The following is a 576,716-nucleotide window of genomic DNA, read 5'->3' on the forward strand; positions in this document are numbered from 1 at the left end:
GAGCATAGTGTAGGCCAAAGCCTGCACTGGCGGCAGCTTTGTGTCTGCATGGCATTTGCAGGACACGATGCCGGCTACACAGCAGGGGAACAGCTGGCGTTGCTGAACCCCACTGACACATTGGCGAGGTGTTTTGCTCTGTGCAGCCAGCACTTCCGGGCCCCAACTGGCGGTGTTAGAGCCCAGGCTCTGCGGGAGGAGCAGAGTGTAGGCCGAAGCCTAATTGAACCAATTTTAAAGGTAACCTTGAACCCCCCCTCAGGTGTTACAAACTAGAAAAGCCACACCTTATGCAGCAGTAGTGCTGCACAAGTCAAAGGTTGCTCTTTTAATTTTGTTCCTTGCACAAGCTGAATGTAACACGTACAACATTTTGGCCCTTATACAGTCAATCTGTCCTGTAGGCGGGAGTTCCCTTCGTAATGAGACGCAGCACAGCTGGCAAAAATACCACCTTGGTGCTTGGCGCGGCCTCCTGAGCATCGCATTTTGCTGTACAGGAGTCTGCGCTGTTGCATTATCCCTTGGCCATGCGCTGTCCGTCTTCTGACATCATTTTATGTCGGCCGTTGCGGTTCGCGATGCCCATGAATCCCAGCCCCGCAGTGTCTTTACACTGTTAAAACACTGCGGGGCTGGGATTCATGGCCTTGCGCAGTGCATATGTTCGCCTCTCACTCAGGTCCTTACACCTGCTTCAGACTGTGCGGCACCAGCTGATCCCTTATCGCATGCCACGGCCATGAAGCCGCACAGTCTGAAGAAGGCGGAAGGAGATGAGTGACAGCCTGGCGAAGATATGCACTGCTCATGCCCGTCAATCATACCCTCGCAGTCAAAATAAATAAGACACCGAGGGGCGTCGTGTGGGGCAGGGCGGCCGCAGAGGCGCAGACAGCCAAACAATGATGTCAGAAGAAGGGCTGCGCTACCAAGGGGGTCACTGCGTGTCATTACAAAGGAAAGTTACACCTCAGGGACGTTTTGATGGTCTCGGGGGACACATTTTAGACGTGTTTCGTTCGATGTGTGCAAGGAGAATAACTTAGTGAGCCACCTTGTACAAATGCAGCATTACTGCTGTACAAGGTGGCTGTTATACATACAAACGCCTGGGGGGGGACAGGTTCCCTTCTATTTCAGTTCTTGTGTCTGCGTGGCTTTTGCAGGACACGTTGCCAGCTACACAGCAGGGGAACAGCTGGCGTTGCTGAACCCCACTGACACATTGGCGAGGTGTTTGGCTCTGTGCAGCCAGCACTTCTGGGCCCCAACTGGCGTTGCTAGAGCCCAGGGTCAGCAGGAGGAGTAGAGGGAGCATAGTGTAGGCCGAAGCCTGCACTGGAGGCAGCTTTGTGTCTGCGTGGCGTTTGCAGGACACGTTGCGAGCTACACAGCAGGGGAACAGCTGGCAGTGCTGAACCCCACTGACACATTGGCGGGTGTTTTTCTCTGTGCAGCTAGCACTTTCGGGCGCAAACTGGCGGTGTTAGAGCCCAGGGTCAGCAGGAAGAGCAGAGTGTAGGCCAAAGCCTGCACTGGAGCAAGTTGAAAGGGAACCTTTAAACCCCCCCCCCCAAGGCGTTTGTAGCTGAAGGAGCCATCTTGTACAGCACTAATGCTGAAAAAGCTAAACTTAGCTCTTTTACTTATGGTCCTTGCAAACGCTGAACTTGACACTTATGAAATGTGTCCTCTCACACCGTTAAACCGTCCGGTAGGTGGAACTTTCATTTGTCATGTGACGCAGCACAGCCGTCATTCTTACCCCCTTGGCGCCATGCGCCGCCTCCTCAACGTTGTTTGAATCTGTCCCGGAGCCTGCGCTGTTATGTTAGCCCTTGGCCATGCACACATTTTGCGCTGCCCATCTTCTGACATCATTTGGTGTGCGGCTGCGCTGGCCAAGATCCCGCCTCGCTGTGTCACCTAATGTAATCACTCAGCGGACCTGTGATCCATGGGCATGAGCAGTGCATATCCTTGCCTCTCACTCCCCTCCCTACGGCTTCTTCAGACTGTGCGGCGTCACGGCCGTGGCATGCTATTAGGGATCAGCTGACGTTGCACAGTCTGAATAAGGCGTAGGGAGATGAGTGAGAGGCGGAGGTTAAGATATGCACTGCGCATGTCCATGGATCACAGGCCCGCAGTGGGATTAAATCCGAAGACACTACGAGGCGGGATCTCGTCCAGCGCGGCAACACAGGCGCAGCCAGCCTGACACCAAATAATGTCAGAAGACGGGCAGCGCTAAGTGTGCATGGCCAAGGGCTAACATAACAGCGCAGTCTCCGGGACAGATTCAAACAACGCTGAGGAGGCGGCGCACGGCGCCAAGGGGGTAAGAATGACGGCTGTGCTGCGTCACATGACAAATGAAAGTTCCACCTACCAGACGGTTTAACGGTGTGAGGGGACACATTTCATAAGTGTTAGGTTCAGCATGTGCAAGGAGCACCACGAAAAGAGGCACTTTTTCCTTTTGCATCATTACTGCTGCACAAGGTGGCTCTTTCAGTAACAAACGCCTGGGGGGGGACAGGTTCCCTTAAATTTAAGTTGTTGTGCCTGCGTGGCGGTCGCATGACACGTTGCCGTATACACAGCAGGGGATCAGCTGACGTTACTGACACCCAATAACACTGGGTCGTATGTTTTGACTGTGCAGACGGCACTTCTGAGCCTCAACTGGCAGTGTTGGAGCCCAGGAATTAAAGTTCAGGTGGTAGAAAGATGAACACAACAGGAGACCTGGATACTGTAGACAGTCACCTAATTATTTAATCAGGAAGAGGAGTGGCAAATTCCTGCGAGATCCAGGCCTGGTTCATTTTCAGGAAAGTAAGCCGGTCAACGTTATCGGAGGATAGTCGCATGCGACGGTCAGTTAGTACACCACCTGCAGCACTAAAGACGCATTCCGATAATACACTAGCCGCAGGGCAAGCCAGCACCTCCAATGCATACTGGCTTAGCTCTTAGCACCATCTTCAGCATGTGCAAGGAGCACGTCGAAAAGAGGCACTTTTTCCCTTTGCATCATTACTGCTGCACAAGGTGTCTCGTTCAGTAACAAACGCCTGGGGGGGGGGGGGGACAGGTTCCCTTAAATTTAACTTGTTGTGCCTGCGTGGCGGTCGCAGGACACGTTGCCGTATACACAGCAGGGTAGCAGCAGGCATTACTGAACCCCACTAACACATTGGCGAGGTGTTTGGCTCTGTGCGGACAGCACTTCCGGACAACAACTAGCGGTGTTGGAGCCCAGGGTCAGAAGGAGGAGGAGGTGGAGGAGAGAGGAGGGATTGCCACACACACAGCTGGGGAACAGCTGACGTTACTGAACCCCAATAACAGAGGAGCGACTGTTGACTGTGCGGACAGCACTTCCAGGCAACAACTAGTGGTGTTGGAGCCCAGGGACAGCAGGAGGAGCAGTTAGGAGGTATTGCAGCACACACAGCAGGGGAGCAGCTGACGTTACTGAACCCCAATAACACGGCAGCAAGTGTTGACTGTGCGGACAGCACTTCCAGGCACCAACTAGCGGTGTTGGAGCCTAGGGACAGCAGGAGGAGCAGAGGAACACAATGTAGGCTGAAGCCTGATTGGAGAAAGTCGAAAGGGAACCTTTAACCCCCCCAAGGCGTTTGTAGCTGAAAGAGCCAGCTTGTGCAGCACAAAGGATGCAAAAGGAAAAGGTGGCTCTTTTCATTATGCTCCTTGCAAACACAGAACTAAACACTTATAAAATGTGTCCCCTGATACCGTGAGACTGTCCCGGAGGTGGGACTTTCCTTCGTAATATGACGCAGCACAGCCGTCATTCCTACCCCCTTGGCGCCGTGCCCCGGCTCCTCAGCGTTGTTTGATTCTGTCCCGGAGCCTACGCTGTTATGTTATCCCTTGGCCAGGCACACTTAGCGCTGCCCATCTTCTGACATCATTTGGTGTCAGTCTGGCTGCACCTGTGCGTCCGCGCTGGCCGAGATCCCACCTCGCAGTGTCGTCTAATGTAATCCCACCGCAGGCCTGGGATCCATGGCCATGCGCAGTGCATATCCTCGCCTCTCACTCCCCTCCCTCCGGCTTCTTCAGACTGTGCGGCGTCACGGCCGTGGATGCTATTAGGGATCAGCTGACGGCGCACAGTCTGAAGAAGGCGAAGGGGGATGAGTGAGAGGTGGAGGTGAAGATATGCACTGCGCATGCCCATGGATCCCAGGCCCGCAGTGTGATTAAATCAGAAGACACTGCGAGGCGGGATCTCGGCCAGCGAGGACACACCAAATGATGTCAGAAGAGGGGCAGCGCTAAGTGTGCCTGGCCAAAGGATAACATAACAGCACAGGCTTCGGGACAGAATCAAACAACGCTGAGGAGGCGGAACACGGCGCCAAGGGGGTAAGAATGACGGCTGTGCTGCGTCACATTACGGAGGAAAGTCCCACCTACGGGACGGTTTTACGGTATCAGTGGACACATTTTATAAGTGTTAAGTTCTGCGTGTGCAAGGAGCTAAACAATAATAGCTACCTTTTCCTTTGGCAGCATTACTGCTGCACAAGGTGGCTCTTTCAGTAACAAACGCCTGGGGGGGGGGGACAGGTTCCCGTACATTTCAGATGTTGTGTCAGCGTGGCGGTCGCAGGACACATTGCCGGCTACACAGCTGGGGATCAGCTGACGTTACTGACACCCAATAACACTGGGTCGTATGTTTTGACTGTGCAGACGGCACTTCTGAGCCTCAACTGGCAGTGTTGGAGCCCAGGAATTAAAGTTCAGGTGGTAGAAAGATGAACACAACAGGAGACCTGGATACTGTAGACAGTCACCTAATTATTTAATCAGGAAGAGGAGTGGCAAATTCCTGCGAGATCCAGGCCTGGTTCATTTTCAGGAAAGTAAGCCGGTCAACGTTATCGGAGGATAGTCGCATGCGACGGTCAGTTAGTACACCACCTGCAGCACTAAAGACGCATTCCGATAATACACTAGCCGCAGGGCAAGCCAGCACCTCCAATGCATACTGGCTTAGCTCTGGCCATGTATCCAGCTTTGAGACCCAAAACTTGAAAGGGGAAGAGCCGTCTGGGAGTACAGCAAGAGGGCAAGACATGTAGTCTGTCACCATCTGACGGAACCGTTGCCTCCTGCTGACTGGAGCCGTCTGTGATGGTGTAGACTTTTGTGGCGGGCACACAAAACTGTGCCACAGTTGGGCCATACTGGTCTTGCCTTGGGCAGAGGCACTGCTTCTGCTCCCTCTTTGTGCAGAGCCTCCTCCACTGCCTTGACGCACTGAGCTGCTTTGTAATGCACTAGCAGCACTTCTCTCAGTTGGACTGGAGAAGATGATGGAATTCACCAGTGTGTCTTGTTACTCCCGCATTATTTGCTCCCGGTTCAACGGTGTGATGAGGCTTTCTACGTTGTCCCGGTAGCGAGGATCGAGGAGGGTGAACACCCAATAATCAGACATGTTCAGAATGTGGGCGATGCGGCGGTCGTTTCTCAGGCACTGCAGCATGTAATCCACCATGTGCTGCAGACTGCCAACTGGCCAAGAAATGCTGTCCCCTGCTTGAGGCGTGATCTCTGCCCGCTCGTCATCACCCCACCCTCGCTGTACACACTGACTACTGGACAATTGTGTAACTCCCTCCTCTGGACGGATGTCTTCCTCCTCCATTGACTCCTCCTCATCCTCCTCACAAAGTGTCCCCTGCCTACGCGTTTGTGAGGAACCACGTGGCGCTGACTGTCCAGAAGATGATGGAAATGGTGAATCCTCATCCTCCACCTCTTCCACAACATCATCCCTTAGCGCTTGCAGTGATTTTTCAAGCAGGCAGATAAGGGGGACAGTCATGCTGACTAGTGCATCATCTGCACTCGCCATCCGCGTGGAATAATCGAAGGGACGCAAAACCTGGCAGACGTCCTTCATAGTGGCCCACTCTGTGGTTGTGAAGTCTGAACGGCGCGGAGTGCGACTTCTTTGTGCCTGATGCAGCTGGTACTCCATTACTGCTTGCTGCTGCTCACACAACCGCTCCAACATATGTAACGTGGAATTCCTCTTCGTAGGTAGGTCACATATGATGCGATGTTCCGGAAGGCGGAATCGGCGCTGCAGAGCGGCAATGCGCGATTTTGCCGTGCTGGAACGCCGCAAGTGAGCACAATCTAGGCGGGCCTTGTGCAGCAGTGCATCAAGATCCGGATAGTCCCTCAAAAAACTCTGCACGACTAAATTGAGCACATGTGCCAGACATGGGATGTGAGTGAGGTTGCCGAGGCCCAGAGCTGCCACCAGATTTCGGCCATTATCACACACTACCATGCCTGGCTGGAGATTCGCTGCCACAAACCACACATCGCTCTCCTGCTTGATGGCATTCCAGAGCTCCTGCGCTGTGTGGCTTTGATTCCCCAAAGAAATTAATTTCAAGACGGCCTGTTGACGTTTGGCCACGGCTGTGCTCATGTCGGTCGTAACAGGTACACGTTCATCACGGGTCCATGTGGAGGTGGACTGTGACCGCTCCTGCAGCGACGATTCTGAGGAACTTGTGTAAGAGGAGGAGTCAATGCGTACAGACTGGATTCCTGCAATACTTGGAGTGGGCAGGACACGTCCTGCGCCACTCGCACGATCTGTACCCGGCTCAACAACATTAACCCAATGGGCAGTGAGGGAAAGGTATCGCCCCTGTCCATGTTGACTGGTCCACGCATCGGTGGTGAGGTGGACCTTGCTACTGACGGCGTTCAGTAGCGCGTGTTTTATGTGTCCCTCCACATGCTTGTGCAGGGCAGGGACGGCTTGCCTGCTGAAATAAAAGCGGCTGGGCACATTGTACTGTGGGACTGCCAATGACATCAAGTCACGGAAGCTGTCAGTCTCCACCAGCCTGAATGACAGCATTTCCAGTGACAGAAGTTTGGCAATGCCTGCAGTCAGAGCCTGTGCTCGTGGGTGGTTTGCCGAGAAAGGCCGCCTTTTCTCCCATGCCTGTACTACCGATGGCTGTAGACTGGCCTGGGAGTGTGAGGATAACTGGGAACGTGGTGCTGTGGGTGGAATTACAGTGGGTCTCTGGACAACAGTGCCAGAGGTTCTTCCACGGCGATCCTGGGAGGAAGCCGAACCAGCTGCGTGTGAGCTGGAGGAAGAGGCAACACGAGCTGAAGAGGTGGTAGCTGCCGCTGTTGGTTGGCCTAGCTCTTCAGTGTGTTTTTGTAACTCCGCCGCGTGCCTGTTCCGCACATGTTTCCACATGTTGGAGGTATTGAGGTTGCTGACATTTCTCCCTCTTTTGACTTTGTGATGACACACCTTGCATTTGACATAGCAAATGTCATCTGCAACTGTGTCAAAAAAGGACCAGGCACTGCAAGTCTTGGGAGCGCCCTTTTTGGCTTTTGGAAGAGACACGCTCCTAACGGGTGCCAAAGTGGAGGCTACAGGATCCGCAGTCTTCCCCCTCCCTCTCCCTCTTTGGCCCGTTCGGGGAATCTCTTCCTCAGAGCTGCTCCCACCACCTTCCTGTCCCTCGCGCCAAGATGGGTCAAGGACCTCATCATCTACACTACCCTCTGCCACCAACTGCTCCTCCTGGGTAGTCTCAGCAGCAGAGCACGCACCAGAAAGTGGCACCTGAGTGTCATCAGCGGATGCGTCCTGTGATGTGGTGACCGGAGGCACTGGCCCACCTGCCTCTTCAGACTCAGAGAGAAAAAGCTGCTGGGCATCACTGCACACTGCCTCTTCTTCCATTTCTCCAATGCTGCTTGGCTGGCCCCCTGTTTCCAAGCCAAGAGATTCAGAGAACAGATGTAGAGACGGCTCCTGTCCTGGGCTCTCTGTCTGCCTGGGCAATTTGGCAGGTGGTGAAGAGACAGATGGGTGCTCTCCAGTGCTCTGTGTCTGAGAGGATGTGGCACTAATTGAAGTCGATGCGTTAGCTGCCATCCATCCAACAACGGCTTCAATTTGGTCTTCACGCAGCAGCGGTGTAGTGCGCTCTACGACAAGGCTGTGCATGAAGGACTGTTCCCTGCTGAAACTGGGTGATGATGAGTCACTGGTGCCCGCAGCAGGCACAGAATCCCCACGTCCTCTCCCTGCTCCGCGCCCACGCCCACGTGCCTTACTCCCTGCCTTCTTCATCTTGGTTGACTGATAAAGATAAGCAGAAAAGTACTAACGGCTTTGTGTGCTTATTCCTGAACAGCTCCTAACAGGTATAAGAAACACTAATTTTCTAAAGTGTGGACTAGACTTTAATATGAGCTAATGTGGCAACTGTAAAGTGGTGTGTTTGGTGAACTTTATTATTTATTTATTTTGTGGGGGCTGAACTGACAACAGGGAGAGCTGCAGTCACACGGAGACCGTGCAGACAGCCGTAAACGGCGCTGCAAGGCCCAAAAACACTCCTCTACGTTATCCTATGTAGTGTTTTTCCACAATTTAGCTGGATATGGGTGGAAAGACACTAATAGGAATTTTTTGAAAAAATGTGCAGCAGCCTGCACTACTTAAAGAAAAGGAAAATGGATTTTACGGTATGACGCAGTGACGCACCCTGAGCTGGATACAACCGGCTATGGCTGCACACAGACTACAGGGCGAGCTGCAGTCACACGGAGACCGTGCAGACAGCCGTAAACGGCGCTGCAAGGCCCAAAAACACTCCTCTACGTTATCCTATCTAGTGTTTTTCCACAATTTAGCTGGATACGGGTGGAAAGACACTAATAGGAATTTTTTGAAAAAATGTGCAGCAGCCTGCACTACTTAAAGAAAAGGAAAATGGATTTTAAGGTATGACGCAGTGACACACCCTGAGCTGGATACAACCGGCTATGGCTGCACACAGACTACAGGGCGAGCTGCAGTCACACGGAGACCGTGCAGACAGCCGTAAATGGCGCTGCAAGGCCCAAAAACACTCCTCTACGTTATCCTATGTAGTGTTTTTCCACAATTTAGCTGGATACGGGTGGAAAGACACTAATAGGAATTTTTTAAAAAAATGTGCAGCAGCCTGCACTACTTAAAGAAAAGGAAAATGGATTTTACGGTATGACGCAGTGACGCACCCTGAGCTGGATACAACCGGCTATGGCTGCACACAGACTACAGGACGAGCTGCAGTCACACGGAGACCGTGCAGACAGCTGTAAACGGCGCTGCAAGGCCCAAAAACACTCCTCTACGTTATCCTATGTAGTGTTTTTCCACAATTTAGCTGGATACGGGTGGAAAGACACTAATAGGAATTTTTTGAAAAAATGTGCAGCAGCCTGCACTACTTAAAGAAAAGGAAAATGGATTTTACGGTATGACGCAGTGACACACCCTGAGCTGGATACAACCGGCTATGGCTGCACACAGACTACAGGGCGAGCTGCAGTCACACGGAGACCGTGCAGACAGCCATAAACGGCGCTGCAAGGCCCAAAAACACTCCTCTACGTTATCCTATCTAGTGTTTTTCCACAATTTAGCTGGATACAGGTGGAAAGACACTAATAGGAATTTTTTGAAAAAATGTGCAGCAGCCTGCACTACTTGAAAAAAAAAAAAAAGAAAATAGAACAGTATGAGGCAGTGAACCACCCTCCCTGAACTGAATACAACCAGCTATGGCCTATGGCTGCACACAGACTAGAGAGTGGGCTGCACACACACACACAGAGACCTTGCAGATCGCTGTGAAAACAGCGCTGCAAGGCAAAAGCAAGGTGATTAGTAGGTGAACACAGCGGTTGCTAAATTAGCCTTGGAAAAGAACAATGAAGCAAATCACTATCTCAACTGGCCCTCAGTCAGCACACAGCATCCTGTCACTAACTGAATTCACAGCAGAGTGAGCGCAAAATGGCGCCAGCGACTTTTAAACTGCAGCATGACATCATTTCAGCAGCCAATCACAGCCTTGCCAGTAGTTACATGCCCACCATGCTGAACAGGATGTGTCCACACTCAGAATCATTCCTCATTGGCTGAATTCGTGCAGTTTGAATCCTGGGAACTTCCGATTCCGGTATCCGATATGCGGCAAGTATCGGATCTCGGTATCGGAATTCCGATACCGCAAGTATCGGCCGATACCCAATACTTGCGGGATCGGAATGCTCAACACTACTTATAAACTTTTTCACCAACACCCAGTCTCCTGGCTTCAAGGAGTGCATACCGGATACTGAATCTGGATCTGGCAATGAAGAAAAAACTTGAGAATGGATATTAGCAAGTTTCTTGGTGAGTTCAATTACATAAGCAGACAAAGTATCATATTGCATATTCAGCTGCTGAGGGAAGAATACCCCTAACCTGGAACTAGACCCAAACAAAATTTCATACGGTGACAGCTTTTCTGGGCCTCTGGGAGTGTGCCTTACACTAAATACTGTGATTGGGAGTGTCTCATGCCATGATTTGTTTGTCTCTTGGGCAACTTTCAACATCTTGTTCTTAAGTGTACCGTTTAGTCTTTCCACTTTCCCACTACTCTAGGGGTGGTAGGGAGTGTGTAGGCCTAAATCTGACCCTACTGCTGACCAGATCTCTAGTGTTAGATTTGCTATGTACGTGGGTCCCTGATCACTCTCTATCACTTCTGGAACCCCATATCTGCACACTATATCTGAGAGCAGCTTGTTTGCAGTAGTCTTCGCCGACTGGTTTCTTGCTGGGAAAGCTTCAGGCCATCTTGAGAACACGTCCATGACCACAAGGGCGTATTTAAAACCTCCACTTGGTGGCATCTGGATGTGGTCGATCTTGATCCTCTGGAAGGGGTACAGTGGTCTGCAAGATGATGTGTAGGAACTTTCTCCATTCCTCCAGGGTTGCATTTGCCACAGGTCAAAAAGGTGCTAGTGAATTTGGCTGTTAGGGTGGAGATCCCTGGAGCGAACCAGCAAGCACCTATCAGATCATTCATCTGTGTCTTTGATCTGTGTGTGGCCCATGTGCCCATTGAACCACCATAAGATACATGCTTCGGGGTAAACAGGGTTTGTAGTCCATTGAGTACAGCCTTCCTTCTTGATGTGCTGCCCCCTTCCTCATCCAGCTTTCCTTCTCCTCCTTTAGAGCTTGCTCCTACAACTTCTTAAACAGGTCCCAAGATGTCATCTTGTCTGGTGTCTTGTCCTCAGTTACCATGAAGTAGCCGTTCGGCTCTACGACCTCTCCTACTTCTCCATATTGTCTTCCTTTGGCTGCCATATCCGCCATGTTGTTGCCCCGTGCCTCTAATGTGTTTAGTTTTCCATGTGCTTTGACTTTTAGTACTGCCACCATTTTTGGAACTTGGAGTGCGTCCAGCAGGTCCTTGATGTCTCCATGATGCTTCAAGGTTGTTCCGCTTGCTGTGATGAAGTCCCTAGCAGCTCAGATGGGTCCAAAGTCGTGTGCTATGCCATGCGAGAACCTTGAATCGGTGTATATGTTCGCAGTTTTGCCTTCTGCAATCTGGCAAGTCTTCGTCAGTGCTATCAATTCTGCTTCCTGGGCTGACAGGCTAGACGGCAGGCTTCTGGACCACAGGATTTCTTGATTGCTGGTCACTGCACATCTCGTGTGGAATTTTCCTTCATCATCTGCAAATCTGGAGCCATCTACATAGAGGATCAACTCTGGGTTGGTCAATGGCTCTTCTGCCACATTGCGTAGTCCTGCTGTTTCCTATTGCATGATGCTGAAGCAATCATGGTCATTAGTCCGGAGCAAATCCAGATCCTTGTGAAAGGTATCATGCAGATTTTGATCTGAAGAGTCCATATCCGCATCCCCCTTGGGAGATTTTGATCTGAAAAGTCCACATCCACATCCCCCCTTGGAAGTGGGAGTAGAGTGGCCGGGTGGAGGACTGTGCATCTGGAGATGGTGACATTGTCAGACAAGAGAAGAGAGCACTGGAAGCAAAGATGCCTGGCGGAAGAGAGATGTTTCAGCTGGGGATGGTTGAGGATTGCTGAGATGTCGTGTGGAGCCAGGATTTCCAGTGGATTTCCAAGAATGATGTCAGCAGTCTTGTCCAGAAGGGCATGTGCTGCAAATACTGCTCTCATGCAGGAGGGGGCTCCCCTTGCAACTGGATCCAGGTGAGCTGAAAAGTAGCCTAGAGGTCTCTGCTTTCCCCCGTGAATCTGCGTCAGGACTTTCGTAGCATGACCCTATTTTTCCATCAGGTAGAGACAGAATGGCTTCTTGCAGTCAGGGAGGCCTAGAGCTGGTGCTGAGACTACTGAGTTTTTCAACTTCTTGAACGAGCTGAAGGCTGCATGTGACAGGAGGAATGGGGTTGCATTGATGCAATCGTACAGAGGCTGCATTAGGACTGAGGCATCAGGGATCCAGGTCCTGCAATATGAAACTAGACCAAGGAAGGCCTGTAGCGTCTTTAGAGTCGTTGGAGGAGGCATCTTCTCCACTGTGATCTTCCGATCATCTGTCAGGTGTTTTGTCTGGTGAGCAATACAGTGACCCAGGAACGTAACTCGCTTCAGACACCACTGGACTTTGTTCTTTGAGACCTTGCAGTGCTGCTCCGCCAGGTAGAGTAAGAGAGACATGGAATGGGCTTTGAACGTGTCAAAGTCAACTGCACAAAGGAGTAGATCGTCCACGCATTGTAGCAGGGTTACTTCCGCATGTTCTGTGATCCAGTTGGCGAGGACTGTGAACATTGCCTTGGTGAATTGTGAGGGGCTGTTCTGGGCCCCCTGGCGCATCACCGCCCATGTGTACTGTGCCCCCTGGTGCATGAAGGCAAACAGGAACTGGTCATTTCGATGAAGGGGAACACTGAAGAAAGCATTAGCCAGGTCGATCACTGTGAACACTGTTGCTGTGGAAGGCACATTTGAGAGCACAGTGTGCGGATTTGGCACAATTGGGGTTTCAAACACTGTAGCGTCATTCACAGCTCTGAGGTCATGTACCATTCTGAACTTGGCTGGCTCTCCTTTTACAGTCTTTTTCTTGACCAGGAAAAGCGGGGTATTTCAAGGAGACGTGCAGGGGAAAATGACCCCTATTTCCAGGAAAACCTTCAGTTGGTCTGAGACAGCTTGACTCTGGGCGATGGACAGGGGATACTAGGCATTATGTGGATATGGAGTACCTGGCTTGAGTGACACCTGTACTGGGGCAACTTGAAGTTTTCCCACATTCTGGGGTCCCTTAGACCATAGACTTTCTGGTACTACATCCAGTACCTCCTTGGGTAGGCCTCCATCGGTTGTTTTAGGTTCTTGTAGGGCCACCAGCATGATTGATTCTTCTTGGGTCAGAGGTGAAGAAAGTGTCACGGTCCCATCTTTCTGGAACACTATGGTCGCCTTCTGCTTCTGCAGTAGGTCCGCTCCCATCAGGTTAAGTAGACAGGTCCGTCACCACGAATTGGGACAGAATAGAGTGTCCTGGCTGAGTCATCATGCTCAGATGCTTTGCAAGCTGGGAATGTCTGACTTGACCATCAATCCCCATGCAAGACACAGAGGATTCTGATAGGCAGGTGGGATCGGAGAGTTTCACATGTCTCTTCACACTTCTGGCTGCACCAGTGTCCACAAGATAAGATCTTACAACCCCATCCACTTTCAGGGTAATTTGGGGTATTGGTCCTGCAGATGGGGTTTTGCATGTCAGGAGCATGGTGTCTTGTGGACCTGGCATTCCCCTGTCCTATGGGCGGAGCTCTTCACCGATTTCTGTACTTCTTCCTTGACTTGTTTCTCTGGGCCAACTCTTGGGTTGTGTGGGTGCTCTGCACTGGTTCTGGAAATTGCACAATCTGCTGCAGTTGAAACATCTGACACTCCTTCTGTCTCTGTACTGTGGTGGCTCATCAGGGTCTGTGGCCACCATGAGGGGGGCCGTCTTCCGCACTCCCGGTTGTGACTCGATCCCTTTGGCTACTGTGAGCAGGGTGTCCATTGCTATTGACCTGTACTCGGGCCTAGCCACTATCAGTGGTTTCCTGATTGGCTCTTAGTCCATGCACGAAGGCCTGTGCAAACATTTGTCTGTGTATCTGATCATGAATGGTGAAGCCCAAGTCTTGGAAAACTTGCATTACTCTGCCATGAAACTTCTCCACAGACTCTGTCTTCTCCTAGCTCATGTCATGTAAGCTGAGAGCCTGTCCGGCCAACCTGCCTTTGGGCCACTCTCTGAGTTGTTCAATCAGCTTCGGCCCTTACTCCCAGGCGTGTACATCTAAGTCTGCTGAAAGCTTGAAGTGTTCCTTCATGGTTGGCCAGAATGCATCTCCTGCTTTTATTTCCATTACGGTCCAGAGATCATCCCAGGTGGCTGCATATGTCTGCTGATTCTGCTGCATTTTTCTGTAGAATGGCATGGGGTGCATCTCTGGGTCTGGAAGATTGTTCAGAATGCTGGTCACCTGACTTGGGGTGAAATGCACATAGTGTAATGGTGGTGCTTCTATCTGCCCTTGCATTCTTGGTGCCTGTGGGTTTCTTTTCCTAGTACTAGACTGCATGTATGATGTTCTGTCCCCTTCCTCATCAGAGGAATAGTTGTGATAGCGCATACTGGGTTCAGGGTCTGGCTGATAACTGGTCTTAGAAGTTGCCTTTTTGTGTAAGGATGTCCCCTCCCTCTGCTGGAACTGTGGATTAGGCTTAAGGCTGAGTCACACATAACGATATCGTTAACGATATCATTGCAACGTCACGCTTTTGGTGACGTAGCAACGATCCCGCTAACGATCTCGTTATGTGTGACAGCGACCAATGATCAGGCCCCTGCTGGGAGATCGTTGGTCGATGGGAATGATCAGGACCTTTTTTTGGTCGCTGATCACCCGCTGTCATCGCTGGATCGGCGTGTGTGACGCCAATCCAGCGATGTGTTCACTTGTAACCAGGGTAAATATCGGGTTACTAAGCGCAGGGCCGCGCTTAGTAACCCGATATTTACCCTGGTTACCATTGTAAAAGTAAAAAAAAACAAACAGTACATACTCACATTCTGATGTCTGTCACGTCCCCCGGCGTCCACAGGGTTAAAGCTGCTTTCGGCAAGAGCGCTGCTGCCGAGAGCTTCCCTGCACTGAATGTGTCAGCGCCGGCCGTAAAGCAGAGCACAGCGGTGACGTCACCGCTGTTACTGCCGGCGCTGACACATTCAGTGCAGGGAAGCTCTCGGCAGCAGTGCGTGCATATTAGCAGCGCTCTTGCCAAAAGCAGTTTTAACCCTGTGGACGCCGGCGGGGGACGTGACAGACATCAGAATGTGAGTATGTGGTTTTTTTTTAACTTTTACAATGGTAACCAGGGTAAATATCGGGTTACTAGGCGCGGCCCTGCACTTAGTAACCCGATGTTTACCCTGGTTACCCGGGTGCTGCAGGGGGACTTCGGCATCGTTGAAGATAGTTTCAACGATGCCAAAGTCGTTCCCCTGATCGTTGGTCGCTGGAGAGAGCTGTCTGTGTGACAGCTCCCCAGCAACCACACGACTTACCAACGATCACGGCCAGGTCATATCGCTGGTCGTGATCGTTGGTAAGTCGTTAAGTGTAACGGTACCTTTATAGTTCCAGGATGGTGTAAATGTGGGCATCTCTGACCGATGCAGAGTTTGTAAGTTGTCAGCAGGTGAGGATGTCTCCCCTCCCCCCTCTGCCCCCCTGCCTGATGTATCTGGGGGTTGCCTACTGTACTGTGGGCATTGTCACCTTCTTCCCCCAATATCATGACTGGCAAAGGCTGGACTGTACTTGGGTCATAGAAGGTGCCTTGTGCTGTAAGCACTGGATACAGAGACACCACACTGTTTGAATTGGGCGGTTGCCCAGCTGGCAGCAAAGAAGAAGAAAGGTGTGAAAAAGGAGGAGATAGGTGTGGCAGAGAAAGAGAAGGAGGAGAGAGGTGGAGAGGAAAGAGAAGGAGGAGGAGGACAGGTGTGGTGAAGGAAGAGAAAGAGGAGGGAGAGGTGAAGAGGAAAGAGATGAAGAGGGAGGAGATGAAGGGTGCAGACAAGAAAGAGGAGGTGGATAGAGAGGTGTGGTGAAGAAAGAGAAGGAGTGAAGGGGAGAGAGAAGGAGGAGATAGAAATGAAAAAGGAGAGGGGAGTGACAGAGGAGGGGAAGGAGGAGAGAGTTCCTCCCCCTCTTGTGCAACCTGAGAGGCATGGTTGGAACAATGATGCCTTCTCCCTGTAGAGACGGGCGGGGCGCGCCACATACTGTGCAAGTCTCCCTATACAATGGATTCTGCTGAGAGCACACTGCACACATCCAATATCTTCCATCCCCGTATGGGGGAGGTGCTTATGGCTTAATACCTTTTCCCTCAGATATGTATTGAAGAAAGAATGGAGCACTCACCGTCCGTGCAAAAGTCCGTTTATTCATGTGGCATTACATTAAAATAGCGGAGCATGGCAGGGAGAAGTTGTGGAAAGAGACGACGGCCGTTTCGCGCTTTCCTGCGCTTCTACGGGTCCGATGGTAACCACAGGTGGGTAATCTATTTTATTAAGTAACATCCGCTGTGGGAGTGTACACCCACCTGTCAACGTCACCATTTGCTTACTCCTACTAATATAAAACAAAACATACAAAACTTTAAAAACAAAACAATATGGAGCAACTACATATAGAATAAAATGAGATCAATGAGCACATATAACCAACACTAATAATTATACGAGGAGATTAAAGGAAAATGGACATATCGAGACGTTCATTTAACCCTAGGGGGCCTGTGGCATTGACCTTCATTATCCACCTACCTTCTCTCTGTAACAACAACCTATGATGATCCCCTCCCTGTTCTGGTAGCATAACTATTTCTATGCCTGCAAAACGCAAGCAGGTGGCATCTCCTTCATGAACTGTACGTATATGACTGATCAGTCTCGGGACTCCTTTCCCCGTACTTATAGACCTAAAATGTTCTCTCACTCTCACAAACAACGGGCGGATGGTTTTGCCTATATAATAGAATCCACAGGGACAAAACAATACATATACCACGTACTTAGTTCTACAAGAAATAAAATCTCTGACTGTGGTACTAATAGAGCCAATTTGGAGAGTTTTGCCCGTAATATGATACATACAGAAATTGCATTGTCTACATTTAATGTTACCCTGTGGAAGTCCTCTGGTTAACCAATTATCATTTTGAGGTTTGATTCTATTGTGTACTAGAATGTCTTTCAAATTCTCTCCCCTGCGACAAGCAAATAATGGACCTTCTCCGATTTGATCTTTTAATACCGGGTCTCCCTCTAATATATGCCAGTTTCTACGTATAGCCATTCTAATTTGTCTGTCCATTGGGCCATATTGGAAACTGAAAACGAATCTCTTATTATTTTTATTTCTATTTTTATGGATAGACACCATTGTATCCCTTGTACTACTTTCGTTATTACACGAAGTGTCACTATCATTCACCCTAGCCAGGGCTTGTGTTAGAATTGAAGGGGGATACCCTCTATTTCTAAATCTATCATATAGTTCATGGGACTGTCTTATAAAACCCTCCTCACAACTATTGACTCTCTTTACCCTGAGAAATTGGCTATAGGGAAGTGATTTATTTGTGTAATGGGGGTGCGCACCTTGATAGTGTAACAGAGAATTCGTAGCCGACGGTTTACGAAAAATTTCCGTTTGGATACCTACATCATTGACCCATATTTTCACATCTAAAAATTCAATACTGGTCCCCCCGAATATTGATGTAAATTTCATGTTCATGTCATTTGTAGCATCCAAGTACGCCACAAATGACTGGAACGTTGTGGAATCTCCGTCCCAGACAATCAAGATGTCATCCACAAACCTAACATAAAGTTTTATGTATTTTAGGAAAGGGTTTTGGACCGTGTATACGTATCGTTTTTCAAAAACGGCCAGGTACAAATTAGCGAAGGTACATGCAACGGGCGTACCCATTGCCGTACCTTCGGTTTGAAGGAACCATGTAGAATCGAATTTGAAGGCATTATGAGTGAGAACAAATTTGAGGCCATCACAAATAAAAGCTGTTGTATTGTCATCTGTGGGGGTGAGAGAAAGTACCTCTCTCACAGCCTCTACACCTTGTTGTTGTGGAATACGAGTGTAGAGGCTTTCCACATCAATTGATGTAAGAAAGAAACCTTCCTGCCAATCAAAACCTTTCAAAGTTTCCAAAAAATGCTTAGTATCACGTATATACGATGGAATATCTGAAAGAAGGGGGTGTAGTAGCCAATCTAAGTAACGTGACAAGGGCTCTGTCACCGCTCCCACCCCTGATACTATTGGACGACCTGGGGGGGCTATTAAGGACTTATGTACCTTCGGCACATGGTACCAATATGGTTTGCGTGGAAAGGATGGAAACAATTTTTCTGCTTGTTTTACAGACAAGATACCTTTTTCCACTGCAGGTCTTAATAAAGAACGTAACTCGTTTTTGTATCTCAGCGTAGGATCAGATAGTAACCGTGAATAGGTCTCTGGCTTATTTAATTGTCTCATAGCTTCTTGTACATAATAATCTTTAGACAACAGTACCAAATTGCCGCTCTTGTCTGCAGATCGGACTACAACATCTTGCCAACCCCTTATCTCATATAAAGCTCGTTTTTCTGGTTCAGAGAGGTTTGAAGGTAACTGACGATAAATCAATGCCTCCACATCCTTTGTTACTTGTCTTTCAAAGATATCAATAACATTGCCCGGACTGATCGGTGGCATAAAGGTGGATTTCACTCCACCTAAAAAAGGACCGTTAGATGGTCTTACTGTGATGTCATTAGATGTGTCTGGGTCTGTAAGACTAAGCAACAAAAGTGCGTTGTTGTGTGCTTCTATATCTGTGACGGGATCAACCATAAATCCCAAAGGGCCAACAGAACACCGTACATTTCCTGAAGGTTGTGCTTTTCCATTGCCTGTAGAAGAAAGGAACTTAGACAAATGCATCTTTCTCGCTGCCTTAAATAAATCAATTTTAAAGTCAATCATATTAAAGGGTGCTGGCAAACAATAATTTAAACCCTTAGACAATACTGCTATATGATCTTTATGCAAGATACGCGAAGACAAGTTTATTACTGAGGTCGACGTTGTGCCTGTGGGGCAAATTGTTTTCCAAGACACCTGTTTCCTTTTGCGTCGATTTTCCCAGTCTGGATCTCCTGCCGCCCCGCCGCGTTTGTCTTCTAAAGGGATGGATTCCAACGATGAAGACTCATTCATAGGTAAGTTAGTTGAGGGAGATGGTAATGAAGGATCATCATTCATACTCGAATCAGAGTCAGTGGTCAAATAGTCTCTCTTAGTTTGTTTTCTAAAATTTCTATTTCTATTACTCCTGAATCTGGGAAACCTGCGAAAACTTTGTGCAGTAGTCTTATTCTTATTCCAGGAAAAAACCTGGCCGTTATCAAAATCAGATTTGTCTCTGACTATATGATAGATTTAGAAATAGAGGGTATCCCCCTTCAATTCTAACACAAGCCCTGGCTAGGGTGAATGATAGTGACACTTCGTGTAATAACGAAAGTAGTACAAGGGATACAATGGTGTCTATCCATAAAAAAAAGAAATAAAAATAATAAGAGATTCGTTTTCAGTTTCCAATATGGCCCAATGGACAGACAAATTAGAATGGCTATACGTAGAAACTGGCATATATTAGAGGGAGACCCGGTATTAAAAGATCAAATCGGAGAAGGTCCATTATTTGCTTGTCGCAGGGGAGAGAATTTGAAAGACATTTTAGTACACAATAGAATCAAACCTCAAAATGATAATTGGTTAACCAGAGGACTTCCACAGGGTAACATTAAATGTAGACAATGCAATTTCTGTATGTATCATATTACGGGCAAAACTCTCCAAATTGGCTCTATTAGTACCACAGTCAGAGATTTTATTTCTTGTAGAACTAAGTACGTGGTATATGTATTGTTTTGTCCCTGTGGATTCTATTATATAGGCAAAACCATCCGCCCATTGTTTGTGAGAGTGAGAGAACATTTTAGGTCTATAAGTACGGGGAAAGGAGTCCCGAGACTGATCAGTCATATACGTACAGTTCATGAAGGAGATGCCACCTGCTTGCGTTTTGCAGGCATAGAAAGAGTTATGCTACCAGAACAGGCAGGGGATCATCATAGGTTGTTGTTACAGAGAGAAGGTAGGTGGATAATGAAGGTCAATGCCACAGGCCCCCTAGGGTTAAATGAACGTCTCGATATGTCCATTTTCCTTTAATCTCCTCGTATAATTATTAGTGTTGGTTATATGTGCTCATTGATCTCATTTTATTCTATATGTAGTTGCTCCATATTGTTTTGTTTTTAAAGTTTTGTATGTTTTGTTTTATATTAGTAGGAGTAAGCAAATGGTGATGTTGACAGGTGGGTGTACACTCCCACAGCGGATGTTACTTAATAAAATAGATTACCCATCTGTGGTTACCATCGGACCCGTAGAAGCGCAGGAAAGCGCGAAACGGCCGTCGTCTCTTTCCACAACTTCTCCCTGCCATGCTCCGCTATTTTAATGTAATGCCACATGAATAAACGGACTTTTGCACGGACGGTGAGTGCTCCATTCTTTCTTCAATACATATCTGATGCTATTGTTTTTTCTGTGAGAGCACCCTAGTCCTTAGTGGCAGATATACGCTTTTTACTTGGAAAAGGGGTGAATCAGGAAGATTAGGCTGTAAGTGCGCCCATCTGCTTTCTGAATCGAGGATTATATTTGTCTTATTGGAGCAGCACACAGTTTTTTTCCAGCCCCATACAAGTTATACACCACATTGTTTGCAGTATTGGTGTAAAAGTATAATAATCATGGACACTGAAGCATTGCCACTATCCCATGGCTTACAAGCGGGCAGGGAGAATGTGGACTCCTACTTCTTGGAGGTGGAGCAACAAGATGAGATTATTTCATTGAGCACGAAAACTTTGGAACATAAACTTTTTAATCTGGCAGAAAGAGAGGTCAATTTGTTCTGGACTAATAAATCGCTGCAGTCGTATGCAGACAATGGCCGAGTTCCGCGAGGTCTCAGGGTCTATAAGGACATGTCTCAGTTCAAAGATAATGAGAATTTTGTAAAAGAGTGGGAGCAAATTCTATTAAAATGTTCCCAAGACCTCCTTCAATTGGTTTTACGCCAAAACATCAGTAATTATGAGACGGTGAAAATGGATTTTATTAAAACAAAAGAGGAAATTAAAACGCGTCTCACAGAATCACAATGGTCTTCTGTGGATAAAAAATTGGATAATAAACTAGTAATACTCCAATCAGAGATTAAACAGAGGAAACGAGATAAATTCATCAGAGACAAATCTGATTTTGATAACGGCCAGGTTTTTTCCTGGAATAAGAATAAGACTACTGCACAAAGTTTTCGCAGGTTTCCCAGATTCAGGAGTAATAGAAATAGAAATTTTAGAAAACAAACTAAGAGAGACTATTTGACCACTGACTCTGATTTGAGTATGAATGATGATCCTTCATTACCATCTCCCTCAACTAACTTACCTATGAGAGTCTTCATCGTTGGAATCCATCCCTTTAGAAGACAAACCCGGCGGGGCGGCAGGAGATCCAGACTGGGAAAATCGACGCAAAAGGAAACAGGTGTCTTGGAAACAATTTGCCCCACAGGCACAACGTCGACCTCAGTAATAAACTTGTCTTCGCGTATCTTGCATGAAGATCATATAGCAGTATTGTCTAAGGGTTTAAATTATTGTTTGCCAGCACCCTTTAATATGATTGACTTTAAAATTGATTTATTTAAGGCAACGAGAAAGATGCATTTGTCTAAGTTCTTTTCTTCTACAGGCAATGGAAAAGCACAACCTTCAGGAAATGTACGGTGTTCTGTTGGCCCTTTGGGATTTATGGTTGATCCCGTCACAGATATAGAAGCGCACAACGACGCACTTTTGTTACTTAGTCTTACAGACCCAGACACATCTAATGACATCACAGTAAGACCATCTAACGGTCCTTTTTTAGGTGAAGTGAAATCCACCTTTATGCCACCGATCAGTCCGGGCAATGTTATTGATATCTTTGAAAGACAAGTAACAAAGGATGTGGAGGCATTGATTTATCGTCAGTTACCTTCAAACCTCTCTGAACCAGAAAAACGAGCTTTATATGAGATAAGGGGTTGGCAAGATGTTGTAGTCCGATCTGCAGACAAGAGCGGCAATTTGGTACTGTTGTCTAAAGATTATTATGTACAAGAAGCTATGAGACAATTAAATAAGCCAGAGACCTATTCACGGTTACTATCTGATCCTACACTGAGATACAAAAACGAGTTACGTTCTTTATTAAGACCTGCAGTGGAAAAAGGTATCTTGTCTGTAAAACAAGCAGAAAAATTGTTTCCATCCTTTCCAAGCAAACCATATTGGTACCATGTGCCGAAGGTACATAAGTCCTTAATAGCCCCCCCAGGTCGTCCAATAGTATCAGGGGTGGGAGCGGTGACAGAGCCCTTGTCACGTTACTTAGATTGGCTACTACACCCCCTTCTTTCAGATATTCCATCGTATATACGTGATACTAAGCATTTTTTGGAAACTTTGAAAGGTTTTGATTGGCAGGAAGGTTTCTTTCTTACATCAATTGATGTGGAAAGCCTCTACACTCGTATTCCACAACAACAAGGTGTAGAGGCTGTGAGAGAGGTACTTTCTCTCACCCCCACAGATGACAATACAACAGCTTTTATTTGTGATGGCCTCAAATTTGTTCTCACTCATAATGCCTTCAAATTCGATTCTACATGGTTCCTTCAAACCGAAGGTACGGCAATGGGTACGCCCGTTGCATGTACCTTCGCTAATTTGTACCTGGCCGTTTTTGAAAAACGATACGTATACACGGTCCAAAACCCTTTCCTAAAATACATAAAACTTTATGTTAGGTTTGTGGATGACATCTTGATTGTCTGGGACGGAGATTCCACAACGTTCCAGTCATTTGTGGCGTACTTGGATGCTACAAATGACATGAACATGAAATTTACATCAATATTCGGGGGGACCAGTATTGAATTTTTAGATGTGAAAATATGGGTCAATGATGTAGGTATCCAAACGGAAATTTTTCGTAAACCGTCGGCTACGAATTCTCTGTTACACTATCAAGGTGCGCACCCCCATTACACAAATAAATCACTTCCCTATAGCCAATTTCTCAGGGTAAAGAGAGTCAATAGTTGTGAGGAGGGTTTTATAAGACAGTCCCATGAACTATATGATAGATTTAGAAATAGAGGGTATCCCCCTTCAATTCTAACACAAGCCCTGGCTAGGGTGAATGATAGTGACACTTCGTGTAATAACGAAAGTAGTACAAGGGATACAATGGTGTCTATCCATAAAAATAGAAATAAAAATAATAAGAGATTCGTTTTCAGTTTCCAATATGGCCCAATGGACAGACAAATTAGAATGGCTATACGTAGAAACTGGCATATATTAGAGGGAGACCCGGTATTAAAAGATCAAATCGGAGAAGGTCCATTATTTGCTTGTCGCAGGGGAGAGAATTTGAAAGACATTCTAGTACACAATAGAATCAAACCTCAAAATGATAATTGGTTAACCAGAGGACTTCCACAGGGTAACATTAAATGTAGACAATGCAATTTCTGTATGTATCATATTACGGGCAAAACTCTCCAAATTGGCTCTATTAGTACCACAGTCAGAGATTTTATTTCTTGTAGAACTAAGTACGTGGTATATGTATTGTTTTGTCCCTGTGGATTCTATTATATAGGCAAAACCATCCGCCCGTTGTTTGTGAGAGTGAGAGAACATTTTAGGTCTATAAGTACGGGGAAAGGAGTCCCGAGACTGATCAGTCATATACGTACAGTTCATGAAGGAGATGCCACCTGCTTGCGTTTTGCAGGCATAGAAAGAGTTATGCTACCAGAACAGGCAGGGGATCATCATAGGTTGTTGTTACAGAGAGAAGGTAGGTGGATAATGAAGGTCAATGCCACAGGCCCCCTAGGGTTAAATGAACGTCTCGATATGTCCATTTTCCTTTAATCTCCTCGTATAATTATTAGTGTTGGTTATATGTGCTCATTGATCTCATTTTATTCTATATGTAGTTGCTCCATATTGTTTTGTTTTTAAAGTTTTGTATGTTTTGTTTTATATTAGTAGGAGTAAGCAAATGGTGACGTTGACAGGTGGGTGTACACTCCCACAGCGGATGTTACTTAATAAAATAGATTACCCACCTGTGGTTACCATCGGACCCGTAGAAGCGCAGGAAAGCGCGAAACGGCCGTCGTCTCTTTCCACAACTTCTCCCTGCCATGCTCCGCTATTTTAATGTAATGCCACATGAATAAACGGACTTTTGCACGGACAGTGAGTGCTCCATTCTTTCTTCAATACATATCTGATGCTATTGTTTTTTCTGTGAGAGCACCCTAGTCCTTAGTGGCAGATATATGCTTTTTACTTGGAAAAGGGGTGAATCAGGAAGATTAGGCTGTAAGTGCGCCCATCTGCTTTCTGAATCGAGGTTAATACCTTTTCCCATCTTCTACACATAAAAATCACTTCCTGACTCGTTCACATATTGTTCAGTGCTTCCTAAACGATGTAGCTCTGCTGCTTTATACCATCTATTAGCATTCAGCAATTTAACATCAACTAACTTCCCTGTTTTTCCTTTCTCAATATGTCATTTTGCAGCCTGAAGTCTGCCATTCTTATGAATCCTACATACTTTATACCTTCTAAGAATCTTAACATACTTTCATGAGCTGCCTGTAATTTTTCACATATTTAGCACCTTCTTGTTCTGCCACTATCTGGGGGGCTGTTTTCTCATCAGGAAGTAAGAGACCCTCCAGCAGTTTGGCCACCTTATTCCCCATGGCAAAAACAAAAATGAAAAAACAAACAAAAAAGGAAAAACAACAACAAAAACTTCAAAAAGGTCGGTATAAAAAAGAAAAACTTCAAAAAGGTTGGTACAAAAAAACAACAAACTTAAAAAAGTTTTAAAAGTTTGGTACAGAAGGAAAAACTTCAAAAACTAAAAAAAAGTCAAAACAGCTTCTAACACTTCAGTCTGTGTCCAGATGCAGACACACACAATTCCCCTTTCTTATGCTGGTGTAGCCAAAGTCACTAAAATCACAAATCTACAAACAAGTAGCTCACAGCAATAGTGATAGGTACCACTCAGTTTCATTTCCTCAATATTCCTAAGCTGCAACTAGCACTTATCTCGGAGTGCAAAAACAGGAAGCAGAGCAAAAACAGATGTGGCAGTGTGATTTACAATGGATATTTCCCTGCTAACAGCAGAAGTGTGAACAAGAGAAAAAAAAACTTTCCTTTGCAACTTTATGCACTTAAACCAACAGTTTGTGACATGAACAAGAACAGATAGACAGACGTCTGGGAGAAATCGATGCCCTCTTTATTATTCTGTGACACATGCAGGCTGCTCTGGGAACAGACAACTGTCAGTCGCACTGAGCATGCATATGCTCGGGCCGCTCCCATGACAAGCACGACAAGCGGGAATTCTACCACCCTCCGGTCTGGTCATCCTGACTGGCTTGCCGGCTAGAGGAATCTATGGTAGCCCTCTAAGTTATCACCATCCGAGCTTGGACGCTGGGACTGCCTGTCCCTCCTATGCACGGGAATCCTGTGATAACTTATCGAGCGATTTGACCTCCTGTCATCTGTTTCCCAGCAACCACAAACAAAACAGTCACTGTTCCAACTATCTCCTGGATCTACACAGACATAAAACACGTACACGGCACACAGCAGAGACCTTGGCTTATATCCCAGGGTTTGGATACGGGTGTGGACTTTTTACACTACCAGGGAATGCGGTGGTGACCACATCTGACCGGCAAGAGGTATAGACCCGGACTGGGCACTGTTATGACCCCAATGGCGAGGGTCTCAGAGGAACAAGTAAGTCTGCGAAGTACAAAAATCCAGCTCATAGGGCAGTGGTAACTGGGTTGACCATATATCTACTCCTAACGCCAACACTAGAAGTAGCCGGGGAACATGCCTACGTTGGTCGCTAGATGTCTCGCGCCAGCCGGAGGACTAACTGCCCCTAGAAGAGGAAAACAAAGACCTCTCTTGCCTCCAGATAATAGACCCCAAAAGTTGGATACAAGCCCCCCACAAATAATAACGTTGCCAGGCATTGAACTGAAGGTCCAGGGAGCTTATATAGCAACACCCCTGAACTAACGGCCCAGGTGAGCATACAAGGGATGACTGACATACCCAGAGTCAAATCACTAGTAACCACTAGAGGGAGCCAAAAAGCAAATTCACAACAGTACCCCCCCCTTAGTGAGGGGTCACCGAACCCTCACCAAGACCACCAGGGCGATCAGGATGAGCGGCGTGAAAGGCACGAACCAAATCGGCCGCATGCACATCAGAGGCGACCACCCAGGAATTATCCTCCTGACCATAGCCCTTCCACTTGACCAGGTACTGAAGCCTCCGCCTGGAGAGACGAGAATCTAAGATCTTCTCCACCACGTACTCCAACTCGCCCTCAACCAACACCGGAGCAGGAGGCTCCGCAGAAGGGACCACAGGCACAACGTACCGCCGCAACAAGGACCTATGAAATACGTTGTGAATGGCAAACGACACCGGAAGATCCAGGCGAAAGGATACAGGATTAAGGATTTCCAATATCTTGTAAGGACCAATGAAGCGAGGCTTAAATTTGGGAGAGGAGACCTTCATAGGAACAAATCGAGAAGACAGCCATACCAAATCCCCAACGCGAAGTCGGGGACCCACACCGCGGCGGCGGTTGGCAAAACGCTGAGCCTTCTCCTGTGACAACTTCAAGTTGTCCACCACATGACTCCAGATCCGCTGCAACCTATCCACCACGGAATCCACCCCAGGACAGTCAGAAGGCTCCACATGTCCCGAGGAAAAACGAGGATGGAAACCAGAGTTGCAGAAAAATGGCGAAACCAAGGTGGCGGAACTAGCCCGATAATTAAGGGCAAATTCAGCCAACGGCAAGAAGGTCACCCAATCATCCTGATCAGAAGAGACAAAACACCTCAAATAAGCCTCCAGAGTCTGATTAGTTCGCTCCATTTGTCCGTTAGTCTGGGGATGAAAAGCGGACGAAAATGACAAATCAATGCCCATCCTACCACAAAAGGATCGCCAGAACCTGGAAACAAACTGGGATCCTCTGTCCGACACAATATTCTCAGGAATGCCGTGCAAACGAACCACGTTCTGGAAGAACACAGGAACCAGATCAGAAGAGGAGGTGTTATGGTTTCCAATGGCAAGGAAACATCAGAAGCATAGAATAAACGGACAAGCTCTCGGGTGATGGAAACTAGAGCTGACCGCGATGCTAAACCTACACACCACACTAGAAGTAGCCAGGGGGCATTCCTGCGTTGTCTCTAGATGCCGCGCGCCAGCCGGAGAACTAACTACCCCTGGTAGAAGAAAACACAGTCCTGGCTTGCCTCCAGAGAATGTCCCCACAGGAGATAGCAGCCCCCCACATATAATAACGGTGAGAGCAGATGAAAAGACACACGTAGTATGAAAGCAGATTTAGCACAGAGAGGCCCGCTAACTAAATAGCAGAAAGATACAACAGAGGACTTCGCGGTCAGCTGCAAAACCCTTCAAAACACCATCCTGAAATTACCTTAACTCATGTGACAACTCATGCCACTGGAGTGGTAATTTCAGCCCAACAAGAGCTTCCAGCTGCAGAGATTCACATAAGTGCAAACTGGACAAAACATACAAAAATAGACTTAAGGACTAAAGTGTCCAACTTAGCTGAGCAGAAAACTGGGAGCAGGAACATGCAACAGAATCACTCTGGATACATTGATGGCCAGCATTAGAATGACTGAGGAGCAAGGTTAAATAGGATACTCCCACATCCTGATAGGAACAGGTGAACTGAAGGCAAAGCTTGCAGGACACCAGTACCACAAGAGACCACCGGGGGAGCCCACGAACCAAATCACAACAAGGAGGGCAGCTTAGGTAAAGGAACCAAATGGACCATCTTGGAGAAACGATCACATATCACCCAGATGACAGACATGCCCTGAGACACCGGAAGATCAGAAATGAAATCCATAGAGATGTGAGTCCAAGGTCTCTTCGGGACAGGCAAGGGCAAGAGCAACCCGCTGGCACGAGAACAGCAAGGCTTAGCTCGAGCACAAGTTCCACAGGACTGCACAAATAACCGCACATCCCTTGACAAGGAAGGCCACCAAAAGGACCTGGCCACCAGATCTCTGGTGCCAAAAATTCCCGGGTGCCCTGCCAACACTGCGGAATGAACCTCGGAAATGACTCTGCTGGTCCATTTAGCAGGCACAAACAATCTGTCAGATGGACAAGAGTCAGGCCTACCAGCCTGAAATCTCTGCAACACACGCCGCAGATCAGGAGAAATAGCTGACAAGATAACTCCTTCCTTAAGAATACCCACAGGTTCAGCGACTCCAGGAGCATCAGGCACAAAGCTCCTAGACAGAGCATCGGCCTTCACATTCTTAGAACCTGGTAAATACGAGACCACAAAGTCAAAACGGGAGAAAAACAATGACCAGCGGGCCTGTCTAGGATTCAGGCGTTTAGCAGACTCGAGATACATCAGATTTTTGTGATCAGTCAAGACCACCACACGATGCTTAGCACCCTCGAGCCAATGACGCCACTCCTCAAATGCCCACTTCATGGCCAACAACTCCCGATTGCCCACATCATAATTTCGCTCTGCCGGCGAAAACTTCCTGGAGAAAAAGGCACAAGGTCTCATAGTAGAGCAACCAGGGCCTCTCTGCGACAAAACGGCCCCTGCCCCAATCTCCGAAGCATCCACCTCCACCTGAAAGGGAAGTGAGGTGTCAGGTTGGCACAAAACAGGCGCCGAAGTAAACCGGCGTTTCAACTCCTGGAAAGCCTCCACGGCAGCAGGAGCCCAGTTAGCTACATCAGAGCCTTTCTTGGTCATATCCGTCAATGGTTTAACCCCTTCCCGACCCATGACGCCTATGCGGCGTCATGGAATGATCGCATCCCTGCAGATCGGGTGAAAGGGTTAATTCCTATTTTACCCGATCTGCAGGGAGAGGGGGAGTTGTACTTCAGCCTAGGGGGGGTGGCTTTGCCCCCACGTGGCTACGATCGCTCTGATTGGCTGTTGAAAGTGCAACAGCCAATCAGAGCAATTTGCAATATTTCACCTATGAAAATGGTGAAATATTGCAATCCAGCCATGGCCGATGCTGCAATAGCATCTGCCATGGCTGGAAATCATGTACTGGCCCCCCCCACCGCCCCCGATCTCCTCCCCAGTCGTCCGTTCTGTCAGGTACCCCCCTCCGTCCCCCTGTTCGCTCCCCCGTGCTCCTGTCCGCTCCCCCGTGCTCCTGTCCGCTCCCCCCGTCCTCCGATCCCCCCCCCTGTGCTCCGATCCACCCCCCCACCACCCCCTCATACTTACCGATCCTCCCGGTGTCCGGCCATCTCCTCGCTGGGCGCCGCCATCTTGGAAAATGGCGGGCGCATGCTCAGTACGCCCGCCGAATCTGCAGGCTGGCAGATTCGTTACAGGTACATTTTGATCGCTGTGGTAGGTTCTACCACAGCGATCAAAATAAAAAAATAATAAATAACCCCCCACCTTTATCACCCCCATAGGTAGGGACAATAATAAAATAAAGAAAATATTTTTTTTTCTTTTACCACTAGGGTTAGGGTTAGAACTAGGGGTAGGGTTAGGGGTAGGGTTAGGGTTACGGGTAGGGTTAGGGTTAGGGGTAGGGTTATGGCATGTGCACACAGAGCGGATCGGCCGCGGATCCGCAGCGGATCGGCCGCGGATCGGCCGCGGATCCGCAGCGGATCGGCCGCGGATCCGCAGCGGATCGGCCGCGGATCGCAGCGGATCCGCAGCGGATCGGCCGCGGATCCGCAGCGGATCGGCCGCGGATCCGCAGCGGATCGGCCGCGGATCCGCCGCGGATCCGCAGTGGATCCGCAGCGGATTGGCCGCGGATCTGCAGCGGATTGGCCGCGGATCCGCAGCGGATCCGCAGCAGATTGGCCGCGGATCTGCAGCGGATTGGCCGCGGATCCGCAGCGGATCGGCAGCGGATCCGCAGCGGATTGGCCGCGGATCTGCAGCGGATTGGCAGCGGATTGGCCGCGGATCCGCAGCGGATTGGCCGCTGCGAATTCGAAGCAGTTTTCCATCAGGTTTACAGTACCATGTACACCTAAGGAAAACCAAATCTGCTGTGCCCATGGTGCGGAAAATTCCGTGCAGAAACGCTGCATTGTATTTTCCGCAGCATGTCAATTCTTTGTGCGGATTCCGCAGCGGTTTACACCTGTTCCTCAATAGGAATCCGCAGGTGAAATCTGCACAAAAAAACACTGGAAATCTGCTGTAAATCCGCAGGCAAAACGCAGTGCCTTTTACCTGCAGATTTTTCAAAAATCGTGCGGAAAAATCTCACACGAATCCGCAACGTGGGCACATACCCTTAGGGTTAGGGTTGGAATTAGGGCTAGGGTTGGAAATAGGGTTAAGAATAGGCTTGTGGTTAGGGTTACGGATAGGGTTAGGGGTGTGTTGGGGTTACAGTTGTGGTTAGGGTTGGGATTAGGGTTACGGTTGGGATTAGGTTTAGGATAAGGGTTGGAATTAGGGTTACGGTTGTGTTGCGGTTAGGGTTGTGGTTAGGGGTGTGTTGGGGTTAGGGTTGTGATTAGGGTTATGGCTACAGTTGGGATTAGGATTAGGGGTGTGTTGGGGTTAGTGTTGAAGTTAGAATTGAGGGGTTTCCACTGTTTTAGGCACATCAGGGGTCTCCAAACGCAACATGGCGCCACCATTGATTCCAGCCAATCTTGCGTTCAAAAAGTCAAATGGTGCTCCCGCCCTTCCAAGCCCCGACGTGCGCCCAAACAGTGGTTTACCCCCACATTTGGGGTACCAGCGTACTCAGGACAAACTGGGCAACAACTGTTGGGGTCCAATTTCTCCTGTTACCCTTGCAAAAATAAAAAATTACTTGCTAAAACATAATTTTTGAGGAAAGAACAATTATTTTTTATTTTCACGGCTCTGCGTTATAAACTTCTGTGAAGCACTTGGGGGTTGAAAGTGCTCACCACACATCTAGATAAGTTCCTTCGGGGGTCTAGTTTCCAAAATGGGGTCACTTGTGGGGTGTTTCTACTGTTTAGGCACATCAGGGGCTCTGCAAATGCAATGTGACGCCCGCAGACCATTCCATCAAAGTCTGCATTTCAAATGTCACTACTTCCCTTCCGAGCCCTGACGTGTGCCCAAACAGTGGTTTACCCCCACATATGGGGTATCAGCGTACTCACAACAAACTGGGCAACAAATATTGGGGTCCAAATTCTCCTGTTACCCTTGTGAAAATAAAAAATTGCTTGCTAAAACATCTTTTTTGAGGAAAGAAAAATGATTTTTTATTTTCACGGCTCTGCGTTGTAAACTTCTGTGAAGCACTTGGGGGTTGAACGTGCTCACCACACATCTAGATAAGTTCCTTGGGGGGTCTAGTTTCCAAAATGGGGTCACTTGTGGGGGGTTTCTACTGTTTAGGCATATCAGGGGCTCTGCAAACGTAACATGATGCCCGCAGACCATTCCATCAAAGTCTGCATTCCAAAACGTCACTACTTCCCTTCCGAGCCCCGGCATGTACCCAAACAGTGGTTTACCCCCACATATGGGGTATCAGCGTACTCAGGAGAAACTGGACAACAACTTTTGGGGTCCAATTTCTCCTGTTACTCTTGCAAAAATAAAAAAATTCTGGGCTAAAAAAATATTTTTGAGGAAAGGAAACACATTTTTTATTTTCACGGCTCTGCGTTATAAACTTCTGTGAAGCACTTGGGGGTTCAAAGTGCTCACTACACATCTAGATAAGTTCCCTTGGGGGTCTAGTTTCCAAAATGGAGTCAATTGTGGGGAGTTCCTACTGTTTAGGCACATCAGGGGCTCTGCAAACGCAACCTGACGCCCGCAGAGCATTCCATCAAAGTCTGCATTTCAAAACGTCACTACTTCCCTTCCGAACCCCGACGTGTGCCAAAACAGTGGTTTACCCCCACATATGGGGTATCATCGTACTCAGGAGAAACTGGAAAACAACTTTTGGGGTCCAATTTCTCCTATTACCCTTGGGAAAATAAAAAATTGTGGGCTAAAAAATCATTTTTGAGAAAAGAAAAATTATTTTTTATTTTCATGGCTCTGCGTTATAAACTTCTGTGAAGCACTTGGGGGTTCAAAGTGCTCACCACACATCTAGATTAGTTCCTTGGGAGGTCTAGTTTCCAAAATGGGGCCACTTGTGCGGGAGCTCCAATGTTTAGGCACACAGGGGCTCTCCAAACGCGACATGGTGTCCGCTAATGATTGGAGCTAATTTTCCATTCAAAAAGCCAAATGGCGTGCCTTCCCTTCCGAGCCCTGCCGTGCGCCCAAACAGTGGTTTACCCCCACATATGGGGTATCATCGTACTCAGGACAAACTGGACAACAACATTTGGGGTCCAATTTCTCCTATTACCCTTGGGAAAATAAAAAATTCTGGGCTAAAAATCATTTTTGAGGAAAGAAAAATTATTTTTTTATTTTCACGGCTCTGCGTTATAAACTTCTGTGAAGCACCTGGGGGTTATAAGTGTTTACTATGCATCTAGATAAGTTCCTTGGGGGGTCTAGTTTCCAAAATGGGGTCACTTGTAGGGGAGCTCCAATGTTTAGGCACACAGGGGCTCTCCAAACGCGACATGGTGTCCGCTAACGATTGGAGCTAATTTTCCATTCAAAAAGTCAAATGGCACGCCTCCCCTTCCGAGCCTTGCCGTGCACCCAAACAGTGGTTTACCCCCACATATGAGGTATCGGCATACTCAGGAGAAATTGCCCAACAAATTTTAGGATCCATTTTATCCTGTTGCCCATGTGAAAATGAAAGAATTGAGGCTAAAAGAAATTTTGTGTGAAAAAAAAGTACTTTTTCATTTTTGCGGATCAATTTGTGAAGCACCTGGGGGTTTAAAGTGCTCACTATGCCTCTAGATGAGTTCCTTGGGGGGTCTACTTTCCAAAATGGGGTCACTTGTGGAGGAGCTCCAATGTTTAGGCACACAGGGGCTTTCCAAACGCGACATGGTGTCCGCTAACGATGGAGATAATTTTTCATTCAAAAAGTCAAATGGCGCTCCTTCCCTTCCGAGCCTTACCATGTGCCCAAACAGTGGTTTACCCCCACATGTGAGGTATTGGTGTACTCAGGAGAAATTGCCCAACAAAATTTAGGATCCATTTTATCCTGTTGCCCATGTGAAAATGAAAAAATTGAGGCTAAAATAATTTTTTCGTGAAAAAAAAGTACTTTTTCATTTTTACGGATCAATTTGTGAAGCACCTGGGGGTTTAAAGTGCTCACTATGCTTCTAGATAAGTTCCTTGGGGGGTCTAGTTTCCAAAATGGGGTCACTTGTGGGGGAGCTCCAATGTTTAGGCACACGGGGGCTCTCCAAACGCGACATGGTGTCCGCTAAAGATTGAAGCCAATTTTTCATTGAAAAAGTCAAATGGCGCTCCTTCCCTTCCGAGCCCTGCCGTGCGCCTAAACAGTGGTTTACCCCCACATATGAGGTATCAGCGTACTCAGGACAAATTGGACAACAACGTCCGTGGTCCAGTTTCTCCTTTTACCCTTGGGAAAATAAAAAAAATTTCGCTAAAATATCATTTTTGTGACTAAAAAGTTAAATGTTCATTTTTTACTTCCATGTTGCTTCTGCTGCTGTGAAACACCTGAAGGGTTAATAAACTTCTTGAATGTGGTTTTGAGCACCTTGAGGGGTGCAGTTTTTAGAATGGTGTCACTTTTGGGTATTTTCAGCCATATAGAACCCTCAAACTGACTTCAAATGTGAAGTGATCCCTAAAAAAAATGGTTTTGTAAATTTTGTTGTAAAAATGAGAAATCACTGGTCAAATTTTAACCCTTATAACTTCCTAGCAAAAAAAAAATTTGTTTCCAAAATTGTGCTGATGTAAAGTAGACATGTGGGAAATGTTATTTATTAACTATTTTGTGTCACATAACTCTCTGGTTTAACAGAATAAAAATTCAAAATGTGAAAATTGCGAAATTTTCAAAATTTTTGCCAAATTTCCGTTTTTTTCACAAATAAACTCAGAAATTATCGACCTAAATTTACCACTATCATGAAGCCCAATATGTCACGAAAAAACAATCTCAGAATCGCTAGGATCCGTTGAAGCGTTCCTGAGTTATTACCTCATAAAGGGACACTGGTCAGAATTGCAAAAAACGGCAAGGTCATGAAGGGGTTAACAACGCTAGAAAAATTTGCGATAAAACGACGGTAGAAGTTAGCAAAACCCAAGAACTTCTGAAGACTCTTAACTGACGAGGGTTGAGTCCAATCATGAATAGCTCGGACCTTGACTGGGTCCATCTCCACAGCAGAAGGGGAAAAAATGAACCCCAAAAAGGGAACCCTCTGTACACCAAAGAGACACTTTGAGCCTTTAACAAACAAAGAATTTTCACGCAAAATCTTAAAAACCATCCTGACCTGCTCCACATGCGAGTCCCAATCATCAGAAAAAACCAGAATATCATCCAGATAAACAATCAAAAATTTATCCAGATACTTCCGGAAAATGTCATGCATGAAGGACTGAAAAACTGAAGGTGCATTAGAGAGCCCAAATGGCATCACCAAGTACTCAAAATGACCTTCGGGCGTATTGAATGCGGTTTTCCATTCATCGCCTTGCTTAATGCGCACAAGGTTGTACGCACCACGAAGGTCTATCTTGGTGAACCACTTGGCACCTTTAATCCGGGCAAACAAGTCTGACAACAGCGGCAAAGGATACTGAAATTTGACAGTGATCTTGTTTAAAAGCCGATAGTCAATACAAGGCCTCAAAGATCCGTCCTTTTTGGCCACAAAAAAGAATCCCGCACCAAGAGGGGAAGAAGAAGGACGGATATGCCCCTTCTCAAGAGACTCCTTGATATATGAACGCATCGCGGTATGTTCAGGTACCGACAAATTAAACAGTCTCCCCTTAGGAAACTTACTGCCAGGAATCAAATCTATTGCACAGTCACATTCCCTATGAGGAGGCAGTGCACTGGACTTAGACTCGCTGAAGACATCCTGAAAATCAGACAAATACGCCGGAACTTCCGAAGGCGTAGAAGAAGCAATAGACAAGGGCAGGGAATCTCCATGAATTCCATGGCAGCCCCAACTTGACACCGACATTGCCTTCCAGTCCAAGACTGGATTATGGGTCTGTAACCATGGCAAACCCAAAACAACCAAATCATGCATCTTATGCAGAACAAGAAAACGTATCACCTCCCGATGTTCGGGAGTCATGCACATGGTAACCTGTGTCCAAAACTGCGGTTTATTTTTTGCCAAAGGCGTAGCATCAATACCCCTAAGAGAGATAGGATTTTCTAATGGCTCCAGAACAAAACCGCAGCGCTTGGCAAATGACAGATCCATCAGACTCAGGGCAGCACCTGAGTCTACAAATGCCATGACAGGATACGATGACAGTGAGCAAATCAAAGTTACAGATAGAATAAATTTAGGTTGCAAATTACCAATGGCGACAGGACTAACAACCCTAGTAAGACGTTTAGAGCATGCTGAGATAACATGTGTAGAATCACCACAGTAGTAACACAAGAAATTCTGGCGTCTATGAATTTTCCGCTCATTTCTAGTCAGGATTCTATCACATTGCATTAAATCAGGTGCCTGTTCAGACAACACCATGAGGGAATTTGCGATTCGATTTGAATTGCCAGGGCCATGGAATCATTCAGACCTGTGGGAATGGGAAAACCCACCATCACATTCTTAATGGCTTCAGAAAGGCCATTTCTGAAATTTGCAGCCAATGCACACTCGTTCCACTGGGTCAGCACGGACCATTTCCGAAATTTTTGGCAATACACTTCAGCCTCGTCCTGGCCCTGAGACATAGCCAGCAAGGCTTTTTCTGCCTGAATCTCAAGATTGGGTTCCTCATAAAGCAAACCGAGCGCCAGAAAAAACGCATCAATATCAGCCAATGCCGGATCTCCTGGCGCCAGCGAGAAGGCCCAATCCTGAGGGTCGCCCCGTAAAAAAGAAATAACAATTTTCACTTGCTGAGCGGAGTCTCCAGATGAACAGGGTCTCAGGGACAAAAACAATTTACAATTATTCCTGAAATTTCTAAATTTAAATCGGTCTCCGGAAAACAGTTCAGGAATCGGTATCTTAGGTTCTGACATAGGATTTCTGATAACATAATCTTGTATGCCCTGCACACGAGCAGTAAGCTGGTCCACACCTGTAATCAAGGTCTGGACATTCATGTCTGCAGCAAACACAAGCCACTCAGAGGTAAAGGGGAAAAGAAAAAAAAAAAAGAGAAAAAGAAAAAAAACCTCAGAATTTTCTTTCTTATAATCCCGCTTCTGCAATGCATTTAACATTTAATACTGGCCTGGCAAACTGTTATGACCCCAATGGCGAGGGTCTCAGAGGAACAAGTAAGTCTGCGAAGTACAAAAATCCAGCTCATAGGGCAGTGGTAACTGGGTTGACCATATATCTACTCCTAACGCCAACACTAGAAGTAGCCGGGGAACATGCCTACGTTGGTCGCTAGATGTCTCGCGCCAGCCGGAGGACTAACTACCCCTAGAAGAGGAAAACAAAGACCTCTCTTGCCTCCAGATAATAGACCCCAAAAGTTGGATACAAGCCCCCCACAAATAATAACGTTGCCAGGCATTGAACTGAAGGTCCAGGGAGCTTATATAGCAACACCCCTGAACTAACGGCCCAGGTGAGCATACAAGGGATGACTGACATACCCAGAGTCAAATCACTAGTAACCACTAGAGGGAGCCAAAAAGCAAATTCACAACAGGGCACAGGGGACATTCAGGTGAGATGACAAGATTTTCTTACCTTACTATGGAGCTGCAGTCCCCATCCCATGAGCCAAGGCCGCGACCGACACTTCCGTCTCTCCAGTCAGCAGGGTCCCTGTGTGTTTCATCTATGACCCCGCGTGCAGGAGCCAGATGTTATGGAAATTTGGTTCGGATAAATCTATCCCTGTGTGTGCTGCGGCCGCGCATCGGTGGACGGCGGAAGGTGAGAATAGCACAATTTTTTATTTTTTTTTAATTATTTTTAACATTATATCTTTTTGCTAATGATGCTGCATAGGCAGCATCAATAGTAAAAGTTGGTCTGGGATGGGGCGACATACTGGCACTGACTGGAGGGGAGTAGGGAGGCGGCATTGACTTGACGAGAGTGGGGAGGGGCCAATTCGCAGCCGGATTAAGCCTGTCGCTGATTGGGGATGCGGGATTTCCATTACAGACAGACAAACGACAGACAGACAGACGGAAGTACCCCTTAGATGAATATATATAGATATAATGTTGGTATACTTGTGCAAGATTTGTGTCCTAATATTTTATGTACTGCTGTTTGTATTGCTGCTGTAATACCGTAATTTCCCCCGGGATCAATAAAGTGTATCGTATCATATCGTATACACAGATTTGAGAAGGTAAGTTAACTATATCTAAAGATAATATCCTAAGTATTTTGTGTTAGAAAAAAATAGTCATATATAAACTAACCATTTTTTTCATGTCAAATTTTCCAGACAAATTCATATCGTTTTGCCATATAACAATCCCGGCATTTACCAACTGCTTGGAATATTGTCACCCCATCTAACATTGTCCGATACGGTCAAGAGGAAGGCGATCTCTGCTGAGGGAAGGCTGCTCATCACCTTGCAGTAAGTAAATAATTTATTATTTGTCTGTCATTATGGCCTCCTTCACATGTCAGTGTGTCCAGTACATGTGGGAAAAGTTTTCACATGTCCCGGAGACACAGATACACGTAGACCCATTCAAATGAATGGGCTTATGCACATGTCAGTGTGTTTTCATGGACCGTATGTCCGTGGGCAAAACACACTGAAATGTCAGATTTTTACCAGTTGCACGGTCCACAAAGTGTCCCGCACACATGCACACGGAGAACACACATTGATGTCCTCTGTGTGACCCGCATTGGCACTGGTGAAGAAGCGCTACAGGAAGCGCTGTTCTCTGGCAGCAGGTGATGAAGATGTCATCATTCTCCCCTGCTCTGCTGGATTTCAACGCGATCATGGAAGAATGGGATTTGTCTTCAGCACCTGACACCGTAACTGTGCTTACTGTAGCGCTATTTTCTTGCCAGCAATCCGTCTGGTAGTGATACAGGACATGGGCGGCACGCGTTTGCCACATGTGTGCAGCACACACACAGACACATGGACATGGATATCTCTTGTACAGTGTTTTACGGTACTGGAAATATCATGATGTGTAAAACCTGCATGGAACCTGTCGGCATTTTTTGCTGCCATAAGATGCGGCCACTGCCTTTCAGGGCTTATCTACAGCATTCTATAATTAACCCCTCTGGGTCAGAGGAGAAAGATAAGAAAAATTTGAAAAATAATTTTGAATATATTTACCCATGGGGCGCTATGGTGTGATCTGATCCGATAGGTGTTGCAGCTCCAGGTGTGGCGCCTCCCTGCTTCTTGCGATACCACTCTCCTGCTTGCTTCATCACTCCACTGCGCAGTGTCCTGATGAGGATAGTCCAGAGGTGTGCATGCGCTGGGTCTCTCAGACCTTTCCTGGCACTTGCTCACTGCAGGAATTTGCTCTGCGCTCAACAGGCCAGATAAGTACAGCTGAGCAGTAAAGCGTTGAAGTAAGCAGGAGGGTGTCATCACAAAAAGATTAGCAAAAAGAGTAGCCGGACACGGACCTCCGAATCCCATCTGACATGACCGCCCAACGCAGTTGCGTATATGTGTATAACATTTTTATTTTATTGTTGTCTTTCATGACGGACTGGGGGGTTATCGACAGCATTATACAGTTGTGGCCGAAAGTATTGACACCCCTGCAATTCTGTCAGATAATACACAGTTTCTTCCTGAAAATGATTGCAAACACAAATTATTGGTGTTATTATCTTCATTTAATTTGTCTTAAATGAAAAAACACAAAAAGAATTGTCCTAAAGCCAAATTGGATATAATTCCACACCAAACATAAAAAGGGTGGACAAAAGTATTGGCACTGTTCGAAAAATCACGTGATGCTTCTCTAATTTGTGTAATTAACAGCACCTGTAACTTACCTGTGGCACCTAACAGATGTTGGCAATAACTGAATCACACTTGCAGCCAGTTGACATGCATTAAAGTTGACTCAACCTCTGTCCTGTGTCCTTGTGTGTACCACATTGAGCATGGAGAAAAGAAAGAAGACCAAAGAATTGTTTGAGGACTTGAGAAACCAAATTATGAGGAAGCATGAGCAATCTCAAGGCTACAAGTCCATCTCTAAAGACCTGAATGTTCCTGTGTCTACCGTGCGAAGTGTCATCAAGAAGTTTAAAACCCATGGCACTGTGGCTAACCTCCTTAGATGTGGACGGAAAATAAAAATTGACAAGAGATTTCAACGCAAGATTGTGCGGATGTTGGATAAAGAACCTCGACTAACATCCAAACAAGTTCAAGCTGCCCTGCAGTCCGAGGGTACAACAGTGTCAACCCGTACTATCCGTCGGCGTCTGAATGAAAAGGGACTGTATGGTAGGAGACCCAGGAAGACCCCACTTCTTACCCCGAGACATAAAAAAGCCAGGCTGGAGTTTGCCAAAACTTACCTGAAAAAGCCTAAAACATTTTGGAAGAATGTTCTCTGGTCAGATGAGACAAAAGTAGAACTTTTTGGGCAAAGGCATCAACATAGAGTTTACAGGAGAAAAAAAGAGGCATTCAAAGAAAAGAACACGGTCCCTACAGTCAAACATGGCTGAGGTTCCCTGATGTTTTGGGGTTGCTTTGCTGCCTCTGGCACTGGACTGCTTGACCATGTGCATGGCATTATGAAGTCTGAAGACTACCAACAAATTTTGCAGCATAATGTAGGACCCAGTGTGAGAAAGCTTGGTCTCCCTCAGAGGTCATGGGTCTTCCAGCAGGACAATGACCCAAAACACACTTCAAAAAACACTAGAAAATGGTTTGAGAGAAAGCACTGGAGACTTCTAATGTGGCCAGCAATGAGTCCAGACCGGAATCCCATAGAACACCTGTGGAGAGATCTAAAAATGGCAGTTTGGAGAAGGCACCCTTCAAATATCAGGGACCTGGAGCAGTTTGCCAAAGAAGAATGGTCTAAAATTCCAGCAGAGCATTGTAAGAAACTCATTGATGGTTACCGGAAGCGGTTGGTCACAGTTTAATTTGGCTAAAGGTTGTGCAACCAAATATTAGGCTGAGGGTGCCAATACTTTTGCCTGGCCCATTTTTGGAGTTTTGTGTGAAATGATCAACTTTGGAGATGTGCATTACCTGGTTACCTATTATTGCGGGCTCTGGTTATAGATTTGCTACTATCTGTGATTATGTCTATGGAGTGCGCAGTGATTAATTTTATCCTATATCCCCAGTGTGCTTTGCCTGGCTGCTGATGTGGGGTGCGTGTCCTGTCTTCATGCGTACCATGCATCATGTTTGCAGTTTTTAACCCACTACTACTCTTGCATTCCTTGTTTTGTTGTATTTATATTAAATAAAGATTCTGTTATCCTTCTCTGGACTTTTTTGCACCAATTTGTTTGTGTTTTTGCTTTGGCAATATCTGGTGTGTCCTGCAATATTCCATAAACAGGCGCTAGTTACCTCTTACTTACATCTGGTTGTAACATCATGATTAGAGGGTTTACATGGTTTTGCCTGTTCTGTTTTCCCTGCCTTTACATCCCCAACCGAGGAGACTTGGCTGCAGGTTGCAGCAGGCTTTCAGCCTGTGGTCAATTTCCCAAACTGCATAGGTGCAGTTGATGGAAAATATGTAAGGGTTCAGCAGCCACCACGATCAGGATCACACTTCTTTAATTACAAGAAGTATTTTTCTGTGGTCTTGATGGCGGTGGCTGATGCACATTACAAATTTGTTGCCATTGATGTTGGTGCTTATGGCAGTACTGGGGACTCTCGGGTGTTGCAAACATCACAGATTGGTATGCAAATTCTTCGAGATTGCGGAACGCTTCCAGCCCCATCACCTTTGCTGGGTTCCACACATCCAGTGCTCTTTGTGATAGTATCAGATGAGGCGTTTCCCTTAATGACCACCCTGCTGCGCCCATACCTACGAAGGGGACTGGATGCCCAGTGGAGGATTTTTAATTATTGGCTGAGTCGTGCACGCAGACATGTGGAATGCACCTTCGGAATCATGACTAGTCAGTGGAGGATCTTTCACACACCCATCGAGTTGGATACCGACACCGTTGACGCTGTGATTAAGGCATGATCTGTACTCCATAACTATGCTCGTGAGTACAGCTCAGAGGTAGATGTGGAGTACCAGCATACAGTATTTAATAAAGTGCGCAACGTGGGTCTGGGAAGGCCATCCAACTCTGGTGTGCGTGTGCGAGAAACCTTTACTGACTACTTTATGAGTCCAGAAGGTGCTGTGCACTGGCAAAACTCCTGTGTTGGTGTTGTGCAGCCTGAACAGCAGAGAAGGATGGAAAACATTGACCAACCCAAAAGAAGATTATTAAAAAAAGTGGGGGTTTTTTCTTAAAGTTTTTTTAACTGTTTATTTTTCTGTGATAAAAAAATTATGATTGTTAATTTGATGTGCTTTATGTTTTCTATTTGTGGTTTGTTATAACAAATTATAATCATTATTCTCCATCCCATAGTCCAGTGTCCATATACCCATCATACATCTCCCCCATCCCATAGTCCTGTGCCCATATACCCATCATACATAGCCTCCATCCTATAGTCCCTTGCCCATATACCATCATATATATCCTCTATCCCATAGTCCTGCACTCATATACCCATGACACAGTCAGAGACAGAACCCTTGTACAGCTCCCTTATGCTAATGTATATATAAAAAACCTAAAATTTGGAAAAGATAACTTTATTTTAAAACTAATAAAAACATTATGACAAACATTGTCATTTTTTTTATCAATGACAAATTTTTTGTAAACTTTTGGCCAAATAAATTAATTTTTTGACCACATAACAAGAAAGTTGCCTTGCTTCCAAAAAGGTGATTGGTCTCCTGATGGTGAAGCGGGCCTTGCGGTGGCAACGTCAAACTTGGCGTTGCAGACTTCAAACATCTTGGAAGGCCTTGATGGATGGTCTGCGATACTTGGCATGGATTAAACAAAATTTTAAATAAAATGTTAAAATTGGTACTCAGGGCAGTACCCATTTGATGTTGCTGGATCTGAAGGGAAAGTTGAAGTCGGTGAGGGGCCCAGCCTTTGTGTGCTGCCTGACTCAGATTGTTGGGAATAAGTGCTGGCTGGCCTACTGTATCTGTAGTCATGTTCTCTTGGCTGTGGTTGTGGTCTCGGATGGAAACTACCAAGGACCCCCATCAAAATGTCTTGAAATGATGCAATTGGAGCAGGGTCCTCCAAAGTTGTAAGTGCCATATGCACCGTACTCATAAAGATTGACTGTCTATCCAGTGGCAGTGAGCGAGCCTTCCTTGCTATAGTCATGACAAAAAAATCGAAATGATCCTCTGTAGTTGATTTTTTTTATCAAATCCAGAGTATCATTTGCGATTTTAACTGTTTTATCATCATTTTTTTTTATTTTATTTTTTTTGCTGGGCTCTACTGCCACCGAATAGGCAGCTCTTTCTCTTCTCTCTGTTACATCTGATTCTGCTGAAACTGATGCTCCAACAGCAGCAGAAGCAGATGTGGCACCAGCTAAAGAAGATGTTGCACCAGATGGAGAACATGTGGCACCAGCTGCAGATGAAGGTCTTGCTCCATCTTCAGAGTCATCTTCATCAGGCCCAGGAGGACAAATGTTCCCTTCAGGGTGTGTGAAAAAAAGAAAACAATTCTTCAAGCTGCGTAAAAGCAATGCTTTGGAATCAGCAAAAAACTCGCTACGGCCAAAGTGCTGCGTGGTGATTATGCATGTTTTAATTGAAAGCATGAGGAATCACAGCATCTTATCAATACACTGTGCTAATTATCTTGCGGAGACAGAGCACCTATGCCAGATAAATAGACATGCTGTGGTCTAGAAAGATGTGCCACATGTTCGGTGACGTAGGTCTGCTACTTGCGTCTTTGTACGCATAGTGGAGATGGGACATCATAAAATACCCTATGCTGTATGCTGTAACATCTGTCTGCAGTGTGATTCCTATAAGTGTGTCCTAGAAGTGTGAAGATTAATGTAGAATTAAAACCAGAAGGATGTATACAGACTGTGCCCTGCTATCTGCCACCATCGCACTCTAACAAGCATGTCTATTCTTCCTACAGGTATGTTCATGCACCCAGCTCTCCAGCCTGCTCTACTGCCTTGTCTGTCTATGAAGTGTATATAGTACATCATCCAACTTTCCATGCAGACTTTCCTCTGCTTCTAGCATTCGCATGGTATGTTCATGCACCCAGCTCTCCAGCCTGCTCTCCTGCCTTGTCTGTCTATGAAGTGCATATAGTTCATCATCCAACTTTCCACACAGACTTTCCTCTGCTCCTAGCTTCCACTTGGTATGTTTTTCAACTAACCCTAGCTTTACCCACCCGTGTTATTTATGACCTTGTTTACTCTGGCTTGATTATATGCATCTGGTCCACTCTTAATTCTCTGACAAAGATGAACAGAGACCACTCCTCTCTGCTTCACACCTGAATGCACTCAGAAGTACATATATTGCACAGTACACGTCTGCAATGACTTTAGTCTGCAGTGTGTATCCTATAAGTGTGTCCTAGAAGTGTGAAGATTAATGTAGAATTAAAACCAGAAAGATGTATACAGACTGTGCCCTGCTATCTGCCACCATCGCACTCTAACAAGCATGTCTATTCTTCCTACAGGTATGTTCATGCACCCAGCTCTCCAGCCTGCTCTCCTGCCTTGTCTGTCTATGAAGTGCATGTAGTTCATCATCCAACTTTCCACACAGACTTTCCTCTGCTCCTAGCTCCCACTTGGTATGTCTTTCAACTAACCCCAGCTTTACCCACCAGTGTTATTTATGACCTTGTTTACTCTGGCTTGATTATATGCATCTGGTCCACTCTTAATTCTCTGACTAAGATGAAGAGACCACTCCTCTCTGCTTCACACCTGAATGCACTCAGTAGTACATATATTGCATAGCACAAGTCTGCAAAGACTTTAGTCTGCAGTGTGATTCCTATCAGTGTGTCCTAGAAGTGTGAAGATTAATGTAGAATTAAAACCAGAATTGAACCAAAAGCAAACTGAAGGTAACTGGCCAGTCACTGTAAACAATGTTTCTGTTTATTTTCACTTTCACCCCTATAATCCTTCATTTTCTGCTAACTTCCCTAATCCCTATACCTAGTAAGGAACTGTTCATCTCTTCTTCAATCCTCCACATCCATCTCACCTCTTCCTCTGAACTGTTCCTCAACATACAGTCCTCTGTCTCAAAGCACAGACAGCCACCTCATGCCCTCTCCTGCTCCCACCTAACACTTTCTCTGCTCCTTCTCACTGCTGGTGATATCTCTCCAAATCCTGGTCCTCCTCACCACATCCCCACAGACATTTCTACCTCCCATCCACGCTCTATCACAAATTTCCATAACCTCTCTAACCTTATACCCAGTTGCCCGGCTCCCACTTCCCCAGTCCCACTAACAGGAGCTCTGTAGAACGCTCGCTCTATCTGCAACAAGCTTTCCTACATCCATGATCATTTTATTACTAACAAACTTTCCTTCCTCGCCATCACCGAAACCTGGCTCACCCCGTCTGACACAGCCTCTCCTGCTGCACTTTCGTATGGTGGCTTCCACCTTTCTCACACACCCTGCCCCAGCAGCAAGCATGGAGGAGGAGTTGGTTTTCTCCTGTCAGATAACTGCTCCTTCACCCACATCCCACACACCCTCTGTTACCCTCCCTTCCTTTGAGGTGCACTCTATGCACATCTACTCCCCCTCCAACCTCCAACTAGCTGTCATTTACCGCCCTCCAGGGCCAGCCACCACCTTTTTTAACCACTTCACCACCTGGCTACTTCATTTCCTTTCTGCAGACATCCCCACTATCATCGTGGGCAACTTCAACATCCCCATTGACACTTTCCTCTCAGCTGTCAAACTTCTATCTCTCACTTCCTCCTTCGGCCTCACTCTTCTTCAGCCACTCACAAAGATAGTCACACACTGGACCTCATCTTCACCTGCCTCTGCTGCCTATCTAACCTCTCTAACTCACCTCTTCCCCTTTCTGACCACAATCTACTCACATTATCTTCCCTCTCCACTCCTTGTCTACAATTTCAAACCCCACAAACTTGCACACCCTCGCAGAAATTTTAAACACCTTGACCTACACTCACTCTCTGAATCCCTCCTCCCTCTCACAGACATAAGTTCCCTACACAATGCGGATGACACTGCGCTCTATAGAACACCACAATAGCTGTAGCTTTGGAATCTCTTGCCCCTTTCACACATACCAAAGCTCGCAAAATCAACAGAGAGCCATGGCACACCAGCCTGACCAAAGAACTGAGGCGAGCTTCCAAGGCTGCTGAGCGGAGATGGAAAAGATCCCACTCTAACGAGCACTTCATCGCTTTCAAACAGTCCCTCACTACTTTCAAGACCACACTCGCCACAGCAAAACAAACCTACTTCTCATCTCTCATATCCTCCCTGTCTCACAACCCTAAACAGTTATTCAACACCTTCAATTCTCTCCTCCGTCCCCCAGCACCTCCTCCCTCCACACTCATCTCAGCTGAAGACTTTGCCTCATTTTTCAAGCAGAAGATTAAAAACACCAGAGTTTTAGTCGACAACCCCCAGATCCCTTCCTTCTAACTGTCCAGCCCTCCTCCTCCAAAACCAACTTCTCCACCATTACAGAAGATCAACCCTCCACTCTACTCTCAAGATCGCATCTCACCACCTGTGCTCTTGACCCGATCCCTTCCCACTTCATCCCAAACCTCGCCAGTCTTCATCCCAACCCTAACCCATCACTTCAACCTATCACTAACAACTGGTGTTTTCCCCTTAAGCTTTAAACATGCCTCAATCACACCTATCCTCAAAAAGCCCTCTCTCTTGACCCATCCTCTGTATCTAGCTATCGCCCTATATCACTTCCTATGCCTCAAAACTACTGGAACAACACGTCCATCTAGAACTGTCCTCTCATCTATCATCCTGCTCCCTCTTCAACCGCTTACAATCAGGCTTCCAGTCACACCATTCCACTGAAACTGCCCTAACTAAGGTCACCAATGACCTATTAACCGCCAAGAGCAAGCGACACTACTCTATCCTCCTCCTCCTGGACCTGTCCTCTGCCTTTGCCACAGTGGACAATTCCCTGTTGCTGAGGACCCTCTCATCCCTTGGCATCACAGACTTAGCCCTATCCTGGATCTTAAAAAAACCAAAAAGACAGCGCCACAATGGATGGTGAAAAAATAGGAGCTTACATTTATTCTGCCTCCTGTAGCGGCGTTTCAACAGACATTTATCAAGCACAGTATACAGCATTCTAACCACCATTATATACACATAACCCCACCCACTAATTAGACTAGCACCAATAGGGTGTCAATACAAAAGTGAAAAAAAATTATAACCTTAACACACATACAAAAATATTAAAAACCGTCCCATAGAGTCATTACCACAAAGGCCCTTTATATACTAGGCAGTTAAATAGCTCTGATCGCTCTTATAAGTAGATCATATCATTTTAGGGCTGCTATCCCTTAAAATGTAAACAAAGCGATACCACCAATTAATAGACAGCATTATGGTCCCCATGGCGATAACCACCCCCACAGGTATGTCCTTTTAGTGCACAAACCAATCATGGTAATAGCTACGCCCCAACCCACAGCACACACCAGTGTGAATGTCCACTCGCAATGTCCAGACCCTATCAATCAAACACTGATAGGCAAGATCGATGTAGCTGTGAATCATAAGTTCCTCCATGTGCGTAGTTGAATCAATCCTCTGGTGAACACACAGCTGGCCAAACTGCGCACGTCCAAGGCAACTCCAGCTTGCGCTTCTCCAGTGAAAGTATTGTGCATGTCATCCGAAGTCCTTCTCAGTCAGCGGTGTCTAAGTACCGAAAGGCACTCGCTGCATATGTCCCAATCCAAAGGCTCCCTCTGGTCTGCCAAACCGCGCACACTTCCCAGAGTTATAACCGCGAACCCATTTTATTCACATCACTTTTTCAGCGGTGCAGCTACAGGACCGAGAATGTGCTCAGGGTACATAAATTAAATATATTATACATATCAAAAATCTTAATTCCCAAAAGGGGAGAGCCATATAAGCTGCCATAAATGTGGATCAATTGTCAAAACAACCTACATATCCATATACAATTATACTATGTCTAATTTTTGTAATCAGTTTGTTCCACACAATAAATGCAAATGCAACATCAGACCCAACTGGAGCATAACAGAGTAAATAATGAATGATCAATAGGGACAAACTGACCATATGCCATTCAGTGTTTGATTGATAGGGTCTGGACATTGCGAGTGGACATTCACACTGGTGTGTGCTGTGGGTTGGGGCGTAGCTATTACCATGATTGGTTTGTGCACTAAAAGGACATACCTGTGGGGGTGGTTATCGCCATGGGGACTATAATGCTGTCTATTGATTGGTGGTATCGCTTTGTTTACATTTTAAGGGATAGCAGCTCTAAAATGATATGATCTACTTATAAGAGCGATCAGAGCTATTTAACTGCCTAGTATATGAAGGGCCTTTGTGGTAATGACTCTATGGGACTGTCTTTAATATTTTTGTATGTGTGTTAAGGTTATAATGTTTTTTTCACTTTTGTATTGACACCCTATTGGTGCTAGGCTAATTAGTGGGTGGGGCTATGTGTATATAATGGTGTTTAGAACGCTGTATACTGTGCTTGATAAAGGTCTGTTGACCGAAACGTCGCTACAGGAGGCAGAATAAATGTAAGCTCAGGGGCGTAACTACCGCGGTCGCAGCGGTCGCCATTGCGACCGGGCCCCGCAGGTCAGGGGCCCCGGCAGGCTCGGACTGGCCCACCGGGGAGGGCCCCCACTGCTCCGGGGGCCCCCCTGGCCGCCCCCCACCCACCCTCCTTGAAGACGATACTCACCCTGCTGCCTGCTCCAGCGATGGTCTCGGCGTCTGCTCTGCACTGCATCTTCTTCCTGCTTGTGCGGTCACGTGGTACCGCTTCATTAAGGCCATGAATATGCGCATATTCATGACTTTAATCAGTATCACATGACCGCACCAGCACAAGCAGGAAGAAGATGCAGTGCAGAGCAGATGCCGAGACCATCGCTGGAGCAGGCAGCAGGGTGAGTATCGTCTTCAAGGAGGGTGGCGGCCGGGGGGCCCCCGGAGCGGCGGGTGCCCCTGGAGCAGTGGGGGACACTGGGGGGGGGGGGCAGAATGCTGGAGACACACACTGGGGCAGAATGCTGGAGACACACACTGGGGCAGAATGCTGGAGACACACACTGGGGCAGAATGCTGGAGACACACACTGGGGCAGAATGCTGGAGACACACACTGGGGCAGAATGCTGGAGACACACACTGGGGCAGAATGCTGGAGACACACACTGGGGCAGAATGCTGGAGACACACACTGGGGCAGAACGCTGGACAGACTGGGGGCAGAACGCTGGACAGACTGGGGGCAGAACGCTAGACAGACTGGGGGCAGATTGTTGGACACACGGGGGTAATATGCTGGACACACTGGGGCAGATTGCTGGACACACTGGGGCAGATTGCCAGACATACTGGGGCAGATTGCTGGATACACTGTCTGGAGGCAATGCTGGACACACTGGGGCAGATTGCTGGACACACTGGGGGCAGGACTGGAGGCATGGGCAGAATGTAGATACAGGGCATGATTGGAGACACGGGGCAGAATGAAAGACATGGGGCAGGATTGGATCATGGGCCAGGATGGATACGATGGGGCAGGATGGGGAGATCATACTGTCAGCTAATTTTCCTTACAATCTTTTCTTTTTAGGGGATGCAACATGAAAGTTCATCTTTTGAGGGTAAGCTGTTGTTTACAACACTTTTTTCTTATCTTTCGGAAATGTTTTTTTTGCAATAGATATTTACTTCTTAGTTTAACATTGTATGCGTGTGTCTGTATATCATTTTTTTTTTTTTGGGGGGGGGGGGGGCCCCATTCAAAAGTTCGCACCGGGGCCCGCAGGACTGTTGTTACGCCCCTGTGTAAGCTCCTATTTTTTCACCATCCATTGTGGCGCTGTCTTTTTGTTTTTTGTGGTCTTAGTACTGTCTGGGATGGGCTCCCTGGTTTTGGATGTGCGCCCTTGTGTCCGCTGAGACCTTCAATCTATATATAAAAGAGTGCGGTTTTGACTCTATCCTGGATCTTGTCATACATAACTGACCGGACATTCAGCGTCTCCCACTCACACACCACCTCCTCACTTCGCCCCCTATCTGTCAGAGTCCCGCAAGGTTCAGTTCTAGGGCCCCTGCTCTTCTCCATTTACACTTTTGGCCTGGTGCAGCTCATAGAATCTCACGGTTTTTAGTATTATCTCTATGCTGAGGACACGCAGATCTATATCTCTGGACCAGATATCACCACCCTACTAACCAGAAACCTCAATGTCTGTCCACTATTTCATCCTTCTTCTCTGCTACATTTCTAAAACTTAACATGGACAAAACAGAATTCATTGTCTTTCCCCCATCTCACGCGACCCCCCCCCCCCACGAACCTATCCATTACAGTAAACGGCTGCCCACTCTCCCCAGTCCCACAAGCTCGCTGTCTCGGGGTAATCCTTGACACTGATCTCTCCTTCAAACCACATATCCAAGCCCTTTCCACTTTCTGCTGCCTTCAATTCAAAAAATATTTCACGGATCTGTACATTCCTAAACCAAGAATGTGCAAAAACCCTAGTCCATGCCCTCATCATCTCTCACCTTGACTACTGCAACCTCCTACTCTGTGGCCTCCCCTCGAACACTCTCGCACCCCTCCAATCTATTCTAAACTCAGCTGCCCGACTAATCCACCTGTCCCCCCGCTATTCCCCAGCCTCTCCCCTCTGTCAATCCCTTCACTGGCTCCCCAATACCCAGAGACTCCAGTACAAAACCCTAACCATGACATACAAAGCCATCCGCAACCTGTCTCCTAAATACTTCTGTGACCTCATTTCCCGGTACTTTCCTGCACGCAACCTCCAATCCTCACAAGATCCCCTTCTCTACTCCCCTCTTATCTCCTCTTCCCACAATCGCATACAAGATTTCGCTTGCGCATCACCCCTACTCTGGAACTCTCTACCACAACATATCAGACTCTCACCTGCCATCGAAACCTTCAAAAAGAACCTGAAGACCCACCTCGTCTGACAAGTCTACAGCCTGCAGTAACCACCGATTGACCAAACCACTGCACAACCAGCTCTATCCTCACCCATCCCTTGTAGATTGTGAGCCCTCACAGGCAGGGTCCTCTTTCCTCCTGTACCAGTTGTGACTTGTATTGGTCAAGATTATTATACTTGTTATTATGTATACCCCTCCTCACATGTAAAGTGCCATGGAATAAATGGCCATATAATAATAATAATAAATAATAATAATGCTGCAGATTGAACGCTGCGGCTGTACGCAGCGTTCAATACGCAGCCAACTGTGCTGTATTACACCACCTGGAAACATAAAGGCTAGATATATCTTTATTTACTGATATATCTATTTTTTTGGAAAAACTTACCTCCACAATTTCCTGCATGTCATAAGAAATTACAACTCCTCAAAAAAAGGGAAATTTTTCCTTGTGGGAAAGAAACCACTCTTGACAGCTGGTGAGAAATTTGTTGAACCTGTCCCTGACAGAACGCCCCCTCTGTTTAATATCTTTCTCTCTACAAAAAAAAAATACACACACTATTATCAATATTAGTCCATTTTAAAAAAAAGTATAATATTAATTGTTAAATAACTTTTATAATTACCAATTTGCAACTGCCTTGAATTTGTGCAGGAATCCCATTCGGGATATAGCTGTTGAAAAATTTTAGTCCAACAAATTTCTCTCTAAAATTTGTCCTAGTACGAGTCATCAGTGGGTTTCCAGATCGCAGGAAAATCATGTACCTACAATATATACAATAATGTCATTAGATACAATATTCAACAGCCAAATAATATTTTAAAAAATTAAAAAATACTAATATGAGCTATATATTTATATCTAACCCCTACCCTAACCCTACTTCAAACCCTAACCCTAATCCAAACCCTAATCCGAACCCTTACCCTAATCCAAACCTTAACCCTAGGCATAACCCGAACCTTAACCCCAACACACCCCATCAGTAATCTAAATCCTAACCATAATCCAAACCCTAATCCTAATCCCAACCCACGCCATAACCGTAACCCTAATTTGAAAATTGTAAAAATTTTCCAAAAATTTAGTTTATTATTTTGCCGTACTTTAATGGGGTGATATAAGGGTTTTTTTAATTGCGGGTTTTTACATTTTTTACAAACTTTTTTAATGTGGTTAACAAAAAGGGTTCGGAAAAAAAAGTGTGGGCACCTGAGCAATTTTATGTGCCAGAGAGGGAAAGTCGGCAACTGGGAGCAAATTTTTATTGCTTGGGAAGGGGTTAATACCCATGGATCTTCCCAGGCCATGAATATCAGCCCGCAGCTGTCTGCATAGCCTTTACTGGCTATTAAAATAAGGGGGACCCCCCAAAAATAATGTGGCCTCCCACTATATTTTATAGTCAGAAAGGGTATGCAGACCGCTGCGGGCTGATATTCATAGCCTAGGAAGGGGTCATGGATATTGTCCCCCTGGCTACAAATACCAGCCCCCAACCACCCCAGAAAAGGTGCATCTGTAAGATGTGCCAATTCTGGCACTTAGCCTCTCTCTTCCCACTTCCCTGTAGCGGTGGCATATGGGATAATAAGGGGTTAATGTCACCTTGCTATTGTAAGGTGACCTTAAGCGCGGTTAATAATGGAGAGGTGCCCATAAGAAAAATATTCATTATTAAGCCTATATTATGAATGGGTTACTAAAACACAGACATTAGAATAAAGTATTTTAATAAAATAATTACACACACTTTTTGACCATCTTTTATTACACTGCCAATCCAAGCGAAGACTTCGTTCTCCTGGAAATCATAAAAAATAAAAAAATAATATACTCCTACTCGCCGTAGTTCATGTAACAAGTGTCCCACGACAATTTCCCATGGAGAACAGTCACATCAGGAGATGTGACTGCTCTCCACGGCTCCAGCAACACACTGACAGGAGCTAAGGCTCCTGCAGTGTGTCACTACGCATGCACAAGAGTTTTCCAGAGTTCATTGACTCCAGTACTCTCGCTTTACGACACAGCTGTGTGGGAAAATTCTCACGCAGCTCTAGTGCCATAAAGTGACAGCACGGAGCTGCAAAACTACGGCGAACTCAGCGATACACTGCCAGGAGCATAGCTACAATTGTACTCAGTCGCTGGACAACGGGACTACTATCCCATCATAATAACTGGATGGGAGCAGCAGTCCCATACGATGACTGAGTACAATTATGTCGCACTATCATCGGATCGGGACAGACAAATGCACACAGACAGACGCACACAGACACACAGGCACACACAGACAGACACACACACATATACATACCAGGTCAATCAGACGCCCGACATCCATCCCCATGCGATGATAGCCCTCCATTTCATCTTCAAGATGGTGACTGCCTTCTCTTCCTGCACACACACACACACACTCCGCCGACACACATGACATCACTTCCCACTGCAGCGTTTTTGACACCCTAATCCGCAGCAAATCTGCAGATCTTTTTTACATCTACAGATCTGTACATACATACAGATTGGCCTGCCACAATGGAAGTCAATGGGTGCAGAAACGCTGCAGAACCGCAATAAGAATTGAAATGCTGAGTAAAATAAAACGCTGAAATTCTGCGTGTTTTTTTCCGCAACATGCGTACAGTGTTTTTGTATTTCCAATTGATTAACATTGTCTGCACAAAGCACTGCGGATTTGAGGTAATTCCACGCATCCAAAAATGCATCAAAATCCGCAACATGTGCACATACCCTTACCTGCTTAGTAAAAACTTTTCAGCTATTTTGGAGACATTTGCTTTTGTAGGCTAAATGCATCCATTATTTAATTCTAGACATGTAAATTCAAAAACATAACTAATTAACAAAATTAAAATTATTCACTTTATATAATTATAGGTTAAAATATAAGTGTAACCCATGTGAATACCAAAATACAAAAACAATAATTTGAATTTCAAAGGTATAAAGCAAGGCTCAGAAAGTATGCAAATATGGTCAGTAAATAGAAGCCTAACAATAATCACAAAGATTGCCTCTCTAAATTGAAAGATATATCTGCACAACATCAAAAGCCTAAACACCAGTCTCTAATTTATATATAATTTCAAACAAATTGCAACAAAATACCTTATTTTATTTGCCATTTACTTTGTAGTAAAGTTGTGGCTAAAAGTTTTGATAATTGACAGTAATGTTGGTTTTCACAGTTTGCTGCTTCAGTGCGTTTAGATCTTTTAGTTAGATGTTTCTATGGTTACTGAAGTACAATTATCAGCATTTCATACTTTTTAAACTTTTACTGACAAATGCATCACGTTTATGCAAAGAATCAATACCCACAATGTTAACCCTTATTTTTTAAGACTTGTGTAATTTGCCCTGACATGCTTGGAGTTTGTAACAATTTCTGTGTTTTGTTTGTCCAGCTGTTTTTTGAAGAATAACCACAGGATTGAGATTTGGGAAGTCTACTGGCCATGGACTCAACAATTTCAATGTTTTGTTCACAAATACACTTAATTATTACTTTTGCCTTATAACATGATGATGAGCCATCATACTGGGAAAATATTACCAGGAAATTTCTCCTGGATCGTTGGAATAAGGTTGCTCTCGAGAAGGTTGAGATACCTGTCACAGATCCCACTGGACATGTCAGCGATCCCACCACTATGCCACGGTTCATGGGGAAGATACCTTTATCATCCCCATCACTGACACCAATTTGTCACCAACCGGGGTTCTTTGGTTGCCCCTGGTTCCTTCTGAAGGGGATTTATCTATATCCCACTTGCAGTTTGGAACTTGCAGCTCTCTGGCTCCCCCTTACCCTCAGGTCAGTCAGGGTACTGCACCTAGGGTAATTAGTCGCCAGAAAGGCTGCCTGCTATGTACAGGCTATTGGGCGCGGTACAGCGAGGGCGATGAAACTACTCCCACACAGGCAGGAACAATAATTATCAATGCCGCCATCGCTACAAAGCCTCCCAAATGCACCGAACAAAGTATGCTGCCACCAGCTCCGATTTTCAAAAGTATTAATGGGTCCAGAGCTAACCCAAATCAGTGGCATAATTCACCTCAGAGGACGCACAGTTTGTTATAGAGCAGGGAGAGACAAGCTAGTAATTTATATTTTACTCCAAAAAAAAAGGTAGTGTTTACAAAGTATAAAATATATTATAAAGAAGACAATATCATGTGTATAAAACAAATTACAAACAAAATGGGATTAAAATTGAAAAGAACACTTACAAGTCATTATGTCATGGTATCATCTTGGCTGGCTGTGTGCTGGGGGAAGGGTGAGCATATATCCAGATGCATAGCACCCGTCTGTACAGCGGCAGGACCCCGAACAAAAGACGCTGCAAAAAAATGCTGTCTTACTAAGTCATTACTAGCCCAAAACCCAAGCACTCCCCCTGTGGTGACATCACTTAGAGACTATCAAATAAATAAGGCAGCTCACTGTAGCGCCAAAACCTGCAAACATGAAACATGAAAATTGAATTGCATTACTGCACTAGAAATATGAAAAATTGAGAAAGTTTAGCGCATAAATTTGCCAATTTATGTGTACCTTGTAGCCACGATAAGGCATTTCTCGTATACAAGGGCCTATCAATGCCTTTCCTCTCTGAGAATAAAGTCTTTATCTGAATGGGAACCTAACGTGAGTCCTCTCTTTGACTAAAAATCTCTCTCACTGTGGAGGGGCAGTGGTCCTGCTGTAATTAAAAACTCCTGTGGCTAAAAGGAGGAGTGTTCATTCATTAGCCTTCTGACTGAGCACTCCTCCTTTTAGATTTTTAGATTCTTTGGTTTTGTCTTCAAAGCTTCCTCTTTCATCCTACCCTAAACATGCTCAATGATGTTCATGTCTGGCAACTGGGCTGGCCAGATCTTGATCTTTGCCTGGAGGAACTTTGTTGCAGAGATGGATGTATGAGATGGAGCACCATCCTGCTGCAGAATTTGACCTCTTTTATGATTTGGAATATGAGTTAGCTAATACTTGTTGATATTTTAGGCTATTGATATTGCCTTCCACCTTGCAAATTTTTCACACACCCCCATACTGAATGTAACCCCAGACCATGATCTTTCCACCACCAAATTTAACTGTTTTCTGTGTGTATTTTGGATCCATACGGGCTCCAGTAGGTCTCCTGCAGTATTTGCGGCGGCTGTGGTGTAATTCTACTGAAGATTCATCAGAGAAATCCACCTTCTGCCACTTTTCCAGTGTCCATCTGTTTAGCAGTCTGTGGGACTTTGCAAATGCCACACGGTTTTTTATTTGCCTTTTGTTTAGTGCTGGCTTTTGGGTACTGATTCGACCATGGAGGCCATTTTGAGACAGAATCTTACAAACTGTTCTAGTTGACACAGGGACTTGTGGTGACCAGGCCTGTTGGAGCTCTGCTGCAGTGGAAGAGAGGCTTGCTTTGGATTTTCTAACCAACAAACGTTCCTCATGAGCAGTTGTCTTGTGGGGTCTGACGGACCTGGGCTTGTCAAACACATCTCCAGTCTCTTCAAATTTTTTTTAATTCTTTGTACTTGACGCTGAGACATATTAAAGGTGCCAGCCACTTCTGCAGTGGATCTGGTCTTCAGCCTCTGGATAATCCAGGCTTTGGTCGCAGGATAGATTTTTGGCATGTTGTCAGAGCTCAAGTTGCAGTTCAAGTGAAGGTCTGGGGTGCTGGGTTTCTTTTTATACACACACACTAATTAACCGATCATTTACTGAGCACAGGTGAGGATGTAAACTAGGACTGGATGCATTATATGAGCAGGTGACAAAACTTTTGTCTTGCCAAAATCTGACCATTCTGTGCCATTAACTGATCAATATTTCTGCATTGATGCTAATTTATTTTCTTAACTAGAACCACATTTCGGAGGGTTTCAGCTTACAAAAGAATAATTTATACAACCAATGGATGAATTTAACGTCAGGTTATAAGCTTTTATTTACATAAGCAACATAACTTCTGTCAGGGAGTGTATCTTATCCCATTGATTATTGTAATATTGTACAAGCAAACACGGTTGCATCGGCAGATGGAAGTAGGGACTACCGGATTACGTGTTATATATAGTGTAGCACCAGATACATAGTTTATTATGCTGTGTGCACATGTAATTTAATTTATGTTTGTCTCATGTTCCGGGAGCTTCGTATCAGTCAGGGAACATGTCAGGGACATCAAGGCGGCCAGGGACGTGCCTGATGTCTCTGACTTAAAGACTATTCCGCGACATTTCAAGCAATGCCATAATTGTGATTCACATGTGCTCACGGTCTGAGGCATTGATAGGGTATACCTTGGCATCAGGGGTGGTGACCTCAAGAAAACCTTGGTTCAGCTGGAATGTCACTGGATAGTCTCACTTGGAACCATGTCGCCCCACGGGTTGAAAGAAAAGCTTTCATTTGTACCATTTTTGTGACATTTTGGAGTAAGGAAGTTCTTCAATTTGTTAATATTTCCCTCTTTTTTTGCTTCTATGTAGTATACGTGTTGTCCTTCTCCTGTTTCTCTTGTTTTTAATTTGTTGCTGTTTATTAATTTTAATTTATTTTATATTTATATTCAGTATATACATATTGGATCCTTGCTGGTGAACTTTTCTTATCCGGAGGACTTAGTTAACCTGCTCCATCTTCACACATTTTGTCTGGGACCGCATCTTTGCACTTTCATGGAGACCAGGATGGATTTTGAATAATATATTAACATATCTGAACAGTACCTCCAGTTTGGAACTTATTATTGTATTTGTATATGTATTATATGACCCTTCACTGGACATTAGGTCGTTTTGTATATCATGATTAGGATGTTGCAATGATATTTTGTTATAATCTTGTGCTGGATACTTACAGCGCTTTTGCCCAGACTGTAGCCAGAACTTAAGATGGCTGCAACGGTGCGCACCTGCGTGGTGGATCCTGGCCTTACACACACCCCGGATGGCATCCAATCAGTGAGGAGCGGGTCACTGACATCACAGGAGAGATTTTCCTTGACCCTCTCTGATACTGGGACTGCCGGATATGACGTTGTTTCGACCCGGGATCCGCCTCTCATATGCTCCATAGAGCTGCTGTGGAGGAAGGATAAAATGTCCTTCATGATCTAGCAACCCACACAAGCCCCCTGAAGAAGCCAATAGCGCAAAACATGCATTGGGGCCAGGGACTCGGCATGCACTGTATCTATGTCCCACATGGGTAAGCACTGCGTGTAGCACCTTTATAAGCACTCGGCACTTTACTATATTTTCTACATATTTTTTACCTGTCAACCAGATATATTGCCCTAGTTGGGAGTTGCTATGGTGGAGACTCTTTGTGAGATTGCCCATATGTTTAAAATTATTTATGTAGTCATACCACTTGCAGCTCAAGAGATGGACAACCTCTGGTGTATTTAACACATTGTACAGGCATACATATTTGAGTGTTTTGCTGCACATTGCAGACATAGAATAATATGGTGCTGCTGTTTTTGTCTGTTGTGTCATCACCAACTATCTGATAGTTGTCGAGATTCCAGCGCTGCACAGGAGGAATCTAAAGCCATGTCCTCTGCAGTCTGCCATTCTTTCTCAGCCACAGAGGATCCAGCTCAGCAGAGAGGTCAGTCCCAGTGTCTTGCTCAGGCTAATGCTGTGCGTCTGGTTGCTGCTGCCGTTCCAGGTCCAGCTATAGCAAACAGCATTAGTCAGCGGCGAGCAGACGCTCCTGGGACTAAGTTCTGCTTTTTGCCTTCTGAGCATGCCCGGGAGATGACCACTCATTGGTGGTCAGAGGTCACATGCTAAGGTCCTCAAGCAGCTCGGATTGGTCCAGCGGCAAGGTCCCGGAAGGCTGCAGCTATAAAGGAATCGCACGGCCGTGCGCTAGTATATCCTATAATCGTGGTGTGTGTATGAAAGCGTGTATGTCACTGGTGAAAACTCCTAATGATCCCCTACTCTCTGGTTGTGCATGTGAATAGGATGTTTGGAGTTGAGACAGTGCTGAGCAGTGGCATTGCCTATGCGCCACCGTGCACTCAGTTCACACTTCATGAAAGTTAGCGTCAGTTATTGGCTTTCACCTAGGTGACGTTGCGCGCACTCAGTACACTAAATATATTTAGTTAGATTCTGTTAGGCATCGCTAGAGCAACACCGTGCGCTTAGTGGGTCTAGAAATACTCTTACCCCGCATCCTTGGGGCCGAGTCTTGTGATCAGACACTAGAGTGAATAGATGTTTCAAATATGTCGGTTTATGTTCAAAAAATGTAGACATTGACCACCCTGCTGTCATTATAACACAAAGAATAGAAAAAGGTATTAACTAAGGTTGAGCGACTTTCATTTTTTTAAGATCGAGTCGGGTTTTGTGAAACCCGACTTTGTCCAGAGTCGAGTCGAGTGCAGTCGGCCGATTATCGCTAAAAGTCGGGGATCGACCGAAACACGAAACCCAATGCAAGTCAATGGGGAAGCATAGTCGGCAGTGAGTGGAGGCCAGGAAAACACCTACAGTGTCCATTTTAATGCCAAAAACATCCACTCTTGTTTCTGAAGCTTGTCAATCTTAATTAACTTTATAATAATAGTTGGGCATTGGAACTTGGGGGTCATTTTGCAAAAGTTGTGGAGGGTAGGGCTGGTTCAAGCTTTTAGTGGGCCCAGGAAACGTGGACTACGTCACGGCGGTGGAGCAGTGAGAGGTAAGTATGTCAAATTTGCAAGTGCTGTGATCCTAAGCAAGCAGGGAGGCCCCCTCGTTGGCATTGGCACTGGCACAGGGCCCCTCAAAGTACAGCGGTGTGTTTGCACGGCGGGGGCGCCTCCCACCAGCAGCGACACTTTTGCGTACTCTGAGGGGCCCTGTGCCAGTGATGTCGCCAACGAGTATGCCCCCCCACCTGATGAAGGAACCTGCACTTTCATCTGCACCTTCCTCTTTGTCCCTGTGTAAGGTGGTATAACATGCGGGAAGGGGAACCTTACTTTCAGCAGGGTCAGATTCTGGCTGTGTAGAGTGCAAGGGGAATGTAGTGGTCTAGGTCAATGTACCAGCAGACTCATCTAGCAGTGGCTGGGGAATGGGCAGGATGAGGAGGAAACAGATATAGGGCCAAAGAATAAAGTAGGCTAAATGCAGTTCAAAATTGGTAACAGGACTAAACAGGCGGCATTGCTTTGTTGAGTGGAGTAGCAAACCCAGGAGCAGCAGACACTGTTTTAAGGGCCCAAACACACTAATAGGCCAAATGCAGTTTAATATTTGCTACTGTAGGCCAAAAGCCAGAAGGTAGAAGCTCAGCTTTATTCAGTTGAGGACAACACCAGGGAGGGGCAGACACCGTTAGTAGGCCGGAACCACCAATTTTTTTAAAAACAGCACTTAATGAGAGCCAGAAGGTAGAAGCTCAGCTTTATTCAGTTGAGGACAACACCAGGCAGGGGCAGACACCGTTAGTAGGCCAGAACCACCAATCTTTTAAAAAACAGCACTTAATGAGAGCCAGAAGTTAGAAGCTCAGCTTTATTCAGTTGAGGACAACACCAGGCAGGGGCAGACACCGTTAGTAGGCCGGAACCACCAATCTTTTAAAAAACAGCACTTAATGAGAGCCAGAAGGTAGAAGCTCAGCTTTATTCAGTTGAGGACAAACCCCAGGGAGCAGCAAATAGAGGTATTAGGCCCCATCCAGCAATTAAAAAAAAAAATAAAAAATTAATCAGAGCCAGAAGGTAGAAGCTCAGCTTTATTCAGTTGAGGACAACACCAGGGAGGGGCAGACACCGTTAGTAGGCCGGAACCACCAATCTTTTAAAAAAACAGCACTTAATGAGAGCCAGAAGGTAGAAGCTCAGCTTTATTCAGTTGAGGACAACACCAGGCAGGGGCAGACACCGTTAGTAGGCCGGAACCACCAATCTTTTAAAAAACAGCACTTAATGAGAGCCAGAAGGTAGAAGCTCAGCTTTATTCAGTTGAGGACAACACCAGGCAGGGGCAGACACCGTTAGTAGGCCGGAACCACCAATCTTTTAAAAAACAGCACTTAATGAGAGCCAGAAGGTGGAAGCTCAGATTTATTCATTTGAGGACAACTTGAATTAGGGACTGCAGACAGACTTACCAGGCTGTCCCCTGTGTGGACCATGCATCCAGTACATTAACCCATTGCGCCACAAAGGACACGTAACCTTCCGTGGCCATGCCTACCGCTCCATGTGTCTGTTGTCAGGTGTACCTTTGGACTCACAGATTGACAGAATGAAAGGACAATGTTGTCTTTAACATGCTGGTGGAGGGGTGGGATGGCTTTTCTCGCAAAAGAATTGTCAACTGGGTAGCTCATAGCGTGGTACAGCGTAGTCCATCATGGCTTTATTAATATTAAATAAAATAAAAAAATAGGCTCTATGCACTGTAAAATAGGTTCCAGGGGTACACGGGCAGCAGTGGTCAGGTCAGTGGAGGCCTAGTGGAAGGAGGGACCGCAGACAGGCTTCGAAGGCCTAACATAATAAAATGGGCTGGCTGTAGGCACTGTAAAATAGGTTCCAGGGGTACACGGGCAGCAGTGGTCAGGTCAGTGGAGGCCTAGTGGAAGGAGGGACCGCAGACAGGCTTCGAAGGCCTAACATAATAAAATGGGCTGGCTGTAGGCACTGTAAAATAGGTTCCAGGGGTACACGGGCAGCAGTGGTCTGGTCAGTGGAGGCCTAGTGGAAGGAGGGACCGCAGACAGGCTTCCAAGGCCTAACATAATAAAATGGGCTGGCTGTAGGCACTGTAAAATAGGTTCCAGGGGTACACGGGCAGCAGTGGTCTGGTCAGTGGAGGCCTAGTGGAAGGAGGGACCGCAGACAGGTTTCGAAGGCCTAACATAATAAAATGGGCTGGCTGTAGGCACTTTATAATTGGTTCCAGGGGTACACGGGCAGCAGTGGTCAGGTCAGTGGCGGCCTAGTGGAAGGAGGGACCGCAGACAGGCTTCGAAGGCCTAACATAATAAAATGGGCTGGCTGTAGGCACTGTAAAATAGGTTCCAGGGGTACACGGGCAGCAGTGGTCTGGTCAGTGGAGGCCTAGTGGAAGGAGGGACCGCAGACAGGCTTCCAAGGCCTAACATAATAAAATGGGCTGGCTGTAGGCACTGTAAAATAGGTTCCAGGGGTACACGGGCAGCAGTGGTCTGGTCAGTGGAGGCCTAGTGGAAGGAGGGACCGCAGACAGGCTTACAAGGCCTAACATAATAAAATGGGCTGGCTGTAGGCACTTTATAATTGGTTCCAGGGGTACACGGGCAGCAGTGGTCTGGTCAACGGAGGCCGATTGTAATGAGTGTCTGCCAGTTAGTAGTCAAAAACAACAAATAAATGTGAATGTCTCGCATTAAAACAAAACAAAAACACTAAAGGGTGCAATCATTAGGTTCAGGGGTGGGATCCTCTGCGTTGTTTCAGACCTACTAATTTAGCGCAAAGTATTTACTGTGGTAAATAGAGGACACTGCCCCTGACTATGTTAAGTACCATCATACATGTCAACACAATGATATTGTCAGTGGCAGGTATGGAAGGATGTCAGCGCATAGACTAAACATTGGTGGAAGTGTGAGAGATAACTGTGGAAGTGGTAGAGCAATGTTTGACCTGGGGGTGGGTGAACTCTCTTGTGGCCGGCGGTACAGGCCCAGGGCCCCTCATGTTACAACAGTGTGTCTGACGTTGGGTGCGCACCACCACCGCCAGAGACACTTTATTGTACTATGAGGGACCCAGTAGCAATGCCGTCGACCAAAAGCGAGCACACCCACCTCTTCAGACAAACAGCAGTCTCACGGGTGCTTGCGCCAAGTCGCGATACCACGGCCCCGTGTGGGGAGTTTGGCCATTTAGGGAGGTGTAAACATGTCGTATGCTGGACAATCAGCTGCAGCAAATTAGACATTAGAAAAGTAATTCACAGCAGTCCACAGGCAAGAGCTTTTCATAGGAAAGCTAGGTGTCGGCCGGGCAAGGTGGGGCAAAAGATTTCGAAATCCAGTTGTGGTTCATTTTAATGAATGTTAGATCATCAACATTTTGGGTAGCCAGACGAGTTCTTTTTTCGGTTAATATTGAACCTGCAGTACTGAATACTCTTTCTGATAGGACACTTGCTGCCGGGCAAGCAAGCTCCTGCAATGCATATTCTGCCAATTCTGGCCAGGTGTCTAATTTTGATGCCCAGTAATCAAATGGGAATGACGGTTGAGGGAGAACATCGATAAGGGATGAAAAATAGTTAGTAACCATACTGGACAAATGTTGTCTCCTGTCACTTTCAATTGATGCAGCAGTACCTGTCCTGTCTGCGGTCATAGCAAAATCACTCCACAACCTGGTCAGAAAACCCCTCTGTCCAACGCCACTTCTGATGTGTGCACCCCTAACACTCCTAGTCTGCTGCCCCCTGGAGCTCGTGTGAGAACGATCACGTGCACTGTGTGCTGGGAATGCCTGAAGCAAACGGTCAACAAGAGTTGATTGTTTGGTTGCTAATATTAGTCCCAAGTTCTCATGTGGCATAATATTTTGCAATTTGCCTTTATAGCGTGGATCAAGGAGGCAGGCCAACCAGTAATCGTCATCGTTCATCATTTTCGTAATGCGTGTGTCCCTTTTTAGGATACGTAAGGCATAATCCGCCATGTGGGCCAAAGTTCCAGTTGTCAAATCTCCGGTTGTGATTGCTTGAGGGGCAGTTTCAGGCAAATCTACGTCACTTGTGTCCCTCAAAAAACCAGAACCCGGCCTTGCCACGCAACCAATTTCCAGTGCCCCCGGGAAAGCTTCCGCATTCAAAATATACTCATCCCCATCATCCTCCTCGTCCTCCACCTCCTCTTCGCCCGCTACCTCGTCCTGTACACTGCCCTGACCAGACAATGGCTGACTGTCATCAAGGCTTTCCTCTTCCTCTGGTGCAGACGCCTGATCCTTTATGTGCGTCAAACTTTGCATCAGCAGACACATTAGGGGGATGCTCATGCTTATTATGGCGTTGTCTGCACTAACCAGCCGTGTGCATTCCTCAAAACACTGAAGGACTTGACACATGTCTTGTATCTTCGACCACTGCACACCTGACAACTCCATGTCTGCCATCCTACTGCCTGCCCGTGTATGTGTATCCTCCCACAAAAACATAACAGCCCGCCTCTGTTGGCACAGTCTCTGAAGCATGTGCAGTGTTGAGTTCCACCTTGTTGCAACGTCTATGATTAGGCGATGCTGGGGAAGGTTCAAAGACCGCTGATAGGTCTGCATACGGCTGGAGTGTACAGGCGAACGTTGGATATGTGAGCAAAGTCCACGCACTTTGAGGAGCAGGTCGGAGAACCCAGGATAAGTTTTCAATAAGCACTGCACCACCAGGTTTAAGGTGTGAGCCAGGCAAGGAATGTGTTTCAGTTGGGAAAGGGAGATGGCAGCCATGAAATTCCTTCCGTTATCACTCACTACCTTGCCTGCCTCAAGATCTACTGTGCCCAGCCACGACTACGTTTGTTGTTGCAAGAACTCGGACAGAACTTCCGCGGTGTGTCTGTTGTCACCCAAACACTTCATAGCCAATACAGCCTGCTGACACTTGACAGTAGCTGGCCCATAATGGGACAACTGGTGTGCAAGTGTCATCTGCCGATGGAGTGGTTGGCCGACTGCGGTCTGTGGAAGAGCTGTAGCTTCTGCAGGAGGACGAGGAGGAGGAGGAGGGGGTGCGAACGCCTACAGCCAACTGTTTCCTAGACCGTGGGCTAGGCACAACTGTCCCGAAATTGATGTCCCCTGTGGACCCTGCATCCACCACATTCACCCAGTGTGCCGTGATGGACACATAACGTCCCTGGCCATGCCTACTGGTCCATGCATCTGTAGTCAGGTGCACCTTTGTACTCACAGATTGCCTGAGTGCATGGACGATGCGCTGTTTAACATGCTGGTGCAGGGCTGGGATGGCTTTTCTGGAAAAAAAGTGTTGACTGGGTAGCTCGTATCGTGGTTCAGCATACTCCATCAGGGCTTTGAAAGCTTCGCTTTCAACTAACCGGTAGGGCATCATCTCTAACGAGATTAGTCTAGCTATGTGGGCGTTAAAACCCTGTGTATGCGGATGCGAGGATAAGTACTTCCTTTTTCTAACCAGAGTCTCATGTAGTGTGAGCTGGACTGGAGAGCTGAAGATCGTGGAACTTTCGGGTGTGCCGGTGGACATGGCAGACTGAGAGACGGTTGGAGACGGTATTGTTTCCGCCGGTGCCCTATATGCAATATTTCCTCCTACAAAACTGGTGATTCCCTGACCCTGACTGCTTTTGGCTGGCAAAGAAACCTGCACAGATACTGCCGGTGGTGCGGAAAATGGTGGCCTTACAGTGACGGAAGAGATGTTGCGTTGCTGACTAGCTTCATTGGCCGAGGGTGCTACAACCTTAAGGGACGTTTGGTAGTTAGTCCAGGCTTGAAAATGCATGGTGGTTAAGTGTCTATGCATGCAACTAGTATTGAGACTTTTCAGATTCTGACCTCTGCTTAAGCTAGTTGAACATTTTTGACAGATGACTTTGCGCTGATCAATTGGATGTTGTTTAAAAAAATGCCAGACTGCACTCTTCCTAGCATCGGATCCCTTTTCAGGGATTGCAGACTGAGCTTTAACCGGATGGCCACGCTGTCCTCCAACAGGTTTTGGCTTTGACACGCGTTTTGGGCCAGATACGGCCCGGCAGATGGAACCTGTTGCGATGTTGATGCCTGCTGCGGCCCCTCCTCCACCTCCGCTTCTGAACTACTGCCGCCTGCACCCTGTTCCCCCAATGGCTGCCAATCGGGGTCAACAATTGGGTCATCTATTACCTCCTCTTCGAGCTCGTGTGCAACTTCGTCTGTGTCACCGTGTCGGTCGGTGGTATAGCGTTCGTGGCGGGGCAACATAGTCTCATCAGGGTCTGATTGTGGATCAGTACCCTGAGAGGGCAATGTTGTGGTCTGAGTCAAAGGAGCAGCATAGTACTCTGGCTGTGGCTGTGCATCAGTGCACTCCATGTCAGAATCTACTTGTAATGGGCATGGCCTGTTAAGTGTTTCACTTTCTAAGCCAGGGACGGTATGTGTAAAGAGCTCCATGGAGTAACCCGTTGTGTCACCTGCTGCATCCTTCTCTCTTGTTGTAGTTTTTGCTGAAGAGGACAAGGAAGCGACTTGTCCCTGACCGTGAACATCCACAAGCGACGCGCTGCTTTTACATTTACCAATTTCAGAAGAGGAGGCAAAAGAGCTAGAGGCTGAGTCTGCAATGTAAGCCAAAACTTGCTGTTGCTGCTCCGGCTTTAAAAGCGGTTTTCCTACTCCCAGAAAAGAGAGCGTTCGAGGCCTTGTGTAGCCAGACGACGAAACTGGCTCCACAGCTCCAGACTTAGGTGGAATATTTTTATCCCCACGACCACCTGATGCTCCACTACCACTACCATCATTACCAGCTGACAATGAACGCCCACGGCCACGACCTCTTGCACCAGACTTCCTCATTGTTTTAAAAACTTAACCAAAGTAACTTTATTTGTTGCTGTCAAACAACTTACACGGTGAGCTATAACTTCAGTATGATTTCAATATCCCTTAACAGGTTGGTGAGACCACAAGGAAAATCAGGCACAATGTTACACACTCTGTTTTCTGTGGCACCAAATCACAGAGATGCCACACACGCAGGACTGTCACTCAAGCACAAATGTCAATATTAATCTCCCACCTACTTTTTTTTTTTTTTTTTTCTCAGGGAGACTTTAGAAACCGAATAAGATAAAATGATTTTTTCAGGGACAATTTAGAAACCATGTAATAAAAAAAAAAAAAGCCTTTTTATGGCCCACTGAGTGAGAGATGGCACACACAGGAGTCAGGAGTGGCACACAAGCCCTGAGGCCAATATTTTTCTCCCACTGATTGATGTAGTGATTTTTTTTCAGGTAGATTTTAGAACCCAAATCAAGCAAAAAAATAAATAGGCTTTCTATGGCCCACTGTGTGAGAGATGGCACACACAGGAGTCAGGAGTGGCACACAAGCCCTGAGGCCAATATTTTTCTCCCACTGATTGATGTAGTGATTTTTTTTCAGGTAGATTTTAGAACCCAAATCAAGCAAAAAAATAAATAGGCTTTCTATGGCCCACTGAGTGAGAGATGGCACACACAGGAGTCAGGAGTGGCACACAAGCCCTGAGGCCAATATTTTTCTCCCACTGATTGATGTAGTGATTTTTTTTCAGGTAGATTTTAGAACCCAATACAAGCAAAAAAATAAATAGGCTTTCTATGGCCCACTGAGTGAGAGATGGCACACACAGGAGTCAGGAGTGGCACACAAGCCCTGAGGCCAATATTTTTCTCCCACTGATTGATGTAGTGATTTTTTTTCAGGTAGATTTTAGAACCCAAATCAAGCAAAAAAATAAATAGGCTTTCTATGGCCCACTGAGTGAGAGATGGCACACACAGGAGTCAGGAGTGGCACACAAGCCCTGAGGCCAATATTTTTCTCCCACTGATTGATGTAGTGATTTTTTTTCAGGTAGATTTTAGAACCCAAATCAAGCAAAAAAATAAATAGGCTTTCTATGGCCCACTGAGTGAGAGATGGCACACACAGGAGTCAGGAGTGGCACACAAGCCCTGAGGCCAATATTTTTCTCCCACTGATTGATGTAGTGATTTTTTTTCAGGTAGATTTTAGAACCCAAATCAAGCAAAAAAATAAATAGGCTTTCTATGGCCCACAATTTGAGAGAGAGAGGGCACACCCAGGAGTCAAGACTGGGACACAAGCAGAAAGGGCAATATTAATCTCCCACTGTTTTCTTTTTTTTTTCTTTTTCAGGGAGACTTTAGAAACCAAATAATAATAATAAAAAAGGCTTTCTATGGCCCACTGAGTGAGAGATGGCACACACAGGAGTCAGGAGTGGCACACAAGCCCTGAGGCCAATATATTTTTCCCACTGATTGATGTAGTGATTTTTTTTCAGGTAGATTTTAGAACCCAAATCAAGCAAAAAAATAAATAGGCTTTCTATGGCCCACAATTTGAGAGAGAGCGATGGCACACCCAGGAGTCAAGACTGGCACACAAGCAGAAAGGGCAATATTAATCTCCCACTGTTTTATTTTTTTTTCTTTTTCAGGGAGACTGTAGAAACCAAATAATAATAATAAAAAAAGGCTTTCTATGGCCCACTGAGTGAGAGATGGCACACACAGGAGTCAGGAGTGGCACACAAGCCCTGAGGCCAATATTTTTCTCCCACTGATTGATGTAGTGATTTTTTTTCAGGTAGATTTTAGAACCCAAATCAAGCAAAAAAATAAATAGGCTTTCTATGGCCCACTGAGTGAGAGATGGCACACACAGGAGTCAGGAGTGGCACACAAGCCCTGAGGCCAATATTTTTCTCCCACTGATTGATGTAGTGATTTTTTTTCAGGTAGATTTTAGAACCCAAATCAAGCAAAAAAATAAATAGGCTTTCTATGGCCCACTGAGTGAGAGATGGCACACACAGGAGTCAGGAGTGGCACACAAGCCCTGAGGCCAATATTTTTCTCCCACTGATTGATGTAGTGATTTTTTTTCAGGTAGATTTTAGAACCCAAATCAAGCAAAAAAATAAATAGGCTTTCTATGGCCCACTGAGTGAGAGATGGCACACACAGGAGTCAGGAGTGGCACATAAGCCCTGAGGCCAATATTTTTCTCCCACTGATTGATGAAGTGATTTTTTTTCAGGTAGATTTTAGAACCCAAATCAAGCAAAAAAATAAATAGGCTTTCTATGGCCCACTGAGTGAGAGATGGCACACACAGGAGTCAGGAGTGGCACACAAGCCCTGAGGCCAATATTTTTCTCCCACTGATTGATGTAGTGATTTTTTTTCAGGTAGATTTTAGAACCCAAATCAAGCAAAAAAATAAATAGGCTTTCTATGGCCCACAATTTGAGAGAGAGAGATGGCACACCCAGGAGTCAAGACTGGCACACAAGCAGAAAGGGCAATATTAATCTCCCACTGTTTTCTTTTTTTTTCTTTTTCAGGGAGACTTTAGAAACCAAATAATAAAAAAAAAGGCTTTCTATGGCCCACTGAGTGAGAGATGGCACACACAGGAGTCAGGAGTGGCACACAAGCCCTGAGGCCAATATTTTTCTCCCACTGATTGATGTAGTGATTTTTTTTCAGGTAGATTTTAGAACCCAAATCAAGCAAAAAAATAAATAGGCTTTCTATGGCCCACTGAGTGAGAGATGGCACACACAGGAGTCAGGAGTGGCACACAAGCCCTGAGGCCAATATTTTTCTCCCACTGACTGATGTAGTGATTTTTTTTCAGGTAGATTTTAGAACCCAAATCAAGCAAAAAAATAAATAGGCTTTCTATGGCCCACTGAGTGAGAGATGGCACACACAGGAGTCAGGAGTGGCACACAAGCCCTGAGGCCAATATTTTTCTCCCACTGATTGATGTAGTGATTTTTTTTCAGGTAGATTTTAGAACCCAAATCAAGCAAAAAAATAAATAGGCTTTCTATGGCCCACTGAGTGAGAGATGGCACACACAGGAGTCAGGAGTGGCACACAAGCCCTGAGGCCAATATATTTCTCCCACTGATTGATGTAGTGATTTTTTTTCAGGTAGATTTTAGAACCCAAATCAAGCAAAAAAATAAATAGGCTTTCTATGGCCCACAATTTGAGAGAGAGAGATGGCACACCCAGGAGTCAAGACTGGCACACAAGCAGAAAGGGCAATATTAATCTCCCACTGTTTTATTTTTTTTTCTTTTTCAGGGAGACTTTAGAAACCAAATAATAAAAAAAAAGGCTTTCTATGGCCCACTGAGTGAGAGATGGCACACACAGGAGTCAGGAGTGGCACACAAGCCCTGAGGCCAATATTTTTCTCCCACTGATTGATGTAGTGATTTTTTTTCAGGTAGATTTTAGAACCCAAATCAAGCAAAAAAATAAATAGGCTTTCTATGGCCCACTGAGTGAGAGATTGCACACACAGGAGTCAGGAGTGGCACACAAGCCCTGAGGCCAATATTTTTCTCCCACTGATTGATGTAGTGATTTTTTTTCAGGTAGATTTTAGAACCCAAATCAAGCAAAAAAATGAATAGGCTTTCTATGGCCCACTGAGTGAGAGGTGGCACACACAGGGATGGCACTCTAGCAGAAATGCCAATCTTAATCTCCCACAAAAAAAAAACAAAAAAAAAACAGGGACTGTCCTACAATTACTATCTCCCTGCAGTAATCTCAGCCAGGTATGGCAGGCAGCAATAAGGAGTGGACTGATGCACAAATTAAATAAAAAGTGTGGACAAACAAAAAAGATAGCTGTGCAGAAAGGAAGGAACAAGAGGATTTGTGCTCTGAAAAAAGCAGTTGGGTTTGCACAGTGGCGTACACACAGCAACGCAGCTATCAGGGAGCCTTCTAGGGCAGCCCAATGAGCTACAGCGCTGAGGAAAAAAATAAAAAAATGTAGCTTCCACTGTCCCTGCACACCGAAGGTGGTGTTGGACAGTGGAAATCGCTACAGCACAAGCGGTTTGGTGGTTAATGGACCCTGCCTAACGCTATCCCTGCTTCTGACGAAGCGGCAGCAACCTCTCCCTAAGCTCAGATCAGCAGCAGTGAGATGGCGGTCGGCGGGAACGCCCCTTTATAGCCCCTGTGACGCCGCAGACAGCAAGCCAATCACTGCAATGCCCTTCTCTAAGATGGTGGGGACCAGGACCTATGTCATCACGCTGCCCACACTCTGCGTTCACCTTCATTGGCTGAGAAATGGCGCTTTTCGCGTCACTGAAACGCGACTTTGGCGCGAAAGTCGCGTACCGCATGGCCGACCACGCACAGGGGTCGGATCGGGTTTCATGAAACCCGACTTTGCCAAAAGTCGGCGACTTTTGAAAATGAACGACCCGTTTCGCTCAACCCTAGTATTAACCAATATTTGCACTAAAAATCTTACCCAGGAGGAAGACAGGGAAAACTAGGCTGTATGCAAGAGGGACGGCAGGTGTATGTACCTAAAAATGAATGTGAAATGTTACTGAAAGTGACAAAGAATTAAAATGTGTAGTAAAACTTGTGCCTGTTTATTCTTAGGGTACTCCACACGGTGTGGCCTTGTAGGGAGAAAGTATCAATCGGTAGAGTGTCCTGTTGAGCAAGTGGGGAGGACACACACACAGGTCTGATGGGCTAGAAGACCTGGTCAGTCTGTATTTTGCCTCACTAGGAAATAGTCAATATGCAGTTAAAAAGTAAAAAGGTTAAAGTAGTAATGCCAGAGGAGCCGTTAGCTGGTAGCCATCATATAGGTTGGTAGTAGTAATTACCTTTTCTCCCGTGGGAGTAGTAGTCATGTACAGGTATGGTGGTGACAGCAAGATGTCGTTGACTGAGAAATCCAGTCTATCTTGTGGTGGCAGATAGAGGTGCGGAGCGCTGTCCTAGGCAGACGTGGGTTTCCAGGTGCTGCGGTCAGATCCTGTGTTAGGAGTGTGATCGGCGTTGCAGGACCTGTGTGGCGTCAACGGTCACATGTGGCCCACATGACTTCGGCTGGTACAAAGTGCAAATATTGGTTAATACCTTTTTGTATTCAATTTTCAAGGAATGACTACAATTTTGGGGGAAAGTGATCATTACAATTACAGGCGCTGTGCGTTCTCGCTCCCAGGCCATACACGCAGTGTGTGACTCACACACACTACCAGTGTCCTCCAGGTAAACCTCCCTGGACCAGTCTTGGCCCTTTATCATATAGCAGCAGTCTGGTTTAAATGGTGGTCACCCCACTAGTCGATATGGCATGCATTCCACAGGACATTTTGTGCTCCTTCACTGTGCAGTTTTCGCTTTTTTGTCTTTAACACTCTGATGCGTATTCTCTCTCCTGTTTACAGGTAGCTCACTATGCATATCCCCACACCTACTAGTGGAGGGTAGTCCACTTCCCGTATCCTTTGTCTAGGACAGTGCGTTTAATGTCACATCAGACCCACCACAAGGTCACACCCCGATGTTTCCTCATGTTACCCGTTCCATGTTGTCTCCCTTACTTAGCATAACCTTAACACGTGTACACTCTCCAGCACTCTTTTGTACAGGACTCACGACTCACGCGGATTCAGGCCGGATCCACTCATCCCTGCTACCTGCGCTGCACACCACTATTTATGTTTGTATGCAGACTGTCTTTTTGATTAGTATAGTATGGATTACATACTTTGTCATTTGTCTCCTATATACTATTGTGCAACAGTATTTTCTTTATTTAAAAGCAATTTTCTTGTCTTTTTTGTATATACAATGCAGCATTTGACAACCGTATCTGATGAAGGTCTCAGTTGTCGAGACCGAAAACGTTTATATGTTGAGCTGGATGCACTAAAATAAAAATCTACTTTTTGAAATCTTTCAACAAATTTCTCCTGAGTGCCAAGAATTATTGTATTTACAATTTTGGGGGATTCGTCTGATCGCTCTTCATAACTATCTAAAGTTAATGCAAATTGCAATTTAAAGAACTGAATTAGCAAATGTCAGTCTAAAAACTTTTGGTCACAACTGTGTACTATACTAAAAGATTGATGTGCAGGAAGTAGAATGCAGATAGTAATGTACAGTACAATTACGAAAATTGTGTTCTAAATCCACCAGATAAGAAAGGTAACCATTAGGGTATGTGCACACGTCCAGATTCCTTGAAGAAATTTCCTGAAGAAAACCGGAAATTTTCTGCAAGAAATCCGCATTTTTTTTTTTTGCAGCATCTATAGTAAAAGATAGAATGTTTAAAAATAATAAAAAAAAAAAAAAAAAGGTTATACTCACCCAGACGATCTCCTCAGCGGCGTCCGTTCCTATAGATGCTGGTGTGGTTCAGGACCTGTGATGACGTCGCGGCTTGTGATTGGTCGCGTGAGTCACATGAGCGGTCACGTGACCAATCACAAGACAGTGACGTCATCACAGGTCCTGAACCACACCATCTATAGGAACCGAAGAGAGAGCATGCACCGGAGAGGCGGGAACACTTCAGCGGCCATCAGAGGGTGAGTATAGGACTATTTTTTATTTTAATTCTTTTTTTTTTACCAATTATATGGTGCCCAGTCCGTGGAGGAGAGTCTCCTCTCCTCCACCCTGGGTACCAACCGCACATAATCTGCTTACTTCCCGCATGGTGTGCACAGCCCCGTGAGGGAAGTAAGCAGATCAATGGACTCCTAGGTGTGCGGAATCCCCGCAATCCGCATTTTTTAATGAACATGTTGCTTTTTTTTCCGCGATGCGATTCTTTCGCGGAAAAAATTGCAACATTTGCACAAAAAATGCGGAATACCCTCTAAATAATAGGAGGCATATGTAAGCGTTTTTTTCGCGTGTTTATCACGTTTTTATAGCGAAAAAACGTGAAAAAAACGCGAAAAATCCTGAGTGTGTGCACATGGCCTTAGACCTTCTTCCTTTTTGTACAGTCTAATAACTTCCAAACCTGGACATCACTCTCACCTACTCTATATTTAACCTTCACTCTGCTAACTATTCACAGTTCTAGAAAATCGCCCAAACAGACCTGTACACTTTAAAAAAAAATCTACTATATGATTATTTAGTTGAGTTGTATTGTTACTTGTAAAGTGATAATTTTACCTGACATTTTATACACATTTACAAACATACAAACTTGCTTTTGTATCTATCATTTAGCTTAAAATCAAAAGGCAAGGCTACGATATCCATGAATAGCCTCCTAGTGTTGGTGGATATTCTAGAACAAAGTAGGTACTGGTTGCTTTTCAACTAAGCAATGAGTCACATCCATCTAACTTTACATCATCAGTCCCAAAAACATTGTTTCCCCTCTATTGTTCCCTGTTTTTTTTTCTGTTTGCAAATTTTTAAATCCGAATAAATTGCTGTGTCAAAAACTGATCTTCAATAATTCAGCAACAATAAATGTTATGATTACACTCAAAAAATACATCAAGGTTCCTTCTAAACTATTTTAGTGAATTTAACATAGTGGTCACCGTCAGAAAGTGCAAAATAACAACTCCTTCTACAATAAAGAATTATTGTCTATCTATATATATATAATTGTCTAAGGGGTACTTCCGTCTTTCTGTCGGCAACTTCCGTCACGGATATTCATTTGCTGATTGGTCTCGCCAGCTGCCTGTCATGGCTGCCACGACCAATCAGCGACGGGCACAGTCTGATTAGTCCCTCCCTACTCCCCTGCAGTCACTGCCCGGCGCTCGCTCCATACTCCTCGCAGTCACGGCTCACACAGGGTTAATGCCAGCAGTAACGGACCGCGTTATGCCGCGGGTAACTCACTCCATTACCGCCGCTATTAACCCTGTGTGACCAAGTTTTTACTATTGAGGCTGCCTATGCAGCCTCAATAGTAAAAACATCTAATGTTAAAAATAATTAGAGAAGGACCTGCCATGACGTCAGTCATGTGACCGCGATGTCATCGCAGGCCCTGCGCGCCTGCGCAAGAAGGACCTGCTGTGACGTCACGGTCATGTGACCCCGACGTCATCACACCCTCGGACCTGAAGCTGCCGCCTGAACTGAACACAGGTGACAGAACTACAAGGGGCCCCTCGGAAGGTGAATATATGTTTATTTTTTAACCTGTGACATACGTGACTGGGCAATATACTACGTGGCTGGGCAATATACTACTGGCTCTGTGCTGTATACTACGTTGCTGTGCAATATACTACGTGGCTCTGTGCTGTATACTACGTCACTGGGCAATATACTACGTCACTGGGCAATATACTACGTAACTGGGCAATATACTACGTCGCTGGGCAATATACTACGTAACTGGGCAATATACTACGTGGCTCTGTGCTGTATACTACGTCGCTGTGCAATATACTACGTGGCTCTGTGCTGTATACTACGTAACTGGACAATATACTACGTGGCTCTGTGCTGTATACTACGTAACTGGACAATATACTACGTCACTGGGCAATATACTACGTAATTGGGCAATATACTACGTGGCTGTGCAATATACTACGTAACTGGGCAATATACTACGTGGCTGTGCAATATACTACGTCACTGGGCAATATACTACGTTGCTGGGCAATATAATACGTCGCTGGGCAAAATACTACGTCACTGGGCAATATACTACGTGTAAACAAGTCTAACCAACAGCACCAGAGTGTTAGGATGCACGCTCCAAAGTTCAAGGATCCAAACTGAACAGTACTCACAATTGTAGAAAAAAAAAAAAGCAGCATCCGTTCCAGGTGAAAAAAGTGGTATCAAAAATAAGTCTTTATTCTGCCATAGATATATACAACGTTTCGGCCATATTGGCCTTTATCAAGTATAACATATACAACACCTGACCGCCTTAAATAGTGTGGAGCCACAACCAGCACCAATCACAAATAGAGGGCAGCCTTAATACCATTACATAAATAAATACAAAAAATACATGTGTGACACCAATCTACACCACATTATAAGCAATACATTGTGAAACTCGCATAAAATATACAAAATTCACTGCATTCAATAGGGACGGGTCCGCTGTGCGCACCGCAGACCAATCACAGCGTTGTTGCTTTGGTTGTCATAGTAACCACCCACCGATCGCTCTAATCACATCTCTAGGGTGTGTAACCTCCGATCGCAGTTGTTCTTTTGCTGAATACGCCACCTGTAAGTAACACAAGACCTTCACAACATAAAAAACCATTATAGTCACCTCAGGATCCGCCGATCAGTGCCGCCGGAGACAGCGTGAGGGCACATCACGTGCACGCGGTCACATGACCGCCGCACCGACAGGCCCCACAGCGCATGCGCTGGCCGCATCAGATCAGGCTGCACTCCCAGCGGTGTAGGAGCTCACACGCAATCACGTCAGAGGGAGGGAGGGGCAGGGAAAACCCCGTCCTGCTCCACACCCCTGAGTGACGTAGTGCAACCCCTCGCTGCACGGGAGGTGTAGACCCAGCCAACTCCATGGCAATCAAGATAGTTGGCGACTTGCCATATGGACAAAGGGGAAGGAAAAAAGAATAATAAAACAACAGGGGAAAGGAGGCATTATGTGAGTAGACCGGACAACAATATAGCCCCTCAGAAAAAAGGGAGAAATTTTGTATTAAAAGTCCCAAAAAGGGCACAGTGAACACAATAATAACAACACACATATTAAAAACAAATATACAGATTTAAGACACCACCTAGAGAAGAAGGGGATTTAGGAAATACATATCTGCAAGTTATATTCAATGTTCAGCCCTTTTGGTTGTAAAGTCTCCAAGGTGGAGATCCACCTCAGTTCTTTCTGTTTTAGCAACTTCATCCTATTCCCACCCCTTCTCAAAGCAGGAACCCCATCGATCACTCTGAATCTGAGTTGATTAACAGAGTGTCGGCATTCATTAAAGTGTTTAGGAACTGGTAACTCCAGTAGCTTAGTTCTTATGGTGCTTTTGTGCTTACTTATACGCGCTCGAATCTCCATAGTAGTCTCCCCTACATATATCAGTCCACAGGGACACACTATTGTATAGATTACATAACTAGAAGAGCACGTATATCGATCTCTGATCAAAAATTTTTTCCCGGTTAGAGGGTGGAAAAAACTGTCGCCCTTCAACATGTTACCACAGCAAGCACAGTTGAGACAAGGAAAATTGCCCATCCTGGGTGGACATAAAGTCCTTTGGAGGGCAACCTTCCTAGTCCCAACGTCAGACCTTACCAGCTTGTCCTTTAAGTTACGTCCCCGCCTATAGGAAAGAATTGGTCGTGAATGAAATTCCTCGATCTGTGGTAACCCTCTATTCAAAAGGCCCCAATGTTTATTGAGAATATTGGAAATCCCCCCACTCGCTGGACAATAGGTAGACACAAAGGGGATCCGTTTCTGCATTTCCCTATTTTTTTGTGTTTGTAATTCCCCAACCGTCAATTCGGTCACCCTATTTCTATGAGACATCACTTTCTTTTTGGGGTAACCCCTACGTATAAATTTATCACACATCTCGTCCAACCTAACATCGCATATGTCATCATCAGAGACAATGCGACGAACCCGCAGCAATTGGCTCCAAGGGAGCGAGTCCATCATCCTCCTTGGGTGATGACTACCATACTCAAGAAGGCTATTTCTGTCTGTTGCCTTCACAAAAAGGTCCGTACAAAGCTTCTCATCTTGTTTATATACCATAGTATCTAAGAACTGAACTCTATCCATTGAATGTGTGATAGTAAATTTTAATTGTGGATGCACATTGTTCAGTTCAGATAAGAAATCAAAAAGGTCATTCTGTGTCCCCTCCCATATGCAGAAAATATCGTCGATGTAGCGCCACCAGGATCGGACGTGGCGCCAGTAGGTGGAATTGTACACAAATTGGTCCTCCAGTACCGCCATGTAGATGTTGGCATAAGTGGGGGCCACGTTGGACCCCATGGCGGTACCCCTCAGCTGGAGGTAGAAATCATCCCCAAAGAGGAAATAATTCCTCCTGAGGATGAACTCCAGCAGGGAGAGGACCAACTGTGTACAAGCTGGGGCCACGTCCGAGCCCGATAGCACCACATCGACAGCACTGAGTCCCCTCTCATGTTCAATTGACGTGTATAGGGAAACTACATCAAAGGATACCAAGATGGTAGAGGCACCCACCCTGATATCCTTCAGTTTCTCCAAGAAATCATTAGTATCCCTAATATAGGACCGAGCAGAGGTAGCATAACAACGTAGAATTCTATCAAGAAAAATTGCCACCTTATGACACATAGAACCCCTCCCTGACACGATTGGACGTCCAGGGGGATTTGCTAGGTCCTTGTGTATCTTCGGCAATGTGTACAGGACCGGGATAGTGGGTGAGTCTACCAGGAGAAATTCAGACAGCTTCTGATCGATGAGTCCATTATGTAAGGAATCCTCGATCAGGAGCTGTAAATCTGTCTGAAAGCGAGTTGTAGGGTTATATGTCAATTTTAGATAAACATCAGTATCTGCTAATTGTCCCAGAATTTCGGCTTCATATTTCATGGTATCCATAACCACAACCGCACCGCCTTTATCGGCCGGCTTAATTGTAATTTTGGTATTACCTGCCAAATTTTCAAGTGACCGTCTTTCAACATTAGACAAATTATTAAAGCCCCTATTGTGAAACCTCGCCTTCAATAGTTTCATGTCCTTCTCTACCAGCTCAATGTAGGACTCGATAAAATGGTTTCTACCAGGAGGCTGGAAAGAGCTTCTGTTAAACAACCCTGTGTCTTTCAGAGTAAATCCATTCACCACCCCCGAGTCTAGATTTTCACCCAATTGACTCTCAGAAAAATATGCAGCAAGTCGTAAACGTCTGAAGAAGGCATATAAATCACATTCTATCCGAAACCAGTCAGGGGAGTTCCTAGGGCAGAATGTAAGTCCTTTAGATAACACACTGTAATCACTTTCTGACAACTCCATTGATGATATATTTACCACTAGATCTTTGGAATTCAATTCGCTTTCCGCCTCTCGTCCATATTCCGGGTCCTCATAGGTGATTTGAAGGCTTTCCTCCGCTCCCGACCTGTACCTCCACCTTTTGTGTTTTCTGCCACCTCTCCGGATGCGTCTTTGGTTGCCAGAGTATTCGATTTCTTGTTTCCTAAAAAACTAGAAGAAGAGGAAGCAGCTCCAAGATTGGAGTCATCAGTGGAATCAGAGTCTGCAGTGGTAAAACCAAATCTCTGAGTGTCCTTATCAAACGACCTTTTCTTTCTCCTTGTTTGTTGAAATCTAGACCTCCTATTGAAGGAGGACTGCACACCAGCATGCCAAGAGAACACTCGACCAGACCTATAGTCTTCCATATCACGAAACCATTTAGATCTTTTGGTCTTTTCAATGTCATTACGGAATTTCAGTAAATTTTCATCTAGTTGCTTCTTAAAGAAATCAAGCTCCTGTGTTGTCATCAAGCTAATCAGCTGTTGTTCCACATCCCTCACAACAGTGTTGATATGGTCCATTTCAATACGTAAAAATTCAATGTTCAAAAGCATCAGATCATATGCAAATTTATTAGTGATGGACTCAAATCTATTGCAAAACTGTATATTATCAGCCAATAGGGTTGGACGTAGATGTGGGCGTAAGCCCCGAGGTATCCTACGTGCTTTGTAATACTCCGTCAGTGTAGTCACATGCAACTCAAAAGATATCAATCTTCTTTTCTCACTTTCAAATTTCTTACGGAGCATATCCGCAGTCGGTTTATTCAAAAAAGCATTGTCTATAGAGGTACCGGACAGAATCCGTATGGCGTCCTCATCCGTATATGAAAAGGTTGTGGCAGTCTCCAGTTCACCCATTACTGGATTAATGCACGGCTCCATAGCCAATAAATAGTGCACGCTGGTTTAGGATCCCAAGCACATGTAAACAAGTCTAACCAACAGCACCAGAGTGTTAGGATGCACGCTCCAAAGTTCAAGGATCCAAACTGAACAGTACTCACAATTGTAGAAAAAAAAAAAGCAGCATCCGTTCCAGGTGAAAAAAGTGGTATCAAAAAGAAGTCTTTTTTTTTTTTTTTCTACAATTTTTTTTTTTTTTCTACAATTGTGGGCAATATACTACGTCACTGGGCAATATACTACGTGGACATGCGTATTCTAGAATACCCGATTTATCTAGATATATAATGGATACCTTTCTTGTTACAGTTGTGAGCATAAACAGATCATAGGAGCGTTCTTTGTATTGGTCTTTGAATATCAATTTGGGTATAGAAGTCCACCAATTCCATTCACCTGCATCAAGATCTACTATGACTTTCCTGTAAAACAAATGCAAACTGAATGTAGCGAATCATATACACCAATTAGAAATCACCATAATCATGGATGTGTACAAACGGGTGGTGTATCTGTGCTGGAGGACTGAATGGCAGACCATTCGGAATAGTACTAAAAACCAAAAGAGAGAAAGCTGAATCTGTGGTCACAAAAGAGAATGTGGGACACTTAATATAAATAAAACACCTTTATTAAATAATGTGTGGCAATGAATGGGGCTACATGCAACAGATTGTGTGCACGTATATATAGAAAAAAATATAGATATATACATAGTTATGCTCAAACTCCCTGGTGATTTTGGCCTGATAACGCACAGAAGTTGACACAAATGGGTTTGAATGGCTACTAAAGGGAACATTCTCACCTGTGACCTGTTTGCTTGTAATCAGTGTGTGTGCATAAAAGCTGAGCGAGTTTCTGGGGTCCAGACAGACTCTTGCATCTTTTATCCAGCCACTGACATTTCTGGTTTGTGGGTCATGGGGAAAGCAAAATAATTATCAACTGATCTACGGGAAAAGGTAGTTGAACTGCATAAAACAGGAAAGGGATACAAAAAGATATCCAAATAATTGATAATGCCAGTCAGCAGCGTTCAAACTGTGATTAACAAATGGAAAATCAGGGGTTCTGTTAAAACAAAACCCCGGTCAGGTAGACCAACAAAAATGTCATCCACAACTGCCAGGAAAATTGTACGGGATGCAAAGAAAAACCCACAAGTAACATCAGCTGAAATACAGGACTCTCTGAAAACTAGCAGTGTGGCTGTTTCAAGACAAGCCTAGAAACTTCTGGAACAAGCTAATTTGGAGTGATGAGACCAAAATTGAACTTTTTGTCCACAACCATAAGCGTTACATTTGGAGAGAGGTCAACAAGGCTTATGATGAAAAGGACACCATTCCTACTGTAAAGGACAGAGGTGGATCGCTGATGTTTTGGGGATGTGTGAGCTACAAAGGCTCAGGAAAATTGGTCAAAGTTGAAGGAAAGACGAATGCAGCACGTTATCAGCAAATAATGAAGGCGAATCAGCCCGGAAGCTGTGCTTGAAAAATACTTGGACGTTCCAACATGAAAATGATTCAAAACACAAGGCCAAATCCACCTGTCATTGGCTACAAAAGAACAAAGTGAAGGTTCTGGAGTGGCCATCTCAGTCTCCTGACCTTAATATCATTTAGCGATTCTGGGGAGATCTCAAGAGCGTAGTTCATGCTAGACAGCCGCAGAATTTACAGGAACTGGATGCTTTCTGCCAAGAAAAGTGGGCAGCTTTACCATATGAGAAAATAAAGAACCTTATCCACAGCTACCACAAAAGACTTCAAGTTGTCATTGATGTTAGAGGGGGCAATACACAGTATTAAGAAATGGGGTACGTAAACTTTTGATCAGGGTCATTTGGATGTTTTGGGGAGTCATTATGATATAAAAAGAGAAAACACGGTACTTTGACAATAAATGGCTTCACCCAGCCACTAACCATGAGTGGAGAAAAAGTTTTGGTGTTATCATTCATATTCTCTGAAAAAAGGCCAAGAAAGCAAAATGCTGCCAGGGTATGTAAATTTTTGATCATATCTGATTATATATATATATATATATATACACTCACCGGCCACTTTATTAGGTACACCATGCTAGTAACGGGTTGGACCCCCTTTTGCCTTCAGAACTGCCTCAATTCTTCGTGGCATAGATTCAACAAGGTGCTGGAAGCATTCCTCAGAGATTTTGGTCCATATTGACATGATGGCATCACACAGTTGCCGCAGATTTGTCGGCTGCACATCCCAAAGATGCTCCATACAAGGCAGGATGGATCCATGCTTTCATGTTTACGCCAAATTCTGACCCTACCATCCGAATGTCGCAGCAGAAATCGAGACTCATCAGACCAAGCAACGTTTTTCCAATCTTCTACTGTCCAATTTCAATGAGCTTGTACAAATTGTAGCCTCAGTTTCCTGTTCTTAGCTGAAAGGAGTGGTACCCGGTGTGGTCTTCTGCTGCTGTAGCCCATCTGCCTCAAAGTTCGACGCACTGTGCATTCAGAGATGCTCTTAGGCCTACCTTGGTTGTAACGGGTGGCGATTTGAGTCACTGTTGCCTTTCTATCAGCTCGAACCAGTCTGCCCATTCTCCTCTGACCTCTGGCATCAACAAGGCATTTCCGCCCACAGAACTGCCGCTCACTGGATTTTTTTTCTTTTTCGGACCATTCTCTGTAAACCCTAGAGATGGTTGTGCGTGAAAATCCCAGTAGATCAGCAGTTTCTGAAATACTCAGACCAGCCCTTCTGGCACCAACAACCATGCCACGTTCAAAGGCACTCAAATCACCTTTCTTCCCCATACTGATGCTCGGTTTGAACTGCAGGAGATTGTCTTGACCATGTCTACATGCCTAAATGCACTGAGTTGCCGCCATGTGATTGGCTGATTAGAAATTAAGTGTTAACAAGAAGTTGGACAGGTGTACCTAATAAAGTGGCCAGTGAGTGTGTATATATATATATATATATATATATATATATATATATATATATATATATATATATATATATTGCTCTGCTCAAAAAAATAAAGGGAACCCTAAAATACCACATCCTAGATATCTCTGAATGAGATATTCCAGTTGCAAATTTTTATTCATTGCATAGTGGAATATGTTCAGAAGAATAAAACATAACAATTATCAATGTAAATCAAACTGAATATCCCATGGAGGTCTGGATTTGGCATGATACTCAAAATCAAAATGGAAAAACAAATTACAGACTGATCCATCTTCAGGGGAATGAAAAGATGCTCAGTATTGTGTGTGGCCTCCACGTGCCTGTATGACCTCCCTACTGTACAACGCCTGGGCATGCTCCTGATCAGGCAGCGGATGGTTTCCTGAGGGATCTCCACCTAGACCTGGACTACAGTATCCGCCAACTCCTGGACAGTTGGTGGATGGAGCGATACATGGTGTCCCAGATATGCTCAATCGGATTCAGGTCTGGGGAACAGGCAGGCCAGTCCATAGCTTCAATGCCTTCTTGTTGCAGGAACTGCTGACACACTCCAGCCACATGAGGTCTGGCATTGTCCTGCATTAGGAGAAAGCCAGGGTCAACCACACCAGCATATGGTTTCACAAGGGGTCTGATTATTTCATTTCGGTACCTAATGGCAGTCAGGCTACCTCTGGCGAGCACATGGAGGGCTGTGCGGTCCTCCAAAGAAATGCCACCCCACACTATTACTGACCCACTGCCAAACTGCACACGCTGAAGGATGTTGCAGGCAGATTTCTCTCCATGGCAACTCCAGACTCTGTCATGTCATATGTGCTCAATGTGAACCTGCTTTCATCTATGAAAAGCACAGGTCGCCAGTGGCAAATTTTCCAATCCTGGTTTTCCGTGGCAAATGCCAAGCGTCCTGCACGGTGTTGGGCTGTGAGCACAACACCCATCTGTGGACGTCGGGCACTCAGACCATCCTCATGGAGTCAGTTTCTAACCGTTTCTGCAGACACATGCACATTTGTTGTCTGCTGGAGGTCATTTTGCAGGGCTCTGGCAGTGTTCCTCCTGTTCCTCCTTGCACAAAGTAGGAGGTAGCGGTCCTGCTGCTGGGTTGTTGCCCTCCTACGGCCCCATCCATATCTCCTGGTGTACTGGCCTGTCTCCTGGTAGCACCTCTAGCCTCTGGACACTACACTGACAGACACAGCAAACCTTCTTGAACAGCTCTCATTGATGTGCCATCCTGGATGAGCTGCCCTACCTGAGCCACCTGTGTGGGTTGTAGAGTCCGTCTCATGCTACCATGAGTGTGAAAGCACAAACAACATTCAAAAGTGACCAAAACATCAGCCAGAAAGCATTGGTACTGAGATGTGGTCTGTGGTCCCCACCTGCAGAACCACCCCTGTTATGACCCCAATGGCGAGGGTCTCAGAGGAACGTGGAAGTCTGCAGAATACAAAAATCCAGCTCATAGGGCAGTGGTAACTGGGTTGACCATATATCTACTCCTAACGCCAACACTAGAAGTAGCCGGGGATCATTCCTACGTTGATTCTAGATGACACGCGCCAGCCGGAGAATCTAGCTACCCCTAGTAGAGGAAAACAAAGACCTTTCTTGCCTCCAGAGAAGGGGACCCCAAAGCTGGATAGAAGCCCCCCACAAATAATGACGGTGAGGTAAGAGGAAATGACAAACACAGAAATGAACCAGGTTTAGCACAGAGAGGCCCGCTTACTGATAGCAGAATAAAGAAAGGTAACTTATATGGTCAACAAAAACCCTATCAAAATCCACACTGGAAATTCAAGAACCCCCGAACCGTCTAACGGTCCGGGGGGAGAACACCAGCCCCCTAGAGCTTCCAGCAAAGGTCAGGATATAGATTTGGAACAAGCTGGACAAAAATACAAAACCAAAACAAATAGCAAAAAGCAAAAGGCAGACTTAGCTGATATAACTGGAACCAGGATCAGTAGACAAGAGCACAGCAGACTAGCTCTGATAACTACGTTGCCAGGCATTGAACTGAAGGTCCAGGGAGCTTATATAGCAACACCCCTAACTAACGACCCAGGTGCGGATAAAAGGAAAGACAGAAAAACCAGAGTCAAAAAACTAGTAACCACTAGAGGGAGCAAAAAGCAAATTCACAACACACCCCTTTATCGAGGGTGTCTTGATAATTGGCAATAATTTCCATCTGTTGTCTATCCCATTTGCACAACAACATGTGAAATTGATTGTCAATCAGTGTTGCTTCCTAAGTGGACAGTTTGATTTCACAGAAGTTTGGTTTACTTGGAGTTATTTTCTGTTTAAGTGTTCCCTTTATTTTTTTGAGCAGTGTATATATACTGTATTTTTCGGACTATAAGGTGCAGCGGACCATAAGACGCAGCTAGGTTTTAGATGAGGAAATTAGGAAAAAAAATGAAGGAAAAAATGTGGTCAATGCTGTACTTAAGATCACCTATCCTGGTAAATATGGTCCCCTCATCCCTATCCTATAATGCATGGCCCTCATCCTCATCCTGGTATGCATGGTCCCATTCTTATTCTGATATGATTGATTGGCTCCATCTCGTTCCTGGTATGATTCATTGGCCCAATCCCGTTCTTGGTATGATTGATTAGCCCCATCCCGTTTCTGGTATGATTGATTGGCCCCATCCCGTTTCTGGTATGATTGATTGGCCCCATCCAGTTTCTGGTGTTTGATTGGTCCCATCCTGTTCCTGGTATACATGGCCCCATCCAGTTCCTGGTATGATTGACTGGCCCCATCCAGTTCCTGGTATGATTGACCGGCCCCATCCAGTTCCTGGTATGATTGACCCCATCCCCTTGCTGGTATGATTTACCCCATCCCAGTCCTGGTATCCATGGCCCCATCAGAAAAAAAACAAAAAAAACCACAACCCTTTACTCTTACCTTCCTCCGCACCCTCACAGTTGCAGCGTCCTGTTCCGGTGACAGCAGCTGCTTAATGCCTGTAGGTAGTGCATGGCAGGGACATCATGCACTGATATTCATTTCTCTTAAGTATCGACACACGTGACTGCCGGTCCCAGCAGGAAGCAGGCGGCTGATAGCGCACACTACTGAAGAGGAATGAATACTCACTGCGATCTCTGATGAACAGTCCCCATGAGTATTCCGGCAGCTGCTCTAAGCAGATGATGGCACCGGAGCAGGAAGCTGCGACTGCGAGGGAGCGGAGGAAGGTAACAGTAAAGGTTTGTTTTTTAAAATCTTTTCTGATGGGGCCATGGATATCAGGACTGGGATGGGGCCAATCATATCAGCAACAGGATGGGGCCAATCAATCAAACCAGGAAGAAATTAATATCCATTGCCCTCCATGCCCATGGGCGTGGAATGCAAAGCATATTCATTTCTCTTTAGCAGCAGGGAAAAGGAGTTAGCCGGAGCCACCGCCCCCTGCCTCTGTGACCCACTGCTCCTCCAATACCACTCCTCCACCTCCCCAACACAGCCATAGCCAATATATCTGGACTATAAGACGCACCCCCCATTTTCCTCCACATTTTGAGACAAAAAAGTGGGTCTTATAGTCCGAAAAATAAATTATATTATATATATATATATATATATATATATATATATACACAGTTCAGACCAAAAGTTTGGACACAACTTCTCATTTAAAGATTTTTCTGTATTTTCATGACTATGAAAATTGTACATTCACACTGAAGGCATCAAAACTATGAATTAACACATGTGGAATTATATACAGTTATATGAAAAAGTTTGGGCACCCCTATTAATCTTAAGCTTAATGTTTTATAAAAATTGTTTTTTTTGCAACAGCTATTTCAGTTTCATATATCTAATAACTGTTGGACACAGTAATGTTTCTGCCTTGAAATGAGGTTTATTGTACTAACAGAAAATGTGCAATCTGCATTCAAACAAAATTTGACAGGTGCATAAGTATGGGCACCCTTATCATTGTCTTGTCTTAAATACTCTTATCTACTTTTTACTGACTTACTAAAGCACTTTTTTTTGTTTTGTAACCTCATTGAGCTTTGAACTTCATAGCCAGGTGTATGCAATCATGAGAAAAGCTACTTAAAGTGGCCACTTGCAAGTTGTTCTCCTGTTTGAATCTCCTCTGAAGAGTGGCATCATGGGCTCTTCAAAACAACTGTCAAATGATCTGAAAACAAAGATTATTCAACATAGTTGTTCAGGGGAAGGATAAAAAAAGCTGTCTCAGAGATTTAACCTGTCAATTTCCACTGTGAGGAACATAGTAAGGACATGGAAGAACACAGGTACAGTTCTTGTTAAGGCCAGAAGTGGCAGGCCAAGAAAAACATCAGAAAGGCAGAGAAGAATGGTGAGATCTGTCAAGGACAATCCTCAGACCACCTCCAGAGAGCAGCAGCATCAACTTGCCGCAGATGGTGTCACTGTGCATCGGTCAACTATACAACGCACTTTGCACAAGGAGAAGCTGTATGGGAGAGTGATGTGAAAGAAGCCGTTTCTGCAAGCACGCCACAAACAGAGTCGGCTGAGGTATGCAAAAGCACATTTGGAGAAGCCAATTTCTTTTTGGAAGAAGGTCCTGTGGACTGATGAAACCAAGATTCAGTTGTTTGGTCATACAAAAAGGCGTTATGCATGGCGGCAAAAAAACACAGCATTCCAAGAAAAACATTTGCTACCCACAGTAAAATTTGGCGGAGGTTCCATCATGCTTTGGTGCTGTGTGGCCAATGCCAGCACCGGGAATCTTGTTAAAGTTGAGGGACGCATGGATTCCTCTCAGTATCAGCAGATTCTTGACAATAATGTTCATGAATCAGTAACAAAGTTGAAGTTACGCAGGGGATGGATCTTTCAGCAAAACAATGATCCAAAACACCGCTCCAAATCTACTCAGGCATTCATGCAGAGGAACAATTACACTGTTCTGGAATGGCCATCCCAGTCCCCAGACCTGAATATCATTGAACATCTGTGGGATCATTTGAAGAGGGCTGCCTATGCTCGGCGACCATCAAACTTAACTGAACTGGAATTGTTTTGTAAAGAGGAATGGTCAAAAATACCTTCATTCAGGATCCAGGAACTCATTAAAAGCTACAGGAAGTGACTAGAGGCTGCTATTTTTGCAAAAGGAGGATCTACTAAATATTAATGTCACTTTTCTGGTGAGGTGCCCATACTTATGCACCTGTCAAATTTTGTTTGAATGCAGATTGCACATTTTCTGTTAGTACAATAAACCTCATTTCAAGGCAGAAACATTACTGTGTCCAACAGTTATTAGATATATGAAACTGAAATAGCTGTTGCAAAAAAAACAATTTTTATAAAACATTAAGTTTAAGATTAATAGGGGTGCCCAAACTTTTTCATATAACTGTACATAACAAAAAGGTGTGAAACAACTGAAATTATGTCTTATATTCTAGGTTCTTCAAAGTAGCCACCTTTTGCTTTGATGACTGCTTTGCACACTCTTGGCATTCTCTTGATGAGCTTCAAGAGGTTGTCACCGGAAATGAGCTTCCAACAATCTTGAAGGAGTTCCCAGAGATGCTTAGCACTTGTTGGCCCTTTTGCCTTCACTCTGCCATCCAGCTCACCGCAAACCATCTCGATTGGGTTCAGGTCTGGTGACTGTGGAGGCCAGGTCATCTGGCGTAGCACCCCATCACTCTCATTCTTGGTCAAATAGCCCTTACACAGGCTGGAGGTGTGTTTGGGGTCATCGTCCTGTTGAGAAAGGGATGAACACCTTGGTCGCCTCAGAAAGACCTTTTTGAATCAGGGCTACCATCCAAGAACAATTGAAAACCAGATTACAAGAGCCAATATTATAATAATAATAAGCTAATAAGCCAATAAGAGGCAATGTTGCCTTGCGCTGGCGTGTACTCCGGAGGTCAATGAACTTCAATCCAATATTGCGGCCAGCATGCAGCCAGCGGGTAAGGAAAGGGTGAATCAAACACCCGAAAACACCGCCCACATGACCCAAAACTGATCCCGCCAAATTTAGGTGACAGGTTCCCTTTAAATTCATGGACTGCACAAATGTTATTCAGTACAATTTTGTTGAAAAGTGTTTTTCCCACTTAATGCATAGTGTATTGCATATTTACAATTTATTAAAGTTTTTTTGTGTTCTAAAGTTGTACTCCAATAAATATAAAGTTTATCCAAATAGCTTGATTATTGTATCATAATCGTGAGTAAAAGCCTGATGTTCCCATTTTAATACAGTAAATGCATCACTTCAACATGAGCCATGTATAAGGAAGTGGGAGAAATTGAGGAGTCGGAGGCTTGGCTTACTGACTACACAGCCCTCCACACAGTCCCTTCATGCAGTACACGGCTCCTGCATACATTACATAGTCCCCTCCTGCAGTACAGGGCTCCTCCATACACAGGCCTCCTCTCACACCACATAGTCCACTACTGCAGTACATAGCGCCTGCACACACAGCCCTCCTCACACACCATAGTCCCCCACAGCAGTCCATAGCTCCTGCACACACAGCCCTCCTCACACACCATAGTCCCCCACAGCAGTCCATAGCTCCTGCACACATAGCCCTCCTCACACACCATTGTCCCCTCCAGCAGTCCATAGCTCCTGCACACACAGCCCTCCTCACACACCATAGTCCCCCACAGCAGTCCATAGCTCCTGCACACACAGCCCTCCTCACACACCATAGCTCCTGCACACACAGCCCTCCTCACACACCACATAATCCCCTATTGCAGTCCATGGCTCCTGCACACAATGCCCTCCTCACACACCATAGTTAGTCCCCTCCAGCAGTACATGGCTCCTGCACACACTGCCCTCCTCACACACCATAGTACCCCCCAGCAGTACATGGCTCCTGCACACACTACCCTCCTCACACACCACATAGTCCCCTATTGCAGGCCATAGCTCCTGCACACACAGCCCTCCTCACACATCATAGTCCCCTCCAGCAGGCCATAGCTCCTGTACACACAGCCCTCCTCACACACCACAGTCCCCTATTGCAGGCCATAGCTCCTGTACACACAGCCCTCCTCACACACCACAGTCCCCTATTGCAGGCCATAGCTCCTGTACACACAGCCCTCCTCACACACCACAGTCCCCTATTGCAGGCCATAGCTCCTGTACACTACACACAGCCCTCCTCACACACCACATAGTCCCCTATTGCAGGCTATAGCTCCTGTACACACTGCCCTCCTCACACACCACATAGTCCCCTCCAGCAGGCCATGGCTCCTGCACACACAGCCCTCCTCACACACCACATAGTCCCCTATTGCAGGCTATAGCTCCTGTACACACTGCCCTCCTCACACACCACATAGTCCCCTCCAGCAGGCCATGGCTCCTGCACACACAGCTCTCCTCACACATCATAGTCCCCTCCAGCAGTACATGGCTCCTGCACACACTGCCCTCCTCACACACCACATAGTCCCCTCCAGCAGTACATGGCTCCTGCACACACAGCTCTCCTCACACATCATAGTCCCCTCCAGCAGTACATGGCTCCTGCACACACAGCCCTCCTCACAGACTACATAGTCCCCTCCAGCAGTACATGGCTCCTGCACACACAGCCCTCCTCACACATCATAGTCCCCTCCAGCAGTACATAGCTCCTGCACACACAGCCCTCCTCACACACCATAGTCCCCTATTGCAGGCCATAGCTCCTGTACACACAGCCCTCCTCACACACCACAGTCCCCTATTGCAGGCCATAGCTCCTGCACACACTGCCCTCCTCACACACCACATAGTCCCCTCCAGCAGGCCATGGCTCCTGTACACACTGCCCTCCTCACACACCACATAGTCCCCTATTGCAGGCCATAGCTCCTGCACACACTGCCCTCCTCACACACCACATAGTCCCCTCCAGCAGGCCATGGCTCCTGCACACACTGCCCTCCTCACACACCACATAGTCCCCTCCAGCAGGCCATAGCTCCTGCACACATTGCCCTCCTCACAGACCACATAGTCCCCTATTGCAGGCCATAGCTTCTGCACACACTGCCCTCCTCACACACCACATAGTCCCCTATTGCAGGCCATAGCTCCTGCACACACAGCCCTCCTCACACACCACATAGTCCCCTATTGCAGGCCATAGCTCCTGCACACACTGCCCTCCTCACACACCACATAGTCCCCTCCAGCAGGCCATGGCTCCTGCACACACTGCCCTCCTCACACACCACATAGTCCCCTATTGCAGGCCATAGCTCCTGCACACACAGCTCTCCTCACACACCACAGTCCCCTATTGCAGGCCATAGCTCCTGCACACACAGCTCTCCTCACAGACCACATAGTCCCCTATTGCAGGCTATTGCTCCTGCACACACTGCCCTCCTCACACACCATAGTCCCCTCCAGCAGTACATGGCTCCTGCACACACTGCCCTCCTCACACACCACATAGTCCCCTATTGCAGGCCATAGCTCCTGCACACACAGCCCTCCTCACACACCACATAGTCCCCTATTGCAGGCCATAGCTCCTGCACACACAGCTCTCCTCACAGACCACATAGTCCCCTATTGCTCCTGCACACACTGCCCTCCTCACACACCACATAGTCCCCTATTGCAGGCCATAGCTCCTGCACACACAGCCCTCCTCACACACCACATAGTCCCCTATTGCAGGCCATAGCTCCTGCACACACAGCCCTCCTCACACACCATAGTCCCCTATTGCTCCTGCACACACTGCCCTCCTCACACACCACATAGTCCCCTATTGCAGGCCATAGCTCCTGCACACACTGCCCTCCTCACACACCACATAGTCCCCTATTGCAGGCCATAGCTCCTGCACACACAGCCCTCCTCACACACCACATAGTCCCCTATTGCAGGCCATGGCTCCTGCACACACAGCCCTCCTCACACACCACATAGTCCCCTATTGCAGGCCATAGCTCCTGCACACCCTGCCCTCCTCACACACCACATAGTCCCCTATTGCAGGCCATAGCTCCTGCACACCCTGCCCTCTCTGTATACACGTGCATTACTGCTGCTGCCGCTTCCTGTTTTGAGGCTGAGCGCGGCAGTGGGAATCAGGAGGCCCCGCCCCTTCCCGTGACGTCACGCCCACCGGAGCAGCTCCGTTGTAGACACGACCCCTTCGTGCCTGCGCTGCTCCCATCAATGTGTGCGCTCTCCATTTGTATTGCAGGGCTTTCACTCGGCGGTGATCTGCAGCATGGCCGTGGAAGGAAAGTCCCGGTCAACGGAGCAAAGTGGGTCAACGGAGGGGCACCTCCGTCACCGGCAGCGAGGTGCCGCCTCTACTAAGGGGAGGCTTAGGACCCCGGGCACGGAGCCCCCCCAGTACAGGGACCAGGGCACGTCTTACCTCAGCCCTGCCAATGTGAAGCTTGGCTCCATCCTGGTGATTGGTAAGGGCATTGTTATTCTGCATGTCACCTGGCAGGAAAGTTTACACCGGCAGCGCTGCGGCGGATGGAGATTTCTACCGCTGCTGTTGCCCGTAGCAACCAGTCATAGCAGCTTTCATTTTGTAATCTGTTGAAAAGTGAAAGCTGCTCTGTGATTGGCTGTCAGAGGCGAGGCAGAGCGTTTTTAGTCTGATCTGCCGTATTAACCCCTTAATGACAGCCATGTTCATTAAGTGTTTCCTGTTTTTGGAAGAGCCCTGAGTTTCCCTCAGCATGGCTGTGTCTGGCATTACCTTTGCTGGCCAAGCAGAACTTCGGAATTAAATCCCTCAGGATAACGGAAAAATGAATTCAAAGGGAGATGAAATGGTCAAATCCGCAATTCCACGTTTGTGCCTTATTTTTCTGGTTACGCCGATACTTGTGTAGGGTTACTTCTATTTGTAATTGACTGGCTTAAAAATATTCTGAACTTCATAAAAAAGAAATGCTATCTCTGGCCATGCCTCCGTGTCCACAGCTCGATATCTGCACCTGACACCTGCATTACGGCTTGTCGGGGTTTTATTGGTACCGTTTGGGCTGTTTATGACATTTGTATTTTTTTTCCCTTACATTTTTTTTTGCTATAGAAGCAGCAGCTAAAAAAAACCTTAGCGATTTTGGCATTTCAAATTATTCTTTGCGCCTTTTACCACATGGGTTATAATATAGTAATGTCATAGATCATGCTTGTACTGATGCAGTGATACTGAATATGATCACTTTTTTAGTTTTAATTCAGTGGGATAAGCCAGGGGTAATATTTATTTTGAATAACTTTTTTGTTTGTTTCTTACTCTTTATTTTTGTCCATAAAGGGCACTTCAGCCTGTGATCGCTTGTTCTGTACACTGCAAACTTCACTATTGTAGTATGTAGTACAAATCAGGTCTCCTGTGAAGCCCAGCTATACCAGGATGGAAGTGATGGGGGCCTTCAGCCGGCTGCCATGGCAACCCATCAGCACTCCACAATGGTGTCGAGGGGTGCTGATGAGCCCCTGATCAGATACGCTGCCAGGAGATGTACAAGCTGCTTATAGACAATGGCATTTCAGAGGTTATAGCAGCAGCAACCCCTGTGGGCTCAGTTTGTCCAACTTTCAGATAAAAATTGAAAGGCATGGGGTTTTAAAAAGTAATAAAAGAAGGTATAGTCTTCTCCAGTGAAAGGTATTCTGCTGATCTCCAGCGGTACATTGGGTGGTGGTGTTCTGCTCTTCAGCCACTTGACTTCTGAGGCCTGCGAGTTCCTGCAATAATCATTTCACTTTGATGACACATTATCCAATGGTGTGGGCTAGAATATACGGTGATTTTGGCTACATAGTCAATTAGTACAGATACTATATTGCAGTGAAATTGAAGCGAACCTAAAGATGCCACATAACTCAAGTCCCAGGAAGTCTGAACCTACTGGATGTCTGTGTTGCAAATGCAGCAACCCTCAATGATTTTCTAAAAGAAAAAAACAATTACACATTTCAATGGAAAAATAATCCAGAACTAGTTTTTGGATGAATGACCCAAAGAGAATGGCAGATGGAATGTAGACGTCTGTGAAGCACAGTCTGTGTACGGCCCGTGATGGGCAGACTGGCATCGGGCCGTCCCACCCAAATTCTCCAGAATTCTTATAAGCCTTTTGATTTGGAATCAATAGACTCGCGGCCAGTCCTTACCTCACCGTGGTCCATGTTTCATTGACGTTTCTGTTCAGCCTTTTGGATCGCAATCAGACCTATCAATTTAGCCCCCTTGGGCTGTTCATGGAGAGATAGGAATATGTCACTTTTCATGCTAGGACAAAAATTCTATTAAAATGCGGCAGAGGTAGATGGAGAATTCATCAGACATTTCATCCTCTGTCTTGTGAAGATCAGTTTTTTTCCTCTTTTGTTATCTTCCAAGGGTGGTCTCATTTACAAATTCTTGGCAACAGATGGAGAAATGAAGCAGCTGATCTTTACATCACAATGAAATGCAAACACTTAGGACACTTTTATTTGCAAAGCTGTTTTTGAAAGAATGGCTAAGGCGATGCATTAGATGCAGTGACAGTGGAGCCAGCAATAGGGGTATTGATTTAGCAAAGGAGCATCGGTAGTTTTAATCAAACACAATATAATAATACAAAAATATACGGTAATTGTACTTTGAAATAATAGTATAGTACTAATGCCCTAGTGACTGGGGCACTCTGTTGTCCAGCACCGTAGCGACCATAGCCTGCTAGTCATGACACATTACAGGTTCAATTGTTAAAGGTGTCGTCTCGTTTTTTAATGAATAACATTTTATATGCTTGCAAAAACAAGTAAAAATTCCTGTTCATAAGAACCGAATATTGTTTTTTTTATTTTATTGTTTACAGCTGATTGCCTAGGTGACTGGCCTCCTCTGCCGCCTAACAGATGTGTCTAAAGTTGTGCAGAGCTTACAAACTCTTTCCAATAGAGAAAAAAGAGGCGGGGGAGACAAGCGCACATAGGGTGGTATTGAAAGGTACGCATGAGAAGGGAGCTATGGAGTTGCTCACCTGAAAGGGTTGTGATTAGTGTTGAGCATTCCGATACCGCAAGTATCGGGTATCGGCCGATACTTGCGGGTATCGGAATTCCGATACCGAGATCCGATACTTTTGTGGTATCGGGTATCGGTATCGAAACAACATTAATGTAAAAATGTGTAAAAGAGAGAATTAAAATAAAAAATATTGCTATACTCACCTCTCCGACGCAGCCTGCACCTTACCGAGGGAAGCGGCAGCGTTCTTTGTTTAAAATTTGCGCTTTTCTTTCCTTACGTGAAGTCCCGGCTTGTGATTGGTCGCATGCCGCCCATGTGGCGGCGACGCAACCAATCACAGCAAGCCGTGACGTAATTTCAGGTCATTCAGTATTTTAAAATTACGCTCCGGCTTTGTGATTGGTTGCGTCGCAGTCACATGGGCGACGCAACCAATCACAGCAAGCCGTGACGTAATTTCAGGTCCTTAAGGATTTTAAAATTACGTCCCGGCTTTGTGATTGGTTGCGTCGCAGTCACATGGGCGCCGCAACCAATCACAAGCCGGGACGTCACGGGAGGCTGGACACGCGCGCATTTTAAAATGGGCGCGTGTCCAGCCTCCCGTGACGTCCCGGCTTGTGATTGGTTGCGGCGCGGTCAACCAATCACAAGCCGGGAGGCTGGACACGCGCGCATTTTAAAATGGGCGCGTGTCCAGCCTCCTGTGACGTCCCGGCTTGTGATTGGTTGCGGCGCGGTCAACCAATCACAAGCCGGGAGGCTGGACACGCGCGCATTTTAAAATGGCTTCCCGGCTTGTGATTGGTTGACCGCGCCGCAACCAATCACAAGCCGGGACGTCACGGGAGGCTGGACACGCGCCCATTTTAAAATGCGCGCGTGTCCAGCCTCCCGTGACGTCACGGCTTGTGATTGGTTGCGGCGCCCATGTGACTGCGACGCAACCAATCACAAAGCCGGGACGTAATTTTAAAATCCTTAAGGACCTGAAATTACATCACGGCTTGCTGTGATTGGTTGCGTCGCCCATGTGACTGCGACGCAACCAATCACAAAGCCGGAGCGTAATTTTAAAATACTGAATGACCTGAAATTACGTCACGGCTTGCTGTGATTGGTTGCGTCGCCGCCACATGGGCGGCATGCGACCAATCACAAGCCGGGACTTCACGTAAGGAAAGAAAAGTGCGAATTTTAAACAAAGAACGCTGCCGCTTCCCTCGGTAAGGTGCAGGCTGCGTCGGAGAGGTGAGTATAGCAATATTTTTTATTTTAATTCTTTCTTTTACACATTAATATGGATCCCAGGGCCTGAAGGAGAGTTTCCTCTCCTTCAGACCCTGAGAACCATCAGGAATACCGTCCGATACTTGAGTCCCATTGACTTGTATTGGTATCGGGTATCGGATTGGATCCGATACTTTGCCGGTATCGGCCGATACTTTCCGATACCGATACTTTCAAGTATCGGACGGTATCGCTCAACACTAGTTGTGATTGTCACAACTCCAGTAATTGCCCATGAATAGCATGGCTGCTGTAGTTTTGTCAGCAAGTGAACGTAAACCCTCTTTTATATATTAGAAAATGGAGATTGACGTTTCCGAGTAGACCGTTCTGCTGTAGAGAGGATGGAATAGGAATCTCATAGGTTTTAGTTCTATACTATTCATGTTCGCACCGAGCACTTACTGAAAAAACAAACTTCATAGAACCATCAGTTTAACAGGGAGACAGGGTTTTACATACTGGGGAAAGAACAGAAGAAAAGCATATACGGTAGTTATTAAGACATAAAACATGACAAGAAGTAAAGCTATCATGTTTAATGTTTACAAATTGCAGTAATACACAAATGTGTTTTATTTTAAGTTGCGTTGTATTTATTTGTAAGTATTGACTTTAAACGTGATTGTTTTCCTTCTTGTCACATTTTGTGTCTTGATAACTATATGCTTTGACTTTTTTATATCACCATTAGTCTTTTAACAATGTTAACAATCTTCTCGCCCAGAAGAGCGTTTCCTTTTTTCTAGTGTTTAGGCTCTTTCCCCAGTATTTGCCCCCTCTCCTTACTATACTGGTTTTTTATGTAGTTTATTTTTTTTAAAAAGCTTATAAATAACAACGGCATTACTATTCCATTCTGGAACTGTATCCCCCCTATAGCAGCGCTGTTGACTTTGAAACGTCAATCTCCATTTTCAACTAAACTCTTTCCGATAGAGTAGTTAATTGCTGAAAGCTGAATGTATCGCTGGAGCGCACTATTGGCTCCGGTTCCCGGTAGCTGTTTGGTGCAACTTTTCTCCAGCAATGTTGCAGAGGCAAAGCTGTCTCATATAGCAGTATCGGAGAGCGCACAATTTGGTCCGGCAGCACAATCGTGCAGTAGCATACTGCCCCAAAAAGCTGTGAGTCAGGTGATCGATGCGCTCTCGGTTCAGAAGATGAGAAGCTCCTTTAAGAATGGTTCAGTAGCACTGATGCATGAACAGTGCTTGCTTTCATTTAAACCACTGGCTGACATTTATAGTAATTTAATGGACCATTAAATATGAGAGGAGGGAATGTGGGAGACGATGTGGCGGGAGAAGCATTCACTTTTAGCCAATGATGATGGAGGAGTGTTATAGCTTGCCTGACTAGCTGCCTAGGGGGCTGAAATGCCTGAAGCTTGTGGGGAACTTTCGGCTGAAGTGTTCATCTTGGCTTCCTGGGCGACGTGGTGCAGAGAACACCTTTAATTTGCCTTTTTGAGGATGTAAATGCTGATTTTACTTAGTGCTTACAAGCTCCTGATCCTAAGCAGCGGAGAGTGCTGCGATGATATTGCTCATCCTAACTGTTAATCAAGCTGAAGCACACTGCCCCACAGGATGCTGGGAGTGGTGTGTTTCTGCAGATCATGAGAATAACCCATTTTTAATGCCTTCCCTCCGCATTGTGTTACATTTTGTAATCGGAACAATGCAGTTTGTACAGATTGGCCAAGTTATATGTCATAGTGATGGTGCAGGACTCCAGAGCTGTGTTATACCATCATCGCTGTTCCCTTATTGCCAGTATGGGAGATCCCAGCAAATAACCCATTCGATGCCTTGGTCATTGCTGACTGTGAGTGATTAAATTGTCATCCGATAGTCCCCTTCATCCGTCTGATTGGGGTTCATTGATGGGCTGCTATGGTAGTTTTGGCCTTGTGCTCACAAGCATAATACACTGTAATACTGGAGTATTGTAATGTATTATACAAGGAATTGTGTTGTTACATGGTCATGTCCTATAGTGGAACTAAAAAAAAATATTCAAGAAAAAAAGCTTATTTCCAAGAATGCTTTATTATTCTAAAAAACATAAAGGACAGTACACATAATTGATATTGACAACAAAATAACATATTTTGTTTAATGTGGGAAAGTAGTAAAACATAAAAAATATATATTTAATGTCATTGTGACCCAGAGATTTAGAGTAATTCCTAATTGTTGCTTCTTGTTAAACGGCAATGTTGAGAGGCATTGGGTTACCATGGCAGCCGGGGCCCGCTATGGCCTCTGTGGCAGCCATCTTGGCTCTCCTGTAAAACTCAGCCAGTGGCTGCTTCATAGTAGAACCATTATTACCCTTTACTGTGCAAGACTATGGTATTGCAGTACATAAAGTAATAGATCAAACAATCACAGTCCCTTCAGGAGACTAAAACAATATAGTAACAAAAATGGTTTAAATTGGGCTCTTTTTTCCCATTCAAAAATAAATCACTTAAGAAAAAAACATTTTGTATGGTCTTATTCGAAAATGTCCACTTTTTATATACAGGAAAGATATATATCTTTGTACTGTGTTAGCCAGTAGATAGAAAAATATTTAGAATTGAGAGTCCTCAGTGTGTTGTGTTTTGCATAAATATGTGATTCTTCAGATTCTGTATTAGTCTATGCCTGATGAAGAGACCTGAGTAGTCTCGAAAGTTCACCCCTTGACGAAGGAAAAACCATTCCGAAACGCACGTCGGGGTGCGCACACTTTAAAGACCAGACGGACCTTAAAGGTATATTTATTCAGTCGCCATGACAGCACAACGAGAGAGGGGATCCGCCCTTCAGGGACAGGAAACCTACAGACATAAAAGGGCGGTACCTCTCCCTCGCATCAGTTGGTTTCCTGTCCCTGACAGCCGAACCTCTTCAGGCAGGCCTTAAGAAGAAGGTTGAAGATTAGAAGAAAATCCCACTCCTGACAGGCCGATACAGGTGGCGGGGGTCCCCTACCTCGGTTTAGTCAGGAGGCTGGAAGCACCACACGGCAGGGGAACTGTTAGTGTCGGTGGCGGCAGGAGGAAGCAGCCTGCATGTCGGGGGGCTAGCTTTTGTTGTGGTCTACAGAGTCGCGCGTACCTGGTAAGTATGGGGGCTCCTCCTGGGTAGCCGCGTCTGCTGGGGCCTCTGTGGTCTCTCCGCACCTCCCGGGATACGTGTGCGTCGGTCTGGGGGACGCTGGCATCCTCGGTCGCGTCTCGCTGTGTAAGCTGCAGCCGCGACCGGAAGTGACGCGGCTGGGCGGCGCGGCCTGATGACTTGACGAGGCATGCGCAGTTGCGTCCTTCCGGCTGATGGCGGCGTTCCGGCGTCTCTGCCGGCTAGGTCCCGGGAGAGGCGGCGATTGCGGCGGTCGGCGGCGGGGGCGGAGCCCGGGGGTAGAGCGGACCCTATTGGAGGTACCGGTCTCGCCACCTCATCACCCTGCTGACCCCCATCCGGGGGCGGTACCCTAGGAAGCATAATTTAAGCGCTGCATGAGGGCCACAAGGTGTTCCTGGCCATTTCTCCTTCATGATGGAATCGCCAAACGGAACTTCGCAGCAGCAGCGGCAACAGCAGCAGCAGCAGGAATCGGAGGAGCCTGTGGTGGTCTCCCAGCGTCGATCCAGTGGCAGCAGTCGCGCTGGTGGGGCTAAAATGGCTCAAAAGTCAAAGCCAGATAAGTCCTCAGGCCGCAAAGAATCCCCGGCTAGAAAGGACCCCCCATCTACGGTACCGTTCACTGCAGGGCTGGGTAAGTGATCTACGTGAAAGTTCGCTTACTGATTATTGTCCCTCCTTATATTCCCTCTCTCCTTACTAGGGGAGGAAATGCTTTACTAAATCCAAGCATAGGCAGTGTGCTGAACCACTACCTGATGGCCATAAAAAAACATTGTGTAGATCCTGCATACAACACCTTATTGAGGAGGAGCCCCTAACCTCACTTCCACGCTAAGACAGATGGTTAGGCAAGAAGTGAGCGGTTCCATGAGATCGCATAAAGTGGAGGCCAAAAAGAAAAAAAGTGACATCCCCAGTCTCTGTGATAGATTCGGATTCGGATTAACTGAGTTCTGACTCTCTCCCATCGTCTGCCTCATCAGAGGACATAGAGTCTAGTCGAGCCTGTTTGTCGCTCGACAGAATCAACAACTTGGTCAAAGCAGTCAACAACACGATGGGGATTGAGGAGCCTCAGTCAGAATGTTCCATTCAGGATGTTATGTTCAGAGGTCTGGATCGGAAATCCCGGAGATCCTTTCCTGTAGTGGATAAGATCAAATCATTAATCTCAAGGGAATGGAAAAAACCCGAAAGGAAAGGGTCACTTCCTCCAGCCTTTAAAAGGAGGTATCCCTTCGAGGAAGAAGCATCATCCTCGTGGAAAGAAGTTCCGAAACTGGATGCGGCAGTGGCCAAGGCATGCAAGAAAACCTCTCTTCGATTTGAGGATTTAGGGAATCTGAAGGACCCTTTGGATAGGAAAGCTGACGTTTTCCTTAAGGGTGCTTGGGAAACATCAGCAGGTTCCCTAAGACCAGAAATCACAGCCACTTGCACAGCTCGGTCGTTGATGGTGTGGCTCGGTCACTTAGAAGATCAGCTCAAGGACAAGGTTCCCAGAAATGAGATATTAGCCTCTATGCCTATTATTCAGGATGCTGCTGCTTTCCTTTCAGATGCGTCGGCGGATTCCGTTAAACTTGCCGCCAGATCTTCTGACTTATCTAATGCAGCCCGGAGAGCGCTGTGGATTAAATGCTGGCCAGGAGACTTACAGGCCAGGTCGAAGCTGTGTAGCATTCCCTGCGAAGGATCTCATTTGTTTGGGCCAGTACTGGATGATCTACTGGATAAGGCCGGAGATAATAAGAAACGTTTTCCTTTCCTAAGGAGACCCTTTTATAGACCTCGGTGAGGTCCAGGCTGCGTCGGAGAGGTGAGTATAGCAATATTTTTTATTTTAATTCTTTCTTTTACACATTAATATGGTTCTCAGGGCCTGAAGGAGAGTTTCCTCTCCTTCAGACCCTGGGAACCATGAGGGATACCGTCCGATACTTGAGTCCCATTGACTTGTATTGGTATCGGGTATCGGATTAGATCCGATACTTTGCCGGTATCGGCCGATACTTTCCGATACCGATACTTTCAAGTATCGGACGGTATCGCTGAACACTACTAATAGTCCTTGGATTCTAAGCATCATTGAAGCAGGTCTAAGATTCGAGTTCCATCAGGTCCCTCGGGACAAATTCAAGCTGACACCCATCCGTTCTTCCCCTGCAGAACAATTGGCTTTGGAATCGGAAGTTCAGGAACTTCAACAGAAAAAGGTTCTAATCAAGGTGCCCGTAGAAGAAAGAGGTAAGGGGTTCTATTCCCCTTTGTTCCTGGTCAGAAAACCTGACGGATCCTTTCGCACCATTATCAACTTGAAAGGCCTCAACAAATTTTTGTTAGTTCCGTCCTTCAAGATGGAATCTGTGAAGACGGCAATAAAGCTTCTTTTTGAAAACTGCTTCATGGTTGTCTTAGACCTTAAAGACGCCTACTACCATGTCCCAATACACGTAGATGATCAAAAATTTCTTAGGGTGGCGGTTTCACTTGCTGGCACAGTAGAACACTTTCAATATCGGGCACTTCCCTTTGGCGTCGCAGTCGCACCCCGTGTATTTACTAAGATCATGATAGAGGTTATGGCGCAACTGCACGAGCAGAACATATTAATAATTCCCTATCTGGATGACTTATTGATTGTGGGTCATTCAGAATCACATTGTAAAGTCCAACTGGAAAAAGTTATTGCAGTATTGCACAGATTAGGATGGATTATTAACCATAAAAAAATCCCGTTTACAGCCCTTGAAAACGCAGGAATTTCTGGGTCTAGTTATAGACTCTAGTTGGCAGGAATGTCGCCTCCCAGATTCGAAGGTGGATAGTATATATCAGCTTGCCGCGAAGATGATTAAGAATCCTTTAGTCTCCGTAAGAAGTGCCATGTCACTCTTAGGTTCTCTTACATCTTGTATTCCGGCGGTTCTCTGGGCCCAATATCACACCAGAACACTGCAGTGGGATGTTCTACATAAGTCGCGCCGACTGGGGGTTCATCTTGACAGCAAATTCTCGTTATCCATTGAATCCATTCATTCACTAAATTGGTGGACTCGCGTTTCAAACTCACGTAGAGGAGTTCCCTGGTCTAACCATGTTACTAGAATAATAACTACTGATGCTAGCCCCAAGGGATGGGGGGCGCACTTGGAAAATAATTGGGCCCAGGGGCTATGGTCCCAATCGGAACAAGACTCGTCTTCCAACGTAAAATAACTTTTAGCGTTAGAACGTGCTTTAAACAGTTTTCTTATACCCCTACAGGGTCGTCACGTCAGACTGTTCTCGGACAACCAGGTAACCGTGGCCTACATTAATCATCAAGGGGGTACGCGGTCCAGTTCATTAATGGAGGTCGCGGATCATATTTTCCAGGTGGCCGAGAATCACCTACTTTCTCTCACGGCACTTCATATAAAAGGAAAGCTCAACACCATGGCCGACTATCTAAGCCGCAACAAGCTCAGACAGGGGGATTGGTCTTTAAACCCGACCGTCTTCAATCAGATCGTGCATTTATGGGGATGTCCAGAAATAGACCTCTTTGCAAGCCAAGGGAACAAAAAACTGCTCCAATTCTGCTCCCTAAATCCAGGAGACAACCCGTATGCAGTGGACGCTCTCCTAATACCATGGCGCTTCGGTCTCGCATATGCTTTTCCCCCTCTAAACTTAATACCAATAGTTCTGAGGAAGATTCGGGAAGACAGGGCCCGGGTAATCTTGATAGCCCCGTTCTGGCCCAGGAGATCGTGGTTTCCTTGGCTGAGGAAGATGTCCGTCACTCAGCCATGGATTCTCCCAGAATTAACAGATCTCCTCTCTCAGGGCCCAATACTCCATCCACGAGTAGCCAACTTACACCTAGCAGCGTGGAATTTGAGAGGTCGCTGCTAAGGGGGAAGGGGTTCTCTAGACATCTGATAAATACACTTTTAAAAAGTAGGAAAACCTCTACAACAAACATCTATGTCAGGGTTTGGAAAAAATTCTTGTCAGTTTCAGGAGCACAGATTGACCAAGAACCTTGTATTAATCAAATTCTAGAATTTCTACAAAAAGGTTTAGAATTAGGCTTAGCCACTAGCACTCTTAGAGTTCAAGTGTCAGCTCTAGGGGCGTTATACAATTCTAATTTAGCCAGCAATTACTGGATATCTAGGTTCTTCAAGGCGGTTACTAGATCCAGACCTGTTATTAAAGGGAACCTGTCACCCCGTTTTTTCGGTATGAGATAAAAATACCGTTAAATAGGGCCTGAGCTGTGCATTACAATAGTGTAGTTTGTGGACCCCGATTCCCCACCTATGCTGCCGAAATACGTTACCGAAGTAGTCGTTTTCGCCTGTCAATCAGGCTGGTCAGGTCAAAAGGGTGTGGTGTCCTCCCCCAGATCTTGCGTAGTGTTCCGTTGGTGGCGTAGTGGTGTGCGCATGCCCAAGGTCCCGAATCCTCTGCCAGGGGTGTGAAAACAACAGCGATGTCCGTTATTCCATTGGTGGTCGGTGGGCGCGGCCATCTTGCTTTGGCCGCAGAATCGGCGCTCTGCTGGCCGCGGCTTCAGGAAAATGGCCGCGGGCATCCGCGCGTGCGCAGATGGCTATCGCGGCGGCCATTTTCGTGAAGCCGAGATGCGAATTCTGCTTCACGAAAATGGCCGCCGCGATAGCCATCTGCGCACGCGCGGATGCCCGCGGCCATTTTCCTGAAGCCGCGGCCAGCAGAGCGCCGATTCTGCGGCCAAAGCAAGATGGCCGCGCCCACCGACCACCAATGGAATAACGGACATCGCTGTTGTTTTCACACCCCTGGCAGAGGATTCGGGACCTTGGACATGCGCACACCACTACGCCACCAACGGAAAACTACGCAAGATCTGGGGGAGGACACCACGCCCTTTTGACCAGACCAGCCTGATTGACAGGCGAAAACGACTACTTCGGTAATGTATTTCGGCAGCATAGGTGGGGAATTGGGGTCCACAAAATACACTATTGTAATGCACAGCTCAGGCCCTATTTAACGGTATTTTTATCTCATACCGAAAAAATGGGGTGACAGGTTCCCTTTAAACAAAAGATAGTCCCGTGGGATCTAAATCTGGTTCTTTCAGCTTTAATGCAAACCCCGTTTGAACCTATTGATACTATTCCAATCAAAATCCTGTCGATTAAAACAGCCCTCTTAGTTGCTCTCATGTCCGCATAAAGGGTTAGTGATCTGCAAGCATTATCTAGGCAACCGCCATACATGCAGTTTAGAGAGGATAGAGTTATTATGAAACCTGATCCCCTTTATCTTCCTAAAGTTGCTACAAAATTTCATAGGTTACAGGAGGTGGTTCTACCGTCCTTCTGTTCCAATCCCGCTAATGATAAAGAACGTAAATTTCATTCCTTAGATGTGAGAAGATGCCTCCTTAAATATATTTCAGCTACAGATACCTGGAAAAAAGATAACTCTCTTTTTATATCTTACCAGGGGGTTAGAAAGGGTCTTAGAGTATCTAAAAACACTTTAGCCAGATGGATCAGGGAGGCGATTTCTCTCGCTTATACAGCAGGTGGCGTGGAGATCCCAGAGGGTATAAAAGCTCACTCTACTCGAGCTGTAGCAACGTCCTGGGCAGAGAGATCCGAGGTGTCGATTGAAGACATATGTAAGGCGGCCACATGGTCTTCTCGATCTACCTTTCTTAGACACTATAGGCTAGATCTGGGTAGTTCCTCCGACCTCACGTTTGGGAGAAGGGTACTTGAGGCTGTTATCCCTCCCTAATTTTTTCTTACTTCTCTGAAAGTCTCTCGTTGTGCTGTCATGGCGACTGAATAAATACGTACGCTACTTACCTGGTAGCAGTGTTTTTTCACGAGCCATGACAGCACCCTTGTATTCCCTACCCTATTCTTTCTCGGATGGCTCAACACTTTCGTTTTTCTCTTTTAAATGATATGTTCACTTACATAATAAATTGTACCAAAGTTTATGCTGTTTCTGTGTTACTAACCAAGGGGGTCCTCTCATGCTCTGGAACTAACTAATGCGAGGGAGAGGTACCGCCCTTTTATGTCTGTAGGTTTCCTGTCCCTGAAGGGCGGATCCCCTCTCTCGTTGTGCTGTCATGGCTCCTGAAAAAACACTGCTACCAGGTAAGTAGCATACGTATTTCTCCTATCAGTTCACTTATTTTGATCTACCTCAGAATGTTTACTGGTATACTTACCCTTATTGAGCACTATATATACAGTGGGGCAAAAAAGTATTTAGTCAGTCAGCAATAGCGCAAGTTCCACCACTTAAAAAGATGAGAGGCGTCTGTAATTTACATCATAGGTAGACCTCAACTATGGGAGACAAACTGAGAAAAAAAAATCCAGAAAATCACATTGTCTGTTTTTTTATCATTTTATTTGCATTTTATGGTGGAAAATAAGTATTTGGTCAGAAACAAAAGTTCATCTCAATACTTTGTAATCTATCCTTTGTTGGCAATGACAGAGGTCAAACGTTTTCTGTAAGTCTTCACAAGGTTGCCACACACTGTTGTTGGTATTTTGGCCCATTCCTCCATGCAGATCTCCTCTAGAGCAGTAATCTTTTTGGCTTTTCGCTTGGCAACACGGACTTTCAACTCCCTCCAAAGGTTTTCTATAGGGTTGAGATCTGGAGACTGGCTAGGCCACTCCAGGACCTTGAAATGCTTCTTACGAAGCCACTCCTTCGTTGCCCTGGCGGTGTGCTTTGGATCATTGTCATGTTGAAAGACCCAGCCACGTTTCATCTTCAATGCCCTTGCTGATGGAAGGAGGTTTGCACTCAAAATCTCACGATACATGGCCCCATTCATTCTTTCATGTACCCGGATCAGTCGTCCTGGCCCCTTTGCAGAGAAACAGCCCCAAAGCATGATGTTTCCACCACCATGCTTTACAGTAGGTATGGTGTTTGATGGATGCAACTCAGTATTCTTTTTCCTCCAAACACGACAAGTTGTGTTTCTACCAAACAGTTCCAGTTTGGTTTCATCAGACCATAGGACATTCTCCCAAAACTCCTCTTGATCATCCAAATGCTCTCTAGCAAACTTCAGACGGGCCCGGACATGTACTGGCTTAAGCAGTGGGACACGTCTGGCACTGCAGGATCTGAGTCCATGATGGCGTAGTGTGTTACTTATGGTAGGCCTTGTTACATTGGTCCCAGCTCTCTGCAGTTCATTCACTAGGTCCCCCCGCGTGGTTCTGGGATTTTTGCTCACCGTTCTTGTGATCATTCTGACCCCACGGGGTGGGATTTTGCATGGAGCCCCAGATCGAGGGAGATTATCAGTGGTCTTGTATGTCTTCCATTTTCTAATTATTGCTCCCACTGTTGATTTCTTCACTCCAAGCTGGTTGGCTATTGCAGATTCAGTCTTCCCAGCCTGGTGCAGGGCTACAATTTTGTTTCTGGTGTCCTTTGACAGCTCTTTGGTCTTCACCATAGTGGAGTTTGGAGTCAGACTGTTTGAGGGTGTGCACAGGTGTCTTTTTATACTGATAACAAGTTTAAACAGGTGCCATTACTACAGGTAATGAGTGGAGGAAAGAGGAGACTCTTAAAGAAGAAGTTACAGGTCTGTGAGAGCCAGAAATCTTGATTGTTTGTTTCTGACCAAATACTTATTTTCCACCATAAAATGCAAATAAAATGATAAAAAAACAGACAATGTGATTTTCTGGATTTTTTTTTCTCAGTTTGTCTCCCATAGTTGAGGTCTACCTATGATGTAAATTACAGACGCCTCTCATCTTTTTAAGTGGTGGAACTTGCACTATTGCTGACTGACTAAATACTTTTTTGCCCCACTGTATATATATATAGCCCCTTATTAAGCACTAATATATACGGCTCTTTTTCCTACTTTTTCCTACTTTTTCTTCTTTTGCACATATTTGGTTTTGTCATTTATCACGTTGCACTTTATTCCTATATGGAAACAATCAAATAATGTTGCACTTTTTTGAAGTTATTTGCATTTTTGCACAATCTATTGGCACTTTAAGTATCCATTTTTTGTATGGATAGAACCATATTTATTGGAGACAATATATTACCTATTATATATTTTTCTTGGGTCTAATTAACCATCTTTGGTCTTGTAATATATGATATATTACAGGTCCTTCTCAAAAAATTAGCATATAGTGTTAAATTTCATTATTTACCATAATGTAATGATTACAATTAAACTTTCATATATTATAGATTCATTATCCACCAACTGAAATTTGTCAGGTCTTTTATTGTTTTAATACTGATGATTTTGGCCTACAACTCCTGATAACCCAAAAAACCTGTCTCAATAAATTAGCATATTTCAACCGTCCAATCAAATAAAAGTGTTTTTTAATAACAAACAAAAAAACCATCAAATAATAATGTTCAGTTATGCACTCAATACTTGGTCGGGAATCCTTTGGCAGAAATGACTGCTTCAATGCGGCATGGCATGGAGGCAATCAGCCTGTGACACTGCTGAGATGTTATGGAGGCCCAGGATGCTTCAATAGCGGCCTTAAGCTCATCCAGAGTGTTGGGTCTTGCGTCTCTCAACTTTCTCTTCACAATATCCCACAGATTCTCTATGGGGTTCAGGTCAGGAGAGTTGGCAGGCCAATTGAGCACAGTAATACCATGGTCAGTAAACCATTTACCAGTGGTTTTGGCACTGTGAGCAGGTGCCAGGAAGCATGAAGTGCTCCAAAATCTCCTGATAGCTAGCTGCATTGACCCTGCCCTTGATGAAACACAGTGGACCAACACCAGCAGCTGACATGGCACCCCACACCATCACTGACTGGGTACTTGACACTGGACTTCAGGCATTTTGGCATTTCCTTCTCCCCAGTCTTCCTCCAGACTCTGGCACCTTGATTTCCGAATGACATGCAAAATTTGCTTTCATCAGAAAAAAGTACTTGGGACCACTTAGCAACAGTCCAGTGCTGCTTCTCTGTAGCCCAGGTCAGGCGCTTCTGCCGCTGTTTATGGTTCAAAAGTGGCTTTACCTGGGGAATGCGGCACCTGTAGCCCATTTCCTGCACACGCCTGTGCACGGTGGCTCTGGATGTTTCCACACCAGACTCAGTCCACTGCTTCCTCAGGTTCCCCAAGGTCTGGAATCGGTCCTTCTCCACAATCTTCCTCAGGGTCCGGTCACCTCTTCTCGTTGTACAGCGTTTTCTGCCACATTGTTTCCTTCCAACAGACTTACCATTGAGGTGCCTTGATACAGCACTCTGGGAACAGCCTATTTGTTGAGAAATTTCTTTCTGGGTCTTACCCTCTTGCTTGAGGGTGTCAATGATGGCCTTCTTGACATCTGTCAGGTCGCTAGTCTTACCCATGATGGGGGTTTTGAGTAATGAACCAGGCAGGGAGTTTTTAAAAGCCTCAGGTATCTTTTGCATGTGTTTAGAGTTAATTAGTTGATTCAGAAGATTAGGGTAATAGGTCGTTTAGAGAACCTTTTCTTGATATGCTAATTTATTGAGACAGGTTTTTTGGGTTATCAGGAGTTGTAGGCCAAAATCATCAGTATTAAAACAATAAAAGACCTGACAAATTTCAGTTGGTGGATAATGAATCTATAATATATGAAAGTTTAATTGTAATCATTACATTATGGTAAATAATGAAATTTAACACTATATGCAAATTTTTTGAGAAGGACCTGTATATTTATTTTATCTCTTTATTTATATTTTATACTTAGTCTGGCATAAAATATTCTTTTGTGTGCACACTTTTAATCATTATCTTGTGTATCATCTGTCACTTATATTAAATAAAGACAATTTTAATTATCACTTCCCCTGCCTGAGATTTTTCTATGGTCTTCCATTGTGTTGATGTTCTCTAGTCTCGAAAGCTTGCAATTTGTTACCATCTTTTCAGTTAGGCATTAAAAGGTATCAACCACTGAGGACTCTCAATTCTAAATATTTCACTTTTTATATGAAATTATTTGACCCGTACGTTAATTATTGGAAATTAAAAAAATTGAAACCCCAGAATTGCTTTTTCCTGGTTGTCGTGCTTCTCCAAGAATATCTATCAAAATGTCCAGCGAAATGGTATCAATAAAAAGTACAGCTCAGCGTGCAGAAACAAGCCCCTATACAGCTCCATGTTTGGCGGAAAAAACACATTTTTTTTTTCTTGCAAAGTTCTGAATTAATTTTCAACCACTTAAATAGAAAAAAAAATTAGAAAAAATCTACTTTAAGCTTGGTATCACCATAATCCTATTGCCAGGCTATTTTTTTTTTCGTACAAGGAATGCTGTAAAAATAAAACACAAAAAACAATTCTTTAATTAGATCAATTCACCATATCATCACACTTGGCATTTTTGTATGATAGAATTAATGTTGTCATTCCAAACTACAACTCATTCCGCAAAAAAAGTAAGCCCTCATATGGCTATGTCGACAAAAAAAAAAAAGGCTCTTGGAAGAAAGGGAGGAAAAAATAAAGGCTAAAACATGTCCGGATCCTTGATCAATACGCTCTATGTACTTCAAACAGGTGGCTGTGAAAATTACGTCCTGCAAAAAAACAGTCCTCATGTCTACTGTGATCAGGATTGAATGGAGCATCTTGGTCACACATGAGCATTTCCGCAACAATGTCTATAGGACTGCTGGGTATAGTGCTCGCTACCGCTGTCAGTCTCACATAGCATTGTCATGCAAGACAATGCTGCTCAATTCAAGCCTATTCAGAGTGAGTAGAAAGGGAGGATCCAGACACTCATTCTCATAGGACTTCTGTAAGAGAGGTGATAGCTACTAGATTATTGGAGACCCCAATGAAGCAATAGTCGTACTGCCTCTTCATACGTTGTCTATGGCACTGATCGAGATAGTTGGGTGCAGTGCTTGGCTATCTTTTACAATCCTATAAAAGTGAGTGAAGAACACAAGCCCAGCTGCTGCTACATTCAGACAGGGAACACAAGTCCCTCTTTCTGCTCATTGTGGGAATCTCAGTAGTTGGAGTCTCACCTATCTAGAAGTTATCACGTACCCGGTTTATTGGTGATAGCTTGTTGCAACCCAAAACCTTTTAGGACCAAAAAAGAGTTGTTCCCTTAAGGGTTAAAATGTATTGCTTTTGTTGCTCTCAAGGTAAATTATCATTGCAGCACGGTGGCTCAGTGGATAGCACTACAGCCTTGCAGCGCTGGTGTCCTGAGTTCTAATCCCACCTTGGACTACATCTGCAAGGAGTTTGTATGTTCTCCCCGTGTTTGCGTGGGTTTCCTCCGGGCACTCCGGATTCCTCCCACATTCCAAAGACATACTGATAGGGAATTTAGATTGTGAGCCCCATCGGGGACAGTGTTGATAATGTGTGCAAAACTGTACAGCGCTGCGGAATATGTTAGCGCTATATAAAAATAAAAATTATTATTATTTTTTCAGACTTTCTTCTGTATGTGATAGGAACTGCAAATCGCTGTGGATCGTTGTGATCTGAAGCCTAAAATCCCACTCATCACAATAAGGCCAGTCTCACACATCCAGATAATTCCGGTACCGGAAAAACCGGTACCGGAGTTATCCGTGTCCGTGTGCTCACGTGGCACATCAGTGTGGCACACGTGCGGCAGCCGTGTGCCGACTGAGTACCACACGGACAGTGCAGGAGACAGCGCTACAGTAAGCGCTGTCCCCTGCTTTGGGTGCTGAAGCCGGAATTCATTCCTTCCCAGCAGCGTTCGCTGTAGGGAAGGAATGAAAAATCATTGTTTTTTTGTGGTTAAAATAAAGCTCCCGGTAACCTTCCCCCTCCCACCCCCTTTCCAGCGGGCGGGCGCACAGGGGGAGGAAGGCGGAAGGTGACAAGGATCTTTATTTTAAACACAAAAATAATAAAAAACATTGATTTTTCATTCCTTCTCTCCAGCGAACGCTGCTGGGGAGAAGAAATGAATGGTGACTTCAGCACCACATGCTGGGGGGACAGCGCTTACTGTATCGCTGTCTCCTGCACGGCACATGGACAGCATCCGTGTGCGGTACGTGTTTACACGGACCCATTGACTTTAATAGGTCCGTGTGATCCGTGCGCTCCCACGAACACTGACATGTCTCTGTGTTTTTCACACGGACACACGGTCCGTGAAAACACGCTGACATGTGCAGATACACATTGATTTTAGTGTGTCTACGTGAGTCAGTGTTTCCGGTACGTGAGGAAACTGTCACCACACGTACCGGAGCCACTGACGTGTGAAACAGGCCTAAAGAGCTCTGAAGTTCACACCCGCTGTAGTAGAGCACTCAGGGTGCTGCATGGCCTCCAAAGTAAAGCTATGGGTCCATACAGCACTTTCACCACCAAGAAGTGTATACGGTAGACCCAAAAACGTACTCTTGAGCCAGTACATTTCTCAGGGTGCACACTATCCTTTATTGTGAGGGACTTCAAAATGCTGCTGAACTTCACACTGATGTTCAGTGTGATCAGTGGGGGTCCAGCTGTTGAAACCCCAAAGATCTCACTAAACATCGCTCTGAAGTACGGCAGTGTTTTGAAGTTCCTCAAAAAAAAGTCTTAAGAGATTGGTGGTGTTAGACTTAAAGGTATGAAGCTAAGGCGCCCTTTGCAATAATGTGGAGGTTCATATGCAATACAACAACCTGCAAAAGAACAAAAGGGTCCTCTATGAACCATCTAGGCTAAATTAATAATTTTATTGAAGCAAAAATTAAAAACACATAAAAACAAGGGAATACCAATACAATAGACAAAAAAGAAGAACTAAATAGAGATGCATCCGGGGTATTGTGGTGTGGTCCACACCATATAACAATCTATGTACAAAATAATATATTCATTGTTACAGAACATAAATCTATTTCATTAGAAAAAGTTGGTATAGTATGCAAAGATATACCGTAACTACATCCTAGCAATGGCTATAAAGTACATCTGCGCCTTATGCGTAATTTAACAACTAAAATGTAGTCAATGCAACCTAATGAATAGTAAAACGGTTGCTAATATATAAGGGTATTAGGATGTCCTGAGGATAATCAGCCATCATGAATTATACAAGATGCAGGAATTGGTCAAATAGAATAAATGATGCATAACTAGGTCTAATGCGGTAGAGTTATGAAAAGTGCAATTTGCAGAGTGCAATCAGCTGATTACAATAGCCAGAGAAAATGAGGTAAGGGGTTGCAAAGTGCAAAATACAAAATCAAATCCGCATATTATATGAATCATATAAAAATTGTGAGATTCTAGAAACGTATATATATGCCATGATACAAATGCTGGAAGGTGGTAGAATACCTCCTGAATATAACCTGCGTATGAAGCTGATGTTCTATAGAAGATAGTCTGTGTGGGCCAGGTAGAGCATCAAGGAAATCAATAATCCACATTCAGGTATCCAAGGAAAATTACACCCATGCATTTATGCACAAATTTCCAAGTAAGCTACGGCGTAGCAATAAATAGTATAAAGTTACCCAGGACAGAAGTCATGTCAGTGTCACCCCGACGCGCGTTTCGGACAATCTTCTTCAGAAAAGCTTTGTAATATTGATGATTGTATATTTTTTTTGTCATACACCCTGAGGTTAACTGGATGCCAGGGGTTATGTAATGCATGACAAAGGAGCATAGCTAATGTCATGTTGATTCCTGTTAATGTATCATATGGATGGGTTATGCAAAACCACGGATAGAACATGTTTGTGAAAAACGCATGTCTGAGTGAGGCCTAAGATGGATACGTGAGACATGAAAAGTGTAGTTTTCTCTATTTTATAAATGGCTAAAGAGACCAATGAGGTTTGCATGGTTTCAACTATTATTTATGCATGGCCATAGCCTTACTTATTTTACTCATGGACTGTGTTGAGTCCCATTGTGAAGGGGACATCAGGTGAAGACCACCCTGAAATCACAAGACAAGTGACGGTCACATCATGCAGTTGCTTTGATTCTAGCATAGTCGTTGAAGCGCATAAAAGGGCATGTCTACCATGTTGTAGTGAATAGAAATGCATTCTCATTAGTAATTTTGCTGCCACTGTCTTTCTGGACCATATATTTTTACAAACTAACACTGTGAACTTTCAGCAACCTCTTAAATTATATGGAGCCACAAACCATAATTGAATGTGTGTACGTTTTACCAATATTCATACTAAGACTGAAAGATTCTGATGCTTTGACTTTGCTATCCCAGCTGTAATAACACTGGTTGTGGCACCAGAACTGCATGTGTAATAAGTTATGACTCGCATGTGTTTTTGGGGGGCTTTTTTTTTTCATCAATTTTTTTTAAAATGCATTTTTTTTCAGGTGAGCTTTAGAGAATCTGTATCAATAGCATGCTGCTCTAAACGAAAATGCCAAAGATTCCCCCCAAAATGCACAAAAATGAAGTAAATACCTGTTGGTAACTGTGAGAATCGTATCTCACCTGAGGACATTTGTGGCTCTTCTTTTGATTAGCCATCCTGGTGTAAAGTTATTGTTGCAGTGTGACGCACATCAAAAGAAGAGCTGTGAATGCAGTCAGGGAAGAGGCAGTTATTCTTGCTGTTATCCTGCGTCCTCTGCTTACTGTTGTGGCTGTGGATTGTGTTGTGCAAATCAATTTGCACCGACTTTACTTGTAATATAAATTGTTATAGTCAAGTCGTTAAAGGAGTACTCCATGGAAATAAAAAAAAGTTTGTACTGTCCGTGCCCTCATAAATGATAAAGATGAGATGCCCAGTACAGTTCTATTATCTTTATAACACTTGTATTTCAGTGTCAGAGCAGTTGCTCCACACTGCTCCCCTTTCCAGTCTCTGACAATATGTCACACACCAGTGTGCACTACAATGAGTAACAGTCAACCTGAGAAGAGGTGGTGTGGCTACCCCACTGTTCTCTGTAGAGAAACAGCTATTATCAGGAGACTGGCTGATAGTAACAGCATGGGGCTGCACACTGCTATAGGGTCCCAGACGGAGGGGTGAGTAGTGAGAAGCAGCTGCTGTCAGTTAAGCCCCATGATAATGTCTCACTTTCTGTAGTCCTAAAAGCCAGGAGCAGGTCATGCCCCCTCCCCTCCAACTGCAGATAGGGAGACATTATCAGGGGGCTGGTGTGACCGGAGCTACTCTTCACTTCTCAACCCTCTGTTTGGGACATTACAGCAATGTGTAGCTCCATGTTGTTACTATAAGCCAGTCTCCTGATTATAGCTATCTTTTTGCAGAGAAGAGGGGGGTGGCCATGTCCGATCTTCCCGAACTGGCTGTTGCTCACAGGTAGACTCTGCACAGTGGTGTGTGATGTATTGTCTCAGACGGGAGGGGGAGCAGTGAGGAGCAGCTCCTGAAGACAATGTTTGCTCCATTTGGAAATCACAGCCTCATTGAAACCTGTGATTGACTGCAGCGAGTCAACTTGGTCAGGTGACTAGAAGAGAGCTGTGTGCGCCCAATGAATTCGGCAATGCTTCCAGTGCCGGCCTCTGTGCTGGATCTGCGCAAGCGCTAGAAGGCAAGTGTGCATCGATTGTTATTGTAAAGCAATTCATGTCTAAAAAAAATCTAACTATTGGACAAACCCCTATTAAAAAAAGGGAAGAATTTCATCATTTGTACAATATAGTGCCGCATATTGGAAAATCTTCAAAACTGAGTGGTTTTTTTTTGTTTCAAAGGAACATAATAATTACTTGTGAATGTTTAGATACCGCTTGTGTCATTGGGCTGAAATACTGCACAGCGTGAAGTCATCTTTGCTTTCAATATGCTGATTTTTTTTTTTTCCATCATCTAAAAGAATGTAAAAATGTATAATAGAATTAAACACTAATGATTCTTTTCTTTCAGTGGCAGCTATCATTGAGAAACTGTCATATTGTAAAGCATTATATGAAAGAATATGGATCATTCTTTATGTAGGCGAGCAGTTTAGTTATAGTAGGCTTGGCTGTTCTTTTCTGGTAGTGCCAGTAATTCCGGGGGAGATAATTCCTTCTATGAGAACGTAACCTGAAGCACTTTTCAAACTTTAAGCCATTTGAAATGCCAATTTATTGCTTGGTAACATGTCACTTGTTGCACATTTAACCATATGCCAAGGGCATTGTATCCGCCAATGATTGGTAAAACTTATGGCGTAGAAATAATGAGTACGAGAGGAGAGTGATTGTATGTTAGAAGCTTTTTTTCTGCAAACCCATTGCCAATAGCAGTGTTTATAGATAGATTCTTAATTTCATATATAACAACTATGTTATAATAGATCACTTATATTTGGTTACTTCAGATCATCTTTTATCTATTTTTTTTTTATATCGGTATCTTTTATTAAAAAAGCAAAAGTTATTAAAGTTATCCTCATGGCTGGATCAACACCTACAAATTAACTTTAAGGCTGATTACCTACCACTTACCAATGTGTGAGGAAAGTTTTCGGTATATGGTGATGATCACCTTTTAGGCTGTGTGCACACGTACATTAAGCATCCCATCATTTTTAATGCATTCTGCAATTTTTGTGCACATGATGCGTTCTTTTCCGTGAAAAAACGCATCGCGGTAAAAAATGCAGCATATTCATTAATTTTGCAGATTTTTCACGGGTTTCCCGCTATTTAATGCATTGGGTAGCTCTGGAAAAAAACGCGTCGAAAACACGCAAAAAACGCATGCGGATTTCCTGCAGTAAAAGTCCGGTTTTGTTCAGGAAAATTCTGCAGAAAATCCTGAACGTGTGCACATAGCCTTAAACTTTTTTTCACGTATGCAAAGGACCTTCACTGGTCAAAAAGGCTTCTGCCAGTCACACACCCACTAAGGTGTGACTGTGATCTCCTAAAATAAAATCCAGTGGCTAGTGTGTGGATCGGTATTAAAAGTCGCTCATCAGAAAACCCTTTTAACATTGCAACAACTGAGGATCCGCGGTTGACAATTGACAGCAAATAGACTACCATATATAACAATATTTTAATCTCTTAAACTTTTTTATTTGTGAATTATAATTTTGTCTGTGGATTATAATGATAATTTTGCGGACTGTGTCCCTTTAAGACCTCTGCATACTCTACTTTGTGGAAGGTAAATAACGGCGCACGGTGTATGTTGTGTATAGTTTGCATAAATTGCTTATCCCCTAAATTGCTTTGGGTAATGGTTGGTACATGAGTCACAGATCACTCTCCGAGACATATCCTAATGATGTTTACACACGGTTTGGTTTGCATGCATATTAACACCTACTTAATACTGATACCTAGCCGTAGAGCACATTTTCTAATTTATACTGCAGTTGGAAATGAAGCTTTAGTGATTTGTGGCATTGGGTGATAGCATATGAATCTGATTTACAGCCCTAATGGCCACATGTATTTCTTTCTAGAAATTGGATATGTGCCTACTTTGATGCTCTCATTATAAAAGATAGCATTTTAGTGTGAACATTTCACACCTGTTTTTCATTGCCAGCAAAATGATGAAATAAAAAGCTTTCCCGGTAGCACATTTATTAGGATTTGAAAGGGGAGGGGCGGGCTTAATAATTTGTGGATAATATATTACCTCTGACAAAAAAAAAAAAACCCACATTTTTATTTGTAGCTGAAAACTGCTTATGAAAATGCATGTGTTAGATTATATGGATTTATGGAAAAAAAGCTGCATGTATGTTTAGATGGTACCCTGTAAGTGACCCTTCATAGGGGTTGTCTACTACTCGGACAGCCCTTTTTGAATCCCTATGTTGTAAAGTAATAACATCTATACTCTCCTCTAGGGCCAATTCCAGCAACACTGGCTGTCCCGGGGATTGCATGACATTATGTCACACTATCCCTGCTGCCAAACAATGTCACCTCATCCCCAAGAGAGCCAGTGCAGACACCGCTAGAACAGTACCAGCACCAGGGGTGAGTATAAGGGGTTATTATTTTACAAAGGAGAAATAGGGATTGAGAAGGGGTTGTCAGAGTAGTGGACCATGCGAATAACAGTTCCATGGCAGTACTGGGGAAAAGGAAGGTGTGGACCAGAGTTTATCAGCAATCCCCTTGCCTCTGTGGTAGCCATTTAGGAAATGAAAAACAAGGCACTGATCTGACAGACGGAGACAGCGGCAGCTGAGGATGTTAGATAGATGGCGAAACAGCACAACTGTATAGTTACATTTAATGGCAGGATGGCGGGTGAAGCGGGGCTTTAACCTATCCAATTGTTACATATTTTTGAATCTCTTCCACAATTGATTGTTTCAGGTTAGATCCTGTAGAATCTCTTTACTAGATTTATTTTGTTTGATTTTATGAAATTTTTAAAATTTTGCAGTGGCATTTTTTTTATAAAATTGAAGAACCACTTGTGTTATCTCTGTTGTGCTATTCACATTGTTCTTGCTTGATTGTTTTTTTTTTACAAACAGCAGAAAGTTTTGTAAATTTTTCTACTTTTCAACAGGGTTTGTATATTTTTATTTGCATAGTTTTTGTGACCACTGCAGCCAATCACTAGCCTTATGTTATCGCATTTTGTTTTACTAGTAGGCAGATTAAAAAAAAAAAATTCACTTACGACCCCTTTTAGGTTATTGGCGCACAACATCTTATACATGCCAAAAGAAGGCACGAAGACCCTTCAGGAAAATGTCCACGGTCTCTCTTATCCACTTCACATCTGTGGAAACCTGAGGCAGTTAAAGGAAGCTCATAAGACTGAAAATATGTAGAGCAGTGCTTTGACATTGCACTGCATACTGCTATCTGAGTTAGCTTTGATTTTCAAGCAGGTTATGGTGCGGAACGTACTACCCTGAAAAAAGTCAAAGGCACATACCCTTATGCAAATGTTGTGGTTTTTGTTTTGTTAAAATGATGTCTGTCTGTACAGTAAGTGTAAACTTAACTAGATACATTTATTGCATTTTCAGTAAAAGTGGTTTGGTAAATTTGGTGCACTTTTAGGCTGCCTAATCAACCTGTATACTAATTAGCTGGCTTACTTTCTTGTTATATGAGCCAGCGTTGGTGCATGGTGTCTCATCTCAGGCCAAACGTCCGATCCTTATAAGCCATGCTGCATAGAGAAAAGTGTCCAAAACACTTGCTAGCTAACATGACTTGTACCATATTTATTAAGGCTATGTGCTCACGTTGCAGAAATGCTTCAGAAATGTCCACAGCATTTCCGCAACTCTCTGCCTTGGGTAAAACGCATGCGGAATTCACATGCGTTTTCCCGCAAAACACAAGCTTTTTTTAGCTTGCAGAATGCTTGCTTTTTCCAAGCATTTTGAAGCATCGCTTGGAAAAATGATTGACCGGCTGGTCACACTTGTCAAGCATAGTGCTTGACAAGTGTGACCAGCTTTTTACTATTGATGCTGCCTATGCAGCATCAATAGTAAAAGATAGAATGTTAAATATAATTTAAAAAATATGGTTATTCTCACCTTCCGGCCCCCCATCTCCTCAGCGGCGCTCCCGGTACGTTCCGTTCCCAGGGATGCTTTGCACGAAGGATCTTTGTGACGTCACGGTCGTGTGACTGCGACTTCATCTCAGGTGATTTGCGCAATTCATCCCTGGGAATGGAAGCCGCCAGGAGGACTCTGGAGGCCATTGGAAGGTATGTACTGTATATCCTTATTTTTTTATTTTAATTCTTTTTTTTTTACATGAATATGGATCCCAGGGCCTGAAGGAGAGTCTCCTCTCCTGCAGACCCTGGGTACCATCCTCACATGAAGCGCTCACTTTACACATGGTGGGCATAGTCACATACATAAAATGAGCGTTTCAATGCAATCCTATGTAGGCGGAATCGCCGCGATTCCACAGATATAATGAACATGCAGCGGATTTTACTGCTATGTGAGTCTGCAGCAGGAAAATCCCCTGCATGGGCACAGCAACTGCGGAATCCCGTAGAATTGCATGGGAATGTGTTTTTTAAGCGTTTCCGGTGCGGCAAAAAAAGCGGCAGAAACACATAAAAAACGCAACATGGGCACACAGCCTTACAGGGAAAGTGTAATAGAAACACGTGCATCACTTCAAATACTTGTAAATAGGTAAAATACTGACCAAATACTGAAAGTGAACCTGGCCTAATTGTTTTTTATTTTCACCGAGAAAAACATTCAGATCAAGAAGGGTTGTCTTCGTAGTGAACAATCCCTTTAAGTATCATGTTTGGCTGTTATTTGGGTAGGTTTGTATTTTATTTTTGAAATGTTTTAATCTACAAACAGTGTATTGGTGCACCATTATTTATGTATCTCCCTTAGGTATACTTGCATTTTCCGTACACTCCAACTTTCTGAAGTCATCCTTTATCTCTATATACAACTCAAATCCATCTTGGTCAAAACTAGACAGACAGCTTGCTCACATAGTTATTAGATTAGGTCTGCTGTTATGACCCCAATGGCGAGGGTCTCAGAGATATCAGCAAGTCTGCGAAGTACAAAAATCCAGCTCATAGGGCAGTGGTAACTGGGTTGACCATATATCTACTCCTAACGCCAACACTAGAAGTAGCCGGGGAACATGCCTACGTTGGTCGCTAGATGTCTCGCGCCAGCCGGAGGACTAACTACCCCTAGAAGAGGAAAACAAAGACCTCTCTTGCCTCCAGAGAATAGACCCCAAAAGTTGGATACAAGCCCCCCACAAATAATAACGGTGAGGTAAGGGGAAATGACAAACACAGAGATGAACTAGGTTTAGCAAAGAGAGGCCCACTCACTAATAGCAGAATGTAGTAAGATAACTTATATGGTCAACAAAAACCCTAACAAAAATCCACACTGGAGATTCAAGAACCCCCGAACCGTCTAACGGCCCGGGGGGAGAACTCCAGCCTCCCTAGAGCTTCCAGCAAGGATAGGATACAGATTATGTACAAGCTGGACAAAAATGCAAAACAAAAACAATAGCAAAAAGCAAGAAAGCAGACTTAGCTTAATCAAGCAGGAACCAGGATCAGTAGACAAGAGCACTACAGATTAGCTCTGATATCAACGTTGCCAGGCATTGAACTGAAGGTCCAGGGAGCTAATATAGCAACACCCCTGACCTAACGACCCAGGTGAGCATACAAGGGATGATAGACATACCCAGAGTAAAAACACTAGTAGCCACTAGAGGGAACCAAAAGGTAAATTCACAACAGTACCCCCCCCTTAGTGAGGGGTCACCGAACCCTCACCAAGACCACCAGGGCGATCAGGATGAGCGGCGTGAAAGGCACGAACTAAATCGGCCGCATGCACATCAGAGGCGACCACCCAGGAATTATCCTCCTGACCATAGCCCTTCCACTTGACCAGGTACTGAAGCCTCCGCCTGGAGAGACGAGAATCTAAGATCTTCTCCACCACGTACTCCAACTCGCCCTCAACCAACATCGGAGCTGGAGGCTCAGCAGAAGGAACCACAGGCACAATGTACCGCCGCAACAAGGACCTATGAAATACGTTGTGAATGGCAAACGACACCGGAAGATCCAGGCGAAAGGATACAGGATTAAGGATCTCCAATATCTTGTAAGGACCAATGAATCGAGGCTTAAATTTGGGAGAGGAGACCTTCATAGGAACAAATCGAGAAGACAGCCATACCAAATCCCCAACACGAAGTCGGGGACCCACACCGCGGCGGCGATTGGCAAAACGCTGAGCCTTCTCCTGTGACAACTTCAAGTTGTCCACCACATGATTCCAGATCCGCTGCAACCTATCCACCACAGAATCCACTCCAGGACAGTCAGAAGGCTCCACATGTCCCGAGGAAAAACGAGGATGGAAACCGGAGTTGCAGAAAAATGGCGAATCCAAGGTGGCAGAACTAGCCCGATTATTAAGGGCAAATTCAGCCAACGGCAAGAAGGTCACCCAATCATCCTGATCAGAAGAGACAAAACACCTCAAATACGCCTCCAGAGTCTGATTAGTTCGTTCCGTTTGTCCGTTAGTCTGTGGATGAAAAGCGGACGAAAACGACAAATCAATGCCCATCCTACCACAAAAGGATCGCCAGAACCTGGAAACAAACTGGGATCCTCTGTCCGACACAATATTCTCAGGAATGCCGTGCAAACGAACCACGTTCTGGAAGAACACAGGAACCAGATCAGCAGAGGAAGGCAGCTTAGGCAAAGGAACCAGATGGACCATCTTGGAGAAACGATCACATATCACCCAGATGACAGACATGCCTTTAGACACCGGGAGATCCGAAATGAAATCCATAGAGATGTGTGTCCAAGGTCTCTTCGGGACAGGCAAGGGCAAGAGCAACCCGCTGGCACGAGAACAGCAAGGCTTAGCTCGAGCACAAGTACCGCAGGACTGCACAAATGACCGCACATCCCTTGACAAGGAAGGCCACCAAAAGGACCTGGCCACCAGATCTCTGGTGCCAAAAATTCCCGGGTGCCCTGCCAACACTGAGGAATGAACCTCGGAAATGACTCTGCTGGTCCATTTAGCAGGCACAAACAATCTGTCAGGTGGACAAGAGTCAGGCCTACCAGCCTGAAATCTCTGCAACACACGTCGCAGATCTGGAGAAATCGCTGACAAGATAACTCCTTCCTTAAGAATACCCTCAGGTTCAGCGACTCCAGGAGCATCAGGCACAAAGCTCCTAGACAGAGCATCGGCCTTCACATTCTTAGAACCTGGTAAATACGAGACCACAAAGTCAAAACGGGAGAAAAACAATGACCAGCGGGCCTGTCTAGGATTCAGGCGTTTAGCAGACTCGAGATACATCAGATTTTTGTGATCAGTCAAGACCACCACCCGATGCTTAGCACCCTCGAGCCAATGACGCCACTCCTCAAATGCCCACTTCTTGGCCAATAACTCCCGATTGCCCACATCATAATTTCGCTCTGCCGGCGAAAACTTCCTAGAGAAAAAGGCACAAGGTCTCATAGTAGAGCAACCAGGGCCTCTCTGCGACAAAACGGCCCCTGCCCCAATCTCCGAAGCATCCACCTCAACCTGAAAGGGAAGTGAGACGTCAGGCTGGCACAAAACAGGCGCCGAAGTAAACCGGCATTTCAACTCCTGGAAAGCCTCCACGGCAGCAGGAGCCCAGTTAGCTACATCAGAGCCTTTCTTGGTCATATCCGTCAGCGGTTTAACAACGCTAGAGAAATTTGCGATAAAACGACGGTAGAAGTTAGCAAAACCCAAGAACTTCTGAAGACTCTTAACTGACGAGGGTTGAGTCCAATCATGAATAGCTCGGACCTTGACTGGATCCATCTCCACAGCAGAAGGGGAAAAAATGAACCCCAAAAAGGGAACCTTCTGTACACCAAAGAGACACTTTGAGCCTTTTACAAACAAAGAATTTTCACGCAAAATCTCAAAAACCATCCTGACCTGCTCCACATGCAAGTCCCAATCATCAGAAAAAACCAGAATATCATCCAGATAAACAATCAAAAATTTATCCAGATACTTCCGGAAAATGTCATGCATGAAGGACTGAAAAACTGAAGGTGCATTAGAGAGCCCAAATGGCATCACCAAGTACTCAAAATGACCTTCGGGCGTATTGAATGCGGTTTTCCATTCATCGCCCTGCCTAATGCGCACAAGGTTGTACGCACCACGAAGGTCTATCTTGGTGAACCACTTGGCACCTTTAATCCGGGCAAACAAATCTGACAACAACGGCAAAGGATACTGAAATTTGACAGTGATCTTATTTAAAAGCCGATAGTCAATACAAGGCCTCAAAGATCCGTCCTTTTTGGCCACAAAAAAGAATCCCGCACCAAGAGGGGAAGAAGAAGGACGGATATGCCCCTTCTCAAGAGCCTCCTTGATATATGAACGCATCGCGGTATGTTCAGGTACCAACAGATTAAACAGTCTCCCCTTAGGAAACTTACTGCCAGGGATCAAATCTATTGCACAGTCACATTCCCTATGAGGAGGCAGTGCACTGGACTTAGACTCGCTGAAGACATCCTGATAATCAGACAAATACACCGGAACTTCCGAAGGCGTAGAAGAAGCAATAGACAAGGGCAGGGAATCTCCATGAATTCCATGGCAGCCCCAACTTGACACTGACATAGCCTTCCAGTCCAAGACTGGATTATGGGTCTGTAACCATGGCAAACCCAAAACAACCAAATCATGCATTTTATGCAGAACAAGAAAACGTATTACCTCCCGATGTTCGGGAGTCATGCACATGGTAACCTGTGTCCAAAACTGCGGTTTATTTTTTGCCAATGGCGTAGAATCAATACCCCTAAGAGGGATAGGATTTTCCAATGGCTCAAGAACAAATCCGCAGCGCTTGGCAAATGACAGATCCATAAGGCTCAGGGCCGCACCTGAGTCCACAAACGCCATGACAGGATACGATGACAGTGAGCAAATCAAGGTTACAGATAGAATAAATTTAGGTTGCAAATTACCAATGACGACCGGACTAACAACCTTAGTAAGACGTTTAGAGCATGCTGAGATAACATGTGTAGAATCACCACAGTAGTAACACAAGCCATTCTGGCGTCTATGAATTTTCCGCTCATTTCTAGTCAGGATTCTATCACATTGCATTAATTCAGGTGCCTGTTCAGACAACACCATGAGGGAATTTGCGGTTTTGCGCTCCCGCAACCGCCGGTCGATGTGAATAGCCAGGGCCATAGAATCATTCAGACCTGTGGGAATGGGAAAACCCACCATCACATTCTTAATGGCTTCAGAAAGCCCATTTCTAAAATTTGCAGCCAATGCACACTCGTTCCACTGGGTCAGCACGGACCATTTCCGAAATTTTTGGCAATACACTTCAGCCTCGTCCTGGCCCTGAGACATAGCCAGCAAGGCTTTTTCTGCCTGAATCTCAAGATTGGGTTCCTCATAAAGCAAACCGAGCGCCAGAAAAAACGCATCAATATCAGCTAATGCCGGATCTCCTGGCGCCAGCGAGAAAGCCCAATCCTGAGGGTCGCCCCGTAAAAAAGAAATAACAATTTTCACTTGCTGAGCGGAGTCTCCAGAGGAACAGGGTCTCAGGGACAAAAACAATTTACAATTATTCCTGAAATTTCTAAACTTAAATCGGTCTCCGGAAAACAGTTCAGGAATCGGTATCTTAGGTTCTGACATAGGATTTCTGGTAACATAATCTTGTATGCCCTGCACACGAGCAGCAAGCTGGTCCACACTTGTAATCAAGGTCTGGACATTCATGTCTGCAGCAATCACAAGCCACTCAGAGGTAAAGGGGAAAAGAAAAAAAAATGAGAGAGAGAAAAAAAAACTCAGAACTTTCTTTCTTATAATCCCGCTTCTGCAATGCATTTAACATTTAATACTGGCCTGGCAAACTGTTATGACCCCAATGGCGAGGGTCTCAGAGATATCAGCAAGTCTGCGAAGTACAAAAATCCAGCTCATAGGGCAGTGGTAACTGGGTTGACCATATATCTACTCCTAACGCCAACACTAGAAGTAGCCAGGGAACATGCCTACGTTGGTCGCTAGATGTCTCGCGCCAGCCGGAGGACTAACTACCCCTAGAAGAGGAAAACAAAGACCTCTCTTGCCTCCAGAGAATAGACCCCAAAAGTTGGATACAAGCCCCCCACAAATAATAACGGTGAGGTAAGGGGAAATGACAAACACAGAGATGAACTAGATTTAGCAAAGAGAGGCCCACTCACTAATAGCAGAATGTAGTAAGATAACTTATATGGTCAACAAAAACCCTAACAAAAATCCACACTGGAGATTCAAGAACCCCCGAACCGTCTAACGGCCCGGGGGGAGAACTCCAGCCTCCCTAGAGCTTCCAGCAAGGATAGGATACAGATTATGTACAAGCTGGACAAAAATGCAAAACAAAAACAATAGCAAAAAGCAAGAAAGCAGACTTAGCTTAATCAAGCAGGAACCAGGATCAGTAGACAAGAGCACTACAGATTAGCTCTGATATCAACGTTGCCAGGCATTGAACTGAAGGTCCAGGGAGCTAATATAGCAACACCCCTGACCTAACGACCCAGGTGAGCATACAAGGGATGATAGACATACCCAGAGTAAAAACACTAGTAGCCACTAGAGGGAGCCAATAGGTAAATTCACAACAGTCTGCCTAGTGGCATTTACTGAGAGGAGGAGGGGAAGGCACAAGAGATCAGAGTGAAAGAAAGGTGCACAGATAAGCAAAGACTATTGTCACGGGTTTACAGGTACTGAGCGGTCATAAGACAGCAGTGTCTGATTTCACGTACTCCTGAACTGATTAGAAGCACTTCACCATCTTAGTAAACAATGCAGGTTTCTGCTAGCCATGCAGGAATTAATCTGTTCAGTTGAGAGTTTCAGGAACTTTCATGCTTTGATGGTCTCAGCTGTTCAGTGTTGACCACTCCTCTATATGCACACTACGGTTCCAAAGTTTAGGGCCACCCAGACAATTTTGTGTTTTCCATGAAAACTCATACTTTTATTAATCAAATGAGTTGCCAAATGAAATTAAAATCTAGTCCAGACATTGACAAGGTTCGAAAAAAAGATTTTTATTTGAAGTAATATTTTTCTCCTTCAAACTTTGCTTTCTTTAAGAATGCTCCCTTTGCAGCAATTACAGCATTGCAGTCCTTTGGCATTCCAACAGATAATTTGCTGAGTTATACTGGAGAAAATTCACCCCATGCTTCCAAAAGCCCCTCCCACAAGTTGGTTTGGCTTGATGGGCACTTTTTGTCCTGCTCCCACAGCAGCTCAATGGGGTTATGATCTGGTGACTGCGCTGACCACTCCATTACAGATAGAATACCAGCTTCCTGCTTCTTCCCTTAATAGTTCTTGCATAATTTGGAGGCGTGCTTTGAGTCATTGTCCTGTTGTAGGATGAAATTGGCTCCAATCAAGCGCTGTCCACAGGGTACGGCATGGCATTACAAAATGGAGTGATAGCCTTCCTTATTCAATATCCCTTTTACCTTGTACAAATCTCCCACTTTACCAGCACCATAGCAACCCCAGACCATCACATTACCTCCCCCATGCTTGACAAATGGCGTCAGGCACTCTTCCAGCATCTTTTCAGTTGTTCTGCGTCTCACAAATGTTCTTCTGTGTGATCCAAACACCTCAAACTTGGATTCGTCTGTCCATAATACTTTTTTCCCAATCTTCCTCTGTCCAATGCCTGTGTTCTTTTGCCCATATTAATCTTTTCCTTTTATTAGCCAGTCTCAGATATGACTTTTTCTTTGCCAGTATGCTTAGAAGACCAGCATCCCGGAGTTGCCTCTTCACTGTAGGCGTTGACACTGCCGTTTGGCGTGTAGTATTTAATGAAGCTGCCAGTTGAAGACCTGTGAGGTGTCAATTTCTCAAACTACAGACTCTAATGTACTTGTCTTGTTGCTCAGTTGTGCAGAGGGGCCTCCCACTTATCTTTCTACTCTGGTTAAAGCCTGTTTGTGCTCTCTTCTGAAGGGAGTTGTACACACCGTTGTAGGAAATCTTCAGTTTCTTGGCAATTTCTCGCATGGAATAACCTTCATTTCTAAGAGCAAGAATAGACTGTCAAGTTTCACATGAAAGTTCTTTTTTTTCTTGCCATTTTGAGAGTTTAATGGAACCAACAAATGTAATGCTCCAGATTCTCAACTAGCTCAAAGGAAGGTCAGATGTATGGTTCTCTAATCAGCCAAACTGTTTTGTGCTAACATAGTTGCACAAGGGTATTCTAACCATCCATTAGCCTTCTTACACAGTTAGCAAACACAAAGTACCATAAAAACACTGGAGTGATGGTTGTTGGAAGATATTGCATTACAAAACAGAGGTTTGCAGCTAAAATAGTCATTTACCACATTAACAATGTATAGAGTGTATTTCTGAATCAATTAATGATGGCTTCATTGGAAAAAATTGTGTTTTTCTTTCAAAATTAAGCAAATTTCTAACTGACCCTAAACTTTGGAACGGTAATATATATTGTGATGCCGCTTTAGCACCGTACACAGTGAAGAGGCAGTGACCCACAAAGTTCCAACACAAAGTCTCTTTTAATGTGTTTCCTCACAGCATTAAAGTCCAATTCACATAAATGCATATAACTTCAGTGTATCTTATCACTGTTCAGTTCACACCAGTTCATAGCACTACATATAATATGGCTTTTAGATTGCAGTCCCTAAACATGCCGGACCTCTCCTTGTCCAGTATTCGTGGGGTGACCGCACGCCATATTAAAGTCTCCAAACACAGCTTTACATGTCGCAGACATTACACACGCCAGCCCTCCTCTGACTATTTCCCGCGGGTGTCGTGCATCACTGTATCACAGTCTCTTTACTCACACAGCCGTACACAGCCCAGGATATCCTCCGGATAGCAGCCGGGCACCATATCCACCTGTTTGCAATCATTACCCATGCCAGTAATCTTTCGAGAGCACAGAACATCCACCTTCGGGAACAGGACTGTCCTCATCCAACTTTATCGGGCACAGGACATCTACCTCTGGGCACAAGACTGTCCACATCCGACCCAGTACCATGGACGACTCGCATCGCTGTATACGCTGCGGGTACCAGGCTATAGAATTCAGGAGGAAAAACATAAGAGTAACTCGAATCACAATATGTAGGAAAAGTATAAATTTTATTTAAACAAATATTTTTTAAAAGCACACATAAGATGTAATAAGAATTCAGGATATACAGTATACGGTAATGTGCACACAACAAGTTAAAGAGAAAATAACAATACCTTCAATGCTACGATAATTGTATGTCAATAAATACTGATGTAATTATAAATATGGCTCCGGCCCGTAGTGAGCAATAGAGGTGACAAGTAAAGTCTAATAAGTGGCCAATGCCGGCCCTAGTAAATGTAGAATAGACGCATATTGCGCGGTGGTACAGAGCCCTATCTAAATAGCCATACATGCGACATGGCACAATGCTACAATAATTATGTGTCAGATAAATGCTGTTATAATTACAGCCTGCAATAGGCGGTAAGGGCAGAAGATGGAATCTAGCACATAGCTGATTGCGACCCTAATGGGAGTAGAATAAACAAATGGGAGTAGAATAAACACATATTGTGCTATGTTGCAAAGCCCTATATAATTAGCCATACATGCGAGGTAGTAAAAAAGTAACACTGAGACAATGTCCGCAAAGCTTACCGTTGTGTGCACATAAAACCCTCACTAGATGGTGAGTGACCCGACGCGCGTTTCGTGTCCACGCTGGACACTTCTTCAAAGGGTATACTGTGTTGGTATGGACAAGGACCTTTAATAGCCATGGAGACGCAACATGTGACATGTCACTGGGTTCAAGTGAACCAATCAGAAAACGGCATTGGTGGCGCATGCGCGGTGCTTACCCCAGGTCCTGGCATGGTAAGAAACCGAGCGTCTAGCATCACAGCGCGTGCGCAGGAAGGGAAAAGTCCCTAGGCAGGCACAGGAGGCTGGAAAGACGCCAGGCACCATGTCGGATCCGGGGACAACAGCGCACACGCGCACAACCGTATGAAGGTATATGAACATCTGATATATATATAGTGACAACATGTCTATAAAAGTTAATCGTATTTGATATATTGCGTTATGAAAACATAGCATACAGTCAATGGTCATAAATATAGACATAAACAGCATCATTAAAGCAATATTACACCTAGACCCTCTCGCAAGTCACAATCGATGTCCATTATATATTTTCATCCTAAAAGGTAATATAGCATGATGAAAAAATATTGCGCAGTCTTCATAGCACGGTGGCAAGGAGGAACTCCAGAAAAGGAATCTTGACCATACATCAATATCTCTAAATAAGAAAGATATTAAAAATAAAGAAAATTAAAACCAAAGAAAACAAAGAAAAAAATACACCATTAGAGGGAGCTATATTGAGCATTATATGGGCAGGTGAAGAATCGGTGTGGAACAAATGTTTATAAAAAAGAGGCAAAGCTGAGAGACTCAGCTGAGGTACCAGGCTATTCAGCTGCCCTGGATGCCTTCTCCGCTGGCCTGTGCCTCCATGCACTCAGCCAGCACTCTGCAGTCCTGTGCTCTGCACACCAGCACACACCAGACTGACACTGATGTTGCACCTGACACACCCATACCCCTTACTGCAGGGCTTTTTACCCACAAACCTGTGGCCTTCAGCCACATGGAAAACCCAGACCGGAAATCCGTGACTCCCATGCACACCTATGGACTTCATCCGTCTCCATGCATAACCTGGAGATAACACACAGTGACCCCTACCAGTGACACGAGTCACTACCTCACATTGCAATCACAGCTACACCTGCGACTCCCATGCACACCTATGGCCTTCATATGCCTCTGTGCACATTCTGGGGAGCACAAACAGCGCCCCTAGCTGTAACAGGGTGATACCTGGTTCTGGAGTGGGAGGTGTTGGTTGTTTTAGGAGGCGTTTAAAGTGCTGTAAAGACTTGCTTGGTGATTTGTCTGTGTGCATATACTCATCCTCTCCTATTTGTTTCTTTCCTTTTACGTTTTGGTGTTGCACTCTGTAGTTTGTCTTTGCATATTTGTATGATTGTTATTTTTCATTTATCGCAGTACATCGTTCCTTATTAGTCTGGGTTTTGTATTCTTATGCACTACAACTCCCCAATTTCCTGGGTGGGGGAGAGGACAGATAAGGGCTGATTTAGGAACTCAGGAAGGCACGTGACCCCGGCATCTTTTACATTAAAAGTAGTCCAGGGTGCAGTAATAGCTAGAGCGCCCCTAGCTGTATGGATAGGGAAGGAGTCCCTAGCCCCGAGATATCCTAAAGAAATGCCGTGACAACTATTCTGCTGCAAGTGTTTTAGCTCATCCCAGTGCTGGATTCACAGCTATATTGCTGAATACTGCATCCGTAGAATGTAATTCTTACTACTCTGATTTATATACATGGGCGACAAGGAAACAGAAGATAAGGTATTCTTTATGTCCAACTACAAAATTAAGATAAATCCTGCAGAGCGAAATAGTAGCAAAAAAATGCAGGAAGCACATCTCACTATGTCCAGAAATAGTGTTATTTCTTATGTACATACATGACAGCCTGTACTGAAAAGTTATTTGAAGTGACAGGCACGCTTTGTGGTCACAAGAGGATTAAGGCATATGATGCTCACTTTCTAGAAGACGAATTGTCAAAAAGGCTGATTATGTTAATGTCTGGACAGCAACACAGTGCTTTCTAAGTGTTGTTATTTTTAATTTACCATAGGCTCATTGTCCATCTGCTTTCCTGCATCTGTGCCATCTGTTCCTGCAGTTCTAGACAGGATTCTTTCTTGGTTTACAGTTATTATTATATGTGACAGTTGGAATTGTGGTGTCATTGCTAGATAATAAATTATGAAATAGTTCTGCCAATCTGTCACCAACCATAGAATCATATTAGCTTTGTAGAGGATAAGAAATCTTGGGTTCTTCCGAAGCTCCTTGTCATCTATACCGGGTTTACATCAGAATATAGAGATAGTGAATGCTTTTGACAATGTCAAATATGTATGTGTGGCCTTACAATTATTAGCATTCTTTCAAATAGGCAGTGATCATCTTCATTGTAGCTGTAGATCGTATTGAAGAACATTATTCTATCACTGACGTGAAATCAGCTTACTGGGGGGTAGGGTGTAATCGGGAGCACTGGTGGAGCGAGGTCACAGGAGGTATTTGGTGGTCTGGCGATGATCTGACTCATCCCAGGCTGGTGCGGTAGGTTTGGTGGTGTGGGGGCTCCGCCAACATTTTGTGAAAGCCTGGAGCCCCCACATTCATCCTGGGCTGGTGTGTGGCAGTTTGAGTTGCTCGGTGGTGTGGGGGCTCTGCCTACATTTTGTGAAAGCCCGGAGCCCCCGCACTTCCATTGTTGTAATGTGGTGGCCTCCAGGAAAATGGCCGGCAGTGGCGCATGCGCAGAATGAAATCTCAGCACTGACATCTCGACTCCTGAGATCTTAATCTGCACATGCGCCGTCACCGGCGGCCATCTTACTGGAGGCCACCACATTACAGTAGTGGAAGTGCAGGGGCTAAGGGCTTTCACAAAATGTCGGCGGAGCCCCCGCACCACCGAGCATCTCTGAAACTGCCACGCACCAGCCTGGGATGAGACTACTGGTAAGTACACCCAGAGTATAAGATGCACCCCCATTTTCCTCCAAAATTTTTTTGGTAAAAAAGTGCATCTTATAGTCCGAAAAATATGGTAGTCTTACCCCTAGACATGAGGAATTGTTTAATAGTTTCTTTTAGCCTTGACCATTGTTATTTTTGCCAGTATGATTGTTATGTACTTCACCAATCAAACATTATCCAGAATTGTTTGAAAAAGAAGGAACTTATTAAAGTTGTTGATCTTAGGGTTATGGCTAGTCATAAGAAAGATGATATATTCTAGCCTGTGACATCTCAGCATTTGTTTTCAGTTTAGGAATGTCAAGTCGTACTGCAGAGATACACTAATGCTCACAGTTACCATGCAAATTGTCTCTTCAGAGAGGAAGAGAACTTGAACTCTAGCTCATCTATTGTAACCAGGGATCCTAAACGTCAATATCGACCCTTTTAACAAGCCTTGCCATATGACTTATGATAAAAGTCAAACAAGAATGTCAGTTTGCCGACATAATGTTTCCAGACATTGTCCTCCATCCGTGCAAAGTATGCGATCTGATTTAGCTAGGTGAGAGGCTTAAGACGGTTACCATGGGCATCCTAAAATGGAGGTCTGGGGGAAGGCGTCCGTGCATCAGAAATGGCACAGTTCAGTAGATTATGCAGTGACAATCAATTGTGCTGCTTTACTAGTGAAGGAGGGGTCTTCCTACAATTCCCACAATTATTCTTAACAGAATAAGATCTGCTGTTACACCCATTGGACACTTGTTTCTGTTGCACATTCTTGATCTGAGTTTATTGGTTTCTTTTTCCTTATCCACCAAAGCTTCTTAAATGGATTTACTGGAACTTTGATAACGATGGTGTGTTTGTAGGACAAGCCATAAGGTAGTCTGTTTGACTTGTGTCAACCCAACAGATCAACTGATTGAAGAGGCTGTGATACTTCTGCTAGAGTCATGTATTTTTCTTCCTGTTTTTTTTTTTAATTTGTCTGTTTTGAATATTTAACCAGAATAAACTTTAGATAGCTGAAAAAAGCGAGTGTTATCAAAGCAAGTCCATAGTCCATTTTGAAGGATAAAATGTCAATATTCGGAAAGGTCCTGGACCAGTGCTTTGAAACATGACTAAAACATAGGCATGTTCCTCACCATTTGCAGTGCATTTAAAATGTCACAATAGGAAGAGCGTGAAACTGGGATCCAATAAAGAAAAAGTCTGGGAACCCAAGGGTTTGTTTGGCTTAGTAAAAGAATGCCGAAAGCAGCACAAATTATGGATTTAGATCAAATGTATTTTGACCAAATATCATCCTAGGAGGCAAAAAAGTGGTTTAGTAAATTATGTTAATGTCTATCATGTACTCCATATTGCGAATGACTGATTTGAGGTAGAGGTGGAGAACTACTAATGCAAGGCAATAAAATTTAGCAGCAGTGAAAAGATGGAGAAGTGGTGTTGTATCTAGGGGAGTAATATTTTTTTTTATTAAACATGATGGGGCCCACGTCACCGCTGTGCTCTGCTTTCACTTTACGGCCGGCAGTCAGTCACTGCGGGAAGCAGACGGCAAGGGACCTGACGGACACCGGAATGTGAGTATGTACTGTTTGTTTTTTTTTACATTTACGATGGTAACCAGGGTAAACATCGGGTTACTAAGCGCGGCCCTGCGCTTAGTAACCCGATGTTTGCCCTGGTTACAAGCGAACGCATCGTTGGATCGGTGTCACACACACCGATCCAACGATGACAGCGGGAGATCCAGCGAGGAAAGAAAGTTCCAAACGATCTGCTACGACGTACGATTCTCAGCGGGGTCCCTGATCGCTGCTGCGTGTCAGACACTGCGATATCGTATGGATATCGCTGGAACGTCACGGATCGTGCCGTCGTAGCGATCAAAGTGCCACTGTGAGACGGTACCCTTAGTCCCGCTGCCACATGTTTTTAAAAACCAGCCCCCTAGACTTTACTAACATTTGAAAATAATTATTTATTCACATAGACAATGAATGGAATATCAGTGCACTTGTAGAGGAAGAACTGGGGTCAGGGCCCCCATTTTACTGATCGATGGTTGATAAGGTGGCTGCCTGTTATGTGACCAAGGGTGACCTTTTTATATCCTGAAAGTAAACTCCTATTGAGTGTTTGCACATAGAGATCACGAGGAATTGACAGTATATGATGTAACTTTTCACTATATAATGGATAAGTGTTGCAGGTTGGTGGTAGTCTCTCCACTTGCTATTGTAGTTGCACTGTACTATTTTCTAGAATTTGAGAGTGAGTTCAATAATATTTATTACGTGAATTTTATTTACGGTATATATGTATGTATATGCACTGTGTGCAGAATTATTAGGCAGGTTGTATTTTGATCACATGATACTTTTTATACATGTTGTCCTACTCCAAGCTGTTCAGGCTTGAGAGCCAACTACCAATTAAGTAAATCAGGTGATGTGCTTCTCCGTAATGAGGAGGGGTGTTGTCTAATTACATCAAAACCCTATATAAGGTGTGCTTAATTATTAGGCAACTTCCTTTCCTTTGGCAAAATGGGTCAGAAGAGAGATGTGACGGGCTCTGAAAAGACCAAAATTGTAAGATGTCTTGCAGAGGGATGCAGCAGGCTTGAAATTGCCAAACTTTTGAAGCGTAATCACCGAACAATCAAGCGTATCATGGCAAATAGCCAACAGAGTCGCAAGAAGCGTGTTGGGCAAAAAAGGCGCAAAATAACTGCCCATGAATTGAGGAAAATCAAGCGTGAAGCTGCCAAGATGCCATTTGCCACCAGTTTTGCCATATTTCAGAGCTGCAACGTTACTGGAGTAATAAAAAACACAAGGTGCGTGATACTCAGGGACATGGCCAAGGTAAGGAAGGCTGAAAAACGACCACCTTTTAACAAGAAACATAAGCTAAAACGTCAAGACTGAGCCAAGAAATATCTTAAGACTGACTTTTCAAAGATTTTATGGACTGATGAAATGAGTGACTCTTGATGGGCCAAAGGTTGGATCAGTAAAGGGCAGAGAGCTCCACTCCGACTTGGACGCCAGCAAGGTGGAGGTGGGGTAATGGTATGGGCTGGTATCATCAAAGATAAACTTGTGGGACCTTTTCGGGTTGAGGATGGAGTGAAGCTCCACTCTCAGACCTACTACCAGTTTCTGGAAGACAACTTCTTCAAGCAGTGGTACAGGAAGAAGTCAGTATCGTTAAAAAAAAACATGATTTTCATGCAGGACAATGCTCCATCACATGCCTCCAACTACTCCACAGCGTAGCTGGCCAGTAAAGGTCTCAAAGAAGAAAAAACAATGACATGGCCCCTTTGTTCACTTGATCTGAATCCCATAGAGAACCTGTGGTCCCTCATAAAATGTGATATCTACAGGGAGGGAAAACAGTACACCTCTCGGAACAGTGTCTGGGAGTGTCATCATAAAGAAAAGGTGGCTATATTACTCACTAATTTTTGGGGGTTTTGTTTTTGCATGTCAGAAATGTTTATTTCTAAATTTTGTGCAGTTATATTGGTTTACCTGGTGAAAATAAACAAGTGAGATGGGAATATATTTGGTTTTTATTAAGTTGCCTAATAATTCTGCACAGTAATAGTTACCTGCATGAACAGATATCCTCCTAAGATAGCCAAATCTAAAAAAGACCCACACCAACTTCCAAAAATATTAATCTTTGATATTCATGAGTCTTTTGGGTTGATTGAGAACATAGTTGTTGATTAATAATAAAAGTAATCCTCTTAAATACACAGTGTGCATATATATATATATATATATATATATATATATATATATATATATGTGTGTATGCGTATGTGTGTATATATACCGTATATACTCGAGTATAAGCCGAGATTTTCAGCCCAAATTTTTGGGCTGAAAGTGCCCCTCTCTGCTTATACTCGAGTCATGATCGGCGGTGGGGTCGGCGGGTGAGGGGGAGAGAGGACTGTCACATACTCACCTAGTCCCGGCGCTCCCCCTTCCCGTCCCACGGTCTTCGGTGCCGCAGCTCTTCCCCTGTTCAGCGGTCACGTGGGACCACTCATTAAAGTTATGAATATAAACTCCACTCCCATAGGGGTGGAGCCGCATATTCATTTCTCTATTGAGCGGTAACGGTGACCGCTGACAGAGGAAGAGGCTGCGGCACCCGGAGACCAGCTGTCCGGGATAAGGAGCCAGGGACGCCGGGAGCAGGTATGTATGTCATAGATACCTGTCCGCGTTCCACACGCCGGGCGCCGCTCTGTCTTCCGCGTCCTCTTGCTCTGACTGTTCAGGTCAGAGGGCGCGATGACGTAGTAGTGTGTGCGCCGCCCTCTGCCTGAACAGTCAGTGCGGACGGAGAGACACCGAGACGGGACGCTGAGGAGATGCGGGCAGCAAGAGAGGTGAGTATGTCTTTTTTTTTTTTTTTTATTGCAGCAGCAGCATTATATATTGCACAGCTTTATATGGAGCATCTATGGGGCCATAATGACCGGTGCAGAGCATTATATATGGCACAGCTTTCTGTGGAGCATCTATGGGGCCATAATGAACGGTGCAGAGCATTATATATGGCACAGCTTTATGTGGAGCATCTATGGGACCATAATGAATGGTGCAGAGCATTATATATGGCACAGCTTTATATGGAACATCTATGGGGCCATACTGAACGGTGCAGAGCATTATATATGGCACAGCTTTATATGGAGCATCTATGGGGCAATAATGAACGGTGCAGAGCATTATATATGGCACAGCTTTCTGTGGAGCATCTATGGGGCCATACTGAACGGTGCAGAGCATTATATATGGCACAGCTTTCTATGGAGCATCTCTGGGACCATAATGAACGGTGCAGAGCATTATATATTGCACAGATTTATATGGAGCATCTATGGGGCCATAATGAACGGTGCAGAGCATTATATATGGCACAGCTTTATGTGGAGCATCTATGGGGCCATACTGAACAGTGCAGAGCATTATATATGGCACAGCTTTATGTGGAGCATCTATGGGGCCATAATGAACGGTGCAGAGCATTATATATGGCACAGCTTTCTGTGGAGCATCTATGGGGCCATACTGAACGGTGCAGAGCATTATATATGGCACAGCTTTCTATGGAGCATCTCTGGGACCATAATGAACGGTGCAGAGCATTATATATTGCACAGATTTATATGGAGCATCTATGGGGCCATAATGAACGGTGCAGAGCATTATATATGGCACAGCTTTATGTGGAGCATCTATGGGGCCATACTGAACAGTGCAGAGCATTATATATGGCACAGCTTTGTGTGGAGCATCTATGGGGCCATAATGAAAGGTGCAGAGCATTATATATGGCACAACTTTATGTGGAGCATCTATGGGGCCATAATGAACGGTATGGAGCATCTATATTTATTTTTGAAATTCACCAGTAGCTGCTGCATTTTCCACCCTAGGCTTATACTCGAGTCAATAAGTTTTCCCAGTTTTTTGTGGCAAAATTAGGGGAGTCGGCTTATACTCGGGTCAGCTTATACTCGAGTATATACGGTATGTATATATATATATATATATATATATATATATATATATATATATATATATATATATATATATATACACACATATATACATACATACATACACTGGATGGTGGCCTGATTCTAACACATCGGGTATTCTAGAATATGTATGTAGTTTATTTATGAAGTTTTCAGAATTATGCAATTTATACACAGGATTCAGCCGGCCGACTGCAACCAATTAGCGAAGCGTAATTCAAATTCCGCGCCAATTCGCAGGCGGACTGCACCTGTCGCTGATTGTTAGCGGCCGGGCGTGACCAATCAGTGAAGCCAGGGCCGGCTCCAGGTTTTTGAGGGTCCCGGGCGAAAGAAGTCTCAGTGGGCCCCCCTCTTTAACACATACCACGATTTATGATGCACAGATACAGCAGAGAAATATAGCACAGCCAAATAGCGTATAACAGCCCACGTAGTATATACCACAGCCCACGTAGTGTATAATACAGCCACGTAGTGTATAATAGCCACGTAGTGTATAACAGCCACGTCTATATAGCACAGACACGTAGTATATAGCACAGAGACGTAGTATATAACACAGGCCACGTAGTATAGAGCACAGTGATGTAATATATACCACAGCCACTTAGTATATAGCACAGCCCACATAGTATATAGCATAGAGATGTAGTATATAACACAGCCCACGCAGTATCTAACAAAGACCACATAGTATATAGCAATGTGGGCACCATATCCCTGTTAAAAAAATAATTAAAATAAAAAATAGTTATATACTCACTCTCAGTCGGCCCCCCGGATACAGCCGAGGCGTTTACTAATGCTCCTCGTGACGCTTCGGTCCCAAGAGTGCATTGCGGTCTCGCGAGATGATGACGTAGCGGTCTCGCGAGACCGCTACGTCATCATCTCGTGAGACCGCAATGCATGGACCGGTCACTGGAGCATCGCGAGGAGCGGGAAAGGCCTCGGCTGGATCCGGGGGCCCACGGAAGGTGAGTATATAATGATTTTTTTTTTTTTTTTTAATTATTTTTAACATTAGATCTTTTTACTATTGATGCTGCATAGGCAGCATCAATAGTAAAAAGTTTGTCACACAGGGTTAATAGCTTTAACGGAGTGCGTTACACCATGGCATAACACGGTCCGTTAACGCTGCCATTAACCCTGTGTGAGCGCTGACTGGGGGGAGTATGGAGCGGGCACTAACGGCAGGAAAGTAGGGAGCGGCCATTTTGCCGCCGGACTGTGCCCGTCGCTGATAGGTCATGGCCGTTTTGCCACGACCTATCAGCGACTTGGGATTTCCGTGACAGAAAGAAGGACAGACAGAAAGACGAAAGTGACCCTTACACAATTATATAGTAGATATATACAGTACAGACCAAAAGTTTGGACACACCTTCTCATTTAAAGATTTTTCTGTATTTTCATGACTATGAAAATTGTATATTCACACTGAAGGCATCAAAACTATGAGTTAACACATGTGGAATTATATACTTAACAAAAAAGTATGAAACAACTGAAATTATGTCTTATGTTCTAGGTTCTTCAATGTAGCCACCTTTTGCTTTGATGCCTGCTTTGCACACTCTTGGCATTCTCTTGACGAGCTTCAAGAGGTAGTCACTGGGAATGGTTTTCACTTCACAGGTGTGCCCTGTCCGGTTTAGTAAGTGGGATTTCTTGCCTTATAAATAGGATTGGGACTAGGGTTGAGCGACTTTTGCTTTTTTAGGATCGAGTCGGGTTTCCTGAAGCCCGACTGTCTCGAAAGTCGGATCGTCTGAAATCGGCCGATTATTGTGAAAAGTCGGGGAGCCGACCGAAACACGAAACCCAATGCAAGTCAATGGGGATTTTTTTTTTCTCTCTCTCTCTCTCTCTCTGTCTCTCTCTCTCTCTCCTCCGTCCCTGCAAAGTTTGTGTTTCACTGTGCAAATCGCTATATCCCAAGCGTTAAGATGGCGGTTTTACCCCCTGTGACGCCGCACAAAGCAAGCCGGAACCTATGTCATCACGCTGCCCACACTCCTTCATTGGCTGAAAAAATGACGGGGAAAGCGTCATATGAAACGCAACTTTGGCGCGAAGATCGCCGACCGCATGGCCGATCCCACAGTGGGATCGGGTCGGGTTTCATGAAACCCGACTTTGCTGAAAGTCGGCGACTTTTGAAAATGTCCGATCCGTTTCGCTCAACCCTAGTTGGGACCATCAGTCGTGTTGAGCAGAAGTCTGGTGGATACACAGCTGATAGTCCTACTGAATAGACTGTTAAAATTTGTATTATGGCAAGAAAAAAGCAGCTAACTAAAGAAAAACGAGTGGCCATCATTACTTTAAGAAATGAAGGTCAGTCCGAAAAATTGGGAAAACTTTGAAAGTGTCCCCAAGTGCAGTGGCAAAAGCCATCAAGCGCTACAAAGAAACTGGCTCACATGAGGACCACCCCAGGAAAGGAAGACCAAGAGTCACCTCTGCTTCTGAGGATAAGTTTATCTGAGTCACCAGCCTCAGAAATCGCAGGTTAACAGCAGCTCAGATTAGAGACCAGGTCAATGCCACACAGAGTTCTAGCAGCAGACACATCTCTACAACAACTGTTAAGAGGAGACTTTGTGCAGTAGGCCTTCATGGTAAAATAGCTGCTAGGAAACCACTGCTAAGGACAGGCAACAAGCAGAAAAGACTTGTTTGGGCTAAAGAACACAAGGAATGGACATTAGACCAGTGGAAATCTGTGCTTTGGTCTGATGAGTCCAAATTTGAGATCTTAGGGTCCAACCACCGTGTCTTTGTGCAATGCAGAAAAGGTGAACGGATGGACTCTACATGCCTGGTTCCCACCGTGAAGCATGGAGGAGGAGGTGTGATGGTGTTGGGGTGCTTTACTGGTGACCCTGTTGGGGATTTATTCAAAATTGAAGGCATACTGAACCAGCATGGCTACCACAGCATCTTGCAGCAGCATGCTATTCCATCCGGTTTGCGTTTAGTAGGACCATCATTTATTTTTCAACAGGACAATGACCCCAAACACTTCCAGGCTGTGTAAGGGCTATTTGACCAAGAAGGAGAGTGATGGGGTGCTACGCCAGATGACCTGGCCTCCACAGTCACCAGACCTGAACCCAATCGAGATGGTTTGGGGTGAGCTGGACCGCAGAGTGAAGGCAAAAGGGCCAACAAGTGCTAAGCATCTCTGGGAACTCCTTCAAGATTGTTGGAAGACCATTCCTGGTGACTACCTCTTGAAGCTCATCAAAAGAATGCCAGGTGTGTGCAAAGCAGTTATCAAAGCAAAAGGTGGCTATTTTGAAGAACCTATAATATAAGAGATATTTTCAGTTGCTTCACACTTTTTTGTTAAGTATATAATTCCACATGTGTTAATTCATAGTTTTGATGCCTTCAGTGTGAATGTGCAATTTTCACAGTCACGAAAATACAGAAAAATCTTTAAATGAGGTGTGTCCAAACTTTTGGTCTGTACTGTGTGTGTATATATATGTATGTATATATATATATATATATATATATATATATATATATATATATATATATATATATATATATATATTTATTATACTTCAGTGCAGAGACCCTTGATAATTTTTAACTTAGATATTTAATGTCATTGTTTTAATAAGGGCATTTGTTTGCTATAGGGTGCAATACAATAAATGTTTTCTTGGGGATCCAACTCAATTTAAAATTAAGAAAATAAGGACATGCAATGCATTTGTTCAGGAACAAACACCCTTAATTCTGTGACTGCAAATGGAGTTTGGATTTTTATCTTAGTTCATGTGGCAAGACCCTTTCACCAATTTTTTCATGTTGAATTGGACACTATCTAAGGCCGGTTTCACACGTCCAGATAATTCCGGTACCGGAGAAATCGGTACTGGAGTTATCCGTGTTTGTGTGCTCACGTGGCACATCAGTGTGGCACACAAACGGCAGCCGGGTGCCGACTGAGGACCACACGGACCATGCAGGAGACAGCGCTAGAGTTAGGGGTGGAGCCGCATATTCACTGTAATGAGCGGTACCACGTGACTGCTCACACAGGACAAGCTGCGGAGCTGAGTGGAAGCATCGCGGGAGCTGGGTGAGTATTTTAATATTAGGGGTGGAGCCGCATATTCACTGTAATGAGCGGTACCACGTGACTGCTCACACAGGACAAGCTGCGGAGCTGAGTGGAAGCATCGCGGGAGCTGGGTGAGTATTTTAATGCAAGCGGGCAGGCGCACAGATGGTAAGAGGCGGGAGGTGATCCGGACTTTATTTTAAACAAAAGATAAAAAAACCTTGATTTTTCATTCCTTCTCTCCAGCGAACGCTGCTGGGGAGAAGGAATGAATGCTGGCTTCAGCACCAAAAGCAGGGGACAGCGCTTACTGTAGCGCTGTTTCTCCTGCGGCGCTACGTGCACATGGAGCAGAGTGCACACTGTTCTCCGTGTGCACGTGTGCGGGACGCTTTGCGGACCGTGCTGACGGAGAAACGTGGACATGTTTCCGTGTTTTGCACACGGACACACTGTCCGCGAAAAATCACTGACATCTGCAGAGACACATTGATTTTAATGTGTCTACTTGTGTCAGTGTCTCCGGTATGTGAGGAAACTGTCACCACACATACCGGAGCCACTGACGTGTGAAACAGGCCTAATAGACAGAGCAGAATAAAACATTTTTTTTTTCTTTTTGATTTTGTATCTCCGCTGTGGAGATATTAACAATCAAAATGTTTGACCCCCTAATGAGTTATGGTAATTTTAGTTAAGTCCAAGTGGGCTTTATCGAACAGTTTTCACTTGGGGCATGTACTACTTCCCCCTGTATGATGTCAATCATAAGCAGGCAGCAACACTCAAAGCCCACCATAGCTTACAGCAGATTTATCAGTGTGTGAGGTATATGTCAGGCAGCCCTGATCTCATGATATAGCCTCCTGTGTGAGTCAATGTGGTTGATGGACAGTTCAACTGAGTTTAGCTGTGTCATATTACAAACTTTTCCATCAGTCACCTCTGCTATACTGACACTTCCATCACACTGTCCAGAGACTTGTTTGTGCTGTGCTGAAGCAAATATTTATTATTATTATTATTATATAAATCAAATATTATTTGTTATTAAAATTCTTTTTTTGTGACACAAAAGTAAAAAACAACTACTCAACCATGAAAGGGATCCAGTCTCTATTCTATCCCCCCCACAACATGTCACCCTTTTAAACATAACATTTTGAGATGTTTACAGTTCTGTCCACAGCAGATAAAAATATTACAATATGAATAATTACTATCATAACAGTATAATGAGGACTCTAAATGGGCATTGAGAGAGGTGAATATTAATTTCTTTTAGGTAGCGTAGCGGCACATGTGACCACCCAGTGGCTTACACTGTGCGAGCTACTTAATAGCAATGAATACTCACTGCCCTCCACGTACATACGGTAGTTCCGGCATGGGGAGCGGTGAGTATTCCGGCAGCTGTGCATTGCTTGTGAGCAGCGCATGACGTCCCTGCCATGCGCTACTTACAAGCACAAAGCAGCTGCTGGCACCGGAACAAGATGCTGCAAGGGAGTTTTTGGAAGTGCATTTGAGCAGCAAGGTGGCTTGTTGTTGAAGGGAAATAGAGGAAAAAAAAAAAAATCTTTAAATCTTCAGCATAGCGAGTGTGAGCGAGCTGAGTGTGACCTGAGCGTAAGTGTGGACGGCGGTAAGTGTGACTTGTGACTCAGTGACTTTGGAATCAGGGAGTTTCCAAGGGAGGAATTGCTGTTCCAAGTGTTAATTAATACTTTGTATTTATTTTTATTTAACGTTTCTGTCTGGTGCAATCCCCATTAGGAAATGTGCTCCACAATTGTTAATGCCATCCAGTGCACATCTTGCCACATGTATGCAGTCCTTGATCAGCCGGTCGAGGGTGCATACTGCTGTGCGAGATGTGAGCACGTTGTGCATTTGGAAACCCAGATACTGGATCTAAATGTGCAGCTGGCAACACTGAGATCCATAGACAATATGGAGAGGAGTCTTCTGCTCACAGAGCAGACGCTCAATGGGATAGATGAGGAGGGGGATGGTAGGATGGAGCTGCAGGACAATGAGGCAGTTAGCTGGGTGACAGTCAGAAAGCGGGGTAGAGGGAAGAGTGCCAGGGAGGCTAGTCCTGATCTGGCTCACCCCAATAAGTTTGCTAAGTTGGCAGATGAGGGGGGTGCCAGTACAGGGGTAGCACTGCTGCAGCCAGGCATTTCCTCTGAAAGCCGGAGGAGTGACTGCTCCAGTAAGGAGGGAAATAGGAGAGCAGGGCAGGCCAGACAGGTGCTGGTAGTGGGGGACTCAATTATATGGGGAACAGATAGGGCAATCTGTCACAAAGACAGGGATCGTCGAATGGTGTGCTGCCTACCTGGCGCTCGAGTCCGACACATCGCTGATCGGGTGGACAGATTACTGGGAGGGGCTGGTGAGGACCCAGCGGTCATGGTGCACGTTGGCACAAATGACAAAGTTAGAGGTAGGTGGAAGGTCCTTAAAGATGATTTCAGGGAATTAGGCTGCAAGCTGAAAGCAAGGATCTCCAACGTGGTATTTTCTGAAGTACTGCCTGTACCACGTGCCACGCCAGAGAGGCAACGGGAGATTAGGGAGGTTAATAGGTGGCTCAAGAATTGGTGTAGGAAGGAGGGGTTTGGGTTCCTGCAGAACTGGGCCGACTTCTCAGTGGGCTACAGGCTCTACGCTAGGGATGGGCTGCACCTCAATGGGGAAGGTGCAGCTGTGCTGGGGGAGAAAATGGTTAGAAGGTTGGAGGAGTGTTTCAACTAGGGATTGGGGGGGAGGGTATTCATTTTATAGGAGGGGAAGAAAGGGCAGATAGAGACCTGGGCACAAATAAGGAAGTTGGGGGTGGCGGAGGCATGGGGGGTGGGGTTAGAACAGTTAGTAATTTAAGAAAGAATAGAGGTACAGAGAGGAACATCAAGTGCATGTATACTAATGCCAGAAGCCTCGCCAACAAAATGGACGAATTAGAACTAATGTTGTTGGAACATCATTATGACATGGTGGGGATATCTGAAACATGGCTGGATGAGAGCCATGACTGGGCTGTTAACTTGCAGGGCTATAGCCTTTTCAGAAATGACCGTACAGATAAGCGAGGGGGTGGGGTGTGTCTGTTTGTAAAATCGACCTTAAAACCCATCCTGCGTGATAATATAGGTGAATCTAATGAAAATGTAGAGTCCCTGTGGGTGGAGATAAGGAGAGGGGGAAAAAAATAATAAATTACTGATAGGGGTTTGTTATAAATCTCCAAAAATAATGGAAGCAATGGAGAATATCCTTGTAAAGCAAATAGATGAAGCTGCGACTCAAGGAGAAGTCATTATTATGGGGGACTTCAACTACCCTGAAATAGATTGGGGAACAGAAACCTGCAGTTCCAGTAAAGGTAATCGGTTTTTGACAACTATGAGAGACAATTACCTTTCACAACTGGTTCAGGACCCAACAAGAAGGGGGGCACTGCTAGACCTAATATTAACCAACAGGCCAGACCGCATATCAAATATAAGGGTTGGGGGTCACTTGGGGAATAGTGATCACAAAATAATAAGTTTTCATGTCTCCCTTAATAAGATGTGTAGTAGAGGGGTGACAAGGACACTAAACTTCCGGAGGGCAAATTTCCAACGGATGAGAGAGGATCTTGGTGCAATTAACTGGGACGATATCCTGAGACATAAATGTACACAAAGAAAATGGGAGACATTTATTAGCATCCTGGATAGGACCTGTGCACAGTATATACCGTATGGGAATAAACATACTAGAAATAGGAGGAAACCAATATGGCTAAATAGAGCTGTAAGGGGCGCAATAAGTGACAAAAAGAAAGCATTTAGAGAATTAAAGGAAGTAGGTAGTGATGAGGCATTAAATAAATACAGAAAATTAAATAAATTATGTAAAAAGCAAATCAACGCAGCAAAGATTGAGACAGAGAGACTCATTGCCAGAGAGAGTAAAAATAATCCCAAAATATTCTTTAACTACATAAATAGTAAGAAACTAAAAAATGATAGTGTTGGCCCCCTTAAAAATAGTCTGGGTGAATTGGTGGATGAGGATGAGGAAAAAGCCAATATGCTAAATTACTTTTTTTCATCAGTATTTACAAAAGAAAATCCCATGGCAGCCAATATGACTAGTGATAATAATTCCCAATTTAATGTTACCTGCTTAACCCAGCAGGAAGTACGGCGGCGTCTAAAAATCACAAAAATTGACAAATCTCCTGGCCCGGATGGGATACACCCCCGAGTACTGCAGGAATTAAGTACAGTCATTGATAGACCATTATTTTTAATCTTTAAAGACTCCATAATAACAGAGTATGTACCACAGGACTGGCGTATAGCAAATGTGGTGCCAATATTCAAAAAGGGGACAAAAACTGAACTCGGAAATTATAGGCCAGCAAGTTTAACCTCTACTGTGGGTAAAATCCTGGAGGGCATTCTAAGGGATGCTATACTGGAGTATCTGAAGGGGAATAACCTCATGACCATCAGCACGGGTTTACTAGGGACCGATCATGTCAGACTAATTTGATCAGCTTCTATGAAGAGGTAAGTTCCGGTCTGGACCAAGGGAACCCAGTAGATGTAGTGTATATGGACTTTTCAAAAGCTTTTGATACGGTGCCACACAAAAGGTTGATACATAAAATGAGAATAATGGGGATAGGGGAAAATATGTGCAAGTGGGTTGAGAGTTGGCTCAGGGATAGGAAACAAAGGGTGGTTATTAATGGAGCACACTCGGACTGGGTCGCGGTTAGCAGTGGGGTACCACAGGGGTCAGTATTGGGCCCTCTTCTTTTTAACATATTTATTAATGACCTTGTAGGGGGCATTCAGAGTAGAATTTCAATATTTGCAGATGACACTAAACTCTGCAGGGTAATCAATACAGGGGAGGACAATTTTATATTACAGGCTGATTTATGTAAACTAGAAGCTTGGGCTGATAAATGGCAAATGAGCTTTAATGGGGATAAATGTAAGGTCATGCACTTGGGTAGAAGTAATAAGATGTATAACTATGTGCTTAATTCTAAAACTCTGGGCAAAACCGTCAATGAAAAAGACCTGGGTGTATGGGTGGATGACAAACTAATATTCAGTGGCCAGTGTCAGGCAGCTGCTACAAAGGCAAATAAAATAATGGGATGCATTAAAAGAGGCATAGATGCTCATGAGGAGAACATAATTTTACCTCTATACAAGTCACTAGTGCGACCACACTTAGAATACTGTGCACAGTTCTGGTCTGCGGTGTATAAGAAAGACATAGCTGAACTGGAGCGGGTGCAGAGAAGAGCAACCAAGGTTATTAGAGGACTGGGGGGTCTGCCATACCAAGATAGGTTATTACACTTGGGGCTATTTAGTTTGGAAAAAAGAAGACTAAGGGGTGATCTTATGTTAATGTATAAATATATGAGGGGACAGTACAAAGACCTTTCTGCTGATCTTTTTAATCATAGACCGGTGACAGGGACAAGGGGGCATCCTCTACGTCTGGAGGAAAAAAGATTTAAGCATAATAACAGACGCGGATTCTTTACTGTAAGAGCAGTGAGACTATGGAACTCTCTGCCATATGATGTTGTAATGAGTGACTCATTGCTTCAATTTAAGAGGGGACTGGATACCTTTCTGGAAAAGTATAATATTACAGGGTATATATATTAGATTCCTTGATAAGGCGTTGATCCAGGGAACTAGTCTGATTGCCGTATGTGGGGTCGGGAAGGAATTTTTTTCCCCATGATGGAGCTTACTCTTACCACATGGGTTTTTTTTGCCTTCCCCTGGATCAACATGTTAGGGCATGCTAGGCTATGGGTTGAACTAGATGGACTTAAAGTCTTCCTTCAACCTTAATTAATAACTAATAACTATAACTAAGGGAGCGCAGGAAGGTAAGTATAATGGTTTTTAATGTATTTTTACGGGCCAGTCATACCAGGATAAGGATGGGGTCATGCATGCAAGGATAGGGATGGAGCCATGCAGACAAGGATAGGAATGGGGCCAATCATACCAGAATAGGGATGGGGCCGTGCATACAAGGATAGGGATGGAGCCGTACATAGAAGAATAGGGATGGAGACATGCATACCAGGATAGGGATTTAGAGCCATGAATACCAGGATATGGATGAGAAAGCTGTGCATAACAGGATGGGGATGAGGGGGGACAATGCATTCCAGGTTTATACTCAAGTCAATAAGTTTTCCCAGTTTTTTATGGTAAAATTAGGTGCCTCGGCTTATACTCGGGTCGGCGTATACTGGAGTATATATGGTACATCCCTCCAAAGCGGAGAATGTCCACATCATATGAAACATGTTAGCCAGGGATGTTTTACATCTAACACATAGGGAGTCTGTTTGAAGCCCTATATCGTGGAGAAATTGGGGTGTTCTATATAACTGATGTAGTACCTGTAAGTGGGAGCATGGGTTTCACTCAAAGATAACTGTGGAACTCTTTCCAGTATTTCAGACCACACCTCTTCAATAGGGACTATCATGCCCTCCCATTTTTCTTTTGACCGTGTAGAGTGTTTTGCTTATACAATGTCCAACAGATACCTAAAAAGTAATGAGATTAGTTCCCCAGAGTTATTCTCTGTATTGTACCATTTTGAGGTACTCTGTTATTTAGGCTGAGACCCTCTGCGTGATATGCATGTCGTAACTGAAGGTACTTATAAAATTCCATGTTGGGTAGTCCATATTCATTCTGTATTTGTGAGAACTCCTTCAGTTAATCTCCCACTAAAACGTGTACATTTTTCTACTCCTTTTAGACTCCAATATTTAAACCCATCCAAATTATACAGATTAGGGCGCCATTGTGTTTTCTGCAGTGATGTACATTGTGAAATTTCTTGTATACCCTGTAATTTCTTCAGTCACCCAAGGTTTGTATATTAACAGCATAGTTGGGGTTCTACAAGAGGGTATCTTAAATTTGTGAGCCTCCATTGGTTCATAAAGTCTGAATGATTTAAAAAATGTTTTTCTGGTAGTAGACGCTAAACTCTTCCTCCAGGGTCATCCCACCCACGAATGTGCTGTAGCTGAGCTGCCATGTAATAAACCCACAAATTTGGGACTGCAAGGCCACCCATTGTTTTATCTCCTTGCCGAGTTTCCAGTTTAATTCTTGTTATGTCCCTGAACATGCCATTAACTTTAAAGGGAATCGGTCACCTCATTTTTCGCAAATAAGCTGAGGCCACCGCTGATGTAACCTGAAAGATAAGAAAAACAAGTTAGATTTTGCTCACCCAGGAGCGGTCCGGTTCTGATGGGCGTTCCAGGTCTGGGTCTGGCACCTCCCATCTTCATACGATGTCGTCCTCTTCCTTGCTTCTGTCGCGGCTCCTGCGCAGGCGTAATTCTCTGCCCTGTTGAGGGCAGAGCAGAGTACTTCAGTGCGCAGACGCTGGGCCTCTCTGACCTTTCCCGGAGCCTGCGCACTGCAGTACTTTACGCTGCCCTCAACAGGGCAAATCATTACGCCTGCGCAGGAGCCACATCAGAAGCAAAGAAGAGGACGTCCTCGCATGAAGATTGGAGGCCCCGGACCGCGACGCCCATCAGACCCGAACCGGGACCGCCCCTGGGTGAGTATAATCTATCTTGTTTTTCTTACCTTTCAGGTTACATAGGGGTCTTATCTACAGCCTGGATGCCAGGCTTGAGACACATATAAAGTGTATGATTACATGGTATAAATTGCAGTTTCCTTTCCCATACCATGTACTTTATGTACAGTTTCATGGAATATCTCTTTCTGTTGGGTTAATCTGCAAGGACAAATTATACAAAAACCGTTGTCTGCACAAATTGTGTATTTACTGGAGTGCTGTCAAGGTAATACAGTTCTGTCCTTCGTCTTTTGTTTTCTTTTGCGTCACACAAACATTTCCACATCTCCGCTGACAGCAGATGAGTTGATTTTATAGTATAGTGCAGTGATCGAATGCTTTCTGTAAAATGGAACGCATACTACTTGTCTGGCGTTAATAAACTGCTGTCAGTACAGTGGTAGTGAACTGTGGAATGGTGACCAGCTGCAAAATTGTGCAGAAGGTGATACGAGAGGTGATTGTGTGCAAGAAGACACACAATTCCATAAATAAAACAATACATTCTCATTTTCTCTTTTTTTGGACGGGAAGAAATGGAAGAGTTATAAATAGCACTATAATTTGGCCCATAAGACTCCATGACTCATAGGATGCTCCAGCTTTTTAATTGGAGTATGATTCAAGACATGACAAAGTAATTGATCCTCATGCTGATACCACTACCTACGCGCTGATTAGCTTGTCACAGGGAGTAAACAGTCAGATTGCAGGTGGGATGTGGTCTTGATACTTGTTTATATCATACAATGATTATAAGTTAAGTAAATCACTGATTCCTTAAATGGATTTTCTCATGAACAAAGTAAATAGATCTTGGAATAAAAATAAGTTCCACAGTTGGATGTATTAAAAAATATATTTTTACTCTACTGAGATAATTAGTAGTGATGAGCCAATATACTCGTTACTCGAGATTTCTCGAGCATGCTCGGGGGTCCTCCAAGTATTTTTTTTAGTGCTTGGAGATTTAGTATTTCTTGCCGCAGCTGAATGATTTACATCTGTTAGCCAGCATAAGTACATGTGGGGGGTTGCCTGGTTGCTAGGGAATCCCCACATGTACTTATGCTGGCTAACAGATGTAAATCATTCAGCTGTGGCAAGAAAAACTAAATCTCCGAGCACTAAAAAATACTCGGAGGACCCCCGAGCGTGCTCGGAAAATCTCGAGTAACGAGTATATTCGCTCATCACTAATAGGGATGAGTTGACCCGTGGAAGTTCGGGTTTGTCTGGTTCGTCTGAACCTTAGTCCAATGTTCAGTTCGGGTGCCAGAACTTGAACCTGAACCCCATAATAATCAATGGGGACCCTTCTCCTTCCCTCACAGAAAGAATCGGCTTTGATCCCCTGCTGTTCTATCTGTATACTCTTTTGCTTCCTCCCCTACCCAGGAGCTGTGCTTTGATCAGACCATGTTCCTGTAAGGTGAGACATTACACAGCACCTAGGAGGGGAACATTGATAAGATTTTCTCCGCACAGGAACATATTTTTTAACATATTCCCACAAAGAAAAATGCAATAGAAAGAAGTCAAAATGTCACATTTACCCCAAAATTGTGTTATTAAAAACTTTAGCTCTGGGTGAAAAAAAACAAGACTTTACACAGCTCCATAGACTGAAAAATAAAAAAGTTATATGTTGCTGAAATCATACTGACCTGGAAAATAAATTTGTCAGGTAATTATTACTATAAGATGAATTTAATAAAAACAAAACCCTCAAACAAATGTGGGAATTAGTAATCTAACAGGACACTGGCTTTAAAGCCACACTTACTATAGCAAATGCATGAAATATGAAAGATACACTGATCTGTTTCCCAAAGACCAGGGGTAGGTGGACCACTGATTTTCCCAAGGGGCTACATGAGAGACAGTGACGGTTGTTGAGAGCTAAACCATTAGGCTGAAATTTGTTATGCTCAATATTGATATTGACATATTAATTATTTTATGTTAATATTAATTGTATCACTTAATATTGAGAAGAATTCCTGTAAGTATTCTGTTTCACTGCTAATTCTACAGTAATTTATTTTGCAGTAAGGCTGATTGTAATATGGATCTTGCCAGAAACAGCTAATCAAACCCAAATAATTTACCACATCTTTTTATAAAGTTTATAAATTATTCTACTGTTATTCAGTCTCTTGATCAAGTGCTTGCCCTACACATTTTGATGTTTTCACAACCCCCCACACAGTATGATGGCCCCACAGCCCTCCCGCACACAGTATGTTGAACCCATAGCCCTCCCACACTCAGTGTGAAGCTCCCCACAGCCAAAATGCTGTGATGGTTCTCATATCCCTCCCTAAACACAGTGGTATAAATGGTGCTGACAGCACCCCCCACACGGTATGATGGTTTTACATGATATGAAGGTTCTCACAGCCACCCACATCATGGTCCTCACAGCCTTCTGTAGACAGTATGATGGCCCCCATAGCCACCCACACAGTATGATGTTCTTCACAGCCTTTCCATACACAGTATGCTGTCCACACAGCCCTCTCACACATTATGATGATCCCACACCTCTCCTAAACAGTATTATGATTCTCACAGCCCTCATATCTAAGAATGATCCCCCTTACACAGTCCCCTATATAGAATATGAAACCCCACACAGTCTCTCCTAAATACAGTATTTGCTCCCACACGCAGCCCACCCCTGTTTACAGTGGGAGCCCTCAAACACAGCCACACCGATGTACATTAGAGTCCCCCCATACACCTCTGTATGCACTAGGAGACCATACACAGCCTCCCCATATGCAGTATGAGACCACACATACATCTTAAGAATGCAGATAGTGGTGAAATCAGGTTGCTGGTGGAGGAGGGTGACCGCATGGTGCAGTCTGTGGGCCACTATTTGAAACCCTTCTGCTATCTCGGTCTTTGGGCCAGACAGGAACAACCAGAGAGTTGGATGTGGCCTGCAGGCCTCACGTTGTCCATGTCTGGACATAATTTGAGGACAGGTAACTTCTAAGCTTGAGGAATAGTGTCAGTAGCAGACACTAGACAGACTTTGTGCAAAAACAATATATGAGCTCATTGAAATCCAGTAGATCATGAGTGCCTTTCAATAGGAAATTAATTTGAGGAAAAACATGTTAAGTTATCAAGAACAAAATCAAAATGCTTACCAATATACTTTTAATTTTGTGAAGTAAACTAATCGTATGTCCTCACGGTGGTCAGTTTTTCAGTAGTTTCAAAATATGATGTAATGCTAGGTTCACATTGGCGTTTCTGTGCCGCAGCATATCATCTGCATGCACAAACGCATGCCAAAACGCATGCAAAAACATGCTTACGCCTGCGCATCATCTTGCTCATGACACAAACAAGAATGCGTCGTGTGCATGCGTTTAAATGCGTTTTGCCATGTGTTTGCGTTTTTTATGTGCGTGGTAGAGGCGGTGACATAATTTTCTGGACATGCACAGTCTAAAGTGCGCATGTATATTGAACGCATGCATACACATGTCCTTACGTACCAATGCGTTCCCATAGACAATAATGCGGTTTTTGATGCGATCGTCTGCATGCAGATGATTGCGCAATATTTGACGGCTCAAAAAATGCAACATTTTGCGTTCGCAGGACACCACCAAACAACGCATGCGTACACATGCAAAAACATGTTCCTGCGTACACAATGTTAAAGATATATACGCATGACGCATGCGGATGTATGCAGATCATGCGCTGTGCACAGAAACGCTAATGTGAACCAGGCCTAAGAGCTACACATGGGAATTATTTTCCAACCCCCTGATTGGTTGGTTTTCCAACATTCTCAGAGCAATCCCCAGCTGAAACTTCAAAGAATTACATACCAACTCGCAGGTAGGGGAAGTTTGGCTCAATGCGTGGATGCAGTGCACCACAACCGTTCTCTAAATTACCAAACTTGTGTGAAAGTGGTGATCGAAGGAGATATCGGTGATTTATTTTTTGTAGGGTATCCCCTTGAATTAGGAAAAAAAAAAAAAGTAATATGTGCTTGACATGCATCCCACTATAATAATGCAATGACAAAATTAAAAGGTATTCTTAATATATCTAAAAAAAAAAAAATTCTACCAAAGTGGCAGACAATCAATATAGAAACGAAAAAGGTTACCTTTTTATTGGTATTCCAGTTTATATATGGAGCCAGTTGTATGAAGGACCATGTGGGAACAGATTCTCGTCACATATCACTGCTTTCTGTAAAATGCCTTGGTTCAAGCAAAAATCCTGCAAGTTTAGCTCAGGACTGAAAACCATCATGTGTAAATGAGCTGTCACAGATCCATAAAAAAGTGGCCGGGGAATGTGTGAATCCCTGCTATTCCACGGCTTCCCCTCCTGTGTCACAGCTAAGTAATTCTAATGTCCCCACTTTCCTCCATGACCACTTTCTTAGTTCATTCTGTACAACGCCAGGCTCAGTGGGCATTCTAGTCTTTGCTCCCAACAGCTAGCTGTATTAGGAGATGACCTTCAGCCTTGTTACATAGCTTGTTATATCAGTTACATTAGAAATACTTTGTGTTCTTACTGAATTTAAATTGCCTACTAGAAAACTTAACGTATCTCTGCTTCTCTTTCAGCTGCTTTCGTAGGGATTTTGCACTGGTAAGTGTATTTTTTAAACGGTATAATATCTTGTAATACTCTTATATAGGACTCATCACCAGGTCAAAAGAGGCAGGTTTGTACTTTTATTCTATTCTTCTGCACTCCTAAATATTCTGTTTTTAAAGGGGTTTTTTCAATTCACCATATTTACATAGATATAGAACTTTGTATGTAGTACTAATTTTTTGGGGTATTTTCCAATGGAGGTGGTGCTTACAGGGTATAAACTCATATTGGCCTAAAAACTCACCCCTGAGAATCCAGCGGACTATGCCCCCTTGGTAAAAGCCATACAAATTTGTACTGCATACAAATACCAATTCATCTCTACTCATGTGGCAGATTTAAAAAAAAACCAAACACCTGAGTAATTGGAGGAACTGCAGGAATAATAATGATAATGATATTTTCTCATCTCAGCTATTTATGTGATATACACCAGACAAATCAAATATTTGACAGCTGGATTTTCAGCCTCTGAACCCACTCCAGTTAGGTGATTGCAGACACCCTACTCCTGTACCCCCAGACAAGGCAGCTGGCAGACATTCTGCCACAGACTGAATTTGGGGGCTGTGCATGTTCACTGCTCTCTCAACGTTCAAAACTATTGGTGGTACTGATTGAACTGAGCAAGCCTTATTCACTAGCAGGAACATGATTTCAAAGAAAGCTAAAGGGTCTCAGGAATGGTCCTTAAGTGGCCATGTCCTAGTTCAGTCCTGAAAGAATTATTCCAGCTTGACAGGTAGTCCGGATAGTTGATAACTTCTTAATTGCTTGGGTTTTTGACCTTTAGAACCCCAACCAATCCTGGAAATAGATTTCTGAAATGCACATTAGAAGGAGGGCAATCGGCTTGCATGTTCACCACTCCCACGTTTATTAGGGCTGATTTACTACGCTATGTGTGTCAGAAGTCTGACTTAATTTGTGCCAAAAAAAATAGTTACAACACAGATTATAGTGAATTTTTTCTCACAGAACTATATATTAGTCCACTCTGCTCCCCCTGCTCTCTATCATGGTGCCTGCAGATTGGAATTCATTTTTATGTTGACAAAAGTTAACAAAATGTAGTAAATCGGCTCCAATTTCTTTTGGACAGGCTGCGGATGGTGGCGTACAACTCTGCAGTGAATAGAGCATTTCACTAACGGTCAACATGCAACTTGAACATTTTTGAGATAGTGACTTCTTGCGTATATGTAAGGTGGTTTTGTTTTATTCGGTCACCTATGACAGGGAACGTTATCTTTATCACACATACCTGTGGAAGATTCAGTTGATCTCAGGCCCGGTCGGTCGGTTCAGACAGCGGGGGTCCCCTGCCTCGACAAGTGTGGGGTCACTGGAAACGCCGCGGTGGGTCCAGGGAGGCCCACACAATAGTGAGTGGAGCTGTGTCCGGGGAGGATTACCTGCTCCAGATGGTCAGCACCAGAAGAAGGTAACTATTCCCCTGCAGTAACTGTGTGGTCTCCGGCGTGGCACCGCTTGAGGCATGTGGTCCAGGACTGGGGTGTGTCCAGGGACTCTGGTGACATGTTTGGGGATGTCCGGGGGCGCGTTGCATGATGCCACTTTGTGGGCGAGCGCTGGGGGCGCATCCCAGTATCCGGTTGTCATGGTCGGCACGGGCAGATGACGCATCTGGTGTGCGCTGCAGTCGTGCGCCCGGGGCCGAAAGGCTGCGTCCGGGATCAGGGAGGGCAACACCGAGGTCCATTACGGGCCGGTGGCATGGTCATGGACCTGCCGGGAGGCGGGGCGATTGGGTGGTCACATCACTTCCGGGGGTGTGGCTGTGATCTGGGAGAGGAAGAGGCGCAGGTACCTACCTGCTGACCCGAATATCCAGGGCAGCGTGCCCTGTGGTTTAAAAGGGCACATGCACAAACTTCAATGCTTCTAGGCCCAATCCTGATTCAAGAAGGATGGAGGCATGCGAGTAGCAGGAGCAGGTACACCCTTCATAGCAGCAACATCAGCAGCTCTTCAGAAGCCCCGTGCAGCCCGGCGAAAGACCTGTGAGAATACGGCAGATAGCCAGGAAAGCAAAAGTCAGGATTCTGCTGAAAGGTCCAGCTGTAGGAGCTCCTCCAGAGTGGACGAGTCAGCAGCGTCAGCTGAGATGTGCCCCCCTCGTAATTCGGTACCTATTCATTTGCCGCACTGGTAAGTGATCTTCATGAAAGTTCACTCGGTGATGTAGTCTTCCCCTTATTTCTCCTGATCCTGCCAGTGAAAGAAGTATGCAGTCCTGTGTCCAACAGATGGTAGCTGAGGAGACACCTAACTTTGCCACAAGCCTAGAAGAAATTATTAGGGAGGAAGTGAGGGAGTCCATGATGTGCCTATCCCAGGGAGAATGTTCTAAGGGGAAAGGACGGAGGACTAAGTTCCCAGAGTCAGACTCCTCTATTGATTTTATTGGGGATGAGGACTCTTCTGGATCATCTCTTCTAGCATTCTCTTCTTCGCATGATGACTCTGTCCGCTTCTGTTTCCCCATAGACCCGGTGAATAAATTAGTGAAGGTGGTCAGAAGCACTATGGGGATAGTAGAGTCTAAGCCTGAGCGTTCTCTTCAGGACGTCATGTTTGGGGGGGGGGGGGGCTAGACCAAAGGAAGAGCAGGTCCTTCCCCTTAATAAAATCCATTCTCTGGTGCACCATGAGTGGAAGAGGCCGGAGAAGAGGGGCTCCCTTCCTGCAGCGTTTAAGAGGAGATACCCCTTTCAGGACCCGATTGCAAGCACTTGTGATAAGGCCCCAAAACTCAATGCGTCAGTGGTCAAAGCATCAAAAGAAATCCTCATTGCCCTTTGAGGACCTGGGGACCCTAAAAGACCCTCCGAATAAGGGGGCATGGAAAATGTCAGCAGGATCCCTGAGGCAAGATGTGGCATCTACATGTATGGCCAGGACAATGATGATCTGGCTAGATCAGCTAAAGACTCAATTAAAAGAAGGAGCCTTGCAGGAATCTATTCTAAACACCTTACCAGTGATTGAGGGTGCCGTGGCGTTCTTGTCAGATGCCTTTGCAGACTCAGTCAAGATGGCTGCTAAAGCAGCGGACCTCTCAAATGCGTCTCGGAGAGCATTATGGCTGAAGTACTGGCCTGGGGATATTCAGACCAGGTCTAGACTGTGTTTTATTCCATGTGAGGAGGGATTACCTCTTTTGACAGCTCCTGGATGAGCTTCTGTAGAATGCAGGGGATGATATAAATAAATTCTCCAGTCTGTCGACACCTTCCTACAGGCGTCCCTTCAGTATGAGGAGGTTCAGAAGCAGCAAACCTTCCAGGGACCGAGCTAAACGGGATGAGATGACAGGAAAACAAAAGTTACTGTGATCATGTTTTGGGGCTCCTCACGAAAGTGTAAAAAACCCACCCCAATGACTGCCAACCTGGTCAAATATTACTGATAGTGACTGGGTTCGTAGCCTGATATCATCACGTGCAGTTTCTCAGCGTGGCTGTAGTCATAAGGGTAATGCTCAGTTAGGCATTTCCAATTTGGAGCTCTCCCCGAGGTCATGGCCCACCTGCATAAAATAAATGTTTTGATTATTCCCTACCTGGATGATTTTCTTATTTTAGGCAGGTCAGCGGATCATTGCTCAGCTCAATTAAAGAGGATAATGGCCACTCTGGAGCACTTGGGGTGGCTACTGAACATTAAAAATTTCTGCTAGAGACCTTAAGGGTGCATCAGTTCTTGGGGCTCATTCTGGACTCAGAGAGACAGGAGTGTCTTCTGTTGCCTGATATATTTGTTTTACCTTTGGCAGCAAGTATTGAAAGCATCAAACAATCCCACTATGTCCCTTAGGAAGGCTATGTCCCATTTGGGGTCACTAACCTCTTGCATCCCAGCAGTCCGGTGGGTGCAGTTTCATACAGGAGCCTTGCAGTGGGATATTTTTTTTTGAGTAGGGGGTACCTGCAGGGACTGGTGCCCTTGTCCCCTTCTTCTATACATTCTCTGAGGTGGTGGTTATATAACTCGGGTGGCCACCACGGACGCTAGCCCTCCAGGATGGGGGGCATATGGAGGAGGTCATAGTCCAGGGAATATGGGGAGAACAGTTAGATAGTTCTTCTAACCTGAAGGAGCTGATGGTGGTGGAGCTGGCTGTAAGAAGGCTCCTTATATCCCTACAGTGTCATCATGCTAGGATCCTCTCTGACAATCAGGATGCAATGGCCTACATCAACCACCTAAAGGGAACTCGGTCCAGACCCCTAATGGAAGTGGCAGAGTAGATATTCCAAGTAGCAGAGGAACGTTTTCTGTCTGACGGCTCTGAACATTAGAGGAAAGGACAACACCAGAGGAGACCTTTTAAGCCGCAACCTACTCAGGCAGGGAGAATGGACACTAAAAAGTTCCATCTTCGACCAAGTTGTGTGGATGTTGGGTCATCAAGACATAGACCTCTTCGTCACTAGGAAACATTAAAAAGTGAGGCAGTTCTGTTCTCTCAACCCCAGACAAAAACCACTGGTACAGTGCCTTGTGAAAGTATTCGGCTCCCTGGAACTTTTCAACCTTTTCCCACATATCATGCTTCAAAAAGATACCAAATGTACATTTTTGGTGAAGAATCAACAACAAGTGGAACACAATTGTGAAGTTGAACAAAATTTATTGATTATTTTAAATTTTTGTGGAAATTCAAAAACTGAAAAGTGGGGCGTGCAATTTTATTCGGCCCCTTTACTTTCAGTGCAGCAAACTCACTCCAGAAGTTCATTGTGGATCTCTGAATGATCCAATGTTGTCCTAAATGCCTAATGATGATAAATATAATCCACCTGTGTGTAATCAAGTCTCCGTATAAATGGACCTCCTCTGTGATAGTCTAAGGGTTCTGTTTGAAGCACAGAGAGCATCATGAAGACCAAGGAACACAATATGCAGGTCCGTGACACTGTTGTGGAGAAGTTTAAAGCCAGATTTGGATACAAAATGATTTCCAAAACTTTAAACATCCCAAGGAGCACTGTGCAAGCGATCATATTGAAATGGAAGGAGTATCATACCACTGCAAATCTACCAAGACCCGGCCGTCCCTCTAAACTTTCATTTCAGACAAGGAGAAGACTGATCAGAGATGCAGCCAAGAGGCCCATGATCACTCTGAATGAACTGCAGAGATCTACAGCTGAGGTGGGACAGTCTGTCCATAGAACACCAATCAGTCGTACACTGCACAAATCTGGCCTTTCTGGAAGAGTGGCAAGAAGAAAGCAATTTCTCAAAGATATCCATAAAAAGTGTAATTTAAAGTTTGCAACAAGACACCTGGGAGACACACCAAACATGTGGAAGGAGGTGCTCTGGTCAGATGAAACCAAAATGGAACTTTTTGGCAACAATGCCAAATGATATGTTTGGCGTAAAGGCAACACAGCTTATCACCCTGAACACACCATCCCCACTGTCAAGCATGGTGGTGGCAGCATCATGGTTTGTGCCTGGTTTCCTTCAGCAGGGACAAGGAAGATGGTTAAAATTGATGGGAAGATTGATGGAGCCAAATACAGGACCATTCTTGAAGAAAACCTGTTGGAGTCTGCAAAAGCCCTGAGACTGGGTCGGAGATTTGTCTTCCAACAAGACAATGATCCCAAACATAAAGCAAAATCTACAATGTAATGGTTCACAAATAAGCGTATCCATGTGTTAGAATAGCCAAGTCAAAGTCCAGACCTCAATCCAATCGAGAATCTGTGGGAAGAGCTGAAAACTGCTGTTCTCAAACGATCTCCATTAAACCTCACTGAGCTCGAGCTGTTTGCCAAGGAAGAATGGGCAAGAAATTCAGTCTCTCGATGTACAAAACTGATAGAGACATACCCCAAGCGACTTGCAACTGTAATCGCAGCAAAAGGTGACGCAACAAAGTATTAATTTAAAGGGCCCGGATAATATTGCACTCCCCACTTTTCAGTAATTGAATTTCCTCAAAAATTTTAATTAACCAATAAATTTCGTTCAACTTCACAATTGTGTTCCACTTGTTGTTGATTCTTCACCAAAAATGTACATTTGGTATCTTTGTTTGAAGCATGATATGTGGGAAAAGGTTGAAAGGTTCCAGGGAGCCGAATACTTTTGCAAGGCACTGTAGTAGATGCCTTCTTAATCAGGTGGGACTTCAATCTGAGTTATGGCTCCCCCTTAGCCCTTTTACCTCTAGTGGTGAGGAAGATCAGGGAGGACAGGGCAAAAATTATCTTGACTGCCACCTTTTGGCCCAGAATAGCGTGGTTTTCATGGCTAAGGACCATGTGCGTCTCCGATCCGTGGGTGCTACCGGAACTCCCGGACCTCCTCTCCCAGGAACCGGACTACCATCCACGAGTGGCAGGGCTTCACCTGCCGGTGTGGAATTTGAGAGGTCATTACTGAGGAATAAGGGATTTTCCTCCAATTGGATAGCCACTCTCCTAAAGAGTAGGAAAGTAGTCATGACCAAGATCTAGGCCAGAACCTGGAAGAAGTTTCTAGCTACCTCAGAAGTTTCGAGCTACCTCAGAATTTAAAGTCAGGGAGGGGGTCATGATATGTCAGGTTCTGGAGTTCCTTCAAAAAGGATTGGAGATGGGTCTTTCCACAAGTATCCTTAAGATCCAAGTTTCAGCACTGGGGCCCTTGTTGAGCCATGATATCTCGGGCAATTACTGGTCATTCTTAAAGAGAGGATTAATGCTTGGGACTTGAATTTGGTTCTCACATCTATGACAGATCCCCCATTTGAATCCATTGAGTCAGCCCCTAGAAAGGTGCTCTCCCTTAAGGTAGCTCTTTTGGTCACGTTAACATAATCTCGGAGAGTGAGTGATATCCAGTCTTTTTCTAGACTCCCGCCATATACCCAGTTCTTGGAAGACAGGGTTGTACTTAGGCCGGATCCATCTTACTTGCCCAAAGTAGCCTCCAAATTCCATAGGTCACAGGAAATAGTTTTCCCTTCATTGGTTCCCAATCCTAGAAACCAGAAAGATCTGAAGCTTCATACTCTAGATGTTAGGAGGTGCCTGTTAGAGTATTTATCTGTCACTGATCCTTAGAAGAAGGATAATTCCTTATTTGTGTCCTTCCAGGGAGCCAGGAAGGGTCTTAGGGTGTCAAGAAGTACTTTAGCTATGCGAATTAGGGAGGCTATTTCATTAGCGTACACATCGAGTGGCAAGACAGCATCGGAGGGTCTGAGAGCGCACTCCACTGGAGCCATGGCAACCTCCTAGACGGAGAGATCGGACATCTCAATCGACCAGATATGTACCGTATATACTCGAGTATAAGCCGAGATTTTCAGGCCAAATTTTTGGGCTGAAAGTGCCCCTCTCGGCTTATACTCGAGTCACGGTCGGCGGCAGGGTCGGCGGGTGAGGGGGAGAGGGCGCTGAGGCATACTTACCTGCTTCCGGGGCTCCTGGCGCTCCCCCTGCCCGTCCCACGGTCTCCGGGTGCTGCAGCTCTTCCCCTGTTCAGCGGTCACGTGGGACCGCTCATTAAAGAAATGAATATGGACTCCACTCCCACAGGGGTGGAGCCGCAAATTAATTCCTCTAATCAGCGGTAACGGTGACCGCTGACAGAGGAAGAGGCTGCGGCACCCGGAGACCAGCTGTCCGGGAGAAGGAGCCAGGGACGCCAGGTGCAGGTGAGTATCTCATAGTTACCTGTCCGCGTTCCACACGCCGAGCGCCGCTCTGTCTTCGCGTCCTCTTGCTCTGACTGTTCAGGTCAGAGGGCGCGATGACGCATATAGTGTGCGCGCCGCCCTCTGCCTGATCAGTCAGTGCAGAGAGACGCTGGGACGGGACGCTGAGGAGCTGCAAGCAAGAGAGGTGAGTATGTGTTTTTTTTTTTTTTTTATTGCAGCAGCAGCATTGTATATTGCACAGATTTATGTGGAGTATCTATGGGGCAACGGTGCAGAGCATTATATATATGGCACAGCTTTATGTGGAGCATCTATGGGGCCATAATCAAAGGTGCAGGGCATTATATATGGCACAGCTATCTATGGGGCCATAATCAAAGGTGCAGGGCATTATATATGGCACAGCTATCTATGGGGCCATAATCAAAGGTGCAGAGCATTGTATATGGCACAGCTATCTATGGGGCCATAATCAAAGGTGCAGAGCATTGTATATGGCACAGCTATCTATGGGGCCATAATCAAAGGTGCAGAGCATTGTATATGGCACAGCTATCTATGGGGCCATAATCAAAGGTGCAGAGCATTGTATATGGCACAGCTATCTATGGGGCCATAATCAAAGGTGCAGAGCATTGTATATGGCACAGCTATCTATGGGGCCATAATCAAAGGTGCAGAGCATTGTATATGGCACAGCTATCTATGGGGCCATAATCAAAGGTGCAGAGCATTGTATATGGCACAGCTATCTATGGGGCCATAATCAAAGGTGCAGAGCATTGTATATGGCACAGCTATCTATGGGGCCATAATCAAAGGTGCAGAGCATTGTATATGGCACAGCTATCTATGGGGCCATAATCAAAGGTGCAGAGCATTGTATATGGCACAGCTATCTATGGGGCCATAATCAAAGGTGCAGAGCATTGTATATGGCACAGTTTTCTATGGAGCATCTATGGGGCCATAATGAACTGTGCAGAGCATTATATATGGGGCAGCTTTATGTGGAACGTCTATGGGGCTATACTGAACGGTGCAGAGCATTATATATGGCACAGCTTTATGTGAAAGCATCCATGGGGCCATAATGAACAGTGCAGAGCATTATATGTGGCACAGCTTTATGTGGAGCATCTATGGGGCCATAATGAACAGTATGGAGCATCTATTTTTAATTTTGAAATTCACCGGTAGCTGCTGCATTTTCCACCCTAGGCTTATACTCGAGTCAATAAATTTTCCCAGTTTTTTGTGGCAAAATTAGGGGGGTCGGCTTATACTCGGGTCGGCTTATACTCGAGTATATACGGTAAGGCAGCTACATAGTCTTCTCATTCCACCTTTTATAAACATTATACAGTGGGTACGGAAAGTATTCATACCCCTTTAAATTTTTCACTGTTTGTTTCATTGCAGCCATTTGGTAAATTCAAAAAAAGTTCATCTTTTTATGCATTAATGGTACACTCCGCACCCCATCTTGACTGAAAAAAACAAATGTAGTAATTTTTGCAAACTTTGTTAAAAAAGAAGAACTGAAATATCACATGGTCATAAGTATTCAGACCCTTTGCTCAGTATTGAGTAGAAGCACCCTTTTGAGCTAGTACAGCCATGAGTCTTCTTGGGAATGATGCAACAAGTTTTTCACACCTGAATTTGGGGATCCTCTGCCATTCTTCCTTGCAGATCCTCTCCAGTTCTGTCATGTTGGATGGTGAACGTTGGTGGACAGCCATTTTCAGGTTTCTCCAGAGATGCTCAATTGGGTTTAGGTCAGGACTCTGGCTGGACCAGTCAAGAATGGTCACAGAGTTGTTCTGAAGCCACTGCTTTGTTATTTTAGCTGTGTGCTTGGGGTCATTGTCTTGTTGGAAGGCGAACCTTCGGCCAAGTCTGAGGTCCAGAGCACTCTGGGAGAGGTTTTCATCAAGGATATCTCTGTACTTGGCCGCGTTCATGTTTCCGTCAATGACGACCAGTCGTCCTGTCCCTGCAGCTGAAAAACACCCCATAGCATAATGCTTCCACCACCATGTTTCACTGTTGGGATTGGGCAGGTGATGAGCAGTGCCTGGTTTTCTCCACACATACAGCTTAGAATTATCACCAAAAAGGTATATCTTCATCTCATCAGACCAGAGAATCTTATTTCTCATAGTCTGAAAGTCCTTTATGTGTTATTTAGCAAACTCTATGCAGGCTTTCATATATCGTGCACTGAGGAGAGGCTTCCGTCTGGCCACTCTGCCATATAGGCCCGACTAGTGGAGGGCTGCATTGATAGTTGACTTTGTGGAACTTTCTCCCAATTACCTACTGCATCTCTGGAGCTCAGCCACAGTGATCTTAGGGTTCTTCTTTACCTCTCTCACCAAGACTCTTCTCCCACAATTGCTCTGTTTGGCTGGACGGCCAGGTCTAGGAAGACTTCTGGTGGTCCCAAACTTCGTCCATTTAAGGATTACTGAGGCCACTGTGCTCTTAGGAACCTTGAGTACTGCAGAAATTGTTTTGTAACCTTGGCCAGATCTGTGCCTTGCCACAATTCTGTCTCTGAGCTGCTTAACCAGTTCTTTTGACCTCACAATTCTCATTTGGTGTGACATGCACTGTGAGCTGTGAGGTCTTATATAGACAGGTGTGTGCCTTTCCAAATCAAGTCCTATCAGTTTAATTAAACATAGCTGGCCTCCATCTCAAGGAGGATCACAAGGAAATGGACAGCAAGTAACTTACATATGAGTGTCTGAGCAAAGGGTCTGAATACTTATGACCATGTGATATTTCAGTTTTTCTTTTTTTTATTAAATTTGCCAACATTTCTACATTTGTTTTTTTTTTTTTTTTTCAGTCAAGATGGGGTGCAGAGTGTACATTAATGAGAAAAAAAATTAACTTTTTTGAATTTACCAAATGGCTGCAATGAAACAAAGAGAGAAAAATGTAATGGGGTCGGAATACTTTCCATTCCCACTATAGGTTTTATATGGGTGCCTCTTCAGATCTCACCTTTGGTATAAGGGTGCTGCAGGCTGTGGTCCCTCCCTAAGAAAATTAGTGCCTCTCTGTAATTCTCTCGTGGTGCTGTCATGGGAGACCGAATAAAGTCTTAGTTACTTACCGGTAATGGTATTTTTCAGAGCCCATGACAGCACCCATAGATTCCCTCCCTTCACGTGTGGGTGTGCAAGTCTTCCTCTTGTAAGTATTCACGAGTGTGAAATTATCAGGTATTAGGGTGTTATATATTTGTGCCATCAATCATGGAGGTCCTCTCAGGCTCTGTAATCTAACTGATGCGTGGGAAAGGTGCCGCCCTTTTATGTCTGTTGGTTTCCTTTCCCTGAAGGGCAGATTCCCTCTCTTGTGGTGCTGTCATAGACTCCAAAAAAATACCATTACCGGTAAGTAACTAAGACTTGCCCATAAATTGCATTTATTACCTATCCAAAGGAAAAGTGACAACTCTAATCTATAGGCCCTCACTGATCATTAGATTGGGGGTCTGGAGCGTCATATTCCTCCTCACTGGATGACAGCAGTGTAGAGAAGAACTTCGAACATGGTTGAGCATAAAAAATGGACAATTTGCAGCCCATGTAGCTTCCTTACTGCATATATTTATTTTCCACTCTAAAACCCTGTAGCATTTCTGAGAAAACATTATACAGGAGCTGGAAAGCCCAAATTAATAATTGCAGTGATTACCTACTGTCTTCTCCCTGCTGGCTCTTCTTTATTGATAAAGGGAAAGAATTGCATGGGGGAAGCCAATGGGGACCCACCCCAGGGACTAATCTCTTCATTATTCAAAACTCTGTAAATGCTACCTATCATTCAGGCAGCATGAATCGCCTAAAAAGTTCTCTTTTAAAAAACATACCGTATTTTCCGGCGTATAAGACGACTGGGCGTATAAGACGACCCCCCAACTTTACCAGTTAAAATATAAAATCTTCTTAAAAGTCGGGGGTCTTCTTATACACCCTATGTCGTCTTATAGGGCCGGTGAATATGTGCCTTTTGGGGGGGGGAGGGAGTGATCCTGATGACGAGGGGGCGTCTCACAGGAAAGTGAGTATCCCCCATTACCTTATCGTAGCGGTGCAGCGTGGGGGTCTCAGTGCTGGGAGTGGCGGCGGCGGCTGCTGTGCTCTGGTGCGGCGGCTGCTGTGCTCTGGTGAGGCGGCTCCTCTTCTGTGTGGGGCCTCTGTGCTGTGGGGTGGCGGTGGCGGCGGCATATCTTTATCCAGTTGGGGCTCCTCCGGCATCTCCTTAGCCCTGGAGGCACCGCCGCAACTCCATCGGTGCAATGCAGCGGCCATTTTCCCGGAGGCAGCTCAATAGGTGCGATGCGGTGGCCTCCGGGAAAATGGCCGCTGCTCAGATTCAGATCTCGTCCCGAAATCTCGGGACACGAGATCTGAATCTGAGCAGCGGCCATTTTCCCGGAGGCCACCACATTGCACCGATGGAGTTGCGGCGGGGCCTCCAGGGCTAAGGAGATGCCGGAGGAGCCCCAACTGGATAAAGATACGCCGCTGCCGCCGCCACCCCACAGCACAGAGGCCCCACACAGAAGAGGAGCCGCCGCACCAGAACACAGCCGCTCCCAGCACTGACACCCCCACGCTGCACCGCTAGGATAAGGTAATGGGGATTACTCACTTTCCTGTGAGACGCCCCCTCGTCATCAGGATCACTCCCCCTCCCCACCCACCATATACACCGGCGTACAAGACGATTCCCGGCGTATAAGACGACCCCCGACTTTTAAGAAGATTTTCGGGGGTTAAAAAGTCGCCTTATACGCCGGAAAATACGGTATTTTAATTTCTTTTTTTTTTTTGGTAGTTTCACTAGTGAATAAATTCATCAAGTGATAAATACCAAATTATTTTCCATGAATGTTAACAAAAGACATGCCCTTTTATGTACGGTAAGTTTTCATTCTCCCTGGCAGCATGAAGCCTGAAGGCTAGGGTGACATGCTGAGAACATGTAGTACATGTCTGAAGTGCGTCTGCTAAGAAGCCGCTTCCTAAATGTTTTAGCAGCTTTCTGCTGCATCATTATAAATTAATTTGGAATGGCTTGTTAACTATTAATTAGCACTCTGTTTTCGTAAAACCATCCAGCCGTTAAAGAGGTTCTCTGCTCCAAAAGGAAATGCTGCATTGGACAGCTAAGCAGTTAAAGCAATAAAAGGATTCATACTCACTGCACCACTTGGCTCCCCGCTCTAGCACTGAAGCTTCAGACTAACTACCAGTGACCAGGCTGCTGCCTCTAATTGGCTACTACTGACTGAAAGCTGGTTTCAGGACTCGTTTAAGAAATAGTTTAGCACGTATAATATGTTTTGTTTTAGGAGAACATTATCATAGATATACGGGAAGAAAGCTTAAACATTATGTAGCAGATTTGCCATAGTTTACATTTATTATTATTTTTGCTAAATAACATTGAGAATGGTTTATGTATTATTTATGGTTCATTTAAGTTTACATGTTCATGTTTTTCTCCCCCAGCGTTTACATATCAACCCTTTTTGAAAATGACCGTCATTTTTCTCATCTTTCTACTTTGGAGCGAGAGATGGCCTTCCGTACTGAAATGGTTCGTTTTCAGCATCTGAAATTAATATATATTTGCCAAAAAAGATTTCTTTGTACATCAGTTTATGAAAGGCAACTAAGATGATTTGATTCAGAATTTATCATAATCTCATACTGGTTTAAAAAAAAAAAAAATCATAACATTACTAATCATAACTAGTTCTTGCCAGAGTTGGAAGTAACTTTATTGTTCCATATGAATTTCAAATTCCATTTTCAAGGTGTTTCGAGCACTGATGCTTTGTAGGCTTAAATCTGTCAGAAAAATGGCCAAAAGATTATGACTGTTTTGAGAAATATCTCAATTTACGGCTGGATTCACACATGTGCGTGTCTCAGTCAGAGTACAAATCCCGAATTGGCTACTCTTTTTCGAAGCCGAACTTGAAAACCTCATATATGGCTATGAGACTGTTGAGTTTGGTTCTGGATGCCCACGACTGGACAAGTGAATCAAAGACTGTGACCAATAGGTGTATGAATGTGGCATTAAAGGAAATCTATAGAATCATCCTGCCCAATCTAAGGACACCATGAATCAGGGCCTGGCTGTGCAATGTCAGCCACGTATGTTTTACTCTAAAATTCTACAGTTTTTCAGAGAAACTATCGTTTTAAAAGTCTGCCAGGGACAACAGGGAAAGACCTGACTAGTCCGGCATGACACCTGGTCGTCTGCTCCCCACTCCAATTTATTAACAGGTCGCTTCCATGTGCATACATAGGGAGTGACCTGTCGTTCAATTGGAGTGGGAAAAGAAGTCAACCGGGGATGTCATCAGACTAGACAGGTCTCTCCGTATGGTTCCCATCCAACTTTTTTCAAATTTCTCTAAAACAGAGTAAGGCCAGTCTCACACGTCCAGATAATTCCGGTACCGGAAAAATCGGTACCGGAGTTATCCGCGTCCGTGTGCTCACGTGGCACATCAGTGTGGCACATGTGCAGCAGCCGTGTGCCGCCCTTGTGCAGACTGAGGACCACACGGACCGTGCAGGAGACAGCGCTGGAGTTAAGCGCTGTCCCCCCTGCGTGTGGTGCTGAAGCACGCATTCATTCCTTCTCCCCAGAAGCGTTCGCTGGAGAAAAGGAATGAAAAATCAATGTTTTTTTAATTTTTTTTGTGTTTAAAATAAAGTTCCTGGTCACCTCCCGCCTCCCTCCCCCTGTGCGCCCGCCCGCTTGCATTAAAATACTCACCCAGCTCCCGCGATGCTTCCTCAGCGCTGGCAGCTTGTCCTGTGAGCGGTCATTACAGTGATGAATATGCGGCTCCACCCCTATGGGAGGTGGAGCCGCATATTCATCACTGTAATGAGCGGTACCACGTGACCGCTCACACAGGACAAGCTGCGGCGCTGAGTGGAAGCATCGCGGGAGCTGGGTAAGTATTTTAATGCAAGCGGGCGGGCGCACAGGGGGTGGGAGGCGACCAGGAACTTTATTTTAAACACAAAAAAAATAAAAAAACATTGATTTTTCATTCCTTCTCTCCAGCGAACGCTGCTGGGGAGAAGGAATGAATTTGGGCTTCAGCACTACATGCAGAGGGGACAGCGCTTAACTCTAGCGCTGTCTCCTGCAAGGTCTATGTGGTCCTCAGTCGGCACACGGACGGCATCCGTGTGCGGTACGTGTTGACACGCACCCATTGACTTTAATGGGTCCATGTGATCCGTGCGCTCCCACGAACACTGACATGTCTCCGTGTTTTTCAAACGGACACACGGTCCGTGAAAACACGCTGACATGTGCAGAGACACATTTATTGTAATGTGTCTACGTGAGTCAGTGTCTCCGGTACGTGAGGAAACTGTCACCACACGTACCGGAGCCGCTGACGTGTGAAACAGGCCTAAAACATACACGACTGCAGTCAGACTGCTCTGATTCATGCCACCCATAGTTCGACCCATGAATCTCGACACAGGTTCCTTTTAAAGGTCAGATTGAAAACAACAGACCACATTCCCCCCAATTTTTTTTTCTATAAATAATGTTAAAGTAATGTTTTTTTATGTGTTAAAATTCTGTTACTGAGTTTTTTTTTCATATATTTCTTGATAGGGTCTTTATTATTCTTACTTCAAATCCATCATTGAAGCTCCATCATATTTTTCTGGTTTTCAGTTGATAATGAATGATAATGTTACAGAATATCCTAATGTAATAAATACATTGAAAAGATTTAATCTCTACCCAGAGGTAAGAAAATGTACAAGAGGTTTGGTTCCTAAATTCATTTTTTGTTATATTGATAACATATTTATATTATTTTTTTATTTTAAGCTTATTTCTGTTGTGTTATTTTGCTATCAGCATATACAGTATATACTAGCTTCCAATTAAGCTTTGGTAGTTTCATTTCTTGTAAGTAATAACATCAACCCTTTTAAACCTGTTGATTTATTAATGTAAAGAGAAAGTATCATCAGAAAATTACCTACTGTTTACATCAGGGGTTTTTTATGTTCAATGTTTTTTTTTTTTAATTGACAATGTTGTTTTTTGTTCTTATCACAATATGTAATGAAATTAAAATTATACATTAAAAATTTTCTAGACTCATACTACCTGTTTTTCCAGAAAATCCATATGTACCTTGATAGCGATTGCTACTGTGCATCATAATTACACCAACCCGACCAACAGGGCAACACAAACAAGGGTTAACACAAAACTCCAGGTATACAAAATATTTGTTCACATATAACAGAGGAATCCACCGGGGTGTGAAGTTAGGGGAATAAACATAATTGAGAAGGATAAGGAATTACCACACATACAAACCAAGCACCAGTCACAGATAACTCCTCCAGCACTCCTTCCGATATGAACTCCTCTCCCTCCATTTAACCATGCAGCAAATGCTTGTCTGATGAGGATTAGTAACAGAGCCCAGATTATGAAGGGTAAAGGAGTGGTTAATCGAACACAGCTGAGAACATGGATTTCCAATGTGGCTGATTAACCCCTGGGATGCCAGAAGAAATAAACCCATTTAATATGACGAAGAAGTGCTTCTTCTCAGTGCCGGAGTAGAAGCAATCAGATGCTATAGTCTTCGGCTCTACACTGTCGCGGTAACTTCGTGACACTATGATGATAATGAGACTTCTGAAAATGCTGACTGATAGAACAAGAAGGGTGAGTCTAAAATATCCACAATGGCCAGTGTGAAAATTGCAAGATTTTTATTACTTTTTTTTTTTCTTTTTAAATATAGACTGTAATAAACAAAAATTGCCAAAATTAAAAAATATATAATTTAACACAAAAACCTAATTTAAACAATTGGTCATTTTCTGATGATACATTAGCTTTAAAGTGACCCTCAACACTTAACAAAAAATTAGTAGACAAACAGAAGTTAGTAGACGATAACTCAGGTTCAGACCACACTAAGGAGTTGTAGGCTTGAAACAGCATTTTTAGTGTAGATGCATTACAGCATCCTTTATTGTTATCAGGAGGGTGCACAGCTTAAAGGGTTACTTCCGTCATTATACCATCATAGCTCACTCAGCGGCTGTAACCTCTGTTCATTTCTATGGTAGTTTCGCAAAATGTGTCGAGCAGTAGCGCTTGACTGTTCTCATAGACTCCGCTTTCATATTCTTAACCTGGTGCAGATATTCCCATGACAGGCACAAAAGCCTGAGATGGGAGAAACCTTTTCATATTAGCATTAGTGATGAGCGAATGTGCTGGGATAAGGTGTTATCTGAGCATGCTCAGGTGCTAACCGAGTGACCTCAGCGTGCTCGAATCTTCTAGTCCCTGTGGCTGCATGAGTTGCAGCTGGTGGGCAACCCCTACATGTGTTGCGGCTATCGAACAGCCACGAGACATGCAGCTACTGTGACACGGACATATTATTCGAGCACGCTGAAGTCACTCGGTTAGCACACACATGATAACGCCTTATCTCAGCACGTTCGCTCATCGCTAATTTGCATGAAGAGTTGTTGACCCCATCGGCCTCAATAAGCATATGTAGATGAATTTTTATGTCCTGCATGTAATTACCCCTTTTGCTGAGACCAGACCTCAAAAAAGTTTGAACCACTATCTACAAACCATGAGAACAATTCATTATGGAATCTCGGGGATCAAATATCAAAAATGGGATGATAATTTGTATTTTTTTCTAGCAAACATGCACACATTATGTCTAACTGCAGATTTCATTCACTGCTTTTCAGAGCTGTAAATTCACTGATATATCTGCACAAACATCAGATTCATTGTAGCTTTTACGTTCTCTCCATGATTGCCTGGGATTCCTCCAACGCTCCCAAGAACATACTGATATGGAATTTAGATTAGGAGGCCAGTGATGATAATGTCGATAAAGTGCTGTGGAATATGATGATGATGCTTTATGAATATGTAGACATATATGTTGGCAGATGTAATGCATAAATATATTTTGTGTAGCCTATGAAATAATGGTAAAAAAAACCCAGTTAGATGTAGTGACTGCACTTCTCATACTCCGATTTTCATTTTGGTGCTGTATTTTGCTGCAGGGGTTTTGATTGCTAAACGTCAGTGTTTGTTTAAAAATTGGCAACGAATACAGTAATAAGATTTTTTGGCAAATCTGTAAGGACAATAAAGGCTTTTTCCACATGACTGCAAATCCCATTCTCCACGCAGGTGATCCTAGCCGGCTTGTTCCGCATTTACACAGCGACAATGAGTGCTGTTGGCATCAGGACCAAGATATGCTGGACAGTAAATCGGGGCAATGATCTCAGTCCTGTAGAAAGCTGTGAAGGTAAGTTACAGACCGGAAATTATCCTCAACAAGTAAATGTTTTATTACAAAGCTAATATGCCCAAAGCAGACACATTGTGGATTCGACAGATAAGGAGCGGCTCAGAAAATCCATGTATAATTTATTCCAAACCCTGTAGTATAAATTTGCAGTCTAGAAATTGGCGTATATAAAGATGACCTGGCCCCAAGATCAAAAGTTAACAATTTTTGCTGCTATATAATTATGTGTTTTGTCTTTTTTTTTTTTTTTAAATCGGTCATTTGGTTCCAAAGACATGAGTCTTTTTTTAGGCTCTCTAAGTATGTACTGTTTTTTTTCGGATTATAAGACGAACCCCAAATTTTGAAGAGAAAAATAGGAAAAAAAGAAACATTTTTAAATAAAATGGTGGTGCTTCTTATAATCCATGCGTCTTATTGCTTACCGGGGGTGGTGGCTGTGGTGAAGCAGGGTCCCAGGGTCGCTGCAGGAGGAGGCAAGAGTGGAGCGTTGCTGCAGGCTGGGATGAGGGAGGGTTCGGATGTGCGGCACGCCGCTGCGGGTGGTGTGCGGTACTGTGGGTGATGTCCGGTGCTGTGGGGGCTCTGCGAGACTTCGGCACTATCTTCAATGGAGCACGGTGACCCGCTCCACTGCGCAGGCACCAGATTCCCAGTGCCGCAGTGTGAATACATCATAAAACACTGCGGGGCAGAATCTGGGGCCTCCGCAAGACACAGGAGCGATAGCCTGATGTCAGTTCCTGGGCAGCACGCACTGCGCATGCCCGAGAACTGTTGGCAAAGCGCAGGCGCTGGGCATCAACACAGGAAGCGGCGCACAGACGAAAGGGGGATGATGGGAGGGGGCTGAAACAGGGGGAGACACCATACCTATGTGACTCAATACAGGTATGGGACGCAATTTATAAAAGACAATATTTGTGTTACTAGGGATCTGAAACATAAGAGCCACCTTCACAGAATGCAGCCTTAGTGCTGCTGAACGTGGCTCCTTTACTTAAAAATGACCTGGCAGGGGTCACAAGTTCCCTTTAATGTCCTAGTAATACAGTAATCCTGTAGCAATAGATACACTTCCTGTAAGCAATTGATACAATATCTCAACCTATGTGCTTATTGACTGACCACAGGCAGAAGGACAAAATAGAGGTTAAAATTTTTTTTTTATTAATATGACAGTAAAAATAAATTAAAATTCAAGAAAAGTGCAGGATAAAAGAATGAGGGATTGGGACTCGCCAAGTATACTTTGTAAAACAGGACAAATAACCCTCAAAAATAATGCTTCAGCATGTACCGTATATATAAATGATAGTTCTGTATAGTGTCTCCACAGTATGCACTCTGGCAAGCACAAAGCAAAAACCTAAAGTGCATACGAAGTATCCGTATATAATAAATAGATTTGACTCCTATATGCATTTAATTACATTATGTTTACAAAAGTTAATTTTACATATACATATAGTTTATTATAAAGGTTATTTTGCTGCAGAGGGTAGTTACAAACTATATCACTGTATAGTCTTTTTCCTTGGAAAAGGCCATTTGAAATAGTGAGTCCATGTAGGCAATGCTGGTTACTGCTGAATCGAGCATACACTGTGTGCAGAATTATTAGGCAAGTTGTATTTTAGAGGATTATTTTTATTATTGATCAACAACTATGTTCTCAATCAACCCAAAAGACTCATAAATATCAAAGCTTAATATTTTTGGAATTTGGAGTGAGTTTTTTTTTTTTTTTTTTAGATTTGGCTATCTTAGGAGGATATCTGTTTGTGCAGGTAACTATTACTGTGCAGAATTATTAGGTAACTTAATAAAAACCAAATATATTCCCATCTCACTTGTTTATTTTCACCAGGTAAACCAAGATAACTGCACAAAATTTAGAAATAAACATTTCTGACATGCAAAAACAAACACCCCCAAAATTAGTGTCCAATATAGCCACCTTTCTTTATGATGACACTCAGCAGCCTTCCATCCATAGATTCTGTCAGTTGCTTGATTTGTTTACAATCAACATTGCGTGCAGCAGCCACCACAGCCTCCCAGACACTGTTCCGAGAGGTGGACTGTTTTCCCTCCCTGTAGATCTCACATTTTATGAGGGACCACAGGTTCTCTATGGGGTTCAGATCAGGTGAACAAGGGGGCCATGTCATTATTTTTTCTTCTTTGAGACCTTTACTGGCCAGCCACACTGTGGAGTAGTGGCATGTGATGGAGCATTGTCCTGCATGGAAATCATGTTTTTCTTGAACGATACTGTACCTTCTTGAAGAAGTTGTCTTCCAGAAACTGTCAGTAGGTCTGGGAGTTGAGCTTCACTCCATCCTCAAACCGAAAAGGTCCCACAAGTTCATCTTTGATGATACCAGCCCATACCAGTACCCCACCTCCACCTTGCTGGCGTCCAAGTCGGAGTGGAGCTCTCTGCCCTTTACTGATCCAGCCTCTGGTCCATCCATCTGGCCCATCAAGAGTCATTCTCATTTCATCAGTCCATAAAACCTTTGAAAAGTCAGTCTTAAGATATTTCTTGGGACAGTCTTGACGTTTTATCTTATGTTTCTTGTTCAAACGTGGTCATTTTTCAGCCTTCCTTACCTTGGCCATGTCCCTGAGTATCGCACACCTTGTGCTTTTGTTACTCCAGTAACGTTGCAGCTCTGAAATATGGCAAAACTGGTAGCAAATGGCATCTTGGCAGCTTCACGCTTGATTTTCCTCAATTCATGGGCAGTTATTTTGCGCCTTTTTTGCCCAACGCGCTTCTTGCGACCCTGTTGGCTATTTGCCATGAAACACTTGATTGTTAGGTGATCACGCTTCAAAAGTTTGGCAATTTCAAGACTGCTGTATCCCTCTGCAAGAAATCTCACAATTTTGGACTTTTCAGAGCCCGTCAAATCTCTCTTCTGACCCATTTTGCCAAAGGAAAGGAAGTTGCCTAATAGTTAAGCACACATTTATATAGGGTTTTGATGTAATTAGACAACACCCGTCCTCATTACAGAGATGCACATCACCTGATTTACTTAATTGATAGTTGGCTCTCAAGCCTGAACAGCTTGGAGTAGGACAACATGTATAAAAAGTATTGTGTGATCAAAATACAACTTGCCTAATAATTCTGCACACATTGTAGTGCAAAAAGGGAAGCCAGGATTTCACCTTAATTTTAATGCCAAACAGGACCACAGTTATCAAAAACCCTCTGTGGGGGTAAGACTGGAGATAAGAGGTACAGAATCACCCAAAGACGAGGAAGCAAAAAATTAGGTTATTTTACATGAATAAATGCCACGCAAAGAAAAAAAAAATGAAGTAAAGGAATCCACGTCCCTCAGCCCCGACGCACACATTTCGCCCATCTTCTAGAGGCGTGTCAAGGGATAGGACGTCATGAGTCACAATCCCTCATTCTTTTATCCTGCATTTTTCTTGAATTTTAATTTATTTTTACTGTCCTATTAATAAAAATTATTTTTTTAACCTTTATTTTGTAGCACTTCCTTCTGCCTGTGGTCAATAATCACATAGGTTGAGATATTGTATTAATACTTTTAATTAAGTATATTGCAAATATTATTAATAGTGATGAGCGAACGTGCTCGTATAAGAGCACGTTGAAGACATTCGGTTAGCATCTGAGCATCTTCGGATAACCCTTATCCGAGCACGTTCGCTCATCACTAATTATTAACTTTACAATGTCTGATCAGTAATTAAATAACAAAAAATAGTTTAATCACTGTATTACATTTGTGATTCTTGTTGGTAGTCATGGCTGCAAAACTTGATCCAGATGAAGCCTTTATGTATCTTTACATCGTGGAAATAATAGTTCCCTGTATTTGGCCAGAAAACCTTTTATCTATACTAAGCAGCAATGTTTATATGTTAAGTATCTTGTGCTGAAATTTCTGCATCATTTCCGCATCTTTTGGAAGGAAAAATGCACATAAAATAGGCACCTTTTTGATGTGTTTTTACTTTTTTTTTTTTTTGGTGCAGAGTTTTCCCCACTCATTATGAGTGAAATCTCCAGCAAAAACGCTGAAATATTGACATGATGCAGACGTATACCTGCACCAAATCTGCAAATCACGAATAAGCAAGGCGCACATCTCCATATACTTTTTTTTTGCATTATTGCCATGATTGTCCTGCTTAGGACATCACCACTGCAGCAGGAATTTGGGTTCTGGGTGTAGATGTAGATTTTATTAGTTGATTAAATAAATAACGAGTAACCTGGAACAGTGCCCTTACATTTAATTCTCCGCATGTTAACTATGCTACCAAACCAGGAGGGAAGTTGATGTGCAGAGAATTAAATGTAGGGGAACTTTTTCCTCTGAAGGTAATTTCCTGGCCCCATTTTCTTTCCTTTTTTAAAGATAGGGACAGCATTTGCCCTTCTCCAATCTTCTGGGACTCCTTCTGTTCTCCAGGGGTTTTGATATCATATGTGTGTTTTTGGGTATTTCACTCTATGGCTGGCCAGGTTTACATAGAGAAAGTCTCCTTCGAGTGGGGGCTCCACATCGTCAACTTTAACTAGGGTGCCAACCTACGCTGGTAGGCATGAAATCAGCATCTAAGGGGATTATTGGGGCTGGATATCCGGGAATTTAGGGCCCTACAGTAGGAGGAGCTTTATGTAAAATACTGACCAAATACTGAACGTGTGAGTCTGGCCTAAAGCTGAGATGCAGACTGGGCAAAAAGTAGAACAACTGCCAAGCAAAGGGTGATAAAGTTGAGATTAAGTAAGACTTAAAAGTAATCTATCTCATTTAAAAATACCATTTACCGTGTTTTTCTGACTATAAGACGCACCTTACTATAACACGCACCCAAATTTAGATAGCAGAAAATAGAAAAAACATTTTTTCTGTTAAATAAAACTTCCCTGGTGATGTAAATTGGACTGGTCATTATCACTAATTTTAATGTACTAGAGTAGAATAGAGAGGTAATAAGCAATTTTTAGTGTCCCTCAGCAATTTGTATTATACACACAGCTCGGCTTCAATGCAATCAGGCCGGCATTACAGCTACTAACTATCCTCCTTCACACCCAGTATTTGTAGCCCATGCATGAGCGATACTCTATTAGCTTATCTACATTTGTAAGCTCTCCTTATTTTACTCAGTGAAGCACCCAAAGTACTACAGTTGTGGCCAAAAGTATTGACACCCCTGCAATTCTTTCAGATAATACTCAGTTTCTTCCTGAAAGTGATTGCAAACACAAATTATTTGGTATTATTATCTTCATTTAATTTGTCTTAAATGAAAAAACACAAAAGAGAATGAAGCAAAAAGCAAAACATTGATCATTTCACACAAAACTCCAAAAATGGGCCAGACAAAAGTATTGGCACCCTCAGCCTAATACTTGATTGCACAACCTTTAGCCAAAATAAGTGCAACCAACCGCTTCCGGTAACCATCAATGAGTTTCTTACAATGCTCTGCTGGAATTTTAGACCATTCTTCTTTGGCAAACTACTCCAGGTCCCTGATATTTGAAGGGTGCCTTCTCCAAAGTGCCATTTTTAGATCTCTCCACAGGTGTTCTATGGGATTCAGGTCTGGACTCATTGCTGGCCACCTTAGAAGTCTCCAGTGCTTTCTCTCAAACCATTTTCTAGTGCTTTTTGAAGTGTGTTTTGGGTCATTGTCCTGCTGGAAGACCCATGACCTCTGAGGGAGACCCAGCTTTCTCACACTGGGCCCTACATTATGCTGCAAAATTTGTTGGTAGTCTTCAGACTTCATAATGCCATGCACATGGTCAAGCAGTCCAGTGCAAGAGGCAGCAAAGCAATCCCAAAACATCAGGGAACCTCCGCCATGTTTGACTGTAGGGACCGTGTTCTTTTCTTTGATTGCCTCTTTTTTTCTCCTGTAAACTCTATGTTGATGCCTTTGCCCAAAAAGCTCTACTTTTGTCTCATCTGACCAGAGAAGATTCTTCCAAAACGTTTTAGGCTTTTTCAGGTAAGTTTTGGCAAACTCCAGCCTGGCTTTTTTATGTCTCGGGGTAAGAAGTGGGGTCTTCCTGGGTCTCCTACCATACAGTCCCTTTTCATTCAGACGCCGACGGAGAGTATGTGTTGACACTGTTGTACCCTCGGACTGCAGGGAAGCTGGAACTTGTTTGGATGTTAGTCGAGGTTCTTTATCCAACATCCGCACAATCTTGCGTTGAAATCTCTTGTCAATTTTTCTTTTCCGTCCACATCTAGGGAGTTTAGCCACAGTACCATGGGCTTTAAACTTCTTGATGACACTGTGCACGGTAGACACAGGAACATTCAGGTCTTTGGAGATGGACTTGTAGCCTTGAGATTGCTCATGCTTCCTCACAATTTGGTTTCTCAAGTCCTCAGACAGTTCTTTGGTCTTCTTTTTTTTCTCCATGCTCAATGTGGTACACACAAGGACACAGGACAGAGGTTGAGTCAACTTTAATCCATGTCAACTGGCTGCAAGTGTGATTTAGTTATTGCCAACACCTGTTAGGTGCCACAGGTAAGTTACAGGTGCTGTTAATTACACAAATTAGAGAAGCATCACATGATTTTTCGAACAGTGCCAATACTTTTGTCCACCCCTTTTTTATGTTTGGTGTGGAATTATATCCAATTTGGCTTTAGGACAATTATTTTTGTGTTTTTTCATTTAAAACAAATTAAATGAAGATAATAATACCAAAGAATTTGTGTTTGCAATCATTTTCAGGAAGAAACTGAGTATTATCTGACAGAATTGCAGGGGTGTCAATACTTTTGGCCACAACTGTATGTATGTATGGACATCCAGGTCTTAGACACAGACACACACACACACAGACACACACACTACACTTCCACAGCTTACAGTGATCAGTCACATGACCTGAAAGGTCCTTGAATTACTGTATATACTCGTGTATAAGCTGAGATTTTCAGCACTATTTTTTGTGCTGAAAACGGCCCCCCTCTGCTTATACACCAGTCATTGTCCAGAACACTGGCGGGGGGAGGGGGAGCGGCATAGCAGCGGCAGGAGCCGGTGGCTGTGGCACAGTGACAGCTGCAGCCGCCGGCTAACAGAAGAGATCATACTCGCCCTCCGTCGCTGCATCTCCATCCCTGCATTTCCGTTGTCCCGGCGCCGGCAGCTCTCCTTCCCTCTGCTCAGCGGTCACATGGTACCGCTCATTAAAGTAATGAATATGGGCGCATCTCCACTCCTATAGGCGTGGAGCACATATTCATTACCTTAATGAGAGGTACCACATGACTGCTGAGCAGAGGGGAGGAGAGCCGCCGGCGCCGTGACAACGGAGATGCAGGCTCGTGGAGGGTGAGTATTAGAAACCAAAAACAAGAGAACATACTAAGAAGCAGGGATCACCTTTAGAAAATATATCCAATTTTTATTAATACACACAAAAAACACACACAAGAATTATTTAAAAGAATATTGCCACTCAATGTGGACTAACCCAACAGGAACCATGATTAGCCTAATAGCACCAAACAATCATGCATATAAGGGTTCAGTCTGAAATATAGACTATCCCAGGGGTCTGTATATTGATTAAAGAGTGGTCAGATAATCATCTATCACATATATATTAATAAATCCAATACATTTCTAACAACCGAAGATTGGCACCAAATACAAAGTGGATACAAAACATGGGAATGTTGTAGTCCTATGGATTTGTTAAGAGGAATGTTCATTCTTATAAATACCAGAGTAAATGCTCATCGCAACCCTCTAAAGAGGACCGTTCCAGCATCCCATATAGCAGCATTTGTTAATATCATAAATACATTACCAATCATATACCAGTCCTAGGTTCCAACCAATTCCCAAGATCCCATAAATCATTTACAATGAGATAGTTGGAGGACTAAAACCATGTCCTGTAAGTCCGACGCGTATCGTCACTACCGTGACTTCATCAGGGGCAAGTAAGAGGCTAGTGTGTTCAATGTGGTTTACCAATATATACGTATAGAGTAATTGTTGAATCAAAATAATTGCCAGACTCACCGCATGGAGTACACGTGCATTCAGTGCGGCGTCTCTGAATACCCAGAAGTATTATTGAGGAGAGTTCAGTCCCCAATGCGCGTGTACTGGCATTGTTATAGTGACCAAGAGACTCTAAGGTCCGTGTCTGCGCAGACTGGTAAGAGATCGCCCTCAGATATTTGGGTGGGCTCTGCGCTTGCGTAATATGTCCCATGACCTAAGGTCCTTTATCTACACACTGCTCATTTACAATCACGTGACCGCAGATCCTTACACAAAAGGTCTCGTAACTCGCAGAAGACCGAAGAGCACCATGTAACCAGCCGATACAGTAACATAATAGCAGTAGAGTATATTCCCTAGCAACAGTATCATTTTTAAACAGAGTGTATCACAATTTATATACTATCTCCGTACAGTCACTATATATATATATATATATAGGACCGCGTGCTGTTTAGAAACTAGTGCATCTAAACTACCACAAGAGACCCTTCCATAAAGGGGAATCATTCATTATTTTTCATTTTTAATTGAAAACTCCCTCTCAGATCAATCCACATAATAAGACAATTAGATTTAAATATAATCTGCTTACAGTGAGTGCTTTGTCATTAACTGTCCATACACTCTAGTATAAATATACAGAGACCAGATTAATTATAGATATTGTATTTGGTAGAATAGAAAAACCACTCATATAAGCTGTTGCCGCAATAAGGTAGGTGGAATTAAATACTTTCTACTTGCAGAAAGCATAGTACTGAATTTTAAAAAACACGCCCAAGGTTACCAACATTCTCACATGACCATCATTCACCCAAATGACCAGTTATCATAAGTACTATGGCACAAAAAGTCATTGGATTCATTCAACTAGAGAGTGATATAATATTACCTATCAAAAACGTATATACCTAGGAGTTACTTGTCCAAGTCTGTCTAACTATTAAGAGCCATAAAACACATCTGGCTCACATTTAGTGTGCCCTAGAAACCACCCAATACTCCATGGGCAGATAAATATGGAACCACACATGAGAGGTATATCAAGTATAGTATTCCTATCTATGAAGATGTGCACAGGTTTAGTATAGTTCTCAAATGGAGGAGAGAAAAGTGAGCCCATATGGGCAAAACGATTAGTCTCCTCCACCCAACATAACCAAATTTCAGTAAGACCTACATGAGCCTATATGTACACATCTCCTGAACCAAAGATTTTAATGCCTAGATTTTGTATTTGGTGCCAATCAATGCTCAAAAGATGTATAGTTATATTTAAAGAAGGTAAGTACCAACCACAATCCTATTCTTTAAAGTTGTATTTGATGCCAATCTGGACCAAAAGGAGACATGGGCGCCTACCATAACCCTGCCTTATTTTTTCAAGATATTGCATTTAGGCCACACCAATCAATTCAGGTCAACCAGATCAAGGTTCACATCACCCAATCAACTGCAGGAGAGGTATATAAAAAGTCACTTAAATCTGCTTATAGCAGCCTGTGAAAAGTAGTTCTTCATTTAAGCCAGACGGAGAAAGGCTCTGTAAATCATAAATCCATTTCGACTTGCATCTTAATAGCTTGGGGATTATATTTCCTCCTCTGATGTTAGTGTTTACAGATTCCAGACCCATAATTTTCAATCCTTTAGTATTGGCTCCATGAAAGTCCAAGAAATGTGCAGCCACTGAGGAGATTGTCTTGTCTTTCTCCCAATCTTTCTTAGCAGTGGAGATATTAGACAGATGCTGTTGGCTCCTCCTCCTCAGTTCCTGTGTCGTTTGGCCGACATATAGTTTTGGACAGTCACATATCAATAGAGATACAAGGTTTCTTGATCTGCAATTGAAAAAATATTTTGGTCTAATGAAGGAAGGCAATGTGGGGATCATAAAACCATCCTGTGAGATCATGTATTGGCATATATTACATCTTCCGCAGGGGTATGTACCAAAAGTCTTAACTCCCCTTCCAATATTCACTTAGCAAATAGCAAAAAGCAAATAGGGTATTTCCTATTGGTAAAGCGAGTAGTTAAATCATTGGCCATAAATCGAAAATTGTCATCAGAACTACAGTTCCTACGTAAACTAGAGAAATGGCGGCCGACAGCACTACCGTTTTAGCTTATGGCTGCACGTCCTAGCTCCACTGGATCCAAATGGAGAGTTACATACCAAAGGTTCAAAGTGAAGGACAGCATCCAATCCAGGTGAAGATAATAAACGATTTATTGTGCCATAAATGCAACGTTTCAACCCCTAAGGGTCTTTGTCAAGCATACATATCAGTGAAAATGACGGCCTTAAATAGGAAGTAGACAACTACCCCTAATTAGGTCCGCCCATACAAATTTACATATTACATATCCGGTGATCAAAATTACAAAAATTGTGCAAATAATCTCATATATATAATTAAAAACACATCATGATGTCCATGGGGAACATGTTAGTTGATAATTCTATCCACGATCGATTTAACAATGGTGTACAAGGAGGGGTCCTCTCTAAAAACGGATTTATATGTGAAGAAAACAGACAGGAATAGTTTGTTGCAATTCAATAGTCACCACCCGAGGAATATGTTGGAGTCATTACCCTGGAGCCAGATGCTCAGAGTAAGGAAAATAGTCTTAGATGATTCCCGTCTAGACAGCAGACTTGATGAAATGTGCAACAAATTTTTGAGAAGGGGGTACCCGGAGATTAGTGTAAAAAGTTTTTTGAGTAGGGCTAAGGAGACACCGAGAGCGTTGGTAAGGGAGAAGAAAGCGAGGGTAGAACAAAAACGAATTCCCTTTGTATCTACATATAATACGGCCAGTGGACAGGTGAAAAATATGATCTTTAAACACTGGCATATTTTACATACCGTATATACTCGAGTATAAGCCGACCCGAGTATAAGCCGACCCCCCTAATTTTGCCACAAAAAACTGGGAAAACTTATTGACTCGAGTATAAGCCTAGGGTGGAAAATGCAGCAGGTACCGGTGAATTTCAAAATTAGAAATAGATACTCCATACCATTGATTATGGCCCCATAGATGCTCCACATAAAGCTGTGCCATATAGAATGCTCTGCACCGTTCATTATGGCCCCATAGATACTCCACATAAAGCTGTGCCATATATACAATGCTCTGCACCGTTGCCCCATAGATAGCTGTGCCATATATATAATGCTCTGCACCGTTGCCCCATAGCTGTGCCATATAGTGCTCTGCACCATTGCCCCATAGCTCTGCCATATAGTGCTCTGCACCATTGCCCCATAGCTCTGCCATATAGTGCTCTGCACCGTTGCCCCATAGCTGTGCCATATAGTGCTCTGCACGGTTGCCCCATAGCTGTGCCATATAGTGCTCTGCACCATTGCCCCATAGCTCTGCCATATAGTGCTCTGCACCATTGCCCCATAGCTCTGCCATATAGTGCTCTGCACCGTTGCCCCATAGCTGTGCCATATAGTGCTCTGCACGGTTGCCCCATAGCTGTGCCATATAGTGCTCTGCACCATTGCCCCATAGCTCTGCCATATAGTGCTCTGCACCATTGCCCCATAGCTCTGCCATATAGTGCTCTGCACCATTGCCCCATAGCTGTGCCATATAGTGCTCTGCACTGTTGCCCCATAGCTCTGCCATATAGTGCTCTGCACTGTTGCCCCATAGATGCTCCACATAAATCTGTGCTGCTGCAATAAACAAAATAAAACACATACTCACCTGTCTTGCTTGCAGCTCCTCGGCGCCATCTTCCCGGCGTCTCTCCGCACTGACAGATCAGGCAGAGGGCGGCGCGCACACTATATGCGTCATCGCGCCCTCTGCCTGAACAGTCAGTGCAGAGAGACGCCGGGAAGATGACGCGATGCCCGGCGTGTGGAACGCGGACAGGTGACTATGCGATACTTACCTGCTCCCGGCGTCCCGCTCCTTCCCCCTGCCTGTCTTCGGTGCCGCAGCCTCTTTCTCTGTCAGCGGTCACCGGCACCGCTTCATTAGAGAAATGAATATGCGGCTCCGCCCCTATGGGGGGTGGAGCAGCCTATTCATTTCTCTAATGAGCGGTCCCACGTGACCGCTCAGGGGAAGAGGCTGCGGCACCCGGAGACAGTGGGACGTGCAGGGGGAGCGCCAGGACCCCCGGAAGCAGGTAAGTATATGACCGTGCTCACCCGCCGACCCCACCACCGATCATGACTCGAGTATAAGCCGAGGGGGCACTTTCAGCCCAAAAATTTGGGCTGAAAATCTCGGCTTATACTCGAGTATATACGGTAAAGGCTTTCCGGATATTGTTGAATTTGCCTCACCACCGATTTTATCCTACAAAAGAGGACGTAATTTGAAAGATCAGCTTGTAAAATCTGATATTGGGTCGACAACAGGCAGCATACAGAGGTTGTTGGGTCCTCCGAGATCTGGTAACTTCCCCTGTTTGGGGTGTGCATGTTGCGGGAATATGATTAAGGGAGATCAATTTAGTCACCCACACACGGGGAAGAGGTTCTACATCAAAGAGAGATATACATGCACGTCTAGTTTCGTTGTTTATTTAATTGTTTGCCCTTGTGGACTTACCTATGTAGGTGAGACCACTATGGAAATTAAATCCCGTATCGGAAAACACAAGAGCACCATCAGAACTAAAAAGGTAGACTTACCTGTACCTAAACATTTTGTGGAGTGCGGGCATTCGGTTAGTCAATTACGTTTCAGAGTAATTGATAATGTACCCCCTCTTCGTAGAGGTGGTGATAGGGTCAAACTACTCAAAAAGAAAGAACTTAAATGGATTTCCAAGTTGGGTTCTCGCCAGCCTGGTGGGTTAAATATTGATTACAATCTTTTACTGTGTGTATCTTGATCGGTGTACTCTGATAGGCGTTTTTTGGTTTGTGCGACTCGGATTCTGTGGGATTTGTTTTTAATGGGTGGTTGGTTATCATTTTGTCCCTATTGAGGTTTTTGTTGATAATATTGGGTGATATTGATTTAGGGTTTTGGTTCTGTTCTTTTTTCTTTTTTTTCCCTTTTCCCCCCAAAAAAAAACTTTTTCTTCTTCATGAACATGTTCGTTATTCAAAAGGACCCACTAACAATCATGGCCTTTTTGTGATATTTAGTTTGTGAGACTTGGACCTATACTGTGGTTTATATAGTTGCTCAGCAATATGTATCTTGGCCTTTTATATCATTGCTCTCATGATCCTTTTTGGTAAGTGATTGTAATGATGGTAAGTTTAGACTGAGATCTTGGTGGGATGTGTTCTGGGGACAACCGTGGTGACGGTATATTTGTAGTTATAGGGCCGGTACACATGTAATGATTTTTTTAGATTCCATCCTTTTTGGCGATCAGAGGCCTTTGATCGCGGACTATAGTTCCAGCGATAAAGCTTTTTGGCTTTTGGATGGAGTTTGGAGTGATTCCGTTACTTAGAATAGCCAGCTTTCCTCTGGTAGGTGGAACACATTACTGACGCTGTGGCGCTGCTCGTTGTTTATTTACAGCGTTGCCATGGAGCTAGCAGGCATGCGCAGTAGCTATGTCCGGCTTTCTACTTCCGGTCGGCGATGTTAACAGCCGCGGACTCTGTCATCAGGCACTGTGGATTGCTGGCTATAACGCAGGTATCGGGCTAGGATTGGCGTTAATATTAGAGTGACGTGATGTATGATTGGCCTCTTCTGATGGCGGGCGGTCTGGGGGTAAGAGACGGTGGTAGCTATTGGCAGTCCTACTGTTATGTATGATGATGCTGATAGGTTTATAACTGACAGACAATGTTGTTTGTTTACTCGGAACCGGACACATGTGCTTATTAAATGTGCTTCAAATTTGGTGTTCCAATGGTGTGGAGAGAGCCAAAAAATCATCATGATGACTGTTATTTCTGTGCAGTGCAAGTGCAAGGATTCAATAAGCATAAGAAACGAAAATGGGAGTAACATGGAATCTGCAAGAAGGCCTGTCCCTCATTGTGAAGATGTGCCTGTACCTGTGTTTACCATAAATAAGTCATCATGATGATTTTTTTGGCTCTCTCCACACCATTGGAACACCAAATTTGAAGCTTTTTCTTTGTCCTTTGCTCCATTTTCGTAATAATTCGATACATGCTTTGCACACTATGTGTGGTGCCCAAAACTTGTCTTGGTCCCCAAGCATAACCCCAAAATAGGCAAAATACACTTTTTTTACGAAGTCTGTTATGTTTCTTCTATGTTTTGGCAGTGTGTATTCACCACAAATGTAACAGAATGAGTCTGGATCGTTAAGACAACTTCTTCTTGATGAGTTCATGCTTTTCACTGGAAAACAGACAACAACATAAAGTTAGTGCAAAAATCAAGCTATGAACAAACTTTTAGAACACTAATTAACACAAAACTATATTGAGAACTGCTCAGTTCAAGTACTAATCCAAAGAAATTAATGAGATGATGCGTCGCATTTACCAACAAGTGCTATAAATAAGATACCAAAAATCTCAAAAACTTGAGCCAATCTGGCAAAACTGATGACATATTCAGAATCAGCACCCCAAAAATACCCTAAATTCGATGAAATATCTTTGGCACCAAAAATGCTGTTGACCAGTGTTATCAACTAACATGTTCCCCATGGACATCATGATGTGTTTTTAATTATATATATGAGATTATTTGCACAATTTTTGTAATTTTGATCACCGGATATGTAATATGTAAATTTGTATGGGCGGACCTAATTAGGGGTAGTTGTCTACTTCCTATTTAAGGCCGTCATTTTCACTGATATGTATGCTTGACAAAGACCCTTAGGGGTTGAAACGTTGCATTTATGGTACAATAAATCGTTTATTATCTTCACCTGGATTGGATGCTGTCCTTCACTTTGAACCTACAGTTCCTACGTAGTCTTAGAAACTGACCTTTTGGAATCCCTTTCTTTAAATGCTTGGGGTGAAAGCTGTTGTATTGGAGAAGGCTATTGGTCGAAGTATCCTTCCGGTGGAGACATGAGGAGATCCTTTCGCCAGTGATTGAAAGTTTGATGTCCAAGAACTCGATGCTGGTCTCTGAGATGGTGGAAGTGAGTCTAATATTCAGAGAATTATGGTTAAGATCTTCAATAAAGTTTCTACAATCATCAAGAGTGCCAGTCCAGAGTAGTAGAACATCATCTATATAACGTCTCCAAGACGTCACTCTAGTAGAGAATAGTTCATGTACATATACCACATTCTCCTCCCACCATCCTAAGAACACGTTAGCATATGAGGGCGCACATCTCGCCCCCATAACTGTCCCCTAGATATGTCTATAGAATTTTCTGTCAAACATAAAGTAATTTTTGTCCAAAATAAAATGTAAAAGTTTCAGAATGAATCTATTGTGCTCACCATCTCCCATTTGTTGTTAATTCAGAAAAGATGATATGACCTATGAGGGTGAGTATGACCGGGAGGGGGGGGGGGCAATGTGAGCCATGTATACAACCATGGCACGGGGGGAGCCGAGCCATGCGTATCGGGGGAGCTGAGCAATGCGGGACCTGGGGAACTGAGCAATGCAGGACCGGGGAGCTGAGCAATGCAGGACCGGGGAGCCATGCATACAACGGGGTGAGCCACATACCAGGACAGGACGAGGGAAGTCACATACCAGCACAGGATGGAGGAGCCACATACCAGGACAGTTTTTTTGGAAAAATTGTAAATTTAAGGAGCGCTATGGCTATAGAGCACACTGCAATAGATTAGTGGTGAACAAACCTTTTATTGAACCACTACGCGTTTCGGTAGTGGACTGCTACCTTCCTCAGGTGGATGAGGGAGACAATACATACCCGGCTTATACTCGAGTCAATAAGCTTACCCAGTTTTCCATGGCAAAAGTAGGTGCCTCGGCTTATACTCGGGTCGGCTTATACTCGAGCATATACGGTACTCGTAAAGAAGGTCCTAGAAGGACCTTCAACTGCTCAGGTCTTGCAGCCTCCATCCAGGTCCCCATACATTCATATCCTGCGCTACATGGATCACATAGATAGCACCTACCTGATCACAGGGATCTATCTCTGTGTTCTCCTCCATCACAGGAAACTGCTTCCAAACAATGTGAAGCACACACTTTTTAGCAAGAGTTTGACTTGTTAAAAAATGTATGGTAGGGTATGTTCCCACAGTCAGTAATCGGCAGCTCTTTGAACGCAGTACATGTCCGCTGCGTCCAAAGCGCTGCTGGCTTTTGAACGCAGGTGATTCCGCATGTGTTCATTGAACACATGCGGAATCACCGTGCCCAATACATTGTAGGGGTGATGTTTAGCAATTTTCAAACTTTTAATTTTTATGCCTTTAAATCAGAGAGTCATGTCAAACAAAATAGTTGACAAATAACATTTACCACATGTATGTTACATCAGCACAATTTTTGAAACATTTTTTTTGTTAGGAAGTTATAAGGGTTAAAAATAGACCAGCGACTTTTTCATTTTGACACCAAAATTTGCAAAACCATTTTTTTTAGGGACCACCTCTCTTTTGAAGTCACTTTGAGGGGCCTATATGAGAAAAAATACCCAAAAGTGATACTATTATAAAAACTGCACCCCTCAAAATGTTCAAAACCACATTTATGAAGTTTTTAACCCTTCAGGTGCTTAAGAGGAAATTTTGTAATGTGGAAGGAGAAAATAAACATTTATTTATCTAGATGTGTATTTAGCACCTTGGACACCCAGGTGCTTCACAGAAGTTTAAAACGTTAAGCTGTGAAAATAAAAAAAAACAAACAAATTTTTCCTAGATAAATCTTTTTTTTAGCTCCAAGTTTAGCATTTTCATAAGGATAACAGGAGAAATTGCTCCATACAATTTGTTGTGCAATTTATCCTGAGTGCACAGATACCCAATATATGGAGGAAAACAACTGTTTTGACTTTTTGAATGTAAAATTGGCTGAAATAATTAGCGGACGCATGTCGCATTTGCAGAGCCCCTGATGTGCCTAAACAGTGGAAACCCCACACAAGTGACCCCATTTTGGAAGCTAGACCCCTTGGGGAACTTATCCAGATGTGTACTGAGCACCTTGAAGCCAAAGGTGCTTCACAGAAGTTTATGACGTTAAGCTGTGAAAATATAAAAATCAAATTTTTCCCGCAAAAATCTTTAGCTCCAAATTTTTATATTTTCACAAGGCTAACAGGAAAAAATGGACCCTAAAGTTTGTTGTGCAATTTCTCCTGAGTTCACCGATACCCCATGTGTCGTTGAAAACTACTTTTCAGGCACAGTGCAAAGGTCAGAAGGGAAAAAACGCCATATTATAGTTCAGATTTTGCTGCACTTGTTTAGGGTGCCATGTTACATTGGCAGAGCCCCTGAGGTGCCAACACAGCAGAATCCCCCACCCTATAAGTGACCCTATATTCCAAACTAAACCTCTCAATGAATTCATACTATAGGTATCTGCCGGTCTGACAATCGGCCGAACCATTGTTCAGTCAACCGCTATCTTGCCCGACTCTCCCATATACAGGAGTGCTCACTCTATCAAGCGTTCATTTGCTTTCTATGAGAGTGTCGCTGCTAGAATCTTCTGGCGTTGGGTTATTTAACCGAAAACAAAAGGATCAGCAGTCTGAAATCTTACGTGCTGGACCATTACCTCATCCTACAATATTTGTATTTGGAGAATCAAAAGACCCCATATATAACGGGCTTCAGGGGTTCGTTTTTAGCGGCCCCACAGGTTTATTCTATTATATTTCTTCCTATGTATGGCATTTTGGATATATACCCCTTAATTTTTTGAGAAACCCTCCTGTATTAGGATCATCTATAAGTCTTATTTTGGCTGATCCTTATATGACCTTACAAACGTGTACATGGGCACACATTGATTTCGGGTGCAGGTTCCCCATTCTTTGGCACTTTATTAGTATTAATAGTCATATACAATTGGCTTATTTTTCCCTATGTGAAGCCAATGTGTCTTGTTTAGGTAGGACTGTTTTGTTCACCAGTTTTAATTTTTATACATTATCACATGGTCCTTAAAAAGAACAAATATATTGAAATTGATGTAGCACAAGTTGCACATGGTAGGACTCTGTTATACTGTGTTTTCTAGTTCTTTGATATATACTGTTTGGGAATATGATAGTTTTTAAGAATTCTTATGATGAAATAATGAATATTGAACTTATTTGATCATGAAGGAAGTTTTTTTCTGTGGTGTCGTTAGTTTATGTCCTTTTAAATTAGCATTATGAATTGTCTGTTAGCCATTTAATAAAGATAATAATTTTAGCAATTTGGCTTGTATTCCTATATGTGTATATGATTAACTATTTTAGAGATAGGAGATTTGTCGTAATATAAAGGATAATTTCTTTAAAGAGTTGATCTGTCATAGTTGTCTTGCTAGTGAAGTTTTCCTGCTTAACATGTTTTTGTGTACAAGTCACTACTTGGTAGATGAAATTTCTTTTGCAGTTGATGAAATAAGATGAACTATGGCTACAAGCTGCATTAAGCACCTGACTTTCGCAACAAATTTCCAATGAAATCCTCAAATGTTTTCAGACCTATAGAAATTAGAAACAAAATCATGTGACCGTTGGCGACCCTGGGTAGGCAGAGTTTCATCTGTGGGTAGTCAGCCACCCTGCGGTGGGGGAGTCGCCCTTACATATTTTGCCATGTGGCAGGCGTCCTCTTCACCTGTTCCTACGATAGTGAGTGTCAGCAGCTGCGTCAGTTGTAGTCATCTGATCAGAAACAATGTCCTTTTGTGAAACTATTACCCAGTTTTACAATTTTTTTTATTGCTGATACATTCATCTTTATTATATTTTTTATCTTTATTATGTCTATTATTATTATATTCTTTGGACTTTAATAACCTTTTTTTATCCCTCTAAAAATTGGAAAACAAAAAATCCAGCTAAAAATAATTTATTTTCAGGCCTTGGAGACCCTGCCTACTTTTATGTCAGACTGATCTTCATTTTGAATGGAGCCATGATGTCCTTATTCTATATTTACGGCACTTATTTAAGGTAAGCATTTTATGTAAATCTTCACTTCATTTTACACATACGTTCACCTACCCTATACTTTCCTATGCTGCTATTTATTTTTTCAGGATGTTTTTGTACAATGACTGATTTATCTATCGTAGTTTTTGGTCTAAAACAGTGTTTCCCAACTCCGGTCCTCAAGAGCCACCAACATGTCATGTTTTAAGGATTTCCTTAGTATTTCACAGGTGATGGAATTATTGTCTGTGAAGGTGATGCAATTATCACCTGGGCAATACTAAGAAAATCTTGAAAACATGACCTGTTGGTGGCTCTTGAGGACCGGAGTTGGGGAACACTGGTCTAAAAGATGCACTATTTCTTGATTGCATCTTATATTCCACAATAAGGGTGTTCCCGGTCACTTCCTTAATGCGCAGACAGTGCCGTGTGGAAGACAGTTTTTCACATTTTAAAGGGAACATGACAGCTGATATATGCTGCCCGATCCACAGGCAGCACGTGTCAGATCTGGTCTGCAGGAGTTCAGTCATAAATGTTTAACTCGGAAATGCTCTGGCGTTTCAGAGAAAAGCATAAAGAGCCACTGGGAACCAAGCCACATAGGAGACGAGTTGGTCAGGGTTTCTGCTTGCTACCATGGCGTGACAGGCCTCTCCCTGCGTGCGTGTATAGGAAGAGACCTGTCAATCAAGCGGTGTGTGGGGAGAATCCTCCAGCGTCCCACCTGTCCGACAAGTTTCCCGTGTTGCTCAGTTATACAGTCTAGACTTGTGTTCATTATATAATCAGGAGTCCAAAAATCTGCAAAGCACTTTATTGAATAATTACTATATATTGTCATTCAAAACTCACTCCAAAATGATGGCCGCCATTGAGGGGGATTACAGAAGGTGGAGTAGGTTTTTATCAGTCTGTCCAAATACATTCTTGCATAACGGAGAGGCGGCCTTTCAGGGCTGGCATGCTGTTGGTTAATGGCAGGCACAATGTGTGGTGTAAGTGAGGGAGAGGATGTTATAACTGACAAAGACGAATTGCTCCACCCACTCTCCCACTCAGAAAGAGACCATGGCAATTTATAAAGCAGGATATTCAGGAAACCGTTCCTAGACATATTCGACTGCTCCATTTGTAGATTCAGGGCAGAGACAGACTGCTGTATAACTTGTGCGAGGATCACATCGCACTGCATGGACTGGCCCAGCACTTCTCCTGACCTGAGCATGGCAGTATGGTGTATTTCTATGCAGCTGTCATGCTCAGGTGAGCAGAGCAGACTGACACTCCAAACAAACGATACATGTCTAAAATTAGGGAGCTGGACTATATAATTCATGCTAGCCATGGTTCAGGCAGCCCGACTACACTGTTCCCTTTAACCTCTAGAAGATGATGGCAGCAAGACCAAGAATTTGTAGAGGTCTTCATATTTTCATTTGAGCTGATGATTTTTTTTTACCTCACGTACTCGTTATTTCTGCACACTGGCTCCAGGGTGTGTATTCCCCATACATCTTACTTCTACCTGCGGACATGGGAAGATACTCCTGGTCACTCATTACCTCAGTGTGTTTGCACTGGTTACTTGATGTTTTCCTCTGGCTGGTGGTTTCGTTGCTTGTACAATATATTCATTCTATCATTGCTGGCCTGATGAGAGTTATAGATACATAGCAGTCTAAAGGGAGCCGAGCCTCCTGGGCTGTATTGTTCCCGTATCTCCCATAGAAGTGAATGTTTTTTCCTCGGGTACTTGGAAGCTGCCTGTTCCTCACAGTTGAAACAATAGGAAAAATACACTGGAATCTGAGCCACCACAATAGCACAAGCAAAGCTGCGTCAGGGAAAAAAAAAACAATCAGAATTTTCGTAAAGTGGTTTCGCCTCAGAAAACCTCAGCAGCCCCGCCGCCATAATAAAGTCATCTTGTGCATATACCCTAAGTCAGGAAATACTTTACTGCACCCTCTGTGATCACTGTCTCAGGGCTCGTGCACATGTCCGATTTTTGTGTACAAGTGTTATCCGTGGTTTTTACAGAGAACACTCGTACCTATGATATTCTATGGGGCTGTGCATATGTCCATTTCTTTTTTCCTCACACCGAATGGTCCATGGAAAATATCGGAGACTTGTCCGATTTTGGTCCGAGTGCGGTCCGATTCTTAAAGACTGACAAAGGAAAAAGTGAAGAAGCTTCCCCCCCCACAATTACAAGAAAAACTGGTGATGTTCGATCCAAAGTCTGATCAGATGTGTTTTTGTGTATGTGGAAAAATCAGATGTGTGAACAAGTCCTCAGTCAGCTAAGGCTGCTCATTAAAAGCACACAACATAACAAGCAAGTTTGTGAGGCGCAACCTGAGGCGAGCTGCACGCGACCATATAACGTCCATGGTTTATGGCCCATTTTGCTGCTGCTGATCTGAACTAACAGCGTGGTGTCTGTTACTTCATCTGGACACCTGTAGTCACAATAGAAATTGTGTCCATGACACAGACCCCAAAATTCGGCCAATTTCTAGTTTTGTGACTGTATCCTATTGGCTATAGTTTCAGTTGCTGTCCACTTAGCAGTTGTGGCACACCTATGGCAGCACATTCTGTCGATTGATGCCCATCCTGTGTAGATTGCCCAGTACCCACACAACCTGCCTGCTCCACTTGTAAACTGCCTTCTAGACATCTTATAAATCTCTACACCTTTGTCATCCAGCATAATGAGGTAGAATTGTTGTGTAATGGCGAAATAAAAACTTTCTCTTTGCACATTGTGGTGTTTTTGTAACTTTCACAAAATGCTCTTAAAACAAACTCTTATTACCTTAGCTAAAGGTTTGTTTTAGTGTTCACTGCATGGTTCAGTGCAGACTGTTTGCTAATTGACCACTAGATGGCAGTATTTTCCTGTACAGAGAAGTGGACTTTAGTAAACCGCTTAGTATGCTGGATATAGCCCAATGCAAATAGATGTTTCAGGATGTTGCTTTTTAATTAGTTGGGAACATTATTTAGAATTAATCAGTAGCAAGGTGTTTCTATAGCAGGAGGTTTGGATTGCTTTCATAACATTTCATCCATAACAAATTGCTGAAACTGATTGATTATGCTGCATTGACTTAAGAAATGCCGTAAATTATGACACTTTTCTTTTAATTGGGTCTGTCACTTTAATGAAGAGCAAAAATTATTTTTAATTATTTTTGTTTCATTAGCATTAAAAGGGTTTTCTAACAGTTAAATATATTTTTGTCGGAAATTCATTAAAAGTGCAGATTCAGCGCAGGCTGCTCTGGAAGTCACAAAACCAGAGGTCCGATGATGAGAAGAGCGCATCATTGGATGTCGACTGTAGTGCTCTTCCATTCATCTGTCCGCTGCTGCCAATCACAGACTGCAGCTGTTTTGTGACTTCAAAAAGGGGCAGACAATACTTCTGCAGTCGTAAAGAGAGTTAATAGCGACGTGTGCTGGATCCATGGGGTTGCTGGAAGGTAAGTATGCCTCTGAATAGTATTTTTCATCAATCCATAGCACCAACAAAGTACTTGTTTTTTTATTTTGTCACATAGATTAGTTTTTCAATGTAATTTAGTGCAGGGTTCAGTGCTTGGTCCAAGCCTTTATGTATAATTATTGGGAATCAGTCACCAGGTTTATGCTGCCCTCAGATAGATATAGCAGCATATAGAAATGACGGAGACCCTGATTCCAGCCCTGTGGCACTTGCTTGTCAGGAAGATGCAGTGTTAATAAAATATTAGTTATAAAGTTGCAGCGCAGGCCGAATACTGTGTAGACATGGCGCCTTCATATCCCCAAGTTTTGTGTGAACTCTGCCCCCCACACTGCTTATTATCAGATACTCCACTATTACTGGGTGAATCAGCGAGCGATGGATGAGGCTAGCAGTTCCGTAAACCCGCGGACCCCTTGGGACGTGCACACGATATAGAAACCTCCTGCCTTGACTTTCACTGCAACTATTGAATTGTGATTTCATGAAAATTATAGTATCTTTATAAATGGCCGATACCCATCTATCATCACGTTCCCTCTAAAATGAGCAGAAAAAAAGTTTTTTTGGCTAACTATATCAATAGCACAATAGGGTCAAGCTCCAGAGTCCCTTCTATGACAGGGTCAGGGGATGTTTGTCTGCATGAAATGTAACTCTGTAATGCGTTATGGTGTACATGATCTTAATGAAAGTCACTATGCCTTGTGTGAACATCATTGACGGATGGTAAGGTACCCTCCTTAACAGCTGGGATCACATAAATCTCTGATACCAGTCACTTTGCCCATAGTCTCTATCCTGTACTTCTATATAATTTGATCCATTACTGAGTACAGATTTGTAGACCGATTTGAGCAGCTTTTGAGCGAATGATCAGAACAGGAGACAAAAAGTGACTGATAACTGGAAAAAGAGGCGTTTTTTTTTCTCCAACCTGATAATATAACAGTTTGTGATCTTGACTTGTATTCTTGATTTATGGTAAAAAGTAAAGTGCAATTTCTAAGGCCCAAAATGGACCAGAACTCATAGGTTAAAGTGCTAGGTCTTGGTTTGTCTTAACTCCTTAGTGACCTTCAATGTTACTAATTTACAGTCACCTGTTTTCATTGTATTGGTCTTTGTACATTTTGACAGATTTTTTTTTCCACTCTTTTTATAATTAAAATTGAAAAAGTCAAAAGAAAGTGAGAAAAGTTCAGTTAGTCATTATGGCGACACACAGGCATCTGTATTGTCTTGATAACATTTCCTCCGGAAGTGCATAATGCTCCTTAGATATGATGGATTAGTTGTTGTCCACCAATGGACACCGCTAGCTTAAAGGGAACAGGTCACCCCCAAAATGGAAGGTTAGCTAAGCCCACCAGCATCAGGGGCTTATTTACAGCATTCTGTAATGCTGTAGGTAAGCCCCCGATGTATCCTAAAAGATGAGAAAAAGAGGTTAGATTATACTCACCCAGGGGCGGTCTCGTTGCTGTGGGTGTCGCGGTCCGGTCCGGCGCCTCCCATCTTCTTACGATAAGGTCCTCTTCTTGTCTTTACGCTGCGGCTCAGGCGCAGGTGTACTTTGTCCTGTTGAGGGCAGAGCAAAGTACTGCAGTGTGCAGGTGCCGGGAAAGGTCAGAGCGGCCCAGCACCTGCGCACTACAGTACTTTGCTCTGCCCTCAACAGGACAGACAAAGTACGCCTGTGCCGGAGCCGCAGCCTGAAGACAAGAAAAGGACGTCATCTGATGAAGATAGGAGGCGCCGGACCTTGACACCCATAGGATCGGACCGCCCACCCAGGTGAGTATAATCTAACCCCTTTTTCTTATCTTTCAGGATACATCGGGGGGCTTATCTACAGCATTACAGAATGCTGTAGATAAGCCCCTGATGCTGGTGGGCTTAGCTCACCTTCGATTTTGGGGGTGACAGGTTCCCTTTAAAGGGGTTGTCCGGTCTTAAACTACAAGTCTGTAATCACTCTGTGACTGCAGACTTGTGAATCCTCACAGCGAGCGCACTGCGCACTCTGAGGATTTTCCAGTATCGTTGTCAAGAAACGGCAGTCATGTGACAGCATGTATGCAACATGCGTACTCCCGGCCACAATCCGACCAGATGGGCACCACCTTGCTCAATGCAAGTGTATTTAGCGAGACTGAAAACAGTTTAATTGAAAGGAGGCCGGTAGCGGAAAACGGAGAATCCTCGCAGCGTGTGAGGATTCACAAGTCTACATTCACATATAGTGACTGTAGACTTAGTTTAAGAGCAGACAATCCCTATAAGCAGTTCATGACCCAAATAAAAACAATGTTCACTCACCTCCTGCAGCGCAGCTGTTCCAGCATTGTTGGCGCCGCTGTTCTTGGTGGTGATGTAATATTGTGTCAATTGTTGGCGACAACCAATGAGCAGCCGCTGACTGACTGCAGGAGGCACGTGGCACAACAATATTACATCATCACCAAGAACAGCGGAGCCAACAAAACCTGGAACAGCAGCGCTGCAGGAGGTGAGCAAACATTGTTTTAATTTGGATCCTGAATTGGTTAAGCCGAGGTTGTCCAGTTCCTTTTAATTGTGATAGAATGTGTTTTATTCTGAAATAATAATTTATTCTTTTACTGTTCCAGTGGGAGTCGCCTTGGTGGATGTATCACAGTCCTATGCTTCTTTTATAACCATGGTGAAGTGAGTATGCTACTTTATAGTTCTATGCTAATTGATATTAGGATATTAGGCTGAATGTTTTTCTACCAAAAAAAAGAAACAAAACTTGCTAATTTGAACTCGCTGGACCATAATATATTGATTTGCCTTGTCCATTTTATAGAGACCTTTATATAAACCAGTGCAAGTTGCATTGTTGAATATGAGGACCAGTCAGTTTGATATTTTTATTTGCCAAAGTCCTATTTTCACTTCACGTTCAGTTTTTAAAACTCTACCAATATGTTCTGTGTATATCTAAGGCTATGTGGCCACGTTGCGGAATTGCCTGTGGAATTTTTTGTGCGGATTCTGCATCTCTTGGCAGAAAACGCAGGTGTGGATTTGACGCCATTTTTATGCGGATTTCTTGCGTTTTTTACCCCTGCGGATTTCTATAATGGAATGGGTTCAAAAACACTGCAAATCCGCAAAAAAGAAGTGACATGCTACTTCTTTTAATCCACAGCTTTTCCGCACCATTAGCACAGTGGGTTTTTTTTCTCATTGGTTTACATTGTACTGTAAATCACTTGTGGATCTGCAGCATTTCTGCATGGTAAAAAAACGCTGCGGATCCGCAGGAAATCCGCAACGTGTGCACATAGCCTAATAGTGTTCACTTCCAAGCAAGTGATACACCTGGACTTAACCCCAAACAGTTGTCTCTACCTTCCCAAAGCGCTGTTGACCAATCCCCTTTACTTGCCCACTAGATGTCACTGGCTGCATTGATATAATTCTTGATATACTACGGATTCATCCCAGTTTTGAACATTATAAGAAACAAATCCAATGTTATGATGGAGTATTATTATACATAAGGCTTAATTTGTAATGAAGGTATTATTGAGCTTTATGCTTTAAGGGTTTTCCCATCTTTCACAAGTATCACATATTTCTCCTCTGAGCCCCCATCTTTCGGTAAAATGGGTATCAGGAATTTCATTATGTGCATTTGCTGAAATTTAAATGAGAAAAAACCTTTAATTGTTCACACTTGTCGCATAATTTTATTCCTAGTCAAAAAAGACAAGTTTTACTTTAAAAAAAAAAAAATAAAATAAATAAATCTTTGAATAACGTAATTCAAAAATGGCTTGGTTAGGCCAGCAAATAAAAAGTTAGACTAACCTCTGTGAGCACAAAATTATTCAGCATTATTAAATGGGTTAAAAAAAATAAAATACAACCAATATACTATCGTTTCTCCTTGCGGAGAGTGATATGTTAATCATGCTGAGAAGAGCAGACTTAAAGCCGCAATGCTCCTCTGGGAAATATGCAAAATGTGTCTTCAGAGAGGAAGAGGGAACAAGAAACAAGACACTACTGTAATATGCACACCACCGCAATAATAATATGAAAAAAATCCACTTTATTGGCACACAATTAAAATATAATTAAAATTAACACACACACAGCTGTTACCATCCCTGGTACATAGCATAAGCCCCAATACATAACCTGGTGCACAATAACACATATGCAAGAAATACATTTTTATGCATGAGATATTCCCCTCCCTAAATGGCTCATGGGGTGCATAGGGTATACTGTCCAAATAAAAGGAAGAGCAACATCAACATGAAATAAGCTTTTCCAATAGGTGCCAGTTATACGACAAACCCCAGGTTACCCATAGTAACCCATATACCAATATCCCTAAACATGGACAATCCATCCATGTACCATGAGAGGAAAATGTTACCCAATGCAATATAATAACCTGAAAGGAGACAGGTTCAGAGTGCCCAGGACGGAAAACAGGACATGGCCCCACGCGTATCGCCTCCAAAGTGAGTCTTCGTCAGGGGAAGTGAAGGAAGGCCACCGATATTTGGATATATATGCACAAGATTAGCATGCTTAATAGCCTACCGGTTTTTAACGTCGTCATCCATATCAAAGGCGGAAATGACATGAGCCGCCAGCGCCGTACTGCTGCAAAGCGAATAATGCACTGCGCAGGCGCGCATTGGAACACAATCAGGACAGTGCAGGAACAAAGTGCGCAGCCGCCGGCTGGCACGCAAGCCTAGCGCGATGTAAACCCCAAAATGCGCAGCCGCAATCAAGGAAAGAAGAAAACAGGGGAGGAAGACACGCTAGCAAGAAGAAATGGAGGAAATAACATGAATGCAAACCGGAAAGGGGGGGGGGGGGGCACCCCTTCCCATTAATGCCACGGGGCAAAAAACAAAAAGGACTGTATACACAATGAATAAAACAACAATAATGTTGATAAGCCGTTTCTCACATATTATGTATCCGATCATATGATAGGAGATGATATCAGGGCAAGTGTCAACGCAAGAAGACCTTGCACACTTTAAGGGGGGAGGAAAGGGGGGGAAAACTGTCCAGTTACATGGATCATATAATATAGTAAAGATATAATTGGAAACATAGGCAATATGTGCATATGGTTTAAGATATTCATAACCCATACCAACCCACATTCATGCAATGCACTGATACACACACTAATATCCCCGGGGATCACACGTAACACATCAATCCGTCCTACTCCTCTCATCAAACAATAACATATAATGTCACGAATAATTACCACTATTATAAACAACTTTATTATAAATCAATAAACAAGAATAGGATAAAAGACATTTATATTTAAGGGAAAACCCCTTTTCTCTGTATATAGATTCGGGACACAACTATAGTCTAGATCCTCAGGCCTCCAAGCATGGAACCCCTGAATTCCTGGAATGTGCCGTACTCCAAAGACACAGAACATTCTACAATAACAGACCGAAGCGGCCAAAAATACTTGGAATATATAAATAATTTACCCATACAAAATTATGTCACTCCTTCAATAACAGGCCAAAGCGGCCAAAAATACGTAGAATATGTAAAAAAAAATTTTACCAATACAAAATTACATCACTCCTATCCCATAATGCCTAACCCCATGAGCCAATTACAAAACAGCCCCGACCAATGACCATACCCCATGAGCCAAACTAAAGACACTGAGGGTTAACAGTCCTCTACTCTAATATTGATCATGGGGATGCCAGACAACGGGGGTGGCTATGGGGGCCAGATGTGCCCCAGCTCTCGCCAACCTATTTTTAGGCTGGTGGGAGGTGACTAAGGTCTATAAATTGGATGTGTTCAGGGATAAAGTGCGCCATTGGCTGTGCTTTATCGATGACATTTTTTTTGTATGGTCAGGGACAGAGGATGAGTGTAAGGGATTTATGGATTTATTGAATGATAATTCACGCAACTTTTTTTTACATATTCAATGTCTTCCTCGTCAGTTACATTTTTGGACCTGCAAGTCATGGTGGACAACGGCTCTATTTCGCAGGCCGCGACCAATCAGCAGCGGGCACAGTCCGGCCGCGAATTCGCCCCTTCCTACTCTGTCAGTGCCCCCTCCAGTCAGCGCTCACACAGGGCTAATGGCTGCGTTACACCGCGTTAAGCCGCGGTGTATCACAGTTTGTTAACGCTGCTATTAACCCTGTGTGACCAACTTTTTACTATTGATGCTGCTTATGCAGCATCAATAATAAAAAGATCTAATGTTAAAAGTAATAAAAAAAATAAAAAATCATTATATACTCACCTTCCGGTGCCTTTCCCGCTCCTCGCGACGCTCCGGGCCATGCATTGCGGTCTCTCGAGATGATGACGTAGCGGTCTCGTGAGACCGCTACGTCATCATCTCTCAAGACCGCAATGCATTCTTGGGACCGGAGCATTGCGAGGAACATCGCTAAACGCCTCGCCTAGATCCGGGGGCTACTGGAAGTTGAGTATATAACTATTTTTTATTTTATTTCTTTTTTTAACAGGGATATGGTGCCCACATTGCTATATACTATGTGGGCTGTGCTATATACTGCGTAGCTGTGCAATATATTATGTGGCTGGGCAATATACTACGTGGCTGTGTTATATACTGCGTGGGCTGTGTTATATACTGCGTGAGCTGTGCTATATACTACGTGGCTGTGCTATATACTACGTGGGCTGTGCTATATACTATGTGGGCTGTGCTATATACTATGTGGGCTGTGCTATAAGCTACGTGGGCTGTGCTATATACTACGTGGCCTGTGCTATATACTACATGGCCTGTGCTATATGCTACGTGGCTGTGCTATATGCTACGTGGGCTGTGTTATATGCTACTTGGCTGTAGTATATTTCTCTGCTGTATCTGTGCATCATGAATCGTGGTATGTGTTAAAGAGGGGGGCCCACTGAGACTCTTTCTCCCGGGGCCCTCAAAAACCTGGAGCCGGCCCTGGCTTCGCTGATTGGTCATGCCCGGCCGGCCGCGAACAATCAGCGACTGGCACAGTTCGGCCGCGAATTGGCACGGAATATGAACCATGCTTCGCTAATTGGTCCCGCCCGGCCGGCCGAATCCTGTATATAAATTGCATTATTTTGAAAACTTCATAAATAAACTGCATACATATTCTAGAATACCCGATGCCCTAGAATCGGGCCACCATCTAGTTGTTCAATAAATGAATAATAATACTTGATAATATCTAATAATATTGTGTTATTTTCTAGAGCACTAGAGTAATGTGGACTCCACCTCTTCGTGAAAGTTTTTCGTATCCATTCCTTGTTCTTCAGATGGCCCTTTTGACATACATCCTAAGGTATTCTCCTTTACATTTTTTGTTTGGGAAAATGGGACAAAATCTTTTATATTTTGAGCGTATGTAGAACACAGGATATATGACAACTTGCTGATCAGTTGAACCCGCTCTGATCGACATATAGACTAACTTCTGTCCTCATTACAAAATGGAGCTACAGTTTGTAATCCCAACCACTTCTCCAATCGTTTTCTTTGGGCCTTTCAGGAAAAGGTGAGCACAACATTCGGCAGCCCAAAGGAAATGAATGAAGCTGTAGTCGAGCATACGCACTGCCGCTCCATTCTAATTGGTGTAATAGGATGTCCAAGCCGTCAGACCCCATACCAATCAATAAATTTTCACCAAGCAACCCATCTAAAAATTTGGAAAATTTTGAAGGGAATTATTATATGATAGATATATATAACTTATTTTTCTAAACTTTTGGGCAATAACTTTATAAAGGGATTGTCAACTATGGAAAAGGTGTACGGAGCAGAACAGCTAAGTTCTGTGCAGTGTGTTGGGAGCGCACCTGGGTACTACAGATAAGATGCTCTTCATATGACACAGTACATTGATCGCTCCAGGGTACTGCAGGTTATTATTATTTATTGTTATAGCGCCATTTATTCCATGGCGCTTTACATGTGAGGAGGGTTATAAACAACTACAATAATCTTAATCAATACAAGTCACTACTGGGGCTCACAGTCTACAGGGGATGGGTGAGGATACAGTAGGCGGTTTGGTGGATCGATTTTTACTGCAGGTTGTAGGCTTGTCGGAAGAGGTAGGTTAGATGCTATTCATAGGACACAGTTCATTGGTCGTTCCTGGGCACTGCAGATTAGATGATATTTATAGGACACAGTTCATTGGTCGCTCCAGGGTACGGCAGATCAGGTTCTAGTCATAGGACACCGTTCATTGGTCGCTCATGGGTACTGCAGGTTAGATACTATTCATAGGACACACACAGTTCATTGGCCGCTCCTGGGTACTGCAGATCAGATTCTATTCATAGTTCACAGTTCACTGGCCGCTCCTGGGTACTGTGGATTAGATGCTATTCACCGGACAGTTCATTGGCCGCTCCTGGGTACTGGCAGATCAGATTCTATTCATAGTTCACAGTTCATTGGTCGCTCCAGGGTACTGGAGGTTATATGATGTTCATAGGACATAGTTCATTGGTCGCTCCAGGGTACTGCAGATCAGGTTCTAGTCATAGGACACCGTTCATCGGTCGCTCCTGGGTATTGCAGATTAGATGCTTTTCATAGGACACAGTTCATTGGCCGCTCCTGGGTACTGCCGGTTAGATACTATTCATACGACACACACAGTTCATTGGCCGCTCCTGGGTACTGCCGGTTAGATACTATTCATACGACACACACAGTTCATTGGCCGCTCCTGGGTACTGTGGATTAGATGCTATTCATAGTTCACAGTTCATTGGCCGCTCCTGGGTACTGTGGATTAGATGCTATTCATAGTTCACAGTTCATTGGCCGCTCCTGGGTACTGTGGATTAGATGCTATTCACAGGACAGTTCATTGGCCGCTCCTGGGTACTGCAGATCAGATTCTTTTCATAGTTCACAGTTCATTGGCCGCTCCTGGGTACTGCAGATCAGATTCTATTCATAGTTCACAGTTCATTGGCCACTCCTGGGTACTGCAGATCAGATTCTATTCATAGTTCACCGTTCATTGGCCGCTCCTGGGTACTGTGGATTAGATGCTATTCATAGTTCACAGTTCATTGGCCGCTCCTGGGTACTGTGGATTAGATGCTATTCACAGGACAGTTCATTGGCCGCTCCTGGGTACTGCAGATCAGATTCTTTTCATAGTTCACAGTTCATTGGCCGCTCCTGGGTACTGCAGATCAGATTCTATTCATAGTTCACAGTTCATTGGCCACTCCTGGGTACTGCAGATCAGATTCTATTCATAGTTCACCGTTCATTGGCCGCTCCTGGGTACTGCGGATTAGATGCTATTCACAAGACAGTTCATTGGCTGCTCCTGGGTACTGCAGATTAGATGCTATTCACAGGACAGTTCATTGGCCGCTCCTGGGTACTACAGATCAGATTCTATTCATAGTTCACCGTTCATTGGCCGCTCCTGGGTACTGCGGATTAGATGCTATTCACAAGACAGTTCATTGGCTGCTCCTGGGTACTGCAGATTAGATGCTATTCACAGGACAGTTCATTGGCCGCTCCTGGGTACTGCAGATCAGATTCTATTCATAGTTCACCGTTCATTGGCCGCTCCTGGGTACTGCGGATTAGATGCTATTCACAAGACAGTTCATTGGCTGCTCCTGGGTACTGCAGATTAGATGCTATTCACAGGACATTTCATTGGCCGCTCCTGAGTACTGCAGAAGCTATTCACAGGACAGTTCATTGGCCGCTCTTGGGTACTGCGGATTAGATGCTATTCACAGGACATTTCATTGGCCGCTCCTGGGTACTGCAGATTAGATGCTATTCACAGGACATTTCATTGGCCGCTCCTGGGCACTGCGGATTAGATGCTATTCACATGACAGTTCATTGGCCGCTCCTGGGTACTGCAGATGCTATTCACAGGACATTTAATTGGCCGCTCCAGGGCACTGCAGATTAGATGCTATTCACAGGACAGTTCATTGGCCTCTCCTGGGCACTGCGGATTAGATGCTATTTACAGGACATTTCATTGGCCGCTCCTGGGCACTGCGGATTAGATGCTATTCACAGGACAGTTCATTGGCCTCTCCTGGGCACTGCGGATTAGATGCTATTCACAGGACATTTCATTGGCCGCTCCTGGGTACTGCGGATTAGCTGCTATTCACAGGACAGTTCATTGGCCGCTCCTTGGTACTGCAGGTTAGTTCCTATTCCCATGTGGTGTTTTGCTCTGCTTGCTGTTTATGTCCGGCCTCTGCCAGAGCTGGTAACAGCTAATTTGATATTGCTATACAGTATCTTTATTAACCTAAAACTGGAAAATTCCTTTATTAGGATTTCATCCACTTGCTCTAATTGAGCTGTTTTTGCTGACTGCATTATTTAGACCTGAACCTCTGAACATTCTTAGTACTTTTTTTTGTTAACGTTAAGCTTCTATATATTTGGAAAGTTCAGCAGTAAATGCCCTACTCATTTTACTTTGCAAATTTGCAACCACAGCAACCAAAGATTTGCTTACTTAGTCTAAGTTTGCTTTACTTAGTAAAGTGTTGCCTTACATGATCACATTAGTAATAGTGATGAGCGAGTATACTCGTTGCTTGGGTTTTCCCGAGCACGCTTGGTTCTTCTCCGAGTATTTGTAAGTCCTCGGAGATTTAGTTTTTGTCAACGCAGCTGCATGATTTACGGCTGCTAGACAGCTTGAATACATGTGGGGATTCCCTAGCAACTTGGCAACCCCCACATGTATTCAGGCTGGCTATCAGCAGTAAATCATGCAGCTGTGTTGACAAAAACTAAATCTCCGAGCTCGGGAAAACCCAAGCAACGAGTATACTCACTCATCACTAATTAGTTACTCTCTATGTTTGTCACGCAAAGTCTGCGGAAAGTGTGACTATTGTCGGAATTGCAAAAGCAGACATATTCTGCGCTACTAAGGATATGAAGGAACAGATGAATGACCTCGGGGAGACCAAAACATCCAACACTGCGGAGACACCATCACGTGTTTCTCAACGCAGTGATCCAGAACACTGCCCCCATCCCTTATGGGAAATATGCAAACGCATGTAAAGTAAGCTGCGGAGACACCATCACGTGTTTCTCAACGCAAGCAATGAATAGCCAGGCCTTTCTCCGGGAAGGAACAACCACGGGAAGGGCAGCATCCAATAAAGGAGAATGTCCAATAAAGGAAGACCACCTATGCCAAGCATGGTATCCATCCACAAACAGCTGTTTCGGGGTTTTTGCCCCTCATCAGTGTGGAGTAGGAAACTGGCTATTAGGAGCAGTGCCTGGTGAAAGGCTATGAAGGAACAGATGAATGACCTCGGGGAGACCAAAACATCCAACACTGCGGAGACACCATCACGTGTTTCTCAACGCAGTGATCCAGAACACTGCCCCCATCCCTTATGGGAAATATGCAAACGCATAATGTATATTCTGCGCTACTGTCAGCATGACTGCACGATTACTAATTTTAATCTTCAAAATCTATTTTCACACTTGACAGAATCTAGGGCATAAACTGAACTGGAATGATAACGTTTTATTATCTGATATGTTGGGCTTTTAGAACTTGTTTGAAGCTTCATCTGTGTTTAGCAACATTTTATGTTTGGAGTGTTTTTTGCTTCATCTTCATCCTTAATTAGTCATTAGGGGAAACGCAGACACAGCGGCATGTGCAGCTGATTACATGATTCAAACCTTTTCCAATTTTTTGTATGGACATAGCTGTTATGGAAATATTAGGGTTGGATAAATATATCCCTGTGTGTAATGCTCATATGACTGCTGATCAAGCAACTAAACTCGAGTTCTCTGTCTAGGACAAAGTGGAGACACCTGACACTGTTGGTCTGCCGTTTCAGCAAGATTCAGCTAGATTCTAAGCATTATCTCAGACATCTGACCCGATTTCCTGTTTTTAAGATGGAAAAACACCATATGATCTGTCTGGGTTATATCAGGCTTATATCAGTTCAGTTCGTGTCAGCCATTTTAAACCATTGATTATCTATATATATAATTGTCTAAGGGTTTTTCCGTCTGTCTGTCTGTCTGTCTGTCTGTCCTGGAAATCCCGCGTCTCTGATTGGTCGAGGCCGCCAGGCCTCGACCAATCAGCGACGGGCACAGCATGGCGACGATGATGTCATAATGGAAATCCCGCGTCTCTGAGTGGTCGAGGCCGCCAGGCCTCGACCAATCAGCGACGGGCACAGTATCGACGTAGATGTCATAATGGTTGCCATGGCGACGATGATGTCATAAAGGTTGCCTCGACCAATCAGCGACGGGCACAGTCTGCCGCAAATTTTGGAATCATCATTGTCCATATACTACGGGGACATGCATATTCTAGAATACCCGATGCGTTAGAATCGGGCCACAATCTAGTAATATATATATTAGCTGTGAGCATATAAGTATATATTTGATTATAGAGGAGTATACATGCAAGTGAGATCTACATGATATATATATTTCTATCACAAGTCAGGGCCACAGCTAATATAACAGCTCAGAGAGTGGGCCAAAGGCAGATTGGCAGGACAAGCCATGACATGAGCCAAGATAAGACAGAGTCTGTAAAGAAGTTTCATGGCAGAGTAATGCAAGTATTCCAAGACTTGGGCTTCACCATTCATGAGTCATGACCAGATACACAGGCCTTTGTGCATGGACTGAGACAGCCAATTAGGAAACCACTGATAGTGGCTAGGCCTAGGAACAGGTCAATAGCAGTGGACTGACCCAGAAAAAAATGTTTTATGTGCGCCTAGGAGACTGTTTATTGCCGATTGTCACCAAAACTGCCGCCATTATAGCACCACAAAGAGCGCGAAGAAGGAAACGGGTGCCGTGCTGCTGAGAACATTGGAAGGGGAGCCAGAGGTGAAGACGCTGCAAAGTGCCGACCAACACACCAGAAGAACCGCTGCAGACTCCAGAGAGGAGACACCGACCTCAATAAGGTTAGCAAAGGGGAGAAGCTATGTCGGAGCAGGAGGAAGAAGTGATGGCAGATGCAGCCACAGCCCCTGTAACGCCCCAAGACCTTGGGTTGGATGCAGCCGCCGGTCTCATGGCACCCCGGGCCTCGCCACGAATGCACCTGCAGGCCCCGTCTTACCACCGCAGCTTCAATCAGCAGGCCGGACCCCGCTGCCGCTACAGTACCCATCATGCCGTTGTCCACAGTAGCCAAAGGGATTGAGTCCCAACCAGGGGTGCAGAAGACAGCCCCTCTCATGGTGACCACTGACCTGAAAGCGCAACCACCCTACAAAGACAGAAAAAGTGTCAAGTGTTACATCTGTGGCAAGTTTGGCCATTTCCAGAACCAGTGCAAAGCACTCACGCCCCCGAAGAGACTGGACCCATGCAATCCAAGAGTTGGTCCAGAGAAACAGGTCAAGGAGGAAGTGCAGAAAGCAGTGAAGTACCCCGTCCATAGGACAGAGGCAAGCAAGCCAGGTCTGCAAGACACTACGCTCCTGACATGTAAAACTTCATCTGCAAGACCAGTACCTCAAATTACCCTTAAAATGGATGGCGTTGTCAGATCCAAAGTGGTGCAGCCAGAAGTGTGATGACACCTGTGGAACTCGCTGATCCCACCTGCCTATCAGAATTCTCTGTGTCTCGCATGGGCATTGATGGTCAAGTCAGACCTTCTCAGCTTACAAAGCCACTGAGCGTGTGCACTCAGCCAGGACACTCTATCCTGTCCCAGTTTGTGGTGTCAAGGAACTTCCACTCAACCTGCTGGGAGCGAACCTACTGCAGAAGCTGAAGGCAACCACAGTGTTCCACGAAGATGGGACAGTGACACTTTCTTCATCCCTGACCCAAGAAGAGTCATGCTGGCGGCCCTACAAGAACATTAAGTAAACAATCGAGGCCTACCCAAGGAGGTACTGGATGTAGTACCAGAAAGTCTATGGTCTAAGGGACCCCAGCACGTGAGAAAACCTCAAGTTGCCCCAGTACGGGTGTCACTCAAGCCATGTACCCCGTACCCTCGTAAGGCCCAGGCCAGGCCTAGAGTCAAGCTGCCTCTGACCAACTGAAGGTCTACCTGGAAATAGGAATCATTGTTCCTCGCACATCGCCTTGCAATACCCCGCTTTTCCCCATCAAGAAAAAGACTGTAAAAGGAGAGCCAGCCAAGTTCAGAATGGTATATAACCTGAGAGCTGTGAATGACGCCACAGTGTTTGAAACTGCAATTATGCCGAATCCGCACACTCTGCTCTCAAATGTGCCTGCCACAGCAAAAGTGTTCACAGTGACCGACCTGGCTAATGTTTTCTTCAGTGTTCCCCCTCATCCGGAAGACCAGTTCCTGTTTGCCTTAATGCACCAGGGGGGACACCACACATGGACAGTGATGCCACAGTGGGCCCAGAACAGCCCTTCACAGTTCACCAAAGCAATGTCCACAGTTCTCACCAACTGAGTCACAGAACAAGCAGAAGTAACCCTGCTACAATACATGGACAATCTACTCCTTTGTGCAGTTGACTTTGACACGTGTAAAGCCCATTCCTTGTATCTCCTACTCTACCTGGCGGAGCAGCACTGCAAGATCTCAAAGAACAAAGTCCAGTGGTGTCTGAAGCAAGTTACGTTCCAGAGACACTGTATTGCTCACCAGGCAAAACACCTGACAGATGACCGGAAGACCACAGTGGAGAAGATGGTCCCTCCGACAACTCCAAAGGTGCTACAGGCCTTCCTTGGTCTAGTTTCATATTGCAGAGCCTGGATCCCTGATGCTTCCGTCCTAATGCAGCCTCTGTGTGAATACGTCAGTGTGACCCCGTTCCTCCAGACAGATGTGGCCTTCAGTTCGTTCAAGAAGTTAAAAGGCTCTGTAGTCTCAGCGCCAGCACTAGGCCTATCTGACTACAAGAAGCCATTCCGTCTCTACTTGATGAGAAGAGAAGGCCTTGCTACTGGAGTCCTGACACAGCTTCAGGGGGGAAAGCAGAGACTTTCGGACTACTTTTCAGCTTGCCTGGATCCAGTTGCAAGGGAAGCCTCTTCCTCCCGCATGAGAGCAGCAGTTGCAGCACACGCCCTCCTGGACAGGACTACTGACATCAGTGGAAAAACCATTGGAAATCCTGGCTCTGCATGACATCTCAGCAATCCTCAACCAAACCCAGCTAAAACATCTCTCCACCGCCAGGCATCTTCTCCTCCAGTGCTCTCTACTCCTGCCCAACAATGTCACCATCTCCAAATGCACAGTCCTCAATCCGCCCACTCTACTCCCACTCCCAAGGGGGGATACAGATACGGATCCTCAGATAAAAAGTCTGATCAAAATCTGCATGATACCTTCTGCAGGGATCTGAATTTGCTCCGGACGGATGACCATGATTGCTTCAGCATCATGCAACAGGAAACAGCAGGACTACCCAAGGTGGCAGAAGAGCCACTGACCAACCCAGAGTTGATCCTCTATGTGGATGGCTCCAGATTTGCAGATGATGAAGGAAGATTCCACACGGGAGGTGCAGCGACCGGCAATCAAGAGATCCTGTGGTCCAGAAGTCTGCCGCCCAGTCTGTCAGCCCAGGAAGCAGAACTGATAGCGCTGATGAAGGCCTACCAGATGGCAGAAGACAAGACTGAGAAAATGTATACCGATTCAAGGTACTTGCATGGCATAGCACACGACTTCGGACCCATCTGGGCTGCAAGGGACTTCATAACAGCCAGCGGAACAACCGTGAAGCATCAATGGAGCCATTAAGGACCTGCTGAACACACTTCAACTTCCAAAAGTGGTGACAATGCTAAAAGTCAAAGCGCATGGAAAACTGAACACAGTAGGGGCACGAGGCAACAACATGGCGGATATGGCAGCCAAAGAAACAGTCAAGGAAAGACAATATGGACAAGTGGAAGAGGTCGTAGAGCCGGACGGCTACTACAGGACGGCTGAAGACAGGAAACCTGACAAGATGACATCCTGGGATCTGCTCAAAAAAGTTGCAAGAGCAAGCCCCAAAGGACAAGAAGGAATGCTGGATGCAGAAGTGAGCAACACATGAAGAAGGAAGGGTATACTAAATGGACTACAAACCCTGTTTACCCCGAAGCATGTACCCTATGGTGGTCCAGTGGGCACATGGGCCCACACACAGATTAAAGACACAGATGAATGATCCGATTGGTGCTTACTGGTTCACTCCAGAAATCTCCACCCTAACAGCCAAGTTCATAAACAGCTGTCTGACCTGTGGCAAATGCAACCCTGGGAGAATGAAGAAAGTTCCCACACATCGTCTTGCCAGACCACTGTACCCCCTTCCAGAGGATCCAGATAGACCACATCCAGATGCCGCCAAGTGGAGGATTCGAATATGCCCTTGTGGTCGCGGACGTGTTCTCAGGATGGCCAGAAGCTTTCCCAGTGAGGAACCAGTCAGCAAAGACTACTGCAAAGAAGCTACTCTCAGAGACGAGATATGCAGCTATGGGGTCCCAGAAGTGATAGAGAGTGACCAGGGACCTGCATTCACAGCAAACCTCACATGAGAGATCTAGTCAGCAGTAGGGTCAGACTTAGGCCTACACACTCCCAATCACACTACTCCGTGTTAGGCACACTCCCAGAGGCCCAGAAAAGCTGTCACCATGTGAAATTTTGTTTGTGTCTAGTCCCAGGTTAGGGGTATCCTTTCCCTTAGCAGCTGATTATGCAATATGATACTTTGTCTGCTTATGTAATTGAAATCACCAAGAAACTTGCTAACATCCATTCTCGAGTTTTTTTCTTCATTGCCAGATCCAGATTCAGTGTCCGGTATGCACTCCTAGAAGCCAGGAGACTGGGTGTTGGTGAAAAAGCTTGTAAGGAGAACACCACTCGATCCCAGATTTGATGGTCCTGTTCAAGTGCTGCTGATGACACCAAACTCTGTGAAACTGGAGGGAAGACTCGCTTGGATCCACTCATCGCATCGCAAGAAAGCTCCCCTACCAGAAGATGACACCCAAGCCAGAATGATGTTGCGGCCTGACCGAAAAGATGACCTACCTGATAAAGACTACACATCGCTCACTACACATGCTATTGACTAAGAGACTGATTGCAACGAACCCCCGTTAGGGACAGATCTCCTGACCGCCCATTTGCGAAAAGTCTGTATGGAGTGGGGCACAGGCGTTAGGCTTGTGTCAGTTCGCCAACAGCACAAAAGAGTTGCAGCGCTTTGGGACAGGAGGCTAGGATTAGGGCAAGTGATATCTAAGGGGGGCTTGTGATAGAAATATATATATCATGTAGATCTCACTTGCATGTATACTCCTCTATAATCAAATATATACTTATATGCTCACAGCTAATATATATATTATAATCAATGGTTTAAAATGGCTGACACGAACTGAACTGATATAAGCCTGATATAACCCAGACAGATCATATGGTGTTTTTCCATCTTAAAAACAGGAAATCGGGTCAGATGTCTGAGATAATGCCTAGAATCTAGCTGAATCTTGCTGAAACGGCAGACCAACAGTGTCAGGTGTCTCCACTTTGTCCTAGACAGAGAACTCGAGTTTAGTTGCTTGATCAGCAGTCATATGAGCATTAATCACAATATTCCATATATGTTTAGATAACCAATGACAGAGGAGCTAGACAATATGATAATTAACTAACCACCCCTGACAACCCCTAACCACTCCTTTCTATGTGAAAATATAAAACTATGTATGTACAATAAAGTATCAGTATTGATGGAATGTTGTTCTGTCACAGTTGTGTACAGTCCATTCTTGATGAGCGCTCAAAATACTCAGTCTAATTGGGAGCGGCCACAGCACACACAGGGATATATTTATCCAACCCTAATATTTCCATAACATAGCTATCGGGCAATGTTGTTCTTTTGAGAATTTCCATGCTAGAAATGATAACTTTTGTTCTAATTTAGCATATACAGCTCCTGGGAATTCATAGTGCTTTAAAATAAATAATAATAATGTAGATTAACATGAGGAAGCGGATGATTATTCATGTGTCTAGAACCCTTCATGGAGCACTTAGATAAATACATTTTTGTTTGGTATGGTATGTTTTTAATCCCTTCGAACATATGTGTTTAACTGGACATCCACTCCCTCCACATGCAGTTGATGCTGGATATATTAATGAGAACCTGTCACTAGCTTTTTTTTCCAGATAACCTGCGGCCATCATCTTTCAGCTCTGTATATAAGTCTCCAAGCTGCTCTGCAAAGCAGAAAAAAAATATATATATATCATACTCCCCTACGGGGCGGTCCGGTTTGAAGGGCGTCACTTGTCTTCATCCGGTGCCTCCTCTCTTCTTCTCTGCTTCATGTGGATGACTCGTCCTACGTTATTCACATAGTGTTCCCATCTCGCTTCTGCGCAGGCATACTTCTCACTGCTCTGTTGAGGCCAGAGCAAAGTATTGTAGAGCACATGCATCGGCGCTCTTGGGCCTTTCGTTGTGCATGCACAGAACAGTCCACCGTGCAAGATAAATAATGTAATTAATAGTTCAGTTTGCTAAAGAGATTATCCAGGATTTTTTTGTGCTTCCGTCAGCAACGCAACTACTTGCCTGTTGTACCCAGTGTCGGCACAAATCAATCACTGACCGCTCCTGCCAGTGATTCAGCTGCTCCTTGTCAATAGAGTAGCATTTCATGTTCTGGGCTGCTCTGATTATGGGGTGTGACTGCTGGCATCCTGCTAATTGACAGCTGGCTTCTCGCATTTAGACAGCGGGGAGGCAGCTGTTAGTATGACATCGTCAGTCACCCTCCGCCAACAGAGCAGATCGGAAAAGATGCTGCTGCCCTGTTGATGTGAAGTCAGCAGAAGAAGCTAAATTGATGTGTGTGACCACTCTGTGCCAGTGGAGTTTGTCATAAGGTACAACTGCAGAAGAGCGCTTCTTAGTACCCATACCCATTGTAAAAAAGAAAAAATAAATAAAGGCCTGGATAACCCCTTAAAAAATGTAATAATGCATTTCTTGGGCAGTGGGAGTTGTCTGATAAAATACAATGGAAATAGGACTTTTTTTTTTTAGTTTCACTATAGGATACAAAAATCTCTTTGATTATTGGTGTGATACACTGCAATATCCTTGTATGGCGGTGTATTACATCTGCAAGCTTCACACGATGTGTGTAGCAGGGCCTAATTGACTTACTTTGCTGGGAGATTTGAACCATCAAGACGCAGGACATCAAAGGGGTAGCTAGAGAGCTGCTTGCCATCTAGATGCTGCTACCACTACTGAATGTGGCATATACCGTAAGTGTATGGCTGTGATTAGTGCTATCACTGATGTTGGGTGTGGCAGTAGAGTGTCAGCTATAAAATACAGCTGACACCTGCACCACAAGATCTGTCAGCCAGAATCAGTAGAGACAGAGCCGTGAAAATGAGAGTGGGTGATTGGTTCAGCTCTCAATCACCTGCCAATCAGGCTCAAGATGTCTCCAGGAACTGAGCCACTGGATCTGAATCATGGAGATGCTGTGGAAGCCCGGAATGCCAGTAAACAGCCCACAGTAAATTTATGGCACCGCTGCATAAAGCCCAGCAAGCTTTAACTTTATTTACCATCGATGATCAAGCTGCAGCTGTCAGTCAGACTGCGTGAGCAAGTATTGAATATACTTGGACTCTGGAGTTATTTCATTTTATTGTTGTTGGGGTACATAATAATTTTTGGATTGCTTTTTATTCAGATTTTTCAGACAGAATGAACAAAAATCAGCTTTCGGTGATTGAAGTATGCTTTTTTTATATATATTTTATTTTACTTTTTTCAGTTTTTTACTTGTATAATTTTTGTTTTGATCGCTGGTCTCCTACACTTCAGTACTCATGCAGTGCATGAAACTGTCAGTATGTCACAGGCCACCATACCCTGGGGTCATTACATGACCTCAGGGTACCATGGTAACCATCGGAACCTGCGGTTCTTATTACAGGGTCCGATGGTTACTAAGGGAGTCTTCTGACCCCCTTGCAACAACTTAAATACCGCTTTCACGATTGACAGTGATGTTTAAGGGATTAATTGGCCACAACGCAAAACCAGCCGGTTCCCATACAGCAGGGTGTCAGCTGTCACGTACAGCTGACACCCATGGGAATCGCTCCAGCCGGGCAGCGCTATTCCCGATCGCTGTTTTAATGCATATTGTAGGTCATTAAGGGGTTAAAACCCTTGTCCCCTGTAAAAAGACAGAAAATAATGAACAGGAATACTCACCTTACACACATTCCATTGAAACTCTTGTCTGCTTTAAAAAACCCAAATTTAAACAACCGTACCTCTCACCTGTCCGAAGTGATGACTAGCAATACTATCCCATACCGTAATTCATGTCCGCGATATGTGGTTTACAACCTGAACGGTGGCAATATATGACCAGCCAGGCAGAAAACCATGGGTGAATGAGATGCTGCGAGCGCAGCATCCGTAACTAGCGGTGACATCATCCAGATTACTGCAGGTCACTGAGGCTGAGTTCCCACCTACACATCACTGTGGTGACCTTCAATGAGGTCACTGCAGTTCATTGTCCCTGTCCAGTGAAGTGAGTGTGTGAACACAGCCTCATTGACCTGCGGTAACCTCGATGACGCTAGTCACTGATGCTGTGCTCGCAGCATCTCATTCTGCTGTGGTTTTCAACCTGGATGGTCGCATCATGCCGTTCGGACAGATGAGGGATATGGATTTTTTTAAATTTATTTATTTGTTTTTTACAGGACACAAGGGCTTCAATGTAATGGGCTTGAGGTGAGTATTGTTTATTATTTTCTGTTTTTTACAGGGGACAAGGGCTTCAGTGGATTGGGCGTAAGGTGAGTATAACTTTTTTTATTTTTGAATAAATTTGTAAAACAGTATGGATTTTTATTTAAAAAAAAGGACTATATTCTAGGTGGTTTTTATTTACAATATGACTATGGGGTTAGTAATGGGGGTGTCTTATAGACAATGATCAGTGCTACCTTCTGCAGCCAGGGAACAGCGCAAACTGAACTGTACCACTTCTTTCCAGGCGTCGTAACGGGTCATGCTGATTACACATGGATGTCATCTGTGTGTCATTATTGTGCACGTGTGTGGCATACATTTTGTCCGTGCTGTGCAGAAAAAAATCTGACGTCTGCAGAGTTTTCACACGGGCACACTGTATATTCACTTTGTATTGTGAAATGTGGTCACAGATATGGATATATTTTTTTTTAAAGCCCATTTCCACTAAAAATGCTTTATTGTGGGAAAAAATATAAATATCTATGCAAAGTCTGACTGTAAAATGATGACATCTTTATTCCACACTCTGAGTTATGTTAAATAAATGCGACCACCTCTCCATTCTTCAAATAGGGGCAAGTTTCAAAGATGAGTCCTTTATCTGTCATCAATAGTGATGGCATATCCTGTGGATAGTCCAGTAATTAGGCATAATAGGTTTGTTTCTAGGAGAATCAAAATTGACAAAATTGAGCTGTATATGAGCATTCAAGTACCATTTTTTAATGGCAGTATTTCAGTAATTAATTGAATACTTTACTAATAAATCTTCCTGGATGTCTTTATAAATGAAAATTACTGGTCATCATTTAAAAAAAATGTAAGAAATAATTGTTATTTACCAGTAAATTATTTAAGCATTCCATCATCTGTTTTATATATCATTTATGTTTAGTAATTGCTGAAGTACAAGATAAGTATAATTAAGTTAATAGCACTTTAGGGTGTTTAGTGGTTTGCTGCAATTCTGAATCTTTCTATGAATTTTTTGGAAATTGTATGCCTACTAATTAAAGATTTCCTGAGTACCGTATATACTTGAGTATAAGCCAAGATTTTCAGCCCATTTTTTTGGGCTGACTGTCCCCCTCTTGTCCCCCTCTTGGCTTATACTCGAGTCATACCCAGTGGTCGGCAGGGGAGGGGGAGCGGGGGCTGTCTAATAATACTCACCTGCTCCTGCTGGCGCGGTCCCTGCAGGTCCCTGGTTCTCCCGGCGCCTCAGCTTCTTCCTGTACTGAGCGGTCACATGGTACCGCTTATTACAGTAATGAATATGCGGCTCCACCTCCCATAGGGGTGGAGCCACATATTCATTACTGTAATGAGCGGTACCATGTGATCGCTCAATACAGGAAGAAGCTGCGGGGTTGGGGAACCAGGGACTGTACCGCGCCAGCAGCAGGTGAGTATAATGGGAGGAGGAGCGCTGCGCGATATTCACCTCTCCTCGTTCCAGCCGCCGCTCCGTCTTCAGCATCTTCTGCAGTGACGCTCAGGTCAGAGGGCGCGATGACGTCGTTGGTGCACGCCCTCTGCCTTAACGTCAGTGCAGAAGACGCTGAAGACGGAGCGGCGTCCTGAAAGAGGAAAGGTGAATATTTAAAGTGCCGGGGGCCTGAGCGACAAGAGGTGAGTATGTGATTTTTTATTATTTTTTTTATCGCAGCGACAGCATATGGGGCAAGTGTCTGTATGGAGCATCTTATGGGGCCATAATCAACGTTTGTGCAGCACTATATGGGGCAACTATCTTTATGGAGCATCTTATGGGGCTATAACGTTTGTGCAGCACTATATGGGGCAAGTGTTTGTATGGAGCATCTTATGGGGCCATAACGTTTGTGCAGCACTATATGGGGCAAGTGTCTGTATGGAGCATCTTATGAGGCCATAATTAACATTTGTGCAGCATTATATTGGGCAAATGTGTCTATGGGGTCATTATTAACCTTTATGCAGGATTATATGGGGCATATTTTAATATGGAGCATATTATGGGGCCCATCATAAACTTTCTGGTGCATTATATGGGGCGTATTTTGTATGGAGCATCTTATGGGGCCCATCATGAACTGTATGGAGCATTATATGGGGCTCCTGATTCAATATGGATATTCAAAAACACTTAACCTACTGATGTCTCAATTAATTTTACTTTTATTGGTATCTATTTTTACTTTTAAAATTTACCGGTAGCTGCTGCATTTCCCACTCTAGGCTTATACTCGAGACATTAAGTTTTCCCAGGTTTTTTTGTGGCAGAATTAGGGGGGTCGGCTTATACTCGGGTCAGCTTATACTCGAGTATATACGGTAATTACCTCTTCTTTTCATTTACGTACACAGTATATCATTAACCTGATATCATATTTTTGTATTTTTTGTTTTCTTTTATCGTCTTTAACGAAAAAAAAAAACAACTTCTAAATGCTGATGTCTTAGTATATTTGTTTTTTGTTTTTAGGACACCAATTATTGGTAGAAGAAGCCTCTTCGCACTTTGTGTTGCTAATTTCTTTTTCATGCTTCCTTGGCAATTTGCCCAGTTTGTGCTTCTAACACAGGTAAGCCTTCTAGGAAGGAATTTTTACTACAAACATTGTGATCAAAAGTTTACATACTCCAGCAGAATTTTTTACAAAAAATGTGCCACACACTAACACGTGCTTGAACACATATATCACCCTCAGCACACATTTCACCACACATACACCAACCTCGCCACATAAAAGTCGAAACACAAAAGTCGCCGCTCAAAACTCGCCACGCGCAAAACTCGCCACATGCAAAACTAGGCTCACGCAAAACTCGCCACACATGCAAAACTCACCTCATGGAAAACTCGCCACACGCAAAACTTGCACACGCGGAAAAATTGCCACATGCAAAAGTTGCCTCACTCAAAACTTGCACATACTCAAAACGCACCACACATAAAACTCGCCACGCGCAAAACTCGCCATGCGCAAAACTTGCTGCACACAACTTGCTACTCTAACCTGTCACATGCAACTCGACACACAAAAAGTTGCTGCACGCATGTCGCCACACAAAACTCATCTCACAAAAGTCGCTACATGCATGTCGCCACACGCAACTCAACACACACAACTTGACACATGAAACTCGCCCTAAAACACACACAAGTCTGGTATTATCCTTCATAAATAAAAATCTGATTAATAAGCAGACAAACTACAAGAGCAACAACTGTACCATATAGGAAATACGGCAGCTGTCAGTCACATGACCTGTCTATTATGTGTATGTGTGAGCTAATATATACTGCCAGGGGGGAGGGCTTCCTGTTGGCTGGGGATTTATCAGGCTGCCAATTTAGCTTACAAATACTGAGGTAAAAATACTGACCAAATAACGTGTGAACGCGGTCTAATACAGGAGGAGATGACATACAGATATATACAGGTCCTTCTCAAAAAATTAGCATATAGTGTTAAATTTCATTATTTACCATAATGAAATGATTACAATTAAACTTTCATATATTATAGATTCATTATCCACCAACTGAAATTTGTCAGGTCTTTTATTGTTTTAATACTGATAATTTTGGCATACAACTCCTGATAACCCAAAAAACCTGTCTCAATAAATTAGCATATTTCACCCGGCCAATCAAATAAAAGTGTTTTTTAATAACAAACAAAAAAACCATCAAATAATAATGTTCAGTTATGCACTCAATACTTGGTCGGGAATCCTTTGGCAGAAATGACTGCTTCAATGCGGCGTGGCATGGAGGCAATCAGCCTGTGACACTGCTGAGATGTTATGGAGGCCCAGGATGCTTCAATAGCGGCCTTAAGCTCATCCAGAGTGTTGGGTCTTGCGTCTCTCAACTTTCTCTTCACAATATCCCACAGATTCTCTATGGGGTTCAGGTCAGGAGAGTTGGCAGGCCAATTGAGCACAGTAATACCATGGTCAGTAAACCATTTACCAGTGGTTTTGGCACTGTGAGCAGGTGCCAGGTCGTGCTGGAAAATGAAATCTTCATTTCCATAAAGCATTTCAGCCGATGGAAGCATGAAGTGCTCCAAAATCTCCTGATAGCCAGCTGCATTGACCCTGCCCTTGATGAAACACAGTGGACCAACACCAGCAGCTGACATGGCACCCCACACAATCACTGACTGTGGGTACTTGACACTGGACTTCAGGCATTTTGGCATTTCCTTCTCCCCAGTCTTCCTCCAGACTCTGGCACCTTGATTTCCGAATGACATGCAAAATTTGCTTTCATCAGAAAAAGGTACTTGGGACCACTTAGCAACAGTCCAGTGCTGCTTCTCTGTAGCCCAGGTCAGGCGCTTCTGCCGCTGTTTATGGTTCAAAAGTGGCTTTACCTGGGGAATGTGGCACCTGTAGCCCATTTCCTGCACACGCCTGTGCACGGTGGCTCTGGATGTTTCCACACCAGACTCAGTCCACTGCTTCCTCAGGTTCCCCAAGGTCTGGAATCGGTCCTTCTCCACAATCTTCCTCAGGGTCTGGTCACCTCTTCTCGTTGTACAGCGTTTTCTGCCACATTGTTTCCTTCCAACAGACTTACCATTGAGGTGCCTTGATACAGCACTCTGGGAACAGCCTATTTGTTGAGAAATTTCTTTCTGGGTCTTACCCTCTTGCTTGAGGGTGTCAATGATGGCCTTCTTGACATCTGTCAGGTCGCTAGTCTTACCCATGATGGGGGTTTTGAGTAATGAACCAGGCAGGGAGTTTTTAAAGGCCTCAGGTATCTTTTGCATGTGTTTAGAGTTAATTAGTTGATTCATAAGATTAGGGTAATAGGTCGTTTAGAGAACCTTTTCTTGATATGCTAATTTATTGAGACAGGTTTTTTGGGTTATCAGGAGTTGTATGCCAAAATCATCAGTATTAAAACAATAAAAGACCTGACAAATTTCAGTTGGTGGATAATGAATCTATAATATATGAAAGTTTAATTGTAATCATTACATTATGGTAAATAATGAAATTTAACACTATATGCTAATTTTTTGAGAAGGACCTGTACTATATACAGGAGAGATGACACACAGGTATATACTATATACAGGAGGAGATGACTTACAGGTATATACTATATGCAGGAGGAGATGACACACACATATATACTATATATAGGGGAGATGACACACAGGTATATACTATATACAGGAGGAGATGACACACTGGTATATACTATATACAGGGGAGATGACATACAGGTACATACTATATACAGGGGAGATGACACACAGGCATATACTATATGCAGGGGAGATGACACACAGGTATATACAGGGGAGATGACTTACAGGTATATACTATATACAGGAGGAGATGACACTCAGGTATATACTATATACCGGAGGAGATGACATACAGGTACATACTATATACAGGAGATGACATACAGGTACATACTATATACAGGGGAGATGACACACAGATATATACTATATACAGGAGGAGATGACACACATGTATATACTATATACAGGAGGAGATGACACACTGGTATATATTAAATACAGGGGAGATGACACACGTATATACTATGTACAGGAGGAGATGACATACAGGTATATACTATATAAAAGAGGAGATGACACATAGGTATATAGAGGAGATGACATACAGCAGGTATATACTATATACAGGGGAGATGACATACAGGTATATACTATATACAGGAGATGACATACAGGTATATACTATATAAAGGAGGAGATGACATACAGGTATATAGTATATACAGAAGAGATGACATACAGCAGGTATATACTATTTACAGCGGAGATGACATACAGGTGTATACTATATATAAGGGAGATGACAAACATGTATATACTGAGGTGAAAATGAGAGGTGTAAGGTGAAAATGAGGGGTGTGACGTGAAAATGAAAAGGTGTGAGTGCAAAATAAGAGGAGTGAGGGAAAATAGTAGAGTGATGGGAAAATGACAGATGTGAGGTCGAAATGACAAGTGTTAGGGGGGAATGAGAGGAGTGAGGGGGAAAATAAGAGAAGGGAGGTGCTATAACTAACCACAGATATTTACTATGCCCAGGCAACGCCGGGCTCTTCAGCTAATCTAATATATAAAGCTGAATGTGTGTGTGTGTGTATGTATGTATGTATGTATGTCCGGGATTGGCATCTGAACCGTAGCAGCTACAGCCACAAAATTTTGCACAGTCACACGTCTGGACCCCGAGAGCGTCATAGGCTATGTTGTGAGGTGAAATTTTAACCCCGCGCTTTCCAATTCACCAAACAATTTTGCCCCTATCTACATAATGGGGAAAAAGTGAAAGGAAAAGTGTTGGAGGCGTCGCAGCTACAGGCACAAAATTTTGCACAGTCACACGTCTGGACCCCGAGAGCGTCAAAGCTATATTGTGAGGTGAAATTTTAACCCCGCGCTTTCCAAGTCACCAAACAATTTTGCCCCTATCTACATAATGGGGAAAAAATGAAAGGAAAAGTGTTGGAGGCAAATTAACAGCTGCCAGATGTGAACAAGGGGGACTTAAAGAATGACAGCGATGGCGCCAAAGAGTATATACTGTACAGTTGCTAAGGTGGGGCCCCAACATGGGATAATCACACCACCACGGGGATATGAACACACACACAAAATGCGCCACACACTACCACGTGCTCGAACACATATACCACCCTCAGTGCACATTTCACCACACATACACCAACCTCGCCACATAAAAGTAGAAACACAAAAGTCGCCGCTCAAAACTCGCCACGCGCAAAACTCTCCACATGCAAAACTCGCCACACGTGCAAAACTCGCCACACGCAAAACTTGCACACGCAGAAAAATTGCCACACGCAGAAAAATTGCCACATGCACAAAAGTTGCAACACATGCAAAAGTTGCCTCACACAAAACTTGCACATACTCAAAAGGCACCACACATAAAACTCGCCACGCGCAAAACTCGCCATGCGCAAAACTTGCTGCACACAACTTGCTACACTAACCTGTCACATGCAACTCGACACACAAAAAGTTGCTACACGCATGTCGCCACACAAAACTCATCTCACAAAAGTCCCTACATGCATGTCGCCACACGCAACTCAACACACACAACTTGACACACGAAACTCGCCCTAAAACACACACAAGTCTGGTATCCTTCAAAAATAAAAATCTGATTAATAAGCAGACAAACTACAAGAGCAACAAATGTACCATATAGGAATCCGGCAGCTGTCAGTCACATGACCAGTCTATTATGTGTATGTGTGAGCTAATATATACTGCCAGGGGGTGGGCTTACTGTTGGCTGGGGATTTATCAGGCTGCCATTTTAGCTTACAAATACTGAGGTAAAAATACTGACCAAATAACGTGTGAACGAGGGCTAATACAGGAGGAGATGGCATACAGCTATATACTATATACAGGAGATGACACACAGGTATATACTATTTACAGGGGAGATGACACACAGGTATATACTATATACAGGAGGAGATGACACACAGATATATACTATATACAGGAGAGATGACACACAGGTATATACTATATAGAGGAGGAGATGACATACAGGTACATACTACATACAGGAGGAGATGACATACAGGTATATACTATATACAGGAGGAGATGACACACAGGTATATACTATATACAGGAGCAGATTACCTACAGGTATATAGTATATACAGGAGGAGATGACACAGGTATATGCTATGTATAGGAGGAGATGACATACAGGTATATACTATATACAGGAGATGACACACAGATATATACTATATATAGGTGAGATGACACACAGGTATATACTATATACAGGAGATTACATACAGGTATATCTAATATATAAAGCTGAATGTGTGCATGTATGTATGTGTGTATGTCCGGGATTGGCATCTGTACCGTCGCAGCTACAGCCACAAAATTTTGCACAGTCACACGTCTGGACCCCGAGAGCGTCATAGGCTATGTTGTGAGGTGAAATTTTAACCCCGCGCGTTCCAATTCACCAAACAATTTTGCTCCTATCTACATAATGGGGAAAAAGTGAAGGGAAAAGTGTTGGAGGAAAATTGACAGCTGCCAGATGTGAACAATGAGGACTTAAAGAATGAGAGCGATGGCGACAAAGAGTATATACCGTACAGTTGCTAAGGTGGGGCCCCGACATGGGATACTCACCACACACGGGGATATGAACACAAACACAAAATGCGCCACACACTACCACGTGCTTGAACACATATACCACCCTCAGCACACATTTCACCACACACACACACCAACCTCGCCACATAAAAGTCGAAACACAAAAGTCACCACTCAAAACTCGCTACATGCAAAACTCGCCATATGCAAAACTAGGCTCACGCAAAACTCGCCACACGTGCAAAACTCACCTCATGGAAAACTCACCTCATGCAAAACTTGCACACACAGAAAAATTGCCACATGTACAAAAGTTGCACCACATGCAAAAGTTGCCTCACACAAAACTTGCACATACTCAAAATGCACCACACATAAAACTCGCCACGCGCAAAACTCGCCATGCACAAATCTTGCTGCACACAACTTGCTACACTAACCTGTCACATGCAACTCAACACACAAAATGTTGCTACACGCATGTCGCCACACAAAACTCATCTCACAAAAGTCGCTACATGCATGTCGCCACACGCAACTCAACACACACAACTTGACACATAAAACTCGCCCTAAAACACACACAAGTCTGGTATTGTCCTTCAAAAATAAAAATCTGATTAATAAGCAAACTACAAGAGCAACAAATGTACCATATAGGAAATACGGCAGCTGTCAGTCACATGACCTGTCTATTATGTGTATGTGTGAGCTAATATATACTGCCAGGGGGGAGGGCTTCCTGTTGGCTGGGGATTTATCAGGCTGCCAATAGCAACCAATCACAGCTCAGCTTCTATTTTGCTACAGTTAATTAACCTGAGCTCTGATTGGTTAATATAGGCAACAAAGACATTCTCAGTATAACAAAGCTAATATATGTTGTGAAATGCTTCTATTTGCTTAGTTTTTGCCTTTTAATAATTACATTTCTATCTATTTGTTTTGTGGTTTTTGTGTGCAGAATAAATTTTTGTTAACACATTCTATTTTGCTAACAGCAGTCATTAACCCGGGCGAAGCCGGGTAGTACAGCTAGTATATATATATATATATATATATATATATATATATATATGTATATATATATATATATATATATATATATATATATATATATATATATATATATATATATATATATATATCTATCTATAGTACAGACCAAAAGTTTGGACACACCTTCTGTATCTTCATGACTATGACAATTGTAAGTTCACACTGAAGGCATCAAAACTATAAATTAACACATGTGGAATTATGTGCTTAACAAAAAAGTGTGAAGCAACTGAAAATATGTCTTATATTCTAGGTTCTTCGAAGTAGCCACCTTTTGCTTTGATGACTGCTTTGCACACTCTTGGCATTCTCTTGATGAGCTTCAAGAGGTAGTCAGCAGAAATGGTCTTCCAACAATCTAGAAGGAGTTCCCAGAGATGCTTAGCACTTGTTGGCCCTTTTGCCTTCGCTCTGCGGTCCAACTCACCCCAAACCATCTCGATCAGGTTCGGGTCTGGTGACTGTGGAGGACAGGTCACCTGGCGTAGCACCCCATCACTCTCCTTCTTTGTCAAATAGCCCTTACACAGCCTGGAGGTGTGTTTGGGGTCATTGTCCGGTTAAAAATATATGATGGTCCAACTAAACGCAAACCGGATGGAATAGCATGCCGCTGCAAGATGCTGTGGTAGCCATGCTGGTTCAGTATGCCTTCAATTTTGAATAAATCCCCATCAGTGTCACCAGCAAAGCAAACCCACACCGTCACACCTCCTTCTCCATGCTTCACGGTGGGAACCAGGCATGCAGAGTCCATCCGTTCACCTTTTCTATGTCGCACAAAGACACGCTAGTTGGACCCTAAGATCTCAAATTTGGACTCATCAGGCCAAAGCACAGATTTCCACTGGTCTAATGTCCATTCCTTGTGTTCTTTAGCCCAAACAATCTCTTCTGCTTGTTGCCTGTCCTTGGCAGTGGTTTCCTAGCAGCTTTTTTACCATGAACACCTTCTGCACAATGTCTCCTCTTAACAGTTGCTGTAGAGATGTGTGGCTGCTAGAACTCTGTGTGGCATTGATCTGGTCTCTAATCTGAGCTGCTGTTAACCTGCGATTTCTGAGGCTGGTGACTCGGATAAACTTATCCTCAGAAGCAGAGGTGACTCTTGGTCTTCCTTTCTTGGGGTGGTCCTCATGTGAGCGTTTGTTTGTAGCGCTTGATGGTTTTTGCAACTGCCCTTGGGGACACTTTCAAGTTTTCCCAATTTTTCGGACTGACTGACCTTCATTTCTTAAAGTAATGATGGCCACTCGTTTTTCTTTACTTAGCTGCTTTTTTCTTGCCATAATACAAATTCTAACAGTCTGTTCAGTAGGACTATCAGCTGTGTATCCACCAGACTTCTGCTCAACACAACTGATGGTCCCAACCCCATTTATAAGGCAAGAAATCCCACTTATTAAACCTGACAGGGCACAGCTGTGAAGTGAAAACCATTTCCGGTGACTACATCTTGAAGCTCATCAAGAGAATGCCAAGAGTGTGCAAAGCAGTCATAAAAGCAAAAGGTGGCTGCTTTGAAGGACCTAGAATATAAGAGATATTTTCAGTTGTTTCACACTTTTTTGTTAAGTATATAATTCCACATGTGTTAATTCATAGTTTTGATGCCTTCAGTGTGAATTTACAATTTTCATAGTCATGAAAATACAGAAAAATCTTTAAATGAGAAGGTGTGTCCAAACTTTTGGTCTGTACTGTGTGTGTATGTATGTATATATTATATATATTGTAGCATAGCGACTGGTCATGTGAATGATGGATGGTATGTATCGCAGAGGTGGGTGGCCCTATGATGGAAGCCTGGGTATGTTTTGCTCAAGCAGATCTACTGCTGAGGGGTGGTTGTTGATGGTTTTGTGTGAAAGGACCTGTGGTGATGTCACGCTCACCTGACTAGCCATGTCACAGGTACCTGGGTGTGGTTACACCTATGTAAAGGAGGTGTGTGTAGCACATGGTAAGAGAGAGATTGAGTGAGTGTGTGTCAGGGTGGACACATGGGTGTCCTGGCAGGACACTGCAGAATGGCCTGTGTGTTGGACGGTTCCAAGTGGGGACGTCCTGGAAGCACACAGAGACCATTTAGGCTGGAGAGCCTACGTGCTGGTCATAGCACGACAGTTGGTGTTGGAGACTCCTGGGAGTGGAGTCGTCCTGCAAGCACCTGGAGACCGTAGACCTGGACGGTCTGTGTTGAGGACCTGGGACTGACCTGAAGTCAGTGTAAGGAGTGGAACTTCTGAGAGGTAACCCCGGACAATGGGATTATAATATACAGCAGAGAAGCCTATCTGCTACGTGAACTGTCCAATGTTTCATGGCTTTAATGAAATGGACTGTACCCTGTCTGGTTTATGCGGAGTTTGAATAAACCATATGGACTGATATGTGTGAGATATCGTGCCTGAAGTGTTTATCCTGCTGCCAAGCGAGTATCCCCAAGACCCGTAGCGGGTAAAACACTACAATTGGTGTTTCGAATGCGGGCAACGATCCACGAAGAGCACATGTTGCAGCGCTGGCTGGTCTGAGCCAAAAGAGTGGACGGTCTTGAAAACCGTGAGTAAATACTGACCGGGGTCAGTGAGAATTGTTATTGGTGGGATACCTTCGAGGAGAAGAGGGTCCCAGGAACCTGTGCGGCAATGACGGGTAACGGTCTTGAAAACCGTGTGTAAATACTGACCGGGGTCAGTGAGGAACTGCTGTTTATGGGATACCTCTGAGGAGAAGAGGGATCTGGGAACCTGTGTGGTAATGACAGGTAACGGTCTTGAAAACCGTGAGTAAATACTGACCGGGGTCAGTGAGAAAACTGTTGTGTCTGGGCACCTCTGAGGCCGAGGGGTGTCCAGGAACCCGTGAAGTTGCCAACGGGTGACGGTCTGAAAACCGTGTATTATGCTGATCGGGATCAGTGAGAAACTATATTTGGGCTGTGTTAAAGCCGGGTGTGTAACAGACTGAAATCTGTGTTGTTCTGACCGAGGTCAGTGAGAGACTGAGTTTTTTTTTCCTGAGAGTCAGCTTGCTGTGGCTCGGTGAGGTCACGAAGTTTGCTGTGGCTCGGTGGGGTCACGAAGGTGACAAGCGGCTTGCTGTGGATCGGCGGGTCCACGAAGGTGACAAGCGGCTTGCTGTGGAACAGCGGGTCCACGAAGGTGACAAGCGGCTTGCTGTGGATCGGCGGGTCCACGAAGTTTGCGGTGCAGAGCCTTGTGAAGTCTAGCTGCAGTTGCAGCAAAGAGAAAAAAAAAAGACATTGCTGGTTTAGAGTGTGCAGACTCTTAAAGGGCCAGAGTCACATTGGTGTGCTGTGCAAACTGGGGCCTGAGAGTACTGTGGGAAGTCCACAGGGTGTACCCGAGGGAAGGGTTGGTGTCCCTAAAAGGGGTGGAGTTCTGCCAAATGGTGGTTTCCAAGAAAGGGGTGGAGTTCCGTCAAATGGTGGTTTCCAAAAAAAGGGGTGGAGTTCCGCCAAATGGTGGTTTCCAAGAAACGGGGTGGAGTTCCGCCAAATGGTGGTTTCCAAGAAACGGGGTGGAGTTCCACCAAATGGTGGTTTCCAAAAAAAGGGGTGGAGTTCCAAAAGGGGGCGGTAACCCAAAAGAGCGTAGTTACCCAAAAGGGGGTGGAGTCCCAAAAGGGGGTAGTGACCCTAAAGGGGGCGGAGTCCCAAAACGGGCGGTAACTCGAATAGGGATGGCGGAAAAAAGAGGCGGTGGTGAGTGCATCATTGGATAGTAGGCCGGACTGTAAGTTATCCTCAGACTTGTGGGAGGAGGGGGTTCCTCTACAGCTGGAGGATGGAAGTCTCATTACTGTTGCAGGGGCATACGTTAAGTCAGTAATGGGTCCCAAAATTGACGGGTCAGACATCGGGTTGACCAGTGTGAAGGGTTCGTCTGCCCAACTTACCGACATGATGTCACCAAATGTGCACACCGAAATGACTGACAGTGATCTGGTAAATAGAACCTGTGAAGCTGACATCCTGTTAGAAAGGAACTTGAGGGTTCACCGTACTGTGGGGTATGACACAAACTCCGGGGGGGGGGGTGACTGTGACGTGTCATTACCAGTAGCAACCACTAGAGCTGAGTATGAGGTTGTGCGGATGGAGGCACTGACACAGGGGAAGGATAGTGCTCCCCAAGGTAAAGTCAGGATGGCAGGGGTAGCCATAACAGAAATTGTGACCTGTGTGAGGGGTGACTGCAGGTTACAGGATGACCGATTGGGTGGTGGTGACTCCCATTCAGATGTTGACGCCAGATGGAAGAGTTAGAGGCAGTGACTCCTCACTTAGCTCAGGGCTGTGGCCTAAGCAGGAGATCCTGTAGCAGAAGAAATGACAAGGGGTCGTCCTTATCAAAGCGTGTGACGGAAATGGTTGACAGACGGTTTGACTGTCAGGGACGACAGAGAAGGGTCTCTGGTCGGGTAATAGAAAGTGCCAAAGCCCCACGGCTTTAGGCAGAGGGGGGGAATATGTAGCATAGCGACTGGTCATGTGAATGATGGATGGTATGTATCGCAGAGGTGGGTAGCCCTATGATGGAAGCCTGGGTATGTTTTGCTCAAGCAGATCTACTGCTGAGGGGTTTGTTTACATTGGGAAGGCTTCCAGGTGATTGGAGAGATGGGTGGGTTCAGTCACCTACAAACCCAGCCAAAGAGGCGTGTCTGAACACGTAAGATGGTTTTGTGTGAAAGGACCTGTGGTGATGTCACGCTCACCTGACTAGCCATGTGACAGGTACCTGGGTGTGGTTACACCTATGTAAAGGAGGTGTGTGTAGCACATGGTAAGAGAGAGACTGAGTGAGTGTGTGTCAGGGTGGACACATGGGTGTCCTGGCAGGACACTGCAGAATGGCCTGTGTGTTGGATGGTTCCAAGTGGGGACGTCCTGGAAGCACACACAGACCATTTAGGCTGGAGAGCCTACGTGCTGGTCATAGCACAACCGTTGGTGTTGGAGACTCCTGGGAGTGGAGTCATCCTGCAAGCACCTGGAGACCGTAGACCTGGACGGTCTGTGTTGAGGACCTGGGACTGACCTGAAGTCAGTGTAAGGAGTGGAACTTCTGAGAGGTAACCCCGGACAACGGGATTATAATATACAGCAGAGAAGCCTATCTGCTGCGTGAACTGTCCAATGTTTCATGGCTATAATGAAATGGACTGTACCCTGTCTGGTTTATGCGGAGTTTGAATAAACCATATGGACTGATACGTGTGAGATATCGTGCCTGAAGTGTTTATCCTGCTGCCAAGCGAGTATCCCCAAGACCCGTAGCGGGTGAAACGCTACTATATATATATGTATGTGTATATATATATATATATATATATATATATATATATATACACAACGTGGTACATTTTAGGGATTTATTAATAAAACCGCGCACTGGTCAACTTGGCAACTCAAAAATGTCTGAGCGCACAACAAACTTTGGTGTGTGATCGCAGAGTCCTTTCTATGGTGAAGTAAAAAACTCTTTACTCTTCAAAACACCCAAATGAAGAACTCTCTCCAGGAAGTAACTGTTTCAGTACCTAAGTCTACCATTGAGAATACTTCATGAGAGCAAACACAGAGGGTTCACCACAAGGCGCAAACCACTAATCAACCTAAAAAAAGAATGGCCAGATAAGAGTTTGCCAAAAAACAATTAATGAAGTCAGCTCAGCTTAGGAAATACGTTCTGTGGACTGATGAAACTCAGATCAACCTGTACCAGAATGATGGGAAGAAGAAAGTATGGAGATGGCTTGGAACGACTCAGGAACCAAAGCATAACACATCCTCTGTAAAACATGGAGAATGTAGTGTGATGACACGGGCATGCACGGCTTCCAATGGTACTGGGTCACTAGTGTTTTTTGATGATGTGACTGAAGACAGAAGCAGCCGGATGAATTCTGAAGTATACAGGGCTATACGTTCTGCCCAGATTCAACCAAATGCAGCAAGGTTGATTGGACGTCGTTTGACAGTACAGATGGACAATCACCCAAAACATATTGTGAAAGCAACCCAGGAGCTCCGTGGCCCAGTCAGTCACCAGATCTCAATACCATCGAGCATGCGTTTTACATGTGTAACATAAAACTTAAAGCATAAAGACCCACAAACAAGCAACAACTGAAGTCAACTTGGCATAGCATCACAAAGTAGGAAACCCAGCATTTGGTGACCTCCATGACTTCCAGACTGCACGCAGTCATTGCCTGCAAAGGATTCTCCATAAAGTATTAACACCTTTACCCCGAAGGTGGTTTTAACGTTAATGACTAGGCCAATTTTTGCATTTCTGACCAATGTCACTTTATGAGGTCATAACTCTGGAACACTTCAGCGGAACCCGGTGATTCTGAGATTGTTTTTTCGTGACATATTGTACTTCATGATAGTGGTAATGACTTGTGTTTATTTGTGAAAAAATGGAAACTTGGCAAAAATATGGAAAATGTTGCAATTTTCCAACTTTGAATTTTCATGCCCATTCAAGGGCATATATCTGTGATCATATATCTGTGATTCAACACAGATATATGTCACACAAAATAGGAAACAAGTAACACTTCCCACATATCTGCTTTACATCAGCATAATTTTGGATCCAACATTTTTCTTGTTTAGGAAGTTATAAGGGTTAAAAGTTGACCAGCAATAATTTATTTTTCCAACAAATTTTACAATGCCAATTTTTTTAGGGACCACATCACATTTGAAGTCACTTTGAGGGGTCTATATGATAAAAGATACTCAAAAATGACACCCCTCAAGGAGCTCAAAACCACATTCAAGAAGTTTATTAACCCTTCAGGTGCTTTGCAGGAATTTTTGTAATGTGGAAAAAAAATGAACATTTAACTTTTTTTCACAAAAAATTTACTTCAGATACAATTTTTTTTTTATTTTAACAAAGGTTACAGAAAAAATATAGACCCCAGAATTTGTTGTGTAATTTCTCCTGAGCATGGAGATACCCCATATGAAGAAGAAGAAAACCACTGTCCGGGCACACGGCAGAGGTCGGAAGGAAAGGAGTGTCATTTGACTTTTTTAATGCAAAATTTGCTGGAACAATTGGCAGACGCCATGTTGCGTTTGGACAGCCTCTGATGTGTGACAGTGAATATCCCCCACAAGTGACACCATTTTGAAAACTAGACCCCTCAGGGAACTGATCTAGATGTGTAGTGAGCACATTGAACCCTCATGTGCTTTTTATAAAGTTACGCCGTAAAAATAAAAACAATAAATTTCTCCCCAACAAATGTTTTAGCCCCAAATATTGCATTTTCATGAGGAGAGCAGGCTAAATTGCACTATACAATTTGTTGTGCAATTTCTCCTGAGTACCCCATATGAGGGGGAATACTACTTTTGAGGCACAGTGCAAAGTTCAGAAGGGAAGAGGCGCCATATCGGAGTTCAGATTTGCTGGGATGGTTCTAGGGGTGCAGCCATCATATTGACAATACATGAGCTCACAGAATTTTATACCATTGAGCGGTGAAGAAAGAATAAATTACATTTTTACCACTAAAATATTGCTTTAGCCAAATGTTTTTAATTTTTCTAAGGGTTAAAAGGGTTTTTTTTTTTACAACAAACTGAGGTCCATTTTTTCCTGACTGCGCAATATGCTACATGTAATTGGGAAATATTTTTCAGGCACAGTGCAAAGATCAGAAGGCAAGGCGCACCAGATTTTACTGTTATGGTTTTCCGGTGCCATGACCCACTGTTAGAGCCCATGAGGTGCCAGAACAGCACAACCCCTCCATAAGTGGCCTTAATTTATAAACTACACCTCTCAATAAACTACGTAGGGGTGCAATGATCATGTTGACACCAAGGGTCTGTCACAGAATTTTATACCTTTGGGCAGTTTTAGAAAAAATTACTACATTTTTACCACCAAAATTTTGTTTTAGCTCCAGATCTTACATTTTCACACAAGAAGTGGGTAAAACGGCACCATAATTTGTCCCACAATTTCTACTGAACGTGGCAATACTCCATAAGTGGCTGTACAGTACTACTTAGCGATAGAGACTTAGGAGGAGCTATTTGCCTCCTCGCCAACAGATTTTCCTAGAACAGTTTGAGGTCTCCATATACAGAGCCCCCAATTGCTAGAAGAGTGGAATCCCCCTTCAACTGACCCCATTTTGGAAATTATACCCCTTTGGGAATTTATCTACAGGTGTATTGACACTTTTGACTCCATGGGTATTTTCCAGAATCAAGCAGCAATGAATGTTGCCGAGTGAAAATTGCAAACTGCCATTGTAGTGACCAGTATCAGTAGTGACCAGTACGCTGCAGTCACCAGTAGGTTATACCCAGCCCGTGCTCCTGGACACATGCACCCGTAAGTTAGACAGGCTCTCATCGCTTCAGAAACACCAAACATTTGGGCGCTATATGTGGTTTAGGTACACTGTGGGGCTCAGAAGGGAGGGGTCTTTTGTATTTGGGAGTGCAGAATTAGCTGAATTTTTTTTGGAGGGTTATAGAGCCATTTTTCCTTTCCAGAGCCTTTGTGCTTCCAGTAACGTGAAAGCCCCCTATATTTCCATTAACAGATGACAGACCTGAGTGAGGACTTGCTTTTTTTTGTGGATTGAGTTGAAGCTTTTATTGGGAACATTTTACTTAACGTTAGGGATCACATTTATCCGGCCTCTATGCTGATCACTTTCTTTGAGGTTTCCATCTAAATCTCTAAGTGATGTAATTCAGATGAAGCCACCGAGGGATCCATTCACTATAATGAGGCAGCAGAGTTACTCTAGACTCTGCCTGGTCTCTGTTCATCGGTGTCCTTTTCAGAAGTGCACAGAACTGTGGCGAAACTTTTATGTCATCCTAAAAAGACGGAAACCGCCGGATCACAGGTCAAAAGGTGTCTACAATGCCTCCATCTGCATCATTATAGGGATTCTTCCACCAGAGGTTCCGTCTGAAACGTATTTCAGAGATCTACACAGAAACCACAGGGCAAACGCTCAGCGAAGAGCGCAGGATAAATTTGTACCGAGCATAAGTGCGATCTTTGGGAGGCAGAATGAAAAAATCAACTGCAGGTGAATAATTGGTTTTATTGGTTTTATTTATTTTTTTACCCCGTTCCTCATGCGATATAAGTGATTAGGCGACTTTGTTCTTTGGGTTGGTGCGATTACAGCGATACCAGATTTATATCGGGTTATTATGTTTGACTGCTGTCACACACTAAAAGATGCTTTTCATTGCAAAAAATTGTTTTTGCTCACAGAGTCATGTGAGGGCTTGTCTCTTGCGGAATGTGTTGACGTTTTTGTTGGTACCATTTTTTTGCACATGACATTTTTTGATCGCTTTCTGTTCTGATTTTTAGGAGGCAGAATGAACAAAAACCAGCAATTCAGGATTTTTTTTTTCGGGTGGGGGTGGGTTATGCCATTTAGTGTGTGATAAAATTGATGAGGCAGTTTTATTCTTTGGATCAGTACGATTAGAGCGATACCTCATTTTATTTTGAGAGCTATAACTTTTTTATTTTTCTGCTAATGGAGCTGTATGGCAGCTAATTTTTTTTACAGGATAAGATGGCGTTTTTAGCGGTACCATGTTTATTTATAGCCTTCTTTTTGATTGCAGTGTATTCCACCTTTTGTTCGGCATTATGATGATAAAGCATTGTTTTTTGCCTTGTTTTTTTATTTTGTTATGGTGTTCACTAAAGGGGTTTACCAGTGGGATAGTTTTATAGGTCGAGTCGCTTTATTATTTTAATTTTAAAAAATATATATTTTTACAATTGTTAAAAAAAAAATTATTTTACTTTGTCCCACTATGGGATTATTCATTTTTTGCAATAAAAGATATCCGTAGGCACTACTATTACGGGTGGTGCGCAAGTGGGTGCCCAAACCATATAATCTTGAAAAATAACTTGGCACACACGTGGACTGATGCTGAGTGAAAATTTAATAAAGAGAGTACAGTCCTCTTTATTAAAATTTAAAATTTAATAAAGAGGCAGTCCTCCTTACACAGAGGACTAGCGGTGGATGCCGCGTCCTGAGAGGACCAATATAGCGGATATGCTGCACAGCTCATGATTACTCCTGACGGAGCCTATAAGGGGTTCCCCCCTTCTTTTCCTCACGTATCTGAGTAACAGACAAATTAACTTGTGAGAGGTACATTGAAGAAGGTCTTTGACCGAAACGTCTGTATGTACTCTCTTTATTAAATTTTCACTCAGCATCAGTCCACGTGTGTGCCAAGTTATTTTTCAATATTCATTTTTTGCAGGCTGACCGCTTGTCTAGTATGGGGATGCAGCAGCATCTCCATACTATGCAAACTGTCAGCTCTGCACTGACAGAGAAAGTTGCTGAACATGCACTGTGAGTGATCAAGCAACTTTTTCTAGCTCTTGTGCCCCGGATGTCATCATGATGACATCGGGTCACCATGGCAACGATCGAGACCCTGCGGTGTGACACGTGGTCTTTGATCGAAAGGCAGAGGGGCTGTCATCCCTCTGCCGGCTCCCTGAATGCTGTGATCGCATCATTTAGGGGGTTAAAGTGCCGAGATTGGTGCGTGATTGCTCCTGGCACTTAGTGGTGGCGATCGCCCGCGCACAGCCTGTGTGCATGGACAATCGCGATTACTTAATAATCCGTCCCTGGTCAAATAGGCCCAGGGCACAGGAATGGATTATTATGTCAGATGTCAGAAAGGGGTTAAAAATGAACATTTTATAAATGGTAAATTAATTTGTCTAAATACTTTGAGCCCCTAAAATGAGGCTTTGTACAAAAATAGTTGCAGTTCCTGAATGTGTCACAATATTTTTGTTCAACCACTTTAATTGAACCTGAAAATATACAATTTAATTTCATATCAGTTGTTTTATTTAAATCCCTTGTGGGTGATTGGCTCTGCTATAGACGCTGGTTCACACACAGTACTTAGTTTGTTGGTTCAAAACAAACCAGGCGGTTTATTAAAAGTTCATAAACAAAGATATAACACAACATAACGGAAAATAATAAGTCCATATATAGCACGGGCTCAGCCATTTAAACTTGACTCTTTTCCTCTCTGACTCCAGCAGGTCTGGGCAGCACATGTCAGGCCTCCTCACCTTGCAAAACACACATACCAAGTGAGACAGCACCAATTTCCTTGAGTCAAACAATCCAAGACCTGGACCTGCTAGGTTACTCCAGGACCTTGAAATGCTATTTATGGAGTCATTTCTTAGTTGCCGTGGCTGTGTGTTTTGGGTCATCGTCATGCTGGAAGACCTAGCCACAACCCATCTTCAATGCTCTTACCGAGGCATGACATCTGTGTGTCATCAGTTTGCAGCAGCGGTACAGTTGGGCTGTTCCCCAGCACTGGGTGCTGAAGACTGCTCTAATCATTCTACCCTGCTAGCGCTGTAATCAGCTCGAGCAAGGGAGAATATTAATAGTTATATTCGACTGATAACAGTGAGAGCAAGCTGTGGCTGATGGGACTACTACTCCCGTCCGTCTACACCAGCTGCCGCTATTAACAGTGAGAGCTATAAATAAATAAATAAAATAAAAAACGGCATGGGTTCCCCTGTATTTTTGACAACCAACCGGCAAAACTGAGAGCTGCAGGCTGCAACCATCAGCTGTCAGCGTCATCAAAGCTGGTTATCAAGAACAGAGGGGTCCCCATGCTGTTTTTTAAAATTATTTAAATACATAATTTAAAAAATGTGGGTTCCCCCCATTTTTGACAACCAGCCTTGCAGATAGCTGGAGCCTGGTATTCTCAGGCTAGCAACGGGCCATGGATATTGACCTCCCCAGCCTAAAAATAGCAGCCTGCAGCCGCCCAGAAAAGGCACAACTATTAGATGCGCCAATTCTGGTGCTTTGCCTGGCTCTTCCCACTTGCCCTGTAGTGGTGCAAGTGGGGTAATATTTGTGCGGTTGATGTCACCTTTGTATTGTCAGGTGACATCAAGCCCACGGCTTAGTAATGGAGAGGCATCTATAAGATAAGGATTAGTAATCATCCTATAGTTATATGGTAAATAAACACAGCCAGAATAAAGTCTTTTATTAGTCTTTTATTAGAAATAAGACAAAACATAGTTTTCCATTTTTATTTAAAAATAACAAACACAGTTATCTCACCTACTGCCCATTTAATTGAAGCCAACGTCTCATGTAATAAAAAAAAACAAAAAAAGAGCAACTATATCCATCATCTGTCTGTTGTTCTGTCATACGCAATAACCCATGTCTGGGGATAAATAGTTTTCAGCCTGGATGGTCTCATCTTGAACCACTGATGAATGAATGAGCTGCTGCAAACGCATAATCAGTGGCTAGCGAGGACCTCTTTGAGGCTACCCTGACTCACTGAAGCTGAGTTCCTAGCCGGGCTGAACTGCGGTGACCTCAGCACCGTGAGAAAAAGTCACAACAGTTCAGCTCAGTGAGTACACCGCACATTTCTCATGGTGATCTGCGGTGAACTCACTGAGCTGAACTGCGGTGAACTCACTGAGCTGAACTCACTGAGCTGAACTGTGGTGAACTCTGACTTTTTTTCACTGTGCTTGCTATTGACAGCAGCATCTAAGGGATTAAACGGCCTTTGTTGGTGTTAACACTGATTATGATTAATGCAGCAGGGTGTCAGCTATAGTGTACAGTTGACAGCTGCTGCATTTTCATACATTGGAGGTTGCTATTCTCATATCTCAGGTCAGTAAAATGACCTATTTGTGGTCTCGATGTGGTTAAGGAGTAAAAGAAATAACAGGAAAGCTTATGGAGGACTTTTAAAAGACAAGAAATTGAATGCTCAGGGGAGCCGTGGGAATAAAATAAAAGCAAAAACAGGTAACATTTGACCTGATAACAGGTTCTATTTAAATTGTATAGTCTACCTACCATTATATAGATTTATACAGCTCTTATTGAACTCCATACTAGCAGTATATATGTAAATGTATTACGGTTATACTAGTGGTGGAAGCATATGGACAGCATATGTATCACTTAACTCTGGCAGAAATGCTTATAACATTTATAATACTTAGAAATGTCTGTGTAATCACACCTGAGCTCTGTATGAGTGCTGTCTTATAATGGGGCTCTTGTCAGAAAACAATGAGAAGCGCTGTGATAATGATGAATTAATCGCTTAAACTGTAATTACTGTCCTGGCTAATAGGAAGAAGATTACTAACAAAAATTAATCTTGCTTTTATGTTATTAGTGTTTTGTATTTCATGGTACTAAGCTTTTTTTTTATTATTATTCTTTTTCAGATATCCTCACTTTTTGCTATATATTTGTTTGGCTACCTTGACTCAGAGAAATTTTTAAACATATTGTATACTCATATGGTAAGTGTTGTCACATTATTTTTGGTAATTTCCATATTTTGCAATAGATAAGTACACTGAACGAAAGTAAATAATATTTACTGTTTGATGATTCCCGGTGTACGTGTACCATGGTGATGCACATACATTATATGGAGCACGCTCAGGTGCGGCATTTGCTTAAAGGGGTGGTCCGACACCTATCCACTTTTGTAATTTGCTTTATTACACAATACCCCACACTTTTCCCTATCTATCTAATCGATAAAGGTGTGTGTTTTTTTACAAGGATGGGGATGAGGAGCCATGCATACAAGGATAGAGATGAGTGCTTATACTCGAGTCAATAAGTTTTCCCAGTTTTTCTTGGCAATATTAGGTGCCTCGGCTTATACTCTGGTCGGCTTATACACAAGTATATAAGGTATATAAATTTGCTATCACCATAGAACAATTTGGCAGCCATGGAGCAAAGTTACCAGGTCAGTTATTCTTGACAGTGAATGTTGTAGAAACTTTTAACCCCTTAATGACCGGAGCTTTTTTCGGTTTTGCGGTTTAGTTTTTCGCTCCCCTCCTTCCCAGAGCCATATTTTTTTTTATTTTTCCATCAATATGGCCATGTGAGGGCTTATTTTTTGAGGGACGTGTTGTAATTTTGAATGACACCATTGGTTTTACCATGTCGTGTACTGGAAACGGGAAAAAAATTCCAAGTGCAGTGAAATTGCAAAAAAAGTGCAGTCCCAATCTTTGTTTTTGTTTGGCTTTTTTGCTAGGTTCCCTAAATGCTGAAACTGACTTGCCATCATGATTCTCCAGTTCACTGTGAGTTTATAGACACCAAACATGTCTAGGTTCTTTTTTATCTAAGTGGTGAAAAAAAATTCCAAACTTTGCTAAAAAAAAAAAAAGTGCAGCTTTCCATTACCCGTAGCTTCTCCATTTTTCATGGTCTGGGGTTTTGAGTGCCGAGCTGACATTTTTAATGATACCATTTTGGTGCAGATACGTTCTTTTGATCGCCCGTTATTGCATTTTAATGCAATGTCACGGCGACCAAAATAAACATAATTCTGGCGTTTTTACTTTTTTTATCGCTACGCCATTTAGCGATCAGGTTAATCCTTTTTTTTTTTATATAGATCGGGCGATTCTGAAGGCGGCAATACCAAATATGTGTAGGTTTGATTTTTTTTTTTATTGTTTTATTTTGAATTGGGCGAAAGCGAGGGGATTTGACCTTTTATATATTTTTTTTATTTTTTTCATGTTTTTAAAAACATGAAGCACCGATGACTCTCGATCATGTGACGGGGATCACCGGTGCACGCTTTTCCGGCCAGATGGCCAGAAGCGCTTGTTAAATGCTGCTGTCATTTTGACAGCGGCATTTAACTAGTTAATAGGCATGGGCGGATCGTGATTCCACCCACGCCTATTGTGGGCACATGTCAACTGTTCAAAACAGCTGACATGTCCTGGCTTTGATTGCGGGCTCACCACCGGAGCCCGCATCACAGCGGGGGTTCTGCCATCGGACGTACTATTCCATCCGATGGCAGAAAGAGGTTAATAGACAAATGTGTAAATGCTCTTTGTTCTATTTTTTCTGCATGCACACTTTTGTAATATAATGAATGGTGTCATTCAGAAATATAACAACAATCTGTCAAGCGATTCAGCATTTCAGAGAAAATTTACTTTGACGTTGCTGCTGAGGACTATAGCTCAAGAAGAGACTAGTCCGGCTCCACCCCGCCATCTCTTCCAAGTGCTGCTGCAGGTGCTTGACAGGTCTTTCCCTATGTACATGTGAGGGGGAATGTCAATCACCTGCTGTTGAGATAAACCAGCCGATGGTGCAGCTGCACTATTCGCCTCTATGGCTGTGGCCACTGACAGAATTTTCAAAATATGTTTTCTCTAAAACTGATAGGAGTTTTCGAGCTCTGCTGCAGGTGATTGACAGGTCTCTCCCTCGTATACACATAGGGAGAGACCTGTCAATCACTTCTAGCAGTGCTAGGAACACCCTCCGCTTGTGGAATCATAGTAGTTTTTTTAATTGCTTGAAGAACTAGTCTCTGGAATCTCTTGAAGAAACCCAACAAAGAAAAAGGAGTACCGCTGCATATTAAAATGGTAAATATTCATAACACTCGATTAAAAAAATAGTGAAAATAAGGGGAGAAGTGGCAAAAAGAGAGACTTCATGTATCCATGTGACAATACCAGTAAAACAATATTACAGCCGAGTAAGTGAGCACAGGGACATACAATTGGTAACAATGAATGTAAGACTGTGGTCAGTCGTATACCAGTAATCTGGATATTTAAAAATGGGTGATCAACAACTAATTTTTAACCGAGTGTTGTGAGAGAATGAATATTTACCAGTTTAATGTGCAGCGGTATTCTGCTTCCTTTTTCTTTGTTGGGTTTCTATGTTTGTTGGAAATCTTACCCTAAATAAGCCGTATTTGCTTCAGATTTCTTCTAGTCTCACCTCTTGCTGCGGACACCCGCCAAATCTGCAAAATATGTTTTCTTTGAATTTCTGGAGTATTTCAGAGAATATTGTACCTGGCTGCAAATGTACAGACAGGCTGCGATTCATGCTGCCTGACAGTTTCCTTTAAAGAGCAGCTGCGCACTGCTATTTTTGTTATTTGTGCACTTTTCAATGGTGTCGTCATTTATATGTCATTGCATGTAGCTGGCAGAAATGTCAAGGAGCACTCCACGAAGAATCCATACAATGTACTTCATTATGCTTAGTTCAGAGCCTAAAGGGGCAGCACATAGCATAGCAGATAGCGATACATATATTTTCTTTCTTTGAATCCCTGTTTCATGTACCACAACCTGGCTGTATACAAAGGGTTAGAATTTTTTTTTATTTGGCCTAGGTATAACAAGACGGCTGACGCCAATTATTTATTTCCCAGACTACTAGAAAGTGCACAGTGGCTTAAAGGCACAGTACTCCCACAGGTGGAGGGTGAAGAGTACACACAGCAGCTTAAAGGCACAGTACTCCCACAGGCGATGGGTGCAGAGTATACACAGCAGCTTAAAGGCACAGTACTCCCACAGGCAGAGGGTGCAGAGTACACACAGCAGCTTAAAGGCACAGTACTCCCACAGGTAGAGGGTGCAGAGTATACACAGCAGCTTAAACGCACAGTACTCCCACAGGCGATGGGTGCAGAGTATACACAGCAGCTTAAAGGCACAGTACTCCCACAGGTGGAGGATGCCGAGTACACACAGCAGCTTTTAGCACAGTACCATCAGTTATGGGTTGCAGAGCACACATAGTGGCTTTTTTGCAGAGTGTGCAGTCACTATCTGTCCCTCAGTAATAAGAGCAGAATGACGGCAGCATTCGTGATCTAGACTTTATACAGGCTGCACTGATCAATCACAGCCATGCCAATACTCGACATGGCTGTGATGGCTCCAGAAGTGGCAACAGCCTAAAAGCTTGTTGACTGCTCTGCTACAAATGATAGAACATGTCATTTTTACATTGCTGTGCACTGGGAGATGTTTTTGGCGATTTTGCAGCACTAAGGCAGCTTACAGTATGAATCGGCCTAAAAAAGATGATGTGTGCACATACCCTAAGTCTACAGGGAAGACTGCCTTTAGAAATTTGTCAACTAAAAACATTTGCATAACTACTCAGCGCTCATTGTGGTGTCACTTTCTAAAATAAACCAGCAAAATCAAATGATTATAAATAGACTGTTCACTGCTAATGGCAAAAAGGAAACCATCTCCGAGTGGTCAGTGCCACATCCAGATGTAATCGGGGCACATAGTAACGATACAATTCCTCTTCAGTGATATTGACTTTTTTTTTTGCTATAGTTTAACATATTTGTTCTACTTGGATGCTACTTGATTTGTCTTCATGCATCATTTTTCTCTGACACAGTTTGTATTAAGAGTCCCTGTATCTGTAAATGTTTCATGTGGATTATATAGATCTGTACATAGGGACAAGAGGTCCATGAAGCGATAACATCACAGTTGCTAAAAGCTATAAACTGTATCTGGGCCTCTCGTTATAAAGGACCTCATCACGAATTGTTTAGAAGTGAATTCCATCCCACCAGGTGATGACTCATTTTTTTTATTTAATCATTGAACATCCTTGGGGGGAAAGTTTATTCTTATTCATTTTCCAGTTTTTCAGGCGTATAAAAAGAATCAAAACAAATGTTGATCTTCAGTTTTCCCACTGACCCAGCCTCCTAATAAACATGCCACATCTTACGCCAGCTCGTTTTCAGTCAGTGAGGACCCAGGACATGTATAAGAAGAGTTTATCATTATCAGAACACTTTCTGGCACAAAGAGTGGATTTCCTATTTTTCTGCATCGTCCTAAAAACAAATTTGCCAGATCTTCTTTTAGCTGCCTCTTTGTTCAAAGCTGTTATATCAAAAGCCAGTTTTGTTCAATTTTTCCCTTTGTGTGTGTATATTTTCTTTGTTTTTATTAGAAAGTGTAATGTTTCTGGTCTTTTTTTTTCTAAAATGATCCTTATAGTATCACCTTAAAATTAAGGCTATTTGAGTTGCACGGAAGCTAATTAACATCTCACCTGAACATATTGTTCTAAGAGAACGTGGATTTCTACATTCTTTTCTTTCCAGATTTTTTCGTGCACTTCTCTTTTGAAGTGCGAATGCATTTTAATTGCTATAATATTTCATTTAGTTCAGCAATGCTATAATCTTGTTTGTTCCAACCAGATTGACTTTATTGATTAGCTTAACGTTCTCATTCCTATTCAGCGGATTTTGAGTCACAGTAGAATGAGGGCTATATTTATTCTCTGCAATGCTGAACAACCCTCAAATGTCATGAGCAATGTGAATTACGGCATGACATTTGCTGAGAAAATATACTTTACTCCAAGAAGACTGTTTCATTACTTTTGTTCCTTAAATTTGTTTCTAAAGTAAATGTAAAAATGTCAAAGACCTTTCACCCAGATGAGCCAGTTCTCCTGCTTTGCACTGATGAGGGGCAAACGAGCTGAAACGTGTCTGCAAATGGAGATTTTGGTTTGGCTTGTTATGCTAAGTCATGTTGAAAGGCTTTTTAACCAATTACCGCAGTATCCCATATATGTATGTGATTGTAAGGAGGGGACTCAGGAGCTGAACTCCCTTCACACGCAGTAGGTACCACTGGCTGTGTGGTAGTTAAGAAGTTGGCATCTGTCTCTAAAACAGACACAACTGGGTATGAGCTCGAGCTGCGTCCATTAACCATTTAAATACTTCTGTCAATCTCTGACATTTAAATGGAATACCTGCCATTGGTGAATCTTACCGGCTCCCATTGGGGTCCATTGACACTATTGTGGGGCACCTGCTCAAGGCCTCCATCACATCACCTCAGTCTTGGTACGATATTTACATTATATATGCTGCAATACCGAGCTAAAAAATGAAGTAAAGAAAAAAAAAGTAAAAAATATATAAATTCAGATCTGCTCTATTTTCCGTGTTCAGATTAAATAAAAATAGACAAACATATTTTGTATCACCACTTACATAAAAGTCCTGTCTATCAAAATGTAACATTAATAAGCCCAATATTAAGAGCCATAACCTGGGAAATAAAAATAAATCAAAATGTTTATAACAAAAAATGTTATCAATAACCCTGTCTGCTGATCTTGCAAAAAAAAAGCCATTACCCAGCATAATTGATAGCAAATTTCAGAAAATGAAGACACTGTCTCCAAATTAATACATTTATTTCTCCCACGTTTCTGGATATTTTTCCCACCAAAATGAAAAAAAAAATATATTAAATGTTTGGTATTGCTGTAATTGTAGTGACCTGACAAATCATGATTCAGAGTAACTTTTACCACAGCATACATGCCATAAAGATAAAACCATGGCTGCACTGCATTTTTTTTTTTAACCATTTGCACCGCACTTGGATTTTCTTTTTTCGTTTTTGAATGCATTTTATGGTATAATTCAAAACTGCAATGTGTCCCGCGAAGAATAAGCCATTTTTGGGAATCGAAAAATAAAAAAATGTTATGGCTCTTGAAAGAAAAGGGTGGAAAAACAAAAGCGCAAAAGCAAAAATTGACTGCTGCGGAAAGGGGTAAATGAAGGTCTGTCACCAGGTAAAAAGTGGCCAGTTTTTGCTTTTATTTTATTCCCTTTATTCCTATTTTATTCTTGAGTACTACACTTTTTATTTTTTTAAATGGGTCTTTCCATTTAGTGCTAATATTTTTATGAATTTTACTCGAGGGGGTGGCTTTCAAGATCCTCAGGGGCGTGTCTTTAGGCTGCTCTGCATTATTTCCCTGTGAGTACCGCCACATTTGGTGAAGACAAAAAACCTTGGCAGATAAAAATAAAACAAAAACAAAACTGAGTACTCAGGAAAGGAGCTGGGAAAAAAAGATAAGCTTTTGACCTGGTGACAGGTACTCTTTAGAGGGATGATGTTGACTTTTAAGACTACTACCTCCTATAGGTGGCACTAGCGTTACAGTCCTCTTCATTTCTGAAGAAAATGTCACTGTTTTTCTTTTCTTGTATTCAAAAATAAATGGACCATATTTCATGACTGTGCTGCATCCAATTTTGTATCTGCTTTTGATTTATGTGTCTGTTTTTACCCTCTGAGACATCTGTTTTTTTCTTGTATGAAAAACATGATAGAGGTTTCCCAAGCTTTTCCTAGCAACTAGTTAGTAAAACATAGTTTGCACCTAGGTGTTGTTATTTTTTTTCAAGGATCTATTTACTTGAATGGTCAAATTTGGTCTGCAAATTGGACCAAACTTGGGCAGATTGAAGCGGCCATAAATATGCTATACTATAATATGTATGTAAAAATTGGATTTGTGAATGTGGCCTTAAAAACTGTGTGAAAAATAAAATGTGAAGACAAATTTTCAGTAAAGCTTGCTTGTGCCATGTTGATGTCCACTAGGCTTTTGGATGCCCTGCAATGCCTCTTAGTACTAGGAGGTAAAACAAAGTGTAAAAGTAAAATTGAGGGAAAGCAGAGAGTTTTAATGAGAAATAAAATTCCTCTGTTGCAGGATTAGGGGTATATTGACAATTCTGCTAGTGATACTTTTGGACAACATTATTTTACAAACGTCTTTGCCATATCATTTTAATGGATTATTGATTCATTGTGCTTAAAAAGTCAGATTACCAAATATGCTGAATTAGTTGTATGTAAAACCACAAAAAAATGTAATTGCAAGGATAAAAACCTTCCAGAAGAAAAATCAAAGGTTGAATGAAGGGTATAGAGCTAAAGAGATATACGGTAGTTAGAATTAAAAGGATGTCACTACCTTTTTTTTCTTTAAAAAATGTGTGTATTTAGGTTAAAAATCATTTTTGCAGTAGGGCTTCGTTAAAAATGTTTGACTGCTTGGCTTCTACAGCCTTTACTTCTCATGGCAAACGTAGCAGACTGCAGAAAGAGTTAATAATTTTGACAACATGGTCTGTAACATTTATCTCTCATTTCCTGAATGATCTTCTAAGTTGATTTATGACTAGTTGAAATTTGAGCTTTCTTTTAGTCATAAATTTACGGTACTTAGAAGACGACTCAACTGAGGAGACAAACCGGTTTATGAAACGCTATTGCAAAAAATATTTGTAGCTTGAAGGGGTTGTCCATTTAATACAAGTTATCAACTAAAGGGTAGATGATAACTTGCTGATCAGTGGGTGTCTCATTAGTTGGTCTGGGATCTATTATACAAGGAATTTTAATCCTCACTTCAAAATGCTGTGTCAGGCCTATTCTTTCCTTCTGAGTCTGCGGGAAAATTTGAGCACAGTGTTCGTCATTCCCATATGGATTTGATACTCCATTCTAATGAGGATGAAAGTTCCCCGTTCTGCTGATCGGTGCAGGTCTCATTGTTCATACCGCCACCGATCATCGTGAACAATCCTTTTAAATTGCACCCATTTACAATATAAAAAATACCCACAAAGCTGTGCATATCCCTGAATTTTTACTACCACTATCTTACTGTCTTCCTAACCACATTCTTCTGAAAATATTTTTAAAAAATAAATAACCCCAGTTATCTTCATTTAGATCGCTGCTTTAGAAAGGATTTGTGTGAACTCTTACCCAGGGTTCCTGCACATCTCACCTGCATTGGTGGCTGAACTAGACGTATACAACCGAAAATGATGCATCATTATAGTCTATGGCCCCGTCAACGCATATACCCAAATTCTGTTTTATTGGGGTTCATAAATGCTATGTGAACATATCCTTATGCAAGCATGTGCATATCTTGTTCTATAGAAGTCCATGGGGGATGCAAAAATTTTTTAATGTTGATTTTATTTATTCTTTAGGTTTCTCTGGGAATATGCTTCATATTGATGTTTGGAAATTCCATGCTATTAACATCTTATTATGCATCTTCACTCGTAGTTATTTGTGTAAGTAGATTTTGTTTTTATATCATTTTGTGATGTATAAAGCTTGTTAACCAATGCTGCAGCCAAGTATTGCCAGTGGGATCTACTATAAAGTCATACTAGAGAGGTAGCCAGTGAAAGGATATATTGACTTGGGTTTCTCTGGGGACAATCTCTTCAAAGAGGACCTTTCACTAGATTTTTTTTTTTATGCCCGCTCGGTAATAAAGTAATACATTTTTTCTTCTGACACTGGCCAATCAAAGCACCCATAGAGAAAATGACCTCTACAGCCTGGTTCAGCGTTTTCTCCTTAAAGGAGATTTGTCTCTTTTGACCACACTGAGAATTCCGCAGTCGTCTCATGTTTTCCTTCTATGGAAAAGTTACATGTGAGGAAAGCTACATAGTGTGTTGCCTGTAAAAGTCTGGTCCAGTTCTGCAGTCCTTTTGCTCTCCTGGCCAGCACCATTGAGGAGAAAAAGTAATCACCCACAGAAGAGTTCTATGTTATTCACCTACTTAAAGGGAACATTTGCACCTTTATTACTGGAGGAGTCACTAGATAAGTATTCTGAAAAGATGTATTAAGTCTATATATGATGATTGACAGCTGGCTCCTCGCTGCCTCACTTAGTGCAGGCATGCTGAGTTAGTGTGATTTACATTGCATTAGCAGTGCATATGAAAACTTTGCTAGTGACACTCATTAGTAGTGTAGGCAATTGAAAAAAAGAGTCAATTGAGTTCTTTGCACTCCTGCCAGCTTTTGCAATGTTGGCACACCTACACTGAGTTAGGCAGCGAGGAGCTGGCTGTCAATGGCATGATGTCGGCAGTGATGCCCCATCAACAGAACAAAGTGGAAATGAAGGAGCTGCTGTGTTGATGTGACATCACAGCAAGTAAGGGCTCCTTGATATGTTAAGTAACTGCTCCGGTTAAGATTGGTGCATGGCACAACAGGTAGGTAGGTGCCAGTATGGTAGGTAAATGCTAGGAACATTTAAAAAAATCATGAATTGTTTGAGATATTTGAGGACTGGAGTGGAGAAACATTTGACAGAACAGACAGAGTAGTCATATTTTCTATGTGATTTATTAGTGTGTTTATTCTTACATTCTGTTTTCACAGGTTATTACACTGAGCAGAAACCTTTTGCAACTTGAAATGATGACAATAATAAGTTGGGTATGTTTTTTTTTTTATTTTTGTTGCCATTCATTATATGTGTCGAGTTGGAACGTGCCAAAAGCACAGAAATTAAACAATCCCTGGTCATTAAAGGGTTAATTCTGGAATTCAGGTTTTTCATTTAGTTCCACTACCACTAATGCTACTTTCACACTAGCGTCGTTTGGAATACTTCGCAAGCGCCGCACACTGGAAGCGTCGGCCCGTCGGCACAAAAAAAGTTACATGAAACGTTTTTTCGTGCGTCGGGACCGCCATTTCCGACCGCGCATGCGTGGCCGGAACTCCGCCCCCTCCTCCCCGGACTTCACAATGGGCAGCGGAAGCATTGTAAAACTGCTTCCGCTGCCCACGTCGGGCATTATTTTCACAACGGGCGTCGGCCTAAGGCTACTAACCATTTTGAAAACATTTATGGTTTGTTCTAAAGGGCTCTGTGAATTCAGATGTAGTGCTAGAAGAGGATCCACCATTGTAATAAGTCAGTTTGTGAAATCTCCTTCCTCCTCTAAATATTCCTTGATCTAGGACGAGTGATATTAATTGCTGACTTTCATTGTGAATGAAAGGCACTAAGCCTCTGCTAACTTAATAGCTGCTGATCTCCAAACCTCCTCTGTAGTTAATATCAGCACAAACACTGTGCGCCAGGAGCTTCATGGCATGAGTTTCAATGGAATAAAACCGTTCCCACTGGACTCAGGAGCAGTGTAAACATCTTGTATGTAGTTCCCAATCACACTTCTCTACTGGGTTATCTAATGGAAAAGTCTGGTATATACACTGCTCAAAAAAATAAAGGGAGCACTTAAACAACAGAATATACTGTAACTCCAATTAAATCAAACTTCTGTGAAATCAAACTGTCCACTTAGAAGCAACACTGTTTGACAATCAATTTCACATGCTGTTGTGCAAATGGAATAGACAACAGATGGAAATTATTGGCAATTATCAAGACACACTCAATAAAGGAGTGGTTCTGCAGGTTGAGACCACAGACCACATCACAGTACCAATGCTTTCTGGCTGATGTTTTGGTCACTTTTGAATGTTGGTTGTGCTTTCAAACTCATGGTAGCATGAGACAGACTCTACAACCCACACAAGTGGCTCAGGTAGTGCAGCTCATCCAGGATGGCACATCAATGCAAGCAGTGGCAAGAAGCCTTGCTGTGTCTTCAGCGTAGTGTCCAGAAGCTGGAGGTGCTGCCAGGAGACAGGCCAGTACATCAGGAGATGTGGAGGGGGCTGTAGGAGGGCAACAACCCAGCAGCAGGACCACTGCCTCAGCCTTTGTGCAAGAAGGAACAGGAGGAGCACCGCTAGAGCCCTGCAAAATGACCTCAAGCAGGCCACAAATGTGCATGTGTCTGCACAAACGGTTAGAAACCGACTCCATTAGGATGGTCTGAGTACCCGACGTCCACAGATGGGGGTTGTGTTCACAGCCCAACACCTTGCAGGATGCTTGGCATTTGCCACAGAACACCTGGATTGGCAAATCCGCCACTGCCGCCCTGTGCTCTTCACAGGTGAAAGCAGGTTCACACTGAGCACATGTGACAGACGTGACAGTCTGGAGACGCCGTGGGATGCCTGCAACATCCTTCAGCATGACTAGTTTGGCAGTGGGTCAGTAATGGTGTGGGGTGGCATACCCATTCTGAGACCATATTGTGGTGCGGTTGGCCCTGGGTTCCTCCTAATGCAGGACAATGCCAGACCTCGTGGCTGGAGTGTGTCAGTAGTTCCTGCAAGATGAAGGCATTGAAGCTATGGACTGGCCCGCCAGTTCCCAAGGCCTGAATCTGATTGAACACATCTGGGACATCATGTCTCGCACCATCCACCAATGTCACGTTGCACCACAGACTGTCCAGGAGTTGGCGAATGCTTTAGTCCAGGTCTGGGAGGAGATCCCTCAGGAGGCCATCCATCGCTTCATCAGCAGCATGCCAGGCATTGTAGGGAGGTCATACAGGCTCGTGGAGGCCACACACACTACTGAGTATCATTTCCTTTTCTTGAGGCATTGCCCACTGACGTTGGATTAGCCTGTAACTTCATTTTCCACTTTGATTTTGAGCATCATTCCAACTCCAGACCTCCGTGGGATATTAGTTGTGTTTTATGTTGATAATTTTTAGGTTTTATTCTTCTCAACACATTCCACTATGTAATGAATAAAGATTTACAACTGGAATATTTCATTCAGTGATATATAGGATGTGGGATTTTAGTATCCCCTTTATTTTTTTGAGTAGTGTATATATGTATGCATGTGTATATAGTGAAGGAAATGATTATTTGATCCCTTCCTGATTTTGTAAGTTCGCCCACTGACAAAGACATGAACAGTCTATAATTTTAAATTTTATTAAAAATAAAATCCAGAAAATCACATTTGTATAAATTATATACCGTATTTTTCGGACTATAAGATGCACTTCCCCCCCAAAAAAAAATGTCAGGAAAATGGGGGGTACGTCTTATAGTTGGAATGCAGGCTTACTGGCAGTGGTGTGGCCGCGGCAGAGGTGCGGGGATGACGAGGCGCAGTGAGCGGTATGCATGTATATATACAGTGAAGGAAATACTTATTTGATCCCTTGCTGATTTTGTAAGTTTGCCCGTTGACAAAGACATGAACAATCTATAATATTAAGGGTAGGTTAATTTTAACATTGAGAGATAGAATATCCAAAATTAAATCCAAAAAATAACATTGCATGAATTATATAAAATTTATATAGCGGGGTCCCTTCCACAGGTAAGGTGACGCAGCGGCCCGGTATCCAAGGTAATCAGCAGAGCTGGGTGAATCATGGCTTTATCGGTGGCAGCGGCCATCTTCCTTAGGCCGCGTGTGCGCAGATGGAGTGCTCTGCTTCCCAGGGCTTCAGGAAAATGGCCACAGGAGGCCGCGCGTGCGCAGATGGAGATCGCGGCGGCCATTTTCCTGAAGCCGAGATCTAAATCTGCGAACTCGGCTTCAGGAAAATGGCCGCCTTGATCTCCATTTGCGCACGCGCGGCCTCCCGTGGCCATTTTTCTGAAGCCCCGGGAAGCAGAGCACTTCATCTGCGCATGCGCGGCCTCAGGAAGATGGCCGCCGCCACCGATAAAGCCATGATTCACCCGGCTCTGCTGCTTACCTTGGATACCGGGCCGCTGCGTCACCTCACCTTTGGAAGGGACCCTGCTCACGCCATACCGCTCACTGCGCCTCATCATCCCTGCACCTCTGCCGCTGCCACAGCACTGCTGCACCCCCCCATGGACACCAGGCCGTGGCGTCGCCCACCTAAACAGGAAGGGACCCTGCTCAGGTGCACGCCATATCGCCCACCACATCACCGCACCTCTGCTGACACCATGCCTCCTGTGACCCTGCTCTGCCACAGCCAGCCCTCAGGTAATACACTGTAAATTCGGACAAAAAGACACCCCATCTTGTAAAAAATCTTTTTTTCTGCAATTTTCACCCCAAATTTGGGGTGCGTCTTATAGTCCGAAAAATATGGTAAATTTATTTGCATTTTGCACTAAGAATTAAGTATTTGATTCCTCTGACAAACAAGTCTTAATACTTGGTGGCAAAACTGTTATGATTTTCCCAATGGCAGGGAAATAAAAAATAACAAACGGACTAGCTCTCGGGTGATGGAAACTAAAGTGACCGTGACCTGAACCTGACACAACAATGGAAGTAGCCGGGGAGTGTTTCCTACGATGCCCTAGACACCACGCGCCAGCCGGAGATCTAACTACCCCTATCAGAGGAATATACAGGCCTGCCTTACCTCCAGAGATGAACCCCAAAAGGAGATAGCAGGCCCCCACAAATATTGACGGTGAGTCAAGAGGAAAAGACATACGTAGGATGAACAGCAGATTTAGCACAGTGAGGTCCGCTTACTAGATAGCAGAAGTACAGGAAAGAGTTACTTCACGGTCAACTTCAAAACACTACTCAAAAACACCATCCTGAAATTACTTTAAAACTCCAGTGACAACTCATGCCACTGGAGTGGCAATTCCAGTCCACGAGAGCTTCCAGCTGCAGAGAGTCACATTGCAGATAGCTGGACAAAAAATAACATTAACTAGGAACAAAATTCAACTTAGCTGAACTGGAACTTGAGGCAGGAGAATGCAACAGAATGCTACTGATACATTGTTGGCCGGCATCGGACCAGCAGCCAAGCAGCCTTAAATAGGAAACTCCCCTAATGGGTGTCAACAGGTGATCAAGGATAGAAGAAGGCAAATAAGTGGCAATACCATAAAACACCACCGGGGGAGCCCACAAACAGAATTCACAACAGTACCCCCCCCTTAAGGAGGGGGCACCGAACCCTCACCAGAACCACCAGGGCGATCTGGATGAGCACTATGGAATGCACGAACCAAATCAGGAGCATGAACATCAGATGCTGTCACCCAAGAATTATCCTCCTGACCATAGCCTTTCCACTTAACCAGATACTGAAGTTTCCGTCTGGAAACACGGGAGTCCAAGATCTTTTCTACCACATACTCCAACTCACCCTCAACCAGCACAGGAGCAGGAGGATCAGCAGACGGAACAACCGGCACCTCATACCTCCGCAATAATGACCGATGAAAAACATTATGAATAGTAAAAGATGCTGGGAGGTCCAAACGAAAGGACACAGGATTGAGAACCTCCAGAATCCTATAAGGGCCGATAAACCGAGGCTTAAACTTAGGAGACGAGACCTTCATAGGAACAAATCGAGAAGACAACCAAACCAGGTCCCCAACACAAAGACGAGGACCGACACGCCGATGACGATTAGTGAACTGTTGAGTCTTCTCCTGGGACAACTTCAGATTGTCCACAACCTGTCCCCAAATCTGATGCATTCTATCAACCACAGCATCTACTCCAGGACAATCCGAAGATTCCAATTGACCGGACGAAAAGCGAGGGTGAAACCCTGAATTACAAAAAAATGGAGAAACCAAAGTGGCAGAACTGGCCCGATTGTTAAGGGCAAACTCTGCCAATGGCAAAAAATCAAGCCAATCGTCCTGATCAGCGGACACAAAACACCTCAAGTAAGTCTCCAAGGTCTGATTAGTACGCTCAGTCTGGCCATTAGTCTGAGGATGGAATGCAGACGAAAACGACAAGTCGATGCCCATCCTGGCACAGAACGCCCGCCAAAATCTAGACACAAACTGAGTACCCCTGTCAGAAACTATATTCTCAGGAATACCATGCAAACGCACAACATTCTGAAAAAATAGAGGGACCAGCTCAGAGGAGGAGGGCAATTTGGGCAAAGGTACCAAGTGAACCATCTTGGAAAAACGGTCACACACCACCCAGATGACGGACATCCTACGAGAAACAGGAAGGTCAGAAATAAAGTCCATAGAGATGTGCGTCCAAGGCCTCTTAGGAATAGGCAAGGGCAACAACAACCCGCTGGCCCGGGAACAGCAGGGCTTAGCCCGAGCACAAACATCACAAGACTGCACAAAAATACGTACATCTCGAGACAAGGAAGGCCACCAGAAGGACCTAGACACCAGATCCCTGGTGCCAAAAATTCCAGGATGACCTGCCAACGCGGAAGAGTGAACCTCCGAAATAACTCTACTGGTCCATTCATCAGGGACAAACAGTCTACCAGGCGGACAGCGATCAGGCCTATCCACCTGAAACTCCTGCAAAGAGCGCCGCAGGTCTGGGGAGACAGCTGACAATATCACCCCATCCTTCAGGATGCCAGTAGGTTCGGAATCACCAGGCGAGTCAGGCTCAAAACTCCTAGAGAGGGCATCCGCCCTCACATTCTTAGACCCAGGCAGATATGAGACCACAAAGTTAAATCGAGAGAAAAACAACGACCAGCGCACCTGTCTAGGATTCAGACGCCTGGCTGACTCAAGATAAATTAGATTTTTGTGGTCAGTCAAGACCACCACCTGGTGTCTAGCACCCTCAAGCCAATGACGCCACTCCTCAAATGCCCACTTCATGGCCAAGAGCTCCCGATTTCCAACATCATAATTTCGCTCAGCGGGCGAAAACTTTCGAGAGAAAAACGCACATGGTCTCATCACTGAGCAGTCAGGACCTTTCTGCGACAAAACTGCACCTGCTCCGATCTCGGAAGCATCTACTTCAACCTGGAACGGGAGCGAAACATCAGGCTGGCGCAACACAGGAGCAGAAGAAAAGCGGCGCTTAAGCTCCCGAAAGGCCTCCACAGCCGCAGAGGACCAATTAGCAACATCAGCACCCTTCTTGGTCAAATCAGTCAAAGGTTTAGCAATGGCAGAAAAACCCGCTATGAATCGGCGATAGAAATTAGCAAATCCCAAGAATTTCTGAAGACTCTTTAGAGAAGTAGGTTGTATCCAATCACAAATAGCCTGAACCTTAACAGGGTCCATCTCCATAGATGAAGGGGAAAAAATATATCCCAGAAAGGAAATTCTCTGAACCCCAAAAATACACTTTGAGCCCTTCACAAATAGAGAATTAGCTCGTAAAACCTGAAAAACTCTCCTGACCTGTTGAACATGAGATTCCCAGTCCTCCGAAAAAATCAAAATATCATCCAAATACACAATCATAAATTTATCCAGATATTCACGGAAAATATCGTGCATAAAGGACTGAAAAACGGAAGGGGCATTCGCGAGACCGAAAGGCATTACCAAATACTCAAAATGGCCTTCAGGCGTATTAAATGCGGTCTTCCACTCATCCCCCTGCTTAATCCGCACCAAATTATACGCACCACGTAGATCGATCTTAGTGAACCACTTTGCCCCCTTTATGCGAGCAAAAAGATCAGTCAGTAAAGGTAACGGGTACTGGTATATAACTGTAATCTTATTCAGAAGTCGATAGTCGATACAAGGTCTCAATGAACCATCCTTTTTACCCACAAAGAAAAACCCTGCCCCCAATGGAGACAAAGAGGGGCGAATATGACCCTTTTCTAAAGATTCTCTGATATACTCCCGCATAGCAGTATGTTCAGGTACAGACAAATTAAACAAGCGACCCTTAGGAAATTTACTACCGGGAATCAACTCAATAGCGCAGTCACACTCTCTGTGAGGGGGGAGAGAATCAGTTTTAGGCTCCTGAAAGACATCATAAAAATCTGACAGAAATGCTGGGATCTCAGAGGGAGTAGATGAAGAAATGGGAACCAAAGGTGCATCCCCATGAATCCCCCGACATCCCCAACTCAGCACAGACATTGATCTCCAGTCCAAGACTGGATTATGAATTTGTAACCATGGTAATCCAAGTACTAATACGTCATGTAGATTATATAACACAAGGAAACGAATAATCTCCTGATGGTCTGGGGAAAGATGCATAGTCACTTGTGTCCAATATTGTGGTTTATTGCTAGCCAAAGGTGTAGAATCAATACCCTTTAAGGGAATAGAAACCTCCAGAGGCTCTAAATCAAACCCACAACGCTTGGCAAAGGACCAATCCATGAGACTCAGAGCGGCGCCAGAATCCACATAAGCATTCACAGTAACAGATGATAAAGTACAAATCAATGTCACGGACAAAAGAAATTTAGACTGCAAGGTACCCATAGAAAAAGATTTATCAACCTTTTTATCAACCTTCTTTATGCGTTTAGAGCATGCTGATATAACATGAGCTGGATCTCCACAATAGAAGCACAACCCATTTTTGCGCCTGTAATTCTGTCGTTCGCCTCTAGACAATACACTATCGCATTGCATATGCTCTGGTGCCTTTTCAGAGGTCACCGCCAAATGATGCACAGGTTTTTGCTCAGAAGATACCGCCATATGGTGCACAGGTTTTTGCTCAGAAGATACCGCCATATGGTGCACAGGTTTTTGCTCAAAAGATACCGCCATATGGTGCACAGATTTTTGCTCAGAAGATACCGCCATATGGTGCACAGATTTGCGCTCCCGTAAACGCCGATCAATCTGGATAGCCAATTTCATGGCATCATTCAGACCTGTAGGCACAGGGAACCCCACCATGACATCCTTCACGGCATCAGAGAGACCTTCTCTGAAATTAGCTGCTAGAGCGCACTCATTCCATTTAGTAAGTACCGACCATTTACGAAATTTCTGGCAGTATATCTCAGCTTCATCTTGCCCTTGGGAAAGAGCTATCAAGGCTTTCTCAGCCAAAATCTCTAAATTAGGTTCTTCATAAAGCAACCCCAAAGCCAGAAAAAACGCATCTACATTTAATAACGCAGGATCCCCTGGCGACAATGCAAATGCCCAACTTTGTGGGTCACCCCGCAATAGAGAAATAACAATTTTAACCTGTTGCGCAGGATCACCAGCAGAGTGAGATTTCAGAGACAAAAACAATTTACAATTCTCTCTGAAATTCAAAAAACGGGATCTGTCTCCGGTAAAAAATTCAGGCATAGGGATCTTAGGTTCAGACATTGGAGCACGTATAACAAAATCTTGTAAGTTCTGGACCTTTGTAGCCAGGTTATTCAGACCTGCAACCAAACTCTGTGGATCCATGATTCAAACAGGTGTAACCAAAGCCATTCAGAGATTAAGAGGAGAGGAAAAAAAAAAAAAGGCTGAAGACTGCAGTTTAAGCAAGGAGTACAAATAAGCACTAAGGTGCACTTTCCAAACACAGAAGGAAAAAAAACCTTTTCATATCCTTTCCTGCTTTAGTGCATAGTTTTAACACATGTGGCCGGCCAAACTGTTATGATTTTCCCAATGGCAGGGAAATAAAAAATAACAAACGGACTAGCTCTCGGGTGATGGAAACTAAAGTGACCGTGACCTGAACCTGACACAACAATGGAAGTAGCCGGGGAGTGTTTCCTACGATGCCCTAGACACCACGCGCCAGCCGGAGATCTAACTACCCCTATCAGAGGAATATACAGGCCTGCCTTACCTCCAGAGATGAACCCCAAAAGGAGATAGCAGGCCCCCACAAATATTGACGGTGAGTCAAGAGGAAAAGACATACGTAGGATGAACAGCAGATTTAGCACAGTGAGGTCCGCTTACTAGATAGCAGAAGTACAGGAAAGAGTTACTTCACGGTCAACTTCAAAACACTACTCAAAAACTCCATCCTGAAATTACTTTAAAACTCCAGTGACAACTCATGCCACTGGAGTGGCAATTCCAGTCCACGAGAGCTTCCAGCTGCAGAGAGTCACATTGCAGATAGCTGGACAAAAAATAACATTAACTAGGAACAAAATTCAACTTAGCTGAACTGGAACTTGAGGCAGGAGAATGCAACAGAATGCTACTGATACATTGTTGGCCGGCATCGGACCAGCAGCCAAGCAGCCTTAAATAGGAAACTCCCCTAATGGGTGTCAACAGGTGATCAAGGATAGAAGAAGGCAAATAAGTGGCAATACCATAAAACACCACCGGGGGAGCCCACAAACAGAATTCACAACACAAAACCCTTGTTGGCAAGCACAGGACTCAGATGTTTTTTTCAGTTGATGATGAGGTTTGCGCACATGTCAGGAGGAATTTTGTTCCACTTCTCTTTGCATATCATCTCTAAATCATTAAGATTTTGAGGCTGTCGCTTGGCAACTCTGATCTTCAACTCCCTCCATAATTTTTCTATGGGATTAAGGTCTGGAGGCTGGGTAGACCACTTCATGACCTTAATGTGCCTCTTTTTGAGCCACTCCTTTGTTGCCTTGGCTATATGTTTTGGGTCGTGGTCTTGCTGGAAGACCCTGTCACGACCCATTTTTAATGTCCTGGCAAAGGGAAAGAGGTTGCTTGTCACTCAGGATTTTACGGTACATGGCTCCATCCATTCTCCCATTGTTGTGGTAAAGTAGTCCTGTGCCCTTAGCAGAGAAACACTCCCAAAACATGTTTTCACCTCCATGCTTGACAGTGGGGACTGTGTTCTTTGGGTCATAGGCAACATTTCTCTTCCTCCAAACACGGCGAGTTGAGTTAATGCCAAAGAGCTCAATTTTTGACTGATCTGACCACAGCACCTTCTCCTAATCACTCACAGAATCATCCAGGTGTTCATTTGCAAACTTCAGACGGGCCTGCACATGTCTTCTTGAGCAGGGGGACCTTGTGGGCACTGCAGGATTTTAAACCTTTACGGCGTAATGTGTTACCAATGGCTTTTTTTGTGACTGTGGTCCCAGCTCCCTTGAGATCATTAACAAGTTCCCCCCGTGTAGTTTTAGGCTGATCTCTCACCTTACTCATGATCAAGGATACCCCACGAGGTGAGATTTTGCATGGTGCCACAGATCAATGTCGATTGGTAGTCATTTTGTAATTTTTCCTTTTTCTTACTATTGCACCAACAGTTGTCACCTTCTCACTCAGCATCTTATGTATGGTTTTGTAGCCCATTCTAGTTTTGTGCAGGTCTATGATCTTGTCCCTGACATCCTTAGAAAGCTCTTTTGGTCTTGCCCATGTTGTAGAGGTTAGAGTCTGACTAATTGAGTCTTTGGACGGGAGTCTTTTATAAAAGTTGACTATGTAAGACATCTTTCTTTAATGCAGGTAGTGAGTTGATTAGGAGTTTCTAACTGGTCTGTAGGAGCCAGAACTCTTAATTGTTGTTAGGAGATCAAATACTTATTTCTCACTGCAAAATGAAAATATATTTTATATAATTTATGCAATGTTATTTCTTGGATTTAATTTTTGATATTCTATCTCTCAATGTTAAAATTAACCTACCCTTAATATTATAGATAGTATAGAAATTTAATTTATTTCAGTTCTTCAATAAAAAAAATTGAAACTCCTATATTATATAGTCATTACAAACAGAGTGACCTATTTCAAGTGTTGATTTCTGTTAATGTTGATAATTATGGCTTAGAGCCAATGAAAACCCAAATTATTTCAGTAAATTTTTGTATTGAAGAACTGAAATAATTTAACTTTTTGATGATATTCTAATTTGTGAGAAGCACTTGTATATGTGTGTGTATATATAATGTGTATATAGGTGTTTTACCTATACATTTTTTTATAACATACATATTGAATGTACATTTAGTAAATTTTCTAGCTTTTTGTTATGCAGAAAATAACCTTTTTCTTATGAAAATGAAATGTATTGTCTGTACATTTTTTGTTATCATTTTATTATTATTGCTATTTTCTTTAATGTTTTGTATAACATTTGCTACTGAGAAGATACAAAATGCAGATAAAAGTAATGAATATATCCTGTCATTATCTTCTTGCTATGTAATCTGAGAGCAGCTGCATAGGGGTATAAAGATACCAGCAATGTATCACTTACTATACAGCTTTTATAAAATCACAGCTTTATCTGCTGCAGAGCTAGTTCTTCTCTCAATGCTGAGCTCTGTTTAACCCCGCCCATGCTACTCTTTGGCAACGTTCTAAGTACACTGTAAATTGGTAGAAAGCCTGTAGTGAGTGGTGGGGAATGGTCTCATGTCACAAGTCCTTCTGCTCTGTGTAACAACTAACGAGTCCTCTACGCCGCGTTCCAAATTATTATGCAAATTCTATTTTTCATTGATTTTCCTAAATTTTCTACGCAAGTGAGTTAGTATAATGTACATCAACTATTAGAGTATATATCAAATTTTCAAAAAAATACAAAAAACCTCAAAATGCACTCTTCCAAATTGCACAACAGAGTTTACAAACATTTTATGATTTGTAGAGACTTGAAAATGGTAATTTTTTTGAATTTGCAGCATTAAGAGGGCACATGTACTGATGTTAAAAGCTTTTTGAATCACATCCTAACAGACCCAAGTTACATGTTAACATAGGACGCCTTCTTTGATATCACCTTCACAATTCTTGCATCCATTGAACTCCTGAGTTTTTGGATATTTTCTTCTTGAATTTCTTTGTAGAATTTCACAATAGCCTCCCAGAGCTGCTATTTTGATGTGAACTGCCTCCCATAGATTTTTAACTTCAGGCCAGGGGAGGGTGGTGGCCAAATCACGAGTTTCTCTCCTTTTATGTCCATACTAGCCAATGACTCAGAGGCATTGTTTGCAGCATGGGATGGTGCTTTGTCTTTCATGAAAATTATTTTGGTATGGTTCTTCTTTTTGTACCATGGAATAAAGTGGTCAGTCAGAAACTCTATATACTTTACCGAGGTCATTTTCACACCTTCCAGGGACTCTAAAGCGGCATACCAGCTCTCTCCTCATGATTCCAGACCAAAACGTGAATCCACCACCTTTTTGTTGACGTTCCAGTTTTTTTCAGTCATGGTGGCCATCCACTACTCCATCTATCTGGACCATCCAGGGTTGCAAGGAACTCATCAGTAAGCAAGATTGTTTTAAAAGTAGTTTTCTGCTTTTGAGCACCGTTTAAGGTGGCTGAGTAGTAGGTTTATGTACAACTGCAAGCCTTTGGAGGATCCTACACTATGAAGTTTGCGCAATTCCAGTGGCCCAAGCATCTTCAAATACCTGTTTACTGCTTTGTAATGGTATTTTAGCAGCTGCTGTCTTAAACTGATGAATTTGTCTGGTAGAAACCTTCCATATTATGTCTTTATCTGCACAAACCTGTCTGTGCTTTGTATCAGCCACAAATCTCTTCACAATAAGATAGTCATATACACTCACTGGCCACTTTATTAGGTACACCTGTCCAACTTCTTGTTAACACTTAATTTCTAATCAGCCAATCACATGGCGGCAACTCAGTGCATTTAGGCATGTAGACATGGTCAAGACAATCTCCTGCAGTTCAAACCGAGCATCAGTATGGGGAAGAAAGGTGATTTGAGTGCCTTTGAACGTGGCATGGTTGTTGGTGCCAGAAGGGCTGGTTTGAGTATTTCAGAAACTGCTGATCTACTGGGATTTTCACGCACAACCATCTCTAGGGTTTACAGAGAATGGTCCGAAAAAGAAAAAAAATCCAGTGAGCGGCAGTTCTGTGGGCGGAAATGCCTTGTTGATGCCAGATGTCAGAGGAGAATGGGCAGACTGGTTCGAGCTGATAGAAAGGCAACAGTGACTCAAATCGCCACCCGTTACAACCAAGGTAGGCCTAAGAGCATCTCTGAACGCACAGTGCGTCGAACTTTGAGGCAGATGGGCTACAGCAGCAGAAGACCACACCGGGTACCACTCCTTTCAGCTAAGAACAGGAAACTGAGGCTACAATTTGTACAAGCTCATCGAAATTGGACAGTAGAAGATTGGAAAAATGTTGCTTGGTCTGATGAGTCTCGATTTCTGCTGCGACATTCGGATGGTAGGGTCAGAATTTGGCGTAAACAACATGAAAGCATGGATCCATCCTGCCTTGTATGGAGCATCTTTGGGATGTGCAGCCGACAAATCTGCGGCAACTGTGTGATGCCATCATGTCAATATGGACCAAAATCACTGAGGAATGCTTCCAGCACCTTGTTGAATCTATGCCACGAAGAATTGAGGCAGTTCTGAAGGCAAAAGGGGTCCAACCCGTTACTAGCATGGTGTACCTAATAAAGTGGCCGGTGAGTGTATAAGTGTTCATTAAATATCTAATGTTTTCATACCTTGTCCAAGGCGTTGAACTATTTGATGGTTTTCGGCAGCAGAGAGATCCTTTTTCTTTCCCATATTGCCTGAAACCTGTGGCCTGCTTAATAATGTGGAGCGTCCTTTTTAAGTAGTTTTCCTTTAATTGGCCTCACCTTTCAAATTATCACAGGTGTTTGTGATTGATTTTAGTGATCCAAAGAGCCCTGCAAAACAATACCATCCATGTTTTTTTTTGAAAAACAAAAAATACATCTTTGACACTTAAATCCAATTTGTATAATAATTTGTAACACAGTGTAGTGATAATTGTTTGCTGATAAAACACTTTTAGCGAAAAAGCAACAAAAATCATAGAATCATAGAATGGTAGAGTTTGAAGGGACCTCTTGGGTCATCAGGTCCAACCCCCTGCTCAAAGCAGGATTCACTAAATCGTCCTAGACAGATGTCTGTCCAGCCTGTTTGAAAACTTCCGTGGAAGGAGAACTCACCACCTCTCGTGGCAGCCTGTTCCACTCATTGATCACCCTAACTGTCAAACAGTTTTTTATAATACCTAATCTGTGTCTCCTCCCATTCAGTTTCATCCCATTGCTTCTAGTCTTTCCTTGTGCAAATGAGAATAAAGATGATCCTTCTGCATTGTGACAGCCCTTCGAGATATTTGTAGACAGCCATTGTCTCCTCTCAGTCTTTTTTTTTTGCAAGCTATACATTCCCAGATCTTGTAACCGTTCCTCATAGGACATGGTTTGCAGACCGGTCACCATTCTGGTCGCTCTTCTGAACTTACTCCAGTTTGTTGATGTCTTTTAAAATGTGGTGTACAAAACTGGACACAGCATTCCAGATGGGGTCTGTTCAATGCAGAGTAGAGGACAATAATGACTTTGCGTGATCTACACTGTATGCTTCTGTTAATACATCCCAGAATTGCATTTGCCTTTTTTGCTGCTGCATCACACTGTTGACTCATGTTCAGTTTATGCTCTTTTAGTATACCCAAGTAAAATCACATGTGCTGTTGCTTAGCCCTTTTTCTCCCATTCTGTATATGCTTTTTTTTTTTTTATTGCCCAGATGTAGTACTTTGCATTTTTCCTTGTTAAAAACCATTCTGTTAGTTGCTGCCCACTGCTCCAGTTTATTTATATCTTTTTGAATCTTCTCTCTTCTCTAGTATTAGATATCTTTGTGTGATCAGCAAATGTAATTAGTGTTCCCTCAATTCCTTCATCTAAGTCATTGATAAAGATGTTGAACAATACAGGGCCCAGGACAGAACCCTGTGGTACCCCACATGCACCCCTATATTTAACATGGGGGGCGCATGGACATGCGTTGTCTTGCGTTTTGTGACGCATGCGTCATTTTGGCGCAACTGTCAGGGCGCAGAGGACGCTGCATGATGCAGTTTTTTCTGCGCCAAAAATCATGCAAAAAATGAACGCATGCGTCACAAAACGCTGTGTTGTGCATGCGTTTTGCATGTGTTGTGCATTGTGTCGCCAACGCTGCGCCGCACAACGCAAATGTGAACGTAGCCTTAGTCATTTTTTCAGTAAGGATGGTGTGAGGTACTTTGTCAAATACTTTGCAAGATATATAATATAATATTAATATACAGTGGGGCAAAAAAGTATTTAGTCAGTCAGCAATAGTGCAAGTTCCACCACTTAAAAAGATGAGAGGCGTCTGTACTTTACATCATAGGTAGACCTCAACTATGGGAGACAAACTGAGACAAAAAAATCCAGAAAATCACATTCTGTTTTTTTATCATTTTATTTGCATATTATGGTGGAAAATAAGTATTTGGTCAGAAACAAAATTTAATCTCAATACTTTGTAATATATCCTTTGTTGGCAATGACAGAGGTCAAACGTTTTCTGTAAGTCTTCACAAGGTTGCCACACACTGTTGTTGGTATGTTGGCCCATTCCTCCATGCAGATCTCCCTTAGAGCAGTGATGTTTTTGGCTTTTCGCTTGGCAACACGGACTTTCAACTCCCTCCAAAGGTTTTCTATAGGGTTGAGATCTGGAGACTGGCTAGGCCACTCCAGGACCTTGAAATGCTTCTTACGAAGCCACTCCTTCGTTGCCCTGGCGGTGTGCTTTGGATCATTGTCATGTTGAAAGACCCAGCCACGTTTCATCTTCAATGCCCTTGCTGATGGAAGGAGGTTTGCACTCAAAATCTCACGATACATGGCCCCATTCATTCTTTCATGTACCCGGATCAGTCGTCCTGGCCCCTTTGCAGAAAAACAGCCCCAAAGCATGATGTTTCCACCACCATGCTTTACAGTAGGTATGGTGTTTGATGGATGCAACTCAGTATTCTTTTTCCTCCAAACACAACAAGTTGTGTTTCTACCAAACAGTTCCAGTTTGGTTTCATCAGACCATAGGACATTCTCCCAAAACTCCTCTGGATCATCCAAATGCTCTCTAGCAAACTTCAGACGGGCCCAGACATGTACTGGCTTAAGCAGTGGGACACGTCTGGCACTGCAGGATCTGAGTCCATGGTGGCGTAGTGTGTTACTTATGGTAGGCCTTGTTACATTGGTCCCAGCTCTCTGCAGTTCATTCACTAGGTTCCCCCGCGTGGTTCTGGGATTTTTGCTCACCGTTCTTGTGATCATTCTGACCCCAAGGGGTGGGATTTTGCGTGGAGCCCCAGATCGAGGGAGCTTATCAGTGGTCTTGTATGTCTTCCATTTTCTAATTATTGCTCCCACTGTTGATTTCTTCACTCCAAGCTGGTTGGCTATTGCAGATTCAGTCTTCCCAGCCTGGTGCAGGGCTACAATTTTGTTTCTGGTGTCCTTTGACAGCTCTTTGGTCTTCACCATAGTGGAGTTTGGAGTCAGACTGTTTGAGGGTGTGCACAGGTGTCTTTTTATACTGATAATAAGTTTAAACAGGTGCCATTACTACAGGTAATGAGTGGAGGAAAGAGGAGACTCTTAAAGAAGAAGTTACAGGTCTGTGAGAGCCAGAAATCTTGATTGTTTGTTTCTGACCAAATACTTATTTTCCACCATAATATGCAAATAAAATGATAAAAAAACAGACAGTGATTTTCTGGATTTTTTTGTCTCAGTTTGTCTCCCATAGTTGAGGTCTACCTATGATGTAAATTACAGACGCCTCTCATCTTTTTAAGTGGTGGAACTTGCACTATTGCTGACTGACTAAATACTTTTTTGCCCCACTGTATATATATATAATGCATTTCAAGATATACTATATCTACAGCATTTCCTTGATCGATTCAGTCAGTGATTCTGTCATAGAAGGAAATTAAGTTAGTCTGACATGACTTGTTGGTTACAAACCCATGCTGACTCTGGTTAATCACTTCAGTCTTATCCAGGTACTTACATGTTGTTTAATAATTTGTTCAAAGATCTTTCCTGGTATGGAAGTTAGACTCACCGACCTATAGTTCCCTGGGTCCACTTTCTTCCCCTTTTTGAAGATAGGAACATTTGTTCTTCTCCAGTCTTCTGGGACTTCTGTTCTCCAAGAATTTTCAAAGGTTATGGAGAGTGGTTCAAAAATCTCCTTCAGTACTCTGGAATGTAATTCATCTGGACCTGAATACTTGAATTCATTTATGTTAGCTAAGTGTTTCCTCGCTATTTTTCTGTTTATAGATATCCTAAATTCTTCTATTACTTTAATAGGACACAGAAAATCAGTTGGTGTTACATTTCCTTTCTGAGAGAAAACAGATGCAAAATAGGAATTTAAAATTTCGGCCTTCTCAACATCCTTTCTTACCATTTCATTATTTTCATCCTGTAAAAATCATATAGCATCTTTGACTTTTCTTTTACTTTTGACATCCCCAAAATCCTTTTTTATTGCATTTGACGTCTCCTGCAAGCCTTAATTCATTGTCAGCTTGAAATAATCTGATTCGTGCCCTGCAGGTTCTGAAGACAGCATTATATTCCTCTTTATACTAAGTAATGAATCTGAAGTCAGTCTCTGCCCCTACACCATGCTGCTCTTTGATAACAAACACCCGCTGATTAATTCCATTTAATACTGTTTGCATTTTCTCAGCTACAAACATACTAACACTTTGTAACTACTTTTTACGTTATATTAAGTCAATGCAGTATCATGATTAACTGGCATTAAAACATTAAGATATAAAAACTAAATTACACAAGTTACTGGAGTTTCGTGGTGGATTCTTGATTTCCTCAAATTTGTTGTTTATAATATTATCTTGATATTGACCAATTAAGGAAAAACAATCTACATGCAATGCTTTTCCAAACTTAAAATTGCAGGCCAGCAACTAAAGCGGTCATTGTACTGTGGACATTCGAACATGGTTTCCTTATATTTTGTATTTTCAGATGCTGCAGGTATTGATTTGGATACTGGGAACTGTCGCTTTGAAAGCACTGACCTCAGCGATACTTGGTGTTAAAGATGATGTGAGTAAGCTGATGATACTTCTGATGATATTTAGGCTCCAGCTGCTTGTAAACACAGAAAACTATTTTACCATATGTCAAAGCGTGATTCATGTGGCTAGAAAACAGAATTCAATATATTAATATAATTTGTGTCCTGCTAAATGTTTTCCCTTATTACTTTTTCCCTTAAACTTTGCTGACAAGTCCCTGAATTACTTTATTTTGTAAAAAAAATTTTTATTAGTGGCTGCTGCTATAGCACTCTTGACAAATCTTTGTTATCTCACATTTTTTAAATTATAATAATTCAATAGGTTTTAATGGGTTGTCAGATAAGCATTATATTATGATTGAGGTTTCAGCTAAGACTCTACCAATCTGCAGAACATGGAGCCCAAAGTTTCCTGTGTGAATAAAGCCAAAGTGATCATGCGTATCCATTTCCATTGATAATCATTTGAGCAGTAATTGCACGTGCTGATAATGTTGCGTTAACACCAAGGACTTCTGAACTGCCTTACCCTAGATGGCTACGAGTCCCATCAGATCCACCAATCATACACTTACCAGCTCATCTGTAAATACGTAGACATGCTTAATGTGCAATAACCCCTTTAACATTGAAGGCATATTGAGGATAGGCAATCATCGTGTGATTATTTCAAGATTTAAGATTGAAATAAGTCACACATCCCTAGACTTCAATCTATACCCTAACATGTTGAGTCAGAGTAAGGCAAAATCCCAATGGGGCAGATGTTAATTGCCCCCTGTTCAGGTAAAAATTCCTCTTGGATTCCACATACGGCAGTCAGGCTAACATATGAACAGCAACTTCCAATCACAGAATCCATGACCTGGAATACTACAGTACAGACCAAAAGTTTGGAAACACCTTCTCATTTAAAGATTTTTCTGTATTTTCATGACTATGAAAATTGTACATTCACACTGAAGGTATCAAAACTATGAATTAACACATGTGGAATTATATACTTAACAAAAAAGTGTGAAACAACTGAAATTATGTCTTATATTCTGGGTTCTTCAAAGTAGCCACCTTTTGCTTTGATGACTGCTTTGCACACTCTTGGCATTCTCTTGATGAGCTTCAAGAGGTAGTCACCAGGAATGGTCTTCCAACAATCTTGAAGGAGTTCCCAGAGATGCTTAGCACTTGTTGGCCCTTTTGCCTTCACTCTGTGGTCCAGCTCACCCCAAACTATCTCGATTTGGTTCAGGTCTGGTGACTGTGGAGGCCAAGTCATCTGGCGTAGCACCCCATCACTCTCCTTCTTGGTCAAATAGCCCTTACAAAGCCTGGAGGTGTGTTTGGGGTCATTGTCCTGTTGAAAAATAAATGATGGTCCAACTAAACGCAAACTGGATGGAATTCCATGCCGCTGCAAGATGCTGTGGTAGCCATGTTGGTTCAGTATGCCTTCAATTTTGAATAAATCCCCAACAGTGTCACCAGCAAAGCACCCCCACACCATCACACCTCCTCCTCCATGCTTCATGGTGGGAGCCAGGCATGTAGAGTCCAAGCGTTCACTTTTTCTGCGTCGCACAAAGACACGTGGTTGGAACCAAAGATCTCAAATTTGGACTCATCAGACCAAAGCACAGATTTCCACAGGTCTAATGCCCATTCCTTGTGTTCTTTAGCTCAAACAAGTCTTTTCTGCTTGTTGCCTGTCCTTAGCAGTGGTTTCCTAGCAGCTATTTTACCATGAAGGCCTGCTGCACAAAGTCTCCTCTTAAAAGTTGTTGTAGAGATGTGTCTGCTGCTAGAACTCTGTGTGGTGTTGACCTGGTCTCTAATCTGAGCTGCTGTTAACCTGCGATTTCTGAGGCTGGTGACTCGGATAAACTTATCCTCAGAACCAGAGGTGACTCTTGGTCTTCCTTTCCTGGGGCGGTCCTCATGTGAGCCAGTTTCTTTGTAGCACTTGATGATTTTTGCCACTGCACTTGGGTACACTTTCAAAGTTTTCCCAATTTTTCGGAGTGACTGACCTTCATTTCTTAACCCCTTTCTGACATTAGATGTACTATCCCGTCGAGGTGGGGTGGGCCCATATGACCACCGACAGGATAGTACGTCATATGCGATCAGCCGCACTCACAGGGGGAGCGCGGACGATCGCGGCCGGGTGTCAGCTGACTATCACAGCTGACATCCGTCACTATGTGCCAGGAGCAGTCACGGACCGCTGCGATCAAAGATGAACACAGCGTTCCGGTGGCATAGGGAAGCATCGCACAGGTAGGGGGCTCCCTGCTTGCTTCCCTGAGGTCTCCTACCTCCTTCTTTCTGCAGGCCCCAGATCCAAAATGGCTGCAGGGCAGCTTCCGGGTCCTACGGGGAGGTGGCTTGCAAGTGCCTGCTCAGAGCAAGCACTGGTAAGCCAGGAGCGCTGTCTGTCAGATCGCTGATCTGACACAGTGCTGTGCAAAGTGTCAGATCAGCAATCTGACACTATAGTGTGATGTCCCCCTCTGGGGCAATGTAAAAAAGTAAAACAAAAAATATTTACATGTGTAAAAAGAAAAAAAAAATTAAAATTCCTAAATAAAGAAAAAAATATATATGTTGTTACAATAAATACATTTCTTTAGCTAAATAAAAAAAAAACAATAAAATTACACATATTTAGTATCGCCGCGTTTGAAACTACCCAACCTATAAAACTGTCCCACTAGCTAACCCCTTCAGTGAACACCGTCACAAAAAAAATGAGGCAAAAAACAACGCTTTATTATCATACCGGCGAACAAAAAGTGGAATAACACGTATTTAAAAAAAGGATATAAATATCCATGGTACCGCTGAAAACTTAATCTTGTCCCGCAAAAAAACGAGCCGCCATACAGCGTCATCAGCGAAAAAATAAAAAGTTATAGTCCTCAGAATAAAGCGATGCAAAAATAATTATTTTTATATAAAATAGTTTTTATCTTATAAAAGCGCCAAAACATAAAAAAATGATATAAATGAGGTATCGCTGTAATCATACTGACCCGAAGAATAAAACTGCTTTATCAATTTTACTAAACGTGGAACGGTATAAACGTGCCCCCCCCCCAAAAAAAAAAGAAATTCATGAATAGCTGGTTTTTGGTCATTCTGTCTCACAAAAATCGGAATAAAAAGCGATCAAAAAATATCACGTGCCCGAAAATGGTTCCAATAAAAACGTCAACTCGTCCTGCAAAAAACAAGACCTCACATGACTCTGTGGACCAAAATATGGAAAAATTATAGCTCTCAAAATGTGGAGATGTAAAAACTTTTTTTTGCAATAAAAAGCATCTTTTAGTGTGTGACAGCTGCCAATCATAAAAATCCGCTAAAAAGCCCGCTATAAAAGTAAATCAAACCCCCCTTCATCACCCCTTTAGTTAGGGAAAAATAATAAACTTTAAAAAATGTATTTATTTCCATTTTCCCATTAGGGTTAGGGTTGGGGTTAGGGTTTGGGCTAAAGTTAGGGTTTGGATTACATTTAAGGTTGGGATTAGGGTTAGGGGTGTATCAGGGTTAGGGGTGTGGTTAGGGTTACCTTGGGATTAGGGTTAGGGGTGTGTTTGGATTAGGGTTTCAGTTAGAATTGGGGGGTTTCCACTGTATAGACACATCAGGGGCTCTCCAAACACAACATGGCGTCCGATCTCAATTCCAGCCAATTCTGCGTTGAAAAACTAAAACAGTGCTCCTTCTGAGCTCTCCCGTGCGCCCAAACGGGTTTACCCCAACATATGGGGTATCAGCTTACTCAGGACACATTGGACAACAACTTTTGAGGTCCAATTTCTCCTTTTACCCTTGGGAAAATACAAAACTGGGGGCTAAAAAATATTTTTTGTGGAAAAAAAAAAAGAATTTTTATTTTCACGGCTCTGCGTTATAAACTTCTGTGAAGCACTTGGGTGGGTCAAAGTGCTTATCACACATCTAGATAAGTTCCTTAGGGGGTCTACTTTCCAAAATGGTGTCACTTGTGGGGGGTTTCAATGTTTAGGCACATCAGGGCTCTCCAAACGCGACATTGCGTCCTATCTCAATTCCAGTCAATTTTGCATTGAAAAGTCAAATGGTGCTCCTTCCCTTCCGAGCTCTGCTGTGCACACAAACAGTGGTTTACCCCCACATATGGGGTATCAGCGTACTCAGGACAAATTGCACAACAACTTTTGGGGTCCAATTTCTCCTGTTACCCTTAGTAAAATAAAATAAAAAATTGGAGCTGAAGTAAAACTTTTTTGAAAAAAAATTAAATGTTCATTTTTTTTTAAAAACATTCCAAAAATTCCTGTGAAACACCTGAAGGGTTAATAATCTTCTTAAATGTGGTTTTGAGCACCTTGAGGGGTGCAGTTTTTAGAATGGTGTCACACTTGGGTATTTCATATAGACCCCTCAAAGTGACTTCAAATGTGATGTAGTCCCTAAATAAAAAATTGGTGTTGTAAAAATGAGAAATTGCTGGTCAACTTTTAACCCTTATAACGCCCTAACAAAAAATTTTTAGTATCAAAATTGTGCTGATGTGAAGTAGACATGTGGGAAATGTCACACAAAAGCATTTTGTGTGACATATCTCTGTGATTTAAATTCAAAGTTGGAAAATTGCGACATTTTCAAAATTTTCGTCAAATTTCTGTTTTTTTCACAAATAAATGCAGCTAATATCAAATAAATTTTACCACTATCATGAAGTACAATATGTCACGAGAAAACAATGTGAGAATTATCAGGATCCGTTGAAGCGTTCCAGAGTTATAACCTCATAAAGGGACAGTGGTCAGAATTGTAAAAATTGGCCCGGTCATTAACGTGCAAACCACCCTTAGAGCTAAAGGGGTTAAAGTAATGATGGCCACTCGTTTTTCTTTACTTGGCTGCTTTTTTCTTGCCATAATACAGATTCTAACAGTCTATTCAGTAGGACTATCAGCTGCGTATCCACCAGACTTCTGCTCAACACAACTCATGGCCCCAACCCCATTTATAAGGCAAAAAATCCCACTTATTAAACCTGAGAGGGCACACCTGTGAAGTGAAAACCATTCCCGGTGACTACCTCTTGAAGCTTATCAAGTGTGTGCAAAGCAGTCATCAAAGCAAAAGGCGGCTACTTTGAAGAACCTAGAATATAAGACATAATTTCAGTTGTTTCACACTTTTTTGTTAAGTATGTAATTCCACATGTGTTAATTCATAGCTTTCATGACTTAAGTGTGAATGTACAATTTTCATAGTCATGAAAATACAGAAAAATCTTTAAATGACATGTGTCCAAACTTTTGGTCTGCACTGTATATTTACCAAAGAAAGACACCAAGGCCCTCCTTGAACTTTTATAGTGAATCCACCATTGCAGCATCATGTGGCAGAGTTCCATGGTCTCACTGCTCTTACAGTAAAGAATCTCCATCTGTGATGATGATTAAGCCTTTTTGCCTCTAGTCATCATTGCAGATCTAGCTGTAAAAGATTGCTTCCTTGTTTCGCTTTGGTAAGTTAAATAAGCCTAAATTAGATAACCTGTTTTGGTACTACCCTCCGCCCATTCCCTTAATAATCTTGGTCCCTACTCTCTGGTCAACTCTGTCCTACAAATTCGGGCTCCAGTTTAAAAGCATGACTTAACTGGTAAATGGTATAGAGGAGCAAAGTTGTGTTGTTCTCATGACCCTCTATGCCTCTTTCAATGTATCCCATGATTTTAATTACCTTGAAGCAGCTGCCTGTCAGTTTTCACTAAAGTTATTTGCTGTCCAGTAAAGCACCAATCTTTTACACTTACTGCTCTACCCAGGGCTTTACTATTTAGTACCTAAACGTATATTACATTTCCTTTGCCTTAGTGCATGATCATACATTTTTCTAGAGTTAAAACATCAGTTGCCATTTCACAGCCAAAGCCTTTGACTTCCCCAACTCCCTCTGTAGTATTAAATTATTTTCCTCTGTTGATTACCTTGCAGACCATAGTTTCATCTGCAAATATTGAAATTCTACTCTGTATGTACTCTGCAAGGTCACTAATAAATGTACTTGATTGAAGAGGACCCAATACTGACTCCTGTCGTTGGGAGACAACACAGTCAGTGTACATGCAAGTCTAATATGGCATCTATCTTGAATAACTGCAGTTCTAGATACATAAGAAAGCGTACACTGAGCATAGCAATATCTCTGTTTTAAATAATAGACAGTAAAGTATGTAACCATATATACTTGCTAATGGACATATAAATGGCAAACCATTCGGATTTGGGATAAGAGGGTAAGGACGAAAATACCGAACGTAAGGTCCAAACAAAATGAAGAGAGAAGCAATACTTAGAAATGTAAAAAAGACTTTAGACAAAATATGGTAAAAAGTGGCACTACAAGCAAAAGAGTGCCCGCACTCATGTATACAACATAATACACAAAAATATTCAGAAATATATCTTGATCAAAAAGAGACCATCAGAGGGTGATGGATGTGTAAAGTGTAGTCTCCATGATCTTCCAAATGTGCTCGATACAAAAAATACAGGGTTTGATAATATATTGAAAAATACATCAATGGTATATGGCGTATATGAACCTGTAAGAAAAAAATCAATGGTGCATCAAGTAAAATGATACTTTTTCATATTATGGGCACTATTTATGTATGTCTAAGTATTAGTTAGGGAAAGGACCTGATCCGAAACGCGCGTCGGGGCGCGTTCTGCACTCAGCATTCTGACCACGCAGGTAATCTTCCTTGCATTGATACCTTTCCATCTGCTAATATAAACAGCCAAATGTATGTGGGTTGTTTCTTTCATTTCAGCTCTGCGGTCATTTATTCACAGTGATTCTTTCACATAAGTTTTGCCTTTTTCATACAATTTCTTGCATCACAGTTGTTACAAAGGTGCTAGAGTTCATTAACCGCACTGCTATTGTTTACTCACACATATACCGTCTCCCTACTCAGAGACATATGACACTATATCTGATTACTTTGTGTGCCTATAACTTCCCTACTTATTCTATTGTGTACCTTTGCTTCATCCGCAGGTCTAATACTTAGACATACTTTTTTATATTATAGGTACAATTTATGTATCATTTTCCTTGAAGCACCATTGATTTTTTTTTCTTGTAGGTTCATATATACCTTACACCATTGATATACTTTTCTATATAGTACCAGATATATGCAAATCCTCTACAGTGACGTGTTGAGAACTTGAGTGAAACTTCCGTTACCCTTTCATTTTATGGGTTCTTTTTAATCACACGTTTTCTCTCCTGGAAAGTACTGTACCTCTACTTAAATGCATTATTCTTGTAATACTATTTTGTGATAAGCATATATGAATAGTTAGCTTCTAATCTGTATTCATATATCTTCCAAGTGTATCTCACCTTGTCATTTCTTTCAACATTTCCAGACCGCTATGCAAATAATTGCTTGGTATCAAAACAAGTACATCTTACTACTTGACTGCGTTTACATTGTTGCATCAGTTTTGCCGACACAATGGCTCAAGTTTATTTCCATTCATTAATTCTCAATCATTCACATTGTATTCATCTGTCTCTGCAAATGAATTTTCCCTTTTTGAACAATAAGATATTTCTCCCTGGGATAATCTCCTCTGAGATATATATACGTAATTAATAACCTGTTTAACATACATCGCTCTTTTCACTAGGTACCAGTAGAGAATCCTGAATAAAGAATATTTCTAGTCTATTGTCATCCATAAAGAATCAGATAACTGCATTGTATAAAGTCTTGCATTATAAATGTCTCCACTTGTGCTATAAAAATGTACTTTTCTCGCTCAAAAGGGTGTTTGCTTATAGCTGGCAAGGAGTAAAATAATAATCTTCATTAATGGATTCTTCTTCCATCAATCATGGAACATCCTACGTAATGGAGGCTCATCTCTCTGTCTCCTTTTGCTTTAGAAAGAGGAAAATATTGTAGGCCTTCAGATATCTGTGATATCAGTTAACCTCTTGCACATTACCTGTAGTCTGTAATTATCAGACCGAATGAGCTCAGAGTATCACGTTGTACACTGAGTGATTGCCAGCTGCACTATATGGGCTAAAACTGCTAGGTTTTATCACACCTTAAAATGTAAGCACCAATGCTATATTTCCCCCTCTAACAGGAATTACTTGACAGTAATAATATGTTACAAGTAAGAATAGTAATGTAAAAAAAAGAAATGCACTTTAAGTGCCCCCGAGGGTGTCTTAAGACCTTACAGAAGGCAAAAAAAAGGACCATGAATTATCTTTGAATCAACTAACCAAAATTGCATTGAAAAATAGTTTTCTAAAGCGGTAGACTCCTCAATAAGATTGTCCGTGTGTATAGTGGAATTAAAAATCTGTCAAAAAATCTAGACTGGATAAGGGTGGGTCTTCGCAGAGTGGTGATTTTATAGGGAGTTTTCATTGTGCGAAGAAAAAAAACACAATAAAACAACATTATTGATAATTTAAACTGCATCAAAATTCTGCTTGAAGTTTCTTAAAATGTACTCTGCTTTTTAGTATGATTATTTTGATAAAGTTTAGTACAATTAGAAATAAAACCTTATTTTCCTAAAAAGAAAATACAAAAAAAATTTGAAAAAAAAGATTGCAGATTCTTGTATTTTTCCTAATAAATATTCTAGAATATCTTTTCTTAAAACTGTGTTTCCAGTGATGCTTCTATTGGAAATTTAGGTATAAATTGACAATTGGTTGGTTTCCATTCATATTCTCAAAAAGGTGTTTCTCTGTATAGTCAGCACTGATTGGACAGTGTCAAGCTGTGTAGGGTAGCACACCCATCTGGTAACACCCAATTGTTAATTTTTTCATACATTTCTTGAAAGAATAAAAAAAGGAATGGTACAACATAATAATTAGTGATGAGCGAATATATTCGTTACTCGAGATTTCCCTAGCACACTCAGGTGTCCTCCGAGTATTTTTTAAGCTCAGAGATTTAGTTTTCTTCACCGCAGCTGAATGATTTACAGCTACTAGCCAGCTTGATTACATGTGGGGATTCCCTAGCAACCAGGCAACCCCCACATGTACTTATGCTGGCTAACAGATGTAAATCATTCAGCTACGGCGATGAAAACTAAATCTCCGAGCACTAAAAAATACTCGGAGGACATCCGAGCGTGCTCGGGAAATCTCGAGTAATGAGTATATTCGCTCATCACTAATAAAAATCTAAGAAAAAATATTTTATGGGTAATACAAGTATTTAAACCCTTCCCAATCAAGGATTTTTTTTTCATTTGTGCTCTATAGGTTTTTTTTTCTCTTGTTGAACGAGCCATAGCAATTTTATTTTTCCATTGACATACCGTAGTTTATTTTTTTTTGCACGACAAATTTTGCAGGGCAAATTGTAGTTTTAAATTACCCCATACATTTTAACACATGATGTCCTGGAAAACTGAAAAAAAAATGTTCAAGTGGTAAAAAGAGAAAAGGCAGTTGTGAGAATGTGTTTACGATGTTCATTGTGTGGAAAAACTAACCTGGCGACATGATTTTCCATGTCAGTAGAATTACACAATGCTACATTTTTTGTTAACCAATGCAAGTTTGATATTGTAGATTTGCAAAAAGGAAAAGTTGGTTTGTGTTGCAATTTCGAGAGACTTAAAGCTTTATATTTTTCCTTCGGTGTGGCTGCGTGGACTTGTTTTGAAGGGCCTACGACATTCCCTTGTTATTACATTTAGGACAAGTGCAGATAGGCATATTATTAGTCCGTAGGAGCGCGAAATGGCAAAATGTCGGATGGCGCCGGAACCAATGTTATTCATAGGGCCATGCGCATGTCCAATTTTTTTTTTTGCCTCCGGTCCAGGAAAAAAAATGGTAGCCCACCTCCACTGCAGCTGCTCTGTCATTTGTGCTGTTGCTTCTGATTTCCTATCACCTGTGCAATCTGTACTCGTTTTGTGACTGAAATGTCCATTTTGGATTGCCTGCTCAAATAAATACGTACCGTTTTCACATCTGAATGCTAATTTACTTTGCATACTTAAAGTGCTAGGATCCTACTGGTGAACCGGGTATGTGAGTTGAAATCTGCGTTGCTGATAAGGATGAATGGCAGGCGATATTCTAAAAAGCTTTATTTCAAAGCAAGTTATATAAGTCAACACGTTTCAAGGTCATGCAGGACAAACCCTTACAAGTCATAAAAATGCACCCAGTTTAACCATTGACCCGTGTCCTGCAGCAGCTGATCCATGCTTTTTACATGTGAGCATACCTCTTCCCTGTGCACCCTACTTTTTTATCCAGTTAAAACCCTATTTGCACTTTTTGTGCTCTCCAGATTTTCAATTTTTATTCTTAGGATTCTTCTGGGGCACTGAATATGGGAGTGCCGTGCTTTTACTCTTCTACTATAAAAGTCAATGAGTCTGAGGAAAACGTTAAACCGCACTCAGTCATCTGAGTGTAGGCCAATTTCCACAAGCTGACAGAATGGAGAAGATGGGGTATGTTTTTTCTCCATCTTTTCATCTGACAGAATCGGACCACACTATGCTCCCCCCGTGATCAAACTCTGATCAGAATTAGATCAAATTTTGTTTTGCATAATTGACCTGAATGTCTCGGATGAGTGCATACACAGTCGTCTGCATATTCTCTTCTTCTTTAGGGGCGGTGACCAAAAAAAATAGTTGGTGTTTTTTTGCTTTACTGTTTACTATACAGGTTATTTAATTTGTATATTTTGATAGATTGGATTTACACCGACTGGAAAAGGGAATAATTTAATCTAAAAAAAATTATCTTGTTTTAAAACGTATTTTTTAATTTTCAGTTCCCTTAAGGGACATTAACCTTTGTTCAAGGCCTTTTTTATATGCTGCAACACTTTTCTTTATTTTACGGTACATAGATAAAATGATGTTCTCTAATGAAGCCTTTATACTGGACTAAATAGGAGGATTAAGTTGGCAGCCATAGGACTTTGAGCATTGATACTGATGTGATTGGCTCCCAGGGGTGCAATTGAAGTCAGTGTACTAGCTATTTCAATGTTGTTTTCAGTGATTGACAGTCAGATTTGAGTGGTTAAGCTAGGTTTGGTCTCTGTTTCTACAGGAAGATGCCTTGCATCTGCTGGGTATTGTGCAGGTTCAGCTCCTGAGTTTGCTTCATACACCAACACCAGACGTGTGATATATATGTACGTGACATGTGGACTGCCAAATCTAAAGGGGACCGCATGTTTTTACTTATGGAAGTAATAGCATTGCTGTATAGTCGTTTGTTTGCCAATGGAAAAAAAAACTCTCTTGAAGAGATCTGATTTACGAGTCATAAAAAACCTAGACAAGATGCCTTAAGAAAATCAGTTTGTCTATGCACTTTGAAGAAGTAGTCCAAGTTCATTGACACTTCCAAATACACTTCCAGTCTGATCTGCATACTGTATCACAACAGTACAAGCGACAGTTGCTTGTTCCGCTGTCTATCTCAGGGAGCAGAAGGGTTGCCATTGCAGCCAATGGCTGTCTCAAGGCCCAAGCAACTGCAATTTTTGTCCTTCTGTGAAGTAAAATTGTCCTTTTTTTTTACCCCTTTTGGATTTTTTTTCTGTTTTGAGCACATTATACGGTAAACTCGTCCTCATATGGCTCTGTTGATGGAAAAATAAAAAACGTTATTGTTCTTGGAACAAGGGGGGGACAAGGGAAAGCACAACATTAAAAAAAGTGTTAAAGTTGTCTTATAAAGTCAACCCTCTTTTAACTTAAAGCTGACTTTGGGAACCCATCGGTGATCACTGGAAACTGCAGCATTTCTTACATTTTCTTTAGAGCTTAAGATTTTCTTTAAAGATACGTCAAAGTAAGGGCATCAAATGTCAACTACGGTAAAATGACATGAAGTTAAAGTGGAGAGATGCATAAGGCCGCTCTTGCTGTCTTTCTGCACCTGCCACATCAACTGTGACATTTCTAGAGAAAAAATAATGTCAATGGAATTTTAGCCCTTTTACTCTGTAAATCTGGAATTTGCTTACGACGTAAATGCATTTAATAACTTTTTTTTTTTCCAGGCGCATATCTTTAATATTCTCAAGTCAAAGTTTACAAGTTACAAGGATTTTGACACATTAATGTATACGTGTGCCCCTGAATTTGACTTCATGGAAAATGAGGTATGGTTTTATAGGTGCCTTGTGAGAAGTCATTGCACGTACCCAAAGCCCTAGACGAGCTCTGTTGTAGGACATGTTAGGCAGCAATCAGAGTAGCCTGCTGGGAGAACCAATTGCCAAGTGTGTATGACTGATGACTAATTTAATCTGAGCCACATCTGTCATTTATATACTGTATTGTCTCTTGTCATCTTTAGCCGATACTAGGTTAACGCCTTAATGATCAGGCTTTCAAGGGGTTGTCTGCTTTCTGAGAACTTTTGTCTTTTATATGCAATGGTGTGTTTTTTTGTTTTTTTAGTAACTATTTCTTGCCCTCCTAAGGTCTACCGTCAGCTTGCTACCTCTGCTCTGGTTTCTGTAGTTTTTTTGCGACACATAATCCAATCAATGGGCTCAGTGGCTCGTGCCATGTACACAGGCAGAGCCGTTGTGATCAATGATTAGCTGCAGTACTGTTGACTTGACATCAGCGCTGCAGAAAAATAGAACCCACACTAAACTCGAAATGGGTAAATAATACTCAGCTTTTTTTAAGTAACTATACAAGCTTGTAACTCAAAGTTTTCTAAAAGGGAACAATTTATTTATTTTTTTGCCTCTCCACATTTTAGCAGCTATATTTTTTTAATTATTTCAGTGATGTGACTATAAAAGGCTTTGTCTTATGCAGGATACATTGTGTATTTTTTTTTTGTAGCACTGTTTTGGGATACATATAAATTACGGTGGAATTTATTTTACCGTATTTTGGGGACTGAGACGCACTGGAACATAAGACGCGCCTAGGCTTTTTAAGGAGGAAACTAAGAAAAAAAAATTGAAGCAAAAAATGTGGTCAATTCTGTACTTAATATCCCCTATCCTGGTTTATAAGGTCCTCTCACCCCCCATTCTGATACACATGGCTCCCTCATCCCTACCCTGGTATGCATGGCCCCCTCATCCCTATCCTGTTATGCATGGCCCCCCCTCATCCCTATCTTAGTATGCATGGCTCCCTCATCCCTATCCTGGTGTGCATGGCGCCCTTATCCCATCCTGCTATGCATGGCCCTCATCCCTATCCTGGTAGGAATGGCCCCCTCATCCCTATCCTGGCACTATTGATTGCCCTCATCCCTATCCTGGTATGCAGGGCCCCCATCTCGTCCTAGTATGTATGGCCCCATCCCTATCCTGGTATGCAGGGCCCCATCCTTAACCTGGTATGACTGGCCCCCATCCCGGTCCTGATATACTTGGCCCCTTCCTTATCCTGGTATGATTGGCCCCACCCCCATCCTGGAGCATGCAAGGCCCCATCAGAAAACATAACAAAAAAAAAAAATTACACTTACCATATATACTCGAGTATAAACCGACCCGAGTATAAGCCGAGGCACTTAATTTTGCCATGAAAAACTGGGTAAACTTATTGACTCGAGTATAAGCCGGGTATGCATTGTCCCCTCAGCCCTGTCCTTGTATGCATGGCTCCCCCATCCCTGTCCTTGTATGCATGGCTCCCACATCCCTGTCCTTGTATGCATTGCTCCCCCATCGCTGTCCTGGTATGCATGGTTCCCCCGTCCCTGTCCTTGCATACATGGCTCTCCATCGCTGTCCTGGTAAGCACGGCTCCCCATCACTGTCCGGGTATGCATGGCTCCCCCTTCGCTGTCCTGGTATCCTTGGCTCCCCCGTCCCTGTCCTTATATGCATGGCTCCTTATACCCTGTCCTTATATGCATGGCTCCCCGATCCCTGTCTTTGTATGCATGGCTCCCCCATCGCTGTCCTAGTATGCATGGTTCCCCGATCCCTGTCCTTGTATACATGGCTCCCCGTCCCTGTCCTTGTATGCATGGCTCCCGCATCCCTGTCCTTGTATGCATGGCTCCCCCATCCCTGTCCTGGTATGCATGACTCCCCAATCCCTGTCCTTGTATGCATGGCTCCCCCATCCCTGTCCTTATATGCATGGCTCCCCGATCCCTGTCTTTGTATGCATGGCTCCCCGGTCCCTGTCCTTGTATGCATGGCTCCTTATCCCGTATCATTGTATGCATGGCACCTCGTTCCCTCATCCCTATCCTGGTATGCAGGGCCCCCATTTCGTCCTAGTATGTATGGCCCCATCCCTATCCTGGTATGCAGGGCCCCATCCTTAACCTGGTATGACTGGCTCCCATCCTGGTCCTGATATGCTTGGCCCCTTCCTTATCCTGGTATGATTGGCCCCACCCCCATCCTGGAGCATGCAAGGCCCCATCAGAAAACATATAAAAAAATTACACTTACCATATATACTCGAGTATAAACCGACCCGAGTATAAGCCGAGGCACTTAATTTTGCCATGAAAAACTGGGTAAACTTATTGACTCGAGTATAAGCCGGGTATGCATTGTCCCCTCAGCCCTGTCCTTGTATGCATGGCTCCTCAATCCCTGTCCTTGTATGCATGGCTCCCCCATCCCTGTCCTTGTATGCATGGCTCCCCCATCGCTGTCCTGGTATGCATGGTTCCCCTGTCCCTGTCCTTGTATACATGGCTCCCCCGTCCCTGTCCTTGTATGCATGGCTCCCGCATCCCTGTCTTTGTAAGGATGGCTCCCCCCATCGCTATCCTTGTATGCATGGCTCCTTATCCCTTATCATTGTATGCATGGCTCCCCTATACTTGTATGCATGTTTCCTATTAAAAAAAACCTCCTACTCACTTCCTGCACGCACTGATGCATCTTGTTCCTGCGCCAGCAGCTCTTCCTGCCAAGCGATCACGTGGCTAGAAAGGTAATGAATATTCACTCCACGTCTATGAGAATGGAGAGGCGTGCATATTAATTACCTTAATGAGCAGGGCCATGTGATCGCTCGGCCGGAAATGCTGCTGGCGTCGGAATCAACGAGATTCAGCGAGGGCGTGCAGGAAGGTGAGTTGGATGTCTTCTGGAAGCCATTGGCTGCAGGTGTCACTGCGCGCTATAAGAGAAATGAATATTCATTTCTCTTTAGCAAGCGAACACAGCTGCGGCCGCCTGCTCCTGCCTCCTGTGACCCGCTGCTCCACTGATCCCCCTCCACCGCCGGCCCTCTGGGACAATTGACTTGTGTATAAGCCGAGGGGGGCATTTTCAGCACAAAAAAATGTGCTGAAAAACTCGCTTTATATACTAATATATACAGTACCTTCCCGGCACTCCCTCGCAGCGTCTTGTTCCGATGACAGAAGCTGGCTTTATGCTTGTAAGCAGCTCATGGCAGGGAAGGACAGCTTCCGGAAAACTCACTGCTCTGCACGCCAGGTCTGTGTGCACGGAGAGCAGTGAGTATTCATTGCTCTATAATAGCAAGCACAGTTTCAGCTGGAGCCTTCCTGCAGCTGCTGGCGGTCACGTGTGCCGCTACTTAAGAGTAATGAATATTCACCACATTCCACTCCCAAGGGCGTGGAATGTGGTGAGTATTCATTCCCTTTAATAGCGACACATGTGAGTGCCGGCAGCTGCAAGAAGGCTCCGGCTGACATTGTGCTCGCTATTAAAGAGCAATGACTACTCACTGCTCTCCGCGAACACAGTCCCAGCGTGCAGAGCAGTGAATACTCCGGCAGCTGCCCTTCGGCTTCCCAGCAGTGCATGATGTCCCTGCCATGCGCTGCTTACAAGCATAAAGCAGCTGCTGGCACCGGAACAAGATGCTGCAAGGGAGCGCCGAGAAGGTAAGTGTAATGTTTTTTGGGTTTTTTTTCTGATGGGGCCATGCATACCAGGATGGGGGTTGGGGCCAATCATACCAGGATGCTATTAAAGAGAAATGAATATTCATTGCCCTCCATGCCCAGAGCCGGTTCATCTGGACTATAAGACGCACCCCCCTTTCCTGCCACATTTTTGGAGGTTAAAAGTGTGTCTTCTAGTCCAAAAAAAAACACGATATATAAATTTTTGCAATGCACTTAATTGATTTAGTTTCTTTAGTTCACTTTTTTCTTACTGTTCATGTTTCACAGCAAATATTCTGTTGAATGATTTCACCAGATACTAAATATATGTAGGACTTGCTTTTTTCTGTGCTGTACTGTATGTAATTAAATTTGGTTTATAAGAAATACATTCAAAATTGTTGTTTTTTTTTTATTGTTTCTGAGACTTTTTTTTACTTTTAATTTATAGATATCTATACATGGTGATAAATCTAAATAAATGTTGTCCACATATATATGGGAATATTGATTTTACAGTGTGTATGAGTGCCACATGCAGAAATACACGCACTTACACACCTTGACATGTTCTCCATGAGGTTATTAATGTTTGTCTGACAAATGTTCTGCCATGCACTGAATGCACTCGGGTACGCAAATCATAAAGATCTGTTGCTGGAAACTCGCTTTGCAATTGCTGTAAAATGATTTTCTGGATGTAATAAATGTTGGACAAGTCCAGAGATGGTACAGGACAAAGTCTTAGATTTAGGGCCCACAGGCTGCTCACAGTAGCTCAAACAACATGCGGCCTGGTGTTGTCATATTGAAAAATGGCTTCTGGGACACTTTGACGAATTGGCCATATTAATGGTTTTAGGATATATTCTTTCTATACTGCAATTGAAATTAGACATCACATACCAAGCCAAAAGCTGGACATTCAGATTAGATGTCAGTTGGCCGAACGATGCTTCCAATACACAGGAGCACTCATTTGGCCAAGTTCTCCTGTGTTCTCTATGAGGAAATACATAGTTTAACATGTCAGCAGTCAGCTTATTTCTAGGACAATATTGCAATTGGCAGTCTGAAATTTTACATGCGTGATTGACCTTTCTCACAGTCATCAGTCAACCGGTGCCACAATAGACACTAGACCGTTTGCCAAACTCGTCATTACAAGCTCACTTGGCCAACATTAGTTTATGTATGGAGGCCTTGAGGCGTCAAACTGTGTCTATACAAACCATCAGAAGGTGTCTGCATGGCATTGGGCTGGGCTTTAAACCAGACCTCCAGCTACATGTGATTTATTTTTGGCACACTGCAAGTGTCATGGGCTATCATGGTGCCAAACAGTACTGTAATGGAAGCTAGAATGGGGGTCTATCCTCTTTAGCATTGAGTCCTGTTTTTCTCTTGGACACAATGATAGCCATTGATTGGTCTGAGGACCACATGGGCAACCCTATTAAGAGGCTTTTATGAGGAAACACTGGCCCTAATCCTGTGATTATAGTGTGGGCTGGTATTATGTACTATGAATCTAGTCTTCATTCCAGGTATAATAACAGCCCTGTGTTACATTGATTTTGTTTATGAACAAATAGTATAACCATTTCTCCAAAGTGTCTCAGGAGACGATTTTCAAAATGACGCTAGGCCACATGTTGCAAGTGCCACCAAGGCCTGCAGTGTCTTTGCACTTGTCTCCCATCAACCACATCTAGGAGTGCATTGTTTGTCAATTGCAGAGGTAGGTGCCAGCAGCGGATCTTGTTGATTTGTGCGCCCAAGTACATTGTGTGCGGAACATTCTGCAGACAACCACTAACCACCTCACAGATAGGAGCCAAGTTGTGTAAGTGTGTGTATTTCTGAACGTGGAACATTTATTTTCTGAATAAATCAAGATGTTTTGAAAATATTGTTTCCATTTTTTAATAATTTACATATCACTAGCATGTCCATCTGGAGCGCCCCCACACCGCCGCAGGGCCTAGGGGTACCCGGAGCCGGGCCTCTAGGTCTCAGTCCTGGGGTTGTCACGGTGGCTAGACCCGGTCCGTGGCCCTGTCTGTCAGTGGGGGACGTCCGGTGCAATAAGTGGTGGTGTAGCGGTGCAGTTGTGGGGTGCAGGTCGCGGTAAATAACGAGGACACCAGGTTGCAGTCTCTTTACCTCTTTACTGAAGATCTCTGAGTCCTCAATCCAGAATACGGCTCACCAGGCTGCGCAAGTCCGGCCGGTCCAATGGCACTTCCAGAGTTCTCTTCACAGGAGGAAATCTGTGCCTTCCCCCTAGCGCTATGTGTTGTAGTCCTTCCCTGCTGTGCTTACGGAAAGTACCCCACAACTGTTGTGTCTGTTTCTGATGTTCCCTCACAACTCGATTAGATGATGTTCTGCTAATCCTCCGTCCCTCCCTGAGGTTCGGGTAGGAACGGCACCCATTTGACGGGTAGGCCTGGAGTTCTTCCGGGACCCTAGAGACGCCCCTCTCCCACAATTGCCTCCCAAGACTTCATAGGTGATTTGAGTTAGACAGCCCGCCTGAGACTGACTGTCCTGCCACTGTTTGGAGTATTGCTTGAAGCTGAATGTTATTCTACTCCCATGGCGTTCCGGCCACCGGTAGTGCTCCTCAGTAGGATGTTGCTTCGATCTTACAGCACGACTCCTACTGGTATTTCTCCTTTGCGTGATCCCGTTTCTCACTCAGCACAATCTATCTCTCTTCTAATCCTTTCTTGGGTACCGCCGCTACCCGGAGCAGGCACGGTCCCGTTACGTTCGTTCTCGTTGCCAAGCCTCTGTCAGGATCCCACCCCTGACAGAGACCCTACTGTATCTTCCCCTACAACACCCTCTGCCACAAGGTGTTGCCTGGTTCCAACCCAGTCAGCTTTCTCATCTAACTTCCTGCCTAACCCCCAGTTTACCCACTATGGTGGGGAGTGGCCTAATGAATAGCACCCTTAGCTCCCCCCGGAGGCCCTGCTGTGAAATGTATTGGTGTCTGTGATACCTGATCAGATGAACTCCTTCAGTGCCATCGGACGCACCATAGCTCCCCATAGTGGCGGAGCCACAGTACTGCAACGACCAGGACTCTGGGGCGCTGCACTCCCCCCTGGTTAAACACAGTACTCCGGGACTGGGAAGAAACAACAATACAAGTTTAGCAAAAAGACATACAATTTTTGTTGAGTGCAAATAACAATACGTATACTTGAACAAGCTTCCCTTCATGGGAGGTGAGGACACTTGAACGTTACAAAACATGGTTAAACATTGAACATTATAAATTACAGGCTATAAATAACTCCTGTTACCCAACCGGGTATTCTACTAAGTGCAAAAATTGCTGAACAATACTTTAACATTGTCTTTAAGGACATACACTCTGTATCCACCAAAGACCTTCCTATAATCACATTATAAGGTAAGTTAACTTTTTCATTCCCCTTCTTTAAATCTGCAGGACCGCCTGTCCTATCGGCACCAGACCTACTGCCTCTCCTTTCGGTTACAGGACCGCCCCGTTCAACCAGGGCCTACTGCCTTTTCAACTTCTATACACAGTACAGATCATAACATTACTTTCAGTTTTAGAAGCACTGAGCCATCTACGTATGGCTCTTAGGAGGACTCTCTACCTAACCCCTACGGGTTCACTTTCTGTCCTCTGTAACACATTATTAACTCTTTCTTTACAATAACCAACTTACTATGGAGGACTCAGGGTTTACCTTCTATCCCCACTTTCTATCAACATTATCAATCATTCCTTTTCTTCCGAGAAACATCATCATCATTTCTTCACAATTAACTGGTTGGATACATATAACTTTCTCATGTACACATTATCATTACTTTCTTTCATCAAACATTATTGCTACCCGTCTTAAAGCAATATCACCGTTTAAGTGCAACAATTGAACATCCCCTTTAAGAAGGGACCAAGTCTCTATGAGGTAGCATTTCTTCTCAAGCTACCAGTCCTTACTCAGCAAAGGTTCCAGTGTGGTATCTTCACAAAGAGTCCTTCTTTAAGTAAAACCAGTAGGAAGCGCCTTTAATAAGGTGCAAACTATTTACAAGGAAAAGTTTGTATCATGCACGGTCCATGATTACTGCAGTTCTTGATAACAGGAAACAAAAAGTGGAAAAACAAACCAAACAATTGGGATCCCGGGTCAACAAAGGGATCCCTTTAAAAGTTAACCCTAGACGGGTTCAGCAGCAAAACAGGAACAAACAGTTAAAGGGAAGAACTATTTACATTATCATGGTTTCGAGGTTTATTCTTACTCAGGTGGTCTTAGCCCCTGGCCCCCGACTACTGTGGCACGGATTCCAGCGGCAGGCCCCGCAGGGACCACCAGATCACCCGTTGTCTGAATTTGAAGACTGACCCTGCTGGCAAGTTCGGGAGCCGCTACAAAGCGTACAGTGGTGACAGTAACGAGATCGGGCAAACCTGGATCAACCATGGTCGGGGCCACAGGTGACACTCCTTCAGGCTCACATCGCTGAACATTCCGGGCACGCCACCCCTGTTCGTTCCAGTGACGGGTGTACGTCACCTGATCCCCCTCTCGCAATGGTTCGCCATCCCGATCACAGCAGGGAGTTTCCACGTCATAGCTGGCAACGAAGACGTCAGTCGATAGGCCCGGTTCCTGTATTGAGCCCCATCCTTTCTTTGGGTGGAAGGCCGACACCCTTCCTCGCTTTACCACGTCTTTCCTGCCATGCACAGACTTCTTGCGTTGCGTCTCCTGTTGTTCAACTTCATTTCGCTGTTTCCAGTGCTGGAGCACGCATTGGTTGTACTGGTCCCAGGTAAGTATCGCGATGGTGAGACCGTCCACCGGAACCCCATCTTGCTCAACCCAGGGGGTGTCCCACCGGAACATCACTCCATCCGGGCCCATCTCTATGGGCTCCCCCCACCTGGTTGGTAGTGGCGGCAACAACTTCCCGATCGCGCTGGGGCCGAGGACCACCCGCTCGATGGTGAACGAAGGATTACTGCTGCGGGGAGGATCGGTCGCGGGAGCGGGATCGAGCGTTGGGGCAGGGGTATCTGTCGTACCTGCGCCTGATGTGGTTCCACCGGTGTCGATCCGGTCCGCTGACAAGAACGCTGGAGTCGGCTGCTGCTCGGACTGCGGCTCCTCCAATACGGTCCCCGGACGCGGCTCCGCTCGCTGTGGTTCTTCCTCCGCTGACTCCGAGGTCGGGATTGGTGGACTCGGCTCCGCTATCGGTTCCAGGGACTTCGGCTCCTCCGACTGCAGGGAGCACGGGTCCGCCTCCGATAAGCGAGGGCAACCCGGGACTGCTCCTTCCCCGTTCCGGCACTCGCTGTTCTTCATCATGATCTGCTGATCGGTGGCAATGAATGCATCGGACTCCGCCATTTCTCCAGGGCCGAGCTTCTCCATCTCCTGCTTCCCGCCGTTGCAAATCAGGGGGTCATCCTCTGCTTGAGGGCAGGTCCTCACCTTGCAGCCAGAAGCGCAGGGGGTGGTAGCCATTTCCCGCGCCACTCTGGTGGTCTCCTCCCATGGCACGCCTTCCTTCTCCGGCGTAGCAATGGCGGCGGCTTTTGGCGGGAACTTCCCTCAGCAAAGAGCAACACACAGTCTCTCAACAAAGCACAATAAATCACAGTTCCAAGGCACACATGACCTGATTCTTCAGGCTTAAGTAGATCCTGTTCGTGACGCCAAGTTTTGGAGCGCCCCCACACCGCCGCAGGGCCTAGGGGTACCCGGAGCCGGGCCTCTAGGTCTCAGTCCTGGGGTTGTCACGGTGGCTAGACCCGGTCCGTGGCCCTGTCTGTCAGTGGGGGACGTCCGGTGCAATAAGTGGTGGTGTAGCGGTGCAGTTGTGGGGTGCAGGTCGCGGTAAATAACAAGGACACCAGGTTGCAGTCTCTTTACCTCTTTACTGAAGATCTCTGAGTCCTCAATCCAGAATACGGCTCACCAGGCTGCGCAAGTCCGGCCGGTCCAATGGCACTTCCAGAGTTGTCTTCACAGGAGGAAATCTGTGCCTTCCCCCTAGCGCTATGTGTTGTAGTCCTTCCCTGCTGTGCTTACGGAAAGTACCCCACAACTGTTGTGTCTGTTTCTGATGTTCCCTCACAACTCGATTAGATGATGTTCTGCTAATCCTCCGTCCCTCCCTGAGGTTCGGGTAGGAACGGCACCCGTTTGACGGGTAGGCCTGGAGTTCTTCCGGGACCCTAGAGACGCCCCTCTCCCACAATTGCCTCCCAAGACTTCATAGGTGATTTGAGTTAGACAGCCCGCCTGAGACTGACTGTCCTGCCGCTGTTTGGAGTATTGCTTGAAGCTGAATGTTATTCTACTCCCTCGGCGTTCCGGCCACCGGTAGTGCGCCTCAGTAGGATGTTGCTTCGATCTTACAGCACGACTCCTACTGGTATTTCTCCTTTGCGTAATCCCGTTTCTCACTCAGCACAATCTATCTCTCTTCTAATCCTTTCTTGGGTACCGCCGCTACCCGGAGCAGGCACGGTCCCGTTACGTTCGTTCTCGTTGCCAAGCCTCTGTCAGGATCCCACCCCTGACAGAGACCCTACTGTATCTTCCCCTACAACACCCTCTGCCACAAGGTGTTGCCTGGTTCCAACCCAGTCAGCTTTCTCATCTAACTTCCTGCCTGACCCCCAGTTTACCCACTATGGTGGAGAGTGGCCTAATGAATAGCACCCTTAGCTCCCCCCGGAGGCCCTGCTGTGAAATGTATTGGTGTCTGTGATACCTGATCAGATGAACTCCTTCAGTGCCATCGGACGCACCATAGCTCCCCATAGTGGCGGAGCCACAGTACTGCAACGACCAGGACTCTGGTGCGCTGCACATCAATCCTATAATTTCTATAATTTCGCAACTTTCCTTCTTGATGATAGAATTTCATTGATGAGGAGTGTATGTTTTTAATTGTTCTTCAATATTGGATTATAAATCCCAATATTTTGTATAGGGATCTATATTAATGTGCTTGGTTTTAAGATACAGTATGACATCGGCCAACCTCATGGCTGGCACTCTACAATAATATAGAGCAGCCCTTCTTTTTCAGATTGAATAAGTGGTAAGCTATGAGGAGGTAATTTGAAAGAGCATTCATTGTAAATGTGTTCATTATTTTTTTTCGCAGTTCAGAGTTTTTTTTATTGTAAGCCCACACTAGAGCGCATAGAACAATGAATACAATTTTGGTCTCATTGCTGTAAATGCCATTATTATGTAGTGATCATTGAACTGAGTGATAGGGATAAGCTATTAGTTCCACATTCCCTTCAATTCATGGTATACATGTACTGTATGTTTTCTCATTTTAGCAAATGGATTTATCTAAAGCAGAATCTTTCTGTTTCTATTCTAGACTCCATGGAGATATTTAAAGACACTATTACTTCCAACAGTCATCCTTGTGTTTGTAGTCATATTTGTGCCAGTAAGTACGGTACTATTAGTAACAGCAAAACAGTGAACTGGAATACCATAACGACTCCATCTAATATGACTTCTGTTACATAGTTTTAGTATACAGTAAAATTCTTTTGAAGTGTACATAAATTAGACTTGTTTTTGTTGGCTTTTCCTGTTCTATGATTGCGGTTTGTTTAACCCCTTAGTGACGGAGCCAATTTTGACCTTAATGACCAGGCCAATTTTTACAATTCTGACCACTGTCACTTTATGAGGTTATAGCTCTGGAATACTTCATTGGATTCCACTGATTCTGAGATTGTTTTTTCGTGACATATTGTACTCCATGATAGTGGTAAAATGTATTCAATATGACTTGCATTTATTTATGAAAAAAAACTGGAAATTTTTAATATTTTCCAATTTTCAAACTTTTAATTTTTGTGCCCTTATATCAGAGAGTCATCTCACACAAAATGGTTAATAACTAACATTTCCCACATGTCAACTTTACATCAGCACAATTTTTTTACGTTATAAGGGTTAAAAATTGACCAGCGATTTCTAATGTTTCCAACAAAATTAACAAAACCATTTTTTAGGGACCACCTCACATTTGAAGTGACTTTAGGGGGTCAACATGACAGAAAATACCCAAAAGTGACACCATTCTAAAAACTGCACCCCTCAAGGTGCTCAAAACCACATTCAAGAAGTTTATTAACACTTCAGGTGCTTCACGACAACTAAAGAAATGTGGAAGGAAAAAAATAACATTTAACTTTTTTCACAACAAATTTACTTTAGACCCAAACTTTTATATTTTCACAAAGGAATGAGGAGAAAATGGACTCCAAAATTTGTTGTGCCATTTCTCCTGAGTACTCCAATACTCCGTATGTAACACAACAACCCTAGCTCCAACACCATAACTCTAGCTCCAACACCATAACCCTAGCTCCAACACCACAACCCTAAATCCAACAACGCAACCCTAACTCCACCACCACAACCTTAACGCCAACTGCTAAAGAATGGAACAATTTCAATTTTTTTTTTCATTTTTATCCAACTAAGGGGATGACAAAAGGTGGTTTGATTTACAAGCTATTTTGATCACTGTGATAGGATCTATCATAGTGATCAAAATGAACCAATAGGAAATATCGCCTATTGTTGCCAGGTACTGTGCATGCTCCCGCCATTTTCTTTCAGGAAGATGACAGGGAAGGCCCAGGGAGGGTCCTGGGATGGCGGAGGTACCGTCGGTGCTCCGGGGACCCCATTTCTATTTCCCCTGGTATGCTAGATCACATCAGAGGAGAGAGAAATTAATGGAAAATCAGAGGTTATTTTTTTTTGTGATTGGGGACGGTAAAAACCGACCCGAATCATGTTCTCCGGGATCTCGGCTACCAGAGATTTTCCGAGGCTGGGGGAGGGGGGGGGGGGCGCTATACACTAATTTCTCAGTGCTGTTGAAAAGGGGCACTGAGGAATAAGTAGCCTTAACTGCCGCCATTAAAAGGTGTATCAACGATTGTTAAGGGGTTAAAAAAAAGACACGGCTTTACTTATTGCCTCTATTTCCAGTGCTGAGTCACTGCTGCTGTTCCTGGTGTCTGTTACTATATGCAGCGCAGACGTCACATCGACAGTACAGCGTGTAAGTTAGCTCAGCAGCTCTGTCCAAGTTGACGGCATGAACCGCTGAGTGCACTGATTGGCAGCATTGCTGTTGATGTCATGTCTGCACAGCAGGCGAGGAGAGCAGCTGCAGAGACTCAGCGTTGGATTAGAGGTTTGTGAGTAAAGCACAGTTTGTTGTTGTTGTTTTTTTAATAACCTGCAGCTTGGAGACAAGGATTTTTCATAAAATAAATTCCTTTTAAATATTCTGGACAATAGGACTATCAAATATCATATATACAGGTGCTTCTCACAAAATTAGAATATCATCAAAAAGTCAGTTTATTTCAGTTCTTCATTACAAAAAGTGAAACTCATATATTATGTAGAGTCATTACAAGCAGAGTGATCTATTTCAAGTGTTTATTTCTGTTAATGTTGATTACAGCTTACAGCCAATGAAAACCCAAAAGTCATTATCTCAGTAAATTAGAATAATTAACAAAAAACACCTGCAAAGGCTTCCTACGCATTTAAAAAGGTCCCTTAGTCTGTTTCAGTAGGCTCCACAATCATAGGGAAGACTGCTGACTTCACAGATGTTCAGAAAGCAGTCACTGACACACTCCACAAGGAAGGTAAGCCACAAAAGGTCATTGCTAAAAAAGCTGGATATTCACAGAGTGCTGTATCCAAGCATATTAATGGACAGTTGAGTGGAAGGAAAAAGTGTGGTAGAAAAAGGTGCACAAGTAACTTTCATGTGAAACTCGACAGTCTATTCTTGCTCTTAAAAATGAAGGCTATTCCGTGCCAGAAATTGCCAAGAAACTGAAGATTTCCTACAACGGTGTGTACTACTCCCTTCAGAGGAGAGCACAAACCGGCTCTAGCAAGAGTAGAAAGAGAAGTGGGAGCCCCCGCTGCACAACTGAGCAACAAAACAAGTACATTAGAGTCTGTAGTTTGAGAAATCGACGTCTCACAGATCCTCAACTGGTAGCTTCATTAAATAGTACACACAAAACGCCAGTGTCAATGTCTACAGTGAAGATGCTGGCCTTGAGGGCAGAATGGCAAAGAAAAAGCCATATCTGAGACTGGCTAATAAAAGGAAAAGATTAATATGGGCAAAAGAACACAGACATTGGACAGAGGAAGATTGGAAAAAAGTGTTATGGACAGACGAATCCAAGTTTGAGGTGTTTGGATCACACAGAAGAATATTTGTGAGATGCAGAACAACTGAAAAGATGCTTGAAGAGTGCCTGACGCCATCTGTCAAGCATGGTGGAGGTAAAGTGATGGTCTGGGGTTGCTTTGGTGCTGGTAAAGTGGGAGATTTGTACAAGGTAAAAGGGATATTGAATAAGGAAGGCCATCACTCCATTTTGCAATGCCATGCCATACCCTGTGGACAGCGCTTGATTGGAGCCAATTTCATCCTACAACAGGACAATGACCCAAAGCACACCACTAAATTATGCAAGAATTATTTAAGGAAGAAGCAGGCAGCTGGTATTCTATCTGTAATGGAGTGGCCAGCTCAGTCAACAGATCTCATCCCCATTGAGCTGTTGTGGGAGCAGCTTGACCGTATGGTGCACAAAAAGTGCCCATCAAGCCAAGCCAACTTGTGGGAGGGGCTTCTGGAAGCATGGGGTGAAATTTCTCCAGATTACCTCAGCAAATGCTAGAATGCCAAAGGTCTGCAATGCTGTAATTGTTTTTTTGAACCTTGTCAATGTCTGGACTAGATTTTCAAACTTTGGAACCGTAGTGTGTGTGTGTGTGTGTGTGTGTGTGTGTGTGTGTGTGTGTGTGTGTGTGTGTGTGTGTGTGTGTGTATGTATGTGTTTGTATGTATGTATATATACATTATATATATATATATATATATATATATATATATATATTTATATTGTGTGAGAATGTGTGTATCTATATATATATATATATATATATATATATATATATATATATATATATATATATATATATACATAATATATGAATGTGTGTGTGTGTGTATATATACACACACACACACACACACACACACACACACATATGCACATAGTGTATATACAGTGCGTTGCAAAAGTATTCGGCCCCCTGGAACTTTTAAACCTTTTCCCACATAACATGCTTCAAGCATAAAGATACCAAATGTAAATTTTTGATGAAGAATCAACAACAAGTGGAACACAATTGTGAAGTTCAACGAAATGTATTGGTTACTGTATATACTCGAGTATAAGCTGACCCGAATAAACTGGGAAAACTTATTGACTCGAGTATAAGCCTAGGGAGGAAAATGCAGCAGCTACCGGTAAATGTCAAAAATAAAAATAGATACCAATAAAAGTAAAATTAATTGAGACATCAGTAGGTTAAGTGTTTTTGAATATCCATATTGAATCAGGAGCCCCATATAATGCTCCATACAGTTCATGATGGGCCCCATAAGATGCTCCATACAAAATACGCCCCATATAATGCTCCATATTAAAATACGCCCCATATAATGCTCCATATTAAAATATGCCCCATATAATGCTGCATAAAGGTTGATGGTCCCATAAGGTGCTCCACACATTATGCCCCATAAGATGCTCCATACATTGTGGCCCCATAAGATGCTCCATACATTGTGGCCCCATAAGATGCTCCATACATTGTGGCCCCATACGATGCTCCATATATTGTGGCCCCATACAATGCTCCATACATTGTGGCACCATACGATGCTCCATTGTGGCACCATACAATGCACCATATATTGTGGCACCATACAATGCTCCATACATTGTGGCACCATACGATGCTCCATTGTGGCACCATACAATGCTCCATATATTGTGGCCCCATACAATGCTCCATATATTGTGGCCCCATACGATGCTCCATATATTGTGGCCACCATACAATGCTCCATATATTGTGGCCCCATACAATGCTCCATATATTGTGGCCACCATACAATGCTCCATATACTGTTGCCCCATACAATGCTCCATATATTGTGGCCCCATACAATGCTCCATATATTGTGGCCCCATACAATGCTCCATATATTGTGGCCCCATACAATGCTCCATATATTGTGGCCCCATACAATGCTCCATATATTGTGGCACCATACAATGCTCCATATATTGTGGCCCCATACAATGCTCCACACATTTGCCCCATTTGCTGTTGCTGCAATTAAAATAAAAAAAATCACATACTCGCCTCTCTTCGCTCAGGCCCCCGGCACTTGCAATAGTCACCTTCCTCGTTCCATTGCTGCGCGCTGCTCTGTCTTCCATCCTCTGCACTGACTGTTCAGGCAGAGGGCAGCGCACACACTAATCGCGTCATCGCGCCCTCTGACCTGAACAGTCACAGCCAGAGGACGGAAGACAGAGCAGCGCGCAGCGATGGAACGAGGAAGGTGATTATCGTGCAATACTCACCTGCTCCCGGCGCGGTCCCTGGCAGCGTCTCAATGTCAGATGGTCTCCGGGAGCCGGCGGCATCTTCCTGTGTTCAGCTGTCACATACCGCATCAAAGTCACGACATGTCAGCTGTTTTGAACAGCATGTGCACGCAATAGCGGCAGATGGAATCGCAATCCACCTGCCGCTATTAACTAGTTAAATGCCGCTGTCAAACTCTGACGGCAGCATTTAACTACCGCTTCCAGCCATCCTGTGGTCGGCGCTCATGGCAATGCAGTAATTCTGCTACATAGAGGCGATCTGAGCTTCGCCTCTATGTAGCATAGCCGATCAGGCTATGCCAGCTTCTAGCCTCCCATGGAGGCTATTGAAGCATGGCAAAAGTAAAAAAAAATGTTTTAAAAAATATGAAAAAAATATAAAAGTTTAAATCACCCTCCTTTTGCCCCATTCAAAATAAAACAATAAAAAAATGAAACCTACACATATTTGGTATCGCTGCCTTCAGAATCGCCCAATCTATCAATAAAAAATGGATTAACCTGATCGCAAAATGGTGTAGTGAGAAAAAAATTCAAAACGCCAGAATTAGGTTTTTTTGGTCGCCGTGACATTGCATTAAAATGCAATAACGGGCGATCGAAAGAATGTATCTCCACAAAAGTGTTATCATTAATAAAAACGTCAGCTCGGCATGCAAAAAATAAACCCTCACCTGACCCCAGATCTCGAAAAATGGAAACGCTACGGATATCAGAATATTGCGCAATTTTTTTTACATTTTTTTCGTTATTTTTTTTTTTTAGCAAAGTTTAAAAAAAATTTTCACCACTTAGATAAAAAATAACCTTTTGGTGTGTTTGGTGTGTATGAACTCGAAATTACCTGGAGAATCATAATTGCAGTCAATTTTAGCGTTTAGTGAAACTAGCAAAAAAGCCAAACAAAAAACAAGTGTGGGATTGCTCTTTTTTTTGCAATTTCACCGCACTTGGAATTTTTTTCCCGTTTTCTTGTGCAAGACATGGTAAAACCAATGGTGACGTTAAAAAGTACAACTTGTCCCGCAAAAAACAAGCCCTCACATGGCCATATTCAGAGAAAAATAAAAAAGTTATGGCTCTGGGAAGAAGGGGAGCGAAAAACGAAAATGCAAAAATGAAAAAAGGCTGCGTCTTGCAGGGGTTAATTTAATACTTTGTTGCGCCACCTTTTGCTGCGATTACAGCTGCAAGTCACTTGGGGTATTTCTCTATCAGTTTTGTACATCGAGAGACTGAAATTCATGCCCATTCTTCTTTGGCAAACAGCTCGAGCTCAGTGAGGTTTGATGGAGATCGTTTGTGAACAGTACTTTTCAGCTCTTTCCACAGATTCTCGATTGGATTGAGGTCTGGACTTTGACTTGGCTATTCTAACACCTGGATAGCTTTATTTGTGAACCATTCCATTGTAGATTTTGCTTTATATTTGGGATCATTGTCTTCTTGGGAGACAAATCTCCATCCCAGTCTCAGGTCTTTTGCAGACTCCAACAGGTTTTCTTCAAGAATGATCCTGTATTTGGCTCCATCCATCTTCCCATCAGTTTTAACCATCTTCCCTGTCCCTTCTGAAGAAAAGCAGTCCCAAACCATGATGCTGCAACCACCATGTTTGACAGTGGGGATGGTGTATTCAAGGTGATGAGCTTTGTTGCCTTTACGCCAAACATATCATTTGGCATTGTTGCCAAAAAGTTTGATTTTGTTTTCACCTGACCAGAGCACCTTCTTCCACATGTTTGGTGTGTCTCCCAGGTGGCTTGTTACAAACTTTAAATGACACTTTGTATGGATATCTTTGAGAAATGGCTTTCTTCTTGCCACTCTTCCATAAAGGCCAGATTTGTGCAGTGTACTACTGACTGTTGTCCTATGGACAGACTGTCCCACCTCAGCTGTAGATCTCTGCAGTTCACCCAGAGTGATTATGGGCCTCTTGGCTGCATCTCTGATCAGTCTTCTCCTTGTTTGAGATGAAAGGTTAGAAGGACGGCTGGGTCTTGGTAGATTTGCAGTGGTATGATACTCCTTCCATTTCAATATGATCGCTTGCACAGTGCTCCTTGGGATGTTTAAAGTTTTGGAAATCATTTTGTATCCAAATCCGGTTTTAAATTTCTCCACAACAGTATCACGGACGTGCCTGTTGTGTTCCTTGGTCTTCATGATGCTCTCTATCCTTCAAACGGAACCCTGAGACTATCACAAAGCAGGTGCATTTATACGGAGACTTGATTAAACACAGGTGGATGATATTTATGATCATTAGGCATTTAGGACAACATTGGATCATTCAGAGATCCACAATGAACTTCTGGAGTGAGTTTGCTGCACTGAAAGTAAAGGGGCCGAATAATATTGCACGCTCCACTTTTCAGTTTTAGAACTTCCACAAAAATTTAAAATAACCAATAAATTTCGTTCAACTTCACAATTGTGTTCCATTTTGTTGTTAATCCTTCACCAAAAATTCACATTTGGTATCTTTGTTTAAAGCATGATATGTGGGAGAAGGTTGAAAAGTTCCAGGGGGCCGAATGTTCTCGCAAGGGACTATATATATATATATATATATATATATATATATATATATATATATATATATATATATATATATATATATATATATATACATATACTCACCGGCCACTTTATTAGGTGCACCATGCTAGTAACGGGTTGGACCCCTTTTGCCTTCAGAACTGCCTCAATTCTTCGTGGCATAGATTCAACAAGGTGCTGGAAGCATTCCACAGAGATTTTGGTCCATATTGACATGATGGCATCACACAGTTGCCGCAGATTTGTCGGCTGCACATCCCAAAGATGCTCCATACAAGGCAGGATGGATCCATGCTTTCATGTTTACGCCAAATTCTGACCCTACCATCCGAATGTCGCAGCAGAAATCGAGACTCATCAGACCAAGCAACGTTTTTCCAATCTTCTACTGTCCAATTTCGATGAGCTTGTGCAAATTGTAGCCTCAGTTTCCTGTTCTTAGCTGAAAGGAGTGGTACCCGGTGTGGTCTTCTGCTGCTGTAGCCCATCTGCCTCAAACTTCGACGCACTGTGCGTTCAGAGATGCTCTTAGGCCTACCTTGGTTGTAACGGGTGGCGATTTGAGTCACTGTTGCCTTTCTATCAGCTCGAACCAGTCTGCCCATTCTCCTCTGACCTCTGGCATCAACAAGGCATTTCCGCCCACAGAACTGCCGCTCACTGGATTTTTTTTCTTTTTCGGACCATTCTCTGTAAACCCTAGAGATGGTTGTGCGTGAAAATCCCAGTAGATCAGCAGTTTCTGAAATACTCAGACCAGCCCTTCTGGCACCAACAACCATGCCACGTTCAAAGGCACTCAAATCACCTTTCTTCCCCATACTGATGCTCGGTTTGAACTGCAGGAGATTGTCTTGACCATGTCTACATGCCTAAATGCACTGAGTTGCCGCCATGTGATTGGCTGATTAGAAATTAAGTGTTAACAAGAAGTTGGACAGGTGTACCTAATAAAGTGGCCAGTGAGTGTATATACATAATATGTATTTTTTTTCTATTTTACTGGACTAGGAAAAGATGGCTCCCAAATAATTTGTATCACATCCTGCAACCCAAAAATACAAGAGTTTTTGTTTTGTTTTTACACCTTTTATTGTGTGGTTAAAATGGCCTGGCCATATGTTTCTCATACTGATACTAAATTTGTAAGTTATTTTTGTTATATTAATTTTAGTTGGTCACAAAAATTAAAAAAAGGGTTTTGTCGCCATTCTTTTGAGACCCGTAATTTTCCATCACTAGACATTGTAAGTGATTTCCATGGATACCATTTTGAGGGAAATTGCAGTGACTAAAAATACAAAAATGATGGCATTTTTCTTCCCCCATTAGATATTTACCATTTTTCAGGCAGTTACATATGTGCCAATATCAACTGATAATTTTTGTTTCCTTTTATACATTTTTGCTTTTTACAGTTGTACATAATAAGGGAGATACTAAGTCTCTGCAAGCCATTTGTTGCTCTGCTGATAAAGGATATTGTGGATGTTTTTTGAGTGGGGGGGTGCGGTAGCCCTTTAAATACAGCTGTCGTGCTTCACAGTGGAATTTAAAGGGAATCTGTCTCCAGGTTTCTTGTGATCTAATCTCTGAGAACAGCACAATGTAGAGGCAGAGACCCAATTCCAACAAGGTTCACTTACTGGGCTGTTTAATGCAGTTTTCATAAAATCACAGTTTTCTCCAATCCCTTCTACGATACCACCACAGGATTTAACCTTCCCATTCTAATTGGGGAAAGGAGACACAACCACTCCCCACCATCGATCCTAAGTGTTTTTCGTGTCCCTAAGGGCATGAAGAGGTTACCTGTTGAGGTGCTGTGACCGATGAAGCAATCACCTAGGATGTTACCTGAAAACCGGACTGCAGAGGTCGATTGCACTGCCTTCCTCCTCATGAGGCTCCCTCACCTTCGGGAGTGGGACCTCACCACTCTTCTGCAACTCAGGATAATTCTGAGTGGTGTCAGGATCTGGGGTCCTCCTGTAGCTCTTCAGCCGCAATCTTCCTACTTTTCCTCAATGGCTGCGTCTGACGCCCATGTAGGAAGCATCAGAAGTAGCCAGTATCCTTTGCGTGTGACTTCACTTTCGGGTGCGTTTCAGCATGGAATGCATAGCGTCCCAAGAGGGAAATCTGAAAACTGGCCACTGGAACTACACATCAGAGGATCCCTGGGACGCTTCCTTTCAATTGAAGGAGGAATCTTTCATCCCAGTGGATGCTAGCGCACTGAACCACGGTCTCTGCTCTTACAACAAGACCCTAATAAGAAGATACCTTAAGGTAGGACAAAATTTCTTTGACTATGGAAGGTGTGGTGTTCCTAAGATCCTGCATCTGCATAGCCCAGCGGGAACACAGGCCTAGTAAATATTGCTGGTATGGGTAAGTTCCCACTCTCTTTGTGCAGGATTCAAATTTATTTCATCTGCGGTAACACAAACCTGGAAACAGATTGCTGATAATCAGGTCTAAGAAAGATCTTGGGAAGCCAAGTCAGAGTCTGGGTGATCATGGATATGTCGATTGGTGACAGGTAGTCAAAGAGTTAATCAGAGGAATTGTCACAAACACAGTCTGGTCAAAGTATGGGAATCCACAATAAGATTGCCAGTGTAGTATTACTAGAAGAAAATATCTTGCAATAGTAAATGGAGATTGGGGATTTTGAAGGGGTGCCATGGGTGCTCATTGGCCAACAAACTGTGGTACTAGAAGTGAATTGGTTAAAAAGCAATAGCACGTAATAGTACACTTGAAATTATCATCTCTCTATCTCTATTTATATATCTCTATCTCTATTTATATATCTATATATAAAGTATATTCTTATTGAGACTTTAACTGTATTAAAAGCTTTTTTCTTTTAATAGCAGAGAAAATTGAAAACCTTGCAAGATTGAAATGTTACATATTTTGATTTTGTCCAATGCCATTTCTTTTTTTTTTCCAGACATTTAAAGATATGCTTATATCAAGTAAACTAAAAACCAGCAAGGAACAAGATAATGAAAGGTATTTTTTTTCCTTTTAATCTCCCTCAAACACGCTAGTAAACAATAAATGGAGAAAAAAACAATCTGTTCCATCTGCATGTGTATTTGAAAGCTTGATCCTATCATGTATTTAAACAACACAATAAGAGCCGCAATCGCCAAGAATCCAACATGATTATGAACAACAGGACACCTTGCGTATCGTGTCAATTTTCCTTTTTGCTAATAGGTTTCTGTATTTTCACATCTTTGACATACAAATAAAACCCAACAATACATGAGTCATTTAGCAGTTTGCACGAATAGCCGCCTTTATGTAATTTTTTCTGGTCATGTTTTGTTTTTGCGCATTTGTTTTTTTTTTTTATCTCCCCTGACCTTTTTTTTTTCCTGCAACATAGCCACATGAATGTTTGTTTTTTGTGGGACAATTAGTGCTTTTGAATGACACCGTTCATTTTACATTCCAGTATACTTCAAAATGGAAAAATAATTAAAAGTTCAGTAAAGTGGTGAGATAAATGCATTCCTTCCATGGTTTACTGAGTTTTGTTTTTACAGTGTTGATTGTGCAGTAACTTTGGATTTCATTTTTTTTTTCAGCCTCACTGCATTTTCCATAGTGGTTAATTTTAAATTTTAATAGACTGACCTAATACGGCAATACCTAATATTCTCATTTCTTTATTTCTTCAACTGTGAAAAGATGGGTGGTTCCGATTTGATAGCTTGTTCTCTATACTGCAATACTACAGGATTGCAGTTTGTAGAGAAAACCTTGGTTGGGCTTCACATAGAGGCTAAGATGGCTGCCAGGAGACTTTCAGCAGTCCTTGGCTACCATAACAATTCTTTGGCAGTCCTTTAATCGCACCATTTAAATGCCGCTATTAGGTATTGAATGACAGGCATTTAAATAGTTAAACAACAGCAATCTTAGCACACTCTAGTTCCTGTGGGTACAGCCAGATGCCGGCTGTGTAACAAAGCCTACATCTGCTGGGTATGGTGCGGGTTTAACTCTGGAGCACATTCTAAACTTGGGGACCCAATTAGGACATATTATTACATCCTACATCGGGAATACTTTTTATTTTTTTAATTGCATCCAATTTCCTGTTCTTGACTCTTCTGTGGCCCAAACAGAGCCTTTAAGGGGTTTTCTCATCATCATAAATGGTTAAAATTATAAAGTCTTGGTAAAATCGAGTGACTTTGTTATTTATCTTTCATTATAAATCCATTCCCGAGAACAGGAATTTTATAATGTTCTTGTGTACGACACATTGCTTTTGTTACCGGTCACTTCTGCAGTCTATCAGAGATGGTCAGTTCACTAGGCGAGGAATACCGTGCTTGTAAGCTCTTTCCCATAGCGCTTGTGAGTGTTGCACTAAACTGGCAAGCTGGATCCAGCCAACTTCAGTCCCCTTCAGCTCTTCCTCTGCTGTCGTGGCAAAGCTGCCTCTGCTCACACAATAAAAGAGAGCCCAGTTGGGCCAGAGACGCGACAATACTGCTGCTCCTGTTAGTCTTGCTGCAGCATTATACTGCTCCCATCCAAGAAGAAAGGTAGGAGGTAACCTGTCAGGTCGAATAATGCTATTAACCTGTAAATATAGGGTTTATCTGCAGGTTAATAGGGTTACGAAGGTGCCCGGCCATATTTCTGAAAGTGTAGCACCTGGAAGAAAATGAAGGTAATTTTGTCAGCGGGCCGCCGGCTTTCAGTCATGCAGACATGCCTGGAGCAGTTACGGTCACTTTTTACAGCACTGATAGTGCTGGCTATAAGCACTCCCTGATACCGACTGACACACTACTGAGCTGGCTATCAATCACTGTCAGGACGTTCTTACAGCCTCTGCTCTCTATGATGTGAATGGTGACTGTAATTGATCTGGTCTTGCCTATATGACTGAAAACCGGCAGCTCCCGGAAGAAATAAAAATAATTTTCTCCCTGTTGCCACATTTTGTGGTTGGACACCTTCATAACCCTATTAACCTGCAGATTAACCTTATATCTGCAGGTTAATAGGGTTATCAGGCATGACAGATCCCCTTTAATACTGAATGAAAATAACCCTTTAAACGTTACGCCTCTGAAAATAAATTTCTTAAGATATGCAAAAATGTATACATGCCAAAGTCTGCATGAAAAAAAAACTCAACCAAGTTGAAGAAACCGATTTAGTTTTAAGTTCATAAAAAATTAGATGTTTTGAAAGTGAATGTGCCTGTTCCTTAAATTCCATGTAAAGCAGGCTACCTGAATTGTCCTACCTAGTGGGTTAAAGTGATGACCAGAACTATGTGACTTTAAGACACCCACAGCCCGATTTTATCATTTGAGATTTCAAGTCACTTTTTTATTTGTCTTGATTTCAGTCATACCATTTGAACCAAATTCTTCTAAATACATATGCTGTTCATGAATTTGGCACAAAATCAAAAATGCTTTTTAGTTTTGTCTTGAATGTTTTTTTTGTGACTTTTCAGCACCACAAGTTGCAAATCCTTTAAAATTGCACTTTTGTTTAACAAAGCTCCAAGTTGAAAACTCTGCATGAAACCTTACTCTAGGGACTGGAGTCAGATGTCTCCAATTAATGCAAAGTTTTGTAAAAGTTGCCTTTCTTGAATCTGTCTACAGCGTCTGGAGGCTAAGCAAAGTTTTTGAGGAAAAATCAAAACACACTTTATTGAACCTGTCAATCTGCAAGCATCATGTAATGGAGCCGAGTAGATTGATATTTCATTTTGTTAGACAAGATTCGGTATAACTGATTATTTTAAGCAAAATTCCAAATTTTACTTCAAATTTGACCGTTAAATTTTTAACCGCTAGACCCAAAACCTTCTGATAGATGTGTGCATTATAAAGTGTTTTGTCTGGTGAAATATAAACTCATAAAAGGCATAAGTATTGTAAATAATTGCAGGTTTCTTGCAGGTTAAAACCTTACACTTAAAAAAATGAAGGGACTAAAGTTATTTATTCCCTCGTTATTTTTCAGAAAGTTTGTTTTTGTTTTTTTATTTCATAAAAAGGAATACAGAATTTAGGTAACGAAATGCTCTTGATTTTGGAGAATTTGCACTACTACTGCTAGACATTGAAAGTGTCTCCTGGTTAGAAATATTGACTTTTTTCATTTTTATGATATTTGTCTGTCACCACCTGCTTTTTCCAAGATATAGCAGGTGGTCCTACATACAGTTATGATCCTTTTGTGTGACACTAGTACTTTCCTCACGACCTTACTCTATTTCTAAGCTTTCTGACTGACTACAACTTATTCTGCCTTTTGAATCTGATGTCCTGTGAACATTTGAGCTTTAATTGCCGCATGCCAATAGCAGATGAGACGAGGATAATAACATTGAACAGATTCATCTCCAAGTGCTTGAAGCCCTACTGCTGCTAGGTGACCACTTTTCCTTGAGGACTTAGTCATTTCACACAGCATTAAATATAGCTAACCAGCGGGATGTGCCCTTTTTGTCATCAACAGGATGCTTCAAACATGCGATGAGTCAGTTGAATGTGACAGTTGCATTATTTTTATTTACTTGCCTCTGAAGATGCTTGTTTCTATGAAGTAGATTATTCTTCAGTTCTTCCTTTGACCAGTGTTCTCTTCTGCTTCTGAAACACAAGTTCATGTGCCATGTGGAAATTAGTTATTTTTCTTAGCTGTAGGGTTTCATGAATTCCCTTTCCACCTCAACCATTGCGATTGAACTAGAAAAAGCAGAGATTACGTCCAGACGTAGTGTTTACTGGACCAACAAGAGTGTGGAAACACTTAAGGTTATATTCAGAAAAAAACACGTGTTTATCCAGTGAAAACAGATGAATTGTACATCTTGGTTCAATCAGTGTTGTGTCTTTGTCCTGTTCGTTTTCCACAGATGGTTTGAAATTCTACTGAGAATTGAGCCACAGTTCTGCAACTTGAAATATTTTTCTTGATAGACCAATGATCCGTGCGAAAAATTGGACATTGACTTTAATTAGTTTTTTTTTAGTGTAAGTGCTGTCCAATCTAAACTCTGATAGCACTTACATGTTTATACTGTATCTTTCATGTGAAGGTGCAGCCACAGAAGGGCATACCATCCAGCTTTTGAAGACAAGGAGAGGGCCATGTATTCCAACACTAAAGTTTTCCCTCTAATTTAGACCCTTAGAGTTGTTATACAGTACAGTATGATCGCACCCACAAACAGCGCCATAGAAAGCATGATCCTCTGACAGTAATCACTCCATAGTATAATGGCTTCCGCAGCCCCACACACGGCAAGATGGTCCTTGATACACACTGCTTGCCTACAGTACACCACACACACACTAGTATAGAACCCAAATCCACTACATGGTATGATGTCTCAACACACCACGTTGTGGCTCCCATAATCCCCAATAGAATCTGATTCTCCCCACACATAGTATGATGTCCAAACAGCTCCCCACCCACATTATGACGACCTTGCAACCTTTGACACACACATGATTTCCAAAGCACGAACGTGCACGCACATACACACACAAACACACATGCACACACACTCTATGATGGCCCTACGGTAGGTCTAATTATAACTATATTTGGACTTAGATTGTGTCATTGCCTCCTGTGGCATGTACTTTGGGGGAGCTGTATGTTTTCCGTTTCTGATCACGCCCCTTCCTGTCTTTTGTAGCTTCCACCTTTGGTCTCATCACATACCTGTGTAGGTCTTGTCATAGGTTTAGTTGACATTTCTCCATTCATTTGGTTGTGCTTACAGGAGCCTACCAAAACATACAATGCAGTAACGTTTTGGTTAGTGTAAGTTTCATCTGCAAGAGCAAAAGAAGAAGATACAGTGAAGCAAAAGTGTAAAAAAGTATTAAATGTTTGTAGTCCTTTAAATCAACTTTGCATGATTCAATAGTAACAGCAAATACAGTGTAAGAATTTTTTTATAAACATTTTGTTAAATCAATATGCTTCTTTCTCTACCTATGAGGCATTTCTTCCTTTCCTCCTCCTGAACTCTCCATCAATTCTGAAAAAAAAACAGCTTAAATATGGCTAGGTCAAAGCAAGATGGACTTCAAGCTCCCAGTGGTGTCATTTTGCAGTTCCTGAAGTGTATGTAGAGAGGAGAGTGGGGGAAGTGAGGTTCAAACATACAGACTCTGCTTTTCTGTAAGGGATTTATCTCACACCAGTGCTGGATTCACTGCTACACTGCTAATTACTTCTCTATATTGTTCTCCTTGCTACATAGACAAAAAGAGAGTAGGAATTCTTTGACATTGTGTATGGGAGACTTCATAGCAGCTAGTCTCCACCCACTAGTTTGCAAAGACTTAATAATTACAAGTGGATGGTGCAGAAACTAAAACTGATGAAAATTGAGATACAAGTCATTGAATGAATAAATTTTCCTTGTGTACACACAACATTTTCTCAGGAACTTCACCTGAAATGATTGCATGTCACATGCTCATAGATAACGTACAAATAATTGTCATGGCTACACCTAAATAAATACGTAGCGATTGAGTTAATGTTGTATTGACCGTTTTCAATTCTATTTTCAGTTTTTTTTGTTTGTAAAATGATGGTGCCCTGATATGACATCTGTATAGCTACAGTACTTATTAGTGTAGCGTGTGGTAAAATAATGGAATACCTTAGGGAAACTCATCCTTAGATGAATCAGTAATGTTTTTATTCATTAGCTCTGGATATTTTTAGTGTTGTCTGATTTATTCAATGGCATTGAACTTAAGAAATGCAAATAGTTTTGATTTCATTCTGTTTTCTAATGGATTTTCTTTCATTTTTAGATGGGAGCATTCCACTAGTGGAGAGGTAAATGCAATCACTTTGCATGTCTTTTATGTTTATGGAATCTCATTTTTTTTTTTTTTCTTTGTTTTCAAGTATTCTTAAATCACATATGGTCTTTGAACCTGACCTTAGAGTCCATCTGCATTGATGTCTCTCGTTCTGGCAGCCTTGAGCCACCCCTTTTCTCTACATAAGGATACAATTCATACATGGTTGTACTTTTCTCCTGTAAAAATCAGAAGCGGTTGCATATTGATGAGACAATCCCTTTAAATTGCATTTATTTACGTTCCGTGACAGAAAATATTCTAGGAAAAAACCTGTTTGATATTTTTTTTTTCTTTTTGGGGATTACAACTTCTTCAAATTGCAGCATTTGTTGTAAAATAATAAGTGAACTGTTTTTTTTTTGTTTGTTTTTTTTCTTATTTTCAGCTTTTGGAGAACGTTTTGGAGTATTTAGGCTACGTTCACACTTTGCGGGTTTTGCCGCGGATCCGCAGCGGATTTGACACTGCGGATCCACAGCAGTTTTCCATGCAGGGTACAGTACAATGTTACCCTATGGAAAACAAAACCCGCTGCGCCCACGCTGCGGATTTCCGCGGGAAAAGCCGCGCGGCTTTTCTGCAGAAAAAAAGAAGGAGCATGTCACTTCTTGTTGCAGAATAGCAGCGGTTCTGCACCCATAGAAATGCATTGATCTGCTTACTTTCCGCATGGGGCTGTGCCCACGTTGCGGGAAGTTAAGCGGATAATGTGCAGATGGTACCCGGGGTGGAGGAGAGGAGACTCTCCTCCAGGCCCTGGGAACCATATTTTGGTGTAAAAAAAAGAATTAAAATAAAAAATAATGTTATACTCACCTCTCAGCGCTGCCCGCGGCCGTCCGGTCTCAGTTGCTGTGCTTGCAGGACCTGTGGTGACGTCGCGGTCACATGACCGTGATGACGCCGCGGTCACATGACCGTGACGTCACGAAGGTCCTTGTCGGCACAGCCGCCTGCAGCACCGAGGAGATCCGGACATCGGAGGGTGAGTATAACCGATTTTTATTATTTTTTACATTACTATTGATGCTGCATATGCAGCATCAATAGTATAGGCGGAAACCCGCAGCGGAAACCGCGGAACAAACCGCGATAAATCTGCAGGGATAACCGCAGCGGTTTTGCCCTGCAGATTTATCAATTCCGCTGCGGGATTAACCCGCAGAGCAGGCCGCAAAGTGTGAACATGGCCTTAGGCTATTATTGTCAAATCTGACAATGTGCAGAGATTATAGGTTAGGAGCATGCAGGATTATTTGTATTCTATTTGAAAAGTCACTTATCCTATAACAAGGGCACCTCTGGATTTAGCACTTCCATGATTCCTCCTCCTATCTAGGAAGAATCTTATCAGTAGCAGCTGCCATCTCTTGTCTCAGTAATGTGAAAAGTCTTCACTGAATACAGATTTTACCTCAGAATTGAGAATTTTGATATTGACTGATCAATTCTGTCAGAGAAAGAAGCACATTTCTCCAGTAAGATATATGGCAAAGTTGGTTATTTTTCATGTGTAATATTGATTTATGAAATAAAAACGACGGTTACTCTTTGAAGAAAGTGTCATCTATAAATGGCAGCAACATTGGGAGTAGATTTTAAGTCCATCTTCAACTTGGAAAGGTCAGTTGTGATCCCATAGTCAAAGATGTGTAAATGATCGCTTTTCCACTAATGCTTTTATTTTGAGCTTGTCTAGGATAGTGGTACTGTATGATGAGTGGGGAGGATCGTGTTATATGAGGAGACAGGGTGTGTTTAGGTCGACGGAGTGCAATTTTTTTTCAATGTGTGTATATTCCGGCAGCCAATCAGGGCGCAGAAATCATCCACAAAGTCATGACACATGACTGGATGCCGAAGTCACATGGCCCTTGCCATATAAAAACAGACATCTTGTTTTGCTGATGCCATTTTCTCAGTTTAACAGCACAGAGAGGCCACTCCTGCCTCAGCAAGTGAACTTGTCATTTAGTTAGATAGAAATCTGTCCTGTGTGAAATCAATCTTCCAGCATCTAACTAGATTGTGCTAAAACTGTATTGCATAATAAAATAGATAAATTGACCGAACAATATATATATATATATATATATATATATATATATATATATATATATATATATATATATATATATATATATATATATAGTTTGTAGCCAAAAAAAGTCAAATACAAAATAGGTCAATGGCCAAACTCATCTGTGCTAAAAAATAAGGAAATGTGAAATATGTGAAATGTGAATAGCATACTGGCTTATGAACTTTATGAAAAAACACATGAGATTTTTAGCACAAGATTTGCAAAGGTTGTGAGCCCATTCACCAAAACGTCAAGGTAATCTCAGATCGAATGGGTAACTACACTGACTGTCTGGTGTGAACACTTACCTATGGTTTCTGAGCTGAAAACTGTATTGCAGTCAGGAGACCCCATTTGCTAATCCAAATCGTTTGTGCTAAAACTGTGTCGCAGTCAGGAGGCCTCATTTGCTAATCCAGATAATTGGGTCTAAGAGTGTTGTTCAGTCATACTGTCTAAGGGAATTAATACTGATTGTTCATTTAGTGATAGTTCTGGGTTTAAGGTTGAAAAACAGTAGATTAAAAGATGGGAAGGGTACATACAACATGAGTGGGAAAACGAGTTCATGGTGGAAGGGGTCTTGGTGTTGGTGAATAGTCTTGGTGTTCGACGTGTACGTGGGTTAGGTGTTAATGAAAGCTCAACTGAATAAACCCCTTCTAGTCCTATCGAAAGACATATGACAGCATGTGGCTGGTTTCACATTTGCATTCAGGAGGGCTGTGGATGGCTGCCTACCTCCTCTTTTCTTCCTCCCTGAAGCTCTGCCTACTTCTGTATGCGTCCTGCGTTTCCCTGCCTTCCTATCTTCAACATGCATCGATTTGACGTGTGCGGCAACCGAATGGAAACACAAAATTTAGCTTTTTCGTGCGGTCGCCGCACACGTCAAATCGCCGCATGCAGATGCATCCGCATACAACACATGTCCCTGCTTACCCAATGTTAAAGATTGGTACGCAGGGAAACACAGGATGCATAAAGAAGTAGGCGGAGCTTCAGGGAGGAAAAAAGGAGGAAGTAGGCAGCCATCCGCAGCCCTCCTGAATGCAAACATGAACCTAGCCTTACACAGCAGTACGCCTTGCAGATAAGGCTCATAAATAGCTTGTGCTTCAGTGGATTGCAAGTGTTACATCAAGTGGGCTCTCCTAGTCTTCCTCCACCTTAACATAACACACAGTACAATCCTCAGAGGTGGCACCCCACTCACCCTTGTTTCCCCCTGCGTCACAAATTTCCAGCCGCCCAACTGCCTATGGGGAACCACAGATAGGCCAGTCTGCAGAGCTGTTCACACATGTGCAGCGCCCCAGAGTCCTGGTCGTTGCATGTTACATCTGATTGCACTAAAGGAGTTCACCTGACCAGGTATCACACACACACTACACTTCACACTCCGGCCACCAGTGGGAGTGGTTCTATCTAGTAGGCCACTCCTCACGCTCTGGTAAAACTGGGGGTTGGACAGGAAGTTAGGGAGAAAGCAGCCCAGGAGAGTCCGGGAGAGGACCTGTCAGGGGTGGGATCCTGACAGTGGCCTAGCAAAAAGGACAGATCGTTACGGAGCCGTGCTTGAAGGATATAGCGGCAGGCTTCTTAGAAAGGACACGAAGCGAGGTGTATTGTCGAGAAGTGAGAAGCGAGATCACAGCACAGAGGAGAATAGAGCCAGTAGGAGTCGTGCCTTAAGATCGCGGCAACATCCTACTGAGACACGAAGCCGGTAGCCGGGGCGCCGAGGAAGTAACAGATTCTACGCATTACTTCGAACTACGTCAGGACAGTTAACTTCAGGTTGATTGTCTCACCCTTTTACACCTAACGAAGACAACGGAGGCAATTGTGGGAGAGGGGCGTCTCTAGGGTTCCAGAATAACTCCAGGCCTACCCCGTCATATGGGTGCATCCTAGCCATATCATCTGGGGGACGGAGAGAGAAAGAACATCAGAAACAGACACAACAGTTGTGAGGACTATCCCGTGGTGCTCAGCAGGGAGGTACTACAACACACAGGCGCTAGAAGGTAGGCACTGATTTCCACCTGCAAAGGGAACTCTGGATGTGCCTTCGGACCGGCCGGTCTCAGCCAGCCCTGTTAGCAGTGCTCTGGATTGCGGATCCCGAAGCCTTCAGTAAAGAGGTAAAGAGACTGCAACCCTGTGTCCTCATTGTTATTCATCGCACCTTGCACCGCACACCATCATCACACCTTTCATTGGACGCCCCTTAGCAGGGTCGTGGACCGGGTCTAGCCACCGTGACAACCCCAGGACCGAAACAGAAGAGGCCCGGTACCGAGTACCCTGTGGCCCTGCGTCTGGGGGTGCTCCAACTTGGCATCACGAACAGGATCTACTTAAGCCTGAAGAATCAGGTCGTGTGCGCCTTGGAACTGTGTCTGAATTGTGCTTGAACCGTGATTTATTGCAAAGACTGTGTATTGTCGCTTGCCGCCAAAAGTGCCCGCCAAAATCCGCCATAGCTTCGTGGGCAGAGTCCGCCGAAAAGAGTGCGGAGCGAGGAGACGCGGTGAGGTGCCGACTCCGGAAAAGGAACCCCGACGCCCACCAGGTTAGCAGAGGGGAGGAGCGGCCATGTCTGATTCGGGAGGAGCGGAGGCGGCAGCCGCAGACTCAGGGGCACCTCCAGGCCCCGCAGTAGACGCAGCCGCGGGCCTTGTATCACCGCCGGATGCCGCAGAGCTTGCCGCCCCCATCAGCCCGCCGGATACCGCCGCGGCTACGGCAGCCATCATGCCCTTCTCCATGCCGTACCTACCTGGAGCAGCCTGGCTCCCGCGATACTCTGGAGAATCCCATACATTAACTGATTTTAAAGAAGGGATTTGTAGCCTGCTCGAGTTTTATCCCTTGACGGAGCCTCAGAAAGTTCATATGATAACCGTCCAACTCTTTGGAGCGGCTCTGAGAGAAGTGAAGTCCTGGCCCGCCGCGGATAAGAGAACTGCGCAGCAGGTCTTTGCAAAGCTCAAAGCCACCTTTGACACCCGCACCGCTACGGAAATTAAATTGACGTTCTATGGGTGCAAGCAGAGGCCGCAGGATAGCTTACGGGACTATGCCCTTAATCTCCAGGAGGCACTGTGGGCCATCAAGCAGAGTGACCCAAACAGCATGCAAGATGAAGATAAACTCCTGAAAGAGCGGTTCATCGAGGGGCTCCTGTGCAGTCACCAAAGGGCCCAACTGCACTTCCTGGCCATGCAGAATCAAGACCTGACTTTTGCGCAATTCAAAGATAAAGCCATCCAGGCGCCACCAGAGGCATTACAGCTGTGGAAGGAGAGGGGCAAACTGTTTATTCACGATGGTAAACTGTGCCGGAGAAGCATCGACCCACGCACTCATGAATTGGTATGGCAGATTGTGGTCCCAAGACAAGATGTGCCAATGGTCCTGGGAAATACCACGATGGGGCAGGACATTTCGGATGGAGGAAGCTAGAGAGGCTACTCCGAGGGAGGTTCTACTGGATCGGCATGAAGAAAACCATCGAGAAGTGGTGTAGAGAGTGTGGCCCATGTAGCCTGCACAGGAAGGATCGTGACAGCCAACGGGCTCCCTTGCAGCCCATCCTCACCAAACGGCCGCTCGCGCTAGATCACGTGAAACTAATACCTAGACGGTCAGGTTATATCTACGCTCTCACCATCGTGGACCACTACTCCAGATTTCTGGTAGTCGTGCCGGTCAAGGATCTAACGGCTAGGACGGCTGCCAAAACCTTCCAGCAGTACTTCTGTAGACCCCATGGGTACCCGGAGAAGGTACTGACCGATCAGGGGCCAGCATTTGAAGCGGAGGTGTTCCAGGAGTTCTGTAATTTGTACGGGTGTAAGAAGATCAGAACCACACCGTACCATCCACAAACCAACGAGATGTGTGAGAAGATGAACCAGTTGGTGATCGACTTATTGAAGACCTTACCTGTGGAGGAACGGAACTTGTGGCCAACAAAGTTGCCGGACCTGGTGGATATGTACAACCACATCCCGGTGAATTCCACCAACTGCACTCCAGCGTACCTGATGCGAGGAAGGTCTAGCAAGTTACCGCTTGATCTGGACATGGGGGTCCTGACCCCCGAAGATATCTCGCCAGATGCGGATTGGGATACAGAGAGGCAACAAAGGTACCGCAAAGTACAGGAGTGTGTGGAAAGGAGTCTCGCTCAAGCCAGAAGCCAGACAAAAACAAGAAAGAGACTACAACCAGCATGCTCCTGCGATTCCCTTGTCACCCGGTGAGCAAGTCCTCAAACGGTAGAGGAGACTACACAAGCTTGATGACCATTGGGAAGCGGAACTGTATACCATCCTGCCATCTGACTTCGACAATACGAAGGTCTGCCTCATCAGCAAAGATGGAGGGGAAACCTCAGCGGCAGTATCCAGGGACCACCTTAAAATATGCCCTGACAAGCTGAGAGATGGGGAGACAGACCCCGGGACGTCTTCCCCGTGGAAGAAGAGAAGATGATACACACTGTCCTTGGCGATTTTCCCCAGTCTTGGACTCAAATAAATCAGGCCATTGTGGTACCGGTCCTAACGTTTCGTCAACCGAAACCGCCAGAACTAAATGTGGTGCCGGGTCATCTGAGCCCGCAAGCACAGCCGACCCCACCGGAAGATGCCATGCCGGCAGTTGAACCGGCAAGTCCTCCCTCTGCTATCAGTGAATCTGCCATGCCCACCACTAGTAGCAACAGCCCTGAGAGCTCCAACATGCCAGTGCTACCTAAGCTTACTAGAAGTGTAGCTAGGAGACAGTGCACTACACCAGCGATAGCAAGTGCAGCGGGCCCTGTTAGGCCGGTAGCAACTCCTGCACTGCGGAGGTCCACGCGTAGCACCAATAATCAAACTCCCCTTCGCTACAAAACTTGGAAATATTAATGATAGCTGTCATTTGGTTGGAAGTGTTTGTGTAAATATCTTTGTTATAAGTTCAAAACAATGGACAATGGAGTAATGGACGGTGAATTGCTCCAAAACTTTCAAAAGGGATCCCTTTGTTTACCCGGGATCCCTGCTGTTTCAAGTTTGCACCCACTGAACTGGGAGTCATGAACTGTGCATGACCAAAACTTTCGCAACTTTCAAGTGTTCTCACCTCCCATAAAGGGAAGCACTGTTATATTTACTTGTTCATAGTGTTTAATTGTTTATAGTATTTCAAAATTTTGTGTTTTCTGCTAACGTGTATTGTTCTTATTTTCCCAGTCCGGGAGTACTGGATTTAACCGGGGGGGAGTGCAGCGCCCCAGAGTTCTGGTTGTTGCAGTAATGTCGCTCTGCCGCTAAGGAGGGTGATGTTACGTCTGATTGCACTAAAGGAGTTCACCTGACCAGGTATCACACACACACTACACTTCACACTCCGGCCACCAGTGGGAGTGGTTCTATCTAGTAGGCCACTCCTCACGCTCTGGTAAAACTGGGGGTTGGACAGGAAGTTAGGGAGAAAGCAGCCCGGGAGAGTTCGGGAGAGGACCTGTCAGGGGTGGGATCCTGACAGTGGCCTAGCAAAAAGGACAGATCGTTACGGAGCCGTGCTTGAAGGATATAGCGGCAGGCTTCTTAGAAAGGACACGAAGCGAGGTGTATTGTGGAGAAGTGAGAAGCGAGATCACAGCACAGAGGAGAATAGAGCCAGTATAGAGCCTTAAGATCGTGGCAACATCCTACTGAGGCCCGAAGCCGGTGGCCGGGGCACCGAGGAAGTAACAGATTCTACGCATTACTTCGAACTACGGCAGGACAGTTAACTTCAGGTTGGTTGTCTCACCCTTTTACACATAACGAAGACAATGGAAGCAATTGTGGGAGAGGGGCGTCTCTAGGGTCCCAGAATAACTCCAGGCCTACCCCGTCATACGGGTGCATCCTAGCCATATCATCTGGGGGACGGAGAGAGAAAGAACATCAGAAACAGACACAACAGTTGTGAGGACTATCCCGTGGTGCTCAGCAGGGAGGTACTACAACACACAGGCGCTAGAAGGTAGGCACTGATTTCCACCTGCAAAGGGAACTCTGGATGTGCCTTCGGACCGGCCGGTCTCAGCCAGCCCTGTTAGCAGTGCTCTGGATTGCGGATCCCGAAGCCTTCAGTAAAGAGGTAAAGAGACTGCAACCCTGTGTCCTCATTGTTATTCATCGCACCTTGCACCGCACACCATCATCACACCTTTCATTGGACGCCCCTTAGCAGGGTCACGGACCGGGTCTAGCCACCGTGACAACCCCAGGACCGAAACAGAAGAGGCCCGGTACCGAGTACCCCGCGGCCCTGCGTCTGGGGGCGCTCCACATTCTCTTCCATGGGCATCAGAGGTCTGCTCCAAAGATTCACAGAATCTTTGCATGCATAATTTCACTCGTCTTGGAAGAGAGGTAGTGGCCCCCTTAGCTCTTGGACCCCTGTACAGCTGCACAGGTTGCACCAGTGATTTGTCTGCCCCTAGATGACATTTCATATTAGGGTGGGGACCGAGTACTGACCGCAGTCCCTGCCTCCTGATGATGACTCCTCATTGTTTGAGTATCCCAGCATGCAATTGAGAGTGTCAAACGGAACATCATACGTAAAAAAAAAAAAAATGGTAGGTAAAAAAAAAGTAATTAAAACAATTAGATTACAGAGGACATGATGAGGACTTTTTAATTAAACCTATTAGATTATTACAATAAATAGTTTAAGATAAAAATTATTATTAGTTTTGGGTCACCCCTAAGGTGCATTGGCTGCATCTAAATGTACCTATAAAGGGAACCTGTCAGCTGCTCTAACTCCCTAAACCACAACCATGACTGTATTGCACTATTTTTCAATCTTTTCATTAGCTCCTTTTTGTTGCTTATTGGTTAAGTGTAAAATTATAGGAGTTGTCCACTACTCCGACAACCCCTTCTTAACCCCTTAATGACCGCCAATACGTCTTTTTATTGACCTGAGATATAAGAGAATAGCCTCCCCATACAGGTGACAATCCAGCAGCTGTCCACTATAGCTGATAACTTGCTGTATCACCAATGATCAGTGTTGTAACCATCCATATCTGTTTAACCCCTTAGTTGCTGCTGTCAAAAGTGACTACATCAGATAAATGGTTAATAGATTGTGGGGGCTTCCGCTTTAATCTAATTGACACCCTGAGATCATGATTGTGTGGTCCTGATGTTTGCCATGGCAATTCATGACCTAGTAGATGACTTAGGGTACCGTCACACATTGAAATTTTCATCGCTGCGACGGCACGATTCGTGACGTCGCAGCGTCGTATAAGCATCGCTCCAGCGTCGTAGACTGCGGTCACACGTTGCAATCACGGCGCTGGAGCGATGCCGAAGTCCCCGGGTAACCAGGGTAAACATCGGGTAACTAAGCGCAGGGCCGCGCTTAGTAACCCGATGTTTACCCTGGTTACCAGCGTAAACGTAAAAAAACAAACCGTACATACTCACCCGTCGGTGTCCTTCAGGTCCCTTGCCGTCTGCTTCCTGCTCTGAGTGCAGCCGTACAGTGAGAGCAGAGCGCAGCACCGCTGTGATCTGCTCTCACTTTCCGGCCGGCACTCAGAGCAGGAAGCAGACGGCAAGGGACCTGAAGGACACCGACGGGTGAGTATGTACGGTTTGTTTTTTTACGTTTATGCTTGTAACCAGGGTAAACATCGGGTTACTAAGCGCGGCCCTGCGCTTAGTTACCCGATGTTTACCCTGGTTACAAGCGAAGACATCGCTGGATCGCTGTCACACACAACGATCCAGCGATGTCAGCGGGTGATCAAGCGACGAAAGAAAGTTCCAAACGATCTGCTACGACGTACGATTCTCAGCAGGGTGTCTGATCGCAGTAGCGTGTCAGACACAGCGATATCGTAACGATATCGCTAGAACGTCACAAATCGTAACGTCGTAGCGATGGAAATTTCAATGTGTGACGGTACCCTTAGAGTCTCCCGGTTATAGCAGCCGGTTTAGAAGTTAGCGACATTTAGGTGATAACAAAACACTTTTTCATTTCTGTTATGCCACTTTGCATTAATTCCTGAAAATCACCTGAAGGGTTAATAAACTACCTGTCAGAAGTTTTCAATATGTCGAGGGGTGCTCTTTTTAAAATGGTATCACTTTTAGAGGTTTTCCAATATATATATATATATATATATATATATATATATATATATATATATATATATATAATATTTAGAGTTATTTCAAATTTCTGATTTTTTTATAAACACAAAACGGCGACCTAAATTTACTGATTATCATAAATTATAATGTGCCACAAAAAAAAACAATTGCAAAATCACTGGGATTTGTTGAAGCATTCCAGAGTTATCAGCACATAAAGTTACATTGGTCAGAATGTTTTTAAAAAATGGCCTGTCACTAAGGGGTTAAGTACTATTATTTTATTCCTCCCAGTAAAACAATAACACTTATACTCACCTGTGGTGCTGGCGCCATTCCAGGCAATCCCTGTGGCAATTCAGCTTTTGCTTCACTGTCGCCTCCTTTGGACGTAACTGACATCCACAGGAGGTGAGGGAGCAGCCGCAGTCAGTAGTGATTGGCAGCCGGATCGTGTGACATAGCCATGTGACGCAATCCCTGGAAGAGCTAGCGCTGACACCGCTGGAACTGCCCCCTGCCTTGGAGGTCAGTATTTGTGTTCTCATCATCCAAGGGGGAACATAGGGGTTAATAATCGGTTAAAACTGTTCTATGTAAATCAGGGGGTAGTGAGTTCCCTGCACTAATCCTCCCTCTCATCTTGTAAGCACAACCTGTGGGCCTGGGTGACAGGAATTTAAAGATAAATTTTACCACCAGCTCTTTGCAGACTTTGTGGCTTGCCGAGTCCAGTGTTGCTGCTGCCTCTCTGGTAGTCGGGGTATGTACTTCATTGCATGTTTCCAGAGAAGTAAAAAAATGTCCGCATGCACAAAATTTGCAAAGAGTCAACGGTGAAACTGTTTAGGAGGCTAGGGTAGCAGTCAGGATCCCTTTAATGTGTATTGGGGGCTTCACAGACTGTCAGAAGGAACAGCACTGACCTCTTCACATCTTATCACTATCTTCAGTTTGTAAAAGCCATTTACACAGGGCACACGATTTAACCCTTTCACTACCTAGATAAAAACACCATTCTCAAAGTCAGCTGTAGGGAGGCAACAAAAGTGTTAAATCCGCTGTCCTGTGCAGACCTCTTCTATAAACAGAGAGAGGACAGTGATAAGAGAAGTGAGAGGAAGCAGCAGCTCAGAGACAGGAGCTGCCAAAGGGCAACTGCTACACACAGTTTTAATCCCAGGTCTGAATGTTGGAGGGGCATGTATTCTTCAGAGCTTGCTGGCCCTGGACCGTCACCCTGCTGCTGTTCTGTATATACACTCACTGGCCACTTTATTAGGTACACCTGTCCAACTTCTTGTTAACACTTAATTTCTAATCAGCCAATCACATGGCGGCAACTCAGTGCATTTAGGCATGTAGACATGGTCAAGACAATCTCCTGCAGTTCAAACCGAGCATCAGTATGGGGAAGAAAGGTGATTTGAGTGCCTTTGAACGTGGCATGGTTGTTGGTGCCAGAAGGGCTGGTCTGAGTATTTCAGAAACTGCTGATCTACTGGGATTTTCACGCACAACCATCTCTAGGGTTTACAGAGAATGGTCCGAAAAAGAAAAAAAATCCAGTGAGCGGCAGTTCTGTGGGCGGAAATGCCTTGTTGATGCCAGAGGTCAGAGGAGAATGGGCAGACTGGTTCGAGCTGATAGAAAGGCAACAGTGACTCAAATCGCCACCCGTTACAACCAAGGTAGGCCTAAGAGCATCTCTGAACGCACAGTGCGTCGAACTTTGAGGCAGATGGGCTACAGCAGCAGAAGACCACACCGGGTACCACTCCTTTCAGCTAAGAACAGGAAACTGAGGCTACAATTTGTACAAGCTCATCGAAATTGGACAGTAGAAGATTGGAAAAACGTTGCTTGGTCTGATGAGTCTCGATTTCTGCTGCGACATTCGGATGGTAGGGTCAGAATTTGGCGTAAACAACATGAAAGCATGGATCCATCCTGCCTTGTATGGAGCATCTTTGGGATGTGCAGCCGACAAATCTGCGGCAACTGTGTGATGCCATCATGTCAATATGGACCAAAATCTCTGAGGAATGCTTCCAGCACCTTGTTGAATCTATGCCACGAAGAATTGAGGCAGTTCTGAAGGCAAAAGGGGGTCCAACCCGTTACTAGCATGGTGTACCTAATAAAGTGGCCGGTGAGTGTACATCGCCAGCTCTTGCTGAGCTGGCTGAGTCACTAAGCATGATTAAGCTGACTAGCTGCATTGGCGTCATTCCCTCCTTTCTCCTTCATCTATTGAATATGGATAGGAAGAAGCAAAGTTCAAGTCACCACTGGAGTTAATAACTGCTCAGAGCAGGAATATAATAAATAGGTCACAATGGGGAAGGTTTGCATGTGTGTCCCTGGAGTAAAGAAGCGGCCCATCTAGCATTTGCCAGAATTGCCAGATGGCCAGTCCGACCATGATGAGCACACATACCTGATCTGCTCACTCAGCCTGATAGATTACTGAGCAAGCCCATCCCCGGGTTTACTGCTAGGCACAGTGACTGACTCAGCAGCCAAGGAGAGTTTTCTCATTTTCTTGCTTTAACCTTGCATTGTGCCCATTTGTAAACCTGTTGCGTTGGGTGAGCAGATCAGTTATATGCTTTGGCGTTATTGCCACTCAGCCGAAGCATGCATACGTGTGCCCTATTGTGCCTAAAATAGGTGATGGCTGCTATTTTGGAAGTACTCAACTAGTATTCCCTAATTATAGTGTTTCATAAATAAATGTATTTAGTATTTTTAATACTAGATTATTTTTTATTTCTGAGACTGCCTTTAACCAGTTCAAGAAACCATCATATTATCCCATTCATGACCAGGCATATTTTCCTGTGTATTTTTTTTCTCATATGCCGTTTAAGGAACTTATGAGCATAATTTGTATGTCATTTTCATATCCGTACATTAACATAAATGTTGCTGTTTCTGAAAGGGAATCTGTCAGCGGGTTTTTGCTTTGTAATCTGACCTATTGTAGGAACAAAGACCCTGATTCCACTGATGTAACACTTAGTATATTGGGTCCAGCAGTTATGATAGTCACAGTTTTCTTTGCTGCAGATTGAGCAGAGCTCAGTTGTTAATGCTGCCCACACCACAGTTTTCTGTGTACGTTCTATAGTGACAGACCGCTAATCAGTGTTATTAGTACCAAAAAAATATTGTCGGAGTGTAAATTGAGTGTAAACCAAAAAGGATCAAAAAGAATACCCCTAAAATATAACCTTTAATTCAAAATGGGTAAAATTACCCTATAGAGGGTCAGGAGACAGTAACAACCTTAACACTATAGATTTAATACTCTCATACAATACTAAAAAGGATAGAGACTAATGTGGTGGTGGGGGGGGTGATCTCTCCCTGCTCACCCTACCTCACAGCGGAGGTTGGCACCCTAAATTCGACATGGCGCCCCCGCTCACCGACGGCTCTCCCTTTAGACCCTGAGGGGAAACTTAACAGAGAAACACCAACACCTATAGTTCCTTAAAGTGCAATTGTGCAAAAGTGCTTATCAAGAGACTGCATCAGTCTGTTTTGGGTAGTTCCCAGACTTTCTTAGGGTTTTCAAATTCACACAAACCCTGGTAAATTAGGTGTGCTAGGGGATAATTTGTGCACAATACCAAGAATAGAGACAATTCTCAAAATAACAATAGCTATTTAATTCTTATCCTTGTTAACTCTTCATCAGATAATACATAACAAGGTATAACCAATAGCCTATATGTGCATCCTCAAGATATGTTATTTTGATATCTTAGCTGTTGTTGTGCAGAATTGTAAGAACATTGATGAGAACCTGATACCAATGGCAGATCTCTCGGATTTTCAAAGAGGCCAAATTGTTGGTGCTCTTATGGCAGGCGCTAGTGTAACAGAAAGTGCCCAAATGCTTGTCGTGTCAAGAGGTACTGTCTCCAAAGTAATGACTGCGTTTGAAAGAGAAGGAAAAACGTCTGCAGCAAAGCACAGGTCCGGCCGAAAGTCCAAGTTGACTGAGAGAGACCGTCGGACTCTAAAGCGAATTGTGAGAGAGGATCGCAAGACCACGGCTCCGAAAATCACTGCTGAGCTCATTGAACACCTACAGAACCCAGTTTCCACGAAAACTGTTCGTCGGGAGCTGCACAAATCTGGATTCCACGGAAGAGCTGCAATTAGAAAACCGATGCTCTCAATGACAAATGTTTCCAAGCATTTAGAGTGGTGTAGAAACCTCCAGAATTGGTCCGTCGAGCAGTGGAAACATAAACAAGGAAGAAAAAGACTAGACCAATAACGGTATGCACACCCATAGAATATACAAAATATCAAAAACTTTTATTACACCTCAAAAGGACAAGTACACAGTAAAACCATTTAAAAAGGCCTGGATACAGAACCATAGGCCGCCACCCCTGAATACATGTTACAAAAAAATGATAATAACACACATGGATAAAGTGCTTAATATTAAATATATACAATGTCTCTTGTTTATGCAGATAGTATTTCAAATCACAAAATAATACATGCCACAACCAATGAACATACACTGACCAGTAATCAGTTTGCTGAGATTCTATAGACAGAACATCAGAACATATCAGTATAGAGTTTTAAATGAGCATGCTCACTGTCCTGTTCAATGTGAAGAATATAAAGGCATAAAGTGTTAAATGGGCATGCTCTTTGCCCAGAATAGTGATCACAGAATAATAATACATGCCAGCAGTGGAAACATGTGATATTCTCAGACAAATCATCGTTTACCCTATTTCCGACCTCCGGCCGAGTATACCTTTGGAGACAGCCGAAAGAAGCATTCCATCCAGACTGCCTTCTCCCAACCGTAAAACATGGCTGAGGTTCTGTGATGATCTGTGGTGCTATTTCGTGGAGATCCGACGGGCCAGTGATATCCCTTCATGGAAGAATTAACAGCCGAGATTATTTAGGCATTTTGGGCGACCAAGTGCATCCAGTGGTTCAAACACTGTTCCCGGAGGGGAACACATCTTTCAGGATGATAATGCACCAATTCATAGAACTAGAATCGTTAAAGCATGGCACGAGGAACATTCTAATGAAGTTGAGCACCTCATCTGGCCCCCACAATCCCCAGACCTCAACATTATTGAGCATTTATGGTCGATTTTAGAGATTCAAGTTAGACGTCGATTTCCGTAATCGCTGCAAAGGGTGGACCTACACCATATTATACTAACTTTTGTTGATGTTTCCATTATTTGGTTCAACCCCTGTATTTGCCCCATATAATGCTGCACAAATGCTGATTATGGCCCCATAAGATGCTCCATAGAGATATGTGCTCCATATGCTGTTGCTGCAATAAAAAAAAAAAAATGACATACTCACCTGTCGTCACTCAGGCCCCCAGCACTTGCAATATTCACCTGTCCTCGTTCCACCGCCGGGCACAGCTGTGTCTGACGGATCTCTGCACTGACGTTCAGGCAGAGGGCGCGCACTAACCACATCATCCCGCCCTCTGACCTGAGCGTCACAGCAGAGGACACGGAAGATGGAGCGGCGCCCGGCGGTGGAACGAGGACAGGTGAATATCGTGCAATGCTGCTCACCCTCCCCATTATACTCGCTCCCGGCGCGGTCCCTGGCAGTTTGCCTTATGGCCTTCTCCGGTGCCGGCAGCTTCTTCCAGCGTTGAACGGTCACTGATACCCCTCATTACAGTAATGAATATGCGGCTCCACCCCTATGGGAGTTGCGTCCATGTTCAGTACTGTAATGAGCGGTACCATGTGACTGCTCAACGCTGGAAGAAGCTGTCATCACCCGGAGACCATCAGAGATGCAAAGATATGCTAGGAGCAGGTGAGTATGTCACAGCAGCTGCTCCCCCTCCCCACCGAACACCCTGGGACAGTGACTCGAGTATAAGCAGAGAGGGGCACTTTCAGCCTAAAAAAAAATGGGCTGAAAATCTCAACTTATACTCGAGTATATACAGAAAATCAGTACAGCCGTTATAAAAGAGAGCAAAAAGTACAGGGTCAGCATTGTGACCCAGTGGTTTGGCTTTTTATTTTCCAGCATTGTTGTCTAGTGCAGAGGTGTCAAATTGCATTCCTCGAGGGCCGCCAACAGGTCATGTTTTCAGGATTTCCTTGTATTGCACAGGTGATAATTTAATCACCTGCACAGAATGATTCCAGCACCTTGTGGAATGCTAAGGAGATCCTGAAAACATGACCTGTTGGCGGCCCTCGAGGAATGCAGTTTGACACCTCTGGTCTAGGGTCCACGATGACCGATTTTTATGAAGTTTGTATGTTCTAGCCATGTAAATGATACATTCTTTCCTTTTCCTGATCGTAGATTTGTATGGATGAGTAATAATGTGTTATTGTACGGACACATGACATACAACTACCTTTTTATATTTGTAAAGTCTGGATAAAGGGAAATTCCATATTTTAATTCATTCTTCTTTTGTATTTTTCCCCTGCAGCTAGTGTACCATGTATTGCAGCTAGGGGCATTCGCAGTCCTTGCAATTTTAATTATGAGACTGAAGTTATTTTTGACACCCCACATGTGTGTTATGGCCTCCCTGCTGTGCGCTAGACCGGTAAGACTGTATCTGATGACGTGTTATTAATTCATTTATGAATTCATTCTTTAACATGAACTTATTGATATCACCACCTCTGCACAATCACAGACTGATAGGAGTATGATCAATTTCACATTTTTTCTCATTTGCACATGATATTCCACTCTATGGGCAGTTTTAGACATCTGTTTATTATGGTCTAAGCTTTGACCATGATGTACCATCTAGCTGTGGATTTCCTGATCAGAGCTCAACAACCTCATGTATGCTTATAAGAATGTTGAATTTGAGTGAGGAGATCCGTGAGCAGTCTGTATTGGGACCAAAACACGTGGATGTGTGAATCCGTTCTTAATTATTACTTTTCCTCTGCTTCTTTACTATTTTATACCATTTGATAGACTGGAAACTCAAAACAGCAGATATCTATGCCTAGCATGAAAATGCATTAGGAAGGTTCTGCTGTATTTTCTTGGGCAGAAGCTGAATGTATTGCAATTGAATATATCATCTTTTTCATCAAACATGTTTTGTTGTCTTGTTAGCCCCTTTTTGTCAGCCTTCAATTGGTTTTCCAAGCTCGTTATTTTTTTCATCATCACGGCCCCCAACAGATCGTGTAGTCAAGATTTCCTTAGTATTACACGTGAGAGAATCTGATGCTATTTCTGATACCTTAATAATAATTCCATCACCTGTGCAATACTAAGATCCTGAGAACGTGACATGTTGAGGGCCATGAGGACTGGAGTTATGGAAGACTGCTATAGAGCATTTATGTGAGGAGGTAGAATGTTTTATTCAGAGTAGGTCAGTGCCTCCATCTAAGCCCACATTCACACTAGCAGTATTTGGTCAGTTTTTTACATCGGTATATGTAAGCCAAAACCAGGAGTGGAACAATCAGCGGGAAAGTATAATATAAACACGTCACCACCACGTCTGTATTTATCACCAACTCCTGGTTTTGGCTTATAAATACTAATGTAAAATACTGACCAAATACTGAACGTGTGAACATGGCCTTATTGTGAGAAGCTATCCTGTCCACTCCACATCGGCCAATATTCCTACAGGACAATTTCTTCACCTATTGGAATCTCTGCAATGTTGATTGCTGCAATTATTAAGGCCAAAGGATTTCCACTGCTGTACTGAATTTATGCCTCTAAGGCCGGCGTCACACTTAGCGTAGGGAAATACAGTCTGTTTTTTACGGCCGTAATGCGCAGAAAAGCTGCTGAACATTGATCCGTATTCAATGCGAGGATGCAATTTTTTTCTCCAAAAATTATCCTTATGGCATCCGTACGGCGAGATTTTCTCGCCGGCTTGCAAAAAGGACATAGAATGGATCCATGGGCTCAGATATTCGTAAAAACATATATGCAGTCTATATACTCCGTGTGTGTGTATATGTATATATGTATATATATATATATATATATATATATATATATATATATTTATCAGTGAGACACACATATATACATATAATTTTACACACATACACTTCTTACATTAGTAGTGAGGGATATGTAAAAATCTAATGGATATGAAATGGTTTACTGTATGTAAACCATGTTTCATATCCTGTCTGGTTTGGGAAGGAGATAGCAAAAGCCGGCAATTGAATTACCGGCTTTTCTGCTATCTGGCGCTGTATTAAATATATATATATAAAGTCATGGCCAAAAGTATTGACACCCCTGCAATTCTGTCAGATTATACTCAGTTTCTTCCTAAAAATGATTGCAAACACAAATTCTTTGGTATTATTATCTTCATTTAATTTGTCTTAAGTGAAAAAACACAAAAGAGAATGAAGCAAAAAGCAAAACATTGATCATTTCACACAAAACTCCAAAAATGGGCCAGACAAAAGTATTGGCACCCTCAGCCTAATACTTGGTTGCACAACCTTTAGCCAAAATAACTGCGACCAACCGCTTCCGGTAACCATCAATGAGTTTCTTACAATGTTCTACTGGAATTTTAGACCATTCTTCTTTAGCAAACTGCTCCAGGTCCCTGATATTTGAAGGGTGCCTTCTCCAAACTGCCATTTTTAGATTGCTCCATAGGTGTTCTATGGGATTCAGGTCTGGACTCATTGCTGGCCACCTTAGAAGTCTCCAGTGCTTTCTCTCAAACCATTTTCTAGTGCTTTTTGAAGTGTGTTTTGGGTCATTGTCCTGCTGGAAGACCCATGACCTCTGAGGGAGACCCAGCTTTCTCACACTGGGCCCTATATTATGCTGCAAAATTTGTTGGTAGTCTTCAGACTTCATAATGCCATGCACATGGTCAAGCAGTCCAGTGCCAGAGGCAGCAAAGCAACCCCAAAACATCAGGGAACCTCCGCCATGTTTGACTGTAGGGACCATGTTCTTTTCTTTGAATGCCTCTTTTTTTTTCTCCTGTAAACTCTGTGTTGATGCCTTTGCCCAAAAAGCTATACTTTTGTCTCATCTAACCAGAGAACATTCTTCCAAAACCTTTTAGGCTTTTTCAGGTAAGTTTTGGCAAACTCCAGCCTGGCTTTTTTATGTCTCGGGGTAAGAAGTGGGGTCTTCCTGGGTCTCCTACCATACAGTCCCTTTTCATTCAGATGCCGACGGATAGTACGGGTTGACACTGTTGTACCCTCGGACTGCAGGGCAGCTTGAACTTGTTTGGATGTTAGTCGAGGTTCTTTATCCAACATCCGCACAATCTTGCGTTGAAATCTCTTGTCAATTTTTTCTTTTCCGTCCACATCTAGGGAGGTTAGCCACAGTGCCATGGGCTTTAAACTTCTTGATGACACTGCGCACGGTAGACACAGGAACATTCAGGTCTTTGGAGATGGACTTGTAGCCTTGAGATTGCTCATGCTTCCTCCCAATTTGGTTTCTCAAGTCCTCAGACAGTTCTTTGGTCTTCTTTCTTTTTTCCATGCTCAATGTGGACACACAAGGACACAGGACAGAGGTTGAGTCAACTTTAATCCATGTCAACTGGCTGCAAGTGTGATTTAGTTATTGCCAACAGCTGTTAGGTGCCACAGGTAAGTTACAGGTGCTGTTAATTACACAAATTAGAGAAGCATCACATGATTTTTCGAACAGTGCCAATACTTTTGTCCACCCCCTTTTTTATGTTTGGTGTGGAATTATATCTAATTTGGCTTTAGGACAATTCTTTTTGTGTTTTTTCATTTAAGACAAATTAAATGAAGATAATAATACCAAAGAATTTGTGTTTGCAATCATTTTCAGGAAGAAACTGAGTATTATCTGACAGAATTGCAGGGGTGTCAATACTTTTGGCCATGACTGTGTGTAATCTGTATTTTTCTCGCCCCCCATAGACTTTCATTGGCGGATTTTTTGCGCAATACGCTGACAAACGCAGCATGCTGCGATTTTATACGCCCTTAAAATACAGCTGAGAAATATACGGCAGATAGGAGCTGCCCCATAGAGAAACATTGGTCCGTGTGCAATGCGTAGTTTTTGCGCTTCTCATACGTCCGTAAAACTCTCTAGTGTGACGCCGGCCTAATTTATGTGAGCAGTGTGTGCTTTATATGGATGGATAAATAGGATATTTTCTACAATATAAAACATATTAACCCAACTAAGCTCAGAGTTCCTAAAAGCAGCGTATACTAGATTTATTTTTTATAGTGTTGCATAACAAAATACTTTCACACTTTAACAGGTATATTGACTTTTTTGGCTTAGATAGGCAGCTGGCACAGCAGATGTTTGGTTTAAAAGACTGAAAAATTCTTGCGCTGCTGAAAATCAATTTTCGGAAGACAATAGAGAAACTGATAAAATCTAATTGAGAAAAGATACGAACCCCAAAAATATTATGAAGAAACTATCTCAATAAAATGCACTTGATCTTTCCAAAGCATGTTAAATGGAAATTGATCCACTGACATTTCACTAACTAATTTGATTTGTGTAAAGCTTCCGCATTTTGTCCCCTTCGGTCTTCTAGAATTCTGATATATATTTTATTTTTACATTTTGTCTGAATGTTGGTTATTTACCAGATATTGCCTCCAATTATGGGAACAATTTTCTATGCAAGAAAAAAATCTTATATATGGTGTGTTCTGTACATAGATTTTTATCAAGTGTTATTTTTTATTTTTAGAAATTTGCTCTATTTAGAGGGAAAAAAAGTAAAAGTAGAGCTTTAATAGCCTTCTGCTATAACTCCCAGGATTAGAGAAGAAATCAGGAGCTAGCCACTTTACTGCTCCGAACAAACATTCACAGCACTGTACTGAGCAGGAAACTCTATTGTAAAAGTAATCTCAAGTCCTGTAGACCATAGCTGTAGAGAAAAAGAAAAGTCCTGGCTGCCATGAAGACTGAACTGGATGTACAAAGGTCCCGGTTCTCATGTGTATGCCTAGTATGGTGCATTTGTAGTATGCCATAATGGGCAACTGTGCATATTTCTTCCCCACATGTTCAATACGCCAGCACATTATTAATGAAATATACAATGTATGTGCGGAGCGCCCCCACCCCGCCGCAGGGCCGAGGGGTACCCGGAGCCGGGCCTCTGGGATCTCAGTCCTGGGGTTGTCACGGTGGCTAGACCCGGTCCGTGGCCCTGTCTGTCAGTGGGGACGTCCGTTGCTTATAGGTACTGTTAACGGTGGTGTAGCGGTGCAGTTGTGGGGTGCAGGTCGCGGTAAATAACGAGGACACCAGGTTGCAGTCTTTTTACCTCTTTACTGGAGATCTCTCGGTCCTCAGTCTGGAATCCGGTCCACCAGGCTGCGCAAGTCCGGCCCCGCCTTATCACATCTCTGTCATCCCATGCCGGAGGGGATTGTTGTATTTTCGGTGGACCCATCGGCTCGGCCTCTTTCCGGCCTTTCCACTGCAGAATCAAGCACTGTCTATATTGTTCCCACGTAAGCACCGCAAGAGTGGACCCGTTCTCCTGGGACCCATCTGTCCCAACCCAGGGGCTGTCCCACCGAAGAACTACTCCATCTAGACTCACATCCACGGGCTCTCCCACTCTAGTCGACAGCGGTGGCACCATCCTCCCCAGGTCACCAGGGGATAACACCATTAACCCTGCCGAGAAGGGTCGACCTTTACTGAGATGGAGGTGGGTCGTGGAAGCGGACTCGTGAGGGGGAGCAGGGGCGTCTTCCGTACCTATGCCTGATGTGGTTCCACCGATGTCGATCCGGTCCGCTGACAAGAACGCTGGAGTCGGCTGCTGCCCGGACCGCGGCTCTTCCGATGCGGCCCCCGAACGCTGCTCCGCTCGCTGTGGTTCCTCCCCCACGGACTCCAAGGTCAGGGTTGGTGGACTCAGCTCTGCTATCTGTTCCAGGAGTTTCAGGTCCTCCGGCTGCAGGGGACATAAGTCCGTCTCTGGTGAAGAGGGGCAAGCCGGAGTCGCATCTTCCTCGCTCAGGCACTTGCTGTTCATCATCGCTGCCTGATAGTCGGTGGCAGTGCATGCACCTGACTCCGCCATTTCTCCGAGGTCGGGCTTCTCCATCTCCTGCTTCCCGCCGTTGCAAATCAGGAGGTTGTCTTCTGCTTTGGGGCAGGTCATCTCCTTGCAGCCCGAAGCGCAGAGGGCGGTATCCATTTCTCGCGCCATTCTGGTAGTCTCCTCCCATAGCACGCCCTCCTTCTTCTCCAAAGTAGCAATGGCGGCGGCTTTTGGCGGGAACTTCTATTGGTCAGTGGTAGCACACAGTCTCTCAATAAAGCTACAGTTCATGCACAACAAATCACAGTCTCTAGGCACACATGACCTGATTCTTCAGGCTTAAGTAGATCCTGTTCGTGACGCCAAGTTGCGGAGCGCCCCCACCCCGCCGCAGGGCCGAGGGGTACCCGGAGCCGGGCCTCTGGGATCTCAGTCCTGGGGTTGTCACGGTGGCTAGACCCGGTCCGTGGCCCTGTCTGTCAGTGGGGACGTCCGTTGCTTATAGGTACTGTTAACGGTGGTGTAGCGGTGCAGTTGTGGGGTGCAGGTCGCGGTAAATAACGAGGACACCAGGTTGCAGTCTCTTTACCTCTTTACTGGAGATCTCTCGGTCCTCAGTCCGGAATCCGGTCCACCAGGCTGCGCAAGTCCGGCCGGTCCAATGGCACCTCCAGAGTTCTCCTCACAGGTGGAAATCAGTGCCTTCCTTCTTAGCGCTTGGTGTTGTAGTCCTTCCCTGCTGTGCTTACGGAAAGTACCCCACAACTGTTGTGTCTGTTTCTTAAGTTCCCTCACAACTCGATTAACTGATCTTCTGCTAATCTTCCGTCCCTTCCTGATGTTACAGTCAGAACGGCACCCGTTTGTCAGGTAGGCCTGGAGTTCTTCCGGGACCCTAGAGACGCCCCTCTCCCGCAATTGCCCCCCAAGACTTCATAGGTGATATGTGGTAGACAGCCCGCCTGAGACTGACTGTCCTGCCGCTGTTTGGAGTATGGCTTAAAGCTGTATATTATTCCACTCCCTCGGCGTTCCGGCCACCGGTAATGCGCCTCAGCAAGGTGCTGCCTCTTTCAACAAAACCCCTGCTGGTATTCTCCTTCTGCTTGATTTCGTTTCTCACTCAGCACAATCTATCTCGCTTCTAATCCTTTCTTAGGGCACCGCCGCTATTCTGAGCAGGCACGGTCCCGTTACGTTCTTTCAATGCCAAGCCTCTGCCAGGATCCCACCCCTGGCAGAGACCCTACTGTCTCTTCCTCCACAACACCCTCTCTCACTAGGTGTTGCTTCGTTCGATCCAGTCAGCCTTCTCTACTAACTTCCTGCCTGACCCCCAGTTTACCCACTATGGTGGGGAGTGGCCTAATGAATAGCACCCTTAGCTCCCCCCGGAGGCCCAGCTGTGAAACATATTGGTGTCTGTGATACCTGATTGGAGGAACTCCTTCAGTGCCATCGAACGCACCATGGCTCCCCTTAGTGGCGGAGCCACAGTACTGCAACGACCAGGACTCTGGGGCGCTGCACTCCCCCCTGGTTAAACACAGTACTCCGGGACTGGGAAGAAAACAACAATACAGGTTAGCAAAAAGACATACAAATTTGTTGAGTGCAAAACAATAAGCATACTTGAACAGGCTTCCCTTTATGGGAGGTGAGGACACTTTAACGTTACAAAACATAATCAAATATCATAGCAACAGGCTACAATTAACTCTCATTACCCAACCGGGTATTCTACTAAGTGCAAATGCTGGAACAATAAATTAACATTGCCTTTAAGAAACATACACTCTTAGTTTATCAAAGGCCTTCCTATAATCACATTACAGGGCAAGGTAACTTCACATTCTCCTACTTTGAACCTGCAGGACCGCCTGTCCCTATGGCACCAGACCTACTGCCTCTCCTTTCTTTTACAGGACCGCCCCGTTCAGCCAGGGCCTACTGCCTTTCTCTACTATACATAGTATAGACATAACATTCCTTTCAATTTGAGAGCATGGAGCACACTCTGCTTGGCTCCTATAAGGACTCACTCACTAACCCCTAAGGGTCTACTTTCTGTCCTTAGTAACGAACTAACTTTCTATGGGGACGCAGGGTTTACCTTCTATCCTCACCTTCGTTATTACTTCTTTACTTTCAGTTAAACGGAACTCTACATCTACCCCTACGGGCTTTCTGCATCTTTCTCTTCAAAGAACATTATCTAGGTTTCACATTTTAAACAAATTAAACACACATAACTTTTCCATGAAAAACAGTTACATTTCCTTCAAAGCATTATCTCGACATTACTGTTCTAAAACAGTATCACTTTCAAGTTCAATTCTAACCTCCCCTTTAAGAGGAGATCAAGTCTTTCTGAGGTAGCTCTTCTTCTCAGCCTACCAGTCCATGCAAAGGCTCCGGAATGGTATCTTCGCAAAATGTCTTTAAACAAAACCAGTAGGAAGCACCTTTAAGAAGGTGCAAACTATTTACAAGAAAGTTCAAATCATGCACAGTCCATGATTTCGCAGTTTGTGTAACTTTGTGCAAAACTTCAAGAAAACAACAATAGTGACCCCGGGTCAACAAAGGGGTCACCTTTTTAAAGTTTACCCTGGACGGGTTTAGCAGCAACTTAAAGAACAAACAGTAACTATTTACATTTTCAGGTTTCCGAGGTTTACTCTTGCTCAGGTGGCTTGGGCTCCTGCCCCCCGGCCACTGTGGTGCCAGTGTCCGCGGTTCGAACGTGCAGATGAACTCGACTGGCCAACTCGGTGGCCGCTACCAGGCGCACCGTTGCGATGGTGACAAGGTCGGGTGCTCCTGGGACCAGGTCCGAGGTGGTAAGGGTCGCGGCTCCAAACATACACCGCCGAACATTCCGTGCATACCACCCGAGCGGGTTCTGGTGGCGGCTGTAGGTCACCTGATCCCCCTTTTGCAATGGTTCTCCACTTCGGCCACAGCAGGGAGCCCTCACGTTACAGTGCGCAACAAAAACGTCGGTATCCAATCCCGGCTCGTGTATGAGGCCCCACCCCCTTCTTGCATGGTAGGCCAACACAGTGCCCCGCCTTATCACATCTCTGTCATCCCATGCCGGAGGGGATTGTTGTATTTTCGGTGGACCCATCGGCTCGGCCTCTTTCCGGCCTTTCCACTGCAGAATCAAGCACTGTCTATATTGTTCCCACGTAAGCACCGCAAGAGTGGACCCGTTCTCCTGGGACCCATCTGTCCCAACCCAGGGGCTGTCCCACCGAAGAACTACTCCATCTAGACTCACATCCACGGGCTCTCCCACTCTAGTCGACAGCGGTGGCACCATCCTCCCCAGGTCACCAGGGGATAACACCATTAACCCTGCCGAGAAGGGTCGACCTTTACTGAGATGGAGGTGGGTCGTGGAAGCGGACTCGTGAGGGGGAGCAGGGGCGTCTTCCGTACCTATGCCTGATGTGGTTCCACCGATGTCGATCCGGTCCGCTGACAAGAACGCTGGAGTCGGCTGCTGCCCGGACCGCGGCTCTTCCGATGCGGCCCCCGAACGCTGCTCCGCTCGCTGTGGTTCCTCCCCCACGGACTCCAAGGTCAGGGTTGGTGGACTCAGCTCTGCTATCTGTTCCAGGAGTTTCAGGTCCTCCGGCTGCAGGGGACATAAGTCCGTCTCTGGTGAAGAGGGGCAAGCCGGAGTCGCATCTTCCTCGCTCAGGCACTTGCTGTTCATCATCGCTGCCTGATAGTCGGTGGCAGTGCATGCACCTGACTCCGCCATTTCTCCGAGGTCGGGCTTCTCCATCTCCTGCTTCCCGCCGTTGCAAATCAGGAGGTTGTCTTCTGCTTTGGGGCAGGTCATCTCCTTGCAGCCCGAAGCGCAGAGGGCGGTATCCATTTCTCGCGCCATTCTGGTAGTCTCCTCCCATAGCACGCCCTCCTTCTTCTCCAAAGTAGCAATGGCGGCGGCTTTTGGCGGGAACTTCTATTGGTCAGTGGTAGCACACAGTCTCTCAATAAAGCTACAGTTCATGCACAACAAATCACAGTCTCTAGGCACACATGACCTGATTCTTCAGGCTTAAGTAGATCCTGTTCGTGACGCCAAGTTGCGGAGCGCCCCCACCCCGCCGCAGGGCCGAGGGGTACCCGGAGCCGGGCCTCTGGGATCTCAGTCCTGGGGTTGTCACGGTGGCTAGACCCGGTCCGTGGCCCTGTCTGTCAGTGGGGACGTCCGTTGCTTATAGGTACTGTTAACGGTGGTGTAGCGGTGCAGTTGTGGGGTGCAGGTCGCGGTAAATAACGAGGACACCAGGTTGCAGTCTCTTTACCTCTTTACTGGAGATCTCTCGGTCCTCAGTCCGGAATCCGGTCCACCAGGCTGCGCAAGTCCGGCCGGTCCAATGGCACCTCCAGAGTTCTCCTCACAGGTGGAAATCAGTGCCTTCCTTCTTAGCGCTTGGTGTTGTAGTCCTTCCCTGCTGTGCTTACGGAAAGTACCCCACAACTGTTGTGTCTGTTTCTTAAGTTCCCTCACAACTCGATTAACTGATCTTCTGCTAATCTTCCGTCCCTTCCTGATGTTACAGTCAGAACGGCACCCGTTTGTCAGGTAGGCCTGGAGTTCTTCCGGGACCCTAGAGACGCCCCTCTCCCGCAATTCCCCCCCAAGACTTCATAGGTGATATGTGGTAGACAGCCCGCCTGAGACTGACTGTCCTGCCGCTGTTTGGAGTATGGCTTAAAGCTGTATATTATTCCACTCCCTCGGCGTTCCGGCCACCGGTAATGCGCCTCAGCAAGGTGCTGCCTCTTTCAACAAAACCCCTGCTGGTATTCTCCTTCTGCTTGATTTCGTTTCTCACTCAGCACAATCTATCTCGCTTCTAATCCTTTCTTAGGGCGCCGCCGCTATTCTGAGCAGGCACGGTCCCGTTACGTTCTTTCAATGCCAAGCCTCTGCCAGGATCCCACCCCTGGCAGAGACCCTACTGTCTCTTCCTCCACAACACCCTCTCTCACTAGGTGTTGCTTCGTTCGATCCAGTCAGCCTTCTCTACTAACTTCCTGCCTGACCCCCAGTTTACCCACTATGGTGGGGAGTGGCCTAATGAATAGCACCCTTAGCTCCCCCCGGAGGCCCAGCTGTGAAACATATTGGTGTCTGTGATACCTGATTGGAGGAACTCCTTCAGTGCCATCGAACGCACCATGGCTCCCCTTAGTGGCGGAGCCACAGTACTGCAACGACCAGGACTCTGGGGCGCTGCATATGATTGTTAAATAAGACAAAAAAATATATAAAAATGTGTTATACAAATAGAAAATACACATGTAACACATGTAAAAAAAAAAAATATATCCAAAATTTTAATGAACCTTCAAGGTGTTCTAATTTCAGAATCGTTGTTTTCCTACAAGGTCCGTTCGTAGTAAAAAAAACAAGCAAAAAAGCCTGTTCTTCACTCATCCGCCCCAAGTCCAGCATGGGCCTCCACCGCTGCTCTACATGTCTGTTGTCTGCACCACTGACATCACACCAACAGCGCTGCAGACAACAACTTAGCACAGCCGCTCTACCTTCATAGACAGCACAAACCACTGAACTCACTGATTGGCTGTAGCTTTTCACACCACATATACCTGGAGCAATGGTGGAGAGTAAGTAAAGCACAGTTTTTGTTTTGTTTTTTCTACCGGCGCTTATAGGAAAAACTTTTCTGAAAGTGGACATCTTCTTTAACTCCCATGTATTTGGTATCCCCGTGTACAGTTATTTTTGTCTGTGTCTGGCTAACCTACATATCACAACATGCAATGATTAATATTTTAACTTTGCAGCTTTTTGGGTGGATCTTCAACCGGATAAGTCGCGATATGTTTATACTTCTCATAGTAATATTGATGTCTATACAAGGTATTAGCAACATTCAAGCTCAGCTGAATATAAAAGGGGAGTTCAGCAATATAGCTCAGGAGGAGCTATTGGAGTGGATAAAATTCAGCACGAAGCCAAGTAAGTTTTTCTCCCCTAAATTGAATTCTGTTGACACCATCAGTGACATTTAGGATGGTGATGTTGAAGGATGCAGATAAATGAAGATGAACTGCAATACACAGACTCATGAACTCTGAACCGTACTGATTCTTAATTGATAGTTGTAGCAGTTGATATTGATAGCATATTGCAGTAATATGGCACCAGCATATGTTCAGCATGAGACTAAGGATTTTTTACACCACCCGGTTTGCAGCATTGAGTGACTTCCAATCTGTAAATATGTACCAGTTGGAGGTCATTTATTAGCCTGTTTACACAGGAAAACTGTGTTTAACGATACTCACTGAATGATAATAATAATTTTATTTCTATAGCACCAACATGGACATGTACAAAGAATAAAGACATTACCGAGCAACACATAGTTCAACAGTTGCAGGAGGAGTGAGGGCCCTGTTCAGAAGCTTACAATTTATAATGATGAATTATAGTTCATTCAATGTGCTCTTATTCTCAGCAATACGATTCCTGTTTACACAGGACTATGTGCTGCCGAGAATGATCTTTTGTGCAGAACAAAAGATAAATTTACCCGCTTAATGAGCCTTTTTCCCATCCATCTTGTGGTCAGCCTCTGGAAGGTACTAGATTATCGTAAACGAACATTCCTTGCATCTGTCACCTTTACCTTGTTAAATCATTCACTTTAATAGATCAAAAATGCTGCTTTCAAAAAAGTGAGAAGAAAGTTTCCTACTATTGCAGTCATTTTGTCGTAGCAATAGCCAGAGTCATTGCATCTGCTGATCAGCAGCAATCCCATAGATCAGTGATGGGGAACCTTCTAGAGACCGAGTGTCCAAACTGCAATCCAAAACCCACTTATTTATCTTGAAGTGCCAACACGGCAATTTAACTTGAATACTGATGTTTTAGTTTAGAAAAACAACTCATTCATTAGCGCTATAGAGTCTTTAATAGCAAAGCACTTGTAAGCGCTGCACACCAAGCCTAGGATACTAGCCACTGATTGCAGTGGAGTGGAGGTCTGTTCTTGAGAATGGAGAGGATTTTTAATCAAACGTAAAATCACAAATTTGCTTGTTTTTTACAACTTCATTGCAATTGTAACCCTTTATCATGAAGAGAATAATACTTTAAGCCAGGGAAGTCATATTCAAATACACAGAGGGCCAAAATTAAAAGCTTGGATAAAGATGCGGGCCAACCTTGATATTTGTTAAACAAAAATGTGTACAATTGTGGAAGTTTTTCCTTATCAAATAAAACGATAAACCTTTGGAATAATATAAGATGTTATGAGAAGTAAAAAGAATATGGCCCAATGACATAATTTAAACATGTAATAACAAAAAAAGCTTGAATATAACAGATAATAAAGTATGATGCAAACAAAAGTTCCCCCAAACACAGTATGATACCTCCACAGTGAATTCCTCTACACGCACAGTATGATGACCATACTGTATCCCCACTCCCACAATCCCCCCAACAAAGAATGGTGACGACATCACAGTATGATTCTTCAACTGTAATCCCCACACAGCCCTCTATACTGTATAATGTCCCCACATAGTGGCCCATACTTTATAATGGCCCCATATGATGCTCCATACAGTATAATGGACCCACATGATGCTCCATACAGTATAACCCCACATGTTGCTTCATACAGTATAATGGCCTCACATAGTGGTCCATACAGCATAATGGCCCCCACATAGTGCTCCATACTGTATAATGGCCCACACAGCCCTCCATACTGTATAATTGCCTCACATAGTGCTCCATACTATATAATGGCCCCACATAGTGCTCCATACTTTATAATAGCCCCACATGATTTTCCATACAGTTTAATTGTCCCATATGATGCTCCATACAGTATACTGGCCCCACATAGTGCTCCATACTGTATAATGGCCCCACATAGTGCTCCATACTGTATAATGGCCCCACATAGTGCTCCATTCTGTATAATGGCCCCACACAGCCCTCCATACTGTAAAATTGCCTCACATAGTGCTCTATACTGTATAATGACCCCACAGAGTGCTCCATACTTTATAATGGCCCCACATGATATTTCATACAATATAATTGTCCCATATGATGCTCCATGCAGTATAATGGCCCCACATAGTGCTCCATATTGTATAATGTGTCCACATAGTGATAATTTGCCCACATAGTGCTCCATACTGTATAATGGCCCACACAGCCCTCCATACTGTATAATTGCCTCACATAGTGCTCCATACTATATAATGGCCCCACATAGTGCTCCATACTTTATAATAGCCCCACATGATTTTCCATACAGTTTAATTGTCCCATATGATGCTCCATACAGTATACTGGCCCCACATAGTGCTCCATACTGTATAATGGCCCCACATAGTGCTCCATACTGTATAATGGCCCCACATAGTGCTCCATTCTGTATAATGGCCCCACACAGCCCTCCATACTGTAAAATTGCCTCACATAGTGCTCTATACTGTATAATGACCCCACAGAGTGCTCCATACTTTATAATGGCCCCACATGATATTTCATACAATATAATTGTCCCATATGATGCTCCATGCAGTATAATGGCCCCACATAGTGCTCCATATAGTATAATGTGTCCACATAGTGATAATTTGCCCACATACTGCTCCCTACAGTATAATGGCCCCACATAAAAAAATAAATAACTACACACCTCTGCCCGTTCACCCACTGCTGTGGACTCTTCATTTATCACAGCCCTACCTGTGGGCATGCTCACTATCACCTCAGCACTACCCCTGCCACTCTCCTCTGCACATGTGCCATGACCTCAGCACTAGCGCCACCACCCCTCCACACGCGAGCAGCCTGATGGGATTACAGAGGAGAGTGACGGCAGCGCTAGTGATGATGGGGATGGCGCGTGAGCTGAGGAGAGGGCATGCATGCAGAGTATATTGGCGATAGCTCTGAGGAGATGGGTTTGCCACCACTGCCATTAATTATTGTGTAGCTTACGGTGGGTGATAGTTCTTGTGAAGCCGAGCAGTTTGTTCCCATCAGAATACAGCAGATAAAGGGAGATACTGCACAACAAATGGCACTGAAAAGAAAAATGTATTTCTCATGTCCATTGTTCACATTGTGTTATGTGTTAGATGGCAACGTTTCGAGTATAACACTTTTCTTGTCAAGGGACCAGTTGACACACCCACACATGTAAGATACACCTGAATGTTTCCTAATTTCCCTCCTGGGAAAGCCCACCCCAAACCCAGGAACCACTATAGCACATGTCCACTGAGTTATTGCTATACTCTTGATGGTGGGTGTTCTACCTGAAATGTTGCCATCTCCTGCAGTGTGAATACTGCACATTAGAGATTAATAATAAATTGTCTGAAGCATTTTTGTGTCATTTTCTGGCACGTTATCCTATTATACACTTTACTAGCTGACCAATGATTGTTGTCAATGTTTATCTTAAAAAAACACCTTTCTGTACCTGAAAAAAATGATTATGAAAAAATAATGGTTTTGTTGTCAGTTGATGACATGATATCAATGTCACCAATGTCTATCCTGAGAAATATCTCCCCCCTCCCACCCGCCTTTATGCACCAAAGAAAAATCATTCATAGATATATATTCTCCAGAAATGTAATAAAATGGTCTTCATCATGTAAATCAATCGGCAGCCCTTCTTAGCGACGTGTCAGGTTGCAGTCTGAAGAAACACAGTTTCTTAGAGCTGTGTCTCAACTGACAAAGGAGCTGTATTATGAGCTATAGCTGCTGGAAAAAAGCTGTGAAACGAGAAGAAATAAATCTGCTCCTTAGCTGACTGAACACAGAGGACTTAGGCAGGAGAAACAAATCCTTTGTACTTAGTCAGCCAAGGAGATGATTTATTTTTTCTGCTGTCACAGCCCTTCTCCAGCAGCTTCTCCATATGTGCTTATTGCCTCCTGCCTTTGAGACACTGGTCTCAGGAGCTGTGGTTTTTCAGACTGCAGCCCGTCCTGAATTATGACTACATGATTAACATTTTATTACATTTTTGAAGTACCGTACCTCTTTCACAATGATGCGACTACACTTTCAATAGCCACACTACATCCATGGTGCAGACTGCTTGGTTCATTAAAATGATGACCGAAAAATGCACTGCACCAGTTGTACATTATCAGATGGTAATAATAAAGAATTGAATGGTGAATATTTTTTAAGTTTAATATAGTCTATGCAAATCCAGAAGATTAGCACTAATGAATAATTTATAAAAATGACTTAAGTTTATGTACACAGTATTGCTCATTTTTATTAATGTGGAATTGTAGAAATTAAAAAATGTAATACATTCTGAATAATTTATTTGCACGATTTCCTTACTATTGCCAAGACGCAGTATTTGCTGGAGCAATGCCTACAATGGCAAGTGTTAAACTGTCAACAGGACGCCCCGTTGTCAACCACCCTCACTATGAAGATGCTGGTTTACGGTGAGTTTTATTGTTAAATAGTATGTGGATTAAAATTACATTTGTTAATTTGTATTTTTGTTTTTTCCCGTCAGTAGTGAATTTTCCTTACGGGGCCAATAAATATTAATTTGGAACAAATATTACATTTTAAGCATGCATAGCTATAAAAGCAAACTGTGATTTGCCTGGAATGTTACTCAGTCTGGGAGACTTTCCTTTTTGTATTGCACCACTGTTTTCCAATATCATTTCCATATCAATATCACTGTCTTTGCCTTTAAAGGGAACCTGTCATCTGAATTTGGCGGGCCCTTTTTTCGGTCCGATGGGCGGTGTTTTCGGGTCTTTTATTCACCCCTTCCTTTCCCGCTGGCCACAATATTGTCTTGAAGTTGATTCGCTTTCCTCCGTAGAACACGCATGCGCAAGGCAATCTTGCCCAACTGCGGGCAAAGCCGAAAAGCATTAGTGCGCATGCGCCGGCGCACTATGTCCCGGAAGTATTTCGCTGTGTTCCGGGACATAGTGCGCTGGCGCATGCACACTAATGCTTTTCGGCTTTGCCCGCAGTTGGGCAAGATTGCCTTGCGCATGCGTGTTCTACGGAGGAAAGCGAATCAACTTCAAGACAATATTGCGGCCAGCGTGCTGCCAGCGGGAAAGGAAGGGGTGAATAAAAGACCCGAAAACACCGTCCATCGGACCGAAAAAAGGTCCTGCCAAATTTAGGTGACAGGTTCCCTTTAACATTTAAAGTGAACCTGTGATGCCCTTTGTAGCATGTAAACTGTCCCCAGTACGTTGTTAGTGATGCAATGTGCATCCCTAACACATTTTTTTTTCATTAAAAATGGCAGTCTAGTCATGTTGAGAAAGCACTTTCTATAGTTATATCGTACCTGCTCATTTAGTAATAGGGGTGTGCTTCATTGGGTTCAGTCACGGTTATCGCCGCCCACGCAATATGAATGATGTTCCCAGGGTTGTGTCGACGTCACTCAAGTACAGTTTGACAAACCCACACTTGCGCAGTGTATTATGGAGCTGCGCTTGTCCAGTGTCAGGGAGCCAAGCATGCGCCGTGATGAGCGGCTCCCCGCACATGCACCATGACAAGTGGCTCCGGCCGCACTGTCAGTGAAGCTGGGTACTACACACAGCTTCAGTGTGCACACGCGGGGAATCGTTGGTCACGGCGCATGGGCGGCTCCTCGATCGACACTGCACTAGCGTGACTCCATGATACACTGCTCAAGCGCAGGATTTTCATATCGGATTTGAGTGACGTCGACAAATCCCCGGGAACTTCATTCGAATTGCATGGGCGGCGATAACCGTGACTGAACTCAATGAGGGACATTCCTATGACTAAATGAGCAGGTACGATATAAAGTGCTTTTTCCACATGATTTGACCGTCCTTTTTAAATGAAAAAAAAGTGTTAATGATGCAAATCGCATCACTAGCAACGCTCTGGGGACAGTTTACATGCTACAAAGGACATGACAGGTTCCCTTTAACTTAGATTCTTACTAAACTATTTTCTAAACACTGTCATCATACTGTACTTGATACAAATTTCTGAAAGTCTCTGATTTACCTAACTGTTTGAGTTAAAATTGTGTTTTGTCACTTTAAATACCGATCAGATTTCAGCATTTATTTTTTTCAGTCCGGTTCTGAGATCAGGGTGATTAATTAGCATAGGCAACAAGTAGTGTCATACTATAAGATAAAGAAGTCCTCTTATCCATTCGTGGTTGGGGTGTGGAATATCTGTCTGGATGTGCCGACCAGTGAATAAGTGTTACAGAAACAATGCAGCTCAGTGAGATACTGTTTTCTAATCTCCCGAGTTACTGAAAATCATTTTAGTGATGGCCTTTCCTAGTATCCTCACTTTATAAGATGGGAACTATCCGTTGAGGTTAGAGATAAAACCGAAGACAGATGCTATAGAAGAAAATCATCATCCACATAGTACACATTATAGTTATCATGTGATTGCTCCAAAGTCAAAGAAAAACAGTATTTTGGTGACAGATGCCCTTGCCGCTGGCATCAGCGTCTAGTTTTCTCATGGACACATTTTCGTATCTATTGTGATTGTGCTTTGACACATGGTACTATTGCTAAGAGTCATTATGTGTGAAGAGTTTTGTTTTCTGCAACATCGGGATTATTCCCTTTTTCTTTTTCCGTCTTCTGTGTAGGAAGTTCATTGTCTTTGGTCCTTGGAGGCTATTAGTTACGCAAGTGTGCTTTTGTGTTTTCTGCTTATAGTAGATCAATGTCTGGTTGCCATGTCCTACCATATAAGTAAGTTCAAGGTCTTGTAGTGTTCTTCTATTGCACACAATAAAGGCTAAAACAAAGAAACGCTACCTGATATGAATGGTTAGGCATACACTTCTGAATATCAGCCATTTACAGCTCACAAATGTGAAATACACTGGTATATTAAAAATGGTATACCTCAGTGTCACTTACTCTGGGCCCCTTTTTGCTTACAGAGCACGGACAAAAATGGTTTACTCAATGTACAGTCGTAAACCAGCTAAAGAGGTAAAAAAGCGTCTGATTGACATGGGTGTCCAGTATTTTATATTGGAAGATGCTTGGTGCACAAGAAGGACAAAGTAAGTATTTGGAATTGTTATTGCAAAATTAGGATCTATAAGCCTCCATTCATAATTTGCTGGGTTTTTTTAAGTAACCAAATTCATGAATTACGTGTGCCAAATTCTTCTGAAAATGCGCTCCCAATTCACGAATTTGGAACAAAGTAAAAAATTGTCTTATTTATTCTGTCTTCAACTATTTTTGCAACCATTTGGGAAGAAAAGTTGGACGTTTCACAAAAAGGCACCAAAATACTGGGGTACTCAAAAATAAATCATAAGAGGAGTGGAGTTGTACCTAATTTTGCACAACTGATAAAACAGGCGAAAACATCTGGAATTGCTAAACTCCACCCACAAAGTGGGAAAAAAACTGATGAGCGGTCCTTTCATTGAATTACAGCTTTCTTTTGTGTAAGTGTGCACACAGAGGTAGCTGTCAATCACTGATAGGACCGCCCACTGGACTGAAAATCCCAGAAAAAGTAGAGGTTTACATGTTGAAAACACAGGTTATACTGAATCTTTTCTCACAAAACTGCTGTATATATCAATCTACTCGGCTCCACCTGCTCTATAGCATGGTGCCTGCAGATTGCACTGCATTTTGATGGTGACAGGTTCCCTTTAACCCATTCCTGCCTGAACAATTTTTCATTTTCTGCATTTTGACATTCTTGCGGTTTTTTTTATTTTATGGACACTGTATAATAAGTCATGTTACCTTCATTCTGTATGATTATGGAGATTTTACGTACGTTTATATAATATTTATTATGTTTTACTACTTTAGAGAAATAAAAAAAAAACTGTTTTGCTTGCGTTGCGTTCTGAGACCCATAACTTAGGTAGTTTTTTGGCGATGAGGCTTTATGAGGGGACAGTTATGAGGCAAAAAAATCAGTTCTGGCATTTGTATTTTTTTCCATTGTTCACCTTGTAGAATAATAATGCATTATTTTTGTAGTATATAGCTTTTTTCGCACTTGACACACACATAAATATCTATCAGCTGTGAGGCAGTGACCGGTGTTATATGCGAGGGTCGCTATGTGTCCCCCAGGATGTGCAAAGAAACATATGGAGTCCTTGGGAGTGCATTGCAGTCACAAGCATAGCTGTGATTGCAATGCAGAATAGAAGTAAGTGTTGATCTTGGACAAGCTATTTGTCCAAGGCAGATTTAAGAAAACCTGTTCTGGGCTTTTATTTTTGAAACGGACTACAGGATGGTAGTAGGGCAGTCCATTTCCTCCCCAAGTTTTCCATGTGGCCGGCGGCCACAGGTTCTTTTGTAAAAACCCTTGCAGCAGGGGGTTGGGTGTGTCAGTTTTGGTCCTGCAAGCAGGCAGAGCAGAAGGCTCTGCAGAGCTCAACCTTTGTAAGGCAAGCAGAGCCAACAGCCCTGGCACTCTCGACGTACATGGCGGTGCAGTCGCCGACGGCAACCAGTCACGGACTGTCTTTGTTTTCCCGACTGCAATCCGGAGGATACAACGTGCTGTGCACTGTGTGAGTTTGGACATTAAACACATTTTGCTTTGAACTTTGCTGGGTCACTGCCTCATCACTGCACAGTGTGGATACCGTAGCACTACACAGCCTAGTTGAGCAGGTGGGGAGGAGAGTGTAGGGTCATATATCTTGGATTAGTCACCTTTAGCGATGAACGAATATACTCATGCTCGGGTTTTCCCGAACACGTTCTGGTGACCTCAGAGTATTTGTTAGTGTTCGGATATAAAGTTTTCATCACAGCAGCTGAATGATTTACAGCTATTAACCAGCTTGATTACATGTGCGGATTCCCTAGCAACCAGGCAACCCCACATGTACTTAGCCTGGATAGTAGCTGTAAATCATTCAGCTGAGGCAATGAAAACTTAATCTCCGAAAACTAACAAATACTCGGAGGTCACCCGAGCGTGCTCTGCAAAACCCGAGCAATGAGTATATTCGCTCATCACTAGTCACCTTACCATGACCATGACTGCTCTTTCAACTATGTTTTTCTTTGAAAGATCACTGCTTTTAGAGTAAAACATAAATGCTTATAATGCAGGAACCAAGGTTTGGGTAGCATGAATTAGCTGATAGGTTTGCATTAGGAACACTTTGCTTGTAAAATGTCTTTGTGTATAGGATTTTTAGGCTAGTACAACACTGCATCTAGTGTGAAATCATTACCAAATACATTTAGCTGGAAAATATGTAGAGCATTTTTTAGGATCACTGAAGGAACAAGTTGTATAAATGTACTCATTGTATGCCTCCCCCTTTTCCGGAACATGACAGCTGATCTGATCATCTGTCATGTGCCCCTAACAGCCGCGAGTGGAATTGCGATCCACCTGCGGCTATTAACATGTTTAAATGCCGCTGTCAATCTCTGATAATGGCATTTAACATGCACGCGCAGGAAGCACTTCACTGATCACGCCCATTAGCCCCTGTGTCACGTGACCACGCTTTGCCGATGGGTTGGCATGACAACCCGTGGTCTGCATGAGACCCCTGTGCTTGTCATTGCCAGATTGCTATGAGCACCGCCCAGTGGTCGGCGCCGTTAGCAAGTGAGCATTTCTGCTACAGCCCTGCTGTGTGCAGTACAAGTGATCAGATGATCGCAGCTTCTAATCTCTCATGGAGACTGTTGAAGCAAGTAAAAAGTAAAAAAAAATTAGTTTTAAAAATTATTAAAAAATATATAAAAGTTCAAATCGCCCCATTCAAAATAAAACAATAATAAATAAATAAATAAAATGCAATAACAGGCGATCAAAAGATCATATCTACACCAAAATGGTATCAATAAAACATCAGGTCAGCGCGCAATAAATAAGCCCTAACCCAGGTCTCGGAAAATGGTGACTTTTTTTTTGGACAAACTTTGGATTTTTTTCCCACAACTTAAATAAAAAAGAACCTATGCATGTTTGGTATCTACAAACTCGTAATGACCTGGAGAATCATAATGGCAGGTTATTTTTAGCATTTAGTGAACATGGTAAAAAAAAAAAACAAATCTGAAATTGCACTTTGTTTGCAATTTCACTGCACGATGTGGTAAAATCAATTGTGCCATTCAAAAGTACAACTTGTCCCACAAAAAACAAGCCCTCAAATGGCTATATTGACGGAAAAATAACAATGTTATGGCTTTGGGGCGGCCTGTGGGCAGGTATCTTCTTGGTTTCTTTGGCCTAGAGCTCCAAGATAAGACTCTGCTTACATTCCCGCCACAGAGCATGAGAATGTCATTAACTGAAAACTTCTAACACTGATTACACAAGAACCACAAGACGGATTTCTTCACTCCAGGTATCATTTTAATCAGTGTAACAGTGGCAACATGACAATGCCTGTAGTTTACTTAGCAAAATCCTGATGACAGGTTTGCTTTAAGTTGGGTGAGTTAAGTGATTTTATACTTTGTAAGGATTACAGTTTAAAAAATAGAAGACAATATTTGTACAGACAGTGGAGAAGCAGGTAATGCAAGGAGGTTAAAAGGTGTTCTCAGAGAATGTGATAAAAAATGGCGCCTGTGATATTCAAACTGCTGCCATACTTGTCATGTGTTAGGATACCTGCAAACTTAAGAAACCTTAAGGTTACTGGAGTTCACAACCACTGTGTCTGTCGTCCGTTATGAGGCTCGGAAACCTTAAGGGAGACTTTAAGATTATTGGAGTCCCCATCTGCTGGGACACCTGAAAGCTGGGAAATAAGGTTACCTTAGTTCACAGCCACCTGATGTCCCAGCAGCTGGGAACTCCAGTAACCTTAAAGTCACCTTAAGGTTCCTATTAGCTTACTGGGTCACGAAGAGCGCAGTTCGTGAGACCTGGTGGAATCTCTGTGCTACGTCAGACTGCGCTTTGCATGACACATAGACAGCGCAGTACGACGTACTACAGCGATTCTGCCAGGTCACACGAATTGCCAGACTGCCTGTCACGAGACTCTGTGAGACCCAGGCAGTTGTGAACTGATGTAACCTCACTGACGTCACTGAGGTTGCATCCTCATAGCCGACTTGTGTTGTTAAAAGGAACCTGTCACCCCCAAAATCAAAGATGAGCTAAGCCCACCGGCATCAGGGGCTTATCTACAGCATTCTGTAATGCTGTAGATAAGCCCCCAATGTATCCTGAAAGATGACAAAAAGAGGTTAGATTATACTCACCTGGGGGGGCGGTCCGGTCCGATGGGCATCGCGGTTCGGTCCGGGGCCTCCCATCTTCTTACGATGACGTCCTCTTCTTGTCTTCAGGCTGTGGCTCCGGAGCAGGCTTATTTTGTCTGCCCTGTTGAGGCCAGGGCAAAGTACTGCAGTGCGTAGGCATCAGGAAAGGTCAGAGAGGCCCGGCGCCTGCTCACTGCAGTACTTTGCTCTGCCCTCAACAGGGCAGACAAAGTACGCCTGCGCTGGAGCCGCAGCATGAATATAAGAAGAGGATGTCATCATATGAAGATAGGAGGCCCCGGACCGCGTCGCTCATCGGACCGTACCGCCCCCCCAGGTGAGTATAATCTAACCTCTTTTTGTCATCTTTCAGGATACATCGGGGGCTTATCTACAGCATTACAGAATGCTGTAGATAAGCCCCTGATGCTGGTGGGCTTAGCTCATCTTCGATTTTGGGGGTCACCGGTTCCCTTTAAGGCGCTCCATACACTTCAGACTACATAAGACATTGTGGGATCGTTGGACTAGTTCAGAACTGCATAGGATTATTATGATTTTGTTTTTTTATTTGTAAGAACGAGGACATTTGTTGAGGATTGTTTTTGTGAATAAACAATTTTTGTGTGTTTTTTTTTTTTTCTCTTTTTCTTACTGGGTTAGTAATGGGGGTGTCTGACAGACACCACTCCAATTTTAACCCCAGGGGTTGATGCCAGCTGGGAGTTTTGACAAATTACAGCTGCCTTCAACATCAAATCCCACTGAAAAGAAACAAGCCAGCTCACCAGTAACTACCGCAGGTGCTCGGAACTCCGCAGCAAGCAAACATAGTACTCCTAAGAAAAGAAAAACATAGTTCCTGCTCCTTAAAATTCTACTTTATTTCATCACTAAAAAGTCTGTATGCACATGGTGTACAAGCTCCCTTAGATGAATGCCAGCCACGGGCCTTTGCCTCTGCCTGTGGCTGGCATTCATCTAAGGGAGCATGTACACCACGTGCATACAGACTTTTTAGTGATGAAATAAAGAAGAATTTTAAGGAGCTGGAACTATTTTTTTTTTCTTATCAAATCCCATTACCTTGATTGCCACCGCACCAGGGCAATCGGGAAGAGCTGAGACAAGGGTGCCAGATTTGGCGCATCTATTGTCATGTACCAGTTCTGGGGCGGCTGCGGATGTTATTTTTAGGCTGGGAAGGGGCCAATAACCATGGACCTTACCAGCCTCATAATATCGGTCCACAGCTGTCTGCCTTAACTGGTTATAAAAAATAGGGGGGACCTCACTTCATTTTTTTTTTTAATTATTTATTTATGAAATGGCAGGGAAATACAGTGAGATGGATTTTTTTTCTCTTTTTTATTTTGCCTTATGTACAAGTAATTATACAGAAAATAAGGTTTTCTAACATTTTTTCATATAAAATCCATTTTATCTTCGGTTTTGTATGTTTTATTGTCAGTCCGTAAAAGTGGCGTAATACTCTGATAACATTGCAGCCAGAGATGTCTTCCCCATGCTGTTCCCATTCCATTTGAGTGGTTTTTACATCCATCCCTACGATTTTTTTTTCAGCCCCCCGACGTCCTGGTAGGGTCTGACTACTGTAAACAAGCACCCGAGCATTACGATTTGCTCAATTTGAGTAACAAGCACCTGAGCATTTTAATGCTCGCCGATCAAAAGTCCTAAACACACATACCCCTCTCAGCCGTGGAGCAGTGCTGAAGTGAGATGGATTAAATACTTTCACTGACTGAGCACAAGGAGGAGGTTCTCTAGTTTCACTGCTCAGCACAAGGGGTGTATGTGCTTAGTCAGTGATTAATTCCGTCTCATGTCAGTTCTGATCCTCGGTTGAGAAATGTATGTGGGCTTATGACAGCAGCTCCTTTGACAGCTGAGATACAGAGATGTAATAAATCTGTTCAATATCTCTGAAGCATACATAATTTAAATTAAGAATGGATTTTAAGGGACCTCTCACCATGTCAAAGTGCCTCCTTTTTGCCCTTATTTTATTCCTTCCACTGCTCTGAGTATTCTGGTTTTCTTTTTTTTTTGTTGATACATGTTTTTAAAATCTATTGTATGGTTCTAGAGATATGGGCCTTTTTATTTTAAGGTCTTTACCAATGGGCATGGGTGGTAGAATTCTCTGGGGGCATGTGTTTAGGTTGCTCTGCATTATTACCCTATGAACAACGCCTCCTTGTAAAGACCACAGAAATTAGTGTTACATTAAAAAGCTCATATCTCTGGAACCATATGACCGGTTTGAAAAAAAATAAACAAAACCAAATGCTCATGGGAGCAGTGAGATGAATAAAGTAAGCAAATGTGTCCAATTTTGAAGTGGTGCAGAGCCAGTATTATTTTTCTGCAGTTGTTTATATTTATTGTAATGTTTTCCCACATACCATATGTATTTCATTACATTCCTCGGGAAGTAATTTTGCTACATATTTTCCCCTCCCCCATAAGGGTTTTGCCATTTTCAATAAGGTGTCCCTGAAGCTATCGAAAATGGATGACATTTTTATGCAGTAAACTTACATTTTTGCATTTCTCTTCCTTATGTTGTCCTGACTTCCCCATTGTAATTTGCTTTTTGCTGCTCTCCCAAACTGCGCAGAAATCTGGCTAAAAATCAGCCTCAGTCAAAGCTAAATATATGTATATAATCCGAGAGCAGCATTATGTAGGAGAGAAGTCCAGCCACACCGCCAGCACTGATTAGCAGCTCTCTGTCATTATACAATGTACACATAGAGCTGTAGTGTGTGCGGGTTATCCACAGCTCAACCATTGAGTTATTATAGATCTGCAGGAGAGAAAACTGAAACTCTATGATAACTTCCACACCCAGTATACTAAGTGACACATCGCTGGAATTGGGGTCTGCTTCCCTACCTCAAGGTGCTGTCAGATAACATAGCAAAGACCTACTGTCAGATTCTCTTTAAGTAAAGTACTTTTATATATCATCTAATAGAAACAAGCAGTGAATTTCATTCAAAGCCTAAGCATATCGGTTATAAAATGCTGACCCCTTCTGGTATATTTTTTGGTGGAGAAGGGATAAGTTTAAGATTTCCTGATTACTGTATCTTCATTGATGATTACTTTTTTTTATATTTTTCAGAACTGGTTGCACCATGTCAGAGATCTGGGATATCGAGGATCCTTCTAATGTTGGGAAGAGCCCATTATGTTCTATTTTGGCCAAGGAATCATTGCCTCACTTTGTCACTTTATTTGAAAACAACGTTTACAAAGTTTTAAAAGTTTCCATTTAGGTTACAAAAAATTCCATTTCATATCAGATAAATATGTTTTTAATTCTGTTATAACCTGGATTTACAGATGTTTGCAGTCTGAGATTTTGTAACATACACAATGCTATGCAAATCTTTATTGCTAAGAAAATTGAAAAATGCATTACATTCTTCTATGGAGAGCTGCAATCTTTTTGTTCAGTATTGCTAAAGCTGCGAGTGAATGAAGAGAACAAAAGACCTACAAAAACTGCCTTAAAATGCTTTTCATTTGGCAGAAGTTTCTGTTACTTAACAATTTTTCAGTCAAAGCACCAAAGAGAATATGAAATATGTATATTTATGTAATAGTAATTGGTGTTATGTTCTAGCAGTGTTTTATGTAGGTGTATTTTATTATACTATACTACACGTTTTTATATTGATCTGTTCTGATTCGGTTTCATGACTGCTGCTGTGGGAAAGCGGTGTCTGCTATAGCCAAAATGGAAGATCCATAAGGAGTGCAACCTTCAGGGCCAAATTTAATAATTCCTATGTGGGGCCATGCCACGCAAGCTTATGTTGCATTCGAACCACACTCATCGGCACATACCAGTTTTCCTCAATGGCCGTCCACTATAACCACTGTAAAATGGGACTGTGTGGGGAATTTGCTATTTCTATCTAATGAGCAATGGTACGTTTTTATTTTCTTCCTGGTTTTGATATTGTTTTATTTTTTGGAAACTTGTTACATACAGTATTTTATTTGGTACATTTTATGTTATGTATTTCCTTTGACATTTCCACTTGCTCAGTACCTTGCCAAATACCGCTGCAAAGAGTAGTTGGCAAGCAATCAAATTCCAATATATATATTTAAGAAGTATCGTTTCTCCTTGCAGAGATTGACATGCTAAGCATGCCGAGATGAGGAGACTTAAAGCCCCAATGCTCCTCTGGGAAATATGCACATTTTCTCTTCAAAGAGGAAGAGGACTAGAACTCTAGTGCCACCTGTTGGAAGTAGCAATCCTAACAGTCAATGTCGACCCTTTAACGAGCCTTGAAATATGACTTAGGATAGAAGCCAAACGAGAATCTCAATTTGCAGACACTGTGTTTCGGGGTACTGCCCCTCGTCAGTGCAACATGGAGATCTGGTTTGGCTGAGTGAGAGGCGTCTGACCGGTATCCAAGAAGTATCGTTTCTCCTTGCGGAGATTGACATGCTAAGGGTCGACATTGACTGTTAGGATTGCTACTTCCAATAGGTGGCACTAGAGTTTTAGTCCTCTTCCTCTCTGAAAAGACAACTAGCAAATTATATATCTGAAAGCGATAATGGCCATTTCTGAGCATTTGCTTTTTTCAGTGTTTTTATTTGTTAGATGTCATTATTTTCTGCATTTGAAAGCTAAATTGTATGACAGTAATTACTTTTTCTCTTTTTTTTAATTAATCAAGATTTAGCTTTAAGTGTCGGTCAGGTTTTTCTAGGATTTCTTGCTGACTGAAATATCCTAATGTAGTTCCTTAATCAGTAGTTTCCAAATATAAAGAGCCCTTTGTGTATATGTGAACGTTTTAAATCAAAAGCAGTTACGCGGTCAGTATCCTGGTGCCCTTGAAACAACACATTTGTCCTGTAAATGAAAGATACTTCATGTAGTCGGTTTTTCCTACATCCTTATGCTGTGTGCACTTTAAGTTTTCCCAGGTGAAAACATTTCAGAAAAATAGCAGGAGCAGTTTTCCTGAAGCGTCTTTGCTAGTGTGTTTTCAGTTGCTTTTGCAGCTTTTTATTTCATTCTTTCAAGTATACACTACAGTCAGCAGCTCACAAACACTTGCCTTAAGAATAAACCCTGAAGCCATTACTAGAAGTGACAAAAGGTGAAATATGTGCACAGCAATGTCTTTTTGACATTGATGTGCAATGTTAATTTTTTTGCAATGCTTTTTCAGGTGAATTTCTTGCAGAATCCACATGAAAAAGCCATAGTTTGCACATACTCTAAAGGCTGCAAGTTTTATATGACAGATACAGTACTTGTCAAAAGTTTGGACCCTCCTGTAAATGCAAAGATTTTCCTTGTTTTTATTGGTATGTGCACATTGTAGTTTCAGACTGTAGGCAGCAAAACCAAGACAGAACACATATGGAAACCAGAAGACAAATTAAACCTTATATTTATCAAAGTTCCTCTGTTGACCATTTTACAAACGGTTTCATCAGGTAGTCATCTGGAATGGCCTCCTATAAACAAGTACACTCTTTACGTGAGCCATTCTAATGAATATATATATATATATATATATATAATACTAAATAAACTAAAATCAGAATATTCTTGTAAAATGTCCAAGCTATACAAGTGTAGTCTATCTTTATTAAAGCACCACTTGAGGTTTTATTGTTTCACCGCCGGAATGGTATCACTAACACATGATTCCTGCCCCTAGTAAAATACATACCATCTGCTGTCTTTTGCCCTTCCTGGTGCCTATCCGTCTCCTTTCCGCCATCTTGAGACCACAGCTTCTGACTTACTGCAAGTTGGAGCATACGGTCACAAGCTCTAAGGCTATGTGCACACGCTGCAGATTACACTTCAGATTTTTCCAGACTGATTTTTGTAAATCCGCAGGTAATCCGCACCGATTTACTGAGGGGTTTTTTTTTTTCGGTTTTTGTGCGGATTCCACCTGCGGTTTTACACCTGCGGATTCCTATTATGGAGCAGGTATAAACTGCTGCGGAATCCGCACAAATAATGGACATGCTGCGGAATAAACAATGCTACGTTTCCGCAGGGCTTTTTCCACAGCATGTGCACTGCTGATTTTGTTTCCCATAGGTTTACATGGTACTGTAAAAGCATGGAAAACTGCTGCGAATCTGCAGCGGCCAATCCGCTGCGGATCCGCAGTGTGTGCACATAGCCTAAATGCAAATCTATGAGAGCTTTGTAGGCTCTTTAAATGAAGTTCGTGTGAATTTGATCAACCATTGTAGAAATATATTTACTCTGATGGTAAACCTACTGAAAATAAATAAAAGGGCACTATTACTATACATTATAAATGTGACATTTTATTATCACACTCTTATATTGTACGATGAGCCTAGATTCCTCCATACAGGCCCCCATACACATTAGAGAGTTGTTCCCCGAAGGCTCTCAGAAATCTCTCCCTACTTCCCCATACACAGGAAAGCTTGGCTCGGCAAACCAGTGTTCTCCATGCTGTCACATTCACCTGACAGCAGCTTATCTCCACCAGGATGTCTGGAGACCCTCATACACATAAGAATATCAGCCGATATTGGCAGGTTTGGATGACTTTAGTCTAATGCTCAGGAGACTATAAATCTCATCATTCTTAGGGCGTTGACTACTGTACAATTGCATTTCTGGACCCTTAGATATGTCAGTAAATAAATCTTCCAGTGCATGGGAGCGCATAGACGGGAACAAGGGTCCAGAGCTTGGTGGGAAGAATTTAATTAATGATGTAAACTTGTAATCATTTCACAAAAAGTCCTTCACACAGGAGAGACTGACTTTTGATTTAGAAAAGAAAGCAAGTTTTGGACAAGCGACAGACTGGCATATTATACGGTATATGTGCCTGTGATGAAAGCGTTTAAAATGTATGAACGCAATTGTGAAGAAGCAAATGACTGCAATAGATAGAATGTTGCAGGTGACTTTTCATATCTGCAAAAAACAATGCTGAAGATCTTCAGTAAAATGGTTATCCACCTGAGAAGGGCACCTTAAAAATAAACTGCTATTGGCATGTACCGCTGCGGCCAGTACATTTTCCCATTCTGTTCATCGCTCACCATAAGTTGAAAAAGTAGATCGGGTAAGCGAAGTCTTGACAGACACATTTTTAAAAAGATTTTAATACAGTTCAAAATGTGCCAGCTTATTAGGAGCCATGCAACTTTCGGTAAAATTGGCACAATTTACTCCAACAATCTTTTTTTTGTTTTGTTTTTTTTTAAGATCAGTTTATGGAATGCCAGTCTTCATCAATCTGCCCCTATACCTGTACACTGATATTAGAAGTCAAAGTTTGGACTTATTTTACAGACCATAGGCTAATATATGCATTGGAGTAGTAGATACTATTTTAGTTATTATTAGTTACATACTATTATGATTATTATAATTTAATGACATGGTAATTTTGAAATAAAGGCAAAGCTGAAACATATAATAATAATCTTTATTTGTATATAGCGCTAACATATTCCTCAATATTGCATACAGGCAATGTACTTTATAAACCGTATTACTTATTGATAATGTTAGTTTTGTTAAAAATTTAATTAAAAATTTGTATGTCAATTTGTTTTTTAACTTGCTGATATTATGTTTGGATTGTTTCCATATACAATCTGATATGTCACTACATAACTACGTTTTCCCTTTTAATGATTGCATTCAGGTAGTATATAAAGAAGCTTTTGTTTTTCCTTCTGTAGACGCAGAGGCTTTTGGGAGTCTTGGGGTACTTTCACATTGCATTTTATCACAGGCTAAATGGCCCTGTGGAGTCTTACGTCCGAATCTCCCCTGCACAACTGGATTTGGGTGTATGCACGAGACTATAATACTAGATTATCATGGTGCTGACAGTGAACATGTGCTCTGTTCGGCATCATTTTTGTGTGTCTACACCTACTCAGACATAGTGTGCATCTGTGTGTCCGCAACAAGCAGGAGTAGACACCCGAAAATGATGCATGACAGAGCGCACGCTCTCTGTCGGCACCATTCTAGTTTACGGCCCCATCGGGCAGTTACCCAAATCCCGTTTTCTGGTAGGGGTGTCGTATGTAAGCCCCAACAGAGCCACCTAGCATGTGATAAAACGCAATGTGAAAGCACCATTACACTCTATAGGCCTAATTCATCAAAACTTTTATGCCAGAATTCTGTTGTAAGAGCTGTGAAAAGTTGCAAAATTTATGCACAGCTTACTTATCGGAATCTACCCTGTATGCTAATATCTGACCATACTAGATCCTTGAGACAGAATATTTGGGATATTATCCCAAATAGAGACACCCACATGTAAAAAGCACTATGTTCTTGCCCCTCCCCAATAACAAATAGGGTTCTTGTAGCATGATGAGATACACACAGCAGCCGTCCAAGTTTCATATAAGGGTGAGATGCAATCTGCAAAAACTCAGTTTCTGAGACCTGTGTCTCAATGTCAGCGGTATCATAAGCACACATACTTTTGTGAGCCAAGGAGAAAGGCTGTGGCATCCAAAGAAATAAATCTTGTCAGTAGAATGAGTGCAAAGGATTTTTTCTTTTGCCTCAGTCCCCGGTTCTCCATCAGTCATGGAGATTTATTTATTCCAATGTCATAGCCCTTCTCCAGCAGCTTCAATGTGTGTGCTTACTATACATATCCTCTGTCAGTTGAGTCATAGGTCTTGGAAGCTGTGTTTCTTCTGTCTGCATCCTGTCCTGACACTTGACTAGGATGGGCTGCCATTCAAATTCTGTGATGGGGGCCATTTTAATTCATTTTTGGAGAACCCCTGTAAGGGTAAAAGTTAGCTTAAAGCAGTCCTTAATGAAAAGATGTAAATACATCTTTTCCCCCCAAACTCGAGATTATTCTTACCCTGGAGGCCTACTCATTTCGCCTTGACGCTCTTGCAGCTTTGCGCTTTAATCCCAAGCTGTGGTTGCCATGTCCCATCTTAGAACTTCATCAGGAAATATAACTCTGTGTAAGCATACAGGAGAGGTGTTTCCTCTACAGCTTCCCAAGCGGGTCATGACCAGTGCCCAGAACATTAGCAAATTAACAGACTCCAGAGATGACCAGGAGGAAGACTTCAACAAATCTTCAAATAGTTGAGGCTAGGTAAGACTAGGGTGGGCACTTCCATTCCTAGTATTACTGTCAGTGATCTGTTCAAGACATCATCACATGCCAGGCAGGATGGCAATTAATGCTGAGTGAGTGTGGTAGCAGCAAGGACAATGTGAATAATCCCCACTGCAAAAAACTGAAATGAGTAGCAGGAGCAGGCTTTTAGTTTACAATTTTTGTCAACTCATTTGAAGGCTGATCTCTTACACGAGCAAATGTTTAGAACCTTACTAACATACAGTATAGAGGCATGCCCATGGTTTAGGTACCTAAGTCATAGTGACAAGTTATCTTACAGTAAGATTTCAAGCTATTAATACTAGCAATAGACAGCTTCAATAGTCTGTGACTGCCTCAGTATTTGTGTATGGTTGCTGTATAGAGAACCAAATTGGAAGTGTTTCTGCTCTATTTGGAGTTAAAACACGAAGTAGTAGATACAATTGTAGGTTTATAGTCAACGCGTTTCAGAGTCCAACTCCTTCCTCAGAACAACCATACAAAAAAACAATAAACCTACAATTTTATCTGCAACTTCGTGTTGTAACTCTAGAGAGCACAGAAACTCTTCCGGTTCTCTTTATTAAAATTCTATGGAAGCTGCTGCCTCTGGTTCTTAGGCTCCTTAAGTGCTGTGTATCACACAACCTTACAAGATGAGCGGTTTTACATTTTTTCATCAAACATTTAACCTGCATTTCTTTATATGATCGTTGTAGGTCTCACCAAAAAAATGATCAACAATGTCAAATAGTTTTAACAATTTCCGGTCTAAATGTCATATCTTAATATTTTGCGTTATGTAATAACAGAAAATCAATAAAAATCAATGCCAACCTCACTTTAAACTAGAATTTTCTTTAGGTTATGTTCATACTTATAGTATAACTTTCCCTCTACTATTCTTTGTTTTTTAGCTACAAACAGAATCTGTTATTTTGCTTTGTTTTACATTATACATTTCCTGCTACTGTACAAAGGAACATTCTCCTGGTTGTGCAATGATCCGGAAGGCTTAAGAGGAAATCCATATTGAAGAATGGTTCAAATGTTATGTAACGATATGGCAGCAGGTAGCAGGTTTTTGTATTCTCCATTTAGGAGAATTCAGCTAAAACTAATTGTGCATCTTATATGGTTTGAACATAGTATCTGAATTTCCAAATTTTATAGTTGCATCTTTATTCTAAAGGGATTGGCCATTTTTTAACAAATGTGGAGATATGATTTTATGGCACTTACTAATATACAAGTATTAAAGAATGAAAACCTGTGGTTAAGTGCCACACAATTAGGTCCTTAACACGTCTTTGAAAATGAAGATACTCAGCTCAATTCATTATTGCATTTGCGCCTGTTTTTGTTGCATTTTTAGTGTTTTTTGCTTTTTTTGGTTATGCCATATTCATTTTTCTGTTTGCACATTTTTTAAGTCTTTTTTATGTGTCGTTTTCTTTTATAAAGTTCACTACTGTTGGCAAGGTTTAGGGTTTTCAGATGTTTTCACCTTATTCATCATTGGCTGCTTTTTGAAAAGTTGCAAAATATATTGCAAATGTACACCAGTCTCCCCCTGATTTAAGTACGCCACATATTTTTGTGCAATTTTGTGAAATGTGCAACTTTTTTTTGTCTAAATGTTGGAAAACGGTTATAGAGAAAAATAAAGACTGTTCTTTACTTTTCACAAAATTCATGAACTGCGTGTGCCATTTTGAAATTTTTGCCACAAAAAAGTAACAAATACCATAAGACGTAAAAGAAAAATGACTTAAAAAACTTGCAAATGATGAATCCTGTCCAAACTAGCTAATCCCTTTAAGACCCCTATATTCTTTTGATGAAAGTTGGGCAACTAACCTTCATATGCCTCCTGATTCTCCCCCTGATAAATTATGTTGAGGGATTGAAGGAACGGACAGTTAGAATTTCAAAGCCTGAATCTCTAGTGAGGAGATAAGCCACTGTCACAGGTGTCTGACAGTAGCTTTTTGTTCTCTCCCTGTGTATCGGGAAGGAGGGTTACTGAGAAATAGCTGTCTGCCAAACCATGTATTCAGGTAGTTTAACACCCTCTGGGCCAATTAAGGTTGAATTTTAACGTAGTAGACAACCCCTTTAAGCTTGTCTTGTAAAATCCTTTGAAGGGAGAGGACAATTGCATTACAAGTGTATTAATATATAAATAGATCAAGTATTGTAACTGTAGTGCAAGATAAATTTATAATTTTAATTATTTTTAATAATATATAACTTCAACACAAATAAGATAAAGGATAGAAAATATATAAAAAACATGTAATAAACCGGATATAATAAAATGCTATGACTACATTAGAGAACAAAACCCGTAGTCACTTCTATATAGGTCTTTCATCTTAGAGCTAGTTTCTTATACCCCTTTCAAACCTTTTTTGTTCTTATCAGGAGTTTTTTTTTAATAAAAAACACAATGAAATGTACTGAAGACAATAGATATAGTGCCGTACACTGACTTAATGCTTCAATTTGAAAAACCGTTTCCATTTACACTTCCATAACTTTGAATACATTGCAATATTCATCATGTGCCCATAGTATCCACAACTGCGTTCACAACTCCGCTGCTTGATGGAAACTGTTAACAACAAAATATTTGGGAATACAGCTCAGGGCTACAGTACAAAGCGAAGAATAATGCAATTTATTTACAATGATACTCAATATTTATGGGGATTAGTTATGTATGAACTATAAACCTGTGTTCGTTGGAGGGAAAATGAGGATAAGAAACTTTGTAAATTTTCTCATCTGAGAAATTCGCTTCTTTCTCCTGGACTGATCATTCAATCTCAGTTCACTGGTAAAAATTTTCCTTCTGTGAAGAGAGACGACAGTCACTGTTAATAAAAATCTATGGAGAGGGAAGGAGGACGTGGTGGGAGGTGCTAGAGACAGACAGACATTCGGCTGCAAGTTCTCCTGACAGTTACATTTTAATGCAGATATCCATTGTTATCCAGTTATTCTTTGTTATATGTATATAATATATATGACTACTTTCCTCCAATAAAAGTGTGACACTTGTCCACAGGTTATGTTTAATGTTGAAGCTCAGCCTCATTCGATTAAAGGGAACCTGTCACCTCCACCCCAGTCGTTTCAAACTAAAAGAGCCACCTTGTGCAGCAGTAATGCTGCATTCTGACAAGGTGGCTCTTTTAGTTCTGGGAGCTGTAACTACCGAAATAATCAGTTTTATTATTTGTCCGAAATACCTGCTCCTCAGTCAAGTGGGCCGGCGTTTTCCCCCTGCTTCAGACAGCGCACAACTGTCACTAACATCTTCTTGGCGCCGGGCGCCGCCTCCTCCTCCCCGCTGTTTTCAAAAGTAGCCTGCGCTCTTATCCCCTGCCTGGTGCAGGCGCAGTGAACGCTGGCCGTCTTTCCTCATATGCAGCCCAGCTGACTGCGCCTGCGCGGCCGCCCTGCCTGTGATTCCCAGCCCCGCAATGTGAATAAATCATAAGTCACTGCGACGCTGGGAATCACAAGCAGGGCGGCCGCGCAGGCGCAGTCTGCTGGACTGCATATGAGGAAAGATGGCCAGCACTCACTGCGCCTGCACCAGGCAGGGGAAAACAGCGCAGGCGCCGGCTACTTTTGAAAACAGCGGCGAGGAGGAGGCGGCGCCAAGAAGATGTGAGTGACAGCTGTGTGGCGTCTGAAGCAGCGGGGAAACGCCGGCCCACTTGACTGAGGACCAGGTATTTCGGACAAATAATAAAACTGATTATTTCGGTAGTTACAGCTCCCAGAACTAAAAGAGCCACCTTGTCAGAATGCAGCATTACTGCTGCACAAGGTGGCTCTTTTAGTTTGAAACGACTGGGGGGGGTGACAGGTTCCCTTTAAGTAGAGCTGAGCTGCAGTACCAAACCAATAGCCATGAAGTGTTTCTGGAAGTAAGCAACAGTACATTTTTTTCTAACCCTGAACAATCCTGACCTCCACAGTGGCATGGGAAGTACAGTAATAAGTACAGTATAATCATGCTTCCCCTGCCATTAATGTGCTGCTATGGCATAGCCCAGACTTATGACTGATTCTTATGCCACTGTGGTAGCCATCTCGGATGCTGGAGGCCCAGAGCACTAGTCTCCGCGGAGGTAGCAGTGGAGCAAACAGAGTGCACCAGGTAGGGTGACTTTACATGACAAATATATCATCACTGTACAGTTGCAAGGGATGGAGGAAGTCACTTAAATTTTTGATTGAACCGTGTAAAAATTATTGCCTTTTACTTTTATTTTATCCAGACCTAAAAAAACAAATCCTCTGTGACAATATGGTCTTCCAACACAGAAAGCATGGTATAGTTAATGTCTCTTATATCTGTAGCTATTACAGATGTACCAATTAGAATTATATGATATATTACTGATGTACCTATTAGATTTTATGATCTAGTGTGCCAAGATCAGTGTCTGATACGTGCATGCTAATATTTGGGATAATTTCACACCACATTTGGGCACTGATTGGCACAGAGATGTTATGTTTAGCAAACATGCCACAGATGTATGTAGCTGTGCATGTGTGTGTATGTATGTATATATTTGTACAAAAATGAAGGCAGCACTCCTAAAATAGAAAATTGAGAAAAATTGAATAGCCCATAGTGATTGCAACATTTTGGTCCAATTCAGGACCTTTCTCAACTTGAAAAAGGTCTTGAATTGGACTGAAATGTTACCGTCACTGTGGGCTTTTTGGAGTGATGCCTTCATTTTTGCATGTACATTGGAGGATTGTTTTATGCCTGGGAGGCTCTGTAACCCTGCCTCCCCCTGCTGCCTTGATTTATATATATATATATATATATATATATATATATATATATATATATATATATATATATATATATATATATATATATATTTATGTCTCTATCTATATATATACTGTGTGTATATATATATATATATATATATACATATATATATATATATATATATATATATATATATATATACAGCTCTGGCAAAAATTAAGAGACCACTGTACAGTTTTATAAAAATCAGCTTCTCTACATGTCTGACAGCCATTCCATTCCAGTGTCAGTTTAATTCCAACAAGAGTACACCTCATTCTACTTAATGTGCTTTAGATTAGGCGATCGCCTGAACCAAATCTTATTTAAGGAAGGAAAGTGTAAAAAACCCTGCTGTGGTGTTCACAGTCCTCTTGCAATAGGACAAGCTGGATGGCAAAACAAGTGCTAGTGATATCCCAAAAGTAATAAGAATGAAAAAATAACTTTTAACCATGCAAAAGGAGTTGAAAAGAAAAGTCTTGAGTGAGGAAAAGAAGGGCTCAATTCTGGCTTTACTAGCAGAGGGAGGGATACAGTGAGCGTCATGTTGCCTCCATCCTTAAAATGCCTAAGATGGCAGTTCATTACAACAAGGTCAAGCAGCAGATGTTTGAGACATCAAAGCTACAGACCGGATGAGGGCAAAAACGACTCTCCACTGACCGGGATGACGTCATCTTATTCGAATGTCACTCAGCAACCACAGGATTACATCATGTGACCTACAAAAGGAATGGCAAATGGCAGCTGGGGTGAAGTGCAGGGCAAGAACAGTTTGTAACAGGCTCCTAGAGTCAGGGCTCAAGTCATATAAAGGTAGGAAAAAGCCTATCATCAATGAGGAGCAAAGGAGAGCCAGGCTGAAGTTTGCCAAAGACCATAAGGATTGGACCATAGAGGACTGGAGTAAGGTCATCTTTTCTGATGAGTCTAATTTTCAGCTTTGCTCAACACCTGGTTGTCTAATGGTTAGATGGAGACCTGGAGAGGCGTACAAGCCACAGTGTCTTGCACCCACTGTGAAATTTGGTGAAGAATCAGTGATGATCTGGGGATGCTTCAGCAAGGCTGGAATTGGGCAGGTTAATCTTTGAGAAGGACATATGAATCAAGCCACATACAAGGTTATTCTGGAAAAACAGTTGATTCCTTCTGCTCAGGCAGTGTTCCCCAACATTGAGGTCAGTTTTTTTCAGCAGGACAATGTGCCATGCCACACAGCTAGGTCAATCAATGTGTGTATGAAGGACCACCACATCAAATTCCTGTCACTGCCAGCCTAGTCTCCAGACCTGAATCCCATTGAAAACCTCTGGAATGTAATCAAGAGGAAGAAGGATAGTCACAAGCCATCAAAGAGCTGCTTACATTTTTGTACTAGGAGTGGCATAAGGTCACGCAAAAGCAGTGTGAAACACTGGTGGAAAGCATGCCAAGGTGCATGAAAGCTGTGATTAAAAATCATGGTTATTCCACAAAATATTGATTTCTGAACTCTTCCTGAGTTAAAACATTAGTATTGTTGTTTCTAAATGATTATGAACTTGTTTTTTTTGCATTATTTGAGATCTGCAAGCAATGCATTTGTTTGTTATTTTGACCAGTTCTCATTTTGTGAAAATAAATACAAAATTTAGTGCTTAGAAATTCAGAGACATGTTTTCAGTAGTTTATAGAATAAAGGAACAATTTACATTTTACTCAAAAATATACCTATAAACAGAAAAATCAGACAAACTGAAAATTTTGCAGTGGTCTCTTAATTTTTGCCAGAGCTGTATATAGTTGCATACGTCTGACGTCAATTCCAGCATTATATTGCAAACCGTTGTATATAAAAGCATATTGGACAATATATTTGTTGTGATTAAGGCTATGAGACCCCAGTATATATCTTTCTAGTATATGCTGAAAGAGACATTCTTGGCATTTGTCTGGCTAATGGAATTTGTCCTTATGTGCGTGATAGACTTCTAAGTGTAGAGCTGAAATCGTTGTGAACATAGGCCATGTTACACTTACATGATAGTCTAGTTTTTGTTTTTATTTTATTACTTGAGATAAAATTATTTTTAAAGTTCTCTCTATTAATTCTTCAAAAATAAAAAACAATGACCATCTTGTTTTATTACAAAGATGCACTGTCAGGAACATTCAAAACCCCTGTCACATTAAACACTGTATCATTTCATACTGTATATACAATTAGATTTTAGCTGCACCTTTATAATTAGTAGATAACAAAGTGTTAACCAACGTAGTCAGTAATTTTTTGTGTGTGCTTGTTTTCTCAAAGAACTTTTATAACTTTTAAAAAATCTTTTTTTTGTTGACCAGCTGTATTATTCACGTTTTTATTTAGTGATTTTCTTAATATTTCTGAATACGTTATGTCTGAAGTTATATAAAGGGGCCATGTCAGATGTTTTCTGCCCATTACACCAATGTCCGCGCTGGTTATTAAACTAAAACAGAAGTTATAACACGTTTTTTGTTTTTAACAGAAGTGAAATTGTAGAGTAAATGCACGTTTATCACATATGAAAATGGAATCCCAAGTACTTAGTTTGCAGTCTTGGCCCAGTGCTCAGGTTCTCTTTAGTAAACCCCATGCCTCCCCTTTATATTGATTAACCCTTTTACTGTGGGAGTCATGTGGAACACTGTTTAAATAAGCACTCCCCCATCAAAGTTTTTATCCTCTTAATATATTCCAGTCATCACATTATATAGCACTGTGTAGTTACAATTGCTCATTTTGTCTTTGTATCCTGTTAATAATTGTCTTTTCTCTGCTTCATGTAGAAACAGTAAGTCTCTTTTTCCTCCAAAAATAATTCCCCTCTACAACTCCTTACCCAGCTGCTCCCTCCTTCCTTGCCATTGGCTGTTGCGGTGACTCATAACTCCTACAGGGAAAATTGACCTCCTGTTTCTACATAGAGCTTAGGAGGATTCAGCTAGCCAGTTTTTAATCATGTGATGTCATAGACCTAATGGAAAAGAGAAGAATTAGCTGGGTAGAAGGGCAAAATGAGCAATTGCAAGTACACACTGCTATATAATATGACTAATAGATAAAGAGGATAAAACTTTGATGGGAGTGCTTCTTTAAGGCCTCAGACAAGAAAAGGGGAGGGATTGGTATGGGCACTGTAAACTGAGGAGAGCATGAGCACTTGGCTGGCTTAGAATCGCTTATGATTGTATTTGTATGCTAAAAGTTATATTTCTACATGTTTCAGTCCTTTACCTTAGCCGTATTATTAGCTTAAAGGGAACCTGTCACCCCCAAAATGGCTGGTGAGGTAAGCTCACCGTCATCAGGGGCTTATCTACAGCATTCTGTAATGCTGTAGATAAGCCCCCAATGTTACCTGAAAGAGGAGAAAAAGACGTTAGATTATACTCACCCAGGGGCGGTCCCGCTCTGGTCCGCGTCCGATGGGTGTCTCCGGTCCGCTCCGGCGCCTCCCATCTTCATTCCATGGCGTCCTCTTCGGGTCTTTACGCCGCGGCTCCGGCGCAGGCGTACTTTGTCTGCCCTGTTGAGGGCAGAGCAAAGTACTGCAGTGCGCAGGCGCCGGAAAGGTCAGAGAGGCCCGGCGCCTGCGCAATGCAGTACTTTGCGCTGCCCTCAATAGGGCAGACAAAGTACGCCTGCGCCGGAGCCGCGGCGCGAAGACCCGAAGAGGACGTCATGGAACGAAGATGGGAAGCGCCGGAGCGGACCGGAGACACCCATCGGACGCGGACCAGAGCGGGACCGCCCCTGGGTGAGTATAATCTAACGTCTTTTTCTCCTCTTTCAGGTAACATCGGCGGCTTATCTACAGCATTACAGAATGCTGTAGATAAGCCCCTGATGCCGGTGAGCTTACCTCACCAGCCATTTTGGGGGTGACAGGTGCCCTTTAATGGGCAGAAAGCATGACAGAGCCGTTTGAATAGACTTTACATGAAAGCAAGACTAACAGTGATGACCTATTCATAGCATAGCATAGGTCATCAATATCCACTTGGTGGTGTTCTGACACTCGGCACCCCCACTGATCAGCTGGATACTGCAGCTCTGTGCACTGTTTAGTGACCACTGCAGAGTATCTCCAATTTAAGTGAATGGAAGCAGATATATGATTGGTGGTTGTGCCTGTGTTTTCATCCTGGTGATCTTTTTTATGGATAGGTCATCAATATACTAGTCCCCGACTACAAAGAGTCTGTCATCCCAAACTGACAGTAGAAAATAAGTACGTAGCCCTTTTTTTTTTTTTATACAGCCCTTATGGAAATCACACTCGATGGTCTAATTGCTGTCTCTCTTCTGCAGAAACTGAAATGTAATGAAATTCGGTAAATAGGGAGCTCAGTGCACCCTTAGTGGGTTCACGTCCAAGAAGGTCGATGCACAGTTCTGTCCAATAGTTGTGCATGCCCATTGGTGATTGCTTGGAGCAAGCACGGTCTGCAGAAAAAGCTCTGCTGTTGTTTTTAAAATATCACTCATTTTTGCTCGGTTTTAATGTTTTTACTTGTGTGTAGATAATTAAAATTATTTTTGGTACGCACCCTCCATATCGAACTCTGTACAGATCAGGCAGCAGGGATTTGTCTTATGCAGTATGTTACAAATTTCAATTTAAAAGAATGAGTATTTTGAGTATGACTAATATAAATGATTACAGTTGCCACCTTTTATGGTTTATATATTGTTTTATCATTCTGAAACTGTGTAATTAAGCTTATTTAGGAATAAGGACTAATAAAATATCTGCACACGCTGTTTAATTTACGATTCTTTATATTGGATCTGTCTACATCCCAACTACCAAGGGTGCTTTTATATATTTCCTATAGAATAATGTTATTTCACTTTCTTTACTGCATGTGCTATGTTTTATTTGATCATTTTATAGCTTATTAATCGTTTGCATGGTTCATACAAATTTGAATATAACGTTTTGCAATGAGATGAGTGCATACCCCTTTAACATTATCTTGTTTTATTGTTTTAAGAACACAATTTCTAAGACTAACTAATGTCTGTATAATGTGTTTTTGTAGAACCTGTAAAACGTTCACATTTTGTAAAGTAATTATCTCTTAAATGCTTTTTTTCATTCACAGATATTGCCTCACAAGAATAAATTGTTCAACATGCATTTATTTTCAAAAAGAATCTAGACAGCCAATACAGTGCCATTAAAACGTCAAAGTGATAATGTCCTTTTCATTGTACAGCATTTAGAAGCAAACATGTTTTACTACTGTAGCAGAAAAGAGTATTTTTATGAACTTTGTAATGGTTTACATATCTGTACTGAAGAATAAAGTACAATTTGTATTTCTCCATGATAACCTCTTTTTGTTTTTTCTAATCTATAGTTATCTCTGATATATAAGCATATTGTGCCCAATATATTGTGAATTCTGGCTTAAAAGCTTTGAAAAGTATAGGCGCCACGCAAAGTTGCATTAAAATGTGAGAACTTTTGGCATTCTTGCTTCAGTTTCTACCAGCTTCAACAAGATGGGTGGAGCTGGAGCGGGACAGTGTTTGCTAGGCCATAAATCTTACTCCATCAGGGGCTGTGTAGTAGAATTTGTGGCGAGGCGCACACAGAGGTGTATTCTACTCGTCCAACGATCCCGATTCATGAAGCATCTTTTGCCTCTTCATGAATAGGGAGCGTCTGATTCAGTCACAGTCTTGAGTGGTTCTGGGACAGGGGACTTGAGTCTAAAGCATCACTCCAGATCTGAAAAAAGAAAAGCTGAAGTGGTGCTTTAATAATTTCATAATAAGCCTTTTAATATTATAAAGTTATTAACCCCTTCCCGACATGCACCGTACTAGTACTTCTCTGCGGGATCTGCATTTCTTCCCGGACCAGTACTAGTACGGTGGCACGATCGCCGCAGTCTCACGGTGTGCGCTGTGGCGATTGCAAGCGGGATTCAGCTGTATGTGACAGCAGACACTCTGCAGCAATGCCCACGATCGGTGCTATCACCTATCGTGGGCATTTAACCCGTCTGATGCCGCTGTCAGTAGTGACAGCAGCACAGAGAAGCATCGCGCAGGGAGGACGCTCCCTGTGCACTCCCAAAAGAACAATGCAATGCGATCGCATTGTTCTAGTGGTCTCGATGGAGACCCCTGGCTCCAAGAGGACAGGCGCCGGCAAGCCTCCTTCCCGGCCTGTCAGATCGCTGATCTCACACTGTGCTATGCAAAGTGTCATATCAGCGATCTGACATTATATAGTAATGTATCATACTGTGACAGTATCATAAAGTAAAAAAAATATATATAATGTGTAAAAATATATTTAAAAAAAAATCCCCAAATATAGAAAAAAAAATATTTCCCCAATAAATGCATTTATTTATGTATATATAAAAAACAAAACAAAAGTACACATATTTGGTATCGCGGCATCCGTAACAACCCGCTCTACAAAACTGTCCTCCTAGTTAACCCCTTCAGTGAACACATAAATAAAAATGAGGCAAAAAACAATACTTTATCATCGCACAGCCGAACAAAAAGTGCAATAAAACGCGATCAAAAAGACGGATGTAAACAAAAAAGGTTCCCTCTAAAAACGTCATCTCGTCCCGCAAAAAAAGAAGCCACCATACAGCTCCATCAGCAGAAAAATAGTCCATCAGCAGAAAGATAAAAAAGTTATAGAAAGAAAATATGCAAATTGCCTCTTCAGAGAAAAAGAAGACTTGAACTCTATAGCGCCACCTGTTGGAAGTAGCGATCCTACAAGTCACAATCAACCCTTTAACTAGTCTTGCAATAAGACTTAGGATAGGAGTCAAATCAGTATTTCAATTCGCAGACATGTTTCTGGCTGTTGGCCCTAGTCAGTGCGAAGTATGAGAACTGATTTTGCTAGGTGAAAGGCTCTGGACTGAGGTCTAACTACGCCAATTTATGTATTGCCAAGTTTTTAACTCTAAGGTTCGGATACGGCTTTAAAGAAGGCTACTACTTGCGATATAACGCAATTTTATTTCAAAGTACAAAATTAAAGGAATGGTATGATTGAATAGTATGATCGCATAGACCTTTGTATATTTTAAGATACAAAGTACATATAAGGATTAAATTCATATAATGATTAAGTACATATAAGGATTAAATACATAAAATGATTAAGTACATATACTCACATCATCCGTCACCAAGGGGCTTTTAAACATCATCAGTCTGGAAAATCAGAGAAGCAACACCAAGACAGAGAACCCCTGGAAAATTCACAACACTGTATGGGCGTCCCCAATTATGCAGGTATCTTCAACACTGTACACATGTAAGTACAGGTATTCCAGTTTATACTTCTGTCTTAAGGTACCATCACATTAAGCAACGCTGCAGCGATATAGACAACGATGCTGATCGCTGCAGCATCGCTGTTTCGTCGTTGTGTGGTCGCTGGAGAGCTGCCACACAGACAGCTCTCCAGCGACCAACGATGCCAAAGTCCCCGGGTAACCAGGGTAAACATCGGGTTACTAAGTGCAGGGCCGCGCTTAGTAACCCGATATTTACCCCGGTTACCAGTGTAAATGTAAAAAAAAAAAAAACACTACGTACTTACATTCCGGTGTCTGTCGCGTCCCCCGGCGTCCGCTTCCCTGCACTGTGTAAGCGCCGGCCGTAAAGCAGAGCGGTGATGTCACCGCTGTGCTCTGCTTTACGGCCGGCTGGCGCTGACACAGTGCAGGGAAGCGGACGCCGGGGGACGCGACAGACACCAGAATGTAAGTATGTAGTGTTTGGTTTTTTTACATTTACAATGGTAACCAGGGTAAATATCGGGTTAATAAGCGCGGCCCTGCGCTTAGTAACCCGATGTTTACCCTGGTTACCAGTGAAGACATCGCTGAATCGGTGTCACACACGCTGACTCAGCGATGTCAGCGGGTGATCCAGCGACGAAATAAGGTGCTGGCCTTCTAGCTCCAACCAACGATATCACAGCAGGATCCAGATCGCTGCTGCGTGTCAAACACAACGATATCGCTGTCCAGGACGCTGCAACGTCACGGATCGCTATCATTATCGTTGTTAAGTTGTTCAGTGTGAAGGTACCTTTAGTCACGGTTCTCTGGCCTTATATAGTGATTTTCACTATGTTTAATTTGGTTTCACCCTGCCCTTCAAGTGGCCAGCTTTCAAGATAAGATGAGACCAAGATACCAGTCATACATCTGACAATGGGCCATAAACCCAAAAGATACATAAAAGCCCACAAGGGTTAGATAAAACTACCACAGACAGAGGTTAAATAAACCTTGTTTTACAATAACAAACTAACTTAAGGGTATGTGCACATGTTGCGGATTTCTTGCAGAAATTTCCTGAAGAAAACTGGAAATTTTCTGCAAGAAATCCGCTTTTTTTTTTTCGTTTTTTTCGCGTTTTTTTAGCATTCTGCAAGCGTAATTAGCTTGCAGAATGCTAAAGTTTTCCAAGCGATCTGTAGCATCGCTTGGAAAACTGACTGACAGGTTGGTCACACTTGTCAAACATAGCGTTTGACAAGTGTGACCAACTTTTTACTATAGATGCAAAAAAAATAAAAAAATGCTTATACTCACCCAGACATCTCAGCGGCGTCCGTTCCTCTTCCTATAGCTGGTCTGTGCGCACAGGACCTTCCGTGACGTCACGGTCACGTGAGCGGTCACATGACCGCTCACGACCAATCACAGGACAGTGACGTCATCGGCAGGTCTTTCACCGCACACCAGCTACAGGAACCGAAGCGACAGCGTGCAGTGGAGGCGGGAAGACATCGAGGGTGAGTATAGGACTATTTTTTATTTTAATTCTTTTTTTTTTACCACTTATACGGTGCCCAGTCCGTGGAGGAGAGTCTCCTCTCCTCCACCCTGGGTACCAACCGCACATAATCTGCTTACTTCCCGCATCGTGTGCACAGCCCCGTGCGGGAAGTAAGCAGATCAATGGACCCCTAGGTGTGCGGAATCCCCTGCAATTCCGCATTTTAATGAACATGTTGCTTTTTTTTCCGCGATGCGATTTTTTCGCGGAAAAAAGGGCTACATTTGCACAAAAAATGCGGAATACACTTAAAATAATAGGAGGCATATGTAAGCGTTTTTTTCGCGTTTTTATCACGTTTTTATAGCGAAAAAATGCGAAAAAAACGCGAAAAATACTTAACGTGTGCACATGGCCTTAAACTGTTTGTGAACTGGAAGGTCTTCAGACAATAAATAAACAGCTCTCAAGATTGTGTCACAATGAGCATTGCCTGTCTGTAAATGTATTACAAGAAATGCTGCTCTGTAATAGTCTGTATGCATTCAGTATATTTCAAAATGGACTCAAAATAGCCATTTTTATATTCACATTACATTCCACCCTTGGCTATTTTGAGCCAAACATTATTTATACAAGGTACCATATCCTAAGGGGATGTTTTTAGTGGACGATTGGCATAAGGATAATAATGGAAGTGTGCACTGTATGCAACAGCACAAAGCAATGCATGCACAAATTATAGCAAGATTACTATTATATGTGAAGTTTTAAGTCACATCTTCTTCTATGTCTTCATCTTGAGTTAATACCCCTATCAGCTTTGTCCGTACTGCCACCAGACACGCTTCTAATATTTTGATAGCAGTAGTAGTCTTTGTCATATAAAAATGGCTAGTGTTCATCAGCTGAGCCAAGTAAATCCATAGATTCTGTTTGGTCTTCATTAAGCTCCACTTTCCATGGTTGGACTCTTGGGTTTCTTTCTGAAGATCTCTTGAGTAGTGACCTAACTTGAAAGGACCATGCACTCGGTGGCTGCAACAATGCACCATTTCCAGATTTTGATCTAAAGGGAAAATATATATTATTCTCTGAGATAACACTTGTCTGTTGAGACGTGTTCCCACTTGTCTTGCCCGAGCTTCATAACTATCAGCACATTATTTGCTCCACGAGCAATTACTTCTGCAGGTTCTGGAGGACCTTTGTCCCCCAGATTTTTTTACACCATCATTGGTAGGATGTAAGAATCCAAATACTTTAGCAAATCTAACCTGATGGGCACGCCTCTGGTCTGTGCCCATTGGTAAGTAGCTTTTTCTCCCAGGTGTCCATATTTCTGGTGTGCCCACTGAGTCAATCCGAGCAGTCCCTCAGTGGTGTCAGTCTTTGAACTGGATTCAGAGACTGATAATTTGGAATGTTCATCTGCTACTGAGTTGAAAAGTCTTTCCAGTGTACCTGAAGCACAATAATCATGAACATTAAACACAGTCACTTTAATTCTTTGTACAATTACCCAGATATCTTGCCACAACTTTCCCCACACTATAGGAATGTTCCATTCAGTAGTAAGGGGTAAGGTTTCTCCTGTGGAGAGTGGCATACCAGCTCTGGTTTGTCAAGGCTAGGCTTGGCTTGGCTCTTATCCTATGTCATATTGCAAGACTCGTTAAAGGGTTGCTTGTGACTTGTAGGATCGCTACTTCCAACAGGTGGCGCTATAGAGTTCAAGTCCTCTTTTTCTCTGAAGAGGCACTTTGCAAATTAAATTTCCCAGAGGAGCATTGCACGATGAATAAGCCTTCTTACCTTGACAAGCCAGAGCTGGTATATCACACTCCACAAGGAGAAACCTTACCCCTTAGACCTCATGTGTAAGAGAAGTAAATGTTTATTTTTTCCTTCCACATTCTAAAAATTTCTGTGAAGCACCTGAAGGATTAATAAGCTTCTTGAATGTGGTTTTGAGTACCTTGAGGGGTGCAGTTTTTAGAATGGTGTCACTTTTGGGTATTTTCTGTCATATAGGCCCATCAAAGTCACTTCAAGTGTGAGGTGGTCCCTAAAAAAAATTGTTTTGAAAATGTTGTTGAAAAAATGAGAAATCGCTGGTCAAGTTTTAACCCTTATAACTTCCTAACAAAAAAAACCTATGTTTCCAAAATTGTGCTGAAGTAAAGTAGACATATGGGAGATGTTAATTACTAACTATTTTGTGCGATATGACTCTCTGATTTAAGGGCATAAAAACGAAAAGTTTGAAAATTGAGAAATTTTAAATATTTTTGTCAAATTTGTTTTTTTTACGTTTTTTTCAGTCATATGGAATAAATTTTACCATTATCATAAAATACAATATGTCATGAGAAAACCGTCTCAGAATCACCAGGATCTGTTGAAGCGTTCCAGAGTTATGACCTCATAAAGTAACAGTGGTCAGAACTGAAAAAAAATGGCCTTGTCAGGAAGTTGAAAAAGGCTTCGGGTGAAGGGGTTAAAGGCTTGGGATAAATGTCTGCAGTTACTTTTATGTGACTGCAGACAGCCAAATCGTGAAAGGGTGCGCCTGCTGCATGAGTCTCTTATATCACTGGTGTTATCAGGCGGTCATGCGACCGCATGTTCGCTATTTGCACAAGAAAGATTTGGCTTCTCAAATAGAAGAGAATTGAGAGAAACCAAAAGAGTTTAGTCATCACAAGACCAGCTGCTCACATTAACGATTCTGGGGCAATCATTACTGTACATGGGGGCACTCAGGAGACATTAATAAATACTAAGAGGGCACTTAAGAAGCATTATTGTTTATAGGGGCACCAGTAGCATATCTACTCTGCGGTAGAGGATGCTAAGGATGCCAGTCAGTGTCGGGGCGCAGTTACAACCGCCGCTCTCTTTACACAGAGTAGTGACTAAAACCTCACTGGCCCACCCCTATGACTGGAAGAGTGAGGCTGCTTGGTGGAATAAAGTTAATTTTCTCCCGGAAATCTTACCCACTCCCACTAATTCCCGAATTACTTGAGAGAGTGCGACATGCCAAAATCTTCACAAAATTGGATCTTCGTGGAGCCTACAATTTAGTACGGATTCTTCCTGGCGATAAGTGGAAAACAACCTTTCGGTCACGTTATGGACATTTCGAGTATCTCGTTATGTCTTTCGGCCTTCGTAATGCACCAGCTACTTTTCAGCATTTGGCGAATGATGTTTTCAGGGATATACTCGATATTTTTGTTGTAATTTATTTGGATGACATTTTGATTTTTTCCAGCAATATCGAGGACCATCAGCGACACGTGAGAATGGTTTTGGATCGTCTACGGCAGAGGTGTCAAACTGCATTCCTCGAGGGCCGCCAACAGGTCATGTTTTCAGGATTTCCTTGTATTGCACAGGTGATAATTTAATCACCTGCACAGAATGATTCCAGCACCTTGTGGAATGCCAAGGAAATCCTGAAAACATGACCTGTTGGCAGCTCTTGAGGAATGCAGTTTGACACCTCTGGTCTACAGCACAATCATGTATACATGAAACTGGAGAAATGTGAGTTTCACAGGACAGAAATTCAATTCTTGGGATATGTTATTTCTCCCCAGGGTCTCAGCATGGATGCAAGCAAGACACAAGCCATTCAGGAGTGGCCAACTCCCAAGTCAGTGAAGGAAGTACAGCGATTCATCGGATTCGCCAATTTTTACAGACGCTTTATTAAAAAATTTTCAGCGGTTGTTGCGCCCATCACTCAGTTAACCCAGAAGAAAACGCCATTTGTCTGGTCTCCCCAAGCTCAAACAGCATTTTCTACTTTGAAATCTAAATTTACGACAGCTCCCATTCTTGTCCACCCTGACCCAGACAAAGCCTTCATAGTGGAAGTGGATGCCTCAGACTGTGCTGCAGGGGCCATACTCTCTCAAAGAACAGGTGAAAAGATCTCTTTCATCCGTGTGCCTTTCTCTCGCAAAACCTGTCACCCGCAGAAAGGAATTACGATGTTGGCAATAAGAAACTGTTAGCCATCATAACCGCATTTAAAGAATGGAGACATCTGTTACAAGGAGCATCCCAACAGATTGTTATACTCACGGATCATCGGAATCTCGAATTCATGAGGTCGGCAAGATTTCTGAAACCTAGACAGGCTCGGTGGAATTTTTTTCTTAATCAATTTGATTTTGTCATTTCCTATAGGTCGGGTTCGCGTAATAAGAAGGCTGATGCACTATCCAGGATTCATTCAGATGAAGCAACTTCAGCTTTGTCTTCAAAGACCATTCTATCTGAGAAAAACTTTGTAAGCATCTTGCATAATCAGGATCTTCTGAGATTAAAGAGGCTTATGCTGCGGATTCGCTTTTGAGTCAACCATCCACTCAGGTAAATCTGACTTTCAAGAATGGACTTCGGTTTCAAGGACAGCGTCTGTATATCCCAGAAACAGTAAAACTGAATGTGTTGAAATTAATGCATGACTCTAAGTTTGCCAGTCATAGGGGAGTTCAGAAGACTCAGGAATTTTTGTCCTCGTTTTTTTTGGTGGCCGACTTTTCGGAAAGATGTTCTTCGGTACGTCTCATCATGTAAGGTATGTGCCAGGTCAAAAGTTCCCCGTTCTTCACCTACAGGACTGTTGCAACCTCTGCCTGTTCCATCTCGTCCCTGGGGGTCTATTTCAATGGATTTTATTGTGGAGTTGCCTTTGTCACAGGGAAAAACCACGATTCTTGTAGTAGTAGACCGGTTGACTAAAGCTGCTCATTTTATTCCCTGTGCTGGTGTTCCAACAGCTAAGCAAACAGCAGATCTTGTTGTGCAAAATGTTTTTCGTCTACACGGAGCTCCGGATGAAGTAATATCTGATCGTGGGGTTCAATTCACTTAACGGTTCTGGCAAAGCTTTTGTGCTGCTCTGAACGTCAAAGTAAAATTATCATCTGCCTTTCATCCACAGTCTAATGGCCAAACAGAGCGAACCAACCAAACCTTTCAGCAGTATCTGTGTTGCTACGTGTGTCATCTTCAAGACGATTGGGTGAGTCTACTGCCGTTGACCGAGTTCACGTATAACAACTCTCAGAATGCTTCCACCAAATTATCTCCGTTCTTTGCTAATAATGGATATCATCCCAATATTCTCACTCAACTTCCCATAGACATGTCTGTGCCTGCGGTTGCTGACCGCATTGCATCTTTACAGCAAAATTTGGACGTTCTAAAAAACACCTTAGTTTCAGCACAGGAAAGATTCAAGAAGGCAGCAGACAGATTCCGACTACAAGGTAGCAGACATGGTCTGACTCTCAACAAAAAAACTTGAAACTCAGAATTCCAACTTCCAAGTTGGGGCAAAAATATGTTGGCCCATATAAGATCAGCAGTATTGTGAATCCTGTAGCCTGTCGACTCAAGTTGCCTAACTCTTTAAGAATTCATCCTGTTTTTCATGTTTCCCTGCTTAAACCAGCAGTGCCTAATTCTTTTCCCAGACGCACCTCTGCTCCTCCTGATCCAGTCCTCATTGACGGGCAAGAGGAATTCGTCGTGGAGAAAATCTTGGATTCATGGATTCATAGGAGACGTCTTCAATATCTGGTGAAATGGCAGTGATACTTGGCTGAAGAAAATTCCTGGGAACCTCTGAAAACATCCATGCTCCTCATCTGATCAGACTGTTTCACAGCAGATACCCCAATAAACCAGACTTAAGATCGTCCAGAGGACGTCTTTTAAGAAGGGAGTAATGTAAGGACTTAGACTGTACATCTGTTTCTGTCTGAAAACAAAAAGACCTTTAGGACAATTTGGTATGTAATGAATATAAATATCGGTGGCCGTAAGCCTATATATCCCGGCCACCACAGGCATTAGCCATGGAAACACTCCACCCAGACATGTTTAACAAAGAGAAGAAAATTTGGAGTGACAAAATCCACCAAAGATTGCTAAAATCCAGAAAAGTTTATTTTAATAAACAATTACATATGTGGCACTTTTAAAATGCATAAAACATCATAAAAAAGGACCTAAGCTATATTGAAGCAGAGACTCAGATGCAGCACCACGTGCGAACCGACCAAACACCACGGTAAGAGACTACAATTAAAAATAAATGAGTAAAGTGCTCGTGCAATGAAACAATTAATACTTTAGCGTGCTTATACCAGGAATAGCCATAGTCATAATGACTATTAGTACCAAGCTATGCTATCAATGCCCTCCCATGGTAAGCATACATGAAAATTCAATAAAGTGATTAGTTCTCACCCATTCCGTGTCAGGTCGGCCGCACGTGTACCCCTACGCGCGTTTCGCGTGGGCTTCTTCAAGGGGGGGCTGTGATAGTGTGAGTATGTCCCTATCTCTTTTATATATATTTCCGGACTCCCCGTCCAGCTGTAATGGATCTCTCTAAGCGGCGCATGTCTTCCGCATCCGGGCCCGGAATTCGCGTCACAGTAGGGCGCCAAGATGGCGGTGCGGTTTACCGGACCTAGCCGGATGACGTCACTGACCCGCACACGTCATCGTACTGCGCCAAAACAACGCGCCGGGAATTCCCGTGCAGTTGACATGCGCACAAGAGACGTCAAAGTAAGTATACCAATTAAATCCTGCTGTGGATCCACCACCATTTCTATTGCATCCTATCTTTTAATGTGAAACAACCTTACACAACAAAAGGGAAAGAAGACCTATCAACTTTCCCTGATACAACAATCTATAAATAAGCAAAAAGTGTATATTTATATATATATATATATATATATATATATATATATATATATATATATATATATATATATAAAATGAAATGCTCCCAAAATTACAAAGTGCTACAATCATATAGTGATAATAATAATATGTCAAAAGTGCAATTACTACAATAAATATCATACAATCGTGATCATTGGATGCAATTATTAATCTTGTTTTTCTCCACTGCAGAATTTCATCTTGGGCAACCATACAGTTTATCATCCCATCATAGAGAGTCCATACCGGAGAAGTTCAGATAACCTTATTGATAGCGAATAACTTACTAGAATAAAATAAAAGGACACAAAACACACATATTAAAAATCCAATATTAATACTTTAATTATTTATAAAAAGGAGGAAAAACTTAATTGTTCATTTAAACCTGCCGGAGCCATTGTTCCCAGGACAGTGATCCAACGACACTCTTTTTGTGTAAGAAGTCTTATGGCATCACCTCCTCTCACCCCCATGTGAACTCGGTCAATCCCAAAAATCTTTAGACTAGCCGGATTGCAGTTATGTTTTAATTTAAAGTGTCGTGGCAATGACTTAAGGCTTCCCACATCCTCTATGTCATGGGCATCCCTTATATCCCTCACGTGCTCTCGTGTTCGCACTCGTAGTTCACGTGAGGTCAGACCTACATATACCTTATTACAACCACATCTCGCGTAGTATACTACGTGGGTTGTTGTACAGGTAATATACTCATTGATATTAAAACTTTTTTGGCCTTCCACTGACATAAAGGATGTTGCCCGAACATGGTTCTTGCATCCCATACAATTCTGGCATGGAAAGAATCCTCTCCTCTTTTTGTCATTACCAAACATGCCAGGTAGTTTAGCAACATAGTGGCTTTTTACAAGCATATCCTTTAAATTCCGGCTTCTCCGGGCTGTCATCAGTGGTTCTACTGGTAATTCCCTACTCAAGGTGGAATCAGTCCTTAATACTGGCCAATGTTTTTGGAGGATAGTTCTCATAGTTCCCCAATGTTGATTTAATGTAGAAATAAACCTTACTCCTACATTGCTTGATTTCTCCCTATTTTGTGGACAAAGAAGTTGCCCCCTCTCAGACCTCTTAGCTCTTGAATATCCTCTTCTTATACTGCGCCCACTATAACCTCGGGCCCTAAACCTGTGCCTAAGATCAGACGCCTGCTCCTCAAATAATTCATCCGAAGAGCATATCCTACGGGCCCGTAAAAATTGCCCCACTGGAATTGCCATAAAGGTCGAATCCAAATGTGCAGAGGATGCATGCAACAATGCATTGACTGATGTTTCTTTACGATATAAGTCTGTCATAATCAAACCATCCCTCTGCACCTTAAGTTCAATATCCAGAAAGGCAATTCTTTCTTGATGGTAATTATACATGAGATTGATATTGCAATCGTTGCGATTCAACCCCACCATAAAATCATGGAGCTCATCAACCGTGCCTTGCCAGATAAACAAAATATCGTCTATATATCTGTACCACCCTACTACCTGGGGAACAGCGTGTGCCCCGCCGCAAAACAAACCCCTCTCCCAGTACCCTAGGAAGAGATTTGCATACGACGGCGCACACGCCGCCCCCATGGCGGTACCCCGTGTCTGAAGAAAAAAACGATCTTTAAAAGTAAAAAAGTTATGGGTGAGGATGAATCGCAACAAGTCCAATACCAATTCCCTTAGGTCAGCATCCATATTGCTCGACTCTAAATAAAATTCTACGGCCCTAATACCATCATCGTGGCAGATGCTGGTATATAATGCTTCTACGTCTGCTACTACGAGATGCATGTCTGGTTCCAAAAATAAACTGTCCATGCGCCTCAGTACGTCCGTGGTGTCCCTGACATAGGAGGGCAATGTCTCCACTTGGGGCTTAAGGTAATGCTCTATGAATTTACATATTGGATCACAGAGCCCCCCTATGCCAGACACAATCGGACGCCCCGGAGGTGAAATTGGATCCTTGTGGACCTTAGGCAACAGGTAGAATGTAGGTACCACGGGGCATTTAACCATCAGTCCATCTAGGATTTTTTTGGAAATTATCCCTCTCTCCAATGCAATCTCCAAAATTGACCCAAGAGTGCTATTATAAGAGACAAGTGGATTAGCTGGCAATTGAATATATGTATCCTTATTCCTAAGTTGCTTAAAAGCCTCTTTTTCGTATTTTTGTACAGGCCAAATCACCACGTTCCCCCCCTTGTCAGCTGCTTTGATGACAACATCATCAATTTGATTCAACTCATTCAGCGCTTTCCGCTGTCTATGAGTGAGATTATCTCTTCTAACATTATTTTCAATCATTTTAAAATCCTCAGTTACTAAACGTGTGAATATCTCAACTTGAGGACAGCATGACAAGGGGGGAAACGTGGTAGACCTTAAGGTGATTGGAGGCAAAAACGTACCTCTAACACCTGTCTCAGATTCTTTCTCCAGCTCTTCCAATGCCTTTAATGCCTCTTGTTCAGTTGTTATATCGTCCATCGCAGTAGGCGATTTTGAGTGTAACTTTTTTAGGACCAATTTTCGAGAAAACAAATGCAAGTCCTTCACAGCTGTAAAGAAATTAAAATTATTACATGGAGAGAAGGATAATCCAAGTTCAAGAACCTCAATCTGGGCCTCAGTGAGGATATGCGAAGACAGATTAATTACCTGAAGCGTATTTGTTCTTGCCTTTTTATCTCTGGGCGGAGATGAGGGGGTCTTACGCTTTTGATTGTATCTAAAAAAAAACCCCCGAACGATGACCTCTTTGAAATTCCTTTTTATCCCACATGGGTCTGATATGATCACCATTTTGGGGTCTTTCATCAATGGAAGAAACTGATGAAAGGGAGACAGATCTTGTCCTTGATCGTGGTCTCGACCTCTGACCACTCTTACTCCATTTATAAACCCGACCATTCTGTAGGTCCGCCAGGTCACGTTGGTATTTTTTAGTTTTATTAGACACAATCTCCTTCTCCCACTTCTGTGATTCTCCATCAAGCTCATTTTTATATTTCAACACTTCCTCTGGGGTAAGCTGTCTATTCATCTCATCCTGAATATTTTTAAGTTCACCATCTATTTCATCCATTTTTGTCTGGTTAGATACAGTTAATAACTCCATGAACCTTTTAGAACAAGATGAAGCAGCTTCTTCCCATGACTCTATAAAATCCTCCTCATTGACAGGAAAAGAGGGAAATACCTGCACCCTCAGGCCCCTCGGAATTAAGCCACAAGCAATGTATTTTTCTAGGAATGCCTTGTTCCACCAAAGGCGGGCTCTCTTCAGCAGCAATTCTTTAAACCTCTTAAAAAGTTCTCCCCCATTATTGGATTTAAAATTACTATTGACACCTGGACCCTCCTCAAACACTTTATCCAATTGTGTGCGCCATGCCTTTTCGCGCTCGCGGAAATCCATCTGTCCACAGGACACAGCTGTGAAAAACACAGAATATAGCAGAAAACAAAAAGACCTTTAGGACAATTTGGTATGTAATGAATATAAATATCGGTGGCCGTAAGCCTATATATCCCGGCCACCACAGGCATTAGCCATGGAAACACTCCACCCAGATATGTTTAACAAAGAGAAGAAAATTTGGAGTGACAAAATCCACCAAAGATTGCTAAAATCCAGAAAAGTTTATTTTAATAAACAATTACATATGTGGCACTTTTAAAATGTATAAAACATCATAAAAAAGGACCTAAGCTATATTGAAGCAGAGACTCAGATGCAGCACCACGTGAGAACCGACCAAACACCACGGTAAGAGACTACAATTAAAAATAAATGAGTAAAGTGCTCGTGCAATGAAACAATTAATACTTTAGCGTGCTTATACCAGGAATAGCCATAGAAGAAGTCATAATGACTATTAGTACCAAGCTATGCTATCAATGCCCTCCCATGGTAAGCATACATGAAAATTCAATAAAGTGATTAGTTCTCACCCATTCCGTGTCAGGTCAGCCGCACGTGTACCCCTACGCGCGTTTCGCGTGGGCTTCTTCAAGGGGGGGCTGTGATAGTGTGAGTACGTCCCTATCTCTTTAATATATATTTCCGGACTCCCCGTCCAGCTGTAATGGATCTCTCTAAGCGGCGCATGTCTTCCGCATCCGGGCCCGGAATTCGCGTCACAGTAGGGCGCCAAGATGGCGGTGCGGGTCACCGGACCTAGCCGGATGACGTCACTGACCCGCACACGTCATCGTACTGCACCAAAACAACGCGCCGGGAATTCCCGTGCAGTTGACATGCGCACAAGAGACGTCAAAGTAAGTATACCAATTAAATCCTGCTGTGGATCCACCACCATTTCTATTGCATCCTATCTTTTAATGTGAAACAACCTTACACAACAAAAGGGAAAGAAGACCTATCAACTTTCCCTGATACAACAATCTATAAATAAGCAAAAAGTGTATATTTATATATATATATATATATATATATATATATATATATATATATATATATATATATATATATATATATATATACAGTCATATGAAAAAGTTTGGGCACCCCTATTAATCTTAAGCTTAATGTTTTATAAAAATTGTTTTTTTTGCAACAGCTATTTCAGTTTCATATATCTAATAACTGTTGGACACAGTAATGTTTCTGCCTTGAAATGAGGTTTATTGTACTAACAGAAAATGTGCAATCTGCATTCAAACAAAAGTTGTCAGGTGCATAAGTATGGGCACCCTTATCATTTTCTTGTTTTAAATACTCCTACCTACTTTTTACTGACTTACTAAAGCACTTTTTTTTGGTTTTGTAACCTCATTGAGCTTTGAACTTCATAGCTAGGTGTATGCAATCATGAGAAAAGCTACTTAAAGTGGCCACTTGCAAGTTGTTCTCCTGTTTGAATCTCCTCTGAAGAGTGGCATCATGGGCTCCTCAAAACAACTGTCAAATGATCTGAAAACAAAGATTATTCAACATAGTTGTTCAGGTGAAGGATACAAAAAGCTGTCTCAGAGATTTAATCTGTCAATTTCCACTGTGAGGAACATAGTAAGGAAATGGAAGAATACAGGTACAGTTCTTGTTAAGGCCAGAAGTGGCAGGCCAAGAAAAACATCAGAAAGGCAGAGAAGAAGAATGGTGAGATCAGTCAAGGACAATCCTCAGACCATCTCCAGAGAGCTGCAGCATCAACTTGCTGCAGATGGTGTCACTGTGCATCGGTCAACTATACAACGCACTGTGTTTTTTTGCCGCCATGCATAACGCCTTTTTGTATTACCAAACAACTCAATCTTGGTTTCATGAGTCCACAGGACCTTCTTCCAAAAAGAAATTGGCTTCTCCAAATGTGCTTTTGCATACCTCAGCCGACTCTGTTTGTGGCGTGCTTGCAGAAACGGCTTCTTTCGCATCACTCTCCCATACAGCTTCTCCTTGTGCAAAGTGCGTTGTGTAGTTGACCGATGCACAGTGACACTATCTGCAGCAAGTTGATGCTGCAGCTCTCTGGAGGTGGTCTGAGAATTGTCCTTGACTGATCTCACCATTCTTCTTCTCTGCCTTTCTGATGTTTTTCTTGGCCTGCCACTTCTAGCCTTAACAAGAACTGTACCTGTGTTCTTCCATTTCCTTACTATGTTCCTCACAGTGGAAATTGACAGGTTAAACCTCTGAGACAGCTTTTTGTATCCTTCCCCTGAACAACTATGTTGAATAATCTTTGTTTTCAGATCATTTGACAGTTGTTTTGAGGAGCCCATGATGCCACTCTTCGGAGGAGATTCAAACAGGAGAACAACTTGCAAGTGGCCACTTTAAGTAGCTTTTCTCATGATTGCATACACCTGGCTATGAAGTTCAAAGCTCAATGAGGTTACAAAACCAAAAAAAGTGCTTTAGTAAGTCAGTAAAAAGTAGGTAGGAGTATTTAAAACAAGAAAATGATAAGGGTGCCCATACTTATGCATCTGTCAACTTTTGTTTGAATGCAGATTGCACATTTTCTGTTAGTACAATAAACCTCATTTCAAGGCAGAAACATTACTGTGTCCAACAGTTATTAGATATATGAAACTGAAATAGCTGTTGCAAAAAAAAACAATTTTTTTAAAACATTAAGCTTAAGATTAATAGGGGTGCCCAAACTTTTTCATATGACTGTATATATATAAAAAATGAAATGCTCCCAAAATTACAAAGTGCTACAATCATATAGTGATAATAATAATATGTCAAAAGTGCAATTACTACAATAAATATCATACAATCGTGATCATTGGATGCAATTATTAATCTTGTTTTTCTCCACTGCAGAATTTCATCTTGGGCAACCATACAGTTTATCATCCCATCATAGAGAGTCCATACCGGAGAAGTTCAGATAACCTTATTGATAGCGAATAACTTACTAAAATAAAATAAAAGGACACAAAACACACATATTAAAAATCCAATATTAATACTTTAATTATTTATAAAAAGGAGGAAAAACTTAATTGTTCATTTAAACCTGCCGGAGCCATTGTTCCCAGGACAGTGATCCAACGACACTCTTTTTGTGTAAGAAGTCTTATGGCATCACCTCCTCTCACCCCCATGTGAACTCGGTCAATCCCAAAAATCTTTAGACTAGCCGGATTGCAGTTATGTTTTAATTTAAAGTGTCGTGGCAATGACTTAAGGCTTCCCACATCCTCTATGTCATGGGCATCCCTTATATCCCTCATGTGCTCTCGTGTTCGCACTCGTAGTTCACGTGAGGTCAGACCTACATATACCTTATTACAACCACATCTCGCGTAGTATACTACGTGGGTTGTTGTACAGGTAATATACTCATTGATATTAAAACTTTTTTGGCCTTCCACTGACATAAAGGATGTTGCCCGAACATGGTTCTTGCATCCCATACAATTCTGGCATGGAAAGAATCCTCTCCTCTTTTTGTCATTACCAAACATGCCAGGTAGTTTAGCAACATAGTGGCTTTTTACAAGCATATCCTTTAAATCCCGGCTTCTCCGGGCTGTCATCAGTGGTTCTACTGGTAATTCCCTACTCAAGGTGGAATCAGTCCTTAATACTGGCCAATGTTTTTGGAGGATAGTTCTCATAGTTCCCCAATGTTGATTTAATGTAGAAATAAACCTTACTCCTACATTGCTTGATTTCTCCCTATTTTGTGGACAAAGAAGTTGCCCCGTCTCAGACCTCTTAGCTCTTGAATATCCTCTTCTTATACTGCGCCCACTATAACCTCGGGCCCTAAACCTGTGCCTAAGATCAGACGCCTGCTCCTCAAATAATTCATCCGAAGAGCATATCCTACGGGCCCGTAAAAATTGCCCCACTGGAATTGCCTTAATGGTCGAATCCAAATGTGCAGAGGATGCATGCAACAATGCATTGACTGATGTTTCTTTACGATATAAGTCTGTCATAATCAAACCATCCCTCTGCACCTTAAGTTCAATATCCAGAAAGGCAATTCTTTCTTGATGGTAATTATACGTGAGATTGATATTGTAATCGTTGCGATTCAACCCCACCATAAAATCATGGAGCTCATCAACCGTGCCTTGCCAGATAAACAAAATATCGTCTATATATCTGTACCACCCTACTACCTGGGGAACGGCGTGTGCCCCGCCGCAAAACAAACCCCTCTCCCAGTACCCTAGGAAGAGATTTGCATACGACGGCGCACACGCCGCCCCCATGGCGGTACCCCGTGTCTGAAGAAAAAAACGATCTTTAAAAGTAAAAAAGTTATGGGTGAGGATGAATCGCAACAAGTCCAATACCAATTCCCTTAGGTCAGCATCCATATTGCTCGACTCTAAATAAAATTCTACGGCCCTAATACCATCATCGTGGCAGATGCTGGTATATAATGCTTCTACGTCTGCTACTACGAGATGCATGTCTGGTTCCAAAAATAAACCGTCCATGCGCCTCAGTACGTCCGTGGTGTCCCTGACATAGGAGGGCAATGTCTCCACTTGGGGCTTAAGGTAATGCTCTATGAATTTACATATTGGATCACAGAGCCCCCCTATGCCAGACACAATCGGACGCCCCGGAGGTGAAATTGGATCCTTGTGGACCTTAGGCAACAGGTAGAATGTAGGTACCACGGGGCATTTAACCATCAGTCCATCTAGGATTTTTTTGGAAATTATCCCTCTCTCCAATGCAATCTCCAAAATTGACCCAAGAGTGCTATTATAAGAGACAAGTGGATTAGCTGGCAATTGAATATATGTATCCTTATTCCTAAGTTGCTTAAAAGCCTCTTTTTCGTATTTTTGTACAGGCCAAATCACCACGTTCCCCCCCTTGTCAGCTGCTTTGATGACAACATCATCAATTTGATTCAACTCATTCAGCGCTTTCCGCTGTCTATGAGTGAGATTATCTCTTCTAACATTATTTTCAATCATTTTAAAATCCTCAGTTACTAAACGTGTGAATATCTCAACTTGAGGACAGCATGACAAGGGGGGAAACGTGGTAGACCTTAAGGTGATTGGAGGCAAAAACGTACCTCTAACACCTGTCTCAGATTCTTTCTCCAGCTCTTCCAATGCCTTTAATGCCTCTTGTTCAGTTGTTATATCGTCCATCGCAGTAGGCGATTTTGAGTGTAACTTTTTTAGGACCAATTTTCGAGAAAACAAATGCAAGTCCTTCACAGCTGTAAAGAAATTAAAATTATTACATGGAGAGAAGGATAATCCAAGTTCAAGAACCTCAATCTGGGCCTCAGTGAGGATATGCGAAGACAGATTAATTACCTGAAGCGTATTTGTTCTTGCCTTTTTATCACTGGGCGGAGATGAGGGGGTCTTACACTTTTGATTGTATCTAAAAAAAAACCCCGAACGATGACCTCTTTGAAATTCCTTTTTATCCCACATGGGTCTGATATGATCACCATTTTGGGGTCTTTCATCAATGGAAGAAACTGATGAAAGGGAGACAGATCTTGTCCTTGATCGTGGTCTCGACCTCTGACCAGATCTGTTTCTGTCTGCTGTTGCCCTCAGTTCAGTTACTTTTGCCTTTACCTAAGATGGAGTCACTGGCCTCACGGGGGCCATCTTGCTTCCTGTCAGACTTTTCCTATTCCTGTCTGTGGTGTATATAAGGGAGCTCTGTATATTATTCATTGCTTGAGTATCTTGTTCCTGACTTGTGATCAAGCTGGAGAACTGCTATCTTGCTGGTTTCTTCGTTACTTTGGGATACCCCGCCTGTCTCCGGATCTACGTCTCTTCATCGTAAAGACTTGTTTTCCTGGATCTGCTCTGCACTCATCTCTGCTGCTGGACTGTTCCCTGCTAGGAGGCTTGGCCTGGTCTCCAGGTCTCTGGACCTGATATACTTAGATTTCCACTGTCTGTACACGTGCTTTCTGCTTATCCGGCTCAGTGTCTGGACAACCTATTGATCACGCCCATAGTATTAGCAGGCGGGCTGTCCAGCACTATATATATATATATATATATATATATATATATATATATATATAAATTGTCTAAGGGTTTTTCCGTCTGTCTGTCTGTCCTGGAAATCCCGCGTCTCTGGTCGAGGCCGCCAGGCCTCGACCAATCAGCGACGGGCACAGCATGGCGACGATGATGTCATAAAGGTTGCCTCGACCAATCAGCGACGGGCACAGTCTGCCGCGAATTCGCCTCGACCAATCAGCGACGGGCACAGTATCGACGTAGATGTCATAATGGTTGCCATGGCGACGATGATGTCATAAAGGTTGCCTTGACCAATCAGCGACGGGCACAGTCTGCCGCGAATTCTGGAATCATCATTGTCCATATACTACGGGGACATGCATATTCTAGAATACCCGATGCGTTAGAATCGGGCCACAATCTAGTATATATATATATATATATATATATATATATATATATATATATACACACACACCGTATTTTTCGGACTATAGGACGCACCGGACTATAAGGCGCACCCAGGTTTTAGAGGTGTAAAATAGGGAAAAAAATATTTGAAGAAAAAAAATGTGGTAAAATATTTAATAACATAAATAACATATATAATAGTATATATAATAGTATGTTATTATGTTGGAAGCTGCGGGACCAGTGTGGTGTCTGTGAAGTACTATATGAAGACACTGGAGGGTGAGTATAAGAATGGGGGCACAGGGCTTATAGTGAAAGCACCACTCCAGCACTGCAAAATAACACTGGAGTGCTGCTTTAAAATCCCATGGGAGAACTATAACTCCCAGCATGTCCTGCAGATCCTATGACATGCTGGGAGTTATAGTTCACCAAAGGAGTGGCAGAGTGCTTTATTGTGTTTTGTAAAGACTAACCTCTTAATTGTGGGAGCCAGCCTGTGGTGAGGTAAAAGCTGGAGCATCCCATGGCTGCACACACAGAGCTCTCTCTCTTGTAGCCTTTCCACAGTGCACGGAAGCTGCAGATTCTAGGTGGGAGTCTGAAGGACCTATGATGATGTCAGAAGAGGGAGGGCTCTGAGCTGCCATGTGATGCTCCAGCCCGCCCACTTCTGACATCACACAGGTCCTCCCTGTGCACCAGACAGCTCAGCGTCCAGCACAGGCAGGTATGCAGCGATCTCCTGGCCCCTGCTGCTGCTGCCTCCTCCCCTGGACACACATGATTCTCCCCAGAATCAGTGCTGGGGAAACTGTGTGTCGCTGCTTAAGTGCAGCATTCATTTGCTGCTCCCCGCTCAGCTGATCGGTGAGCCGCTAATGAATATTCACTGCACTTAATCAGCGGGGCCATGTGGTTTTCCCAGCGCTGATTCAGGGCAGCGGGGACATCCTGAAGTGGGATATCATTGCGATCCCACTCGCTGCTGCCCCCCTCCCCACATGCTATATCCATACTATAAGACGCACCCACACTTTCCTCCCAAATTTGGAAGAAAAAAGTGAGTCTTATAGTCAGAAAAATACGGTATATATATATATACATGCAACACACAAGGAACATAAAGGGGCCCTGCCGCACCCTGCAAAAAGATGATAAAAAGTGCAAAAAAGATGAAAAATTAAATAATGTATATAATACATTAGATGAGGTATTAGTTACAATTTTGGCCAAAATGGGTAAGCCCGCAACCCAACGTCAAGGGTCCTCATCAACTTGCGAGTCCTACTCTAATATCAAAAAACAGCTAACATAGAAAAATTAAAAAAAAACACAACATGAAGAGCAGACTCACCAAAACTTGTCAAATGACAAATGCACTCTCAGGGTGCAGCAGGCCCCTGATAATAAATGCTTGTCCAGACACTGTGCATCACATTTATCTGTGTGAATAGTATCTTATGCAAGCCTTACCTGTGTTTTTCTACTAGGCAGCCAACCCCTCTAATGTTTGGGCGAGTGGGTGGTTGCTCTCATCAGTAGCTTGCACCCGTGCTGCTTTAGCATTTATTATCAGGGGCCTGCTGCACCCTGCGAGTGCATTTGTCAAATGACAAGTTTTGGTGAGTTTGCTCTTCATGTTGTACTTCTGAAATTGACTCATATCTGTCTGAGAATAGAAAATTAAGACTAAGCTCATCTGGAGACAGAAACTGTTGTAAATGGTGACAATCTTTATGCAATAAATATAAATTATTATATACAAGAAGATAATTTGGACTTTAAGTAGGTGGTTCAGTATATAAATCACTATTTACAGATTGTGCTGGCTGGACAAATGACACCTTTATTGCACCAACTGATGAATGTATAAAATGTAACTTTTATTATATCGAATAAAGCACCTATGTCTCTCTATACTATTACAAATTAAGTCAAAGTAATTAAATATATATGTATTACCACATAGAAAATGCTGCCACTCTAAAGTGATTATAATCTACAAGTGATTCTCACTAAATTAGAATATCATTAAAAAGTTAATTTATTTCAATTATTCACTACAAAAAGTGAAACTCGTATAGAGTCATTACAAACAGAGTGATCTATTTCAAGTGTTTATTCATGTTTATATCGATGATTATGGCTTGCAGACAATGAAAGCCCAAAAGTCATTATCTCAGTAAATTAGAATACTTTATAACACCAGCTTGAAAAATGATGTTAAAATATGAATTGTTGGCCTACTGAATTGTATGTTCAGTAAATGCACTCAATACTTGGTCGGGGCTCCTTTTGCATCAATTACTGCATCAATGTGGCGTGGCTTGAAGGCGATCAGCCTGTGGCATTACAGAGGTGTTATGGAAGCCCAGGTTGCTTTGATAGCAGCCTTCAGCTCATCTGCATTGTTGGGTCTGGTGTCTCACCTCTTCCACTTGACAATACCACATAGATTCTCTATGGGGTTAAGGTCAGACGAGTTTGCTGGCCAATCAAGCACAGTGATACTGTTGTTTTTAAACCAGGTATGGGTACTTTTGGCAGTGTGGACAGGTGCCAAGTCCTGCCGGAGAATGACATTTCCATCTCCAAAAAACTTGTCGGCAGAGGGAAGCATGAAGTGCTCTAAAATTTCCTGGTAGATGGCTGCACTGACCTTACTTTGGTCTTGATAAAACACAGTGGACCTACACCAGCAGATGACATGGCTCCCGAAACCATCACTGATTGTGGAAACTTTACACTAGACCTCAAGCAGTTTGGATTGTGTGCCTCTCCACTCTTCCTTCAGACTCTGGGACCTTGATTTTCAAATGAAATGCAAAATTTACTTTCATCTGAAAACAACACCTTGGACCACTGAGCAACAGTCCAGTTCTTTTTCTCCTTGGCCCAGGTAAGACGCTTCTGGCGTTGTCTAATGGTCATGAGTGGCTTGACACAAGGTATTCAATACTTGGAGCCCATTTCCTGGATACATCTGTGTGTGGTGGCTCTTGAAGCAATGACTCCAGCAGCAGTCCACTCCTTATGAATCTACGGCAAATTTTTGAATGGCAGTTTCTTAACAATCATTTCAAGGCTGCAGTTATCCCAGTTGCTTGTGCACCTTTTTCTACCCAACATTTTCCTTTCATTCAGCTTTCCAATAATTATGCTTGGATACAGCACTCTGTGAACAGCCAGCTTCTTTAGCAATGACCTTTTGTGGCTTATCCTCCCTGTGGAATGTAGGCTAATATCAATAAATTATAACCATTTTAGTGGATCAGCATTTTACATGTACTGGCTTTCTTTAGCAATATGTCTTCTATTATTTTGAGTGATAATTTAAACATCATAGTGAGTCTTAATTTATAGCGCCATTAATTCTGCAGACATCATCATCACTGTCCTCATTGGGACTTACAATCTAAATTCCCTATCAGTATGTCTTTGGAGCGTGGGATGAAACCCAAACAAACACAGTGAGAACATACAAATTCCTTGCAGATGTTGTCCTTGGTAGAATTTGAACCTGGGACCCCATCACTGCAAGGCTACAGTGCTAGCCACTGAGCCACCGTGGTGATTCAATCTATACAATAAAAATAATTCAACAGAGTGTGGAAGCAAAGTGTTATTCGTCCAATAGTATAAATATAAAATACTCTCTCTGTATGTGTGCATATAAAGTATCTGTGAGTAAAATAGAAAATAATAGGGCCAATCAACACATCACAGTCTGAATGGTGTCTTAAAGAAAAAGTCATAGACCACTGGCTTTTGCATTAATGCTTTATCCAGACAGCTCTAATCAGGCTAAATCAGGCATCTTTTAGGGATAGATATCTTATTAAACACGGTGAAGCCTCCTTCACACATCCGTATAAAACGTACGTGAAAAAGTGGTACCAGTGTTATCAGTGTGTGATCCATTTTTGCCATGAGTGTGTCATTATTGTGTTGTCCATGTGTCCATTTTTACCATCAGTATTCAATGTTTTTCCAGTATGGACAAAGAAAGAAATAAATTACAAAGCTTCTCTTATAGTTTGCAATATTAAACACAGACTGCACACTGATGCCATCCGTGCGCTGAACGTGTTGTTCATGGACCCATTGACTTGTATTGGCCCTTGTCATCCATGCTGCTTGGAAAAAGTGTATATGTCTCCTACTAGGCCTCTTTCACACTTCCGTCTTTCATCTCCCGTCACAATCCGTTGAGTTATGAGAAAACAGGATCCTGCTAATTTTTCTGCAGGATCCTGTTTTTTCTCAAAGACTTGTATTAGGCCTCTTTCACAATTCTGTCTTTTGTCCTTCGTTGCAATCCGTCGTTATGGGCAAAAAACGGATCCTGCAAATTTGCTTGCAGGATGTGTTTTTGCCCATAGACTTGTATTAGCGACGGATTGCGATGGATGGGCACACGTCGCATCCATCGTGCGACGGATCCGTCGTGTTTTGGCGGACGCGACGCACAAAAAAAGTTCAAAGTAATGTTTTTTTGTGCGACGTGTCTGCCATTTTCGACCGCACATGCGCGGCCGATACTCCGCCCCCTCCTCCCCGGACTGCAGAATGGGCAGCGGATGTGTTGAAAAACTGCATCCGCTGCCCACGTCTTGCAGTTATTTCACAACATACGCCGGTACATCGGCCCAACGCATTGCGAAATGAAAAAATGAAAAAGACCTGGGTGTATGGGTGGATGACAAACTCATATTCAGTGGCCAGTGTCAGGCAGCTGCTACAAAGGCAAATAAAATAATGGGATGCATTAACAGAGGCATAGATGCTCATGAGGAGAACATAATTTTACCTCTATACAAGTCACTAGTGCGACCACACTTAGAATACTGTGCACAGTTCTGGTCTCTGGTGTATAAGAAAGACATAGCTGAACTGGAGCGGGTGCAGAGATGAGCGACCAAGGTTATTAGAGGACTGAGGGGTCTGCAATACCAAGATAGATTATTACACTTGGGGCTATTTAGTTTGGAAAAACGAAGACTAAGGGGTGATCTTATGTTAATGTATAAATATATGAGGGGACAGTACAAAGACCTTTCTGCTGATCTTTTTAATCATAAACCGGTGACAGGGACAAGGGGGCATCCTCTACGTCTGGAGGAAAAAAGGTTTAACCCCTTCCCGACATTTGACGTACTATCCCGTCGAGGTGGGGTGGGCCCGTATGACCGCCGACGGGATAGTACGTCATAGCCGATCGGCCGCGCTCACGGGGGGAGCGCGGCCGATCGCGGCCGGGTGTCGGCTGCATATCGCAGCTGACATCCGGCACTATGTGCCAGGAGCGGTCACGGACCGCCCCCGGCACATTAACCCCCGGCACACCGCGATCAAACATGATCGCGATGTGCCGGCGATGCAGGGAAGCATCGCGCAGGGAGAGGGCTCCCTGCGGGCTTCCCTGAGACCCCCGGAGCAACGCGATGTGATCGCGTTGCTGCGAGGGTCTTACCTCCCTCCCTGCCTGCTCCAGACCCGGATCCAAGATGGCCGCGGATCCGGGTCCTGCAGGGAGGGAGGTGGCTTCACAGACGCCTGCTCAGAGCAGGCACTGTGAAGCAGCCTGCACTTCAATCAGATCGGTGATCTGTCAGAGTGCTATGCAAACTGACAGATCACCGATCTGTATTGTCCCCCCCTGGGGCAAAGTAAAAAAGTAAAAAAAAAAATTTCCAAATGTGTAAAAAAAAATAAAAAAAAATATTCCAAAATAATGAAAAAAAAAAAAAAATATTATTCCCATAAATACATTTCTTTATCTAAATTAAAAAAAAAAACAATAAAAGTACACATATTTAGTATCGCCACGTCCGTAACGACCCAACCTATAAAACTGCCACACTAGTTAACCCCTTCAGTAAACACCGTAAGAAAAAAAAAAAAAAAACGAGGCAAAAAACAACGCTTTATTACCATACCGCCGAACAAAAAGTGGAATAACACGCGATCAAAAAGACTGATATAAATATCCATGGTACCGCTGAAAACGTCATCTTGTCCCGCAAAAAACAAGCCGCCACACAGCATCATCAGCAAAAAAATAAAAAAGTTATAGTCCTGAGAATAAAGCGATACCAAAATAATTATTTTTTCTATAAAATAGTTTTTATCGTATAAAAGCGCCAAAACATAAAAAAAATGATATAAATGAGATATCGCTGTAATCGTACTGACCCAACGAATAAAACTGCTTTATCAATTTTACCAAACCCGGAACGGTATAAACGCCTCTCCCAAAAGAAATTCATGAATAGCAGGTTTTTGGTCATTCTGCCTCACAAAAATCGGAATAAAAAGCGATCAAAAACGGTCACGTGTCCGAAAATGTTACCAATAAAAACGTCAACTCGTCCCGCAAAAAAACAAGACCTCACATGACTCTGTGGAGCAAATGTGGAAAAATTATAGGTCTCAAAATGTGGAGACGCAAAAACTTTTTTGCTATAAAAAGCGTCGCTGGTTTCACACTTCCGTTTTTGTCTGCAGCGTTTTTTGCACAAAAAAAAGCATGCGTTTTTTCCCTATATTTAACATTGAAAACGCATGCGGTTTTTTTGTACGCGTTTGGTCGCGTTTTCAAACGCATGCGGTTTTTTTCTGCATGCGTTCATTTTCAGAAATACAACCTGCAGTATTTTCTTGCGTTTTTAAGCACATGCGTTTGTTTGCGTTAAAAACGCATGCATTTTTATCGAAAAAAACAGAAAACACACTGAAAAGCCACCCACCACCATCAAGGTGATAAAGGGATCCAAACCCTAACTCTACCCCTAACCTCACCCCTAACCGTTTAATGAACATTTTCTGACAGTCATAGTGCCACGTATTTCAGTGCCACGTATTTCAGTGCCACGTATTTCAGTGCCACGTATTTCAGTGCCATGTATTTCAGTGCCACGTATCACGTATTTCAGTGGCACGTGTTTCAGTGCCACGTATTTCAGTGCCACGTATCACGTATTTCAGTGCCACATATTTTAGTACCACGTATTTCAGTTGCACGTATTTCAGTGCCACATATTTCAGTGCCACGTATTTCAGTGCCACGTATCACGTATTTCAGTGCCACGTATTTAAGTGCCACGTATCACATATTTCAGTGCCACGTATTTCAGTGCCACGTATTTCAGTGCCACGTATTTCAGTGCCACGTATTTCAGTGCCACGTATTTCAGTGCCACATATCACATATTTCAGTGCCACTTATTTAAGTGCCACGTATTTCAGTGCCACGTATTTCAGTGCCACGTATTTCAGTGCCACGTGTTTCAGTGCCACGTATTTAAGTGCCACGTATCACGTATTTCAGTGCCACGTATTTCAGTGCCAAGTATTTCAGTGCCACGTATTTCAGTGCCACGTATTTCAGTGCCACGTATTTCAGTCACGTTTAGGGTTAGGGGTAGGGTTAGGGTTAGGGCTAGGGTTGGAGGTAAAGTTAGGGTTGGGGCTAAAGTTAGGGTTGGGGCTAAAGTTAGGGTTAGGGTTTGGATTACATTTACGTTTGGATTAGGGTTGGGATTAGAATTATGGGTGTGTCAGGGCTAGGGGTGTGGTTAGGGTTACCGTTGGGATTAGGGTTAGGGGTGTGTTTGGGTTAGGGTTTCAGGTAGAATTGGGGGGTTTCCACTGTCCAGGCACATCAGGGGCTCTCCAAGCGCGACATGGCGTCCAATCTCAATTCCAGCCAATTCTGCATTGAAAAAGTAAAACAGTGCTCCTTCCCTTCCGAGCTCTCCCGTGCGCCCAAAAAGGGGTTTACCCCAACATATGTGTTATCAGCGTACTCGGGACAAATTGAACAACAACTTCTGGGGTCCAAGTTCTCTTGTTATCCTTAGGAAAATAAAAATTTGGGGGGCTAAAAATCATTTTTGTGGGAAAAAAAAGATGTTTTATTTTCACGGCTCTGCATTATAAACTGTAGTGAAACACTTGGGGGTTCAAAGTTCTCACAACACATCTAGATAAGTTCCTTGGGAGGTCTAGTTTCCAATATGGGGTCACTTGTGGGGGGTTTGTACTGTTTGGGTACATCAGGGGCTCTGCAAATGCAACGTGACGCCTGCAGACCAATCCATTTAAGGCTGCATTCCAAATGGCGCTCCTTCCCTTCCGAGCTCTGTCATGCGCCCAAACAGTGGTTCCCCCCGACATATGGGGTATCAGCGTACTCAGGACAAATTGGACAACAACTTTTGGGGTCTAATTTATCCTGTTACCCTTGTGAAAATACAAAACTGGGGGCTAAAAAATCATTTTTGTGAAAAAAAAAAAAGAATTTTTATTTTCACGGCTTTGCGCTATAAACTTTAGTGAAACACTTGGGGGTTCAAAGTTCTCAAAACACATCTAGATAAGTTCCTTGGGAGGTCTAGTTTCCAATATGGGGTCACTTGTGGGGGGTTTGTACTGTTTGGGTACATCAGGGGCTCTGCAAATGCAACGTGACGGCTGCTGACCAATCCATTTAAGTCTGCATTCCAAATGGCGCTCCTTCCCTTCCGAGCTCTGTCATGCGCCCAAACAGTGGTTCCCCCCCACATATGGGGTATCAGCGTACTCAGGACAAATTGGAAAACAAATTTTGGGGTCCAATTTATTCTGTTACCCTTGTAAAAATACAAAGCTGGGGGCTAAAAAATCATTTTTGAGAAAAAAAAAAAAATTATTTTCACGGCTCTGCGTTATAATCTGTAGTGAAACACTTGGGGGTTCAAAGCTCTCAAAACACATCTAGATAAGTTCCTTAGGGGGTCTACTTTCCAAAATGGTGTCACTTGTAGGGAGTTTCAATGTTTAGGCACATCAGGGGCTCTCCAAACGCAACATGGCGTCCCATCTCAATTCCAGTCAATTTTGCATTGAAAAGTCAAATGGCGCTCCTTCCCTTCCAAGCTCTGCCATGCGCCCAAACAATGGTTTACACCCACATATGGGGTATCAGCGTACTCAGGACAAATTGCACAACATTTTTTGGGGTCCAATTTCTTCTCTTACCCTTGGGAAAAAAAAAAATTAGGGGCAAAAAGATCATTTTTGTGAAAAAAATATGATTTTTTATTTTTACGGCTCTGCATTATAAACTTCTGTGAAGCACTTGGTGGGTCAAAGTGCTCACCACACATCTAGATAAGTTCCTTAGGGGGTCTACTTTCCAAAATGGTGTCACATGTAGGGAGTTTCAATGTTTAGGCACATCAGGGGCTCTCCAAACGCAACATGGCGTCCCATCTCAATTCCAGTCAATTTTGCATTGAAAAGTCAAATGGCGCTCCTTCCCTTCCAAGCTCTGCCATGCGCCCAAACAATGGTTTACACCCACATATGGGGTATCAGCGTACTCAGGACAAATTGCACAACATTTTTTGGGGTCCAATTTCTTCTCTTACCCTTGGGAAAATAAAAAATTGGGGGCAAAAAGATCATTTTTGTGAAAAAAATATGATTTTTTATTTTTACGGCTCTGCATTATAAACTTCTGTGAAGCACTTGGTGGGTCAAAGTGCTCACCACACATCTAGATAAGTTCCTTAGGGGGTCTACTTTCCAAAATGGTGTCACTTGTAGGGAGTTTCAATGTTTAGGCACATCAGGGGCTCTCCAAACGCAACATGGCGTCCCATCTCAATTCCAGTCAATTTTGCATTGAAAAGTCAAATGGCGCTCCTTCCCTTCCAAGCTCTGCCATGCGCCCAAACAATGGTTTACACCCACATATGGGGTATCAGCATACTCAGGACAAATTGCACAACATTTTTTGGGGTCCAATTTCTTCTCTTACCCTTGGGAAAATAAAAAATTGGGGGCGAAAAGATCATTTTTGTGAAAAAATATGATTTTTTATTTTTACGGCTCTGCATTATAAACTTCTGTGAAGCACTTGGTGGGTCAAAGTGCTCACCACACATCTAGATAAGTTCCTTAGGGGGTCTACTTTCCAAAATGGTGTCACTTGTAGGGAGTTTCAATGTTTAGGCACATCAGGGGCTCTCCAAACGCAACATGGCGTCCCATCTCAATTCCAGTCAATTTTGCATTGAAAAGTCAAATGGCGCTCCTTCCCTTCCAAGCTCTGCCATGCGCCTAAACAATGGTTTACACCCACATATGGGGTATCATCGTACTCAGGACAAATTGTACAACAACTTTGGGGGTCCATTTTCTCCTGTTACCCTTGGTAAAATAAAACAAATTGGAGCTGAAATAAATTTTGTGTGAAAAAAAGTTAAATGTTCATCTTTATTTAAACATTCCAAAAATTCCTGTGAAACACCTGAAGGGTTAATAAACTTCTTGAATGTGGTTTTGAGCACCTTGAGGGGTGCAGTTTTTAGAATGGTGTCACACTTGAGTATTTTCTATCATATAGACCCCTCAAAATGACTTCAAATGAGATGTGGTCCCTAAAAAAAAATGGTGTTGTAAAAATGAGAAATTGCTGGTCAACTTTTAACCCTTATAACTCCGTCACAAAAAAAAAATTTTGGTTCCAAAATTGTACTGATGTAAAGTAGACATGTGGGAAATGTTACTTATTAAGTATTTTGCGTGACATATGTCTGTGATTTAAGGGCACAAAAATTCAAAGTTGGAAAATTGCAAAATTTTCAAAATTTTCGCCAAATTTCCATTTTTTTCACAAATAAACGCAAGTTATATCGAATAAATTTTACCTTTAACATGAAGTACAATATGTCACGAGAAAACAATGTCAGAATCGCCAAGATCCGTCAAAGCGTTCCAGAGTTATAGCCTCATAAAGGGACAGTGGTCAGAATTGTAAAAATTGGCCCGGTCATTAACGTGCAAACCACCCTTGGGGGTGAAGGGGTTAAACATAATAACAGACGCGGGTTCTTTACTGTAAGAGCAGTGAGACTATAAAACTCTCTGCCGTATGATGTTGTAATGAGTGACTCATTGCTTCAATTTAAGAGGGGACTGGATACCTTTCTGGAAAAGTATAATATTACAGGGTATATATATTAGATTCCTTGATAAGGCGTTGATCCAGGGAACTAGTCTGATTGCCGTATGTGGGGTCGGGAAGGAATTTTTTTCCCCATGATGGAGCATACTCTTACCACATGGGGTTTTTTTGCCTTCCCCTGGATCAACATGTTAGGGCATGCTAGGCTATGGGTTGAACTAGATGGACTTAAAGTCTTCCTTCAACCTTAATAACTATGTAACTATGTACTGACGAAAATGTGAAAGAGGCCTTAGCGACGGATTGTGACGAATGGCCATCCGTTTCATATGTCGTGCACTGGATCCGTCGGCAAAAAACGGTCCGTCGGGCTGAGAAGACGTTCAGAGGAACGTTTTTTTCTGCACGTTGGAAAATCGCTCAGCGACGCATCCTGCGCTGCACGTTGCTAACTATAATGGAAGCCTATGGACGCAGGATGCGTCGCTGACTGTAAAAAACAGGAATCCAGCGACGTATCCCATTTTTGTGTTCTGGGCATGCCCGGAAGGATTTTCTAGTCAGAGAATCTCTCTCTCTCTCTCTCCAGAATTTTACCTTAAAATTCGGCCGGCAACTCATTCGACGCATCCGTCATAACTCTGGATATGTTACAAATGTTTTCCACTATTTTCAACACATCCGTCGATACGTCGCTTCACTGCATCATGATGCACCCCGACCAACGGAAGTGTGAAAGAGGCCTTGGGGCATGTTCACACTTTGCAGATTTTGCTGCGGATTTTTCCGCAGCGGATTTGCAAAGACCGCAGTGCAAAACCGCTGCGTTTTTCACTGCGGATTTTCCTGCGGTTTCTTCTGCGGATTCCTCTGCGGGTTTTCAACAGCACTTTCCTATTGGTGCATGTTGAAAACCGCTGCGGAATCCGCAGAAAGAAGTGACATGCTCCTTCTTTTTTTCCGCAGCAATTCCGCGCGGTTTTTAAAGGGATTTTCCGCAATGTGGGCACAGCGGTTTTTGTTTTCCATAGGGTAACATTGTACTGTACCCTGCATGGAAAACTGCTGCGGATCCGCAGCGCAAATCCGCAGCGGATCCGCAGCAAAAACCGCAAAGTGTGAACATAGCCTTAGTGGTTTGCATGGACACATGGTCCATGTAAAAACAGACATGTGCATAGCACCATAGATCTTAATGGGTATGTGTGAAAAATACCAGGTACTTTATGTACTGGAAACACGGACATGTGAAGGAGGGCTAAAACTAATAACACATTTTAATCTATTAAGAGATTATCATGCTGACAAGAGAGCATAGGGTAAACTCATCTACGTCCTGGGTTATCCAGTGTCTTGCCCTTTTGGGTTCTTTTTTTGAGCATGTGAGCAGAGCGAAACCCATCCCCCTAGCTAAACACATAAAACTTTCTTGTACATTTTAAAAAATTCCATTTCAAAGAATGTTAAAAAATATCTACTGCAAAGCAAAAATACACAAAGACGTTTCTTACATTAAAATAGTGATTCACAATCTCCATAAATTATTTTTTAACAGCAGGAAAGAAACATTATTTGTATTGCTTCCCACAAAACCCATCTAGTCAGGTTGCACAGTTTGAATCCTGTTAGTTTTGTGAGAAGAAATATGAATAATGTTTATTTCTTGCTGCTAAAGAATAATTTAGGGAGGTTTTCAACCACTATTGTTTTCTAGCAGACATATTTTTTCATTTTGTTTGTAATGAAATTGTTTTCGTATATTTTAATGAATGTTTTTGTTTTCCTTTTGTTTAACCCATTAACGACCGCCGATACGCCTTCTAATGGCGGCAGTTAAGGGTACTTAAAGGGAACCTGTCACCTGAATTTGGCGGGACCAGTTTTGGGTCATATGGGCGTAGTTTTCGGGTGTTTGATTCACCCTTTCCTTACTCGCTGGCTGCATGCTGGCCGCAATATTGGATTGAAGTTCATTCTCTGTCCTCCGGAGTACACGCCTGCGCAAGGCAATCAGTGGGTAAGGAAAGGGTGAATCAAACACCCGAAAACTACGCCCATATGACCCAAAACCGGTCCCGCCAAATTCAGGTGACAGGTTACCTTTAAACCACAGCGTCGTTAATTAACGGCGCTGTGGAAAAAGTGAATAGCGCCCCCCAGAGTCGGATTTTCTCTGGGGTCTCGGTTGCCAGGGGTAGCCGAGATCCCAGAGAGCATGATTCAGGGGGGTTTTACCGGCCCCCGAGTTGCGATCGCCGGTAATTAACCGTATACCGGCGGTCGCAACAAAAAAAAACGCGATTTGCCATTTAATTTCTCTGTCCTCCGATGTGATCGCACATCGGAGGACAGAGAAATTGGGGTCCCAGATCGCCCCCCGTTACTTGCCTATCTCCCCAGGTGCTCCTCGTGGCTCCCGATGGGCGCCGCCATTTTTTTCTGGGAAAAAAATGGCGGGCGCATGCGCAGTGCGCCCGCTGCCCGGCACCCGGAAGATCTTTGGGGTCTCGGCTGCCGGGGGTAGCCGAGACCCCAAAGAACATGATCGGGGTCGGTTTCTACCGACCCCTGTTTTGCGATCGCCGGTAATTAACTGTTTACCGTCGACCGCAAAAAAAAAAAGCGATGTCATTCTCTGTCCTCTGATGTGATCGCACATCACAGGACAGAGAAATAGGGGGATCGGGGACCCTGTTATATTTACCGGTGTCCCTGGGTCCTTCTGCTGGCCGCCGGCTTCTTGCTCCAGTAAGAAAATGGCGGGCGCATGCTCAGTGCGCCCGCTATGATCTGCCGGCCGGCAGAGGAAAATTCTTCCTCTTGTTTTATTTTGGTCACTGTGAGATCCTATCACAGTGATCAAAATAAAAAATAGTAAATAACCCCCCCCCCTTTATCACCCCCTTAGTAAGGAAAAAATAATAAAATAAAAAAAAGTATGTATTTCTATTTTCCAATTAGGGTTAGGGGTAGGGTTAAGGGTAGGGTTAGGGGTAGAGTTAGGGGAAGGGTTAGGATATGTGCACACGTAGAATGGTTCTCTGCGGATTTTTCCACAGCGGATTTCATAAATCCGCAGGGCCAAAACGCTGCGTTTTTCCTGCGGATGTACCACGCTTTTTCTGCGGATTCCCCTGCGGTTTTACACCTGCGGTTTTCTATTATGGAGCAGGTGCAAAACCGCTGCAGAATCCGCAGAAAGAAGTGACATGCTGCGGAATGTAAACCGCTGCGTTTTCATGTGGATTTTTCCGCAGCATGGGCACAGCGTTTTATGTTTCCCATAGGTTTACATTGTACTGTAAACTCATGGGAAACTGCTGTGGACCCACAGCTGCGGAAACGCTGCGGCTTCGCAGCAAAATCCGCAACGTGTGCACATAGCCTTAGGTTTAGGGCTTGGATTAGGGTTAGGGTTAGAGCTAGGATTAGGGTTAGAGCTAGGGTTAGGGCTAGGGTTAGTGTTGGGGCTAAAGTTAGGGTTAGTGTTGGGGCTAGGTTTAGGGCTAAAGTTAGGGTTTGGGCTAAAGTTAGGGTTAGAGTTGGGATTAGGGTTTGGATTAGGATTGGCATTAGGTTTGGCTTTAGGGTTACATTTGGGATTAGGGTTAGGTTTGGGACTAGGGTTAAGGTTAGGGTTTGGATTAGGGTTAGGGGTGTATTAAGATTAGGGTTAGGTTTTGAGGTTAGGGTTGAGATTAGGATTAGGGGTGTGTTGGGTTTAGGGTTGTGATTAGGGTTATGGTTAGCTTTGGGATTAGGGTTAGGGGTGTTTTGGGGGTTAGGGTTGTGATTAGGATTATGGATCGAGTTGGGATTAGGGTTAGGAGAGTGTTGGGGTTAGCGTTGGAGTTAGAATTGGGGAGTTTCCACTGTTTAGGTACATCAAGGGGTCTCTAAACTCCACAGCCAATTTTGCGCTCAAAAAGTCAAATGGTGCTCCCTCCCTTCTGAGCTCTGCCGTGCGCCCAAACAGTGCTTTACCCCCACATTTGGGGCATCAGCATACTCGGGATAAATTGGACAACAACTTTTGGGGTCCAATTTCTCCTGTTACCCTTGTGAAAATAAAAACTTGGGGGCTAAAAAATCTTTTTTGTGGAAAAATAAATATTTTTTATTTTCACGACTCTGCATTATAAACTTCTGTGAAGCACTTGGGCATTCAAAGTTCTCACCACACATTTAGATAAGTTCCTTAGGGGGTTGTTGTGAACTCTGTTTTTGGGCTCCCTCTTGTGGTCACAAGTGGTACTGTGTGAGTGCTATCTTTGGGCTCCCTCTGGTGGCTCTTTTTGTCATTCTGCAGGTCTGTGGCTGGGATCAGCTGTCTCGTTATCTGCTAGTTGGTTTCCTATTTAGCTCACCTGGACTTTCAGTTGTTGCCTGCTGTCGATGTATTCAGTGCTATTTTGATCTCTTCTGACTACCTTCGTTATCAGTCTCTCCAAGAGAAGCTAAGTTTCTGTTTGTTCTTTTTTTGATCATCCGTGTTCAATATGTTTCTTGGTTTATTATCTGTCCTTGTCCAGCTTGTTAATATGTGATTTCCTTGCTTGCTGGTAGCTCTAGAGGGCTGAGTTTCTCCCCTCACACCGTTAGTTGGTGTGGGGGTTCTTGAATTCTCAGCGTGGATATTTTGTATAGGGTTTTCTACTGACCGCACAGTTTCCTATCTTTCTTCTGCTATCTAGTACTAGCGGGCCTCATTTGCTGAATCTGTTTTCATTTCTACGTTTGTATTTTCCCCTTACCTCACCGTTATTATTTGTTGGGGGCTTTCTATATCTTTGGGGTTATTTCTCTGAGGCAAGTGAGGTCTTACTTTCTATCTCTAGGGGTAGCTAGTTTCTCAGGCTGCATCGTGACGTCTAGGAATTCAGGCACGTTCACCGGCTACCTTTAGTGTGTTTGGTTAGGATCAGAATTGCGGTCAGTCCAGTTACCACCTCCCTAGAGCTCATTCTATGTTCAGTTACTTAGCTCGTCAGTTCTGTGATCCTCAGCCACTAAGGATCATAACAGTACAGCAGGCCAAAGAGTGTTTAATGCATCGCAGAAGTGGGATAAGATAAGTCCTGAGTGCAATTTTTTTTTTCTCCCTTTGCTGCAGTCTGTCCAGCTTCTCTCATCCCCTTAATCTCTGGGTGGCTTTGAGTTCAGCTGCAGACATGGATGTTCAGAGTCTGACTTCTAGTGTGGATCATCTTGCTGCAAGGGTGCAAAGCATTCAGGATTTTGTTGTTCACAGTTCTATGTCAGAGCCAAAAATACCTATTCCTGAGTTGTTTTCTGGAGATAGATCTAGGTTTCTGAATTTTAAGAATAATTGTAAATTATTTCTTTCCTTGAGACCTCGTTCCTCTGGTGATTCTGCTCAGCAAGTTAAAATTGTTATCTCCTTGTTACGTGGCGACCCTCAAGATTGGGCTTTCTCCCTGGCGCCAGGAGATCCTGCATTGCTGAATGTGGATGTGTTTTTTCTGGCGCTTGGACTGCTTTATGAGGAACCTAATCTTGAGAACCAGGCAGAAAAGGCTTTGCTGGCCCTATCTCAGGGACAGGATGAAGCAGAGGTGTATTGTCAAAAATTTAGGAAATGGTCAGTGCTTACTCAATGGAATGAGTGTGCCCTGACTGCAAATTTCAGAGAAGGTCTTTCTAAAGCCATTAAGAATGTTATGGTGGGGTTCCCCATGCCTGCAAGTCTGAGTGACTCAATGGCTTTGGCCATTCAGATTGATCGGCGTTTGCGGGAGCGCAAATCTGCGCACCATCTGGCGGTGTTTTCTGAACAGAGACCTGTGTCTATGCAATGTGACCGAATTCTGACCAGAGTTGAGCGGCAAAGTCATAGATGTCAAAATGGGTTGTGCTTTTACTGTGGTGATTCTACTCATGTTATCTCAGCATGCTCTAAGCGCTTAAAAAAAATCGCTAAATCTGTCACCGTTGGTACTATACAGCCTAAATTCATTTTGTCTGTTACTTTAATTTGTTCTTTGTCATCCTACTCGGTTATGGCTTTTGTGGATTCAGGTGCTGCCCTGAATCTGATGGATTTGTCGTTTGCCAGGCGCTGTGGTTTGGTCCTGGAGCCTTTAAAATTCCCTATTCCACTGAGGGGAATTGATGCTACACCATTGGCTGAGAATAAGCCTCAGTATTGGACTCAAGTGACCATGTGCATGACTCCTGTACATCAGGAGGTGATTCGCTTTCTTGTGCTGCATAATTTGCATGATGTTGTTGTTTTGGGTCTGCCATGGTTGCAGGCCCATAATCCAGTTCTGGATTGGAAAGCTATGTCTGTGTCAAGTTGGGGTTGCCAGGGGATTGATGGCAATGCTCCTTTGGTGTCAATTGCTTCTTCCACTCCTTCTGAGGTTCCTGAGTTTTTGTCGGACTACCAGGATGTATTTGATGAGCCCAGATCCGGTGCCCTGCCTCCTCATAGGGATTGTGATTGTGCTATAAATTTGATTCCTGGTAGTAAGTTCCCTAAGGGACGACTTTTTAATTTGTCTGTACCAGAACATGCCGCTATGAGGAGTTATATAAAGGAGTCTTTGGAGAAGGGACATATTCGGCCGTCCTCATCCCCTCTTGGTGCAGGATTCTTTTTTGTGGCCAAGAAGGATGGTTCTCTGAGACCTTGTATAGATTATCGTCTTCTAAATAAAATCACGGTCAAATTTCAGTATCCTTTGCCATTATTGTCTGATCTGTTTGCTCGGATTAAGGGGTCCAGTTGGTTCACCAAGATAGATCTTCGTGGTTCGTATAACCTTGTGCGTATTAAGCAGGGGGATGAATGGAAAACAGCATTTAATACGCCCGAAGGCCATTTTGAGTACTTGGTGATGCCTTTTGGACTCTAATGCTCCTTCTGTGTTTCAGTCCTTCATGCATGACATCTTCCGAGAATATCTGGATAAATTTATGATTGTGTATCTGGATGACATTTTGGTCTTTTCTGAGGATTGGGAGTCCCATGTGAAGCAGGTCAGGATGGTATTTCAGGTCCTGCGTGCTAATGCCTTATTTGTGAAGGGCTCAAAATGTCTCTTCGGAGTACAGAAGGTTTCCTTTTTGGGTTTTATTTTTTCTCCTTCTACTATTGAGATGGACCCAGTCAAGGTCCAGACTATTCATGACTGGACTCGGCCTACATCTGTTAAGAGTCTTCAGAAGTTCTTGGGTTTTGCTAATTTTTACCGTCGCTTCATTGCTAATTTTTCTGGCGTGGTTAAACCCTTGACGGATTTGACCAAGAAGGGTTCTGATGTTACTAATTGGTCTTCTGCGGCCGTGGAAGCCTTTCAGGAGCTGAAGCGCCGGTTTTCTTCGGCTCCAGTTTTATGTCAGCCTGATATCTCTCTTCCTTTTCAGGTCGAGGTTGATGCTTCTGAGATTGGAGCAGGGGCTGTTTTGTCACAGAGAAGCTCTGATTGCTCTGTGATGAAGCCTTGTGCTTTCTTTTCAAGAAAGTTTTCACCTGCCGAGCGGAATTATGATGTTGGTAATCGGGAGTTGTTGGCTATGAAGTGGGCATTTGAGGAGTGGCGACATTGGCTCGAGGGAGCTAAGCATCGTGTGGTGGTCTTGACTGATCACAAAAATCTGATCTATCTCGAGTCTGCCAAGCGGCTGAATCCTAGACAGGCTCGTTGGTCGTTGTTTTTCTCCCGTTTCGATTTCGTGGTCTCGTACCTGCCTGGTTCGAAGAACGTGAAGGCTGATGCTCTATCTAGGAGTTTTGTGCCTGACTCTCCGGGAGTTTCAGAGCCGGCTGGTATCCTCAGAGAGGGAGTGATTTTGTCTGCCATTTCCCCAGATTTGCGACGAGTGCTGCAGGAATTTCAGGAGGATAGACCTGACCGTTGTCCACCAGAGAGACTGTTTGTCCCAGATAGATGGACCAGCAGAGTTATTTCCGAGGTTCATTCTTCGGTGTTGGCAGGTCATCGTGGGATTTTTGGTACCAGAGATTTGGTGGCTAGATCCTTTTGGTGGCCTTCTTTGTCGCGGGATGTGCATTCCTTTGTGCAGTCCTGTGGGATTTGTGCTCGGGCTAAGCCTTGCTGATCTCGTGCCAGCGGTTTGCTTTTGCCTTTGCCTGTCCCGAAGAGGCCTTGGATGCACATTTCCATGGATTTTATTTCGGATCTTCCAGTCTCTCAGAGAATGTCTGTCATCTGGGTGGTGTGTGATCGTTTTTCTAAAATGGTCCATTTGGTGCCCTTGCCTAAGTTGCCTTCCTCCGATTTGGTTCCTCTATTTTTTCAGAATGTGGTTCGCTTGCACGGCATCCCTGAAAATATTGTGTCTGACAGAGGATCCCAGTTTGTGTCCAGATTTTGTCGGATCTTTTGTGCTAAGATGGGCAATGATTTGTCTTTTTCGTCTGCCTTCCATCCTCAGACGAATGGCCAAACCGAGCGAACTAATCAGACCTTGGAAACTTATTTAAGATGTTTTGTTTCTGCTGAACAGTATGATTGGGTTACTTTTTTGCCATTGGCCTTAATAATCGGGCTAGTTCTGCTACTTTGGTTTCGCCTTTTTTTTGTAATTCTGGCTTTCATCCTCGTTTTTCCTCGGGTCAGGTGGAGCCGTCTAACTGTCCTGGGGTGGATTCTGTGGTGGATAGGTTGCAGCAGATTTGGAACCATGTGGTGGACAATTTGAAGTTGTCACAGGAGAAGGCTCAGCGCTTTGCCAACCGCCGTCGCGGTGTGGGTCCCCGACTTCGTGTTGGGGATTTGGTATGGCTGTCTTCTCGGTATGTTCCTATGAAGGTCCCCTCTCCTAAGTTCAAGCCTCGCTTCATTGGACCTTATAAGATTTAGGAAATCCTTAACCCTGTGTCATTTTGTTTGGACCTCCCAACGTCGTTTGCCATTCATAATGTGTTCCATAGGTCTTTGTTGCGGAGGTATGTGGTGCCTGTGGTTCCTTCTGTTGAGCCCCCTGCTCCGGTGCTGGTTGAGGGAGAATTGGAGTACGTAGTGGAGAAGATCTTGGATTCTCGTATTTCTAGACGGAGGCTTCAGTATTTGGTTAAGTGGAAGGGCTATGGTCAGGAGGATAATTCCTGGGTTGTCGCCTCTGATGTTCATGCGGCCGATTTGGTTCATGCCTTCCATGTTGCTCATCCTGATCGCCCTGGGGGTTTTGATGAGGGTTCGGTGACCCCTCCTCAAGGGGGGGTACTGTTGTGAACTCTGTTTTTGGGCTCCCTCTTGTGGTCACAAGTGGTACTGTGTGAGTGCTATCTTTGGGCTCCCTCTGGTGGCTCTTTTTGTCATTCTGCAGGTCTGTGGCTGGGATCAGCTGTCTCATTATCTGCTAGTTGGTTTCCTATTTAGCTCACCTGGACTTTCAGTTGTTGCCTGCTGTCGATGTATTCAGTGCTATTTTGATCTCTTCTGACTACCTTCGTTATCAGTCTCTCCAAGAGAAGCTAAGTTTCTGTTTGTTCTTTTTTTGATCATCCGTGTTCAATATGTTTCTTGGTTTATTATCTGTCCTTGTCCAGCTTGTTAATATGTGATTTCCTTGCTTGCTGGTAGCTCTAGAGGGCTGAGTTTCTCCCCTCACACCGTTAGTTGGTGTGGGGGTTCTTGAATTCTCAGCGTGGATATTTTGTATAGGGTTTTCTACTGACCGCACAGTTTCCTATCTGTCTTCTGCTATCTAGTACTAGCGGGCCTCATTTGCTGAATCTGTTTTCATTTCTACGTTTGTATTTTCCCCTTACCTCACCGTTATTATTTGTTGGGGACTTTCTATATCTTTGGGGTTATTTCTCTGAGGCAAGTGAGGTCTTACTTTCTATCTCTAGGGTTAGCTAGTTTCTCAGGCTGCGTCGTGACGTCTAGGAATTCAGGCACGTTCACCGGCTACCTTTAGTGTGTTTGGTTAGGATCAGAATTGCGGTCAGTCCAGTTACCACCTCCCTAGAGCTCGTTCTATGTTCAGTTACTTAGCTCGTCAGTTCTGTGATCCTCAGCCACTAAGGATCATAACAGGGGGTCTAGTTTCCAAAATGGGGTCACTTGTGGGGGGTTTCTATGGTTTAGGTACATCAGGGGCTCTGCAAACGCAACATAACGCCCGCAGACCATTCTATCAAAGTCTGCATTCCAAAACTGCACTCCTTCCCTTCCGAGCTCAGCCATGCACCCAAACAGTGGTCCCCGCACACATGGGATATCAGTGTACTCAGGACAAATTGGACAACAACTTTTGGGGTCCAATTTCTCTTGTTACCTTTGTGAAAATAAAAATTTGGGGGCTAAAAAAATCTTTTTTGTGGAAATTTTTTTATTTTTTATTTTCACGACTCTGCATTATAAACTTCTGTGAAGCACTTGGGCATTCAAGGTTCTCAACACATCTAGATAAGTTCCTTGGGGGGTCTAGTTTCCAAAATGGGTTCACTTGTGGGGGGTTTCTACTGTTTAGGTACATCGGGGGCTCTGCAAAAGCAAAATAACGCCCGCAGACCATTCTATCAAAGTCTGCATTCCAAAACGGCGCTCCTTCCCTTCCGAGCTCTGCCATGCGCCCAAACAGTGGTTAACCCCCACATATGGTGTATCAGCCTACTCAGCATAAATTGCACAATAAATTTTTTGGGTCCAATTTCTCCTGTTACCCTTGTGAAAATAAAAATTCGGGGGTGAAAAGATCATTTTTGTGGAAAAAAATATGATTTTTTTTATTTTCATGGCTCTAAATTATAAACTTCTGTGAAGCAGTTGGGGGTTCATAGTGCTCACTACACATCTAGATAATCTCTTTAGGGGGGTCTAATTTCCAAAATGGGGTCACTTGTGGATGGTTTCTACTGTTTAGGTACATCAGGAGCTCTGCAAATGCAACATGACGCCCGCAGACCATCCCATCAAAGTCTGCATTCCAAGCGGCGCTCCTTCCCTTCTGAGCCCTGGTGGGTGCCCAAACAGTGCCCCCCCCCCCACATATGGGGTAGCAGCATACTCAGGACAAATTTGTCAACAGATTTTGGGGTCCAATGTCTCCTGTTACCCTTGAGAAAATAAAAAATTGCAGGCAAAAAAATCATTTTTGAGGGAAAAAAAAAGGATTTTTTATTTTCACGGCTCTACGTTATAAATTTCTGTGAAGCACTTGGGGTTTAAAGTGCTCACCACACATCTAGATAAGTTCCTTAAGGGGTCTAGTTTCCAAAATGGGGTCACTTGTGGGTGGTTTCTACTGTTAAGGCACATCAGGGGCTCTCCAAACACGACATGGTGTCCGATCTCAATTCCAGCCAATTCTACATTGAAAAAGTAAAACAGCACTCCTTCTCTTCCAAGCTCTGCGGTGCGCCCAAACAGTGGTTTACCCCCACATATGGGGTATCAACGTACTCAGGAGAATATGCACAACAACTTTTGTGGTCTAATTTCTCCTGTTACCCTTGTCAAAATAAAAATTTTGGTGCAAAAAGATCATTGTTGTAGAAAAAATGTGATTTTTTATTTTCACGGCTCTACGTTATAAACTTCCGTGAAGCACCTGTTTGTTTTCAAAGTGTTCACCACACATCTAGATAAGTTCCTTAAGGGGTCTAGTTTCCAAAATGGTGTCACTTGTGGGGGGTTTCCACTGTTTAGGCACATCAGGGGCTCTCCAAACACGACATGGCGTCCGATCTCAATTCCAGCCATTTCTACATTGAAAAAGTAAAACGGCACTCCTTCTCTTCCAAGCTCTGCGGTGCGCCCAAACAGTCGTTTACCCCCACATATGGGGTATCAACGTACTCAGGAGAAATTGCACAACAACTTTTGTGGTCTAATTTCTCCTGTTACCCTTGTGAAAATAAGAATTTGTGGGCGAAAAGATAATTTTTGTGTAAACAAATGCGATTTTTTATTTTCACAGCTCTACTTTATAAACTTCTGTGAAGCACTTGGGGGCTCAAAGTGCTCACCACACATCTAGATAAGTTCCTTAAGGGGTCTAGTTTCCAAAATGGTGTCACTTGTGGAGCATTTCCACTGTTTAGGCACATCAGGGGCTCTCTAAACATGACATGGCATCCGATCTCAATTCCAGCCAATTCTGCATTGAAAAAGTCAAACGGCGCTCCTTCTCTTCCAAGCTCTGCGGTGCGCCCAAACAGTGGTTTACCCCCACATATGGGGTATCGTCGTATTCAGGAGAAATTGCACAACAAATTTGTGGTTAAATTTCTGTTTTTACGCTTGTTAAAATAAAAAAAAATGGTCCTGAATTAAAATGTTTGCAAAAAAAAGTTAAATGTTCATTTTTTCCTTCCACATTTTCAGTTCCTGTGAAGCACGCAAAGGGTTAATAAACTTCTTGAATGTGGTTTTGAGCACCTTGAGGGGTGCAGTTTTTAGAATGGTGTCACACTTGGTTATTTTCTATCATATAGACCCTCAAAATGACTTCAAATGTGATGTGGTCCCTAAAAAAAAATGGTGTTGTAAAAATGAGAAATTGCTGGTCAACTTTTAACCCTTATAACTCCCTAACAAAAAAAAAAAATTTTCCAAAATTGTGCTGATGTAAAGTAGACATGTGGGAAATGTTATTTATTAACTATTTTGTGTGACATATCTCTCTGATTTAAGGGCATAAAAATACTAATTTAGAAAATTGCTAAATTTTAAAAATTTTCGCCATATTTCCATTTTTTTCATAAATAATCGCAAGTAATATCGAAGAAATGTTACCACTAACATGAAGTACAATATGTCACGAAAAAATAATCTCAGAATCAGCAGGATCCGTTAAAGCGTTCCAGAGTTATAACCTCATAAATTGACAGTGGTCAGAATTGTAAAAATTGCCTCGGTCTTTAAGTACCAAATTGGCTCTGTCACTAAGGGGTTAAGGTATAAGCTAGCGCAGATGCATTTAAATACTCACACACTTTTCGAAAAGGCCAAAAGGGCAAAATCCTGGGTTGGACAGGATGATGAGTGTATGGTTCTGTTTTCCAAAATTGAATTATATTGAAAAATGTGTTATTGGTTTTACATTATATGTCTTGTCTACACTGATTAACAGAGAATCACATTATTTAGTTGGAGAACCAGCAAATAAGAACACTCGAGGTTCCTGCATGATTAGAACTGCCTAGAAAAAGTATTATTACAAAAGATGGTAAGGTTTTTTTATGACACCTGTAGTGCAGCGGGGTTGGTGCAGTGTGACAGACAGGCAGTGACCCATGAAAGTTCAAAAACAAAGTCTCTTTTAATGGTCAGCATACTCACAAACATGAAAGTAAATAGGATCCTCCGGATCACTGCTGGGAAACAACATAGTCCGGAACCTGTTACTGTGGGTCACTGCACCACCGTGTACGCTGAGGGGTGCCACGCCTTTCGACTCCGCTTGGCTTCGTGTTGCTTCATGCAGGCTGAAGCTATGGCAGAGCCTTCTGCTCTGTATGCTTGCAAAACCAAACTGAGACACCCAATCCTCTGCTGCCGTAGGCCACATGGAAGACCCGGCTGGGCGGAAATGGACCGCCTCACAACCATCCTGTAGTATGTTTCAAAAATGACAGGTTTTCCTAAATCTGCCTTGGACAAATAGCTTGCCCAAGACCAACACTTACTTTTATTTTGCATTGCAATCACAGCTATGCCTGTGACTGCAATGCACTCCTGTGGCCTCAGTACGCTTCTGTGCGCATCCTGGGGGACACATGGCAACCCTCACATATGACACTGGTCACTGCCTCAAACACCAGTCACACTGATAGTATGGAGTGACCATTTTCGTGAAGCCCACAGCATATTCAATGTGAGGCAATCATACTGTATGGTCACTATATGGGGCCATGCTACTATATGGTGCACTATGTGCAGCCCATTATACTGTATTGAGCACTATGTAGGACCACTATACTGTATTAAGCACTATGTGGGGCCATTATACTGTAGACTACACTTTCCCCCTGTCACTGTTTAGTACTCAGCACAAGTTGAGCAGTGGCAGGAGCTTCTGGAATGGGTGTGATAACAGCAGATGCGGGGAGTGGAGGTCTGGGATGAGGTGAGTATTGGCAGCGAGGAGTGGTGGTTTCAGCTTGATATCAGTTGTACAATACAAGGCTGTAGATCACTGCTGACCGCCACTGCCAGTCAGAGCGCAGCAGAGAAATTATCATGCTGCTGTGCTCTAAATACACTAACTCAGCACTGCTATGTCACTGTAAACTGATATAGAACTATGTATGGAATGCCCATCATGGTGCACTATGTGGAGCCATTATACTCTATGGTACTCTATGTGGGCTATTATATTGTATGGTGCACTTTGTGGGGTCCATTATACCGTACTGAGCGTGATGTTGGGCAATTATACTGTAAGGTGCACTATGTGGGGCCATTTTACTGTATGGTGCACTATGTGGTGCTATATGTAGGGCCCATTTTACAATATGGAGGACTATATGGTGGATCTAGGGGGTTTATTTATTTATTGGGGGGGGCAATTAGTATTGTACTGGACATCCTGTATGATACACTTCACTGAGTCCTATATCTAATCCCTTTATGTGATGCACTACACTGAGACCTGTATCTAATACCAGCACTTGTTACGCCGGCTTATGATACAGCTAACAGCACTAACAGAATCGATGCTGCCAGCCGTCCTCGGTAACCCTCTCTACTTGTCTCACGGTTAGGGCTCCTTCTCACTTGCGAGAAATACGTCCGAGTCTCACAGGTTAAAACCCTGCTCTGGCGTCGACACTCCAGAGAGGAGCAGCCACACAGCAATACATGGAGCTGCATGCTCCACTCTGGAGTACTGGCGCCAGAGCAGGGTTTTAACCTGCGAGACTCGAACGTGTTTCTCGCAAGTGAGAAGGAGCCCTTATCCTATACTTCCTCTTTTCTTATCCTTTTTGCAAACACCCAGAAGGGGAGGAGAGGAGTGACGTCACACACGCGAGCAGATCCAGCCCACATTTACTGCAGTCGTAACGTGAGCTAGCAGTACATCATGTTTTCATGACAAATTTCAGCAGCTGCTCTGTCTTGTGTTTAAAGATGGAAAATATAAAACTTTTTAAAATTATTTTTCATATTTTATTCTATTAAAAACCAAGTATTTTTGTTTTTAAATTATACATTAATACTTTACATTTTTTCAATTGTTGAAAAAAAAGAATTTTTTTGATGGCACCTTCCCTGTAATTTTGATTCTGTCTACTGCTGAGTTTTTTGTGTACCTTTTGCTCTTATATGGAACCAGGTCCACTGAAAATTTAATATGCAGTAGATACTTTATATGTGTAATATTTTGGACTTTATGGATACTTTTTTTCCATATTTTCAACATTTTTGCTGCTCTTTTTTCTTGTTCTGTGATTTTTTTATCATCTAAATATGTGATTGTTATACATCCTTCAACATTGAAATTGCAACACCAAGAAGGAGAGAGAAGCTGAGGAGCTACGTGAGGACACCAGCCCACCTCCAGCCCACCTCCGATCAGTATTGCCCAGTGGCGCAGGAGAATGGAGAGGACCCGGTCCTCTGGACACAGGAGCAGAAGGAAAGGAGGAGGGAAAGCACGATCGACCATTCACTGCTAGACAGGTATTCATTTCGTCCCAGGGTATGCTGACCGCAGAACATCAGGATAACTTCTTCATGTGCTTAGGGACAGGATAGGAGGAGCTTCCAAAAGGTATTACAGAAATGTTATGTCCAGTAACCATAACATGGAGGCCATAGGGGAAGTGAACACAGCCCGAGTTAGAAGCTGAGATAGGTGTGTAACAGGTAGTGATTGTAAAGTTCAGTAATCTTAGTTAATGATCAGTATGTAGTATTATCCCTGCTGTATGCTGGTATAATGTGGTTATGGTCTGGCAGCATTATTCATTTCTTACATTTTAGTATGTATGGCATTATTGGTCTTGGTACAGTAGTGCTGGGAATAACCAGTATGGTAAATTATTTAATCACTATGTGTTATTATTTCACCTTATATATTATCTATGACATTATTGGTAATATTGATTTTAAAGTAAATCTTGATTTCTTCCAACATCAGTTCGGATCATATTTGTGCTAGAGACCTCGATTTGCAGAGGTGGGTATGGGAGGGGAAGAACATGGGCCAGTGTGATTTCACATGTCAGGCTTGAATTTCAGACCTTCTCTGGCCCTGGTTGGGTGTTTTATTTTTCTGCACATTATTATCCAGTCTAATACATTTTCTGTTAAAGGAGCATTTTGGAAATGATTTTTATAAATTACAGAAGAACTGCACAGTTCATAACAAAGGTTATTGGTTCGAAATGTTCCTAAAATTGTATGTAATTTTTGAAATATGACAGTTATTTCATTTTTAAGAACAGAATCAATAGCAGCCATAGTATTGTATGTTTTAAAAAAAAATGTTCTGTTGTCAGGGTTTAGACGTTGCCACACAGTAATATCCCATTTCACAAAAATATTTTATTAAATTGATGAAAGAAGACTGAGAAAGAATATCAGAAAATAACCACTGATGAAATGTTCCATTTATGACTCTGTTGAAGTTTTCAAAAATATAAATTTAACAAACAGGTTTATTTAACAGTTTCAAGTCTTAGTATAGAGTCAGATAAACTGTAGACATTACCCATATACCTTCCAATGCATAATAAAATCAATGTGGCAAATTTGACAGCTTTTTTTGGCAGTTTTGAAAAGTTGCTAAATTTTTGCACAGCACCGTTACACAATAAAAAGGATTTTGGTGTGTGTTTTTACACCAATTGAAATCAGGTCAGCCAAAATTGGCGGCGCAGGGGAGGAGCTGGGGCAGAGTGGGTGTGGCCACATCTGCCTATCAAATTCATCAAGAGTGTGGGTACTCCAGAAACACTACTCCATTCTATGACTGAAGTAGGATTTCTGGAACAGTGTAGGGAGTTAAAGTCCCTTTAATGAATTCAGCACCCTCTACTCTGTGCGCTACGCCAATCTTGATCAATTGCCCTCAATATGTCATTTTTAATAATTGAATTAATAAATCATAAATTTGTAAATTTAAACTTTTATCAAGGAAGTGGTCCACTCCCTCGAGACTCTCCTCAATTAGAAATTGTTGAATGGTAAGATGATCCAACCTCTGTCTGTTGAGGAAAGGGGTTATTGCTGTTAAATCTAATTTAATTACCTTCGGTAAGTCCATTCTCTTAAGATGTTTATTATTATGAATCTATCCACAGGTTTTGCAATGTAATCTGAAATCAGCATGAGGTAAGGAGGACAGAGACCCTAATTTCAGCAATGTATCACTTAAGGTACCTTCACACTAAACGATATCGCTAGCGAACCGTGACGTTGCAGCGTCCTGGATAGCGATATCGTTGTGTTTGACACGCAGCAGCGATCAGGATCCCGCTGTGAGTTCGCTGGTCGTTGCTGAAAGTCCAGAACTTTATTTCGTCGCTGGATCTCCCGCTGACATCGCTGAATCGGTGTGTGTGACACCGATCCAGCGATGTCTTCACTGGTAACCAGGGTAAACATCGGGTTACTAAGCGCAGGGCCGCGCTTAGTAACCCGATGTTTAGCCTGGTTACCATTGTAAAAGTAAAAAAAAAACCCATATACTCACATTCTGGTGCCCGGCGTCCGCTTCCCTGCACTCCTCCTGCATCCTGTGTAAGTGCTGGCCGTAAAGCAGAGCGGTGACGTCACCGCTCTGCTCTGTGGGAGATGCCGGAGATGTTCGGCGCTGACACAGGATGCAGGAGGAGTGCAGGGAAGCGGACGCCGGGCACCGGAATGGGAGTATGTGTTTTTTTTTTACTTTTACAATGGTAACCAGGGTAAACATCGGGTTACTAAGCGCGGCCCTGCGCTTAGTAAACCGATGTTTACCCTGGTTACCAGGGGACTTCGACATCGTTGGTAGCTGGAGAGCTGTCTGTGTGACAGCTCTCCAGCGACCACACAACGACGAAACAGCGATGCTGCAGCGATCGGCATCGTTGTCTGTATTGCTGCAGCGTCGCTTAGTTTGAAGGTACCTTTAGTTTACTGGGTGCAGCAGTTGAGATAAAAATCACAGTTTTCTCTTTCAGATCTATCAGAGCTCAGAATGTTGAGCCCTTTGTAACCTAGCCCACACCACTGATTGGAAGCTTTTTGTTTAAAATGTATATTGGCAAAAGCTGCTAATCAGTGGTGAGGGTGTGGATGGACTAGGAGGCACAAGGCAGCTTGTCCTGTATTGATAATCTGCTGACAAAAGACTAATTGTATTGAAACAACAAAACACAGCCTAGTAAGTGACTTATCACTGAATTCAGGCTCTCTTTCCATAATCATGGAGCTCTTAGATTAAATTGCAAAAAACTGATGACAGATTTTCTTTAACCCCTTCACGCCACAGCCCTTTTTCATTTTTGTGTTTTCGTCTTTCGCTTCCCTCCTTCCCAGAGCCATAACTTTTTTTATTTTTCCATCAATATGATCATGTGAGGGGTTATTTTTTGCGGGTCGAGTTGTAATTTTGAACGACACCATTGGTTTTAACATGTCTTGTACTAGAAAATGGGAAAAAAATTCCAAGTGTGGTGAAATTGCAAAAAAAGTGCAATATTACACTTGTTTTTTGTTTGGCTTTTTTGATAGGTTCACCAAATGCTAAAACTGACCTGCCATTGTTATTCTCTAGGTCATTACAAGTTCATAGACACCTAGCATGTCTAGGTTATTTTTTATCTAAGTGGTGAAAAAAATTAAAAACTTTGCTTAAAAAAAAAAATTGTACCATTTTCCGATACCCGTAGTGTCTCCATTTCCGTGATCTGGGGTCAGATGAGGGCTTATTTTTTGCGTGCCGAGCTGGCGTTTTTATTGATACCACTTTTGTGCAGATACGTTCTTTTGATCGCCTGTCATTGCATTTTAATGCAATGTCGCGGCGACCAAAAAAACGTAATTCTGGCGTTTCAAATTTTTTTCCTTGCTACGCTGCTTAGCGATCAGGTTAATGCTTTTTTTATTCATGGATAGGGCGATTCTGAACGGGGCGATACCAAATATGTGTAGGTTTGATTTTTTTTTTATTGTTTTATTTTGGATGGGGCGAAAGGGGGTGATTTAAACTTTTATATGAAGCTGGCACAACTGGATCGGCTCTGCTACATAGCAGTGATCATCAGATCGCTGCTATGTAGCTGAAATGCAGGTGTGCTATGATCGCCGACCACAGGGTGGCGTTCACAGCTAGCCAGCATCAGTAACCATAGAGGTCTCAAGGACCTCTATGGTTACTATCCTGACGCATTGCTGACCCCCGATCATGTGATGGGGTCGGCGATGCGCTCATTTCCGTCCGCGCGGCCGGAAGCGGTAGTTAAATGCCGCTGTCAGCATTTGACAGCGGCATTTAACTGGTTAATAGCGGCAGGTGGATCGCGATTCCACCTGCCGCTATCGCACGCACATGTCAGCTGTACATAACAGCTGACATGTCACGACTTTGATGTGGGCTCAGCACCGGAGCCCACATCAAAGGGTGAGACACGACATGCGCCGTACTGGTACGGGGCATGTCGTGAAGAGGTTAAATCATCAAATTTCAAGAAAAGTTTAAAAGTTTGACAGTAGTTTTAATTAAGAGCTTTAAGGTATCACATCTTTAATTTGTAATCATAGTTCTACTTTATTATTATTAACTAGGGTTTAAAAAATTATAAGTATTGCTAGTTTAAAAAAAAGACTGAAAAGTAACTGAGATTTTTTTATATGAAGCATTGCACTATTGGGACTGCTGCAATAAGGATAGTTCATGCTGGGGAAACTGATGATGATTTACACATTTATTGGTCTGAAGCCATTCCATGAATTCAAAATTAAGCCTATGATGGTATTTTTTTTTACCAAATGCCAATGAATTCTATTTTGATACATGTAAACTCTGGGTACATCCACACAGTGTTAATGGGAAGTACTTTTACATGATTTCTATATTATATGTCTATGTTTATACAGTACATTATTTCTGTATTTGATAATGTTATTTTCCTAGAACCAGTTCAGAAACATTTACTAGAATAGCTTTACTAAAGACAAGCCCACACAGCTTTGCATGTGAGTTGCCAGTGATTTATGTATTTCTCTATTATCATGCATATCGGGCTGGGGAACATCTGGCCCACGATATCATCTGGTGCGGGCTGCAGCCACTTTGCCCATTTTTTTGTCCGTGGGTCCTTTATTTCTTCAGAGGTGCGCGTGGTATTGTGTCCGACGTGCTCTAGTGCCAGGGCCTGAGCGTTCTGTGTGGGAGGAGCTGCTGCGCCGTGATCTCTAGCTCCCCTCAAGCCACTGAAGCGCCTAATCAGCTCCTGCGGTCACAATACCTTCCAACACCTCAGTATATGTGTGAGTAAAAGAAATAATTAAATAAAGCTACATTTCTTCTCTGCTGAATTACTACGGTGCAGGCATGAGGTCTGAATCAGCAGCAAAAAGGAGATCCAGCAATGCATCCAAAGGAGGGAGATAAAAATCTATAAAAGCAATGTTGAATCATATATGACCATATTGATTTTTATCTGCCTTCCCTTGGATGTGTTGCTGGATACATCTCGCTTCTGCTCAGGCCCTGTATACCACCCATGTGCTGTATACCTCAGACTCAGTGTACCACCATAAGCTTTATACCTCATGTCCCGTGTACTCCCTATGTGTTGTATACCCCAGGCCCCGTGTACTCCCCATGTGCTGTATACCTCATGTCCCGTATACTCCCTACATGCTGTATTCCTCAGGCTCCGTGTTCTCCCCATGTGCTGTATACCTCAGATTCCATGTACCACCATATGCTGTATACCTCAGGTCCCGCGTACTTCCCATGTGATGTATACCTCAGATCCCGTGTACTCCCCATGTGCTGTATACCTCAGATTCAGTGTACCTCCCATGTGCTGTATACCTCAGGCCCCATGTACTCCCCATGTGCTGTACACCTCAGGCACTGTGTACCACCCATGTGATGTATACATCAAACCCCAGAAATGGGGTTAATCTACAGGTTAGTAAAGTTCTGAACCTGCCTGGCTCCTGCATGTAAAACCCCTCTGCTTGGAGGAAATTAACTCTAATCCTCCTGGCAGTGTTCAGTCACGGCTTTGTAAATCTAGAGCAGCGGCTGTAACTGTGCCCCCCCACATGGTGTCCTATGTAGAGCAGCTGTCAGTCAGTGCAGGAGGCTGCGGTTAAAGCTGCTGCTCTCCATACACAGAGCGGTGACTGAACCTGCACCAGTGCCACCTCCATGACGGAAACCATGACGCTGAGAGAATTAAAGTTCAGCGGGGCAACGGGGTTCAATGTGCAGGTGCCGGCCTGGATTCAAACACACAGATTAACCCCATATCTGCAGGTTAATAGCATTTTTACAGGTGACAGGTTCCCTTGAAATTATTTTGCTCAGTCATGCTTTTTATTTTTCAAATATGTTTCTTCAGGTAGTGGTGAGACATATAAATGGCCACTGCAAAGAAAATAAAAGTTGATGCAGAGTGTTGAGGTTTCCAAGATAAATGGACAAATGATTATTTTTTTTGTTGAAGACAAAGGCAAACCTGTGTGCCTGATTTGTGGTGATGCATTAGCAGTAATGAAAAAAGCCAATCTGAAGTGTCATTGTAGCGCCCCCACTGCCGCAGGGCCGAGGGGTACCCGGTACCGGGCCTCTGAGTCTCTGCTCTGGGGTTGTCACGGTGGCTAGACCCGGTCCGTGACCCTGCTGAGGGGCGTACAGTGATAGATGTAGATAGTGGTGGTGGTGGTGGTGCGGTGCAGTAAATAACGAGGACACCAGGTTGCAGTCTCTTTACCTCTTTACTGAAGATTTCTGGGTCCTCAATCCGGAATACGGTTAACCAGGCTGCGCAAGTCCGGCCGGTCCAATGGGACCTCCAGAGTTCTCTTTGCAGGTGGAAATCTGTGCCTTCCTGCTAGCGCTATGTGTTGTGGTCCTTCCCTGCTGTGCTTACGGAAAGTCCCCACAACTGTTGTGTCTGTTTCTTAAGTTCCCTCACAACTCGATTAGATGATGTTCTGCTAATCTTCCGTCCCTCCCTGATGTTACGGTTAGGACGGCACCCGTATGACGGGTAGGCTCGGAGCTCTTCCGGGACCCTAGAGTCGCCCCTCTCCACAAGTTGCCCCCCAAGACTGCATAGGTGTTTTAGGTGAGACAGCCCGCCTATGACTGACTGTCCTGCCGTTGGTTTGAAGTATTGCTTGAAGCTAGATGTATGAATACTTCCTCGGCGTTCCGGCCGCCGGTTGTGCGCCTCAGTAGGATGTTGCCTCGGTCTCACAGCACGACTCCTACTGGTATTCTCCTTGTTGCTTTGATCTCGTTTCTCACTCAGCACAATCTATCTCGCTTCCAGTCCCTCCTTGGGCACCGCCGCTATGCTGAGCAGGCACGGTCCCGTTATGTTCGCTCAAGTTGCCAGGCCTCTGTCAGGATCCCACCCCTGACAGGGACCCTACCGAATCTTCTCCCACAACACCCTCTGCCACAAGGTGTTGCCTGGTTCCAACACAGTCAGCTTTCTGTTCTAACTTCCTGCCTGACCCCCAGTTTTACCAGTATGTGAGGAGTGGCCTAATGAATAGAACCCTTAGCTCCCCCTGGAGGCCCGGCTGTGAAATGTATTGGTGTCTGTGATACCTGGTCAGATGAACTCCTTCAGTGCCATCAGACGTACCATAGCTCCCCTTAGTGGCGGAGCCACAGTACTGCAACAACCAGGACTCTGGGGCGCAGCACTCCCCCCCGGTTAAATCCAGTACTCCTGGACTGGGAAGAAAACAACAATACAGGTTAGCAAAAAGACATACGATTTTGAAAATGCAATAACAATAAGTAAGCTTGAACAGAGCTTCCCTTTATGGGAGGTGAGGACACTTGAACGTTACAAACATGGTTAAACATTATAAATTACAGGCTATAAATAACTCCTGTTACCCAACCGGGTATTCTACTTAGTGCAAACTTTTGAATAACAAGTTGACATTGCCTTTAAGGACGTAGACTCCCTATCCACTAAAGGCTTTACCTATAAAACATTATAATATTAATTAACTCTTTCTCTTTCGTTCTCCTTCGTTAAATCTGCAGGACCGCCTGTCCTAACTGCTCCAGGCCTACTGCCTCTCCTTTCTTTACAGGACCGCCCCTTTCAGCCCGGGCCTTCTGCCTTTTCAACTACTATACATAGTATAGAACATAACATTTACTTTCAGTTTGAAATCAATGAGCCATCCTTACATAGCTCCCAGGAGGACTCACTGACTAACCCCATACGGGTTCACTTTCTGTCCTCATTCTTCTATCAACATTATCAAACATTCCTTACAATCAACTGGCTGAATACATATAACTTTTACATGTAGACATCATCATCACTTTCTTTTTGTCAAGACATTATTGCTATCTATCTGTCTTAAAGCAATACCATTCTTTAAGTGCAACAAGTGGACATCCCCTTTAAGAGGGGACCAAGTCTTTATGAGGTAGCACATCTTCTCAAGCTACCAGTCCATACTCAGCAAAGGCTCCGGTGCGGTATCTTCACAAAGAGTCCTTCTTTAAGTAAAACCAGTAGGGAGCAACTTTAAGAAGGTGCAAACTATTTACAAGCAGTTTGTATCATGCACTGTTCATGATTGCGGCAGTTCTTGGTAACAAAGCAAAAGGTAGCAAAACAATCAAAAACAATAGGGATCCCGGGTCAACAAAGGGATCCCTTTAAGAGTTAACCCTAAACGGGTTTAGCAGCAAAAGATCAGGAAACAAACAGTTAACTATTTACATTCTCGTGGTATCGAGGTTTATCCTCATAGTAAGTTGCAAGACATCAGCTGAAAGTGGACACCTTCTGACTGTGCAGGCCCCGTTCCTTGGTCGACGGCTGATGCCGCACCAGTGTCACTGGTGGATTTCCCGGGTGCAGTCAGACCACCTGATGTCTGAATCTGAAGGCGGACTCTAGCCGCCAGCTCAGTTGCTGCAATGAGACGTACGGCGGCAATAGTGGTAAGATCTGTCACGTCTGGTTCCATCATGGTTGAAGTAACAGATGACGCTTCCCCAAGCTCACAGCAGCGAACGTTCCGAGCGTACCATCCGTATGCATTCCGATGACGGGTGTAGGTCACCTGATCCCCCTTTTGCAATGGATCACTATCTCGGCTGCAGCAGGGAGTCTTCACGTTGCAACTAGTAACGAAGACATCAGTTGGTAGCCCCGGTTCCTGTATGGAGCCCCATCCCCTCTTCGGGTGGAAGGCCAACACAGTTCCCCGCTTTACCACGTCCTTACCACACGCAAGAGGCGATTGTTGTACTCTCGGTGGGTCAGTCAGCTCTGCCTCTTTTTGCCTTTTCCAATGTAGGATCAAGCATTGTTTGTATTGTTCCCAGGTAAGCACAGCAAGGGTGAACCCTTCCTCCCGGGCTCCATCTGGCCCAATCCGGGGGTGTCCCACTGGAAAATCACCCCGTCTGGGCCCACGTCTATGGGTTCTCCCATCCTGGTCGGCAGCGGTGGTACCAGCTTCCCCATTGCGTCGGGGGGTAACACCACTAGCTCTGCCGAGAGGAGGCGGCTTTTACTGGGGTGAGGGTCGGTCACGGGAGCGGGATCGAGCGGGGGAGCAGGGGCATCTTCCATAACTGTGCCTGATGGGATTCCACCGATGTCGATCCGGTCCACTAACGAGGACGCTGGAGTCGGCTGCAGCCCGGACCGCGGCTCCTCTAATGCGGTCTCCGGATGCGGCTCCGCCCTCCATGGTTCCTCCTCCGCTGGCTCCGAGGTCGGGATGGGTAGGCTCAGCTCCGCTGCCGGTTCCAAGGAATTCAGGTCCTTCCGCTGCGGTGGACGTGGGTCCGCCTCTGGTGGATGAGGGCAAGCCGGGATTGCTCCTTCCTCGTACAGGCACTTGCTGTTCATCATCGCTGCCTGATAGTCGGTGGCAGTGCATGCACCTGGCTCCGCCATTTCTCCGGGGTCGAGCTTCTCCGTCACCTGCTTCCCGCCGTTGCAAATCAAGGGGTGGTCCTCTGCTTTGAGGCAGGTCTTCGCTTTGCAGCAAGAGGCGCAGGGGGCGGTCGCCGCTTCTGGCGCCACTTTGGTAGTCTCCTCCCATGGCACGCCCTCCTTCTTTGGTGTAGCAATGGCGGCGGTTCTTTTGGCGGGAACTTCTGGCGGCAAACGGCAATACACAATCCTCTCAATAAAGCACAGTCCAAGCACGATAAATCACAGTTCCAAGGCACACATGACCTGATTCTTCAAGCTTAAGTAGATCCTGTTCGTGACACCAAGTTGTAGCGCCCCCACTGCCGCAGGGCCGAGGGGTACCCGGTACCGGGCCTCTGAGTCTCTGCTCTGGGGTTGTCACGGTGGCTAGACCCAATCCGTGACCCTGCTGAGGGGCGTACAGTGATAGATGTAGATAGTGGTGGTGGTGGTGGTGCGGTGCAGTAAATAACGAGGACACCAGGTTGCAGTCTCTTTACCTCTTTACTGAAGATTTCTGGGTCCTCAATCCGGAATACGGTTAACCAGGCTGTGCAAGTCCAGCCAGTCCAATGGCACCTCCAGAGTTCTCTTTGCAGGTGGAAATCTGTGCCTTCCTGCTAGCGCTATGTGTTGTGGTCCTTCCCTGCTGTGCTTACGGAAAGTCCCCACAACTGTTATGTCTGTTTCTTAAGTTCCCTCACAACTCGATTAGATGATGTTCTGCTAATCTTCCGTCCCTCCCTGATGTTACGGTTAGGACGGCACCCGTATGACGGGTAGGCTCGGAGCTCTTCCGGGACCCTAGAGTCGCCCCTCTCCACAAGTTGCCCCCCAAGACTGCATAGGTGTTTTAGGTGAGACAGCCCGCCTATGACTGACTGTCCTGCCGTTGGTTTGAAGTATTGCTTGAAGCTAGATGTATGAATACTTCCTCGGCGTTCCGGCCGCCGGTTGTGCACCTCAGTAGGATGTTGCCTCGGTCTCACAGCACGACTCCTACTGGTATTCTCCTTGTTGCTTTGATCTCGTTTCTCACTCAGCACAATCTATCTCGCTTCCAGTCCCTCCTTGGGCACCGCCGCTATGCTGAGCAGGCACGGTCCCGTTACGTTCGCTCAAGTTGCCAGGCCTCTGTCAGGATCCCACCCCTGACAGGGACCCTACCGAATCTTCTCCCACAACACCCTCTGCCACAAGGTGTTGCCTGGTTCCAACCCAGTCAGCTTTCTGTTCTAACTTCCTGCCTGACCCCCAGTTTTACCAGTATGTGAGGAGTGGCCTAATGAATAGAACCCTTAGCTCCCCCTGTAGGCCCGGCTGTGAAATGTAATGCTGTCTGTGATACCTGGTCAGATGAACTCCTTCAGTGCCATCAGACGTACCATAGCTCCCCTTAGTGGCGGAGCCACAGTACTGCAACGACCAGGACTCTGGGGCGCTGCATCATTACAGCACAAAACATGCAAAGCTCAATGAATTGGAAGGCCAACTGCACCTGGATAAAATCAATGCTCTTCGACGGAGTTTGGAATCGCAACAATCCACTTTTACTAAGTTGCGTTGCCACAGAAGCAATGTTATTCATACGAGCTATATAGTGAGTGAGCTAATTGCAAATAAGCTGAGACCTCTTGTAGAGGGAGAGTTTGTGAAAGAGTGCATGGTGGCTGCTGCATTTGTTAGCAGCAAAGTAAAATTGTTTCAGAATGTTAGTTTGTCTCGGCGACCCGTCTCAGGTCGGATTACTGATTTAGCACAAGACATTGAAAAAACACTGAAGGATTCAGCAGGAGATTTCCTTTTTTTTGTCTCTGGCTTGTGATGAGACAACAGACATAACAAATACTGCCCAACTGTCCATTTTCATTTGTGTAATCACTGCAGATTTTGACATACGAGAAGAACTGCTGTCACTGGAAGACATGCATAGCAGTACAAAAGGTGAAGACTTGTTTGAGAGACTTGTTTCATCAATTAAAAAACTTCAAATATTATTTGAACAGTTAACTGGCCTAACTACAGATGAAGCTCCAGCCATGGTTGACTCGCAAAAATGGTTAGTTGAAATGAATCGTTTTAGTCTTGATCCAAGTGATGTAATTATATGCCACTGCATCATACATGAAGAAAGTCTCTGTGCACAGTCATTGCGGCTCAACGATGTGAAGTCAACAGTCGTGTCATGCATAAACTTTTTCAAAAGCAGAGCACTGAACAGTCGCCAGTTTAAGGAGTTATTGAATGATCTTGAATCTGAGTATAGTGATCTTGTTTATCACTGTGAAGTGCGGTGGTTGAGTTGTGGGAACATGCTCATGAGGTTTTACGAATTGTGGGAAGAAGTCAAGCAGTTCATGGAGATGAATGGGAAACCTATCAGTGAACTCAATGATAGCAAGTGGCAGTGTGATCTAGCTTTCATGGTAGACATTACCAAGTATCTCTTGGAGCAGAACGTTAAGCTGCAAGGCCCCAATCAGCTTCTTAGCTGTCTGCAAACGTGAAATCATTTGAAGCTAAACTAAGGCTGTGGAAAGTGCAACTTGAAAGGAATAACACAGTTCATTTCCCCACTCTGGAAAGACAAAAGCCTTTCATGACACTTAAATATGCTGGTGAATGTGCAAAACTTAAGGTACCTTCACACGAAGCGACGCTGCAGCGATAGCGACAACGATGTAGATCGCTGCAGCGTCGCTGTTTGGTCGCTGGAGAGCTGTCACACAGACCGCTCTCCAGCGATCAACTATGCCGAGGTCCCCTGGTAACCAGGGTAAACATCGGGTAACTAAGCGCAGGGCCGCGCTTAGTAACCCGATGTTTACCCTGGTTACCAGCGTAAAATCTAAAAAAAACAAACAGCACATACTTACATTCACGTCCCCCTGCGTCCACTTCCTGACTGACTGAGCGCCGTACAGTGAGAGCAGAGCGGTGACGTCACCGCTGTGCTGCTTTCACTTTCACTTTGCGGCGCTGAGTCAGAGGAGGAAGCAGACTGCAGGGGACGCAATGTGAGTATGTGCTGTTTGTTTTTTTTACATTTTACGCTAGTAACCAGGGTAAACATCGGGTAACTAAGCGCGGCCCTGCGCTTAGTAACCCGATGTTTACCCTGGTTACCAGTGTAAAATATCGCTGGTATCGTTGCTTTTGCTTTCAAACACAACGATACACAGCGATCGGACGACCAAATAAAGTTCTGGACTTTATTCAGCGACCAGCGACATCACAGCAGGATCCTGATCGCTGCTGCGTGTCAAACGAAACGATATCGCTAGCGAGGACGCTGCAACGTCACGGATTGCTAGCGATATCGTTATAATGTCGTTTCGTGTGAAGGTACCTTAATTGAAGCTTTTGATGAAAGATTCAAGGATGTAAAAAGTAAACAAATGGAATTAAACATCTTTGCTACACTATTCAATGTGGAACCAACTGACGTGCCTGATGATCTACAACACAAAATCATTCAGCTGCAAAGCAATGATGAGCTGAAAGCTAGGTATAATAACCTCCCATTGCATGAGTGTTATAAACATTATGTGAACAATGATGATTTTCCCACTGTGAGGAGACATGCATTGAAATATGCATCTGTGTTTGGAACAACTTATTGCTGTGAGTAATTCTTTTCAAAACTTTACATCGCAAAGTGTCGATTTCGCTCAAGACTGACTGATGCAAAATTAGAAAACCAGTTGCGAGTAGCAACATCATCAATACCTCCCAACATCGCACGCCTCACCAAAGAGAAGTCATTCCAGCCGCCACATTAGGTGGGAGTTATTTAAATGTTTGAATAAATATTTTATATGGCCCCCGAAAGCTATTATAAAGTTCCAAATGGCCCTTGGCAGAAAAAAGGTTCCCCACCCCTGATGTATACCCTAGAGGAGTACAAAGGGCAGCTGTTATGATCTGGTGGCCTAGGAGCAGCATGGGACGTACTCTGGAGAAGGTGGTACCTGTACTGACCGCAGACCCTGAACTTAACACCGCAACTAGAAGTAGCCATGGAATGTACCTAACACTCCCTGGACATCTCGACACAGCCGGAGGACTAATTACCCCTAGAGATAGAAAAGGGAAAACTATCTTGCCTCAGAGAAAATCCCCAAAGGATAGACAGCCCCCCACAAATATTGACTGTGAGAGGAGAGGGAAATAACATACGCAGACTGAAATCAGAATTTAGCAAAGGAGGCCACTTCTAGCTAAATAGAAAGGATAGGACAGAGTACTATGCGGTCAGTATTAAAACACTAGAAAATATCCACCACAGAAAATACAAAATCTCCACATCTAACTAAAGATATGGAGGGTATATCTGCATCTCCAGAGATACCAGCTTGGCTGAACAAATCCTTATACAGACCAAGCTGGACAAAACAAAACATGGAAAATAACTTGAACGATCAGGCCCACAGCATGTGGACTGCAAAAAACAAAGCCAGAACTTATCTTTGTTGAAATGAACAGCAAGCAAGAGAGACCAGGCAGGGAAGTGAATCCTCCAGGAAACAATGGACAACTGGCACTAACTAAAGGGTCAAGCAAGACTAAATAGCCCAGTCAGAATTGCAATAAGTGGACACACCTGATGAATGCTGCGATCCAAAGACAGCAGCGCTACCACTTATAACCACCGGAGGGAGCCCAAGAGAAGAATTCACAACAGGCAGCACTCCAAGTTTGCATACATTGTCAGGTTTACTATGTAAAAATCATTAATATTATAATCCTATTGATAATATATTCCATTACTAATAGTAAAAACTTATATCAAGTAATAACTCATTACAAATATATTAGAACCTTATAGAGATAATCACTGCAGTCTGTAATTATATATGAACGAGAAGCTATGTTCTCTAAAAACATACAGAATAATAATAATAATGTCCTTGGTAAAGAGAGCACATTGCTATGAAAGGGAAGGAAGGATTATAATGATGGGTGCATTCTTGAGGACCCTTGACCATAGAATTCAATATTAGTGTAGCCCACCTGAGACCTCTACTATCTTCAAGTGGGGAATGATTGAGATGCCACATATTAAAATAATGAGCTATAATTTTAAATTTCTCCCTTCCAGATGTACATTATTGTTACTACTTTTTTCTACGTTATTAACTTATTATCTAAGGTAATACTAGTAGAGGAAGCCTAAATACACTTAGATCATGATTCCTCAAGACTGGCATTTTGCATGCCAGTTTTAATGAATTTGGCACATCTTGCTTCAGCACACTGTTCATCAAGGACCCCCGGGGTGGGTCGCGGTAAAAATACTCGGGTTTCCCATAGACTTACATTGGGCTTGTTACTAGAGTCAAGTACCCGAGTATTTCAATTTGCTCGACCCGAGCAACAAGCACCCAAGCATTTTAGTGATCGTTCGTCACTAAGGCTGGGTTCACACTGTGTTAGCAGCAGCTCGTTCAGCACATACGCTAATGGGCTGCTGTTAACGCAAGTGCCGACGTTACATCGCGCTAGCGCAGATAGAGCATCTGCTAGCTCTATCTGCGCTAGCAGTGACAGACCCGGAAACGCTGCAGCCCGCATCTCAGGGTCCGTCACTCAATGACGGCACATCCCTAGCGCACGCCCATTGTTGGCGTGTGCTAGCGATGCGTCCGACATTGCAGTCAATGGCGGCCGTAACGGACTACGTTACACCGCGTTTATGCCGCAGTGTAACGTAGTCCATCTAACGGACACCATTAACGCAATGTGAACCCAGCCTTTTGCTTACAAGAAACAAAAATTAACTTCCCAAACATCTTTGAGTCATCTAATCCAAAGAAAAGAGCAGGAGTCCTCACAATGATCAAAAACTCTCCTTCCTTTGAATTACTAGATGAGGTCAAAGACAACAAAGGTAGCTACCACATACTCATCTATAATCTGAATAATCAAATCCACACTATTGTAAATGTGTATGTTCCGAACAAAGGCCACATCAATTTTTTTGAAAAGCTAAACATAAAAATAAATCTAAATTAAAAAAAAGCACTCTACTAATCCTAGGGGACTTTAATATAGTCCCAGATGGTCATCTTGACTCTACTGCAGCAAATAGACATAAATCAGCTACATTCAACAGATGGTTGTTAAAAAATGAATTGTTTTACTTGTTCCGTTGTCTGAACACAACTTCAAAAGAATACACTTACTTTTCGGAAGTACACCAATCATACTCTAGAATCGACCTTATCCTAACAGGTATGACCTTGAACTCTTTTTTAACAAAAATAAACCACTTAACTACCTCATATTAAACCAACTCTTGTACAAAAAAAGACTGCAATATTACCCATCCCATTTTTCAGGCTGCCATAGCAGCTTGGAAGAAACTATCTAAGCCTAAAAGGGGTATTACCAGGTTTAACTTGTTAAAAAATCTAACTCTTTCGCTCATCTTCTAAGCTAATAACCAAAACCTTGATCCCCTTTGGGCAGAAGTTGGTATAAAAAAACTAAAGGATATACATGATGGTAGGGATTGCTATTCCTTCAATTTTATTTAAAATCACTTTAACATATCCTTCTCTGCTTTCTGCCAATACATAATTGTCAAGGACCAAATAAAATACTTCCTTCTCAAAAAGCCTCTAGTTTCAGAACCAGTTATTAACCTTATCTGCAATCCTAGACATAATATTTTCTGGAGCTTTAGCTATATTTCTAAATGGTTTAACAACAGCACTGAATAAATTCAAACACCAAACATGCTAAAATGGGAGTCAGAACTTCATCTGAATGTTGATCCTACAGAATGGGAATGGAGCGCCCCCAGACGCAGGGCTGCGGGGTACTCGGTACTGGGCCTCTCTGTCTCAGTTCTGGGGTTGTCACGGTGGCTAGACCCGGTCCGTGACCCTGCTAAGGGGCATCCAATGAAAGTTGTAGGTGGTGGTGCGTGGCGCAGGTCGCGATGAATAACGAGGACACAGGGTTGCAGTCTCTTTACCTCTTTACTGAAGGCTTCAAGATCCTCAATCCAGAGTACAGATGTACGATGGCACCTCCAGAGTTCCCTTTGCAGGTGGAAATCTGTGCCTTCCTTCTAGCGCCTGTGTGTTGTAGTACTTCCCTGCTGAGCACCACGGGATAGTCCTCACAACTGTTGTGTATGTTTCTGATGTTCTTTCCCACAACTTATGTCTGTTCTGATGTTCTTCTCCGTCCCCCAGATGATATGGCTAGGACGCACCTGTATGACGGGTAGGCCTGGAGTTCTTCTGGGACCCTAGTGACACCCCTCTCCCACAGTTGCCCCCTATGTCTGTTTAGGTGAGACAGCCAACCTATAATTAACTGTCCTGCCGTTGGTTTGAAGTAATGCTTGGAGCCCAATACTTCCTCGGCGTTCCGGCCACCGGCTACGCGCCTCAGTAGGATGTTGCCTCGATCTTACAGCACGACTCCTACTGGTGTTATCTCCTTTTTGCTTTGATCTCGTTTCTCACTCTCCACTACAAACCTCGCTTCTTGTCCTTTCTTGAGATACCGCCGCGATGTAGTGCAGGCGCGGTTCCTTAACGTTCTGTCCTTTTCGCTAGGCCTCTGTCAGGATCCCACCCCTGACAGGGACCCCCCTGAATCTTCCCCTGCAACACCCTCTGCCACAGGATATTGCCTGGTTCCAACCCAGTCAGCTTCTCTCTAACTTTCTATCCAACCCCCAGTTTTACCAGATTGTGAGGAGTGGCCTAATACATAGCGCCCTTAGCTCCCCCTGGAGGCCAGACTATGAAGTGTATTGGTGTCTGTGATACCTGGTCAGGTGAACTCCTTCAGTGCAATCAGACATACCATCACTCCCCTTAGCGGCGGAGCAACAGTACTGCAACGACCAGGACTCTGGGGCACTGCAGGAACATGCATTATCACTTACATACTCGGCTACCATTTCCATGACGCTTCAAGAGTCCTTCTACAAACTTCTCACAGATGTACTACACCCGAGCTAGATTGTCTAGGATTAACCCAGAACATAACCCAGATTGTTAGGGGAATTGTGGTCAATATGGTAGTTTATTCCACGTTTTCTTACAATGTCAAAAACTCCAGCCGTTGTGGGAAAAGATTGGAGACCTCATTAATACTATCCTGAATAATGACCTAACCTTTCACCCCCAACTAGAACTCCTCTCTTTAGACACAGACCAAATAGATCTACCCCTGAGACCCATCATAGTGCAGTTATTACTAGTAAAAACAAATAGTATTGCATTTTTCTGGAAAAACCCAACCCACCTTCAATTCAGAACATATTTGATAGGATTTGCTATCACAGGTCTTTTGAACATAAACTCGCCATAGTCAACAATTGTTATGATAAGTTAGCCAAGAAATGGGCTCGATGGTCAGAATTATTTCCATGAAGATATTGTGACGCCCCAGGGTCCTGGTTGTCACAGTGGCATTGCTTTCCTCATGGGGAGAGTGATGTCACGCTTGGACGCGATGGAGGATTCCTTTTGACAGGTAATCAGCACATACAGCACCGTTCTGACTCCAGGCCAGAAGGGGGAGCTCTATACCCGACTTCAGGGGAGCTGCTCTCTCTGGTCGGGAGGAGGAGTTAGTTGCTAGGTAGTTGCTAGGCAGTTAGGAAGCATTAGACAGTTGGTGCCGGACAGCAGACTGGAGCAGTCTGAGGCAGGACTACGAGTGAGGGGCCAAACAGCCTGAAGTGCTGTAGCTCCTAGATAGCAACATACAGAAGGAAGAACAGCCTTTAGCTAACGTGCCAGAGTGCAAAGCACAGGAGAATGACAGCAATGGAGAATAGCTGCGACTTGGCTACCTCCCTGATAGAGGGCAGATACCGGTAACCGGAAGACCGAGGTTGTGTCGTACTCTAGGAGGCACAGCAGAAACTGGTAGGACAGCTAAACTACACATAACTTGTCCACCCTAACACCCAAGAGACAGAGTGACAGCCTGGGTCATGATAGAGACCCTGTAAAAAGGCTCGAGTCACCTGTCATACAGGTTTGTGTCCCACTTCAATAAAGGACAGAGATAACTGAGAGGACCTTGCTAAGAAGCCATAGGCAGCAAGGAACTACACCACAGCGCTAGAAGGAAGGCTTTTAACTCCACCTGATAAAGCTAAACTCTGAACTCGCTTCCAAGCCGGCAGGGCCCTGCCAGTATTTGTGATCTAGTGCCCTGGACTGTGGCTGCCTGCTACCATCAGTAAACCAGGTAAAAAGATTTACTGCACCACTCACCATCTTCCATCTATTCACCGGGAGCCCTGAGGACCTACTTCACCTGTGGAAAATTATACCATCTGGCAGCCATAATATCACCCCAGAGGACCCCTTTAAGCAGCGTTGGTCACCTCTGACCGAATACCACAGGTGGCGTCATGAACTTTATTTCAAAAACCCCTTTAAAGACCTTTCTTTTAACATGGGCGCACAGGGCCACAGTCCGGGTCGCCGCCGCCGTGACACATCCCTTTAAGTACGGACCCCACGGCCCTGGCGGGTGCGTTTCATTATAACAGAATTGCACTTGTTTCTATGTTATTCCCTGTTTATTACTTCTGTAATTACTTTATTACAATTATAAATGACTAATGGTTCCTTTATGTTCTCTCCATTCCCTCTTCTTTTCCCCCTCATTACCCTCATTACCCTCCCTGGACTTACCTCCCTCCCCTCCCTTCCCTCTCCCTTCCCTCTCCCTTCCATTTGTTATTCTACAAAAGTCAAAAACTGTTTGGAAAAAAGTATTAGTTTAATATAAAATTCAGTAAAAATTATTGGAAAAGGAAATATTGGTATGTGTTCCGCACTATGTTTTTTTTTTTCTTTTAACTTGCGTTTTTGAGCATTCAATGTAACGCATGTTGATGAAGGACTTGATATTGCAATCCACACCATGCAGCAATGTGAAAGATTTTCACTTATCCAATTCGCAAACGTGCAAACAATGCTTCTGCTACCTGAGCACTTAAAAAATCCTTTGCAAGAAAGCCAAGAAGAAGGTGATCGTGGAGACTGCAGAATACTAGGAAAGAGCATATTTCCCAATGAAAGGCCCTTTCTAATGACACATCTGCAGCTCCTGTGAATTATCTTACGAAGGGTTTCACTCTGTTTTACAATAGACAGGTATTTCTCCTTGTTTTTCTGACTACCAGCTATGCTTCACCAGCAGGACCGACACCCACCACACAGACTGCAACTGTGACATGTGGACTACACAGCAGGGTGAGCTCTATATTCTTGCTTGATGCCTAATTTACCAGCCACCTCTGCAATTTATCAAAAGATGGTTGGTTTCCCAGGTAAGGAGCACACTCTGTCCAGCACAGCACAAACTCAGTTATTGGCTGCATTGGTGATGTTCACTATTGACATGACATAAGCTTCATTCCCATCATTCTATTACATTCTGCAGAATATGTCTCCCCTCTTCCTTCAGCCTCCTTCAACACACAAAATCCACCAAAACTACCATATACACAATACACCCTGTTAAATAAGAAGTGATGTACAAGGCCAATTAAAAGTTAATAATTTTATTAAATCACAATATCATATAAAAACAAAATCTAAATCTGAAAAAGGTGCTGAAATTTGACGGACATGAACTCTATTGGTATACAGGCCGAATAAAAATGCCTATCAAGATACAATTAATAATAAGGGTTCAAGTAGCAGAGAGGCAAAATGGCATTATGACCTCAACTGCTTTTTCTGTCACTTCGAGCACATTAATTATATTTATTATTTTAATATATTTTCATCAAAATATAGTTTGTCAGCAAAACCTCCCAGCAAAGCATGTGGAGGAGCTATTATATTTAGAAGGAATCCTTAAAATTCATATATTTGATGGTACTTTTTTAGTGCTACTAATGGCAAAAATGCTCTTGTTTTATACACATCATATGCACACTCTACATTAAAAGTAAAAAAATCATATGCACAGGCGCAGCGCATAGAAAGCAATTAATTAGCAACTTATATGTTTCTTACTCATATAAAACCCCTGGCAAAAATTCTGGAATCACCGGCCTTGGAGGATGTTCATTCAGTTGATTAATTATGTAGAAAAAAAGCAGATCACAGACATGGCACAAGACTAAAGTAATTTCAAATGGCAACTTTCTGGCTTGAAATCAGGAAAAAAAATGTGGTAGTCAGTAGTGGTTACTTTTTTTTAACCAAGCATAAGGAAAAATTGTGGAATCACTCAATTCTGAGGAAAAAATTAAGTAATTACCCTGTACATTTTTTATACCCAAAAATAACACCTTCATCAAATTAGATCTGCTCATTACCTGTATCTAAAAAGGAGTGATCACACCTTGGAGAGCTGTTGCATCAAGTGGACTGAAATGAATCATAGCTCCAACACGACATATGTCAATTGAAACAAAGGAGAGGATTATCAAACTCTTAAAAAAGGGTAAATCATCACGCAATGGTGCAAAAGATGTTTGTTGTTCACAGTCAGCTGTGTCTAAAATCTGGACCAAATACAAACAACATGGGAAAGTTGTTAAAAGCAAACATACTGGTAGACCAAGGAAGACATCAAAGCTTCAAGACCGGAAAACTTAAAGCAATATGTCTCCAAAACAGGAAGTGCACAGCAAAACAAATGAGGAACGAATGGGTGGAAACTGTAATCAACGTCTGTGACCGAACTGTAAGAAACCGACTAAAGGAAATGGGATTTACATACAGAAAAGCTAAACAAAGGCCATCACCTAAACAGAAATAAACAAGGTTACAATAAGCTAAGGAAAAGCAATCGTGGACTGTGGATGACTGGATGAAAGTCATATTCAGTGATGAATCGCGAATCTGCATTGGACAAGGTGATGATGCTGGAACTTTTGTTTGGTGCCATTCCAATGAGATTTATAAAGATGACTGCCTGAAGAGGACATGCACAGTCATTGACGATATGGGGCTGCATGTCAGGTAAAGGCACTGGGGAGATGGCTTTCATTACCTCTTCAATAAATGCACAAGTTTATGTTGATATTTTGGACACTTTTCTTATCCCATCAATTGAAAGGATGTTTGGGGATGATGAAATCATTTTTTCAAGATGATAATGCATCCTGCCATAGAGCAAAATTTGTGCAAGCATTCCTTGAAAAAAGACACATAAGGTCAATGTCATGGCCTGCAAATAGTCCGGATCTCAATCTAATTGAAAATCTTTGGTGGAAGTTGAAGAAAGTGGCCCATGACAAGGCTCCAACCTGCAGAGCTGATCTGGCAACAGCAATCAGAGAAGGTTGGAGCCAGATTGATGAAGAGTACTGTTTGCACTCATTAAGTCCATGCCTCAGAGACAGCAAGCTGTTATAAAAGCCAGAGGTGGTGCAATAAAATACTAGTGATGTTTTGGAGTGTTTTTTTGTTTGTTTTTCATGATTCCATAATTTTTTCCTCAGAATTGAGTGATTCCTTATTTTTCTCCCCTATGCTTGGTTAAAAAAAGTAACCATTACTGACTACCACATTTCTTGTTCTTCATTTCTTTTAGTGTTTCTTAAAGCCAGAAAGTTGCCATTTGCAATTACTTTAGTTTTGTGCCATGTCTATGATCTGCTTTTTTTCTACAAAATTAAATAACTGAATGAACATCCTCCAAGGCCGGTGATTCCATAATTTTTGCCAGGGGTTGTAGAAGTCATTATCTATATTAAACAGTTACAGATTTTGATAATTTCAAAGTGTCTACACAAGTTCAGTAAGATCGCTTAGTGCATGAATATAAAGTGCATGCTGCAAAATGTAAACAATTACAGGCACATAAACATAAAATTTTAATTAAAGAATACTGAAGCACCACTAGAAGTAGTATTGGGGAGCAAACAACATTAGCTCCCTCTACCCGCCCCATGGGCGTAGGCCACACAGGATAGCTCCCAACAAAGATTAATGCAAGAAAACAGAGCAAGAACATCCATAACAACATATTTATATATAAAAGGATATAAAGTTTATTAAATAACTCCAACACAGTAACATCAATATTAGAACTGCAGCGAGTGCTGTACGCACTCCGCAAACACAAAGAGGCAACGAAAGAGGGAAATGATAATAGCCAGACACAAGGGGGGACAGCACATAAGATTGTGCCCTTATAACCCTATTTGGCACTGGGATGCCTAGCCCACAGTAATAGTCACATATAGGGTCCTTCCGGTATCCCCTTCACATAAAGGACAGGGCTATGATGCACAAATGCACCCTATATTCAATAAGGCTTACCCATTGTAGATACTTGAAAAGGGTTCCCCCTCCTGGTGTGGCTCCCCTGGACGCGCGTTTCGCGTATTCGCTTTCTCAACAGAAATGTATGGTATGATACAGTCTTTGCTATTGCTGACCCCTACGAATTGCAACCCATTGGTGTTGGAAAATACATGACATCTAGATTTTTGTATGTAAGATTGTGCTATTGAAAAAAGGCTTTTACCTATATGGTCTGCAATAAAGAGAGGTGCCTCTAAGTCACCTCCCTCTGTCGCGACACATGTTTCACCCAGCTTCTTTGCGAGGTGTGGATTGGCTGCAAGGGTGATGTCCACTGTCGACGTGACGTGAACTTCATTCTCATCATTCTATTTCATTCTACAGAATATTTCTCCTTTCTTCCTTCTGCCCCCTTCAACACATAGTCACATGTAAATAATATCAATCCTTACAATTCAGTCCCTTTCAACACAGTTTCATGTGCAAAACCATCACTCATTTCCTTTCAGCTTCTTCTGAAATGCAGTCCCATGCAAAAAGACATCACCCCTACTTTGAGTCCCAATGTCATGTAACTGCAATGTTCCTCAGAAGCCCCTCCTGGGCAAGGTCAAGCATGTATGAAGTTCACTGCTTGTCTTGAAAACACATTGGTGTGAATTGGAACTTTATGACAAATACTGTCCTTAATAGCGAAGTAATAGGTGACGAAGCAGCGGAATCATAAGTCCTGTATCCTGACAGTAATAGAGGCCTGTCTCAGTCAATATGCTTATCCAGCTAACTTCAGGCCATATCTCAGTCTCGAGTTGCTAAGTACCTGCTTGTTTTGCCCAGTGTCGATCTACAAGGAGCAGGCTTTAAATCAGAATGACGATGGCAGTGTCGCCCCATCAACATAACGCCCCGTCAACATAATGCACAAAAGACTAAAGAAATAAAAATCGCTAGCACATTAAAGCAATAAATGCTTAAATGGAATATAAGGGATTCAGTCAATATGTATTTTACCAATGTCTTCGTCTAAGTTGGTTGGTGGTTGTGAGTTCCTAGTATTCATAGTGCCTGGCACCAATTAAATTACATGATCGGCAACAGTATTATATTAAATCAATGCACTTACATGAATACTGACACAATCCCCTTACGCAATATGGAAATACAAATGCATGAGAAAGTTGGTGCATCAAGTGACAAAGGCATCCAGGTCAAATATAATCAGAAACAAGCATGCATACTATCAAACATAGTGGTCACATAATGTGCACTGGACACTGGCGGGAGCGGGAATATGAGTATCTAGATCATGCAATATGCTGAAAAAGAGCAAGGACAGCACCTCCAAAAATCATACATCGATCCAATGCTGCCAGGAAGAAAAATACAGTATATATAACTGAACATGAGGTTCTTAGTTTAACATTGTGATCAGACTGTATGAAGTCCACTGCCACGTCACGGCAAGCCTCTTAGTGGGTGCCTATCGCCCTAATGGAATTGAGCCGTGCGCCCACCAGCGCCGCTGTGACAATGTATCGGCAGGGCGGATGGCCTGGTGCCTCACAGCGCCCATGCTGTAAGACTGAGTCCCCATGGCTCCAGACCGCGCTGCCCCACCAGCACACAACCACAGCAACAATGGCCGCCACACAGCACCCACACAAAAAGAAAGGAGAATTGAAACTCCCCTTCTTCCCCTCTCCTCTTCAGTTAGACCAGGAATGGGCTAGACCCCTTTCTTTGCAGTCTCCTGCTAATTACAATCACCTGTGCCAAATGGGAGGAGTGCACATCCAAGGAAAAAAAGGACAGATCATGCAATATGCTGAAAAAGAGAACGGACGGCACCTCCAAAAATCATACATCGATCCAATCCAGTATCTAGATAACACCATTGTGTGTTTCTATGGCATTGAAATTGGAGTGATCAGCTCCGAATAGAGCAGATCAAGATAATGGAAGCATCAATCAAACATCCCCTCCCCATCCCCTCCCATCTCTCTTCTTGCTCCCTCTTTGACCGCTTACAATCTGGCTTCCGGTCACACCATTCCACTGAAACTGCCCTAACTAAGGTCACCAATGACCTCTTAACCGCCAAGAGCAAGCGACACTACTCTGTTCTCCTCCTCCTTGACCTGTCGGCTGCCTTTGACACAGTGGACCATTCCCTATTATTACAGACCCTCTCATCCCTTGGCATCACAGACTTGGCCCTATCCTGGATCTCATCATACCTAACAGACCGGACATTCAGCGTCTCCCACTCACACACCACCTCCTCACCTCGCCCCCTATCTGTCGGAGTCCCACAAGGTTCAGTCCTTGGGCCCCTGCTCTTCTCCATTTACACCTTTGGCCTAGGACAGCTCATAGAATCTCATGGCTTTCAGTATCACCTATATGCTGATGATACACAGATCTACATCTCTGGACCAGATATTACCTCCCTACTAACCAGAATCCCTCAATGTCTGTCCACTATTTCATCCTTCTTCTCCGCTAGATTTCTGAAACTTAACATGGACAAAACAGAATTCATCATCTTTCCCCCATCTCACGTGACCCCCCCAACGAACCTATCCATTACAGTAAATGGCTGCCCACTCTCCCCAGTCCCACAAGCTCGCTGCCTCGGGGTTATCCTTGACGCTAATCTCTCCTTCAAACCACATATCCAAGCCCTTTCCACTTCCTGCCGACTTCAACTCAAAAATATTGCACGAATCCGTTCATTCCTCAACCAAGAATCTGCAAAAACCCTAGTCCATGCCCTCATCATCTCTCGCCTTGACTACTGCAACCTCCTGCTCTGTGGCCTCCCCTCAAACACTCTCGCACCCCTCCAATCTATTCTAAACTCTGCTGCCCGACTAATCCACCTGTCCCCCCGCTATTCTCCGGCCTCTCCCCTCTGTCAATCCCTTCACTGGCTCCCCATTGCCCAGAGACTCCAGTACAAAACCCTAACCATGACGTACAAAGCCATCCACAACCTGTCTCCTCCTTACATCTGTGACCTCATCTCCCGGTACTTTCCTACACGCAACCTCCGATCCTCACAAGATCTCCTTCTCTACTCCCCTCTTATCTCCTCTTCCCACAATCGTATACAAGATTTCTCTCGCGTATCACCCCTACTCTGGAACCCTCTACCACAACACATCAGACTCTCGCCCACCATCGAAACCTTCAAAAAGAATCTGAAGACCCACCTCTTCCGACAAGCCTACAACCTGCAGTAACCACCGATCGACCAAACCGCTGCATGACCAGCTCTACCCTCACCTACTGTATTCTCACCCATCCCTTGTAGATTGTGAGCCTTCGCAGGCAGGGTCCTCTCTCCTACTGTACCAGTTATGACTTGTATTGTTCAAGATTATTGTACTTGTTTTTATTATGTATACCCTTCCTCACTTGTAAAGCGCCATGGAATAAATGGCGCTATAACAATAAATAATAATAATAATAATAATAATAACATGCATAATATAGGTGTACAAAACAAAGAGAATAATTAGTGAGAAGTATACTGGGAATGTGATAAAGAAAATGGAGTGTTGCACTCAATGGCACAAAAAAAACCATAGAATGATTATGTCTGATAATGTCTGACATAGTGAATAAGTGATGAAAGAAATATAAAATAAAAGGAAAAAATATAACAGTATAAAAAATATATAAACCATTACAAAAAGATGAGAAACTTGAGAGGCTGAAAGAATGTCCTCTGACATCAAGCCCAGGTGTTAGTAATGGAAAGATGTCAGTCAGACACCCCCATCACTAACCTCGTAGTCAAAAGTATTAAACACACAGAGAGAAGTTCTTTAACCCCTTCACCCCCGGAGCTTTTTTCGTTTTCGTTTTTCTCTCCCCTCCTTCCCAGAGCCATAACTTTTTTATTTTTCTGTTAATATGGCCATGTGTGGGATGATTTTGCATGACGAGATGTTCTTTTGAACGATACTATTGGTTTTACCATGCAGTGTAACAGAAAACGGGAAAAAAATTCCAAGTGCGATGAAATTGCAAAAAAAGTGCAATCTCGCACTTGTTTTTTTTGTTTGGCTTTTTTGCTAGGTTCAAATGCTAAAAGTATCCTGCCATTATGATTCTCCAGGTCATTACGAGTTCATAGACACCAAACATGACTAGGTTCTCTTTTATCTAAGTGGTAAAAAAAAATTCCAAAGTTTGCTAAAAAAAAAAAAAAAAAAAAAAAAATTGCGCCATTTTCCGATACCCGTAGCGTCTCCATTTTTCATGATCTGGGGTCAGGTGAGGGCTTATTTTTTGCGTGCCAAGCTGGCGTTTTTAAAGATACCATTTTGGTGCAGATAAGTTCTTTTGATCGCCCGTTATTGCATTTTAATTACAATGTCGCGGCGACCAAAAAACGTAATTTTGGCGTTTTGATTTTTTTTCTCGCTACGCCATTTAGCGATCAGGTTAATCCTTTGTTAGATAGATCAGGCGATTCTGAACACAGCAATACCAAATATGTGTATGTTTGATTTTTTTTATTGTTTTATTTTGATTGGGGCGAAAGGGGGGTGATTTCAATTTTTATATATTTTTTATTTTTTTTATATTTTTAAACACATTTTTTTTATTTTCGCATGCTTCAATAGCCTCCATAGGAGGCTAGAAGCATGCACAACTCGATTGGCTCTGCTACATAGAGGTGAAGCACAGATCACCTCTATGTAGCAGAAATGCAGGCTTGCTTTGAACGCCGACCACAGGGTGGCGCTCAAAGCAATCGGCCATCAACAACCATAGATGTCTCAAGGAGACCTCTGGTTGTTATGGCAATGCACCGATGACCCCTGATCATGTGACGGGGGTCAGCGGTATGAGCACCTCCGGCCGCGCGGCCGGGAGCGCTAGTTACATGCTGCTGTCAGCGTTTGAAGGCGGCATTTAACTAGTTAATGGGCATGGGCGGATCGCGATTCTGCTCGCGCTCATTGTGCGCACATGTCAGCTGTACAAAACAGCTGACATGTCGCGGCTTTGAGGTGGGCTCACCGCCGGAGCCCACCTCAAAGCAGGGGATCTGCCAGCTGACGTACTATTCCGTCAGCTGGCAGAAAGGGGTTAATTGTAAGAATCACTCCCCGATGATGACTGGTGTTGACTACTACTACTGTCATCTGTGTCTCATAGTCTCACTGATCCCAGGGAGACCAGAGGAGGATAATGATAGTCGTAGACAGCAACCGGCGGCTGGGAAAAGCTTTAACTGTACTGCTTTCCCCAGCGGAGATAGAATTTAATTCAGGTTCGTGTCATACAATTGTCAAACGGATGTCATCCTTGTGTCATCAGTGTACACGTGTGTGGCACTCATGTTCTCACTGGTGTGGGAAAAAAGGACATGTCTGCGGGTTTTCACATGGACACACAGTCCGTGGGAAAAACCTGACATGTGTGCCGCCATTGACTACAATGGGTGTGCATGTGTTCATACTTGGGGTCCTTAAAAAATGGACCTCATATGGACATAAAAAGCGGATGTGTGAAGAAGGCATAATGGTTTGCAGGCTTGGAGTACTTGTGATTGCTTTAGATTATGTCCTGGTGTTAGATCTTAAAATGCTGTTCTGTTCTTTTGGGATTTCATTTGTAAACCTGCCTGGAGAAAGAGGCCTCTGTGCTTTGAAACCTTGCAAATATATATATTTTTTATGGTTAACCAATAAAATGCTATAATACAGTACTGTTGGCTATTATTTGCACAAATGATTAACCATCATATAGGCTTTTCTAGCTAAAATATCCTGCTTTACTATATTACCTACTTCTGAAGAATAATGTAATATAATTTATGTCTGATGTTAGGATGATACATCCATCAAAAATAAATGTATTATTCCACTGCTGTCCCTGATGTATCAATTACAGGGTAACTATTATTCTATTCCAGAGGCATAAGCCAAGTAAGTCCTATGAGAAAATACGTCCGCTCAAAACACGTTGCAATTTTAGAAGTAATGCAAAATGTATTTATATTTCCAACTCTCTATGTGCCTTTTATTACATATTTAAAGCACAGATTTAAAGTATGTCTTTGCTCGCAGCATAGCCCCGAAAATGACTATGTCATTTACTCAATGCTATGGCCCATCTAACCCGGTCATATATTCCAATGTTGTATTATAGTGGTTGTCTTCAATATGTATTATTGTTACTTCATGGTTTATATAGATAAAAAAGACCTGAAAATAGATAACACAGCGCTGTCACATCATGTGCTGTCATGCCTTATCTCTGGCTATACCTATCCATTAGGATTACACAATATATAGACTCACTTTAATAATACATGTTGCGTTAACAATACAAACTATCTACAGCAGGGCTCAGCAGCACCTTGCCAGTGCATTTCAAGTCTTTCAATAATGCCTTTTCAAGATGATGGAATCATCTTAATTGTGTGCTGGGACATCAATCACCATAGTAACTTAGGTAAAAAGAAAGCTTTGCCATTGTTCGGATTTGATTTACAATGCTCTTCTGGTTTCTGTCTTCTGAGACAGGTATTGTTGAGTCAGTACAATATTTGCTTTTCTCTTCCCTCACCCCCTAATATAATAGGACAGCTAGAGAGAGCTTTAAGAAAGGTAGAGTATTTTGTTAAACTAAAGTATCGATAAAATGTTGTACCATTTAAAATATCAAACATCACAATTATATCATGGTTTTGTGACTGAAAGAAGACCCCTCAGCCCTCTCGACATGCTGGTTTAAATAAATGCTTGTTTGTAGAAACAGTAGAAACATGTTTTGTGCCATTCTTCTCAAAAATATATGAAAAAATTGACAATTGGGTGCTTTTTTAATATGATGTGTCCCCACCCATTCTGTCTTTGTCAGAAGTAATTGGTAAGTGATAGAAGTTTGTAGAGACAAAGTCTATATTGTTCTGGAATTATTTTTTTTTGCCAAAAAACTTTTTTTTCTTTAGGCTGGAAACTTTAAGGAGAACCTGTCAGTAGCTATTTAGACTTCAAATTTAATCACAGTAAAAATCTGTAAGAATGCTAACATACCATTACATTATAAGTTTGTGTTGGCTTGTAATCTGTCAGTGAATTTTTATGCAAGTGAGCTTGCAGGTGCAGGTACTGGGCCTTACAGCTCTCCGGCCTTTCTCCCTCTTTCTACTCCCAGCACCAGCCTCCTGCCAGTGATTGACAGGTCACTATTCTCTGTGACCTGTTGCCCTGGCTGACATTTCACCCATGCTTTGTCATTCCCAGGGGTGATGCATGTGTAGGATTATGATTTTGTGAGAACTGGAGTATCCATTTCAACATGTGCCACCCCCGGGAATGATGGCACCTGCATGAGATCTCAGGTGAGAAAGCAGGTCATAGAGACTGACATCTCACGCAGGCGCAGTCATTCTTGCAGGCTTTTGCGACGTCATCGGGATGTTATTCTGCATGCGTCACCAATGTGAATGACAGAGCCACCTGAGATGTCGCCTGGGGGAGCAGGTCACAGGAGAATAATTTCACAATCACTCGCAGGAGGCAGGCATTGGTAGGTTAAAGATGCTGGAGAAGCTAGACAGCTGTAAGTTTATGGCTCATTTCCACTTGCGAGGAAAATGGATGAGTGCAATCCGATAAAAAATCGGATTGCACTCGGACCAATGTTATTCAATAGGTGTCTTTTCATTTGCGATTTTTTTCTCAGCCAAAATCGGACTGAGAAAAAAATCGCAGCATACAGCGTATTGCTGTGATTCTCGACTGAGACTCGCCAATGCAAGTCAATGGGTGCGAGAAAAAAACCGCACAGCACTCGCACCATGCGTATAACATCCGTTTTTTACGGATACCTTACCATTCTGTGGCATTGAACACTGAAAATGGTCCTGTAAATGACTGTATAGAAATAGTTGCTGTGAAAAAAAACGGATTGCATACGGATGTCATACGGATGTAAAACGGATGGTGCGATTAAAAAATCGCATTGAACTCACATGACAATCGCATACTTTTCATCCCTTTTTTTCAGTCTAGATTACGGACCATTTTTACTCTCGCAAGTGTAAATGACCCCTTTGGGTACTGTTACACTAAACGATTTACCAACAATCACGACCAGCGATACGACCTGGCCGTGATCGTTGGTAAATCGTTGTGTGGTCGCTGGGGAGCTGTCACACAGACAGCTCTCCAGCGACCAACGATGCCGAAGTCCCCGGGTAACCAAGGTAAACATTGGGTTACTAAGTGCAGGGCCGCGCTTAGTAACCCGATGTTTACCCTGGTTACCATTGTAAATGTAAAAAAAAAAAAACACTACATACTTACATTCCGATGTCCGTCAGGTCCCTCGCCGTCTGCTTCCCGCACTGACTGTGTCAGTGCCGGCCATAAAGCACAGCACAGCGGTGACGTCACTGCTGTGCTCTGCTTTTACTTTACGGCCGGCGCTCACAGTCAGTGCGGGAAGCAGACGGCGAGGGACCTGACAGACATCAGAATGTAAGTATGTAGTGTTTTTTTTTTTTTTTTACATTTACAATGGTAACCAGGGTAAACATCGGGTTACTAAGCGTGGCCCTGCGCTTAGTAACCCGATGTTTACCCTGGTTACAAGCGAACACATCGCTGGATCGATGTCACACACACCGATCCAGCGATGATCGTTGGTAAATCGTTTTGTGTAATGGTACCCTTAGACGAGAAAGTTTGAAATTTAGCCAAAGTAATCAGTGACTCATGCTGTTCAATACATTTGACAGATCTTTAGACTGTCTAGTCTAAGTTTACATCATCTATTAATTGGCTTACTTTGGTGTTAGAGCTAGAGGAATGCACCAAGTAATAGAGAGATTGATACGAGGTGTGTTCGCAGCCCGGGGTCCACCGTGCAGTGATACCTGCTGCAAAGTAATGGCGGATGGACACTGAGCTCACATGTGGGTTAAACTTCACCCCGTGTGAAATGTAAGCGACCTCTGTTGCCTCACAGAGTCACGCTGTACACAGAAACTAATACCTGTAAGAGTCATGTCGGTCTGGTAGTCGGGGGCAGGTATATCTCGCCCAGGTACTTGTCCTATGTGAATTAGGCCGCTCAGTATTTTCAGGATACTCAGGGGTTAATAAGTGTAGGAATAAAGGATGACCAGCTGGGGGTTTTCAGCGTCAGCCTGGGGCACACAGAATGCCTGTCTGTGTGAGACAAACGTGAGTGAGAGCTGTGCTCATGATCTGTGTAATGTTAGCTGGGAGGGAGAAGCCCCCCCAGTTGTTAGATAGCAACGTATTTGTTTAGTTAGCGCCGGACAGGCTAGGATTTATTTTTATGTTTTGTTTTCTGTATTTGCTTTCACTTTAATAAACCTGACCGGAGGTCAGTCAACTTGGAAACCTGCTGTCGCCTCAGAGTTCAATGCACAAACCACGTGACCTTTGACCCCAGCAAAGGTGATCCCGGAGCGTTTTGTTACATTGTGGTGGAGAACGCAGGCATCGCGTGGCACAGGCGACAGTATGGAAGATGTGGTGAAAGCCCTAGTACAGTCCACTGCCGCACAGCATGAAGCTAATCGCTTGATGGCCGCACAGCTGAAGGAGTTAGTGGACATGACGGCTGCAGACCGCCACCTTCTCCAACAGGTGGCGCAGCGCCTGATGAGCATGCCTGAGGTGGACCCGGAAGCAGAGTCCAGAAGGATCCATGTGAGTCGATACTGGCAAAAGCTGACTGCAGAAGATGACGTCGAGGCATACCTGACAACGTTTGAGCGGACGGCATTGAGGGAGAAGTGGCCGAAGGCACGATGGGCCGATTTGATTGCTCCGTTTCTCTCCGACGAGGCCCAAAAAGCTTACCATGACTTAGACCCGGAAGTCGCTCAGGACTTTGAGAAGCTGAAAGTTGAGATCCTGGCCCGGCTAGGTGTGACAACGGCTGTCCGTGCACAGAGGGTACATCAGTGGACATACCAGCCAGATATACCTCCGCGGTCTCAGATGTTCGACCTGATTTACTTGACAAAGAAATGGCTGCAACCCGAGGTACTGACAACCCCAGAAATAATCCAGCGGGTTGTCCTGGACAAGTATCTGAGAGTGCTACCTCCAGCGCTGAAAAGGTGGGTAAGCCAAGGAAATCCCACGACAGCGGATCAACTTGTGGAGTTGGTCGAGCGTTATTCCGTGGCAGAAGGACTTCCCGACGAAACCGCTAGCACCCGGTCTGTGCCTTCTCCTCGTGGAACCGGTAAGACTGTTCCAGTGACTACGGGTGAAGGAAAATCGCCAAAAACTGTGGGGGAGGAACCCGGGACTGCTCGCACTCCGAGACCGAGAGTATGGGACGGTCGTCTCAGTAGGGGGCCTGTTAGGTGTTTTCGTTGCCATGAGAGGGGCCATGTTTCTGCGAACTGTCCTGTTACCACCGAACCCATGCAGTGCGATGTTACAGACTCTAAAAAACGCATGTCTTTGGTGACCTGGCTAGTGAGTGTGAATGCGGGTCAAAATGATACAGCGAAACACCTCTGTGAATTATCGGTTGGTGGGAAAAATGTTGTGGCATTACTAGACTCTGGAAGTGTGTTGACTCTGGTGAAAGCTAGTCTGGTGGCACTTCCATCTGGTTCGTCTGACAAATTTTCTGTAACGTGTGTGCATGGTGACACCTGCTCGTACCTAACAGCGGTCATACCGATTTCCACTCCCTATGGGTCTGTGCAACACAAAGTGGGACTCGTTCCCGCATTGTTACATGATATAATCCTGGGCAGGGATTTCCCCCATTTCTGGCAGTTATGGGAGAATCAGTTGCTCCTTCACCGTAGCTGTGAACCTTCCCCCATGCCATCTGGAGGTCCCGAGTTCCTAGATGAGACCCCACAGGAAGATGTTGCTGGGGAGGTTATTGATACTAACCCTCAGTACCCCTTCTCCGTTATGGCGGGGCAAACGGAGGAAACTGAGGAAACTCAGCGAGGGGCGGAGGCAGACAGCCATCCAGCACCCTGCCTGCCCGATTTGGGAGTCCAGTTGGATGACTTCCACAGCGAACAAATGAAAGATCCTACCCTGACTCAGGCTAGGAAAAATGTAAAAATGATAGATAGTGTACCCGTAAAACCTGACACTAGGCTAGCGTACCCGTACATGGTTCTTGAAAATGATTTACTCTACCAGGTAGAAAAAAAAGGGGAAGACACTGTGCAGCAGTTAGTGGTACCCAAACCTTATCGGCGGAAGGTACTGGACCTGGCCCACGGACATATAATGGGGGGACATCTGGGGGTACAAAAAAACGATAGAAAGGATATCGCATTGTTTTGTGTGGCCTGGAATACACAATGATGTGCGTAACTATTGTGAGTCCTGTCCAGAGTGCCAAATCTCGGCACCTAAACCTCGGTTCTGTAGCCCTTTGGTACCCCTCCCTATCATTGGGGTCCCTTTTGAGAGAATTGGGATGGATTTGGTTGGGCCCCTTCCCCGGTCCGCACGTGGGCACCAACATATCCTCGTCATCATGGACTATGCCACTCGCTACCCGGAAGCCATCCCTTTGCGTAACACTGCTACTAAAACGATCGCCAAAGAATTGGTGCAAGTGTTTAGTCGGGTAGGAATTCCAAAACAGATACTCACCGACCAGGGGACTCCCTTTATGTTGAGGGTAATGAAGGAGCTCTGCAGACTCTTACAAATAGATCCGTTGCGTACATCTGTCTATCACCCTCAAACAGATGGGTTGGTTGAGCGGTTCAATAAAACCTTAAAACAGATGCTCCGGAAGGCGATAGACAAAGATGGGAAGAACTGGGATTACTTGTTACCCTATTTGCTGTTTGCCATTAGGGAAGTTCCCCAGTCTTCCACAGGATTCTCACCTTTCGAGCTATTATACGCCCGCCGTCCCCGTGGACGTCGCAAAAGAAACCTGGGAAGGTCAAGTCACTCCCTTTAAAACGGTGATAGACCATGTAACGCAAATGCAGGATCGTATTGCTGCTGTCATGCCCATTGTTAGGCAACATATGTTACAGGCCCAGGGAGCCCAGAGGCTAAGTTATGATAGAGGCGCCAAGGTCCGTACGTTTGCACCCGGGGATAGGGTGTTGATCCTAATCCCTACGGTGGATAGTAAATTTCTGGCGAAATGGCAGGGCCCTTTTGAGGTCGTGGAACGAGTTGGTGAAGTGAACTATAAAGTGCACCAGCCTGGTAAGAGAAAACAGAAAACAGATTTATCATGTGAATCTGATAAAACCCTGGAAAGACCTCGCTGCCCTAACAGCGGATCTGCCCCGTCCGGTTTGCTCACCGACCGTACCGGAGGTGCAGATTGCCGAGACTCTCTCTGAACGACAAAAATCTGAGGTTAAGCAGTTTTTGTTACAGAACCAACAGTTTTTCTTGGAAAAACCTGGCCAGACTAGGCTAGTGAAACATGAGATTGTCACAGAGCCTGGTGTCACAGTTCATGTGAAGCCATACCGGATTCCGGAAGCACGCCGTGAAGCCGTCTCCCGGGAGGTGAAGGCAATGTTGGACTTAGGAGTCATTGAAGAGTCGCACAGCGCCTGGTCCAGTCCAATCGTGTTGATACCTAAGCCGGATGGCTCTATACGGTTTTGCAATGACTTTAGGAAACTGAATGCGGTTTCTAAATTTGATGCGTACCCTATGCCCCGGGTCGATGAGTTGATCGACCGGCTTGGTAAAGCCCGATACATTACGACCCTGGATCTAACAAAGGGGTACTGGCAGATCCCTCTGGCCGAGGCGGCCAGAGAGAAGACGGCATTTGCTACACCGGAAGGGCTGTTCCAGTATATCTACATGCCGTTTGGACTTCACGGAGCACCAGCAACGTTCCAGAGATTGATGGATCGAGTCTTGAGGCCCCACAGGCAGTACGCTTCTGCTTACCTAGACGACATCATAATTTACAGCACGGACTGGGAAGCTCACCTCCAGAAGGTACAGGCGGTGATTGATGACCTGAGAGACGCAGGCTTAACGGCGAATCCCAAGAAATGTTACATCGGCCTTGAAGAAGCCCGATACTTGGGCTACGTGATTGGCAGAGGAGTGGTTACACCCCAGATTGACAAAATACAGGCAATTCAGGGCTGGCCGCAACCAGTGAACAAGAAACAAGTTCAAGCTTTCCTGGGCATTGCCGGCTATTATCGCCGGTTCATACCCAACTTTGCGGCCATGGCTACCCCCTTGACGGATCTTACCAAAGGGAGGGATTCCGTCATGGTAAAATGGACCTCAGCGGCTGAAGAGGCCTTCCACAGTCTGAAACGGGCTTTGTGCTCTCAGCCCGTACTAGTGACTCCTGATTTCAGCAGCGAGTTTGTGGTGCAAACTGATGCTTCTGATACTGGTGTCGGAGCTGTACGTTCCCAGGTAAGGGACGGAGTCGAACACCCGGTCCTCTACCTCAGTCGGAAACTGAATGTACATGAGCAAAGGTATGCCGTGGTTGAAAAAGAGTGCCTAGCCATCAAATGGGCTCTCAACTCCCTCAAATATTACCTGGCAGGTAGGAAGTTTATGCTGGTCACGGACCATGCCCCTCTCAAGTGGATGCACCTCCACAAGGACCGTAATAGTCGGGTAACCCGGTGGTTCCTTGCCCTGCAGGCTTACTCTTTCACTGTGGAGCACCGCCCCGGGGTGCAGATGGGGAACGCTGATGCCCTGTCCCGTGCACACTGTTTCGAGAGTATTCTTGCTCGACCTGAGTGGTCTGAGCAGGGGGTGAGGATATGTAAGAGTCATGTCGGTCTGGTAGTCGGGGGCAGGTATATCTCGCCCAGGTACTTGTCCTATGTGAATTAGGCCGCTCAGTATTTTCAGGATACTCAGGGGTTAATAAGTGTAGGAATAAAGGATGACCAGCTAGGGGTTTTCAGCGTCAGCCTGGGGCACACAGAATGCCTGTCTGTGTGAGACAAACGTGAGTGAGAGCTGTGCTCATGATCTGTGTAATGTTAGCTGGGAGGGAGAAGCCCCCCCAGTTGTTAGATAGCAACGTATTTGTTTAGTTAGCGCCGGACAGGCTAGGATTTATTTTTATGTTTTGTTTTCTGTATTTGCTTTCACTTTAATAAACCTGACCGGAGGTCAGTCAACTTGGAAACCTGCTGTCGCCTCAGAGTTCAATGCACAAACCACGTGACCTTTGACCCCAGCAAAGGCGATCCCGGAGCGTTTTGTTACATACCCTAACTAGGGTTTTGCTTGCTCTGGAACTCTTCTGTGCTAACCGCACACATGAAGGAACCAGATGCTAAGCCAAGGCTAATTGCCCCCACTGACGCTAGCTGCCTGCCTGAGTGTACAGCCCCAAAGCTAAACAGACTCACACCACATATATACTGAGTGGTAGAGTATCCACTGGCAACAGCCAAACACAAATGATACTAGCGCATGGCCGTGCGGCCATGCAAACCTTTTATAGTTGTAGCTCTCCAGGACCTTCCTAGTGGACCACTAGTAGCTGCTACAGGACCTGAGCGTTTGACCCCCGACCTCCAATGAGAGGTCTCCCCTTGGCCATGCTCAGAAGGAGAAAAGCAGGACTTAGTCCCAGGAGCACCTGCTCACCGGCGAACAGTACTGGTTATAATGGCTGAACCTGGAAGGGCAGCAGTAACCAAATGTGCAGTATCTGTCCAAGCCAGGAGCTGGGACTGATGTCTTCGCTGAGCAGATTCCACTGTGGCTTGAGAAGAATGGGAGACCGTAGCGGACATGGTTCGAGATTCTTCCTGTGCAGCGGCAGGAACTCGACACCTGATATTTGGTTCACTAAGTTTCACCAAATTTTAGTGCACTTTTGGCACAATTAAGGAACATGGGATTGAATTTCAGCCTATCTTTCCATGGGTGCTTTCAGATAGGCTTCTCCTAAAGCAACTCTTTTATTCTTGAGCAAATTAGGTCAGATTTTTTTGCATGTATCATAGTAAATCAGGGCAGATATAGCACAAATTCAACTGAGAGGAACATAAGATCTATATTTGGTTCTAGTGCTACATGTGTCATGACTCTGTTGCTGGGTGTCCCGGGACGAGGGGCTTCTTCCCTGTCCCTATCACTATGCCCTTGATCACTGTGTTCCCTGTGTTACTTTTGAACGTGAAGATGCCAGGGCCACGTATCTTGCCATCGTTCTGGAATCCACTCTCAGTCTGAACCCTTCCCCTCCCAGGGAAGAGTGTAGTAGTAGTGCACTATTATACACCAACCAGACTAGCAAGGTAATATGAACAGGGGTATTGTAAAATACTAAACAAATATACACTCACATATAACAGAGGTATGCACTGGGGAGTGGAGGATGGGGTTAAACCAAAATAGGAGAAGAAAGGAAATTATCACACTCACAAAACAAAGCAACAGTCACAGATAAATCCACCAACCACCTACTGAAATAAACACTAACTGTCCTCCAAACCATGCAGCATAAGCTGAGAGGAGACTTAATAGCTGTCTACAAATATCTCAAGGGCTGTAGAAGGATCACCTTTATTCTCATTTGCGCAAGGAAAGACTAGAAGCAATGAGATGAAACTGAATGGGAGGAGACAGATTAGATATTAGAACAAACTTTTTGACAGTGAGGGTGATCAATGAGTGGAACAAGTGGCCACGAGAGGTGGTGAGTTCTCCTTCAATGGACGTCTTCAAACAGAGGCTGGACAGACATCTGTCTGGGATGATTTAGTGAATCCTGCTTTGAGCAGAGGGTTGGACCAGATGACCCAGGACGTCCCTTCCAACTCTACCATTCTATGATTCTATGACTCTGACGATGTGTGTTAGTCAGGACCCACTGTTAGTGGCTAACAGTGCACAGCTGAGAGCCTTAGCTCCAAAAGCTCTCAACAGAGCAGATTAACCTCTACACTGCCCAAAGAAATTTACATAATTTAATAAGAAAGTGAAATGCTTCTTTTCAGTGCAGGAGTAGGAGATCTCAGACACTGCGATCTTCTGGCTCCTCTCTTTCGCTATAAACCCATGACAGTAACCCCCCTTCTACGAGGGACCTCCAGAAAGTCAGAGCCGGGTTTGTCAGGGTGTGCCACATTAAAAGATTGATCAGCCTGGCTGCATGGAGGTCAGTGCGGGTACCCACATCCTCTCTTCAGGACTGTATCTCTTCCAGTTCTCTTCAGGACTGTATCCCTTCCAGTATACCAGATACTGAACTGACCAATGAACTAAGTGAGAATCAATGATCTTTGCTATCATAAATTCTAAATTTCTGTACACAGTGACTTGTTGTGAACTGTGTTTCTGGGCTCCCTCTGGTGGTCACTAACGGTATTGTGTTAGGTATGTCTTGTTGCAGGCCTGAGCTCCAGCTGTGTCATTAAGCAGCGGGTGTTTCCTATTTGAGTCTCCTCTGGACTCAGTCTCTTGCCTGGCATCGTTGTATCCAGACCTATTTGGTCTCCTCCGGATTCCTTTCAGTCTGCCTCATGCAAGAAAAGCTAAGTCTGTTTTGTACAATTTGGATCGTTTGCATTATTCAGTGTTTTTGTCCAGCTTGCTTTACATTTGATTTTTGACTCGCTGGAAGCTCTAGGGGGCTGATATTCTCCCTCCACACCGTCAGTCGGTGTGGGGGTTCTTGAATGTTCAGCGTGGATGTTTTGTAGGGTTTTCTGCTAACCGCATAGTCCACTATCTATTTTTTGCTATCTAGACTATTGGGCCTCACTTTGCTGAATCTAGTTCATCTCTACGTTTGTGTTTTCCTCTTGCCTCACCGTTATTATTTGTTGGGGGCTTTCTATATCTTTGGGGTTCAATTTCTCTGGAGGCAAGCAAGGTCTTATTTTTTCCCTCTAGGGGTAGTCAGTTTTCCGGCTGGCTCGAGACGTCTAGAACCAACGTAGGCACGTTCACCGGCTACTTTTAGTTGTTTGTGTCAGGATCAGGTATGCGGTTAGTCCAGTTTCCACCTCCCTAGAGCAGTATTTATATTTTTGCTATCTTGCCGGAATATCAGAGATCCTCTGCCATTGGGATCATAACAGAATGCCAGGCCCAAAGAAAATGTTTAATGCATCGCAGAAGCGGGATTAAAAAAAGTTCTGAGTTTTTTTTTTTTGTTTTTTTTTTGCTGCAGTTTGCCTAGCTTCTTCCATCCCCTTTTTCTCTGAGTGGCTGAAACTCTGCTGCAGATATGAATGTCCAGACTCTAACTTCTAGTGTGGATCAGCTTGCTGCTAGGGTACAAAGCATTCAGGATTTTGTTATCCATAGCCCTATGTCTGAACCAAAAATAACTATTCCTGAGCCGTTTTTTAGAGATAGATCTAAATTCCTGAATTTTAGGAATAATTGTAAATTGTTTCTGTCTCTGAAACCTCGTTCCTCTGGTGATTCCGCTCAGCAAGTTAAGATTGTTATTTCCTTCTTGCGCGGCGACCCTCAGGATTGGGCCTTCTCTCTGGCGCCAGGAGATCCTGCATTGGTGAATGTTGATGCGTTTTTTCTGGCACTTGGTTTGCTTTATGAGGAGCCTAATCTTGAAAATCAGGCTGAAAAAATGTTGCTGGTTATCTCTCAGGGTCAGGACGAAGCTGAGGTATATTGCCAAAAATTTCGGAAATGGTCCGTGCTTACTCAATGGAATGAGTGTGCACTGGCCGCAAATTTCAGAAATGGTCTTTCTGAAGCCATTAAAGATGTGATGGTGGGGTTTCCTATCCCTACAGGTCTAAATGATTCAATGGCTCTAGCCATTCAAATTGATCGACGTTTGCGGGAGCGCAAATCTGATAATCCTTTGGCGGTGCTGTCTGAACGGTCACCTGATTCTATGCAATGTGACAGAATTCTGACCAGAGCCGAGCGACAAAATCATAGACGTCAAGATGGGTTGTGTTTCTACTGTGGTGATTCAACACATGTTATCTCAGCATGCTCTAAACGTTTAAAGAAAAAAGTTAATCCTGTCGCCATTGGTACTTTTCAGCCTAAGTTTATTTTGTCTGTGACTTTAATTTGTTCATTATCTTCTTACTCAGTTATGGCTTTTGTGGATTCTGGTGCTGCTTTAAGTCTGATGGATTTGTCGTTTGCCAAGCGCTGCGGTTTTGTCCTGGAGCCTTTGGAAAATCCTATTCCTCTTAGAGGAATTGATTCTACGCCATTGGCAGAGAATAAACCTCAGTATTGGACGCAGGTGACCATGTGCATGACTCCTGTACATCAGGAGGTGATTCGTTTTCTGGTACTGCATAAAATGCATGATGTTGTCGTTTTGGGTCTGCCATGGTTACAGGCCCATAATCCAGTTTTAGACTGGAAAGCTATGACTGTGTCTAGTTGGGGGTGTCAGGGGATTCATGGCGATTCTCCATTGGTGTCTATTGCTTCTTCCACTCCTTCTGAGATCCCTGAGTTTTTGTCAGACTTTCAGGATGTATTTAATGAGGCCAGGTCCAGTGCCCTTCCTCCTCATAGGGACTGTGATTGTGCTATAGATTTGATTCCTGGTAGTAAGTTTCCTAAGGGACGACTCTTTAATTTATCTGTGCCAGAGCATGCCGCGATGCGGAGTTATATAAAGGAGTCTTTGGAGAAGGGACATATTCGCCCATCCTCGTCCCCTCTTGGTGCAGGATTCTTTTTTGTGGGCAAGAAAGACGGGTCTCTGAGACCTTGTATTGATTATCGTCTTCTGAATAAGATCACTGTTAAATTTCAGTATCCTTTGCCATTGTTGTCTGATTTGTTTGCTCGGATTAAGGGATCCAGTTGGTTCACCAAGATAGATCTTCGTGGTGCGTATAACCTTGTGCGCATGAAGCAGGGAGATGAATGGAAAACGGCATTTAATACGCCTGAGGGTCATTTTGAGTACCTGGTGATGCCTTTCGGATTATCTAATGCTCCTTCTGTGTTTCAGTCCTTCATGCATGACATTTTCCGGAAATATCTGGATAAATTTATGATTATTTATCTGGATGATATTTTGTTTTTTTTCTGATGATTGGGAGTCCCATGTGAACCAGGTCAGGATGGTGTTTCAGGTTTTGCGGGAGAATGCTCTATTTGTGAAGGGTTCAAAATGTATCTTTGGGGTACAGAAGGTTTCTTTTTTGGGTTTTATTTTTTCCCCTTCTACTGTGGAGATGGACCCAGTTAAGGTCCGTGCCATTCATGACTGGACTCAGCCCACGTCTGTTAAGAGCCTGCAGAAGTTCTTGGGCTTTGCTAATTTTTACCGTCGTTTTATCGCTAATTTCTCCAGCGTGGTTAAACCTTTGACGGATATGACCAAGAAGGGTTCTGATGTTGCGAATTGGTCTCCTGCGGCCGTGGAGGCCTTTCGGGAGCTGAAGCATCGGTTTACTTCAGCGCCAGTCTTGTGCCAGCCGGATGTCTCTCTTCCCTTCCAGGTTGAAGTTGATGCTTCTGAAATTGGTGCAGGGGCTGTTTTGTCGCAAAAAAGTTCTGATGGCTCCGTGATGAAGCCATGCGTCTTCTTTTCAAGGAAATTTTCGCCTGCTGAGCGGAACTACGATGTTGGTAATCGGGAGTTGTTGGCCATGAAGTGGGCATTTGAGGAGTGGCGACATTGGCTCGAGGGAGCTAGACATCGTGTGGTGGTCTTGACTGATCATAAAAATCTGATTTACCTCGAGTCTGCCAAGCGCCTGAATCCTAGACAGGCCCGTTGGTCGTTGTTTTTCTCCCGTTTTGACTTTGTGGTCTCGTACCTGCCTGGTTCGAAGAACGTGAAGGCTGATGCACTTTCTAGGAGTTTTGTGCCTGATTCTCCGGGATTCTCTGAGCCGGCTGGTATTCTCAGAGAGGGAGTAATTTTGTCTGCCATTTCCCCAGATTTGCGACGAGGGCTGCAAAAATTTCAGGCTGATAGGCCTGATCGTTGTCCACCAGAGAGATTGTTTGTCCCTGATGGATGGACCAGCAGAGTTGTTTCTGAGGTTCATTCTTCGGTGTTGGTGGGACATCCTGGGATTTTTGGTACCAGAGATTTGGTGGCCAGGTCCTTTTGGTGGCCTTCCTTGTCGCGGGATGTGCGTTCTTTTGTGCAGTCCTGTGGGATTTGTGCTCTGGCTAAGCCTTGCTGTTCTCGTGCCAGCGGGTTGCTTTTGCCCTTGCCTATCCCAAAGAGGCCTTGGACGCACATTTCAATGGATTTCATTTCGGATCTTCCGGTGTCTCGGAAGATGTCTGTCATCTGGGTGGTGTGCGATCGTTTTTCTAAAATGGTCCATTTGGTGCCCTTGCCTAAGTTGCCTTCCTCCTCTGATTTGGTTCCTTTGTTTTTTTAGAATGTGGTTCGTTTGCATGGCATCCCTGAGAATATTGTATCTGACAGAGGATCCCAGTTTGAGTCCAGATTCTGGCGATCCTTTTGTGCTAAGATGGGTATTGATTTGTCTTTTTCGTCGGCTTTTCATCCTCAGACTAATGGCCAGACCGAGCGAACTAATCAGACGTTAGAGACTTATTTGAGATGTTTTGTTTCTGCTGATCAGGACGACTGGGTTACCTTTTTGCCACTGGCCGAGTTTGCCCTTAATAATCGGGCTAGTTCTGCCACCTTGGTTTCACCCTTTTTCTGCAACTCTGGTTTTCATCCTCGTTTCTCCTCGGGTCAGGTTGAATCTTCTGACTGTCCTGGGGTTGATTCTGTGGTGGATAGGTTGCAGCGGATTTGGAACCATGTGGTGGACAATTTGAAATTGTCACAAGACAAGGCCCAGTGTCATGGTTCCCAATGGCAAGGGAACGTAAAAAACATATAAATAACGAACGAGCTCTCGGGTGATGGAAACTCGAGTTGACCGTGAGCTAAATCTACCACACAACTAACAGTAGCCAGGGAGCATACCTACGGCTTCCTATATGCCACGTGCCAGCCGGAGGACTAACTACGCCTGGTAGAGGAAGAAACAGACCTGGCTTACCTCTAGGGAAATACCCCAAAAGATGATAGCAGCCCCCCACATGTAATAACGGTGAATTAAGAGGAAAAGACATACACAGTATGAAAGTAGATTTAGCAAAGAGAGGTCCACTTACTAGATAGCAGAAGGATACAAAAGAGGACTTCACGGTCAACTGAAAACCATTTCAAAAACCATCCTGAAATTACTTTAAGACTCCTGTGTCAACTCATGACACAGGAGTGGCAATTTCAGCCCGCAAGAGCTTCCAGCTACAGAGAATTACAAAAACTGCAAACTGGACAAAAGGTACAAAACAAAAGGACAAAGTCCACTTAGCTGATCAGCAGACTAGTAGCAGGAACATGCAACCGAAGGCTCTGGTTACAATGATGACCGGCAAGGAAATGACTGGAGAGCAAGGCTAAATAGGAAACTCCCAAACACTGATGGAAGCAGGTGAACAGAAGAAGCAAAGTGCAAACAAGTCACCAGTACCACCAGCAACCACCAGGGGAGCCCAAAAAGCGGATACACAACAGTACCCTCCCCTTAAGGAGGAGGCACCGAACCCTCACAAAAACCGCCAGGGTGATCTGGATGAGCCCTATGAAAGGCACAAACCAAATCCGAGGCATGAACATCAGAGGCAGTTACCCAAGAATTATCTTCCTGACCATAGCCTTTCCACTTAACCAGATATTGAAGTCTCCATCTGGAAATACGGGAGTCCAAGATCTTCTCCACGACGTACTCCAATTCACCCTCCACCAGCACAGGAGCAGGAGGTTCAATAGAAGGAACCACCGGTACCTCATATCTCCGCAACAACGACCGATGGAACACATTATGGATAGCGAAAGATGCCGGGAGGTCCAAACGAAAGGAAACAGGGTTAAGAATCTCCAAAATCCTATAAGGACCGATGAACCGAGGCTTAAATTTGGGAGAAGAAACCCTCATAGGGACAAAACGGGAAGACAACCACACCAAGTCCCCAACGCGAAGGTGGGGACCAACACGACGACGACGGTTAGCAAACTGCTGAGTCCACTCCTGGGACAATTCCAAATTATCCACCACTTGTCCCCAAATCCGATGCAACCGATCCACCACCGCATCCACTCCAGGACAATCCGAAGATTCAACCTGACCAGATGAAAAACGCGGATGAAACCCTGAATTGCAAAAGAAAGGAGAAACCAAAGTGGCAGAACTAGCCCGATTATTAAGAGCAAACTCCGCCAACGGCAGAAAGGCAACCCAATCATCCTGATCCGCAGACACAAAACACCTCAAATAAGTCTCCAAAGTTTGATTAGTTCGCTCCGTCTGGCCATTGGTCTGAGGATGGAATGCAGACGAAAAGGACAAATCAATGCCCAACCTGGCACAGACTGCCCGCCAAAATCTAGACACGAACTGGGTACCCCTGTCAGAAACAATGTTTTCCGGAATACCATGCAAGCGAACCACATTTTGAAAAAACAGAGGGACCAACTCAGATGAGGAAGGCAACTTAGGCAATGGCACCAAATGAACCATTTTAGAAAAACGGTCACACACCACCCAGATGACAGACATCTTCTGAGAAACAGGGAGATCCGAGATAAAGTCCATAGAGATGTGCGTCCAAGGCCTCTTCGGAATAGGCAAGGGCAACAACAACCCACTAGCCCTAGAACAACAAGGCTTGGCCCGAGCACACACATCGCAAGACTGCACAAAAACACGCACATCTCGAGACAGGGAAGGCCACCAGAAGGATCTAGCCACCAAATCTCTGGTGCCAAAAATTCCCGGATGACCTGCCAGAGTAGAAGAATGAACTTCCGAGATGACTCTAGTGGTCCACTCGTCAGGAACAAACAGTCTACCAGACGGACAACGATCAGGTCTATCCGCCTGAAATTCTTGCAAAGCACATCGCAAATCTGGAGAGACAGCAGACAAAACCACTCCATCCTTAAGGACACCAGCAGGTTCAGAATTCCCAGGAGAGTCAGGCTCAAAACTCCTAGAAAGAGCATCTGCTTTCACATTCCTAGAACCCGGTAAGTACGAGACCACAAAATTAAACCGGGAAAAGAACAACGACCAACGTGCCTGTCTAGGATTCAGGCGCCTGGCAGACTCCAAATAAATTAAATTCTTGTGATCAGTCAAAACTACCACCTGATGTCTGGCACCCTCAAGCCAATGACGCCACTCCTCAAATGCCCACTTCATGGCCAAAAGCTCCTGATTACCAACATCATAGTTTCGCTCGGCGGCCGAAAATTTTCGCGAAAAGAACGCACAAGGTCTCATCACTGAGCAGTCGGAACTTTTCTGCGACAAAACCACCCCCGCTCCGATCTCGGAAGCATCGACCTCAACCTGAAAGGGAAGAGAAACATCAGGCTGGCGCAACACAGGGGCAGACAAAAAGCGGCGCTTAAGCTCCCGAAAGGCCTCCACGGCAGCAGGGGATCAATTGGCAACATCAGCACCCTTTTTAGTCAAATCCGTCAGAGGTTTAGCAACGCCAGAAAAACCAGCTATAAATCGACGATAAAAATTAGCAAAGCCCAAGAATTTCTGGAGACTCTTCAGAGAAGTAGGCTGCGTCCAGTCGTAAATAGCCCGAACCTTGACAGGGTCCATCTCAATAGAAGAAGGGGAAAAAATATACCCCAAAAATGAAATTTTTTGAACCCCCAAAAACACACTTTGAACCCTTTACACACAACGAATTCTCCCGCAAAACCTGAAAAACCCTCCTGACCTGCTGAACATGAGACTCCCAGTCATCAGAAAAAATCAAAATATCATCCAAGTACACAATCATAAATTTATCCAAATATTCCCGGAAAATATCATGCATTAAGGACTGAAAGACAGAAGGTGCATTAGAAAGGCCAAAAGGCATTACCAAATACTCAAAATGGCCCTCAGGCGTATTAAATGCGGTCTTCCACTCCTCCCCCTGCTTAATTCGCACCAAATTATACGCCCCACGAAGATCAATCTTAGAGAACCACTTAGCCCCCCTTATGCGAGCAAACAAATCAGTCAGCAAAGGCAACGGATACTGATATTTGACTGTAATTTTATTCAGGAGACGATAATCAATACAAGGCCTCAGAGAGCCATCCTTTTTAGAGACAAAGAAAAAACCGGCTCCTAAAGGTGATGAAGAAGGACGAATATGTCCCTTTTCCAGGGACTCCTTAATATACTCGCGCATAGCAGCATGTTCAGGTACAGATAGGTTAAACAAACGACCCTTTGGAAATTTACTGCCAGGAATCAGATCTATGGCGCAATCACAATCCCTGTGAGGAGGGAGTGAACCAATCTTAGGCTCTTCAAAAATATCACGATAATCAGACAAAAATGCCGGAATCTCAGATGGAATAGATGACGAAATGGACACCATAGGAGTGTCCCCATGAGCCCCCCGACATCCCCAGCTTAACACAGACATAGCCTTCCAGTCAAGGACTGGGTTATGAGACTGTAACCATGGTAATCCAAGCACCAAAACATCATGTAAATTGTACAACACAAGGAAGCGAATCACCTCCTGATGGTCTGGAGTCATACGCATAGTCACTTGCGTCCAGAACTGTGGTTTATTACAAGCCAAAGGTGTAGAATCAATACCCTTCAGAGGTATAGGGACTTCCAGAGGCTCTAAATCAAACCCACAGCGCCTGGCAAAGGACCAGTCCATAAGACTCAGAGCGGCGCCCGAGTCCACATAGGCATCCACGGTAATAACTGATAATGAACAAATCAAGGTTACAGACAAAATAAATTTGGACTGTAAAGTGCCAATTGAAATGGACTTGTCAACCTTCCTAGTACGCTTAAAGCATGCCGATATAACATGAGCAGAATCACCACAATAGAAGCATAACCCATTTTACGCCTATAATTCTGCCGCTCGCTTCTGGACATAACTCTGTCACATTGCATTTTCTCTGGCGTCTCTTCAGAAGATACCGCCAAATGGTGCACGGGTTTGTGCTCCCGCAAACGCCGATCAATCTGAATTGCCATTGTCATGGACTCATTCAGACCTGTAGGCGCAGGGAACCCGACCATAACATCTTTAACGGCATCAGAAAGGCCCTCTCTGAAATTTGCCGCTAAGGCGCACTCATTCCACTGAGTAAGCACAGACCACCTACGAAATTTTTGGCAGTATATCTCCGCTTCATCTTGCCCTTGAGATAGGTGTTGTGAATTTGCTTTTTGCTCCCTCTAGTGGTTACTAGTTTTTTGACTCTGGTTTTTCTGTCATTCCTTTTATCCGCACCTGGGTCGTTAGTTAGGGGTGTTGCTATATAAGCTCCCTGGACCTTCAGTTCAATGCCTGGCAACGTAGTTATCAGAGCTAGTCTGCTGTGCTCTTGTCTACTGATCCTGGTTCCAGTTATATCAGCTAAGTCTGCCTTTTGCTTTTTGCTATTTGTTTTGGTTTTGTATTTTTGTCCAGCTTGTTCCTAATCTATATCCTGACCTTTGCTGGAAGCTCTAGGGGGGCTGGTGTTCTCCCCCCGGACCGTTAGACGGTTCGGGGGTTCTTGAATTTCCAGTGTGGATTTTGATAGGGTTTTTGTTGACCATATAAGTTACCTTTCTTTATTCTGCTATCAGTAAGCGGGCCTCTCTGTGCTAAACCTGGTTCATTTCTGTGTTTGTCATTTCCTCTTACCTCACCGTCATTATTTGTGGGGGGCTTCTATCCAGCTTTGGGGTCCCCTTCTCTGGAGGCAAGAAAGGTCTTTGTTTTCCTCTACTAGGGGTAGCTAGATTCTCCGGCTGGCGCGTGTCATCTAGAATCAACGTAGGAATGATCCCCGGCTACTTCTAGTGTTGGCGTTAGGAGTAGATATATGGTCAACCCAGTTACCACTGCCCTATGAGCTGGATTTTTGTATTCTGCAGACTTCCACGTTCCTCTGAGACCCTCGCCATTGGGGTCATAACAGTTTGCCAGGCCAGTATTAAATGTTTAATGCATTGCAGAAGAGGGATTATAAGAAAGAAGATTCTGAGTTTTTTTTTTTTTTTCTTCTTCCCCTTTACCTCAGAGTGGCTATGCTTGCTGCAGACATGAATGTCCAGACCTTGATTACAAGTGTGGACCAGCTGGCTACTCGTGTGCAGGGCATACAAGACTATGTTATCAGAAATCCTAGGTCAGAACCTAAAATACCGATTCCTGAACTGTTTTCCGGAGACAGGTTTAAGTTTAGGAATTTCGTGAATAATTGTAAATTGTTTTTGTCCCTGAGACCCTGTTCATCTGGAGATTCTGCTCAGCAAGTAAAAATTGTTATTTCGTTCTTACGGGGCGACCCTCAGGATTGGGCTTTTTCGCTGGCGCCAGGAGATCCGGCATTGGCTGATCTTGATGCGTTTTTTCTGGCGCTCGGTTTACTTTATGAGGAACCCAATCTTGAGATTCAGGCAGAAAAGGCCTTGCTGGCTATGTCTCAGGGGCAGGACGAGGCTGAAGTGTATTGCCAAAAATTTCGGAAATGGTCCGTGCTGACACATTGGAACGAGTGTGCACTGGCCGCTAATTTTAGAAATGGCCTTTCTGAAGCCATTAAGAATGTTATGGTGGGTTTTCCCATTCCCACAGGTCTGAATGATACTATGGCACTGGCTATTCAAATTGACCGGCGGTTGCGGGAGCGCAAAACCGCAAATTCCCTCATGGTGTTGTCTGAACAGACACCTAATTCGGTGCAATGTGATAGAAAAACCGCAAATTCCCTCATGGTGTTGTCTGAACAGACACCTGATTTAATGCAATGTGATAGAATCCTGACTAGAAATGAGCGGAAAATTCATAGACGCCAGAATGGCTTGTGCTACTACTGTGGTGATTCTACACATGTTATCTCAGCATGCTCTAAACGTATAGCTAAGGTTGTTAGTCCTGTCACCGTTGGTAATTTGCAACCTAAATTTATTCTGTCTGTAACTTTGATTTGCTCACTGTCATCTTATCCTGTCATGGCGTTTGTAGATTCAGGTGCTGCCCTGAGTCTCATGGATCTCTCATTTGCTAAGCGCTGTGGTTTTACTCTTGAACCATTAGAAAATCCTATTCCTCTTAGGGGTATTGATGCTACACCATTGGCAGCAAATAAACCGCAGTATTGGACACAGGTTACCATGTGCATGACTCCTGAACACCGCGAGGTGATACGTTTCCTGGTTTTACATAAAATGCATGATTTGGTTGTTTTAGGGCTGCCATGGTTACAGACCCATAATCCAGTCCTGGACTGGAAGGCTATGTCAGTCTCAAGTTGGGGCTGTCGTGGTATTCATGGGGATTCCCTGCCTGTGTCTATTGCTTCTTCTACGCCTTCGGAAGTTCCGGAGTATTTGTCTGATTATCAGGATGTCTTCAGTGAGTCTGAGTCCAGTGCACTGCCTCCTCATAGGGACTGTGACTGTGCTATAGATTTGATCCCGGGCAGTAAGTTTCCTAAGGGAAGACTGTTTAATCTGTCGGTACCTGAACATACCGCTATGCGTTCATATATCAAGGAGTCTCTGGAGAAGGGACATATTCGTCCGTCTTCTTCCCCTCTTGGTGCGGGATTCTTTTTTGTGGCAAAAAAGGACGGATCTTTGAGACCTTGTATTGATTATCGGCTTTTGAATAAGATCACTGTCAAATTTCAGTATCCTTTGCCGCTGTTGTCTGACTTGTTTGCCCGGATGAAGGGTGCCAAGTGGTTCACCAAGATAGACCTTCGTGGTGCGTACAACCTTGTGCGCATTAAGCAAGGTGATGAATGGAAAACCGCATTCAATACGCCCGAAGGTCATTTTGAGTACTTAGTGATGCCTTTTGGGCTCTCCAATGCGCCTTCAGTTTTTCAGTCCTTTATGCATGACATTTTCCGGAAGTATCTGGATAAATTTTTGATTGTTTATCTGGATGATATTTTGGTTTTTTCTGATAATTGGGATTCGCATGTGGAGCAGGTCAGGTTGGTCTTTAAAATTTTGCGTGAAAATTCTTTGTTTGTCAAGGGCTCAAAGTGTCTCTTTGGTGTACAGAAGGTTCCCTTTTTGGGGTTCATTTTTTCCCCTTCTGCTGTGGAGATGGACCCAGTCAAGGTCCGAGCTATTCTTGATTGGACTCAGCCCTCGTCAGTTAAGAGTCTTCAGAAGTTCTTGGGCTTCGCTAACTTCTACCGTCGTTTTATCGCTAATTTTTCTAGCATTGTGAAACCTTTGACGGATATGACCAAGAAGGGCTCCGATGTAGCTAACTGGGCTCCTGCTGCCGTGGAGGCTTTCCAGGAGTTGAAACGCCGGTTTACTTCGGCGCCTGTTTTATGCCAGCGTGACGTCTCACTTCCCTTTCAGGTTGAGGTGGATGCTTCGGAGATTGGGGCAGGGGCCGTTTTGTCGCAGAGAGGCCCTGGTTGCTCTGTTATGAAACCTTGTGCCTTTTTCTCTAGGAAGTTTTCGCCTGCCGAGCGAAATTATGATGTGGGCAATCGGGAGTTGTTGGCCATGAAATGGGCATTTGAGGAGTGGCGTCATTGGCTCGAGGGTGCTAAGCATCGTGTGGTGGTCTTGACTGATCACAAAAATCTGATGTATCTCGAGTCTGCTAAACGCCTTAATCCGAGACAGGCCCGCTGGTCATTGTTTTTCTCCCGCTTTGATTTTGTTGTCTCGTATTTACCAGGTTCAAAGAATGTGAAGGCCGATGCTCTTTCCAGGAGCTTTGTGCCTGATGCTCCTGGAGTCACTGATCCTGTTGGTATTCTTAAAGATGGAGTTATCTTGTCAGCTATTTCTCCGGATCTGCGACGTGTGTTGCAGAGATTTCAGGCTGATAGGCCTGAGTCTTGTCCACCAGACAGACTGTTTGTCCCGGATAAGTGGACCAGCAGAGTCATTTCCGAGGTTCATTCCTCGGTGTTGGCAGGTCACCCGGGAATTTTTGGCACCAGAGATCTGGTGGCCAGGTCCTTTTGGTGGCCTTCCTTGTCAAGGGATGTGCGGTCATTTGTGCAGTCCTGTGGGACTTGTGCTCGAGCTAAGCCTTGCTGTTCTCGTGCCAGCGGTTTGCTCTTGCCCTTGCCTGTCCCGAAGAGACCTTGGACACATATCTCCATGGATTTCATTTCTGATCTTCCGCTATCTCAGGGCATGTCCGTTATCTGGGTGATATGTGATCGCTTCTCCAAGATGGTCCATTTGGTTCCTTTGCCTAAGCTGCCTTCCTCTTCCGATCTGGTTCCTGTGTTTTTCCAGAACGTGGTTCGTTTGCACGGCATCCCTGAGAATATTGTGTCAGACAGAGGATCCCAGTTCGTTTCCAGGTTCTGGCGATCCTTTTGTAGTAGGATGGGCATTGATTTGTCGTTTTCGTCTGCTTTCCATCCTCAGACTAATGGACAGACGGAGCGAACCAATCAGACTTTGGAGGCTTATTTGAGGTGTTTTGTCTCTGCTGATCAGGACGATTGGGTGACATTCTTGCCATTGGCTGAGTTTGCCCTTAATAATCGGGCTAGTTCCGCCACCTTGGTTTCGCCTTTTTTCTGCAACTCTGGTTTCCATCCTCGCTTTTCTTCGGGTCATGTGGAGCCTTCTGACTGTCCTGGGGTGGATTCTGTGGTGGATAGGTTGCAGCAGATCTGGAATCATGTGGTGGACAACTTGAAGTTGTCACAGGAGAAGGCTCAGCGCTTTGCCAACCGCCGTCGCGGTGTGGGTCCCCGACTACGCGTTGGGGATTTGGTATGGCTTTCTTCCCGCTTTGTTCCTATGAAGGTCTCCTCTCCCAAATTTAAACCTCGTTTTATTGGGCCTTACAAGATATTGGAAATCCTTAATCCTGTATCTTTTCGTCTGGATCTTCCTGTGTCGTTTGCTATTCACAATGTATTTCATAGGTCCTTGTTGCGGCGGTACATTGTGCCTGTAGTTCCTTCTGCTGAGCCTCCTGCTCCGGTGTTGGTTGAGGGTGAGTTGGAGTACGTGGTGGAGAAGATCTTGGATTCTCGCCTCTCCAGGCGGAGGCTTCAGTACCTGGTCAAGTGGAAGGGCTATGGTCAGGAGGATAATTCCTGGGTGGTCGCCTCTGATGTTCATGCGGCCGATTTAGTTCGTGCCTTTCATGCCGCTCATCCTGATCGCCCTGGTGGTCGTGGTGAGGGTTCGGTGACCCCTCACTAAGGGGGGGGTACTGTTGTGAATTTGCTTTTTGCTCCCTCTAGTGGTTACTAGTTTTTTGACTCTGGTTTTTCTGTCATTCCTTTTATCCGCACCTGGGTCGTTAGTTAGGGGTGTTGCTATATAAGCTCCCTGGACCTTCAGTTCAATGCCTGGCAACGTAGTTATCAGAGCTAGTCTGCTGTGCTCTTGTCTACTGATCCTGGTTCCAGTTATATCAGCTAAGTCTGCCTTTTGCTTTTTGCTATTTGTTTTGGTTTTGTATTTTTGTCCAGCTTGTTCCTAATCTATATCCTGACCTTTGCTGGAAGCTCTAGGGGGGCTGGTGTTCTCCCCCCGGACCGTTAGACGGTTCGGGGGTTCTTGAATTTCCAGTGTGGATTTTGATAGGGTTTTTGTTGACCATATAAGTTACCTTTCTTTATTCTGCTATCAGTAAGCGGGCCTCTCTGTGCTAAACCTGGTTCATTTCTGTGTTTGTCATTTCCTCTTACCTCACCGTCATTATTTGTGGGGGGCTTCTATCCAGCTTTGGGGTCCCCTTCTCTGGAGGCAAGAAAGGTCTTTGTTTTCCTCTACTAGGGGTAGCTAGATTCTCCGGCTGGCGCGTGTCATCTAGAATCAACGTAGGAATGATCCCCGGCTACTTCTAGTGTTGGCGTTAGGAGTAGATATATGGTCAACCCAGTTACCACTGCCCTATGAGCTGGATTTTTGTATTCTGCAGACTTCCACGTTCCTCTGAGACCCTCGCCATTGGGGTCATAACAGATAGGGCTATCAAAGCTTTTTCAGCTTGAATCTCCAAATTAGGTTCCTCATAAAGCAACCCTAAAGCCAGGAAAAACGCATCCACATTGAGCAACGCAGGATCCCCTGGTGCCAATGAAAATGCCCAATTTTGAGGGTCACCTCGCAGCAAAGAGATTACAATCTTAACCTGCTGGACAGGATCTCCTGAGGAGTGAGGTCTGAGAGAAAGGAATAATTTACAATTATATTTGAAATTCAAAAACCGAGATCTATCTCCGGAAAACACCTCTGGTGTAGGGATTTTAGGTTCAGAAATAGGAGCATGTATAACAAAATCTTGTAAATTTTGAACCTTCGTAGCAAGATTATTTAAACCTGCAGCCAAACTCTGGACATCCATGTTAAACAGCTAAGGTCAGAGCCATTCAAGGGTTAAGAGGAGGTAAGAAGCAGCTAGACAGCAATTAAGGGCTAGGCAGCAAAACTCTGAGGGAAAGAAAAAAAAAAATTTCCCTTCAACACTTCTTTTTCTCCTGCTTCAGCCCAAACAATTAACACTTTGTCGGCCGGTCATACTGTCATGGTTCCCAATGGCAAGGGAACGTAAAAAACACATAAGTAACGAACGAGCTCTCGGGTGATGGAAACTCGAGTTGACCGTGAGCTAAATCTACCACACAACTAACAGTAGCCAGGGAGCATACCTATGGCTTCCTATATGCCACGCGCCAGCCGGAGGACTAACTACGCCTGGTAGAGGAAGAAACAGACCTGGCTTACCTCTAGGGAAATACCCCAAAAGATGATAGCAGCCCCCCACATGTAATAACGGTGAATTAAGAGGAAAAGACATACACAGTATGAAAGTAGATTTAGCAAAGAGAGGTCCACTTACTAGATAGCAGAAGGATACAAAAGAGGACTTCACCGTCAACTGAAAACCCTTTCAAAAACCATCCTGAAATTACTTTAAGACTCCTGTGTCAACTCATGACACAGGAGTGGCAATTTCAGCCCGCAAGAGCTTCCAGCTACAGAGAATTACAAAAACTGCAAACTGGACAAAAGGTACAAAACAAAAGGACAAAGTCCACTTAGCTGATCAGCAGACTAGTAGCAGGAACATGCAACCGAAGGCTCTGGTTACAATGATGACCGGCAAGGAAATGACTGGAGAGCAAGGCTAAATAGGAAACTCCCAAACACTGATGGAAGCAGGTGAACAGAAGAAGCAAAGTGCAAACAAGTCACCAGTACCACCAGCAACCACCAGGGGAGCCCAAAAAGCGGATACACAACAGCCCAGCGGTTTGCCAACCGCCGCCGCGGTGTGGGTCCCCGACTTCGTGTTGGGGATTTGGTTTGGTTGTCTTCTCGGCATGTTCCTTTGAAAGTCTCCTCTCCTAAGTTCAAGCCTCGCTTTATCGGTCCTTATAAGATTTTGGAAATCCTTAACCCGGTGTCTTTTCGCTTGGACCTTCCAGCGTCTTTTGCTATTCATAATGTGTTCCATAGGTCCTTGTTGCGGCGGTACGTGGTGCCTATGTTTCCTGCTGTTGAGCCTCCTGCCCCGGTTTTGGTTGAGGGCAAGTTGGAGTACGTGGTGGAGAAGATTCTGGATTCTCGTATCTCTAGACGGAAACTCCAGTATTTAGTTAAGTGGAAAGGCTATGGTCAGGAGGATAATTCCTGGGTTGTCGCCTCTGATGTTCATGCGGCTGATTTGGTTCATGCCTTTCACGCTGCTCATCCTGATCGCCCTGGGGGTCTTGGTGAGGGTTCGGTGACCCCTCCTCAAGGGGGGGTACTGTTGTGAACCCTGTTTCTGGGCTCCCTCTGGTGGTCACTAACGGTATTGTGTTAGGTATGTCTTGTTGCAGGCCTGAGCTCCAGCTGTGTCATTAAGCAGCGGGTGTTTCCTATTTGAGTCTCCTCTGGACTCAGTCTCTTGCCTGGCATCGTTGTATCCAGACCTATTTGGTCTCCTCCGGATTCCTTTCAGTCTGCCTCATGCAAGAAAAGCAAAGTCTGTTTTGTACAATTTGGATCGTTTGCATTATTCAGTGTTTTTGTCCAGCTTGCTTTACATTTGATTTTTGACTCGCTGGAAGCTCTAGGGGGCTGATATTCTCCCTCCACACCGTCAGTCGGTGTGGGGGTTCTTGAATGTTCAGCGTGGATGTTTTGTAGGGTTTTCTGCTAACCGCATAGTCCACTATCTATTTTTTGCTATCTAGACTACTGGGCCTCACTTTGCTGAATCTAGTTCATCTCTACGTTTTTGTTTTCCTCTTGCCTCACCGTTATTATTTGTTGGGGGCTTTCTATATCTTTGGGGTTCAATTTCTCTGGAGGCAAGCGAGGTCTTATTTTTTCCCTCTAGGGGTAGTCAGTTCTCCGGCTGGCTCGAGACGTCTAGAACCAACGTAGGCACGTTCACCGGCTACTTTTAGTTGTTTGTGTCAGGATCAGGTATGCGGTTAGTCCAGTTTCCACCTCCCTAGAGCAGTATTTATATTTTTGCTATCTTGCCGGAATATCAGAGATCCTCTGCCATTGGGATCATAACAGTGACTGGAGATAGTTGGCGTAGCAGTGATGTACAGAGGACGCTATGTATTTTTTGAGAGATCGCTGAAATACATAGCAAGGCGGAATGCTATGGGATTGATGACGGCTGCGATTTTATAAGGACCAATGAACCTTAGACCCAGTTTCCAAGAGGGAGCCTTCAACTTAATGTTCCTTGAAGACAACCATACCAAGCCACCAAACATCTCCGATGAGCCACACTCTTATATTTGGACCCCATCTTCCTCATATTATCAATAACCCCTTGCCACACAGGTTCTTCTTCAGGTATTCCAGCAGGATGATTCCTATTAAATGAGCTCAACTGAGGATGAAACCCATATGCCCCGAAGAACAAGGACTTACCTGTGAACTCATGACAATGACTATTTACTGCAAATTCAGATAGCAGTAAGTAGGCAACCCAATCCTGCTGATTCTCAGACACAAAACACCTAAGATAAGTCTCAAGATTCTGGTTAACCCATTTAGTTTGCCCATTAGACTGCGGTTGAAATGCTGATGAAAATTTGCACAAATGATATTGGCATAAGTAAAGTGGGTAGCCCAATAAAATGAGACATTTTACTGAATGTAGAAAACTTACTGTATATACTATACTAGAATATAAAATGACTCGAGTATTAGCCGAGGTGTTATGGACTGGTAATTTAGGAGCGACATGCGACTAGCTCTGAGCAGGTGGTAACTATACAGACCACAGTTCCTGATCTTAACACAACACTAGAAGTAGCTGTGGGATGTTCCTGTCACTCCCTGGACACCTCGTCACAGCCGGAGAACTAGCTATGTTCTATGGGGGCTGTGCTGCATTACATTCTATGGGGACTGTGCTGCATTAAATTCTATGGGGCTGTTCTGTATTACATTCTATGGGGCTGGCTGCATTACATTCTATGGGGGCTGTGCTGTATTACATTCTATGGGGGCTGTGCTGTATTACATTCTATGGGGGCTGTGCTGTATTACATTCTATGGGGCTGTGCTGTATTATAGTCTATGGGGGCTGTGCTGTATTATAGTCTATGGGGGCTGTGCTGTATTACATTCTATGGGGACTGAGCTGTAATGCTGGATACAGCTGTAATTATATGTTATATAGTCGTGTTACACTCCCCTCACTTCTTGTAGCCTACAAGTGTACAAAGATATTATACAGTCACCATGTGACAAGTGGGCCTGAATTTTAGTCCCAGTCTGGCCCTGCCCTCAATCAACACCGGGGTAGGAGGATCAACAGAGGGAACAAAAGGCACCACATATCTCCGCAACAAAGATCTATGGAAAACATTGTGGATGGCAAAAGAGGCTGGAAGGGCCAAACGAAAAGACACTGGATTGATAATCTCAGAGATCTTAAAAGGACAAATAAACCGAGGCTTGAACTTAGGGGAAGAAACCTTCATAGGAACATGACGAGAAGATAACCAGACTAAAACCCCCGCACGAAGCCGAGGAGCAACACACCGACGGCGGTTAGCAAAACGCTGAGCCTTTTCCTGAGACAACGTCAAATTGTCTACCACATGAGTCCAAATCTGCTGTAACCTGTCCATCACAGAATCTACACCAGGACAATCAGAAGGCTCAACCTGCCCTGAAGAAAAACAAGGATGGAAACCAAAACTACAAAAAAAAGGCGAAACCAAAGTAGCCGAACTGGCCCGATTATTAAGGGCAAACTCGGCCAACGGCAAGAAAGCCACCCAATCATCCTGATCAGCAGACACAAAGCATCTCAAATAGGTTTCCAAGGTTTGATTAGTTCGCTCAGTTTGGCCATTTGTCTGAGGATGGAACGCCGAAGAAAAAGACAATTTAATGCCCATCCTAGCACAAAAGGCCCGCCAAAACCTGGAAACAAACTGGGAACCTCTGTCAGACACAATGTTTTTCGGAATGCCATGCAAAAGAACCACATGCTGAAAAAACAATGGAACCAAATCAGAGGAGGAAGGCAATTTAGGCAAAGGTACCAAATGGACCATTTTAGAGAACCGGTCACAAACCACCCAGATAACAGACATCCTTTGGGACACAGGAAGATCCAAAATAAAATCCATGGAAATATGCGTCCAGGGCCTCTCAGGGACAGGCAAAGGCAAAAGCAACCCACTAGCGCGGGAACAGCAAGGCTTAGCCCGGGCACAAGTCCCACAGGACTGCACAAAAGAACGCACATCCCGCGACAAGGAAGGCCACCAAAAGGACCTAGCCACCAAATCTCTGGTACCAAAAATCCCAGGATGACTGGCCAACACCGAACAATGGACCTCAGAAATTACCTTTCTTGTTCATCTATCAGGAACAAACAGCTTCCCCACAGGACAGCGGTCAGGTTTATCAGCCTGAAATTCCTGAAGCACCCGCCATAAATCAGGGGAGATGGCAGAAAGAATCACCCCTTCCCTAAGAATGCCAACCGGCTCAAGAACTCCAGGAGAATCAGGCAAAAAACTCCTAGAGAGGGCATCCGCTTTAACATTCTTAGATCCCGGAAGATATGAAACCACAAAATCGAAACGGGAGAAAAACAGGGACCATCGAGCCTGTCTAGGGTTCAGCCGCTTGGCCGACTCGAGGTAAATCAGATTCTTATGATCGGTCAAGACCACAATACGGTGCTTGGCCCCCTCAAGCCAATGTCACCACTCCTCAAATGCCCACTTCATAGCCAACAACTCCCGATTGCCGACATCATAATTGCGTTCCGCAGTTGAAAACTTTCGGGAAAAGAAGGCACATGGTTTCATCAAGGAACCATCAGAATTCCTCTGTGACAAAACGGCCCTTGCCCCAATCTCAGAAGCGTCAACCTCAACCTGAAAAGGAAGAGACACATCCGGCTGACGCAAGACAGGGGCAGAAGTAAATCGGCGCTTAAGCTCCTGAAAGGCCTCAACAGCCTCAGAGGACCAATTTGTCACATCAGCGCCTTTCTTCGTCAAATCGGTCAGGGGCTTAACCACACTAGAGAAGTTGGCAATGAAACGGCGATAAAAATTAGCAAAGCCCAAAAATTTCTGAAGGCTCTTCACAGATGTGGGTTGAATCCAGTCATGAATGACTTGGACCTTAACAGGATCCATTTCTATAGACGAAGGAGAAAAAATAAACCCCAAAAAAGAGACCTTCTGAACTCCAAATAGGCACTTAGACCCCTTCACAAATAGAGCATTATCACGAAGGATCTGGAATACCATCCTGACCTGCTTCACATGAGACTCCCAATCATTGGAAAAAATCAAAATATCATCCAAATACACAATCAAGAATTTATCAAGATAATTGCAGAAAATGTCATGCATGAAGGACTGAAATACAGAAGGAGCATTAGAAAGCCCGAAAGGCATCACCAGGTATTCAAAATGGCCTTCGGGCGTATTAAATGCAGTTTTCCATTCGTCACCCTTTTTAATGCGAACAAGATTATATGCCCCTCGAAGGTCAATCTTGGTAAACCAACTAGCCCCCTTAATCCGAGCAAACAAATCAGAGAGCAAAGGTAAAGGGTATTGGAATTTGACCGTGATCTTATTAAGAAGGCGATAATCAATACAGGGTCTCAAGGAGCCATCCTTCTTGGCAACAAAAAAGAATCCTGCTCCCAATGGTGACGAAGACGGCCGGATATGCCCCTTCTCCAAGGACTCCTTAACATAGCTTTGCATAGCGGCATGCTCTGGCACAGACAGATTGAAGAGTCGGCCCTTAGGGAACTTACAGCCAGGAACCAAGTCGATAGCACAATCACAGTCCCTATGAGGAAGAAGGGAACTGGACTTGGGCTCATCGAATACATCCTGGAAATCTGACAAAAATTCAGGAACATCAGAAGAGGGGGAAGAGGAAATTGACATTAAAGGAACGTCACTATGTACCCCTTGACAACCCCAACTAGTCACAGACATCGATTTCCAATCCAACACTGGATTGTGTACTTGTAACCATGGAAGACCCAGTACAACAACATCATGTAAATTATGCAACACCAGAAAACGACAATCTTCCTGATGTGCTGGAGCCAAGCACATAGTCAACTGAGTCCAATACTGAGGTTTATTCTTGGCCAACGGTGTAGCATCTATACCCCTCAAAGGAATAGGGCTCTGCAAAGGCTGCAAAGAAAAACCACAGCGCCTGGCAAATTCCATTAAGTTCAGGGCAGCGCCTGAATCCACAAATGCCATGACAGAGAAAGATGACAATGAGCAAATCAGGGTCACAGACAGCATAAACTTAGGCTGTATAGTACTAATGGTAACAGATCTAGCGACCCTCTTAATACGCTTAGGGCAATCAGAGATAGTATGAGCTGAATCACCACAGTAAAAACACAGCCCATTCTGACATCTGTATCCCCTCTGTTCCGCTCTAGTCAGAATCCTATCACATTGCATAGGCTCAGGACTCCGCTCAGAGGATGCTGCCATATGGTGCACCACTTTGCGCTCACGCAGGCGCCGATCGATCTGAATGGCTAGAGACATAGATTCGCTCAGACCAACAGGCGTGGGGAACCCCACCATAACATCTTTAAGGGCTTCAGAAAGACCCTTTCTGAAAATTGCTGCCAGAGCGTCCTCATTCCATTTAGTGAGCACAGACCATTTTCTAAATTTCTGGCAGTATAATTCTGCCGCTTCCTGACCCTGGCACAGAGCCAACAAGGTTTTTTCCGCATGATCCACAGAGTTAGGTTCGTCATACAATAATCCGAGCGATTGAAAAAATGCATCTACATTAAGCAATGCCGGATCCCCTGACTCAAGGGAGAATGCCCAGTCCTGAGGGTCACCACGCAGCAGAGAAATAACTATTTTAACTTGCTGAGTGGGGTCACCAGAGGAACGGGGTTTCAGAGCAAAAAACAATTTGCAGTTATTTTTAAAGTTCAAAAACTTAGATCTATCCCCGTAAAACAAATCTGGAGTAGGAATTATAGGCTCTAAGGCTGGAGTCTGAACAACATAATCTTGGATACTCTGAACTCTTGCAGCAAGCTGATCCACACGAGAAAACAGACCCTGAACATCCATGTCCGTGCCCAAATCCACCCAGAGATTAAGAGGAAGGAAAAAGACAAAACAGACTAAAGAAAAAAAAAATGGCTCAGAACTCTTTTTCTTTTTCTTCTTTTGAGATGCATTCAACTCATTTAGGGCCAGTTGTTATGGACTGGTAATTTAGGAGCGACATGCGACTAGCTCTGAGCAGGTGGTAACTATACAGACCGCAGTTCCTGATCTTAACACAACACTAGAAGTAGCCGTGGGATGTTCCTGTCACTCCCTGGACACCTCGTCACAGCCGGAGAACTAGCTACCCCTAAAGGTAGAAACAGGAAAGCTATCTTGCCTAAGAGAAAATCCCCAAAGGATAGGATAGCTGTTATGACCCCAATGGCAGAGGGTCTCAGAAATAAATACCAAGTCTGCAAACACAAAAAACCAGCTCATAGGGCAGTGGTAACTGGGCTGACCATATATCTAATCCTAGCACCACAAATAGCAGCAGCCGGGGAACGTGCCTACGTTGGTTCTAGACGTCTCGCGCCAGCCGGAGAACTAACTAACCCTAGAAGGGAAAAGATAGACCTTTCTTGCCTCCAGAGAAAAGACCCCAAAAGTTGGATACAAGCACCCAACAAATAATAACGGTGAGGTAAGAAGAAAAGACAAACGTAAGAATGAACTAGGAATTTAGCAAAGAGAGGCCCACTGACTAATAGCAGAATATAGTAAGATGACTTATACGGTCAGCAAAAACCCTATCAAAATTTCCACGCTGGATATTCAAGAACCCCTGAACCGTCTAACGGCCCGGGGGGAGAATACCAGCCCCCTAGAGCTTCCAGCAAAATCAGGAATCACATTTAGTACAAGCTGGACAAAAATAAGAGCAATGCAAATAACCAAAAAACAAGGAAGCAGGACTTAGCTTAATTTTGCAAGAACCAGGACCAGCAGACAGGAGCAAACAGAAGGACTGATTACAACGATGCCAGGCACCAGACTGAGAATTCAGGAAGTTCATATAGCAACACCCCTGGACTAACGACCCAGGTGGGTGCCAAACTGAGGAAAGACAATCCCAGAGTCATATCACTAGTGACCACAAGAGGGAGCCAAAAAAGTCTAATTCACAACAGTACCCCCCCTTAAAAGAGGGGTCACCGAACACTCACCAAGACCACCAGGGCGATCAGGATGAGCAGCGTGAAAGGCACGAACTAAATCGGCCGCATGCACATCAGAGGCAACCACCCAGGAATTATCCTCCTGACCATAGCCCTTCCACTTGACCAGATACTGAAGCCTACGCCTGGAGAGACGAGAATCCAAGATCTTCTCCACCACGTACTCCAACTCGCCCTCAACCAACACCGGAGCAGGAGGCTCAACAGAAGGAACCACAGGTACAACGTACCGCCGCAACAAAGACCTATGGAACACGTTGTGAATGGCAAACGACACCGGAAGATCCAAGCGAAAGGACACAGGATTAAGGATTTCCAATATCTTGTAAGGACCGATGAAGCGAGGCTTAAATTTAGGAGAGGAAACCTTCATAGGAACAAATCGAGAGGACAGCCATACCAAATCCCCAACACGAAGTCGGGGACCCACACCGCGGCGGCGGTTGGCAAAACGCTGAGCCTTCTCCTGTGACAACTTTAAGTTGTCCACCACATGACTCCAAATCTGCTGCAACCTATCCACCACAGAATCTACCCCAGGACAGTCAGAAGGCTCCACATGTCCCGAGGAAAAACGAGGATGGAAACCAGAGTTGCAGAAAAATGGCGAAACCAAAGTAACGGAACTAGCCCGATTATTAAGGGCAAACTCAGCCAACGGCAAGAAGGTCACCCAATCATCCTGATCTGCAGAAACAAAACACCTCAAATAAGCCTCCAGAGTCTGATTAGTTCACTCCATTTGTCCATTAGTCTGAGGATGAAAGGCAGACGAAAACGACAAATCAATGCCCATCTTAGCACAAAAGGATCGCCAGAACCTGGAAACAAACTGGGATCCTCTGTCAGACACGATATTCTCAGGAATGCTGTGTAAACGAACCACATTCTGAAAGAACAAAGGAACCAGATCGGAAGAGGAAGGCAGCTTAGGCAAAGATACCAAATGGACCATCTTGGAAAAGTGATCACATACCACCCAGATGACAGACATGCCCTGAGACACCGGAAGATCTGAAATGAAATCCATGGAAATGTGTGTCCAAGGCCTCTTCGGGACAGGCAAGGGCAAGAGCAACCCGCTGGCACGAGAACAGCAAGGCTTAGCTCGAGCACAAGTCCCACAGGACTGCACAAATGACCGCACATCCCGTGACAAGGAAGACCACCAAAAGGACCTAGCCACCAAATCTCTGGTGCCAAAAATTCCCGGATGCCCTGCCAACACTGAGGAATGAACCTCGGAAATGACTCTGCTGGTCCACTTATCAGGAACAAACAGTCTGTCAGGTGGACAAGAGTCAGGTCTACCAGCCTGAAATCTCTGCAACACACGTCGCAAATCCGGAGAAATGGCTGACAAGATTACTCCCTCTTTAAGAATACCAACTGGTTCTGCGACTCCAGGAGAGTCAGGCACAAAGCTCCTTGAAAGAGCATCAGCCTTCACATTCTTTGAACCTGGTAAATACGAGACCACAAAGTCAAAACGGGAGAAAAACAATGACCAACGGGCCTGTCTAGGATTCAGGCGTTTAGCAGACTCGAGATAGATCAGATTTTTGTGATCAGTCAAGACCACCACACGATGCTTAGCACCCTTGAGCTAATGACGCCACTCCTCAAATGCCCACTTCATGGCCAACAACTCCCTATTGCCAACATCATAATTCCGCTCAGCAGGTGAAAACTTCCTAGAGAAAAAGGCACATGGTCTCATTACAGAGCAACCAGGGCCTCTCTGCGACAAAACGGCCCCTGCCCCAATCTCAGAAGCATCCACTTCAACCTGAAAGGGAAGTGAGACATCAGGCTGGCACAAAACAGGCGCCGAAGTAAACCGGCGCTTCAACTCTTGGAAAGCTTCTACGGCTGCAGGAGCCCAGTTAGCAACATCAGAACCTTTCTTGGTCATATCCGTCAAAGGTTTAACAACGCTAGAAAAATTAGCGATAATACGACGGTAGAAGTTAGCAAAACCCAAGAACTTCTGAAGACTCTTAACAGACGTGGGTTGAGTCCAATCATGAATAGCTCGGACCTTGACTGGGTCCATCTCCACCGCAGAAGGGGAAAAAATAAAACCCAAAAAGGGAACCTTCTGTACTCCAAAGAGACACTTTGAGCCCTTAACAAACAAAGCATTCTCACGCAAAACCTGAAACACCATCCTGACCTGCTCTACATGCGAGTCCCAATCATCAGAAAAAACCAGAATATCATCCAGATAAACAATCATAAATCTATCCAGATACTTCCGGAAAATATCATGCATAAAGGACTGAAACACTGAAGGAGCATTAGAGAGCCCAAAAGGCATCACCAAGTACTCAAAATGACCTTCGGGCGTATTAAATGCAGTTTTCCATTCATCTCCTTGCTTAATGCACACAAGGTTGTACGCACCACGAAGATCTATCTTGGTGAACCACTTGGCACCTTTAATCCGGGCAAACAAGTCCGACAACAGAGGCAAAGGATACTGAAATTTAACAGTGATTTTATTCAGAAGCCGATAGTCAATACAAGGTCTCAAAGATCCGTCCTTCTTGGCCACAAAAAAGAATCCTGCACCAAGAGGGGAAGAGGATGGACGGATATGCCCCTTCTCCAGAGATTCCTTGATATACGAACGCATTGCGGTATGCTCAGGTACAGACAGATTGAATAATCTTCCCTTAGGAAATTTACTACCTGGAATCAAATCTATAGCGCAGTCACAGTCCCTATGAGGAGGAAGAGCACTGGACCTGGACTCGCTGAATACATCCTGATAATCAGACAAATACTCAGGAACTTCCGAAGGAGTAGAGGAAGCAATAGACACCGGTGGGGAATCACCATGAATTCCCTGACAGCCCCAACTTGACACAGACATTGCCTTCCAATCCAAGACTGGATTATGGGTCTGTAACCATGGCAGACCCAAAACGACCAAATCATGCATTTTATGCAGAACAAGAAAACGAATCACCTCCCGATGTTCAGGAGTCATGCACATGGTTACCTGTGTCCAAAACTGCGGTTTATTTTCCGCCAATGGCGTAGCATCAATACCTCTAAGAGGGATAGGATTTACCAACGGCTCAAGAACAAAACCACAGCGCTTGGCAAATGACAGATCCATAAGACTCAGGGCAGCACCTGAATCCACAAACGCCATAACAGGGTAGGAAGACAATGAGCAAATTAAAGTCACAGACAAAATAAATTTAGGTTGCAAATTACCAATGGCGACAGGGCTAACAACCCTTGTTAGGCGTTTAGAGCATGCTGATATAACATGTGTAGAATCACCACAGTAAAAACACAACCCATTCTGACGTCTATGATTTTTCCGTTCATTTCTAGTCTGAATTCTATCACATTGCATTAAATCAGGTGTTTGTTCAGACAACACCACCAGAGGATTAGCAGTTTTGCGCTCCCGCAAACGCCGGTCAATTTGAATAGCCAGCGCCATGGAATCATTCAGACTTGTAGGAATGGAGAAACCCACCATCACATTCTTAATGGCTTCAGAAAGGCCATTTCTGAAATTTGCGGCCAGAGCACACTCATTCCACCGAGTAAGCACGGACCATTTCCAAAATTTTTGGCAATACACTTCAGCTTCATCCTGGCCCTGAGAAATAGCCAGCAAGGCTTTTTCTGCCTGAATTTCAAGATTGGGTTCCTCGTAAAGCAATCCGAGCGCCAGAAAAAACGCATAAATATTCGCCAATGCCGGATCTCCTGGCGCTAGCGAGAAAGCCCAATCCTGAGGGTCGCCCCGCAAGAAAGAGATAACAATTTTAACTTGCTGAGCTGAGTCTCCAGACGAACGGGGTCTCAGAGATAGAAACAATTTACAATTATTCCTGAAATTCCTAAACTTAAATCGGTCTCCAGAGAACAGTTCAGGAATAGGTATTTTAGGTTCAGACATTGGACTACTGGTAACAAAATCTTGTATGCCCTGCACACGAGCAGCAAGCTGATCCACACTTGTAATCAAAGTCTGGACATTCATGTCTGCAGCAAGCTTAAGCCACTCAGAGGTAAAGGGGAGGAAGAAAGAGAGGAAAAAAAAAAAACCTCAGAATTTCCTTTCTTATTATCCCACTTCTGCAATGCATTAAACATTCAACTTTGGCCTGGCATACTGTTATGACCCCAATGGCAGAGGGTCTCAGAAATAAATACCAAGTCTGCAAACACAAAAAACCAGCTCATAGGGCAGTGGTAACTGGGCTGACCATATATCTAATCCTAGCACCACAAATAGCAGCAGCCGGGGAACGTGCCTACGTTGGTTCTAGACGTCTCGCGCCAGCCGGAGAACTAACTAACCCTAGAAGGGAAAAGATAGACCTTTCTTGCCTCCAGAGAAAAGACCCCAAAAGTTGGATACAAGCCCCCAACAAATAATAATGGTGAGGTAAGAAGAAAAGACAAACGTAAGAATGAACTAGGAATTTAGCAAAGAGAGGCCCACTGACTAATAGCAGAATATAGTAAGATGACTTATACGGTCAGCAAAAACCCTATCAAAATTTCCACGCTGGATATTCAAGAACCCCTGAACCGTCTAACCGCCCGGGGGGAGAATACCAGCCCCCTAGAGCTTCCAGCAAAATCAGGAATCACATTTAGTACAAGCTGGACAAAAATAAGAGCAATGCAAATAACCAAAAAACAAGGAAGCAGGACTTAGCTTAATTTTGCACGAACCAGGACCAGCAGAGAGGAGCAAACAGAAGGACTGATTACAACGTTGCCAGGCACCAGACTGAGAATTCAGGAAGTTCATATAGCAACACCCCTGGACTAACGACCCAGGTGGGTGCCAAACTGAGGAAAGACAATCCCAGAGTCATATCACTAGTGACCACAAGAGGGAGCCAAAAAAGTCTAATTCACAACAGATAGCCCCCCACAAATATTGACTGTGAGAGGAGAAGGAAATGACATACGTAGTATGAAACAAGATTTAGCAAAGGAGGCCACTTCTAGCTATATACATAGTAAGGAAAGAACACTGTGCGGTCAGTAATAAAAACTAGAAAAAGTCCACCGCAGAGATATGCAAAAATCTCCACACCTGACTAAAGGTGTGGAGGGCAAAATCTGCAGCCCAGAGCTTCCAGCTTAGCTAAATAGATCCATACTGATAAGCTGGACAAATGAGCAAAACATAGAATGTGCTGAACAATAAAGTCCACAACAAATGGACTGCAAAAGGACAAGCAAGGACTTATCTTTGCTGAACTGGACAGAGTGTCAGGGAAATCCAAAAGAGCAGTGGCTCCAAGCAGGAATAATTGACAACTGGCATTGATTGAGGGCTATGGCCAGACTAAAATAGCCAAGCCAGAATGATGATCAGTGGAAGCAGCTACTAAAGCTAAATCCAAGAAGCAGCTATACCACTCAAAACCACAGGAGGGAGCCCAAGAGCAGAATTCACAAAAGTGCTACTTAAATCCACCGGAGGGAGCCCAAGAGCGGAATTCACAACACCGAGGCATCTAATTTTGCCACAAAACACTAGGATAACTTATTGACTCGAGTATAAGCCGGGTATGCATTGTCCCCTCATCTCTTTCCTGGTATGCAAGGCTCCACATCCCTGTCCATGTACAGCAGGGAAAAAACGTATTTAGTCAGTCACCAATTGTGCAAGTTCTCCCACTTAAAAAGATGAGAGAGGCCTGCAATTGACATCAAAGGTAGACCACAACTATGAGAGTGAAAATGAGAAAACAAATCCAGAAAATCACCTTGTCTGATTTGGCAAGATTTATTTTGCAAATTATGGCGGAAAATAAGTATTTGGTCATTAACAAAAGGTCATCTCAATATTTTGTTATATACCCTTTGTCGGCAGTGAGAGAGGTAAATCGTTTTCTGTAACTCTTCACAAGGTTGGCACACACTGTTGGTGATATGTTGGCCCATTCCTCCATGCAGATCTCCTCTAGAGCAGGCAACACGGACTTTCAACTTCCTCCAAAGGTTTTCTATGTGGTTGAGATCTGGAGACTGGCTAAGCCATGTCAGGATCTTCATATGCTTCTTACAAAGCCACTCCTGTGTTGCCCTGGTGGTGTGCTTGGGATCATTATCATGCTGAAAGACCCATCCACGTTTCATCTTCAATGCCCTTGCAGATGGAAGGAGGTAGCACTCAAAATCTTGCGATACATGGCCCCATATATTCTTTCATGTACACGGATCAGTCGTCCTGGTGCCTTTGCAAAGAAACAGCCCTAAAACATGATGTTGCCACCCCCCAATGACGAGTTATGTTTCTACCAAACAGTTCTCCTTTGTTTCATCAGACCATATGACATTCTCCCAATACTCTCTGGGATAATCCAAATGCTCTGTAGCAAACTTCAGATGGTTCCGGACATGTACTGACTTAAGCAGGGGGACACGTCTGGCACTGCAGGATCTGAGTCCCTGGCGGCGTAGAGTGATTGTGATGGTAGCCTTTGTTACGGTGGTCCCAGCTCTATGCAGGTCATGCACTAGGTCCCCCTGTGTGGTTCCGGGATTTTTTCTCAATGTTCTTGTGATCATTTTGACCCCACGGGGTGAGATCTTTCATGGAGCCCCAGATCGAGGGAGATTATCAGTGGTCTTGTATGTCTTCCATTTTCTTATTATTGTTCCCACAGTTGATTTCATCACACCAAGCTGCTTGCCTGTTGCAGACTCAGCCTTCCCAAGCTGGTGCAGGGCTACAATTTTGTTTCAGGTTTCTTTCAACAGCTCTTTGTTCTTCACCATAGTGGAGTTTGGAGTGTGACTGAGGTTGGGGACAGGTGTATTTTATACTGATAACAAGTTCAAACAGTTGCCCTTACTACAGGTAATGAGTGGAGGACAGAGGAGCCTGTTAAAGAAGAAGTAACGGGTCTGTGACAGCCAAAAATCTTGCATGTTTTTAGGTGACCAAATACTTATTTTCCACCATGATTTGCAAAATAAATCTTGACAAATCAGACAAGGTGATTTTCTGGACTTGTTTTCTCATTTTGGCTCTCATAGTTGTGACCTACCTATGATGATAACTACAAGCCTCTCTCATCTTTTTAAGTGTGAGAACTTGCACAATTGGTGGCTGACTAAATACTTTTATTCCCCACTTTATGCATGGCTCCCCATCTCTGTCCTTGTATGCATGGCTCCCCTCCCTTTATGCATGGATCCTTATCGTGTCCTTGTATGCATGGCTCTTTATCCCCTATCCTTGTATGCATGGTTCCCCATCCCTGTCCTTGTATGCATGGCTCCACTCCCTATATGCATGGCTCCTAATCCCGGCCCTTGTATGCATGGCTCCTTATCCCCTATCAATGTATGCATTGCTCCTGATAACTGTTCTTGTATGCATGGCTCCTAAAAAAAAAATCCAACTTATCTTTCCTGCGCACCCTTGCATGTTTTAAGGTGACCAAATAAATATTTTCCACCATGATTTGCAAAATAAATCTTGACAAATCAGACAAGGTGATTTTCTGGACTTGTTTTCTCATTTTGACTCTCATAGTTGTGGTCTACCTATGATGATAACTACAGGTCTCTCTCATCTTTTTAAGTGTGAGAACTTGCACAATTGGTGGCTGACTAAATACTTTTATTCCCCACTTTATGCATGGCTCCCCATCTCTGTCCTTGTATGCATGGCTCCCCTCCCTGTATACATGGATCCTTATCATGTCCTTGTATGCATGGCTCCTTATCCCCTATCCTTGTATGCATGGTTCCCCATCCCTGTCCTTGTATGCATGGCTCCCCTCCCTTGTATGCATGGCTCCTTATCCCGGTCCTTGTATGCATGGGTCCTTATCCCCTATCAATGTATGCATGGCTACTGATAACTGTCCTTGTATGCATGGCTCCTAAAAAAAAAATCCAACTTATCTTTCCTGCGCACCTTTGCTGCATCTCGCTCCATGCCAGCAGCTCTTCCTGCCTAGAGATCATGTGTCCCGACTCATTAAGGTACAAAATATTCACTCCACACCTATGGGAGTGGTGAGGGGTGAATATTAATTACCCTTAATGAGCAGAGGACATGTGATCTCTCCGCCGGAAGAGATGCTGGCACGGAACGAGATGCAGCGAGGGCACGCAGAGAAGGTAAGTAGGATGTGTGCTGGAAACCGGTGGCTGCCCCTGTAGCTGTGCGTGGTATAAGAGAAATGAATATTAACTACCAACGTACTGAATATTCATTTCTCTTTAGTTTTAGCAGCAGGCACAGGCTTAAGCCGCAGGTGCTTGCTCCTGCCTATATGACCCGCTGCTCTGCCTCTCCCCCTCCCCTGCCATCTTTCTGGAACAATGACTTGTGTTTAAGCCGGGGGGGGGGGAGTTTTCAGCACAAAAAAATGTTGTGAAAAACTCTGCTTATATATGAGTATATACGGTACATAGAAAAGAAATACCATAAATAAGAAATAATTTACCATTCAATGAATGCCATAAATATAATACATCAACCAGCGAATGTATTCTTAGAAAATATGTACAATATAATATTTTATTAATGAGTATAAAAACATGATTACACAACAAAAGAATAATACACGAGAGAATGAAAAAACAAAATATAAAACAATATATGTATGATGGGGCAGGATATGTCAAATGAATTGATATTTAGTGAAAAATCAATAAGCCATATAAATGATAAAGAAATAAGACATCAATGGCAGAAAGCACATTTAAAGACTGCTGTACAGTAATAATTGCCAGAATAAATCAGTTAATAACGAAAAGTGCATAGTGCAATTGTTTAGAGATGTAAATGCCAATATTGCCTTAATATTAATATAAAGAATACATGATAAATAAATGTAAAAATATAAGGCAAATGTTTAGCTAAATAAACAGCAGACAGAACAGGGGCAAAAATCAATAGAAAAAAAATCACAAGAGTAGAAGCTATATCTGCTAAGGTGACATACTACTGATTGCTAAATATATGATAAAGTGCATCAATTAATGAAAAAAGTGCATAGTGCAATCATAAACATTGGGCTGAATGTACAACAGGCAAAGCTTAAGTAAAATCAAATGAAGGACATACATGATGAAATGAAAATACCAACCAAAATGACACACCACTGCCCCCTCACACCTCTCCAATGGGCATTTCACACACCACTCCCTGGCAAAGCGATTGCAAGCCCAAGCAATGTTCTTGACAGTACTCATTTTTACCACTTCCTGAGTCTGCCAATCTACAACAGGATCGTGTAGAGTGAGCCAAGGAAGTTCAAGTACCACAGGAGAGGGGAGACCCTCTAGCACATAACAGTCAAAAACTTCTGAGTGAATGGCCCCTACCTGAAAATGTCACACTCAGATGGCATCAGTAAAATACCCGTCTCAAGCGTGCGAAGTTGATGGCAACTATGGATATAGGTCTGAACAGTGTATGTGGATTGAGGCCCTGAACCTAGATGAACCTAGTGTCAATCAAGATAAACCCCTCCCCACTGCCCAGAAATGCCAAAATAATCACCTTACTTTTGCCCAGATGGATCTCAGCTGGCAGAAAAAATGTGTCCTATCCACAGAGGTGATATGTACACCCAGGTTGCTAACCTCTCCGCAACCCGAGCTCCTTAAGGTAGATGTTTACCTTATGTGAGGTAGTAACCCTTGTTACAGCTAGGGGGCACTGTTTGTGCATGCAGATGGATGAAGTCCATAGGTGTGTATGGCAGTCACAGGTGTAGCTGTGATTGCAATGTGAGGCAGTGATTTATGTCACAGGTAGGGGTCGCTGTGTGTTCTCCCCAGGTTGTGCATGCAGATTGATGAAGTCCATAGGTGTGCATGGGAGTCACGTATTTCCGATCTGGGTTTTCCATGTTGCTGAAGGCCACAGGTTTGTGTGTTAAAAGCCCTGCAGTAAGAGGTATGGGTGTGTCAGGTGCACGTCAGTGTCAGTCTGGTGTGTGCTGTGTGCAGAGGCCTGCAGAGCGCTGTCTGAGAGCATGGAGGCACAGGCCAGCGGAGCCAGCACCCAGGGCAGCTGAATAGCCTGGCACCCACAGCGTATACAGTGATGCAAGTCGTCCATGGTACTGGTCTCGGATGTGGACAGTCCTGTGCCCAGAGGTGGATGTCCTGTGCCCGAAAGAGGACTAGCATGTGTAACGATTGCAAACAGGTAGATATGGTGCCTGGCTGCTATCCAGAGGATATCCTGGGCTTTGCACGGCTATGTGAGTAAAGAGACTGTAAGAGACTGTGATACAGTGATGCAGGACACCCACGGGAACTAGTCGGAGGGGGCTGGCGTGTGTAGTGTCTGCAACATATGAGGCTGTGTATATAGAGACTGTAATATGGCATGCGGTCACCCAGGGAAACTGGACAAGGGATGTCTGGCCTGTTTAGGGACCGCAAATCTAATGTTAGGGCTAGCGGAACGCACCGAGGAAAATAGTTTTTATTGTTATTAGTGCATTCGCAGTCCGGGGTCCACCATGCAGGAGAACCTGCTGCTAGACAAATGGCAGCACTATATAGCAGTATTGGCTTGCTCGGTTAACTCACAGAGCAGCCGTGAAGGCAAAGCTCTGCGCCCTGTTAACTTCACAGGAGCACAGGCTAACTACCCAAGAGAGAGCAGTCAGTGGTCATGCATGCACACACAACTCCTCGCCGGAGGTGCCAGCATTCTAGGGGCTTATTTCAGCCAGGACCCTGAACACAATCACACATGACCACACTGGCGCAAAGCACATAATTTAGAAAGACACTAGCGCATGGCTGTGCGGCCATGCGAGCCTTTTATAGCTGCAGCCCGAACAGGACCTTCCAAGAAGGACCAATGAGAAGCTGCCGCAAAGCCTGAGCACCTTCAGGACCTTGCTGCAGTATCCAAGCATGTGACCCTCGATCTCCAATGAGAGATCTTACCCTGGGCATGCTCAGAAGGAGAAAAGCAAGACTTAGTTCCAAAAGCGTCTGCTCGCCACTGCCCAGCACTGACTACAATAGCAGAAGCTGGAAGAGCAGCAGTAATCCTCCTCACAGAGTCAGATTGAGCGAGACGCTGAGACTGACGTCTCCGCTGAGCAGCCTCCACCGTGGCAGGAGAAGAATGGGAGACTGCAGCGGAGATGGCCCGAGATTCCCCCTGTGCAGAGGCGTGAACTCGAACCCTAACATTACCCCCCCTCCTAGGGCCCCCCTCCTTGGGCCTTGCTATGCTCGAAGGCAGAAATGAGCTGTGGAGCCCTAATGTGCTCAGCAGGCTCCCAAGACCTGTCCTCAGGACTATAGCCCTTCCAGTCCACCAAATAAAGCTTTTTGCCACGTACCACCTTGCACCCCAAAATAGCGTTCACCTCGTAATCATCCGTAGACGAACCCGATGTCCCAGCAGATGACTCGGAAAACCGGGACATGTGTACGGGTTTCAAGAGGGACACATGAAAGGTGTCGGTGATACCCAGGCGTGGCGGAAGGGCTAAACGATAGCCCACAGGGTTAACCTGTTCGAGGACCTTGAAAGGACCCAAGTATCGAGGTGCAAAATTAGTGGACTCAACTCGCAGCCTGATGTTACTGGCGGAGAGCCACACCAAGTCACCAGGAGCAAAGGTCGGAGCGGGGCGCCGATGTGCATCGGCGGAAGACCTCATTCTCTCCTTGGAGGCCCGAATGGCATCCTGAGTGCGGTCCCAAATATCCCGTGCCTCCACAGCCCAGTCTGCCACCCTGGAGTCGGCGGAAGACACAGGCATAGGCACAGGTACCCACGGATGCTGACCACAGTTGAGGAATGGGGTTTGACCAGTGGAGTCGGCTACAGCATTGTTCAGCGCAAACTCCGCCCACGGTAGCAAGGATGCCCAGTCATCCTGCCTGGCTGAGACAAAATGTCGCAGATATGTGACCAAGGTCTGGTTGGCCCTCTCTACCAACCCATTCGTCTCGGGATGATATGCGGAAGAGAGATTTAACTCAATGCTGAGAAGACGACAAAGCTCTCTCCAGAACCGAGACACAAACTGGGGACCCCGGTCACTGACAATTTTGTCCGGCATACCGTTTAGGCGGAAGATGTGTTTTATGAACAACGCTGCCAAAGCCCGTGCAGAAGGTAACCGTGGTAGCGGCACCAAATGCACCATTTTCGAGAAATGATCAGTGATAACCCAAATGATGGTACAGCCACGAGACTTTGGCAAACCCACCACAAAGTCCATCCCGACCATTTCCCAGGGCCTGTCTGCCACCGGCAAGGGATAGAGTAACACAGCTGGCCGTTGTCGAGGAGACTTATTTTTGGCGCAGGAGACACACGCCTGAATATAATCTCTGACATCACGGACCATATGTGGCCACCAGTACATTCTCGCCAACAGCTCAGACGTCCTCTTGGTCCCAAAGTGTCCACCCACCCTGGACGAATGAGCCCAAGAGAGAACCTCCGGTTGCAAATTAATGGGTACAAAAGTCTTGCCCGGAGGCACAGACTCTAGCGACACCGGAGCTACGGTTCTCAGACTCTCGGAAGGGACAATAAGCCGAGGCTCTCCTTCCTCCTCCTCAGATGACACAACAGAGCGAGAAAGGGCATCAGCACAAATGTTTTTCTCCCCAGCGAGAAAATGGAGGGTGAAATGGAACCGGGAGAAGAACAAGGACCATCTGGCCTGGCGAGAATTTAGCCGCTGAGCTGTTTGCAAATATAATACATTTTTGTGGCCCGTGAAGACTTGAAAGGGAAAATGAGCCCCCTCCAAGAGATGTCTCCACTCAGAGAAAGCCAACTTCATCGCTAGCAACTCCCTGTCCCCGATGGAATAATTCTTCTCCGCTGGTGTAAAGGTCTTGGAGAAAAAGAAGCAAGGATGTTTCCGACCTTGAGCATCCTTTTGGAAAAGGACTGCTCCTGCACCAACGGATGAAGCATCCACCTCCATGATAAACGGCTTATCTACATCGGGATGATGTAGATTGGGAGCACTGGCAAAATGAGACTTGATAGAAGAGAAGGCCCTGGAGACCTCTTCTGACCACAATTTGGAATTTGCTCCCTTCTTGGTGAGGGCTACCAAGGGAGCTACTAAAGTTGAGAAGTGGGGAATGAACTGGCGGTAATAATTAATGAACCCCATAAACCGCTGCACCGCTTTAAGAGAATGAGGTTCTTGCCAGTCCATCACAGCTTGTAGTTTGGCAGGATCCATAGCCAATCCCTGGGCTGAGATGATATAGCCCAGGAAAGGTAAAGACTCCTGCTCAAACATACACTTCTCCAACTTAGCATACAGGGAATTTGCCCGTAAGAGGTCGAAGACTCTGCCAACATCTCTCCGGTGGGAGTCAATATCAGGAGAAAAGATGAGAATATCATCCAGATAGACTACAACCGAGGTGGAGAGCATATCCCGGAAAATATCGTTGACAAAGTCTTGGAAAACGGCTGGGGCATTACAGAGCCCGAAGGGCATCACTAGATATTCATAGTGCCCATCTCTGGTGTTAAACGCCGTCTTCCATTCGTCCCCCTCACGGATGCGAATCAGGTTATACGCACCCCGCAGATCTAATTTGGTAAATACCCTTGCTCCCCGTAGTCTATCAAAAAGCTCAGAAATCAAGGGCAGCGGGTATTTATTCTTAACGGTGATGGCGTTAAGACCCCTGTAATCTATGCAAGGACGTAACTCTCCGTTCTTCTTCTGGACGAAAAAGATCCCCGCCCCTGTCAGTGACACTGACTTCCTAATAAACCCTCTTGCCAAGTTCTCCTGGATGTATAGGGACATAGCCTCAGTCTCTGGGAGAGAGAGGGGATAGACACGTCCCCTAGGAGGTTCTGCTCCAGGCAAGAGATCTATAGGACAGTCATAGGGACGGTGAGGTGGAAGGGTCTCAGCAGCCCTCTTGGAGAAAACGTCTACATAGGACCGATAGCACTCGGGAAGAGAAGACAGATCTGCGGGTATCTCAGTGGTGGAAACCTGAACGCACTCTTTCACACATCTGCCCTTACAAGACTCACTCCAACCCAATATCCTCCCAGAGGACCACTCAATATGTGGAGAGTGAAAACGGAGCCAGGGTATTCCCAGCAAAATCTCATCCATTCCCTCGGGAAGAACAAGAAGGGAAATAATCTCCTGGTGGGATGGGGACATGGCTAATGTGAAAGGGACAGTCTGGTGTGTGATTTGTAATGGAAGTGTTGACCGATTCACCACTCTAACAGTTACTGGTTTAGAGAGCATCACCAGATGTACATTGTGGCGCAGAGCAAAAGTAGAGGACATGAAATTTCCCTCAGCTCCTGAATCCACACAAAACTCAACTGCAAGAGTGAATGAGTCCAACAGAATTGTCTCTTTAAAGGACAACTTGGAGGAAAAGGCCGCTGTGTCCAGTGAACCTCCTCCTATAGTCACTAGACGCGATCGTTTACACGACCGCTGTGGACACTTGTTAGCATAATGTCCCAGTTGCTGACAATTTCTACACACCACAGGTACTCGAACGGTCTGAGACTTAGGTCCTGCTCGAGAAACCTCCATGGCCTCATGGGAGTCGGACGCCAGGACGGGAGATTCTAGAGGTTTGGCGAAGGTGGGAGCCAGCCGACACCTCTGCCTACACTGGGTCCGCTTCAACCTCCGCTCGTTAAAACGGAGGTCGATGCGGGTAGAAATTGTAATGAGCTCCAGTTTGGCGGGAATCTCCCTGGTGGCCAAAGCATCCTTTACATGATCAGCCAGTCCTTTCCAATACACCGGAATAAGGACTTTATCCGGCCATTCTAACTCAGAGGCTAGAGTCCAGAATTGAACGGCAAACTGGCTGACCATGGACGAACCCTGAGAAATTGCCAACAATTGGAGCGCGGTACCATGAGTGACACGGGGTCCTAAAAGACCTGCCTCAGAGCGTCCAGGAAGAGAGGAGCACTCTGCACTACACGATCATTGCGCTCCCAAAGTGGCGTTGCCCACTCCAATGCCCTGCCCAACAAAAGAGACAAAATGAATCCCACTCTCGCCCGTTCCAAAGGAAAACGTGCAGCCAGGAGCTCGAGATGTATGGAGCACTGGCTTACGAATCCGCGACATAGTTTACGGTCACCAGAAAACTTGTCTGGAAGTGGGAGATGGGATATAGTCGGAGCAGGGGTGGTTGCGGACAAACCGGCTGCAGCTGCACTTGCAGCCTGAACAGTGACAGCAGTGACGTCCACAGCTGAGGTTGTATGCTCTAGAGCCGCCAACCTTCCCTCCAGCTGCTGGACGTACCACTGTAAACGCTGATCGTCTGCCATTTACTAGCCAGACCCTGGTGCTAGTGTACTGTTAGGGCTAGCAGAACGCACCGAGGAAAATAGTTTTTATTGTTATTGGTGCGTTCGCAGCCCGGGGTCCACCGTGCAGGAGAACCTGCTGCTTGACAAATGGCAGCACTATATGGTGGTATTGGCTAGCTCGGTTAACTCACAGAGCAGCCATGAAAGCAAAGCTCTGTGCGCTGTTAACTTCACAGGAGCACAGGCTAACTACACAAGAGAGAGCAGTCAGTGGTCATGCATGCACACAAAACTCCTCGCCGGAGGTGCCAGCATTCTAGGGGCTTATTTCAGCCAGGTCCCTGAATGTACTCAGACACACAAACTCCTCGCCAGAGGTGCCAGCATTCTAGGAGCTTATTTCAGCCGGGTCCCTGAACACAATCACACATGACCACACTGGCGCAAAGCACATAATTTAGAAAGACACTAGCGCATGGCCGTGCGGCCATGCAAGCCTTTTATAGCTACAGCCCGAACAGGACCTTCCAAGTAGAACCAATGAGAAGCTGCCGCAAAGCCTGAGCACCTTCAGGACCTTGCTGCAGTATCCAAGCATGTGACCCTCGATCTCCAATGAGAGATCTTACCCTGGGCATGCTCAGAAGGAGAAAAGCAAGACTTAGTCCCAAAAGCGTCTGCTCGCCGCTGCCGAGCACTGACTACAATAGCAGAAGCTGGAAGAGCAGCAGTAATCCTCACAGAGTCAGATTGAGCGAGACACTCAGACCGACACCTCCGCTGAGCAGCCTCCACTGCGGCAGGAGAAGAATGGGAGATCGCAGCAGAAATGGCCTGAGATTCCCCCTGTGCAGAGGTGGGAACTCGAACCCTAACATCTAAAGCCATGTGATATGTATTGCTATGAACTGGTGTGAAGTGAACACTGATAATATACACTTAGTCCATGAGCCGGGCCAGATATCGGTACCACCCGGAGTGACTAATTTTCTTTGGTATTTTTAGGTAGATGCATGTCTGTAGTTTATTTTTTGATATGATAGCCCTTACATATACGTAGCTTATTAACCCCTTCAGCCCTAGGCCTATTTGTACCCAAGTGCCTAAGCCAATCTGACCTGTGCCACTTCATGGGCTAATAACTTTGGAACGCTTTCACCTATCCAAGCCATTCTGAGATTGTTTTCTCGTGACATATTGTACTTCACGTCAGTGCTAAATGGGAGTCAATATATTTTACCTTTCTATATAAAAAAATGCTAAATATTCGGAAATTTTGGAAAAATCGGCAATTTTTTAACTTTGAAATTCTCTGCTTTTTACAAAAATACTGATACCCCCCATAATAGTTATTAATTTACACTCCCCACATGTTTACTTCATATTGGCATCATTTTGAAAATGAAACCTTATTGTTTTACGACGTAATAGGGCTTATAGTTTTATGCGCAATTTTTCACATTTACAGCAAAACCCACTTTTCAAAGGACCAAGTCACTTCTGAAGTCACTTTAAGGGGCTTACATAACAGAAACCACCCATAAATTACCCCATTTTGCAAACTACACCCCTCAAGCTGTTCAAAACTCATTTTTAAAAACTGTTAACCCTTTAGGTGTTCCACAGGAATTTTAGCAGAATGAAGGCGAAATTTCAAAATTTCATTTTTTTTCCAGATATTACATTGTAATCCAATTTTACCTGCAACCTAGCAAGGGTTAACGGCAAACCCAAACTTGGTTACCCTAATTCTGCAGTTTATAGAAACACCCCACATGTACTCGTAAACTAAAGTATGGGCACACAGCACAGCTCAACACGGAAGGAGCGCTATGTGGTTTTTGGGTGGCGGATTCACTGGAAGAAATCTAGGGGGCCATGTCACATTTGAAGGCTGCCTGAGGTACCCCCACAGTGGAAACCCCAAAAAGTGACCCTATTTTGGAAACTACACCCCCAAGGAATCTTTTAGGGGGTATAGTGACCACTTTGACCCAACCAGTGTTTCACAGTAGTTGGAAACACTTGGTTGAGAAAATGGAAAAAGTGCATTTTTTACATGAAGGTGTCATTTTAGGCTCATTTTTTTATTTTTAAGAGGTGTACCAGCAAAAAATGCACCCCACTATTTGTTCACCAATCTCTCCCGAACACAACAACACCCGATATGTTGTCGTACACTGCAGTATTGGGGAACGGCAGGCCTCGGAAGGGAAGGAGCGCCAAATGACTTTTGGAGTGCAAATTTTACTGGAAGAAATCTAGGGGGCTATGTCACATAGCATAAAAGAAGCATAACTCTGACAGAATTAATGCTACCGATATACAATGTTGGGCAGCGGGGAGAGCCACCCAGGATTGAGACTTCGAATGTTAACACTACCAAGGAGGTCCAGGATTCAAAAACCAAAAACCATATCTGGCTTCTGGCTAGAATGTCAGACCATGAGGATCAGACCACCAGCAGTTGGACTGGGTTCAACATAAAAATCCGCAGCGACATTGTAGTGGCCCAGGACACTGTAAGCTACCTGCCCACTATCAATGCTCCTGCAACAGCCATGTCCACTGTGAATGAAGTCTTGGAGCAAACACATGCCATCATGCAGACCCTGAAGCTTAACAGAATTGTGTGTGTGTTTGATCAAGCACTCTATGCCAAAGCTGCCGAGGTTATCTGGAAACAGGAGAAGTTCAAGAACATTATAATTAGAATGGGTGTCTTCCACACAATCTGTAATCTCCTCTCTATCATAGGGAACAGATTTCAGGATGCAGGCCTTAGAGATCTGTGTGTTGAATCCGGTGTAATCGCTGAAGGATCAGTGTCTGGAGTGATGGACGGCCGGAGGTACAACAGAGCAGTGAGACTACACAAGCTGGTCTATGAAGCACTTATGAGGCTTGCATGGAAAAACTTCCTTCCATGGCTAGAAGAAAACCATGCAAGGGACCTTCACCATCTGGATGAAACACTGAAGAACATCACAAACTTTCGCATCAGTGTGTCGCAGGGATCCTTCGAAAAGCTCTTGGATAATGAATCTTGCACACTTACCCTGAAGCTCTTTCAAGTTTATCTTGAGACCCTCAGAAATGAACAACTCTCAGCATTCTGGATGTCATACTTGGACATGGTCGAGACCATGCTGGCCCTGGTTCGAGCTTCAAGAGAAGGCAACTGGATGCTTCACCTAGGAGCAATCCGACAGATGATACCATGGTGTTTTGCCTATGACAAGGTCAACTATGCCCGATACCTAACCTATTACTATGCCACAATGTCTCGGCTGCCCATAGAACACCCAGAGGTCCATGAATACTTCATGCAAGGTGGCTTTTCGGTCCAGATCGGTAGCAAGAATCCTTTTGGACGAATTCCTGTGGACCAGACCATTGAAGAGACAATCAACAAAGACACCCAGACACCAGGGGGCACAAAAGGCTTCAGCCTCAAAGTTGGAGCTGTTTCCAGGTTCTACCTGACATCAGAGTACCGCAGTATGTACTTGAGGCAGCTGAGGGCCCTGGTAGGCCAACAATATACTGACTTCAGCCATTCAGACCTACAGGTGTCTAGGATTAGAAGAGATGAAGCCGATGTCCAATCTTTCGTTCAACTGCTGGAGACAGGTTGGGTGAACCCCTTCAACAAAGAGCATAATGGTGAACTTATCAGTTTGTCAACAGCGACTGTAGCACCACCAGATGTAGCCAAAGACCTTCAAGGGGCATACAGTATAGGAGAGGATGCATATCAAACATTCAAGGATGAGCGTTTGGGTACCGATAAGCCAACTACATTGTTTCATGACAAGATGACGAAGAACAAACTTAAAACGTTCTCTAACATCCAAATGAAGACACGCAGACAAGGTCTTGGCAAGGAGGTAATTTTGAAGGCTGACAGAAACCTATTTGGCCAGATGATACTTGTAGCTGAGAACAGAAAGCTACAAATGAGTGATGTCTTGACTCATCCCCTGGGTCCATTGCCATGGGCACTTGCCAATGGTGATGGGTCTATCCGCAAGACCAACAAGGCTGCCCTCGCAAGGGAGTTGGAGAGGAATGCTCGTCCTGCAGAAGTGATCCCCGAGCCCTCTGCAACCATCATTGATGGGATGAGCCTGGTTCAGAAACTGAAGGGAAACAATGCAACATTTGGCCAGCTAGCAGGCACAGCAATGAGTCGCGCTATCCATGAGGGTGCTAAGAGCAAGCGCATTGATATTGTCTTTGACGTCTACAAGGAGACATCCATCAAAGATACAGAAAGAGTCAACAGATATGAAGGCACAGGGATCCATTTCAAGAACATTCAACATGGGCACAACATCCAGCAGTGGAAAAAGCTTCTAAGTAGTTCCTCCAACAAGGCAAGTCTCATAAAGTTTCTGGTAGAAGAATGGAAGGCGAAACACCACAGGGAGAAGCTTGAGGAGAAGGAGCTGTATGTCACATGTGAGCAGCTCTGCTTTAAGATCACCAAAGAACAGTGGGAAGAGGCTGCTGACCTTAAGTCAAATCAAGAAGAAGCAGACACACGCCTCCTTCTCCATGCTCTTCATGCAGCAGAATCTGGTTACAAGTCGGTCATCATCACTTCGGAGGATACTGATGTCATGGTCCTGTGTCTGGGCATGTGCCACAAAATCCCATCCCACCTGTTCCAGAAATGCGGTACACAGAACCGGACAAGATTCCTGGATATCACCACTCTGAGCCGAACATTGGGAGGCAGCGTATGTGATTCATTGATTGGTATGCATGCATTTACAGGCTGTGACACCGTCAGTGCATTCGCTGGCCGTGGGAAGATGACGACACTCAAGCAGTTGAAGATGAACAAGACATACCAGGATGCCTTTCAGGAAGTTGGTCGTTCATGGGAAGTGTCTACCGAACTTTTTGAGAAGTTACAGGAAATCACCTGCCACATGTACCTGCCAACTACCCAAACAACTGAGGTAAACAGGCTCCGTTATCAGCTGTTCTGTGCCAGACGTGGAGTGGTAGAGTCAAGTCAACTCCCTCCTTGCCAGGACTGCCTTTTCATGCATGCACTGCGTGCAAACTACCAGGCTGCGATCTGGAGGAGAAGTCTGCAGAGCCAGCCATGGGTTGCAAACCCAACAGACTGCGGTTGGATGATAGATAACGACGGAAAGCTTGTTGTCAAGTGGATGCAAGGGGCACCAGCACCAGAAGCTATTATACAGCTACTGTCCTGCAAGTGTGTGCGGTCATGTGAACTTCCTCAGTGTACTTGCCTCAGCAATGGCCTGAAGTGCACAGACATGTGCAGATTACAGACATGCCAGAACAAGGGTACTGAAGACGAGCCAGTAGAACAACAGTCAGATTCAGAGTCCGATGTTGAAGATATTATGGAGTAACATATATATATATATATATATATATATATATATATATATATATATATATATATATATATATATATATATATATATATATGCACATGACATGTTCAGTGTGTATTTACATAACTTGGATTAAATTTTGTTACAAATACTACATCTAGTCACTCCGGGTGGTACCGATATCGTCATATTTGGTTCTTGGCTCATGCTAAAATTCCTGTGGAACACCTAAAGGGTTAACAGTTTTTAAAAATGAGTTTTGAACAGCTTGAGGGGTGTAGTTTGCAAAATGGGGTAATTTATGGGTGGTTTCTGTTATGTAAGCCCCTTAAAGTGACTTCAGAAGTGACTTGGTCCTTTGAAAAGTGGGTTTTGCTGTAAATGTGAAAAATTGCGCATAAAACTATAAGCCCTATTACGTCGTAAAACAATAAGGTTTCATTTTCAAAATGATGCCAATATGAAGTAAACATGTGGGGAGTGTAAATTAATAACTATTATGGGGGGTATCAGTATTTTTGTAAAAAGCAGAGAATTTCAAAGTTAAAAAATTGCCGATTTTTCCAAAATTTCCGAATATTTAGCATTTTTTTATATAGAAAGGTAAAATATATTGACTCCCATTTAGCACTGACGTGAAGTACAATATGTCACGAGAAAACAATCTCAGAATGGCTTGGATAGGTGAAAGCGTTCCAAAGTTATTAGCCCATGAAGTGGCACAGGTCAGATTGGCTTAGGCACTTGGGTACAAATAGGCCTAGGGCTGAAGGGGTTAATAAGCTACGTATATGTAAGGGCTATCATATCAAAAAATAAACTACAGACATGCATCTACCTAAAAATACCAAAGAGAATTAGTCACTCCGCTTGGTACCGATATCGTCAAATTTGGTTCTTGGCTCATGGACTAACTGACGTTATATGCATTTGTGTGAATTGGACTTTAATGCTGTGAGGAACCACATGAAAGAGACTTTTTGTATTGGACCTTTGTGGGTCACTGCCTCTTCACTGCGTACGATGCTACTGCAGCCTTACATATGGTGGAGAATGCAGGAAGTGTGAACTGAAGCATACCCCAAAGCGTGCTGCATAGCATTGTGCAAAATCTGCTGGAAAATTTTTTTCAAGACAGCTTGCTGTTGCTCGGCAGGGCCACGGAGATTGAAGGCTTCTGGCGGTTACTCGGTGGGGATACGAAGATTTGCTGTGGATTGTCGGGTCCACGAAGTCTGTGCAGCAGGAGCTGCAGTTCTGGCAGCAGCAGCTAGAGGCACTGCAGTTGCAGCAGAGAATGTGTTTATGTACTGTGTTGGTCGTAGAACTCGAAATTGTTGAGATATCTGCCATAGGGGTCACCAAATTAAGGTCAGCGTGCAAACCCGATAGGCTCCCCCTAGACGTATTGGCAGGAGAAACTGAAAATGTTGTTTTGGGCGGGGATGTCACAGTGTCATACGAATGCCCTATCTTGCGCCCATACAGGGTAACAATTGTTCAACCCCATAGGTATGAACAGGGGGGAGGATATGTGAGGCAGTGACCCCTGCTACAGCTAGCTGATCCTATCCGCAAACAACTATAGGCAGCCGTGGAACGTTACCTGAAAATCCTAGATGTCTCTTCACGGCCTGAGAAACTGACTATTCCCAGAGGGAACGAAAGTCCTCACTTGCCTCAGTGAAATGACCCCAAAGATATAGAACAGCCCCCCACAAATATCAACGGTGAGTTAAGGGGAAAGCACAAACGCAGAGATGAAATTAGATTTAGCAAATGAGGCCCGCTAACACTAGAAAGCAGAAAATAGGAAGGGAGCTGTGCGGTCAATTAAAAACCCTATTCAAAATATCCACGCAGAGATCGCTCGAGCCCCCGCACCAACTAACGGTGCGGGGGAAGCAACTCTGTACCCCAGAGCAAACCAGCAGAAGAAATCACATATTAGCAAGCTGGACTAAACTCATCATACACAGAAATCATATTGCAGACTGATGAGCAAAAAATTAATAAACAGAACTTAGCTTCTCCTGAAGAGACTGAAACCGAAGATAATCAGGAGTAATCAGAATAGCACTGAGTACATTGACAGCCGGCAACAAGTGGAAGTGAAACAGAGCTAAATAGGAAACTCCCAAGAGAATAACGAGGCAGCTGATCAGCCACAGACCCGCAGGATAACAAACAAAGTCACCAGGGGGAGCCCAAAACAAAAGTCACACAATACTACCTGTGACCACAAGAGGGAGCCTGAAAACAGAGTTCACAACAGTACCCCCCCCTTGAGGAGGGGTCACCGAACCCTCATCAAAACCCCCAGGGTGATCAGGGTGAGCCACATGGAAGGCACGAACCAAATCGGCCGCATGAACATCAGAGGCGACAACCCAGGAATTATCCTCCTGACCATAGCCCTTCCATTTAACCAAATACTGAAGCCTCTGTCTAGAAATACGAGAATCCAAGATCTTCTCCACCACGTATTCCAATTCTCCCTCAACCAGCACAGGGGCAGGAGGCTCAACCGGAGGACCCACAGGCACCACATACCTCCGCAACAACAACCGATGAAACACATTATGAATAGCAAACGATGCTGGGAGGTCCAAACGAAATGACACAGGGTTAAGGACTTCCAAAATCTTATAAGGACCGATAAACCGAGGCTTGAACTTGGGAGAGGAGACCTTCATAGGAACAAAGCGAGAAGACAACCACACCAAGTCCCCAACGCGAAGTCGGGGACCCACACAGCGACGGTGGTTGGCAAAGCGCTGAGCCTTCTCTTGTGACAGCTTCAAATTGTCCACAACATGATTCCAAATATGATGCAACCTATCCACCACAACATCCACTCCAGGACAGTCAGAAGGCTCCACCTGACCCGAGGAAAAACCAAAGTAGCAGAACTAGCCCGATTATTAAGGGCAAACTCGGCCAATGGCAAAAAAGTCACCCAGTCGTCCTGATCAGCAGAAACAAAACATCTCAAATAGGTTTCCAAGGTCTGATTAGTTCGTTCGGTTTGGCCATTCGTCTGAGGATGGAAGGCCGACGAAAAAGACAAATCAATGCCCATCTTAGCGCAAAAGGTCCGCCAAAATCTAGACACAAACTGGGATCCTCTGTCGGAAACAATATTTTCAGGGATCCCATGCAAACGAACCACATTTTGAAAAAACAGCGGAACCAACTCGTCGGAGGAAGGCAACTTAGGCAAGGGCACCAAATGGACCATCTTAGAAAAACGATCACACACCACCCAGATGACAGACATTCTCTGAGAGACAGGGAGATCCGAAATGAAATCCATGGAAATGTGCGTCCAAGGCCTCTTCAGGACAGGCAAAGGTAACAGCAAACCACTGGCACGAGAACAGCAAGGCTTAGCCCGAGCACAAATTCCACAAGACTGCACAAAGGAACGCACATCCCTGTTGTGAATTTGGATTCTGGGCTCCCCCGGTGGCTACTGGTGGAATTGAACTGGTGTCTTCATCTTCTCTGTTCACCTGTTCCCATCAAGATGTGGGAGTCGCTATATAACCTTGCTGCTCTGTTAGTTGCTTGCCGGTCAACAATGTTATCAGAAGCCTCTCTGTGCTTGTTCCTGCTCCTAGACAACTACTAGATAAGTTGGACTCTTGTCCATGTTTGTTTTTGCATTTTTGTTCCAGTTCACAGCTGTAGTTTCGTTACTGTGTCTGGAAAGCTCTTGTGAACAGGAATTGCCACTCTGGTGTTATGAGTTAATGCCAGAGTTTTAAAGTAATTTCTGGATGGTGTTTTGATAGGGTTTTCAGCTGACCATGAAAGTGTCCTTTTTGTCTTCTGCTATGTAGTAAGAGGACCTCAAATTTGCTAAACCTATTTTCATACTACGTTTGTTATTTCATCTTGATTCACCGCCAATACATGTGGGGGGCCTCTGTCTCCTTTCGGGGTATTTCTCTAGAGGTGAGCTAGGACTAATATTTTCCTCTGCTAGCTTTATTTAGTCCTCCGGCTGGTGCTGGGCATCTAGAATCAACGTAGGCATGCTACCCGGCCACTGCTAGTTGTGCGTTAGGTTTAGTTCATGGTCAGCTCAGTTTCCATCTTCCAAGAGCTAGTTCCTATATATGCTGATGCTATGATCTCTTGCCATTGAGATCATGACAGTTTGACCGGCCCACTAAAGGGTTAAAATCCTTGGCTGAGAAAGGAGAGTAATAAGTAGTCTGCTGAAATTTTTTTTTTTTTTTTTTTCTCTCTCCTTTGAATGGCTCTGTGTCCACCTGTTTGCAATGGATCTTCAGAGTGTAACTGCAGGTTTGAATAATCTCGCCACGAAGGTACAAAATTTGCAAGATTTTGTTTGTCATGCACCTGTATCTGAGCCGAGAATTCCTTTGCCGGAATTTTTCTCGGGGAATAGATCTGGGTTTCAGAATTTTCGAAATAATTGCAAATTATTTTTGTCCCTGAAATCTCGCTCTGCCGGAGATCCTGCACAGCAGGTCAGGATTGTGATTTCCTTGCTCCGGGGCGACCCTCAAGACTGGGCTTTTTCATTGACACCAGGGGATCCTGCGTTGCTCAATGTGGATGCGTTTTTTCTGGCCTTGGGGTTGCTTTATGACGAACCTCATTTGGAGCTTCAGGCAGAAAAAACTTTGATGTCCCTATCTCAGGGGCAAGATGAAGCGGAAATTTACTGCCAAAGATTCCGTAAATGGTCTGTGCTTACTCAGTGGAATGAGTGCGCCCTGGCGGCGACTTTCAGAGAGGGTCTCTCTGATGCCATTAAGGACGTTATGGTGGGGTTCCCTGTGCCTGCGGGTCTGAATGAGTCCATGACAATGGCTATTCAGATCGATAGGCGTTTGCGGGAGCGCAAACCAGTGCACCATCTGGCGGTGTCCACTGAGAAATCGCCAGAGAGTATGCAGTGTGATAGAATTCTGTCCCGAAGCGAGCGGCAGAATTTTAGACGGAAAAATGGGTTGTGTTTCTATTGTGGTGATTCTACTCATGTTATATCAGCTTGCTCTAAGCGCACTAAAAAGCTTGGTAAATCTGTTTCCATTTGCACCTTACCGTCTAAGTTTATTCTATCTGTGACCCTGATTTGCTCTTTGTCATCTATTACCACGGACGCCTATGTCGACTCTGGCGCCGCTTTGAGTCTTATGGATTGGTCCTTTGCCAAACGCTGTGGGTATGATTTAGAGCCTTTGGAGACTCTTATTCCTCTGAAGGGGATTGACTCCACCCCATTGGCTAATAATAAACCACAATACTGGACACAAGTAACTATGCGTATTAATCCGGATCACCAGGAGATTATTCGCTTTCTGGTGCTGTATAATCTACATGATGATTTGGTGCTAGGATTGCCTTGGCTGCAATCTCACAACCCAGTCCTCGACTGGAAAGCTATGTCTGTGTTGAGCTGGGGATGTAAGGGGGCTCATGGGGATGTACCTGTGGTTTCCATTTCATCATCTATTCCCTCTGAAATTCCTGAGTTCCTGTCTGACTATCGTGACGTCTTTGAAGAATCCAAGCTTGGTTCGTTACCTCCGCACCGAGAGTGCGATTGTGCCATAGATTTAATCCCGGGTAGTAAATACCCAAAGGGTCGTTTATTTAATCTGTCTGTGCCTGAACATTCTGCTATGCGTGAATATATAAAGGAGTCCTTGGAAAAGGGACATATTCGTCCATCGTCATCTCCCTTAGGAGCCGGTTTTTTCTTTGTGTCAAAAAAAGACGGCTCTTTGAGACCATGTATTGATTATCGGCTTTTGAATAAAATCACTGTTAAATATCAATACCCATTGCCGTTGCTGACTGATTTGTTTGCTCGCATAAAGGGGGCCAAGTGGTTCTCTAAGATTGACCTTCGTGGGGCGTATAATTTGGTGCGAATCAGGCAGGGGGATGAGTGGAAAACCGCATTTAATACGCCCGAGGGCCACTTTGAGTATTTAGTGATGCCTTTTGGTCTTTCAAATGCTCCGTCAGTTTTCCAGTCCTTTATGCATGATATTTTTCGCGATTATTTGGATAAATTTATGATTGTGTATCTGGATGATATTCTGATTTTTTCGGATGACTGGGACTCTCATGTCCAGCAAGTCAGGAGGGTTTTTCAGGTTTTGCGGTCTAATTCTTTGTGTGTGAAGGGTTCTAAGTGTGTTTTTGGGGTACAGAGGATTTCCTTTTTGGGATATATTTTTTCCCCCTCTTCCATTGAAATGGATCCTGTCAAGGTTCAAGCTATTTGTGATTGGACGCAGCCCTCTTCTCTTAAGAGTCTTCAGAAATTTTTGGGCTTTGCTAACTTTTATCGTCGATTTATTGCTGGTTTTTCGGATATTGCTAAGCCATTGACCGATTTGACTAAGAAGGGTGCTGATGTTGCTGATTGGTCCCCTGATGCTGTGGAGGCCTTTCGGGAGCTTAAGCGCCGTTTTTCCTCTGCCCCTGTGTTGCGGCAGCCTGATGTTGCTCTACCTTTTCAGGTTGAGGTCGACGCTTCTGAGATCGGAGCTGGGGCAGTGTTGTCGCAGAAAAGTTCTGACTGCTCCGTGATGAGGCCTTGTGCCTTCTTTTCCCGTAAATTTTCGCCCGCTGAGCGGAATTATGATGTTGGAATCGGGAGCTTTTGGCCATGAAGTGGGCTTTTGAGGAGTGGCGCCATTGGCTTGAGGGGGCCAGACATCAGGTGGTGGTATTGACTGACCACAAAAATTTGATTTATCTTGAGACCGCCAGGCGCCTGAATCCTAGACAGGCGCGCTGGTCATTATTTTTCTCTCGGTTTAATTTTGTGGTGTCATACCTACCGGGTTCTAAGAATGTTAAGGCGGATGCCCTTTCTAGGAGTTTTGAGCCTGACTCGCCTGGTAACTCTGAGCCCACAGGTATCCTTAAGGATGGAGTGGTATTGTCAGCCGTTTCTCCAGACCTGCGGCGGGCCTTGCAGGAGTTTCAGGCGGATAGACCTGATCGTTGCCCACCTGATAAACTGTTTGTTCCTGATGATTGGACCAGTAGAGTCATCTCTGAGGTTCATTCTTCTGCGTTGGCAGGTCATCCTGGCATTTTTGGTACCAGGGATTTGGTGGCAAGGTCCTTCTGGTGGCCTTCCCTGTCACGAGATGTGCGAGGCTTTGTGCAGTCTTGTGACGTTTGTGCTCGGGCCAAGCCTTGTTGTTCTCGGGCTAGTGGATTGTTGTTGCCCTTGCCTATTCCTAAGAGGCCTTGGACGCACATCTCGATGGATTTTATTTCAGATCTGCCTGTTTCTCAGAAGATGTCTGTCATCTGGGTGGTGTGTGACCGTTTCTCTAAGATGGTCCATTTGGTTCCTCTGCCCAAGTTGCCTTCTTCTTCCGAGTTGGTTCCTCTGTTTTTTCAAAATGTTGTTCGTTTGCATGGTATTCCTGAGAATATCGTTTCTGACAGAGGGACCCAATTCGTGTCTAGATTTTGGCAGGCATTCTGTGCTAGGATGGGCATAGATTTATCTTTTTCGTCCGCTTTCCATCCTCAGACGAATGGCCAGACCGAGCGGATTAATCAGACCCTGGAGACATATCTGAGGTGTTTTGTGTCTGCTGACCAGGATGATTGGGTTGCTTTTTTGCCATTGGCGGAGTTTGCTCTCAATAATCGGGCCAGCTCTGCCACTTTGGTGTCCCCGTTTTTCTGTAATTCGGGGTTTCATCCTCGATTTTCCTCTGGTCAGGTGGAATCTTCGGATTGTCCTGGAGTGGATGCTGTGGTGGAGAGATTGCATCAGATCTGGGGGCAGGTGGTGGACAATTTGAGGTTGTCCCAGGAGAAGACTCAGCTTTTTGCCAACCGCCACCGTCGTGTTGGTCCTCGGCTTTGTGTTGGGGATTTGGTGTGGTTGTCTTCTCGTTTTGTCCCTATGAGGGTCTCTTCTCCTAAGTTTAAGCCTCGGTTCATCGGCCCATATAAGATATTGGAGATTCTTAACCCTGTTTCCTTCCGTTTGGACCTCCCTGCATCCTTTTCTATTCATAACGTTTTTCATCGGTCATTATTGCGCAGGTATGAGGTACCGGTTGTGCCTTCCGTTGAGCCTCCTGCTCCGGTGTTGGTTGAGGGTGAGTTGGAGTACGTTGTGGAGAAAATCTTAGACTCTCGTGTTTCCAGACGGAGACTCCAGTATCTGGTCAAGTGGAAGGGATACGGCCAGGAGGATAATTCTTGGGTGAATGCATCTGATGTTCATGCCTCTGATCTGGTTCGTGCCTTTCATAGGGCCCATCCTGATCGCCCGGGTGGTTCTGGTGAGGGTTCGGTGCCCCCTCCTTGAGGGGGGGGTACTGTTGTGAATTTGGATTCTGGGCTCCCCCGGTGGCTACTGGTGGAATTGAACTGGTGTCTTCATCTTCTCTGTTCACCTGTTCCCATCAAGATGTGGGAGTCGCTATATAACCTTGCTGCTCTGTTAGTTGCTTGCCGGTCAACAATGTTATCAGAAGCCTCTCTGTGCTTGTTCCTGCTCCTAGACAACTACTAGATAAGTTGGACTCTTGTCCATGTTTGTTTTTGCATTTTTGTTCCAGTTCACAGCTGTAGTTTCATTACTGTGTCTGGAAAGCTCTTGTGAACAGGAATTGCCACTCTGGTGTTATGAGTTAATGCCAGAGTTTTAAAGTAATTTCTGGATGGTGTTTTGATAGGGTTTTCAGCTGACCATGAAAGTGTCCTTTTTGTCTTCTGCTATGTAGTAAGAGGACCTCAAATTTGCTAAACCTATTTTCATACTACGTTTGTTATTTCATCTTGATTCACCGCCAATACATGTGGGGGGCCTCTGTCTCCTTTCGGGGTATTTCTCTAGAGGTGAGCTAGGACTAATATTTTCCTCTGCTAGCTTTATTTAGTCCTCCGGCTGGTGCTGGGCATCTAGAATCAACGTAGGCATGCTACCCGGCCACTGCTAGTTGTGCGTTAGGTTTAGTTCATGGTCAGCTCAGTTTCCATCTTCCAAGAGCTAGTTCCTATATATGCTGATGCTATGATCTCTTGCCATTGAGATCATGACACATCCCGCGACAAGGAAGGCCACCAAAAGGACCTGGCCACCAAATCTCTGGTACCAAATATTCCAGGATGGCCCGCCAACACCGAAGAATGAACCTTGGAAATAACTCTGCTGGTCCATCTATCCGGGACAAACAGTCTCTCCGGTGGACAACAATCAGGTCTATCTGCCTGAAACTCCTGCAGCACTCGTCGCAAATCTGGGGAGATGGCAGACAAAATCACCCCTTCTCTGAGAATACCAGCCGGCTCTGAATCTCCAGGAGAGTCAGGCACAAAACTCCTAGAAAGAGCATCAGCCTTTACATTCTTCGAACCAGGCAGGTACGAGACGACAAAATCAAAACGAAAGAAAATCAACGACCAACGAGCCTGTCTAGGATTCAGCCGCTTGGCCGACTCGAGATAAATCAGATTCTTGTGATCAGTCAAGACCACCACACGATGCTTAGCTCCCTCGAGCCAATGTCGCCACTCCTCAAATGCCCACTTCATAGCCAACAACTCCCGATTACCGACATCATAATTCCGCTCGGCAGGCGAAAACTTTCTTGAAAAGAAAGCACATGGCTTCATCACAGAGCCATCGGCACTTCTCTGCGACAAAACAGCCCCCGCTCCAATCTCGGAAGCATCAACCTCGACCTGGAAAGGAAGAGAGACATCTGGCTGACATAAGACTGGAGCCGAAGAAAACCGGCGCTTCAGCTCCCGAAAGGCCTCCACAGCCGCAGGAGACCAGTTAGTAACATCAGAACCTTTCTTGGTCAAATCCGTCAAAGGCTTAACAACACCAGAAAAATTAGCGATGAAGCGACGGTAAAAATTAGCAAAACCCAAGAACTTCTGAAGACTCTTAACAGATGTAGGCTGCGTCCAGTCATGAATAGCCTGAACCTTGACTGGGTCCATCTCAATAGTAGAAGGAGAAAAAATGAAACCCAAAAAAGAAACCTTCTGGACTCCAAAAAGACATTTTGAGCCCTTCACAAATAAAGCATTGGCACGCAGGACCTGAAACACCATCCTGACCTGCTTAACATGGGACTCCCAATCATCAGAAAAAAACAGAATATCATCCAGATACACAATCATAAATTTATCCAGATATTCGCGGAAGATGTCAAAATGGCCTTCGGGCGTATTAAATGCAGTTTTCCATTCATCACCCTGCTTAATACGCACAAGGTTATACGCACCACGAAGATCTATCTTGGTGAACCAACTAGACCCCTTAATGCGAGCAAACAGATCAGATAACAATGGCAAAGGATACTGAAATTTGACCGTGATTTTATTTAGAAGGCGATAATCAATACAAGGTCTCAGAGAACCATCCTTCTTAGCCACAAAAAAGAACCCCGCACCAAGAGGGGAGGAGGAGGGGTGAATAAGTCCTTTCTCCAAAGACTCCTTTATATAACTCTGCATGGCAGCATGCTCCGGCACTGACAAATTGAAAAGTCATCCCTTAGGAAACTTACTACCAGGAATCAAATTTATAGCACAATCACAATCCCTATGAGGAGGTAGAGATCTGAGTTTGGGCTCATCAAATACATCCTGGTAGTCTGACAAAAACGCAGGGACTTCAGAAGGAGTGGATGAAGCAATTGACACCACAGGAGCGTCGCCATGAATTCCCTGACAACCCCAACTTGACACAGACATTGCTTTCCAATCCAGGACTGGATTATGAGTCTGCAACCATGGCAGACCCAACACGACAACATCATGCAAATTATGCAGCACAAGAAAGCGAATCACCTCCTGATGAACAGGAGTCATGCACATGGTCACTTGTGTCCAGTACTGAGGTTTATTCGAAGCCAATGGCGTAGCATCAATTCCCCTTAGTGGAATAGGGAATTTTAAAGGCTCTAAAACAAAACCACAGCGCCTGGCAAATGACAAGTCCATCAGACTCAGGGCAGCACCTGAATCTACAAAAGCCATAACCGGGTAAGATGACAAGGAACAAATCAGGGTAACAGACAAAATGAACTTAGGCTGTAAAGTACCAATGGTGACAGATTTATCAACCATCACATTGCATAGACTCAAGTGTCTGTTCAGAAGACACCGCCAAATAGTGCACAGGTTTGCGCTCCCGCAAACGCCGATCAATCTGAATGGCCAGAGTCATTGACTCATTCAGACCTGCAGGCATAGGGAACCCCACCATGACATTCTTAAAGACCTTTTCTGAAATTATCAGCCAGGCCACACTCATTCCACTGAGTAAGCACCGACCATTTCCGAAATTTCTGGCAGTACACCTCTGCTTCATCTTGCCCCTGAGAGAGGGCCAACAACGCTTTTTCAGCCTGGTTCTCAAGATTAGGTTCCTCATAGAGCAATCCAAGGGCCAGAAAAAATGCATCAACACTGAGCAATGCCGGATCCCCTGGCGCCAATGCGAAGGCCCAATCTTGAGGGTCACCACGCAAGAAAGAAATTATAATTTTAACTTGCTGAACGGAATCACCAGAGGAACGAGGTTTCAAAGAAAGAAACAATTTACAATTGTTCTTAAAATTCAGGAACCTAGATCTATCTCCAGAAAACAACTCCGGAATAGGTATTCTAGGCTCTGACATAGGACTGTGAACAAAAAAATCCTGAATACTTTGTACCCTTGCAGCAAGATGATCTACACTGGAGGCCAAACTCTGAATATCCATATCAGCAGCTGAGTTCAGAGCCACACCAAGATTAAGAGGAGGAGAGAAGCTAGACACACAGCAGCTAGACACATGGCAAAAAAAAAAAAAATTCTCAAGGCTTCTTTTCTCCTGCTTCTGCCATGCAATTAACACTTTACTGGCCGGCTGTACTGTTATGATCCTAGTGGCAAGGTTCGCAAGTAGGACTAGCTAAGTAACTAAACCGACTACAAACTCTGGGGAAGTGGTAACTGAATTGACCGCAACCTGATCCTATCCGCAAACAACTATAGGCAGCCATGGAACGTTACCTGAAAATCCTAGACGTCTCTTCACGGCCTGAGAAACTGACTATTCCTAGAGGGAACGAAAGTCCTCACTAGCCTCAGTGAAATGACCCCAAAGATATAGAACAGCCCCCCACAAATATCAACGGTGAGTTAAGGGGAAAGCACAAACGCAGAGATGAAATTAGATTTAGCAAATGAGGCCCGCTAACACTAGAAAGCAGAAAATAGGAAGGGAGCTGTGCGGTCAATTAAAAACCCTATTCAAAATATCCACGCAGAGATCGCTCGAGCCCCCGCACCAACTAACGGTGCGGGGGAAGCAACTCTGTATCCCAGAGCAAACCAGCAGAAGAAATCACATATTAGCAAGCTGGACTAAACTCATCATACACAGAAATCATATTGCAGACTGATGAGCAAAAAATAAATTAACAGAACTTAGCTTCTCCTGAAGAGACTGAAACCGAAGATAATCAGGAGTAATCAGAATAGCACTGAGTACATTGACAGCCGGCAACAAGTGGAAGTGAAACAGAGCTAAATAGGAAACTCCCAAGAGAATAACGAGGCAGCTGATCAGCCACAGACCCGCAGGATAACAAACAAAGCCACCAGGGGGAGCCCAAAACAAAAGTCACACAATACCACCTGTGACCACAAGAGGAAGCCTGAAAACAGAGTTCACAACACACGTCAGTGTCAGTCTGGTGTGTGCTGGTATGCAGAGCCGAGGCCTGCAGAGCGCTGGCTGAGTGCATGGAGGCACAGGCCAGCGGAGCCACTACCCAGGGCAGCTGAATAGCCTGGCACCCACAGCATATACAGTGATGCAAATAGTCCATGGTACTGGTCTCGTATGTGGACAGTCCTGTGCCCGGAGGTGGATGTCCTGTGCCCGAAAGAGGACTAGCATGTGTAACAATTGCAAACAGGTGGATATGGTACCCAGCTGCTATCCGGAGGATATCCTGGGCTGTGTACGGCTGTGTGAGTAAAGAGACTGTCAGAGACTGTGATACAGTGATGCAGGACACCCACGGGAACTAGTCAGAGGGGGCTGGCGTGTGTAGTGTCTGCAACATATGAGGCTGTGTATATGGAGACTGTAATATTGCGTGCGGTCGCCCAGGGAAACTGGACAAGGGAAGTATGGCCCGTTTAGGGACCGCAAATCTAAAGCCATGTGATATGTATTGCTATGAACTGGTGTGAAGTGAACAATGATAATATACACTGAAGTTATATGCATTTGTGTGAATTGGACTTTAGTGCTGTGAGGAACCACATTAAAGAGACTTTTTGTATTGGAACTTTGTGGGTCACTGCCTCTTCACTGTGTACGATGCTACTGCATAGGGAAGGACACATGCTCACCCTTTTTACATAGTAAAAACATACTGCCCCTTTGTGCCGAACAACAGACTGCTTTCCAGAATGAGTTGCCACACCCTTCTGCATGGGTTCCTCAGATGACTCAAACCCGATTTCCCTTGGCCGAGGACTTCCCCCACACAGTGGGTTGTCTCTGGGGTATCAGCGTACTCAGGACAAATTGGATAACAACTTTTGCGGTCCAATTTCTCTTTTTACCCTTGGGAAAATAAAAATTTTGGGAGCTAAAAAAACATTTTGTGGGAAAAAAAAGATTTTTTGTTTTCACGGCTCTGCATTATAAACTGTAGTGAAACACTTGGGGGCTCAAAGTTCTCACAACACATCTAGATAAGTTCCTTGGGGGGTCTAGTTTCCTATACGGGGTCACTTGTGGGGGTTTCTACTGTTTTGGTACATCAGGAGCTCTGCAAATGCAATATGACGCCTGCAGACTAATCCATCTAAGTCTGCATTCCAAATGGCACTCCTTCCCTTTCGAGCTCTGCCATGTGCCCAAACGGTGGTTCCCCCCCACATATGGAATATCAGCATACTCAGGACAAATTGGACAACAATTTTTGGGGTCCAATTTCTCCTGTTACCCTTGGAAAAATACAAAACTGGGGGCTAAAACATAATTTTTGTAGAAAAAAAATGATTTTTTATTTTTACGGCTCTGCATTGTAAACTTCTGTGAAGCACTTGGTTGGTCAAAGTGCTCACCACACTTCTAGTTAAGTTCCTTAGGGGGTCTAATTTCCAAAATGGTGTCACTTGTGGGGGGTTTCAATGTTTAGGCACATCAGGGGCTCTCTAAACGCAACATGGCGTCCCATCTCAATTCCAGTCAATTTAGCATTGAGAAGTCAAATGGCACTCCTTCTCTTCCGAGCTCTGCCATGCGCCCAAACAGTGGTTTAACCCCACATATGGGGTATCGGCGTACTCAGGACAAATTGTACAACAACTTTTGGGTCCATTTTCTCCTGTTACCCTTGAAAAAAACAAATTGTAGCAGAAGTAAATTTTTTGTGAAAAAAAGTAAAATGTTCATTTTTTTTAAACATTCCAAAAATTCCTGTGAAACACCTGAAGTGTTAATAAACTTCTTGAATGTGGTTTTGAGCATCTTGAGGGGTGCAGTTTTTAGAATGGTGTCACACTTGGTTATTTTCTATCATATAGACCCCTCAAAATGACTTCAAATGTGATGTGGTCCCTAAAAAAAATGGTGTTGTAAAAATGAGAAATTGCTGGTCAACTTTTAACCCTTATAACTCCCTAACAAAAAAAAAATTGTTCCAAAATTTTGCTGATGTAAAGTAGACATGTGGAAAATGTTGCTTATTAAGTATTTTTTGTGACATATCTCTGTGATTTAAGGACATAAAAATTCAAAGTTTGAAAATTGCGAGATTTTCAAAATTTTTGCCAAATTTCCATTTTTTTCACAAATAAACGCAGGTAATATCAAATAAATTTTTACCACTATTATGAAGCCCAATAAATCATGAGAAAACAGTGTCAGAATCACCGGGATCCGTTGAAGCGTTCCAGAGTTATAACCTCATAAAGGGACAGTGGTCAGAATAGTAAAAATTGGCCCCGTCATTAACGTGCAAACCACCCTTGGGGGTAAAGGGGTTAAGGTGTGGGCAGAAGGAAGCTGCAGCTTGCATTAGAAAGAAAGATTAATTTCTAGTTCTTTATTTCTCCCCTGTATAGCCTACATGGAGAGGGGGAAAATACATACATTCATCATGTTACCACCCACTTACGAAACAAGTCTAGAAAGAGAGCAAGTACATATTCAATCACCCACTGCACTTGAACAGGACATTTATCTACATTATGTATTTGTTTACTATATGTAAATTTTGGTAGTTTTGTTATATTTTTAGGCATACGGTCGGCATAAGTGACATACGGTATGTTGTGATTTTTAATTTTTAGAAGGAATAATGTGCCTGAGGTATTATTTATTATTTACATTATACATGAATTTTCATGCAATTTTTAAACAAAATTGTATGCTTTTATGTAGAATTGTATGCAGGTGCATGAGAGTGTAACGTGTTGGGTGACATGTTCACAATATGCTAGGGTATCTACTGTTGTGGTAAATATTTTATATTTAGCTTTGCTTATTATTTTCGACAATTAAATCTACCTATATATCTTTAATAATTTTGCATTTTAATAATCGCTTTATAAATGTTATTCATAAAAGCAATAACACAGGATGTTGTCTCTATATACTGGTGACTGAGTGTTAAACTTTCATTTTCTGTTTTTGACAGTCTAGTTTGGATGAAGTGAGCTTCAAGGACTTCTGTCGAATTCATAATAAACTTCTGCAGGAGTCAAAATGTATGACTCCTTATTTTCCAATTAAAATACTTTCTTTCAACAATAAAAATAGCTTCTCTCTTACCTAATGTAATGTGAGAAGCCATTCCTATTTTTTTATGGTTATAATAACATTTCTGACTTGGCTTCTGAGATCAGACAAGCCAGTACACCAAGATACCCTGCTTGTGTGCTCTTGTCTCCGATCAATTGCCTTCCTGATTTGATCAAAACTGGCAAATGTGTGAAACCTTTTGAGTTTTTCCTAAACCTTTCCATACAGGTTTCCACATCAGTACATGGTGCCGAAACCCGGGATGGTCAGAACTGGACTTCTTTTGGACCCGACAGCAAGGAACTCTCTTTGAATCACTGAATGATCCACAGTGAGTAACCCATTGTGTTACTAATAAAATTCAGTGCTACCTAGAGGGTTCTGGGATGGGTAATTGGTGGTCTGAACAAGACAATCTCTGTTGAATCTTTGCTGTTATATGAATTTTTGTATGTATCATTTGTGGCCTGTAATATTTTTCAATGTGTCTTTAGATGTATAACTGATGATTGATTGACGGTTGAATGAACATTGAATGAAGTGGCGAGTAGCCAATCTTGCCCAATGATTTTGGTCAGGGGCATCTGCAGTTCTACCTGTATATTTCAGGAGTCAGAGGATTGTTACAGTACAGACCGCAGTATGTACTAGTCACCCGGAGTGGCGCAATATGCAATGGGTAGACCTGAAGGAAATAGCTCAGGGTGCTGAACTATCAACCATGTCAAAGCAAAAAGTTAATTTGGCTGCAATGCAGCAGAGAAGGGGAAGAGGGAGAGGGGGAAACAGTCAAGGAAGAAAAAGAGACTGCAGCAAAGTAGAATATTGGTCTTGTGGGCAAAACGGGCATTTTTTTGGCCAAATGTCCTACAAAATCAATAGCTACTATCATGAAATTCCCCCCATAGGAAATTGGCAATCCAGATGTCTTCCTGTGCCCTGTTGTCACACTCCAGGGACCCACATTCACTGTCCTCATTTCCCTGGAGAGGGACAAACTGTTTCATTCATGATAGATTTTGGAGAGCCCATACAGTATTAATGTAAGAACTCATCTCAGAGGACATATTGTAACCAAAGTATGTGACTTGTGAAGTGGTAGAGGGGCGACCTACTAAATTACAAGTGACTCAGCCCGTCCGACTGAATTTTCTTGATTCAATTTCAATTGTGACCCAGAATTTAGTCTCACCCAATGTACCTTTCAATTTGTTAGGGACAGATGTGTTGCAGAAAATTTGAACCTGTATAGAATTCACTCCAAATGGCCCCAAGTTCACCACTCCCCTTGATGAAGGCACACTGTGTAGTCTCTTGTCTCTGACAATTTCTACAGTCCTGAACACTAATTTTTCTGAACCTCATTCCCTGCCTACATGGGTCGAGAACATACCTAGTCAGCTGTGGGCACTGTCATGGTTCCCAATGGCAAGGGAACGTAAGAAACATATAAATAACGAACGAGCTCTCGGGTGATGGAAACTCGAGTTGACCGTGAGCTAAATCTACCACACAACTAATAGTAGCCAGGGAGCATACCTACGGCTTCCTAAATGCCACGCGCCAGCCGGAGGACTAACTACGCCTGGTAGAGGAAGAAACAGACCTGGCTTACCTCTAGGGAAATACCCCAAAAGATGATAGCAGCCCCCCACATGTAATAACGGTGAATTAAGAGGAAAAGACATACACAGTATGAAAGTAGATTTAGCAAAGAGAGGTCCACTTACTAGATAGCAGAAGGATACAAAAGAGGACTTCACGGTCAACTGAAAACCCTTTCAAAAACCATCCTGAAATTACTTTAAGACTCCTGTGTCAACTCATGACACAGGAGTGGCAATTTCAGCCCGCAAGAGCTTCCAGCTACAGAGAAATTACAAAAACTGCAAACTGGACAATAGAAACAAAACAAAAGGACAAAGTCCACTTAGCTGATCAGCAGACTAGTAGCAGGAACATGCAACCGAAGGCTCTGGTTACAATGATGACCGGCAAGGAAATGACTGGAGAGCAAGGCTAAATAGGAAACTCCCAAACGCTGATGGAAGCAGGTGAACAGAAGCAGCAAAGTGCAAACAAGTCACCAATACCACCAGCAACCACCAGGGGAGCCCAAAAAGCGGATACACAACAGTACCCTCCCCTTAAGGAAGGGGCACCGAACCCTCACAAGAACCGCCAGGGCGATCTGGATGAGCCCTATGAAAGGCACGAACCAAATCCGAGGCATGAACATCAGAGGCAGTTAACCAAGAATTATCTTCCTGACCATAGCCCTTCCATTTAACCAGATATTGAAGTCTCCGTCTGGAAATACGGGAGTCCAAGATCTTTTCTACCACGTATTCCAATTCACCCTCCACCAGCACAGGAGCAGGAGGTTCAGTAGAAGGAACCACCGGTACCTCATATCTCCGCAACAGCGACCGATGGAACACATTATGGATAGCGAAAGATGCCGGGAGGTCCAAACGAAAGGAGACAGGGTTAAGAATCTCCAAAATCCTATAAGGACCGATGAACCAATGCTTAAATTTAGGAGAAGAAACCCTCATAGGGACAAAACGGGAAGACAACCACACCAAGTCCCCAACACGAAGGTGGGGGCCAACACGACGACGGCGGTTAGCAAACTGCTGAGTCCTCTCCTGGGACAATTCCAAATTATCCACCACTTGTCCCCAAATCTGATGCAACCGATCCACTACCGCATCCACTCCAGGACAATCCGAAGATTCAACCTGACCAGATGAAAAACGCGGATGAAACCCTGAATTGCAAAAGAAAGGAGAAACCAAAGTGGCAGAACTAGCCCGATTATTAAGAGCAAACTCCGCCAACGGCAGAAAGGCAACCCAATCATCCTGATCCGCAGACACAAAACACCTCAAATAAGTCTCCAAAGTTTGATTAGTTCGTTCCGTCTGGCCATTGGTCTGAGGATGGAATGCAGACGAAAAAGACAAATCAATGCCCAACCTGGCACAGACTGCCCGCCAAAATCTAGACACGAACTGGGTACCCCTGTCAGAAACGATGTTTTCCGGAATACCATGCAAGCGAACCACATTTTGAAAAAACAGAGGGACCAACTCAGATGAGGAAGGCAACTTAGGCAATGGCACCAAATGAACCATTTTAGAAAAACGGTCACACACCACCCAGATGACAGACATCTTCTGAGAAACAGGGAGGTCCGAGATAAAGTCCATAGAGATGTGCGTCCAAGGCCTCTTCGGAATAGGCAAGGGCAACAACAACCCACTAGCCCTAGAACAACAAGGCTTGGCCCGAGCACACACATCGCAAGACTGCACAAAAACACGCACATCTCGAGACAGGGAAGGCCACCAGAAGGATCTAGCCACCAAATCTCTGGTGCCAAAAATTCCCGGATGACCTGCCAGAGTAGAAGAATGAACTTCCGAGGTGACTCTAGTGGTCCACTCGTCAGGAACAAACAGTCTACCAGACGGACAACGATCAGGTCTATCCGCCTGAAATTCTTGCAAAGCACGTCGCAAATCTGGAGAGACAGCAGACAAAACCACTCCATCCTTAAGGACACCAGCAGGTTCAGAATTCCCAGGAGAGTCAGGCTCAAAACTCCTAGAAAGAGCATCTGCCTTCACATTCCTAGAACCCGGTAAGTACGAGACCACAAAATTAAACCGGGAAAAGAACAACGACCAACGTGCCTGTCTAGGATTCAGGCGCCTGGCAGACTCCAAATAAATTAAATTCTTGTGATCAGTCAAAACTACCACCTGATGTTTGGCACCCTCAAGCCAATGACGCCACTCCTCAAATGCCCACTTCATGGCCAAAAGCTCCTGATTACCAACATCATAGTTTCGCTCGGCGGCCGAAAATTTTCGCGAAAAGAACGCACAAGGTCTCATCACTGAGCAGTCGGAACTTTTCTGCGACAAAACCACCCCCGCTCCGATCTCGGAAGCATCGACCTCAACCTGAAAGGGAAGAGAAACATCAGGCTGGCGCAACACAGGGGCAGACAAAAAGCGGCGCTTAAGCTCCCGAAAGGCCTCCACGGCAGCAGGGGATCAATTGGCAACATCAGCACCCTTTTTAGTCAAATCCGTCAGAGGTTTAGCAACGCCAGAAAAACCAGCTATAAATCGACGATAAAAATTAGCAAAGCCCAAGAATTTCTGGAGACTCTTCAGAGAAGTAGGCTGCGTCCAGTCGTAAATAGCCCGAAACTTGACAGGGTCCATCTCAATAGAAGAAGGGGAAAAAATATACCCCAAAAATGAAATTTTTTGAACCCCAAAAACACACTTTGAACCCTTTACACACAACGAATTCTCCCGCAAAACCTGAAAAACCCTCCTGACCTGCTGAACATGAGACTCCCAGTCATCAGAAAAAATCAAAATATCATCCAAGTACACAATCATAAATTTATCCAAATATTCCCGGAAAATATCATGCATTAAGGACTGAAAGACAGAAGGTGCATTAGAAAGGCCAAAAGGCATTACCAAATACTCAAAATGGCCCTCAGGCGTATTAAATGCGGTCTTCCACTCCTCCCCCTGCTTAATTCGCACCAAATTATACGCCCCACGAAGATCAATCTTAGAGAACCACTTAGCCCCCCTTATGCGAGCAAACAAATCAGTCAGCAAAGGCAACGGATACTGATATTTGACTGTAATTTTATTCAGGAGACGATAATCAATACAAGGCCTCAGAGAGCCATCCTTTTTAGAGACAAAGAAAAAACCGGCTCCTAAAGGTGATGAAGAAGGACGAATATGTCCCTTTTCCAGGGACTCCTTAATATACTCGCGCATAGCATCATGTTCAGGTACAGATAGGTTAAACAAACGACCCTTTGGAAATTTACTGCCAGGAATCAGATCTATGGCGCAATCACAATCCCTGTGAGGAGGGAGTAAACCAATTTTAGGCTCTTCAAAAATATCACGATAATCAGACAAAAATGCCGGAATCTCAGATGGAATAGATGACGAAATGGACACCAAAGGAGTGTCCCCATGAGCCCCCCGACATCCCCAGCTTAACACCGACATAGCTTTCCAGTCAAGGACTGGGTTATGAGACTGTAACCATGGTAATCCAAGCACCAAAACATCATGTAAATTGTACAACACAAGGAAGCGAATCACCTCCTGATGGTCTGGAGTCATACGCATAGTCACTTGCGTCCAGAACTGTGGTTTATTACAAGCCAAAGGTGTAGAATCAATACCCTTCAGAGGTATAGGGACTTCCAGAGGCTCTAAATCAAACCCACAGCGCCTGGCAAAGGACCAGTCCATAAGACTCAGAGCGGCGCCAGAGTCCACATAGGCATCCACGGTAATAACTGATAATGAACAAATCAAGGTTACAGACAAAATAAATTTGGATTGTAAAGTGCCAATTGAAATAGACTTGTCAACCTTCCTAGTACGTGTAGAGCATGCCGATATAACATGAGCAGAATCACCACAATAGAAGCATAACCCATTTTTACGCCTATAATTCTGCCGCTCGCTTCTGGACATAATTCTGTCACATTGCATTTTCTCTGGCGTCTCTTCAGAAGATACCGCCAAATGGTGCACGGGTTTGCGCTCCCGCAAACGCCGATCAATCTGAATTGCCATTGTCATGGACTCATTCAGACCTGCAGGCGCAGGGAACCTGACCATAACATCTTTAACGGCATCAGAAAGGCCCTCTCTGAATTTTGCCGCCAAGGCGCACTCATTCCACTGAGTAAGCACAGACCATTTACGAAATTTTTGGCAGTATATCTCAGCTTCATCTTGCCCTTGAGATAGGGCTATCAAAGCTTTTTCAGCTTGAATCTCCAAATTAGGTTCCTCATAAAGCAACCCTAAAGCCAGGAAAAACGCATCCACATTGAGCAACGCAGGATCCCCTGGTGCCAATGAAAATGCCCAATTTTGAGGGTCACCTCGCAGCAAAGAAATTACAATCTTAACCTGCTGGACAGGATCTCCTGAGGAGTGAGGTCTGAGAGAAAGGAACAATTTACAATTATATTTGAAATTCAGAAACCGAGATCTATCTCCGGAAAACACCTCTGGTGTAGGGATTTTAGGTTCAGAAATAGGAGTATGCATAACAAAATCTTGTAAATTTTGAACCTTCGTAGCAAGATTATTTAAACCTGCAGCCAAACTCTGAGGATCCATCATTAAACAGGTGAGCTCAGAGCCATTCAAGGATTATAAGGAGAGAAAGGCAAAGGCAGTAATTAGAGCTGAAATACAACTGATCCAACTATGGAGCAAGCATAGGGAAAAAGAAAAAAAAAAAATTACAGACTTCTTTTTTCTCTCCTTTCTTCTGCCAATAAGTTTAACACTGGCCGGTCATACTGTCATGGTTCCCAATGGCAAGGGAACGTAAGAAACATATAAATAACGAACGAGCTCTCGATTGATGGAAACTCGAGTTGACCGTGAGCTAAATCTACCACACAACTAATAGTAGCCAGGGAGCATACCTACGGCTTCCTATATGCCACGCGCCAGCCGGAGGACTAACTACGCCTGGTAGAGGAAGAAACAGACCTGGCTTACCTCTAGGGAAATACCCCAAAAGATGATAGCAGCCCCCCACATGTAATAACGGTGAATTAAGAGGAAAAGACATACACAGTATGAAAGTAGATTTAGCAAAGAGAGGTCCACTTACTAGATAGCAGAAGGATACAAAAGAGGACTTCACGGTCAACTGAAAACCCTTTCAAAAACCATCCTGAAATTACTTTAAGACTCCTGTGTCAACTCATGACACAGGAGTGGCAATTTCAGCCCGCAAGAGCTTCCAGCTACAGAGAAATTACAAAAGCTGCAAACTGGACAAAAGAAACAAAACAAAAGGACAAAGTCCACTTAGCTGATCAGCAGACTAGTAGCAGGAACATGCAACCGAAGGCTCTGGTTACAATGATGACTGGCAAGGAAATGACTGGAGAGCAAGGCTAAATAGGAAACTCCCAAACGCTGATGGAAGCAGGTGAACAGAAGCAGCAAAGTGCAAACAAGTCACCAATACCACCAGCAACCACCAGGGGAGCCCAAAAAGCGGATACACAACAGGGCACATAGCAAATTGGACATGGGAAAATTGCCCATTCCCCCGGTGACAGTGAAATTTAAACCAGGTGCACAAACCCCGTGTATAAAGCAGTACCCATTGAATGCTGTCCAGAATGCGGTGATACATGATAACGTCTGAGAGCTCCAGACAGGAGGTCTTATTGTTTATATAATCTTCCTGTTTAATGTTCACCAATATAACTATCAAACGCTGTAATGTTCTAAATCCTACTACACCAGTTTCAGTGGATTTAGAAGAGGGAGGAGAATATCAGGATAGGGAGAAGTGAAGAACTGAGAGCCAAAACCTGCCCTTGTTCTTTAAACTAGCAGATGAGCAACCTGAGGTTGACATTGACACATGAACATGACTGTCAGGCACTGATGGAGGCAGAAACATAGGGCTTGTTAGATATCAGTGATGTCCCTTTGCTAACCCCTCTGCTGAGTATTTTATAGATTGTTCCAGAGCTTGGATCAATGATCAAGGATGATTCATCACCAGGTATGCAGTAGTCCAGAATGGTAAGGCACTAATACAAGAACCACTCTCCTCCAGCTGCTCTGCGCCAGAGGCTGAGCTGAAGGCTCTCGCTGCAGCATGCAATCTGGGAAAAAGTAATGAGATTCATGTATTTTTTGACTCGAGATATGCTTTTGGCGCCATTTGGCGGAGCCGTAATTTTCTGGACTCTGCTGGCAAACCTATGAGGCGGTAGAGTAGCTATCTCACAGCACTCACCCTCAGTTTTGACATTGTTTTTAAGAATTGTTTTATGGTGTAAAAAAGACCTTGCAATATGATTCTGCACATCAGTAAAATTATGGCCATACAACATTGAGCAAAGATCAAATCAAGGCAGCAAAAACTGAGACAAAGAGGATCATTGTCAAAGAAGGTAAAAATAATCCCATAATATTCTTCAACTATATAAACAATAAGAAATTGAAACATGATTGTGTTGTCCCCTCCAAAATTGTTTGGGTCAATTTGCTAAACTTCTTTTTTTGCTTCAGTATTTATACAAGAAAATCCCATGACAGATGACTTTATTAGGGATTCCAGAGATTATCTACTAAATATCACTTTCTTAATCCAGCATGAAGTACTGTCATTCTATAATGACAGGGTCTGTACCACAGGACAGGAAATTATAGGCCGGTAAGTTTAAAGTCAGCTGTGGAAAAAATCCTTGATGGTTTCCTAAGAGATGCTAACCTGGAGTATCAACATGGTTTTATGAGGGATCGGTCCTGTCAAACTTGTCGGCTTCTATGAGGGGGTAAGTTCCTGACTGGACCAGGGAAATGCAGTGGATCTTGTCTACATACACTTTTTAAAGACGTTTGACATGGTGCCACACAAAAGAATTGTAGATAATACGAAAAAATGTGACTAGGGGAAAATATGTGTAACTGGGTTAGCAAATGGCTCAGTAATAGGAAAGAAAGGGTGGTTATTCATAGAACAATACTCCCTTCAGCTGCCGCCTTCTCTTGCTCTTACTAGTGGCAGCAAGTGTAGGCTTATGGAAGTAGTAGTCCCATCACCTGCTGCCTGTGACTGGAGGTAAACGTCTTACCTCCGGTCACAGCAACGGCCTCACGCTGTCATCCAATAGCATGGGAGCCACGGCTGTGTGACTGGTGGTAATAATCTTACAGCCGATCAGAGCTGCCAGTGTTTCTCACGCTGTCATGCAGATGACAGATTGGGAAACACTCGGTATTTCAGTTGTCGAATCCAAACAGTAGTGCAGAATTCCTTGAGAAGTTTGGAGTTCATGTCCGAACAGTAGGCGTTTAACTCCAGGTAGCACTTACACATTTGCAAGTATTTATTGTCTTTATTGTTTTTGCTTATATAGGCACTTACATACTGTCCTGACACATGTCCCTGTCCATATAAAGAGCGAACATCTTGATTTAACACCACTTTGACACTAACAGCGCAGAGAGGCTGTTCCTGACGATGGGACTGTTTGCTGCTAGGTTTTAGGTAGTTAACTAGGCGGTTGTTAATTAGTCAGAATATTTAGCTAGCTAGCTAGCGACCTTCCAACAGATTTTTTTTGTGTGCCATCACTAAAGTCCATAGACAAAAACAGCAGTGCACATGTCATACAAGTGTGTTATGCACTGCTTCTAATGCGCTCCATGCACAAGTAGACCTTTCTGAAACTTATTTTTTCACTAAACATGAAACAGAATGCCATATCCCATCTTGTCATTCAGTGTTGTGGTGACATTTTTCTGTGATTTGATCTGTTGTGCATGAAAAAATTCTGTGATTCATTATGCCATATCTCACCTTATTTAGTGGCAGTGAAATTTCACTATCTGCATGGCTCATGCTCATTGAAAAAAAAAAGAAAACATTTCTGTTGCTAAACATGACACAGCCCGCCATATCCCACGTTGTAATTTTGTGGCAGTGATATGAATCTGTCTGCAGATCTCACACACATTAAAATACATTATTTTTTCTATTGCTAAAAGTGATAGAGCCCACCATATCCCATGTTGTAATTTTGTGGCGGTGATATGAAGCTGTCTTCAGATCTCATGCACATTAAAAAACAATTTTTCTGATGCTAAATGTGATACAGCCCGCCGTATCCCATGTTGTGATTTTGTGGTAGTGAAATTGTTCTGTGTGCAGTGCTATTGCACATTAAATAATTGTTGTTTTTTTTACAAATGTGATACAGCAGCCGAGATCCGAGGTTAAAATTGTTTTGAGCTTATCTTCTAGATTATACAGGCCTCATCCACACTAAAAACTATTTTTTTCTGTTAATAGCATGATACAGTAGGGGAGATCTCATTTTTAAATTGTTTGGAACATATCTTTTTTGTCATACAGCCCTCATCCACACTGAAACTATTCTTTTATCTGTTGCTATTGTCATACAGTAGGGGAGTTCTCAGTTTTAAATTGTTTGGAGCAACTAGTCTATGTTATACAGGCCTCATCAACACAAAAAAATAATTATTTCTTCTGTTACTAATTTCATGCAGTAGGGGAGATCTCAGTTTGAAATTGTTTGGAGCATCTATTCTATCTTAGAACTATTTTTTGGAAATATGCAGACTCCTGGTTGGGTCTTCTTCATGTGTGTTGCCTGTAGCAGTAGGCCTCTGATACCAGCAGTCATCCACTCTCCTTGAGTCAACTACCCGTGTTACCATCATTATACTTTTCTGACAATAGTAATCTACGAAACTGATATGTGTGCTACCTTAGTGTGGCTGGGCCGCAATTTCAATTTATTTATCACTTATATAGAGTCAAAATTCAACACCCACTTTATATACTTACAGACATTACTGGCACTGTCACCATTCGGACTCACAATCCAAATTTACTATCTGTATGTCTTTGGAGTTTGGGTAGAAAAATAAGTACTGGGAGGAAACTTTCGCAAACACGGGGAATACATACAAACTCTGCAAGGCTGCTAATGTTTTTGTGTTGATGACTCAGCGTTCCTGTTTTTGAAAGCCTATCACTGTGATGCACACAGTGTGCCTCACTGCTGTCTTAGGTAAAACCACTGTCAAGCATGTTTTGATTCTGCCGCATGGGCATGCCCCTTTCCAGGGGGGAAGCAACTGGCAAAATGTACTTTTGAATCGTGGATCGAACAGACTGGCAACCTACTATTCAGCACTATTTTGAATCATAACTATATGGGTATCAATCATTTTGACTTTTTTTCAACAGTTCATTTTGGCCACTGGATCCCAATGGAGCCACTTAGTAGTGGGTGAAACTGCTGTGAGGTGAAAACAATACAGGAGTTGGGGGAGCTGTATGCTCAATGTCAGTAAATTAGATTCTATCAGATACCAAAGCATTTGAATTAAATTCTGAATACAGTGTATGCAAGCGATGGCATGTATTGTGTTCATTCTATCAGGCCTGAAACCCATGTCAGGAACATGTACAAGCCTCATTTTAGCTGGAAGCGGCCTCCTCAAGGGAAAGAGACAGGAGTGTCATTGACCAATTTGAACAAGCCTATGCACTTCTTCTGGAAACTACCCAACTAGGGAGAATTTATCTTTTGCATGGTTTAGAGCAACAACAAAGTAATTATAGGATATATTCCAGAGTGTGATGAGGTCTGTGGAGTGTATTACTCAGGTGACAGGCAGTGCTACAGAGCGCAGGTAAAGGCCTTAGTGTGGCAATTACCATGTTCCAATATGTGTAAGGCTGCAGACTGAATAGGTTTGTGAAGCGTATTAACTCAGTTTCTTAGACCTGCTTAAAACGTACATAAGCTGGCCAATACCCCACCATTATTTTTTTTTAACCAAAATTTAAAAAATTTAAGGGAAGCAACAGTTTAATAAAGAGACACAAGTCTCATTTAGGAGCCTGGAAAAGCCAGGAATGGTCTTTGTCCAGCACCGGACAATGTAAAGTGCTAACAAATATATATGACCAAAATTACTAACAACCTACTTACAGCCAAAGCTAACGGATAATATTCTATACTCCTCCTCCTAGACCTGTCCTCTGCTTTTGACACAGTTGACCACTGCCTCCTACTACAGATCCTCTCCACCTTTGGCATCAAAGACCTCGCGCTATCCTGTATCTCCTCATAACTTTCCAAGCACACATTCAGGGTCTCCGACTCCCACACTGCCTCCTCATCCCACTCTCTGTCTGTTGGAGTCCCCCAAGGCTTTGTTTTAGGACCCCTACTATTCTCAATCTATACACTTGGCTTGGGGCAACTCATAAAGTCCCATGGATTCCAGTACCACCTGTATGTTGATGACACTCAGATCTACCTCTCTGGCCCAGACATCACCTCTCTGTTGTCCAGAATCCCGGAGTGTCTATCAGCCATATCCTCCTTCTTCTCCTCTTGCTTCCTCAAACTTAATGTGGACAAATCTGAACTCATCATCTTTCCTCCATCTCACAGATCATCCTTACCTGACCTATCTTTCGCAATTAACGACATCACGCTTTACCCCCGTATCGGAAGTCTGCTGCCTCGGTGTAACCCTTGACTCTGCCCTGTCCTTCAAACCACACACCCAAGCTCTTTCCACCTCCTGTCACCTCCAGCACAAAAATATCTCCAGAATCCATCCTTTTCTCAATCCTCAATCTGCTAAAAGCTTGTGCATGCCCTCATCATCTCCTGCCTTGACTACTGCAACATCCTTTTCTGCGGCCTCCCTGCTAACTCTCTCGCACCACTCCAGTCCATCCTTAACTCTGCTGCCTTACTAATTCATCTCTATCCTTGCTACTCTTCCGCTTCTCCCCTCTGCAAATCTCTTCACTGGCTCCCATTCCCTCAGCATATCCAGTTCAAATTACTAATACTGACCTACAAGGCCATCTATAACCTGTCTCCTCCATATGTCTCTGAACTAATCTCCCGATATCTTCCCTCACGTAATCTCCGGTCCTCTTAAGACCTCCTTCTCTCCACCACACTTATTCACTCCTCACCCAACCGCCTCCAAGACTTCTCCTGAATATCCCCCATCCTCTGGAATTCTTTGCCCCAACACGTCCAACTATCAATCACATTTGGATCCTTCAGACTGTACCTGCAAACCCACTTTTTCAGGAAAGCTTACAACCTGCAGTGACCCTGCTGCCACCTCACCACTACCGGGGTTACTGGCTCATCAACACTGGAGCTGCTGCAACCGCCCAACCTACTGTCTCCTTCCCCACCATCCTGCAGAATGCAAGCCTGTAATGGCAGGGTCCTCTCCCCTCTGTATAAGCCTGTGATTGTTAGTTTGTTTACTGTAAATGATATCTGTAATTTGTATGTAACCCCTTCTCATGTACAGCACCATGGAATGAATGGTGCTATATAAATAAATAATAATAAATAATAATCTCAGTAATTTGAGAACAGACATATATGCTGACAAGTGAAAACTTAACACTGCATTGGGACAATGAACTGAATGTGGTTCTTGACTGTTGTGGCTATGCAACTGCAGGTTGTTGGCAAGAGGCATCAGCACCTACTTCCTGGACTGCAGATGGGGAAGGAAATAACACTGGGGAAGAGCCAGCGGTTTCACTTTCAGACACAGATTTTTTTACCCAGGCATTCCGCCTACCTACTGGGGTGCTGCGTATGTAGGCAGTATATGGCGCATGTTTCATTACTCATTATTCTGTGCAAGGCTGAAAACTGAAGAAGTGTGTGGAGAATATTAATGCATTGATATACCACAATGTCTAAATGCAGACCCAAAAATCAACATCAGGCTCTCAGATACACGCTTAAAGAGAACGTGAGAAGGGCAACACAATAAAAAAATTATAATAATAGAATGCAGGGTGGGCCATGTATATGGATGCACCTAAATAAAATGGAATGGTTGGTGATATCAACTTCCTGATTGTGGCACATTAATATATGGGAGGGAGGAAAACTTTTCAAGATGGGTGGTGACCATGGTGGCCATTTTGAAGATGGACATTTTGGATCCAACTTTATTTTTCTAACGGGAAGAGGGTCAGAGCTAGGGCATGCTGACTTAGTAAGTATGTCTAGATATTTGTGCGGTCTTTGTTGAGAAAATTGGTGACTGTCAGTTCACCATGGGGGCTTGTTCACACATGTGATCCTTATTTGGCTTATTTCTGCCTTAGTATTTTGTTACAAACACATTCTGAGTGTTTGCATGTGTGTCTGAGCCCCTGATGGACTATCTCCACTCTGGTGATCTATGACTTCATACATTGATTCATGCATGTTTATATTTTGTATATATGACAATTGTCAGGTGGGTATTTATGTATGATTTGATTCTCAGGGAGTTTGATCAGTTGGCTTACTACAGTTAATTGAACATTTCATTATTATATCACATAGCCTGTTAGGCCGGCGTCACACTAGGCGTATGAAAATACAGTCCGTTTTTTACGACCGTAATACACAGAAATGTTCCCAAAATAGTGATCCGTATGTCATCCGTAGGCAGGGTGTAGCAGCGTATTTTGCTCATGAAGACCTCCGTATGTAATCCGTATGGCATCCGTACGGCGAGATTTTCTCGCCAGCTTGCAAAACGGACATACAATGGATCCATGGGCTGAAATATTCATGAAAACATATACAGGCTATATACAGTATATATATATGAGACACATATATATATATTTATTTTATTTTTTTATACACTCTTTATTTAGAACATTTCAATAATATAACAGGAAAGGAAAAAAAGGGTAAGTATTTTCAGAAATAGTAAAAGTATATAAAAACAAACAAACATAAATACAATCATAATAAACCACAACGATAACGCTACAAGGCTGTGGATTTGCGAACCAAAGTGGTTGTAAGAAGAATTTATAAAAAAAACAAGGGGCAGTTGTGGGGAGGGACATGGGAAGGAAAGGGAAGGGTAGGGAGTCAGAAAGTCTTGCTTAAAATATAGAGATTAACTAAGCGATTTGGGAGATCAAACTCAAATCGAGGCATCAACATTACAGAACAGACTATATGTGAAGAAAAAAGAGAAAAAGGGAATAACAAAAGAAATTTGTAGGGAGACAAAAAATCAAGGATTACCGGTTGTGCTTATTTGGTGATCCTCTGAGGCGTTCAGCCAGGCTATCCATGCATTTAGAGTCTTTAGGTTTTTAGATCCTGAAAGTCTAATTTTCTCATATATACTGATTTGGTTGGATTCTTTTATCCATTCTTTGCAAGTAGGGGTTTCTACATCTTTCCAATGTCTTGCAATAATTATTTTAGCTGCGTTGAGCAGATGAGAAATCAGTGAGCCTTTTTCAAAATGTAAATTTGAAGGATCCAGATGGAATAGAATGAAACTTGACGTTAATGGGATGTCTATGTTTAAGGTTTTCTTTATATGCTCTCTAACTCTCTCCCATAAACTTTTAATTTTTGTGCATTCCAACCAAATATGAGATGGAGAACCCTTCTCTTTGTTGCATCTCCAACAAAGAGGGGAGATTGAGCTGTCTATTTTATTCAATATGTCAGGTGTTTTATACCATCTTGATATGATTTTATAGTTAAGCTCTTGGAATCTCACTGAAGATGTTAAGAAGTGGATGTGTTTGAAGATTGTATGAATTTCTTCTGGGAGAAATGTTGTATTTAGTTCTAATTCCAATTTTTTTATGAAATCTGTGATCTCCTGTGTTTGGGTTAGGTTCTTATTTATTTTGGCTATCATTTTTTCCTTTCCTTTTGTGTTCATAAATAGTTTAAGGATTGGCGGATCAGGTGCTGAGGTAGAAATGTCTGGGAGATAAAGTTTTGTTACTTCTTGTAGAGTTTGAATTTCTTCATCTTTCAAGTGAAGGTTTTTAGTGAGTGAGCTAATCTTGTTCTTGCTCATACATCTGTTTTTGTATACCAAGGAGTAAATTGGCAAGTTTCTGAAGGAAGTCGAGAGCCTGATTTTCCTCTTAAGAGATCTATAATTATTAGGGATCAAATGCAAGATAGGAGTGGCTTCGCATATATTTGGAATAAGATTCATTTTTTTATTTGCTTTGTGCCATAATCTGAGGGTAGTCATAGTGTACGGGTTCGTGATATTATTGTATTTAAATCTATTAAATGTGGTGGGCCATAGGTAATGTGAGAAACCATCATGAAGATCATTCAGCTCAAGTGGAACCCAAAGTTTTGTGGGACAAGGGGATTGCATCTCAATCACTCTTGATATGTGGGTTGATAATCTACATCTTTCAAAATCAGGGAGACCCAAACCTCCTCTACATCTTGATTTTATCAAGGTTTTATGGTTTATCCTATGGTTTTTATCTGCCCATATAAATTTTGAAATTATATTTTTGAGTTTTTGAAAAAATTGTTGAGGAATGTCTATTGGGAGGGTTTGGAGAAGATATAGGACTATGGGGAGAATTAATCATTTTTATAAGGTTGACTCTACCGAACCATGAAACTGGGACATCTCTCCAATTTGATAAGGTAGTCTCAACCAAACGAAACAATGGTTTGAAGTTTAAATCAAAAAGGCGTGAAAAAGAGCAGCTAAGTTTGGTTCCCAAATATGCAATGGATGAGCATTCTTTAAATGGGGAGAGTGATGCTAAATTATTTCTGTTTTCAGGAGATAAAGAAATATGCATGATATTGGACTTGGTGAAGTTTATTTTGAAATTGGAGATTGAGTTAAAGAAGCACAACTCAGTGAGTAAAATTTGAATAGAGTTGTCAGGATCTACCAAATAGAAAAGTATATAATCTGCGTATGCTGCACATTTGTGTTCAACTGTGCCTATTTTCAATCCTTTGATCTTAGGGGATTGTCGTATTTTTTGCAAGAATGTCTCTAAAGAGAGAATAAACAAAAGGGGCGATAGGGGGCAACCTTGCCTTGTGCCATTTTTTATGTCAAAGCTGGCTGATAGCGTGTTATTAACTTTAACTTTCACGGAGGGTGTTGTATATAGGGCAGTTATTTTATGTATAAAATTTAGAGAGAGGCCAAATTTTGCAAGCGCTTGTTCCATGAAATACCAATCAACGCGATTGAAAGCTTTCTCTGCGTCTGTGGAGAGAATCGACATTTCTATATTGTGTTGTTTTGCTAGATGAATCGCGTTGATTGCCCTCATGAAATTATCCTTGGCTTCTCTTCCTTTGACAAAGCCAACTTGTTCTGGGTTTATCAGATCTGGAAGAAGTTTTTGTATTCTATTTGCTAATATTTTGGCGTATAATTTCACATCGTTATTAATGAGTGAAATTGGCCTGTAACTGCCGCAAGAGGTGGGGTTTTTTCCTTCTTTAGGAATGAGGCTAATGTGGGCTACTAGAGACTCTTTTTTTAAAATTGTTGGATTTACTAATGTGGTTAAAATAATCTGTCAAATGTTGGGATAATTCAGGCTTAAAATGTTTGTAATATTCAATCGAAATCCGTCTGGACCTGGACTTTTTCTGCCTGAAGATCGGTTTATCGCATCTTCCACTTCTTCTTTAGTTATGGGACTATCTAAAAATTTCGATTGAAGGTCCGTGATTTGAGGAAGGGATAAGTCTTTTAAGAAATTTTGTGTTTTAACAGTCTTATCTGCGGCAGAGCAATAATTGGGTTTTAGATTGTATAGATTTGAGTACAAATCTGAGAAGGCCTTGGCAATATCTTCTGTTTTATAAAGTAACTGATCTTTATTATTCTTTATTTTAAGTATATGCGAGGAGTTAATTTGTTTCTTAATTGTATTTGCTAGATATATGCCCCATTTATTTGCAGAGGAATATGCTCTGAACCGAGAATAAGATAAAAAAATTTCAAATTTTTGATTTAGGAGGGCCTTTAGTTCAAGTCTTAAGTTATATAGGTCTTTCTCTAAAGAGGGAAGCTGTGTTAGTTTGTGTGAAGCCTCTAGTTTTTTTATCTGAGAAAGTTTCAGTAGTATTTCTTTTTCTTTTTCTTTTTTGCTCTGGAACCCAATTCAATAAGGATTCCCCTAAGAACGGCTTTATGAGCCTCCCAGGTGTTGGGGTCGCAATTGTCATGAGGGCGGTTTTCTTTGAAGAAATTCTTTATTCCTGTGGCTATATATTTTTGTGTGATGCTGTTCTTAAGTAGATTAAGTAGATTATTATTAAGCTTCCAGTTTAAAGGCCCTCTTTTATATGGATCTATGGCTGTTTTGAGAAATAATGGGGCATGATCTGATAAAAGAATTGTGTCATAAGAAATTTTTCGTATGGTATTCAATAGATGATGGGGGAGGAAAAGGTAATCAATTCTTGAATATTTGTTATGAACTGGGGACAAAAAAGAATAATATTTTGTGAAGGGATGTATTGTTCTCCAAGCATCTATCAAGAGTCTGTTAGCAAATAGTTTTTGGATGTATCTGATTGTTTTTGCGGGAACTGTAGAGTGACCGTTTGAGGTGTCTAGAGAAGGGGGCAGAGGTACATTAAAATCACCTCCTAAAATTATTTGACCTTCAACAAAATTATCTAAAATATCAAAAATCTTTTTAAAGAATGGGCATTGATTGCTATTGGGGGCATATATGTTGACCAGGGTAAACAATTCATTGTGAATTGTGCACTTTAAAAGTATATATCTTCCATCTGTGTCATATATAGCATTAAGTGTGAAGGGAATTCTCTTGTTTATAATTATGGATACTCCTTTATTTTTTTTAATCGGAGAATTGGCATTGAACCATTTGGTAAAAGTTTTATTCTTAGTGATAGGTGTATAGATTTGTTTAAAAAAGTTTCCTGAAGAAAAACGACGTCCATGTTATTTTCTCTTAGTTCAGGATTTGCAACCTTTTTTGCGGGATGTTCATACCTCTTACGTTGAAGGTAGCGATATTTAAATCACCCATTAAAGTTGATGGGGGTGTACTACGAAGTAGTTTAATTTTTTTAGCAGGACTTGGGGATGGGGCAAGGTTATATGGGGTTAAAGAAAACAATGGAAGTTTGTTACAGACCCTGAGCAACATGCCCATGAATCTGGAAATTAACCTGAGAAGGTTTTGCAGCTGGTTAGGATGTAGGCGCTGATGCGAGCCCAACCATGTATTGATGCAAAAGAGTGGTGTCTAGGCCTGTGGGGGCGTGGACCTAGATATGACAAAAACCTTAAGTGATTTGAAAGTATATGAGAATAAGTATAATTGCAGGTGAACAGACTCCTGGTGAGTCTTAATTGAACAGGTAATACCGTAAAAACAAAAAAGAGGAGAAGCCAGCACTGCTCATGGTCAGGACACAATACATGAGGTGCACATGCACATACTAAGTTCTATCTGTATTTCAAATATGAGACATTTAGCAAACAATTGATCAATTCTTTGAGCTACCCCGCCACTTCACGGCATTCTCATAATGGGGCAGTCCTACTCTACGTATTTTATTTACATTGTGCCATTACGGCCTTCTAAATGTATTAATAGTGAGAAAAAAAAAGGAAAGACCACATTATATAACATTACCATAACATGCAAGCTGTACCTGGAGCATTTCAGAGTCACTCCCTTGGTGCCGGGAAGGGCAAGCGCAGGTAAAGGCCAATCAGGTCCTGTGTGGACATTTCAGATCTGGCTTCCACACTACAAAACCAGCACCAAAGTTAAAGGGTGAGACAGGCTGAGACACAGGTGCACAATTAACTAGAGCCTGAGGCAGGGCAGGGCTGCTGTGTGTGTGAACAGCAGCCTATCAATCACAATGAACACAGAAAGAAAGGCGTACCTAACCCAGCGTGTGCGGCAACAGTGGTGGTCAGCCACATACCAATGTAGAAACAAAAAAGAGGAGAAGCCAGCACTGCTCATGGTCAGGACACAATACATAAGGTGCACATGCACATACTAAATTCTATCTGTATTTCAAATATGAGACATTTAGCAAACAATTGATCAATTATTTGAGCTACCCCGCCACTTCACGGCATTCTCATAATGGGGCAGTCCTATTCTACGTATTTTATTTACATTGCCATTACGGCCTCCTAAATGTATTAAGAGTGAGAAAAAAAAAGGAAAGACCACATTATATAACATTTAACATAATGGCAATTTTCTCCGCCAGAGTGGTAAAGCCAGTGACTGAGGGCAGGTATTAATAGCCTAGAGAGGGATCATGGTTATTGCCCCCCCTGTTATGGTTCTCAATGGCAAGAGAACATAGCCAGCAAACATAAGTACTAGCTCTTGGAAGGATGGAAACTAAACTGACCATGAACTAAACCTGCCGCACAACTAACAGTAGCCGGGTAGCGTTGCCTACGTTTTTTATCCCTAGACGCCCAGCGCCGGCCAGAGGACTAACTAATCCTGGCAGAGGAAAATATAGTCCTGGCTCACCTCTAGAGAAATTTCCCCGATAGGCAGACAGAGGCCCCCACATATATTGGCGGTGATTTTAGATGAAATGACAAACGTAGTATGAAAATAGGTTTAGCAAAATTGAGGTCCGCTTACTAGATAGCAGGAAGACAGAAAGGGCACTTTCATGGTCAGCTGAAAACCCTATCCAAATACCATCCTGAAATTACTTTAAGACTCTAGTATTAACTCATAACATCAGAGTGGCAATTTCAGATCACAAGAGCTTTCCAGACACAGAAACGAAACTACAGCTGTGAACTGGAACAAAATGCAAAAACAAACGAGGACTAAAGTCCAACTTAGCTGGGAGTTGTCTAGCAGCAGGAACATGCACAGAAAGGCTTCTGATTACAATGTTGACCGGCATGGAAGTGACAGAGGAGCAAGGTTAAATAGCGACTCCCACATCCTGATGGAAACAGGTGAACAGAGGGGATGATGCACACCAGTTCAATTCCACCAGTGGCCACCGGGGGAGCCCAAAATCCAATTTCACAACACCCCCCCTGGCTAAAACATCTGCCCCCAGCCACCCCAGAAAAGGCACATCTGGAAGATGCGCCTATTCTGGCACTTAGCCTCTCTCTTCCCACTCCCGTGTAGCGGTGGGATATGGGGTAATAAGGGGTTAATGTCACCTTGCTATTGTAAGGTGACATTAAGCCAGGTTAATAATGGAGAGGTGTCAATTAAGACACCTATCCATTATTAATCCAATAGTAGTAAATGGTTAATAAAACATACACACATAATGAAAAAAGTATTTTAATGAAATAAAGACACATGGTGTTGTAATAGTTTATTATACTCTCAATCCAATTGAAGACCCTTGTCACCTGAAACAAAGTTAAAATAAAAAACAACAATATCCCATACCTTCAGTCGTTCAGTCTTGTCCCACACTGTAAATCCATCTGAAGGGGTTAAATAATTTTACAGCCAGGAGCCTGCTAATGCAGCTGTGCTCCTGACTGTAAAATCTGGGGAATGAATGGAAGCAGGGGAACATAGCTACTTAGACTTGCGGTGCTGCGCCCCCTGCTGGCATAACCTCATATGAACTCGAGCGTGGGAACCTTTCTGAATATTTTCCCACCCTCGAGTTCATATGAGTTTATGCCGGCAGGGGGCGCAGCACCGCGAGTCTAGGTAACTACGTTCCCCTGCACTCCATTCATTCCCCAATGTTTACAAGCAGGAGCACAGCTGCTTTAGCAGAGCTCCTGCTTGTAAATTAATTTAACTCCTTCAGATGGATTTACATCGTGGGACTTGACTGTAACGATGGAAGGTGTGGGATATTGTTGACTTTTTATTTTAACTTTGTTACAGGTGACAAGGGTCTTCAGTTGGATTGAGAGTATAACAAAATATTACAACAACATGTGTCTTTATTTCATTAAAATACTTTTTCCTAATGTGTGTGTGTTTTATTAACCATTTACTACTATTGGATTAATAATGGATAGGTGTCTTAACCCCTTCCCGACATTTGACGTACTATCCCGTCGAGGTGGGGTGGGCCCGTATGACCGCCGACGGGATAGTACGTCATCATCGATCAGCGGCGCTCACGGGGGGAGCGCGGCCGATCGCGGCCGGGTGTCAGCTGCATATCGCAGCTGACATCCGGCACTATGTGCCAGGAGCGGTCACGGACCGCCCCCGGCACATTAACCCCCGGCACACCGCGATCAAACATGATCGCAGTGTACCGGCGGTATAGGGAAGCATCGCGCAGGGAGGGGGCTCCCTGCGGGCTTCCCTGAGACCCCCGGAGCAACGCGATGTGATCGCGTTGCTCTGAGGGTCTCCTACCTCCCTCCTCGCCGCAGGTCCCGGATCCAAGATGGCCGCGGCATCCGGGTCCTGCAGGGAGGGAGGTGGCTTACCGAGTGTCTGCTCAGAGCAGACACTTGGTAAGCCTGCAGCCCTGCACAGCAGATCGTCGATCTGGCAGAGTGCTGTGCACACTGCCAGATCAATGATCTGTAATGTCCCCCCCTGGGACAAAGTAAAAAAGTAAAAAAAAAATTTTTCCACATGTGTAAAAAAAAATAAAAAAAAAATTCCTAAATAAATAATAATAAAAAAAATATATTATTCCCATAAATACATTTCTTTATCTAAATAAAAAAAACAAAACAATAAAAGTACACATATTTAGTATCGCCGCGTCCGTAACGACCCAACCTATAAAACTGCCCCACTAGTTAACCCCTTCAGTAAACACCGTAAGAAAAAAAAAAAAAAAACGAGGCAAAAAACAACGCTTTATTACCATACCGCCGAACAAAAAGTGGAATAACACACGATCAAAAAGACTGATATAAATATCCATGGTACCGCTGAAAACGTCATCTTGTCCCGCAAAAAAAAAGCCGCCATACAGCATCATCAGCAAAAAAATAAAAAAGTTATAGTCCTGAGAATAAAGCGATACCAAAATAATTATTTTTTCTATATTTTAGTTTTTATCGTATAAAAGCGCCAAAACATAAAAAAATGATATAAATGAGATATCGCTGTAATCGTACTGACCCGACGAATAAAACTGCTTTATAAATTTTACCAAACGCGGAACGGTATAAACGCCTCTCCCAAAAGAAATTCATGAATAGCAGGTTTTTGGTCATTCTGCCTCACAAAAATCAGAATAAAAAGCGATCAAAAATGGTCACGTGTCCGAAAATGTTACCAATAAAAACGTCAACTCGTCCCGCAAAAAACAAGACCTCACATGACTCTGTGGAGCAAAATGTGGAAAAATTATAGGTCTCAAAATGTGGAGACGCAAAAACTTTTTTGCTATAAAAAGCGTCGCTGGTTTCACACTTGCGTTTTTGTCTGCAGCGTTTTTTGCACAAAAAAACGCATGCGTTTTTTCCCTATATTTAACATTGAAAACGCATGCGGTTTTTTTGTACGCGTTTGGTCGCGTTTTCAAACGCATGCGGTTTTTTTCTGCATGCGTTCATTTTCAGAAATACAACCTGCAGTATTTTCTTGCGTTTTTAAGCACATGCGTTTGTTTGCGTTAAAAACGCATGCATTTTTATCGAAAAAAAACAGAAAACACACTGAAAAGCCACCCACCACCATCAAGGTGATAAAGGGATCCAAACCCTAACCCTAACTCTACCCCTAACCTCACCCCTAACCGTTTAATGAACATTTTCTGACAGTCATAGTGCCACGTATTTCAGTGCCACGTATTTCAGTGCCACGTATTTCAGTGCCACGTATTTCAGTGCCACATATTTCAGTGCCACGTATCACGTATTTCAGTGCCACGTGTTTCAGTGCCACGTATTTCAGTGCCACGTATTTCAGTGCCACATATTTCAGTGCCACGTATTTCAGTGCCACGTATTTTAGGGCCACGTATTTCAGTGCCACGTATTTCAGTGCCACGTGTTTCAGTGCCACGTGTTTCAGTGCCACGTGTTTCAGTGCCACGTATTTAAGTGCCACGTATTTCAGTGCCACGTATTTCAGTGCCACGTATTTCAGTGCCACGTATTTCAGTGCCACGTATCACGTATTTCAGTGCCACGTGTTTCAGTGCCACGTATTTAAGTGCCACGTATCACGTATTTCAGTGCCACGTATTTCAGTGCCACGTATTTCAGTGCCACGTATTTCAGTGCCACGTATTTCAGTGCCACGTATTTCAGTGCCACGTATTTCAGTGCCACGTATTTTAGTGACACGTATTTTAGTGACACGTATTTCAGTCACGTTTAGGGTTAGGGTGAGGGGTAGGGTTAGGGTTAGGGCTAGGGTTGGAGGTAAAGTTAGGGTTAGGGTTTGGATTACATTTACGTTTGGATTAGGGTTGGGATTAGAATTATGGGTGTGTCAGGGCTAGGGGTGTGGTTAGGGTTACCGTTGGGATTAGGGTTAGGGGTGTGTTTGGGTTAGGGTTTCAGGTAGAATTGGGGAGTTTCCACTGTCCAGGCACATCAGGGGCTCTCCAAGCGCGACATGGCGTCCAATCTCAATTCCAGCCAATTCTGCGTTGAAAAAGTAAAACAGTGCTCCTTCCCTTCCGAGCTCTCCCGTGCGCCCAAAAAGGGGTTTACCCCAACATATGTGTTATCAGCGTACTCGGGACAAATTGAACAACAACTTCTGGGGTCCAAGTTCTCTTGTTATCCTTAGGAAAATAAAAATTTGGGGGGCTAAAAATCATTTTTGTGGGAAAAAAAAGATGTTTTATTTTCACGGCTCTGCGTTATAAACTGTAGTGAAACACTTGGGGGTTCAAAGTTCTCACAACACATCTAGATAAGTTCCTTGGGAGGTCTAGTTTCCAATATGGGGTCACTTGTGGGGGGTTTGTACTGTTTGGGTACATCAGGGGCTCTGCAAATGCAACGTGACGCCTGCAGACCAATCCATTTAAGGCTGCATTCCAAATGGCGCTCCTTCCCTTCCGAGCTCTGTCATGCACCCAAACAGTGGTTCCCCCCCACATATGGGGTATCAGCGTACTCAGGACAAATTGGACAACAACTTTTGGGGTCTAATTTATCCTGTTACCCTTGTAAAAATACAAAACTGGGGGCTAAAAAATCATTTTTGTGAAAAAAAAAAAGAATTTTTATTTTCACGGCTTTGCGCTATAAACTTTAGTGAAACACTTGGGGGTTCAAAGTTCTCAAAACACATCTAGATAAGTTCCTTGGGAGGTCTAGTTTCCAATATGGGGTCACTTGTGGGGGGTTTGTACTGTTTGGGTACATCAGGGGCTCTGCAAATGCAACGTGACGGCTGCTGACCAATCCATTTAAGTCTGCATTCCAAATGGCGCTCCTTCCCTTCCGAGCTCTGTCATGCGCCCAAACAGTGGTTCCCCCCCACATATGGGGTATCAGCGTACTCAGGACAAATTGGAAAACAAATTTTGGGGTCCAATTTATTCTGTTACCCTTGTAAAAATACAAAGCTGGGTGCTAAAAAATCATTTTTGAGAAAAAAAATAAAAATTATTTTCACGGCTCTGCGTTATAATCTGTAGTGAAACACTTGGGGGTTCAAAGCTCTCAAAACACATCTAGATAAGATCCTTAGGGGGTCTACTTTCCAAAATGGTGTCACTTGTAGGGAGTTTCAATGTTTAGGCACATCAGGGGCTCTCCAAACGCAACATGGCGTCCCATCTCAATTCCAGTCAATTTTGCATTGAAAAGTCAAATGGCGCTCCTTCCCTTCCAAGCTCTGCCATGCGCCCAAACAATGGTTTACACCCACATATGGGGTATCAGCGTACTCAGGACAAATTGGCCAACATTTTTTGGGGTCCAATTTCTTCTCTTACCCTTGGGAAAATAAAAAATTGGGGGCGAAAAGATCATTTTTGTGAAAAAATATGATTTTTTATTTTTACGGCTCTGCATTATAAACTTCTGTGAAGCACTTGGTGGGTCAAAGTGCTCACCACACATCTAGATAAGTTCCTTAGGGGGTCTACTTTCCAAAATGGTGTCACTTGTAGGGAGTTTCAATGTTTAGGCACATCAGGGGCTCTCCAAACGCAACATGGCGTCCCATCTCAATTCCAGTCAATTTTGCATTGAAAAGTCAAATGGCGCTCCTTCCCTTCCAAGCTCTGCCATGCGCCCAAACAATGGTTTACACCCACATATGGGGTATCATCGTACTCAGGACAAATTGGCCAACATTTTTTGGGGTCCAATTTCTTCTCTTACCCTTGGGAAAATAAAAAATTGGGGGCGAAAAGATCATTTTTGTGAAAAAATATGATTTTTTATTTTTACGGCTCTGCATTATAAACTTCTGTGAAGCACTTGGTGGGTCAAAGTGCTCACCACACATCTAGATAAGTTCCTTAGGGGGTCTACTTTCCAAAATGGTGTCACTTGTAGGGAGTTTCAATGTTTAGGCACATCAGGGGCTCTCCAAACGCAACATGGCGTCCCATCTCAATTCCAGTCAATTTTGCATTGAAAAGTCAAATGGCGCTCCTTCCCTTCCAAGCTCTGCCATGCGCCCAAACAATGGTTTACACCCACATATGGGGTATCATCGTACTCAGGACAAATTGCACAACATTTTTTGGGGTCCAATTTCTTCTCTTACCCTTGGGAAAATAAAAAATTGGGGGCGAAAAGATCATTTTTGTGAAACAATATGATTTTTTATTTTTACGGCTCTGCATTATAAACTTCTGTGAAGCACTTGGTGGGTCAAAGTGCTCACCACACATCAAGATAAGTTCCTTAGGGGGTCTACTTTCCAAAATGGTGTCACTTGTAGGGGGTTTCAGTGTTTAGGCACATCAGGGGCTCTCCAAACGCAACATGGCGTCCCATCTCAATTCCAGTCAATTTTGCATTGAAAAGTCAAATGGCGCTCCTTTCCTTCCGAGCTCTGCCATACGCCCAAACAGTGGTTTACCCCCACATATGGGGTATCAGCGTACTCAGGACAAATTGTACAACAACTTTGGGGGTCCATTTTCTCCTGTTACCCTTGGTAAAATAAAACAAATTGGAGCTGAAATAAATTTTGTGTGAAAAAAAGTTAAATGTTCATTTTTATTTAAACATTCCAAAAATTCCTGTGAAACACCTGAAGGGTTAATAAACTTCTTGAATGTGGTTTTGAGCACCTTGAGGGGTGCAGTTTTTAGAATGGTGTCACACTTGGGTATTTTCTATCATATAGACCCCTCAAAATGACTTCAAATGAGATGTGGTCCCTAAAAAAAAATGGTGTTGTAAAAATGAGAAATTGCTGGTCAACTTTTAACCCTTATAACTCCGTCACAAAAAAAAATTTTGGTTCCAAAATTGTACTGATGTAAAGTAGACATGTGGGAAATGTTACTTATTAAGTATTTTGCGTGACATATGTCTGTGATTTAAGGGCATAAAAATTCAAAGTTGGAAAATTGCAAAATTTTCAAAATTTTCGCCAAATTTCCATTTTTTTCACAAATAAACGCAAGTTATATCGAATAAATTTTACCACTAACATGAAGTACAATATGTCACGAGAAAACAATGTCAGAATCGCCAAGATCCGTCAAAGCGTTCCAGAGTTATAGCCTCATAAAGGGACAGTGGTCAGAATTGTAAAAATTGGCCCGGTCATTAACGTGCAAACCACCCTTGGGGGTGAAGGGGTTAATTGACACATCTCCATTATTAACCTGGCTTAATGTCACCTTACAATAGCAAGGTGACATTAACCCTTTATTACCCCATATTCCACCACTACACGGGAGTGGGAAGAGAATGGCTAAGTGCCAGAATAGGCGCATCTTCCAGATGTGCCTTTTCTGGGGTGGCTGGGGGCAGATGTTTTTAGCCAGGGGGGGCAATAACAATGGTCCCTCTATAGGCTATTAATATCTGCCCTCAATCACTGGCTTTCCCACTCTGGTGGAGAAAACTGTGCGGGAGCCCATGCCAATTTTTCCATGATTTAACCCTTTATTTAAACAGCTAGAGCCCCCGAATTTAACACACATACACTTCTAACATTAGTAACGAGGAATATGTAAAAAAAGAAGGGATATGAGATGGTTTACTGTATGTAATCCATGTCTCATATCCTGTCGGGTTTGGGAAGGAGATAGCAAAAGCCGGCAATTGAATTACCAACTTTTAAGCTATCTTGCCCTGTATTAAACATAAATATACTCAGGGCCGTATTTGCCACTAGGCATGTGAGGGCACGTGCCTAGGGTGGGGACAATGCAGGGGGCGGCACCTGAGCAAGGTTTGTTTTTTTTTTTATAAAAGCTGGGTCACCTCCCAACCGACCCCGCCCAAAATCCCGACCTTAATGAGCGGTATCACATGACCGCTCCCTCAGGAAGAAGGTGCTGCGCCGGGAGTTGGACTCGGGACAGAGCGAGAGGGACGTCGGCGCGGCCGCGCGGCAAGGAACAGGTGAGTATGAGGGACGGGGGGACAGGGGAGGGGGGATGAAGGAGAACGGTAAGCCATGCAATTCAAGATGGGAGTGGGAGGTGGGGTGGAGAGATGAGCCATGCATACAGGGGAGAATATGAGCCATGCATACGGGGGGATATGAGCCATGCATACAGGAGGGGGGTGAATATGAGCCATGCATACAGGGGGGGATATGAGCCATGCATACAGAGGGGGGGAATATGAGCCATGCATACAGGGGGGGGGATATGAGCCATGCATACAGGGGGGAATATGAGCTATGCATACAGGGGGGGAATATGAGCCATGCATACAGGGGGGAATATGAGCCATGCATACAGGAGGGGGAATATGAGCCATGCATACAGAGGGGGGGAATATGAGCAATGCACACAGGAGGGGGGGAATATGAGCCATGCATACAGGGGAGATATGAGCCATGCATACAGGGGGATGAAATATGAGCCATGCATACAGGAGGGGGAATATGAGCCATGCATACAGAGGGGGGGAATATGAGCCATGCACACAGGAGGGGGGAATATGAGCCATGCATACAGGGGGGGAATATGAGCTATGCATACAGGAGGGGGGTCATTATACAGTATTGAGCATCATGTGGGATCATTATACAGTATGGAGAACTGTGTGGCCATTATACAGTACTGAGCATCATGTGTGGTCATTATACAGTATTGAGCATCATGTGTGGCCATTATACAGTATGGAGCACTGTGTGTGGCCATTATACAGTATGGAGCATCATGTGTGGTGGCCGTTATACAGTATTGAGTATCATGTGTGGCCATTATACAGTATGGAGCATCATGTGTGGCCATTATACAGTACTGAGTATCATGTGTGGCCATTATACAGTATGGAGCACTGTGTGGCCATATTTTTTGTTTATAATTATTGTATATAAAACAGTGTGATCAGCAGTGCTAAATGGCTGTGGTTGGGACGTGGATATGGGTGTGACTAGTTGTGAAATGGGTGTGGTCAGAGGCGTGGCCTAAAATTTGCCGCGGCGCACTACATGCGCCGCAAACTTTATACCTCCTTCCCTTCTTCAAAAGTTGGGAGGTATGGTACCGCATTTGCCAGATCATGGCAAGTGCCGCAAATCCCATAGGGAATGAATGAGGCCAAATGCAGTGTTGCCGCAAGTGATCCGTTACGCGGCACATGCAGAAAAACTGCCGAATCTGCTGCAAAAGGCGACGTTCACATCAGCGATTCTTGCCAAAGTCACTGCCGATAGTGTCATACGCACCAAAGGGGGAGGCAGCACTAAAAGTGCCTGGGGCAGCAGAAACTCTAAATACGGCCCTGAATATACACTGTGTTCCAAATTATTATGCACATAGAGTTTAGGAGTGATAAGGTTAGAATTTTTTTGTTTGTCATTTAAACTCATTGATGGTGATGTGTGTCAGGGCTCTTTATATCACTGAAAGCAATTGCAGATACCTGTGCAAATTAGTTTGGCAGGTGTGTCCAAATAAAGGCAGGACTACTTAAGAAGGCTGTTCCACATTATTAAGCAGCCTACATTTTTTGCCAAAATGGGAAAGAAAAAGTATGTGTCGGCTGCTGAGAAGCAACAAATTGTGGAGTATTTAGGTCAAGGCATGACTACAATCAACATTGCCAAGACACTTCATCGTGATCATCGCACAATCAAGAAGTATGTAGCTGATTCCCAGCACACACGTGTGCGTGCTGATAAGGAAAAATTGAGGACTCTTTCCAACAGGCAATTGTGTAAGGTTAAAAAAGCAGCTGAAAAAATGCCTTGTCATAGCAGCAGACAAGTTTTTGAAGCTGCTGGTGCCTTCAACGTCCCCAGAACAACAAGATGCAGGGTCCTTCAGAGGTTTGCAGCTGTGCGTAAGCCATCCTGTCGACCACCTCTATCCACTGCAACAAGCGGAAACGGCTCCAGTGGGCCAAACGATACATGAAGGCTGACTTTCAAACTGTTTTGTTCACCGATGAGTGCCATGCAACGCTCGATGGTCCAGATGGATGGAGTGGAGGATGGACATCCCATGAAAACACGGCTAAGGCACCAACAAGGAGGAGGTGGAGTAATGTTTTGGGCTGGAACCATGAGGAGAGAGATTGTCGGCCCCTTTATGATCCCTGAAGGGGTAAAGATGAACTCCATAATCTATGTGGAGTTTCTAAAACAACACTTCCTGACATGGTTCAAGAGGTAGAACCGTGCTTTCCGCAGCAAGATCATTTTCATGCATGATAATGCACCGTCTCATGCTGCAAAAAGCACATCTGCATCTCTGGCTGCTATGGGCATAAAAGAGGACAAACTTATGGTGTGGCCACCATCTTCCCCTGACCTCAACCCCATTGTGAACCTCTGAAGCATCATCAAAAGGAGTGTCTATGATGGCGGGAGGCAGTTCACATCTAAGCAACATCTCTGGGAGGGTATTCTGTCCATATGCAAAACAATTGAAGCAGAAACCATCCAAAAACTGACAAATTCAATGGACGAGAGAGTTCAGAAGATTCTTTTGAACAAGGGGTCCTACATGCAAATGTAACATCACCTAGAATAAAGTTTTCACTTGAAAACTGTTTGATTTCATTTTGTAATAAGCTGATAATGCTTATAACTTCACAATTGACCATTTTTTTGTTCAAAATAAAAAAAAAGGTCGAAAATAGTGTTGAGAGATACCGTCCGATACTTGAAAGTATCGGTATCGGAAAGTATCGGCCGATACCGGCAAAGTATCGGATCCAATCCGATACCGATACCCGATACCAATACAAGTCAATGGGACTCAAGTATCGGACGGTATCCCTCATGGTTCCCAGGGTCTGAAGGAGAGGAAACTCTCCTTCAGGCCCTGGGATCCATATTAATGTGTAAAAGAAAGAATTAAAATAAAAAATATTGCTATACTCACCTCTCCGACGCAGCCTGGACCTCAGCGAGGGAACCGGCAGCGTTGTTTGCTTAAAATGCGCGCTTTTCCTTCCTTACGTGAAGTCCCAGCTTGTGATTGGTCGCGTGCCGCCCATGTGACCACGACGCGACCAATCACAAACCAGAACGTAATTTTAAAATCCTGAAGGACCTAAAATTACGTCACGGCTTGCTGTGATTGGTCGCGTCGCGGCCACATGGGCGGCCCACGACCAATCACAAGCCGGGACTTCACGTAAGGAAGGAAAAGCGCGAATTTAAGCAAACAACGCTGCCGGTTCCCTCGCTGAGGTCCAGGCTGCGTCGGAGAGGTGAGTATAGCAATATTTTTCTATTTTAATTCTCTCTTTTACACATTTTTACATTAATGTTGTTTCGATACCGATACCCGATACCACAAAAGTATCGGATCTCGGTATCGGAATTCCGATACCCGCAAGTATCGGCCGATACCCGATACTTGCGGTATCGGAATGCTCAACACTAGTCGAAAACTCTGCTGTGCATAATAATTTGGAACATGCATTTTGAGTGTTTATTTTTTTCAAAAAGATACTGTTTTTATAGGCAGTTTTTCCAAAACATTGCAATTATACTAGAATAGTAGATGACTGGAAAATAACAATGACTGCAATTCAGACAGGTAAATTAGAGAAAATATGAGGAAATATTATTTGCATAATAATTTGGAACACAGTGTACTATATATATATATATATATATATATATATATATATATATATATATACATATATATATCTGAGTGTGTCTCAATGACATATATATATGCCTATACTACGTGTACATATTTATTCTATCTAGTCTATTCTAACCTGTCAGTGTGATTTTACCGTACACAGCACTGAATTACCAGCTTTTCTATAGAACACCGCTGCGTATTTCTCGCAAGTCACACGCATGGTCCGTGTGCATTCCGTATTTTTCTCGCCCCCATAGACTTTCATTGGCGTATTTTTTGCGCAATACGCTGAGAAACGCAGCATGCTGCGATTGTCTGCGGCCGTACAAGACCGTAAAATACCGATGCGTAAAATGTGCCAGATAGGAGCTGGGCCATAGAGAATCATTGTACCATCTGCAATGCATATTTTCTGCGCCTCTCATACGTCCGTAAAACTCGCTAATGTGACGCCGGCCTTAGACACTCAATATGTATATATTTGTTTCCAGCTATGGACAATTTAACATAATTCTCCATGGAAATCCTTTCATTACCTCTTTTATACCAGATCTATCATGTATTCACAATATTGACTGCCTTTATAATAATTTTTGAAGATTTTTGTAAATTTGCACATTTCCTATTTTACTTGCCTTTCATTGTCTTGCATGTCGCTCCATCATGATTTTAATTGTTTTTCATTGTATGTTTTGTCTGTCTTGGCATTGTTGTTGTAATAAAGCCTCTTTCCATTTATTATTGCCTTGTGTGCACTATATTTTGCGCTCTTTTTCTTTACTATTCAGGCTCTCAGATACACGCTTAAAGAGAACGTGAGAAGGGCAACACAATAAAAAAAATTATAATAATACAATACAGGGTGGGCCATGTATATGGATACACCTAAATAAAATAGGAATGGTTGGTGATATCAACTTCCTGATTGTGGCACATTAATATATGGGAGGGCGGAAAACTTTTCAAGATGGGTGGTGACCATGGTGGCCATTTTGAAGACGGCCATTTTAGATCCAACTTTATTTTTTCCAACGGGAAGAGGGTCATGTGACACATCAAACTTATTAAGAATTTCGCAAGAAAAACAATTGTGTGCTTGATTTTAATGTAACTTTAGTTTTTCATGAGTTATTTACAAGTTTCTATTTGTTTACAGCAATTGACATGTCGCAGAGGTTAACACTAGAGTTGAGCGACTTTCATTTTTTTAAGATCGAGTCGGGTTTTGTGAAACCCGATTTTGTCCAGAGTCGAGTCGAGTGCAGTCGGCCGATTATCGCTAAAAGTCGGGGATCGACCGAAACACGAAACCCAATGCAAGTCAATGGGGAAGCATAGTTGGCAGTGAGTGGAGGCCAGGAAAACACCTACAGTGCCCATTTTAATGCCAAAAACATCCATTCTTGTTTCTGAAGCTTGTCAATCTTAATTAACTTTATAATAATAGTTGGGCATAGGGAATTGGGGGTCATTTGGCAAAAGTTGTGGGGGGAGTAGGGCCGGCTCAAGTTTTTCGTGGGCCCAGGAAATGCGGACTACGTCACGGCGGTGTTGCAGGGAAAGGTAAGTATTTCAACGTTGCAAGTGCTGTGATCCTGAGCAAGCAGGGGGGGCCCACTCATTCGCATTGGCACTGGCACAGGGCCCCTCAAAGTACAGCGATGTGTGTTTGCATGGCGGGGGCGCCTCCCACCAGCAGCGACACTTTTGCGTACTCTGAGGGGCCCTGTGCCAGTGACGTCGCCAACGAGTATGCCCCCCCACCTGATGAAGGAACCTGCACTTTCATCTGCACCTTCCTCTCTGTCCCTGTGTAAGGTGGTATAACATGCGGGAAGGGGAACCTTACTTTCAGCAGGGTCAGATTCTGGCTGTGTAGAGTATAAGGGGAATGTAGTGGTCTAGGTCAATGTACCAGCAGACTCATCTAGCAGTGGCTGGGCAATGGGCAGGATGAGGAGGAAACAGATATAGGGCCAAAGAATAAAGTAGGCTAAATGCAGTTCAAAATTGGTAACAGGACTAAACAGGCGGCATTGCTTTGTTCAGTGGAGTAGCAAACCCAAGAGCAGCAGACACTGTTTCAAGGGCATAACCACACTAGTAGGCCAAATGCAGTTTAATATCTGATAGTATAGGGCGAAAGCCAGAATGTGGAAGCTCAGCTTTGTTCAGTTGAGGACAACACCAGGCAGGGGCAGACAGACACCTTTAGTAGGCCGGAACAGCCAATTGCATTTTTAAAAATGGTAATTTGGAACTGAAGGTTGAAGCTCAGCTTTATTCAGTTGAGGACAACACCAGGCAGGGGCAGACAGACACCTTTAGTAGGCCGGAACAGCCAAATGCATTTTTAAAAATGGTAATTTGGAACTGAAGGTTGAAGCTCAGCTTTATTCAGTTGAGGACAACACCAGGCAGGGGCAGACATTCACCTTTAGTAGGCCGGAACAGCCAATTGCATTTTTAAAAATGGTAATTTGGAACAGAAGGTTGAAGCTCAGCTTTATTCAGTTGAGGACAACACCAGGCAGGGGCAGACAGACACCTTTAGTAGGCCGGAACAGCCAATTTCATTTTTAAAAATGGTAATTTGGAACAGAAGGTTGAAGCTCAGCTTTATTCAGTTGAGGACAACACCAGGCAGGGGCAGACAGACACCTTTAGTAGGCCGGAACAGCCAATTGCATTTTTAAAAATGGTAATTTGGAACTGAAGGTTGAAGCTCAGCTTTATTCAGTTGAGGACAACACCAGGCAGGGGCAGACATTCACCTTTAGTAGGCCGGAACAGCCAATTGCATTTTTAAAAATGGTAATTTGGAACAGAAGGTTGAAGCTCAGCTTTATTCAGTTGAGGACAACACCAGGCAGGGGCAGACAGACACCTTTAGTAGGCCGGAACAGCCAATTTTTTAAAAAAACAGCAGTTAGTAAGAGGCAGAAGGTAGAAGCTCAGCTTTATTCAGTTGAGGACAACACCAGGCAGGGGCAGACAGACACCTTTAGTAGGCCGGAACAGCCAATTGCATTTTTAAAAATGGTAATTTGGAACAGAAGGTTGAAGCTCAGCTTTATTCAGTTGAGGACAACACCAGGCAGGGGCAGACAGACACCTTTAGTAGGCCGGAACAGCCAATGGCATTTTTAAAAATGGTAATTTGGAACTGAAGGTTGAAGCTCAGCTTTATTCAGTTGAGGACAACACCAGGCAGGGGCAGACAGACACCTTTAGTAGGCCGGAACAGCCAATGGCATTTTTAGAAATGGTAATTTGGAACAGAAGGTAGAAGCTCAGCTTTATTCAGTTGAGGACAACACCAGGCAGGGGCAGACAGACACCTTTAGTAGGCCGGAACAGCCAATTTTTAAAAAAAACAGCAGTTAGTAAGAGGCAGAAGGTAGAAGCTCAGCTTTATTCAGTTGAGGACAACACCAGGCAGGGGCAGACATTCACCTTTAGTAGGCCGGAACAGCCAATTGCATTTTTAAAAATGGTAATTTGGAACAGAAGGTAGAAGCTCAGCTTTATTCAGTTGAGGACAACACCAGGCAGGGGCAGACAGACACCTTTAGTAGGCCGGAACAGACAATTTTTAAAAAAAACAGCAGTTAGTAAGAGGCAGAAGGTAGAAGCTCAGCTTTATTCAGTTGAGGACAACACCAGGCAGGGGCAGACAGACACCTTTAGTAGGCCGGAACAGCCAATTGCTTTTTTAAAAATGGTAATTTGGAACAGAAGGTTGAAGCTCAGCTTTATTCAGTTGAGGACAACACCAGGCAGGGGCAGACAGACACCTTTAGTAGGCCGGAACAGCCAATTGCTTTTTTAAAAATGGTAATTTGGAACAGAAGGTTGAAGCTCAGCTTTATTCAGTTGAGGACAACACCAGGCAGGGGCAGACAGACACCTTTAGTAGGCCGGAACAGCCAATTGCTTTTTTAAAAATGGTAATTTGGAACTGAAGGTTGAAGCTCAGCTTTATTCAGTTGCAGCTTCTTGGCAATAATATAAAGAAGACGAGACAGGACAACACTCGTTGGATGCCATATCTGTGTTTTCACTGGAAAAAAAACTGTCAGTTAACTACTTGTAGGAGAAAGTTTTTGTAGCTGGAGGCCACTTTTTGTATTGTACCAGTTTTCTGTTGTATGTTTGGAACTGAAGGTTGAAGCTCAGCTTTATTCAGTTGAGGACAACACCAGGCAGGGGCAGACACCTTTAGAAGGACGGAACAGCCAATTTTTTTAAAAACAGCAGTTAATCAGAGCCAGAAGGTAGAAGCTCAGCTTTATTCAGTTGAGGACAACTTGAATTAGGGACTGCAGACAGACTTTGCAGGCTGTCCCCTGTGTGGACCATGCATCCAATACATTAACCCATTTAGCCACAAAGGACACGTAACCTTCCTTGGCCAGGCCTACAGGTCCATGTGTCTGTTGTCAGGTATACCTTTGGACTGACAAATTGACAGAATGCAAGGACAATGCGGTCTTTAACATGCAGGCGGAGGGGTGGGATGGCTTTTCTCGCAAAAGAATTGTCAACTGGGTAGCTCATAGCGTGGTATATCGTAGTTCATCCTGGCTTTATTAATATTAAATTAAATAAAAAAATAGGCTCTAGGCACTTTATTATTGGTTCCAGGGGTACACGGGCAGCAGTGGTCAGGTGAGTGGAGGCCTAGTGGAAGGAGGGACCTTAGACAGGCTTCGAAGGCCTAACATAATAAAATGGGCTGGCGGTAGGCACTTTATTATTGGTTCCAGGGGTACACGGGCAGCAGTGGTCTGGTCAGTGGAGGCCTAGTGGAAGGAGGGACCGCAGACAGGCTTCAAAGGCCTAACATAATAAAATGGGCTGGCTGTAGGCACTTTATTATTGGTTCCAGGGGTACACGGGCAGCAGTGGTCAGGTGAGTGGAGGCCTAGTGGAAGGAGGGACCGCAGACAGGCTTCGAAGGCCTAACACAATAAAATGGGCTGGCTGTAGGCACTTTAAAATTGGTTCCAGGGGTACACGGGCAGCAGTGGTCTGGTCAGTGGAGGCCTAGTGGAAGGAGGGACCGCAGACAGGCTTCGAAGGCCTAACACAATAAAATGGGCTGGCTGTAGGCACTTTAAAATTGGTTCCAGGGGTACACGGGCAGCAGTGGTCTGGTCAGTGGAGGCCTAGTGGAAGGAGGGACCGCAGACAGGCTTCGAAGGCCTAAAATAACAAACAATAGGCTCATGGCAGTTTTACAGCGGTTACATGGATACACGGGCAGCTTGGTGGTGAGTGGAGGAGTATTTAAAGTAGGGACCGCAGACAGGCTATCAAAGGCCTAAAATAACAAACAATAGGCTCATGGCAGTTTTACAGCGGTTACATGGATACACGGGCAGCTTGGTGGTGAGTGGAGGAGTATTTAAAGTAGGGACCGCAGACAGGCTATCAAAGGCCTAAAATAACAAACAATAGGCTTATGGCAGTTTTACAGCGGTTACATGGATACACGGGCAGGCAGCTTGGTGGTCAGTGGAGGAGTATTTAAAGTAGGGACCGCAGACAGGCTATCAAAGGCCTAAAATAACAAACAATAGGCTCATGGCAGCTTTACAGCGGTTACATGGATACACAGGCAGCTTGGTGGTGAGTGGAGGAGTATTTAAAGTAGGGACCGCAGACAGGCTATCAAAGGCCTAAAATAACAAACAATAGGCTCATGGCAGCTTTACAGCGGTTACATGGATACACAGGCAGCTTGGTGGTGAGTGGAGGAGTATTTAAAGTAGGGACCGCAGACAGGCTATCAAAGGCCTAAAATAACAAACAATAGGCTCATGGCAGTTTTACAGCGGTTACATGGATACACGGGCAGGCAGCTTGGTGGTCAGTGGAGGAGTATTTAAAGTAGGGACCGCAGACAGGCTATCAAAGGCCTAAAATAACAAACAATAGGCTCATGGCAGCTTTACAGCGGTTACATGGATACACAGGCAGCTTGGTGGTGAGTGGAGGAGTATTTAAAGTAGGGACCGCAGACAGGCTATCAAAGGCCTAAAATAACAAACAATAGGCTCATGGCAGCTTTACAGCGGTTACATGGATACACAGGCAGCTTGGTGGTAAGTGGAGGAGTATTTAAAGTAGGGACCGCAGACAGGCTATCAAAGGCCTAAAATAACAAACAATAGGCTCATGGCAGTTTTACAGCGGTTACATGGATACACGGGAAGGCAGCTTGGTGGTCAGTGGAGGAGTATTTAAAGTAGGGACCGCAGACAGGCTATCAAAGGCCTAAAATAACAAACAATAGGCTCATGGCAGTTTTACAGCGGTTACATGGATACACGGGCAGGCAGCTTGGTGGTCAGTGGAGGAGTATTTAAAGTAGGGACCGCACACAGGCTATCAAAGGCCTAAAATAACAAACAATAGGCTTATGGCAGTTTTACAGCGGTTACATGGATACACGGGCAGGCAGCTTGGTGGTCAGTGGAGGAGTATTTAAAGTAGGGACCGCAGACAGGCTATCAAAGGCCTAAAATAACAAACAATAGGCTCATGGCAGCTTTACAGCGGTTACATGGATACACAGGCAGCTTGGTGGTGAGTGGAGGAGTATTTAAAGTAGGGACCGCAGACAGGCTATCAAAGGCCTAAAATAACAAACAATAGGCTCATGGCAGTTTTACAGCGGTTACATGGATACACGGGCAGGCAGCTTGGTGGTCAGTGGAGGAGTATTTAAAGTAGGGACCGCAGACAGGCTATCAAAGGCCTAAAATAACAAACAATAGGCTCATGGCAGTTTTACAGCGGTTACATGGATACACGGGCAGGCAGCTTGGTGGTCAGTGGAGGAATATTTAAAGTAGGGACCGCAGACAGGCTATCAAAGGCCTAAAATAACAAACAATAGGCTCATGGCAGCTTTACAGCGGTTACATGGATACACGGGCAGGCAGCTGGTGATGAGTGGAGGAGTATTTAAAGTAGGGACCGCAGACAGGCTATCAAAGGCCTAAAATAACAAACAATAGGCTCATGGCAGCTTTACAGCGGTTACATGGATACACAGGCAGCTTGGTGGTGAGTGGAGGAGTAGTGCAAGGAGTGTCTGTCCCAGTACTCCCAAAATATAAATAGATGTTAATGTCTCGCAAAACAACCAAAACAAAAAAAAAGGTGGCATACTTAGGTACAGGGGTGGGCTCATCTACTGAGTTTCTGACATAGTAATTTGGCAGTAACTATTTAATGGTGCCAATATAGGACACAGACACAGACTACTTTAAGTTGCATCATAGATGTCTACAAATTTGTATTGTCAGTGCCAGACATTGAATGATGTCAGCGAATAGACTAAAGATTGGTGGAGCTGTGCGACATAATTTTGCACGTGGTAGAGCACATTTTGAGCTGGGGTAGGGGGGAACTCTCTTGAGGCCGGCGGGACCGCCCCAGGGCCCCTCATGTTACAACGGTGTGTCTGACGTTGGGTGCGCACCACCACCGCCAGAGACACTACATTGTACTATGAGGGACCCAGTAGCAATGCCGTCAACCAAAAGCGAGCACACCCACCTCTTCAGACAAACAGCAGTCTCACGGGTGCTTGCGCCAAGTCGCGATACCACGGCCCCGTGTGGGGAGTTTTGCCATTTAGGGAGGTGTAAACATGTCGTATGCTGTACAATCAGCTGCAGCAAATTAGACATTAGAAAAGTAATTCACAGGCAAGAGCTTTTCATAGGAAAGCTAGGTGTCGGCCGGGCAAGGTGGGGCAAAAGATTTCGAAATCCAGTTGTGGTTCATTTTAATGAATGTTAGATCGTCAACATTTTGGGTAGCCAGACGAGTCCTTTTTTCGGTTAATATTGAACCTGCAGCACTGAATACTCTTTCTGATAGGACACTTGCTGCCGGGCAAGCAAGCTCCTGCAATGCATATTCTGCCAATTCTGGCCAGGTGTCTAATTTGGAGGCCCAGTAATCAAATGGGAATGACGGTTGAGGGAGAACATCGATAAGGGATGAAAAATAGTTAGTAACCATACTGGACAAATGTTGTCTCCTGTCACTTTCAATTGATGCAGCAGTACCTGTCCTGTCTGCGGTCATAGCAAAATCACTCCACAACCTGGTCAGAAAACCCCTCTGTCCAACGCCACTTCTGATGTGTGCACTCCTAACACTCCTAGTCTGCTGCCCCCTGGAGCTCGTGTGAGAACGATCACGTGCGCTGTGTGCTGGGAATGCCTGAAGCAAACGGTCAACAAGAGTTGATTGTTTGGTTGCTAATATTAGTTCCAAGTTCTCATGTGGCATAATATTTTGCAATTTGCCTTTATAGCGTGGATCAAGGAGGCAGGCCAACCAGTAATCGTCATCGTTCATCATTTTCGTAATGCGTGTGTCCCTTTTTAGGATACGTAAGGCATAATCCGCCATGTGGGCCAAAGTTCCAGTTGTCAAATCTCCGGTTGTGATTGGTTGAGGGGCAGTTGCAGGCAAATCTACGTCACTTGTGTCCCTCAAAAAACCAGAACCCGGCCGTGACACGCAACCAATTTCCTGTGCCCCCGGGAAAGGTTCGGCATTAAAAATATACTCATCCCCATCATCCTCCTCGTCCTCCACCTCCTCTTCGCCCGCTACCTCGTCCTGTACACTGCCCTGACCAGACAATGGCTGACTGTCATCAAGGCTTTCCTCTTCCTCTGGTGCAGACGCCTGCTCCTTTATGTGCGTCAAACTTTGCATCAGCAGACGCATTAGGGGGATGCTCATGCTTATTACGGCGTTGTCTGCACTAACCAGCCGTGTGCATTCCTCAAAACACTGAAGGACTTGACACATGTCTTGTATCTTAGACCACTGCACACCTGACAACTCCATGTCTGCCATCCTACTGCCTGCCCGTGTATCCTCCCACAAATAAATAACAGCACGCCTCTGTTCGCACAGTCTCTGAAGCATGTGCAGTGTTGATTTCCACCTTGTTGCAACGTCTATGATTAGGCGATGCTGGGGAAGGTTCAAAGACCGCTGATAGGTCTGCATACGGCTGGCGTGTACAGGCGAACGTCGGATATGTGAGCAAAGTGCACGCACTTTGAGGAGCAGGTCGGAGAACCCAGGATAAGTTTTCAATAAGCACTGCACCACCAGGTTTAAGGTGTGAGCCAGGCAAGGAATGTGTTTCAGTTGGGAAAGGGAGATGGCAGCCATGAAATTCCTTCCGTTATCACTCACTACCTTGCCTGCCTCAAGATCTACTGTGCCCAGCCACGACTGCGTTTCTTGTTGCAAGAACTCGGATAGAACTTCCGCGGTGTGTCTGTTGTCGCCCAAACACTTCATAGCCAATACAGCCTGCTGACGCTTGGCAGTAGCTGGCCCATAATGGGACAACTGGTGTGCAACAGTGTCATCTGCCGATGGAGTGGTTGGCAGACTGCGTTCTGTGGAAGAGCTGTAGCTTCTGCAGGAGGACGAGGAGGAGGAGGAGGAGGGGGTGCGAACGCCTACAGCCAACTGTTTCCTAGACCGTGGGCTAGGCACAACTGTCCCTAAATTGATGTCGCCTGTGGACCCTGCATCCACCACATTCACCCAGTGTGCCGTGATGGACACATAACGTCCCTGGCCATGCCTACTGGTCCATGCATCTGTAGTCAGGTGCACCTTTGTACTCACAGATTGCCTGAGTGCATGGACGATGCGCTGTTTAACATGCTGGTGCAGGGCTGGGATGGCTTTTCTGGAAAAAAAGTGTCGACTGGGTAGCTCGTATCGTGGTTCAGCGTACTCCATCAGGGCTTTGAAAGCTTCGCTTTCAACTAACCGGTAGGGCATCATCTCTAACGAGATTAGTCTAGCTATGTGGGCGTTAAAACCCTGTGTACGCGGATGCGAGGATAAGTACTTCCTTTTTCTAACCAGAGTCTCATGTAGGGTGAGCTGGACTGGAGAGCTGGAGATCGTGGAACTTTCGGGTGTGCCGGTGTACATGGCAGACTGAGAGACGGTTGGAGACGGTATTGTTTCTGTCGGTGCCCTAGATGCAATATTTCCTCCTACAAAACTGGTGGTTCCCTGACCCTGACTGCTTTTGGCTGGCAAAGAAACCTGCACAGATACTGCCGGTGGTGCGGAAAATGGTGGCCTTACAGTGACGGAAGGGATGTTGCGTTGCTGACTAGCTTCATTGGCCGAGGGTGCTACAACCTTAAGGGACGTTTGGTAGTTAGTCCAGGCTTGAAAATGCATGGTGGTTAAGTGTCTATGCATGCAACTAGTATTTAGACTTTTCAGATTCTGACCTCTGCTTAAGCTAGTTGAACATTTTTGACAGATGACTTTGCGCTGATCAGTTGGATGTTGTTTAAAAAAATGCCAGACTGCACTCTTCCTAGACTCGGATCCCTTTTCAGGGATTGCAGACTGAGCTTTAACCGGATGGCCACGCTGTCCTCCAACAGGTTTTGGCTTTGACACGCGTTTTGGGCCAGATACGGGCCCGGCAGATGGAACCTGTTGCGATGTTGATGCCTGCTGTGGCCCCTCCTCCACCTCCGCTTCTGAACTACTGCCGCCTGCACCCTGTTCCCCCAATGGCTGCCAATCGGGGTCAATAACTGGGTCATCTATTACCTCCTCTTCGAGCTCGTGTGCAACTTCGTCTGTGTCACTGTGTCGGTCGGTGGTATAGCGTTCGTGGCGGGGCAACATAGTCTCATCAGGGTCTGATTGTGGATCTGTACCCTGAGAGGGCAATGTGGTGGTCTGAGTCAAAGGAGCAGCATAGTACTCTGGCTGTGGCTGTGCATCAGTGCACTCCATGTCAGAATATACTTGTAATGGGCATGGCCTGTTAAATGTTTCACTTTCTAAGCCAGGGACGGTATGTGTAAAGAGCTCCATGGAGTGACCCGTTGTGTCGCCTGCTGCATCCTTCTCTCTTGTTGTAGTTTTTGCTGAGGAGGACAAGGAAGCGACTTGTCCCTGACCGTGAACATCCACAAGCGACGCGCTGCTTTTACATTTACCAGTTTCGGAAGAGGAGGCAAAAGAGCTAGAGGCTGAGTCTGCAATGTAAGCCAAAACTTGCTGTTGCTGCTCCGCCTTTAAAAGCGGTTTTCCTACTCCCAGAATAGAGAGCGTTCGAGGCAGGGCCGGCGTCAGCGGACGGCAGGGTCGGGCAGATGCCGGGGCCCCCTGACTTCTGGGGGCCCCCCGGCCCCCAGGATCCGACGGCAATTTTTTTTAATTTTTTTTTTCTTACTTGGGACTGGCCGCCGACTCGCCGATCCAGAGACAGAGGGGACGGAGGAGACGGAGTCCCCGCTGAAAGCCCCGCCCAGCCATATGTTGCCCGGCCCCTCCACGCGGAACGTCCTTCAGCCGTTGCTTGCTGGACCCGGAAGCGAGCCACTGCTGCACCCCGGCGGAATTCCGGACGCAGAACCCGCCGGCTTGCAGGACACAGGTGGCTCTGTCTGTGTCACAGTCACAGAGCCACCGGCTCCAGACCACGGCCGTCGGCCGTCCACTTGCCCATCTCGATCTCCCCATCTCCCCTCGTATCGGCAGGTTCACCGCCGCTGGCCCGATGCACACCACTGTCACCACACCTGCCCGCCAGAACCAGCAGACAGCAGCCAGTAAGTACTCAATTAACGTCCACTATGTATATACATATGTGTTACTGTGTATATATCATATGTATTTGTATATATGTGTGAGTGTGTGCAGTCATTATACAGTATGGAGCATCATGTGCGGTCATTATACAATATGGAGCATCATGTGCAGTCATTATACAGTATGGAGCATCATGTGCAGCCAGTATACAGTATGGAGCATCATGTGCGGTCATTATACAGTATGGAGCATCATGTGCGGTCATTATACAATATGGAGCATCATGTGCGGTCATTATACAGTATGGAGCATCATGTGCGGTCATTATACAATATGGAGCATCATGTGCGGTCATTATACAGTATGGAGCATCATGTGCGGTCATTATACAGTATGGAGCATCATGTGCGGCCAGTATACAGTATGCATGCGGTCATTATACAGTATGGAGCGTCATGTGTGTTCATTATACAGTATGGAGCATCATGTGTGGCCATTATACAGTATGGGGCATCATGTGTGGTCATTATACAGTATGGAGCACTGTGTGGCCATATTTTTTTGTTTATAACTATTGTATATGAAACAGTGTGATCAGCAGTGCTAAATGGGTGTGCTTGGGACGTGGATATGGGTGTGACTAATTATGAATGGGTGTGGTCAGAGGCGTGGCCTAAAATTTGCCGCGGCGCGCTTCGCGCGCCGCAAACTTTGTCCCTCTTTCCCATCTTCAAAACTTGGGAGGTATGTATAAGGGGCTGATTTATATAAAGCCCCTCTGCTGTATGGTTTTATAGAATTTACAATAGCTATCATTCATGTAAGAAGTGAATTCTGGCATTGTACTATACCTATATTTCTCTGCTGTATCTGTGCATCATGAATTGTGGTGTGTGTTAAAGGGGGGGGCCACTGAGACTTTTTCGCCCGGGGCCCTCAAAAACCTGGAGCCGGCCCTGGTTCGAGGCCTTGTGTAGCCTGACGACGAAACTGGCTCCACAGCTCCAGACTTAGGTGGAATATTTTTATCCCCACGACCACCTGATGCTCCACTACCACTACCATCATTACCAGCTGACAATGAACGCCCACGACGACCTCTTGCACCAGACTTCCTCATTGTTTTAAAATCTTAACCAAAGTAACTTTATTTGTTGCTGTCAAACAACTTACACGGTGAGCTATAACTTCAGTATGATTTCAATATCCCTTAACAGGTTGGTGAGACCACAAGGAAAATCAGGCACAATGTTACACACTCTGTTTTCTGTGGCACAAAATCACAGAGATGACACACACGCAGGACTGTCACTCAAGCACTAATGTCAATATTAATCTCCCACCTAATTTATGTATTTTTTTTTTTCAGGGAGACTTTAGAAACCAAATAATATTAAAAAAACCAAAAAAATAAATAGCCTTTCTATGGCCCACTGAATGAGAGAGAGAGGTGGCACACCCAGGAGTCAAGACTGGCACACAAGCTGAAAGGGCAATATTACTCTCCCACTGTTTTTTTAAGTTTTTTTTTTTTATTTTCAGGGAGACTTTAGAAACCAAATAATATTAAAAAAACCAAAAAAATAAATAGGCTTTCTATGGCCCACTGAATGAGAGAGGTGGCACACCCAGGAGTCAAGACTGGCACACAAGCTGAAAGGGCAATATTACTCTCCCACTGTTTTTTTAGGTTTTTTTTTTTTTTTCAGGGAGACTTTAGAAACCAAATAATAAGAAAAAAAAAAAATAAATAAATAGGCTTTCTATAGCCCACTGAATGAGAGATAGCACACACAGCAGTGGCACACAAGCCCTGACTGAGGCCAATATTTTTCTACCACTGATTGATGTAGTGTTTTTGTGTTGAGGTAGAATTTAGAACACAAATCACGGAAAAAATAAATAGGCTTTCTATGGCCCACTCAGTGAGAGATGGCACACACAGGGATGGCACTGTAGCAGAAATGCCAATCTTAATCTCCCACAAAAAAAAAAAAAAAACAGGGACTGTCCTACAATTACTATCTCCCTGCAGTAATCTAAGCCAGGTATGGCAGGCAGCAATAGGAGTGGACTGATGCACAAATTAAATAAAAAGTGTGGACAAACAAAAAAGATAGCTGTGCAGAAAGGAAGGAACAAGAGGATATGTGCTTTGAAAAAAGCAGTTGGTTTCCACAGTGGCGTACACACAGCAATACAGCTATCACGGAGCCTTCTAGGGCAGCCCAATGAGCTACAGCGCTGAGGAAAAAAAAAAAAATAGCTTCCACTGTTCCTGCACACCGAAGGTGGTGTTGGACAGTGGAAATCGCTACAGCACAAGCGGTTTGGTGGTTAGTGGACCCTGCCTAACGCTCTCCCTGCTTCTGACGAAGCGGCAGCAACCTCTCCCTAAGCTCAGATCAGCAGCAGTAAGATGGCGGTCGGCGGGAACGCCCCTTTATAGCCCCTGTGACGCCGCAGACAGCAAGCCAATCACTGCAATGCCCTTCTCTAAGATGGTGGGGACCAGGATCTATGTCATCACGCTGCCCACACTCTGCGTTCACCTTCATTGGCTGAGAAATGGCGCTTTTCGCGTCATTGAAACGCGACTTTGGCGCGAAAGTCACGTACCGCATGGCTGACAAGCACAGGGGTCGGATCGGGTTTCATGAGACGCCGACTTAGCCAAAAGTCGGCGACTTTTGAAAATGATCGACCCGTTTCGCTCAACCCTAGTTAACACGTGAGGAGCAGATAGAAATTGTGTTGCTGTGATGCCTGGTGAACACAGTACCCGGGTCATTGCAGCATATTTCAATGCAAGACACCCTATGCAAGAAAACTGTCACCATTCCCATGTTATTTAGGTGTATCCATATAAATGGGCCACCCAAAAAAGTTTGCCTCATCACTGAACAAAATGTTCTGTGTAAACTGAGGGTCCTGTTCCAATTTTTGTTTTGTCCATTCTGCAAATTCAGCATGCCGATCTGAGTCATCCTCATTGAAATGCAGCAGCTGGATGTTGTAAGGGTGCTATTTGTGAGTAGCTAATATCCGCCGAAGGGATGTTCATCTGATGCCTGATCGGCACGCTGAAATCTGCTGAGCTACTCAGCTGCATACCTCTGTGTTGACACCAAGTGTGATCTACTACCTCATTGTCATCCTCTTTGTTCTCCCACTCCTCAACCTGAGAGTCACCTTCCTCCTCTTCCTGCCCTGACAGCACAGTACAGTCCACAGGCATCTAAAGTATCTGAATCTCGTCACAAACTTATCACCTTCACCCAATGGGGTTAATGTCTGTTAACGAGTGTTTAGATTATGCTCGGACCCAACTTTGTCTGGTCCTGGATCAAACTGAGAAACAATTTGGCCACTGGTGCAAATTTTTTCCTCCTCTTGACTCTTTGGAGTACACTTCAGATGCCCATGGCATACAATGTGTCAACATATGTGCAGACTGTACTGTGTGCGATGTTAAGGTGGAGGAAGAGGAGTAGAGGCCACTTAATGCAGCACTTGCCATTTACTGGAGCACATGGTCTTTATGGCCATCATCTCTGTACAGCTGCCAAACAAAGGGAGTGGAGTAGCCCGTCCAGTAACAGAAGTTATAACAATGCTGTGCAATTGCTCTATGCAGCAAAGCAAACTGACTTCTCAGCCCTCATATCATTTTGCTAGTTTACCCTGTGCCCGGGGGCTCGCACCTGTCTGCGCTCTTCTGTCCATCAGCCAGTCCAGATCGCTCCTGTGTTTTGCACCCATCTGTCTAACACCCGGTTCAGCCTGCATCTGCCAATGCTGTTCTGTTCTTCAGTTAGTCCCATTGACACCTGTGGTTCCAGTGTCCCTACAGTGCCTGCTTGCATTCTAGATCCCTCCTTTGGGCCATAGCAGCCTACCTGCTATAGGAAGTCATCTGTCATCTTCTGTAGGTCAGCCCTGGAGTAGCACCTGGTGCCACCTCCTTGTGCCTCCTTAGGTCTCAGTTTTTGCCTGCTGATACTTATCTGAATTGGGATTTTGTAGGCCACCCAGTTACACCCCTCCTTCCTTTCCGAGGGTTATGGCACAGTGGTGTTCTACCTCCTTGCCCGTTACAGTCTACATCTGCTGGGTTGGCTGTAGTGAAAGACGTGTAGGTCCCTGCTGTACTAGTTCTATTTTATTGCAATTTATGCCACTTTGTTGGTGTCAGCCACTAATTTTTGCAAATGTGTAGACTTTTGGTTGGGTCTCCTTCATGTGTGTTGCCTGTAGCAGTAGGCCCTCAGAGACCGTTAAGCCTGCACTTCCTTTGAGCCAACCACCCATGTTAATATCCTTAGATTTTTCTGACAAAAGTAGTCTACGAAACTGATATTTGTGCCACCTCAGTGTGGCTGAGCATGAAAGCAGGTTGAGCTGTTGCATGTGGTATTAAGGCTTCCAGCACAACAGGCCTACACCAATCCCTCACCCACCTTGCTTACTTTCACATTCAATTCAAAGCTGTAAACGCTGGCCCTCAGGAAGAACACAGGCTCTGTATCCCAGAGATGAATGTGCTTTGGTCCGACATGTACATATCAACCTAAGGACAAAAGAAAAATACCTTGTGAAGATGATGGTGGAAGCTGGTAAGAGTGTGTCAATATCCACAGTGAAATGGAGCACTGTATCAACATGGGCTGAAAGGCCACTCTGCCAGGAAGAAACCATTACTCCACATGGTAACAAAGACCTTAATTTTTAGAGACATGTCCTGTGGTCTGATGAAATTAAATTAAACTTTTTGGGCATATTCACCATCGTTAAGTTTGGAGGAAAAAGGGAGAAGCTTGAAATCCTAAGAACACCATCCCAACTGTGAAACATGGGGGTGGCAGTATTATGTTGTGGGGTTGTTTTGCTGCATAAGGGACTGATGCCCTTCACAAAATAGATGACATCATGAGAAAAGAAGTTTATGTGGCAATGCTGAAGCAACATCTCAAGACATCAGTCAGGAAGTTAAAGCTTGGGAGGAAATGGGTCTTCCAAATGGACAATAAACCAATGCATACTGCCAAAATGGTGACAAAGTGGTTTAAGGATAACAAGATCAATGCTTTGGAGTGGCCATCACAAAGCCCTGAACTCAATCCTATTGAAAATGTATGGGCAAAGCTGAAAAGGTCAGTGCGAGCAGGGCAACCTACACACCTGGATTGGTTACACCAGTTTTGTCAGGAGGAATGGGCCCAAATTCCGGCCACCTATTGTGAGAAGCTTGTGAAAGGGTATCCCAAACATTTGACCCAAGTCACTCAGTTTAAGGGCAATGGTACCAAATACTAATGAAATGTATGTAAACCTTTGACTTTGCAGGAAATAGTAAAAATGCCTTAAAACATTCTGTCTCTCATTATTCTGGCATTTGGCAAATATTAATAATTATGGTAATCCTAATTGACTTAAAACAGGAAAGGTTTATTCTGATTTCATGTCAGATATTGAGAAAAATATGCATATTTATACAGTGTATGTAAACTTCTGGTTTCAACTTTATGTGAAATAACTTAATCATATACTGTATGTCTCTTCACTTGATTGTATGTTTGGGCTACATTCAAAAAATAAAAGTGATTGAGAGAAGAGTTGTTGTTTGTCTTGATATATATGTATAATTATTGGACAGCTCTGAAATAAGCTGGCATTACATTATTTAGGCAACAGGAATACATAAGCATCAACTTTTAATTTTTCATGTAAGAATTATTACTAGGATAGTATATATTTTATTTAATATTAAATGCTAAAGATTTTCAGTGAGTTAATTTATAGGTATAAGCAGCATGGAAATTACATTTAGTTTAAAAAAACTGCAAACAATTCAGCAGAATATGCCCATCTAATAATGTATACTATGCATATTTTATGCTTGAATGACTATTATTAGTCACCATGCCATTTCAGTAAATATATACATGTATACAATTGAATAGAAAGTAAGTGCTCACTTAGTCATCTGTAATAACAAAGGCTTTGTGTAAAAGTGAACATGCATATAAGAACCCTGTAAATAGGGTTTGAGTGCATGGATGCTTATTGTGCTAGAATTAGATTCCTTGAAATTCAATGAAAGTTAATTCAATGTAGCTTAACCCCTTACCAACATGCGCCATACATGTAATTCTCTGAGGGAGCTGCGTTCTTGCAAACAGCAGTACAGGTATGGCGCACTTCCTGCACAGCCTCACACTGAGCGCTGCAGCAATCGGGTGTGGGTGTCACCTCTGTGTGAGAGCAGACACCCCACAGCAATGCCCACGATCACGGGCATTTAACCTCTCTGATGCTGCTATCAATAGCGACAGCTACATAGAGGAGAATCGCCCAGGGAGGGGGCTCCCTGCACTCTTCCATCAGGACAACGTGATGCGATCGCATTGTCCTAATGGTCTGCATGGAGACCTCTGGCCACAAGATGGCAGCTGGGTTATTCAGGGAAAGTGGCTCCGCAGAGCTTGCAGAGAGTAGGACCTGAGACACCTCCTTCCCTGCCTGTCAGTCACTGCTCCGATGTTGTGCAGTGCCGATGCATTGCAGAACATCAGATCAGCAATCTGATTTAATACAGTAATGTCCCAATGTAAAAAAGTTAAAAAAGTATTAGAAAGTGTAAAAATATTTTAAAAAATTTCCCAAAGAAAAAAAGAAACAAATACTTTTCCAATAAATACAATTATTTATGTACATAAAAAGATAAACAATAAAAGTACACATATTTGGTATCACCGTGTCCGTAACGACCCACTCTATAAAACGTTCCCACTAGTTAAGGCCTTTAGTGAACACCATAAAAAATAAGCAAAAAACGAGGCAAAAAACAATGCTTTATCATCATACTTCCAAACCAAAATAAAACGCGATGAAAAAGACAAATGTAAATAAAAATGGTACCGCTGAAAACGTCATCTTGTTCTGCAAAATACAAATCACCACACAGCTCCATCAGCAGAAAAATAAAAAAGTTATAGCTGTCAGAATAAAGTGATGCAAAAATAATTATTTTTTCTATAAAATAGTTTTTATTGTTTAAAAGCACCAAACCATAAAAAACTATATAAATTGGGTACTGACCCAAAAAATAAATCTGCCTTACCAATTTTAACAAACACGGAACGGTATAAAAAAAATAAAAGAACAATTGCTGAATTGCTAGTTTTTGTTCATTCTGTCTCCCAAAAATTCAGAATAGAAAGCGATCAAAAAATGTCATGTGCCCGAAAATGGTAGCAATAAAAACATCAGCTTATCCCACAAAAACAATCCATAACATGACTCTGTGAGCGAAATATGGAAAAATTATAGGTCTCAAAATATGGTGATGCAAAACCTAGTTTTCGCAATAAAAGCGTCTTTTAGTGTGTGACAGCAGCCAAACATAAAAACCCGGTATAAATCTGGTATCACTGTAATCACACTGACCCAAAGAATAAAGTTGCCTAATCACTTATACCGCACGAGGAACGGAGTAAAAAATGAAGAAAGCTAATTCTTCACATGTTGAATTTTTCATTATGCCTCCCAAAGATCGCAATAAGGCTTGGCGCATATTTAACCTGTACTCTTTGGAGCGCTTACACTGGGGTTTCTGTGTAAATCTCTGAGATAGGTGATTCAGACGGAACTCCCAGTGGAAGATTACTTATAATGATGCAGATGAAGGCACTCTGAACGCCATAGGAACTGTGATCCGGCGGTGTCTGTCTTTTTAGGATTGCATGAAAGTGCTGTTGACCTCAGTTTTGTGCACTTCTCAAAAAGACACCGATGAATGGAGGCCAGACGGAGTCCAGAGTAACTCTGCTGCCTCATTATAGTGAAGGAATCTGTCAGGGGTTTCATCACGTCACTCAGAGATTTAGATGGAAACCCCGATGAAATTGCTTAGTGTAGAGCGCCGGATAAATGTGATCATAAATGTTATGCAAAATGTTCCCAATAAAAGCCTCAACTTAATCCACAAAAAAACAAGCCCTCACTCAGGTCTGTCATCTGTAACAGAAATATAGGGGCTTCCACGTTTCTGGTAGCACAAAGGCTCTGAAAAAGCGAAATGGCTCCTCACCCCCAAAAGAAATTCAGCAAATCCTCTGCTCCCAAATCCAAATGCCCCCTCCCTTCTGAGCCCCAGTGTGCCTAAACCACATTTAGCACCCACATGTTTGGCATTTCTGTAGTGATGAGAGCCCGCCTAATTTACAGGTGCATGTCTCCAGAAGCACGGGCTAGGCATAATGTAGGTGACTACATCGTACTGGTCACTACAACGGCAGTTTGCAATTTTCACTCAGCAACATCCACTGTTGCTTGTTTCTTGAAAACATCCATGGAGTCAAAATCGTCACTATCTCTGTAGATAAATTCCCAAAGGGTTATAATTTCAAAAATGGGGTCACTTGAGGGGGGATTCTGATTTTTTAGCACACAGGGGCTCTTTATATTGAATCCGCAAACTATTTTGGAAAAATATGCATTCCAGGAGGCAAATAGCGATTCGTCCCTCCCAAGTCTCTCCATATGGCTATATAGTACTGTACAGCCACATATGGGGTATTGCCACGTTCAGTGGAAATTATGGGACACATTTATTCCTTTTTTACCCATTCCCCCTATATGAAAATGTAAAAATTGAGGCTAACACATAATCTTGGTGGTAAACATGTAAATTATTTTATCTTTACTGCTCAATGGTATAAAAGTCTGTAACACACCTGGTATCAATATAATCACTGCCCCCTAGACAAAATCATTGAAAGGTTTAGTTTGGAAAATGGAGTGAGTTATTGTGGGTTCTGCTGTGTTGGCACCACAGGGGCTCTGCCAATGTAAAATGGCACTCTCAAAACAAATGCGGCAAAATCTGTGTTTCTAATATGGCGTTTCTTCCCTTCTGACCTTTGCACTGTGCCTCAAAAGTAGTTTTCAACAACATATGGGGTATTGGTAAACTCACGAGAAATTGCACAACAAATTTTGGGATACATTTCATCCTGTTAGCCTTGTGAAAATACAAAATTTGGAGCTAAAAAAGATTTTTGTTGGAAAAATAAGAAAAAAAAACATGTTTCAAATATTGTGCTGATGTAAATTAGACATGTGGGAAATGTCATTTATTAACTATTTTGTGCAATATGATTTGCTGACTCAGGGGCATAAAAATTAAATGTTTGAAATTTCAACATTTTCAAAATTTTCACAAAATTTCTGTTTTTTCACAAATAAATGCAAGTCATGTGAAATAAATTTTACTACTATCATGAATTACAATATGCCATGGGAAAACACTCTCAGAATCAGTGGGATCCATTGAAGCATTCCAGAGTTATGACTTCATAAAATGACAGTGGTCATTGTAAAAACTGTCCTGGTCAGGAAGGTGAAAACAGGCTTCGGGGCGAAGGGGTTAATTGGATTGGTTTATTCTGTGTGCTGTCCTAGTCCATCTTACACTGTGCTATATCCCAGTCATAACAATAAAACTTCTTGTGGAACACAATTGTGAAGTTGAACAAAATTTATTGGTTATTTTAAATTTTTGTGGAAATTAAAAAAACTGAAAAGTGGGGTGTGCAATATTATTTGACCCCTTTAACATAATACTTTGTTGCGCCACCTTTTGCTGCGATTACAGCTGCAAGTCGCTTGGGTTATGTCTCTATCAGTTTTGTACATTGAGAGACCGAAATTCTTGCCCATTCTTCCTTGGCAAACAGCTCGAGCTCAGTGAGGTTTGATGGAGGTAATTTGTGAACAGCAGTTTTCAGCTCTTTCCACAGATTCTCGATTGGATTGAGGTCTGGACTTTGACTTGACAATTATAACACCTGGATACGTTTATTTGTGAACCATTCCATTGTAGGTTTTGTTTTATGTTTGGGATCATTGTCTTGTTGGAAGACAAATCTCCGTCCCAGTCTCAGGTCTTTAGCAGACTCCAACAGGTTTTCTTCAAGAATGGTCCTGTATTTGGCTCCATCCATCTTCCCAGGGGCGTAACTACCGCGGTCGCAGCGGTCGCCATTGCGACCGGGCCCCGCAGGTCAGGGGCCCCGGGCCGGCAGGTCTGAGCAGGGCCAGGCTGGCCATCGGGCACTTCTGGCAAATGCCAGAAGAGCCGATGCCAGTAGTGGGCCGCTGCACTGTTCCTCCCCCGGAACCCCCCCCAGTGCCGCCGCCGCCGCCGCCGCATTTAACTATACCGGCGTCTATGACACCGGTATAGTTCAATGCAATGATGGGAGGAGAGAGCGTCACCTGACGCTTCCTCTCCCATCATTCCCCGCTCTGCCTCTGACAGTACACTGCGGGTGCGCGATGACGTCATATCATCGCGCACCTGCAGTGTCCTGGGCAGACTGCAGCCGCCAGGAGCAGCGCGGGCAAAAGGAAAGGTGAGGAGAGTTTTTTTTTTTTTTTCTTTTTAACCGGACTGTGGGGCCATTATCGGGGGGGGGGGGGGGATGAGATGTGGGCTGTGCTCTATATATCCCTGTGCGGGCTCTGCTGTATATACCCCTGTGGGGGCTGTGCTGTATATATCCCTGTGCGGGCTCTGCTGTATATATCCCTGTGCGGGCTCTGCTGTATATATCCCTGTGCGGGCTCTGCTGTATATACCCCTGTGGGGGCTGTGCTGTATATATCCCTGTGCGGGCTCTGCTGTATATATCCCTGTGCGGGCTCTGCTGTATATACCACTGTGCGGGCTCTGCTGTATATACCACTGTGCGGGCTCTGCTGTATATACCACTGTGCTGGCTGTGCTGGATATACCACTGTGCGGGCTCTGCTGTATATAACACTGTGCGGGCTGTGCTGTATATACCACTGTGCGGGCTGTGCTCTATATACCCCTGTGCGGGCTCTGCTGTATATAACACTGTGCGGGCTGTGCTCTATATACCACTGTGCGGGCTCTGCTGTATATAACACTGTGCGGGCTGTGCTGTATATACCACTGTGCGGGCTGTGCTCTATATACCACTGTGCGGGCTCTGCTGTATATAACACTGTGCGGGCTGTGCTCTATATACCACTGTGCGGGCTGTGCTCTATATACCACTGTGCGGGCTGTGCTCTATATACCACTGCGGGCTGTGCTGTATATACCACTGTGCGGGCTGTGCTGTATATACCACTGTGCGGGCTCTGCTGTATATACCACTGTGCGGGCTGTGCTGTATATACCACTGTGCGGGCTGTGCTGTATATACCACTGTGCGGGCTCTGCTGGATATACCACTGTGCGGGCTGTGCTCTATATATCCCTGTGCGGGCTCTGCTGTATATACCACTGTGCGGGCTGTGCTGGATATACCACTGTGCGGGCTGTGCTGTATATACCACTGTGCGGGCTGTGCTGTATATACCACTGTGCGGGCTCTGCTGTATATACCACTGTGCGGGCTCTGCTGTATATACCACTGTGCGGGCTGTGCTGGATATACCACTGTGAGGGCTGTGCTGTATATACCCCCTGTGCTGGCTGTGCTGTATATACCCCTGTGCGGGCTGTGCTGTATATACCCCTGTGCGGGCTGTGCTGTATATACCCCTGTGCGGGCTGTGCTGTATATACCACTGTGCGGGCTGTGCTGGATATACCACTGTGCGGTCTGTGCTGGATATACCACTGTGCGGTCTGTGCTGGATATACCACTGTGCGGTCTGTGCTGGATATACCACTGTGCGGTCTGTGCTGGATATACCACTGTGCGGTCTGTGCTGGATATACCACTGTGAGGGCTGTGCTGGATATACCACTGTGCGGTCTGTGCTGGATATACCACTGTGCGGTCTGTGCTGGATATACCACTGTGCGGTCTGTGCTGGATATACCACTGTGAGGGCTGTGCTCTATATACCCCCTGTGCTGGCTGTGCTGTATATACCCCTGTGCGGGCTGTGCTGTATATACCCCTGTGCGGGCTGTGCTGTATATACCCCTGTGCGGGCTGTGCTGTATATACCCCTGTGCGGGCTGTGCTGGATATACCACTGTGAGGGCTGTGCTCTATATACCCCCTGTGCTGGCTGTGCTGTATATACCCCTGTGCGGGCTGTGCTGTATATACCCCTGTGCGGGCTGTGCTGTATATACCCCTGTGCGGGCTGTGCTGGATATACCACTGTGAGGGCTGTGCTGGATATACCACTGTGCGGTCTGTGCTGGATATACCACTGTGCGGTCTGTGCTGGATATACTACTGTGCGGGCTGTGCTCTATATATCCCTGTGCGGGCTCTGCTGTATATACCACTGTGCGGGCTGTGCTGGATATACCACTGTGCGGGCTGTGCTGTATATACCACTGTGCGGGCTGTGCTGTATATACCACTGTGCGGGCTCTGCTGTATATACCACTGTGCGGGCTCTGCTGTATATACCACTGTGCGGGCTGTGCTGGATATACCACTGTGAGGGCTGTGCTGTATATACCCCCTGTGCTGGCTGTGCTGTATATACCCCTGTGCGGGCTGTGCTGTATATACCCCTGTGCGGGCTGTGCTGTATATACCCCTGTGCGGGCTGTGCTGTATATACCACTGTGCGGGCTGTGCTGGATATACCACTGTGCGGTCTGTGCTGGATATACCACTGTGCGGTCTGTGCTGGATATACCACTGTGCGGTCTGTGCTGGATATACCACTGTGCGGTCTGTGCTGGATATACCACTGTGCGGTCTGTGCTGGATATACCACTGTGAGGGCTGTGCTGGATATACCACTGTGCGGTCTGTGCTGGATATACCACTGTGCGGTCTGTGCTGGATATACCACTGTGCGGTCTGTGCTGGATATACCACTGTGAGGGCTGTGCTCTATATACCCCCTGTGCTGGCTGTGCTGTATATACCCCTGTGCGGGCTGTGCTGTATATACCCCTGTGCGGGCTGTGCTGTATATACCCCTGTGCGGGCTGTGCTGTATATACCCCTGTGCGGGCTGTGCTGGATATACCACTGTGAGGGCTGTGCTCTATATACCCCCTGTGCTGGCTGTGCTGTATATACCCCTGTGCGGGCTGTGCTGTATATACCCCTGTGCGGGCTGTGCTGTATATACCCCTGTGCGGGCTGTGCTGGATATACCACTGTGAGGGCTGTGCTGGATATACCACTGTGCGGTCTGTGCTGGATATACCACTGTGCGGTCTGTGCTGGATATACCACTGTGCGGGCTGTGCTGGATATACCACTGTGCGGGCTGTGCTGGATATACCACTGTGCGGGCTGTGCTGGCACCCAACACCATGTTGCAGTGCAGGAGATTCCTGCAACAGTCCGAGGCGTATCTAGGGGAAGCGGGGCAGGGGAAGGTGGGGGGGTTGTGGGGGCGGGGGAAGGTGGGGGGGGGTAGGGGGGGGGGCCCCATTTGGAAGTTCGCACCGGGGCCCATAACTTTGTAGTTACGCCACTGCATCTTCCCATCAATTTTAGCCATCTTTCCTGTCCCTGCTGAAGAAAAGCATGCCCAAACCATGATGCTGCCACCACCATGTTTGACAGTGGGGATGGTGTGTTCAGGGTGATGAGCTGTTTTGCCTTTACACCAAACATATCATTTGGCATTGTTGTCAAAAAGTGAGATTTTGGTTTCATCTGACCAGAACACCTTCTTCCACATGTTTGGTGTGTCTCCCAGGTGGCTTGTTGCAAAATTTAAACAACACTTTTTATGGATATCTTTGAGAAATGGCTTTCTTCTTGCCACTCTTCCATAAAGGCCAGATTTGTGCAGTGTATGACTGATTGTTGTCCTATGTACAGACTGTCCCACCTCAGCTGTAGATCTCTGCAGTTCATCCAGAGTGATCATGGGCCTCTTGGCTGCATCTCTGATCAGTCTTCTCCTTGTTTGAGATGAAAGTTTATAGGGACGGCCGGGTCTTGGTAGATTTGCAGTGGTATGATACTCCTTCCATTTCAATATGTTCGCTTGCACAGTGCTCCTTGGGATCTTTAACCCCTTTACCCCCAAGGGTGGTTTGCATGTTAATGACCAGGCCAATTATTACAATTCTGACCACTGTCCCTTTATGAGGTTATAACTCTGGAACACTTCAACGGATCCTGGTGATTCTGACTTTCTGGTTTTCTCTTGACATATTGTACTTCATGTTAGTGGTAAAATTACCTTGACATAACTTGAGTTTATTTGTGAAAAAAATGGAAATTTGGCAAAAATTTAGAAAATTTCGCAATTTTGCAACTTTGAATTTTCATGCCCTTAAATCACAGAGATTAGTCAGACAAAATACTTAATAAGTAACATTTCTCACATGTCTACTTAACATCAGCACAATTTTGGAACAATTTTTTTTGTTAGGGAGTTATAAGGGTTAAAAGTTGACCAGCAATTTCTCATTTTTACAACACCATTTATTTTTTAGGGACCACATCACATTTGAAGTCACTTTGAGGGGTCTATATGGTAGAAAATACCCAAGTGTGACACCATTCTAAAAACTGCACCCCTCAAGGTGCTCAAAACCACATTCAAGAAGTTTATTAACCTTTCAGGTGTTTCACAGGAATTTTTGGAATGTAAAAAAAATGAATATTTAACTTTTTTTCACAAAAAATTTATTTCTGATCCAATTTGTTTCATTTTACCAAGGGTAACAGGAGAAATTGGACCCCAAAAGTTGTTGCATTATTTGTTCTGAGTACGCTTATACCTCACATGTGGGGGTAAACCACTGTTTGGGCGCATGGCATGGAGCTCGGGAGGGAAGGAGCGCCATTTGACTTTTCAATGCTAAATTAGCTGGAATTGAGATAGGACACCATGTCACATTTGGAGAGCCCCTGATGTGCCTAAACAGAGGAAACCCCCAAAAGTGACACCATTTTGGAAAGTAGACCCCCTAAGGAACTTATCTAGATGTGTGTTGAGCACTTTGAACCCACAAGTGCTTAACAGAAGTTTATAATGTAGAGCCGTAAAAATATAAAATCTTATTTTTTTCACAAAAATTATTTTTAGCCCCCAATTTTTTATTTTCCCAAGGGTAACAGGAGAAATTGGTCCCCAAAAGTTGTTGTACAGTTTGTCCTGAGTACGCTGACACCCCATATGTGGGAGAAAACTACTGTTTGGGTGCATGGCAAAGCTCGGAAGGGAATATTTGGCTTTTGGATTGCAGACTTTGATGGAATGGTCTGTGGGCATCACATTGTGTTTGCAGAGCCCCTGATGTACCTAAACAGTAGAAACCCCCCACAAGTGACCCAATATTGGAAACTAGACCCCCCAAGGAAATTATCTAGATTATGGTGATCACTTTAAACCCCCAAGTGTTTCACTAAAGTTTATAGCGCAGAGCCGTGAAAACAAAAAATCTTTTTTCCACAAAAATGAATTTTAGCTCCCAGTTTTGTATTTTCCCATGGTTAACAGGAGAAATTGTACCACAAAAGTTGTTGTCCAATTTGTCCTGAGTACACTGATACCCCATATGTGGGGGTAAACCACTGTTTGGGCACACGGCAGGGCTTGGAAGGGAAGGAGCTCCGTTTTACTTTTTCAACGCAGAATTGTATGTATTGAGATCGGACGTCATGTTGCGTTTGCAGAGCCCCTGGTGTGCCTAAACAGTGGAAACCTCCCAATTCTAACTCCAACCCTAACCCCAACACACCCCTAAGCCTAATCCCAACCCTAACCACACCCCTAACCCCAACACACCCCAAACCCTAATGCCAACCCTAACCACACCCCTTACACGAACACACCCCTTACCCTAAGCCCAACCCCAAAACACCCCTAACCCCAACACACTCCTAACCCTAATCCCAACCCTAACCATACCCTTAACCCTGACAAACCCCTAAACCAACCATAAACGTAATTCAAACCCTAACCCCAACTCTAGCCCCAACCCTAACTTTAGCCCCAACCCTAACTTTAGCCCCAACCCTAACCCTAACTTTAGCCCCAACTCTAACCCTAACTTTTGCCCCAACCCTAACCCTAACTTTAGCCCCAACCTTAACTTTAGCCCCAGCCCTATCCCTAACCCTAATGGGAAAATGAAAATAAATAAATTTTTCTATTTTATTATTTTTCCCTAACTAAGGCGGTGATAATGGGGGTTTGATTTACTATTTATAGCGGGTTTTTATAGCGGGTTTTTATGTTTGGCAGCTATCACACACTAAAAGATGCTTTTTCTTGCAAAAAATATTTTTGCGTTACCACATTCTGAGAGCTATAACTTTTCGATATTTTGGAACACAGAGTCATGTGAGGTCTTGTTTTTGGCAGGACAAGTTGGCGTTTTTATTGGTATCATTTTCGGGCACATGACATTTTTTGATCGCTTTTTATTCTGATTTTTGTTAGGCAGAATCTACAAAAGCCAGTAATTCGTGAATTTCCTTTGGGGGGTGTTTATACCGTTCTGCATTTGGTCAAATTATTTTTCGGGTCAGTACGATTACAGTGATACCTCATTTATATAATTTTTGATGTTTTGGCGCTTTTATACAATAAAAACTATTTTATAGAAAAAATGATTATTTTTGCATCGCTTTATTCGGAGGGCTATAACTTTTTTATTTTTTCACTGATGATGCTGTATGGTGGCTTGTTTTTTGTAGGACAAGATGAAGTTTTCGGAGGTGCAATGTTTAGTTATATCCGTCCTTTTGATCACGGGTTATTCCACTTTTTGTTCAACGGTATGATGATAAATAGTGTTGAGCATTCCGATACCGCAAGTATCGGGTATCGGCCGATATTTGCTGTATCGGAATTCCGATACCGAGATCCGATACTTTTGTGGTATCGGGTATCGGTATCGAAACAACATTAATGTGTAAAATAAAGAATTAAAATAAAAAATATTGCTATACTCACCTCTCCGACGCAGCCTGGACCTCACCCAGGGAACCGGCAGCGTTCTTTGCTTAAAATTCGCGCTTTTCCTTCCTTCCGTGACGTCACGGCTTGTGATTGGTCGCGTGCCGCCCATGTGGCCGCGACGCGACCAATCACAGCAAGCCGTGACGTAATTTTCAGGTCCTTCTAGGCATTCAGTATTTTAAAATTACGTTCCGGCTTTGTGATTGGTCACGTCGCGGTCACATGGGCGACGCGACCAATCACAAGCCGTGACGTCACGGGAGGCAGGACATGCGCGCATTTTAAAATGCGCGCATGTCCTGCCTCCCGTGACGTCCCGGCTTGTGATTGGTCGTGTCGCCCATGTGGCCGCGACGCAACCAATCACAGCAAGCCGTGACATAATATCAGGTCCTTCAGGATTTTAAAATTACGTTCCGGCTTGTGATTGGTCGCGTCGCGGTCACATGGGCGACGTGACCAATCACAAGCCGTGACGTCACGGGAGGCAGGACACGCGCGCATTTTAAAATTCGCGCGTGTCCTGCCTCCCGTGACGTCACGGCTTGTGATTGGTCGCGTCGCCCATGTGACCGCGACGCGACCAATCACAAAGCCGGAACGTAATTTTAAAATACTGAATGCCTAGAAGGACCTGAAAATTACGTCACGGCTTGCTGTGATTGGTCGCGTCGCGGCCACATGGGCGGCACACGACCAATCACAAGCCGTGACGTCACGGAAGGAAGGAAAAGCGTGCATTTTAAGCAAAGAACGCTGCCGGGTCCCTCGGTTGAGGTCCAGGCTGCGTCGGAGAGGTGAGTATAGCAATATTTTTTATTTTAATTCTTTATTTTACACATTAATATGGTTCCCAGGGCCTGAAGGAGAGTTTCCTCTCCTTCAGACCCTGGGAACCATCAGGGATACCGTCCGATACTTGAGTCCCATTGACTTGTATTGGTATCGGGTATCGGTATCGGATTAGATCCGATACTTTGCCGGTATCGGCCGATACTTTCCGATACCGATACTTTCAAGTATCGGACGGTATCGCTCAACACTAATGATAAAGCATTGTTTTTTGCCTATTTTTTAAAAAATGTTTTACAGTGTAAACTGAAGGGGTTAACTAGTGGGACCGTTTTATAGGTCGGGTTGTTACAGATGCGGTGATACTAAATATGTGTACTTTTATTGTTTTTTTATTTTACATAAATAAATGTATTTATTGGAACAATATTTTTTATTTAGGATTATTTTTTTACACATGGAAATATATATTTTTTTACTTTATAACTTTGTCCCAGTGTGGGACATCACGGTAAAGTGTCAGACGCTGTCAGCAATCTGACAGGCACTGCAGGAGGCGCCTGCTCTGAGCAGGACCCGGAAGGAGCCCTGCGGCCATTTTGGATCCGGGGCCTGCAGGGAGGAGGACAGAGGAGACGCTCGGAGCAACGAGATCACATCGCGTTGCTCTGAGGGTCTCAGGGAAGTACGCAGGGAGCCCCCTCTCTGCGCAATGCTTCCCTATGCCGCCGGAACACTGCGATCATGTTTGAGTGTGAATGTGAGTGTGAGAGTGTGAGTGTGTGTGTCTGATGTGAGTGTGTGAGTGTGTATGTGTGTGTGTGAGTGTGTTGTGCGTACAGCATATAGAGTGTGTGTGTGGTGCAATGGTGTTACTCTGGTTGTACTGCGCAATAGGTTGGTACCAGCAGCAGTTACCATATTGAGACACTCATCACTTGGGTGTCCCAATATGGCAGTTGGTGAACATAATCCGCTTGAAATTCTGGGACACGGTGACTGTTATGGACTGGTAATTTAGGAGCGACATGCGACTAGCTCTGAGCAGGTGGTAACTATACAGACCGCAGTTCCTGATCTTAACACAACACTAGCAGTAGCCGTGGGATGTTTCTGTCACTCCCTGGACACCTCGTCACAGCCGGAGAACTAGCTACCCCTAAAGGTAGAAACAGGAAAGCTATCTTGCCTCAGAGAAAATCCCCAAAGGATAGGACAGCCCCCCACAAATATTGACTGTGAGAGGAGAAGGAAATGACATACGTAGTATGAAACAAGATTTAGCAAAGGAGGCCACTTCTAGCTATATACATAGTAAGGAAAGAACACTGTGCGGTCAGTAATAAAAACTAGAAAAAGTCCACCGCAGAGATATGCAAAAATCTCCACACCTGACTAAAGGTGTGAAGGGCAAAATCTGCAGCCCAGAGCTTCCAGCTTAGCTGAATAGATCCATACTGATAAGCTGGACAAATGAGCAAAACATAGAATGTGCTGAACAATAAAGTCCACAACAAATGGACTGCAAAAGGACAAGCAAGGACTTATCTTTGCTGAACTGGACAGAGTGTCAGGGAAATCCAAAAGAGCAGTGGCTCCAAGCAGGAACAATTGACAACTGGCATTGATTGAGGAATAAGGCCAGACTAAAATAGCCGAGCCAGAAAGACGATCAGTGGGAGCAGCTGCTGATGCTAAATCCAAGAAGCAGCTATACCACTCAAAACCACAGGAGGGAGCCCAAGAGCAGAATTCACAAAAGTGCTACTTACAACCACCGGAGGGAGCCCAAGAGCGGAATTCACAACAGGTGACATCTGGACAGAACAAGAAATTAAAACATTAAAAGGCAATTATATAAATAGATGTATGTGTGTGTGAGTGTGAATGTGAGAGTGTGAATGTGAAAGTGTGAGTGTGTGTGTATGTGAGTATGAGTGTGTGAGTGTGAGAGTGTGAGTTTGAGTGTGAATGTGAGTTTGAGAGTGTGAGTGTGTGTCTGAGTGTGAGTGTGCTAGTGTTTGTGTGTGTCTGAGTGTGATTGTTGGTGGGTGTATATCTGAGTGTGAGTGTGTCTGAGTGTGAGAGTGTGATAGTGTGAATGTGAGTGTGTGTGAGAGTGTGAGTGTGAGAGTCTGAGTTTGAGTGTGTTTGTGTCTGAGTGTGAATGTGAGTGAGTCTGTGTCTGGGTGTGATAGTGTGTGAGTGTGTGTCTGAGTGTGTGAGTGTGTGAGCATGTGTCTGAGTGTGAGTGTGCGAGTGTGAGTGTGTGTATGGTGTGTACAGCACATAGAGTGTGTGTGGTGCAATGGCGTTCCCCTGGTGGTACCTCGCAATAGGTTGGTACCAGCAGCAGTTCACATATTGAGACACCCAAATGATGGGTGAAGTTATGCCAGCAGGGGGCGCAGCACCACAAGTCTAGGTAGCTACTAATGTTGAGCATTCCGATACTGCAAATATCGGGTATCGGCAGATATTCGCTGTATCGGAATTCCGTACCGAGTTCCGATATTTTTATGATATCGGAATCGAAGTTCCCAGTGTATGGTTCCCAGGGTCTGGAGGAGAGGAGACTATCCTTCAGGCCCTGGGATCCATATTCATGTAAAAAATAAATAGTAAAAATGAAAAATATGGATATACTCACCCCTCCGGCGGACCCTGGACCTTAGCGGTGTAACCGGCAGGCTCCGTTCCTAAGAATGCAGTGAGTGTAGGACCTGCGATGACGTCACGGCTTGTGATTGGTCGTGTGAGCGGTCACATGAGCGGTGACACGACCAATCACAAGATGCGACGTCATCGAAGGTCCTTCACTCTGCATTCTTAGGAACGGAGGCTGCCGGTTACACCGCTAAGGTCCAGGGTCCGCTGGAGGGGTGAGTATATCCATATTTTTTATTTTTATTCTTTATTTTTTACATGAATATGGATCCCAGGGCCTGAAGGAGAGTTTCCTCTCCTTCAGACTCTGGGAACCATCCAGGATACCTTCCGATATTTGTGTCCCACTGACTTGTATTGGTATCGGGTATCGGCGAGATCCGATATTTTGCCGGTATCGGCCGATCCAATCCGATACCGATACTTTCGAATATCGGAAGGTATCGCTCAACACTAGTAGCTACGTTCCCCTTCTTCCCATTCATTCCCCAGTTTTTACAGGCGGGGGGGCTGCATTAGTAGGCTCCTGGCTGTAAAATTGTTTAACCCCTTCACATGGATTTAAATCATGGGATATGAGTGAGCGCCGGAAAGGTATGGGATATTGTTGTTTTTTTATTTTTCCTTTTTTACAGAATGAGGGTCGTCATTTGGATTAAGAGTATAATAAACTATTACAACACCCTGTGTCTTTATTTCATTAAAATACTTTTTCCTGATGTGTGTGTTTTATTAACCATTTACTACTATTGGATTAATAATGGATAGGTGTCTTATTGACACCTCTCCATTATTAACCTGGCTTAATGTCACCTTACAATAGCAAGGTGGCATTAATCCTTTATTACCCCATATCCCACAGCTACAGGGGAGTGGGAAGAGAGAGGCTAAGTGCCAGAATAGGCACATCTTTCAGATGTGCCTTTTCTGGGGTGGCTGGGGGCAGATGTTATTAGCCAGGGGGGCAATAACCATGGTACCTCCCTAGTCTATTAATATCTGCCCTCAGTCACTGGCTTTCCCACGCTGGCGGAGAAAATTGCGCGGGAGCCCACGCCAGTTTTTTCCTCGATTTAACCCTTTATTTTAACAGCTAGAGCCCCAAAATTTTGCACACACACACTACTAACATTAGTAGTGATGAATAGTGTTGAGTGATACCGTCCGATACTTGAAAGTATCGGTATCAGATAGTATCGGCCGATACCCGAAAAGTATCGGATATCACCGATACCGATACCCGATACCAATACAAGTCAATGGGACACCAAGTATCGGAAGGTATCCTGTATGGTTCCCAGGGTCTGAAGGAGAGGAAACTCTCCTTCAGGCCCTGGGATCCATATCAATGTGTAAAATAAAGAATAAAAATAAAAAATATTGATATACTCACCTCTCCGACGCAGCCTGGACCTTATCGAGGGAACCGGCAGCCTTCTTTGCTTAAAATGCGCGCGTTTACTGCCTTCCGTAATTAGGCATTCAGGACCTGAAAATTACGTCATGGCTTGTTGTGATTGGTCGCGTCGCGGTCACATGGGCGGCACGCGACCAATCAGAAGCTGTGACGTCACACGGAAGGCAGTAAACGCGCAAATTTTAAGCAAAGAAGGCTGCCGGTTACTACCACGGCGCGTCAGAGGGTGAGTATATCCCTATTTTTTATTTTAATTCTTTATTTTTTACATCGATATGGATTCCAGGGCCTGAAGGAGAGTTTCCTCTCCTTCAGACCCTGGGAACCATACATTGGGAACTTCCGATTCCGATTCCCGATACCACAAAAGTATTGGATCTCGGTATCGGAATTCCGATACAGCAAATATCGGCCGATACCCGACACTTGCGGTATCGGAATGCTCAACACTACTCATATCATGTCGGGTTTGGGAAGGAGATAGCAAAAGCCGGCAATTGAATTACCGGCTTTTCTGCTATCTAGCGCTGTATGAAATATACATATATATATATAAGTGCAGCGCCCCAGAGTCCTGGTCATTGCAGTAACGTCGCTCTGCCGCTAAGGGGAGTGATGTTGCATCTGATTGCACTAAGGGAGTTCACCTGATCAGGTATCACACACTACACTTCACACTCCGGCCACCAGGGGGGGTGGTTCTATCTAGTAGGCCACTCCTCACACACTCTGGTAAAACTGGGGGTTGGACAGCAAGACAGAGAGAAGTAACTGGGAACAGCTAGAGAGAGGACCTGTCAGGGATGGGATCCTGGCAGACTCCTAAGAGAACAACGCAACAAGTGAGCAACGGGAATACAGCAAAGAGGCAATAGGACCAGAAGGAGTCGTGCTGAAAGATCGAGGCAACATCCTTCTGAGGCGCAAACAGTCGGTGGCCGGAACGCCGAGAAAGTAAGAGACTTTAAGCATTACTTCAAACCATGGCAGGACAGCCAATTATAGGTTGGCTGTCTCACTTAAACACCTAAGCAGACAACGGAGGCAGCTGTGGGAGAGGGGCGACTCTAGAGTCCCGGAAGAACTCCAGGCCTACCCCGTCATACGGGTGCGTCCTAGCCATATCATCTGGGGGACGGAGAGAACGAACATCAGAGACAGACAGAATCAGTTGTGAGGACTATCCCGGGGTGCTCAGCAGGGAAGGACTACAACACATGGGCGCTAGCAGGTAGACGCTGATTCTCACCTGTCAAGGGGAACTTCTAATGTGCCTTTGGACCGGCCGGTCTCAGACAGCCCGGTTAACAGTGCTCTGGATTGGCTAACTCGAAGCCTTCAGTAAAGAGGTAAAGAGACTGCAACCTGGTGTCCTCGTTATTTACTGTGACCGGCACCGCACCGCACTACCACCACCATCCACACCTATTATTGGGCGCCCCTCAGCAGGGTCACGGACCGGGTCTAGCCACCGTGACAACCCCAGAGCAGAGACTCAGAGGCCCAGTACCGGGTACCCCTCAGCCCTGCGGCAGTGGGGGCGCTACAACTTGGCATCACGAACAGGATCTACTTAAGCCTGGAGAATCAGGTCATGTGTGCCTTGGAACTGTGATTTATTGTGCTTGGACTGTGACTTATTGCAAAGACTGTGCATTGTTATTGCCGCCAAGAGTTCCCGCCACAATTCGCCATCGCTTCGCACGGAGGGAGGAGCCTTAGTTTCATGGGCGGAACCGGTCAAAAAGAAGCGCGGAACGAGAAAGCGCGGTAAGGTGCCAACCCCGGAAGAAGAACTCCGACCTCCAGCAGGTTAGTGGGAGGAAGGGGCAGCCATGTCTGAGTCAGGGGAAGCGGAGGCGGCGGTCGCAGCCGTGAACGCAGAGGCAGCTCCGGTCCCCGTAGCGGACGTAGCCGCGGCCCTAATACCACCACTGGTGGCCACGGAGCCCGCTGCCCCCATCAGCCAGTCAGACACTGCCGCTACCACAAAGGCCATAATGCCCTTCTCTATGCCGTACCTGCCCGGAGCGGCCTGGCTCCCGCGATACTCCGGGGAGTCGCACACATTAAATGATTTTAAAGAGGGAATCTGCAGCCTGCTCGAGTTCTATCCCCTGACGGAGCCTCAGAAGGTTCATATG

The 576,716-nt window shown here is 43.9% G+C and overlaps 1 protein-coding gene across 2 annotated transcripts; it reads left to right on the forward strand.

The window, feature by feature from the left end:
- Nucleotides 1–91,477: 91,477 nt before the first annotated feature.
- DPY19L1 (dpy-19 like C-mannosyltransferase 1) lies at nt 91,478–363,966 on the forward strand. 2 transcript variants are annotated; one of them, XM_077269279.1, is made up of 23 exons: nt 91,478–91,814; nt 153,021–153,045; nt 166,282–166,369; nt 168,437–168,574; nt 171,032–171,152; nt 190,188–190,281; nt 196,417–196,474; nt 201,056–201,147; nt 217,155–217,254; nt 237,267–237,344; nt 245,726–245,812; nt 246,927–246,983; nt 264,928–265,008; nt 277,098–277,199; nt 288,320–288,391; nt 299,011–299,072; nt 304,901–304,925; nt 321,696–321,815; nt 333,105–333,279; nt 337,685–337,784; nt 340,280–340,405; nt 347,731–347,884; nt 363,744–363,966. In XM_077269279.1, the coding sequence occupies exons 1-22, from the start codon at nt 91,619–91,621 to the stop codon at nt 347,882–347,884; spliced, it is 2,151 nt and encodes a 716-aa protein (XP_077125394.1). In that variant the 5' UTR covers nt 91,478–91,618; the 3' UTR covers nt 363,744–363,966. The 2 variants fall into 2 exon arrangements, with proteins under 2 accessions (XP_077125394.1, XP_077125393.1); XM_077269278.1 differs by lacking the exon at nt 363,744–363,966 and having other exon boundaries at nt 347,731–348,282.
- The last annotated feature ends 212,750 nt before the right edge of the window (nt 363,967–576,716 follow it).

The sequence above is a fragment of the Ranitomeya variabilis genome, chromosome 6, assembly GCF_051348905.1.
Source record: "Ranitomeya variabilis isolate aRanVar5 chromosome 6, aRanVar5.hap1, whole genome shotgun sequence".
NCBI lineage: Eukaryota > Metazoa > Chordata > Amphibia > Anura > Dendrobatidae > Ranitomeya > Ranitomeya variabilis.

Bases quoted from the DNA above. Each gene is read 5' to 3' on its own strand.
- DPY19L1 (XM_077269279.1), top strand. From the start codon at position 91,619: ATGGCCGTGGAAGGAAAGTCCCGGTCAACGGAGCAAAGTGGGTCAACG. The intron at 91,815-153,020 runs GTAAGGGCATTG...CTTCTCTTTCAG, and splicing joins TGGCTCCATCCTGGTGATTG to CTGCTTTCGTAGGGATTTTG. The intron at 153,046-166,281 runs GTAAGTGTATTT...TTTCTCCCCCAG, and splicing joins TTCGTAGGGATTTTGCACTG to CGTTTACATATCAACCCTTT.